At 39.8% G+C, this 471,861-nt stretch overlaps 2 protein-coding genes and 1 long non-coding RNA gene across 6 annotated transcripts; 2 read left to right on the top strand and 1 right to left on the bottom strand.

The window, feature by feature from the left end:
• Positions 1-27,775: 27,775 nt before the first annotated feature.
• Positions 27,776-83,908, bottom strand: CHM (CHM Rab escort protein). Its single transcript, XM_069015052.1, has 15 exons — positions 83,815-83,908; positions 73,190-73,256; positions 67,410-67,482; positions 66,133-66,257; positions 62,038-62,455; positions 60,804-60,920; positions 60,031-60,151; positions 57,403-57,628; positions 46,056-46,133; positions 41,126-41,230; positions 40,143-40,206; positions 39,435-39,531; positions 37,036-37,128; positions 34,275-34,441; positions 27,776-29,833 (listed from the first exon to the last, which is right to left on the bottom strand). The coding sequence occupies exons 1-15, from the start codon at positions 83,861-83,863 to the stop codon at positions 29,636-29,638; spliced, it is 1,998 nt and encodes a 665-aa protein (XP_068871153.1). The 5' UTR covers positions 83,864-83,908; the 3' UTR covers positions 27,776-29,635.
• Positions 83,909-101,497: 17,589 nt separating this feature from the next.
• DACH2 (dachshund family transcription factor 2) lies at positions 101,498-351,298 on the top strand. 4 transcript variants are annotated; one of them, XM_069015047.1, is made up of 12 exons: positions 101,498-102,067; positions 226,055-226,170; positions 265,609-265,740; positions 290,855-291,010; positions 294,053-294,225; positions 305,176-305,311; positions 306,924-307,004; positions 336,897-337,039; positions 337,573-337,720; positions 339,082-339,225; positions 342,255-342,320; positions 350,362-351,298. In XM_069015047.1, exons 1-12 carry the CDS (start codon positions 101,580-101,582, stop codon positions 350,397-350,399), a joined length of 1,821 nt encoding a protein of 606 aa, XP_068871148.1. In that variant the 5' UTR covers positions 101,498-101,579; the 3' UTR covers positions 350,400-351,298. The 4 variants fall into 4 exon arrangements, with proteins under 4 accessions (XP_068871148.1, XP_068871149.1, XP_068871147.1 ...); XM_069015048.1 differs by having other exon boundaries at positions 336,894-337,039; positions 339,082-339,201; XM_069015046.1 differs by having other exon boundaries at positions 336,894-337,039; positions 350,362-351,297.
• Positions 351,299-355,920: 4,622 nt separating this feature from the next.
• Positions 355,921-361,322, top strand: LOC138110179 (uncharacterized). The gene is made up of 4 exons (XR_011150812.1): positions 355,921-356,036; positions 359,556-359,636; positions 360,571-360,673; positions 361,138-361,322. It is a non-coding gene; the product is annotated as an uncharacterized lncRNA (long non-coding RNA).
• The last annotated feature ends 110,539 nt before the right edge of the window (positions 361,323-471,861 follow it).

Here is a 471,861-nt window from a genome sequence, read left to right as displayed (position 1 = left end):
GGCTCAGACTCAGAAAATTTTGGTTTGTTATCTTGGTGTTGTTTTGAGTTGATGGCAACAAACCTCACTCTTGTGCAAGCATTTTAGAGAGAGAATTATGGGTATAATTCAGGAATAAGGTGCTTTGTAGGGTGGAGTTAAACTTCAAAGGCGGTGAAATAAAGGCCAGTCATCACTACACTCACAGCTGTCCTGTTGTAATTAAATAGCACATTAATTGCCAAGTGTTATGACATTTAATCAGCTATATAAAAATAATAATAGTATAAAAATGATAAGCATCATCACCAAAGTTATTATGAGAACGAGCTGAGATCTCATGCCCAGTGTTTCTAAAAGTTCTTACAAACAAGTCATTTCAGAGTGTCAGTACTGTCCAAAATATTTTCTTGCAATGTATCCTGATCAATTTCTTTCTTTAATGAGAATTTTTGCAGAGAATCCCACGGTTCATACTCGCCAAATGAAACAACAGCTATCCTCTGCCATTGTACTGGATCTATTTATCCCTATAAAGCTGTGAAATAGGTTTTTTATTCTCTTTAGTCAGGACACATTCATGAAAAATTGTGATTTTGTACCATATTAGAGAGGGCAGGCCAAGAAAGGGATGGCAAATGATTCATCACAATGCATGAATAATATTGCAGCTCCAGACCCCAAATAAGATTCTTGACTTTTATTCTCTGATTTTTACATCACTTTCCTACATAAGAAACTAGATTACATGTATCCATTCCTTTCTTCTGTAGCATAGGAGTACATAAACTATCTTTCAATAAATGGGTGTTTTAAACCCTATCCTCTAGGCCTTTGGAGAAAACATGAAAACAAAGAAAATATGACAGAAATGTCAAAAAATCAAAACCAACCCCCCCCCCCAAAAAAAAATCCAAACCGAAAAACTCCCAAAAAACCAACCAAACAAAAAACCCACCAAAAAAGCCAAAATAAAAAAACGTGCATGTTTTGAAATATTTGTGGTGAAAAGGACAGGATGAATCAATGGACCTCAGCAGTTCCTCCTGCAGGTTTCATACCTTTTCCTTGTGCATTCCCAGTTCTTACAGCTTAGGCAATTCTTACAGCTGCTTATTTGAAGCAAATCTCTTTTGTTGTGAGGTTTTGCCTGTTTGGTTTTGAGCAAGCCACTTCCAACAAGCACCAAAACCACCAGTGAAATCCTTGCTGCTGGTTAGGAAAACCTTCCTGGGCTATTACCAAGAGTTCTTGGAAAAAGAAGGTGCCCGTTATGTTCCAGCCACATTTCATAAGGATAAAAACCAGGAATGGGGAAGGATCATTAGAAGGAACCATCCGTTTTGAATGCATGGATACAACGTCAGGCAATGCCTGGACTCCAGGGGCCACCCTGCCAGGGAGAAAATTCCCTCTCAGGATGAAGGGAAGGAATGCAGTCATGAGGAGCCACAAGCATCTCCCAGCTGGGTCCATGTAACCACCCAAAAATGCTCCTGCATGTTCTGCAAACATTCCATCCCTCCCCTGACACATCCCCTCAGGAACACTGCCTGGTAGCAAGGAGGTGCCTCCACAAAAAAGAGGCTTTTTCAATTATTTTAAAGAGCAGCCAATTAACCTCCCTTTATATCATGTATTCATGCCAGATAGTGACAGTAAGGAATTTTCTTGTGAACTTGGTCTCATCATCAAGACTACTAATTTGGCAAAACAATTACTTCCAACCACTTCCTAACACTTCCCAGTTAACTGATTTTTTCTTGTGTTCTCATGTGCATAGCAGCCAAATGAGAGTCCTACCAGCAGGAGCGTTTTTACTGGATGTTATGTGCCATTTCCCACACTTTGCACTGGTGCTATATTTGTTATTTAGAACAAGCCCAGATTGTTCCTGGAACTGTGCCTATAGAAACTCCTGCTGTAATGTGTTTATATGATCTATAATTACAGGCAAGCTGCAACCTGTCCACAGCCACTGCAGAGCAAGCTGCATTATCAAACACATGAGCCAGTCCCTGGATTAGCTATTCCATCTGATAAATTCCCTTTCTTCAGCAGCTGATGCCAGAGAGTTTAAAAGAACATAGGCTGCATTTTTGGGATGGCCAATATATAATATTCCAATATATAACATTCCAAGCCAGTTAAAGGACATTCAAAACTACCAAATTCTTCCCAAAGCAACAGGGATGTCAAGGCACCAGGCTGAGGATTAGACCAAGATTAATTAATGTCAGGCATTTGCATTTGAAAATACTTGTCAAAAACCACAGACAAGATGTAGGGACAACCATGGTCCTCACCTGCCAATAGAGCTTCACGCAGTTGAGCCTGTGCACACAAATATAAACTGTAAAATCTGGTAATAATGCTAGCAAACAACAAATTATTACAGGCTTTGATCTAAATACTCTGTCAAGATAAATAGTTAGGACAGTCTCAGTACCTGCAGGGAGAAAGATCTTTATAGAAGTAACATTTTAGTTAAACAGAAGAGTGGAGTTGAAAGGTTTAATTACTAGAATTATTTTGATGTACTTCACATACAGACCCTAATACCTTTTCATACCCAATATTTTATATTTTTCTGACACCAAGCATCTAAACAAGTATTTTTTCAATAAAAACTGTAAATACATGCCAGTAATTTTCTATTCATTCATTCTGACTCAAGGCAGCAAGTTATCAGGAAGAATTTTTAAATCATCTTAATAATTATAAACACTTTAAATCCCATCTATTAAATATCTCTTTCATATGTGATGTCTGAGACAGATTTATAAAACCTTGCTTCGGTACTATCTAATCTTTTGCTCACATGCCATTGTCTAACCTGTTGCTCTCTATGCACCAGCACAACTCAAATAAAAGGTGTTCTGATGGTATTTTTGGTATTCATTCCCATTAACAGAGGAGCTGAGGTAGAATATGACATGGAAATCACTGCATCCAAAGTGCAGAGGGAGAGGCAGGGCAGGGGCTGGTGGTGCAGTTTGCCATTTTATTTTTTTTTTCTTTCTTTACAAATTTTATTTTGAGTGAAATTCAAGCCTAAAAGATGAATTTTGCAGTTATGAAATGGATGTGGCCAAAGGACCACCAGCACAGCTGGTGTCACTGAAACGAGGTGCAGATGGCAGAAATCTTGCAGCAGCAATCTTACAAAATTTGGTAGGAAAACTGCACAATCTGCTTTATCAACTCACCAAGGGCATTCCTGCACATGTGGGAGAACAACTTCTGCTCTCTCATATCTGACAATTCCCAATTTGCAGCTCCAGCAATGGTTCTGTACATGTCAATGAAACATTATTTTGTTGGTTTAGTCTTTCTCTATACTTGCAATCAAGTGCAGGAAATAATTCCACAGGATTTTGATATTGAGTTCCCATGGTGTTTTGTGTTTCTATTGCACATGACATTGTTAAAGATTGTATAAGAAGTTACCACATGCTGGTACCTCTGACACTGTGGAAGAAGGAGGAAGTAAAGAAAAAGTTTCTTCCTGAGGTCACTGCGACTGTAAGGGCATCACAGACACATCTGACATTTAATCTCCCACAGGGAAATTCCCAAAGAGTTGCACATTAGTACCTCAATTCTGAGCTCTTACAGCTCCAGCTCTTCCTTCCCAGCTCTCTGCAGGTACACAGAGAGCTGGGAAGGAAGAGCTGGAGCTGTACAGGTACGCTCTTTTAGTCAGGAAAATAACTCCATTGTAGACGTCATTTGTTTTTAAATTAAAGTTTTCTACAGCTGCCTGATGTTCCTATGAAGGAAGTCTGTCTTGTATGTATTATTAATGACATTTGAATCAATAGAGAAGTATCATGCATGTCATTTCACTAGAGAAAGTTAATTACAAATACACACCATTATCTCTTAATGGCAGGAATTTCTGTTTACAAACATGGTTAATACTGTGTATTTCATGCATTTTGGTTTATTCTAAACATTAGAAGAACCTCCATATGAATTATTAGAAGCCATTCCTACAGAAAACCCCACTATCTGAGTGTGCCAGGTGGTGTGCCAGACCCATCATGGTAAGGCAGTGAGGATTCTCAGCTGATAGGAAAATGTGTTTATATGGGATCAGGCTTTTTTCTCTCGAGTTCTGTTATGAATTTTAGGTTATCCAAGGTAAACCATCTCTACTTCTTGCCTGCACTGTATTGCAGAATTCCAAGTCCTTGTAGTAAACAATCCCTTCTCATGTCAGAGGCTCCAGGCAAAGCTGATCCAGCTCATCCCAGCGGCTTCAGCTGGGGGACTTTTGATGTCCCTTTTGCTATGATGTGTAAATACTTAAATATAAATGTATGGATGAGTGAATATGGATTTATAAAATAGATTAGGCAAATTATTTTCTGCAATATTCCTCCCCCTTACAACCTCCTGGAGCATGATCTTCTCACAGCTGTTTTCTGAGACTTCGCAGATCCACGGGGGCACATTGTGACCTCAGTCACGGGGCAGTAAATGCAGAGTAACTGCCCTGGAGTTAATGGAATTACTCCCCTCAGAAAAATGTAAGTTAAGAATTTTTCCCTTCTCCTTTACAGTGGCAACTGAATTTCGCTGATCCAGTGAAGACCGGGAACTGTTTCTGATTAGATTTTATACCAGGAATACAAATGTCGTGTTCTCCTGGTCTACCCAGAGCCATTAACACTAAACTGGAGCTGGTAAATGTGCAACAGAAACCAGAAACAAACACAAATCCCACCTCCCACGTTCGGGCACACCAGCAGCTCAGCAGTGCCAAAGCTACCCTGACTTCTTGGAATAATTGTGCTGATGTGCTCAGAGGGCTCCCAGGGGCTGGGACAGCGAGTGCTGCCCTTTGTGTGGCGGCACATTTAGATAGAGAGGAGGTCATTGAAGATAATTCTGCTTATGAAGATGGCTGCTCCTTTGAGTCAACCAATTTTTAATTATGTGTTACTCTTCAGGTGGAATTTTGGATGTTATTTTCTTTGGTATCTTTATGACTCATGCTTCAGTTGAGCAAAGCAAGCTTCAATTTGCTAATGCAAGTGTGTACAAATTTGAAACTGGTTAGGTTGGGTGTGTCTGCCTATAGAAACACATATTTTCTTATAGTTTTCAATGGATGTTACTGGTGCAGAATTATCTGGCTACATCTTAGCTGAATTTAAGCATTTCATAGTTTGAATACCATTCTTTCGAAGTTAATTCAACTGGGTAATTGCTGAGGTTCAGAAGAGGAAAACTGCATGAATTGTGAAAAAAACAGTAAGTGAGTAAGAAGTCATCTATCTTGATCAGGTCACAGGGGTTATACAACCAGTTGGCATCACCTCACATCTGCTGTACACGCAGGCCAGCCTCCCTCGCACACCCTGTGGAAAGCAGGGGACAAATGAAATGGTTTTCATTGAGAAAATTAAGAAATCATTCTTTTTGTTTTCCTTCAGGCTGTAGCCCATTGTTTGCAAAGCTTGGAGCGAGCCTGCTCCCTCTTCACCCTTCTGCAAAGAGGCAGGGGAGCAGAGCCCACCGCTCATTCCTGTTGGGATGGGAACATTTCCAGCATCGTTAGCAGGGATTCACAGTCCCTTTCATGCAGATGTCACAGCACAAGTTAGACAAACCCAGCAGCAGGGAGCAGTGCTGCTCATGGCTCTGCTCTCCCATCTGTGCTCCTGGGCTGTGGAGCAGATGCTCCCACCCTGGCAGGGGTGACCTGTGCAGTGCAAGAGGAACGGCTCAGGTTCTGCTCCCAGCCAAACAAGGCATCAGCAAGCCCTAAAAGAAGGAAAGGAAAAAGGTGGTTTGATCCAAGCCCTCTGTGTAATCCTCCCACCCTCCCCTCCCAGCTGGTCCAGCTGGGACCATTACCAGCTCCTGCTGCTGTGGTCAGCACAGTACAAAAAACAAATTCAAGGCTTCTTGAGGAATCTTACCAACACAGTGGGGCTTTTGGGGAAAACCACAAAAATGCAGTTTGCATTTAAATGTAGGTCACTCTCCCCAGTGCATTTCCTGGTACTGCAGAAGTTCTGATTTATCACACACCTGCACTGTGTTGTAGGAGAAAAACAAGGCTTACAAATCAATATTTCAATGTACTAACTCACTGCTTTGCAATATAGTTTGTTTATTATTTGTAAATGTACAAATATGTGAAAATTAATTGTACCATTTGCTTTCTCAAAATAAATATGTTTTTTTATCTACCAATCCAAATGTTTCCAAAGAACTGAGTGATTAATATCGTCTCTAAAACTGTGATTATGTCAATAAACATAAAGCAAGATATTGGACTAAGTATGACTCCAACTGTGAGTGATTTATAGTGATAAAAATACACAGATGCCATCTGTACCAACAGAAGAACACTCATCACAAATTTGTCTGATGGTAACACTTCTCTCTCATTTATACTGAAACGAGCACTATTTCTTTTCCAATGGTACTGACAGTAAAATATGGCCACTTTTCAAGTGAGTAACCTACCAGCAGGGGAAATGCACTGAAAACTATGAATTAAACTACTTCTTTGACTCTCTCCAGGCCTCCAGGATGTATAATTGAATGCCCACCAAGTATTAAACCCAGTTAGCCAGCCTAGCTCTGCTAACTCAGTAGCTGCTTCCACCCTAAGAGGTTTTCTGGGGGTAACCTCTTACCTTTTGCAGAGAAAATCAAAACAAACAAAAAAATTCCTCAACCAAAATAGTAAAAGCTTTAGGTTGAGAAGCCAGTTTAAGTCATTAGTCTGCGTGTCTGATGCTTGCCAGCATCTTTGCCAGTTCAACATTAAGCAAGAGGCCATGGGGTATGCACTGGGGAAACCAGGGCAGGCAGTGAGCACTCTGTGATAAATATCAGGCAACTTCAAATGCTGACAGAGACATCAAAAGAAAAGGAGAATTTAAATAGAATCTGCACACAGAGAGCTTCCAGTAACAGCAGTTGCAGAAACAAAGATACGATACCCAAAGCAGTGTTAATTTCTAACCATGAACCAGATACCGAGACTTTGAGAGTGGTGAGGGGTTACATCATTATTACCATTATTGCCATTATTACCATTATTACCAGGTGTAATAAACCCATGGCAAGTGCAGGGGAGGTTCTGGCTGGATCCCCCTGAGGATGCAGAGCTCAGCCTCATCCTCCCAGTCCTGCACTCTGTGACCGTCCCCGGACGTCCGGAGGAAGGGAGTTTACAAACGCCCACAGCTTTTCAGAAATATTTTTCACTAGCAGTGTCCTAAAGTATGGCTGCCTTGGGATCTAAAATATGGCAAGAATGTAAATTAAAGTGCAAAGTAAAGCTGTATTTATTTCTGATTTTTGTTCTGTCACTGTGCTTCCACCCCCACTTCTGTCAGTGCTCCAGCCCCGCAGAATTTCCTTTGTATCAGAAAGCTGACAGATTTAGCTCCTGAACACTTCAAGCTACTTTGCTTGCTGAAATTTAGGAAAACAGAACAGCTGTCATTCAAACATACTTTGCAAGTAGCAAGCCTGTTCACTTTCTAATGTTTACTGCCCAAAAATCAACACTTAAATGACATGTCCCACTGACATCATAAACCCCACACTCTGATCTGACAGACACGTGGAACAAACGTGTGCCAGGGCCTGGGGTTCCAGAGTTCTCTCACAGCTGATGTTGGGGATATGTGTAATAACCTTTTCTTTACTGTTTTGAAATGTGCAGAGCTTTTTGGTGCAGTGGTCACTCTTGGTCACGTTATGAATTTGCCTTCTTGGAGTGAAGGCTTGAGGATAATTCCACCTGGAGCAATTCACCGCACAGGCGCAGCCAGAGGAATGCATAAGGAGCAACTTGCCACAAGCCAAATGGCTGAAGCTGCTTATTTCATGTAGATTTAGTGGTTCTGGTGTCCATCAGGACCACACCAGGGTACTACACTCAAATCCAAGATCTTTTTCTCCTAAACAAGCTGTGAGATCAAGAAGCCTCCCCTGGGCAGTGAGCATTTGTTCATGAGCTCGCTCATTCATGATTTCACATCACAGTCCTCACCAAATCTTCTGAAATGAAGTGCACTGAAAGCCACACATAATCCCATTTATCAAGGACTAGGGAAAGACACAGTTAAATCTCAGTTCTTGATAGCTTTTCCTCTAAGAAACCAACCAATTTTTAGATTCCATAGAACTTTCACAGAAATTAAAAATAAAATCATCGACTACACACTAGACAACCCCCAGCAGTTTAGTTGCCATCATTTAAGACTTGCTGCTCATTCTAGGGGGTGGATTTTTAATTCCAACTTTGATGCTGCTCTGCTCATTAGCAGACTTTCCATACCAGCCAAATGCCACTTATGTGCCAGCAAGACATGCAAAAATAGGTGATCTGAAATTATTTTCCCTAATGATGTTTTCTTTCTGGATGCAAAGAAAAATTGTGTCTGAATGTGTATCTGTATAATGCAGTTACACGGCTTGACACAAACAGACACAATAACTACAATCCTAAATTAAATAACTGCGCATGAAAATTCCATGAAAATTTAGTCCTGGAATTTAATATCCCTTGTTCACCTGTCAGCAACCAGCTTCATGGGCATTTCTCTGCTGGTTTGTAAGACAAAATAGTGCAATGTTCATTCTAAAGCAGTAAACATTCACTCTTAGCATGGCTGACTGTGGATTTTTACTAAAGTTAATGCAAATATCCTAGGAAGCAGTAGACACTGTTCTATTAATGTGCCTATAAATATGTGCTACTGATCAAAAGTTGCATAATTTTTTATTCTGTCCATGCTGCAAAATACTTTAAACTTTTTTCTTGAGAAAAATGAAGGAAGACTGCTTCAGGTATCTGCACTTATCAGTACCCCCATCCTGAGAACAACACAGCATGAATAAATTAAAAATGTGACTGAAGACTGGAACAAAAAGCTAATTTTGCATTGTTATAAACCTACAGAGATAAACTGCATCCATATACCAACAGTACTTTTACACCTCCAAATTAACAGAACAGGTCCTAAATACCTTTTTGTTCAAGGCCAGGTTGGACAGGGCTTGGAGCAACCTGGGATAGTGGAAGGTGTCCCTGCCCATGGCAGGGGGTGGAACTGGATGAGCTTTAAGGTCCCTTCCAACCCAAACTATTCTGGGATTCTATGATTCCATACAGGAAAGAACAGACACATGAAAATAAATGTCACACTGCAATTTGGATATAAAACAACTCAGAGCATGAAGAATAAGCAAGGTTAACAAAAGGTTTGTTTCTGTCTTCTGAGGAAGCAGAACAAAGGTAATCATTCGATAATCTGTAAAATCCCATCATGGCACTCATTGTGGGTACCTAACTCCGTGCTGCTGACAGAAGTTTTACTGCTGGGTCTCAAATTTTGTGCCCATTTTATATCAACTTGTACCACTTGCTTACCTCATGGCTCCTAAAGCCTTCACCTTTCATCCACCAGTGGATGCTCCTCGTGCTTCTGTCAAAAATCTGACAATTTCCAGTTAATTGAAAGAAAAATGCCTAATCAAAGGCCCGTGTTTCACAGAAGCAATGGTGACATATGGCTGCCCAGCTGGGAGCATGCCTGAGCACTGTGGCAGCGACTGCAAGGCAGAGACAAACAGCCCCATCAAACACCTTCAGCAGGGCCAGGTGCTCCAGGAGGGAGCCAAAAGCCCAGGCTTCAGAGACCCAATTATTGAGCAAAACCACACGAAGGCAGCAGGTATTGTTCCCCTGTTTTACAAAGGAGGTTACTGGGAGGCTGGATGAGAACCCTTTTGGAAGTGGCTGGGAAGGAATCCAGTTTGGTGTGCCAGGCCTGATTTTCATCCCGACTGACAGAAAATCCTCGTCCCACATGTGGCTGGGGCCACTCGGGGCGTGCAGACACCGCCACCTCCACCACCAGCCTTGCTGTAAATATTTGGCTTATCACAGTCTGTGACAGGTTTTCTGTGAGCCTTTGGCTCGGGGGACGTGCCTCTGTCCCTGTGGTTTTGTTGAGACTGAGACCACACAGCCCTCACCAATGTGATGCTGTTTCCCTCAAGGTTCAATAAAAGCAAAGCTGTTGTTAGGAAATATGGCAAGGGGAGGGTAGAGAGGAACATGGAGCTGGATATGGAAGGGGAGATGAGAGAATACGCCAGATTGAGGGTCCTTGTGGGTGGGAAATGGCACAGAGAGCAGGGACAGGCTGGGTGAGAGAGAAAGAGTCTGAGCCCTGAAACAAGGGGTGTGCAAAAGGGAACACCACGTGCAGGTGAATGCAGGGAGACTGAAGAGAAAACTCTGTGGGCAAGGTGGGGGAAAGGATGTGCTGGATTGCTGGAACAATGACAGAAAAAGGAAATGGAACAGGAGAGTAATAAAGAGGAGAAGGAACTGCAGCTCAGTACATCCTGATTTATGTGAGTACACAGAAACCAGCCCTAAGAAGCTGCAAGGATGTCAGAATTTGGAATTATGTTTTAAAAATTAATCTGACCTTCCAAAGTAAATTTAAAAATAATCACAAGAATCACAATTTTCAAGATAAGCAAAATCCATAAAACATGCTAAAATTACTTTCATTAAAATGTATGTCTTAAAGTCAGTCTTGGTGGGATTATTTGAATTTACAGAAGCAGAATTCCTGCCTTTGAATGCATATAAAACCTCCAAGTGTCTGAGTAGTCACGTTCAAATTCAATGCCGGAGCAAATGCAGAGTATCCTGGACATTTGCAACACTCTCCCACGCTGTGCTTTCAGACACAAAACCTCCAAAGCGCCGTAGGAGCCGCTGCAGTCAGAAATCCATCAAACCACGTGGGAAAGAAACCCCATTTCCATGGGTGACGTCAGAATCGCCGCTGGTGGGAAAGTGAGAGAACAGCTCTCTCTGCTGGTGCTTTCCTGGAAAAATAGTGCTGGAGGAGGAATACATCCAGGATCATAAAGGACATCCAGGCTCATGAAGCACATCCAGGCTCATAACGCACAGCCCGAGGGGCCCCGCGGCAGCTCCGCCTTTGCTCAGCCGCAGGGTCCGCATTCCCCCGTTCCGCTGCTGGCCAGGGGCTGCGGAGGAGCCGAGCCCGGTCAGATGCTGCTGCTAAAATGCTCTCAGTTGTACGAGTGCGAGCAGGCTGGATTTTGCTGGGAAAAGTACTCCCCGAAGTACTTAAAAAACGAAGCCCAAAGAAATAGGATGCGCTCCGTACCTTCGGGAGGGCGGTGGCTCCTTCACAGGAGCACCCTCAGCGCTGGTACCGGCGGCTCTCGTCGTGATTTTCTGCTCCAAATAAGCAAAACTCCACCTCTGGAGGACTTGAGAGGATTCCTGCTGTATGTTATTTTAAAAAGTTAATGAGAACAGAAGGTCAGCAGCTAAACTTTATCTAAATGCTGCAAGCAGCGGCTTTACAGAGTGGGAACACTTTGTAATCGCTACGTGATCCGGGAGATGACAAAAGCTAAACCCGACTGCTGCCTGCTGGTTTTGGTTCTTTGCTTTGCAAGTGCAGGATAGAGAGAGCTGTTCACCGTCCTTAAGGAGGCAAAGAGACTCTGACACGGGAATTTGCAGTATTTTATGGTTCATTTGTGGGTGCAGAGCACAGTGAGGAGCTACTGCAAGAGGGGTTGGCATATTCCCTGTCCCTGGAAGTGTTCCAGGCCAGGCTGGACAGGGCTTGGAGCAGCCTGGGGTAGTGGGAGGTGTCCCTGCCCATGGCAGAGCGGGGCAGCTGCTTCCCTTACACAGCCTGGTCAGAACTCACTGCTGTGAGGAAGAAGATGAACAGAAGAAATTAGGAAAAAGCATATAAATAGGGCTTCCTTCTTAAGCTGTTGATTTCCTTGTTATAATCAAGATTAAAACCCCATGATGTCAGTAAATATGATTATAAACCAAATAAACTCACTTTTACTAAAGCTTTGGTTCAAGCACATCATCAGATGTTGAATTATTATATCAAATTAAATTATGCCTTCACTGACTCCAGACTTTTTTTCTATAGGGCTTTCATGCTTATATGAATTAAATATATTGCTTAATAAATTTTCTTTTAATATAAAACCATGGCAATATTTTAAGAATGTTTCCATGCAAGGATTCCTACTATAGTATTATTTTTCTTTATATGTAGCGTAGAAGGAACAAAAGTCGTCCAGTTTTGTGGCCCTATTTCTACACAAAGGATAGAGTATTTATAGGATTTATTAAGGCTATAATTATCAAAAACTCAAAGCAAGTTAAATTTTCATCTGTCATTAATTTGTGGATTGTGAGCTCACATTGCCTACAGGTAGCCCACAGAGAAATGTTTATTTTGTGATACCTGTAAAGAGAACTTGGAGTTATTTCTAAATGCTAACATCATACAAAATTTGCATTTCTGCAAAGGAAACTATTTTTTATGTCATATTACAATAAAAATCAAGACACACTTTGTGAACAAGACTTTCAGACCAATTAGGCATACAATTACATGTGCAGGAGGCATGCACAATTGTGCAGCTAATTTGTGCATGAAATTACTTTGATTGCACATCCTAATTGGATAAATGTGTGTGCAAATGCCAGCAGTCATTGCTGCTGCAATTATCCAATGCACTTCCATAGTCATGGCAACTGCCTGCAGAAATGAGATGCAGCCTTGCATACCTAACTGGGCTTGGGGTTTCAGCAGAAATCCTTTTTGTTTTCTCCTACCAGGTCTCTTGGGCATGATATTTCTGGAAATTTCACACTTATTTCCTATCCAGATGAGGCAAAGTGATGGACATCAGCTTTGCCAAGGAATCTGATTGTTTAATGAACAAGAAGAGGAAAAACTGGGAGTTCTTGTCTAGAGGTGCAGCAACTTGAGTCTGCCTTTGATAAGGGAGAAGATTAAAAATCTCCAGCAGGATAAAACACAGCAGGAACATGGAAGTTTATTTTCCTGACCTGAATTAGAATTACAAAATGTATAAGTTAATTATGGTGGGAATGGGAAGGGTGGGATCCCTTGGCCTCAGCCCACAGAAGGTTCTGGACCATCACCACTGGCTCAGTTTGAGCTTTTTGTGGAGCTGTTTTCATGACCCTCCTTGACAGTAATTTATAGAATTAATAACTGTGAAAAATCTTCTGTCTTCTCACAGATGTTTTCAGTAATTCCTCCAGACATGACAACCATCCCTGTACAATTAACTTCAATGGTCACAGTATTCAATATTAAAATGAAAATAAATTCTTCCATTTGAAAGCAATGGAGTTAAAGTGCACATCCATACTTACAAGTAAGGGTCCAAATCCTGAATGAATCCTTAAAAGAAACAGTTGTTTACAATATTTCTTTTGAATTTAAAGAGCTCTCTAAACATCCAGAGATACAGAAAAATGCTTTTCAATAAGAATGGGCTGCTCAAAGGAGTCTGGTGGGGTTTGAAACTCGGTGGGACAAAGGTTCCATAAAGTCCTTTACAGCCCTGGAAAATCTCATCTAAACAGAGACCAAGCAGCTTAGGAAAAGCAGAAGGGGAAGGGTGAAGTTAATGCAAGCTCTGCTATCGACCCACCAAGAGCACTACCTCAAGCACTTCCAAAGCACTCTCAGGAATTTTAAGGATATTCCTCAGCCAGGTGAGTTTATTTTGCTAGCAGAAGATAGGTTATTTTGAGTCTGTCTTAGAAATGAGTGAAACAGCTTCCTCCCTCAATTGTTGTCTGCAATTCTGGTCACACTTTTTGAAAAAAAAAATGGACAGAACAGACCAAAGGGCTCTGCAGAAGAGCAAAAACCAAAAATATCAAAATTATGAAAAAACAGGAGTGAAAAATAGGACATTTTTCTTTAGTTGAGATGTGTAAGAAAAGAATGATAGATAGCATAGGGAACATTTAAGAAAGTAAATTGTGTTTACTCTGTTCACTCTCGCAACAGAGACAGAAAATTGAAGTACATTTAAATCTAGAAAACCCCACTCTTCTTAAAACTAAGGCATAAAGAATCTGTGACATGCCCTGCCAACAGAAAGCACAAGAAACAAGGATCCTGTCAATATGGAGATGGAACTATGCATCTCTCTAAAAACTGCTAGTATCTGCAATTGTACTGATTCACTTTTAGGAAGGTTTTAGATCATTTCTCAAACTCGAAAATCCTACATCTCTTCAAGCTAATTATTTTGGTTAGAAAAGCCCCTGGCTGGCCTGATGTGTTTCTTTGGCAAGCAGAGCTCTGGTCTCCTCAGTCTGTCCTTGCAGGGAACCTGCCCCATCCTCCCTTTATTTCTCCCTTACAACTTTGCTGGCTTTGGAAGTAACATTATTCCTGAGCCTAGACAGAAGTGAACTCTGTGAATTGTAAGGCCTGCCTTGAACAGGAGCATCTTCATTTTCTGTTTTCTGTCTCTTAAATGTTTCTCTTTTTGAGTGTTCCCTGGGCACAGCAGTGACACTGAGCTGAGGGTTTCAAAGCAGGGTGAAGATCTCTGCCTCGAGGCTCAGACCTGAGTTACAGCCACCTTCCTGAACATCCACATAGTTTCCCCTCCCACAAACAGTTTTACTTCAACAGTTTTTGCCTTACCTTAAGAATTCTTCATTTTATGGGTTGTGGAGTGGGAAATCTGATCCCCAAGACACCCGAATCTCATGTCATTTTGGGCAGGTCACAGCCTCCTCGTGGAGTTGTGTTTCCCCCCAAAATGGGGTATCAGCCCTGTTTATGAGGTTTCCAAGTGTGCAGCACCTGTGCCAGCAGCAGCATTCCATAAACACCATCAAACTAACAAACGAGGCCATGTATTAAGCCCCATAATGTTGGAAGGAGGTGGGAAGAGGAGAGATTTGGGTTTTGATAGCTTTTACATCATAATAAAAATGGAGGGATAGCAGTTTTGGAACTTGTTGATATGCATGGAACTCCAGAAGCTCCTGTTCTTTCACTGCAGTGCATCTATCATGGCTATTCTCTTCCAGGACATAGAAAAATGATTCAGCAGAAATTGAAGTTCCTCATCTCTATGCTGCAAGGGCTCATATTCATTTTCAGGGCAGTTGAGAGCCTCAGAAAGATAGTTATTGTTAGCATGCAGCATCCCTGGCCCCCGAGATGCCCTGCTGAGGACACTCCATCAAGGAAATCACAGCTCTCCTGCTCGCCTGTAAGTGATGCCCTGCTGTCCTCACAGCCTATTACACTGCCCCTGGGAAATGTGTCCCTTGTCACCTGGGGAATTCGGAATTTTCAGCTGTTTGCTGCCTTCAGGTGTAACACAGCTCCTCTTTTTTCTGCAGATGGCAGTGTTCTCTATGTACAGGGGAGGAGGAGGACTCGAAAATGGTCTGTTACATCTCTGCTGGGAGAAAGAGCCTTTGAAAGTGTTCCAGATTCTTATATCTCTACTCTAAAATCCATATATTACAACTACTGTCCAGTTCTAGCAGGAGTAGGAAAGAAAAATTCATTTCTCCAACACAGGTTACAAAAACTTGTGGGGCTTTTTTGGTCATTTGCTTTAATAATTGTTTTAACATTCTTCCCATGGAAATAATGTAAAAAAATAGATGCAGTTAAGATGTCACAGTCAGATTTTGTGATTATTTACAACTAGAGCTGCAGTTGTTGTTTTCTGTTTAATTTTGAACTTTAAAAGTGCTTGCACAGAAAGGCAAACCAAGAACCTGGGGTTCCAGAATTATGTTGTCAGTCAAAAAGATCAAGAGTATGGACAATTTGAAAGGGAAATGACATGACTGACACTGGCCAACTGCAACCTCTATTCCCCCATTGTTTCAAATTCACAGAATTTTGCATTTCTCTCTAAGTTTCAGCCCTGAGCCATAATTTTTTACACATCCAGCTTCAGGTGTGACAACATCTCAGCATTTGAAATTTTTTCCTCTGGAAATATGTACTAAATGGTGTAAAATGACAGCGTAGTCCTCAGAGCCAAAACACATCGTCAGCAGTAGATAAAAAACTGCTAAAAATATTAATCCAAGAAGTGATCTAAATGCATATATCTCTTACATTCCAGTTTCAGCAGAGCTTGCTCCTTTTGGTGATGTCAGTGGAAGGACAGGAAGGAGAGGAGAGGGCTGTGTTTCAGTTTAGCTTCACTTCAGTGACTCCTGGTTCTCATTTAACATCAAATCTCCTTCAATGCTGCTCAGTTTCTTGCACTCTTTTATGTCCATCAGCTCTTTCCCAGTCTAAGTAAAAACAGTTTTGTACGTTGTTGGAAAAGAGATTAAATCACCTCAGCAAACAGTTTGGGCATTTTCCCTTCAACCCCTCCAATTTCTCCCAGGACCCCTCTGTCTGGGGCTCTGTTTTTCTTATTATTTTGCAGCAATTTAACCAATTAAAACACAGGTCTGTAATCACAGCAATAATATCCAAGAATTACCACACACTTTTAACTTTAAGAGCAGATATTCACTTTAAATGAGCTGCTCTGATTTCTGTATTGTAGTCATAGAATTTCAGTCTTTAGGTGCAGCAGTTTGTTACTGCCTTGCCTGGACTCCCCTGCTTCACAGTATGGCAAAATTCAGACTTGAGGACTTTTTGAGAAAGAAAAGCCATCACTTTCCCTGGTTGCTTCTTCAGAGTTTTCAGTGATGGGCTGACTTTGCTGGAGGTTCTAGTCCTTGCTGTGCTTGCATCAAAGGGGCTTTAGCAAACAACCCTTGATCCAATGAAGTTATTTGTAGGCAAACAGTTTATCCTATGAAGTTCTTTTTCAGATGTACAGGTATTTCATTAGCCTGACTTACACTTGAAGCTCTTCTCTACATCCTCCAAGTTCTTCAGCACTGTTTTCAATTTAAATACCAGAATTAATGAGAAAACACTGCAGAAAAGAATCAAAAATTAAACCTCCCTGGCCTCGCCAGGGCCCAACACAATTTTCATATTATTATTTCATTTATCCTACATTGCACAGCATTCCCTGGGAGGTTCTGTTGAGTCAGTACCATTGTTTTTAAAGCCCTTTCAAAGTCACTCCGTGCCTGGACACAGTGTCCATGCTGTGGTTGGAAGCTCTTTTCCTGTGCTCCAGAGGAGCCTGGGCTGCAGCAGCATTAGCACATAGCTCATTATAATGGCCATGCTCCTATTACCAGTGTATTACTGAGCATAATGGCCCTGTCCTTGTCGATGCTGATTAAGCCATAATCATTTTGTCAGTGGCAAATGTTCAGAGTGGTATTGCAATATTTATGTTACATTATTGATAAGAATATTGAGGACATTATACTTTTCCAGCCTGGCAGCAAAGCTGCCTTTCCAAGGGTATTTCCCACTGTTGGCTCCTGTGTGAGGGCTCAGAGCTAGTTCAGATCCATTTTATACACTCTGTTCCTAATGCTCTGCTCATTCGTTGTGCTGTAGCACAACTTGCACCTAAAATACACATGACACCTGTGCAAATGTCTCTATGAACATGAATTTTGAAGAGTGAGATAAAATTCATCTAATGATACCTGTCATCCACAATGCAACACTGACTGTCAAAAGGACTGGAATTCCCTACAAACCTTTTCTTTTCTATTCTTTGCCTGGGATTCCTGAAGTTATATAGTATATAGTAGCCTATAATTCCTGAAGTTATATAGTATTACAGTAGCCTATAATTAATTCTCACAAACCCTACTATCAAATAAAAACTGGAAATTGAGTCTGGTAGGAAAAGAACAAACACACACTTGGAAAATTCCTAATTTACAATGATGAGACTCGTGAAAAATGGAAACACAGCTACTAATATTTATTTCTCTGTGTCTATTAAATTTTGAACAAGCTGCAAAACTGAGTGGATCCCACTAAAGCTAAATTCCATAGGCTGAGCTTTTATGGGAATAGCACTTAAGAGGCTGAGAAAGCAACAAAGTATTGCTAGAAATACTGCAGACAGGACAGGTTATGTGAAATTAAGCAAGGACAATTTGGAAAAAAAGTTACAGGAAGATTTGAAAGCATTTCATGACTAGAACAAGCTTGTTCCCAAGAAGTTGCACACATTTCAAGAAAAGTTCACTGGAAACAAATTCTCTGAGCTTGTGCTAAAACCAGAATTGTATAAAGATAAAATGGGTACTGTAAGTGAGTTATAAATGGAACTACTACAGCACTTGTTTATGATAAATGAATATTAACAAATTTTTAAAAATAAAAATAATCCCTCCTTTTATTTAAGAAGTACTTTTCTTCTTTGACCAGCTTTCTGTTTTATATTACTCCTGTTAAATTACTGCCCCTGAAAAGGCTGTGTGTGATGGAGCAGACCTGGTGCCTTGACTGAGAGGTAACATTTGCAGCTAGATAAAAGTCAGTAATGCATTTTAAAGGCTGAGAGTTTTGTGGTATTTTCCTGAAACGTCTAAGTTTTCTTTTTCATTCTGTGGATACCTACAAAATTGCTGCTGAAAAGCAGAGTTACCCGAATCCTCCCCAGCTGACACGAGGCATCCGTGTGTTTTCTCCCTCCCTTTGATGAACACCGAGCAGCCAACGCAGCCATCTGGTCAGGGAGAGAGAAATTGTGTAAAAATGAGATATGCGTGTGTAAATAAAAGATTGATGAATGAAGCCCTGAAAGCTGAGATGAAAGTGAAGCAGAACAGACAGGTAAATCATTCTGATACTTATGTTAGTGCTGAAATTATGTTCCTCTACTTTCTTTTTTTTTTTCTTTCTGCTGACAGCAGTGCAGGTGACAAAAAATACTTTCAATTTTGCTGCTGACATAAGTGCTGGAGGTTAGCAAACTGTTTGAGTTCTATTGCTGAGGAAGGATGCTTTAGTCAGGAGAAGTGATCAAGTTTTGTGGCTTCATTTTTAATTACTTGGTTCTTTAGTTATGAAGCTCCAACTTCAACGTTACCTCCAGAGCAGCCTAGGCTGGCTTGCCAAAATTGAAGCTGTGTTTAGAAACAAATATAAGTTCTGTATATGTTCTGGCAAAATTTGAAAGCTAGATTCCTTCCCCCACAGGTCTCTGAATTTTCAATAAATAAAATATTAATCTGAGCCAAAGTAAAATGGAAGTAAATTCCAAGCAATTCTTTACAGGCAAACTTCACTTAGGAGCCCATTAGGCTGAAAATGCAATTAGGATGTGTTTTTAATATGAAAATTAAGCTGACGTTTTAGCAATGAACAAAAAAAAGATGGTGATATACAAAAAACCCACTGCAACTCATTTTTCACATAACTAATCACTGTCTGACATTACAGAAAGCTTACTGAGTACACCTACAACTTTTCCTACACTAAGGAAAAGTAACTGATAACTCATCCAGCATCTGAAATATCTGAAATATCCACTGCTTATTTGTTGGTGCATTGGGCATTTTATAAAGTTGAAGCCAGCAGCAGCCTCTGTTCACTAATATTTTGCATAACTTCCATGAAACAGACTCATTTTGTAGATCACCATTATCAGTCTTATTTCTGAGTTTTGCTAAGTACAGTGCTTGATATTTAATGTAAATTATATAACCATGCACATCAGCACGTTTAAGAGGTTTGGCCTTTTGACTGACAGTGTTGTACTCTGTGGCTCTTGGTTCCCTGATAGCTTCAGAGACCCACTGTGAGATGTAAAGGACTTTCCCCACCAACTGTCTGCAGAAGAACAGCAACTGAGCAGCTCTGAGTCCATTCAAAAAGCCAGAATTTATCCTGTGTTTATCACTTCATTTGACAGAATAATTTTAGGGGTAATTTTCAAAGGCAGATGCAGGCATTTGACACCAGCCTCTTCTCTAAATCACAACTTAAGAGTTCATCCACATGTAGAACAGGGAAAGAAGTGCTGTCCCCACAAATATATACAGGCATTTACACAAAACAAAAAACAATCCAAACCTTTTTACACTTGGGAATATCCATTCTAGATTCCATCTCAGCATTAACAGCCCTGGGAATGGGAAGTTTTTGAATAAAAAATACTGCAGACTTCTTGATAGAGAAATGCTGGCAGTTCACACAAATTACTATAAAAATCAAAGGTATAGAGTAACTTATCTCTAATTTGAGCTAGAAGGATAAAATGGGAACAATGCTTTAATCTGTGCTCCACCATTTGTTCCATAGGGAAATCAATCAACTTTTTCAATTTGATTTTGCAAGTTATAAAATAGAGATACTAAATATCAGTCATCATATCAAGCTAAAAATCAGAAGAGTGTTAAAGGTGGCAAAGAAGCAAAATTGTCATGAATCCCATGGAAAGAAAAGGGAGTACTCTCCTGACATGAGAAAGATTATTTCCTTTGAGAAAAGGCAAGATTAAGCAGCGATAACATGTGAGTCCTGGCACCTTATTTAATATAATATTTATTAGACATTACTGAAACAGAAAGAGACACAGTCAGTATCTTGAAGGACACAAGACAGCAAAAGAGCCCAACAAGCTGTCCCAGCCAAACTTCACTGCCTTCACCTGCCAGCCACGCTTGGGAATCCAAAGGTATGGGTGGAAAAGAATTGATTTTGGTAAGCAGAATTCTACCTCAGTTGTATTAAGTTCCAGACAACAGCAGGATCTCCAAGACACCAGATCTTAATTCAATCTTTGCTTCTCCTGAGTCTCACAGTTTGAGATCTCTTCATACAAGAGAGGAAATTTGCAAGGAGGATGGAGGCACAGGCCAAGGGAAGAGCCAAGTGAAGGTGACTGCAGGCAGAATGAATCCCTTGGGCTAAGGGACCCTGGGAATCCTGTGGCCACACAAGGCCTGGGCAAGGCTGATGGGATTTCTTAGGCCAGCCTGGTGCTGGGGGAAGGCAGTGCCTAAAGGCAGCAGAGCTCAGCACTCCCCATGCTTCCTCTCAGTGCTGTGCTCAAACATACACTAAAACCAGAAATCAGTGAGGAATGAAGGTGTTCTCTTCCCTTGCTGGGATTTCTCTTTCCTATGAATCAAGGAAAATAAAAATCCCCAGTCAGAACCACCACCTCGTAGAAAAACTAAACATCGTCATCTGATGCTACACAACAGTCTCAAATAAATCTGTTTTGATGATTTTGAGCAATTGCCTTCAAAACAGAACATGGTGTTGAAAAGGAAGCCATAGGAACATATTTTACATTGAAAGGCTTTGTGAAATTATATAATGTGTAAAAACAGAGAGATTTGGCCTCTGTTCGCTTTCCTTCCGTTCCTCATGGTTATTATTGCCTCATTATACAGTCGTTTGTACAATGTTTTGGCAGACATTCACTATTGCATAAATTAAAGTTGCTGAATCTAGTCATGCCTACAGGTCTTTATGAAAATACCAGCAACATTTTTATTTGAATGTCAAAGTTTGTCAACCATTAAACTGATTGATTTTTCATTATGCAATTCAATAGAAGAAGCAATCTCCAGTCTGTATGCAACACTACTCAGAGAAAAACACCCATCTTGGAAAAATCCTTCCTGCTTAAAGTCACTTCACAAAGGAACTGTGCTTTAAGGCTGGCTTCAGACATTTTATTAATACAGTAGCAACAGATAAGATGTTGTAATTCAATTCTGTGAAAGAGAATGAATTACTCTGTGGTAATCCAAAAATTCCAATAATCCTTTAAAAACCTTTCCAAGTGGCTTTATAAGTGAAGTGTCTTGTTGGTGTCAGGAAGAAGAGGTTTAAGCCCTGCAGTGTGAAGCCACCAGAGCACCCAGGACCCCAGCACTGTGAGTCAGCACTGTGCCTGAGGCTCCAGCAGAGAATGAGCTGTCCTGGAGAGCCCAGCATCAAGGGCAGAGAACAATCTCTTCACCTTGTTTAGTGTTGGTCTTTGCAAAATCCCCAAGGATGACAGGACAGAAGTGCCCAGAAGGAACTCAAAACTCACCTCGTATTCCTCTGAACTCCACAGAATTCTGAAACTCCCATCCAGAGCTGCATTTAGCTGTCCCAGAGCAAGATGAGGTCAATGTCCCAGCAGCCCCTTCCCCTTGGCAGTGCCCAGCCGTGGCCAGAGAACAAATCATCCATAACTGCAAAGCTTCAAGCAGGAACTATTTCATCACCTCTCAAATTTTACTCCCCCCACCACGCACTCCCCCTGTGCATGTGAAGGAGGGGACCAGCAGGACTTGCAATTTTCCTTATTTTCTCTTACTTCCCACTTACTACTCCAGTATTATTCTTGGCCTGGCACCATTAAACCTCCTTGATGATGTTTGACTCAAAGATTAAAGAGTGTAAAGCACACAATAACAAGACCCATTGAATTAAACTGGGACATGTTACAAAGCTTACAAAATGAGGCTCAAATACACAGAATTCAAGCTGTAAAGAGGTGAATTAAAATAAGAATGTGCACGATCTGGTCACTGTATATAAACTGCATTTAGAAGTTAAGGTCTTAAGGACAACGGTGAAATATTCTCCAAAACAGGGCTGTGCTTACTGAGTCTGTGACATGTATCCAACTCACAGCTTTTATTTGGAAATCTCCCTAAAAAAGATTATTTATGCAAATAATATTTTAAAAATGCTTAGAGAAATGCCATGAAGAAATAAATCCATAGAAATCTTTATCCCTACTAAAGGGATTACATGGAGTACAAAATCCAGCAGTTATTTTGCACTTTATAACCACAAATAAAGCACACACCCGTATTTGTGGTAAGAAACGGAGAGGTGAAGTGCTGTCTAATTACTTGATTTACAAGCAGTATCACAGAATAAAATTTGGACAAGCTTCCAATTACCTAAATTCAGTGTTGCAAATCCCAATTCTCTTCAAGGATAATATTTCAAACTTCTGTTCAGAGTTTTCTGATTCTTGCTTAGTTTAGTCTATTTCCATTTTTTTTTTCTCTCAAAGGAAAGGATGAGTTTAACTCTACCAAAAAAAAAAAAAAATCATTAAAAACCTCCCATGTTTAGTGCATGCAGCAGCATTTTTCAGACTCACTGGACCATGGACAATGAAACTGAAAGCTAATGTCAGGTTAGAGTAAGTTTATTTTTAATTTAATAGCACAGTCAGAAGCACTTCAGTACCGAAAGTTACGACTTTCATTACGTCTATAAATAGGCAGCCTACTGAATTATCGACTAGAATGTTAATGACATTAGCATTAAGTCCTAATTAAACAATGAAGCAATATGCATTACAATCTGCCAGCAAAATATGCATAATCAGAAAAAGATTTCAAAAAATAAGGATAATTTTGTTATTTTTATTAAGCAGTAAACAAAGAGTTTGTGCTGATTGGGGAAACCTCACTTGAGAAACATGGGAAATGTCAGGGATGGAACAAGGGATCTGAAAAACAAAACATCTGCTATCCCTGTCACGTTACAAGAGTTACATTGGATTTTTTTCCTCAGATCATTTGCCCCTCTACTCAGATATTCCTGCCATCCATTTTTACAGTTATCATTACCACTGTTCATTTTCTTTCTCAAATACATTTACTTTTATATTTCATTGACTCCCAAAAGGCTTCAGAAAATACCTGTCACCATTTTACACCTTTTTACTACAGCATTAAAGGGAAATGACTCAACCACGTTCAGTGAGGAAAGCAGTGCTAGAGCCAAAAAAAAATATATCCATTTCTCTGGAGTGCCAAGTGGATCCATAACCCACTGCTGGTACTACTCCTCATGGGAGTCCTGCTCTGTCTCCCCATGACACTTGTGCACGTGCTTTCAGACATGTGCATGTCAAGTGATCCCTCAGCAGACAGGAATATCCTCACAATGCAGCTTAGAGGGCTGCTGGCTTTTACCATATTCATATTTTCACTTAGAATCAGACTGAGAGTCTGGCAAGGAATCAAATGTTTCCTGGCTTAAAACTCTGACAGAAAGAAAATACATCATGTACAAGTGTCCCCAAAGTAAGTCATTTTACAGTGGCTTCCTTAATAGTAGATTTTTAAATATTTTTCATGAAGTCATTTTTTCTGTCTTAAAAATGTCCAATGTGATTTTAAAAATGGTATTCATTATTATGTATTATTTCAGCATCCAAATATGGAGCAGGGGAATACCCCATGACTTAAGATAATAAGTTGCCGTAAGAATTCCATAGTGGATTCTCCCTGGATAATCTAGAGTCTAAAAATGATTCACTGAATGTACTTAGCTGGGGCTTACACAAATTTTGCACAAGAAAAAAAGGCTGAATCCACTGGATAATTTATTCACAACAAAGGAATCAACCATGACTTGCAGTGACTTTCATGCTAGGGAAAAGTTCCCAGAGCAGGGAACTGTTTCCTTGCATTGGGCTGACAGCTGGTCCCTCATCATGATTAAATGGCTTCCCCTTGGGTGAGCTCCAGAAATATGTTTGGGTTTGAGGCAGAATAGATGCAGAATTCTGCATTAGCCATTGCAGAGTTTCTTATGCACACAGAATCCAGAACAGCCCAGGAGGGTTTGGATCTGGGATTTTTTTATATTTTGGTTTTTCAGAGAAGGCTCTTGTATCCTTTCTCAGACTCAAATTTCCAGTGATTAAAAGCTTGTTCCCCACTCTGGACATCCAGCTCAGCAAAACCCACGCTGGTTTTATGGCTTGTGAACTGGTTTTGAGGGGCCTGTGAGCTGGAGACTGGTACAGCATTACCCAGATGTTTCATCATTACTGACCTCAGCTCCAGGATTGAGCCATCAGTCGCTCCCAACAGAGCAGCATTTCCCAGACCAGCTTAGACCAAAAGAAAAGGAGTGAGACAGAGCTCATGAGAGCTTCCTGAAGCTGGGGCAGCACAAAAGCACCTCTAAAAGCCAAAGGTGCATTTGTTTGACAACTGCTGTCATGCCAGCAGAGAAGCCTGCTCTGTTTCAGAGGGCAGATGGAGGGTCCATAGGCTTGGCCTGCCTCACTTCCTAGTCTTAACCCTACAGAATGTAGGAACAGCACTAAGGCCTTCTCCAGAGACCCAAATATAAAATGAATTATGGGGTGGCACTTCAGAAGGAAGTATGAGATCCTGAAAATCTCCATCTAAAAATGTAGGTGTTCTAAAGACTTCCTGAATTGTTTAGAATACATCTGGGGTCTGATAAACACTCAGGTTGATACCTTCCATCTCATTTGTCAATGTATGCAAGTAGTGTAAAATAAATTGTCTGTTGGAATTGTGACAGGAAGAGTATTTTCTATTAGAGTCCACTCTGATCAGAACTCCCATGCAGTCAACAACTGCATCTTCCTGATACTTCACTGTCAACTTTCTAAATCTCAGATGTCAGTGAGATTTACAACACTCCCGCTGGGCTCCCCAGTCAGATTTTGAAGAACCATTCACTCTTACAAACAGGAACTGGCAGCCTGTAAATAAACATAATGGTGGAATTGCTAATAAGCTCTATTTCCACCACGAGTTATTTTGTTGCTGGAGATGAGGCTGACAACATGAATTCCACATGGCTAACCACTTCCTACCACTCACCTCTACAGCTTAAGGAATCCTTCTATGCCAACCTCTCACCACATTAAAAAAGTTCTTGAAATCCTACACCTAAGCTAGCATTTCCATCTGATCACTGCAGTAAGCTTACTGTTAAACTGGGCTGCAATAAATGAATGTTTGATACCAGTGTCTCAAACTTCCAGAGTCACAACCAGTTCTACATCTTCCCACAGATACTTGGCATTATTACTTAGCCAAGGAATGCAGGCAATTGCCCTGCCACCACAACTCTCCCACATATTTTTGACAATTCTGGCAATGCAGGTAATTCTAACTTTTGGACATTCTATAGTGGTTGGTTTCTGCAAAAGGTTAAGTGATAAGCTTCCATGAATTAGTAATTCTGTCATACAATACACATATATACACACATTGGAGTAAAAGTGTTAGGAACTGTAGAGAAACACACAGATCAACTATTTCATGATGTGATCTCAGCAAATTGCTCCCCTTGGTGGAAAATTAGCAACTGCATTAATGGCAGGCACAAAATCCTCAGAAATAATTAAAAAAGGACATGAACAGAAGACAACCCACCAGAATCTGCAGAGCTTACTGGTAATTAATCACTGAGGAGAGCACGCATTATGGAAGAAAAGCCAGGAGAAATCTCTGGAGCAGTTTAGGGTAGTTCCACAACAGACTTTTTATATCCAAGGACTGACTTGCTACCGATATAAAATCACCAGATAAGTAAAACCCAAAAATGCACTGCAGAGATTATATGAAATATCTACAGTAGTAACTGAGTAACTGTGTATGAGCAACAATATACCCAATACAGAATGAATAGACTTATCCACAGATAAAAAAAGTAATTCTCATTTGTACTGCCAAGGTATTGAAGCACATGTATGAGTGTTAAGGAAATTAATTGTATCCTTTCTCCAGAAGAGATTATGGATTGTAAGTGACCCAGTCTCTTATTGTGTGAAAACAGAACATTAATGCTTCTCACTTGTCATTGATCAATACATCACTAGCCAATTATACTTGAAATTAAGCTGTTGCAACTCACACTGCTGATGCAAAAAGGTTTAGAGGAGAGGGGGCTAAAATAAAATGAGATCCAAACCAAGGAGCTGTGCAACCTCCTAAGTATGAAATGGGAAACTTCATTTCCCAGCTACATAAAGAGAATCATTGGGGGAACTCTGACAAGAATCAGTCTACAGAAAATATAAACTACAATGTAAAAGAGAAAATCTTGAAAATTCCCCAAATCCTCTCCAGACCATTCCAGTGAAACAGCTCATGCTCCAGCACATTTCCACACAGGAGCTGGCAGTGCCTGGATGTTTCTGAATCAGCAAATCTAACACGCAGATATTTTGTTTCAGGGGTCAATTTTCCCATTGATGCAAGGAGGATTTACACATGCAAGTCCCATTAACATTAATAGGAGTTGCCCACATAAATCCCCCTGCAATGATAGGAGAAAAGACCCCATAGTCTGCAAGCATCCAAGTTCTAATGATTACCTGTCAAATGGCCCTAAGCATCATCATCACCAGAAAAAGCAGACAAAGCAGCTTCATGGCTGAAAATACCTCCAAAGGAGCAGTAACCACCTGCAGTCCTACAGCCAAGGCAATGCCACAGAAGGGAAAATGGCATAAAATGGACTCTTTGAATATTAAGGGTTAATCCAATTAACCAACTTAAAAAGGAAGTACTCATTAAAAAGGGAATTCAAACATATCAAAGCACTCCTTAGGAAAAAAAAGGTGTGAATATTGTATGAGCTCCAAGGTGCTTGAAGGATAATACAGCTACTTGTTTAAAAATTCAATTAACCTTATCTTTCTTTAACTTGATTTATTAATAATCCTACAGATAAATTGCCAGTTTTTAAAAAGTCATGTTATCTTTTGAATACATCCTGTATGACAAGCCTTAAAAACGACTTCAAATAAGCCTAACCCTCACTATGCATGCTTACATCATTTAAAGAAAGAACAAAAAGCACTTCAGAGCATGATTTCTGTAAAATACCAAGATCAACAGTCTGATCTACTGCTCCTGCAAGTGAGCTATTGGGTACTCAAGTACCATAGGAAAAACATTTAATGTTTCCATTCACCCTATGAAAGAGACATGAAAACAGTTTTTAAGCAGTCAATGTAGTGTAAAGCCATAGCCTCCAACTTGTTCCATCATTCCATTGGATTTCAAATCAAATTTGCACTATTTCCAAACCTGGCTTCACGTGGACATAGAGCACTCAGATATGAATTTACATAAACTTGGTAACACAGGTACCCATATTGGCAATTACAGGTGCCCTTGTGCTGAAAGCAGCCAAGAGAATTCTCAGGAAATCCCAGCTAACAAATGAAGTGCTTTTCTTTGAAAAAAATGTTGAAAGAAAACACAGGACAATGCACTTGCAAGCAAACCTTTAATTTTCATCAAGCGATTTCCTTGTAAACAGAGATGAGAGATTCAACTGTGATCCCTATTTCTGACAGACAAACAGGGATAGGTCCCTCCACTCAGCTCTTTCACAGATCTGTAGATGTTAAATACAATCACCATACACTCATGCTTTCCAATACACAGAGAAATTACAGCTAAATGAAGAGGCAGCCTGCTAATTAATATATCTATCTATATATATAAATAACTGCTAAATCACAGGCATCCAGAGGTTACAGTTGTTGAACATTGGGAACATTCCAGCCACGTGTTTTTCTGAGGACTTTGGGATTATGCACACACAGACACACATGTACTGGCACCTATCCAACAAAGGGTGCAAACACTAACCCTGAAATGCAAACTGGACAAGTGGGTACGATGCAGGACAAAGAGAACAGTATCAGTTATGCTGTAAAAAAATAAATAAATTACCCTTTCTGGCCTGGAGCCAGTTTCAAGGCAGGCACGGGCACCACGGGACTGTACAGAAGCCTGGCTGTGGCATGGCCAGGCAGAGCTCAATGTTCATGACTCAACAGCATTTTTTATTCACTTACAGTATTTAAGCACTGCTGGAACCATCTCTACCTTCATGAAGAAGTTTAAACTCCAACTCATCAACTCTTGCTGATCTCTAGAGATACTACTCATCTACTGGGTGTACATTTTAAAGTAAATCTTTAAGTATATGATAAATACTTTTCATAACTGATTTCAAGCATGGTTCAGAAGAAGTGCAAGTTTAACATGGTTATTTACAACATCTTTCTCATTTTGTAGTTTTTTCATACAAACCAGGTTTATAAATACTTCAATAAATTTTGTTGTATAAATGCTTCATGATTTATCATTACAAAATGCATAGTTTACAGCTATCACACTAATTTTAATCCTGTTAACTGGGATCAATACAAACCTTTGGAATTATCAGTTGAACCTTCTCTCCACCATAACCCCCTCAGTTAATGGTCACTAAAATTTCTCAGACCCCAACCTTCAAAAACTAACTATTGGCTTACTAAAGGCTCAAACAGTGCAACAAATCCAGGGAAACTAATAACAGGAATGCTCCATTTATGACTTTGGATTTTGTTGGGAAATCTGGCATTAAGTTTAAATTCTGCCATTTTCCTGTCCCCAGTAAATGAAGTCACTAGTGAAAATATGTCTCTGTTAGGTCTTATTAAAAAAATTAAATGTAAAATAGTTCCATGTGAGGAACATCTTCTGGATTATATTTCCTACTTGACTATGGCATCAGTTCCAAAACCATACAAACAAAGCCACTCCAGAACTGTCAGTATTATTGCCTTTAAATTCCACTCCTAAGATCACTGTGAAGGACAGATGGTGAGCCTCACCTTCAGCTGTTTAATTAGCAGAGATCCAAGGATTTTTAGTAGAAGATCATCTTCTAAGTGGTAAACAAACTTGCACTTTTTTCTTTTGCTTAGTTTTGACTTGTTGCCTATTTAAAAAATGGAGGGTTCTTTCCAAGTTGTAAACCAAAACCAAATCATCTCAATAAATCATGAATCCTATTTTAGCACTTTAAATTCAGATGCTTCATTCTGTATTTTTTTGTTTAGCTACAAACCCCCTTGGATCTGATGGACCTATGACTGTTTAGAAGTACCTTAGCTATCAATGAAACTACTTAAAAAAGATGATTCAAGCCAAGGAAAGTAAGGCAATGGCAAATAACTAATCTCTGGGGGTTTTAAACCTCTTTTTCTCACCCTTCCTCCCTTATGTCTTAGTTTGGGTCAACCTCCTCTTCGACTAAGAGAACACTGTTCATTCATTCATTCATTCATTCATTCATTCTTCCTTTGTAACAGCAGCACCACCTCCACTACTGCTCTCCTCAGCTGAGGATTCAGGCTTTGTCTCTGGTGAATTACTCAATCCGGCCTCTTCTGGTTCAATCTCATCTTCATCATAAATAATATCTTCTGGATTTGGTGGTGGTGGGCAAAATTCCTCTGTTGGAAACATTTCTCGGAAAATAGTTTCAGCCTATTCAGGAAAAAGAAGAATAACATAAACTTTACCTTGAAATGTAACACCCTGAGGCAATATTTTACAGATATTTAAGATTAACCTCCGCTCTTTCAAATCAATAGTGATTTAGTACTTTGACAGTATTGTAAACACATGGGAAATCCATTCCTTCTTGCAGACCTCAAAAGAGAAAAAGCAATTTATCTTTTTACATTGTTCTACTGGGAAGTCACAGCATGGGGCTTTGTAAAAAATGCTGGTCATTCTATGTTGTTCTGAGAACAAGAAAGAGGATTTTTTTGGAAGCCAACTGATCTTTTGCACAGTAAAACTATCCCTAGCTGCAGTCCAAGGCAAAGCACGGAAGAGATCTTGGCTCTTTCCAGAGACAGGGATCCACTTCATGGAAAAAGCAAACCCAGGGATTGTACATATGTACAATCCATATCATGGCTGTATGGGTTTCCTTCTTAAATTTAAAAATAGCAGAAGAATTTTTATTTCTGTTTTTCTGAACAGCTTAAACATAGCTCAGCTGAGAACTGTTCTCATCCAACGGAATATTACCACTGAAAATATATCCAAATACATATGTGATTTACTAAAAACTCCTGTCTATAATTCCAAGGTATTACATGCACAGACCTGTGTGCACACAGAACTGTATGTATGAAAAGAACTGTATTTTAGATAAGAAGACAGATCTAGTTCAAGGAATGAATTTATAATGGCACTTCATGCCATCAAGGTTTAGAAATTAAATACACACCACAAGTTTTTGGCCACTGCAATGGAAGATACTAAAAAGAAACAAGTTCTTGGAACACCAGTGTGGTTGTTATTATGGCATGGACAATACAGCTACAAAATCTGGGAAAAAAAGAACCAAAGTAATACAGTCATAGTATTCCAGACAACCAGGCATTTTATACAAGCAGAGGCCAAAAATCCTTTAAAACCCCGCAAGGATGCAAGAAGCTCTATTAACTAATGTTATAAACTTTTACATGTACAAATAGCCCAGCTATAAGGTTATCTTATAAATAAATTAAAAATACAAAAACACTGAGACTTTGGGAATTGATTTACTGGATCCACATGCCCTCCACATTTCCATCAAGGCTTCCTTTTCCAAGTCCTTAAGCTTCCAAGGCAAATGCAGATACCTGAAGCAGATCATGGTTCTGTTTTGGGTTTCTAAGAAGGCAGAGGAATATTCCCTCTGCATTTGTCTGCTCAGTAACCTATCCCCCAAAGGCAGCCTGTGATGAAAGCTCCCACACAGGCAGGAATACATTTCATCTTGATATTCCTCCTGCTCCAGGCCCTGCCCTGCAAAACTGACAGGGGGTCACTCAGTGCCACCTGCAAAGGCCCATTACACCATGTGGAATCCTGGACAAGAGGGACTTGTTTGCAGATGAATCCATCACTGAGCTTGTACCCAACAGCTCTCTGGGATGAACTCCACTGCCCACTGGCACTGGCTTTCTATCAGCAGCACTGGATGCAGGACTCTGTTATTAACTGCTTCAACGACCCTGTCTGCTCTCAGTTCAATTTCGTTTTTCATTCTCCTTCCTAAATTTTACTCTTCCATACCCATGCAAAACTGTTTAAAACTTTTTATATTAGTATAGGAAAAAATGGAAAATTCTGTTCTCTACTTCAGAACCACAGTTTTTTAATTTGAAATAGTAAGTCTGGGGAGCAAGGGGGTACAGCATCCTAAAAAGCTGGGGTTTAACTTTTCGAAGGTAAGAGAAAAACTTTTAATTTCAAGTCTGCACTTGTCCTTGCTACTCCAAAAATACACTTCAACTATTATTGTATTTAATAGAACACTGAGAGAAGATGTCATACTTTGAACTAAATATATGAAAAATTAGAGCAAACATTTCCTATGCAGTTCTCAACAATTATTCAGTCCAATCAGTCAGCAAATATCCACTCCAAAAATGGTCAAACAATTACAAGGTTGAACATGGGAAGAAATTCTCAGTATGTTGTGTAGGACATCATGACACTTATTATAACTTAACAATTTAATGGTATAGAGAACTTTCAGGTCTATCAAGTTTTTAAGTTAACCTTATCCAGCTGAAGCAATGCAGAATAAACAATAATAATTTAATGACTCTTTCATTATAACACTTTGATATTTAAAGTAATTAAGGTAGACAATAGTGCCTTCAATATTTAGTAGTAAGAGAAGTGTGTGTCCAATTGAATCCAGCATTAAGACACAGGCATGTAAAGCCCTTGCATAGAAATTCCAGTAGCTGAAGTTGAATAAAACCAAGTTCTGTTCCTGTTTTACTGTAAAGCCCTTGCATAGAAATTCCAGTAGCTGAAGTTGAATAAAATCAAATTCTGTTCCTGTTTTACTGTATCCCAGCCTGTGGATAAACTGTGTGGGCTTTCACAACAACTTTTACAGGGACCACTACCAAACGAACAACACTTGATTAACTCTGAAATCCTTCCAGAGATAGAAAATAAACAGGTTAAAGCACAAATATTGGCCTGACAGTTTTAGTACATCCTCTCATGACCATGAAGATGACTCAGAAGCCTGAAATATGTCAGGGAATATATTACTTTGGCTCATAATAATTCATGTCAGGTTGCAGCAATGAAAACACAGAAAACTGGAAGCCAGATGCTTTACTGGATCCACACACACAGAGTTTGAAAGGATCATAAATGGCATCTTCATTTCGTTTAGCCTATCCTCAGGGCAAGGAAATGCAACCATCAACATTAATTCAGTATCACACCAGGAACTGAACACAGAATTACAATAAAACAAGAGTGCAGTAATTTGTACATGAGGTGTAGATGGAGAGTTGTCTGTAAGAGCTGTGGTCTTGCCTTCCCAATAATGTATCAGCAGTGCAATCACCCAGCATGACAAGCAGAATTCAGCAATACTAACAGGAATGAAGAAATACATCACAGCAAGTATCACTAAAACACTAATCCCAAAATGATTAGAGAAATTAGATATAATTTACCAAGCTATCTTCAAGCCTAATACACCCACTGGGTTTTTGGGTGTTTTAAAACTGTTCTGATCCATGAGTTTGCAAATATCTCCTGTTTGGAGACTGCCATCCCATTCCTAGAAGGATGAGAGTGATTTGGGAGAGGAAGACACACCACCAACTTACAACTATTTCCCTCCTCCACTTATCCACAAGGTCCCTGCATGGTGTGACTTCTGCTTCATCTTCAGCCTATTCTTCACTTTGCTCTCACATATGACTTTGAATTAGAAACATGGTTACAGTGTAATATTTTCCATTTTAACTTGAGACCATTTGTTTCAAAATTAAAATCAGGTTCAGAAAAAAACAGGCTCTATTTCTGTTTAAAAGACAGCGATTTAGGCTCTTGATGGCTCCTCCTCTGAGATCTGCTTAGCACCTCTCTGATGGCCAACAGATTGAACACAAAGGCTGAACTACAGCACCAAGAACCGGGCCTGATCTATCCCACCATTATTCACTGGTAAGAAAAAAGCTCTTAAGGGAAAACAAACCTGAATGTTACAAAAGGCGGCTACCAGAATCAGAAATAGGTGGCTTTCAAGTGTATTTAATCAGTTTTTAACATACCCTGTTTTAAACAACAGTTTGAAAAAATCAAATTTAGAAGGGAACACATTTACAATTTAAAACTGCGACCATAATAATTGTCTTGCATTATTTTTTGTCTTTACAGTTCTTTATCCCTCTGGGAAGCAAATTATTGCCTTGTAAAGCAAAATGAAGGATACTATTAGCCCTTAATAACACTGTTCTGACCCTGCAGTTCAGGCTATGTCAGCCTTTCCACTTCAAAATCTTATTTTTAAGAATTTTATGACTTAGTCATAAAAAATCCTGCAACTGGTTAGAAGATGGCACATGCACATTGTCTGAACATGGCCATTAAAAACACAGCTTTAAAAATGCCTAGTGACACTTAATCCTCCAAAGCTGTGAAGTGTTCTCCTGTCTTCAAAGTGCCCTGACACCACAGGGGCTGCTGGGGTGGATCTGCCTCAGAATTTGTATCTTCCTTATCCAGGAAAGGAAAATTCTGTATTGCAGTGATACCAAGGCAAAGAGAAGGAAAACTGAGGCAGGAGGCCTAATCTACCACATTAGGAGTTGTGTTGGGTTTTTCCCCAGTAAGTTTTTGCTTTGTGACTGTCCTGCAAGTATTAAACTTCTTTGGTGATCCTTCCAACTTGAACTGTAGGCTGGATTTTCTAGCTTTGATTTGTACTGTACCTCCTCTTTTACCTTCCAGGTGAAAGACTGTGGCTATTTCCTGATCTCTCCACCTACCTAGTTTTATAATTTTGCAGTTATCATGTATATTTTTTGCATAAAGCAGAATAACCCAGACTGTATTGGACTTATGTCTTTAAAATTAAACTTCTGCAGCCAAATCTGCTCTGCCCTACCTGTTTGACAGCACAGTCATTTCCTAAAGCAGAGTCTGGCCCAGAGCACACAAAAACATTGGAGGGTAAGCCAGCATAGGAACTCTTCTCAACTGCTGAAGAATCTCTCATGTTGAAGTAGACAGCCCAGAGGACTCTAGGTTTCTCCAGTTCTTCATTTTCAGTCTCTGAAAAGGAAAAGGAGTGTTTGCAGTAATCAGTGTTGTTGTGTGATAAGGTAAATATGTAATCTAGCATACTGGAAATCAAATTTTTAACATGGAGTTACTGTAATAAAGTATTTTTGTTCTTTAAAAAGCCAATTACTTAACTTTCTGCGATTCTCCTTCATCATGCTTTCCCTTTCCAACTACAGCTATAAAAACTCCACTTACTCTGCACACCCTACACCACACCAGCAGCAGTTATCACTACAAGCACCCTACACCAAGAAACCTGGTCTAAATTTAACACCTCTCACATTATCTCCTTCACTGTGGATAAACTCCCAGAGCACATGACAGACTGAGCAAGTCCTCCCTGGGCTCTGCCAGCTCGAAGGCACTGCATTCCCTGTGCACAGATATTTCTGATGTGTCATTTCTTCCCCTCTCATTTCACAGTTTATCTTTGTACCTAGAATCTCTAATTGTGGCAGTGCTGATAAATGAAAATAAATGCCTAATTTGTATTTATCTTCACTTACTGAGGGTTGTACTGTGCTGCAAGACTCATCAGGAATACAAAATCATCACAAACTCAACTTACTTGCTCATAATCTGTCCCTTCCTGCAGTAATTTGCACATTCCTATAATCCCTCTGCACACAGGCAGAAAAACCTCTGGGAAGATGAAGGTCACTTTTTAACAGTCCAGAATGCAAGGGAGGAATACACAACACAGATTTTGAGCTTAATAGATACTATTTGTTTGGAATATTTGCTGTCCCCTTTCTTGTATTTTACTTCCTCTAAAATAAATGAAGCTTGTAAAAGACCTTGTGAGATTTACTTCTTTCCAAGGAAGAAACTTCTTCATAACCATGGCATTCAAAACAGTATTTTAAAGCAGTTGAATTACAAAAAAAGAGATAAATCTATGCTATTCCTTCAGTATCTTTTTATAACTGTCAAATAGTTAAAAAAAAATAGGTGCTACCCATACTGAACAGTTTCAAATATAAATTAAATTCATCAGCCTGTGAAAGTCTGAGCCTTAATACAGGGCAAGATGCTCTTTAATATATTTAAAAGTTCACATTGCTCATAAAAGTTACTTCTTCCTCATTTAGGCAGGAAAATGAATGGAGTCCTCTTCTCCAGGTGACTTTGCCTCTTTGACCTGCCATGGCCCAGTGCTCACTTTATCTGGTGATTCATTTTCAATAACTCCAACAGTATTTGTTCTGACATTTTAATTAAAATACGACCACTACCTCATCCTGATGATAAAAAGGCCTATGTGTCAGGGAAAACTGGCTTTTCAGTGCCTCAGTGCACCTGAGGACCCCTATGATCACAGAGTTTCTACAGAAGAATTTCAGTCAGCTTCTAAACAATCTATCATTTCGGAACTGGATCACTTTAAACATTAAGATTAATGTTACCCCTCCCCAAATGATTAGAAGACACTAAGCTGATCTTCTCTTCACCAAGCCTTTCAAACACATGGCACTGTCTTGAAAATTGAGGATAGAAGTTAAACACTAAAAGTTGAAAATTAGCAAGCTTTAAATTAACAAATATACAAATGAGAAATGTTTGCAACTCTCCAGTCTAATAAAGTTTTCTATTTACAAACCCAAGATGTTTTCTACATATTAAAAGCAAAGCAATTATGAATATTATAAAGTACTCCTACATCTTAATAACTTGCATTTATACCAACAAAACGCCTGTCACTGAGAGCTGAGCATTGTTTTCTCACAAAAGAACTGTGATTTACTGCCTTGCAGCATGGGCACACTGTATTTAAAATGCTTTTGCCAGGGTTAGAACACAGCAGCATCTCCCTTATGCACACTACCTACTCTGTGAGCACCTACCACAAATATGGTTAAATTCAAGATCTCAGGACTAAATTTCAAAAACTTGTGTGGAATTAGCCCAAGTATTTCAGGAACTACTTCCTTCTAGACAGCAACTGCTCCATCAGCAGCTGCTTTCCTCTGAGGCGTCGAATTGTCCATCTCAAGGCCAAAGTTCATAAAATTAGCCAGCAAGATTTCTTGAATTTAGGGCCAAGTAGTTCATTATTGGAAATCTATCTTTGTGGTAACAATACAGAACAACTTTAAGCTTCCACTGCTTACAGCAGAATCCACAGAATTTCAATTCAAACAGCAAACAAGGAAACACTTGAAGACAAGAGGCTGAGCAACAGCCTGAGAATAAAAGGAGGCAAAAGCAACCCAAGCAGCTCCCAGCACTGAGCACACCTGGCAGCTGGAGAAGAAAGGCAGATCCCTAATTTTTGGGTTTTTGGTAACTTTCATAAGGGATACCCAGGTGACAGAAATCACTAAAACCAGGACAGTGTGGAAAAACAGCTTCACAAACATTTCATTTCACTACTGCACCTTTCAAGGATGTGCTGAACAGCAAATATGTTTCATAGACAAAAAAGTGTGAAAATTAAGAACTTCCCAGACACTCATGGTCATGTCATTGCATACTGAAGTTTAAGCCACAGCTGAGGAAGTCAGTAACAGATACTTTACTTACAAGGGTAAATTATAATTATGTAAAATAATATCATTAGTACATCATTTATTTATTTTTACCTTTTTCTGTATTTAGATTAAATAACTTCTGTACAACAGGCTCTAAATCTTCCCTTGCAGTTTTAGTTGATGGACAGGTTAAATGGACTAAATCTGTGAAAAGAGAACACAAACTAATTCCAATCACCAATACACAAGATATATAAACAACATTTAGAATTTTTATAAAGCACAGCAGGCTTTTAGAAATCACAATTCTTCATAAAACCACTTCCTTTAAGCCAGGGAAGTGCTGTACTATGGACATACAGTGTTTGTACAGCACACAGAAATTCTCTGGAAACACCTCAGAATTCTCTAAGTTCCTTCTGTGATGTATGCTATGACTATGCAATCCCTTGTACAACATTTTATTCATCCACTTCTCAGATGGGAGGAACTATTGCTGAACTATTCCTTTATTTGTTCTGCTTTGCAGACTCTGCAGTTGCTGCCTCCTTAGAGAATCACTTGATGTGGCTCCCGACCCTTTTCTGTCCCACTGGCCTCTGGTCAGACACAGAACCAGCTGCTTTACCCCACCTGATTTTCCAGCCATTCATTCCCATATTTAAAAGTCTCACCTTAAAGCTTTTCATAAAACCACCTTAATGGACTCATTTGCCCCTAGAAACTTCTCAGCAGAGTAGTGTCCATCAGTGAATCATGAAGAAATTTAATATAACTTTGTATAAAGTTTAAACTGATTTGTTTTTTCTTCATTACTGTAAATTTTTGATCCATTTAAAAGCAATGTAGAGCTCAGGCATTATTTTAAATCTAGATGACATTTTTCTCTCTTCTGTCTGAAGCCTGGCTGTGTTTCTTGTCATCATTTTCCTGTACATCACACAGCTCTTGACCCTGGTTCCACGAGGAACAGAAATTTAACCCTTCATGCTCCTCTACTTTCAGGTTGCACGCATACAGATTCTATTCAAACATTATTTAATTTTTTTATTCAACCCAAACCAAACCTTCTGTCTGAAGGAATATGCAATAAAATAAGTAAAAGGAAAAGGGTGGTGATAACCAAAGTCTCCCCCTAACCTTAACTAGATGTTTCCAATCCCAAACACTGTAATATAATCTATTCTTTCCTCAAAAAACTCAGCTATAAATCACTAAAGTTCACATCACTTACTTTCTATAAAATCTTTTTTATTATCTTTAAGGTTATGGTTATGAGTCACAGTCATCAGTATATATTTTGATTATATTTGATTTACTCAGGTATAACTGCATTAGTTACAGTGGTTGCCAACATTTGTCTTCAAGTAATTCTCCCAGCAAGAAGAACGATGAGCTCAGTTCCTGATTTCATCATTACAGTCTCCATTTTTAGGGCAAGTGAAGGAGTTTGGTTCCACTCAAGTGGCAATACAGATGATGTGCCTGTCATTTGTGCAGTGTGATCAAAGAGTAGATGTATTTGTATACTTATCTTAAATAATTGTTCCAAGGAGAAATCAGTCAGGTTAAAACCCATTTACAGATAATGATGTAAAAGTTTTTAAAAAAATTATGAAATATGTCCCATAACTGGAACTCAGCTATGCCTAATATAGAACTTTATTATTTCAATATATGAAGACAAATTTCATTAAGGAAGGCAGTACCTTCTCTTCTGAAATGAAAGGAATTTATGGAGAAAAGTAAATAACAGAAACCTTAATATTTCAGCACCATAAAAATTCTCCTGAAACTAATACTTTAGATCTATTGAACATCAATCCTTCATTAGTTTCACTTCCTGCTATATATATATTTTGTGGACCCTTAATACAAAAAAAATCAGCTATTTAAATGATAAATATTAACAATATGCTTTAAAGTGCTAAGTATTTAATTATAAGCTTATATTTTTTACTATTATTTTAGTAGGAAATATAACTTTGAGCAACTTAATCATTTACTTTACTCTTCCTTTCATATGCAAAGAACTACTTCAAGCCTATTTAACAGCAAAATAAATTGGTTATTATTGCAGTTACTTATTTCTTGTTAGAAAGAATTGGGTAAGGTAACCTCTACTTCTATTCTAACAAATACCCTAAATGAACATTTTATTGCTCATTTATTTCAAGTTCACACAAAATGCCAACAACAGAATCCTTTCAGAAGATAAAAAGCTCCCAAATACAGTGTATTTCAGGTATTTCCATTTAATAGTTCAGCTAAGGGAGCTCATTTTCAAAAAAACCAAATGACAAATTACCAGTAAGATTCATGTGCTTTGGAATCCTATTTTTATCTCCTGAAGAAGGATTCATTCCTGTGTAAGTGAAAATGAGTCCATGAAGCTCCACGATCCCAGGAAGCCACCGCTCCCTGAGTTCTGTGCAGCAGAGGAACAACACAGAGATTTTCAGTTCTGTTCAGAGCTGACAGAGCCAAAGGGCAAAATCTCCTGTACTTACAGGTGTCCTTCATGCACGTCATGGTGGAGGAACACAACTCAATGACACAAACTGCTGCTTTGCCCAGTTCCAAGGGAGGCACTGTCAGGATGGAAACCTGCGGAGCAGAAAGAAGAGCTTGTGGGAAAACAAAGTGTCCTGGAGGATGTGGCAACCAGCACAGTCCTGACTGAGGGTGAAAAGAAACTGCAGACAGTTACACAGCTTGGTTCTCTGGTTTATTAGCACAGAAGAAACACAATGCTGATTAATAGCCTCTAAAATTAAGGACTGCAAAGACTGACAAAGCAGACCCAAAGAAGGGTCTGAAAGTGTACAATGAGAACTTGAAACAGCACAAAGGAATGTTTAAAAAAACCAAAGGAACTTTGAACAAAGTTTAGACAAGATAAATAACTAACAGAATATTAAGGGTAACAGTTTATTAAAAAGCAAGCAAAATTAAAATTAAAGACAGCAGCTTAGAAACTCTATTAATTATAGTGTGAGCCAAGCAGGAAAACTGCAGTCACTCAACTAAACTAAACTAAAATTTTTAATAGTTTTATAGAGATTAAAACAGATTAAACAATTACCAGTACAGAGAGCTGACTATAGATCTTGATTCAAGCACAAACAAAATTGAATTAATGAATCAATTCCTAGCAACAACTAAATATTAACACATGCAATACACAAAGGGACAAGTGATACAGAATTGGTGTGTACCTGCTGCTCTGAGTCTGTGTTCAGTACAGACTGATCTGTAATGAGCACTGCCCTGGACATCTGCCTACAATTAAATAAAAGAATGATGTAAAAGTAATGATACAATAAAAGTAATTATGAAAACAAAAATGAAAAGTAAAAAATGGAAACAAAAATGTAAAAAACAGTAATTTAGAATCATAGTTTTGGTAACACCAGGGCCATTTCACTATATAATCTTTATTACTATGACTCTTAGTGGGATATTTTCCCCATTGCTGAAGCTGAAACGCATCTGGAATATCAGTGTAGTATTTTCAATGGCCAAAATAGGTGATGAATAAATGAGTCAGAGCAGTTGTATCCAACAGCCACCTTCTGTTTTTTAAAAAGTTCTTTTGCTTATTCAATCAAGATTAGCAGCAGCACATTAAGGACTTGTGAGGTTCCAAGGAGCACAGGAGCCTTGGGATGAAGGGGAAATGCAGCAGGGTGGAGTTCATTCATCACTTGCAGTTTGTGCTCCTGCAGTGCCCAGGGTTATTTCTGCTCTGCCCTCACCACCACAGCTTTGCTGATCCCTTACCTGCACTACTCTCAAGACAGAGGCAGTGCATGCCAGCTGCTTTTGGCAACAACAATCAAATCACAGAAAACAATGAAATTTAGTACTTGCCTAAAGCTGAACAAATTTAAAGCCAGGACAGCAACTGGCACCTTCACCTTCCAAACATTTTTTAGCAAATACGGAATTCCTAACACATTTAGAGCTCCTGGATCTTTTATATGGAAAAAGGGAATATGATTTCAATGACAATTGAAGAAAACCTGAATATAGAAAGTACACAGTATATCCTCCAGTCAATACAAGAGAAATACTATGCACTGAACTGAACTGTACTGCAAAAATGAAGGACTGGACAGGAGGCTCCTCAGTTTAACTTGCAGGGTACTTTACAGATTTATTTAAAGAAATGGACTGTGTTTTCTGTTTTACCATGTACCTGTAACACACATTTTTGCATGTGCTCTCTGAGAGGTAACTATCTTCCACAATAAAATAGTTGGCACTTATTCTTTGTCCAAAATGATCCACAATAGCTTTGCACCTGTTTAAAAAAAACCCAACCCACAGTAAGAAATTTTGCTATGGTAACAAAAGAACGAATAAGTTTTTAAAATTGAGTTATACAGCACAGTATTTACATCTTTCAATTAATTTAGCTATGTATTTCTGGAACATGTGAACCCCTAAACGAATTCAACTCAACTGATCACTAAATCCTAGACTGCCACACTCTACCTGGTATATGCAGTTTTCCACATGCATGCCAATACAGAAAATTATATCCCAACTTTAATAAATTGGCCACTTTTTACAGAAAATATAAGCTTACACTTATATTAAATACTGGCATTTAGTTATACATTTCTTACCTCATAATACCTAGAAAAACAAAACTGTGAATTACTTGGTAGGTACCACCCTATTACAGTGGGGGTTCTTTCTGAGGTAGACACCTTTACCAAAACCACATTTATTTTGACAATAATATTTGCAAATTAAATAGAAAATTAACTTAAGAGATTTAGGAAAGATTCCTGACAAACGAGTACATCAGACTGTTCCAAGAGTGAGTTGCTCTATTTGTGACTAAATATACCCTTTATCTCTAAGTTACACACAAAGGGATTAACTAAGTCCTGGTGTTTTAAGAACAACACAAATGCTCTCCACAGAACAGGGGCAGAAATAGAAGTGGGACAGAAATGCAAACCACAGAAATGAAGCCATTCAGTGATCTTAAATGAGAACACAAATTGCAGATTTTAAGGGGGAAGATTCTCTATGAAAGAACAAACTTCAGACGTATATATGACATATGGAGCTACATCATATATATGAGGTGAAGAAAAGGGAGGCTGCACACAGATACTCACTACAGCAACCTCTACTGCTGATTCTACATCCATGGTCTGTGTTCTCTTCTACACTATCAGAACATTTACTGTATAAATAAATAAAGCAAATTAGCTTTACTGAACTTCTTCTTGGGGAATGAAAATTACTTTTTCAATGTTTCAACAATTTAACGTACAGGACTTAAACCAGTGAATTTTTTCACACACGCTTACACACATGTGCATGTACAGGGAAACATCCAAAGGAACACAATGCCTGAGACAGATCATATACAGATTTACCTGTGTTTTATCATAGTGCAACTTCATCTGTGGAATATCTGACATGCAAGTTATGCCTTAGGAATGAACATTTCTGTAACTTAAAGCTATTTGTCAGTTTCTGTGATTAAAATAATCTATAAATCCAAATCTAAATAGGTAATAGCAATCAGCTGCCACTAGCTCTGGTAAACCAGTTGTTCCTATAACCTGAGAAGTGAAAAAGGGTGAACACACAAGCCTCATCTATAAATTTAAGAGATTTATAACTATTAAACATGTTTTTGTAACACTAACTTCTAATGCTGACCTCACAGGCATATATTCCTATACTCAAATTCAACAGGTACCTTGACAACAGTACAAGCACTGTTTATCATCTAACATTCTTCAATTTCAAATTCTATCTAACATGCTTCACCTGCAACTTTAACAAGTTTTTCCTAACTGTTAACCCCACTGATTTTATTCTCGAGCTCTCATTTGAATACTGCAAATAAACAAGGAAGTCGAGCTGCTGAAGCTCATTTCTAATTATAACCTCTCTTATTGTTTATGAAACAATTTCCCTGCCACCCCCCAAACATTATGGAAGGGGAAAGGTTGATTAAATGTCATGTTGCATCACTCAAAGCCAGCAAAAGCAACGACACGTTTTATTTTCCTGCTAAGTGCTGTTTCCTCTCCTTTGTTCAGGAATAGCAGCAGGTCACATATGTGATAAGATTTTAAACTGAGAGAGAGAGAGCGCTTTTAATTTCAGTCCCACTTTACTTCAAAGGGTGATGCTCAGAAAATTTCTTTCAAGTAGTGCTTCCAAATGCAGCAAACACTCCTGCACTGACATTATCAGGTCTCTGTCATCTGATCTGTGTTGCGACAATGAATCACAGCGAACCCTCCATTGACCTTCTTTCAATGTGTCTGGATAAAAGGATGAAAATTAGAATCCATCTCCTTGCAGTGCCACGAGTTATAAATGTACTTTATAGGGCTCATTATCCAAACTAATGGACTAAGGGCGACATCCTTGAAATGGACTCAGCAGCACTGACAAAGCCAGTCTGCAGTATTTCAGCAGATATGTAAATTACTGGCTGTTTGCTCTATCTTTTTATCACAGATGTATAAATGTCCATTTATCACATCTCTTCCATTTTGAGGCAGAATTATGTAATTGGAAACATACGTGAAGTGTGATCAATATAAAATGCCTACCATTATGATGAAATTTTATATGTACCCCAAAAAGTGACATACAATAAACACAGAGAAAAACAACAAAATTATCATTCATACATTCAGTACGCATTTTTCCTCAACCTTATAAATATGATGTGTTTTTTTATTTTCCAGCAGAGCATCACAGTTCTACCAAGAACTCAGTATGTTCTGCAAACTTATTAAAACAGATCTGGTACAATATGTAAAAAACAGGTACTTTCAAGTGCATTACTAAAACCTTAAAATAGGGATGTCTGATTTCTATTCTTTCACCCTGTCTTGCCTGAATCTTATTTTCAAGTAAGAAAAAATCAAACTATAAAAAGGACTATAGAAAAAGCATAAAAATAATTGTAGAGCTGGGTATAAAATCTACTTGTTCTCTGTATATACAGGTATAGGCAGGAAAATGTGAAAAAGCAATGTTGGCCATGTCTAGAAAAAAGTTGGAATAAACTTTGGTGATATTTAGAGACTAATTTAGATTAGATTTAATTAAACTCTAACCTAAAAGTTTTAGGAGAAAATGAAGGCTGTAGATAGAAGTATATATTTTCCTTACATGTACTAAACCAGGAATATTAAAAATAGAGAAAAAATCAGTGCCTTAAGGCATGGATGAAGCCTGGAGGGCTGTGGAAGGTGCTATAAACTGGTAATGACCACTGCACAAGGCATTTCTGCAGTGCTGAGTGGGAGCCATTTGTAACCTGGGGAAGCTGCCTCTGCAAGCACAGAGCCAGCTGTACTGACAACCAGATATGAATTTACCTCTCACCAATTACTATGAATGGTCTGTTGACTCAAAAGCTCAGTAACTCATAAATAGCCTCATTAACAACTTGATAGCTGATTTTTATTAGGCAAAACACTGAAGCCCAAAGTCAAGAGGAAGTACAAGCTGGTGCAGGGAGGGAATACACGGTGAGGAAGGAGATAACAGCCAGAACGAAACAGAAGATAAAGGAAACGGATATCCTGGATGTGTTGTCCTTCTTCATATTCACCATCAGACAATGGCATTATTAGAAGCTCAGTGTTTTTGGAATAATGAAAGTCTGGTAAAATCTTTTAGAGTATTTCAATAACTCTGCTCCTCATAAATCTATTATTTTGAAATGGCACAAGTGAACCACAAAAGCAGCGTAAAAGCCTAAAAAAGACACTTGACACCTATGCTGAATCCTGGGGAACTTATATTAAAAAAATAGAAGCAGGTAAATGGAAAAGCTGCACTCCAGCTTTTCTGGAACACACATAACCTTATAAAGAAAACATTGATTTCAAAGCTCTTCAGGATGTGCCAAAGAAGCTGGAAACTGGGGCAACCAGTACCACTGACCAGCTAAGATCTGCACAGAGTGGGGTTTGGAAGTTGCTACCAACTATAAGCTTTGTACCCCTGCAAGAGCAATTTAACTGTTTAAAGATTATTGGAATATAACCTTCCTACAGTAACAGTTCAAGTATCAGTGTTAAAATAAATGACAGTTTCTGAAAGAGACAGTTTAATTTGCACGTGAACCATGTATTTGGAACAACACACGTGATGAAATACTACCACATTTACATCTCAAAGTCTACAACTGTGCAGTGAACTCCAGAATCTTCAGGAACTGGCAGAAAGATAAAATCTGGAGTTTATACAATTTCAGGCAAAACAGCTACTACTTGACCATGTCATCACAAATGCAGCTACAAGAACTGTGCTCAAGGAATTGCAGAGCAACTGGGAAGTAAACACACCACCCCCATCATTTAACTACTCATTCTGCTAATAAATTGGTACTACATAATTTCTCAATTAATTTTCTAAATTTTCTACAAAACATCCTGAACTTTTCAATTATAGAAACTAAGCTGCAAACAGAGAGCCAAAGTCTGCAGATAGACTAATATCTGATAAAATGTGTATCATAGAAATATGGCAATTTACAGAAGTGTGAAAAATGCCACTATGGAAAAAACTCTGGGTTGATTTTTCTTAGCTCAACTTTAAACCTGCCTACAGGCCTGATATTTTTGTAAAAGAATTTATTCTGGAGTAAGAGGGCAGCATAGTTTATGACAACAATCTACCTAAAAACTCATTAAAGTCTTTTCTCTTGGAGTGACATGCATTATCAGCAAAGATTAATCTGATGAGTCTTTAGGTGAGCTCCATTTTTAAAAATGCAATAACAGAGGGCTTTGTTGTCATCTGATGAAAATCAATTAGAGTAGGTAAGGCCACAAGGAAAACTAACATCACTCATCACCAGCCCCCCGGCAGCTGAAATGATTTGTCTTCCAAGCTTGGGTGATCAGGAGCTGTAGTAATATCACAGGGAAATTAATTTAGTTTCTATATTCTAGAGCCACTTTCCTTGTTCTGGAGGACCTATACACAAATTACTTTTAATCAAGGTTGATATGTTATTAATATCAAGGAGGATCTCTGAAGAATCATTTTTTTTTTAAATTGACTTAAGACATTTTTCACCTGTGTTTTGTGTATAAACAGAAGGTTCCTGATGTCACCCTTACCGTCCCGAGGCTCTGTCCAGCACCAGGCAGCGCACGGCGTGACGGAGGCAGTAGATCCCCCCAAACACAGCACACAGCCTGCAACACAGGGAGCACAAAAGTTACTCCAGCACAACTAACTGCAATCAGTGTGGGTGGTCAGCAAGGCAAAGCACTGAGCATGTTGGTAACACTGACTTACTGACAGGATGGGCCCCCCAAAAGAAGCAAGATGTGGAGCTGTTGGGAGTCTGGAGGAGGCCACTGAGTTATCACAGGGCTGGAGCCAGGCTGGGAGAGCTGGGGGTGTTCACCTGGAGAAGGCTCCAGGCAAAGCTTAGAGCCCCTTCCAGAGCCTAAAGGGGCTCCAAGAGAGCTGGAGAAGGGCTTTGGACAAGGGATGGAGGGACAGGACAAGGGGAACAGCGTTAAACTGAAGGAGGGTAGGTTTAGATTACATATATGGAAGATATCCCTGTGAGGGTGGGGAGGCCCTGGCACAGGGTGCCCAAAGAAGCTGTGGCTGCCCCATCCCTGGTAGTGTCCAAGGCCAGGTTGAACGGGGCTTGGAGCAGCCTGGGATAGCAGAAGGTGTCCCTGCCCATGGCAGGGGGTTGGAACTGAGTGAGCTTTAAGGTGTCTTCCAACCCAAATCATCCTGGGATTCTGTGATTTTGAAGTGAAAGCATTTTGATATCTCCACAAATTATGAACTTGAAAACTTTCACTTAGCAAACCTAACTTCCAGAAATGGCAATAATTTTGTCATTCTAATGCCAGATGAGCCATTGCAGAGACAGTCAGTCCCACAATCCCTTCTGAACTGCAGGACTGGTGCAGCCCCACCAAGGCCTGCAGTGTCTCCAAGCCCATCTCTGCACTCCCGGGGCAGCAGCCCAAGGAGCTGTCAGCACCACCATGTACCACGGGACACGCTGGAAAATCCAGTTCCCTAAAAACACTCCTGCTACTCATGGAAAACCAGAGATACATCCTATGAATCCCAGCCTTGGCTGTTTGGAGATTGTTGAAGATGACACAAAGGTTAAACATCCACTGAAGAATTATGAGAGACCCTAGAGCTAGGGGTTTATTATCTCTAATGCCGCAATCCACGGCTTCCTGCCTGACACAGCACGTATCAGGATCTTTCAAACCAACTCAGAGGAGTTTATTTCATTTCTTGCATGTAAGAATAGTGCTAACTGGAACTGGGATTCCTTAGTTAAAAACATTAATTCCAGTTTTCCTTTGACTTCAACCACAGCCAGGGGGTTTTGATACATGCACTTTATTTTTCTAGCGTACTTTGAAAGAACTTTGCTGCTTGGCTGCACAAAAATGTGAATTACTTCTTTCCAAGAGTAACCTGCTATCCAGGGGAGGAGGGCACAACCTGCTTTCATAGGCCAGCAGAAACCTTCTCTTTTTAAATGGAAATAGAAAGGAATTTTGATTGTGTTGCTAAACAATCACAGCCAAAACACCTATTAAAACAGCCTAGCATGAAAAATGACACAATTAGGAAGAACTTGCCAAAATTATTTAAATAGAGAAATTGAAATATTAAACTAAGTGGCACCCCAACAATTTATGACAAAGTAAAATCATTGTGCTGGCATTACTTTCATACAATGGACTATTCAAGATGATTTGACTGCACTTGAAGTACAAGGCAACTCTTTGATACCATTAACCCTAAATGACAGACATTTAAACTGATATTACTCTAATTAACTGGCGACTGCCTCCACCAATAATTCAAGTTTTGCTGAAAGATAGCAACAACACTGGACTCAGCTTCAACTTTGCCCCGGTGACATCAAATCATATTACAGCTAAATTAACAGTTGTGGAAATTTTTGGCCTGGTAGCCCTCCATCATACACAGCCTTTAAATGCCATTTCAGTCCCCATCGAGGCAGAAATCAGCAGTTGCAATTTTTAATACAGCTGTGAAACAACAGGACATATTAAAAGCTGCGTTTTTGACAGTACATTCCCAGTGATTTATGAGTTTGTATATAATTTGATTATTCTATTAATTTTACTGATTACTGATTCAGCTAGTACAGTGAAGGTCACTTACAAAATAAATCTTCATTACATTTCACAGAAAGTAACTGCCTCCAACTAGTTGTTTTCTTTAATTAAACACTAATGTAACAAGAGAGAAAATAGGCTTCAGGGTTGCTGCATCTGTTGATACAAGAGGAGTTTACTGCTTTGATGTAATGCTCTGTGATATTAATTGAACAAAAATAGAATGTCTCTCCATTTGACATCTCGATTCCCAACACAGAGATACCACAAACACACTCAAATTACGGACTTAGCCTTAGTTCACTCTGAATTTTTAAACTGCATCACATAATTTTACACCAAAACCTAATTCTTATTTCTAGAATGTAATTTGTCTTCTACTTTCTAAAACACGTCGTGATTAATTTAAAAACTGACTATTTTTTAACTGTACATTTTTCTACAGTAAACACCACTTGCTTCTCTCCTTAAAGCTGAATACTCCGTGTGTAGCCCTGCAAGCTTTGGAGAAAGATCAAAGAAAAACACGGCAAGTGCTGAAATAATGAATTGTCCTCTTTCAATTTATTTTTACACACAGAACAAGCTGTGACCTGGCTTTTATGCTAAATTCTGTGTTTCCTGAAAGGCCCCTAGAACATCAGCCTTTCCTCCAATATTGTTGTGTTCTAAAAACTTTAACAAGTAGAGTCCAGACAAATCAAATAAATAAAATGGCTACAGCTACAAAAATTGATGGTTAATCTTCCCAACACAGAGTTCCCGTATCAAAGTCAAAACTCAGTGTGTGCATCCACCTGGGTAACACCCAAAATTCCCCCCAAAAAACAGCATCAAAAAAACGAATCAAGAAAATAATCAATGTCATCCTGAACTGTCCTGGCATTTGGAGAGCTATGGAAAGGAAAATATGTGACATAAATGCTTAAGGAAGCAGATGAAGAGCCAAATATTTTGACTTTTTCCTGCAGGCTGTGTTCATTATTCCGGTGAAATTTTAAAAGGTCCTGTAAGATTAAAGAATCAGCCTATGTTCTAAATTCAATTAGCAACATGACACTTCTAAACCAGTCCCAAAGTTCCAGCACAGTTACCCACCAGCACTCAGTTAACTCACAAGGGGTACTTTGAACATCTTTGACTCCCATAGTAAGATGATTTCTTTCCCCAGATCTCCCTTCTGACTTAGTGTGGAAACCCAGACTGCGACTGGGAAATGCTACAGGAAGAAGGGCTGGAATGGCAGAGCTGCCCATCAACGCCCTGGGGTGGCAGGGGGGAGAACAAGGACTTGGGCTCATTTCAGCTCCAGGAAACTCTTCTCATGGGGAGAAACCCAGCAGGCAGGAATGGTGACAGCTCCAGGAAAAAATGCCAGGGATGAGAGAGGGGTTAGGAGAAAGAAAGTAGCCCAGTCATAGGTCATGTTTTAGGACATTTCATATTTCACAGCTTTTCTAGGGATTTAAGAACCAAATTTAACATTTAAGAAATTGCTCCTTTTTATTGCACGGAATTTAGACTGGATATACAGAAATACACATTCACATTCTCTGAAAAATTCTAGTAGTGAATTCAGTATCTGCCAGTAAAAGTGACCAGATAAAAACTGTTGTGCTTGATTTTGTTCAGAGCACAAAGCTGTACCTACTTATCACTGACCCTAAATAGACCCTCTGTGCACTTTTCCCCATAATTACAAAATAGGGGTAATTAAGTCTATTTCATCCGAGTCTGCCAAGGATTGGTATTTATTGTTCATGGATTCTGAACAGCCACACTGCACTGAAGTGCAACTATTTCAGGAGTTTTAACATTTGAGTTCCTATTATGTGATGTGCAAGTTTCAGGGTTTGGCAAGTCACTGCTGCCTTTCATAGGCCCAAGATTCCAATTCTGTTTTCCCAAATTCAAATGTTAGAAGATGACACAATAGAAGTCTTAATTCATCATACATTTCTATGCTCCTACATGTCAGCCTTGCTTTGTACCAGTGTAGATTTCTTAGGCTGTTTCTAAACCTGACAAAATTGTTGAAAAAATAAGACCATGTTTGATCTCTCTTTTCATTTCAACAACTGCAGTATTAGCAGCTAATTGCTGATAAAAGTGCCATGTTACTGATGACTCTTGTACAGCTGTTTAGAGAGTCCAGGAGTGGTACAGAAGCAGCTTACTTGTATCCATTAATAAATGCTTAAAAGAGAGACCAATTTTTCTAATAATGCAGTTGAAAGTCATTAATACCACTGAGATTTCTGTAGTTATGCCCATTTTTAGCTATCCTTTTCTCCAGGTGTTCATCTATGAAACTAAACTCCCATCCTCCACATTTAAAATAACCACAGAACAACAATCCTTGTTTCAGAAGCACTGGAGTTACAGCACTGTGAAGCTGCAGAAGGAAGTGCTAACACATACAGGGATGAATCCTACAAAAACCTGCCTTGGAAGAGAAGCTGCTCAGCTTTAAAGGCATTCCTGAAGCCCAAGTCTCCTTCTGGAGTAGCATTGACTGTCAAGGGAAGAGCCTCCTGTGGAAGGATCCAATTTCGTGGTTTATGAGAAAACAAATTAAATGTGACTACAACATGGAACACCTAGAGAGGGAAAACAGATCTGTGCAAGAAGTGCATCTTCCAAAGCTTCTGAAAGCAGAAAACGCCAAGTTTCACCATCAACTAACTCTTCATTACTGGATTACTCCATAGTAACAGGTCTCTGGATCAAATAAATTCTAAGCAGTAATCAAATTTCTGTCCAGTTTTAGATTTGCTTTCTCAAACACAACTGCTTTTTCCAGCAGAAGTGATGTTTCATTTGGTTCGTTGTTGTTGGTTGTCTTTTAAACAAACAGTCTGGGATTTAGCCTTCATAAAGTATTTAGAAAGAATAATAAATCAACCTAACAAGTTATTTACAAGAAAATCTTGGAAGTAAAAATTATTATGCTTTTAGGAAACAGTTATAAGTCCCAAAGCATTAGGTAAATTTATCTGGAGAAGAGTACAGTCCAAAAAAAATCTCATAAAACTATTAGGAGAAACACTGTCACTTATTGAAGCAAAAAAGAGCATCAATGAGCTCTCTTTGAGAACAAATTAATTTTATTTCCAGAAACTGCAAAGTAAGTCCACATACTGTTCAAAGGTAATGACTGACATGATAAAATATGAGGCTAATGTCAACAAAAATGCAAAACTTGAGGTGAAGAATTTGAGACTAAATCTAAAATAAGTTGCTCCAGAGCCATGAACTTTGTAAAGACTGTGAATGCCCACAATCAGAGTATAAAGGTGCTATTTCTTAAAATTAACCACATTATCAACCTAATTTTGTCGAGGATATTGCAATTAACACTACTTCTTTGTGAATCAAGGTAAGGAATCATTCTCTGGAATTCTAGACTCAAGAAACAGATGATTTATATGAAAGTTAGGTGAGAATCCATCAGGCAAGACATTCAAGTGGCCTAGGAATTATGGTTAAAGCATTGTGGCCATTGTAAGAAATCACTACAGAGCTGGATAGGGAAAAAGGAAAAGGGAAATAAGAGTCCAGTTGTGTCTGTGCTGCTGTGAGGGCAGGGAAGTGCAGAGGCACTCCCAAGGCTCCTCTCTGGGGGAGGTGGAAGGATGGGGCCTGCCTGGCTCTAAACCCCATCGACCTTGTTGGAGAAGCAGCTGCTCCTCACCCAAGGTCATTCAGCTCCAATTACACAGCAGCTCTGCCCTCCCAGAGAGGCTGGAGAGATCAGGACTGCAGGGCAAGGCATAAAAACCAAGCACTAGGAACCAGTCACTAAGCATTAGCTCATCTATAAAACCCATTTATGTGTTCTCTGCCTCCAGAAAAGACACAAAAATTCCAGTTCTCTTAACCCTCAATGAAATTCAAGGGCTATTTTACTAATTCTGTCATGGTTTGGAAGCTACCTTTACCCTTCCGTGTTTTCTGTGTTTTAATGAAAAAGGACTCTGCTAAATGCAATTTGCCTCCTCGTCTCAGATTTGCTCCAATAATAAACAATCCTGTCCTTTCCACAGGTCACCTGATAATGCTGCAACATATTCATATGCCTGAGTCAGAATTCTCAGGAAGACCTTCTAAGGCACAATCTGCACATCCCCACACAACCAGGGAGGAATTTACTTGCTAAGGGACAGTTAAGAGGCAATACCAAATGAGAGATTAAGATGCATTTCCCTCCTATTATCACCATTATCCTAATTATTAAATTCTGAAAAAGCACCATAACAGTTGTATTTTGTGCTTTTAGGTTCCAAATATGCTTTTAAAATGAACCAAGATGATTGAGAATGAAGAGTAGGACAATATAAGTCTGACCCCTCAATACAATTTCTTGACTGAAAACTTTTCCATGCCTAGTTAGGGATGTGAAATCAATACACTTTGACAACATGCACATGATTCAGAGCATCCCATGTGATATATTCTAATGGCTGAAGGCCTTCACAAGGAATAAACTCCTGCAGAACACAATTTCTAGTCAGAAATAACAAGGAGCAGAAAAGCTCTCATATTTGTAAGTAATTTTTTAAACAAAGAATTGACAATCACTCACTGAGAAGATAAAATCTAAAATGGGAAGGTATTTTCCAAGTTTCATGCACTTAATGCATTTCACAACAAAGGTTATTTCCAAATTAAAAGTCTTTTCCTGTCAAATTCTGAGAAATAATGTGGGCAAGGACACAAAAGCATTCCATAGCTGTATTAACGACAAGGCTCACTGATCTGTGAATAACCTGAAAAAAATGAAGATTATTGAGTTACTTTACCAATCTATCCATCCATCACTAGTGAACAGGTCTCAGAATGATGGATTATCTCACTTCCCTCATGTTTATCCCAAGAAAGAGTTTCTCCTTAGAGGGAAAAACAAACAACTGATCCTACAAACAATCCTGCTAACTCTGCTCGCCCATTTTGCATTCACCTGCCAACAAAGTGAGGAGAAATATATCAAGTTTGTCTTTAAAGGCCAAACTACATTTGAAGTTTTATTATTTCCCTGAAATGCAAGAAAAAACAATTAAGCACTGCAGCTACTTGTACTATTCAGTATTTTAGTACAACCCAAGGAATAGTGACAAATTGTCAGTAATTTCAATTTCATTTTCTGGTCCAAAGAAATGGAATAATTACAAGTGATAAGAGATAGATAAATATGAAAATGAGGTATTTTGAAATGGAGGACTGAACTCATATCTCACTATGTTTTTAAAATCAATCCTGTGATTGTTTCACACTTGCATGGAGTTGCACACATGCAAAGACTCAGATCTGTCACATCTGATTGTCACCAGGAATTAACATTGTTTGAATTTCTCATTAATATGCTAAATCATACAATTCACATAGAGAGAAGTTCTGCATCTTGCTAACGTGTAGAGACATGATACTCATGTAGAGATTTAGCTGAAAAAGATAGTGCACCCAATTTTTAATAAATTATTGCAGTTAGGTTTCCTGAAGTCCTGTCTTGATTTCAGATCACTAAAACCTTCCTAGATTGTAACAGGGACATAACTGGGAATTTTAAAGAACTTGAGACTATCCCAGAAACTCTGACATCTGTAGCAGATAACAGAGCACATGTAAGGGTAAAACTTATTATTCATTTTTAAATATATACAGGAACCCTCAGAATCAATCACACTATCCATCTTATCTCAGCCTGGACTCTTAATCTTCCTGTAAATACGGGGACTGAAAGAGATGGAACTGTCTTAATCAGATCTTTCCTCCATCACAGAATTACTGCTGTCACTGTCACGGAGACAAAAATTACAATTTCAGCCAGAATCTGCAGGAACAACTACAAAGGGTGACACTGCCCACCAAGTACACAATGGAAAAGTTCAAAATCTGTTTATGAGAAATGCACGTCAATTAACCAACTACCCATAAAAGTCAGGGAATCACCAAGTCCTCTGGCAAAGCAGCTGAGGACGTTCCAGCACCTACTGCCACCCCCACACCTGTCAGTTTTTGGGTAACTCTTAACAAAGAGACAACAGACACAACATGTCACCCACAGACCCTTTGTGAGACGACACAGTGGACAGTCACCAATTCCCTCTAAAACTTCACATGGGAAAAAACTGCTGCTTCTCAAAAAGTCAATTCCATTTGCATGTTCATATTTGCAAGAGTCCAAGAATCGGAAACCAAACTGAAGAGAAACTTTGCCTGGTCTGCCCCAAATTCAGTGTGCTCACAAAGCAAACGCAGTATCCGATGTAAAGGCTTGTTTGGGTTTTCCTCAAGAATGAGATATTACATATTCATTTTTATTAAATATCAGACTATTGTTACATCATTAGAAAGGAAAAGCCAGAACAGTTTGTACCAAGAAGGAAGCAAAGAAAGCTGTTAAGGGCCAGTAAAGTTTTGCTGCTTATCAGCTCAGGAGAGCAGGCTTCCAATGACCTTCCTTGTTCCACGACTCCAATTTATGGAGACAGAAATCTCACATCTGTACCTCACCATATTGGGATGTACATTACAGTGATATAAAAGTTTAATTTTCTCTACTAAACCATCCCTGCTTAAACCAATAAAGAGCAAAGAGCGCTTCTGCTCACTCGAGTGTCGTCAGCAGTTATAAAAGGTTGTAGTGTTTATGCAGGATTCATTTGGGATGCAAGGATGTGACTTACAAATGTCTTTGACTCATTCCCATCAATATGCATGTGTGCCATTTATAACAGTAGCCTTGATGAGAACACACAGTGTAACTGGCTGCAAGAAACGCTTAAGAGGTTTACATTAAAACAGAATATAGAACAGTGGTTAGAAATCACAGGCCAGGTGACACCTTCCTCTGATAAGCTGGTGATAAAAGCTGTAGGCTGTGATCTATAGGCTCTGGCATTGCCTCTTTACTCCACAGCCCCAGAGGGATTCTTCAGATATGGCTCACTTTGAGCAAGACACAATCCTGAGGGAAGAACACCTTTAAAAATTGTGGTTAATCTCAAAAAATATTGTGATTGCCTCCTAAATTGTTCACTTAAAAAAAAAAGACAATTAAAAAAATAGTTTTGTATTAGAATATTTGTAATACAAACCTTTTAAAAGTATAATTACTTCTTGTTTTGACAGATTAATTTGCTTCAAGTATTAAAATACCCTCTTTGTTGTAGAACTTACATATTTTAGCAAAAACCCCCCTAAAATGCAGCAACCAGTGATCTTAAATAGAAAGTTCAGGCCATCTGAAGAACTCCTGTCATCATGGAATGATTTTCTGGTAAGAATATTTATAATACTTCTAGACACCTCTACTGCTAACTCTTGAAATATATTGCTGGTAAAGATCAGAAAACTGCATGTGCTGGTCATTAAATAAAAAATAAAGCCAAAGGGATTTAAAGAATGTAAAAAGAATTAGATGGAGAAGAATCTACAGGAGAAGAAAAGCAAGCAAAAGTCTAATTTTAATTACTGAATTTACTTTTCCCCTAGGTATTTGAAACCAAGGAAGGTCAAACTGCTGAACTTGTACCACTACAATGGGTCTGAAAATATTCTGATTTATTAATCTGCTGGTCACATACAGATACCTGGCCTCATATGAAGCCCTATAAAGACACAAAGACATCATAAAATCTACAAACACAAGTTCTGTTGCATGACTGCATCCAGAGTAGTTACCTGCACCCAATTCTTGTTCACAAATTGTCTGTCCAACCACCTAATTATGTAGGTCTGCACTTTTCTAAAACCATCGTTATAAACACCGCTTAAAGAACAGATGAAAGGCTATTGATGAAAGATGGTAGCAAGTTACATTGCTATTGAATGGAGCACAATTATTCCAGAATGTTTCTATCAACATATGACTGCATCCATCCTATAAACAGCCAAGTAGGCTCAAGCTGCTAAGGCCATTCTTCTGGCAGTAATTTAAGTACTGTTCTGGAGAAGAGAAACAGAATCTATCACAGAGACAAACAGGAAGATAATACCCAACAACGTGCTGTAAACCACAATTTCATAGTAGCACACATGTAAATTGCAGAACTTGTCCAGCACCAAACAAAGTAGGTAAGACCCTGCACTGCTATTTAAAGGACTGATGTACAAATATATCACTCAGACAAACTGGCCTCACCAGGCAAAGCTGCTTTTTTTAAACAGAGCTAATGTTTACTTCAGACCTACAGGTTACCACATTAAACCCACATTGAGCAGATGGAAAGGCTGCTTGCCAGCAAAAGCAAAGATGAAAAAAAACCCTCAGCCTTTTAAAAGGCAGTTGAACTGTTGGAAACAACTGAAATTAAAACCGCCCACCCTCTGCACACGGATCCTTGATGGTCCCCAAAAGCATCGAGCACCAGCTCCTGTGCCAGAACCACGGGCCCAGGGACACCTCAGGAGCCAGGGTAAGGACTACACTGCCACTGCCCACAGTTCAAGGAAAGGAGCTGAAGTGGATCTTGTTTTATCCTGGAATCAACTGGGCTTTTTTGTTTTAATTGCTTTCTAAGGCTCAAGGAGTGAAGAACATATGGCTGCTGTTTGAGATGTCAGAATGTAGAAGCAGCTCAGTGAAACGGGGCTGCACGGGATCTTCTCTGCTGTTCAATTCATAGGAGTTGGAACCTTGTGTTCTAGAGAGAGCTACAAAATGATGTCAAGAGCATAATACATCATTTTACGTCAATTGCCCTATTTGTGTAAATGTGTGATGTAGAAAGGTGAAAGAATTAAGTTTTGTTTTAAATCTAATTGTAAACTGGACACATGGCACCATTCTCCTCTTTCATAATAACCTAGTTCTTTATTACATATCTACCTGTGAATGGCAGATACATTCTCAGCATTAATTAGTAACACAAACTGACAACATGAATGTTCCTTCAGCTTCAGAAAGACACAAATACAAATGTTTTCAACCAAATGCACTGTCACCCTTTTGGACAGATACCACTCTAAGTCTCCCCTGTCAGATTTAGAAAGGGGCAGCTACATATGGGTTAAATTATGGCTTTCTCATTTCCTAGCACTTATTAACTTACTATCACAGGCAGCCACCACAGCCACCAGCTACGAAGCTGCATTTGTAATACAATGAAAATTGTTGCAAAGTATTACAGGAGTGTGACGTCCAAACTCTTTTTTTGTTTGTTTTGTTTTTTTTTTTGAGTGGGGGAAATTTCATAGCCAATGGAAATGTAAAGTGAATAAAACCAACATGAAATTGTTAACAGGATTATTCCTATCGAATGACATCTCTTACATTGTGAAGGGTTTCCTTTAGGGAAGGTGTATCTGGATAAGTGGGGCTTACCTGCAGAAGCACTGTGGGATCTCTCCTTGCCCATACAGAGGGAACAAAAACGGGGTGTTGCCATAGCGGCCAAGGCACTGCAGGAATTTTTTTGTTGCCTGAAGACCCTCCAGAGTGCTGCTCTCAGTCTCTGAAACCATTGCAATGGAGTGAAGGATGAAGTGCTGCAAGCTGGGGGTCAATTTCCGTGTCTGTAGGAATTGAGCAAATGTCCTGTTCTCGTAGTCTGAGGGAAAAGCACATGAGGCACTGAGCACATTGTAACACCTGCATCATCTCCTGTGCTTCTGCTCAAACGAGTGCTTTTGGATTTCAGTAAACAAAAGCAAGTGACTTTTTCAATTAACACCTTACTGAAAATGGACCATCCCAGTCAATGAAAATTAGAAAAATTACTCCCAGAAAGTGAGTTTTCTCAGAAGACAGAAATATCACCCCATTAAAGTATTTCAGAATATCACAAACCCACTCTATGGGTCTCCAGTGGCACCACCTATTCAGTTAGATTTGATCTACCTCCATTTCCCAGTCCTGAGAGAAAAGCGAGCGACTGCAGACAAAAACCCATTGAAGTGCCTTGGGACGCTGTTTCCTGTAAATTACCCAAAATATGACCCCTGAATGACACCCATGCCAGAACAGGACTGCTGGATCCACACTGCCAGTGCTAGAGTGGGTATTTATGCACAGAGAAGCCACTCCCACAGTGCCACAATCCAAAGATGAGAAGGTGCAATATTTATCTCAATTTGATGACTTGCTGGCAACAAACAAATGTGGATGAGACAGAGAGCAGACAGGAATGAAGGACTCCATCTTCCCCTTAAAATGATATTACTACTGACACATTTTAAAATTCAAAGGAACACAAGTCTTCTAGGAGATGTTTAAAGCATGTTGGCATTGATACATCTCTGAAAAACTTCAGTTATCTTCATAACTGAAACATTTTCTACAGCAAAAGACTGTATTTAAGCAATAGCATACTTCTATACAATTCAGAAATCTGCTGTTAAGCTTATTTCAGTCCTGGATAAATTCCTAACTAATTCATAAACACTGCCATTAGTGCAGAGACCAGCATTATCAAGCTATATATTCTGGTCAAGATTCAACCACTGCTTTATTACAAATGTATCTGTCTTGGGGTGCTCTTTGTACAGAAAGCCCTAAAATGACAAGGATTTTTTTTTTGTTTTATCATTCTAAAAAAATTCTCAAGTTTTCCTCACTTCAAACTTCTTATATAATTCCATATTTTACAGAAAAAAGCTTTAAAAAAAATTCTTCACTCTCATGAACTCTCCCTATTAAAAGTCTGCCTTCCCACGAATGCAATGATCTCATCGAGAGCAATTTTAAATTTCTGAAGTTTTTACATTAGCCTAATCTGACTCAAAATATTCTCAATTACTTCTCAGGCTATTTTAAAATGTAGGAACAAAATCTGTTTAACTGTCTCTGGAAATAAAATAAATCTAATGTTATTTAGGTACATGAATCAATGGATTCATTTAAAATTGATGTGGCATCTCCTTTTTTTCTTAATAAATTTTCTAAATACCATCTATACCCTCACTCTGAGCACCTCCCTTTCTTCCAGCAACAGAAAACTGAGATCACCTGCAATCAATAAACCACTTCAGCCTAATGAGTTTTTCCCCCTTCAGGATTTTCTGGAGTTCATTACAGACTCTTTGTTTCTTAATCTTACCAGACCTTGATACTGACTATTTTTCTCTTGCAAATGTTTAATAATTTTCTCTGACGTTTGTACCTACTCTAAGAGTCTTGTTCAAGTAATCAAACCAGCACCCAACAACCTTGAACACTGGATTCTTGCAGAAATACTGCCTGGTCAAGCCCCTGCCAAGTTCCAAAAGCACCGATATGCTCTGGTCTACAACTTCTGTCAGTACTTGAACTACTCCTCTCTCCTTGCTGGCTTTTTTTTGACAGATTTTTTCTTTTTGCCTTAGTTTACTTTTAGACTCCCAGAACTGAGGACATCACTTCATTCTTTGTACCCTGAGGAGCACAAACCCAAAGCACCTTCCTCCTGTGAAGCTGATTTCCCTCTTTGACCTGATGCTCGTTACTCTTTGCACATTATAGCTCAAATCTACTCTGATTTCCTCTCATCTAAGTAAGCCAACAGTTGATAAAAGCACTTTGAACTTGCCCTCTACAACTAAAGAGCATTAAATTACATTTACTTTCAAAGTTAAAAAAATTCCATTTTCTCCATTTCTGATTTTGTGGTACGGTGTTGTGAGGATTTACATAGTATCCAAGAAAACAAGAGAGAAAATTCAGATACATCACATTATTTTAAAAAATACCTGGGGGAGAGGAGGAAACACTTAAAAATGATAAAAAGCATTTTGCAACCCTGCTGTAATATATAATTTTGCTGTTAAAGAAAAATGTAAATAATAAATGATGTGGGAACTAGAAGAGCAAGTGCTTAAGTAGAAGAATTTAACGCTGAAGTGAAAAGGTCACAAAAAGGTCAAAGCATACCTTAAAAATGAATCTGTTAAAAATAAACCATGTGAAAACACAGGAACTGTGCCTCCCTGAAGGAACTCCTAGGAAGGGAGTGTGCCCTGTTCAATGAGACACTACCTTGGTATTCCTCAGGGTGCTGTTCATAGTCCAAACAAAACGTCAGAAATTTCATGAGCATTCTCTTCTCCACCATAGTGAGCTGTCTGCTGTTGAAGACATCTGCTCTAGAACAAGGCACCTGCAAAATATTTTTTAATAACTTCAGATACTTTCCACACTCTGAATGTAAAAGCATCAAGCAGCAACAGTCTGATTACCTAACAAATACTTATAAATTACTGTTTTCTAGTATAGTTATTTTCTTACATGTTTTTCCCCTATTTTCTATTGTAACTAAAGTTGCCAATTTTCCACAATAAGAATATTTTAAAATCTTTTTCAGCTTCTTCCCCTTTTTATTTCCCTTCAATTTCACTTGCATCTCTCACTGCAGAGTTAATCAATAGAGTTTGCATTAACTGTGCCAATATCTCCTGTTGCCATTAGCACACTGACTTCTCCTGTAAGTAGCAGAGAGACAAATCAAATCTATTAGAATCTTAAAACCTAAAATCAGTGAATCTTCATCTTCAAGAATTAACTGCCAATCAATCATGGCCTAAACATTTAGCCTAAGGTAAAGATTTATGTCAATATACTGGACTGCACAACCTTATTTTAGTTTGATTTTTAGTATTTATATATAACACACGCAAACACCTTTTCCTCCGGAAATTAAAATCATAATTCAGGAAAAACACCAGCTTCTTGTCACAAAATTCTCAAAAACACAATTTCAAGCTTCTTGACTTTAAGGAGATGAAATACATGCCCCACATTATTTTTGATACCTGTTCTACTTTCCCTTCTCGGAAGGCGAGAACTCGCGTGGCGTTTTTGAACTCTGCGTATCGGCTCACGTTGGACTTTATGAGAAGGTCAATTAGCAGGCCCCGGGAGTAAAGCAACTGTGCAGGGAGGAGAAAGGAAGTGGTGGCTGAGGAGGGTCAGCGAAGTACCTAATACTGCTCATGTAAATCCTCACCAGCTGCTTCCTAAATCACCTGAACTGAGAGTCACCTTTTCCACAGGAAAATTTCACAATTCCCCAGTTAAGGTTTAGTCATACATAATTTGATCATCTTTCTATAAGCTACAAATATATGATGAAATACAGAAGGGACAGAAATTTAACTATGAACTGAAAATGTTTGTCTGTATTGAAAAGTCTCCTGGTCCTGAGGAACAGACTTTACAAGATCACACAGGAGTTTTCTGGATAAAGGTTTCCTGGGACACCAATGAGGACACTACAAGGAAGCCAAAGTTCCTGTGCCAGGGAAACCCCAGCACAAACTACTGGCCTTGCCCTGCTGACCACTCTTGTGTCTGAATTTCTGGGACTTTCTGCAATTAACACCATGTCACACAATAGGACAGCAAGAATATAAAAAGGATACAAAATAGCATTATCTGCTTAAGCACCACCCACTGACTGGTGTTCATGATGTCATTGCAATGATGCTTGGAAGTGGGATGGACATTTGGAACTCCAAGTTCACAATAATGCATTTTGCAGTGTCTTCACAAAGAATTGAATGAATTATTGAAAAAATTTTCTTTTTCAGTTCACAGAAGTTTGAAAAATCTTTTTAGGCAGGATATGAAAAGTGAAGCATTCAACTTTGAAAAAACTTCCTTGTATTGCAAAACACACATATTTTAAAAAGATAAAAATCCTGCACACAGACTGCTTTTTATTGTTTAAAAATATAATTTTTTAATGGTGCTATTTAAAACGAGAGATTTTGCAGGTATTACCTAAGTGTTAAATTTCATGAAATGTACTTTAATGGCGATATTTCTGAGCTGTGTTTTTTGATCTCTTTGGTTATAAAACACTTAAAGGACACATACTAAACAGCTCATGTTTGTTCTAGGGGTAACAATTCTTACTTCTCAGGAGTGGCTATTTTGCCTCAAAGGTGCTGTCTCACCCTCCTCAACATGAAAGGTTTTAAAACAAATGTCAGCATTTTAAGCAAAGTAAATGTACTTACACAAAAAGAGTCATTCAGTTCCTACCTTGGAAACTAAATCAATATTAAACCTTCTGCCATCTCTAACAATTTGGGAATAGGTGATTTTCTTTGGTTCTTGGGCAGCACTTTCGGTGGGTGCAGCTTCCATCTTGGCCGGTTCCGGAGCAGACTCTCCTGAAGCTGTGCTGGGAGCAGCTGCACTGCCAGGGGCTGTTCCTGCCCCATCCCCTGGAGCTGCCCTCGCTGCCTCAGTGCCCAGGGCCTGCCCTGGCTCTGGGGTCTGTGGCTCCACTCCAGGGCTCTCTGCTGCTGGACTCTCCTTCCCTGAGCCCGCGGAAATCCCCTCTGCTGCTGGACTCTCCTTCTCCGACCCCGGAGAAACCCCCTCGGCAGCAGGGGTGCCAAACACGGGCAGCTTTGGCAGTGCACCAGCTTCTTCAACACCTTCAGCTGAATCCTGACTGATTGAAAACACAGAGGGGGAAAAAGAGGGGGGAAAAAGTCTTTTCAAAGAGTCTTAAAAACGTGTTTGAAGTTTTGAGTCGGTGCCAGAACAGAAACCTCAAGCATTTCTAGGAAAAACATTAGAATTTCTTTATCCTGGCCAAATCAGGTGTTCCACCCACTAACAAACTCTGGTTCTTTGGCTGCAAAGCTATAATTCAAGAGGACTACTTTTACTGAGGAGAAAAAAACCCCAACAAAAATTTGGGTTTTTATTTTACATGTACTCAAAAGATGGAAGGATCTCAAAATGAAAATCAAAACCCTCATGGTGAAACAATACACAGCTACAGAAACAACAAAAATGGAGTATTTTGAAATAAAAGCAGTAATTTGATTAGGTGTTCCCTATGAATTAAAAACCATGAAATTGAAATGCAAATACACATTAAGGTCATTAAGCTGAGCTACTGTCCTGAAGAATACAGACAAGCTTTACACAATGAGCTCCTCTGCAGCCATGATGCCAGCAGGTCCATTGACAACCAGACCACTTTGACCCAAAGCTTAAGTCAAACTTTCAAATTATTTTTTCAACTCTGCCCTTGCATTCTAATTAGTTGTTCAAGCAGCAATGTTGTTATGCAAGTGCTCCAAATCCATGCACAGGGGATGAAGGCAGCCAGTCACAGGAGGGACATTCCCACACAACGTTTACTCTGCACAGCCCATTTCCTTTCCACAACATTTCTTTGAAATTCCCATTATAAAGCAGCCCTCCACTTTTAATCTCATCTACTCGTTTTATGTCGAACTTCAGTGACACCTACCTTAGAAAGTAGGACTTTTGAACTTGGTTTAGTTTACACTTACAGCTGAGATGAATCAAATCAGTGTCATTGTAAGTGAAAGGAGTTCAGCAATAATTCCAAACTATCTTTTTATATTTATACCATTTATATTTATACCAACCCATTAATGCACTGAACAAACAATTTAATCTTGGCTGAAAACTAATGAACTATGATTTTAAAGGTGACCTGCAAACACAAGAGTATTACCAGGATGGTTAAAATCCACAGAACAGCAAGGAATTACTCAGAATCCATACCAAAATGCTCCCTCACACACCTGCAGCCTTACAGATGGAGGCAGGGCAGGATTTCTGTTCAAAAAGGAACATAAACCTGGTATCTTTTAAAAAATTGCTCCTCATTTATGAACTCATGCAGTTCACATGGACTCATGAAAAGTTTGGAAGCAATCTCCCAGCTTGGGCACAGTCACCAGGAAGCACTTAACTCATGACTGGGGTAAAATATTGCCCTGGGAAATACAGGAACTGCTACAAGGAAGCACTAATGAGAGAAGGCTGTTTCTATACATTAATTATGTCTTTTTGCTTCAGATTGCCAGCATTAAGTAACTATAAAATATCAAAGACAGATAAGTACTTTGACAAATGTTTTCTTAAGAAGTAATCTCTGCTACAAATAGAAATGGAAGTCAATTAAATTTTGGGGTTCTATTTGGATTTTGGGGGGTTTTTTTTAGGATTTTGGAACGTGGTGTTTGTGAAAACTGCAAAAACTCGTGCCATTAATGCAATAAACTAAGAATGAAGCTTTTATTTAACTCGTTCCAAACATTTTCATAACACAAAATTTCGGATTAAGGTTTTCTTTCTGCATTCTCCCAATCTCAATGAACAGTTGGTCGCATTTTAAACATACTCCATTATTACTTTTTAAAATCAAAAGAAACCTGGATTCATAAACACACTGTATTTTTCCATATCACTCTGAAAAGCAGTGTAACAGAAATATTTACATATTTTATATCTCTATTCACTTTCCATTAAAGAATACCTAAATCTCCATGATTTGCAGCACACTTTTTAAAATGAAAACTTAAAAACTGTATATAATCTAAATTCATGACATCCTTCCTATAGGACCAAATATCCCTGAATAATGTAAGAACTGTCTATAAAAATGACTCAAATTGAACTTCTGTACAGACAATTCTTCTCCTAATTCAGAAAAAAATAATACATCTGCAGACAAATTGTTGTGTAAATTTAGAATATTATCTTCCACCATTCATCAATTAATGGTACTAACAAAGGAATATCTTAAAATGAATGTGTCTTATTAATGCCTTGTAACAGCAACCCCTTCAGATAGGTCAAATGAAAAATTGCCAACCAGCTGGTTAATTTATTCAGCACAGGTGTTCACTATTTATTTTTCAGCCATTTGCCTTTTTTCAATACAGCTTATGTAGACACAGTATTCTTTCCCTTTGATGGATGCACTTTGTTCTAAGGCCATTCATTTCAGATTTGCACTGTGTATATTATACGGCTACCCAGCTGTTTATTCTTTCAAAATAAATGTTTAATGGTTACTTCATAGGAGTTACAAAAGTTAAGCAAAAACAACAGAATCTAGGCAGAACATGTAAATTGTCAGAAACACAGTAATTGACTCTCTCAGGAAGTTTGAAGCTCTTTTGGAGAACTTTTTCTTTGCCAGGTTTTCATTGTTGGGGTTGTTTTTGGTGATGACCAAGACAGACAGCACTGTACTGAGCTAAGTCAAATGCTTAAAAGCCTAATTTTACCCAAGTATAATCTCACTTCTAAGTGAAATCTCAGTGCTGGGGGACTCATTTGGGAGCCAGCTATCAGTCAAAAATCATATGCAAAGTTAAGAGACTACAAAACCTTTCCATCTGATTTAATCCTGGTTCTGAACAATATTTATTATGACAATTACAATATTCAAGTGCTATTGCTTTAAAATAAGCAGTACATTTTATCTGCAATCCAGTCAAGCACTGTTACTGTGCAGCACTGAACCTTGGAACAGTTTCAGTCTGCGACCTTCAGATTGTATTCATGTAATTCACACCTTTTTTCCCTACTTATGTTTATGGAAAGAAATATCTATTTCTCTTCGCCTATGTGTCAGCATTTCATTTAGCTACCTATGGTATTTTCTAAGGGATTCAAGGTTAAACTTATATAACTATCTCAAAGAACCTCTCAGGAATTCTGGAGAGTGTTCAGTTCAGGGCAAAATCCAGAAGATAAAAATAATAAATAAATAAATACACAGTCCAGTTAGCTAAATTTATATTCAGTGGATTTAACTTCAGTAAGTTAAATTCATTACATATAAAGAAGACAAAGGACAAATACTACTTTAACATTTTAGCATAATGAAGTATTTAATAGTTACAGTACTGCTGTCCATTTGTGTTTCTGTTCTTTTGTATCTAGTTCATTTTACATGTATTTAGGGGTTTAATTTTTGACTGTGAGAACAGCAGCTTTTAGCCAAATTAAGAATGGAAAAATTTAATTGATGGCAGTGCACGACTGCCTATTAGTACAACTACCTACATACACAACATTTCTGTTCTCTATGCAGAAGTAAATCACCAACTCACAAAGTTGGCCAACATATTACACTGCATCCAGAGAGGTCATTTAGGAAGGATCAGGTTGTTTCAGTGAAGTGATTTCAACAAAGCACAAGAACATGAGGAACATTTCAGAGGCCAGGGTTACTTTTTGAGACAATGTGCAATATGGCAGTGTGGTGAAACCCTTAAAACCAAAAGCACAATGTGATCATTTACCTCTGGGCATGCAAAATTGTTCATGTATTGCTACATTTCTACTTACTCGCCAAAACAGAAATCTTCTACATGTTGAATAGTTTTATCCTTGCTGCTAAGAGGAATAGCTTCTTCATTCTCAAGGATCAGTTTTCTCCAGTCTTCACATTCATCACTGAGATCTGTCTTTTGCTTAAAAGAACAAGTATAAAATTACAAATTGTACTGTGCAAGCTGTTCTTGAACTATAAATCTCTGTAGTCACAAATAATTTGTACCATCTAATAATATAAGAAAAAAAGCCATCTTGACTGTCCTAATGTTTTTTTCTATTTATATTTCTTGAGTTAAAACAGTTAGAGTTGGTTACTTTATCATAGCATGCCAACATTTGTACTACAGCATTGGCTCTGGTAATCTGAAATACAGTGTTAAAAGAAACTTAGTAGAGAGTTGAATGTAACTTTGAATACAATCTCCTAAAAGACAGGTTTGCCACAGCCAGGATAGTTCCAGATTCTGTGATAAAACTCTTTGAATGGAGACCATATGGAAAAACCTGGTGATTTGGGGGACTGTATTAATCTGTGCACACAGCAATCTCTAAAATCATACAATAGAACACATAGAATGTGAAGCTCTGGCACTGAGCAAGTCCCCTGATTATGCCAGGAGGCAGCACAGTGTAAAGAACAGGCATGAGACTGAGCTGAGAAACTTCCATCTTCTACGGCCCAACAGGCTCCGAGGATTTCCGTAAATAACAGAGCAGCCATTTGCTAAGCTGGTTCAAGTGCTCCATCTCCTAAAAAATACCCTCCCCGGAAGATTTCTAGTGGACTGTCATGAATTAGATAAACTTTGGTCATTGAAAAATACACTACCAGCATTCATCTTTTTGTCCTTCAATGGAAGGATCCAGCACCCACCTTCCTCCCTGTAAAGAAGAATCAGCTGAACGCAAACGAGAAAAACAAGAGTTGAAATATCAGAGAGTGGAAAATAATCAAAGAGAAAAAATGGAAATGACCAGATTATCATTTACAGAAGGTAAAGAACTGAAACAATTGTGTAGTTGCTTCTCTTTAAGCTCAAGAACCCAGAAGTGTGGCCGAGCACCAGGCTGGTCTCAATCAGATTAACGACCCAGGCACATCGGAGCCTCAGACTGCCAGGCCAGATGGGTGAGTCCCAACCACTAAAGCTGGGAACTACAAACCTCTTTGATCTGTCAAATTACCAAAGAGCAAAAGCAGGGTGGTAATTTTTCTTGTAATAAATCATGCACATAGCAGAGATTCAATGTTAAGGAGGCCTAAAAGAAGCAATTTGAGAAACTTTTACCTGATTTTCTTTAATCCAGGACAATAATCCTGAAAAACTAAAGCTGGCCCAGTTTCCACCATAGTAATTTCTCCTGTAAAGAAAAAAACAAAAGGAAAACTTGTTGGACAGGTCAAACCTAGCTTTTTCAGATTTAAAGAAAAAATAACCAAGCCCAATACATTCAAAACATTTTCCATGGCAAGATTTTTCAGATGCAGAATAGATAAAAATTAGTATTTTACAACTCTTAATGAAATGCAAAATTTCGATTTTCCTCACTGTATGCATCTCTGACCAAACAGCCTGTAGTCCAAAATCAAATATTTGGAGGGTAAATGGATAATGCTGAGAAAAACACATGGGATGGTGTGAAGAAAAGGAAAATGGAGATAATACTGCTTCTTGGCCAAGACTGGCTCTCTTATCCATCATGTCAAATAAAGGAAAGTGCAGTTTACTGTTATCTACTGCTTACACAACATATTATGCCTATTACAGACTGTGAAGACGCTCTGGCAAAACTCTTACTGAACTGCATGTACTGCAGGTGGAGCCAAAGGAACTGATTTGTACATTTAATCATCCCTCCCTGAGCACTTATCAGTTTCTATTTACCACCTTCTTGCTTGAAAAAGATTATTTACTGCTTTTAAATCACAGAAAATTAGTAGTTCTGCTGTTAATCAAAGAAAATTTCTGCTCTTTCTTTTTAAAATTTCTCTACTAATATTTCTCTAAACATCAGTTGGATTAGTTGGCTTTGTTGTCATGCATAGCACATCTTCAGTACTTAACAACTCTTGAGAAGAAAAATAATAGAGCAATTACATTTTAAAAAGTCACCAGTTCTTGCAAAATAAAACAGTTATTTCAAGATTTAACTCCATTTTCTGGCACTGTGTACTGGCACTTCAGAAGCCTGAAAGATACCAGAAGCACCCTCCTGAACAGATAGCTAATATTATTTCATACAGTAAAAAAATAAAATAATATGTAGGGAGGAAGACAGGGTTTGCATTTTAAAGAATAATGTGAAGGCTGTTAAATCAATCTTATCATAACCTCCTCCACTCTTAAATTGTAGAGATCAGTGTGATAACAGTGAAAAGCTAAATTCAGGTTAGATTCTCCTGACTAGATTTACGATGGGATGCTTTTGACAGGGCTTATCTGCACTGACAAAGACTTCATTAAGAGTGTCAGCCCCGCTCCAGCACCAGAGGCTGCTGCTCTGGACCGTGGTGCTTACTTAGCATATGAAGGACAGATGTCTGCTGAGCAGTGCCTAATTGCTCCTGACTACAAACTGACCTAAAAAAGTCTTTCAGCTCCTGCAAGGCAATCGTGAAGAACATAAACAGGACATCTTTTGCAAAGACAACAAAATTCAGCATTCTCTGAATAAAGGTGGCTCCAGCACCGGATCATGGTGTTCCAGGCCCCAAACTGGGGGGACTGGGCCCACACCCTGCAATGTGCTGACTCTGAGAAAGCAGAGCTCCATCTGCAGATGGTTTCCAACCAGGAATTCCAGTCCTCTGTAACAGGAGTTCATCCTTACTTCGTGTGAAAGACATGGATGAGCTCCAAAAGTACTGCTGTTTGGTATCACACAGAACACAAAGCAATGAGGATTAAATCTATTAAATGCCCAGTTCTGTGAGATTTCAATCTGTGAAAGACACTGACAGTTGCATGTGATGATAACCTCCATCTTTGTTTTAGCTGTCAATGGTGCAAGGTAATTTTTTCATGTTTCTTCAGATTCCACAGAATAAAAAGTTAAATATCAACGTATTATCAGTCACTTCTGGGATTTCCAAAAACCATGGCCACAAAGATTTATTTTTAAGGAAATGCTCTGCTCTGGTTGCAAGTTTCTTGAATATGGAATACAATATATGGCTGTCAGAGCAAGCAATGCCACTGATCACAGAAATCCCAGAAAACACCTGCCTAAAATTAGGAGTAGGTTTCTTGAATCTACACCAACATAAGGTCATGCATATTTAGACTATTTAAAGTTAGAACTTTCATTAAGAGAAATGAATGTTATTTTCACAGAGTTACAAAAGTTTATTTGTGAGCTGTCAGACACTTTCATGTGAGCATTCCTCTGTTCATCAGCTGAATTTTCCTTTGAAATTATTTTTTTTACCCAATGTTGAGGCAACTCAGTGTGTGCAACAAAGCACTGCATGACCCTGCTGTGGAGCTCCATCCATTCTGAGGAGGTGGTACTGCCCTTCTCCAAAGGAAAATGAACCACAGCTGTCCCTCCTTTCCTCTGCTGTCTGAGCATCCTTCCCAAGCTGTGTTATGCCACCTCAAATATTCATCTTCTCAAGTAGCAACTTCCAGATTTTTTTATCCTGGAATTTTAATTAGTTGCCCTGCACTACATGATGAATCAGGATTGCTTAATTTTCTCATCTGAAAACACTACAGAAAGAAGACAGACCAGACATGATTACTGACATAATGAGCAAAGTTTATAGCAAAAGTCTTGAAGAGGAATTCTGAGAAGAGCTGACTAATGGTTTTACAATTAGGACTCCTTTGTAACCAAATATTTTTGTTATAATTGCCCTGAAGATGAACTGAGGAATTCCTTAAAGTAATGGTCAAGATCAAAGCCTAATTAAAGCTAAAATATTGTTGGAAAATCTCAAGGCCTAAGCTCCTCTCTTCTCTTGCTATATTAGCAAACTACAAAGATGGATATTCTCTCTCTTTTTTAGGGTTATAATTCAATAATCCCCTAATTAAGAACAGGAAGCATTTTGAAGGTATAACAGCAGAGGTGGAAAGTACTTTTTCTACCAAGTTAGAGCACAGAAGCTTTCCTTCCTTACCATACATTATTTCCTAAATTATATTTGCTCAAAACTCCTCCTGTGTTACCTGGATTTCACCTGAATTACAACACTGCTCCTTTTTCTTCATTTTTCAAATCTCTAAGCTGCAGTTCAGAGCTAACAGCAGAATTGCTGATGGCATTTTGCAAACTTTTGGAAATGTAGCTGAAGTACAATTTTACCTCTGCAGAAAGCTTGTCTCTTCTCCTACATTAGCTTTTTTTTTCTTCAGTTACTAACACCATTTTTGCAATAATTCGCAAATTCCAATCCAGAACATTGAAATCACAAATTGTTTCTGACTGATTAACAATCTGAATCTGAACCAAGAGAATCTCTAACGTGTTCTTTTGCAGACAGACTGCAATTTGAGAAACTGGACACTTCCGAAAGCAGAAGATTCACATTTAAAACATGACTAAGAACAGCAAAAGCATTTGATGGCCTGTGCCTGTTCAGGAGCTGGCCCTTCCCAGGGCACAGCCTCCACAGTGACACTCAGAGCTGGTGCTGGCTGGACAGAAGCTGCTGATGCCTCACAATTTCCCCCATGAGCTGCCTCGATGTGTCTGTCCTGCATCTGATCTTCCAGAAAGAAGTCCTGACCCATCAGAGCAGCTGTCTTTTGCACAGGAAGTTACTGCCACATTGATTTTAAGGATCTGAACACAAATGACTTATGTTTCAAACCCATAAAGTTTCATGTGCTACCTATTAGTACACAGGCAAATGTATTAAAGATTCCCATTCTGGCACAGTGATGGTGTTTAGGAGCTTCCTGGCCTTGCAAGAGGAGGAGTTTAACTCAAACAGCTCCTGAGATCCTTCAGCCCAACAAAAGGGTGGGTGATGGCAGTAGTCACTTGTGCTACATGGCATTATATCCTGGGATATGGACATGACCAAAGGGAATTACCACAGCCTAGCTGAGACCACGTTTTACTCTCTAATACCTTTGCTGTGAGATTGTATCCTAAAACCAAAGTAAACAGAAAAAGAACTTTTTCAAAAAAGCTCAAAAGATACCAGAACGAAGAATTTTTTGCCTAGTTTTCCTTACTGAAATTAAATAACTTCTTTATTTTTCTTGCAAGAAATTGACCTGCTTTGAGAAGCAACTTTTTTGCTCTCTGGCTGCTGGACTTCCACAGCTCCCTCATTTCCCTCATCCAAAAGAGAGCTGTATTAAGACACAGGGTCTATTATCACACATATTTTACAAGTTCTGAAAAAAAAAGTGAGCCAAATTGTCTAGCAGGAAGTGCAACAAACTACAAAAGCAGGGATCTTGGACTGGGGAGGTACAGGGAGAAGGCCCAGCACACTTCTGGATGCTCAAATAAAAGAATTTTGGACACAAGGAAAACTCAAGGGCTCTACAGGCAAAGTATAGTCAAAAAATAAGAAAGATACCAGGTGTCAAGAAGCAAGACATGCCCAGCTTGCTCTACTTCTCACAGAAGAGAAGTTAAAATTCTGCACCTTGACCCTCCTTTGCCTTTGAATTAAATTCTGTGTGGAGAGATAAATAAGCCAATAAGGAAGGATGTAGACAATGAAACTGCAGCCTACAAATGCTGTATTCCAGATGCTGAAAATCAAATACAAAGGTAGCTAAACCTGCCTCACCCCTAACTGCCCCATCCTCAGTAACCAAACTGGTACATAACTACAGCATTAAAAGAGGCAAAGAAGCAAAGGACCAAAAGCAGAAACTTGGGCAAGTGGTTAGGAGAAAGTCCTTTGCATGTGCACAATTAGTACAGGAAGCATATTCACTTCAAGTAATCCACTTTTAGTCTTGATCTACCTTTCTCCAGCAGCTTCAAATTTAAACTAAGTGCCAATCTCCACGTTTTAAATTGCAAATTACTTTTCTAAATCATTTAACAAATATCCTTGAAATTTCACATGTCAACAACTCATTAATATCTACAGTAAATGTAGCTCTCTGAGAAGAACCACAGATTTTATGTTTATTGAGACAGATAGCTGGCACAGAGAAATAGAGCTCCTTCAATTACTAGTTGGCAGAAGCTAACTTCAGTTTAAAATCAGTCTACAGCAATTTATGGCAACACTGCAGTGAAGTGACTATTTTGAATAAGATTAGCTACTGCTGATGGCAATGCTTGGACAGTGTTTATAAATCAAACTCAGAACTCAGTATTTTATAATAGGCCACTTCAAAACTATCTCCCATAATCACCTATGCAGTATATTATGATAAATGCAAACATGGCAGGAGATGAAAATTAATAAAATAAGGTACCCAAGGTAATGAGAGCAAGTAAACTATAAACAAAGACTTTATGCATATATGTTTTTAATACCTGGTGCCTGACTTAACTCAGGCCTTTGTAGGGAACAACAGATTAATCAAAGTAGCACATCTAACACAGGTATTTCAGAAACCCCAAATCTCATTTTTGAACACTCAGAAAAATCTGAGTTCATAATTCTGATTGTTAATGAACAGAACAACATACATTGTTAGAAGGTGATATTCATCATAGCTAAGAACAGGCATGGATAACAGAAATCAAAGTTCCAGTGACCAATACTATTACAGACTTTGATAGCCAATGAAAACAAAAAACTGAAATAACATGAGTCATTGTCACCAAAGAGAACGGGATAATTACTGCCAGGAATGAGAATGAAGGGCACTAAACCTGTAGCCATTCCTGCCTGTAGCAAAGAAGGGGCCATCACAGCATCCTTACCACAGCACTGATGTTCCAAATTCCTGCACTAGCTTCCCAAAACTGCCTACTCTATTGATGGAAATAACACCCCCAAAATAAGGCAGAGACAGAAGCATAACATAACTTGGTGCCAGATGAAGAGAGAAAAGTCCTGCAGCCCACAGTGACAGAGACACAGAAACCCTTCTAGTCAGTTTAGCTCTTAAAAAGGGAAATTACTGGAGTAACTTACGAATCCACATGAAGAACTCTCTGGCCACTTCTGGCACACGCTGCTGCAATAATGGACTCAGGCAAACCTGCAATGATACATGCAGTTTTTAGAACTTACCATGCTGTGACATATTAAAAATTGCAATAATGGTAGAACTTGGTCAGAAGCAGGCAACTCAAACAAAAGAAATTTTACAATGTGAGTCACTGAAATTTTTAACAGTCTCACGCTACTAAAGCAATGAACAATATTTTGTGCTCTTTAACGTTTGGTGACCCTCCTGAATGCAACTATTTTTTTTTTAGCAACTGTATGGCACATACCACTGGCAAACACTAGTGAGTTAGAGCTTGGCACCATTGTCTTCTCTCCACACCCTGCTATCATAACCAGATTGAGTAATTGCCAGCACAATGATACCCAAATCTCAGTGGGATGCTCTGTAACCACAATCCTGGTAATGTACACAGGTATTACCTGAAGGCATTTTTGTGTATTCCTGTTCACTTCAAAGTGTCTGACATAAAGACTGTGATTGTCCTTAAGAGTGGCATCCCTATCAAAATCTCCCACCTTATGCAATTACACTCTACCAAATCAGTATCTTTTCACTATATTTAGAAAAAATATGTAGCAAAAAAGCACACCAAAAGGTTGGTGATATCTTTACCAGCAATACATGCTTGGAATGGCACAGAATCCTGACTGGAGTTCAATAAATAAATAAATGGGGCTGTTCTGTAATGTCTGCTCCCACTCACCAGATTTCACATGCCCAGTTAGATGCCTTGGATTCTGGAGCAGGTTCAGAAAAGCAGGGCAGCTCACCAGCTAAGCAGCTCTGTGGTACTAACTTCTCTGAAATCTCATTTTAAATGATCTGTTGGCTCTTTAAGCAAGTAATTCAGGAACAGCAATTAAAATTCGAGGGACTGGTATTAGCAGACACTTAGGCCATGTATTCAATTAAGGGATGAGATTAAAGAAAGTGAAAGGAGTGTTTGGCTGATCTGATTTACAGCAGCACCAGAAGCAGCTGCACTGGTACAACTGCAGAGACAGAACTGGAAGGGGAAAAAGCAGCTGTGGAAGGGCACAGTCTACTCTGGCTCACTTCATGACAAACACAATCTCCAGCAGAATTCCAGGCCTGCGCTGTCTGTTCCTTACAGGGAACAGTGCCTTCACCAACAAATAAAACCTTGCATTTTAGAAAACACCCCTTGGGAGCTGGGTTACACCAGACCACAGTTTCACCAACTCTTTAAACCAGCAAAGGCCAACACAATAAAGACGTGCAACCTCTGCCTTTATCTTCTGCCACTCCTGACCTCCTTCCAAACCAAATAAATGGTCAGCTTTTGGGAGAGCAGTTCCATGGTGATATCCCAAAGTACAAATGTTTGTATCAAAACACAGAGGGAGGTTTAAGACAGGCATGACACATTTTCCAGGAAAATAGCTACAACTTCCCTGCAAATTTTCTGGTTTTAATGACCACTTTTTTGATGGATTTAAAAAATAAAATCCTTTTCTGAATTGATGAAGCAGAAAAACGGAAATAGTTTTACATTGCTGACCTTCCACAGCAAGTGAAAGTTTAACACAGAATAACCTCCAGGGGTAGAAGGAGGGATGAACAGCTGCAGCAGTTCTTCAGACATTTGTTTCACAGCCTAGAAAGGCCAAAAGTCTTTCAAGTTGAATTTTTGAAAGCAAGACCTCAAAACACAGACCATTGGGACCACGGAGACAAGGAGAAAATATATAAGTGCAGTACACACTTCAGGACTGACATGAGATCCTGGCTGTACACAGTCATTATGTGAAAGCTCCACACTCAGCTGTCCCCCCGTGTTTATATATATGGTTCATTTCACTCCCTCTATAAACTATCTGGAATAGAATCTACAACTACTCTTTGTTTGGAGTTCCCAAAAAAGCTTTTCTTTCCCTCACTGGGGCACAGACAGTATTACTCTAGAAATGGAATTGAGAAACTTCTTTCTCCTTCCTTATTGATAAAAGCCACTGAGAAAGTGTTGTAAAACATCACCAGTGCTGCCTGGCTGACCTGGGCCGAGTTATAGCTACCAGGGCATAACTGATTGCTTTAAGCTTGATCCAATTGATACTGTGTTGGAGGTCTGTTCTTCCATTAACCTTGGATGAAATTGTTCCCTGAATTAGCTTCCTTGCTTTTGAAAGCTGGCATCAATTTTCCTCACCAACCCTGTGCTTCTAAGACATAGTGGCCCCCCACATAGCCACTGGTAAGAGTGGGAATGTGGCCGGAAGGCAAAGCCTGCGCATGTCAGCTTCTGGAGAGGCCCTGGACAACCTGACGGAGCAGGACACCCTTTGTTCTTGGGTGACAATACCTCAGGAAACCCAAGAAATAAGACTGTCCCATAGCACCTCTTTCTGAATTCTCTTCTCCAAGAGAAACACGGGCACAGGGAAAAGAGATGGCTTTGTCAAATGCGAGTTACTCCTACATGTGACCTTGCACTGCATGGCGATTACTGAACTAAAGCCTTTTCCAAGAAAGAGGGTTCTGGACAATTACAATATAGTTATACCCTGTCCTTCTCTATCTAGGAAAAAACTAACTTTGAAAAGCCTGCTTACAGAAATGACAATTTTTGAAATGGTAACATGGAAAGCTGAACTGTCTCCTACAGGATGCACAGACAGTTGTGCAAAACAGGTCCCCTTCAGATGACTCAGTAACAGAGAAGTATGTATTTTTAGAACCTGTTCCTATTTGGAAACAGCTTTCTGTTCTGAACTTTGATTTGTCAAAAACCTTAAGATGGATTATATTCAGATTTTGAAATGTGTTTGGATCTTCACTACAGGGCAGAGCAGACTCTGGATTCTAAAGTTTCCCCTATCCCTAATGAGTAGATAAACCTGGATATCTCTAGGCTGTTTTCCTCATGAAGGATCATTCTAACACTTCCTGCCACTCATCCCTCTTGGGGATCACTCAGCTGCTGGTTTGGCCAGCTTAAAGGATTAAGGACATGTATCACTCCTGATGTTTAATGTCTTTGAACAGACAGCTGAGTAATGACCTGGATCCCGTAACGTCGATCACCAAGAACACCAAGATTGAAAAAAAAATCTACATCTCCTTTTAGATTACTGTTAAAAAATTCTAAGACTGTACTATCCAACTCAGCAATCAAATTACCGAATCATCGTTACCCTCTAGTACAACTAATAGTAACCAATGTTTTCCCACTAAGTTATTACACATATTAGTTATTATGAAAGACAGCTCCCACTTTATTGTATCTGAAATATCTGAAAAGGGCTACTGCAAAAGAACATTTTTCTCAAGTAAGGTTTCAAATCCAAACAATTTTTAGATTTGCAATGGTATTAGCAGGAAATAGTAAGTCTGAACAGGAATTGCATGATCCAACCACAAGAAAGCAGCAAAAGATCCAGACTTCAGTGTGTTACACATAAACATCTGGCAGCATAAAAGAGATTTATGTGGAAGAATTAGGAATCCATACAAATTCTTGTATCTATTTACCGTGCTGACTCAGAAGTTCTTTGTATTTGAGGCAGAAACAATTCAGAAATAGCAGAGCTTGTTACCAAGAAATACGAACATTTTCTGTGCTTCCTGGCCCTTTCATAGCCCCCTCTTAGAACACTTACATGTGAAATATTTGTATTACGTTGAATTGTCCCGCACCTCATTTCTCTTACCAGGAAAAACAAGGACAAAGAGTTTTCCTTCATGAAGGACTGGTTAGTACAAGCTGGAATCTATACTATCATTCCTTAAAGCCATTGCCTTCTTTCTCCACTTACTAACTCTCCATTTATCAAATGCAGTATTAAATCAGCCTCTCTGGCCTTCTCAAGAAAACATTAAAGTTTCAGTGGGGTAGGACATTCCATCTGCACACAGATATAAAAATAAGTACAAAATTAGCAATTTTACTCATTAGTGATCTCTGGATTGCTAACATGTTCTTCCAGGTAGAATTTCATAAGTGGTACTTGCCACTCACCCATCCAGCAGGCAATGAATGCATTCACTGCCTCACTGCAACACTTTGCAAAGTCAAAGTGAACTAACTGATGACTCTTTCTAGTGTTGCTCCAGGAACAATGCTGACTGCACACTCGTCCTCCTGCTTGGCTCCCCACTGGAAAGAAACAAAGTGGCAAGCAGACTAAATTTTAACACTAATTAGGCTCTAATTAAACTAACAAACATGGTGGCATGGCCACTTCAGCACTCAGTAGAAACTGAGGTTTGTACCAACTTTTCTGTACAACGCCCTGGAAAGAGCTGAGAGAGACTGAGGGGCTGCCTCAGAACCAAGTGCAGACAGAACAAGAGTACCCAGCAGGCAGGTAGCAAACCCTGGGTTCAGGACAGTCCTGTGGTGAACAACACCATTTATCTGCACAGTCCCCTCTGGCAGCACTCGCTCTCACTGCCACTGGCTGAGCACTGTCTCCATCCCAGCCTTCTTGGATACATAACAGGCAGATTAAGCTCAATAAATCTTACAGAGGTGGCTGCTGCAAGCTGACCTTGAAGCCTGCATCTGGTTGTTTCCAGTAACCTCTGACCAAGATCATCTCCATTACATGAATTTTTGGAGCTTCCCTATGAAACAAAATCAGCCATACTCTCATTCTCAAAAATAGTGTTTTAGAAGTAAAAAATAAATAGAGAACTAGCTGCACATTACACATTATTTAGTTATCAAAAAACCAATTCTATTTTTAGTTTCAATACAACAAAATTAAAGTTTGAGATAACCGCTATGGTGGAAAACTTTGTTTCTTCAGCTTTAAAAGCCAATTAATTTCTAAAGTCTTACAACATAATGAAAAGTTATAATTCACCTCTGTGTGATCAAAAATTAATTTTAGGATTACACATTGTGTCTCCTGCTTAGCAGCTGTACTTGCTACTCTAGTGCTGCACAGCCTCTTGCAGTGACTTGAAAAGGATGTAGTCACTGCCCCGAGCAATTTCTAAACTAAACAGGTTCATATCTGTGGGAGCATCTTGGTTCCTGAGCTGCTCACTGCAAACTGTTTTGCAGTCATCCAGATGATAAGTTTTTACGGAATTACACAAGATTCATCTTGAAAAGGCTTAAATGTTTAATTTGCTTCACTCTATCTACTAAATAAATCACAAGTGGCTTTTTCATAATATAAAATGTTGAAGGGAAGTATATTAAAAATGTTGGAACATAGACAATTTCAAAACAATCTTCTGGAGTCAGACAGTTGACCAGCTGCAATAAATTTTGTTTGCATCTGAACTTCTAAGTAGAGAAGAGCAGCTGACTCTGGAGGAGCTCACTACAAAATACTCATGGTGTGCTTTTGGTATATGTGAAACTTTAAAAGCATTTCATAATTTAATTGCAAATTAAAATACTTCTTGTATATAATATTTTAAGTTAAAGATGATTAAAATTGATTCATTTTAATATATGCCCATATTGCAGAGCAGTATCAGAATGTACTTCTGCATTACAGAGTATGGCATAGAAATGCCAATCCACTAAAAAAATTAAGAATATGTAACTGGTCAAGAAAGAAGTCACAAGTTAAAAGTTTCTTCTCCTACACTGTAATTGCATATATTTATCTGTGTCTCATCAGAGAAACTTGGCAATGAAGACCATGGAATCTCACAGTTGGTGTAAATCAACATTATTTAGAAAAGGAACACAAGCACTTAGGCTTGAAATAAAAATTTAACTTCTTACTAAAAATTATACACCAAGCAGTGTTCTCTGAAAAGTGTTCTCCAGCACATGCTACAGCTAAGTCTAATCTTTGGTTTAAAGTGATAGCAGCAGATAAAGCAAGTCACATGCATTAAAAGATCTGCATAGCCAGACACACATTCAGTTTTATTTTCACTTGAGTCTGCTAATACTTTAATTCCTTTTCTGCTTCCCCATGGGAAGAGACCTTGCTCTCCTTGCTCCTCATACATTTTTAAACATTTCACGAAAGGATATTTAGGAAGTTTCTTCTCCTGCATTAGCAGGAGAGGTAGATCCGTGTAGTACCAGGTAGATCTGTGGGTACCACCAGGGATCTCTCACAGGGTGCTCTGGCACAGCCCAGAGAGCAGCTCCTGCAGGAGGGCTGCACCCCCAGCTCTGTGGCTATTCTCCAGCCAATGGAACCACATTTCCTACTGAGATACACAAACCTGGCGTTTCAACTGTTCCTCATTCAGAGCAGAATCTCAAAGTACCTTGCTAAGCCTTTTTCTAAAGGAGTTTTTCACCTTGATATGCAGATGACCTACTCTGTATTTTTCACGGTAGGGTCACAGGAGTCCTACAGGCTCTGATTTTGTAAGATCAGCAATATAATCTGGAAAACCTGCAGAACACAAACAGGCTGAGAAGGACAACAAAAGGTTCACAGAACAATGAGTTTGCTCACAAGAGCAGTCAGGGACATTGCACAGTATCTGGGAAAGAACACTGTCTGAGGTACCAGTGGGAGCCTAAACCTCCCAGGCAGCTATCACAGCACCTCTGCTACACCCCAAAATCCAGACTGGAAGCTAGGCCAGGACACAACCCCTCAATTTAAGTCAGGTTAAAAAAAATCAGTAAAGAAGATAAAGGTACATTTACATTTGGATAATACAGAAAAATGAAATGGGGACACACACACAGGACAGGACTGGGAGTCAGTGTTCATTTTTTATGACATTCACATGGACAGGCAATGACTTATCTACAAATGATTATAAAAACGTGGGTCTATTTCCTCCTTCCAGACATCAACACTACAAGTCAGTGCCACTGTGTTAGTCCACAATGGCCACTGACGTCAAAAAATATCCATCTTCAGCTGGTTTTCCATTGAGCTTTCATCAACTCTAAAGAGCTGCTGATATAAACTGAAGACTGTGCAGTTATATAAGGTAATGTAATCAAAATATCAGCCCAAAAGATGTATTAGAAAACATTTTTGGCACAGTCTAAAAATATCCTGCAACAATAAAACCATTAGGAGTTATTATTTTTTTTTAAATCAATCTTCAGTGTAAACTTTAAAATTCACATCTGTAATATTTGGGTTAGTTTGTCAAGGCATATTTTTAAAATTGTGTTAGTATTTGGAAGTGATTTTTCCTAACACACTACACCTACATAAGATAAACATAAAGTACTTACACCACTCCCAGCATATCGAACAATAAATAATAGATTCTCCTGACAGGACTTTGATGACCTGGCAAAGCCCGAGTGCTTTCAGCCAAAATCATATGAAACCATAAATCACTCTTTTATTTTATAGAATATTTCAAAATGGATTCCTGCTTTCTACCTTGAAAGTCATTTCATGTGTTATTTATAACCACTGAAAAGCAGAATGGAAAGAAAATTGCATAGAACTAGAATATTTACTGTGACTGTTTTTATAAAGAATAACTCCTTTTTAGAAAAAAATTAGAATTACTGGCAGACAAACTTGTGAATACAACACCTTTTAAAGAGCCATATCCTTTACAACTTTCCCAGCAGCTAACACAGGTCTTGGGGAGTGTCAGAGACAACAGGTGAAGACTCAGTACTATCCAGTTAACTGAAGAAATCCCAAGGTAAACATGACCCTGCACCTGTATTCACACTACTTTGCACAGCCACAAAGTTGCAAATCTTGGCACTTACAGGGGTTTCTGCCCTAAACTCAACACTGCAGAATATTTTGCCCATGGATTTTCCTACTTGACAACTGCCTGAAGACAAAAGCTCTGCCACTGACTCCCAGTTCTGAGCCTCGACCTCAAAGTGACGCCTGTTTTTTGGACTATTTACCAAAGAACTCCTCATGGGCCCTCTGGCTGTCACTGCACCACATTTAATGCCTGCACTCATTTAAAAGTGACTCCACAAAAGCTTATCAATAAGGAACTCCCTTAAATGAATGACTAAAGCCCACCTTGAATTCCTTGGGCAAGCACTGGCAACAGCCCCCCAAACCCAGATCCTACAGGCTTTTAGACCAATAAAAATCACCACGGATCACTTCACAGAGAAGAGACCTTCCCAAATAACAGACCTGCTCTGAAGGCTGATTTCTTTAGTACTATGGATGTAAATTCCATGGTAGTAGTGAAACTGTAGCTGCTGTACCCACCAGGATGAGTATTTTTGTACCCACATCCATCTTGCTCTAAACTTGCTCATGCAAGAAAATGTCTGAATTAAGGAAAAGGAATTTCTTCAAAAAGAGAATTTCCTTTTCCCATAGCACTATTGATGAAGTAACTGAACCTAGACATTAACTGAAGCACTGATGACTAAAATTTAGTTGAGGCTGCGTTTGCGTAATACAGAGAAACAGTTAAATGAACCTGAAACAAAAACAAATCCAACTCTTATGTTACCAACCAATCTAATTACTAAATTTAATAGATGCACAAGTCATAAAACCAGGAAAAGACCACACATACAGAAATTAATGCAATTAATACTATGAATTAAAAGTATCATTTAACACAAACATTCTAGTTACTACAATTAGATATTCATAGGTATGCTCATCACTGGTGACACCATTAGAAACCAGAGGGTTGAAGACTAGGCTAAAATATTCCCTCAGGAGTCACTTCCCAAAGGGAAGACAGCTGAAAGTTCTACTCCAAACAATCTTCCATAATGGGAAATTTAATACAGATTTAAAAACCCTCAGTCAGTCACCAGTGTTAATCACCACTTATGAATGTTCTTAGTAAAAAGGAATGCAAAGAAAAGACAAAATAATTCCTGAAGTGCAAAATTCCGAGAATCCTGGAATTAGTTATAGCAGTGCTCTCTACAGGTGGGCAAAAAGGCATCCTGGAATTCAAATCAACACTGCCAAATACAGCAATATTTCAGAGAATTTAGCCCAGAGAATTTCCCTCCTGCAGCATCAAAGCTGTAATATCACACCTCGCTCCAAAGCAGGGAAGATTGGGTTTGATGGCTGCACATGACCTGCTCTCTATGGCACAGGTAGTTCTTGTTCCCTTAGTGGCTAGAATAGCTAAATAGCTTAACATTCATATCATTTCCATAAACCTCTGAGTTTCTGCATTGGCTGCATGAACACTATTTACCTCATGGCAGTAAAGAATGGATCATCCCCAAAAACCACAGAAGTTACATAATGTTTAATATTTCACCCTTACAGTTTGATATTTCAGCTGTTCATTATTAACCAACCTTCTACACACTCAAAATGTTCTCAAATCTGAGCACATAAGAAAATGTCAGATTCATTACTACATACCCTTCCACAGAACAGGGTTAAAACACAGAAGGGATCTCTTAATCTGCTCAAGAACTTAAATTTTGCATTTTTAGCAGAGTTTTGGTCAACAACGGGAGCAGTATGGTTTTACAATTACTCTAAAACTCCAGATATAAATCAGAAATCTTTTAAGCAATTATACAAACACTGTATGGTGATTGTTTTTTTTCTGCTGAACACTGAAATCATCAATTTCATTAAGAAACTCATTCATTCTATTCCAAATTGCTAAGAATCTTCAATCCCATGGATGCAGTTTGACAGATCAGTGAACTCCAAAACCAGTTACTAATTTCACATGGAAAACAGTAACATTTACAAGTGTCTTCCCATTTGTTCTCCAAACATATAAACAGTGATGCATTTTAAGACCAGACCTCAATGCTGAACTTAAGTTGTTGGGCTCACCAAGACCAATCTGAACCAGGTCATTGTCACCGAGTTCTACAAACAGAAATCTATTTCAGTACTTCAAGATTATTTTGATACACAAACAGCAAGAATCTTACTTCTGAAGCAGTATTTAAAAATTTCTCTTGGAGTTACATTGTGGTAAGTTACAGTGAGACACTCCAGGTCTCCATCATTATTCACCTGAACAGGATGAACAAGATACAGAAAGTGCAGAAAGATTAGAATAAAGTGTCTGGTATATGCAATCATTCACAGACAGAGAAATGTGCTTTAATGAGAAAGACTCAAAAAGTTTTGTGTTATTTATAAGCAGGCATAGATATTAGAAAAACGACCTTGAAGATTTAAAACTAGCTGTATTGCAGGATATGATAGAAAATGTATTATCAGCCTATAGCATATATACTGCAACGGGACAGAAGTTCAGCTTTTCAGAGCTATTTTCCGTGCACAAAAGCAAACCTCACCAGCAGCATGGTATTTCGGGAATAAGGACTGGCAAGAGAGTAGTCAGGCAAGGCTTTCTGAGGCACCAAAGGAGCCCCGGATCTCAGGTGTGGGGGCAGTCACAGGAGGTTTGTGGCCGGTCACAGGGCCGGGGATCCTGGCAAAACCCTCCCAGGGCTAGCTCCACACGGCCCTCCCCAACAACTCCATTTCTAAGCAAATCTGGCTATTTAAATGTGAGCAGCAGCCCTGCAGCGGGCTGCGAGTGGCCGGGACGCCGGGGGAGGATGTCCCCGCCGGTGTCACGGAGACGTCCCCGCAAATGTCCCCGCAGATACCTCAGCAGCCACTCGCACACCCTGCCCACCCTCCCCAGACGCCGCTGACGCCCCTCAGCCGGGCGGCCCCCGCCAGGGCCCGGCGCTGCCCCCCGCGCCCAGCCCGCCCCGTACCGGTGCCCACCACCACCACATCGAACTCTGAGGGCAGGTTGTCCGCCATCTTGGGAGGCGCCGTCACGCGCGCGCCGCCGGCGGAAAGGGCGGGAGCGGCTGCGGAGGTTCCGGCGGCGCGCGAGGGGCGGCCCCGGCGGCGGGCGCGGAGCTCTGAGGGGGCCGCGGGGGCCCGGGGCTGCTCCTGCTCCGTGCCCCTGGAACCCGCCAGCTCCTCCGCTTCGGCGTCCCTCACCGCTCTGCTGTCCTGCCCAGCCACAGAACGAGTCCTTACCTGCTGTGCAGGAATGCTGCGGGATACATAAATATACAAGCACCTACATCCATCAGTAAGCTTCTTAAATACAGTTACCTGGCGGCATTCCACCTACTGAGCCAAACGTAAATCGCTTCAATGCGCGCACGCGTATTTTTGTATGACTTACGGGTCGATTTGAGGAACAAATTCTTAAATTCTTCCCTGTGAGGGAGGGAGGCCCTGGCACAGGGTGCCCAGAGAAGCTGTGGCTGCCCCTGGATCCCCGGAAGAGTCCGAGTCCGGGTTGGACAGGGCTTGGAGCAACCTGGACACTGGAAGGTGTCCCTGCCCATGGCAGGGGTGGACCTGGATGGGCTTTAAGGTTCCTTCCAACACAGACCATCCTGTGGTTCTCTGAGCTCCACTGAAGTTCCTTGGATGACCATTTCCTCAGAAACAACAAATTTCACTTTTGTTATTTCCCCTGCATATTCACTGTTTCCAAAACAATTTCTATTTTTTCTTTAGTCTTGTTGCTCACTATTCCTTACTAATACAGCCAAGAAAATATTTCCATCATTATTTCAAAAAGTTTCGTTACCCCCAATTGCAATATTTTTTCGTTTAGCCACCACGTTGAACACAGATTTAAAAAGAAAGTTATTCGTGTGTTAGTGTTAGTTAGAAAGTGTATCAGTCATTAATCTTATGTCCTTTCTTGTTAATTAACAGATACGTTAGACTGTACTATGTTCTCTGCATGCAAAACCCTCTCTATTTTTCTCAGCTCATTAATGAACTCTTTCTTTCCCTCTGAAGCCCAAAGCCACACTTTAGTCTTGCTTAGCCTCTTCCTTCACCTTACAAAGAAAAGAAGGTGGAAACAGGGATAAAACCCAGAATCTCCTGGTTCAGTGGACCCCTTCCCAGTCTAAGAACAGCAGGACTAAAACCACAGATTTGAAAGAGCCAGATACAGCAATGCAGGCAAAATAACCCAGCACAGAACACCTGTGCCAGAATATGCTAGAAATTTCTGGAAAGATTTTCTTTTTATTTTGTATTTAATGGCTTATATGGCTTTAAACTAATCTCTTAATATTATTCATTGTGTATGATTATATTAAAGTCTTAGCACCTTAAATCAATAATAACAGTAAACCAGCTAGCAGCCTGTTAACACCTTATTACAAGCTCCTTATTCACATAGCAAAAGAATAGTGAAAATTGTAAAAAGTGACTAATGGAAACCAGAGGCCACGTTGCCCCTGTGGTACTGCCAGACGTGCTAGAGCAGAGTGCAGCACAGAAAACAGTCTAGGAGGAAACATCCAACAATGCCAGAACAAAAATAGAGATTTAAACATCAGCACTTGATTACTGTGCTGATAAATATGTAACAGAGAAAATGATGAGTTATGAATTCAGATAGAAAAGGGGTAAGATCAAATCTTACGTTCCTTATATTTATGTTTCCAAGTGTCCCATAGAGATTTTGATTAAAACTTCCATTCTGCAGCTCCCATGCAATTCTGTGGACAGAGCTGTCATTTCTGCTTTTTAACATGTAAAAGAAACATAGCTCCAGAATTCTCACAATGCTGGATCATCCCTGACCTAAATGTCTTGTGCTGAGGAACAAAGCATCACTATATTGGTTAGATGAGATAAGACAAACTCCCCTTGCACATCCTTTCCTACTGAGGGAAGGCACACTCAGGAAAGTATAACATCATCACGAAACCCTTTTGTTACTATTGAATATAATTCTAGGACTGCACTGGAGCAGAGCTATTTCACTGTCAATGTCTTACTGTTTCTGAAGTGCTTAAGTATTTATCCCACCACAAAATGCTGTTGTTTGGTGCTGTGAGTTCCTGTTAGCTTCATTCATAAGATGCAATCAGTGCAATCCTATTTCGTGATGACAGTCATTATCCACTGGACCAGAAATCCTCCTTAGTACTATTTATTTGACAAAAATGATTATTCAGGATCTTTAACTGCAAGGTTTGTCAGTCCCACACAACACCAAAATATTTCTCTGTAGCTCTATCAGCAAATGTAGAAGTGAAATCTGTAAGTATGAATAATTTTTATGAAAATTTCATGGACCTTGAGAAAATGTCTTGCCATGTTTTTCTCTTTAGCTATTTAATTGCAATGTCATATTAACAGAAAGCAGCATACCCAATTCTGCATGGATGAATAAGCACATTCAATAAAGAAGATTTAACAGAGTAAATCAAACACTGGATTAAACATTTTCTGCATAACAGACCACAAAATGGGCATTCATTTTACCAATAGATCCTCTACATTAGAAACAAATAGAAATGCACACCAACGTAATTAAACTGCACATCCTGTGCCCTGATTACTGAATTTCCCCTATATTTTGTTAAACTAGGTCTCACCAATTAGAATTGCCAAAATGCATTCCAAAATGCATGCTGAAAAACTGAGTGTAATTTTTTTAAACATTTGGATTCAATAAAATTTTCTCTGTGTTTTATGAAGTAATTCCTCCATATGTAATCCTACATATTGCAGAGGATTTGTACAGAATGTTTAGCAATACCAATTCAGAAAGGCATACAAAGATCCGTTTTAAGATCTCACTTTTAGCAGTTTTAAATACTTTTTCTGTGAACAACTTTTCCACCTTTGATTTCAACCAAGACATCTCTCATAAAAACATGGTGTTTTACTTCATAACTTTTATTTGGGATTTTCACATGTTCATAGAACTACCGTTGTTACTTTAAAGTCTGTGTTGTTAATATCTATCAAAATGCTTTTCAGAAGTACAGTAATCTGAGCAAAATCTCATAAGCTCTGGAAGCGTTTTTATTTTCCCAGGTAGGAACACTGAAGCCCAAAAGAAAATCAGGAAGAATCAGCATTAGAATTATGGGGTTTCTAGTTATCTCAAAATCTGTCTCCCACCATTTGATCAAATGTTTCTTCCTCCAAAAACAAACAGCAAATGCTTCATATTCACTATGATGAATTTTAATTCTTTTTTTGAGTTATGTAGTCTCTTTATCCTGCAGTGATCTCATGTGTGACATCTCATTATTCATTCTATTATTCCCTCAGTGGATACAGAATTTAATTCTCCTTGAGTACCAGTTTGAATAAGGATCAGCAGCAGGATCGGGCCTATTAGCTGCTTTAAACATCTAGTGAATAACCTGATTTATCCCAACTAAATGGCTCATTAGTTCAGGCAGCAAGGCAGTGTTTGTGTGTTGCTGCAGTTGTGCGTGGTTTTCCTCTGGAGTTTGCAGTTCCACAACTGGCACCCACTCACGCATGCACCACCCTGATTGTTGATTAACCACAGGAACAGCCTCGCCACACTCAGGCATGTTTGGGAAAAAATTACTTGTTTCCAAATTTATTCTAAACTCTCAGACAACCTTTATTCCAACTTCCTCTTTTTTACCACTAGCTGAGTTTTTCTTCCTATCACAGCTTGCAGTGGTCAGTCCCAATTGTGCCCATATAACTTGTGTGATATTGGTGGCATTAGACTCTAAACTGCAAATTCTCAGTCAGATGCAGACACTCAGTTCCCATGGATGGATGAATACTCCTGTGATACAGGCCTTGGTAGATCAGTGACCTGAATATATTTTAAAAACTCTGAATAATTAAACCCACATTCTCTACCTGAGGAGCGCTGAAACTCATTTTGAAGTTGCCCTTTTGGTTACTATGATGTGTGTAAATTATAGGATTGCTTAGAGAGACTGGAAAGAGAATTACATGTCACTTGACTTCTGTAACCATGCAAGGCAAAGAGTCTATTTTTTCAATCTTTATTTAATAACATTCTGCAAAAATTCTGTAGATTTCTCATGGCAATCAAAATTATCTTGTACAAAATGAGCACAGAGGAGAAAACCCAGGATCATAGCTTTGATCAGGCTGCTCTGCCCAGAGTAACTGGCAGAGTATGGAAAGAAAGTTCCACTACAGCTACATTAAGAATTACCTGTAAGTTTTATGGGTTTCCTAAAACTACAGGTGTCCAGGAAGAAGGAGAGAGTCCTTGCAGCCCCGAAATTGAGGTTGGCTCAAAATCCAGGATGCTACAAAGCAGAGTTTAATGCTTTCTGTCCTGGTGGTTCCACTATTTGTATATTATATAATAATATATATTATTAGCATCTAAAAGTCTTGGTCAATTATGATACTTCAGAAAGTGTCAGTAAGCACCAGAAAAAGGACATGGATTGGATATATAAGACTGCTGTATGAAGTTGTCTAATCAATCAAGATCCATTAAGATTATGATTTATTGAGATTTAAGGAGGACGAAGTAAAGATGGACAAGTGTGTCTAATGACATTCAGTTACTGCCTTACTTCACTTGCAATATTACTTGAAGCAGTTTTATTGCATAGTAAGGTTTTCAGTCTTGTGTTCTCTGAGTTTAGGAAAATTGTACCTTTTCCAGCACATCTGGAGACTGTAGCATATGTAAGAAATTAATCTCTTTTCTCTGGAAATATTCCCATTCTTTTATATATTGCATTTCTTTTATTCATCTCTTTTGACTTGTTGCCAGTTTATGAATACAGGTCCTTCAGCCATTAGTGCATATTCCTACTTCATTACAATCAGCACAAGTTGTACCATGCGAAGTTCAGCCTCTACATCCTGGTCTTTTCTGCTTGATTAACAAACCACAATTACAGCTGAAGGTGAAATGTATATTGCCTTAACCAGGAGATAGGAGCAGTTATTTCATTTCACCTAATTTATGGATATGTATTTAAAAATGTGCCCATACAAATACTGAAAAAAACCCAGGAATTAGTCTGGGAGATGGATGATACAGAATATGAAACAAAATAAAGCAGCCACAGATTGGAAGTCTTGCATTTCCCAATTAGAGGAGAATGACATGTGCAAGATTATTGAGTATTTTTTAAACAGCAGCATTCTCCAGTCTTGAAAATCATAAATGGCATCTGGCTGAAATGAAAAAAGAGGATAAACCAAGACTTTAAGTTCTGAAACTGATAAAGGTCCCTTAGGAAACTCCCCATAAATATTATAATATAATTAAAAGGGTTTAAAGTAGTCCATAAAGTAAAGGAATTGATGTGTCTCATATGCAGTATTTTTGCCTAGACTTCACCAGAGAAACCATAAACAAAAGACTATAAAGGCCTCAGCTGAAATGAGTTCATGCCAGCTGGGATTCTTGTGAAGACATACGTGTCACCAAGGACTCCAACACCAAACTGTAGCCAAGAGACATCTGAAAGTTAGGAATGAGTAACAGCCAGGGACCGACTTTCAGGTAAAGCAGGCTATTGGTGATAACACTGCTAAAAATCAAATTAATAGAACAACTACGTTGGAAATTACGGAAGCAGGTGAATAAAAATGATAACACAAACACTATTCTTACTTTGAGAAAGTCTCTGTTGGAGGCTGATTTGCCTCAGTTCCGATGCTGGCTCTGTCAGGGCTCCACTTGGAGCTCTGTGTAAGAGCAGAGATTTAGTTTGGGTTTTGCTGCTGCAGTGGTGGAAATTTAACATTATCTGAGGGTACACACAGCCAGGGAGGGACTGCCAGACCCTCTTCCTCTGTTTCCTCTGAAAGGGCATATATGGAAATATCTGTCAGCTGCAGGAGGGTGACTTGGGGACAAATTTAAGTTGTGAAAGGGCTGTGGCTAAAATGAAAGCTATCAGCTTATAAACCAGGAGTATGTGTAATCACCTCTTTAATAAGTGAATTTACAAAACCCATATACAGCAAAGGGCTCCTTCTTGAGCATTTCCCTCCCAACATTACAGTTCAAGCAAGTTTGGTGTTTAAAATACTCTGTTTAGGATTTGAAAACCAGAGAGTAGCAATAGTGGTGCACTGAAATTTTTAAGGCATTTGAAATGAGATTATACTCAGCTTGCTTACAGAAATGAGAATAACTCCTGTTTTTCTTTCAAAAGTTGTAAACTGGTGCCAGACTGTATGTATGTGTGATGCTTTTGAGAATTCAGGATGGACACTTAGGATTTAACATCCATTTTTCATTAATCCAAACATAGTACACTCCATTTAAATGCCGCCTTTTCTTCCGCAGAAAAGAAGACATCCACATTGCACTTATTAAACTTTAATTAAACTATATGTCTAGGAAAAGAATGCTCCTACTCTAAACACTATGTGGGCCAGCTACATTGAAGTATTTAATGTTTTTATAAGATGGTTGCAGTTTAATCTGTTTTCAGGGGGCAATGCACCTGAGCATTGTAGCATATCTGCAACCTGAAATTCAACCCCATTGCCTTGATAACAGGGTGTTCTCCAGGGTGTGTGTTCCTAGAGTGATAACGTGCAAAATGAAAATAAAAAAAGGTCAAATCTTGTCATCTGAATGAGAATTTTGGGTTTGAATGTAACAAATCATAATGTACAGTACTCATTAGAAAGTTGTTTGTTTAGTCTTAGCATCATGTTTTTCAGGGTAAGATGTTGGCTGAGCAGATCCCAGATCTATGCAATAGCTCTTTGATAAGGTTACTTCTCCAGGAGCAGAGTAGTTATTCCTAGAACTACAACCACCTCTCTCAGGCATTCTGCACTGCAGATTCTCTAAGGGCAGCAAGGAGACTTTGAGCCATTATACTTCACTTCAGCTCTGTGCCTAAAATGATTCAGAACCCAGAAAGCAGAACTAATGGAAGCACAACATTCCCTCCCCCTTTTTGTACCTCCTTAGCACCTAAGGAGCAGCACTTCCTCCTCTGTTTGATGGAGTAAATAAAGGAATAGGCTGTGGCTCCTCACACTGGGAATATTAATTCTATATAAAGACCCTTATTTTGGCCCTTCCATTAAGCCAGAAGAGACAGAATTTCCCCCCCCCCCCCTTCAGAAGAATGCTGTGCTGTTGTCAATGTTGAGGCAGATTATTAGGAAGATTTGCAAGAGTAACTACTTTAAATGGCCACATTCATTTTAAAGAAAAGAAATATAATTGGTATTTGCATAGAAGAAAATGGATGAATTTAAATTTTAGTTGATTATAATTATTGTCATCGTAATCATCATCATTATCTTTGTATGTCTAAATGACTGATTCAAAGAAGAATTTTTAACACATTTCACATGTCAGTGCAATTCTTTTCTGTTTTATGCTTTAGTGTTTGGGGTTTTTAATTTGCTTTTTTCAGTCTGAACTTTTCATGGAAGCTATTGTAATCTTCTTAAAAGGTGGAAAAATATTTCAAAAGAAGTCAAATCTATAAGTACTACATACATCCTTTTTTTTCCCAATAAAATGTAATCAAATTGTACAGAAAAACAGGTACATAAATACTGTGGGATGGCACTTTGAAATGCTCCTAAGAAAGAAATTGTAAATAGTGAGGTGCTACCTAAATCTGGCCTTTTGAGCCAGACAAGGGAAGTTAAACAGGGATAGTTGCACACAAATTAGTAGGTGACCTAATCGAAGTGGTAGTGCATCCAGATGAGGGTAGCATTCAAAAAGTCCATTAATGAACTGGAACTGTATGTAGACACTGAGCTACTAAAGATTTTCAAAGTTAATAATAATTGTTTATATCTCAGTACTATGGATACTTATGCAGCTGGGATTTAATTCTGTATTCCCTGGTAATGTTGCTACAGTAAACTGTGTGTATTCAACTAGTAAATCTATATTGTGTGAGTTTATCAGTATTGGCAGTTATGAACAGTTCAGATCCACAATATTTGTTGGTGAAAGCAGTTTCCTTTTTACTGAGTTTATATCACATCAAACCAGAGATGAGCAATCAAGACTACAAAGGCTGTATACTGTGCATAGCAAAATAAAAGTTTCATAATTTCCATTTCCCTGATGACTTTGAAATGACTATGAAAAGCATTTTGCAACAGAGGGATCATCATAGCTGGTGTGATAGCTGCAATTCCTGATACCTGGCATCTGTAAAAAACAGGGCTTGATCTTCCAGAACTTAACCTTTCGTGTTACTTCATTTTATTTTGTCCCTTTACTCTTCCATGAGGACCAGTGAGCCAAGTGCTAAAATCCTGTTTCTGACCAGGGTTACTGTGACTTGTGGAAACAACTGCTCCCTGCAGTCTTGCAGATGGCAGTTTCCTGATAGCCTCTTTTCAGATGGCTTCCTGCATGACAAGGAATTCCCTAAATAGGAATTGGTAAGATGGATTCTATGGGAAGCCTTACTTGTCTTTGTTTAATTAAGTTATGGTGTCTTCTTTCCTATTTTCTTGGGATGAATAGAAGCATGTTCATGACACTACACAGAAAGATACCTTAAAAAACACGCTTGGAGCTGTAAATACTCACAGATGAGATGCCTCTGCCCAAGAGAAGGAGTGAGAGAGAGCCTATTGGAAGGATTTTCCTGAGTGGCTGCTGTTAAGGCAGAGGAATGGTCAGAAGGACTGACAATTGATGAGCTGCAGCCCAGCTATGGAAAACTTCTGGCCAAAAGAAAGACTTGACGTTTCCTCACTTATGTCCAGGAATTTGAATTTTTAACATAAATTTGATATTGAAAAGGATTGCACTGAAAGATGCTGGATTCAAATAAGTTTCACTTAATGGAGAATATCAGCAAACCCAGGATTCCTGGCTAATTTCATGCACTGAAGTGACCACAGTGTGTTCAATCAACATTCATTACTATAACAGCAAAGAAAATTGGTGTCTGAAGTTCTATCACTCTAAGCAAAACCATTTTTTTATTTTCAACAGTTTTCTTAAATTCTATCGATTATATAAAATTAAGCACTATCTAAAATAGAACTCCCAGTTCAATTTTTAAAATTTAAACTACACTGTACATTTACATTTTAGGGAAAAAATACTTACATTGCAAAGTCTCTATTAAACCTTGCTTTATTCTGTATTTGTTGACCTTGTGGAAAAAAAAAAAGGGGGGGAAGATCTTGTCATGTTTAAAATCACCATGGAATCAAATTGTAAGACATCCCTTCAGAAAAAGAATTCTGAAGAAATACTTTTGGTTTACAATGCTCCTCAATGCAAAATACTCTAAAATTCATAATAGTAATGAAAGATACCAGCCATGGTCTCCCAGGATACTAACAAGTTTTAACATTATAAATATGGGTAAGGAGAATTTTCAAAAACTCAAACTACAGGATGGTTGTGCATTAAATAATTATGCTCACAGGTGTTCCAACCTGTACTTTCAATTCATGGCCTGATCATCTTTATGCCTCCACAAGTCACTGGTAATTCCATCAGAAAGTCAATGAAGTTAAAGCATATAAAGCCAGGTTTATGTAAGATTACATATTTTTGTGGGTTATCAATGTTTGTCACATCAACCTTGATGTGAAAGTAAAAATGGAGGAAAAAAGGAAGATAAAGTCAATAATGTCTCCTGAAGATGAAGAAAAAAGACGCTTCTTTTTTCATGTGATTTTATCACTTTATCCGAAACTCACAGAACATACTGAGACACAGACAGTGGTCAAGTTAAAAACAAAACCTGCTCTTAAACATTTGATTCTCATCTCACTCTCATCTCCTTTGACTGAGATTCAGAGAGACTCAATTCTACTGTGGATTCAGCCTCACCACGTCGGGCTTTGTGATGGGTAAAACAGCAGAATGAGTCCCCAAGGAGGCCTTTCCCTCCACTTCCTGTAAAGAACTATGCAGTGTCCTGTAGCTAATTTCATTAAATAGTTACTTCTATTAAAAAAAAAAATTAAAAAGTAGGTTCATTATATTTTCTTCAACCTCTTTCAGAGCTGTGAAAAGGATGACCCAAGAGCTGGCAGAGTGGCAGGGAGGCCTCAGGACCAGGCTCACTCCTCATGGAGTTAAAAAATAGATGAGAATTCTGAAGGAGAGGCTTTTGGAACGTCTGTGTGAAATCAGGAGCCAGCAGTTGTGTAGATCACTGGCCTGAACTTCCATATACTGGTCTTCTATTCTCCTAGACTGTCTTCCTATTTCCCTATACATCCCAGACCTCCTATTAGGTAGGATTTTTATTCCCCTAAGGGAGTGTGAGGTAGAACATCCTGGACTTCATCAACTTCAAACAGTATCCCAAATGAAAGTATTTATCTATTTTTAAATTTGCATTCTAAGTGAAATGCTTCCCACCTGCCCAGGCACCTGGTCCAGGGATCAAAGGGTCAAAAAGGAACGTACTACCTCAACCAGTCTGGACCAGTTCCATTGATTTTTACTCTGAACTCCAGACTGATTTCAGTAAGAACTGGCAGCACATATTGATATTACCTTATGGATTTCAGAAGAAATGTAGTGTTTGAAAAGACAGTATCATAAAATTGATGTACAATGCAAAATACCCATTGATCCCCATTTGTGTCAATAAGATTTCTATAATTTGAAGATGGTAAAACACTGAAATGTCTGGTCGTATCCAAGGTAAAAATACCACTCACTTCCATGGAAACAGAAGCAGGCCCAAATTATGAATACTAGAATATTATCTGGGTAATGAAGTATTTAAATCTCTATTATTTCATTACTGGTTTGGATATTAAAAAGTCAAAGTATCTATAGAATTTTAATATATGGTAACTTCTTAATATTTACTCTTATGCTTATAAAAGATCTGGACTCCTGAATGATGTAAATCAATTATCCCTCTGTGTGTGAAATGCTGTAACAAGATCAATGAGACCTGAACACAAGGAGGCATCTTAGGATAACAGCTGCAGATGCACACATTCTGTGGTAAAAACCAAACAAATGAACACACACTGCTCACCCTGATGGTCCTCCCTCCCCCACAGAAAATCCCTGCCATTACCCTGCCCAACTGTAAATGCATAAAAGGAAAACCAAGTAAGAGCAGGTAGCAGTCAGGATATCAGCACAGGCAAAGTGCAGTAAATGGTCACTCTTAGAGCCGAGGTAAAAGAAATGCTTTGCATTCAGGTTGGGAATTCACTTTAGATGGGACTTAATGGTCAGACTCTGCTTACAACCAAAAGCTGTACAGTTAATGGCTCTATGGAAAACTGCAAGGATGGATCTGTACTGCCTACAATACATATTGGTTTTAAAGATGAGCTCAAGATGATTACTTTCACAATATTAATAATTCCGCCAATTGGATTTCCACAAAGTAGATTCAATAAAATACTGAAAATATTTAGTCAATAAATCAATTTCACTTCCACTGAGTCTGGATATCTATACATTTTTTTCTCATTGATAAAATTCTGTTTATGAAAACCTATTTTCAAGGAAACGACTCCTAGGATTTTTATTGGAAAATGCTTTGCAGTTAAAACAGAAATGAGAATTAATGGAAGGGCCACATGAGCCTTACATGTATTTAAAAAAAAATCCCACAAACTTTTTTTTTGTTACTTGAAGTAGAACGTGATGTTCATGTTTAAAAATACCAAAAAAAAAGTAAAGAAAATTAAATACCTTCTTATCCCACTAGATGGTGGTGCCTTCAGATTAGGGCTCAGATGCTCAGACAGACAGAGCCGGAAAACTTTTGCTTTCTTTAACTGACCTGTAAATGTGGAGAGTGAGAGATGAGGTTAATCATGTTCCTCTGGGAATAGTAACAAGCATTTGGGTATAATGACTTACTGAATAATCGGAGTACATGGATTTGTGTCCACAGTGCTTTGCTATGAAGTGTGTTTTAACTTCAATACACATCTAGTAGTATTAACTTTTCTTCCTGAAGGAGAAATGGTGCAAACAATATTGAACCTTAATGATGATTGTATCTTGTGTAAAACAGCCTTATTCCACCAAGGACCTGGTCCTTTTGCTGCCATCTCTCCTCAATCAAAATCCAGATTAAAGTGGGGGATCATTAGCAATGATTGCATCTTGTATTCATGGATTTCATTGGAATAAGCTTAAAAGTAGCATTCACATTTTTGTATGACAAATGTACGGCTGGCTTTCAGAAAAGGTATTTACACATCTGTTAGACAGAAAGTGATAGTGCCAAACATGGCAGGTCACATCTCTGCAGTGATAACACAAGTGACATTTTGACGAATAGGAAAAGTAGATGGGACCTTGTTTGAGAGAGTATGTTTGTGCTTTAGTTATCTCAGGCTCTGTAGTAAATGGTCACATCCTTCATGTCTCACATAAAGCTTGAGCTGGGAGCTCAGGGCAGGTTCTGTGAACTGCAGAAATTATCTCAAGGTCTGCATTTGTCGAGGGCTGTCCAAGAGGAGGCCCCAAGTCACACTCAGTGCATGGAGGGAGCCTGGAGGCGCTGGCTCAGCCCAGGCTGGAGCGAGGTTAGAGCACACAGAGTATTAAATGTGCGACTCTGCCAGTGAGCAGCCAGCAGTCCTGCCCACACAGGCTCTCCCAAACCAGCCACAGTTCCCTGTGTCCAGAGCAAGCCATGGGGACAAACTGCTAGGTGCACACGGTTGTTTCTGAGACCACCCTCCCAAATTTGTGCAAAGTAGTCAGTGATCAGTCAGAAGCAATGTATGAGACTTGCACTGGAAAAAATAAGTCTGGACTGTTTTCATTTTGCTTAAATATCATGATGCCCATTGTTAGTATGAAAAATTTAAGATTAAATTTAAAAACTGTTTTGTGGATGAAGAACACAAAGTTCTAGTTCTAGTCAGGTAAGCTCTAACATTAAGCTTTCCGATTTTCTTTTTACAGATAGTGTGATGGTACAGAAGAGTTAAGAATGACCGTGTGTGTCTTGGAAAAGACAGCATTAATCAAGAACCCCAGATTTCTTTTGTCGTCCATAAGTGTTGTTGCTCAGGGGGTTTTACTCACATCACCCAAGTGGTCATCCCATTTATAATACCTGAAGTCATCTAGAAACCAGCCCTCCTTCTGGCACAGTTTGATCTGTGCTTATTTGCTATATGTTCCATTCCATTTATTGTGTTCCTCCCAGTCTACTCTTTCACTTTTTGATTCCCATGTTTGCAACATCTCCTCAATCTGCCATTTCTGTTGCAGGTAACAATGACCAGCAGCACAATATGTCACATTAGTGTGACTTCCAAGAAAGATTACAGACCCCATAGTCCAGAGACTTCCACGTAAGAACGTCACAGCCAAAAAAGGCATAATCTGAGACTTTTTAATGAGCACTTAGCAGGGAATTCCTTTCTGTATCTCAGAGGAAAAATGGATACAGAAATGGATGCGAATACCTCGTTCTTCTGCAGAGCTTTCATTGTTTTGCATGTTGCATTTCTAACATGCAAAACAATGAAATCTTCTCAACTGTATTAGGGAGAAAGGATCTGCTCTTACTTTCTCTAGAAAGGTGGGCAGGATTTTCTGAAATCCTAAAGAAGCAAAATTCACTCCAATCATTGTTACTTGCTGCCATTAAGGGTTGAAATGCAGCATTTGCCAAGAGTGCAAGTTCCTTTATTTGATCCCTTTGACTGTACCAGTATAACTGCCAATCACAGGAAATACCTCTAATAACTCTTCCTTTTACTTAATAAGGAATACCACATCTTTAAAACATTAGAAACAGATGTCACTGCATTACTTCACTGCTGATGTATGTAATAGAAATGACACACTAATTAATTTAATGCAGTATAAATGTACTGATTATTTATCATGGCTGACAATAAAATTATGAAAACATTCAATTACAATCAGTGGTAATTCATTATTTATTGATTCTGCGTTATGCACACATTAATACAATACATTTAATCACCTAAGAGAAGGGATCATTTTTCTATTGATACTTAGACATTTAGATTCATCAGTTTTATGTAAAATCCTTGATGTTTAGGTGGGAAGTTTTAATCCACAATTCCAAAAAAAACCCAACTGAAATGTCAGAACTAAATTGAATACAAGTGTCAAGTACGAGTGCGTCTAGCAAAATGTGGGCACAAAGAATGACACACTAATTTCAGTCTCTTCTTTTTCTCACGTCAGTGGCCTACATTTGTTAATGTAATTGTGGGTACTCTTTCTCAAGGAATCCAAGGCATTAAACATTAACCCAGCAAAAAGCTAACACTGTTTTTTCTTCCTTTTCAAGCCGTTACTCAGAATTAGCACCATCAGGGCTCTGCATGCTCAGGACGTAAGCTCAGAGCTCACATGGGCAGGCTACCAGCCTTCGACTGGGCCCTGCGAAATTTCATTGTTAAGGATGAGAAGATTGTTGTGACTCAGACTCCAGTTGTGTTGGAATTCAGAAAAAAAAAAAGTGTTTCATTTCATTACAATTAGGGTGCATTGCAAATACCTCTTCCCGTTATTTTTTATCCTTTATTTTGGATCCGAAGTTACCTCTGACCTTTGTAAATCTATGTTCACATTTATTCCCTCCCACTTATTTTAGGGACAATCCAAGTTCTTTACTAAAAAGTAGTATTTTTTCCCTATAATCTACCCACTTTGGACATACCTCTATGAAGTCCGTAAAAAAAAAAAAATATATATATATTAAAAAAATCACATTGTGATATCTATGGAATTCCTATTTTTATTGTCCTCCCTCATGTTTGGCTACAGGAAACTGAGATGAAGCACAAGTATCACTATTGAGCTCTCCAGTCTTCTCTAAACAAAATTACTATTTTTAGTTAATACCCTACTGCTTCACTTAGAAAGTTGTCATTAGATTTTCTCAGTATCTCCCCCTCGTCAGGTGTGTCACCCATCATTTTCTCCCTGGATCCCATAGAGAGCAGGAGCCATGTTCATGCCAGCTGGCAATAAGTAATTTCCAGAATGCTGTTGACTGGGGCTTTCCTCTCTCCTCCTGCGTCACGGAAGAGCTTTTTCCCATTTCACTCCAATGGGGCATATGCAAGGATGATAAAAACAAAAACAAACAAACGGAACCTTTGCTTGACATCTTGCCATACAAACACAGCCAATTTTCGTATAGGATCAATACACAATACACCAATATTTCTGTAGTTGCCAGTGTAAGAAGGAGTGTTCTGCACACCAGTCAAAAAGGAAGAAAAATAATGAAACCTTACTTTTAAAATAATATTCTGAAATACTTATTTCAGCTATAGGGAGGCTTAGTAGTTTGTACACATTCAGATTACGTACTGCTGGACTCCATTCAAATAAACCATCTGGATACTTTATAACTGACAAGATATTACTGTATGATTGTTAGGCTTTAGTAACTCTGCCTTGTCTTTAACAAAATTACAGAGAAATAATAATATTCATGGCTATAGTTGATTTGTATATGCTTAGTTGAACTGGACAGCTGCCTGGCATTAATTCTCAAACCTTGAGCATTTTCTAAGTTTCAGAGCAGTTCTTCTCTCCATGGACAGTCACCTCTCAAGGATACTGCTTTTACTACAGCCTTTATGATTTTATATTACTTCATGCCACTCCAACTCGCTGGGTGTTGATGCGCAAGGCTTCCTCTGGCCTTGAGAAAATTCGGTCTTATTTAGAAATATGTTTAGCTTATGGAAGACATTAAAGTCAAAAAGGGAAAGGAATTCTCATGGTGGATTTTGATTGTCGCATTAATCTCAAAGGGGAAGAAAAAAGTCTTTAAAGGGGCAGTGTTTGAATCTGATTTATTAAATCTCTTAATAGCAATTATGTTCAGAAAATTAATGCACCAAAGTTTCTATCTAAGTCAGTTATTTGTTATTTCTACAATTTCCAGTGTATAAATATCTCAGATGAGTTCAGAGCTTGATTGTACTGAATATTTTGCCAAAGTAAGTAGCCCCTGCCCCTCACAGCTTCCGGTCTAAGGTTTGAGCCTAAAAAGGTGCAGAAACTAGTTCAGAAAATACGAGAATTCTTATTGAAAGTATTAATTTAAACTAAGTTATGTGAAAATTCTGCCTTGGTTTCAGGCAGTGAGGTTAGAGACCTAAAACCAGTGGCCAGGCTTCTCAGAACACATAAAATCAATGGGGAGAAGGGGAGGTTCCTCTAGAGTGTAATTTAAGATCATTTATGTTCACAAATATAGCAATTTAGTTAGCACACAGTCATCTTCTTTCATCTAAAATGGGATTACTCATAATGCAAAAACATTAAACTTTGCAGAGAAGGTGCCTAAAGAAGCAAGCCTAACAAAAGGAAAGAGAAGATGGCATACACAGGCACTGGAATCATGAAAATAGCTGAAATGCTCTGTTGGTATTGCTTGCTTGGTATCCACTTGAAGAAGTTTTGTTCTCTTCTGCTTGCTTTGTTGAATGCCTTAGGAGAAAGCTAAAAACAACAACAGAAAAGGAGGGGAGTGAAAAAGTTAAAGGACCAGGAAAGAAGGAAAGATAAAGAATAAAAACCAGGGGGAACAAGCAGGCAAGAGGGATGTTGCAACACAGGAAAAACGGGAAGAGGGTGGGAAAAGAGGTGTGACACAGCACTGGGGGAGGGTGAGAAGCAAATAACCACTGTAGCCAGCGCGCCCTCGGTCTGCTGGGTGTCGGATCATCCTTCGGTTCCACTTGTTCAGGGACAAGGGACGCACAAGCTTTGGGAGTTCTTGTGTCACCTGCTCTGGATCAGGTGGAGAAGGCACAGGATGTGCCCGGCTCCCAGGATGTTCCTACACCGAGGTACCACACGGTGCTTCTGGAGGCTGCGGGAGGAGAGGGCCGAGCCCGTTGAAGCTAAACCACAACTGATGCTGCATCGAGGCTGGGCATTTCAAAGAACTGCGTGCCAGACCTCCCGGGAACGGCCTTTGCCTGGTGCGAGTGACCACAAACTTCCACATCTCTCACACCTCCCTCCGTCCTGCTTGTGCCCGTCTCTGGAGGGGCTCGGCTTGCTTTAGGCCTGACTCAGAGGCCGTGGACCCGCACTCCTGTGCTGTGCCGGTGCCACGGCGCTTGGTACGTTCCTGGTCCGCGTTTGTCTCATGCACCAAACGGAGCCTCGCACCGCCACCCCCTCTCCCCATTCCCTTCCGCTGTGGCGGGGTACAGGTGTTTCAGCACTTACAAACGTGCCAGGGCGCAGCGACCGCTCCAACTCCCCGGGGAAGGGATGGGGGCGGCCCCAGAGCCGCCTCCCCTCCGCTCCCTTACCTCAGAGCGCGGGGGAGCGCCCGCGGCACCCCCTCCCGGTCCGGGGACCGAGACCCCATCACCGCCTGGGGAGCAGGACCCCATCACAGCCCGGGGAGCCCCGCGGGATCCCGTCACAGCTCGGGGAACGGGACCTTCTCCCAGCCCGTAGAGCGGGAGCCCCTCGCGGCCCGAGGGTCCCCCCCCCGAAACTTTCCCCCGAGTTGCGGGCGCAGGGACGCGCTGCCCTCGCTCTCTCCCGCCCCCCGCCCCAGGTGCGCGGCCGGCGCTGCCCCGCCCCGCCCGCGCCCGCAGCCACTCGCGGCGGTGGCGCTGGCGGCGGGCGGGGCGCATTGGCTGGAGGGCGCCGTCACTCTCCCCCGGCGGCGCTGGGGAGGGGTCTGGGCGCTGCGTGCGGGCGGCGGGAGCGGCGGTCCGGCGGCAGCGCGCGGAGCGCAGCGCGGGGCTGAGACAGCCGCGGGGAGCCGCGCCGGCCATGGCGGTGTCCGCGCCGCCCGTCATCGCCGCAACTTCCAGCGGCGGCGGCGCGGGGGGCTCGGCGGGTTTGTTCCGGGCGGACCCGCTGTACTCCAGCCCCGCGGAGTCCCCGCGCCTCACCAACAGCCTCGTCAACACTTTCCTCTCGGCCGGCGGCGGCGGGGCCGGCGCGGGCGGCGGTGGCGGCGGCGGCAACGAGTGTAAGATGGTCGACCTGCACGGGGTGAAGGTGGCCTCGTTCCTCGTGGAGGGGCAGGAGCTGATCTGCCTGCCGCAGGTCTTTGATCTCTTCCTCAAGCACCTGGTGGGAGGGCTGCACACGGTCTACACCAAGCTGAAGCGGCTGGATATATCGCCCGTGGTGTGCACGGTGGAGCAGGTCCGCATCCTGCGCGGGCTGGGGGCCATCCAGCCCGGCGTCAACCGCTGCAAGCTCATCACCAGGAAGGACTTCGAAACTTTGTACAACGACTGCACCAACGCGAGGTGAGCGCAGGCTCCGCTCTCGCCCCCGGCCGGCCCGCGGGGAGCGCAGCTGGGGGCGGGGGCGCGGGTCCCAGGGGAGGGAGGCGTGGGGGGCGCCGGGGGGCTGAGGGCGAGCGGGGCTGGGATGCGGCGGTGCCGACATGGAAAACTTTCCCTGCTTCCATCAGTCCCGCGATGGCCGGGACCGCCGGGCAGCGGAGCGGCTCCGCGCGCCGGTCTCCAAACTTTTCTCCAAGCAGGGAAAGCCGATAGTTCCCGAAAACACTCCTTAAAAAAAAAACCCGAAACACAAAAGTTTCCTCCGTTATTGTTGTCCCGCTGAAAGCCGCGGCTGTGCCCCGGCCCCGGCGCTCCCGCGGGCGGTGCGAGCCGGGTGCCCGGGCGGGGGCTGCGGGTCCCGGTGCCCCGGAGCGGCTCCGCTCCCGCACTCGCAGCTCTGGAGCGGCCGCAACCCCTGCCCTGCCCGGCTTCGGTCACCGAGCCCCCGATCCCTGCTGGGTCCTGCATACTTGGGGTTATAATCGTGGTTTGTGACCTCATGGCTGCTGCCTTTAGAAATGATAATGATCTAAATAAACACAAAACCCTCTCGGGGCTCGGCAGGAACACTGGTGCCGTGGGGCAGGGTGTAAGGCAGGGACTGCGGAGATGACATTCCCTGCTTCAGCAGCTGGTGAGGGACATCTCCAGAAACATTTCCATGTCAGCGTGCTGCTGCTTTCTGTGGCGGCAAACTTTCTTTACAGACACTTCAGCGAGCTTTGGGTACGATATCCGACATGCAGCGTGCAAATGTTCAGTAACTTTGGGCTTTGTGTCGCTAGTTCGACCTGCTTAGCACTGAGCGGGGGGTTTATTTTTTAATAGCAACTTACTTAATCTCGTGCCAGTTCGGGGCCTGATCCTGCTCTTGCTGCTGTGAGCTGAAGCAGGAGCAGACCGGGCGTCATTCTTGAATGCAGTATTTGCTTTTGTTTCAAATCACTTTATATTACAGGTGACGTTTTAGAGATTAATTCCTAGATATGTTAATACGAACTATGTGGTTTTTTTCTTGTTCTTGTTCTGTGTAACACCTTCTCCCGCTGCCTATTTCAATGTGAGGCACCTCGATGACATCACACCTACTGCTTTATTAAAGTCGTGGGTTTGGAAGTAAGGTCTGAGACTTGCATTAATTTTATTCATATACATTAGATTACTAAGGGGCACATTTAACATGTAAATGCTTCTATGAAATGTTTCTGAGACTCGACTAGCATGAAAGTTGATGGTTAAAGAAATACATCTCGTTAATTTCTGTGACCGTGCCAAAGTTTTCCATTAGGGAAATACAGAATCTGATTTGATGATGCAGCCTGTAGATGTAGTCTAATGATTTCTGCTCTCTTACAACCAGAGAGTTAAAGTCTTGAAATGCTAAAGTGTTAAATGTTTAAAACTTGTATTTCACAACTTTTTTTTTTTTCCTTTTCTCTTTGACAAAGACTCATAAGGCGTGATAGGATGAGGGAATGGGTAATACGGGGAGCAGTGGGAAGGCCGGCCAGGGGAGCTGTAGGTGAGAAGCCGAGTGATGCTCCAGGAGGGCTGAAAGGAGCAGTCAGTGGAACGGAGCCCCGGTGAAAGGCTGGAGATGAGGCAGAGCAGTGTGAGGGGGCTCTTGCAGGGCAGAACCGCATCTGAGCCCAGGCAGAGCTCTCAGCTGAGACTCGCACGTGTTGAATGTGCTTAAGCACAAGCTCTCCCCACCCTGCTATGAAAACGTTTTATTTTTATCTGTTCAGGAATAGCAGATCCCTTTACATTTCGTTTGTTTATGCCTCATGAAAATGTCACTGGTTGGAAGAACCTGCTCACATCAATGTGTTTTGCATTCATGGTTTCAGGTGTAAGGCATGAGGAGTGTTATCAGCACACCTGAAACTTTGCTCAAGGATTGTAACTTAATGTTAATTGTATTCTGCCATGCTAATTAAATGCTTAATACCTCATTTTGTTTGCAGATTATTATTTCCCTTGAACAGTCCATACTTACTGGAGAGAATGTTGGGTAAAAATAGTTAAATACATGAATAATCTATTTATTTTTGTTTGCTGTGAAGTGACCTGGGAAGCGCTGCAGTGCATGTTATCAAATCAAAACAAATCAAATACAGTAGAACTGTTAAAAGACCTGCTCACAATATTTAGTTCTGTACCTGGAAAGTAAAGGCTTGAAAATACGTGGGTTTTAGAAATACTGCTCTCCACTCAGAAGACTGTGCATTGCTTTTCTAGTTAATATTTTTTTTTATTTGATAGGGATTTATATCTGTATTTGAATACTGTAGAAATGCTGCAGTACACTCAAGAGCTGCCAGAAAAAGCAGTAAGAAATGCTAGGTATTATTATTTTCACTGGTAGCTGACTTGTAAAATTCGGCGTCTCTTATGTTAGTGTGCACTTGCAGTAAGTTTTTTAATTGGAATGCAAACCAGCAATTATATATAACTAAAAAAAGAGAGAAATTCTATTTCTGCTGCTTACTCCATTGCATTTTTTTAGTTGAGTTTGTCTACAGAGCTAGTAAGAGCTGCAGAGAAATACACTCGTGGGCGAAAGTTTTTTGGTGTTTGTGTTCTGTAACAGGAGTTACTATGTCCAGAAGCTTTGACCTGTGTATTTTTGTAATACATTCACCTGTAATGTTTAAATTTTCATCAGCATGTTTACAGAATGTTCCTAAAATGTTTGTTGTTAGCCAGCACCATGCACTCTAATTTGCAAGCAACGTTTGTGAAATGAAACTAACTGCTCATTTCATTACAGGTCCCACCTTCAAGTGAGTACAACATAGCGACAAAATCTAACTCCTGATGGGCAATTCCTTAGAAGATCACTTAAATTATGGAGGCATGCTTAAATTTAGTAGTAAAGCATAACATTTACTTAATTTAAAAAAGCCAGCAAACTGTAATGAGGATTTATTTTTAAAATGAAATTTAAAACTGTAGTAAGAATGTGTTTATGATAGTGCATACGTCAATCCTGAAAAGCAGGATTATATGGGTATGATCACAACCTCTTCCACAGGGTTCTATATGTGATGGGTGCTATTGGCCACTGAAAAAGCATAGTGTTGGTCTGGATTATTCAGTGAATGGTCAGAACACTTTCCAGAAAAGAGCATTTCAGTGCATGGCATATTTTTTGTGATTTAAAGTAACCAGTTAAGCTAATATTTTGTATTACTTCGGCTATTCACAAACAATAAAAGGCTTTGGAAATGAATTTAAGCAGTAAATGCAGACATTTAATTTTATGAGATAATGAGGGTCTAGTCATGTTGACTATTAAAAGCTACCCTATAGTCAGCAGTACTCTGTCTTTTATTAGGAGACTGATGTCAAGATTATAATTAAAGCAATCCAGCCATGTAGCACTGCACACAGCTTCCTGTATATTGATGGGAAATGTGGACATCTGATTGTCCATAAACGTCTAAGTGGATATTTAGCTTGCATTCAGACTTGGCCAAATTTGTGAATTTTGGAGGTGTTAGCATTTTTACATACAGAAAGATCAGTTTTTCAGTTGTCTTCCTTGGAGAGGAGGCTCACTTCAAACACTCTGGAGAGAGATCACTGGCAAAGTGCATTCTGCTTGAGATGGAGAAAGGAATTTTCCCACTTTCTGAGCAGTGCAGTTGTGCTTTTGGAAAAATCCCTCTTTCTTTTTGGGTATCTTGAAAGTCTGTGCCTGTTCAAAACTCCTAAAATACTTGAATATTTTCATCAGATGCATATCTAATCTGGAGAACCCTTGATTGAAATTCCCTTCTTTCTTCATAGCACTAGAGCTCCCCATTTGAAGTATATAACATGCTTTTCCTCCAAAATGGAGTATTTGTATGATTCCTGCATGTGTATATGCATAATACATATGTAATTTTCTACTGAGACTTCTACAACTGAAAAATACTGTGTTTGTGTAGTGAAGACAAAAAAGCTAAACAATTAGGTATTAATGATATTCTTGTTGCATATTCAAAAGGTCTTTGCAAGCATTTCTTCTCCTTTTTTTCTTTTCACCATTTCAACCTGCAGAACTCTTCACTGTCACTTCAAATCACACAATTCTACAAAGATAAAACAACATTTAAACTCATTTGCTTTGGGAGGAAAATTGAGCATTTGCACCCAATAAGCCTGATTGTGGAACTGCATGCAAATTGTGTTTTGATTTATCTCTTTTGCACTTTTTTCCATTTGAATTGATCTTGCATTAATTTCGCCAAGCGGCTCTGTGAGGCTGCAGATGTTGCCCTGTGTTTAATAAATCAATGAGACAGATCTGAATGAATCACTTCAGATGGATTCTCTGCTCGGTTTGATGTCTAGATGTTATTCTTAGCTTGTTATCATGACAGATGCATTAATGTTCCCATACACTGCCAGCAATGTCAAAGAGATTGAAGCTTTTAAAGTGGCGGTATCCCCTTTTCCCCCTTCTGTTGGAATAACTAAATTGCCTTTAGGAATAGGTCAAAATATAAATTTAATCTTGACATTATTGTGGGGAAGATGCTAAACTTCTGATTGTATTATAACACAGGCAAATGCAGATTCTTACAGAGTGATTAATTATTCCCAAATAGTGGAGATCAATATTAAAATCTAAACATAGGATAGCTCCTTAATAGAGTAACCACTTTCTCAACATTAATATTTCATTGTAATAGGAATGATACGAATAAATAATATAAGACTATAACATGTTAAAAGTATTGCTATAAATAGAATTATCATTGTGTCTAAATTGATTACAGGCTGAAGTAAGGCTTTTTCTCTTTTTTCTTCTTTTTTTTTTTACCTCATTAAGAATTTTCTTTTAAAGTTAATTATGTCTGTATTCAACATCTGTTGGATTTAAAATACTTGTTTATTATGTTTCTGCTACTACTCCCCATGTAGGGCCAGATATATTGGAGAAGTTGTTGATCACTGTTAATTTTGGGTCAGTTCAGTCTGGTATCCATTATCTCAGAACCTGTGGAACGCAAATCATAAAAGAGGCTGGAATGTGTCTTTGTAGAAAGGTTTTAAATTCTGGAAAACATTGCACAAAGTGTAAAGTACTCTGCCATGAGTAATGAAGATCTATTTCCCACGTAGGCTATGCACAGCTTTTATTGGCTTTTATGCCTTAGTGTTTACTAAACCACTCGTGGACATCTTTGTTTTTCTTTAGAGGATAAAATAGTATCTTGTGCAATCATTTTGTTGAACCTGGTCTCTCTCTCTGTGGCACTTTTATTTTAATTAAAAAATTATCAAGAATGTTCATTTTCCTAATCTTTCCTCCACACTGAAGAACTTTGACTTTTTGTCTTTAAGGCTTCTGAGAATAAATTGGAGAAACTGGCTGTAACAGATCTAGATTTATGTTGTCATTCTTGGTATTCTTGCTCCAGTAGTTCCAATTTGATAAAGGAAACAATATATGTAATAGAAATTCACAGTTTATTCAAATGAGTTTAAGCTTTAGCATTGTTATATTTGCCTTTCTCTCACCAATATATCAATGTGTGGCAATAGCATTATGCTCAGAGAGCCTCCAGAAGGGACCAGCTCTGTAGATGGGGAATTATTCTCACGCTGGGGCTGTGGCTGCACACGCAGCCTCTGTTTGTGCACTGGTTTGAAAGGCAGGGAAAATCAACTTTGGTAGGACTGAGGAGCACAGCAAAACCCACTGAATTAAAGAATAGTGTTTTGTTGCATGGCAGTGGCCTCAGAGTGAGAAACTAGTCTCTACCTACCTTAGTAATTTCGCAGAAAATATTTCAAATGAGCCTCGTGAGATGTTTTAAAGAATTGTCTTGTTTGTTTCGCTGCTTTCAGGCAGGAATTGGCATTTTGTAAGGGCTGTTCGTCAGGATCAATATTAAAAAGGTGTTGAAATCTGGGCTGTGAAGTCCCTGTTTTGACTTTGCTGAGGTGAACCTCCCTTTCATGTCAGGGGCCATTTGGCAGAACAAGGGCAAAGAACTTAAAAATGTTTCTAGGATCTGAGCCCTTCTTGTCAAAAGTAGGACATATTTACTGAATCCTGCATTTAAAAGAATTATGTGTTTCTATTTTTTGTTTGATCTTGTACTTGCTGAATGTAGGATCTTGAATCTCTTTTGTGCCTTTCCAGAGGTGATAATTAGGAATTTCTGAAGTTATGGACAAAATTACCCAAATCCTTACTTTAAAATATGTGGAAAGTTCCCAGCTGGTTGCTTTTGTAAGCTCTTCGTGTGATTATCAGTGTAATAAAACCTGTAGGTGTATGGAAATGCATAATTTCAATGATTATTTACATACACGGTACTAATATCGGTCCCAAACATAATGAGGCTACTTCAGGGTTAACTGCTGTCTGGGATGTGTTCCTTTGCTGTAAGCCAAGGCAAGGTTTTTATATGTCCCGATTAAACCTGCATTCCCAAGCACAAGTATGTTAGTTAGTAATGATTCTTAGTGATTTAGATTTATCCTGCTTGATATTAGAACTGTCCCTCAGGGCTACATGCTTTTGATCTTTGTTCCCTCTTGGTAAAACAGGGCTATCCAAAGTGACTCAGTAATAGGGTTTCCCCTCTCTCTCCATTCTACAACCTGTAAGAAACACCAATACCTATTAACTAATGTGCTTTGATACCTGCCCCAGAAGGTTCCAATATCCGAATCCTGTAAAGCAGAAATTTCTTTGCTCTCCTTTAATTTTTGGTAGCGCGGCTGTGTTGTTGTTTTGTGTGTGTGTGTGTGTGTATAAAGTTTATTGTCACTAGCAGGCGTGGGGAGATTATATTTCCTTGTCAGTACATTTTGACCTGCTGAGCCCATTTTGCTCATTAAAATAGATTATGTCAGAGCCTTTCTTGACTCACTCACAAATGCCACTTCTCCAGAAAGTAAGAACCTAACCCAATTAACGTGCTCCCTTTATTACTGTGCAGTGGCTTAAGTGTGATGTTTAGCAGTGTATATTGTTGCTACGATAAGGTATAAAATGTTCGATTGCAATTGTGCCTGATGTTATCAAGTTTCTGGAAATTGATATCTGGTACTGGCATTTAACCTACATCCACTCTGTCTGCTATCTATGGGATGGGTTAAAAAGAAAAAGTAGTATTGATCTGTAGCTGGATTAAAGTTTGAAATCGGCAACAGCATGAGCACAAAAGGCTTTTTTATGATTTCTCAGCTTGCCATTGATCTACCAGTTTTATTGCATTCATTATTTATTAAAAGAATTTGCAAGCTAAACATAACGTTAAGCTAGTTTGCACACGGGGACTGCACTTAGGAAATTGAATGGAAATTGCATTAGAGATGAACATCTGTGCTATTTTTCCACTCGTGTGTTTATGGGTTTGTATAAAAGGTGTATTGGATTAACAGTTATAACCATTATAGCTTGCAGCAATATGTTAGAACCCCAAGCATTCAGTAGTTATTTAAGAAGGAGACTCCTTTTTTCTTACACTAAAAAGTATGGTAATGCCATGACAAACAGAGCTTTTATTGGATTATTCTTTATTAATGGATTTTTTTACTACTAATGTGTAAAACTTGAGGTATCTTGCTATATTATGCATGTGCACTATTATCTATGCTACATAAAGCTCCATTAATATTGTCATTAATTGAAAGGCTTACAGTGACAGTATTAGTTAAGGATTTGGCATACAGTCACTGAAGTATTGAAATGTATTTTATGGGAATGTAAGTATTGAAAAGATCCTTACTATATGTTCCTTCAGATTTTTCCCAGCAAGGCAACTAGTTCTCTGTCCTCGAGCTGGGTGCCTTCTGTGATGTATCATATCAGTGAATCAGGTGAAATCTTAAATATTTTGAAATATTTTTCCATTTCAGTTAAATGGTTCAGTTGCCCTTAACACTGGCTGTAGTTTTATGTGACATACAGAGTGTAGGGTAGAGCTAGAATTTTGAGGTCATCTCCTGGAATGATTTTAGTTTTTTTCTTGATTGTGTTCCTTCTGTAAGACAGAGGAAAAATTACTTCAGGGGCTTTGAGTGAAAAGTATGTTTGTATAATCAAGATGTTACCTATTTTATTTGGTCTAAAAGTAAGTCCAGTCTGTTTATGACTAAAATGTACTGAAATATGTCACGTTATGCATCACCAATGCACTTGCAGTTACTCAAGACTCAACCTGATACATCTCACACCTTGTGAGACTTGAGGGTTTCCTGTGCTCAGACACGGAAATGAGCTTCATACCAGGAGGTTGTGCTGCCTCCTTTGAATGCCACTCCCACATCCTTTTTGTCTCTGGTAGGACGACAGTATTTTGAGCAGAGGTAGCTCTGATTTTTCTTTGAAAGAATCTCAGGGCTGTTTTTCAGCAGCATTTTGCTTTCACTGTTCTTAGTCTTCCTCACTGTTGTTCCCAGCCATAGGCTCGTGTGATCAGGGTTTTCATATTCTATCAGATAACACATTTCAGCTACCCTGTGAATGAAAGTGGCAGTTGTATTTAATATAGGACTAATGCCATTGATATATACCCATAATCATTGATAAAATGTTTACATACATGCAAATTTATGTAGGATGCAATTGAAACTAAACGTCTGGATTTTTCCAAAGGTGTCAACTATGGAAATCAGCCTTGATTTTTGGAAAATTCGCTGTACATATTTATAGGAGAGGGAGACTTTAGAATAATCCAGAAATTCAGTTTAAATTGCATTTGCTATGGGCATGAACTAAAATTGCTAAGTGAACTTACAGGGCTATATGGGCCACCTTGGTGTCCTTACTAAAAGTCTTTACTTTCTTTTCATGCTTGTCATAGGCATGTAAGTGACTGACATTCTCAGCATGTAATGCAATTCTCCAGTCCAGTCTGAGGCAAGAGAACTTTTAGCCTGGGATGTCCTCGTGGTGTTTCAAATCAACAAAGCATCAAGACTTTTTTTCTTTCCTGTTTTTAAGTCTGAAAGGACAGTGGAATTAAAACAGAACACTTTTTATTTTAAAAAGTTCATCAGAGTTGCTTCATGCTGTGCGTACAGTTCCAAATCTAACATATTTTGCAGAATCACAGGATTGTTGAGGTTAGCAGGGTCCTCTTGAGGTCATCTTGGTGCATTTTGAGATCATGGCTATCCCTTTCTCTTAACTGGAAAGATGTGGACGGGATGGATGGACCATGGGTGAGGAATTGGCTGGATGGTCAGGCTCAGAGCTGCGATCAGCTGCTCGATACCCGGGTGGTGCCCGGTGGGCAGCGGTGTTTAGGGTTGGGTTTGGCACTGGTGCTGTTCAGTATTGGTGCCCCTGACAGGGACAGTGGGATGGAGCCCTCAGGCTGGGTGGGGTGGTCACACGCTGGAGGAAAGGGATGGGTCCAGAGGGGCCTGGACAGGCTGCAGAGGTGGGACTGGGCAAACCTCATGGGGCTGGAGAAGGCCAAGTGAAGGGTGCTGGTTGCCCAGAGAAGCTGTGGCTGCCCCATCCTTGGAAGTGTCCAAGGCTGGATTTGACAAGGCTTGGAGCAACCTGGGATAGTGGAAGGTGTCCCTGCCCATGGCAGGGGGTGGAATGAGTTGGGCTTTAAGGTTCCTTCCAACCCAGAACATTCAGGGGTTCTGTGGTCTAGACGAATTCCTCTGTCTCAGCAGGGTCAGCTGGGGTTGGTTGTTCTGAGCTCTCTCCAGTTAATTTTGAATATTTGCAGGGATTGACACTCAGCCTTTCTAGGAAACTTATTTGCAGAGTAGAAATAACTGTGCTGTGGAAGAAAGATTTTGTTGGGACTGCTGGATTCCGGGGGAGTTGGGAGTAGATGCCACAGGCAGCCACTGCTGGGGTCATTGCCCTGCTGATGAGTCACTCAGGCAGGTCAGTGCAGACACGCTGCTGTTGTGTTTGTCCTTCCTGGGAACCAACCATGTCATCTTGTGCCATCTCTGTCTCACAAATGATTTCCTGAAATCCTGTGTGTGTGTGCTGAGGAGCTGCCTTCTCCTATTCTGCACCGCCCCTAGAGAGGAATATTTGTATATTTGTAATTAAAAAAAATGCACATGGCTGTAAAGAAAGCTCCTGGCACAGAGGTTGTGCCAGTAGGGGGATTTAGTTACTTGTGTGTTACAGTAACTTAAGAGTTGCTAATTAAGAAGATAAAGCTAGTTGAAAGAAGAAATATTTTGAGCTTCATTTAGAACCTCTAATCAGCATGTTTAAAATATTATGCGTTATTCTTTCCTTACGTGTGTAGCGGTTGTTTTTGCCTAGTGCAGGTTTTACATGCAGGCTAATAGACTGTTTTGATAACAGTTAATCAGAGAATGTCCTGTGTCTGTGAAATGTTATCCCTGTTGTTTTCTGTGGGGCTGATGAAGGCATCTCTCTTCGGGGCTGCAGGTGTCTGCAGCTGCCTCCTCTCCTCCTCATACTTCTAAATGTTGTTGTGTGCTGAAGGAGGGCAATTTTCTAAAGAGCTGCTGAGATAATACAGGAAAATAGAAGCAGGAAAAACGTCAAGTCTTTCCAGTGAAACTTAACACACATGTCTAAACAAGAAAAACCAAAACCCCTCCTCCAAACACACAAAAACTCCCCAAACCAACAATAAAAAACCAGAGCAGAGCAAGGTAGTAAAATGCTGGCAGTTAGACAAGAGCAGATTATGGATACTGAAAAAGGACCTAGGGTAATGAGCTTGGTGTTCAGTTCCCTCTGTTGTATGAGCTTGTTGCTGAAAGATGTATTTGTAGATTTGGGGAGTCTTTTGGCTTGTAAGGCTTTATTTGTTGGGTTTTTTTATATGGCAGTTCATGTATCTGATAGGTGATGTATCAAAATACCTTGAGCTGAGCATCCTGCCGTTACAAAATCATTTTTACATCCTCCAAGGCTGGCTGACTGTTTGCAGAGAGCTCAGTCCAGGCTGGCTGCACCTTTTGCTCTCCTGCTGCATTCCAGGTGTGTGCTGTGCCCGACCTGTGCCTGTGTGCCAGGGCTGATGTGCTGCTCTCAGCAGCCACAGCCAGCCTGCCTCTTGCAGGAGCCCTCAGCAAGGGTTTGGGCAGAACTGTTGCTGGAACACACTGCAAACCTCACTTGTTCTCATGGTCAGTAGTGCTGAAGAGCATTAATTGATTCCACTGTTGTGTGAACTAAGATTTCTTGTCTCAGAACCAGAATCGCTGTCACTTCTTTCTGCTCTGTTTTTATGAATTGCATTACTTGTTCCACAACTGATTTTTGCTTCAAACAAATCTGTTTCTTCTTACTGGAACTTACAAACATTTCTGTCTTGTAATTTCATGAATGACTTTTCTCTTGCATGTTAAGCTAGAGGGTTTCTGGTCAACCACGTACCTTGCCCTTTTTTAATATGCTTTCCTCAGAGTTTTAGTTTGCATGTCCCTCTCCCACCCCACAACCACAGCCTTCTAATAAACTGCTCCATCTTAGTTACTTGTCCTTAAAGGAAAGAATCTATTCATATTGGTGTGGAAGCAAAACAAAAAATAGTGAGACATTTATTGTAGTCATCTTTCCTGAATAATGCAGAGAGTGCCATAGAGTGGGTCAGATTATGACTTTAGACTTCTAAAGACATTTTTAAGAACTTGTGTTAACTGAGTAAATGCCAGTTGAGTGACTGAGTTCTTGACACTGGTATATTGATCTGGATAGAAACTCGTCATAAGAACTTTTTTTCTGCATTCATGTGAAGTTTCTGATAGTATAAATGCCATAGTTTTATTGTTTTTTTTTCAAACTTAGCTATTAACAGAAAGTTAAATGCCTGGCAGGGTTGAGCTTCTCTGCTGTTTAGACTTGCATGTAAGCCAGCTACGTAAGGGGCTTGTTCTACCAGCACTGCATTTCATTTAAGTAGTGTGTTATATTAGGGTCTGCATGTGCCTGTTCTGTGATGATCATTTGCCCCCATCTTTTGCTGTGGCAGAATTTCTCTTTGACATTTTCAGGTACGTGTGGCCTCACAGCCTCATCTTTCCCACTCATCTGGATTGACCTGTCATTCACAAAAACAACACAACAGCTGAATACACAAACAGCAGACACTGCTTGCAGATTTCATTCGTTGTGTTGGTTGCTGAGTTGTCTTTAAAACTTTAAAAGTGTCTTTTAAGGTCAAAAAGTTTGAGGTTTTCTTGACCGTGTTTTGATGTTGGTGTTTGTATTGGGGTTTTTGATGCTGCTGTTCCCTGTTCTGCTTTTTAGTTAGAAGCTCTTTTTAGCATCTTAGCACATGAAGTAGTTTATCTGATGATATCAGATTGTTGCCAGAATAATCCCCTGTAGTGTCTAGTGCTATGAGAATTTGAGTGTTAGTAAACAAGTTTCCAGACAGTAGGTGGGCAAAGAGTATTTTTATTTAAGTGCTTGGGTTGATTGCTTAGTTTAGTTGTATGACTGTGGGTAAAATTTGAAAGTTCCTTTTTTTGCTGTTGATTTTTTGTAATGTCCTGACCCTACCATTGCTTTCTGTGTAAGATTGCAGAGGAGACTGAATGAAAACAAAGGCTTTGGATCTCTCATGAAGGAGGAGATTGGTTTGCTTTGTCTTTGACTCACTGCAGGTGAAATTCCGTAATGGAACCGTTGTAGAACCAGAGTCTTCCAACTGATTTCGGTGATTTTTGGATCGCCAGCATAGAAAGCATCCAAACCTCAGTGCATATCCATGAATTAATCTGTAAGTTATTTAATGTCCACATCAGGAAATGCTTTGTGCAAATTTGGAAGTGGTATAATGAAGCAAGCCTTGGGACATCAGTTCTGTCCTCTGTGTATTTAGCTAATCTCATATTTGGATAGATTTTTATTAAGTCCATATACTTGTACAGGAAATAAACATAGAGAAAGTTCTTCATGGAACCCCACACCTTTCCAGTAAAGAATCCGTGTATCTGCATTTTTGTGATGAGAGGCACTACACGGGCTAGGAGTAGTGAGAGCCAGTAGATGTTTGTTTGCATTGCCTGGTAAACACTTGTCAAGAATCAGGGATTTCAGGGTGTATAGGAATATTCACTTTTTCCATTGAGGGAAGTGTTTACCAGCGGTGATAAACAGAAAACATTTTCAGTAGAGTGAATACTGTAAACTTGCTGCTGTGCATATATTGTACATTGCTGATACTCAGAAATCCTTACTTGGAGCATAAACATATTTCATGTATTTGAGACTATCTGGATTATTTCTAATTGAGGAGTGGGCTTTAATATTCTAAGTGGAGGTGACTGCATGTAAAGAATAGTGAAAAATAATTTCATGTACCTTAACAGTTTAAAAAGTAGTAAACTGATAATTATTATGTATTTAATTAACATGTACATTTCATAGAGGTAATGGTATCATATGTAGCATCCTGGCTATTTAGCCAAATCTTGATTTATTCTTGCAGAATTCAGAAAAGACTGAAAACCTGATGAAGGGTAAACCAACCACCAAGTCCCCCTGTATTTGTGAATACTGTACAAGCCCACGTGGTGGTTGGTGGTTGGAAGCCACATGCACCTGGCTTTTCTGGGACATCCTCTGCACTCTCTGAACAGGAGTGGTCATTGGTGGGCTATTTATGACTCTGGTTTTGGTGGAAAATTCGGCCTTGTGTGTCATTTAGACTTTGTGACACGTGTAGCCTCCCAGGGCCTAATGACTTGTCTGCAGATGGGCTGTTATTTATTACAGTCATGTAGAATAAAATTGATTGTCTTCTAAAATTAATTTTTCATTTGCCTCCAGCTCTGCTTTAATAGAGGACACACAGTTGCCTGTTTGCAGAAATACTGTTTAATCACATTAATATCTCAGCCCCCCAGGCTGGTGAAGATAATTGTACAAACGAACAGCAAAATCTGTATCTTTAACTTCTTTTTATGATTAAATTATGCAAATGACTTATCTCCTGCCCTTCCAAGCACTAATCATCTAATTAGGAATGATGTGTTAAAGGGATGGTTTTGAATCAGGAGAAGGGGAGAACGGAGGAAGCAGAAAATGGGACCTGACAATGAAACTGCTGAAAGTACTATAGCAGTACAAGATAAATTTGTGTATGCGTTCAAAAAGCAGTAATAAAGGCTTGCTGTGCTATTTCTAGTCCTGTTTTAGTGCTGTTTTTCATAAGAGGATAATTCTTCTGTCTGATCTTTGCCCATAATTTTTCATATTAACTTTAAATTCTGTATTATTGTTGTTATTGTTAACTTAGTACTTTCTCTTCCAGTTCTCATAAATAATGAGTGCAAGTGTCTCTGCATCTGGCTTTAGTAATGGAATGGTTTGAAAGACTGAATATGTTTATTGGTAGGTTTTTTCAATCAAAGTGCTTGTCATTGCACTGGTAGATGTCCTGAGCCTGTTAAATACTTCACAAATCTCAGTCTCTCTTTTTTTGAATACTTAACTGCTGTTTAAAAATACCAACAGCTTTGCCTTTTAATATAAAAATACAAGTGTCCAATTAAAGAGGGTGCTCATCTCTTCAGTGTGCCTAGTTTGTGGTTTCCCTTTGAGAGAAAGCCTTTAAATTTAGATATTTAGGTGATCATAAACTTATATTTTAAGCATATTTATATGAAAAATCATGCCTTGACCTCTCCAAGAGCTTACAGCTCAGTTTGCTGTGTTTCTTTTTTCTATTCCATGAGCAAATTCTGGTTTTTGTAAGTCAGGCCTTTCTAAGCAGATGCTCCTGCTTGAAGGCACATTCCCACATTGGGTCCAAACTATCAGTGTGTTATCACTCCTGATAAAGGTACAACAAACCAACTCATACCAGCCCTGAGAGCTTGGTAATGTATTTGTTCTTGTTTTCCCTTTACTCAGTTATTGCTGTACTTTCTATAGATGATTAAAGTGCAATTAACCAATAAAATAAGAATATTCTAGAGACTAAGTGAAATTTCAGGTATTCCTCTATGAGAATTCCTTTATAAATGTGTGTGAGTATTCATGCATGAGAGTGTATGGATTCATAGGATGCTGTATGTAGGTAGCCAGTACCTTCCACACTCCCTAAGACATCTTCCAACATCTGCCTCATTCATTAAGGAACCTCAGCTTCCCTGCCTGTGTGCCAGGCTTGTGCCCCTGTGTCTGTCAGACACAGCTTTACTGATACAATCTGAGGAGTTTAACTTCCCAGGAAGGTGTGAAATACTCGTACAAAGGTAGGTAATCCCCCAAGAGAAGCCAAAAGCAACGATGTCAAAATAATCTTTTTGTTAGTGCTTAGGTGGATGTCACATGCATTTAAGAAGGATGAAAACCTCACGCAAATGAATTTTGAAAAATTAAAGTGCTGACTGGGGCAGATAATCTGGGTTTTCTCTGTTGTTTTTGGATGGTTCAACATAAAGGATGCAAGTTCTGACACCTCTTCCATTTGTCTGACACAGACGTAAATTGCTGGTGGAATGTTTTCATAAACACTTGTGGATGGGGAGGCTGCATTTCTCTCTGTACCTTCCAGCAATAGGATTGAATTAAATCACTTCACGTCTATCTTTGTGTGTATGTTTGTCATTATCCCCCCAAATTCTTCTCAAAAGGAAGGACGAGACCACCTTGTTGAAGAGGTCTTGCACAAAGTATTTGAGCTGGAATATTTGTGTAAATAATTTCAGTACACAAGGTCTAAAATACGTTTTGTAAGAATTATAGGAGACTTAGAAAGAACATGGGATTACTCACTGGATTAAAAGGTTCTGGAATCCATCAGGGTTCTAAATCGTAGCGAGGGCTTTGAGCAGAACTGTTCTTCTTTGGGTAGGAGATCTGTGGTAATTAAGGAGCAAACAATCCTGGACTGCTTTCTTTTGTTTCTTTTAGATTGCCTGGATCCAGATACTCACCACAAGAAGAGATAAAAATAGAGGCTCTGTACTTAGGCTGATAGTGTGTGATAAGTCAATGGAGAGAGTGCTGGACAGCATCCAGCTGCCATTCTTTACGTGGCTGAATTTCCTAAGCCTGATGGCTTTTGGCAGAGGTGTTTTAGTCTGTAGGACAGTGGTACTGAGGTCAGGATGTCTGAGATGGGCACCTGCTGAGAGACTATTTGTAGATGGTTTTAGCATCAACAAGGAATCTAAAAATTTTGGTAGTCTGTAGCCTGCATTTGCCACCTCTTAGGCGGAGGCAGATTGGAAGAAAGTAATCTGCAGTAAGGACTTGGGTATCTTTTTCTTTTCTGTGTCTGCATATGCTCAGGGCTTTATCTTACCCAGCTGCTCATTGAGATGTTTTTCTTATCTCTCCACTGGGCAGTTTGCACTGAGTAATGATACGTGACAACAGATGGTAGATGGTGAATTGTTTTATGAATTGTTGGTCTTGCAAGGAGTTGAACAGGAAAGAATTTTTCTAAGACTTAGCAATTAATAGGTACAGTAGAGGAGCCATCTGATTATTTTTCTTGGTGTTCAGAAAGTGTTAAGTCATTTAAGTTTACTCCCATGGGTTCCCCCTCTTGGTGGTTGGACTGCTGGGCTTGCATAGAGTGACCAGTTCTCTGTGCTGAGATAAGTGATGCTTGGCAAAATATCCAGCAGCCTTTCTTAACACAGTCAAATTGTGATGTCTTTTAAGTGTGAGAGAATTTAAGCCAATCTTGACCTCTCTGATTACTGCCCATGCAGGGCAGAGTGAGAGAAGTGGAGATGAGTGTTTCAATTACTGATCTTGTACTTTATAAAGGAAAGGATTATACCCAAGCAGGAAAGTTAATACCTACTACTTTTTTCCTCCTCCTTTTTTGGTGACTTTTCTTTCTCTTATAATCATTCAAGGCAAAGGCTATTTTAGTATTAATCGACTTAAATATTAAAACAGTTATTGCACAGAACACTAAACTCTTTCATGCCATTCCTCTAGCATGATCTTAGAGCAAATTCCTGTATCAGTGGTAATGTCTAGGCCAACTGTGACATTTAGGAGCAATGAGAGTTCTTAAAGAGAATGGTCATAGCTATTGATTTGTCTGCTAATTTCAACTTAATTTAGTTTCGAAATCCAAATGAATTCCTTTCTGTGGTCTTATTGTGGGTTGGGGTAATTGAATATTTTTGAAGAAACACATAAGCCTGTCATTGGGCCGAGGTTTTGGCAAATATTGAGAAATAGCAGAACATTTAAATATTCAAGGCTGCAGACTGTCAGTGTTCCTTACATCATGCACAGTTTCTGGAATTACAGGTAATATGGAGTAAAGCTGTGTTGGTGAAGTTTCCTTGAACTTCCCAAGCGTAATGGGAAGATCTTTCTTCACCCATATGGTTGAAACTCCAGTTTCATGATCAGAAAGCAGTGATTTCTACTTTCCGTGGCAGTGGGGTGCCCACTGCTTCATCTCTTTCTCAGTGCCTATTAGTGCATGAGTGTGAAATAACACACTGAGCGTATTTGTGTGGTCAATTTAATATATTCCAGTAGCTCTCCTATTTCTTAAAAGTTACAATCTTTGATCTTGGTTTTTCAGAAATTGCTGAACTTGTACTTCTGATGACTCACAAACATTAGAGAGGTCAACTTTCTTCATGGACCTGTGATTAGCTGTCCATGACTCAGTGTTGTTCAAGCTGGAATACGCAATGGTTTTCAAATTGCAGCTGTATGAAAGTGTGTGGAAAAACCAGCGGAGATATTGGGAGGATGCACATCCTCCTTTAAACTGTGGAGGCTGTGCATAGGTTACTCTTGGAGTGTACATTCTGCCAAAGTAATCTCTCTTGATCATATTCTACATGTTTTAAGAGTCAGGAGAAGTAAGCAGCCATTAAAATAATTAGTGATGCGTAAGAAGGTGAAGTTGGGATTTCAAGGCTGTACAGGCATGTGGGTTAATACTTCTCTAGGAAGTGCTCTGGTTTCTGCAGTCTCTGGGGTTGACAAATCCTTGTTGTCAGCCATGTATGATGGGAAGCAGGACTGGGGAAGGGTTAATCTTGTATTTTTCAAGTGGATTCTTTGGCCAGTTTTGTAGTTGCTAGGCTTCTCTACGTGCAGAAGATATTTAGCATTGTTATTAATAAAGCAGGATGTTAATGTCTGATTTTGGCAGTGGACAGAGCAGTAGTTTGGGGGTAGTGAGGGTGCCTAAACTGCATCCCCCTTTATGAAGTGTGCTGGTACACGTGTCTTCACTTGGCTGCTAAGCTTCAACCCTCTGCCAGCAAATAGGGGGAAACAGTAATGGGGCACATCAATTCTGGATCCATTTAAATATAAACAGATTGCCTGAGGGCTCTTTATGTAGTTACTTTAACTCAGAAAATACTAATATTAGACATATCACAACTGGATCTTGTTTCTTTGCCTTTGGGATCAGAGTCATATCTCTGTGTCTCTAAACCTGTACAGGCAGCCTGCTTGTAAAATTGTATATAAATATATACAGTACAGCTCGCAAGGATGTGCATTACCTGTTCTAGCATTTCTTAGCATGGAGCAGCAGGATTCCTAACAAGGGATTGTTGGAAATCACGTGGAAGAGTCTGTGGGACACACAGAAAGCAGTGGTGTGTGACTCTGTAGATTCAAGTGGCACTTTCATCTTGGAAACTGTCGGGGGAGAAGTGAAGGAATGGGAGCAAAGGTATCCAGGGGCATTGACTGTGTGATTTTTTTTCTTTTTTTTTTAAAACCTCCCAGCACTGAAAAATTTTTATTTAATGGGGTAATAGATTCACCTTGGGTAAACAGTTAAAGTTAATTAAAAAAACAAAACAAACAATCACTCTGTGTGTGAATGCATAGTATGTGATACACATGCAATAATCTAGAAAAGTAATGTATGTATTCCGTAGTGCAGTTATTTTGGGCTGGAAGGTTGCTCAGATCCCCCTTTGGATGTTAAAAATGAATTTTTAGGAACGGAATAATTTTTTTGTATGGCAAAATACAAACTTTAAAGGGAAGAGCCTTTCCCTATAGCATATTTTAAATAAATTTCTTCTAACTTATTTTACTGGAGACAGTTGGAGAGAATAAGTCGTGAGTAATATGTAGGTAATATGAAAAGAATACATTCCAAAGCTCCTTTGAGTACAGCAGCTGCCCCAGAAGACTGTGAGAATCATTTCTGTAGACTGAACAGCCTTGGGTTGTTTCACAGTTGGTCAGGCAGGAGCTGGTTCCATTCCTGGTTGGAGCCCTTGGACACAGGTCTGTGCCTGGCAGGAGGAATTGGTTTGGGTTTTTTTTGAATCCGTCTCACTTGATGCTGTGGAACAAGGCTCATGTATCTTCTTTCGAGATTTGCAGAACTGAGGTTGCATTTGATTCTGGAAATCAAAGCATTTTTTGACAGGTGAAAATTCCCAGAAATGTATTTTGCCTGGACAAAATGATGTGGTATGGATTGTTGCATGAAAAAATCATTATTTTTTAGTTCTATTTTTCTATATATGCACTCTGTTTATACTGTATATGTATAACTCATAAACTAAATTTTCAAAAAGAATGTTCACTAATCATAACTAAGTTGTATTTGCATTTCTATGGCACTTAGTGTTGTGGTAATCTCAGGAACTCCCCAAGGTGTTAATTCTCCTGGGTGCTGGATGTTAGACTGCTCCAGCAGTTTATGAATCTCAGATCTTGATTTTCAGGTGAAAAAAGCAACAAGAGCAGATATAGCCACAGGACCCCCTGAAATTCTCTTGGTTACTGGGGCAAGATGAATAGTTCAGTGGCCGGTTTGGAAAACTTCAGCCAGAGTCACTCAAGGTCAAAGGAAAGTTGGACACATCCAAGCAGCAAAATCTAGAGAGGCAACTCTTGCCCATACCCTGAAAATACAGCAGCGTTGAAGCTGCAGCTTTACAGAACTCTGTAATAGTAACTCTATTTTATTATGGGATGAAGGTGAAAAATACTTTCCAGATTTTCCCCTTTATGTTTTCAGCATAACAGCAGTCTTAAATTTTTCTATAGGAAAAAAAATGAGGCTTTTTATCTCTTTATTCTCCTAGCACCAACAGTTTATAGCTGGGGGTTTCTTCTTTTTCAACCCCTGTTACACTTCAGAATCAAAGTGTGAAGTATAAAAGATTGATAAATCCAGTCTCTGGATCTTTGTCCTAAATGAATTTATCTTTTCAGACATTTATATGCAAACTCAACTGGAATTAAGATTTTAAAAATCCAAACAAGTTGAGCTTGTCACATCTATAGTTACGTAACAACAGGACTTTACTTCATGATATTACAGCAACAAATTACTGGTTTATTCCTAGAACAGGCAGATCATCTTTCTCAGTATAGTCTGATTTTATCATTTATAGTTCTGTGAATATCCCATATAATTTGCACTTTGCAGATGATGTAGACTTCTGAAGATTTTCATCCAGGAATTTTTTATTTTGTTTTTGTGGTAAGAAGCAGAGAAATAGGGAACAACCCTCTCATCATTTATGTATCATGACCCAGCATCTCAGAGCCTTGGGCTATTATTTCAAAATCCAATATATTCAAACTTTGGCCTCAGAGAGCAGTAGGATCAGTACACAAGAACAATAGAGTGATAAATATAGATTTTTCATTAAGGAAAAGACTATATCCTGTCATTTTTGAATCAGTGTTGGAAGGAGGATCTGAGAATTCATAGCCTCCTGTAGGCTTGGGCGTTATTTTTGTTCCGAAAAAGAACTTCTCCCAGCCTTTTCATGTTGCTGGGAGCGAGGCACCGCTGACACACAGAAATAAAATTTTAATATATGCTGAAGGAGGGATCCACTAACACTGTGACAGTAATTTAATGCAAGTCAATTTTGAGCCGTGCATAATGAGCGGCGAGATGTGGAGCCCCGCTCATTCCCAGGGCGGGATCGTGTGGAGCGGCGCAGATCCAGGTGCAGGGCCTTGGCTCGGGGTAAGCTGCACTTTGGGAGCTGGGCTGCCTCTCCTCACTGCACGAGAAATTTGCTTTTGTAGTCAGATTATACACCGAAAAGCACAGAAAGCCCGGATTACTAGGACAAAAGTTGGGCTCCTGGATGGATGGCATATGCTTTTAAGGCATCTCCTGGATGAATGTCCATATGTACGTGGAAGCACACCACCCCCACGGAGGAGGGGGATCTGCTTAAGTCCTAGAAATTGCTGAACTCCTCAGAGCTGTTAACACATGTTATATTCTGGGAGACTTTCTGATTCTAGGAATGCTTCTGCTTTTCATTTCAACAGATTTTCACTCAATTTCCTTAAATAGAGCAGCTGTGATAGTGTACAAACAGTCAAAATTTATGCTGAAAAGTAATTCTTGTGCTGTTTGTTTCATTCTCAAGGAAACAATTTATGTTCTCATTTTGAACCCAACAGTCTGATGCTTGTTACTGGAGAATGCACCAAACAGTGAAAAGTTTTGGTTTGTGCAGTAAATTTAAGAAACCTGTGATTTTTTTGCTGGGCTCAGATGCCCCAAAAGCGTGTTTGACCTCATCTGTCACTATGTGTGTACCTACTTAACCACATGTATTTCAGATTTGAATGTAAACAGCAATGCTGGGGAGGGCTTGGAATGGACTTGGTATGTATGTGGAGATTATATATTGCTGTTGTACCTTTTGGAAGTTTACAGAGGAGACCTGTGTTTGATTTGGTGGGAGGGAGGGCGGAGGTGGAATGATAAATTATGGCCTTGCTTTCCAAGCCCTGACAGGGAGATGCTTTATTCTGTATTGTTATCAATGAGAAAATAAAATTACAAAAATAATATTATTTCAAAAGTTTTCTGCTTGCTTTTAGCTGACAGGTCTCAAAGTGGATATAGCTTTTTCCACCTGCAATCAAATGTAATAAACCATCTTCACTGCAGAAGTCAAATTCCTGGAAAAAAAGAAGTTGGAAGCTCACACTTACACCATAAAACCTTGTTTATTGCGCCCATCAGTCTTGGAAGATATGCCCCACAATGGGGTTTGGTAAAGCCATTACAAGGTGCCGTATGAGTTCCATTTGCCTACAGTAAATAGAATGTCAGAAGTGTCAGGGGGAAATAAATATCGGGCTGGTTAAAAGGGAGCAGAGATGGCTCAAAGCATCATTGAGAGGATTGATTTATCTGGCATGCTGTAATGACTGCAGATGTGGATCTGTTATTCTAGATGAGCAATGAATTTGATGAGCTGATAACACAGGGCCAGAGAGGCCTGGTTTTAATTACTGATGAGGAATTTATTTGTGAAGCACTGTGATTTACTGAGGGTTTGTTCTGTTATTGACAGGTGACCTTGGGGCTTTTCTCTTTTGATGAATAAAAAAAGCGGCATTTTTTAAAGGAAAACTGTTTTATCAGTGCTGTGAATACAGCGAGGTCATTTTAGATAGAGTATTGTCTTTCAAACCATCTTTATATATAATTATTTTTTGCAGCAGTTGTTAATTGCCTCTCTCATTGAGATTGTTGTGTATGCTACACTTGCTACTTGAGAGACACTAATTCTGGTGCAGATTGTTGCTAGCAAGAATATGTTGAGCAGAACTTTGTGGTAGAGATCTTAAAGCAAATAACAAAAAGTCAAATTAACCAAGTGTATATTACTGGGTTGTTCAGCTTTTCAGCTGCATATCTTATCCTGCATGTATTAATTTTACTGTTCTGATTTTCCTTACAGACCACCAAGGGGAAAAAAATAGAAAGAATTAAAAGGCTTTTTGTTTGCTTGTCTGTCTGCTTGGGTTTATTTTTTTTAGTAAACATATTGTGTTAATTATTTTAAGCTGCCATTTGTTTGAAGTTGTGTCCATCAGGATACACTCTTTTGTTAGGCAGTAAGTTACTGACATACCTGTTATTTTTATACACTTACTTTGCTTAATTTTCTCCCATAGAATATAGTTTTCTTTTTGATCTCTACATACAATGGGAATTTTACTTTTGACTTCTGTGCTTATGCTCTTCGTTCTGTGCTGCCCTTGCAAATTAATATCAGGATAAATCAAACTGCTTTCTGTCTGAACTGTGTGCAGGTACTGTAGGTGTTTCCCAGTTTGTAGATACTGTTGGCTCTTAAGTTTTTTTTTAACAAAGCAGGAATTAATTTGGACTCAGCATTTTGTAGATGATGTCTTGATGAATGTATCTGTGGTTTTGGACATGGAGGAAGGGTGAGAAGAATTAGGAAGAAAGAAGGGAAGAATGTTCCTTCATTTTTTACGTGAAGACATAACTTCTGGAGATATTAGAGAAGAGAAGGGAACAAAGATCACTTGATTAAATTCAGAATGACAAAACCCAAACCAAACCCACCAAAACCCCCTTTGAAGCAAACACCTCCCCTTTTCCCCTGCCTCATAGTGCAGTTTTGTTCCCTTGCTTTCCCTTGCTTTTTCTGTGGGATTTTCAATGGAAAGGGAGCAGTTAGGTAATCTTGAATAACATGTATCTTATTATAAACACTCGGTGTTTAGCTCTAGGGGATGGTGTTTCAATTAAATGCATCTGACAATTTTAGATCGACTCATGACTTAAATATTGCAATTAAGCAAACTGCAGTTAATAAAGAGTATTAAAAAGTGTTCTGTTTTACAGATTTACTGGTTTTAGGTCTTTCTTGATAAAACTAATGTGTTTTTTAAACCAATTAAGTATATTTCACCCATAAAGATGAATATTTACTTAAGTAACAACAAAAATCTGTATCTTTTTCGTGGGACTCAGTTCAGAATATTGTGTAGGACTTCCCTGATACAAATAAAGTGAAGAGAGGTCTATTGCATGAGTTTTCAGCAAGGGTTTGGGTGTTTCTGTACAATAATTACCAGCCCAAATTTTGGTCTGGTCGGTGACCTGCAGCTGCTGAGGTCGCTTGATTTTTGTCATTGATTACAGCAGGGGATGGCTGCAGGCCACAATTCAAAGCAATTGCAATTCTATTTATAAAATTTGGGGTTTTTTTAAAATCACTTCTTACGTAGCATCTTAACATGCACAATAAATATAACAGGATTAACAGACTTGGAATTTTTTTAGCTTCTGTGGGACTGGGCTGAACTTGGAAACAATGCTCCAGAAGACACATTCCTTATTGCTGCTTTCCCGAGTGCCAGTCTGTGTTTTGTGTCACTGTAAGTAGCAAGGATGGAAGGGACAAATAAGCTGTTGTATAGGAACTCTGCTTGTTTAGAACAGGGTTTACTTTTTTTTCTCCCTCATGGATAATTAATGTAGTTCTTATTTTAAGGTTACAGTCTGCTGCTGAATTGCTTCTTGCTCTTGTGGGAAGGTTCTGTGATAGTTGCGTGCGTGAAAATAATTTCTTGTACAAAGTTTGCATTATAAATTAGCTGTGATTTTTCCCAATTTCATGCCCTTCTGTGAAAGCCATTTTACTCTGTGTATCCTGTGATTCCAAGCTGTTGGTATGAGGGAGTTGGTGCCTTAACTCCCCTTTCATCCCTGCGTGGCCACTTTGTGATTAGTGTTAATGCCTCCAGCTTCATTGTCTGGATTTAGTGATGCTGCCAGGAAGGAGTGAAACTTGTGAATTCCAGCCCACTACGGGGAGCTGTCTTTGGAGAGGAAAGTGCAGCCTTGGGTCTGACCTGGAGTGGCTGCTCAGGGAGGGCTGTGTTTTAATTTCTGTGTGTGCTGCTGTGACGCTGAGGTGGCCCCTTGCTGCTTCTTGTCACTAAAATCTCGTGGCAGCCCTGAGCTACCCGTGCTGTTCTGGGCTCCAGAAAGGGATGCTCTGCCTGTGAATCTGTAGCTGTGGAGATAGAGAGGCATCTACTGAGTGCTGTCTTTCTGGGCTGTGCAGGGATGTGCAGCAATATCCAAACTTACCTACTTGGATTGCCTCTGCTGTCACTGCATGGCAACGTGCAGCATGCAGCAGATGCAGTAGAGGGCCTGTGAGGCAGATGATCAAAGTTATTTGGAATTTGAATGTCTCTGTAGCAGTACCATACTTCAGGACAGTCTGTAAATAGGCATCAAGGCTCTATTATGAATTATAATTTTTTTTCCAAAAGTGTTCTGTTTGCTGTTTGATTTGAGCATGTGTAACATTGTATTTTGTTAGATGATTTTTTGATGTTTTTATGCAGTCACATACATGGGTGTATATATTTAGATACCTCCTAAAAGCAGTCTAGAGATGTAAAAGGTTTTGGACTTTGGGAATGTTTAGCTCACAAACACTGAGGTTTTGCCTGGAGCAAGGTGGATCGTGGTGCTGTCTGTGCCTCAGTGCTTGCATGCAGCCAGTGGAGTGAATTATTGCCTCTATCCTCATTAATGCAGAAGCCTCAGAGCAGGAATTAAGACATGTCAGGTGTGTTGGAGCTGGAGCTGTTAAAAGGTGTGTAACTGTTGTTACCTGGCAGGTTGCACAGCGCTGCTGAAAGGTAAACAGCCAGTCTGTTCCAGGACGAGTTATTCCTGGCCATCCCTTCATCCTGTGGGATAGAACACTATTTCAATTTAACAGTTCTCACTAGTTGTATGAAAACTGTGAAGCTGGAAGCAAATGGTATTTTCTCCTTTTGAGAGTGGTGAGAGTTCAGGTAGTTGGAATGAAAAGTACTGATGCAGCTTAATTGAGATGGCAAATGATGTCCTACAGAGCAGGGTGGCACAAAGGTGAAAAGTCCACATCTAAATAAATGTCAGGGAAAGGATTAAGTGTTCATTTGAAGATGTGTATAGCAGTACCCCCTTTAAAGAGTTGCAATTAATCTTGCAGTGTTAACTTTTTGACCATATGACGGTGCAGTAATGCACAAACATTCTAATTTAGTGTGGTGCCACGTGCTCCAAAAGAGCTGAGCTGTCCTGTCACATAAAGCTGGTTCTGGACTGGCTCGGAAGTTACTGGTGTCTCATCAAATCCACAGCTGTGTAGAAGAGAGCAAGTATGTCTCATGTCTGTGGAGTTTTAACTAATACAGGAAAACTTGTCTCTTCTCTTTCTGTCAAGATTTTTGGTGACTTCTGAGTGGTGTAAGTGGAAAAGGGTGCAGGAATGCTGCTTGCTTTCCAGCAGTACTTGATGTCCTGTTGTGTTTTATTGCTCTGTAGGTAGTTGTTTTGTAGAAATTCCCAAATATTTTTATTTACACAGTTAATAAAATTAGATACATTCTGCACTCGGGCTGGAGCTCCTTTCTTGTTTCTGTTGAAGGTATTTTCTTGACTTGAAGTCCTGCTCAAGTTCTCCTCTCATGGGACCTCTGTTTTTAAATATTATAGAGCCCTGTATGTTCCACAGGGGTGCAGACCTGCAGCTGGTGTTTTTTCTTGGTGTTTGGATTGATAATTGATGATGTTAGAAGCTGTGTGAGATCACTTATTCCTTCCAGTGTCTCTGTTTTTAAAACAAAAAAGAAAAGCCATGCCTTAGTGACTGTAACTTAGTGTTGAGGGGACATAAATGAACATTCTAGAAGGTGCTTGGGTGCCTGTGTGTTTGCCATTCTGATCTGCTGTTTCTCCTTGTGAAGTTTGTATTTACAGATTTTTATAAATCTGTCAGATGAAAATGAATTATAATTGTATTAGGATTTATTTATCAGGCTATTTTACCAAGCGTACCTCCAACGAGGTATAGTATAATGTGGTGTTCATTTACATAATTTGGAAGTGAGTAGTAAAACATGCAGCTTTGCAGAGTTCATCTTCAAACTCAGATTATTGGCATCACCAATAACAGCTCAGATGGGATAAAGCAGCTCTGTTTATAGACACTCTCACACTCAACATAATCTCATGTTCCAAGTTTTTTGTCACTACATAAAAAGTAATTTTTGGCTTCTCTCATTACTTTGAATTACTTTTAAGTAATTTTTTTCCTGTGGTGCAATGAAATAAGTACCAGTGGATTAGTTAGTCTTTGTCTTTTCTTGGAAGAGGGAAAAAAAGGTCCAAATTTCAGGAGCAGTTTTGAGACCTTGCTGGAAGAGAAAACACAGAAATCCATTCCTTTGCTTTCTGAGCTCATGGTGTTAATGTTTGAGCAGATACTGGATATTTGTGGAAATATCTGTAAGTCTTGAAGGTTTCACAACTTCCATCACAAAACCGTGTTACTATGGAAAAGTGGCGTTCACTCTTTTGACAAGTGTGACACTTAACGAGGAATAAAAATAATACAAACCACATAATACACAAACTGAGGAGGGAGTTGTCTGCACAGACAGTTTGTTGACACTTTGTTGGAAAAGATCTCTCTGATCTGTTTGTTGGGAAGGATCAAAAATACATCGGAATTGGACAGGGTTGTGAACGTTTTGTGGGGATGTTGCTACATATACATACGTTCTAAATTGGGGCAGAGCTGTTACGGGCTCTGGGCCTTCATGTTGAACAGAGAGACTGTCCAGGGCTGGGGAAATGCCACCAGCTTGTTAGAGAAAAAAGCAAAATCCAACACTTGAGCACTTTTTTAGAATGAATATCTTTCTTCGCAGCTTTCCATGGAGATGCTAAATGTAAGGTGTGCAGCTCTTTACAAATTGGAAAAAATAGAATGTGTCTTTATTTTTTTTCCTGTTAAGATTGTTTTCCAAACATGGATGCAGCGAGACAAAAATGTGCAGCTTTTTCTTGGCGTAGGCTGTCAGAAATGACACTCATGGAGGTTTATTTCTGCGAAATACAAAACTGTGCTCATAATTGATGCTTTTTTCTTTTTTTTTTTCCTCCCCCCCGTGTTTAGAGCTGGCTGTAGTGGAGTTGAGCATTTGGTGCTTCCCCCCCACCCTTTGGCAGAGGTTTGAGGGCAGAGCATCGGCGTTTGCGTGGCGTGTCGGGTGGGCTCTGCTGCACCTCCTGCACAGAATCGCCCGGGAGATCCATCCTTTGTTGTCCCCTCCCTCCCCACGGCCTGGGCTTGGGGCTCCGAGCCAGCCCAGCTCACTGTGGATGTTGTTTTGGAGTCTTTTGAATGTGGATGTGAAGCAGTTTGTCTGTCCTTTGCTTCGCAAGAATTCTCTTTTTAAAAAACAAAGCTGTGGCTATGAAGTAGCCTATTTGTCCTAAAACTTATGAAAAGGAGGGGGAGGGAGTGCTGGGACCCATCTTTATAACAACAATCAGCCTTTGTAAGGTTTCATTCCAGGCTAATGGCTGGTGAAATTGTTCTGGGTAGTTAAAATGAAATGAAATGAATTAAAGAACATGAAGGAGAGCAAGCAGAATGGTTTATTGCTTTTCTTTGAAGGCACAATAGCTATACTCTGTCTCTTTTTGTTACTCATATCTGTGTGGCGGATATTTAAAGTCAGGGGTTTGAATAGCATGATGGCTAAATGAGGGCTATAAATCGAGGGCTACGGTGCAAAATTCTAGTGCCAGCAAGTACTAAAACACAATACCAAAGAGGCTGGGGTCCAAAATTGTTTTAGACTGATGAATATGCAGACATAAAAGCAACAGAAAACAGATATTCCCTACCAAAAACCTCCAGAAAAAACTAATGATCAATTATTTGAAAAAGGAAAACAAATGTTTTAAACACATTAATGCTTTCAGTTTATCCTGGAATGTTACTGGTATTTCCTTAAAAGCCTGCCAGTCCATACTTAATTTTAATTAAGAACGTGAAAAACATGAAGTAGTCAAATATTTTTGTTAATGGCAAGATGTGGAAATGTCAAGAAGTTGGTGTACAGGATTTAATTTATAAGCCTACAAATATAGGCAAAAAAATAGATTTTTTTAATGTGTTACCTTACTGATAGCAACACAAAAGTTTCCCAAAATGGGATAATGCAGCTTAGAAAGCACCTGGTTTAAGACTGTTGTTACACAGCTGAAAAAATAAAGTGTCATATCAGGTTGGGGTCACGTTTGTCTAAGAAAAACTAACAGGAGGATTTCTATTGTCAACACAGGAGATGAGCAGTGTGATAACAGCAAATTATACTCTCTGATCCACCCCCTGTTATAGAAGTGACTTGAGATTAAAGCCTCAGCCAGGAATTTCATTACTCTTATACATTTTTCACAAAGGCAGTATTTGCAAAAACAGTGGTAAAGAATGGTCAGAAATTTTCATGAAGATATGAGATGATTTTTGACTGTGTGTTTGTGGGCATACATATATATGTGTGTGCACCACTATAACCTCAAAAGATACTTAATACAAAGTAATGTAAATATAAAGTTAACATGCTCAGGCCTTGGGCTCAGAACTTGAGAGTGGATGTTGGCTTGTATTTAGTTCATGTCATGTTAAAGGTCTGGGGTTTTTTGTTTGGTTTTCATTTTTTTGGTTTTAAAACTTCAGCATAAGAATATAAACTAAAGTTGAAGATAATTTAGAATATTATGAGTTAATAAAAAGTAAAACGTTTTTTAGGTGAGGAGTACATAACTTTGGTACTTTCCAAACAAAAAAAAAGTATTAACAGTTCTGGTTTTATTGTCATTCAGTTAAGCAAAGCCCAGAGTCTGGGAATGTCAGTTTTCAGGCTTTTAGTGAACAGTGGCTCCTCCAGGGTTTTTAGTTGAGTCTCCATGGGGGGCTGAGCCCAGTGCTGTCCCTCGCTGTCCCTGTCATTTTCCCCACTTTTTCTTGCACTAAAAACCAAGGCTTTTTTCCTCACTCCAGGGAGGGGACAGGTGTGTAGGAGAGAGCTCTCCCAGCTCATGGCTGTTGGGGCACTGGGGAGCTGGTTCCTTTGTGGGGTTGTGCTGCTGTGTTTCGATGGCCAGATCTGCCATCAGTGTCGGGAGAGCTGTTCCATGGGACTCTGCTGTGGTGGGTGGCACCAGAGAGGGATTTTTCACCTCCAGAGTGTGCCAGTACATGGGGTGGAGAGCCAGCCAGCCCCAAACCCATTGCCATGTCTTCTGCTGAAGGAAGATCAAGCTCCTGAGTCAAACTTGGGGCCCACAGAAGTAGAGCATATGTGGAACATGGGACCAGATGAGAGCTGAGGTGTGCTCCCCTGGATGTAGCTCAGTTGCTGTTTAACTGCTTGCAGCTGCTCACTCAGAGGCAAAGGCTGCTCGAGGATGACCTATCCAGTTCTATCAGCAGCAGGTACAACAAGCCTTGGAGCTTCATCAAAAGAGGAATTTGGGGTGTATGAGCAGGAATCTTAGTTGTAACCTGAGCATGTCACAAGCATGAAGCTGCTGCACAACTTCTGGTAGAAAGCAGCACTCATATTTTTTTTTATCATGTGTTAAGGAAGCTCACCTGTCAGATTTAGGAGATAGATTAGCTCCAGCCCTGTGGCTTGCTGTGAAATTGCTATTTGGCATTGCCCATCTCTTGTTGCTGAGCACTTAGTGCTGCATGTGGCTTTGTTTGTAGTTGTTCCCTTTCTTAATAAGACAGTGTGGAAGGTATTTCTTTGCAGATGCTTTGCCATCCATAGGGAGGATCAGACTCCATAGCAAGGCATGGGCTTTGTGCTCAGTGGGGAAGAAGCCTGCACACACGCTCACTACCTTATTACCCCGTTCTTGTTTTGTGTTGGGGTGTGTTTTAAATGTCTGAAATGTGGTGGGTGACTGACATCTGCTTAGGCAGGCACCAGGAAAAGCTGTTTAATAGTTATGCATTTAAAACTTTGAAAGAACAGTAGATAGGTGTCCGTGAAAATATTTATTACATCCATATGAAATGGCCCATTTTTTAGCGGCTGCCGGTGTATTTCCATAACGAGCATGTTCCACTGGGATTGTGTTTACTTTAATAAAATTTTTCTCTGCTTCACGCTGATCGTATCTGTTCTTGGATAAGAATAGTTTGCAGGGCAAAATGAATGAGTGGCTTTATGCATAATACAGGAGTATCAAATTAATCAAAATGTAAGGTGCTTTCTGCTTTTTAATACTGTCTAAATGTTTTTCTTGCAGAAGTTAGTTGAGTTGGCTGCAAAATAGATTGTTATATTAAAATGTCTTGTTTTTCACTTCCTGTAAGAAAGATTTGACTTTTTCTTCATAAAAAGGTCCTTTTCCCACAGCACATGTGAGAAGTACTCTAAGAGTTGGCTATGGGAAGAAGGAAGTAGTGGAGTTTAGGAGGCTGAGCTATAGCTTTGGGAAGCTGGGACAAACACTGAGGGATACTGAAAGTCAGAGCAGTAGCTCATGAGTTCGGTTTCTTGGGTTTCCAGCCTGACTTTTCCTAAGTGAAGGATGCTTGACCCATTGAGCCAGATTGTTGTCTTCAGTTTTCATTGCTGTGGCTGATGTTCTGAGCAGCTCGTGGTGGAAGACGGGAGCCATTTCATACTTGGGGTGCTTTTAAAAAAAGAAATTAAAGTGGATAAAAGCTTTCTGCAGACTTAGCAAGCCCCTGGCATTGCTGCACACCCCAGTCAGTGGTACCAGACTGTTGTGTGGCACCCTACAACTGGCACTTTGATTTTGAATAAGTAAAATGCTTGGGGGGAAAAGGCAAATAGTGCAGTGATTAGGGTCTCCACCTCTTTCTACTTTTCCCCCATATACTTTGGATCCTTGGACAATTGTTCTTTGTTCAGAAGCAGCGTGGGATGCTGCTGTCTCTGCTTCCCTGAAGCTGCTCACAGTGTCTCTGGTACAGCTGTCGTCTGCTCATAACCAGCAGCTTTGAGGTGAGAGACTGGTCTCTGTTCTCACTGCCCTGAGCCTTGTGGCCTTTTCAGCTGTTTTGGTGTGGGATTTTGCAGAACAGTTTTGCCAAAATAATTTTCTGATGTGTTTTTACCATCGATGTGCACCTTTTGCAGGAGTCTGATAGTTCCCAATTAAGGGGTGTGCTGTTTGGCATTAACGTTTTTGTGCTATGGTTAATGCTACTGATGAATTCTGTAAAAATACAGCAAATAGGCAGTAATTTAACATGGAATAAGAAACTGATGATACTGATCTTTCTGGGTTATTACATTTGCTTTTAAAGGTAGATGAAGCATTAACACCTGAGACTGCAGCATTGATCGTGGCAGTGTCACTGTAAAAGCCTGACAACTGTCAGTTTACTTCAGAGATAATATAAAGAGCAGCCTACCTTTAAATCAGATGATTAACTTTCTTCTCTGTGCTGAGGCTGGAAGAGTTTTTCCACTGAGTTTCAACAAAGGGCAGATTCACAAATTCTGTTCTGCCCAGACAATGGGAGTTTGCAGTGATGGTGCTGTGGATTTTCCAGTTGCTGAGTGCTTCCCATGAAGTGCTCTGGCCTTTTCTTAGCCGTTGTGTTGGAAACTCAAGTTTGAGGTATGTAGGTGTAGAGATATTTCCAGATCTTGTTTTAGGAAATATTTGTGGTGTTTTGTCTGTGGAAAATTGCCTTGGAAGTGTGATGTGTTGCCATGAACCCCTTTTGTTAAGGAAAAGAGCAGTTGATGATGATTTTGGGGTATCCAGTTGGGCACCTCTGGGGTGAAAAGTGCTGCGAAGAGATCTTTCAAAAGGTAAAAAGTCTTTCTTCAGTGTTGCAGGTTTATTTTAATGAAAAAGAAAATCTTTGTTTCCAGGTGGAAACCTTTGTTTAGCTTAATTATAGGTTTCTAATTCTGCAATGACTGTTTCAGTTTTGATCACCTCAGTACTCTATTCAGTACTCCTTTCAGAAGTTGTATTAATTAATTTAACAAGTGCAGCTTGCATGTGTCCTTTTTTGATTCCTGTGTTTTTGATAAAATACAAAAATTTCTGAAAGCCTTTCCCAGCAGTTTGAGATTCAAATTTAAAATAAAAGTAGTCATAGAAAACAGTTTTAAAGTGATTTTGTCAGAAGAAGTAAATATGAAATGTATAAAGTGTCTGTTCAGGAACACAGAGAGGCTGTGTATTAATGCAGGACTCTCTAAGGCATCTCCCACTCTCTTCTGCAATTTTTTTTTTTTCCTCCCTGCACTGTGTTTGCCTTTTTTGATAAGTAAATACATAATGAATTTAGGGAGTGCTGGCAGGCAGGAAATGAAAGGAGTAGCCATTTAATACTGGTAATAATATGTATTTTGTACATCAAACTTTGAATTAAGATGCAAAAACTAAAGTAGATCACTGGAAGAAGTTTGTGTGATACAGGATTTAAAATTGCTAATGAGCAAATGCTGCTGAGGATTCAGGATTTCCCCTCCCTTCTTCCTGTTCCTTCAGAGCCCAGAGGGTATCTGACAACCTTTAATGTTGGGTTTTGGTATTTGAATGTAACAACATAGTAAAAGTCTAATAAAGTAGAACAGGTTGCGTGGTTTCAATTTCTAGGGGTGGGGTGGGTTTGTTTTTTTGTTGGTTTTTTTGTTGATTTTTTTTTTTTTTTTTTGCTTTTAAGCAGTTTAGCAGAAAGCAATTAAGAGAGCTCATTCTAGTGGCTAATCAAAATCATAAACCAAAACACAAAATAAAGGCAAAGTATAAATTAGTGCTACTGAAAAGATGTTCCCAAACCAGCTGTGCTTACATACATCAAGTTTACATTATTAACTGCACCATTTCTCCACCAGTATGTTGTCAGCACAGTGGAATGAAGCCTTCATCTTTACCCATTATTTCCTTTCATAAAAACTAAAATAACTTCATCATAAAATAAGACGGAAAATAAAGTCACATAAGAAGCAGAGTTGGAAATGTGCCGTTTCATTCAAACGTTTTGTTTAAAAAAAAAAAATAAAAGTGGTGAAGCTGCACGTGAAGAGTTTGAGAGGAGCTGCAGAGCTGGCTGAGATAAAGATGACAAATGGGTGAGGGGGCTGGCGGGGCCGGGAGCCCCCCTGTTGGGGCTGACAGATCCGTCCAGCAGTGGCACCGGGGCAGGGAGGCATCAGCTCCAGTAATGGAGAGATGTCTGCTGGAAAGATTGCTCTATCACCGTGATGGGCTCCTCACACGTTATAAATCTGAGATTGTTCTGGGCTGCCGCGGAAATGAGCAGCTCCTTCTCCCTCCCAGAATGAAATGTCGGGCAGAGAAAGGGACAGAAATGAAAAGCAAAAGTGAGGAAAGTTATCTTTTTAACGTAAATCTCTTGTGGAAACAATATCAGACCCATTAGTGATTTGAAAAAGAGTGCTGTGGCAATCTTGTCCCTACACAGGGCAGAAAGAAGCTGCTTTATGGCCTCTCCTCCCTCCCCTCCTTGGTGCCTTTAATCTGGATGCTGGAGTGATGGATGGGCTGCTCTAAATTTCTGTGTGGGAAGTGAGGTCCAAGGTGGTGACAGCTCATGGAGTCCCCATCCCTGGAGGTGTCCAAGGGAAGACTGGAGGTGGCACTCAGTGCTCTGGGCTGGGTGACAAGGTGGGGATCAGGCACAGGTTGGACCTGATGATCTCAGAGGTCTTTTCCAGCCTAACTGGTTCTGTAATTCCTGTTCGTTGCCTTTGGATTGTGATACAGAGCGAGGAAGGTGTGGTGATCCGAGCCCTCCTGTGCTTAGAAGGGAAGCTAAGGATCAGCAGTTTCCAAAGAGGTCTGAAGTGCAGTAAAAAGTGATTGTGGGGCATGTGCCTGCCTGGGACTGGCTTGTCTGCTTGGGTGTCTGAGAACTTGAAGGATCAGTCCGTGGCACACAGGCACTGTCTGTGGAAGCTGGCTGTGGATGCAGGTGTGCTCCCCCTGCCTCCTCCTGCCCTTGCTGCCATTTCTGCATCCTGTGCATAGCCAAGTTTCATCTTGTGACTGGTGTGAGGAAGCTCTGCTTCAGAGCTGACTTTAAATTCCTCTGCCCTTGTTCACAATGCTTTGGGAGTCCTGAAAATGCTGCCTGTGGTTGTGTTTTCCTTAGGTGGAAGCAGACCTGGTGAGCTGCTGCAGGGTTTGGTTGCCCTGGTGAGCAAATACTGTGGATCCTTCTTATGCCCCAGTAAGGACAGATATGTGAACATAAGTTAGTTTATCTTGGCAAATTTGTATGAGCTTTTACTAAGCTTAGGTAACTTACCAGTATAGATTTCATAGTAGGGAACGTGGAAAATTTAGAGGTAATAATTTACCTAGTTCTCAAAGGGGAATTTGAAACACACTTTCTTATTAAATATAATTCAATCCAGGCAGAAAAGTGGATAGTTAGACACAATGTCCTTTGATTTTCCATGGGTAGATTGTGCAAAGATGGCTCAGTAGCTGTGTTTGCTAAGATTACTGATTTTTCTAGACACAGGAAAGGCTGCCACTGCTGTCTGGACTTCTGTAGAGCATGTAGTAAAGGAAATTCCTGGACAGGTTAGCAAAAATGGGGAAAACAACTTAAGCATGTTCAGTGTAATTTGAAATTATCAGACTTAAGAAAGGTTACTTGATTGAGTTTGCAAGAAAATTTTTTGTGTCTGATCTTTTAAAATATTTTTAATGATCACCCTGACACAGAGTGGGTGTGTGGCAACAGAGTTTGCTGATGGCAAATGTAAGAAGATACTGTCAATATATAGAAGAATAAAGATGACAATTTGTTAACTTGACAAACTTGAGTAATTGAAATGGGATGGAAACTAGTAAATTATAGGGCCAGTAATTCACTTAGGACGACTGCTAAATCTGAAACACTAGACCAGACAAAATAATGGAGTTGATGAAAAGAGACTGAGAAGGAGTGGTGTGGACATGTGAGGGAAAGCTCCGGTTCCTTTTGGAGCTCAGATCAGTGAAGCTGCTCCGGGAGGGGCCTTGCCTGTCCTGAAGGCATCAAAACTTGAGTCTTTGCAAGAAGATGAACTCTTACCTGGATAATTCCTGTTTCCTGGAATTAGATGTGGCTCTTTGTGCTCTGCTGTTGGTGACTTGCTGTCAGTGCAGCCGGGAGCAGAGAGGCTGCTCCTCCAGGAAGGCTCTGCTGAAATGGTTTATCTTCACCTTAACTGCATTTATCCATCTTGCTAAATGTTTACAGATATGTATTATTTCTTCTTTCTGCACTACTTAAGAGGGTTTTCTGCCCTCCCTACACTGTGCCATCTCTTCTGCTTCAGTCTCTTCATCGACTGCTGTTTGTCTCACCAAAGATCTCAGAATCTCATAATCATCCCATTTCTTCCTCTCTTGATGTTTTCTTATTTGTATTTGTTGTTATACATACTTTACATTGTACCTTGCCTTTTTGTTTGTATAATCTGTATGTTCTGACTCTACTATGAGTAATCATTTGAATCCCTCCGGTGCCCAGTGGGATGTTGGGTTGTGTTACGGGTCGCGCATACACAGTCTGCAGCTTCCACACCGAACCTCACAGGCCACAGTGACCTTTGGTTTGTGAGGTTGTTTTTTCAGGAGGGGCAGAAATCTTTCTCTTTTTTTCATTAGAAGAGGAGAACAAGCTGAGCTTAATGGACATTACTGTATTAGCACTCTGTTGTTTATAGTTCCTTCTCCTTTCTACCTGCACAAGAGAGGAAGCAGCATTCAGGCTGCAATCAAAAAAAAGCCAATTTCACTCAAATCAGGCAGCATCCCAGGATGGGGAGGCTGCGCTTCAGCAAAGTAACAGGCCTCATTTTAAAGGGATCCAGGCAATTACTTGCAATTTAGGGAGAGTGAACTTAAAAAGTTTAGTGAAAGCCACCCAGCAGATGAATTGAACGATAGGGAATGGAAAAAAGAGTCACAGAAAGGGTGATGTTGGAAAGGACGTCTGGAGTTCATCCTATCCAAACTCCTGCTCAAGCAGGGTGCCCAGAACCATGTCCAGACAGCTTTTGGAGAGCTTCGTTACAGTATATCAATGTATTATTGCTGTAATTTCCTGTATTTATTTATTTGACAATATAGTTCAAACGCTTCATGAGAGAAGAGCAGCCCATGAACAGAGTAACCTCTCTACCCTGGTTGGTTTTTTTTTCATGTATTCAAGGAATAGCTATGCTGAAGTATGTGGCTTTTGCATTTTGTACTGAATGTTGCAATGATTTGTGCAACTTTTCTCTCAGTAAAAAATTTGTCAAAACCCCCTGTAAGAATGATTTGCAGTTTGGTGACTGGCCCGTGTTGTCTTCCTGCAGCTCTTTGTATTCTATATTGTTTCATCTATCTACTGTGAAAATATATGAATATTTTATTTATTTTAAAACTTAGGAAAGTTGCACTCGACTGCAGCAATTTATTTATCATTCAGAAACTTTCTCATAGTTTGTTTAAACTCTGTTTTGGAGCAGTCTGCGTGCTGTCTGCTGTTCTCTGGCCACTGTTCCTTTCAGCTGTAGCCCACGGGGCACAGGCTGTTAACTCCTCTGTGTGCCCAAAACTGCTAAAAAATGTAGAAAATAGATGGATAAATGGATAAGAAATAATAAATAGTAAAAAGCAGCATTCATGTTTTGTCTTTGTAGACAGTTGTTTTCCAGTGTAACTTCTTAGATTTTCTCAGCAGCTTTGGGTGTTTTTCTTGTTCTTTCCCCCAAGTTCTCAGGTCTGTAATGAAGTGTTGTCCTCCCATAAAAATGTCATAATCCTCGAGTGATTTAGAGTGCTTCTGGATCTGAGATTGATGACACAAGGAATAGTTTGCTGTAATACACTTAAAGGCATCATGGTCTAGTTGCCCAGAACCAGGAGTTGAGGAACTTAAGTCTCATTGCTGGCCCTGGAAATGATTCGTGTTGTGACCTTGGACAAATCACCTCATCTCTTTGTGGCTCTGATGTGCAGGCTGTGAGATGGGGATCCTAATGCTCGTGTAGCCTCATCAGGCACAGTGTGAGGAACGCTGTGGGCAGGATGAATTTGCCATGAGGGGACAGCTTAAGTCTATAAATTCCATATGAAGTAAAATTTATCTGCTTTATCCGAGTTCATCTTTGCTAAAAGCCTGGAAACAAGTGCATAAAATTCTGGGTGAGTTTTCTCATCAGTCTTGGCTATTTTAGGATCTCGCCCCTTTTCCTGGAATGAGACACTTGCTTCCCTAGCAGTGTGTGTGCATTTTCCATTTGAATCCACTGGAATTTACTCAGGATATTTTTCAAATTTATAGTGCCTGTTAGGAAAGGAGGTTTGCCCAGTGGGCCAGTTGCTGTGTTTTAAAGTACATATTTATTATATAATTGATTTCACTTTGCTGTTCTAATATTCAGCAAGGATTCATTTTTCCACAGTTATGAACCTGCCTTGTGCTCCCATCCTGCTTGGGAATTGCACCTGTAGGGTACCTGTACTGACCTGTTAAAGGTACAAAAAGCAAAGAGGGCAGGTGACATATGGCCAGTCTGATTTCATAGACAGCTAAAATTTTGTCTATTTTCTGGTGATTCTTATGGTATTTGCTCAGTCTCAGCAGCTGAGGATTTTGAGAAGAAAGGGTTAATATTAGGAATTCCACAGTGGAGTTTGTGTTTGGCAGCAGTGGGTACTCCTGATGAGCATCACTTACCTTGTGCCATGGGATCAATCTTGGCTGCCTGAAAGGAGAAGTCTCCCTTTTGTTCTGTGTCAGTACCTGACTGACTGTTGGGAAGCTACAAACACATTTGTGCAGGTACTTTCATCTAACATCTGTTTTGATCTTAAATGTCCTTAAATACGTAGCAATTCTAGAACTGAGTCATACTTAGGAAGGATCTCTGTGTTGGTGCATGCAGCTGGGGACCTTCCATGGTCATCCAACTGGAGGTGCCTTTTGTTCATCAGAAAGCACTGGAAATACACAGGAATGAAATTAGATATGGTATCTTTAGGCTTATGTTCAGTTCTTTATGTATCACAGAAATAAATAACAGCATTTAGCCTAATATAAAGTAATTTTTCTGGTCCTTTGAGGGCGTTTGTCTAGACTGTAGGAAGATTTTATAACGATTTAACCTTACTGTTTTCTTCTTCATGTTTCCTTTTAAAAGACATATTAGAAGGAACATACCAGACTGAGAATGGACATGACATGCAGGTTTAAAAACGGAGTGTTTAATGGAGTCATGAATAAATGGAAACAGATTTGTCTGTCAAAAATTAAATAGGAGTATTCTTTGATTAATATCAAAATCTAATCTAAAATAGTTTTAGCCATTTCATACAGGTGACATCTGTGCTTAAATATAATTTCCTCTCCCTGTTCTGGCATGACTGTTAATTACTTACTCAATGTAGTTCAACATTTAGTTAATAAATATGTCAAGCTTTTACCATGGTGTTCTTTTTGCAGAGTTGTGAATTTGCAATTAGTTTTAGATTTACTACATGGTGACAGACAGTGCTGTATAAATAGAGGTTAAACACACAATTTACATATTAATTTCATGATTCATTTATTCAATGATTTATGTGGATATAGATTGTATTTAATCTCTGTGCTGTAGTTGTTTCAGGCATGACGAACAGAATCACTACACTGGTGGAGAAGTAATGATGTCTGTATTGTGCCACAGCAGCAAAGAGGAACAATGAGAGATTTGGAAACCCAATTATTCATTAATCTCAATACTTTTTGAGAGGCTGGTGAAAAGCAGTAATAGGTTTGTAAAGCATGTATTTACAGATGTACATGTGTACACATGCACATACACGCTGGGGAATTGGATACTCCATCTTGTCTCTGTAATAACTCACATTATCATTAGATTGTGCTTTGTGCCCAGTTCTGTTAACCCTGGAGGCCAGATTAGTCACCACCTTCCCATTCTGGTCCTGCATGTGTCACAGCATTGTTTTCTGGACTTACTGTGCATGTGGGCTTCATTTAAGTGTATGCTGATTATTGTGTTCCAGAAGTCTGGATCTCTACTTCTTCTGGTCAGGTCATTTGCCGTCGCTGTCCCTTCATTTATTACAGTTTTAAAAAGGAGCTTAATGGATATTACTTTTTCTGTAAAAACACTTTCTGTATGTTTTCTATCCATAAGTTTTAATTTTGTTTTATTGAAGAGTGAAGTATTCATAGGTGAGATGAGAACTTCAGAAACTTCAGAAAATGCATGCTCTGATTTAGATATGCCTACTATACATACATGGATATAAAAGTAGCTAGGGGAAGTATTTTATAAATACAATTAGGGTTATAACTGAAGCTCATGCACATGTATCTGCTGTGATGAATATACTAACTTAAAGCATATTTTTGGTTTAGCACCATTTTCCTTCCTGCCAGTTGTGAGTATAAAGGCCTCTGAAGTGCAGATAGATCTTTGACCTAATTTACCAGATTATGGCCTTTCAAAGGACTTGATGCACTTCAGTGTTGAATTAAAGTATATATCTGATTTTGCTGGGTTCCTGTTCCCTTGCAGTACTGTGTGTGTGACTCCTGCATGCCTCTTATTCCAAGTCTTTTGTGATGAAAGGGGAAGGCTCCACCTTCAGTGTGTTCTCTGAATCTCTCCAGACAAACACTGAGTTAACACAAAAAAAAAAAAATCATAACTGTAACAAATAAACCAGGGTGGTTGAAAACAGATTAGGAACCTGAAAGAAAAAATGTAATTATACCTCTAATTCATTAAGGGAAACAGCACGTGGCTATTTGCTTTTTGGAAAGACAGCGAGGGACCTTTTCTCTGGGAATGTTCTGGGTACATCCCTGGCTGTGTTTTGCCATCCTCCCGGCACTTTCACAGCTGTTTCACATGTATAGTTTGTGTAGATTTCAGGTGATCATTTTTGGGAGATTTTTCTGATTCTTAAAGGACTGGAAGAGCCACTCATTGAGCCACTGGTGAACATAATGTATGAATGATCCTTTAATTTCAAGATAACTTTGTGATGGAGTAATAACCACTGTCAGTCAAAAGCACTTTAACCCCACAGCTGGGAGAGGGGGAATCCCACTTTGCTGTTAGGAGTTGTAGCACTGTGAGTTGAGCATTGCCATGGATTGGGTTTATGTGGCTGGGTTTTGGTAGTGGGAGGTGGTGAGGCAGCTGTGCCTCTGCAGAGCTGCAGTGAGAGATCCACCTGCAGCCCCTGGAGGAGCTCATCCCGGAGCAGGGGATGCCTGAAGGAGGCTGTGACTCCATGGGAAGTCCGCACTGGAGCAGGATCCTGGCAGGACCTGTGGTCCTGCAGGGGACCCACGCTGGAGCAGCCTAATTCTGAAGGACTGCACCCCCTGGAAGGGGATCCACGCTGGAGCAGCTTGTGGGAAGGACTCATGTTGGAGAAATTCATGGAAGAGTGTCTCCCATGGGAGGGACCCCACGCTGGAGCAGGGGAAGGAGCAGCAGAGACAATGTGTGATGAGCTGACCACAGCCAGCAACCCACCAGAGCCATCTGGAGTGGATCCATGGGGGAAGATCCCACAGAGCTCCTGGGACACCTTCTCTCCTAGACGTGAAGGGATGAAAAGTAATCTGAAATAATTTGGTTTTGGATTTAATGTAGCAGAAGCTGCACGAGGACGAGTTGAAAATTTCAGCCTCTTCCTTAGGTCCTGCCTTTGCTCACACGTTTGTTCTGTGATTTCCCAGGGTCCCTGAGCACGTAGGTGTGTGCAGCACGTGTGTTCTGGTGGCGTTTCCCTTTATTTACCTGGGAAGAATTGCCAAGTGTTCTTTGAAGCTGCCATTTCTACTTAAATCGAGTCCCTGAAATATGTTAGTAGATGCAGTAGAGCTGGAACCTCACTCCAAACCCCTTGAAAGTGCTCTGTGCTGAGTAGCTGACTGCAGGGAGCAGGTGTCAAACAATATTTAAATGACATTCTCAACAAAATAAATATTGAGCTGCCCTGTCACTTTGGTGGGAGAATAATCTGCTCCAAAAAAAAATCCCATTCATTGTAAACTGCCTCTGACATTTGTTCTTCAGGAATTATTTGCAGTTTATCTTCTGAGCTAGAGCCTTTATCAGCACAGCAGTTGAACTGCAGTGCAAAAAAAAATGGTAATTGAGTATTTTATCAAACGCTTCCAACAAAACGGACTTTGCAAGTCGTAAATGAAGATTAAAACCATTGTTGGCAGGGATGAACAAATTGGAATGATTTATTATCCGAAACATCAATATGTCACTGCTCAGAAATAAAATAAAAAGAAACAAACAACTGCCCCCCTCCCTGCAAAATGTGCACTTATTCTCAGCCAAGCGATGGAAGGTAAATACATGTTTTAATTATTTGTGCTAGAGAGGCTGTTTAAAAAAAGAAAAAGAGAGAAGAGAAAGCATCATCATAATGGCACAGCTGCTGTGGGACATTATGTGAGGAAAAGAGACAGTAATAAGAGAACTGTGTCAAAGGAAAGCAACTCTGAATGTGTACTTCAGCTCTCCTGATTACAGAAGGAAGATTAAATATTATAAATGGGGCAATTTGACAGAGTGGATTTACTACTTGTGTTTAACACCTAAAGAGCCAGGATTTTTAAAAGGAACCTTATCTCACTCGTAAAATATCTTCAAAAACCATATGAGAGGAAAACATATTGCAGTATTGTCTTACTAACAGTATATAAGAAATGGAGTGGTCAGGAACAAAAGAATCTGTTGTGAGCTCTGTATCAGTTTCAGATTAGGAAACAGAGGGTATGAGAGGAGCCTTACAAGGACTGTAGGATTTAAAAATTGTATTTTCTGTATTTGTCCATAAACCAGGAAGCCTTCTAGGCTTGACCTAGGGCCTTGTTGACCCTGGTTGAGCCAAAGTCTCTCCCTGTGGCTCTCCCTACGGTGAGAGCCCAGGAGGCAGCAGTAGTTTGCAGGGACAACAGCAAGGCCACTTTGCTACCATTTGCCCGTCAGAACTTCTTTATGTAGACATGGAACCTTTAATGTTGGAAGAGACTTCCAGGATCATGGAGTCCAACCTTCGGTGCCTAAACCATGCTGTGGAGTGCCACATCCATGTTTCTTGAACACTGCAGGGATGGTGACTCCACCACTTCCCTGGGCAGCCTGTTCCAGTGCATGACCTCTCTTCCAGTGAAGAATTTCTTCCTGATACCCAACCTGAACCTCCCCTGGCACAACTTAAGGCCATTTCCCCTTGTCCTGTTGCCAGTTGCCTGGGAGCAGAGACTGACCTGAACCCGGGAGCTGGCAGGTGCAGACACATTGCAATGCTTCCAACCATTTCATCCCTGTTTTTTACATCAGGCAGGTTCAAAGGGTTCTGCTTGGATCCTTTGTTTATGAAAAGATCAAAATGACTGGGGAAAGCTTTCCTGGTAGCTCACCAGCTGCTGTTCCCATTTCTGAATTAAGGTAATCACTGAGTTGAAACTTCTCTGTAAGTCAAAGGATGTGGAGCTGTACTTTTAACATCCCTGCATCTTTTCATTTTCTTGCTCTTCTTTCTCAGTGATGTGCTTTTATCTTGAACACCAGGTGGAGGAAGGAAGCGAAAGGTTCTGTTCTGGGAACAGATTTGCCCATTGCTGCTGTATTTGTAGCATTTAAGCAGAGAGAAAAACTTGTGTGTTAATGTTCTGCATATTGCAAATTTTTTTTCCCATTGAATAAAGGAAGCAATTTAAAAGCAAAACAAAGCCAAAAGCAAAATGCGAAGACCAAAGCAGGTGAAGTCTTCTCTCATCCCGGAGAGCTGGCTCCAGCAAAATCATTCTTGGTGTTCTTAGTTAGTCAGCCTTTGTGCTTTGCTAATGTGTTCAAGAAATGAGTGAGTAATAGAGGATTAGCTGAAAGAAATACTTGTCTAAGCTTGTGGCAGTTCAGGTATGACAAAACCCGAGAGTGACCAGTGACACCTTCCTGTTCTTTCTCACAGTACAGACGGTGCTGTTCCTCTGCTTGTGTGTGTTTTTCTTGTGTGTATTCAAGAAACAGACTTGTGTCTGTTCACCAGGACTTTTTGCACCCATTTAATGAAATTTAGATGTATTTATGTCCAGGAAACTGCTTGTTTTATTTTGTTTGTTCTCTATGTTATGTGTGATGTATTTGGGTGTTTGTTATATACATTACTTAAAGAAGTTGCTGGTCCCTGTGAGCTGAAGGATCTTTTCTCTAATATGAAGCATTAGCAATTTGTATTTTTTTACAGAATATTTAGGATTCTGAATTTTTGTAACCTTCTTGCAGAATTTGGGTGTTCTCCTGTGAGGTGGTGTCTCTTGGCTTAAATACCTGTGGTGTGCTGTGAGCTCTGGTTGTGCCCCTGGCACGATGGAGCTTCCCTTTACTGAGGGAAAGTGGTTCTGTGGAGTCAGGGCACTTGGGTGCCTTTTTGGATTCCTCATGATTTCCAGGAAGAACTGAAAGGGCATTTGCAAACATATATTTTCTTTTTATTCCCCCTTCTCTTCCTTCCCCAAAGTGTTTAAGAACGGAATACCAGAGTCTCAAGATTTGTGGCAAACATAAAGTAAATTTATTAATTTATAGATTTATAACTTGTGGGTGTCAGTTCCAGATATGTCTTCAGTGCTGTTTTTAGCTGAATTACTGTTTTCTGCCCTCTTTCTGTCTTGAGGAAAGGCAAATTGTGTATGCCAAACCTAGGCATTATAATTTATGAAAAAGCTAATTAGTATTTCCCAATAAGTGGGTTTTTCTGCCATGATGTGCCAGTATAATCTTGAGTTTTTAATGCTCCTCTGCAACCTTCAGAAAATAGTTTTTTCCATCTGCCTACAAAAACAGGTTTTAGAATTGTTATATTTTGGAGGAGAAATGTCCACCCTGTTTTGGTTATTTTCAAAGTATTTTGTAATTGTAACAGCTGTGGAAATTGATTGGGGAGATACAGAGCTTGTTTCTACTCCAAAAATTTGGATTCCCTCGAGTTTGGTACAGTATTAATGTATCTTCTGGTCATTGTTTTCACCGAAAAACTTGAAGGGATTTGTTAGAGATTTTTTGCTGTTACTGTATATTGCTGAGGATACAGTAAGAAAATAATTTTTTTTTAGGGAAAAAAAAAGACTTTCCAGTTTCACGTGGGAGCTTCCAGCTTGTTACTGGTTTGATTATTGTACATCCTCACCATTAACTTTGCATAACAACTGTGAGTTGTTGTATTTTCCATGTTGTTGCTTCTGAGTAAACCTCCAGCATCATATGAAGAGTTCCAGGCACCTTTCAGCACCGTGCAGTGAAGGTGATACCTGGGATTTCTGTGCTGAACAACTCCTCAGCACACTGTACATCATTTTTATTTGTTGTAATAAAGGTGGAGAGGCTTTGTGCCATCTGTACAGTGTTGGTTGGAAGTTTGTTTAAAACATTATGTTCCAAAGCGATTTGGAGTTCAACAGAGATAATATTCCATCTTCCCCAATTAAAAAAAATGAGCTTCAGTAACATAATATTGAGGTTGGAAAGTAAAGCTCTTAGTAATTGGGCATATGCCAGATCTGGGAAATAGGACCCTTTCCATACACTGGTTACATAACTGCGTGATCCTTTTCTTAATGCAGCTGCTCTTCCATGGATTTCTGACTTTTCCATGGATTTCTGAGTTACACACGGTGTGTTTAGGGAGACTCTGTGTGTTGCACTTGTGCTGCAGGAGAACTGGCTTAGGGTGTGTTCTGTACAGCCTGGAAGAGAGGGAGGGAGGGCTGTCCTTGGAACCAGCTCAGGGATGGGGACAGACCGGGATTGGGCACCTGGCACCTCCATCCACAATTGGACCTAGACCCCATCAGAACTCATGAATCCCTTAGCAACCATCCTGAACATAATTCTTGTGGTATAAATCCTAACGAGGTCTGTGCTGGCTCAGATTCTGTCCTGCTTCGTTGTTCGGTTAAAGAAACATCTCTGAACACTGGTGAAGACTTGCTGAGTAAGGAACATTCTGTGTCTAAGCCAGTAAATTTCATGTATTGTAGCCATTTTTGCATAATAAATTCATGTTGTGGAGTTAGAGGAGTCTGACAGGCCTGTATGTGCTGATTAATCTCAGCGTCACCTTTGTTCATAAATTTAGTATAACATAGTACATGGGTTGGCAGAGCTTTAGTTGTTATCCTCGAGAAATTAAAGTGGTGTAATTTCTATCCCACCTATCCCAGTTTCCTGTACCACTGGCCTAAAATATATAGGGAGAACAATATCAAATTAACAAGGCTAGGGGCATTCTGTGAGTAGCACTAAAATATGCTGAATATAAGGAATCTTTTGGTTGTATGTAGCTCTTCCGAATCAACATTTTGCATCAAGTTTTAATATAATATGTAATAAAGGAAATGCAGTTACACTAAATTGTTTATGTACTTGTTTTTTTCAATCAGCAGGTTTTTGTCTTGGCCCCTGATGTCCCAGAGACCTTGAATTTTGAATAATTAGGTAATAGTACCCATTAAGCTTTATTATCTTCTGCTGCTCTCCAAGCTAAAACAGTACAGGGCAAAACTGAGATATTGTGCAGGCTGAATGAAATACGGAGATTGTTCACAGTTTTGAAGAGACCTTCCTTATGTATAAAATATACAATAATTAGACCACACTTGGAAAAAAAAAATTAGTATTTATGTCCTGGCTTAATCAATACTGGTCTTTTGGGACTGCGCTGGGTGATTAGAGGAAGTTAATTTGGGTTTTTTGAGGTGGCATCAAGAAATTACGTTTGTCTCTTCAGAGAAGACAGATATGCAGGAATTCTCTGCACGGTCTGGTCAGCAGCGATTCCGTACCTGGAAGAAAAAGCTTCATTTGTGCTTAAAGGTGTGATGCCTGTAGTGAGCTTTCCCTTGGTTTCTGTTCAGAGCCTGCCTGCAGCAGTCCTGGGTTAGCTCTGCTGCTGCTGGTGTGAGTGTGGAAGCAGCTGGACAGGCCCTGTCAGGTTTGGTGTCCCTGTGCTCTGTGCTGCTGATCGCCGTGGCATCCTGCAGAGTCAGTCCAGCAGGGATTGATTCTGTGGCAGGGAGCAGGGGCTCTGAAGCAGCTCTCCCCGGGCTATCCAGGAGGATTATCCTCCTGTGCAGCACTGCTTGCATGGGCTTTTCTCTGGATTTCAGAGCGGAGCGATCTCCTGGAGGCAGAATTTATGGTTATGCTGTTGGGCAGAAGGTGTCCAAAGCTCTCCGGCTTCATTTTACCAAGCAGTCCTTGGACAGGAGTGACTCATGCACTGACAGGTTTGATACTGACCTGGTTACCAAGAGCTGAAGTTCTTGTATCTGCAGCTGAGCCTTATTTTTCCAAACCCAGCAGATTTTTTCCTAAAAAACCCCACTTCTGTTGCAGCCTTAATCCAGTGGACATCATGGAAGAGAGTTAATGTAACAGTAAATTTTATTATGCAGTATATGGGTGAGATAAAACTCCATGTACCACGTTGAACTGCATTGTATAGGTGCAGTTTTTACCTTTTTTTCCTCTTTTAAGGTAGCCCTTTATTGGCTGCAGTAGGAAAAGCAATACCTGCTTGAGGGATCAGATTTTCATGCAAACTCCTGTATCCCAATGGGAAATGCAGAGATAAATCTGAGACACAACAGCATCTGGGATGATGCCATGCAAAATAAAAGGGTACTGGCTCTCCTGAGCCCAAATAAAATGCTATTAACAGAAAAGCTCTTGTATAATTGCCATTAGATGCTCTCTGGTGGTGGTGGTGTCTGTGTCCATCCTACCTCAGTGTTCAAGTGGGGTTTTGGTGGGAGATCTTCAGTTACAGAACTGCTTGTGCTTCATGTTTTAACGCAACCAAAAATATTTTTCACAAGTTGGATGTAGCTACAAAAAGACTCTGCTGCTATTTTACAGCCCTTTTTTTACCCACTTTGCATCCTGGCAGCTGCAAGTGGTGGGAGCATATTTAAAAAATACCCCAGGTTTTGAATTGGAGGAGTTGGAGCATGAGTTTCCTTCTCCCTCTCGAACAACAAGAGCTTATCAGGTCAGTTAGAAAGAATAATGCTGATTCTGTTGATTCAAGCTTTTAGAAAATAGAAAATTCCAGACAGCCAGAAAGCTGACAGTTATGAAATCTGTGGTGAGGTTGGAAAATAATTTGTAAGATGTGGACATGTTTATTTTATGCATTTGGTAGCTGACTCAGGTCACATTTGCACTCGAAAATAAGTTACTCCTTGTTAACAAAGTGTGAAGTGAGGTGGTTTTCTTCAAGTAGTTACTGGGTCTTCTGAAGTGAGATGAACAGTCCAAAGGGAGGAAGAAAACAAACTATTCCTTGATAAGTGGTTTAGGGTGTTCTTGTGCACTGATGTCTCTGATGCCACTGATCAGTGTTGGGGTAATGCCCTGGACTCTCCAGAAAAGAGAAGGGAGGAGCCTGAGTGAGGAGAGTAGTGGGTATAAAAATCTAACAGACTGTCTTTACTGTGAGTTTTTAAATGGTAATTCTTTCAATTAAAGCCTGTAAATAGCTCAGGTGGGTCATTGATGGATGGTGTAGTTGCAGTTTGAATTTGAAGGATTTTTATGTTGGTTTTGGAATGACCTGAAGAGAAGTCAAACAGACAACTTAAAGACTTTGGGTGTGCTTTTCTTTTGGGGATCATTTAATCTAATTTTACATATGGAGTATGGTTGTTTTAAGGCTGAATGTGAAACTGTGTCAGTATATTTGTGCTCAAAGCCTCCTTCTCATGATTCTCATCTTTACTCCAGCCACCTCCAGAGAGAGTTTTGGCTTTCTCTTTGGAGAAATAATCTCCAAAAATATGCTTCAAAAAACTTTGCAACTGCTCCTGTAAGGTATTGGGTATTAGAAAAAGAGAGGCCCGAGGGAGGGTTCATTTTATGGTACCTGTAGTACCATAATATTTTTGATTAATGTAATTGGTCCTGGCTGCTGTTTGAATCTCAAATTTGAGAGAAAATTCTGTATGAAATGTGAGGGCACAAGTAACTGGGACATTACATGAAACCAGCCATTTTATTTCTTGTAATTTTCTGCCTGCAGCAAAGTTGTAAAAGGCCAAGGCCCAGGTTAAGACTTCGTGCTCTTGCTGTTCTGCATCTCCAGAAGATGAAGATGATTTTGATTTACGAGGCTGTCACTCAGACATTAAATTAATTACAAATAGGCAAAGATTTCACAGAGAAACAAACAAGGTCTTTGACATAAATTATATCCTATCATTAAAATATTTAGAAATGTGTAATTATGGTATTTAGCAATGTTATTCAAATTATAATTAATAGGAGCCTCAATAATATTACCTCATCTTAAGCGACTTCACATTTTGAAATGCTTCCTTTTATCTTTATGTGCATTTTGGATTTAGATATCCTATTTAGGTATTTTTATACTCTTCCTTCAGGGATCGTTATTCTGGTGCATCGTGTGCAGAAGTTTCAAGGTCAGCATTACTTGAACAGTTGTAATAGTCCCAACAGAAAGATAAATATATATTGACTAAGGCTGGAGCTTCAATTCTTTCAGTTGCTGAAGGTCAACAGCCCCTCTGAGGTGCTCTCCAACCTTCAAATGTCTATAGGTTAAATCACTGATGAATTACTGCACTTTCCTGAATGAAGGAAACATATTCTAGACAGAGGCAGCTCGTGGTGTTGTGCCTGTTGACTGACACAGTCTGGAGGAACTGAGAGAAAACGCTGCTCCCAGACTTGTGGAAACGTGTAAAAACCCAAATGCCTGAATTTGGTGTGTCAGAGCTGGAGTGGGGAACAGAACTCCCACTCTTTTCTCTATGGAAATCTTGCCCCTGGCACACCCCTCCATTGAAAAACAGGGAAAATAATTTTCACCAACTTTGAACTAATTGGTAGCAATTGCTGGAAGCAGCAGTGAAGGTGTCCATGGGGCTGCAGTGACAGAATTCCAAGGGGAATTTCCCTGGCACACTGTTCCTCTCAGGACAATACACAACCATGCCTCACTGTAAGCAGTGCTGAATTTTCTTCCCAAAATATTTTGAAGGCTGGAAATAATCCTCTTACAGAGCACTTCCAACTCACTCAGGAGGGCAGGGGGGACTAACTGAGGTATTTGGCTTTGCAAATATTCCCACAGTATTCCAGAGAATATGGTCTGCAGAGGTCAGCTCGAGATTGCCAGGGGGGCAGAATAAAGAATCTTGTGTTGTAGCTCTGGATTTTACATGTTAGCCTTCTATATAAGCAAGCACTGAAAAATCCTTTGCAAATTTAAGGGGCTTCAAAATATATTTTCATTTAATGTTACCTTGAAATGTCTTTTGCAAAATCAAATACTCTCAAAAACATCATTTTAGAGTGTCATTTAAGGTGCATTATTCTAGATATTTTCAGTCTTTTTAATTTGTTTGCTCTGTAGAATACACGCACAGAGAAGCATTCTTACATTCTTACATAAAATGCAAATTAAAACATTACCTTTTAGAAGATCTGTTTTACAGACTCCTGAAGTTTGCATTGTCCACACAGGTTGTCTGCTCAGTTGGTATATCCTGTATCAGGAGGTTCAGATAAAGGTTCTTGACCTGTAGCTGCTCTAGAATAAGTAGTTTTATTTTTTATATATACCTATACATATGTGTGTGTATATATGTTCCAATTTTTAATACATGGAAAACCCCTTTATATTGGGATCTTTTTAGTACAATTTTGATAGCAAAATTCTTTGTTTCTTTATACAAATGAAAAAGCTGATCTATTTATCAGTAGTGTTAATGTATTACCAATATGGACTGACTCAACTAAGTCTTGTGGCCAAAATTAGGGAAAACATTAAGCAATATAATGTCTCTGGTACTGTACAACCCCATAACTTGTTTGGTGTCTGATTTTCACAGGACATAGTAATTATTAGCAAAAAATTGCCACTGCCATGTCGTTAAGTAGCAGTTTCCCTTGTGCAAACAGAGCTATTTAGTGTCATTTCTGCAAGAACAGGTATTTGTAAAGTAAATCACTTTAAATATAAATTTAGGAGTATGAAATACATGTCGAGAAATCCAGGTGTCCTGATAGCAACTGAAATTCAACCCAAAATACGGTTAAGTGTTGCCGTTGTCATTATCTTTAACAGTTCAGGGAAATTACATGCACAGTATTAAACCTCAGCAGTTTATTCCACATAAATGACTTTAACATGCTGGGCAACATTTTTGTCATTTCAGATTTTCATCCCAACTTTTCCTTGTGCTGTTATTAAATGCCCTCAATATCTGAATAAAGCTCTTGGGCTCCAACAGTGTGCAGGAAGATGTGTTGCTAAAATGAGGAAATGTGAGAGAAAGGAAGGTGAAAAAAATTGGGTATCAGCAAATAAATTAACACAGTTTTAAAAAAATGCATAAATTTCATAAAAATTAAGATGTTATTTGCTTTCAGCCTTCTGCTTTTTTCTTTTTCTTCAAATGAAAGCTGGTTCCCCATACATGTACATGACTCTTAGTGCTGAGAACTCTTAGAGAACATTGCAGAGTGTGAAATCTATGAAAAAACTGAACATTGGTAACGTAAGTCTTCGATAAGATTTGGATTTCAACAGCGCAGCCGTGGGGGAAATGGGGAAATACCGAAACCAGAGAGTGCATCAGCAGATAAGGGCAACCTTCTCCTTGTGCTTGTTACCACGTGTTGTTGTGTCAACTTCTGACTCACTGGATTCTTCCTGGAAGGTTAAACCACAGGCCTGGCAGTTTAAGTGACAATGACGTGCGAGTAATTGCTGCTGTGTCCCTGGAAATAATTTGATATTAATTGTAGCACAAATGGGAAAGAAATTTTGTCACCACCGGCTGTGATGAAGACGTGCCTCAGGTGCACCAAACCTGTGTGACCTTTGTGTTGCTGTGGAAAGCCCTTGCTTTATTTTATTACCATCAAAATTCACTGTTGCTACAGTTTTCTGCATTTCAAAGGACTTTACGTTTTATTGAGATTGTATTTGATGTAGGATGTGTTTGATGTCAAAATCTGTTTGGAAAGGATGTTGTTCATCCTTTGTTCATGTTGAACTTAGACTGGTTGGGAATGGGATCCCACTCGGAGGAGAAATTGATCTGGGCACCTCTAATCCTCACTTTGCTTCCTTTGTCCTCCTGAGCTCCAGCAAAGGCTGCCAGGGTAGGGAAGGACCAGTTTGGATGCACAATTCCATGGGAGGGCAAGGCTGTAGGTGACAGTGGTGGCCAGGGATGTTCCTCACAACGTACAAGTGCATCCTTTTGTGGGGGATTGTCAGTGAAAGGTGGTTCCATCCTCCCTCCTTCAGAAAAAGCTGCTCTTTGGAGAAGACGTCAGGGTTGCTGCTCTGTGGTGTGTCTCACTTCTCATCTTGGGATCTTTTTGGGGTCTTTTTGGTGCTGATGCTCCTCCAGCCTCAGTTCCACTGAGGATCTGCTGTGGCAAAAAATCATGTTTGAGAGGATGGATGTTCTGATAGAGGATAGTTTATGTTGCTTGTTCTTTTAAACCCATTATGAACTGAGTTTCTGTTGAGATCTGTGGGTCTTCCACATGGTCCAAATCCTCAGAAATAAACCTTTATGAGTATCTCCTAAAACATTCTTACTGATGGGATCTCCTCATAGGTATCAGTATTGACTCTAAGCATTGTTACTATCTTACAAATTAAAAATTAATATGAAAGGAGAAAAAATGTAAAATCTAAACAATTTATTTCTTTAAAGACCTAAATGCTAATAAAAGCATAAACTCCTTTAATCAATCAAAGTTGTCACTGAAATGCCGTAGCTTGGGCGGAGGATAATGCACTTTGGTGGGATTTTCACTGTCTTATAAGTACCAAATATAGATTAATATATAGTTCAAAACACTTTAATTTTTAAACTCTTGTCTTTCTTCTTCACTGCTGAAAAATTATTCTTGAAAAATAAAGAAACTGCCCTGTGGTCAAAGATAGTCTTAACTACCTGTCAATCAAAAGGAGAAGTTTGTTGAGACATTTAATTACAAGATAATGTAGTCATCAAAATCTCGTTGTGGTAACTGACAGCTCATTTTGGACTGAAAGCGTACAGCTACCTCCCCTGAGGTCAGAGATGTTCCGAGGTTAACGTAGTAATGACAAGTCCTTTATTATCACATTATGACATTGAAAAAAATTGCAATTATACTAATAAATTAATAACAGTAATAAAATGACAGTCATAATTGCATAATATACATGTTGTCAACGGCATTTTTGTTACATGGCTGGAATTCATATTTTATCTGCATATCTTACACGGTATTAAATTTTCCCAATTCAGTCCAGCCATGTAGTGGCTCCTGAAATTTCTGAAAGCCTGGGCAGTTAAAGTAACTGCTGGAAATGAGACTTGGAGCATGAGTTGTATTTTACATTTATAGATTAAAAAAAAAAAAAAGATAGTGAAATTGAAGAATTTTGCACTCTATTAGAATTTGGTTTTTAGCCATATCCCTAAAGAAAACACAATGTCTGTTATCAGATATAATAATGGATAAAAACCTGAATTAGACAGGAACTCTTAAACTCTCCGACAGACAAAGAGTGTTCATTTTTCCCTGTAAATAGGGAATTTCGTGGTATTTTTTTCCTTCTGATTTTCTTTAAAGCTTTGCCTTAGAGTGAGGTAAATTTTGTGTGGACAGGACCAAGGAAAGAGGATGGGATCAAGATACCACTGCTGAATTGCCATGACACTGATGGAAATCAGCAATTTTCCATTCTGGTATTTACCCATACTTTTAGTTTACATACACATTCACTAGGTACAGAATTCCCGGGGTCAGCCCAGAGTTTCACCCATTTATCTGTCAGCAGTGGGTTTCCTTCTGCTGCTAATGCAGCTTGTTCTGATGGTTCTGATGGTTCTCTGTCAGCTTAAAATGAATAAATGTCCTGTACCTGTGCTGTGGGGACAAGTGCACTTGGGCCTCTGGTGCCCTTGGTCCTCTGGCCTCGGGAGGGGTTCAGGTTCATGCCTGAGCTCTGGGCTCCCTCGGGATTTTGCCCACGTTTCCAGCCTGGCTCTGCTGCTCCGGGAGCAGCTGGCAGGGATGTGCAGGTTGAGGCCTCTCGTCTCTTCCCAAATACTGCTGAGAGCATTGTCCTGATGTGCAGTATGCCATTTAAAGTAGTTTAAGTTCCAGCTTCTGGGTTTTTGTGTGGGTAGAACTCTGTGAAACTTTTATCTCCAGACTCTTTCCTTGTTTAAGTTTTTTTTTCCAGCAGAGTGTGAAAACACCATCAGTTTTTATGACCTATGGTGGTTCTTTGATTAATTTGAGTTAATTCTTGCTTCAATTCCACCCTCCCTTTTTTCTTCTGCTTCTTATCCAGATTTGATGTCTTCCCCAACACAGCATCATCAGCACTATTGGGGAACCATAAGTAAAAGTTCAGGGTACAGTCAGAGTGAGGCAGAGTTATCCTAAGGAGAAGTCCTAAATACTTCTTTTTTCCTTTGATTTGAGTTCCTTTGGAACATCCTTGGAAGGAAGTGATGCTACTGCCAGCACTGCCTGCTCCTGTACTCCAGGCTGGTTGTTCTACAGGGCTCCCTCAAAAAAGAACTGTAATTTGGGTTAGTTTTTTAAAGTTTTATTTAGAATTCTGTAACCTAACAAGAAAAATGCAAAGGGATTTCTATCACGTGGAAAATTTTGATAATTTAGATACTGCATAATTAATATTTACTACATCAGATTTACTTAAAGGCTTAAAGAATTTGTTTATGATGAGGAGGAGTTGACATATTTTCATTACTCCAGAATTTGTTTCTTGTAATAGTCCAACCCATACTTCAGTGTGTGGAGGTGCTAAAGTTTTTCAATAAAGGACTGGTATGTTATTAATAAAGGAGCAGCAACCTGCTTTCCTGTATTTCCATCACAAACTTAAGATGGAAGCAGATAGCAGATGTGGAAGACTTCAGTTTAAATTACTGGTAATTTGCAGGAATGCAAAGTACTGACTTTGATACTGCTGTCTCTCTAAAAGCAGTTGAGAACAGGGTTGTAATAACATCATTATCACATAGATGTTACACCAACACTTCTATTGGGCAAGAAGTGCTAACAGAGAAACTGTGCAATGGATGTGTAGCCTGTGTGGAAACAAATTCTGCTCTTGACACAAAATTTTAGTTTCTTCCTTTTTTTTTATATTATCTAGAGCAATTTCAGAATTAGGTAACATCATAGAAACAAAAGAATTTACTGTTGAATAGTTACATGAGTTTTAAGTACTATGCCAGCTGATAAATTCCATAATATTTAGCTCAACAAATTACAGAATGCAAAGAAAAAAAAGTCACAACTTATATTTCATTAAATTAATAAACTGCATGAGTCATATATTTCAACAATTCAGGTAGTGTTTGCTCAGTGCAATTATTTTAGTGTTCATGTGCACGTCAGTTATTCTCTAGAGATGGTGATGACTATCGAATAATTAATACAGTCGAGAATGCTTCTCTGTAGCAATGGGTAATTCGTGAGATTAAGAGGAAAGGAGTTTTTTTTAATTTTTAATTATACCCTATTCCTCAATTTACTCTGTTACAGTGACAATTTCCGGTTCCCACTGAAGCTAAATGTGAAAGGTCCTTGTCTTGAAAGATGATTTGGGTTCAAAAGAAGTAGAACAATGCAGTCATATTTACAAACACGTACACAGAAGTTTCAGTAGAGTTTTGCAAGTAAAGAAGTGTGTTGGATCTGCTGAGATTTATTTCTGTCTGAAGGCACAGTTTTCTTGTCAAAAACTGGCTGTTTCTACCGTGTGCTGTGTGCAGGACTCAGCTTCAGATGAGGTGGAATTTTAGTTGTTATTACATATCCATTGGTTTGCTTGTGCCTGATTTTATCCTTGTTACTTACATTCCTTTCCAGCTGATCCTAATCTTCCAGCATCCTCTTTCATTTTGTTTTCTTCCTTTCTCCTTGTCCCATTTGATCCAGGTAGTCCTTTATTTAGTGGACAAGTTTTGATTAGAGTGTGTAAACTCTGGTCCTTGGAGTACACTGAGGGTGTAGGACTCCTCAGCAGGATGCTCTGCACATCATGTCACCATCTTCCTCGTAACTCTGCCAGCTAATGTGTATATTTTTGTTTCTGGAAGGAAGAAGACACAAAAAAAGAAACAGAATGTAAAATAAATCCTTTTGTTCCCCCAGATCCGCACTGCTCCCCCCCTTTGCTTTTTCCCCCAGACATCTGGTTTTGTGGTTGTAATGCTATCTCCATCTCCAGTCAGTTTCCATTTGAGTTTGAAGAGGAGGGTATTAGATGCTTTCAAGTCATTCACCTCTAATTTCTGAACAGCAATTAGAAATAAACTTTTTTCTTGCCCCTACTTTTTGCATCCTAGGGTAGCAATTAAGAAGAACTGGGTGAATAGGTTACCATTTTATCCAACTCTATTACTCTGACTGATGGAGCTATTAGGTAAAGGCAAACTGTAATTCTTTATTACCTGCCTGGCTCATTTCTGCACTTTGCCCTGGAGAAGAGCTGCATAAAAGATCAGAGTGTTATTGAAAACTCCTGAGCAAATATTGAGCAACTTGCTCAGTTACTCAGGTAATGACAGAATTCCAGGGAAATGCAGCGTGCACATGTGAGTGTTTGGGTAAATATGTGGTGAGAAACTGCTGGATGGTAGAGCTGGAGTAGGGATAGCTTTGGGAAAGAAGAGCTGGGAACACTTTGTATATGATAAATACGCTTATAATTAGTGAGATCATTAGCATGGACACCATGTACTTAAGTATTCACAAAGAAGTCTTTAAGCTAAGCAGTTAGCTTCACAATGAAGGAAAGAGACAAAATGAATTATATACAGCTGAATAAGCTTTTCAGAATCTCCAAGGAGGTGACTTGTCTGTTGATGGCCAGTGGGGGTCGAAGAGTGAAATAATTACTTAACAGCATGTAAACAATGTGAGATGTGAAGTGTGCATTTTTTTCCTTTTCTTTTTCTTTTCCTTTTTTTTTTCATTGAGAGAGTTTCTTGTTGCGATGGCTCCACTGGGACAAGCAGCAGAGAAATTTGATTAAATGGATGCCTGGGGTCACGACCCTGTCTAAACATGCTGCAGCTCTCAGCATTAATCAAAGAATGTTAAAAAAAAAAAATTTCTGACCTTGCTGCATATGAGTATTGGTGAGCTGTGAATGCAGGCGTGGATGGATCGGGGCTGTGTGAGCGCCCTGCTCACAAAGGGGACGGAGGAGGAGGCAGGTTTCAAGGACAATGGAAACCCATCATGTTGTTTCAGTTCTTGTTCCGGGACTTTCATGTGCTGATAGCCCAGCAGCAGCACTGGAGTTGGGAGATCCCATTAGGATGCAGTTGGGAATGCAGCTTTTTGTTAGGGGCTGCTGCTGCTTGAACCCTGAGCGTGGAAAATATTTATAGCTCAGCGCTACATGGGAGATCTGTGGGTTCAGAGGGATTCTTGGCTGCCTCCCCTCAGTTTAATGGATCTGGAAGTACAGAGGAAGTAGCTCTCCTCTGTAGGAGTAGCCAGGATTAGTATCACACTTATTGTTTAAGTGTGTATTCTTAGAGTTCTGGTAGTAGCAGGGTGAAAGGTCTTGAGTTTTACCGAGCGAATTACCTTGTAATAGAGCTTACGATAAATCAGAAAGTGAGATGTAGCCAGAAGTCCACAAGTGGTTTTTTAATATTTGCAGTAGTCTGGGTTGCTACTTGAAACTCCTACTCCATTTGATTTAGCCCTCAGTACCAACAAGTCTCATTGCAGGCAAGAATATTTTGGGTAGACAGAATTTTATCAAGGGAGTCAAGTTTCATTAGTGTCCAATTTTGAAAACAGTCCAAGACAGGGATAGATCTTCATCTATTTTTATATTATTTAACTGGGAATTGAAGTAGTATAAATACAGGGGCAGACTGGTGTCTTACCTGTATTTTTGAGGAAAGTGAGTGAAAAGGGAGGTGATTAATTCTGTGTTACAGGAATTTGGTCTTTCTGTCTGTTGTTCTCCCTAAAGAGTCACTTTAATGAAAGATTCCTGATCCCATTAATGGAAGCAGCTCCATACATTTATATGTTGGATTCTGGTCAACAAATGAACAAATTAGACATTATTAACAAATATAAACAGTGTGAATATTCGTGTAGAGAATCTGTCTGAAGGAAATATCCCAAAGTTTGGAAACACCTGCAGTAGCTGGATGGGGAAAAGACGTAGTGGAGATCTCAGTGCTGCAGCAGGGACAACAGATCCCTGCTGTAAGCTGTAGAAACCTTCAGGTGGAATTCCAAGTGTATTTCCAAGTGCACTGATTCATCATGGAATTCATCGTGGAGCATGGACCTGCATTCACTGCTTTGAGTGTCATAACTTTGCAGGAACGGCCCACCGAGCCAGTTCTCAGTAGAGCTCTACTCTGCATGTCCTTGTGATAGAAAAACCTTACAAAGCAAGCCAAAGACCTGAATTCCAGTATTATGAACTAATAATACATGAAAATCAGTTTAAAAGGTCTTGCATGAAACCTCAGGCAAATTGCCTCTTGTGAGAGCTGCAGGAACCCCCAGTTTTAGGAAGGTTTGGAGTTACAGTGTAAATCACTGAGGGTAAAACCCAAACCTGGGGTAGCTGTCCCTGGCCCCTGCATGGCCGTGTCCCAAGGGGGAGCAGTAACACAGGGCTGATTGTTACCAGTATTTTCGTTACTCTTCTTGGCCTTCCTGGTTTCCACTCCTGCCTTCTTTGAAATTCCTTCCTGAAGAACAGAATAGCATTATCTTAGCTCTGCACCTTCTCCTAGGCAGTAATACCTTCTGGAAATTCAGATTGATTGAAAGAAATGTAATCTTCAAAAAATAACCATCAGTACTAAGGAGTTGGTTTTTTTGAAGTGGAACCATGGAGAACTTGAAGAAGCAGAGGCGCAATTTTTGGCTGTGATCTTAGCTTGTTGATGCAGAATTGAGTCAGAAATCACCCCAAAGAGCCTTGGATTTTCTGAAGAAAACCCATCTACTCCCACTGAAACCAGAGACAGTATTTATGTTTTGTTCAGTCTTGTCTTTGTAAAGAAAAGAGTTAATCCAACAGCAGCCTCAGTTTCCCACCTCCTGAGCTTTTGAGCATTTTTGAACTCCTTGAAGAGATCTGGCCAAGTTAGGGTGAAAAAGGCAAGATTTGAGGTGTGCCACGATGGTCCCCAGTATTTATGATAGAGAATAATGAAGTTTCAAAAGTTTCTTTTATAGCTAAAATTCATTGCATCTGCCAAATGCATGATTGCCTTCAGTGTCCTGAGGGTCTTTAGGTCTGAGCCCTTCAGGTGGGGCGCAGGATTTAGGTTGTTCAGGTACTTACACTGCACTTTAATGTGTTTGATTTGGGTGCAGATAATCCCTGAATTTTGTAAATGACAGCGCTTCTAGGATAAATATTTAATAATTTAGCTTTTGAAAAGTTCCAGGTTTTATGAGAAGTTGTAGCTTTGGAAAAGTTTTAGGTTTTTTGATAAAACATTCCTGATTTTTTAGCTGTATTTTGTGCTGGTTTTTGTCTGGATTTTGGCTGGTACTCACCATGTATTTCTGTAATTGCCTGCATTTATCTTCGAGAAATGACGCAGAGGGTGGCTGCTGTTGGACTGAAGGTGATCCAGGTCATTGTGCTCATGCCAGGCTGTTTGTATTTTTATAATTGCAGTGCAGGAGAGTTGTTTTATTTAATACAGAGCAAGTTATTAATATATTTTCTGTGAATGTTTCTGAAATAGAATTTAAAGAATCACCATCAGTGTCCTTTTACCATCACCCTGTGACAATTGTAACACATCCTGCTATAACTAACTCTTACTGGCTTTTTCTCTAAGGATGGTTGTATTCTAGTAAGACTTACATCATTTAAAAAAATCATTTAAAAACCCCATTTTCATTCACTTTAGAAGCAGCATTTCATGCTGTAAAATATAATGGTCAATGACTTTTAAATACCTTTATTTAGCTGTGCTAAATGTAACTTGTGTTATTGAAGTTGAACGTTCCTTTATCTTAACACAGAAATTTTTTGTACAAACACAAAAATTATTATTTTTGTGTAGTAAAAACAGAAGAGTAGAAGATGACCAGGTCACAAGTTATGCACATGCTTTAAAATTAATTTAATGTGGGGCTTTTTTAGCAAAATGAGCAGCTTGAGTAGGAGTTACCTGGTTAAAAAGAATATATTTATAGGTAGGTTAAGAAAAAATATAATAGTGATCAGTAAAATGCTGTAAATAACAGAATGTTTCAGAGTCTGGTCTTGTGTATTCAGTGTTCCACTGGACTTTGGAGCTTTATTGTAACTTGTGTTTTCTGTAAAAGTGGCTGTGGAAGTGGAGTTGACACATCTGTAGTCTGCAATTCCCAGCTTCTGCAAGGGGATCTCTAAATCCCTGTGCTTGAGCCATGCTCCAGACACACCATGAGCCATTCCAGGAGTAAGAAGGATTTTTTCTCTTCTGCCTCTGCAGTGTTTGATCTATGTGGGTCTGCCGAGCTCTGCTGGTCATGGCTGCAGGACTCCTGGGGGATTGGTCTGTCCACTCTGGGCTGCACTGACAACCTCTGGTGATTTTTCACTGGATTTTTCACCAAATCTCTGTCAGATGGTACATTTTTATTTTAAAGTTACACAACTGACACTGACTTAAGTGGTCTCATGTTCTTTGCTGTTGATTTTATCATAATCTTCCCCGCCTTTTTACGTATTCCCTGCTATTTCCCTCGATCTTCCAGTAAATAATCTGAGTGACAGAGGGGTAATTTTTTTGGATATACAAATAAAGAAGATTGAGCACAACTATCTCAATTTATTTTCATGGAGGTTTTCAACCAGGACTGGTGCATGTAGTTGGGCTCACCAAAGGGAAGACATTGTGTGACTGTCATTAGAATGGGATGGGGAGTTACAGGTTGCAGAATTTGATTAAAATAAAGTGATTCCTGTAAAATGCATAGTTTTAGGTTACAAACAAGACCCACGTCTGTGTGTCTTTGTAATCTGTGTGCACACGTGCAAATACAGAGCCTGTAAGCCATGATTCTTACAAGTGATGTGTTTATTCAGATTTTAAAAGGAACTTCATGAAAAGCATGCTTTCAACAAAATATTTTGTTAAAAAGAGTTAAATTTATTCATTCTCACTAAAAACAATTCTACAGTAAATATTTTAAGTAAGTTTCTTAGGGAACACAATGGGCCCTCTAGACTCAAGTCACACTGACAACACTAAAAGGCATTGCTCGATTTATGAGAGCTCTCTGTTTACCCAAGAATGTAGAAATTTCCCTTTCTAAATGGGACAGCCTTATCTTTATTATTCCAGTGCCTTTTAGTTTACAGTTCTGCTGTAAGCAATGTTTCAGGAGTCTGCTTCAGGATTCCTAAATAAATGAGTAGACAAAATTAATGCTCAGTGCTAGCAATCTACATTTCATATATTGTGTGATTGAAAGTAAGCCTTGCTGAGCAGCAAAAAAGAAAAATGGTGGTGGCACTTTATTGATGCAGAATTTATGTGATAACAGGAGGTAAATTGAGCTTCTGAAAATAAACCTTGTTTACAAATCCTAGGTTTTCTTAAAAACAGAAGCAAACCGTGGTGGCAGTGAAAATCCAGTTCCAGGCACATCCAAGAAGCCGTTTCTCTTCACCAAATAGGTGTCAGAATGGCTGTAATTGTGCATCATAACTGCTCACTGCATGCAGACCAGCACTAGCACCCTGCACACAGTGTGGATGGGTTGTGGCTGCCTGTCTGTCACAGGAATGGAGATAAAGCCAGTTTTTTATTTGCAAAAAGCAGATTCCAGTGCATAAACCAGTGCTAATTGCGTGGTCCGTATCCGGATGTCCCTAGGAAGTGTCACTTCCATGCATTAATATGGACCAGGGGCTTTGTGTGCACAAGAAAAGTTTTCAATATGTCCTGTCCAGAGTAAGTACAAAACCAGCTGATGGAGTTCCAGCCCAGAGCTCTGTTTTCTCCCCAAGATAAAATCCTACCAAGTGTAGCAGCTGATGGGAGCTGAAGGGACGTATGCTGTTCCCATCTTCAGATAAAAATCTGATAAAGAAAACAGCTGATGTAAGTTAAAACACAGTGTACTATTTATATGCTAAAAATAACATTTGGAATGCTTTTGTGTTGAGTTATCTTGGCTGTCTAGAGCAGCAATTAATAATTTATTCTGCCTATCTTAATCTGCTTTTCTGTCTGTTTATCAATGGACCTTCACTGGAAAAACCACAGTGACAAGTCAGTAAGATCCTGGGATTTGATATACTTCTGTCTTTAACTGTGAGGTGTCTCTGTCTTTTAAGCACAATGCTACTGCAGCTGAAATTTTACTTAATGTGCTTTTCCCAGTTCTGTTTTGTTTACTCTCGCATGTGACTGCTTCCCTCTCCCACCCCCTTCTTCATCAAGCAACCCAGCATTCTCCAGGGTGAACCTTAAAAAAACCACTACACCCCCATCCCCCCACCCCCAGCCAAACCCCCTAATGCTTGCTGAACTAAACTGATGGGTTCTGCTAATTTAGGGGAAGATTTTGGCCATGGAATAACATATTAAGCCAATAAATAATCTTCCAGAAAAACTGTCTGTTGTTTTTTATGTACAAGGTAGTCAGGTGCCTATGGTAAGTTTTAATTTGTTAAAATTATTTAAATAAAACAAAATTGCTTTTTAAAATTGATTTGATTTTTACTTTTTTAGTAATGTTTATTTTTCTTCTACATTTTTGCTTGAAGTCTTGCCATGTTATTGTAGAAATTTAATATTGTTTTAAGGTTGATGAGAGGCCCATGGTTCAGAAAACTCTAATCCGAGCATAGTTTGGAGAACAAAAAGCAGTGATAACCAGGTTGCTGCTCTTGGGAGGCTGAGACTTAACATTAATTTATATCCTTAGCCACACTTTATAGTGATTAAATACGGAACAGCGTTCACTTTTTAGTTCAATAATTTTGCACATTTTCACGAAATTTTAGGCTCTGCATTAACTGTAGAAAATCAGTAAAACATTCCTTATGTTTGCTTAACTTGGCTTTTGTGCTCCTGCTGCATTTTGGCTTTCCCAGGCCGTGGGCCCTGGAGCTGGCCGGGCCCTGCAGCACCAGGCCGGGCGTTTGGGGCCGGCCCTGCCTCCGTCCATCCCGCACGGGCTCCCTCCTTACAGCCCCGCTTCCCATGTTTGTCTTTCCCTAATTAGATCCACGTAATCCATTCAGCCGGGCTGTGACGTCCCGGTCCCTTGTCCTGGCTGGCTTGGGCCAGACAATGAGCACAAAGATACAGTCGGACTCGTTTTCTCATTATTGATTTCACGCACCAGCTGGCAGCTGTTGGAGCTTGCTCGTTTTTATAACCCTCTGGGCAACTTTTTAAAAGTACTTTTCTTTGACCATCTGCTAAATGCAATTGGTTTAATAATTAAAGACTTGCCATCCCTTTTTGGAGAAATACAAATGCTGTTTCTGCAGCTGAGAGTTGGCTGGTTTTGTTTTAAGCATAGGTGGGATGATTCCTGTCAGCGATGGAGCCGCAGCTCCTGGGAGAGTCCCATTGCTCATGTTAATAAGGGAATGAAACAAGGGAACTTCTCTGTGGGTTTGTTTCACACCAGCTGAGTGCAGGGTGTGGGGAGGGGGTGTTGTGTCCAAGCTCTGCCTGTTCTTAAGTGCTGAGAATTCCCAGTTCTTGTGTTTGCAGGAGATCAGGAAAAGCTTTTCGCTGGGTTGTAAGCAGCGTATTCCAGCCTGAATTGTGCGTCAGGCGAGTGAGGACGAGAAGCATTTGGAGGTGTTTTTCAGTGCTGGCTGTGGCTGCACTGGTAACAGCAGCCTTTGGGACCACCATCTGCCTGTGCCCTGCCTGGGGTCAGGGTGGCACAGAACCCTCAGCACAAACTGGAAACCAGACTCCTGGAAACCATAAATACTTCAGCTGATGTTCTGTTACTTTCAGCTTTTCTTTCTTTCTTTCCCTTTGCTGAAGTGATTGCAAGTCAGACACCAGTCTTACTGGGACTGATTTGAGATACAAAATTATAAGTAGCATAATAAAGTTCTTCCTAAGAAAACCAACATCCTTGCTAAAAATAAAAGCAGAGACAGTAGGTCACTGGTATGAATGGGTCCCTTGGAGCCCCTGGATTTTCCATACAGTATGTTTCATAGGCAGGATGTGTAAAAAAGATCCAACCTTAGTTTGAACTCATCTTTATGCTGTGATTAGATCTAAACTTTCCCATGATTCCTTCAAAAAGGGCTTCTGAAAAATCCTTCTGTTTACCAAACAGTTTACCATTTGTTTCAGATGTACCTCAAAGCTGACCTGGAGGATTACTCTCATGAGAGGTGAAAAAGGGTAATTCATTTTTTATGTTCCTTTAATCTTGGAATTCTTTCAAGAACTCGCTGTGCAGGAATCGGTGCATTTTATTTTGCTATGGCATCATTTATTCCCCAAACATTCTTTGCTGCACAGTGTATGCTTACAGAATTGGTTAGAAATTCGTGTGGAAGAGGAAAGTCTGTCAGAATTTGTCAGGGTTTTTAAATACAATTGAATAAGACTCTTTTGTAGAGAATGAAAAAGGAAATAGTCATGTGTTTTCTTAATAAGATGAAAGATATCTGTGTTTGCTTTGAGATTTTTATGTTTGTTTGTTTTAAAAGTATTCCCATCTTTAATATTTTTGTACTTTACAAACATAATCTTGTTCCAGACAGCTGTGATCTCTGGTCCCCTCTAATTCCTAAAGTAGACAAGAGCAAGGCAAATTTTCCAGAGTATTTGGCTAAATATCCCCTAAAATATAATTGAACTGAAAGTGAATGCTTACAGTAAAAGTTCAGATTAGAGTGCAAAGTTTGCATGAGAAATTCCTTTCTTGAACTTAATCCTGTGGTGGTTTTTATACGGAGCATTCTCATCATAGATTTCATGGTTGTATTATTTTTTTAGATTGCAACAAGTCTGCCCTAAGCTGTGTAAGCCTGTGCTTTGAGTAGGTATTTCTCTTTCAAACAAACCTCCTCACTTCTCTTCATTTTCTGCTGCTTAATTTCAGGACATGACTCTCTCTGAGGCTGTTAATTACGAGCCTGTCGAACTCTGTGTAAATGGGAAACGGGCAGAGGAGATAAATACAATTTCTTGTATTTGTTGAGCTCGCACAGTTGACAAAACCAGTGACAGCCGCACAAAGCGCGTTTGGGTCAGTGATGTTTCTCTTTAGGAGGTTGGAATGATTCTTCCTTGAATGCCCTAAACCTCTTAGAGTGTTTCACAATACTCTGTATAGTTGCTTTGAAGTGTCCTTTTCCTGTGCTAAGTTTAGTTCTAAATGAACTGCAGACAGATGAATGGCCGATAGGCCACGGGAGGGAATTCAGCTCGGGATCAGGCACGGGGAATTCAGCTCAGGATCGGGCCAGGAGCTGCAGTGCAGGCTCTCGTGGTCACAGCTTTGCTGTGGGTAGAAATCCAGTCAAATCCTTGGTTTCAGGAACCACTGCATTTGGTTTTATTGAAATACAGTAAATGCTTCTTGGTTTGTTCCTGGATAGTGCTGGCATTCACTTGGGAGTGTGGGAGAAACTGCTCATCCTCTTCCTCTCAGCCCTGGTCTGTATAGGCAGCCCAGTGCTTCCTTATTTCTGGAATCTTTGTGGAGAGGTTAGGAATGAGAACTCCTGAAAATATATCTCTCTCCTTACCCTGCTGACCTTTCCTTACACTGGAGCTGTGCTCCTTTCCCAGAGAGAGGAGGGCAGAAACCCTGGAGAGGTTTGGGGTGCAGCGGTCTGTAGGGCTGAACCTCATGAACAAGTGGCTGTATTGGGTTATCTGGTAGCATTTTACACCCAGCTTTTTTTCCCTGCACAGAAGGCACATTCTTCACTGGGAATAATAGAGGCCAGAAATAAGCTCAGGGTCTGTAAGGGGAAGTCGTCATAAAATGCATTCATGTGTTTGCAATCCCCAGGATAAATATTTTTGTTCGTGCTGAATAATGATCTGACATTGGTACAAATTCTGAAAGCAAGAAATGGTGTTTCATAAGTTATTTTTTCTTGGGCTCTTTTTGCCTTTTTCCTTCTGACAAAACTTCACCCATATTTTTTTTCCTCTGAAGTGGCTTTTGTGGTCGCTGGGCTGGGGGGGTGTGTGACAGGCAGATTTCTCTGGGATGTGGCTACAGACAGCTGTCTCCTTTTGGAAATGGACTTCTAGCTTTGAGGGGGTGTTTGAAATGGATGCTGACATGTGGGAATTAATCCAGTTTGTCACATACACTGGAGTGTGTCAGAGAGTGGGTTCCCCCCCCACCCCCCCCAAGCTTCAGGCTGTCCCCTTGTAAGCAAAAATACAGGCAGAGTTTTTCTTGTGTTACAGCTACAGTCATCATGTCATTCCTTAATTGACCCCTTTTGGAGATGCCTCACATTCTGCTGCAGGGCTTTCCATCGTGGTTCCAAAGAAAAAGGTGAAAGGATTCATTCTCCCCTAAAATGTGAGGGTTTTGTCCCATGCCATTGATTGCTTTCAGATGGTGACTGGAGAGGATTCGTGTCTCACCACACGTCTCTGTAAAAGCTGTCAGGAAAAATGGACTCTGCCTGCAAAATTTTGAGTTCTGAGTAATTCCTGGGCTTTTAGAACTGGAACACAGACTTTTCAGTGAAGCAAACCACAGATAGTGCTGTCGGCAAATACACTAAAAATTTGGTACATCTAGTTTTGTCTGTAATCTGATAATAACTGTGGTGCTTGGAATGTTTAATTTACAGTATCGAAGGAATTCCACTCTTTAAGTGATGGTCTGAAACAGGTCTGATTTTGCCAGCTTTGGTCCTTCCTCCACGAGAGAGCAGGACAGTGTGTATGCCCTGTTTGTAGTTGCATGGAATGACTGATACCCTCACCTGTATATCAAAACAGTCAAACATTTTTTGCAGATATAATGAGCTGGATTTTCCAAATCTCACCTCTGGCTTGTGGCATTTGTACAAACAATTTGTGCTGGTCTTGATGATGTTTAATTGTGCAAATAATTTCAGTAGGACAGAAAGGGAAAATAAACACTTTGAACAGGAAAGGAGAAAACAAAGGTGGTGGTCAGTACTTCTGTGCTATAATCTTTAATTACAGATAATATAAAATAAATATTGAGGGGTTTTCTAGGGAATATTAACACTAGATTTTAATCTTGTTTTTTATGGCTTGCTGTGTAAAATGTTACCTGCAGTTAAAGGTGTTTGCAAAGGGGGATTCAAATCAAGCTAAAAACTCACTGCTCAGAGTACTTCCATGTAAAGATTTTATGATACATCAAAGCATGAAAGATGTTTTTTTCTAAACATTGTAAATGTTGATGTATTATTTCAAGCAGTTTTATGCAGGATCAGTTCAACTAATATGAACTAAGTTCTGAATACCCTTTGAAAAAAACTCATGAGCACAAACACTTCTGGGAAAGAAATACAAAAAAACCATTCCATAATCTTTTGGACCAGAGTAAACAGCTTATTTGTAGATCCATCATCTAGGTTCTCCAAAACGAGGAGATGAAACAAAAACTGTAAAACAATTCTGAATAATTTATTGGTATTGTTGATGCATCCAAGTGAGTGAAGTGCATAATGATGATGTCTAGATAGTCATTATTTGTCTTTTTTACAAACTTTATAATTGAGCAAAATAGCTTCCTGAAGATTGTTTGTATTTGTTTGCAAGTTCTGTCAAATCCAGCAAGATGTATAGGTGCCATTAAAAATCCATATTGATTTCCCACACTCAGCTGGGAGTTTACTTGAAAAGCCAATCATTAGTTGAACAAGTGTCCAAAGCATGTTCCAATATCTACTGGTAGTTTATGTTTTTAAGCAAAAATGGCTATTTTAAAAAGAAATGTTGGTTCTGGGCTCTGATATGTGAAGCTTTGTGTTTTTCAGCAGTGCTCCTGTGCTGGGCTGGGCTGTTCTGCCCTGAGTTTGCACCTCCGATCCCTCACGTTTTAATTTATTCGGATTCAGCCTTCGAGATTTCCTGGTGTGCAGTCCCTTCCAGTCTGACCCTGGGGACATTGATGGGTGTGTGGTTGGATTTGGGAGACTGAAGGAGCTAAAGCTTCACAGTGTTCTCTGCCTGCTGGGGCACCATCCTGCAGCTGGGCCTTGGGCACTCATCATATCCTGGAGCTGAGCAGGATTTTGGCTTTTCCCCCTCTTTCCTTGCTGTTTCTTTTGTCCTTTCTTACGCTCCAGAGGAGAGAGTTTTGAGAGAAGAGGTGGCAGCACCTCCCCAGGTCGAGTGGAATGGTTATAATTAATGGATGATACATTCTCTTTACACTTACTTTCATGGACAGCTTATGGGATATCTGCGCTAATGGATTGATCCTATTTAATGTATATTAGTAATTAAAGAAAATACATTTTTAAGAGGCAAGGATATATTTAATTTTAATAACTATCTTTCCCTGAATCAAGAAGTCTTTGCACAGAACTCTAATGGGTAACATTAGTCAAATGTGTGATAGATCAAATTGTTAAGTATGAAGGGTGTTGTTAATGTAACACAGAAGAGAAATCTTGTGAGGTAACTCTGAATAACACCCAGGAAGAGTGCATTCATCATGGTATGCTGACAAAACATCTGAGTAATGATGGCCATTAAATCTTTTGTCATGGCTAAGACATGAAAAAAGAAAACAAGTTAAAGCGTGAGCCATTTAGGAAAATTGCCATTTGACATGTAAACCTTTCTGCCTCTGTGCTCATTTTTATATTACAGAATGAATATGCATTTTAGGAGGAAATTTGATTTGCCTAGCAATTTGGGGGGAAAATGGTGAATTTCAATCTCTAGTTAGTCAAACATTTAAATAGAAAGGGCAGAATTGCTTTTTTCCTTTTTTTTTTTTCTTCCCCTTGGAAGGGAAAAAACCCAAAATCACAGCAACACAACTAACTCGTGAGATTCAAAAAGGTTTGGTTTATTGATATATTTATTTTTGGACAAGTTCTCAATGTCTGACAATCTGCAGTGTCTTTGCATGACCCTGTGTGTGAGTAGATGTTAACTGGGCTGCCTTAAACCCGGGAGAGGGGAGCGATTCCCAAACACTCAGCACTGCTCATGTTTCCTGTGCCATGAACTTGCTGCATTCTGTGTGGTCAAACATGGCAATAAAGCCATGGATTTGCACAGTGAGGTGACTGGATTGCAGTTTATAAGAGTTTAGGAATTGATGTAACAGAGAGAAGAGGCACTGGAGAGGTACAGAGAGAACTCGGAGAGTCCCTGGTTATTCTGATGTGTGGCTGAAAAGCCACCTGACAGTTTCTTAAAATTACTGAACTCAGAAAAAATTGGTTACCAGTTTCAGGACTTTGATGGAATTGGCATTTCTTAGCAGCTGGTTCCAGTATCACGTTTTTGTAAGAAGACAAATAAGAAGAAAATGGTGATGTTGAGATAAGAAAAAGTTTGAGGCGAGACATTTTGGAGTTGCTGGAAAGGTCTGTCAGGTCACTGGAATGTATCCACACAGCAACATTCTGTTGTTATATTAGGAGGAAATGAGGCAAATTACAATAAAAACTACATTTAGCCAAGAAAGAATTTGTAGCAAAATTGTCCAGATGGTTTATCTTAACCCTGACAGCAAAATATGTTAACCAGATTAGTAATTTAGACACCAGTGATATAAGAGGGACTGTTTGGAGCAATAGTGGCTTGGGGTTTTTTTTAAGTTGGTTTCTTGATTGAATTTCTTTAAATGAGTGGTCAAATTTTAGTGGTTCAGGTTGTATTTTAATAAACGTGGCTTTTTAGAAAAGTTGAATTTTGATATATACAATTTGGAAATAATGGCAAATGTAACTCACACAAGTTTATTGAGTTTGTTTTAGTGTAATCCTTTCTAAAAGTAAACTTCAGATAGCTTTGAACCATCAAACAGTGGTATTTCATCAGCAGCATTTATGGGGTAGGGAAAGGGCCTGGAAATCTTCTGTAAGTTGTTCCAGCAAAGTAGCAGCCCCAAAAGAACTGAAGGGGATTGGATCTGCATATAATTTTAAACCATGGAGACATCAGTAAAATAGCTGAAAACAGACATGAGACATGGAGACAGGAGGAAAGGGGAAGGAGAAGGGGTACAACAGCCAGTAATGGAATAAGAATGCAAGGAATATATGTAAAGGTTAGGAAATCTTCTGACCTCACTTAGGATATTGTTTTTGTTCTGGTTACCATATTCTTTAAAGATGTAACATTTGAAAAGGGGAATTTGATTGACCTTATGACTAAAGATAGGAACTCTGAGGAGAGGCTAAAATCATGAATTTCTATAACCTTTAAAGAGCAAAGGTTGAAAGGCATTTAATTGGAAAATATAAAATCTCCTGAATTATATATCGATATATAACTCTATTTCTTTTATATCAGAAATTATTATAAAAGGGTATCTGTCAGTTGAGGGGCAAGTAACTGAGCAACCTCTGTGCACTTGCTCCTTCTGCTGTTCTATTCTGAGCACAAAGAAACCAGGCTTCCCTTGCACTTCTAACAGTACCTGAGCTGAGCTGGGAAAATACCAAAACATGTGAAATGCATGTGGGGAAAACCCATCTGAAAAAGTGTGAAAATACTCCCAGATATTCAGTCTTGCTGGTCATTGCTGGAGGGGGTTGGGTTCACAAATAAAAGTTGTCTTCTGGTCTTGGACAGAGACTGTGGTGTAACTTGTCAGGAGACCTTGCAGGATTTGGTTCCTCTAAGTTTCTGAGGCAGGGGGGGTTCCACACCCTCTGGATATCCAGATCCCACCCTTCCCTCCTCAGGAGAAATCCTGCACTCCACACATCATGGCTGGATCTGTGTGCTGGCAGAACTTCCCCTCTGAGATAGGAGTGGGAGGTGAACCAAACGTGGGGGAAGCTGTGCAGCACAATTGTAGCGTAAAACGGCTCTGGAGTTACCAAAATACAGTGTTTAATTTAAAACTCCTTACAGGCATAAACAAGGCTTAAAGATTGTTTTCAAGATTAGTTTTTAAAATTATCCTCTTCAGGAAATATTTTGTCTAATTAGGTAATATTTTAGCTTTATTTAGTCATTAAAGAGATCAGACAACAGTTTGTACAGTAAAATACCCAGGTCAGTCTGCTTCTGTCTGTGACAGCTCATCCCAGAACCATGTTTTGAAGGAGTTGGTAGAAAGAAGAAACTGATAAAAAGGAGATGAGCAGCAGCAGTGTCGCTTCTCATGTGGGTTGGTTGGCTGTGCTCAGACAGTGACACCAAAAAAGAAGTGAATCCCCTTTTAACTCTGCTGTTAACTTGTAGAAGTTGAGTCATCTTTCTAGGAAACGAAATGGATAGACTTGGTATTCCCATTTATCTCTGATAAATGTTGTTTTTTGTACTCTAGATCTAATGGAGTTTTTCCCACTGACATCACTGTTCAGCTGTAATGATTTAAATATGTTAATTGAGTTGAAATCAGGCAGCTCCAAATGCAGTTCTGGTGTGATCCAGAGCTGCACAGTCGCTTTATTTGCCTCGTTCAATATTCAAAGTCGCATCATTTAAACTTTCTATGCCAAGAACATTAGGATGTTTTTATAAGTTTTGAATTCGTAAATAAGTGCCATTTTGGGAAAGATGCCTGGTCACTCGAGTTCGTGCATTGATTAAATCTTACTGTGGAGCAGGATCCATGAGAATGCTGAAGGTCCTGTTAGAAAATACACAGCTTGATTTATACTTGATGAGAGCGACATTGATCACGTTCACATACTGAAACAATTATTGATGGAATCTATGATGAACAAGTCATTCCAGTTGTGATGAACATTGGCTTCTAGCAGACATTTGACACTGAACCATGAGATTCTTTGTTTTTACAGCACATCTGAGAAAATCATTAAGCTTTTTGAAGCCTTTACAGGCTGGGCCTGAGAGTATTACTTGCATTAAGTTCCTTTCACATCAATTTTGGTTTTCTTGCAGTAATACATTAGCAAATTTGGGGTTATCAGTAGCCACAGCAGGTATTACAGGCAGAAGTGTAAATGTAGCTCACCTAATTATCAGCATGTACATGTGTCAAAAGACCTTTGAGAAAAAGCAGAATTATGTTTAAGCTGTTAATAACACGGTAAAGGCAAACTGCAGCAATTCTGAAGAACTAGAAATGTTTGCAGTTCAAAATTTTTTAATTCTTATATTCCTCTTGAGGAAAGAAAGGTTGAAAATAAGAAAAGAAATGTCCTTCATGGTTGGTTCAACCAAGCGTATTGTGAGTGGGAGGAGAGTATGGCACCAGTTAAACCACATTTTTGTGTATTTTTCACACTGGAAATTGCAGGATCTAGTTGAGAATTTTGAGAGTGCAGCTGGATTTCCAAGAATTGTAGTGGTTTTTACATCTGAATTGAAGCAAGCTGCCTGTTCAAGTGTGCAGACAGTCAGGAAATAGCCCCCATTGCTGGTCACACCTTTGAAATGGTTATTTGCTGTTCTGTACATGAGATCAGGCTGCTCATGAACGCTTCCTTACAGCCCATTTCATGTCAGGGAACATGCAGGGGGGAAAGTTGTGCTTGGGTTCTTGGCCAGTTTGTTCCTCTGTCCATATTATCACATATACTGGGGCCATGAAATCTGCTCCCAGGAAAACAGGAAGAAATCCGTGATTCCCCCCAGACTTCTTGGAAACAAAGCCAAGGAATACAACAACACCTTGTCCAGCAGGATCACACTCTGTCTGCCTAAAGATCCCAATTGATTTGTGTAACAGCCTGAATAATGAATGTGGATTTTTAGTTCGGTCCCCTGAGCGAACGATGCTGTTCCACTCCCCGTGACCTCTTCCTTTCAGCTTGTGATCTTTAAGTTAAATTCTCTCAGTGTAATTTTACATTGAGAAAGAAGGTAAAAATTAATTTTTCTCAAGAATACAAGATTTTAATTGTCTTTTTTTTGAACGGTATTGGTAATTAGTCTAATGTTACACGATGGAGAATAGCTTGCAGATTTACTGTCATTTTAGTATTTAAATCTTCAGAGATCTCTGACCCAGTGTTCCCTGACCCACAGGTTTACTGTCAATCCTCTTGACCTTCTTTCACTCACTATTTTCTTTGGGTTTTTTTTCAGTAAACTGGTGTTACTCATAATGAAATAGATAGAATAAGATTAATACTCCCTTCTTTCCAAGCAGAGTCACTTGATATTTTGCTCCTAAAGTGCATTTAAAAATCTCCATGCAAGCAAACCAGGATCATACTTTGTATTTTACATGCTGAGTAGCTGACCTGCAAAACTGCTCAAAGGATGGTGGTAAAGCACAAACTCACTGTCCTTTATCTTCCAACTCACACACATAGAGATACTGTTTTTCTAATATTCTTGAAGACCAGAAGTTGGAAAGTCTTGAAAAAGAGAGTTTAACAGTCTTAACACTAGAAAGTTTTACATTGGCCTACCTTAGAAATTCACGGGGTGAAAAACATTAAAAAGCATTATTCTAACCCACCAAACTTTTCCATTAAAGCCAATGTGTCCAGCAGTGATTTCTGCTCAGCATCACTTTCATTAGGAGACCTCTGGGAATGTTCTACATGCAGAAGAATCAGGCAGACAGAGCTGACTCGCACTTGGACTTGCACAGATGCATTTGCAGAATGTGGTCCCTGAATAATTTAGAAAGCAATAGTCCAGAGGAGCTGCAGCTCAGTGTTAGAGCATGCTGAGAAAGTTGGTTTGTAAATTATTGTTTTTATTTTAAAACTGGACCACTCCAAACTGTATTTTTCTGTGTTCTTTCCATTTTCTGTTCTCTTAGAACAAATGCTCTTCAGAGGCAGAAAAGGTGGAAAATTAATGCTTAAACGCAGAAAATGGAGTCCAGGAATAAAATACCCATTTTCCTTCACATACTCTGAAACTTGCTCCCAAATAATGTTTAAATGAGATTGTTTTGCAAAACTGGTTTTGGAAAATAGATTATTAAAACAACAACAAAAAAATTCAATGCTGTGTTTTCACAATACTTGGGATTTTGCAATAGCTGCAGTACTCACCTCACAGGGAATTTGGACACACGTGGTGGTGTGTGCCTGCCACGGGGGATAACAAATCCATTTCTGGGTAGGGAGCAGCTTCTTGTGCTCATCTTGGATTATATGAGGTTTTCCTGCTAAGTTCTGAAATTTGCCTCTTCCCCCAAGATGTTTGGGAGTAACTGATGTGAAATTCTCAGGGAAGGCTGCTTTGGTGAGGTATGGGATCATTGCTAAATGCCTCTCGGTCTGTACAGAGCACCTGCTAAAAGGAGGATAAAAGCCAAATGGAATTGCCAGGCTCTTCGGGAAGAGGCAGCTTTTCACACATGATCACTCAACATTAAAGAGGTCTGGAATTCTGATATATTCTCACAAGATAAAAGTTGTGGGTTATAATCACATTGCAGGAGAATGGGTCTCCATTAGAGTTTCCTGCAGCTTGAGAAAGGACTAACTGGGTGACACTTGGCAATTAAAAAGTGAGCCTGGATTTATTGCAAGACATTTTTTGTAGTGAGATTTGCCTCAGCTGAGTGTTGCATAAAGAAATTTTCAAGCATGTGTGCAAAAAAAGTAAATGTAGTGCTGTTGCTGACATATCTGTAGTAAAATTGGTAAGAAAGTTATTAAAAAAATGCAGAGTGGCATTGGCGATTTTCCACATAAATTAAGCATTGTTTCCTTGCTGCCACACAGACTCTCCCTTACTGCAGCTTGTTTATTTATTCCCCCTTCAAATGGCAAGATTACACTTCATTCCTTCTAGATGCAGGACATCTCTTTCCTAATTATTTAAACTCTTCTTTTTTCCCTCCTTGCATTCCAGATGCTCACAGATGAGAGTTCTGTTATGCTATCAGGAATATTTGTTAATAAGAAAGTAACTTAAGTAGTTAACATAACAGGAGTTGATTTGACCTGCTGATATGCATTTTTGCAGAATAAACAAAGCCTGTTATCTGAGATTTTATTTATAAGGATCTGCTCAAGTGATCTGAGATCCCCCTTGTTTGCCTGTCCTGCCCTAGACCTCGGCACATAATCTCACTGTACTGCTGCCCTTTTGACATCTGATTGCCCTTTCCATCAGCATCCATCCAAAAGCATATTTGTCTAAAAAGGAAACAATTAAATTCCAATCTCATACAGAAAACCTTTACTTTTCAAAGAAAACATACTGAAGAAGTTACAAAGTCGTACATGACGGGGAACCCTCACTAAATCAGAACCAGAAGTCATTAGGCCAAATTCAGCTCCTGCCAAAATAGACACCAAGCCACTGATCTTGGTGATATTTTGCCTGTTTGTATTAGTAATATTATAGGCACTTACTTTCTATTTGTTTTTCCATTAAATCCTGTAGTAAGGCTTAAGTTATAATGTATGTGACAAGTATCATTGACATGCAAGATAAATAACAAGTATGATTGGGGAGTACTGAAATATTTCAAATATGAAATGATTTACTTGTTTTAACCACCTATGATAGTGGGCTAAAATGGCTGAATGCTGTGAAATGCAGTTTAAATGATGTTGCTCTCCTCTCATACGTGGATGTCCTATTGCAGAGATCTAGGAGTTGCATTATGGTGTTTTTTCAGGGATAGCAGTGAGTTTCTGTGGTGCACAGAGCAGATCTGCTGCTCTCAGTGTTTGCACATCTTTTCTGGTTGTATGTCTACAAATGATCCCACCTGGGAAACGTCTTTGTGCCTTCACACTGAGCATCATTCCCTGACTTTGTCCATAGTCACAGGTGCAGAGTTTTGGATCACAAGTTTGAACTGTATTCGACATCTGTGGCTGCAAACAACTGTGAAAAAGCTACAAATAATTCATGCTGTATAATCAGTGGTATAATTGAGTTACACTCGGAATTTAGGTTTGATGGGGAAGCAGTGCCAGTATCTTACCTTCAAAGCCTTTCGTGCTGAAGAATTTACTAAGGGGAGTTTTGTCACTGGTGTCTCATTGTAACATTCTCCAAGAGCAACCAGGTAAAGAAATATCCAGTGTGGTGTTTTCAGAGGTGAATGCCGTGGGGGCATCCTGCTTAACAGCTGCAAAGAAGAAAGATTGGAGACATACTTCTGTGTCTTACACATGTAGTAGAAGGTGGTCTGAAGGGAAAAAGACTTCTTTGTGTATTGTTTTACTTTAACTGTTAATAGTTATCTGTCGTGTTTATGTCATGCTTGATTATACACTAGAGCTGAAAGGTTGATTTTATCAGATCATACTGTAATTGGAGTTTTGGAAGAAGGATGCAGCCTGGATGGCCACTAAGCACATCATGAGCTTTGGTGTTCATGCCCAACCCAGTGGTTCTGCAGCAGGACACAGTGAGTGAGTTGGGAGCAGGCTCCTGGCTCTTCCTGGCAGCCCCATCCCTGACTGTAGCAAGGGGAGAGCTGGGGTGGGCAGATTTTACTCCTGTAGCTTTTTGGCCGAGGTTTTTATCACTGAACTTCCAAATGTAATTCCTATCTAAGAGAACTTGAAGCAGAGTAGTTTTGTTACTAATGAAATTTCCCACAGCTTCTGTTCTAGATAGAAATGGCTGAAATGACAGTTCCAAGAATCTGAAATGTCAGTGACATGTCCCTGGGTACCACTTCTCTGCAGGTGGAATTCCCAGGAATTATTGAAGCCCCACTACTGATAAATCCCAACCATCCTGATTTTGTTACGTCTCCAAGTACGGAGGCTTGAATGCTCATGGTTTTACAGTGTTTGAACAGCTTTGGAAATGCTAAGAAGGTTTCTTCTGCTTAGTGAGTTTTATGGTGCAGTAAAGGGGTGAGCTGCTGTTTCCAAACTTGCAGAGCTTATGGATTTGTAACATGTTACCTGCTAATTTGAGGAGTGCAGCTTGCTCACATGTGCAGTCCTTTTGTTCAGTATGAGATCAAACTAAATCTTGGGTGGTTGAGAACTAGACAAGTCTTGGTGTACATATATATAAAATACTTACATATACACTGAAACATGTCTGTGTGCTTGGAGTTGGCTGTGTACTTATTAGGATAAAAGAAATTCAGCTGCAAGTTTGTCTGTTTAACAATCGAAATCACAAAAAAAAGACACTGAATGCTTTCCTATTTGATATTCAAAGGTAAAGCAAGTCTGGCTAAGTGAATTAAAAGAATTGTTCTTAACAATGAGGTTAATATTTTTTCCCAGCTCTCTTGACTGACAGTTTAGTGGAGGTTTTATTGTGTTATGTTAATGATGTCAGTGGAATATATATTTCTTTGTTTGCATCTGTCACTTATAGAGTTAATTAATATTCTGTTGGTTCCATATAGCTTTTTGTTCAAAATCAGTCCTCTTTTACTCTGTGCATTTGTTTGGCAGCCCAGTCCTTACAAAAGGAGAAGTTTGCAGAGTCCTGAACAGCTGAACCTCCCTACAAACAGAACTGCAGTTTGCCAATGATACCTTCTACAAACCAGGACTAAAATATCAGTGTAGTACATAAGCCTTTTACCACCCTTGAAAACCCAGCTTGAACCTTGAGCAAGTCATTTACATGATGTTTCCTTGGGATTACCTACATTCTTGTCCACTTTGACCTTGTAATTTTGCTCACAGTTGGAAATGTAATGCAGAGTGACTAAGATAATGTTGTTTACACAGACTTTAAGTGGAGTGACATTATAGTCAAGCAAGTGTCACATCACCCAAAGTGAAGGAAGACTTAATTACCATAATCCTGTGAATACTAAAATTCCTTAGCCATGTGCAGCATAATAATGCAATGTTCTTCATGTTCCATTTAATAACCCGAAGGTGCTGTATTAACTCTTGGGGAACTTTTAGTTATCCTAAAGTGAAAGCAAACAGATTTAGAGCGGGTTGGGAGAGATTTGTGCTCGGTGGAGATCCTTGATGTGTTACATTGCTGCCAGTACATCCCATCTTCCTTTGAATTTATACTTTGGCGGGTGAAACAGAACTGAAGCGACTGCACCAGCATCTCTGTCGATCCAGTGGGTGTAGTTTGGGCCAGGGATTTCTGCAGGTGATGGAGGCTTAAGTTCACTAAATAACAGGACTGAGACATTAATAAAACATAGTGTGTCATGGCAAACACACCAGTAAGTGGAGTGGAGTGTTAAATCCTGCAAGACTGGAACAATCTGTTCCTTAAGTGTTCGAGCCATCCTACATTCTTGTGGATAGTCAGTGCACCAGCCTTAAGGACTCAGCAAGTAAGTAGATTTGAATGAGGATATAATCATGAAAAGGCAAATCATGAGCAATTATGGTGCTTCACAAAGAGCTAAAGTATTTGTCATGTTCTCTTCTGAGCAGCATGTAACCGTTTTATAGAGATGGGGTGATTGTTCTTAATATGTTGTCTTTATTTGAGTAACACTGAGTAGTAGTGCACAGCCTCCTGCATGCCTTAAACACAGTAACAGACTTACTGAAACAATAGACAGACTACCTAGCAGCTGAGACAATGCAGTGTGGATAAAACAGTGCAGTGAATAGCTCTCTTCCTTTTCCTGCTTGAGAGCCCAGAGAGTTCTCCAGATCCTGCCTGGCCCATGGTCCTGTTGTCTGGGTTCTGTGCTGCTGTGGTCAGTGGCCAGCAGGGAGAGATGGACTTGAAAGCACAAGTGGAGACCCCAGTGTGATTTAGTGTTGTGTGAAATACAGATTTTGGATTTACATCACATTGAGAGCAGCAGATACCGTGGTTCATCTTGGGAGGGGTTATGTGCTTTTATTTGGAACTGGTTTTGGTAACTGTGTGTGGTGTGAAACTGTATGCTAATACTGAGCATAATCCTGTGTGCTAGGATGTAGTTCAAGTTTAGGGTGTAAGGCTTGGTTCCCTGAGGACTGGAAAAGGTAAGTTTACAAGAAAATGTTAGAAAGCTGGACATTAGAAGCATGTGGTTCCAGTGGGTGATGCGGGTGTACAAACAGGCAGACACACTCAAGCAGTGAGTCAATAGCTGGTGTTGGTTTGTGCTGGCACAAAAAAGCTTTTCTCTCTACTTACACCAGTGTGATGCAATTGATGCAATTGCCTTTAATGGAATTGAACTTACTTGTGGAGAGGAGAGGGGAAAGGAAGCTTTCTGTGTGTTAAAGATTTTAAAGAATGGATGTCAACATTAAGGATACTCTCTGGAAGGAGGGTGCAAACTGCCATTGCATGGCCTATGCTTTACTGTATTACAGCAGTTTTTGAAAGATGTTCCTCAAAAATGGTGCTTTTCCCTGGGAATTGGACCTGGAGGGAAGACAAGAGGATATTCTGCTCCAAATCATCTCAAAGTTTTGAAGACTGAAATGAATACAGGAACAAACTGTTAGTGCTCATCCTTCAGAGGGCTGTTCATAGTCATACACATACACTGTGATAATATGGAATACTTTTCAAGCTAGTTCATCTTTTCTGTGGCGTTTCCAACCATTTTGTGTGTTTAAAATAAATGCTCTATCTCTTATCAGGGCAAAGAACGTAGACTTGCTGTTTCTTGGGTTGTTTTTGTAGAATTAAGCTGTCCTTAATGCTGCTGATTGCCAGAGGTCTGGCCTTGCCCTGTAGTATTCACTAAGGGTATTAAGGGCTAAATAATAGAAGACAAAACAAATGCAAATGACAGAGAATGTAGATCCTACATGAGAAAAGTTTAGTTGTTATGGACGTATTTTTTTCTTTTTTTAAGAAACAAACTTCCACTCTTAGCAGCAGCAGCCTCGGCTGTGCTGTGTTCTCATTCCCGCATCCCTGCGCTCTCCCGTTGGCTGTGGTAGAACAGGAGGATTTGGGGTGCCCTTGAGTCTGCAATGGGACTAAAGCTCAGTGCAGAGCCGAAGCAGCGTTTGCTCAAAGCCCAGCTTTGTTCCCCCGTTCAGCCCGAGCTCAGCCGGCCAGGCTCCGCTCACGGCTGTGGTGCCCAGATCGCTTCTCAGTGCTCCGAGCTGCCCTTTTTCCCTTGGAAATGGGGCATGGGGCTGTGCCCTGGGCACTGGGGGAGCGCAGAAATCCAGGCTGGTGCTGCCAGCCCGCAGCACCTGTGAGCACAGACTGGGCTGGATGTGCCGCGGGAGCGCCGCAGCTGCCGGGATGAGCAGCAGTTGGAAGCGCTGCCTCGCCAGGCCCCCCGAGACCCACTGAAGGGTTTGCACTTTCTGTGGATGTATAATTTTTGTTGATTAACAGGAGTTCTGGGAAGGAGCCTTTTTGTAAAACTGATGACAGGGAGGAGCTGCCTGGGGCAGAGGCTGTCAAATGATCTCCTTTGTGACTGCAACAGTGCAAATATTACCAGGGAACCAAAATCCCTTCCCTCATGCAGGGCTCCCTGGGGGAGGCAGTGCTCAAACACAGAACTCTTCCTGTTGCCAGAGCTGAATCTTACAGGTTCCTTCCAGCTTTTTTTTATTTTTTAATTTCAAATTACAGAGTGTTTTGGAACATGCAGAGTTTATAATATCATCCTTGAGAGCAGAAAGGTCAGAGACTTTTCGAGATATTAGGACACCAGAGTTTGGCTTTTGTCACTGCTGGCTTCCTTAAGTAGGTTTATTTTCCTAGATGTCTCAGCAGTTACTACTGTCGTGACTGAGAGCATCTTGGGTCCAGCACATTTTGGTTTTTCTTGTAGAGATTTCACACTCTGTTCTGTGTTGTTCTGGAACGTAGAGGGTGGGGAAGGGTTTTCCAAGACATTTACAAGTGCTGGTTACAGAGATGTGGAAGAACGTTCTGAGAGGCCTGAGTTCAGGAAGTGATAAATGCTGTGTTGAAACACACATTGAAAGTTCAGTTTGCATAAAATCTGGTCAAAATCCTTAAAGGAAGCAGTAGAAGTTTGGCTGGAAGGACAGTCAGTGGCCAAACTGTGTCCAGTTTGCAGGGTAAATCAGCAGCATTTTCATCTCAAACTTTGCACAGGACAATATGAACTATTTTACTATGAAACTAAACCAGGTTTTCCATAATTTATTTTCCATTCCCATAAAAAGTCTCCCAGTCACTTGAAACATTATTGAAAATAAGAAGGATATAAATAAATAATATGTTGATTGTGGGGGTCCTGGAGGGCAGAGCGTGGATGTGGCATGGGGAGGGTGACCCTGCATGTCCATCTGCCCATTCCCTGCCCATTCCCTGCCCATTCCCTGCCTGGGCACGGCATTCCGGAGGGGCAGCCGCCCCCTCGGATTCCTGCAACTGCAAAAATAATTAGTGAAATTAAGTTGAAAACGCTGTAAACAAGTGAAGTTGTTATTCATTCTGTACGGCACTACAAATGTGGGAGGACATGTTAAATGATAAATTAGGCATGAACTGCTTTAATCTGGAAGCTGAACATGCCAGCGAAGGGCCTGCATTTGTAATTAGCATCGGGGGCCACAGGAGAGTGGTGCCTCTTTTAAAACAGTGACAGGGAATTGATCAGTTTAGGTTGCCGTGGCAACCAGGAGCCCTCCATCGCTTTCCCTCGTCCTCCTATTATGCCGTCCCCACGTTCAGAAATATATTTATGAACTGTAAAGATAAACTACTCAATAATGCAAAAGAGGCTCCGATGCTCAAATGCCAAAGTGATGGGGGCCAAGCGGCTGCCTGACTACCCGATAACAAGCTTAAGTGTTCTCTGGTTGTCATGACATTTCTTTTACAAAGCAAATGATGTCTGCAGGAAAAAAAATCTTAAAATTAGCCGAAAATGCAAATCTCTTTATGAGGCTGTCACCTTCATAATAACAGACAATAATTGATGATTTATGAGATGCCACCATAGCAACCAACTCCTTCGGCACCCCCTGGTTCCTCTCACACAATGGCTTGGGCTCCTGTGGAAAAGTTTCCAGCACGAAGCTCAGGAGGTCTTGGAGCCTCTTGTTCCATGAGATTGGCAAATGTTGCAGGGATTTTTGCAGTCATCCTACATGTGAAGGGACTGAAGTCCCTTCTGTAAAAGCAGTGTGAAGCATTATTGAAATAGGGTGACTTCAATCTAAGAAAACAGGTAATTTTTATTTGCTATTCAAGTTGGAACAGGAGCTGGGACACCCAGATCTTTGCTGTGCACTTGGCTTTTCTGAGTCTGCCATCTAGTAACTTGTATTTAAAAGTGTTGGTTGCATAAATCAGCCCTTTCTGTGCCTCCTGGTGTATAAGTTAAACTGACTGTCCTCGAATAAGTGATTGATTTGGATTATAACTTAAATGACTGCAAAAGAAAGGCTTTTATTTGCAAATGGTTCATTACATAATGAAGGATTTTTTTAAAAAGAGTTTTTTAGATTACTGTCTTTTCTAACTGATAAAATTGACTTCAGGAGAATTAGGGTCTCTAGACTTGGTTTAAGGTCATCCAGCACTAGGAGGAATCAGGTGAAGTAGTGTTTGTATCTTCATGCCCAAGGACCATATTATTTGCTCTTCTGAACAGGAGTAGGGGGCACAGAAACCCTCATACCCCAGTTCTGCAACACTTTGTAAAACTCGGATCCCTAAATTTGGTACCTAGAAAGGCCAATTTAATGTTGAGGAAGAAGAACAGTCAGTAGCAATTTCTGCTTAAGGGGGTGTCATTCACCTCCCCCCCCATTCTTTCCCCTCTTCCTACCATTAATAAATGGAGATTCTAAATGTGCCCTTTTATTGCAGTTCCATTTTTAAAGAGTACTGTAGTAGTAGGAAAAATCCACACATTAGAAAAAGCATTCTGAGAGTAATATGTTAATTCTTAGCCCATATCTTAAGATCCATACTCAGACAGTGATTCCAAAAAAAGTAATAGAAACCTGTTTGAATTAAGAATTCCTAATCTTTCCCATTCTTTTTTGCTTCGTCAAGTATGACAGGTAGAGCTGTCAGTTCCAGAAAGTGATTTCTGGTAGAATAGTATCTTTCAGTCACCCTGCCTGGCATAGAGAGGAAAAAAAGAATAAAGAGATGGAAAAGATGGAAACCCTTTATATTGTTACTGGTTATAGCTAGGCATTTATTTTTCTGCTCACATTTTGATTTCTTTTTTTTTTTTTTTTTACATCATCTAATTTAAACTCTTCATAACTTCTTCAGGAATAGTTTTTATAGGATTATTTAATTATATGTTTATGAAAAACAAATAGAGATTTCTTCATGTGTTTAGGATGAAAACAAATAACCTTGGTGGTTTTCCCCTCCATGGCTGTGTCTTCTTTCCATCCTCACCTCTGACTTCAGCCAGAACTTCTTTCTCTGCCATTGACTGTTCCAAAACCACAGACAGGAAAAAAAACCAACCCCAAACCCCATGGCATCTCTTGCCTTTTTATGGATAACCAGTTTTGAATACGGTAAGGAACACACACAGGAAGAAGAGGAAGGAGTAAGGGCTGTTGGTGGTGGTGGGCTGTACAAAGTGGGTGTGATTTCTGTGGCCGGACCCTTGGAAACCCCCTCCTCTTCTGTGTGTTCTCCTCTCCCAGTGCTGCCCGGCTTTCAGGGGTATGGAGGACATTTCCTGGCTTCCTCTGGAGCTGGGCTGGGTGTGGAGCTGTTCTCATCAGCATTTTACAAGCTCTGTGTGTGCAGCAAGTGCAGAAACAGCAGTAAAATTTTTTGCAGTGTATTGACCTGAAGTCCATTTGAAGTTGATAAATACCAGCTGTTCAAACAGAAAATTAAATAAAAGCAAGTCAAAACTTACTCTGAAGTAAACAGGTGAACAGTATGTAAGACAAAGCAGTTCCCCAAAGGCATTTTTAGTACATGGTCATTATTTAACTCCTGACTGAAAATAAACAATGCTGACAGAGTGTGTGTTGGGGGGCTGTGATGTATGAACTGTGTCAGTTCTGTAGGCTGATAACCTATAGCTTGACATCCTTATCTATAAACTTTGACAGATACATCAGTTTGTTATTGTCACTTTATTAACTTGCTTCTATGATAACAGCAGATAATCTTTCTCAAAGCCTAACTCAGCTAATACTTTATTAGGTAAAACAGTTGGAAAAATGTCAACAAATTTTGTTCTCCTCGCAAAGAAAAATCCTTTAGAGTTCTTTACGTGTTGAGCCAGTATTTCACAATATGGAACAGCATTGTTTGCCTATCAACAGCAGACAATAAACTGTTTTGTCACATTAAATTATTTATGCCAGAGACATCCCGACAGCCTCTCTTAAAAAAAAGAATATATTCCTCAGAATTGTAGTTGTGGCTGCGTGCACTGAATGCTGGCTTAATAAATTAATATTTTGGTCTTGTGATTTTTAATTGGAAAATAACAGCTGTTCCAAGTTAGAGCTGTGTCTACTTTGTCCTGTGGTGGTTTCAGCAGAGCTGCAGCACAGCTCTCACCAGCCCTCGCTCCAGCCCATCCTGACCCTGCCGGTGCCATGGGGCTGAAGGGGCATCACAGAATCTCCAAAACCAGGGCTGACTTCTTCTAAACTTCTCTCAGTTCTTTCTCTGGAATCTGGTATGAATTATGCTTCCAAATGAGCATTTTTCTCCGTCCTCTGGAATAGTTCTTTAAGGTTTGTTTGAATCTGAAACTTTATCCAACATCTCTTGCACCACTCTGTGCCAGTTCCCCATAACTCTGTGCCCTATCTATCTTAGGTTTAATGACACATCCTATATTTCAGACTGTGTATCCATGTGTGTGACCAGTGGAGGAGCTGGGAAATGATCCTGTAAATGCTCATAAATGCTTATTTTTGTGCAGAGCAGTGAGGTGAGGCCAGGCTGGGCTGCTCTCCAGCTGCCCCAGCCTGCAGTGTGCCCTGGATGTCCATCCTAGAGGTGTCCCTTGGGATGGGCTGGCTGGGAAGGGCAGTAGTTGGGCTGTAACAGGACAGCAGAACTCAAGCTGCACAAGCAGCCTAAATTCTGAAATTGCATAATTTTGGGTGCTCTGTTGTCTCCATGGTGGTCTTTAAACACAACTCTGGGTGTGTGCTGTTTACTTGTGATCTTGAGAAACGCAGTCAAACCCCCCAGAACTCCTGTAATGTGCAGCCAGTGCCACCCAGAAGGGTCCTGCAGTGACTGGGCTGTCCAGAGCTGCTGTGGGGACTGATGGACTAGCTGTGGCTGCAGCAGGCTGTGGCCATCCATCCGTGTGGGCTGGCCCCAGGAAGAGCCGGATGCCTTTGGCAGAGCTTGTCATGGATACGTGTGTGGTGGAAATACTGAGCTGCACTTTTGTTTGGGGAGTGCTTGAGCAGCTACAAACTTCCTGCTCATCTTTCACAGCTCACAGGACAGACTTTCCTCTCCTTTTCTGCTCTACCCCACTTCTTCACTCCATTCACAGACCCTCATCTCTCTTCTTCAGACTTGCCCTCCAAGTCCCCGTTTTACCCCCATGCATCTTCCTTCAGCTGCTTGCCTTGAGCACAATCCTGTTTTTTTCTTGCCTCAAAAAGATTGGCAGGAGTAGGAGATCATTCCCTGGTGTCTTGACGTGTTCCAGTTCTTCTGCAAACTGTGTTTCAGGCAGGGAGGATCTACTGAGGTTAGTGCTGAGAATCCAGAACAGATTTGGAGAAAATGGGAAGGCAAAATTCAAGTGACAGTGGTTGCTGTTGCTCTTAGCAGGAATTTAGGAGAGGAGGAGATCCAGGCAGGAATTAAAAGCCAGTTTGAGCAGAGGCCTCAGTTGGCTTCACTGTACAAATTTAAAGGGAGTTGACAGTGCTGATTATCACATGTGTAATCCTGGGAGTGGGAAAGGATGTTCACAAAAGGACAGGTTTATGGCATCCAAATTAAATTTGAGAAAATACGAATTTTCAAAATTTGACAGCTTTTCAAAATATGGGTATTATGAAGGTGCCCCAGATCCAAATCTATTTCTGCTGCTTAAAAGTCAGTGTTATGAAACATGGGAGCGTTAAAGGATTATCTGTAAAGAAAACTCTGTCGTTGTAATAGCAAATCACAGTATTCATCTCTTGCTGTTTTCCCAGAATGATCCAGTGAGGTCTTATCAACAGTTTGTGTTTGTATGATTTCCAGAAGAGACTCTGCAACTGAGCCCAGGAGCTCAGTGTGTCACTGGAGCTTACAAAGATTTACTCTTTGGTTTAGTTCAAGTAACAGTATTTTATATAATAGCATTATTACTTCACAAATAAAATAATTTGTGTTTCAAGTCAAAGCTCTATGGAAAATAAAATACAAACTTTATAGACTGTCTTGCTTTTTAATGGAATTTATTGATGTATGCTGACATGTTTTTGAAGAGATCATGCAGAATAAACTCAATTTTAAGGACATATATGTGGCATCAGAGAAAAATCTTGCAGCATAACATTTGGTCTCTTTCTTCTGTTCTTTACTTAAGTAAAAGTAATGTTCCTAATTTAACTACACACAAGTTTAGCATGGCCTAAAAAAGTAAATCATTAGAGAAGAGAAGCTCAGCTCCCTGGCTGAATGGGTGTAATGAAGCACAGCTCGGGGAAGACAAACTCCTAATTCCTGTTAAACACAATTCAGCAGGAAGGTGGGAGCTAAACAAAATGGTCATAAACAGAACAAAAAGTACTTATTAGGAAGGGGAAAGTGTTGTAGAATTGCTGTTGTTCTCCTTTGGGATTGAAATCGGGGTAACTCTCACACCCAGTATTGCTCCAGTCCCTTGGCAGCTGCATTGCAGGCAAGCTCCACACGTTTTTGGTAGACCCTTGCTGACTTTGACCACTCCATCACAGCAGCAGCTGCATGACAGCAGCAGTGCTCTGGGATCAATGTTGTATTATGTCATTTTGTGCTCTGAAAGAGCTCTAGGAAACTTCTGGGTGTGCTGCTTTGGAAATGTGCAGCCGGACCTGAAAATGGGCTGGGAGCAGCCTTTAGGGGGGTGTGGAAATGGAGAGGGGTGGGCGAGGGGAGTGAGTGTGCAGGGAAACAGAGTCAGGCTTTGAGATGCAGGATGAGAAAGGTAACTCTGCATTCACATCGTGGTTTACATCACTGCATTCAGAGATTTTAACAAACTCTGGGTGAGTTTGGTGTACCTTTGAACCCGCTGGATTTTGCTGCAGTTCCCAGGTGGGGTACACAGGGAAATGGGCATAGGCTGTTACCAATAATTCCTGCAAGAAACAGGGTGGTTATACCTCCATCAGTGGATCAGGAACTCTGCTGATGGTGTGATTTAGGAACTACTATTTTGTTTTTCTGGTTCCTTCCTCGTGTAACCTGTTCTGAACAAGTGGAAGTGTTAATACCACAGGGAAATAAATGTGTTTATCAGAATCCTCAATCTGAAAAAAGTTGCTGTATGTGTTTATATATGAACTTTGTAATTAGGCACAAAGATTCTAGATTAGGATTAGAGTAGGATGGCAAAAACCAGAGATACGAGGTTATTGTTAATGTATTTAGGGTGGGTACAAGAAACAGGGTGGTGAGTTGGCTCCAGATCACCTTACAGTTCTGTTGCAATCTCAGTAGGAGAGGGAAATAAACAGGAAAAGCAGCAAAAAAATTAGTATATGATCATAATTTATGGTTGTTATGTAAGAGAGTTGATCAGATAATTCACAAAGCTGGAATGTTATTGTAAAGGATGTGGCTTGTTTGGAAAGCAAAGACAACTAAAGAAGAAAGAGGCGTTGCCTTTAAAACAGGGCTTGTGCACTTGCCTGAAGGTCCAACCCTGGAGGGAGATGATGTGGGAGAAGGGCACTGGATGTGATGCTGGCTCCTCTGGAAGGCCACCAAAGCAGGAGGGATCCCTGTGCATTCAGGTAGAATCATCTAAAGCACAGGACTTTGTGGTAATGTAAATATTTTCCAGGCCAAACATAACCAGCATGTACTGGAATGCTTTATATAAAATCCCCAAAACTTAAAGAAAGAAGCTTTGAAGTAAAGTTTATGGAAGAAACTAGTTGAGAATGTCAAAATGTAATAGAAATAGAGAGGGTTAACTAGAGCTAACAAGCCATATGACAAGTGGAAGAAGAAATAAATAAAGCGCCTTAAAATAATGCAGACTAATGTATTAGGATGAAGAAGTTAACAACTCTGTGGCAGTAGAAGGGTAAAATTTTCAAGAAACCTGCAGTTCCTTAAAAAAAATTACTGTGGGTATAAATACAAATGATTTCTTTGCAGAGTGAAAATAGCAACTGTGGAAAGAGGTCAGATTGGGTAAGTCAGAATCTCTCTGTGACAGTCTCGGGTGCAGTGTGGCAGTGAGGGAGCTCAGGGAAGGAGTTTGGGATAGGGCAGAACAGCTCGAGCACGTGGGACAGGGTGGGAAAGGGCAAAGAACAGCAGGAGATGCCATCAGAGGGGCCTTCCAGAGTGAGAGGAAATCACTGCATGCGTCCATCTTGGGAAGAGGAAAATGAGGGGTGATGTGCTGCAGTGAGAAGGGAAGGGGAGCAGCAGATGGTGCTGGAAGATGGAAGGGTTTCATGGCTTCAGGTCACCTGCAGTGAGATGTCTGACACAATTAACAGCAGTGACAAGTGCAGGAGCTAAACTCAAGTGAGAGAGCAAGTGTGACAGAAAGCTTATTTAGGGTGGATGTTCTCAAATCAGCTGGGTCTGGTGCAGTGGAGTTAAGGAATGGTGGATGAGGTGTCGGAGTGATTAATGGCTAACTTGGGAAAGTCATGGAGGGATGAGTGAGGGACCAGGAGAGAGGAGGGGAGGAAGGAGGAGGAAAAGCTGGGAAATTATAGACCACTCAACTAGAAATCCACTGTGATTAATAAACAAACTGTTTATGAGTGTCCAGGAGATAACAGACAACATGGAATTGTCAGGGGCAAATTATGTCAAACGAATCCAGTTTTCTTCTGCAAAAGAGGGGCAGTCCAGGGAGGACAGAGGTGAGTGAAGCAGTCAGTGTCATGCATCCTCCCCGTGGGAAGGTTTATGGCAGTGTCTCACAGAGAGTGGAAAATGCAGTCGAGGTGGGGCTTGTAAGACACAAAACAGGTTTGGGTTTGTACTCAAATACTGCTATTTGCATAGAGAGGGCAAAAATGAGTTATTAATGAACTTGATTTGAGAAAAGCAGGGTATTACATCACAGTTACTGGAAATTTGTCTGGGCTTTTGTTGCCTCCTGTGCAAATTGTATCAGTTACATAGGATTAAAGCACAAGGATTGTGATTCAGCACCATAGTTTTGCACATTTGTTTCGTGTCTTCTTCCACATTACTGCAAATATTTTTAAGTTAAAATGCTGTGTTGCCCAGGACAGTGCCTTAGACCATTTCAGGTATTTTTTAAAAATAGTTGCATTCTGGGTTTAAAGTCTGGTTTGTGGAAGATGTAAAAAGAGCTGCTCATTTTCCTTTATTCCGAGGGCAGTTGTAGAGGATGGTACTTGTTAACAAAAAAAGAGTCTGATTTTAAGGGCTGCAAATCAATCTGTAGGATGGGATTTGAATCACTGTCAGTGGAAGGAAAGTGTGTTTATAATAACTGAAATCCCACGTGCTCATAATTGACAAAATTAGAGGCTATATGCACAATTTCCCTGTAGAGAAGAAAGATAATGATTTCAAAACCTTGTTTGTTCAGGCTTTTTAATAACCTTTTATTAAAAAGGAAAAGGAAATCTGGTATTTGCAGCGGTCTAAACTCTTACTCATGTGGGAACTTCTGATAAAATCTTGGCTTCCTTTACATGATTTGTACATCATTACAAATCATCAGGCTGCATTCTGTGGCATGAGGGCTGGTTGGAAATCATGGCTTTTTGTCAGGATGTATTTGGATAGCCTCTTGATTTATCTCCCAAAAATTAAGTTGGTGTTGCTGGAAGCACTCTATTTTCGCCAGGAATACATATTCTAAATGTAATTTTATTGACTTATATGCTTTTGCCCTAAGTTTACAAATTTAATCTAAGAGAGCATGATTTCCTCAATATTTAGCATAGGAAACCCAATGTTTTCTAAAAAGTAGCCTGTCAATAACTGTTACATTTTTATGTTCTCTGAAGAGATGTACCTCCTGCTGCCCAGTCCTAGGAAAATTTTAATTTTCTAGACTTCTATATCCTGCTGTTGAAAGCACTAAAGGAAATGGTGTCATCCTGGTGCCAAAATGTTGGTTACAGGGTTTGTGTGAGATGCCCATTCTGTAGTTACCAGGCCACAGAGAGGCCAAGAATGGGTAGCACAGAGGTGCTGAAATAATGCTTTTTTTATATATTTTCAAGATTCTTCTGCAACAGTCAACTCTGGTAGGAGTTGATTCAGTAGGAACCATGAACATTTCAATTTGCTCTCTCCAAATGGTAGTTTTTGTAATAAAAAGTGAATTTTAATGACCAGGGAAAGCTCATTTGAAACAAAGAAAGCCGTCTGTTAGTTTTATTTTGATTGACAAGCGTGCCAGGGATAAACTGTTGGCTGACACTGGAACATGCCTCATCAGAGCAGTCTACAATGTCCCCAAAGTCAGCTGAAAACGTTAAATAACATAGAGCATCAGGATCTTGGAACGGCTTGAGCGACAGGAAACAAACTGTTTTTTGTTTTTCATTTGGTTTGTTTGTAGGTACAAAAAGGAGTCTGGTGAGTGTTTACATCTTCCCATGACATTTTGCACTAATACTGTTGCAAACAGATTACGGAGTAGAATATTAAATAAATACCACAAAAGGAACTCCTGGTTTTCGGTTTCCCCCAGTGCTGAATGACAGTAATCCTCTCTGACAAAAGAGGGTTATTGCCATTAGTTAATCCTGTTATGTAGTTCCCTCAGCAGCCTGTAACACACGTTGATAAAGACTGGGAAAATCTAAAATGTCAAACTAAGAGGCCACTGGTCATCTTGACCATGAGGCTGTAGGAGCAGCCCAGAGTGGGATCCCTGCATCTGCAGAGGATTTAGCTGCTACATCTAAGCTGGAGTGATGCTCTTGGGCTGAAAGGTGCACGTTGTCAGTGGCATTCCCTGTTTGCCCAGCAAAGGGATGGGTCAGTATCAGCTTGGACACAGGTAGGTGACAACAGGCAGGATTTGAACCTGTTTATATCGTTTTTGATGTGCCAAGCCCTGCCAGAGCATGTGGAGTGCAATGTGCAGGCAGTTTAGCCAAATCCTTGCTGGTACAGGAATGGTTTTGAAGACTGTGTAGTTCTTAAGTTTTTATTAAGTCCTCCCAGTATTACTGAAGTTGTATAAGTCTGGGGTTTGTTTTAAAAGGTGTAACCCAAGGTTGTCCCTGGTGGGTCAGACTGTCGAAGGTGGGGCTTGTGGTGAAGCAGTCAATGAATCTTTGGTTAATTGGGAATTACGAAAGGAGGGCTTCTGTGCATTAGAGTGGAAGGTCTGTCAGGGAAGCAGAGCCTTGTCTTTCCCCCGCAGCAAAGACTGTGGAGTCACAGCAGCCAATGGCTGTTAATTGTCTTTGTTACCATAATGAACAGGAGCCAGTTGCTTTCTCGGTGTAATGCTGCTTCACACCAATATTCTGTATTAAATCAATTGGCAGGAGGGTGGTTTAAAGCATATCCTGTGTGTCTGTTCTGGAGACAGACGTGTTAATTCCGTGCTGGGAGGTTGAGGATGCTCCTCCGCTTCTCTCGCAACTCTGAACTTCATTAGAATGTGGGTGATCTGTGTGATTTCCTGTTTCAGAGCATGTGACGGTTTAAAAGTTGTTGCAGATCTGAAGGAAACTTCAGCAGAACAGCTCACAAGTCTGTTGTCATGGTGAGAGACTAATTTCTCTTTTTCTGTTAGAGCTTTTCACTGGTTGCAGGGCAATTAGAAATGCTGGGCCCTCGTGTCATCTTTTCATATGCACATCCTCCAGGAAAATATTAGCTAAAATGTTAGCTAATAATTTTATATAATAATGGTAATTTCATAATGTAATTTTCATTAGTCACAAATGTGACTTGAGTAATTTTTACAGAGTAATAAAAATAATAGAAGTTATATATATATATACATAAAGTTACATAATTTACTGTCTCACACAGTAAGCAATAATTAGTATATGAGCTAAACAATTGAAAAGGCATCTAGTTGTGGCATGTTTGAATGCATGTAAGTTATTTTCAAGATACTTGAAAATATTTGGAATATTCATTTCAGCATGAAATATATCTTTGGACCTCAAGTGTTGAACCTTCAGGGTCTCTTGGGGATATCCCTTTGGAAGGTTTCCCTGGGTTAGGGTGTTGTTTTTCCTGAAGATTGCATGGTGTGGTAAAAGAGAGACAATTTTGTTTTAGTTTTCCAATCCATCACATCACAAACTGGTATTTTTTCAGAATATATAGGAATTACTCTAATTACTCTGCTTTTTCTTTAACTGAGCCTCCACTGAAAGCCTGTAGCTCACAGTGCTGCTGCTCAGAGAATGGCTCCCATTTATTTCTAGTCATAGCAATTGAAATCCAATATTTATTCATTTACCACTCAGTAATATATTTGACAGATGTGTTGAATAACCGAGTAAATTGCTGCCTTTAAACCCCTAGCCTTTTTTACTTGAATTCACAGTATCTGGGAACACTGCTGGTAATGTAGTAGTTACAATATCTACAAATTAATGTAGTTCAGTTCCCACTTACTGTTGTGATTTGGCTGCAGATCGGATTTGTGGGGTTTTTTTTTAAACACCGAGTCAGATTCCCTCTGAATAAGTGACTGCTGAGAGCAAAGTCAGTTCAGCAGATGCTGTAGATCCCTGGTGTTCCCTGCATGGAAAGCAGGTCGGGGTGTTTGGAACCTGCCAGAGATTTAGCTCTGGCTGATGGGGCTCTGTGGCACAGAACAGATGCAGTGTGTGTCTTCCTTGTTTCTCTATGAAAAATGAATGGATGCACCCCAAATATCAAGGTGCTCTTCCTCTAAAGGCTGCAGAGATGAGCTCAGGGTCTTCCTTCAGACCCCAGAAGGAGCTGTGCAACCCGAAATCCAGTCGCTGGCCCTGGTGTTGATGGAGTGGGGGATGGAGGAATTACTGGGCTGGAGGATGGAGTCGTGAGGGTGTTGGTTTGTGTGAGGTCAGCCCTGAGATGCCAGGTGAACAAAGCAGTTTCACTTTATTGTTGTGAGGCAGATATTGAAGATACCTGTGTAAAGGTCTCAGGGCCACAGATTTTAAGATAATCATAATGTAAGGAGAGTGCACTCTTCAGTGTCCAGCTAGTTGTGAACTTAGGCCATGAATTTTGTATTTATGGTACTGATACAAAAATTAAAAGGTGGAGGAAAAAAAACAGTGAGGAAGAAAACCTCCAAGGTAACTGTGTAACATTGATGGAAAGGATTTTGACAGACTTGGGGGAGACTGATGTGCTGGGACAGTTTGTTGAGTGCTTTATACCTGCAGCCTTTTGATCACAGATATTTTGTAGGGGATCCAGTAGAATTTGAGAGTGGGTTTATCCACTACTGACCTTTCATGTGACACTTTTGGGATGGGATAACTATGTGAAGAGAACAGGTTGTGACGGGGCTGGGTCATGAGGCATCACACACAAAAGTGCAGCACTTCTTGAGGAATGTTTCGTGTTGCCCCATTGGTTGCAAAAATTAAAGGTCTTTAAGAGAAGTGAAAGATTCCTTGTTTTGTTATTTTTTCTGCAAGTGTTAATTCATCACTTGTGGATTTTTAAGCCTGAATGGTGAAGTGGAGAGAAGTCTTTGCACGTTGTATTCTTGGCTGGTGTTCTACAAGTGGAGCTGCTAGAGGAGCAGAGCTGACTCTGCAGGTACCTGGAAGGTGGAACAAAAAACTGCTTTTGTAACTGGATCTCTCAGGGTGGAAAACTGATGAAAAGTTTGGTCAAACTTTGGTTCTTCCTGGTGAACGAAATATGATTAAGGCCCTCCCCAACAGTGGGACCGTTGTTCCCTGCTCTCAAATATTAAATTGGTATTAGATAGTAAAGTCTGAAAATTTTAATACATCTTAATGAGCTGCTCTGGCCACATTTGTCTGAAGAAGGGCTTTGAATCAAAGTGTACTGCTTGTCTGCAGTCCCTATTTTGAGAGGGAATTTGGAAGTATCAATTTACCATTAGTAGAGATTTTAATCTGAAGTAGAGTGTTGGGGTTTCTTTTAATCTGGGGGCAATTTTTGCTCAAATAATGTGATAAGACCATGAATGGCTTCTGCCAAGCATTGGGAGAGATAACCAGAACACACAAAATTGGATGAGGTTCCCTTTCCCTCCAGGTGCTCTGTTCTCCCAGTGTTTTGTAGAAGCACAAAGATGCAAATAAGCGGTGCTGATGAAAGAGTGCATTTTATTTTCTCACTTCATCTCCTGCCAGAAAAGCTTAATGGTATTTTAGAGCTGATATTACACCTCAGAAAAGGGGTAATGCATCTTTAAAAGCTAAACTACATCTTCTTTACTTTTATCAAATTCTCTATAAATCTTTCATGACAGTTTATTTAACAAAGTGTCATTGAAACTGTATAGATGATTGATGTGACCCATGTAAGATCAACATGAAATGTTTGTAAATGTCAGCAAAATGTGACCATCTAGAAGCAAGTAAGGATGGTGTTGCTGTGAAAGTGAAAAACAAACAGAAAATGTTTATCTTATTCTTTACTTTCTGGGATGAAATTACAAATTCATAGAAGTAGTATTAAATGATTTTTCTTGGACATCAAGCCGTGAAGCAGGGAGGAAGATCAAAATTTATCTTGACATACTCTGCTTTTATTACTTGCTTCTTTTACAGTGGATAATAGTTTCTCACCTATTAAAAAAATTCTTTTTTCACTTCTCAGAAGAATGATTTTAATTTGGATAAGAAAAAATAATAGAAAATCAGTCAGAATCTGAATAAAGTAGCTTTAGTCAAGCTGTCCCTGTCTTCAGAGGAGCTGGAAACAGGTCAAGATTCACTTAATTTGCTACTTCTCTGAAGAATGCTGATCTTAGGAACACATGTCTGCTTTTACCTGTTCCTCGTCACCATCTTGTTTAAGATGTTGACCTGGTAACTCCGTATCAGTTCATGCTCCTGGCCTCAGTGCAGTTTATTTAAAAAAAAGAAGAATTCTACTGGAATCCTTCTGGTAATTTCATTTTTGGGATCATCTTTTTGATCTCCTGACTTACTGTTTGCCAAGATCAAGGAAAAAAGTGACTTTCGGGGCTCTTTAGAGCCCTTGGAATGCCCTGGGGTGTTGGTGGGGCTCACCAGCCTTTAATGGCTCTTCTTTCATCCTGCAAAAAATTGCAACGTGGAGCATCATATGCCTGCAGTTTATAGTCCTTTGTGCTGATGGGTGTTCAGACAGAGACTATTCCGGCTCCACGATGTTTGCAAGAATAAGTTTCTGGCTTGTTATTTGCAGCAGCTGCCCTGTCCTATATGCTCTTCATGCAGGTATGATCAGCCACCAGATTTTAAGGGGGAAAAAATAAATCGTGAATTAGTGATAGATATGTGTGTGTGTGTGTGTGTGTGTGTGTGTGTGTGTGTGTGTACGTGGTTCCTGGTTTGCTTCTCATCCCAGTTCAGTGCAGAGCAGCAGTGTTGCAGCTCGGGGCCCAGGCAGGGTCCCCTCTTCATTCATAACCACCCTAGGCAGCTGCAATCCTTGTGACCAAAACTCCAAAGGAAGTTCGTGAGAGCTGGAGATAAAACCATTTTTGGCAGCAGCCAAAGGGAGTCTGAGCCTGAGCCTGATGGTTTTTGTAGTATTGCGAAACTTCCCTGTTTGCCAGGACCTTCCCTCAGTGCCCAGAGATGAGGTACTGCAGCTCATAAACAGACTGAGAAAGGAAAAAGAACCCGAAGGTGAAAATAAATCCTTTCTGGTATCAACTGGGACAAAAGACTTTGCAAATTACTCTAATGAGGTGATAAGATACTGTAGTGATAAAAATCTTGTGAATCAGACATGTTTGTATTGCTTTTAAATTAAATTAAAACAACATCGAAGGAAGATGATTGGAAAATTTAATATCTGAAGTGGGAGACACAAAATGAAACTGAGGGAGAGAACAACAATCAAATCCTGTGTGCTGATGTGCTGATGCATTTCCAGGTGTGATGCGATGAGCTGAGTGTAGCACAGAGGTTGTAGTTAGATTAGCCAATTCCCTGGAATTCACTGGTTCACTGGAGCTGATTCTGCCATTCCTGGTCCCCTCCCTTTTTTTTTTTTTTTTTTTTTTTTTAATTCTCTATGGGACACTTTTAAGTTTTCAGATATGTAGATAAAAATATCACATAGGCTGTATGTATTTAAACTGGGTTTACTGGAGATGCAGTATTGGCTCTTTACAGTGTAGTGCAGCAGCACCTCAATGATGTGACATTGTCTGGGAAATGAGAGTGTTTGGCACTTCTGTGGGAATACAGGGTTTCGTGCTTTTATGACAATAACACTGACATCAGAACCTCAGGAACAGCCTTACTCGGGGACCAGGAAGCACTGGGGTTATTCTGGTATCTTTAATAACCACAGTGCCCTGATCTGAAAAGTATTTCTTCAAATACACTTAGAAGATTTTAAAAGGTACTTGATGGTTTTGGGAAGAAGCAGTGTGTAGCTCTGGACCAGAGTTCAGTTCTCTGTGAAGGGGGGTGTGTGTGTGTCTGCATAAACTTGAATATCGATGGCACATTGCCTGAGTGCAGGTGACAGGAAATGCTGAGTGAACCGTGAGAAAAGCAGCAGGCCTGAGTTATTCGTAAACTGCCTTCCTTTCAAAGTAACCTACATGTGGGAGTTTATTTTTTAATCATAATTAAATAATAATCCAGCATACGGTTATCATAAAAAATACAGGAAGTAGCTGGAAGTTAAAAAGCAGAGAGTTTGTGAGTTCACGCTGGTGTTATTAACTGGTGACAAAAAAGGCATAAAGCAATAATCAAAGGAGGCAGGGTTATATAACAAATAATGTATAGGTAAATATGGGTTGCATGTTTCTGGGGAAGTGTGCACAGGCAGGCAGAGGAGCCTTGGTGTTGCATAGTTGGTTCTAATTCCTTGGCTCCCCTCAGTTTTCTCCCAGTCCCGGCCTGCCAGACGAACGCCCCTCTGCGCCAGTTGGATCCCCCTTGCACAACGAGAGCACCAGTGTTCCTGATAACCATGGTAATGAATATGCAAATATCATTACATTAATTGGCAGTTACAGTTCTCTGTGCTCTCACAGCACAGAGGATTCTGAGCTGTTAATAGAACAGCAAAGAAACTGTGGCCCGTAGGCGACCAATATAAAATTATACTTTATTTTCCCTTCCTTCCTTGGCACTGCAGTTCCTGGGTATGTGTTGCACGTGGCATTACAGTCTTCTGTAAACTCTAAGAATCTCTCTTAGCACAAATTCACTCTTGACACAAGTTCAAATCAAAATCCTTCAGCAAACCAACCCTCTGTGTGGTGCTGGTCTGCAGGAAAGGAATAATGGAAGCAGAAAGGGAAAATCAAAAACATTTTCTGTTTTCAAATGCCCTCAGTATATGGATGATTTTGCTTCTTCTGTGGCTCCTCATATTTTAACGTGAAGTATTGGTTCAGAGATTTAAGGAAGGTTTTCCCTTCTTTCTTGGCTAATTTGGGAGGAAGATAAAGTGTGCTGTGTAGTGCTGGAGCAGTGTTATTTCTTGGTGTTTGACCATACATATTTCTGCTACTTATAGCACAGATAAATAATGGGAATTCCTTTTTAACAAGGATGTGCCTGATCCTGAAAGCCTAGCCTTTTCTAAGGAAAAAAGGGACTTTGATCTCTAAAATCCCACCTGAGCAGTGGCTTCTTACTGCACTTAATTTCTGTAATTATATAAAGCAAGTAATTTTCAAAGATAATAAAGATGAGCTTCTTCAGTTTTCTCAGCTAAAGGAATAAGTAAAATGAGTGTGTAGTTGTGAGTGATGTTTAGTTCTACTGTGTCTTCTGATCACTTTCTGTTACCTCTTTTATGTACATTAAACATTAAAAATGTAGAAATTGTTCTAAAAATGACTGTTTAGGCTTTTTTCTTCATCAGAAGGGAATACTGACAGCTTGAACTGGCAGCTGACCAGTCCAAAATCTCAGTGGAAATCTATAGCTGGCTTAGACTTTAGTCTTTAATTGAAAAATGAAAATTAAAAGGTAAAATTTTGTTTAAATGTAGAGAAAATTGAAATACCTACAAATGTACTTCCTTGTCACGATTATAAAGGCAAAATGACACATTTCTACCAGTTGCTGTTGTAAGAGACACACATAATTTAGTGACAAGCAGCTTGGACATCTGAGGTTGAAGACTTCCTTTGAAGGGTACCCATGGGGGGTTGACCATTAGTTGCATGTTTTTTTCCTGAGAGAGAAATATTGAAGGTGAAACCCAGCGAGGCTTTTCCTGACAGAACTCCAGGATGAAGTACTGGAGGAACCTGAGGAGCCGTCTTCTGACGGGAAGTTACGGCTTGAACCATCTGTCTGTTCCAGCTATCAGAGGGAAACTGTAGATGTGGCTTAACATTATTTAAGTTTTTAAAACTCCAGTTTAATGTATATACAGTAAAACTCCAATGTGCATTAACGTATGGAAGGCCATTAATTTAGAACAGTTTTCATTTTCTGTTTTGAAGCCAGATGTTTGTAGGTGTCACCTTCCAGTCTAATGATGGTTTAAATGGCCTTCTCCTCCCTCTTTTACCACTGCACAACTTCATGTGAGGAAGGATCAATTCCCAGAGGCCTGCGACACGCGGCCGTGCTGGAGGAAGGAGAAGTTGTCAGTGCCATTTGCTCATCATGCAGCTTCTGTGAGGATTTAGGACAAACAGATGTTGTTAGCAAACGGGGATACAGATGGTAGTGAACCACCAAACTGAACTGTCCTCAGCAACGGGACAGGGCAGCCAAAGCAGAGTCAGTGAATGAGGAGTGGGTATCCCACAAATCGGATATGGTTGGTTAGGAGAAGATGTATTTTGGAAAAATGGCAAGAAAATTATTCTGTGGTGCCGTAAGTCAGATCTGCGGGCAGAGTGTGGGCCAGGCCCTTGGGAGTGCTGTGGTCAGAGCTGGTGGTCAGAGCTGGTGGTCAGAGCTGGCCGTGTCCAGTGGGCACGAGGACGAGCCTGCAGAGCTCAGTGTTCTGCCAGAGGCTGCTGCCTGTCCAGGAAGCTGAGGGGTGCTGGGCAGTGACCTTTCTCCACAGTTTTCATCTTGAGCATCACTTGAGAGCCCCTGATTTTCAGTTTTTTCCATCTGGGCTGTGGGCACAATGCAAGTCCAGTCACTCTGTGCTAGGTGAATGGAGCTCTCTGCCAACTTCCCCCGTACTCCAGAGGGTGCCAGCTCTAGAAACTATGTCAAACTTTACTTAAAATAAACTAATTATTTAGCAACTACTGTGGGACAGATGTTCTCAAGGTTTTTTTGCAGTGAGCTGTACAACAGCAAGACAGGAAAACTTTCAGGGCGGTCAATGTTAATAATTCAATTAATGCATGAAGTCATGTAGCTTTTAGTGCTGGTTTTGCCTGTGGTGTACTTGTCACCTCTGTACATTGATCATCTCACAGATTCATTTTAGAACATCTTTTGTCTTCTTTCTTGCAGTATATATAATTGCATTTGAATAGTTACACACAGAAATAATACCAGGAGGTTAGAAAATTACCTGTCTGTTCCAAGTTGCAGAGTTTTTCTGCTCAGTGCAGCTATTCCACGCACTGTTTCTAGCAGAGCAGCTATTCCCTGAGCTGCTTGGGAACCTCTCGTGTGAGGTGGAGCTCTGGGGAGGGTTGGGAGTGTGCCTGTGCCTCTCCTGTGTTGTGACAAGGCGTCACAGAGAGGTGCCCAGCCCCCAGCGAAACGCCGTCATTACACAGCGTGTTTATAAAACAGCGGCAAGGAAAACGTGTCAGTCACTGCAGCAGCGGTGACAGAACTTGGGCGATGAATGGGCTGGGAGGATGCGATGCGAGGAGCTGAGCACCTCCCAGAGTCACGGAGGCACTCGGCTGCTGATGGGATTCCAAACCTCTGGTGTGTCACAAGTGGGAGATTTCACGGGCTTGTGGTTGCTGTGTATTGACATCTCATATTTCATGGACTGTTAATACTTTAGAAATCTGTAGATTTTTTTTTTTCTGCGATATAATCTTGAAGTGATGACTGACGTTGAAACAATTCCTTTTCCTTCCCTTCCCACCCAATAGTTTCTTCTAAATTCAAGTTAAAAGAGAGTTAAGCAAAGACAGAAAGTTAAATCAATTCTAAAAAGTGGGAACTCAAAAATCTCTTTCCCAACCAATCATCTCTGGGTTGCTTTCTTGTGATTTTAAAGAATCCCAGTGATTGTTCAGTTATCAAAAGATTTCTTGGAGAGGCAGTTGAGTGTACGAGAAAGGATGTAACCCATGCCTGGTTCTCCTTTGAAACAGACAAATCTGTCAATCCACGGGGTGTATGGAATTTTGAAGAGGGATGTCTTTGCATTTTAAAAGTGAATTTAATGCTTATGAAAATACTGGAAGCATAGTGAAGTGTGCTGTTGTTAGAGGGAAGTTAATAAATGGATGATGTTGTGTTCTGTAGTTGCTTCAGTACGTCTTAACTCCTCAGCAGAGGTAGAACTGCATCACTCTCATCATTCAGAGAGTCACTGAGAAGTTGGTGCTGACATCAGCTGTGGCATTTATTCTTTATTCCATTAACTCCATTAATTCCATTAGGTTATCCTAACTTAGCAAAAAATCATAAGATGTCCCCAAATTGTCGTGCATTTATATTTAGCAGGAGCTTTAATATCAGCTCATTGCTAAGTGGAAACAAACTGTTGAAAGTAATTTTTTAAAACATTTGGTGGAAGAACAGAAATAATAGACTAGTTTTAATCATATAGTACAAAACATAAGATAAATGGAGCAAAATCTCAGTGAGTGTACGAGATGAGCATTAGCTCAGTAACAAGACTGTAACAAGTGGTTATTGCTTTAGCCTTTCCCCTTTGGAGATGTGAATTTAAGCCCTGCTTGAGGCTGCAGTTAATGAAGTCGAGTGGTTTCACACATCGTGCTTGGTGCAGTTACCAGAGTTGGCCCTAAAAGGTCTCAGACTGGGCTGGCAAATGTGTGCCAGGTCAGTGCTGAGTTAAGAACTGTGGGAGGGAAACACCACCTTTTGCTGGTATTTCTGTCCCTCGGTTTGTTTGTGATCAGCATGTTAGTGCAATATTTAAAGATGAGCAGCCAAAGAAGGACAGGAGCTTTTGCTGTTGCACTTCCACGCAGCACTGCTGTGGTTGTTGGATGAGCAGGAAATCACTACCACTGACAGGGACGTTTGTTCCAGAGACTCCATGGTGTAAAATAACAGAGCAAGATGAACTGAGTGAGCAAAGAAAATGCACAGTGGAGGTTTTACTGAGACTCCCACATCATTGTGAAAGCTGTTGAAAAATTAATCTAATTACAGAAAAATATATTTGTTTCACAGATTAATTTTCAAGTCATACACTACCTTGCGTTCCCAGTGTTAGATGCTTTAAGGTCATTGTCTAAGCCCCCCAAAAAGATGTAGAAGCAGCATATGTGAATCAGTGTTGGGTTTGATACTTTTCCCATGTAGTTTCTGAGCCTGTTGTTTACATGTTGGTCGTGTTCTCATGGTTTCCTGAGTTCTTTGTGGAACCTGTGCCTGTCCTGTCATCAAACCACTGCAGATGTGGGAACAAGGAAGATGATACTGGGCTGTGGACGTACAGACATCCATGAGACAGCTGTGGGGATGAGGGTCCATGGTTCAGATAGGCCAGGGAATGTCAGATGTGTGTTTGGGCATGTGGATGTGCCAGCTCTGCTCCCCTGCTGGACCAGCTCGCACAAGTGCAGGAGTGTAAAGCAGTTATGGATATATTCTTATTGAGGTAATGATGCTCTTAAAAGGAAATGTTCCACATGTGTATACGAGCTGTGCTTATCTAAGGATATGTTTAAAAATGTTAAAGAATTACTGGGAAAATTCCTAGGTCTGAATACATTCAAACATGTATAAACTTGGATAAATATTTTTGAACACTTAAAAGGAGATATTTTGTTCTAACTTAATGGGGCCCTTAATGCTACAAAGAGAGTCTTGTGAGCAGTGAAGGAGCCAGGAATGTCTCCAGGCAGTATTTATTACTTATTATTAATCAGCAACCAGAAGCCATCCCTGGAGGGATTTAAAAGCCATGTGCATGTGGCACTTGGGGACGTGGGTTAGTAGTGGCCGTGGTGCTGCTGCTGCTGGACTGGATGGATCTAAATGGATGTAAGTGATTCTGTGGTTCTGTGATTTAGTTTGAGAAAATCCAGGAGAGGGGCCTGGCTTCCTGCAGCAGCATCAGGTGACTTACGGCTGTTCCGTGACACCTCACGGTGCGAGGAACATCGGCTCTGCTGTGGTTGCTCCGAGACTGCCCAAATGTTGGTCTCCAGCTGCCAGATTGGGCTGAGCAGGATCCATCCCGCTGAGGGGAGGTGTCTGAGGAGCTGGGGGCGGTGTGTGACGGCAGAGGAGGATCAGCCATATGGAAGTGGCTCTTCCCGGGCCTGCGGGCGCCGCCGGAGCGTCGCCAAGCGCCTGTTGGCAGCGGCGCTCCCCGGGAACGGCACTGCCTTCAAACACCAGTAATTGATGAATTGTATGTAATATGCAAATGGGAATGCATAAATCTCCTGAATGACAGCTTAATTTATGTGAGCCCTTAAGAATGTGGGATTAGATTTTAATTAAATATCTTCAAAGGCACCCTGACTTACTCAGTGTTTTGGCTGCTGTCTTCACGAGAGTTTAGGAGGGGACAAAATCCAAATTTTAAATATATTATTTACTGTATTTTCTGATAAATTGTCATTTCACAAGAGCAATAATACGTATCTTGTGTGCATATATTTCAGGGACTATTAGATAAATCCTACAAAAATAATAATAATAATAATAAAATCAAAGTACCGTGATACTTGTTTGAGTTTAAATAATTAGTGTCACTGGTTCACTTGTTCCTTTATGTTTCAAATGAGTGAGCATCCAAGTTAAAACTGCTATACATGTTTAATGTTTCACATTCAAGAAGTACCTTAACCTTCTAAAAACAAGCGTTTGCATTTTAATGGTTACTGTTGCTGTAGCTGTTACCCCAGTTGTGATGAGCTGATTGTTTGTGCTAAGGCAGTGAGAGCTAAATCCAGCTTTGTCTGCCTCAGCCAGTCTGTGGCAGCTGTGGGAGATTATCTACACAGGCAGAGCTCTTTGAGGTACCCGAGTATAAATAGTGGATGTCTAATTCCCTGTCTCCTGGAAGGAGCAGGTTATCCTGCCCTGGACCCAGCAGGTGACAGGAGCAGTGGCTGAGATGGGAACAAGCTGGGTCAGCAGAACCACGGGGAGTATTAGTCAAGGGCGTATTTTGGTGTTTTGCTGGACAAAGCTTATCAGTCTGCGAGAAGGAAAACCAATGGGATGGGAAGAGGAGGTAAGAAGAGAACAAGATATTTCTGCTTGGAACTTTGGTATATGTGAAGTCATAGTTAGACCTGAATTGTGTCATAGTCTTAAAATCCTTTTTACAAAGATGGAGTTAAGTTTAGCAGAATACTTCCTCCAGCTTAATTAGTTCGTGGTGGCCTTGGCAGTGCTGGGTGAATACTTGGACTTAATGGTCTTAAAGGTCTTTTCAATCAAAATGATTCTACGATTCTATACAGGAAAAAAAAAAGAAGTATGTTACCACTTCATAATAACCTTTCATTTAAACAAGAAAATAGTTAACAAGGGTGAGGAAACACTAGTACAAGGTGTGCAGAGAGGTGGTAGATGCCACATCCCTGAGAACATTCAAGGCCAGTTTGGGTGGGGCTTGAAGTAACCTGATCTGGTGGAAGGTGTCCCTGCTCACTGCAGAAGGTTGGACTGGATGGCCTTTAGAGGTCCCTTCCAACCCAAACCATTCTCAGATACCCTTTCTGTATTGTTTCTGTAGCAGTACCATTTGTATTTCACCCCTGCTCACACCCACCGAGCTGAACCCTTGCAGTGAAGTTCCAGCTCTCTTTTCTGGGTGTTTGCGTTGTCACCTGCCCCACCCTCTGTGCAGATCCTCGCTTCCAATTCAGGGGCAGAGCAAAGATCTCCCATTTTCCATCAGCCCCATCTGGGAGAACCTTTGGGATGGTGTGAAGGTGTCAGAGCTGACTCTTTCCATCCGGGGAGAAGTAGAGAGAGGGAAGGGGCTGGAGCTTCGTTTCCTCCTGTGTTCTGGCTCATTCTTTACTTTTGTGGTCTCTTTGATACCATAATATACTGGTCCAGGGAAAGTAGCCGGGATGAGAAATTTCCCACTGTGGGAGAACAGACCTGAGGCTGTGGGAGAGATTTGGTGGATGTGAGGCCAAGAGCAGAGAGTTTGGGGGATATTCTAGAGGCAAATCATTGGGAAATATTGAGCAGTTGGGATAGATGTTGATTAAAAACGTAAATGTGGAAGGAAATGGATTTTGTATTACTTAGGCTTTTGGTTGGAAACAATTTCATTTTTATCTATCTATCATTTAAATGTTTGCTCCTAATGTAATACAGTTGCAAAATAGGTCGCTCTGGTGAATACAACACACAAATTAGGCTGCCTTGCTCAGTTTTTTTTGGTGCAAGTCCTTAACCACAGCCCTGGTGAGCTGTTCCTGCCGGGTTCCTGTGTCCGTGCCGGCGGTTGGGAGGGTGGTTGGTTATCAGGAGTGGAGCTCCCCGTCTCGAAGGATTGGCTGTTGCATAAACCATGATAGCACGTGAAAGAACAAACTTACTGTTGCTGTAAGGGCAGTGTTTTTTAGTGCCAAAAAGTAAATAAAATCTTGAGATACTATGCTTTTTTATTGTCGAGAGTAAGGATTGAGAATTTCTTGAAGTGGGTGGATACAACAGTGGGAGATTTCTGAGGTTCAGCAGGGAAGCACTTCTGGGTCAAAGAGAAACAAAATAAAATGGGGAGGAAAACCCATCAGCTGAACAGGGGACCAGAACTGCACTTGCAAGGAATTACCAAGAATTTGAGAAATACTCTGATCAAGTGGGGCAACATCTAAGTATAAACATTTTAAAATATTTTTTTACTGCTTTTTTTTTTTGTAGGCAGAACTCTTCTATAGGTGACCACTTTTTTGCACCCTCGTGGGCCTTGTATATTTGACAATGTCTCCCTGATGTGGGGGGATCTGTGGGAATATGTGAAGGCAGAGTCTTTTCTCTACATCATTGAATCTTCTTCATTTGGGCACTGATGGATAATGTTTGCTAAATATCTTATTACTGCCTTTTTGAATTATGTTGACCCATTCCTATTAAATGAATGTTTCCTGTAATTATGGCTGCATTTAAAACTGAAGCCTTTAAAACTTTAAAATTCCAGTAAAAATTGGTGTATAGATAAAAGCGTGGCAGTGAATGCCATTTATTTCTGAGCATTTTTTGTTTGATGTTGCTCATGCTCAGGAACTGTTTTAAATCATGAGATTGAAAAAGTCAAGTTAAAAATAACTCTAAAACACATAAAGGCTGGAGATGGAAAATTTAAATATATAAATATAGAATTGTTAAATATCAAGATAAAATTCAAATGTGGAAAATAGAACAGGCCAGTCCATTTTTTTTTCTGAACAACTTCATGTTGATTCTCTCATTTTTATTTTTGCCCAGTTTCAAGTTTGGAAGCAGTTTAGGTAAGGGAAACCTGCTTTGGGAAATCTGCAACTGAAGCCTGACAATTAATAGAAATTTTAGACTCTGGGGCAGTGTGACAGATCTAAAGGTCTTTACTGAAAACACAAATGCTAATGATAGATGTCAGAGGTTTTCTGGACTTGAATGTGCACATCAGGCATTGACTACATATTTTTTTGGCTGTGAAGTTAGAATTGATGCCCAGTTTTGTTTTTTTAATAATTCTCAGATGCTCTTCTCTGAACTTCTCTGATAATAATACACTGTGTTGGTAGAGCTGCTCATAAAACAAGGGCAGGCACAAGTGCTCAGCTCTTCCAGAGACACTGAAAAACTGAGATCTAATGCATTGAACTGGTTCAAGCTCAGCAGCAATTTAAAAGGCAGTTTGAATGTGTTTTAATTAGGCCTATTTGAATAATTTGTGATGGTGCTAAGCTTAATTCTACTAAGAAATGCCCTCAAGGATAATCCTGGAGAATTTCTCTGGATTGGGTCGCACATGTTGTAGGCTCAGGCTTGTTCAGGTAAATGATAAATAACCCTGCTATCCAGCTGTACCTGAGAAGGGATTCACAGGGAGAGTAGGAATTGGTCCCTAATAGGAGGGAAATGCTCTCTGAAGCATGTGATTGCACCCAATCTACTTTGAACTGACTTGGAAATACATGGTTATTGAGAAATTTAAATTTGGGTAATTTCAAATAATTTTTACACTGTGTAAATTCACTGTTATCACTGTTAGAAAGTTAAAAATGAGCGCACTCCAGCACTGCAATATTAAAAGGGAAATCCGTTTCACTTCTTTAGGAAAGCATGTTTTAAGAAATTAAAATAGGAAAAAAACCCTAAAGTTTATTTTATTTTTGTTTTTCTCAGGAAATAGCTACATCCAATAGCAATAAAAAAATCAATGAGTGAATAAACACAGTGAGAGCATGCTTACCAGGCACCAAACTTGGAGATTTCACAGAAAAAAAATTGGGCTTACAAGGAATTACTGAAAAAACGTTCTCATACGTTTTCCTTTGAGATTTCAGCACTGCAGCCTAAGCAGAATTTCAGCCCAGACAGATTTTGTGTGGTTTGAAAAGAAATGTCTTCTGTTGTATTTGAAAAAGAATCAAGTTATGTACTTTGCACTTCTTCTAATGTCAATTAGTCATGGTAGAATAATGCTTTGGAACAACTGGGCTCTTTTAAGTATCACTGGAAAATAACCTTTTCAGTTAGCTGAGGAATTTGTTCTGTTGTTAATATTTGCTTAAGGAAAAGCTGTGCAATTAAAGCTGGGAAGCAGCAGTGAGCAGCACTGGAGGAGAAAACTGAAAGTGCTTCAGCATCGCTGCTCTCAGAAGGGAGCCAAGGGTGTTACACCAAATGATGTTCCTGCACAAAGCTCTGCCCTGTGCCTGAAATCTGAAATACCTCTCTGGATGTTCTGAAATAATCCCAAATAACAAAGCGTGGAGTGGGGAAATCTCTGCAAAGGCTGGTGAGTTCCAGAGCTGTGTCATCAGGGCAGTGAAATCGTAACTGGTTATTTCACTGTCCCAGCTCTGCCCCACAGGTGATCTACAGGGAGCTGAGGAATTCCGTGCCTTTTCACCATTTCACATTTAAAAGTTGTTGATCTCTGCAGTGCCATTTCGGTGAAAAAGTTGTGCTGGTTTTGCTGTATGTGCAAAGATCTGCTTAGATGTGTTTTATGTTGAACATTCCTTTCACATCTGCTGTTTACCATTCAGAATACAGTGATGTAAATCTAAATATTTCATTTGAAATCAGCCTATTCTTACAACTTAATCATTTTGACTGCAGTGCTTTCAATTCCCTCTAGCTGGGGAATATCTTCCTTGTAATTAGGTGGTTTAGGAATCCATGTGCAGTCCCAGGTACAGCCATGCAGGAGCAGATGAGTTTGGGCAATTTCTGCCTTTCCTGACATGATGCTTCCAGGCTGCAGCCCAGCAAAAAGTTGGATATTTTCCTTGTTTTATCACATCTGCCTCATTTGCAGTCTTTTATAACACCTCAATGTCGCTCAGCATATTAACATTGCAGATGTTGCCTCTCTTTTGGAGGACTAAATTTTCGTTGTTTTTCACACTTCATTAATTTTGCTTTTTGAAAAAATGGAATTAATTTTAAAGCTGCTTTTATTCACTCAGATCTCGCTGAAGGGTTTTGTAATCTTTCCCCTCTCCTGTCGATGCAATCTCTTCTTTGAGCTGTTTTAAACTTCCCTGCTTTCTTTTCAGAATGTTTATGAAGATATTAGAGCTAAATCACTTTATTGCTGATTTTTCAAGGTAGCTCCTCACCATAATTTGCTGTTTCAGTCCATGAGTGCTCACATTCATACTCATCTTTTATTGGAACAAGGCACTCTGTTAGTTGATTTTTCTCATTAAATTAGGGTCTAAATGTACTGCATCTTCTTTTTTCTCCCATATATCAATTAAATCTGCAGCTCCCTTTATGGAAAGATTTTATTCTGCCTAATGGCAGCACCACCCTGGGCTGTCATCAGCCTGAGATCATTCTTTTTATGGTTGTTTAAGTATTTATCAGAAGCAGAAGTTATTTCTACAGGTCAGTAATTACTGGACCTACCTACACTGGACACAAACACAGAACAGATTTTCATGCTTCTTTATCTGTGCTCCTTTGAAGGGTTTTTTTCAATAAAAGCTATTTTTAAAATTAAGGGAAAACAAGTCATTGACCTGGAAACTAATTACGTTGCCGGAACTCAAGTTTTGCTTTTTTGTTTGTTTTTAATAAAAGGGAAAATTATTAGTTAAAAATACTACTTAGAAACAATTACTTGAGCAGCTGGAAAATTTGCACGGAGGTGGTGGGTCTGTGTTAATGTATTGTTGATGCAGAACTGAAGCTGCCCCCTCGTTTCAGTGCAGTGCAAGGTGAAGTTTTCTGGTTGTAGTTATTTAAGTGTCTCTAATTTGGGCTTTGAAGACAACCCAGATGATACTGGACAATGAATTCTGTAGGATTATTATGCAAGAAAATGATAACAACCCCCCAGAACTGTGGGGGGGTCCCACAGGTTGTAACTGCTCCAGACCCTGCCCTACAGAAATGCCCTGAATTCCAACATACTCTGCTATATGATGTGGCATATGGGGTACAATTAAAGGCTTTGTTGCCTTTTGTTTGTTCATATTTATCTGTCTGTATCCATCTCTTGAAATAGTGTAAGTCTGATTTTGTGTTCCATATCACTGATAATGTTGAATTATTTGCTGCTTCTAATGACATTGAGGAAAGATGCTTCTCTTCTGAGTATTTCCAAAAATCCCAACACTCTGAAGCTCTTAAATTTCAAGGAAAGAAATGTGTATCTAAAATGATAGAAATTGTTAATAGTGGAACACATTAAATTATCTGAACAAGAGCAGGCCAGATGTCCATCACTGTAGAATTGAGTTAAGCAGTTGAATTTATTGTCAAATCAGTCAGTTTACTGTGTGATGTATTTGATAATTCTCCTAAGTTAATTAGTTCCAAGCAGATATTTTATGGCACTATGGCCTGGCTGTAAAATAATGCAGCTGGGTTGTTTTCAAATGGGAGAGTCGTCTTCTGTCATTTCTCTACAGCTTTAAAAAATATCTCGAGTGTTATCTGGAGTAAGGCTAAGCTGGAATTTCTGTCACCCCTTTAGTCCAAGATGATTACTCCAACTTGAGAATGTCAACAATTACCCAGTGGTCATGTTTAATTAGTAAAAGGGAAGCACCTGTATTTTTAGAGGAAAAGACTCCAGGATTAGACTGTACAAATTCAAGTTGTAACAAAAGACAAAAATGAGCATATTATTCTTCCTTGGGGAAAATCAGTCACTGGATGGGCTCCGTTCACGGAAAAAATGCAGCAAATAATTCTTTTTGCCTCTGGTCTCTGTGCTTTTGTACTGATGCATATCAGTAATGATGTTTACAACTGCTTGGTCTGTCCAGCAGCAAAACAAAAGAATTAAGAGCACTTCTGGTGATTAGACAGACCCGCAGCACTCCAGCTTTAATACCTCAAATTTTACACTTGACGTATCATTGCCGACTGAAAAATGGGACTTTTTATTTATTTTCTTTAAATCGCTTTCTTTAAACCACCATCTGGTTGAGGCATTAAAACAGGCAATATTGCTGTAAGATTTTTCTTAAGACCTTTCTTTGGCTGTTAATTGCACATTTATAATTATGTTCTTACAAAAAGATAAAAGAGTTTTGAAGGATTATTCTTGGCAACAGACCTGAGGTGAAAACCTGCTGGTTTAATGTGTAAATTATAATGTGTGCAGTTGTGAAGAGTGGTTTTGTGAAATGCTCGAGTAAGCTCAAGAATCTAAGAGAGCTGTCAGAGAGTTTGCACTCGTAAGGGGCTAATGTTCATTGCAAAACAACTCATAATATGCTGTGCCTGAAGGCTCAATGAGTAGTTTAACTTAAACACAATCACCAACTTTCTGGAAGACAGATAAAGGAAACAATTATTCCTCCAGCAAAGTTAGAGAAATGAAAAAAACAGCCTCACTTTGATGCCTGTTTAAAATCATTAATTTTCCTGTAAGTTAATGTAAATCGAGGATTAAACAGAAACTGTTACCATCTGACCCTTATAAACGAAACTTCTGTGTGGCTCATCTATTTGAAGTCAAATCTGTCCATACATCTAAACAGGAAACTAAATGAAAACATTTTTTCTTTTCATTTCCTATATCCTGCAAACTGTTTCAAAGCCTATTTCCTTTTAAAAGTTAGGCTGCATACTTATAAAGCTCTTTTTTTTTTTCTCCTGTGGTCATAAACTTAACCACCAGTTGCTGAGCAGAGGATTAGGAGAGGGTGATCTCTGGGCACTGAACTTTATCCATCTGACAGTGTTTCTAAAGTACCATCTTTGCAGATGGTTTTGGACTGTGTGAGGCATCCATGCTCTGGGATAGTTTACAGATACTGTAATTATGATCAGTTTGATTTCATGACTGAGTGGCAAATGCTGGGCATTCAGGATTACAACTTCTCCCTACAGCTCAGGGTGATTTCCTCCTTGTAAGATCTGTATTTCCCTGTCTATAGTGACATTGATCTCTAAAATGCTTTGCACTCTAGAGATGAAATTACTGTGTATAAGATTATTGTTATTAATAATTGCTGTTCTTTATTTACTGCAAGGATAAATGACACAGCTCTGGTGCTCACCACTTAGGTCTGAAGGTTGTTGATGTTTAAAAAGGTGGTAAATACCAAACAGGGATGGTGTCATCCCTCATGTTTCGGGGATCCAGAGCACGTGGTGGTAGGAAACTCTTCCCTCAGTGAATGAGTTTGGGTTTTTGTGTGTCCATGCTTGACAAAAAGCTCCTCATCTGAATGAACTGACTTGTTTCATTATCAGATGTTCCAAAGTCAAAATAGCATCATTTTGTCCCTGGTCAGTTAAGGCTCTCATGGCACAGTGAGTTTGAAGGCAGGTCCTGCACTCAGTGTGGCTGGAAAGGGCAGACGCTGACAGTGAAGGATTCACAGCCCTGACCCTTCCTCTTGGTCATGGCCCTGTCCTGCCTTCCTGGCCCTGGGAGCAGGATTGGGTCCCAGTATGAGTTGCTTTTTCCTGGGTAACAGATAGCAGCAACGTCTGGTGTTGCACTGTGGTGTATTGAGTTTCCAGAGTGGGTGCTTGTTTCCTGCAGTCCCCAGTTAACCTGCAGAGCTGACACGAGTGCTGGATGCAGGCAGGTGCGAGGTGTGCAGTGTTCCCAGATGTGTGACAGGGTGCAGGTCATTGCTTTACACACCTTTCAGGTGTTTATCATTGTTTCTCTTCCCTCCTCACATGACTGTAGCCTCAAAAGAAAGTTCTGAGTGGTTTTGATTTGTCACAAAATCAGTTTGAGATGATGCCTGTCCCCTCCCAAAGGTGCACCTGGATCTTCAGCTGCCCTGATACTTGTTCTTCTGCCAGTTTGGCCATGAAATATGAGCTCCCACATCTCTAATTGATTTAAATGCATCAAAGAATCCTGTGTCTGCTGATTGGATACATTTTCCTTCACGAAAACGTCCCTCCCTAAACAGAATGATACATTCAATATGGGAGGTGTTTTATATAACTGGATCCAATAACTGGATCAAGAACATGAAGCCCTTTGCTTTTGGAAAGAATTCCCATGCCTGAGCAGTAGTGTGCAAGGTTTTTCATTAAAGAAGTGATGGTGAGGAAGATGATGTAGGACAGCAAATTCCTGCCACTCCAGGAAGGTCTGTTACAGCACATGGAGGAAGAAAATGTACTGGGGCTTCTGGTACCCTAATAATTGGCACTTGGTAATTTGATTTTAGCAAGAAAGATGACAAAAATTCTGCCTTAATATATAGTGTAATATAGTACAGAGTATCTATCTGCTTCCCTACATTTTTTTGCCTTAGTTCACTGGAATTAGTTAATAAGGATGTTGGAGGATTGAGAGAGCAAAGAAGCTCAGAACTCTGGGACTGGCCCTTGTTGAACAAACAGCATCCAGACAAGATGCTGCACATGTCACAAGTGTCACCTTCTGCAAAAACTCTGTTTCCCTTGGTTTTGCAGTTGATTAAATAGTAATTGTATTCCTTGTTGTATAAAATGAGTATCTTGGACTGGTCTGATGGGAGAGGACAGAAAACTTTGTCATGTTGGAGCATGAGCCCACTAGCATTGAAAGAAAAAAAGGATTCTTTTAACAACTTTCAGGGTAGCAAGATAGGACTTAAGTGAATTTGGCTCTGGGCCAGATAATCCTGTTTTGTTGATGTTAAACCACTGGCTGTAGCAGTGATTACAACATAAGAGTACAAAAGAGGCTTTATTTATACTACACTTTTTCTTTCATGTTTCCAATCATAAAAATAAATAGGTCTTGTTAGAAAAGAAAAATTTTACTTATTTACTTGTTTGCGTGCTGGGAGGCATTAAGTATTTCCTTTTTTTTTTAGGGGAAGTGTGTCACTTGCATTTAACTCAGATAAAAATAAAGGAAGATAAAACTTACTTAATTTTAGAACATAATTTTTTTTATTTGTTGAAGAGCTGTTGTTTTAAAATGGATAGCCTGCTGCGAAAGAAACAAAGCCACTTCAACAAAGCAGGAAATCAATAACCACAAGAAAGCCTGAAGAAAATGAATGCATACAGGGTGAGCGAGTGACACAGAAATTATCTTCTGGTGTAAGAATGGTAATAATAGAATGCATATGGAGGGGATGAAAAGCATGATAGAAATATACATAGAAAAGACATGTTCTCTATTTCTAGTTATAAATAATGACCCCTGTGTTACAGTATTTAAACTTTGAAGGGTCTAGATGGTGGTTTTCTTCCTGATTTCCCCACCCCCCAGTCCTAGGTAAATATTTATGCTTGCAAAATTTAGTAGGCTGGCAGCCATGGAAACGTATGTCTTTCATTTATCTCCAGGAAATCTGGTTACAAACACTCCTTTACTTGAATTCTTTCAGTCTTTTTCAGCAGCTTTTAAAACAACCTCTTGAGTAAGGAGCAGGAGTTGTGTGTGTGACATGTGAGTGGGATTCTGTGGCAGGGTTGTGTTTGCCCAGAGGTGGATGGTGCTAGGAAGTTACACCACAGAATTTTTGGGAGAGTCAAAAACCCTTGGGTCTGGAGGGAAGTCTTTTAAAGACATCAACAGCAGGTACGACTTGTCTGCTCAGCTGTTGTATCTACTCCAGGACATACTTGAGTTCAGGAAATCCCTGAACTTGGGAGTAACTCATACTGCTTTTCAGTAGTCTGAGCTGCTTTTTCTGGAGTTGGCTTCTTCCAGTTTTTCCTAACTGTATATGAGAGAGACGCTTATAAAATGACATTGTGCTTCTCAGTGAGAAGTGATCTGTGGCTGTGGTGAGAAGGGTTCCTTGGTGTAGCTGTCGATGGAAAAGCAGACAAGCTTTTGGTCAGAAAAGTACCTCAATGTATAAAAAAACCAAGTAGTATTTGAGGCTTGTTATGAGCTGAGAATAATTATTCCCTGTATCTGTTACCCCACCTTGGGGGAAAGGGTAAACCTGACTTGGAGGAGCAGAGGGAATATTATCAAGAAGGGAAAGAGTGATGCTGTAATCTCTTAGGGGAGGGAATGAAACCCAGTGCTCACGTGCAGTGGGGAGAGGATTGAGATACCATCAACTGGTATCTTTATGATCCCATGGTTTTGGTACCCAGCTGAGATTACAGACTTACAGATTCTGGTTGAAGCACACTCCTCCTCTCTCAGTCAGCCCTGAGGTTGGCCACATTCAGAATGAGAGTGCAGTGGGGTTTGCTTTCACAGTCATTTCAATTATCTGCTGTTATGGAGTTTCCATCAGGTAGAGTTTTTGTGAGTGTGTGCATATGTGTGCACAAAATAGGGAAAGTTCCTACATTCCTGTAGGTTAAATCTCACTTAACATAGCTGATAATACTTATGTGGTTTTATATATTCATATTAGCATATTTTCAAACAGAAAGGTTTTAAAGACAAAATTTAATGTTAATTTTGTAAAAGATTTCCTTCTTCCCTTTTATTTTCTCATGATCCTAAAGGTTTGTGTGCTGTTGTTTGAAAAATCCTTCTCCTACTGTACATTTGAAGTAGAAATAATAGCCTTATCTGTCTCAGGAGCTAACAAATGAAATAGCAACAGTCACAAAATCTGGAAAGGTAAAGGTGAAGCAGTGGAGCTACGTCCTTACATTGCTGCCTGTTTAATTTCATACTGGCTCAGGACCACCAGCAAACTGAAAGGTATTTTCTGTGTAGCGAAGTTCAGCCCTCAGATGTTTACTCCTGGACAGAATCACCTAATCATAGAGGCTCCTTTGGATTGCTCGGAACAATTCCTCCTTTCAGCATGGACGTTGGTGCAGAGGACTGCTTCTATGTTCTTTCATTTATTATTCTTCGAAAGATGAATTTCTGTTTTCTACCTTTGAAGAGTCTTTGCCAAGATTGTGAAAACACTGAAACTTGTAGTGCAGAGATTAAAAACAGTTAAGGCAAGAGCACTTTCCCATTGCATCAGCCTGCAAATTGCTCTGACAGCATTGTACCACCACAGCACAATGCACCCCTGTTAGGGAATTAATATCAGCTCCTCTGGGTTACTGATACTCACGGCTGTAAATATGTCAAGTCTTGCTCTTAGGTTTCTGTCCATAGATAATGGGCTTAAACAGTCACATTTTTTACAACTTTCATTGAATGGAGACTTACTGAGACACAGCTTAGTGGAAACCAGCAGTATTTCAAATACCTTTTCTTGTAATACGTTCCTCTGAATTGGGATTGAATTCAGATGCGGGTCAAAAATAGAGCTTGGGAGGGTCTGATACAATTCAGACACATGACACGAGTGTTTGTAATAGATGGTGATTCCCTGCTTGGAAAGTTTCCATGCAAATATTTGTAGAAGTAAGTACGTGTAAAAATAAAATAATTCTTAAAAAAATTTGGGCTAAATTAACTTGTATGAAAGGAGATTTATAGCTCCTCAGTGTCGTGGCATATCTTTGCACAGGGTTGGACTGTGCCCTGCAATTCTGTCTGTGCCTTGGCCAACATCAGCTGTTGGGATGGAGCTGTGTTGTTCCCGTGCTGATCCCAGTGCCTGCCTTGTCATCTGCTCACATCAGTGCTGAGCTTTCACACACAGGTGGAAAAATCCTAAAAATGTGTTCAGTGGTTTGGTTCTACCTGCAGAACTGTCAGATACTTCAGGAGATTAAAACAAAAACCCAGTCAGAAACAGTTAAGTTGCATAATAATACTGGCTGTAATGTGCAGTGGTTCCCAGCTCTGACTGGATCCAGAACCCAAGCAGAGCCATCCAGGCAGCTGAGCCGAGGTTTGCAAGGCTCATTCTAAACCTGGCCTTACATGTCTCTGGCACTTACACATTTGGTTTAGCTGGACATCGTGGGGGAACATTGTCTCGATAACAAGTCTGTAATTTGAATTTGTGGTCTGGGTGTGTCATTAGTGGCTCGATTCCATCCTGGACAGGCCCCCTCCTGCAAGGTTTGGTGTAGGCAGAGTGTGAACAGTGGGAATGAAGACACAGCAGCAGGAACTTTGTCCCACTGGCTGTGATCCACAGCTAAATGGACTGTGTTTAATCTGTGCCAGTGCACCTTCACTGCCACGGTTACTAACTTCATGCAGTTCTATTAAATTTCTGTGTGTATCCCTACATCTGCTGGAGTCACACTTCCAATTTCCTTACTGCCATACCCTTAAATTGAGCTGGGGCAGTGTGGAACATGGATCAGCCTCCCAGCTTGTCTGCAGCCATGTATCACCACCATTCTGAAATGTGCTGATTTATCCCCCTTTTTCCTGTGCTGTTACTTGACAGGAAAAAAAGTAAAACCAGGAATGTTGAGGAATTTTAAGTCTGCAGGTATACTCATAAGTAATTAAAGAGTTACTTAAAGTTTTAAATCTCAATGAACCAAAAAGCCTTTTTTGGTTTTAAACTTATTCTGTAATGGCTGATTTCAGAAATAAGCAATTAAACTTCATTAAGTAAGAAGCAATCACTTATTCTCTATTGCAGCTAGGCTATAGTGACAGTTGAATACAAGGAATTCGGGTGGTATTTCTGACTGTAGACCCCAAGTTAAGTTTTAAATAAGTACCTTAATCAATGAATAACCGAAAGGTCCTGGAGACCATCATGGGAATAAATCTGTAAGATAAATCTGTAAAGCATCTGTATATGGATGGAATAGTTCTACAAATTTTTACCCTAGTGGGGCTTTTTAATACATTTAAGAAATTTCTAGAAAGCTCATTTAAATTGTTTTATATTTTATCTGTTTTATCTGTTTTATGTTTCTGCATATGTTTCTTTTATGTTTTATCTGTTTTATCTTTTTGCACACTTTTAAGTAGTCCTGAATTTTTGATCTTTGTAAAAATGAAATAGTACATAATAGACTGCATGGCAATATATTGAGACAATGGTGTTTTGCAAAAAAAAAAGATTTTAGTAGAAATTAGATCATTTTAAGCTTCTCTATACTGCTTCACTATTTTTGCAGATAGTTTTATTGAGGATGTTTTCATGAATCAGATCCCCATTAATTTTTTAAAGTGAAATAGAAGCATTTTCTGCAGTTCTCTTGTGGTATCTGAAGACCTCTTTAAGTAGCAGGCAGAAAAATACCCGCCCTGTCTCATACAGTAGTGAGAGTGTCAGACACAGATACCTCCTAGAGACTGCTCAATCACAGTTATTTTGTGAGGGACTTCTACTTTTGCACTTCCCATAGCTCTTAGTGCCTGTTAGTATTTATTATTTGTTTTAGAACTTCTAAATTTGCATATCAACTATTTAGAGAATGTCATCTTTCAATGGTGAAACTTCAAGGAAAACAAGCAACACCAATCTCTTCAGTGTCCTGTGGCCCTTTCTAGAGGAGGAAAGCTGGGAAATGTGATTCTTAGGCATTCTCAATATTTCAAAATTAAAAGCCAAATAAAAACGTGCATAATGGAACTTCCAAGAACACGCAAATTTTATTTATTCTTATGATAATCAACAATAATAAAGCATGGCCTCTGCCCAGGCAGCTTTCCAGTGTGCCAGGATATACAACACAGAGCTGGCATCTAGAATATCCTGGTGTAATTTAGGTGTGTGTGCCTGGGAAACCATCCATGGGCTGTGAGCTGGGATACCTGGAGAGAGCCATGTGGGGGGGTCGTGAGTGAGGGAATCCTGGGTGAATTCTGACCCAGCTAACCAAGCTGGTGGTAAGGGAACCATGTGTCAGATCTCTGCTGGATTTTCACTGATTGAGATGTTTTAGGATGAACACAGTGATCATGTGCTACATTCCATTCTCAATGGTGAAGTTATAAAGGTGTAATATTCCTCTGGAGTCCCAGCTCTGAGCAATTCAGTGCTGGTAAGGTTTTTTCTGACGGAAACACCGATCACAATGACAGAAGAAGTTCAGGTTTGTGATGCTTTAGAACAAACTTCCACTGACGTTTTCTCTGAGGACCTTCCTCACTGAAAATCCCTGGGGAATTGGGTGGGGAGATTCCATTTTGGAGTGTCAGAGCCTTTCTGCACAGGTGCTGTGTCCCCTGGCAGGTGAGCTGTGCCTGGGCTCTCCGGGTGCTGGCGTGGGCACTGCCCCGAGCGTTGCCATAGGGACCAGGTTCTCGTTATCAGCTCCAACAACTTCATGTATGATTAATGTTAATTGCCCATTTTGCATGGATGACTTTTTTCCTGCTGCTGAATTGGCTCCTGTTGCCTTTGATGTGGCTGGTGATCCAATGTCCTGCCATGGCCAGACAAGTGATCAGTTTGCCAGCACCGAGAGGAGACAGAATCAGGTTGCTGCGGGGTCAGGGTTTGCTTCTCTTAAACACTGAAAGGTCAAGCAGAGTTTAACTACCACTGGCATCTTTGAAATGTTGTAATAAATGCCAAAGCAAGGAGATTATTTTAAGTCCGTGCTACAACTAAAAATCTGAAGGTAACAGGGAAGAATTGTAACTCATCAAGATATTACATTTATTGGTAAAGACTTCAAAAAGTACCTTGCACAATCACTAGGGGGTATTTAATGATCTTTGAAGAGAAGAAAAATTTTAATTTCTGGTTCCTGTTCCAGTTTCAGGAAAGTAACTAAAGTTGAGGGGGGGTGTGTGTGTGTTTTATTTAGCTTTTTCAAGTGTTATTTTTGTTGTGGGATTTTTTTTTTTTCCCCTTCTGAGCACTTGCACCACTTACTGCCACTATTACCAGGGCAATTTACACAGCATGTCATATAGTACTTCAGTATTTCTCCTTTAAGCCTAATAAAATATGTTGCTATTGAAGAAATCTGTGATACATGTGAGAGCTTCCTAAATCACAGGTCTAGCATATTTTTGTACCAAATAGCTCCAGCCTCATGAAATCAATAATTAATTTATTAACTGGATCTCTTTTGGAAAAAACAAAATCAGCAGTCCTGGCAAGGCTGCCTCCTGCCAATTCATAAATAGTTGATGACAAAAATGAAAAGTGTAGAAGTAAAATTCAAATCTTAACGATCAAAGTATCGGGTACCTCATCTATCACAACTTGGAATAAACATATCACAGAAAGTGTCATATCTCATTGACACTGCAAAACATAATGCTTTCCCTTGTTATCTAGCGAGCTGCCAAGGCTACAGAGTTTATAGGCTGCTAAGATAATGTGCTGGTGGTAATCCACTTGACTTGCAGAAATATGAAGTACTGTTGAAATGTATTTCTACTTGGTTTATTCTTTGCTCTCAAGAGGGTAGGATGCTATTTCAGTTCCTCTAAAGAAGCTCAGAGAATGAAAAGCAAAACATCAGGATAAATTATGCTAAATGGTGGACTAGACCCCAGAGGAAATCATGCTTCTGTGGTACAGTATTCCTCCATTTATCTTACAAATGTTACATCTAATGTTAATTTTGTAAAGGGAAAGCATTCAAAGGTTCATCTGATCCTTTTAATAGTAGTTTTTAGTGCTGTAGTGTTATTTGTCAAACTCCTGCCATCATAACTAACTTGCCTAGTTTTGGCAGACCATTCATACAGAAAATATTTTGGGCTACTAATAGATAACATTTTATTTCACAAAACACAAATAACCTAGTAATTACACTCCAAAACCTAACAAATAATTGCCAGCAAGCAATTACCATTCAATTAAAGAGTAATTACATGGTTATTTGTGCCCTGTAAAATAAAGCATTACTGAAATCAGTAGTGCAATCAATATTTTAGCAGAAACAGGATGCTGCAGTGATGGACCTTTCAACCTGTGCTGATTAAATTGTCATCCAAATAACAGTTTCCTAGTTAAATCACCACATGTTTATTTGTCTTGATTAATATGCAAATTCTCTTCTGATTCTAGTAAATCTCCTATATTTAAAAGCACAAAAGTAGAGCACTGTCATACATCAGCAGTGATATGCTGCATGTTTCCACTGATTAATTACATTTCACAAAGCATTGATGAATTAGTGGGTTTTATGACATGCAGTTGTCTATAAGGAGCATAAAATAGAGTTACAAAAGATGGAGCTGATCAGTAACTTTAAGAAAATCACAAAAAAATAACCTTATTTCATGTATTGAGTCAAATTAAAAATCTTTGAGATATCAAGGGAATGTATAAAACTTTGAGAGAAAAAAATAATAAAATTAGCTCTCGACAGGAGTGGAAAATAAAGAAGAAAAGAGACATTAATGAACAATTTCTCAACATTTTACTGTATAAATTTCAACTGTCAGATATACTGCTCAAAATGTAATTTATTTTCTGACAAATGTAATTTCAACCAAAATTTTAAAAATGAACAACTTTCAGATTAGTTCATTTTTCTCTTTCAAGGGTTAGTGATTTTGTGGGGGTGGAGAGGATGACAAGAATGACTTTATAACCATGGTGTAAGTGCAGGTAAAAAACCAAAACCTCCAGTCCTCCTCACTTTGAAGTAACTGATGACTCAAAGAGTTCTTGGGTTTGAGAAATGCCAATAGAATGTTAATCAGTAGAGACTGACTTCAGTAAAAAGAATAAGATTCCTGAAGGTATACAGGAGAAATAATACTGTAGTTCTCTTTTAGCCTCCATGGTCTTCACTTGGGACCATAATTTTTGTTTTTTAAGGAGTTTTTAAAAGATACCTACAAACTAGCAGTTTCTAACTGAATTAATATCTAATTTAGATTTGGGTAGCTTTCCATTTACGAAGATCTATTGATGGCAAGTACAAAATTTGTGTAGAGATTTTAGACTCTCAGAGAAATGCATTTAAAATTGTTTGAAGGTGATTGTTCCTGTTTATGCCTCCTTTGTTACCAATGAGGAAAAGATTTTTCTACAGTTCTTGAATATGTAACTTTCTTGAGTGAGAGGAAGGAAAGTGTGGAAAAGAAAATGCAGTAAAAGGGCAGAGTGACAAAAGATGAGAAATAATATGAAATAAAGTTAATATTTATATGCTAATGCTATTAGCATTTATATGCTAATACTTACATAATCACAAATCATGTTTTACTCTCCCCAAGTGATAATTCTGCTTGCCTTGGGTTTACTGTTCAGTGCTTGTATTAGCAATTTTTTCTGTACTGTGGAGGTTGCATACGTTTTAAATCATAAATGTGAATTTTGGTGGATTCCTAGACCATGTGGGACAATAAGAGGGGATATTGGGGAACTGTTGAGACACAGAGCAGTGACATTCCATGGCTTGGTGGTGCCAGCAGCAGGTTCACAACATAAAGTAAACCCCATAAAAACCTTACATCTACTGGTCCTTTGTGCATATCAAATTAAAACCCCAAGATTTCGAGCAGACATTTGTATCCTGTCTATCTGAAATTCCTGCTTTCATGTTTAAACAGAAATGCCAGAAAATGTGTTTCTGGCCCAAACTGGAAGTGTTTGGACTCAGATACGGCACTTTCTGTGAGTTCTGGTGTCCTCCCAAGCTAAAGGTGTTCATTCCTGATGGGTGGCACGTCTCTGGGCATGTCCAGGTGATGCCATGAAGTTTTTTTGCCTTTTCTTTTATACCCCTGTTATACCTTTTTTGCAACTTCTGTATTCCTAGTGCTTTTTGCCTACATTCTTGGACTTGTTTGTCAAGCTGAGAGACTCAACATTTTAGAAGCTTCGTAGCCAGGGATCAGTGTGCCCCAGAGCCCAAGGTCCTCTCCAGAACACATTCTGTAAACCAAGATAGAACCATCCAGGAGAAGGCTCCTTGGGGAGGGGGGCTCATTCGAGGCTCTCACTGGGGAATCTTTGATAGATCTGCTAATTAGTAAAACCTATAATGTTACACCAGATCTTTTGGGGTGGGCATTTTGAGGGGTGCATTTCAGTGCATATGACCTGGACGTGTGCACCTAAGGATCCTTAAAATAAGCACCAAGGTAAAATCCCTTTTCCCCTTCTAACCGTGTCTGACTCTTGATTTTAAGACCAGGAAAAGGCATCACAGGGAATCCAGCTGGAAGCGTGAGGTGTCTGCTGCAGTGCTGGGGGCTCTGGGATTCCTGTCCTTAGCTGGCAACCAGACACAGGGCACAGAAAACTGCAGAACTGGGTGTTACAGACAGGTCCTTGCAGGTGTGTCACATTCAGCTGTGAGCAGCATCCAGCCTGCAGTTTTTCATTTAAAAGCTGAGATTAAATTAGAGACAAAGGACTTAGATTTTATTTGAACAGATTCAGCTGGGAACAGTTCCATTCAAATTATCATGGCTACAGCTGTGTAAGTCAGCCCAGAATCCAAGCCCTAGGACTTACTGCTTTATAGGAGTACTCACTAAAAGGGCTTTCAGTAGGATAGAAGTACAGTTCTTTTTTTTCAGTCTATTAGACTGAAAGGGATCCCAAAAGGACCCTAATCCCAGACACTCCCAAGGGCTGTGTTTTTGCAGTGGAACTTGCCTTGCCTGTGTAAGGGAGGAGGATGTAAATACAGCCAGCAGGACCCTAAAAGGGAATGGAGTAAGTTTTTGATGTGAACTTCTCTTTCTTCATCTCTTGGGCTTTCCACGTGGGTCAGTGCTGAGGCACAGGTGTCACATCTGCTTGTGGTACGTGCTGGGAAACAGCTTAAGCTGTGCTCTGCTGAACCTGTGGGCCACGGGTTGTGCTCAGAGCCACCAACATGAGCTGCTGTCAGGGCAGAAACTGCAGAACCAGGGCTGAGACTCCACAGCCCCATCTCCTCGTCCTTTGGAAACACGAATCGGAGCTAAAATTCTCTTCATAAAATCTTTTAAAGCTGTTTGTTGTATTTTGAAAATGTTTTGCTTAGATTAATACCAACATAGGGAGTTTTCTGCGAAAGATTTGTTAGTATTTGAGCTCGAGAAGAAAATGTTTTGTTGACTGAGCTCTTCCACTGGAGAAAGCTGCTAATTTTAGCTGGTTTGTAGGGTTTTTTTTCAGAGACAGTAAGTGCTAGCTAAGCACTTACACATGCCTGTGGATTACAGGCTCCTGTAACTCAAAAGAACAGAGATTCCTGTTTGTTCAAAACCCCCACATATCAACCTAACACTGTCTGTTAGACAATTTTGTTGTGCAGGGGATGACTTCAGCAGGTGATTTTAATAGAGAATGCATGTGTGCATCAAACTTCCCGTGGAAATCAAATGCTCTTATTTTAGGTTTGCTTTGTTATAGCCCAGTGGTTCTTGTAGCAAGCTTTACTGCACAGCCATCATAGTATGATAAACAACTGAAAGCATCAAAAAGAAAAATGGAAAAAATAGTGAATAAAATGAAATTCAGAATGGACAAACCCGAAGCTAAAAAGAGGGGGGAATGTTTTTATAGAGATAAAATAATAAACCAAAAAAATGATTTTGTGCTACTTTGATGTACAGTAAAACAAAATAACACTAGCACCGTGTGAAAAATGAACAGGTTAATGGTACCTCTGTGTAGTGCTGCTGGAAGTTGTCTTCATTTAAATGCAGAGTTTGTCATACATTGATGGAGGGCTTTGCCACTGTAACTTGATAGAGTGAAGTTTAACTTAAATTTCTTTGTGAACTAGGAGTCATTTTGGAAATGCTTTCTATTCAAACCTCATTCATTGTTGCAGCTTAGTTATTTTATACAGTGTTTCACTCTATGTTGTCAAAAGCTCTATTATTCAACAGAGTAAAATCTGTTTTGACCAAAGAGAAGCAGCAATACTTTTCCAAACATCAGGAGGTTGCTTTTTTATTCGATGGCTTGGGGAAGAGTCGATTCAAATGGGTTTTTGGCCTGTAAATCTGTGTTGTTATGGCTGTGCAGCATAGGACATGTGCACACAGTGATGGAAAGGGGGGGTGAAGGTGATAGTTGAAAACAAGAGTTCAGTGGAACCAGTCTGGAAACGGACCTTTGACATTTTGGATTAAAATCGGCAGCCATAATTCCTAAACTGGTGAGTTTTTTGGCAGGTTGGGCTTACAGCTGGTTTAATCAATAACAGTTAAACCCACCAGTCAATCTGTGAAGGTAGCTGGTGAGCTTTGCACAGCTCAGGGTTAAGTTAATGCTGCCCTTCAGAAGGAGGCAGGTACGTGCCATGGCCCAAGGGCAAGGTTTGAGGTGATGATGCATTCAGGGCTTTAACTCCTCGTCTTCAGGCATCACAGCTTGTAATTTTCTGTGGTTCAGGTGCATGGCACAGACTTTGCAGCAGACCCCTCTCCACCAGCCACCTGTGAGGTCATGGAAGCCTTGGATAATGGAAAACCTTACTGTTGGCTCGCATGAAACCTATGAAGTTCTTCAGTGTTTAATCAAACGATTTTTGGCTTTTTTTCCTAAGCAAGAATTTCTAATATTTATTTTCGTGTATCCCTGGTGGTTCATGTATTTTATACAAATTGATGCTATGTGTAGGAAGCAAATATTCCCCAAAGAAAACGTTTTCATTTCTGCTCTTGTCCCACCAGCTCCCGCCCAGGAAGACCCCCCAAGCGCTCCCTGGGAGTGGCGATCCAGGAAAATGCACGGCTGCTGCCCCACGGAGTTCCAGGCCTCTTATCACCAGGGCTTATCTCTCCAACAGGTAATAAAATCCATCAGATGATCAGGCTCATCTCTTCATACTGCACAGCAGTTAAAATAAACTAATATTGATCTAACTGCCTTGTCCTTCAGGGCTTTTGCAGGCTTTACCAGAGGTTACGTTATTGGATTTTTTTGAGCGTTCATGAAAACTCTGTTTTGTTGCTGCAGTGACTGAAATCTAATGGATTTGTAATTTAGTTCTTTATTAATTGTAATTTCCTTACAGGAAATTCCATTAAATGTGTTATTTTAGTAAAAGCAAAAAAAAAAAAACCAACCTGAGAAGCTGAACTATTGTCTGGGAGGCCTGTAAGAGGCATTTCTTCCTTTGAAATGTGTGTGTGTTTTAGTTCTCGTGGGATCCGAGCAGCGTGGCTAATGCCTGGTGTATTGTAACCCCATTAATGTGTGCTGGGGAGAGGCAGAGATGCTTGTACGAATTACAGAAGAAACACTTGAGAAGCAGATAAGTCCTCATTGCGACTGCGCATTGTGCTTTGATAATCTGCTTTCAGTACCATCAAGTGACAAAACTAGCATGCAAATACGTGGAATTATAAACATAATGTAATGCATAGTATTTAATTTCACTTCATTAATTTATTAATAGGGTTTAAATTAAATCTTGTGCTATCCTGATGAGTGTTTTAATTTTTTATTAATTGCTGTATGCTAAAGGTAAGTTGGTTTTCATAATAAACTATATTCACAGGCTGTATTCATAAAAGTAATTGCTTAAATACTCAACAGGCTTAACAGTTTTAGGACTGCTGTCAAAGTCCGGTCTAAATAAATTGTAACTCCCTAATAAGCAAACCTAGTGAAGTGTTTAGGAGAATATAAAGGCGTAGAATATGTAACAGGAAAAGCAGAATTAAAAAAGATCCTTGCTGGGACTAGAGTGCCATCTCTCCTGATCTCAGAGATCACTCTCCTTGCAGAACCTGGGCACTGCAACTGAGTGACACAGCGAGAGCTTGAATTTCCCTGCAGCTCCAGGTGTCCCCAGGATCTCACAGGGAACCAGTACCTTCCCATGGAAGGGGGGAAAGAACATTCCCAAGCAGTAGGCGCAGCAGCCGTAGCTGCAGCAGTTAACAAAGTATGAAAGCATTTGGCCAGAGCCATGTGCCACAGTTGGGCTGCTGCAGCTTTGTGCACAGCTCATGTTTGTGACAGGGATCCACGACTGTGATTTCCCTCCTAGAGTTTACAAATGAGGGAATTTTTAGTATCTCTGTTGTGTTTTCAGCTCAGGGATTTCATGGATTCGTGTTTATGTTATTACTGGTAGTCCGGAAGGCACAAGAGCCTCTTGCATTGAGAAGTTCTTCTCTGAAATCCAGAATATTGCATCTTACTGTTCCATGCTGTGTGTGTGTGTGTTTGCAAATAGGACACCAAGTTATGCAGACTGCCATGTTGCTTTAAACTGGGAAATATTTTGGGATGCAGCATGCTGGGGATGCACAGTGAAGTATCACAAACACATTCTGTGTCTCACAGATATTTTGGGTAGCACACAGTTTGAGTAGAAGATTATTAAGTTGAATTTCTGGGCTGTTGGGAGTTGTCTGGAGCCTGAAGTGTGAGTGGGCTCCAGCCCCCTGTATTTAGCACACGGAGGGAGGGCTGGCTCGGGGGTGTCACCTCCCTGACCTTGGGAAAACCTCGGCATAACCAAGCGCCACGAGTCCCAGACAGTGTGCCTGGAGAAGCTGACGGGGGTTTGGGAGCAGCTTGGGGGTGGGGGAAGTGCCCATTTCCAGAGCCTGGCAGTGTCACTGGAGGCTGCAGACGAGGAGGGTCCCCACGGCCGAGGCGGCCCCGACGCCAGCCCACAGCTCCCGGGCACTGTCACCCAGGGCCACAGCTCCCCAGGGGCTCGTGGGGCCTATCTTGTTCCCAAGGAAGGGACAGAGCAAGGCTTGGGGGAGTTGCTGAGCAAGGAGAGGCCAGAAGAACCTCTTGTAAACTCAGTGGGCATTTGAGCTGTTGTGGCTCCTGACAAAGCACCCCAGACATGAACCCCCCATTAGCTTCATTTAGACCTCCTTACACTTAATTACTGATTGCTTTGCTCTGGGTGCCTTCAATGCTTTGGGATTGGATTCTTTCCTTTGGCTGAAATAAGAACAAAATGGGTTTTAACACTTGTCACAGAACAGAGGTTTTTCTTCCAGATTTCCGAATGGTGGGCAATAGACTGGAATAAAAGCTGCTCCCAGCTCCCATGGGGATGTTTGGATGGCTGTGGGAGGACGAGGACTGAGGAGAGTTTGCAGCATGGTAGGGCTGGATCCATCCCTGCCAGAAGAGCAGAGGCTGATAGGGAGGCAAGAAGGAGTTGTTACATCCTGGGGGCTTCTTTGGTTATCGCTCCCTCTAACTGCAGTGTAATTGCCTGAAGCATTTCTTCTGGATGTCTTCTTGTCCTTGATAATCCTTGTGTCTGATCTTGCCCATTCTTCCTGCAGCACAGATAGACAGATGTTTATGTTAGTCTGCCTACATTATTGTAATTTAAAAAAAAAAAATATCACTCTTACGTGGCTCCCTCATTTGTCCAGCTTAGCATCTGAATTTTCTTCAGATAAGCTCATTTTAGTAAAAGATTCCATATCAGGAAATGCAGCATGATTCATCCACCATTGCATGTTTTCATTTTTACCTTCTCTTCAGCCTGCTGTCAAGTTAAAGTAGAGGCACTGGCATCCAGGCTGGCTCCTGGTTAGATGGATGGGTCTCGAGAAGTCACAGTTGTGGCTGCAGAGCTCGCAGCTCTGTCTGGAGGGGGTATTACAGAGTGATGATTAGTAACTTCCTGCAGACTCAGACGAGCCATCTGTGTTTCCACTCCTTGAAATGTGCTGTTATTTTCATCACCCATTTGGTTTGTGTCAGCTCGGTTTACATGGTCATTTTCACATAATAAACAGGTAGTTAAATTAGGCACGCTGCATTTCCCAGTGTGGAGGGGATTTTTTTGACCTCTTGGCACAGCAAGCTCCATCTACTCTTATACCTTAGTAATGTGTGAAGGAGCTGCAAGTGAAGCCTCGACCTTTTTAAATGTCTGTAGGTACTTTCCACCTTGGGGGAATGGGAATATTTGGGTTACATCTCGGTTAGTGCCTGAGAAAGATGAGGTGGTGTGTGTGGGATGCACGCCACTGGGAAGGGCTGTGGAGGCAGCACAGGAACTGTGCCCTGACTGCATCCTTCAAGAGCTGGTGTTTAAGTACTGTCCATTTTATGTTAACTTAGGAGAAAGTGTTTTTGTATTGGTGTAGGAAATGTGGGAATCAGCGTGGTGCCCCTGCCTGCTGTGAGGGCAAAGCTAAAAACCTGCATGTGACAGAGGGATGGTCATCAAAGGCTCAGTCCTTCAAACAATGCCGTGTGATGAAGTGACATGAACAAAAAAAAGGCTTTATCTCCTATTAATGTACAAGCCTTTATCATCAGTGTATCTTAACAGGACAGCTGGGACTTAACTGTGGAATAGATTCTCAAGGAAGTTTTGGGGTCTGAAGCACTAGTTTGCTGTGTGGAGAGAAGCTGAAATCTGTTACATGATCGAAGCCAATGGTTCAGCAAACTGTTCATATGGAATGAAGCTGAAAGAGTAGTTGGATCTTTTGATAGTTTTTTGTGCAGCTCCAATCCTCCTACCCCTCATTTTGGTTGTCCTCAAAAAAGGTTAGAAAACCCCTCTGCCTTCCTTACAATTTTTCTCTACTCAGTCTGTAGAATGGCTGCTATTGTTTCAATAAAAACATTTTGGGGGCTGCTTCATTTTGTCTTCAAGGTATTGCAGAGGGTGGCTCATGGAGAAAAGCAACCCGTCACTAGAACTTTGTCAGCTTGTGGTACAGGGCACACAGCTGCTCTGTGGGGCAGTTTTTTCAGGATTCCAGTGGGATGGGATCTCTGTGACTGCCCATGGGCTGGGTCCTGCAGCTAGAGCTGGCAGGCCTGGGGAGGGGTGGGTGTCAGGGGATGATGGGGCACGAGCCTGTTTAAAACATTCCTGTTGGCATTTTCTGGCCTGTGCTGCCCAGAGCCGTGGCAGCCTGGCTGGGTCAGGAGAGGGATCACAGTGGGGATTTAGGGCTGGGAGCTGCTGAGGGCTCAGGACAGGGCTGGGAGGAAGCCTGGCTGGCGGGGAAATGCATGAGAAGAGGAAAAGAAGGCACTTTCAAGTGGATACTCAGACAGAAGCAAACCACCTGCATTGCCAGTGTGTAAGACAAACTGCTATTTTCATTATCAGCTACGTTAGTTTCACCCCTCTTGAAATGATTGTTTTATTTCATAAGCAGTTAAAATAGACACTATTTGTCTAGAGTTTTTAAGAATGCAGTGTTTAAAATATTGACTCGTTTGTACAGATACAAATACTTTTTTCAGAACAGTTTTGTCTTATTAATAGTTAAAAGAATCTGTTGTGAACTTAATAGTTTCAGGTAATTAATAATTCAGTGGAGTTAATATTTTAATAGCTGCACCAAGTCACATCATTGTGGGACTCAAATAGAGCCGCTCACAGGATATGGTAACTTCATGTGTTCCTTCAATTCAGCAGTTGCAGCAGCAGCCACTTCAGTCTTCATCCAGAAAAGGGAGGATAAAACAGGATTTGCTGCAGTCTTTAGGCATTTTGATGTGGTATCTCTGTTAGAGGAATGAAGGAGACTGGAGGCTTTTGGGGTCTCTGGTGTCTGGTTGTGTTTCTCAAGGCGGGCACACATCAGCCAGCACAGCCTGTGGCAGCTCCTGCTGCCAGCGATCCCACGGACCCTCTCCTCCCTTCCAGCATTTAACTGAACATTTCTGTGTGTTTACATCCTATTTCTGTGGCTCATTTCGCTGTTTACAATTACCCTTTTTTTTTTTTTTTTTCAGTTGTCATAGGTGACATTTGAAAGTTCCATTTATAATGAGAAACATATGCAGGACTTTGTCATTGTTGGCATTACCTGGCTTGGTAGAAATTATTATTTTTAATCAAAGGCAAACACATTGATTAAGGATGCCACAACACTCCTCTGCGTATGGGTAACGTTAACAGTTTATAAATTGTTCTTGGTGACAATTCAGTAGTGAATTACTTTGATATATATGGCTAATAAATTAATATGATTAAGTTAATGAGTAGTACAAGTGTTGCCAAACTCCACTCGTCGGGCTTTTAATGCTGCTCCACATTTGCAGCTCGAGCTTCCCCCTGTGGTGAGAGGATCAGTGCTACCTACGCACTGTCATTGTGATAAATGGCATATCCCACAGTGCCCTGCACTCCATCTGCTGTGTCCCCAAAATGAGAAATATTTTATACAAATCACACACTCAGAAGCTCAAAGGACTGTAGAAAGATCTATTTTTTCAAACAATAATAAAAATGCATACGTCTCTTTAGCAACTCTTCATTTTTACTGTCATAATGAATGCAGATAGATTTGGGAAATGAAAGCTTGTGTGAGTAACATAGGAAAGTTATCCACTACACAGTAAAGCTGACAAATAAGTTACATGTGCGCTCTTTCATTTTATCATGAAATGTTCCTAGATAAAAAATGATGTTAGAACATCTATTTAACTGGATTTTAAAATTAAAGACCATGTGTGCAGCATGATTGAGTACCACCCATCTCATGCCAGCAGATTTCTGTGCTGAAGGGAGCCTGAATTGGAGTGAATGAGGAATGCAGGATCATATCATTACTCTTTTAATACAGCCATTCAGTAGAGTTCTGATAATCTGGGAACTGTACTTGGTGGCTGTGAGTCACTCAGTTCCTCTCTTTCCTTTTCTCTTTGAATATTATCTTTCTTTAAGGATCCATTTTCAGTGGCTGCTCTGTCGGGTGGGACATTTCGTTTTTGACAAATGAATAGATAAAGCTGTTGAGATTTTGCTGACTGGTTAACCTTGTTGTAAATTTAATTTACACTTAGCCTCAGCTACTAATTACTGTCCGAGAAGTGTGAAACTCAGCAATATACTTCGATTTTTATGCATTTGTAAATTTTTTTTTTTTTAAATTTGATCCCACTGAGTTTCTCCATCTTTAGAGAGAACAAAGTTCAACCAGGGTGGTCACACTGAGAGAATTGAGACTGTATCATCTTGACACTCAGGGTAGGGCTGCACTGAGCCTGTCTTGATTTGCAGATGGAAGGGGAACCATTTGAAAAACCTGGCTAAAGTGTCACAGAGTTAGTAAAACCGGTAAGTTTTCATTTCTCTGTTTTTAGGATCCATGACATTCTTTTCTACCAGCTTTTCTGTCAGTCTCCCATCTCCTGGCACTGAGGTCTGCAGTGATCATAAGAGCTATCTGCTTCTCTCTCTCTTGTCTTCAGCTGGCTTTGAAACCTTTTCAGCTCTTTGAAGTTATTGTTAAGAAGTACCTTAAAGTCATAAATAGCATCAGGAGGTGTGAAGGATTTACCTTCAGCACTCTCTGTTTTCTGGAGGACTGTCTTGGCAGTAACACTATTGTAATTGAGTAGGTTTTATTTTCCTTTACAATGACTTTGATAAAGTTGAACAAATAGTTATCAGTATCACAAGCAAGCGTAGTTAAATGCCTCAAGTGTTTGTGTAAGATTCCCACACTGACTGCATTTTGTGTATCCAGCGGTATTTATTTCAAAGACTTGTTAAAGTCAAGTTATCTACACACACTTAAATTGTTATTTCTGGGACCTAAAACTAAATAGGAACAAATTTAACACCTCTGGTTGCAGAAAAATACTGATCCCTCATCTACTTGCAATGCTAAAGGCTGCTATATTTACATAAGTAATACTCTCTTGAAATACAGCATTTAGATCTGCAATAGATTGGAGTAGTGTGGTTTTCTAAAGGAAATTCTTATAAAGCTGTATTTTGGCAAAATTCTTGGCGTAACAGCACTGGTAAAGTTATGGAGGAAAAAGAAGAGAACAAATCTCACTGGATTAAAAAATAAGCATGAAGTGTACTTAAATCCAGGTAGTTCCATCGTTCTGGTCAGGTCTTGAGTACTTTCACTGTGATTTAACTGCTTTTGTGCTCTGGTCCTCGTCCTGCAGTCCTGGAGTCCTACCCGAGGGAAATGCTTCAGTGTGATTTAAGATCAGGCAATCAAATGATCCCATTGATTTGTCTTGGGTTGCTTGGTGTCTTAAACAGAAGTGTTTTCCTACTTCCCACAGAGTTTTGGAGGACAGGTTCTGTAAGGATTCTTTTGCAAAATTGCACATGCAGTCGGTGCCTGATCCCAGGATCACACCTTGGCTGGGGTGGTCTCTCCTCCTGCACAGGAAGAATGTGCTCTTCTCTCAGCCCTTCCCGAGCAGTAAAACGTGATGCCAAGGGCTGGCAACAAATTAGGATTTGTGATGAGCAGGAAACATCTCTTCCTGAGCAGTCTGAAGAGGTGCACATTTTTATTTGGAAACAAGAATAACTAAAACAGGTTCATTGCCTGATCGCTCTCATTAAGTGACTGGGACAGTAGCAGGATTTCACTGGAAATGTACTTGTGTTGTATAAACTATTTCAGTTGTATAGTTTTATACAAGTTGTATAGTTTAGCTGTATAATTAATTGGTGTAAAACAAAACGAGCAGATTTAATGAGTGTAGTATTGTGCACCATCCTCTGCTGAGCAGAGAGGCCTCTTGGTGTGCTGGTGGCAACTGGTGTTGCTGATCCTGGATTGTACCTGTTTGAAAGATAAATGTAGGGCTGCAGTTCTGGAGGATTCAGTCTAGGAACCAAATTCATCCTGAAAATCCTTTACAAAAAAAAGTAGAAATTCCTGCAGCTACCAACCTCCCGTGACTTGAATATGAAAAGCTTTACTTCAGAAAGAGAAGCATTTTATATAATACACGTCTGAATATAAATGACAGACATTTTATTAGGAAAGGAAAGCCTTTATTAAAATATAATGATCTACATTGTTTTTATGTAATCTAATGAATTACAGTAAAAGCCTGAGAAATGAGCTGGAAAAGGTAGAGTACTTTCCCATGAAAGCAAGCTATGATAACCTTTTTGTAATTCTTTAACATGTTGAAAGGGTATTTCTACACAGACTTATTAAATTAAGCAAGGTCACCTTTTCATTTTATTAACAGAATTAGTTTGCCAGATCGTGGACTTTGATTCTGAAAAATGTAGATGAATCATGCTCTAACATATGTCAAGTAGAAGATTGGTTATAAAATGTTAAATCATTTTGGTGCACATTGCATCTTTGTTTTTACTGTTGAACAATTGTAAAAAATAAAATGCTTAATTACTGGTTTTTTGCATTTGCATATTGATTGGATGTGCTTTAATAATAATAATATTTCTAAGTGGATTATCTCTCCTGACTGGGGCAGTCTCAATCTAATATTTGCATAAAAGGAAGAAAAATACTCTCTTCAATAGCAGTATAAAATTTTGTTCCTTTGACATGCCGTACACAGTCATTACCCTGAAAGGTTAGCTGTAAATAATAACCAGTGAAACTGGCCATGTGCTTAAAGATGAGCACATATATTACATTTACCAGCCTGACCCCAGTTCAGCAAAGGAGGAATAAAACTGACATCATGTCATGCAGGTTGTTTAGATGTGTTCCCAAATCTCTGCCTGTTTATTACAGTCTTTTTATATAAGATGTGTGAGGAGGAAAATGATATTTAACGGATGTTTCGTAATTTTAATATAAAATCTGCTGTAATTGTTTATAAAGAATTTCGTAGTCATTCCTAATTAAGAAAAAAATGTATGTGTTCCTAGTCACATGGAATGACTTTGTTTTCTGTCTCTGCCTCTTGTCACCTCCTTTGTTAAAAAAGAAGCAAAGGCTCTTTGCTGGGATATGCAGCAGAACTGAGAGAACATCCCAGCAGTAGCCCCAAGCTGTCTATAAATAAGGGATTGAATGAAGCAGGTTATTTTCATGGTGCTTGTGTGGTTTCAGATGAAAATAGGCAAATGTGCAGCTGTAGCTGGATCTCACAGGAGCAGGAAGGCTGGTCCTGGTGCTGCGGGTGCGCTGGGCTTGGCCCTGGCAGTCGTCACAGAGCAGGTGACTTCATTACACTGAAATCAGGCAGAAAATGTCCTTTTCTGGCCACTCGAGTGAATCAGTCAAATTATCGAGTGGCAAAACTAATTCTATGCCTTGGGCCATCAGAGCTGCCACTTCCTATAAGTCAAGCCTTCCCTTAGTGTGAAATTGTTTTTTATTTTATTCTCTTTCATTTATTATGCTTATTTCAGCTAATCCACTCAGTGAATGTGAATTACCCAGTACACCAAAGCTGTTTCAGATGTGCAGCCTTCTCATGCCTTGCTGGTGAAACAGGACTGGTTTCTTTTTAAGGGACTTCTGACTCTGTTATGATCTATACATTTAAAGTAATAGTTCATTTTTTCAGATGAGAACTCAAATGAGAAGAGTTTGAATATGGTTTAAAATTAAGTAAAAGTGCATATGGCTGAGCTCTTGTTTTAAAAGCACTTACAATTCAGATGGGTCACATTTTTAAGAGCTAGAAATATATCTGCAGTGAATTGTAGGCCATTAAGTACTAGTTAATTTGAATGACTTTGACAGAAAAAATGCTCTTTTGGAAAGCACTGAATATTGTTTTCCAGGAGTAAAATATTGCCTTCAATTCTGGCAGAAACAGAGCTGAGATCTGCTCAAAGCACTCATACAGGTGATATACCCTAGGCAGTAATTGGGTGTATAATTCTGTCCAAATGGCAGTCCCTCATCTGACTGTGCCCTCTGGTACACAGCATTAACATCTTCCAGTAGAAGAAGAGCAAAACATATGGAGTCTTTTATTTCAAGCAAAGAAAAATCAAAAAGAATAATGAGGATAAAAAGTAAAGTGCCTGTGGTGATGGGCAAGGCAAGTTACAAGGGAGTTGCTGCAGCAGAGTGCTTCAGAGCAGCAAAGCAAAAACAGCCTGAAGGCACCTCCCATAGGCATCCAAGTATAGGCTTCCTGTATGTGCAGGACAACAATTGGTACATGCACGTGTGTCAGATGCTGAAACAAAGAGACATCTAGCAGGAGAGGCTAGAGAGGTTTCTTTAACTCCTGGTCACACAGAGCTTGGAGCTGATGGGTGGAAGGAGGGAAAAGAAAGGAAAGTTGAAAGGCTCATACGGTGATTAAGATGGATGCGTTGCTGACAGTGTCAGAGCAACAGCTGCTAAATCTAGGAGGCACTTGAAAGAGCCTCTCCATTTTGTTAGGTATGGAAGTCAATAGGTTATTTGGGCTAAGAACACCCTATTATTCAAATTCAGCTGACCCAGAAAGCTTTGCCATCTCACAGTGGCAATTCGGAGGGCTCTGCCCTGGTGGGTTTAGTACTTCCCTTGTCCTGTGTAATATATGGATATATTGATCTCGAGTTTTTTTCCTGAAATTCATTAGATTAGTCAGCGTGAAGCTTCAGAGGGCTATTTTGTGTTTGTAGTGGGTTAGATCGCTGAAAACTCGTCAGCAGAATCTCTCTTTCAAACCTATTAAACGTCAAGGAAATGCACCATGAATTGTTTTGGTCTTCCTGTTTTGGAACTGGTTCATTACAAATTTTAATTACAGATAATATTTCTTCAGAGTAGCTTATCATCATTAGCTAAGTATGAGTCCTAATCCTGTTGAGAATTTTTATTCCTTTGTGGCAAGTTTTCACTGTAGATGGCACTCAAGAAAATATCTTGAGAAGAGTTTTTTTTGCCTATTGATAGGGACCCATTTTTCCCTTTCTTTTGTGTTATGTCTCTCCTGATCTCCATTTTTCCTTGCATCATATTACTCTGCCCTTCCTCTTTTATTTTTTTGCCCTTGACTTTTATGTCTACACCACAATTTGTGTTGACCTTGAGGTTGCCCTCAATTAGCTGAGCCATTCCCGTACTGTGGCCCACTCCAAAATCCTCTGCACCCAGCTCCTGATTGGAAAAGCAGAGCCATCCTAGAAGCTGCTCCATGACCATTTTTCTTTCCCTTTCAAGTTAGTGTTTATTTCCAGGCAATAAAGAGAAGGAGTGATACAAAAGAGATGGAAACAATAAATCCTGGGATCACTTTGGGTGGGTTTCTTGTGCTCAACCCAGGCCTGTCTGTGCCACCTGGAAGAAGAGGAGGATTGGGAAGGGTTGGGATGAGAGGTAAATCTCATCCATGAAAGTTCAGCAAAGCTCTCGAGATCCAGAGGTGGTCTGCCAGGGATCAGGAATTTGAGGAGGAATGGTCAGACAGGTGTTCAGGTTCTGATCTCTGGAGCAGTGCTGGTCTGAAGCTGTGTTTGTGTGATGTCCCTGTAGAACCTCTGTGCTGATACAGTGAAAATGACACTGAGATCAGAACAGTTTAGTAGACAGTAAAATATGGGTTAGTTTTGGGATTTGCTGCCTGTGTATTTTTCAAGGCTAAGATGATTAACCACTGTGTTAATTGAGGAACTAGCTGGCCTTGGTATGGAGCCAACTTTCTGTTTTCCTGTTTACAGCTCAAGAAGATCATATTGGTCTCCAAATAATGGGTGAACTGTGACATTTAATGTTATCACCCATGTATTTTTGCTAGGTGATAGCCAGTAATACAACTGCAATACTTGCACCATCTGCATCATCAAATTCTGGTCTTACACATCTGTGAAGTTACAAATGGAAATTTTGCAATGGATTTTCTGGGATGCCATTCAACTGTGATTGGGGGAGCAGTTAAATATTATGGTGAAATTATTTTTCACAAAGTGTCCATAACCACCCCTTTTAAAACGTGCTCAAGAAATTTTGAACCGTTTCAGCCTCACCTTTAATTTTTTTTCAAGTCTGTGTGTTTATTTTATAAAATAGAATAGAAGAAATTGGGTTTGTGTGTCTAAAAGGAGTTACCAAAATTAATTTCATCAAGCAGTTGGAAAAAAACAAAGTAACTTTCTCTTAGCTCTTATATTAAATCTCACATCAAAATGAAACTTTTTGAAGTGCAGAATGTATGCAGTGCTGGTTGATCTTGGTTTAACTGTGACTCTGAAGATGCACGAGTTAAATTGGTGAGCTGGAGTAGGTTGACACTGATCTTGCTGGTCCAGGCTTGTAACCACATTAATATTTACTTCAGTGGAGTTACCTGTGTTTGCCTATTTCTGCACATATAGAAGAAACAGCAAGTGCTGCTGATGCTTTACTGCTGGTTGTGTCATTTGGTGGTGGAGGGTGTGAACTTCTGCTGCAGCTAAATGTTCCCTCAATGTCTCCTACATTCACATGAAAGTACACTGGAGTGGCTGATTTTCTCTATTTCTTTTTCATTTTTTGCTGGGCATTTCACTGGAGAGAATTAGCTGTGCAATGTATGTATTAATCAGATTAACTCCTGATTTTTCCTTTAGGTAGGAATGTCTTCCTTTCTCTGTTGGAGACATTCATTGTGTTGAACATGTTATGATGAACAATGTCTTTAAGTGGAAGGGAATTGAAATATCTTCACTGGGTTAGTTTTAATTTTACTTAATGGATGAAGGAAGATAAAGGCAGCCTCTTCCCCAGGGTTAGTTAACATTAGAACTTGAACCTAATTAAGGGATTTGAGATTTTTTTTATTAGTTTCAAGAAGTGAGAATGTTTAAGGCACTCCCAGGTGTCTGGCTCCTGGCACGGGGATGGTCTGGGGACTCACTTGGCATCTTCTGGTGCCCTGTTCCCATTGTGCCATTTCTGTGTGTTTTGGTTCTGACTGGCAGGTGTCTGTCATCCTGCTTCCACTCCTCCAGAATGATGCCAGCAGTTGTATTGTGCCATGTGGGGACTGACGAGGTTGATTAGTCAATAGATATAAAATATTTAGATGGCAGAAAATGTGTGTAGTAAAGTGAGGCCATGATTATTAGTCATGTCTTTAAAAAATTCTTGCACTCAATTTCAGGGCATTCCGCCTACAGGAGAAGAGTGAGAGCAGATTCTTGCAGTGAAATTTCAGAGAACTGTGGTAGATTAATTGAAGCTGCAGTCCTTCAACATTTGTATTCTATTTGGGATGTCACTTCCAGTAAGCTTTTTAGAAATGTAGTGGTGCAAATGGAAAAGTTTCAGCAAATATTAAATGTAACAATGAAGACTTTTGTTCTTCATTAAACCATTTCTTGATGTTTCCCGATAGATTTTCATCTAAACACTTGCTAATCCCAGAGCTCTGACAGGCAAGGCCTGCTGAATTAGGCCAACTTCTGCTACAAATAGCTGCTGCACATGAAACAGTAATCATTGCTTTCCAGTCTATTATTAGATTGACTTCATAGGGATTGCTTTTTTCTCCTGTGAGTTGATGCATAAATGACATGCTTTACCCTCCAATAAATCTAACAGCAGAGTGGCTCTGACATGATGTTCGTACCCCTTAGTCCCATGACAGATTATTTTTGATGGCTGCAGAAGTTTACAGCAGCTTGAAACCATTAGAATTTAAAGGCATCATTGAAATTTTACAGCGTACCTGCCTCAGACACAACAGGGCTCGTGCCGAGCCGGGGCTGCGGCGCGCTGGCTCCGCGCTGTCACCGCCTGCCACAGGAGCCCTTCCTGGCTGTGCTGGTCCCCAGCTGTCCTGGAGAGGGGGGAAGCTCTGCTACAGCTCCTCAGAGAACGTGTCCTTCCGTGCATCCTCTCCCTGTGCCTGAAAATCCACCTGGAGACTGTCCTAATGCACGGGGAGAGCGTGTGGCACACACAGGGCCTGTGGATGTGGGTGAACGTGCTGAGAACATTTGAACCTTTGTTTCTTGTTACCCTCTTTAAAGATTTTTATGTTGTTAGTGGTCTCTTTATTCCCACCTTCTCAATATTGTTAAATTCAGTTTTAGTAGCATATGTGCTTTTAATAGAGTTCGTTTTTTCCAGATTTAAGAACTTTGTTTTTTTTCCTGATGAAACACAGACAAAGTTTGCAAAGCTCAGGACTCCTCAAATCCACAGTGTTTACTGCTATTTATATCTCCTGTGAATGAATGGCTGGTTTTAGCTCTGGTTCTAAGCCGTGTTCAGCTGGTGTTTCATACATCTGTCTAAAATTTGCTGCTTTTAGACATAAGAATCACAACTATAAAATTGCTGTCTGGCTTAGCAGGAAGATTTGTGCTGATTTCCATTGATTGGTGTGTGTTTGTACGTACCTAAAAAACATCATATCAAATTGAGCCCTACAGATCCCCATAAATCTCTCAATAGATTTCTATTCTATTCTATGAGGTTTGTAGAAAAAGAAATGAAAACTTTTTCATCTAACTGCTCTGGTTTTGTATTCTGAACAGAGTGATTGAACCTGCTCGTGTTCTTAACTTCTGTCCTGTAATAGTTATGTCAAGCAGATTCAGGTCGATGGATCTGGCATGGAATAAGGAGCTAATCTTAACACAGATCTACTGTAGCCTGACAGGTTTTTATTTGACAAAAATCCTTTTTAGGCAATGCCATCATGGAGTGTAAGATACAAAGATACTACAAATGATACATATTGCTGATTGATAAATAGAAAGTTCTCCAAAGAAATCTTTCAGGTATTTGCTTTAATTAGGTTGTTCCCTTTCCTTAAAACAATCAACAAAAGAGATGTTTAAAAGTTACATGGATTGAATCCTTTAGGTGGGTTTGGAAATGGGTTCTAGTTCTGCTCTGTTGTGGTCACAGGCTCCCTTTTTCTGAGCATCCTTTACCATAAGTGTTCTTCCATGTTTGAGAACATAGAACAGGAAGTGACAAAAAGATTTCTTTGTGGAAGTCTTAAGCCCTATAGTTTTATGTATCAGTGTGCTTATATTACAGTCTTTCTGGAAATAAAATGGATTTTGTTAGGGTAAATATTTATGCCATAAGAGGAGGGTAATTAAAAAAGGTATTGAGAAGGTATTTGGAGTTTCCAAACATGAACTTTAGCTACCAAACTGCAAGCATTAAAAGCTGTGCTCATTAAGTCAGGGAAGAGAATTAATACTTGATGTACTCAAGTAGGTATTAAATTTGGTCTTATTAGACCACCTTGAAATTCGATTTTAGGTGTTGAAAGCATTCTTGAACAGGGTTTGAATCTCTTCTCTGTGACACTGTTCACTTGAATTACGTGAGCTGCCTGAGCTCAGTCTTGTGGTTGGTCACTGTTGTGACAGTCCTGCAGGAAAGGCTGAGTGCATTTTATGGGACTGGGTTCATCCACGTCTGCAGCAGTGACCTCTGTTCTTTCTCTCAATATGGATATTCCTACCTATTTTGTGATCTTTACTTTTATAGATGATGATGAAATGATGATCAGTTGGGCTCTGTCTCACAGAATCTTCTGCAGATGAAATAAAAGGTGTTGACAACACAGGGAACCATACAATTTCAGAATTAGGCCATTTTTCTTCTGACTGGGAGAGTCAGAAGTGAAGGGACCCAAGGATTAATCCACTGTTTATATCCATACAGAACCTCACAACATGTGGATTAAATCTTCCCTGCACCTGCAGTATAACATTTTCCTCATGCTGTAGAGTAATACCTTAACTAAAACCACCACAGCTTTCTGATGGCTTCAAAGACATGAAAAACCACAGTCAGGATGAAAGCGTTTTATTGTTTGTAATTTTTAGCATAGTGCATATTAAATGTAATAACCGATGAGTTTAGTGGGATAATCTATTACCATATGCAAGAACCATGCTCCATAAGTTATATACATCTTTAAGAACTGTTAACTTTTATAGAATTTGCTGCAACAAATCATTCTGGGAATGCTGTGTACTTGTGTTTTCAATTGAGGCTCTTACATTTGGTTGAAGTATCTTCTGTGCTTCTATCATCCCATAATTTCCTTCAGAGCAAAGAGAACAATCTGCATGTTGGGTGGGAGGATGAGGGAATGCTAATTGAAACCATGTAATAAAAAGGTAATTTAGCAAAACTATTAGTTTCTGGTTTTTTACTATTTTAAACCTATTATTTTTAAAATTACATCTGTATTAAAAAGGCTGTAAAACTCCACTCCATGTCAGCACATTGCATCTTAATTCTCATTTTCCTTTGCATGAATAGTAAAATCTTTATAAATTGAGAACCAAAATTAATTGAATAAACTTCAGTTGAACATTTTTATGTTAATGTTTGGATTAAAAAGAGGCATATTACAGAGTTTTTGAAGAGCATTTAATGGCTTCTAACATTGACCACACCTCGAACGCAGCACAGGGAAAAAGTGCTGATGGAGGGAAACAAACCCCAAGAGCAAATGTTAATTGGGTTGTGTGTTTATGGCTGGTTTTAGGCTGTGATGGAGTTGCTTACACCCATATTTGTTGCTAGATCATGGTTTTCCAGCCACAACCATTGTCAGAAAATGTTCTTGTCAGCCTGGCAGCCTGTGGGTTGCCCAGTTCAGCACCTGGAGATGGGGCTGTGGGTTGACCCAGGTAAGTTTCCTTTTCCAGGTCACTTTCGAGCTGAATTGTGTCTTCTGTGTCTAATTCCTACAAATCCTTCATGAGGAGGGAATTCATATAAGAGTGAGGACAATACAGGGGACGTGGTGAGTGGGGACAGCAGTGGTGAGACCAGAGCAGGGCAAGAGAGAGCTCCGAGACCACCTGGCCCTTTGCTGAAGGTGCTTGGCCCTTGTGGTGATGTGTTTGTGTGTATTTGGGTGAATTTGAGTGTGTGTATGTGTGAATTTGAGTGTGTGTGTGTGTGTGAATTTGAGTGTGTGTGTGTGTGTGTGTGTGTGTGTGCACCCCCAGGGTCGGGGCAGTGTTGACACAGCTTTTCCCTTTGCTCTCACTCATAAATGCTGGGATTACCTGGGCGATTGTTTTCTCAGAATGCCATAATGTAATCTCAAACCTAATACTCCAACAACCATGCACTAATTAAAACTGCAATTATATTTTTGCTCAAACAAAACGACTTAATAAACATTATCACAAACTGTTTACCCTTCCCAAAAACAATTTATGCTCACTAATACAATTTCCCATTAAAACTGCTGCCAGGTAAATTAAAAACTCTTGAAATAGTAAGTAAGTGGGAAATTAATTCAACAGTTTAATCTAGAGCTAATAACAGTTGCAAGCTCAGAAAAAGATTGCTACAGCAGGGAGTTAATTAACAGCTTATTCCCCATTTGATGAAAGTAATCCACTCTAATTCCAGTGTAATTTACCTCAATGTAATATAAAACCACAAGCTGCTTCTGGTGCTGGTAATTATTAGCCTTGTCCTGTGGCCACATTGACAATAAAATTCAGCAGTATCTTAATAATAAGAGGCAGTCTGCTAAATGCCCACAATTAAAGATGTAACATGGAATCTTGAAGCTGCAACAATCATGTGTAAAGCTGAAGGGACTGGAGGTACAGTTGTGACAACTTCCAGTTGCTGTTTCTCCTCCTCCTCCCCAGGTGTGCCTTTCCTAGCCCAGGTCGTTTTTCTGCATGAATTTCTGTCTCATAAATGCACCGAGGTGCAGGGAGCAAACAGGGCTTGTGTCTTTTCCAAGTGAAACACAAAGTTTGGAGCTCTTCACCTGAAATACCACTCAGGGATCATAAATGCAAGGTGGCTCTTATGACCTCAATTACAATGAAATCTGTTTTCCTGCCATTTCTCTTTTTGTGGGCTTAAAACCAAAGATCAGATTTTTAAAATATATATATATGTATATATATATATGCATACACAAACAAGTATGCAAACATTAGTCTGTACAAATGCATGAGAAGTTTTATAACAAATATTCTTATTTGATCCCAAGATAGTATTTTCTGATAATTATTTTGATTTCCTTTTGAGCAATCATGGCAGTCTATCAACAAACTTAAACCTGATACTTGAATATTGCCAGGTTTCCTTAGTTTGGTTTCTGGCTGTTGGGCAGGCTCCCTGGTTTGTTTGCATGATGTGCTCTTAGCACTGTCACTGATTTAGGGATGTGATAGTAAGGATAAGAGCAAGTTAGTGCACTGTAATCACAACTCAAGTGCATGAAATTAAATGACCTGTTTTATCATGTAAAACTCATACTTGAAACAAAAAAAGAAAAGTGGTGTTATTTGAACCCAGTGGTTATTAACAAAGGGTGAGTTTGATTTTCTGCTGTCACCTAAAACATTTGTTTACAATATTCATGTACTTGAGGAACTTCCTTCTGGGAAAGGAAAATAAATGCCTGGGACGTACTCATTGGATAACAATTGCTAACAAATACGTCTGAAGTTACAACTGTAGGGGTTTTTTAATTGTTCTGAGCAGAGGAAGGATTAACTTTAAAGGTTGACTTTGAGAAGACAAAGCACAGGTTCTGGGATTGTGCTCTCCTGTCATTGTAAAGGTGACAGAGCTGGTGACAGAGATGAAGGCAGTGACTGCAGTGATGGCTCAGTTAGAGGGATTGTGTTCTTCCATACATGTTCCACAAGAAATCTGCATTTTTTTTTTGGTGTAGTGTAGAGACAGGCAGATGTTTAGAACTGAATTAATGCTTTTAGTACAGGTGAGATCTGGTAGAATACTCTCCATACTCTTGTTTTTCTGTTAGTGCTCATTAGCTAAACCAATGCACTTTTTTCTGCATAAACGTGGCTCTTCCTGATATATAATATTTATAGTTTTGCCTACTTTCAGTGCTGATTTTTAGTTTGACTGAGTAATCAGCCCTGGGGCAAGCGATGTTTTCCCAAGGAGAGCTGGGCAACACCACAATTGCAGCTGGCTGCGAGGGATGGGTGAACCCTGAAGCTCCCAGTGGGGTGAGATCTCCATCCTTGCACGTGCTGAGGCTCATCTGGACACTGTCCTGGGAAATCTGCTCCAGGTGATCCTTCCTCAAAGGGGAGAGTTCGGCTTACATGATCTCCAGAGGTCCTGTCCAACCTCAGCCATTCAGTAGATTTCTTGTGCTGCTGTAATTCTCCTTAATTTAATGGTAATTTATCATTTTAAGGTTTGTCTTTTAGGCTTTTTCCATCAAACAAAGTAGGAGCTGTTAACTAAAAGAAACAGGAGAGAGGAGTAGACTGAACATGTGAAATGGCAGGTTTTTATTCCTGATAGAAGAACTCATAGGAGGCATTGTTGGTGTCTGACTATAACTGTACTTAAACTCTGCTACCCATTCCCGCTTCAGTTATTTATGTACTTAACAATCAGTTCTACCAGCTTTAAACTTAATTTACAGTTGAGTTGGGAAGGATTTTTTAAAATTTTTGTTGTTAAACAAATCTTCAGTAAAATAAATAATCTTGACTGTAAAGGACTTCCTTTGCTGCTGATTTAGAAGTCACCCATAATCTGTATTTTTGTCTATATACAAAATCTCTAGTATGAGTGAAGTGATGCTTAAAATTCTGTAGGTCAAGGATTGAAACCCAATCATCTTCAAGTAGATCTCCCTGGAAGTGAATCAGCACAGCTCATCAGCTGCTCACAGCCTGGCTAATGCAGTCCTGGGCCTCCACTGCCATCCCTGTGGCCACGCTCTCAGAGCCACAGCAGGGCTGGGGCAGTCTCGGAGCAGCTCTGGCACAGCAGCTTCAGCTGAATTTGCATCAAAATTTTGCAGGTTAGGGAGCTGCTCTGCAGTGTAGCTTGGGCTGAAGTGTTTTAACAGCCAGAGAAAGTCTTAGATTTAAATACCATTTCACAGTTGAATAATTTCTGTTTTTTATTTTGTTGCACTTGACAATTGAAGGAAAAACATTTGAGCAATATTTGAAAACAGTTTGGTATTGTCATTGCCTGTTCTTCAAATACATTTGCAAGGGTATTGTTATGAAAAGTTACATATAAATCAGTACAACGTTCTGCTCTAGTTTGGTAGCTCTCTAGAAACAGAATTCATTCTTGTTTAGTACACCTGGAGCGTGTGGGGTGTGACTGTGTAATTGTGTGTCTCAGGATGGAGCTCTGGATGAGGAGGCTTCTCCCACTCCGTGTGGAGATGGCCTGGACAGTTCTGTGTCCTCAGCAGTGCCAGAGTTCACAGAGTGATGGAGTGCAGTGGGCTGGCACCAAAGAGCTGCTGTGGTCACTCATCCCCTGGAAGGGGAGCTCTGCTCAGCCCCGCTGGGACGGGAGGGGTGGTGGTGGCTGTGGAACTGTGCTCTCTTTAACACCACCAGTCCCACTCGGGATCATCCTGACGTGCCCTGTCTGGGCACCGAGGGGCGGCGGCTGCTGGGTCAGAGGGAGTGCGGGATCCTGCGGGACACGGGCACGGGAGGTGCTGTGGGCACATCCATGGGATGAGCCCTGGATGTGGAACATCACCTCCCTCAGATGGTGATTATCACCAGCAGCATCAGAGTCGGGCTCAAAGTACATTAAAATAACCTCAAGGACACAACTTGATTTCCATATGAGGCACAGTTAAATTTATTAATACATTTTATATAAACTAGCCATTGGGGCACAGCTTTAAACCCTCTTGGCTGTTCTAGGTGTGTTTTTCTAGAGAACAATGTTTGGGGAGGACACGTGCAACTACATGGACAGAGCATTAGGATAATTTTTCTTAGAAGTTTGTATTTTACGAAAATACTAAAACCACACAATAACCATCTGCATATGTAGTTATTGAGGCAAACAGTCTGTCTACATCCATGGTACACAAGTTGTGCCATATTCTAAGTAGTGATTCTGACTTTCCCACAAGGAATTCTACACTCTGGGGGGTAGATTTGCAGTGCAGGGGGCAGCCTGTGGACCTGCATTGCTCATGGGCTGCACACTTGAGCAGACAGAAGTGTGTTAGAGGACCACAGTGACCATGTGTAAAGGCCTCCTGTGTCATCAGGGCTGTGAAATTTCGCCTGGGAAAAGCCTGCACTTCCAGCTGAGCTCCATCAGCATCCGAGGAGCACATCCAGGCCCAGCTCAAAGATTCAGCTGATGGGGAATTTGTCCCACACCCAGTAAATTGCCCCAGCAATTATTTATTTGTGCTGATAAAAAATGACCTTTCTGTTTTGCTGTTTATGTTCAGCTTTCTGCCTACTGCTGCAAATCCGTTGAACTTTATTTCTGTGGTCAAGCACTTGCCATTTTTCTTTCACCTGTTGCCTTTTTTCCTCCCTCGACCCTGAGTGCACCAAGCTGGGAGCAGCTGGACCCGGTGACCAGGAACGTGCAGGTCCCTGACACAGGAGCAGAAGTGGCATCAGTGATGTTGGTAGCAGCAAAACTTGCTGTGGAGTGGCTCTGCAGGAAGCAGGGCAGGGATTGGGATTTGGGCAGGAGGACTGCAAAGCTCAGGGAGAGCTGGGTGATGCTCTCCATGACTTATGTACAATTTAAGCTCGTGTTAGCCGTCATGTAACTTGTGGGCACATTTGTTAGCACAAGTCATTTATTTTCTTCTCGTTTTGTATGGCCTTTCAGACAACTTCCATTATGCTAATGTAATTAATAGGCATTCTAAAAAGCAGGATTAGGGCAGTTTATTTCAGGAGTGTCTGCTTTGCTTTTTTAGTTTCCTTTCCCATGCTGCCACTCCACATTTCACCACTAATGCTAAAAGAACCTGTTTTTCTGCAATTCTTTCTGGCATGGAAGGGCTTTCCTGTATTTCTCTGCCTCATTGACTCTCCATCTCATTTAAAAATCTTTGCTGAAGATACATCTTTTTCCCCTTGCATGACCCTCATAATTTTTATCTCTCTCTGCTGTTATTTTAGTATGTAATTTTACTTTTAAACTAGCTGATGGCCCTTCATTGGAGAAGGGGCAATCAATAAATTATGTGCTGATTGTGTATATTCTTCATCATATTTTTGTATTTCATTGTCCAGACCGTAACAGTTGATGCATATTTTTGTTGTACTTTTTCACCTTCTTTTGGGTGTCATTATTCTTGGCTTTTAATAATTGAAAGAAAATTCGGTTCTTCTCCATCATGAAAAAGAGAGAATGAAGGAGTGAATCTCTACCTGCTAAATATCATTTATATCAGTAAATGGCCTCGCCGAGGAAACACAAGCTTGAGCAAACTCAACAAGGGTTAAGCAAAGAAAGTGAATGGTTTTCCTGAATAATTTTCAGTTCATGTCACTAAATGATCCAACCAACAGCTTTTTGAGGTACTAAACTTCAATGAAAAACTCACCAAGAACTTCTGAAACACTTCTTTTTGTGATAACAAACTGTTTTGAGGGGAACTTCTGTAACAGCTCTAATGAGAAGTTTGTGAGACTCACCTTGATCCTTCTCAAAAGATGTCCAGGGGAACTTTGTAACTTTTTCTACAGTTTATCATTAATAGCAAATTTGCAGGAGTGAGGTTTAGAGACAGAAGATCCCACCTGTGGTAAATATGGGCATTTCTGGCACACAGAGGTGTGGGTATGGGTGCAGGTAATTTGAGCATAAATAACGTCATCCTTTGCTCTCAGATATAGACAGATATTTCTTGTGGATTGGTTCTGTGGTCTCATTACATGCTAATTAAGGAAAAAAAAAGATAGGACTGAGCAAGTTCTGGTAATTTAGATAGTTTTTTGCCCATGAAATTCCATCTTTAGCTTTTTTGGCAGCAGCTGTGTTGCTTCAAAAAGATGATTGTAACACTTACGATTAAAAAAGTCTGTCATCCTGCTGTTCTGTGGGGTTTTAAAAATTAATTTAATATTAAATATCTGCCTAAAGTAGCACCACCCATGTGTGAGTTGCTTTCCCAGCTTTCAGGAATGGTTGGTGCTGGCACTTCATGCTGTTACTGGATAACTAAATTGGAATATGTAAAAAAGCAGGAACATATTCTTAGGTCATCTCAAAGCATGAATCCAATCTCATAAAGATTTTCATTATGGTGTGAGGGATGGGATGTGCATCTTACTCATTTGCTCACACAGACCCTTGCTGCTGACCCATTCATCAAATGCACCAGTCCAGGCCAGGAGGAATGATCTCTCCAAGAAAGATAAAGAGCAGAAATCTCAAATGAAAGACATTGTTCTTTGTACCAGTTCACCTCATCTGCCATCACCTGTAATTGACATTATCCAGCTTCTCATCTGCCCCTGTACCAAGGTGCTGTGTGGGGAAAAAGGGGTAAAGAGGAGCCAGAGAGTTTATAAAACAAAATTAGGGAAATTCCATGTCCTGAGTGTTTCATGTGGTGTTAAGACAATGCTGGAATATTATTTGGAAGCCTTTCAGTTATTTCAATTTAATAATAATTGAAAAAAAGAGCAAGCAGTAACACATTGTTGGCAAAAGAATGTCAGCCAGCCATAAACAAAGAGAGACTACCTTGCACTCTGAAAATGCTGATTGCACTTTCTGTGAAGCCAACAGCAAAAATATGCTTGTTTTGTTTCTTACTTTTGGTAAACAACTTAATTAATTAATCTCTCATTGGCTAATGCTGTGCCTGCAGCATTGCAGATGAATGTGTTCACGTTCAGCTATCACAGCTTCCAAAACTTGGAAGCTGACACTCAATTTTGTAAATGTAACCCAGGAAGAAGTTATGATGCATTTTCAAACTCCTCAGCAAATTAAAAGGGCAGTTCTTACAGCAATAAACATTATTTACTAACTTGTAAATACCCTCAGCAGTGAATTGTTCTGTGAAATGTGTCAGTATCCAGAGTCCCTCCAGCAGTGCTGGGTGAGTTGGAACCCAAGGACCTGTGTCACTCTGGTTGGGCCAGGAATCTTTGCCATGAAGGGCTCCTGCTTCAAAGATTACATTCCTGGTGAAACAGCAATTTGCTTATTACAGTTTGGAAATACAGTTGGTCCCTCTGCTGGAATTCCAATAGAATTTGGTAAGGAATATCTCAGGAGTGAGCTGGGTGCTGCCTTGTCTGTGCAGATAAGGTTTGTAGGAGATGTGCAGAATTCCTGAGCTCTGCTTCGTTAGGATTTCTTACTTGGTTACTGATTTCAAGATACCTGACAACTTTTATTGTTTGTTTCTTTTTTAAGTGTTGACATTATCCTGATAAAGTAGGTTTCATTCCTCTCTAGGAGAGCATGGGTAAGCAAGGAAAGGGAACCAGGTTGCTGTAACTGCAGCAGTGCTGCTCTCAGAATGTAGTGCAGACTATCCCGAAGGGTCTTCAACTTGGTAATAATACAGTTTTGCAAATTCCTAAAAGTGGATAGCCAAAATATTTATTTTAATGGGTATTTTTATGAAACTAGACAGCATTATTACTGCCACAGATTAAAGACCTATAATGTGACTTTAATACTGTTATTAGATGTTAATGTCTTAGGAAAGCACTTTGAAGATGAAATAGTTCTCATTTACTTTTCCCCATAATTAATCCTAATGTGTCAGGGGACAGCACATCTTTGCATCTTTGCCTTCTGTTCGGTTTGGCCAAATAGAAGAGAAAAGATGTAAAACAGTCACCTGTGAGCGAGTGCAACTGGAAGTTGCAAGTAAATCCACTCGAAATCCAGGTGTACAGATCTCCCTCTTAATTTTCTGTTTTCGCTGCGTAAAACAAGAACTGGCAGTAGGTTGTCCAGTTTCCAGGATTTCTGGTGGAATTATTCCTAATAGATTTGTTATTTCTGCAGTTTAAAATACCATTTCATCACATCATTGGTGATGTTTTGCTCATCATATTACGAGTTCTTTCAGGAAGGGAAAAATAACTCATTTCCTGCTGGGAGTTTGTTTTCTGCACTTAAAACTGAAGACTAAATATTTTTGCTCAAGGACAAAAATATTTAATCATCTGGACAAAAGCAAAGCGATGAGGTCTTCAGTAAATGTGTCTGCCCTTGCCTGTCTGCAGGGTCTGGGCAGCAGCAGCCAGACTGGGGTGGGAACACTGTGCCCCTCCAGGGCTGGGCTTTAGTCCTGCTGCACCTTCCTGTGCTCCTGTTTTTCACTGGGAAATTTCCATGGCTAAAAAGAAAACAAAGGAAAACTTCGCAGTGATCATTTTTGGTCTCTGGCTGTTACTTTTTAAAAGGTGCAGTTATTGATGTCTCCATACCAGATGGTGTGATCCCATGATGCCTCTTATAAAATGTGATATATAAGCAGATACCTCAATAGTTCAGTGTTGGTAATATAAATCAGTCTTATGATATCCTCCACAGGCTGGTCTTTTTATATTCCTACTAAGGACCAAATTAATCAAGCACTATTTTGTTTAATTTTTTGCTTTATAGTCTTCTGGTTTTTATTTGGTAGAAGTTAATATTTATCCATAAATACACTCTTGTTTTTTCATAAACTCCTTTTCTTGCACAGAACCAGACACAAAAGATTATAAAGAATTTATTTATTTCGTTGTTTAAGAAGCAAAATAGTTTGAAACTTGAGCCTACAAGCAGAACAATTGGAAGACTGAAGATACAACTTCGTTTACCATACATCTGAATTACTTGTATAGCATTCTGCTAATTGATTTAATTATAGTTTTTTCCTGTCATTCAGCACATTTCTAATATACCATATAAAGAAGCTTTCTGATTCCTTGTTTCTTTGGAAATGCCAGTAACCAAAAATTCCATAGTTTAATCTCTACATAGATAAACTTACACCTTCTTTGGGAAATGTGTAAAAAGCAAGATGCAGATTTGTGCTGCTGGACAGTGAAATGGATGAGACCTGCTTTAGTGATGCCTAAATGTGCTGTATTATTAATGTTGTAGGTTTTTGTATCCTTCAAGGGATATGCAGAATAGCAAATGTTCAGCTGCTAAAACAAAGGAAGTTTTTATTGAACTTTTGTGAGCTTAATGTCGCAAGGGTAGAGAAGTGAAAATATTCCTGGCTTCAGGAAGAATCAGAAATTTTCAGTGTCTGGAGAAATACAACTGAGGAGAAGCAGGAATTCCACTTTGGGTGTTTGTTGATCAGCAAACTGTAGAGAATGAAAGCATATATACTTCCTTACATATATCATAAATATTAAAAAATCCCAACCCTCTCCATGCAGGGCATATAGCAGCCTCTCTCAAATTAAGTTGACACTTAAGATAATATCCAGCTTGCTTCCATGGCTTCCATCCTTGTTTTCTGTCCTTGAAAACAAGGTATTTTAACACTGATGAACATCTTTTCTGTGTTGGTGTAAAAACAAGTTCTCTTCTTGGAGTTTTATTATTTTTCTGTCAATTACTAATCCTTCTGGTTTAAGGCAGGGATTTTTAAGCATCAGGTTTGCAGTAGTGTGGATCAGTATTGACTGTCACTTGAATCTGGGCGGGATCTGAAGGCTGAGGGTCTCATATTTTCAGTGACAGTGAACTGAGGTGCTGAGGAACAGGCCAGGTTTATTTGTGGTGCGTGGCGAGGTCCTGCCAGTAAGTTTAGTGAATAAAGGAAGGTGCATATTTGTAATATTTGAGCGTGACATAGCTAAAATATTGCTGGGTGCAGGTGTTCTGTGCCTGGGAGGGTCAGAGCTCAGCTGGGTGGGGTTTCTGGACTGCAGAGATCCTCAGTGCCCAGGTGGGCTCAGCAAATCACTTACTGCCTCAGCAGCAGAAATGTGGTACAGAAAGTAATAAATAACAGAAAAAGGTGTAATAGGCCATGTCCTTCTAAAACAAAAGAGGGGAAAGTTTGAGATATTTTCCCTTTTTAAGAAATAAAGCATTTAAAGAAGGAAAGAACCAATTGCTTGGTGTGGTTAAATTTGTGGCTGGAGAGCAAATGGCTGAGGTGCCTTTGGGCTGGGTTTTAAGAGGCCCTGGAGAAAGGTATTGAGAGAAGTGTGTGAGGAATCACCTCTTCCTTCCCTACTTTACTGTCAGGGCTTGTGGTCAGGTGTATTTCCTTTAATGGTGATAAATACCTGGCTTTGTGTCTTGGGAAATAGTTCCTTATCGCTGCTATCCTTATCCTTATCAGCTCCTTATCGCTGCTATAATACAATGATAGAATAATTTGAAAGTAAGAGCAGGAAGTTCTTCCCTTTATATAATTTCTGTAGAGTTTCTGAGGCCAAATGTTTGCATAACTCAGATGCAGTATTTTTTATTGTAATATAGTTCATGGTGCAAATCATTAATTTTCATCAAAACTCTAAAAAGGCAGTTTTGAACTCCGGGTTTGGGGCATTTCCTGCCATCAGTGATTTTTGTCAGGGCTCGTGGAATTCCTTTGGAAAGTTTGACTGTGTAGCCTAGTAAGTGGTTTAGAGTTTTCTGCAGTTCTTTGGGTGGCTAATGATAATTAATTTTTTCTAACAATAGTAATGATTTAAGCATATTGCTTTAATGAGTGTTATCTCATCTTTTTCCTTAATTAAGCAAGTTGTCTTCAGTTAGCAAACACCATTATTGCTGACAGATTTGAAAGTAATAGTTTGTAGATTGTAATCCATTCCTCTCTTACTCCTGTTTAGATTACAAATGTGGATGTCCCCAAGAACTGTGAAATAATTTGGGAGAAGGATCCGATCTGGGCTCTTGGTTAGGGACACAGTTGCGTGTTTTAATTGAATAATTCCAATACCTTTTCTCAGTGCTCTGCACTTTCCCCTGGAATTTCTTGCTAGAGGTACCAGTGGTCCTGATTTTACAGCACCAGTGGATAGTAGTTCTTAAATCTGCCCAAGGTTAGGAAAATATATTCTTAAAATTGTTTATATACATCTGGCCTTAACAATGGTATTTAGACTTGACCTGACGTCATTCCAGTAAGAAAAAAATCTGGCCAAATACTTCAGATGTTTTTCCAAATGTTGGTACTTGTTAAAGTCTTACCAAACTAGTGAAACCTTCAACCAATTCTTTTTAGTCATGATGTGACCTAAAGTTGAAGTATTTTGTAAAAGCTAAACAATGCCAAATGCATTTGGCTGAGATCAAAAACCAAATCTATTTGTTCTCTTTCATCTTCAGTGTTCCATTTCCTAGGAGTGTGACCTTAGTCAAACATCTATTAAAGTTAGCTTTTGATCTTACTCCCTTTACAAAAAAAAAAAAAAAAAAAAAAAAGGGAAAAAAGTCAATCCTTAGAATTTTCTTCCAGAGACAATCACAGTATTGTGTTTTAATGTTCCAGTAGCGTGTGAGTAAATAGGATTCTCTGATGTGTGTGATAGAGCAGTGGCTAAATGGGACAATCATTTTTGTGTCAGAGACAAGAATCAAAAGGAGCATTCTTCAGAAGCTGTTAACTGGAAAAGCCCCCCCAGGTCAGTGGAAACATGTTAACTGGTCAATGTGCTGCATTTTTGGGTCCTTTGATGAAAATGCCTTGTAATTTGATAACAGGTAGCTGTTCATTTGTAATACAATTTTCTCTTCACCAGTCAAAGCTGCCTAGTGATTAATCTGTAAAGAGGTTAATTTTCTTCTCAAGTATGAGCAGTTTGGTCGCTTTTTGAAAGAAATAAGGACAAATTATTTATTTCCTGAAGAGAATATAAATAAGTTTCTCGGTCATCTGTAAGTTCCTTCACGTTAGGGGAGCCTGTCTCACATCCATCCTGAGCCCAAGGGAAGTGAGTAGGTTTTCTTAAATACATACCAGTTCCTAAAAATATACAGGGGAATAAAATTCCAGTTAGGATTTGTGTTTAACATACTGAGCTGCTCAGATACTAATTGATAAATGTCTCTTGGATCTACTTCTACAAATGTCGTGCTACTGTTAGTTAATGTCAGTTAAAGGATATAGTAGATAAATACTGAAAAGATTTATTTAAAAGAAATATCTATAGAAGAAGCAGAATTTGTCTTTTTAATGAACTTTAAAAATTGACATGTTTTGCATGTTATGCTTGCAAAATCAGAGTTAAATGCTTACAGGGAGTGCATTGGAATATTACCTAGATAACTTTATAATAATATATAATATATAATATATAATATATAATATATAATATATAATATATAATATATAATATATAATATATAATATATAATATATAATACTGAACTTAGCAATGTGGGAAAGGCCTTAAAGTACATTTAAACCTCTCAGCTCTAAACAGCTGCAAAAAAGTACAGTATTAATACTGAGAAATAGTTGAGGACTGCAGAGTACAATAATTATAAAAGGAATTCTTGAAGTGGTTAGTTATATAATGTAGAATACTGGAAAAGCAGGAGGAATAGATACCTGCAGTATTTTTCTGAATTGACTAAAAATATCCCAGTACATCTCGGCCATCGTTTATATTAAATGCAGTTTTATTTTTAAAGTAAATTTATTTAATTTCAGTTTTAAAATCTATTTTAAAATCTGAACATACTTTGACTACTGACATAATTGCACAAAACCTGAGCTAAAAATGTTTGTTGCCATAGTTCTAGAAGAAATGAAACTGCTATACTGGTGCAAACTTGGGAGTAAAGACCAGTAGAGTTCATATGTAAAGATTTGCAAGGGCAAAGAGAATATTTGCATAATTTTAGATTACTCAGTGTTTCAATTCAGTAACTAAATTATTCCTCTCCTCCTCAGGCCTGCATTTGGCTTGGAGGCTGCAAGTTAATTCAGCTTGACCAATGAGTAGAGACACATCCTTTAAGATTTTAAAAATGGTGTAGTTCATCTTCTAAGTGTTATTTTTATTCAGCACCTGGAACAAGAAAATAAGCTTCCAGTCAGTGTCTCAGCTTTGAAAAATGTTCTTTACCTTGCACAGCGTAAAATGGAAATAGCTATTCTGGCATAACTTAATAAACAAAGGTGATATTAACCTATTGGGACTAAATTACTTGTCTGTCGTGTTATTTGTGCAAGTAAATGTGCATGAATAAGCTTCAGCAAAGCTGTAGGAAAGTAACTGAAAAACACAGAGATCAGAATGATCAGAGGTAAAAAAATGCTTAAGAAAAGGAGGTAAAGGTACCCACTCCTCCATAATCACATTCCTCACACTCTGGCTGTGGGATCAATAGTCATTCATTTATGCCCCAGAGGAAAATAGGGCTCTTTTGTTTCTTTACCTGTGGTCTGAACATTCCCTGAAGTTAAACCTGGTTTCTGCAGCCTGTGAGCAGCCTCCTCATTTTCCCTGTGTGGTTTTGGGACTGCACATATCCATCACCTACTCACAGAGGTGCCCAGAGCGCCAGCTCAGCTCTGGGGAGGCGTCTGGGCAGCTCCTGCCACAGGAATTTGCTGTGCAGGTTGGAGCATTGCATGGAAGCTTGTCCTTCCTCAGGCCCTTTGGATTGTCCAGACCCTGCTGGAACTGAAAGGAACTCATCCAGAATATCTCATTTCCTTCTTGCAGAGGAGAACCATGCAGTTCACACCCTGAGTGCTGGGGCACCACGGGGTCCTTCTTAGCACAACCAGCCCTGGTGGGAGGGACTTGGTGGCAAAAGCTGCTTTCCTGAGCACTGTGTGAAGATCAGGCTGTGACTGCCTTGGAGGAATGTGGTTTTCCACTCCCTCAAATAAATAACAAAGCAGAAACTCAACAGGTTTTGCTAAGCCAAAAGTGTATAAAGAGCTCATCATGTGGCAGTAGGTGGAGTCCTCATTTGAAGAGGTAGATGTCCCTGCTCCCCAAGTGTTACTTTATTTTGCATTGAACAATTAATGGAGTATTCATTTGGGAGTTGGCTGTTCCAAGAAAATTACATTTGTGCACTACATTCTACATCTTCTGTCCAATTGCAGTAATTGTAAATGTGGTAGGTTGTGCTTGAAGCTGGAGATCCCCTAATGCCATTCCCAAATATTTTTCACTGTGAATAAGTTGTGAGTTTTCAAATGATCTCAAAGCAGTAATATTTTGCTTTAATTCAATAGCCAGAATTGCAGAGGGTTTGTAGGTCTCAGAAGACTATTCCAGGAATTTCTGTTCCTAAGTGATGCTGCTTTCAAACTTGAATCTTTTGAGGTTGTGTTAATTAAATGTCATTTGGAGAGGAGTGTCTGGGCTCTCTCTTTTCACTGCTTAGGTTATTGTGCTTCAAATAAGCATAATTTTTTTGTGGGTTTTATGAACTGGCCACAGATTTCTTAAGTAACTAAGAGCTGTGTGTGTGATGAGAGCATTCCATTTCTGTTCTGGCAGAGTCTTGAAAATGGCTTTTGTGGAAGCAGCAGCATGTAGGGGATGATTCTACAAATATGCAAACCACACCTTAATAATCCAGTCTCTACCAGCAGTGCTGATCCTGGCAGTGTGGTGAGGTTTTTTGTGAAATACTGGAGCATGATGAGTTTATGGAACTCACTATTCACTTAAAATCCTCGAAATGCAGCATTTTAAACTGGTGGATTGAGATGGCTGGGATGTAGCTGCCATGTGTCATCTGATATAAAACAAATATTTTTGTATGGTATTTTCCAGCCACAAGTAGGAAATAGCTTGAAATCACTCACAAAGATATCCTTATTCTCAGAAGACCTTCCAGCCCAATTAATTTTACAAACTCAAGAGATTTGTGCCAACTTCAGATAAGCTTTGAGACTTTTTGGTACTTCGCTGAAAGGACTTCCAAAAACTTCTGCAATTTCCATGTCATTACTGCTTATGGAGAAGGGCTTGAAACCCACAGAAATTGACGTAATAGGAAAGGAATAAATGTGGAGAAAAAAGAAACAGCAGCAAATTCTGATTTCAGATGGCGGCACGTGCAGACTTCTGTGATTATAGTGAAGTAACAGAATGTGGGTGATGAATATGAGCAGTGTTAGGTTTAATACACTGATAACATAACCTTAGGTTCCCAGGAACCCAGGAATATTCTAAAATGGATAAGAAAGTCCTGCGGGCAGAAGCAAATGCTGATGGTAACCCCCACTTCTTTCCTGTGACTTCTGAATGTTTAGCACTTTGGAGTTAATATTTTTTCCTGTAAATGGAATTTATTTTGTGTTGCTCTCAGGGAGGTAATTTAACATGCTTCTGGTTTAGTTTTTAATTTTTCAAGTCCTTATCTTATAAATTGCAATCTTCACTCCGTGACAGCATTATGAAAGCATAAGCAGATAGTTTGAGAGTTTGGGTGATTATGAGCCTTAGTTTAACTTGTCTTATCCTTAGTGAAATCAGAGTCCTTTTGCATGAATCTGTCACTTCTTGATGTTTGAAAATGCTGCTTAAATACACCCCATATTGTAAGTTTCCATTTTGTGTTGAAAAGTTTCAATGACTTGTCTAAAACTGCATCAGATCTGCACTGAAGAATGTAAAAGTTATCAAGGGACTGTGATTTTTTCAGTGCTAATTCAATGGCTGCTGTGTCTGTCATGTGCTTCTGTCTTCTAAAACCTGTACCTCCAAAGTGGGGTGGTCAGTCAATCAAATACACAGAAGAAGGTAAAGGTCACAGTAGTGCAGAACACTAAAAGTATTACGCATTACAGCCTTGACAAATCATTCTCATGACATAGATTGTAAAGAAGAGCAGAAAATGTCACAAAATTAATCAATTCTCACAAGACCCACTGTAAGAATGAAGGAAAGAAAGTAATGTAACCCTCTCAGTGCTTTTTGAAGTTCTGATTTTCCCATTTCCCTCCAACAGGGGAAGCTGCAGTTTAGTTTGACGTGAGATGCAGGTGGCCTTTTTGGGAAGGAAATCAACTGTAAAATGCACAGCTGGGTTTTGCTGTGCATCGGCTTGAACAGGAGTGCTCATCTTACAGATCTAGGTACATATCTGGGATTAAAATTTCTATGTACTTCAAACTGAGACCCTTGGGTCTAGACAGGAAATCTCAGAGCTCTTGGGTTGTTGTCTCCTCATGTGGATGGAGGATGTGAAATACCTCAAGTACTTGAAGGAAGATGTTCACATTAAAAATGTTTCCAGTCTTTCAGATGGATGTCAGGGAGGGTAAGATCAGGACAGAGGTTATGAGTGGGGTGGGAAGCTTAAATAATAGAGACAGACATGGGATGAAAGTATCTGGAACTCTCCTCATGTTTAAAGTGGACACCCAGATTTGTGAGAATCAGGACTTTTGCTACTGTCCAAATATGTGTGAAATTAGAGTGACAACCTGTTGCTTCTGTAACTTGTTCCACGGAGTGGCAGGGATGTTCTGATGTTTGGGGGTTTTAATCTTGTTTATGCTCATGTGAATTTTTGCATGAAATTGTATTTTAAAGTAAGGTGAGCAAGCACAGTGTGTTAAACAGAAATTACCAGGATTGCAAAATCAAGCCGTCAGAAACATTTGTGCAACACTAATTCTGATCCCTCAAGCATTTGGCAAAGTCTTTAAATTACATTATCAGTGTTTTCCTCAGCATCACTGCCTGGGTGATGATAGAGCATCCCTTGACCTGTGTGGGAACTGAGGTTGTGGGATGAAGAGACCTGTCTGTGAGTCTGTCCCTTTCCAGCAGCTGCAGAAGGGAAAGTTACCTAGAGAATATTTAGGGACTGCACAAAAGCAGAGAATCAAGTCCCTCAAGAAAAGACTGTGACATTTTCAAGCTGACTGGAGCTTCTTTGTGAAAGATTAATTTCTCACAATTCCTGACATATATGAGTAATATTTGTTTGGATTTTTTCCCCCTCAGTAGGACTCTTTTGCCATAGTATAATGTTTTTTGACATTTTAAAGTGGTGGTATTTAAAAATGTTAGGCCACTCCAGATTTTTAAGTATTGTCTGAAATGTTTTGGTAAGGATCATCTTCAGTAGTTTCTCAACTTTGCTTAACTCAGTGTGGTTAGAGAATCCAAGAATCTCAGACTGGTTTGGGTTGGAAGAGACCTTAAAGGTCATCTCATTCCACCCCATGCCATGGGTAGGGACACCTTCCACTATCCCAGGCTGCTCCAAGCCCTGTTCACATAAAGCAAGGAGTCTTTATTTTCTCTTTTGCCTTGATCATGCAGTGTGATCAATACAGAAATTCAAATTTTCTACTCTAAAAATCAGTATTTGCTGTCATTTGGAGTGTTCTCCTGTTGCAAAATGGGAAAGAATGTATTTGTGAAATATGGTTGTAATATCAGAACAACTGGCTGTGTGTAGGAACAGCTGAAGGAAGCTCCAGTGTTGTGATGCATCTCTTGGCTGCATTTCAGCTGGGCACTGTCAGATGGATGTCCTGGATTTCAGCCTGGGCTCCAAGTGCCCGCCCAGTCCTGGGCTGATGCTCCCACAGCCCAGCCCATGACAGAGTTCTCGCCAAAATCCATCCCCTGCCTGCAGTGCCCAGTTACTCACCAGTTACTCACCAGTTACTCACCGAGTTCCATCCTTGGGGCTCTCAGACAATTCACATTGATGGGTTATTGTGACCATTCCCACGTGGTAGCCAGGGTACCTTTGCAGAGCCATTGAAAACTTGACATGTGCTAGAGCTGAACCTTCCTACATTTCTGGTTTAGTCAGTTCACAAACATGACAAACATCTGCAGTAACGAGACTTTCGAGTCTGGACCCGTCTCCAAACTCCTTCAAGACTCTGGGCATTTTACTGCTCTTAGCAGGAATTTGGTTTCACTGTCCTTTGTGTAGTAGCTGAGTTTTACCTCCCTGTTTATCACTAAGCAAGAGTGATTCATTTCAGCTGCAGAGAAGCCTTCACTGTCTAGTGTCATTTTAAATTAATTAATAAAATTTTGCAGGCATTCTGAAAATGTAAAGTATATTATATGTATTTACTTACTAATTTTAATTAAAGTGAGCATATCCTTTCCAGTCTTGGAAAGCCTAATTTGTCAAAGGTTTCAGGATTGTTTTCACTGTTTGCAATATGGTCTCTCATACTAACATTTCATAGTACCAGATATTCCATCATTGCTGTTTTAGCACAGCATGCTTGACCCTTAGCAGCTCTGAATGCAAATAATAAACAAGCCAGTGCACAATGCTTGACTGTTACACTGAAATAATATGGCACAGCTAAACTAGGTTTCATTTTTCCTTTTGAATATTATTAATTGCAATGTGTTGACTGTTAATTTAATTAAATGTTTTGTTTTAATATAAAACCATTTTTCAGTTCACTGACTCACCATTTCATTTAATTAATTGCAAACCTCAGGATTTGATTACTCATAGTTCTCCTTTAGTTAATTTACTTGTTCACAGTTTTGACAGAAAAGCTTTCAAACTAATATGAGGGAGGGGCAGAGTCTTGACTAATCAGGAAACTGGAAAAAAATAGCTGTAGCTAGAGTATGAGATTAGCAGATACTCAGGGTCACCTGAAAAGCTCAGAGCCCTTGTATTCACCATCAAAATCCAATTTCCAGTGACTGGACATTGGTTATACGTGGAAGAGTCACTTGCACCCAAGACACCCATGGTACCTCAGGGCAGGAATGTAGCTGAGTTTTGGATTCTTCCCCAAACACCAGAAAATATTTGCTAAAAAGTAAATTGTGATGTTACTGGAGGTAAGGGACACTGTCCCCTTGTCCCCTGGTGCTTGGGGTGGTTCAGCACTGCCCTGTGATGGGAGACTGCAAACAACCTGGGGCTGTGATCTTTGGGCCATGCAGTGAAAATGCTGCTTCTTTTGAAATAACTCCTGAGACTTCACAGAGGAATAACCTTCAGTAGTCTTCTTGTCTGTGTAGGGGACATGTGAGAATACAATTAACCACTGACCGAGTGGGATGCAGACAAGGGCTGGAGAAGCCTCTCTGGCACTCACAGGTACCTCAGGTGCCGTGGCTGTAGGAGCAGAGGACGTGCTCAGGGGGTGCAGGAGCAGCCAAGGCTCCCAGGATGTGGGGCTCTGTTCCATCTCCAGCACCCCAAGCACTGGGATCCCAGAGCGGTGCTGTGCCCTGTGCAATCAGCTGAGAACAGTCCTGATTTGGATCCAGACTCTTCATCTGAAAACTCCTTGGTTCTTAGGCCTGGCCTGTCTGTCCAGAACACAGTTGCAGAGTTTTCCTTCAGTGCAACCTGTGCATGAAGTGTGTGGTTTGTGTGTCCTCAAAGGGTTATTTTGGTTATTTCAGGGCTAAATCCCTGGGCTGTGCAGCAGAGTTCTGCAGACTCCCAGAGGGAAGGTGCAGTGTCCTGACAAAACTGGGCTCACAGAAAGCATGTTACAGATGGCAGCTGCTGTTCTGCCGTGCACACCACGGTGCAGGAGTTCCTGAGCAGTTGGGATCGGGCTCCTGTGCACGGAACACGGCTCCCAGATTCCACGTTTGTCTGAGAGATCCCACAAGGAGCTGCTCCCTGCCAGCCCAGGTGACTGGGGATACTGGAGCGCCACCAGCCCCATTGGCCACGTGGCTGTGGGCAGCCTTGCCAGGAAACCATCCTGGCTGTGCTGAGACTCCTCCTGTGGTGTTGTGAAGGATGTCCGTGTTTGACAACAAACGTGCACAGTTTATTTCCTGGGGGTTCCCTGACTGGTCACAGCTGGCAGAAGGTAACTTAAGGAAGGAAAATTTAAAGTGTAAATGGACAGGAAAAACCAGAAGCTTTGAAGTATGTAATCCAGCATGTGGGTTTTCCGAGTGATGCTTTTTTTTTGGGGGAAGTAGAGGGATAGATGTATACATTACAGCAGTGTCCGGGACATTTTTCAAAGTGAGGTGCTCTAAGAGAGATTCTACTGCTGATAATGATTCATCCAAGAGGATGGAAATGATTCTTCAGTTCTTTGTAGATCCTTAGCTAAGTCAGTTGAGGAATAGCCCTCTTTGCCACAGCCAGTCCGAGCTGAGTCAGTTGTAGAAAGGAGTTTTATTAATAGTTAAATTAAGTTAATAGCTCCAGTAACGTTAACCATGGTGGTACCTTAACTGAAGATTATGCCAATGCTGCCCGTTTTCTGCCATCATTTTAATCAGCAGCACCCCCTTACTGCTGAACCCATTTGCTTTAGCCTCAGTTTTATTACCTCTCAGAAATGTTGAAGGATTAGTACGTTGTTTTTAAACTGCCTCAGACAGATCCTGTGACTTCTAGTTCAAGTAAGAAATTACATAGACTGGGGAGTGAATGACAGAATAAAGACTTTGCTGACACTGAGCTGGGGGACAGTCTCAGCTGTATCTTCAGGCTTGTGCCTGGCTCTGCAGGACCTTGGTGCTCTCTGCACTAGGGCTCTGTTTTACTCTTGAAACTTTCGCTGCTCAAGTGGAGTGACTTTGGTGTGGCAGATGGCACAGCACAGTTTCTGATACATCACTGTTTCTTGGCTGCTGTCCTTATGGCAGCTGTGTCTGGTTAGGGAGCTCAGAAACGCCTGACAATAATTACCTTTAATTTCTGCAGGCGGCATCGTGGTGATTTGGGGACTGTGTTTATTATTTTCTGTTTGTTCCGTGGTACCTTTCTGCCTTCATTACACTTCTGGTGCAACTGTTCAGTAGAAGGTTTGGGGGGATTTTTATTTTTCCTTTTTTTTTTAAATACAGCGCCCTGGACAATTTTTTCGCTCATCTTTTCTCTGAACATTTTGCTAAAGATCTGAATTTATTTTCCATTCCCTACTTACCTCCTTATAAATAGTTTCTTTACTGTTTTGCATGTTTAATTAAATTTCATTACTTCCAATCTGTATCAAGGACCTGTATAAATACTGACCCCGATGAAAACACTGGAATATTGCTTTATCTTTACACCCTGGGTACATGCAAATGATAAAATGTTAGAATAAAAAACTCCGTGTTCAGACACTATATTTTTGTAACCATTAAAATGAATGTGAATTCTTTGCAAATGGATTAAAAATATAAAGTGAAAAGGTGCTTGGAAATCTTGAAAACAGTCAGTTCCTCAGAACTGTGATGACAAAGAAACTTAGATTTTTTTAACTTCCTGAAAATAATGTAAAATACACTCAAAAAGCAATCCCATTTCCTTTCCCAAAGAAAAAAAAAGTGAGAAGTTTGCAGACTATTTCATCTTCTCCAGAAAGTGTGTGGAGAGTTTTATCATTGAAGATGTATTCTGTGATGGATTAAGTGAGAGTGTGTGAGATAAAAACTGGAGAGTTTAAACATCAGGATTTTATATCTGCTTGATAAAAAACCTGTAGCATTTGTAAAAGAACTTTAAAGGGTGTTGAAAAAGAATTACAGTGTAGTGGTCTTCCGTATGAAGTGAGGGCTGCGTTAAATACCCTAAAAGACAAAATTGTTGATGATAATCAGAATATCTTTGCTGAACTTGACGAAATTGCTGTATCCATGTGTGATAAAGGTGTCCCTCTCCATGCAGCTGGAGACTGGATTGCTTCCTTTCTTAAGTCTTACTAAAATAATGAGAAGCCCATTAGAGGAGCATCAGAGCTAATCTGAATGTCAAATTTGTAGCAGCTTTTAGAAGAGTGTTGTAATTTATGGATGGGGTGTGAAAATTATTAGTTCCCTTTAATCAGTGTCTGAATCTGTCAGTAAGCAATACTTTCCAGAAGCAGATCATTTAGTTCTGGTTTGATGTGTGATACCTCCATGGGTTGGTAGAACATGCACTACCACCACAAATGTCTCGGGTTTTAATAAATGTAATTCAGTGATTTTGTGGAAGTAGGTAGCAAATAATAAAAGCAAGTCCTGCTGTTCTGAGGGGAAGAATAAACCCATTTAATCCCTAACTGAGTGAATAAACAATTGTACCTATGGAGATATTTTTGGTTATGTGGCAATACCTCTTGGACTTTCCTGCAAGAGCTTCAGATTATTTTCAGTCACATCTTGCCCAGAGTAAAAGTAACTTGGTACTGTCTGGAAGACAGTCTGATTCTTTGTTTACTGACCAAGTCAAAGTCATAAAACTTAAAAACTTTGCACTTATGAAAAAAAGGTACTGGGAATCTAAATAATAATAAAAAAATCATGATAATTCTGGTAACCTGTAGCCTGATGTTGCTCTGCTTCTTCTCTTTTACTACTGGAAATTAATTGGGTTTTAGTAATTTTAAAATCCACTACCAATACCCCCCTTAATTCTGTGAAATTCTGCTGGTCTTAATGGTCTCTTAAAAGTGGGATTGATTCTGTGATTATCCATATTGTGTTTTTCTACACATTTCCAATGTAATATTTTGCAGTAACAATAATATTAATCCAAACCAACAGATTCCCAAAAGGACAAAACAATATTTGGATGCATAATAGAACAATGAATGCTGTACTGTTAGATGTTAATTGGCTTTGAACTGTTGAAATTAAGGAATACTATATCTTACTCTGTGTGTGGAAATTTTGTTGCAGCTAAATAAATCAAGCAGAAAGTGATCAAAGTGACAAGGTGATCAAAGTGACGGGAAATTATATTTAAAAGTATAATCAAAAGGGATACCATTAAATAAATACTGCTTTATGCTATACATGTTAAAAAGAAAAACAAACATGAAGCATTTATTATTTTTTGAAATTCTTAGAATGGTGCATTGAAGTAACTTTAAAACAAAGATGGTGTTCAGGGATAGCATTACTTGACTAAGAATGGGCATTGAATTTTTGTGACTTTTTCTTACTGAAAAGGAATGTCCTGTTCATGCTTGCAGTGCCACATTGTATAATATGACACTGCATATTACTTATTTATATTTTTTCCAGGTCTGACAGCAGCTGCCATGGCAGAGGCTATGAAGCTACAGAAAATGAAACTTATGGCCATGAACAGCCTTCATGGAAGTGGGAGTCAAAATGGGACTGAGTCAGAAAATGAAGAGCTCAATTCTAATGCAGGTAAGGGATGCTGTGCCCCTGAGCTGCCCTGGAGCTCTCAACACCCAGGTCTCAAATTCTTAGGCTCTTGTATTTTGTAAGCTTTGCTCTACCAGTGCTAAATCACAATTAGTGCTCTCACTCCTCCATATTCCTCCAGTTTTCCCCCAACAGCTCCCTTCACTAATTCTTTGAAAAATACAGGTGAAGGATAATCTTCGTTAGGGTTGGATGCAGACCTTTTAAAGTGCCCCCTAAATACATCTGGAGTAACAAAGGATTGCTCCACTGGCAGTAACACTGTCTAGAGTTGTCCAGTAAATGATGGAAAGTTTCCAGAAGGTCAGGTTGTTGGAATTCCTGAGTTCCACAGGTCTCTGGAGAAAGGTAAGGTAGGGAATGCTCCATCACCAGGCTTATGGCTCTTCTGCATTTTGTTCTTTCCTTGAAAGGACATTTGCAAAGCACAGCTATGAAGGGGAGTCGTGATAATCCTTGGCTGTGGCTGGAGTCACCTTGGACAGGAGGCCCTGGCACAGAACACATTCAGTCTGTGCTATACAAGCATTAATACAAATTAGAACTGAGCTCCCCAAGTCCCAGCTCCTCAAGAATAGGGTTCAAAGGTGAAGTCAAAATGGATCTTTTGGGGAGGAAATCTCTGTTTATTCTGATGTCCTTCCAGGTGAATAGATTTTTACTTGGACAAATAGAGAGCCTGGAACAAGACAGATCCATTTTGTCTCTGATACCTGTTACAATAAGGGCAGTTCCCCTTGGCCTCACTTTTTACTGGATCCTGGAATGCACTTTTATCCTTTGGAAACACATTTTGTTTGTTTCCATTACCAATTCGAGAAGGGAGGGACAGTGTGATCCCCGTGGATCCCCGCTCTCCCATCGGCATTCCCGCGTCTCCAAAGGCAAAGCCTGGCTGCTGGATGCTGCATATGCATCCTACCATCAAAATGGTAATTTATTAGACCAATAAAGCAGCAGCTGGGAGGTCTTAGACTCATTTTCTAAAGGAATAACTTTGAATTCATGACAAATTATGCACAAAGCAGTCTTTCCAAAAGTGGTATTGCCTTTTGCTAATTTTGTGTACTCATCTGTATTTGAAGAAATCTGGCTTCTAACTCATGCATTAAACCTTTCCCCAGCTTCCTGTTCTGTAGGATATGTATTTCTTATTCACCTCTCAGATCCTAATCAATTAGTGCACGTTGAATTCAGAAAAAAAGCACTGAAAAAGCCTATTTAGTGGTTGTAACTCAAATAGTTTGTATACAGTTCAGAATGAAATCTGAAGGTTCACTGAATGCTAAGAAAAAGGACTGATGATAGAATTACTATGAAAGAGCAAGGAAGCTTCATACAGAAAAGATGTAGGGTTGGTATGGGGCATTTAAAAGCTGCTGTACTAAAGTTTCATTTGAATGTTCATGGTTTTGTGTGTTATCTGATAGGGCAAAATTTGTGTACTTCATGTGGGGAGAATCTACATTAATGTGATTATTTTAGGTACTACATGGAACAAGAAGTTTTTTAGGGGACTGTCACACCAGCCTTTGGGCAGAGCATCAAGTGTGTGCACTTTACAGGGGAGTTCTCTGTGGTTTAGCAATTCAGTGAGTTCTACAGCCAACTCAATACCAATTCAAATATTTGGAAAAATTCCCACTGACTTTAGGTACAGTGGGATCCAAGAATAAAAGTATGGTGGCGATTCCATAAAGATATTTTTTCAATTCTTTCCCCTTTTCACTGCCTGATGCAATAAAATTGCAAGAGCAAATTTTCTGGCTCAAGTGCCAGTGTTGCTTGCAGACAGAGCAGTAAGTCCTTATCAGACAGAACTAACACTACTCCTATTAAGAATCACAATTTCCCCTCCTTCCAGTATGTGCAATGTGAGCATTGGGATAATTTTTGTAACATGTGGATTCCTCCTTTATTAGTGGGTCACATTACAAAGATTTACATTGAGCAGGATGTTTCAGAAAGGAAAACCTCCATGAAAGGAGTGTAGAAGTTGGCTGTGCATTTCACCAAATAAAATAACTGAAGAATTATCAAACACTCACTACAGAAAACTCCTTGATGTTGCATGAAGAGAGTGGGAATTTTGTTTAGAAGTTAATACAGACGTTGTAACTTTGATCTGCTGTGAAGGGAACACCAGGATAATTCTGTGTGCATGAAACTTTCACCAACTGTTTGCTTTGCTCTAGACTTACAGTTTAAATGACTATTAAAAATAAAATGGGGATGTGAAATGAGGAAGAAAATTAAATTTTGAATTTTTTTTTACTAAGAAGAGGTGGAAAGGAACAGAGGAAAGGAGTCAGAAGCCTCGTAAGTGAGAAAAACGTTTTATTTTAGGAGAGAGACCTACAGTTTCTTTGATTTGAGGTTGTGTTTAATAGCTTCTGTAATGGCTGCAACATGACACTGCATCTAGATTTCAGCATGAATAACAACCTGTTCGTGTTTCATTTAGCTCCAAATGAGAAATTCTGTGTTTTATTGTTTTAGGAAATTAGTCTGTGTACTATTGCTCCTGGAACTTTATAATTAATCACTAAAGGTTATGGCTGTGGAGAGTTTGTGGGAAATAGATGTCTGAATGATTATAATTGTGGCTGTCAAATCAGAAATATGGTTGTACAGAGCCAAGGACCTTTTGCTTCCTTTGATTTTTTTTTCTTTTTACTGTAACAAAGACTCAAAGGGTTGCAGTTTTACTTAAAACAATTAAGTTGGGTTTTTACCTCAGTATTACACATTGACTTCCTACAATGCCACTAAATATTTCACTTTTGGATATGTGCCTTCCTGCTCATCCCACAGTCTGATAGATGAGTGGAATACTCTCTTTTTGCTGCTGTTTATTTTAAATTAAAAATGTAATTGAGCAGTATTAAGTCCTGAAGCTTTATTGCCAGATTTTTTTTGCAAGTGTGTCATTATACACAGGCCATTAGTATAATAAAAAAAAGTGTTGAGGATGTCTTGGCATATTCATTTCAATCCCCATCTGTATCTGTTGAAGTATGAAATAATTTTGGGTTTGCTTCTTTTTGATGCCTAGCCTGTCACTTCTATAGTTTCTTCCTCTGTGCATCATTATGATGATGGAAACTTCTAAAAATTCTCTGTCTGAAGCCAGAATTTGTCCTGTCAGTTTAAAATTTGAACTCTAACTCAATTTAACATGATCACTGACTAATTGCTCAGATATTATATTGTCCTCCAGAAAATTGGAGGTGTGGAATTGAATCTTACAAGTATGTCTAAGGAAGTGGGGAACAAATGTGGCACTTCTTTTCCTGCTTCTAGTCCAGCTGGTGTGCTTTTGCCACCAGGTCCTAACTGCCTCCTTTTCATGAAGTCACAATAATCTCAGTAGTGGTGGAGTTTGGTACTGGAATATTCTAAATAACTCATTAAAAACAAATGCTACAAGAGTTAATTCTGAAGATACAGGGAAAAAAATCCCCAAAAAGTTCAGTTTGCAGATATTTTTTAATTGAAGTAATGCTTTAGTTCACAGTGCTGTGAAGAATGCTGTTACACATTTGAACATTGATGTCCTCCTTCCACTCTCTCTGCAGAAGAGAAAGAGATTTTTTTGCACCTTCCTACTCATCATATGAAGTGTTGAAGCAAAGCTTCTCTGGCAGTTGAAAATCTCCTCTTTAATCTGGCACTGGAGGCTCTCTGGCCCCCCAGCCCAGCTGACCTGTTCCTTGGGCCTTAGTGTCCCTCTCCATCTTCTGGTAGGACTGGAGCAGGAAGGTTGAATTTGGAGAACCAGGTAGTTGGGGACAAAGGTGTGGATGTGAGAGAAATCCATCCCTCTGGAGTCTCAAATACCCGGTGGCCATAAATCCTCTGTGATCCTGTTCCTCCTTTTTTGGCTCCTCCAGGTGAGTCCCTGGAGAGGAGACCTTTTGCTGGTGGCACTTGAGGGTTGCCAGGAGTGATTGTGGCCTTTCCTATTTCTTTGGGAGGTGAGGAAGGTCTGGAGTGAGCAGCTGGCAGCTGACTCCTGCTCACTCCCAGCCACGTAGCCACATTTGTTGTTCTGTAGAAATAAGGTAAATAGAACAAGATCTCTCTGGTTGCACAGAAGTGTTTACAAAGATGAGCTCCTTCATCCTTGTGCAATGGTAAAATGCTAAAATCAGGCGAGGTGTGTTCTGGAAATTAGCATGTCATTGCTGAGGGAGATTTGGAATTTATTTCAAATCAGAGCTTTTATTTTTAATGGCATGGCAGCAGGTAATTTGTACAAGTGTGGGATAGATTGTAAAATAGAGAGTGGGTAATGCTACCTGGACGTCCCTCAAGCTGCCTGAGCAAGGAAGGATCAGTGCATGGCAGTCGTGACAGGAGCTGTGTGTGCAGAACCTCAGAGCAAAGAATAAAGCAGGTATTTCCTTCTGGTGGCTTTTGGAGTTAGCATGCATGATTTAATAAATGTGTTTTGCTTTCCCAGGAGAGATATCAAACAGTACTAAGTGTTTCAGTGGTATTTCCTTCGGAAGTCAAAATGTTATTCTGTATGTAGAGTCTTGTTGCTTAATTTCCAGACAAGGAGCTAAGTTAGGCAGAAAAGAAAGGAAAAACACCCAAGCTTTTGGCATATGAGGATCAGAGAAAAAGCTCTTCATAGGAAAAGAAAGTGTTATCTTTTTATCCTTCCTTCCCTTCAGTACCTGCCATGCAGTTTTCTCACAAATGCAAACATCCTTCACAATCTGTTTAAAAAACCACAAATACATCACTCGGAGGAATATTTAAGGAACCATCAGGAGGGAAAAAACTCATTGGTTTAATGGAATGCTGTCAAGGAAAATCAGCATCACAAACGACACAGGGGCAGAATTGATACTTTTGCACTGACATGTTAAAAGAAAATCCCATGCATTATTTAGAAAACCCAGAAATCTGTCAGCTGTATGATTGCCGAGTTAGCAGAAGCAGGAGGATGCTGCTCAAGTTGAAAAGAAACGCGTAGGCACAGATCCATATTGTAACCTTTCATGTTCTCCACCCACCATGAATACCCAGCTATTACACGGTCAGCATTTTTTAGTTTTTCTCTTTTAAAATTTTCAAGTGCTTGAAAAGTCAAAAGAGGTAGGTCTTTTCTTCTAAAAAGCAGGATGCCAAGGCTGTTATTTTATTGTAAGAATGTAAAAATGACAGGACCAGAGAACAGTTTTTTTAATCCTTGAGTACCATGTAGATTTCATGAAGTCATTTTTCCTGTTGTTAAGGCAAATGTGTTTCTGTTACTTGAGCAGAGAGTTACAAATTTTCTTAAATAGTTACGAATTTTCTTAAACTGTCCTTTGGCCGGGAGGGATGAGTGCAGTCTTGAAGCAAGAGAGAATTCTAACATGTTTTGAGTTGTGTGCTGTCTCATCCAAAAACTAGACTTGACTCCAGCCCGAGCAGACACATTAAAACATTTTATCCTAAAAACTGGGGCTTCTGTGCTGTTTTTGTAGGCAGTACCTGTGCTGCTGATGGCAAGGGTGAGGATGGAAAGGTGAGGAGGCACAGAGGGGATGTTTGGATGTTTGTGGGGACAGGATCTGCGCAGGGGGTTTGACCCAGGGACATCACCCTCGAAGGAGATTCAGGGAGTGGTGGCACTCAGTGGATTTCAGGATGTGCTTCCGTACTTTGCCTTGGAGGTGTGGTTTCGTGGACCTTTATTGAACCCACGTGGAAGTGATGGTGAAGAAGGTTATTTAAGCTTTTTCAGTGAAAGTGGAGTGAAGGAACTCAAACATTCTCATAACATGGGGGCTTTAAAAAGCTTTCCCCACTGCTGCTTGTCAGAAAACGTCTGTGGTTGGGGAATGACACGAGCAGAGAATTCCCTATGGATGATGTAAGTGAGGCCTCCCTGGGGCCAGGCACTGATAATCCTGGAGGAGGAGGCTGATGTGCCATTTTATTTTAAAATAACAACTCCTCAAGCATTAGCCAGGAAGCAAAATGCTGTTTGTTTGGGTCAGTTGTACCTTGTCTGCACTGTGCTGTTTTCTGTCCTGCTCCCTCCTAATGGGATACTCTCAGTTATCCCAAGAACCCAGTCTCCATGTGGGAAGCTTGGAAATAAGATGCAGGTATTTATTTCGTTGGCAAATTGTGGTTTTTTGGAGAGTGAGTATCAGTGGATATTTTGTGCTGTGTTACCCCAGCACTGGGCAGGGTTTAGCAGCAAGAATTTTTGGAGGCTTTAGTGAACCCCAGTTTCAGTGGAGTGCAAAAGTGAATTTTTTATCTGCAAACTTATTCTGAAGTCCCATTTTAGGTACATTCTTAAGCAGTTACCTATTGAATGCATGTGAATAATTTCACTGTAGTTTTTAAAGTATTCATTTAAATAAGAACATAAATACTTTGTAGTAAATGTAAATGATTCACACACAAATGTTGATACATCAGCTAATATTTACATATTCGGGTTGACTGACACCCAACTGTGAGAAATGGGAAGTAGCTTTGGCTTTAGTTTTAAAACTAATAAAGGAAATAAAACTCCAGACAAGTTTTGAAAATGAAATTCTCTGTGCTCTTCTCTGTAACTCTGAGGCATCTTTTTCTGAGAGGAATTCTCTTTCAGGTTTTTGATGCTTGTCTTACACATGATGAAATTAACGGTGTTTATATAGCATCATGAGCTAATGTAAACTGGTTTAAAGAACAAGCAAATTTAGGTTTTATCTTATATTGGCCTCTTTTTAGAAAAGTTGTTATTAACTGTTGAGGCTCTGGGTTGTGTGACTGCTTTTTGAGTGGGAAATTCTCAAGGGTATATTTTAAATGGATTCGTGACTGTTAGATATTAGATACTTCTAAGTGTTTACAAATGGAGAATATATATATTTGTAAGTTTATATTTCAGCAGTTAAGCATCCCACACAATCTGTTTCCTCATTACATTTTGGTTGTTACCTTATTCAAAGTCAAAGAACTGTTGTTCCTTTTTATCCAGAGCAAAAGTATTGTTTGGTTTTTTTAAAATAAAGACAGAATTCCTTGCAATGATTTTTAACTTTTGCTGGAACAAATTTAATACAGAAAATCAAGATTCATATCTGTTAAAAAGCCCTGCCTAACGCCAAATCAAATACCTCTGGGTGCACACGGCGTGATCATAAACAACCTCTCCAGATTCTTGCCATATCTGCTATCAGAACTAAGTGCAGCAAAAGATAAACTAATGACAAAATGCAAATGGTATGGCTAAACGGAGGAGAATTGAGAGCTTTCACAGGTCTGTCACCTTTCAGATCCTTTACAAATTTATAGTCTCAGAGTGCAGAGGTCTGAATCTTCAAAGCTCGAAAAACAGAGGTGCAGCATGAACTAATCTTCATTTTTTCCCCTATCTTCTTACAGCAGCACTAATGGAAATGTATTTTGTTTAATGACTCTGAAATCCTGTTTGTAATTAGATGTGGGAATTGGTCTTACTTTGTAACAGATGATACTGGAATAATAATATGAGAGATGCTACGCTGAGACCCCTATCCTCCTAAATCTATATCATTTTTCATTTTATTGACAGGAAATGTGTTCCTGGAACAAAGAGATTGATTTTAAAGAGTGGAAAAATAATGTCTAGTAAAAACTCAAATGAAAACATTTTAGTATTACTTTTAAGTGTATCACAAGAATATGTTAACCCTTTAGATGTATTTTAATGTTAGTAAACAATCTTCTTATAATTGTTGCTTTGTCTCTGATACAATCTTTGAATGAATGCACCAAAAGGTAGAGAACTTTAATTAATGATAGGGTGCATACAATTAAAATGCATATCATATTTCAGAAGGATTATTCAAAATAATTAATTTTGTCTGTTAAAACACTTTTGCAGTCATAAATGAAGTAATTAGGAGTGGGCACAAAAGATGTGAGTGCGCTCTGAGCTCACACAGTCCCTTCAGAGTATTACTCTCTTTACTAGGTCTTGATGTCATAAATCATTTTGGCCTCTCCAGAGCCAAGGCTACACTTTTTCTGTGGTTATAATTCTCATTTTTGTTGGTGGTAGCCGAAATACTGGCGTGCTGAGGGAAAGCAGGTGACTCTAAAGTGTCCCCATAAAGAAAAGATCTCATGTTGATCTGCAAGGCACAGGGGCTCCACGGCACTGTGGGGAGGGATACTTATCAGAAATGCACCAAATTTAAGACTTCCTGTATAAAATCCTTATGAAGACCAAGGCAGATTGGATGCCCCACCTCTCAGAAGGAAAGCAGTTCAGTTTGGATGTTTTAGCTGGCTCCTGTGGCTGCTGAAGGACACAGTGTGGAGAGGTTGTCCTGCTCTCCACGGCAGGAGGAGGAGGAGGAGGCACCTCTGCCTTCCTGCCTGGGGCTTGCTTACAAAGGCAAGGAAAGGGAAAACAGTGATCCAGGTCTGCCCCTCTGAAATGCAGCTTGAACTTGATGTTAAAACATCCTTGGACAAAGCAAAAGCAGACCCAGGAGCAGGCAGCATCCACTGACCAGCAGAACTGTGGCAGTGAGGGGTGCCAGGAGTGCTCAGGGGTTGCAGGCTTTCCACAGTGCTACCAAAGAACAAGAAAATACCAAATGTTAGACACATCCTTTTTTTTTTTTTCTTTCCAGGTCCTTGTATGTACTCTTGTTTCCACAGTATCTCCTCTGCTGATCATTTTGCACAGAGTAACATGTTCAAACTCTGTTGGTTTAATTCCCCATTGCAGGGTGTGAGGATGAGAGGAATCCTGTGAAGAATTCAGTAAAAGCAAGAATTAGTGGTAGTTGCCTGTGTTAAGTAGTGAGTGCACTTCAGTCTCCCATCAATGATATTTTAACAATAGAAAGTACTTCAATATTTTAATTACACTGTGAAATCTGGAACATTCTTGTTTTTGTTAAGGCACATATAAGTTAGGATGAAAACTGGATATTACCTTTGATGTGGGCCACATGCTGAGAGTCCCCCAAAGGATGTCATTGATGGTGATACAGCTGCCAACAGCAGGAGTCTCATGAATTGCAATTTTAATCAGATTTTTAAAAAAAGTCCCCTAACGTACAGTTAATTTATATTTGAGGCAAGAAATGTTTGTGGTGTGATTATTTGGAATATTTTCTCACTTAAAGGAGTAGCATTGATCCCCCCAAAATTTTAATAATGTGGGTTTTTAGTTAAGGATTCAGCACTAGATTTGTGTGGCGTGCCCTGAGCTGACATTTCTGCAGCTGAGATTCGATAGCAGTTTTCCTTGCAACAGTTGGTGCTGTTGAAATGTCTGGCTGATCTGTGAATTTGATGAGACAGAAGTCACCGTGGTCTCCAGTAATTCTGCCTTTCCTTGCACCCACAGAGTACGAGGCATCCCTTAGTTGTGGAGCAGGGGCTGTGTGGGTAAGCAGGACACACACAGATCAGAACCCTACTGCTTTTTATAGAATACCTTGGCTCTCTTGAGCAGTTAGATTCAAGTTTTGTTTTCCTTTAATGAAGTTTTGATCCATGAGAAAATCAGGAATATGCATTTATTTCTGTGATTTTAAAGTAAGCATCTGACAGTTTTGCATAATAGGTTATGCTTTCTGCTCCATATTCTGTTTAAAAAAAGCTGGAATCCAAAGCTGTGAGTGACATTTTGGTAGAATTTTAGCAAGTACAGTCATTACCAAATTAAAAATAGATACAGGTGGGTAGTCTATGTTTTTAGCTCCTTTTAAAAAAACCCAACCCCTGACTGTATACAAGAGCAGCAATTTATCAGATCATTATAGTTACAATTAGGAAGGACCAGCAATGTTGTCTCGGACCAAGAGTAAATTTACCTTTATCCACCGGAGGCTTTAATTTCCATGGCTGCGACATCTTTTCCTCAAATGAAATTCTTATTCTTAATTTGTTAGAAGGTTAATTTAAATTAATAAGATCACTGAAGAGTATTAAAACCTGGTCCGTTTAGTCATGGAGAAGAAAATGTTGTTGGCACCGTATAATTGAAGCTACTAATTTGTCCATAATCTAAAGGAAAAGTGCACGGATTTTGAATACACATTTCAAGTGCTTTATTATTTTGGAAACTCGACTGATACTATGCTACCTGGGAACTAATTAATAGGAATTTCAGGTTGGCCAGTTGTGTGTTGGAGGAAGGTTCCACAGTGTAGGAACTCTGCAGGAACTCAGTGCAGTGCTCTGTTGTGGGTGGGCACTGCAGGCTGTACCTGCAGGGTGGGGGTCACGTTGCTCACACCTGGCTCGGGTATGAGGTGCAGTTCTGGGGTGGCCAGGTGAGTTCAGGACAGTTCCACCCTGCAGGATGGCTCTGCCTCTGGGTGTGGTCTCTGTGTTGCAGTCTGTGGTGTTCAGGATCATCAGAACCAGTGCTTTCAGACTCGTTTCCTTGCCACACTCCGACTCTGCCAGCCTCCTGTCTGACTGACAGTTGCCCAGCTTAATTTTAGAAATTTCATAGGCTTGCTGATCATGGCCATTTTTCCTAATGCTTTCCTGAAGTCTTCCTTGTTAAGTCTTTCCTTGCTGCATCTTGTCCTGTACGCTGTGGCTGCAGAGAACAGTTTATTTCTCTTTATGACTGAACATGTTCTTTAGCTAGTGAAGACAATTAGTGAGCTCCTGCCTGTTGTCCCTTCCCTCCACTGAACAACCTGCTCTTCTGAAGACTCACACTGAGAGTTTCCTCATCCCTGCTCAGTTCTCCATGTGCTCTCCTGGCCTCTCTCCAGGTGATTCAGATCCTCCTGGTCCCCAGCCCAGGGCAGTGCCTTGGTCAAGGCCGGTGCTCTGGGCAGGAGTGTGGGACGTGATAGAGACAGAGAATTCCTCCCATTGTACAGTGATCTCCTATAAATGAGTGGAACTCATTCTCCTGGCATTTCCTGGCAGCAGGGTTTTGCTGACCTGTGTTCACCTGCAGTCTATTACAGACTCTAGATATTTTTTAATTCTTATTTTTTTAAATTTACCCAGGCAGTCAAACCTCATTCTGAGTTGAGGATGGATATTCCAGCCTTTCCTCTGTCCTCACCAGATTTTCGCATTGTGTGCTCTTAAATCTTAAACAAAAGTTCAGACAAATTCTAGTAAAAGATCCAGAATTTTGGGTAATTTTGCTGTGTATGCCTAGGGTATAGACTAACATCTGCCCTTGAATGTGGAGCATTTAGTTCAGTTGAGTTTGGCCATTTTATGGTTCATTCTCTCTGTACACATTGACTGAAGGTGCATTCTGAAGGTAAATTAAAATTGATAGTTGAAACTGAAAATCAGCATTTCCTGTCTTGATGCCATGCATTTTTTAAGCTGTACACAGCCATCTGCAATTAATGCTCTTTGTTGTATATCTTCTGTATTTACAATATATTTGACAATAAAACCTTTTTTGACATTTAATCAGTAGCAGAGTTGTTCCACTCTCATTATATATTCATGAACTTTATCACCAAGACAAGGCATAAATGTTGAGCTTCCCTTTAAGATCAGACAGGCATTGATATTTAAAACATTGGAAATTGGGGGGGTTTGTGACTGTTCTACATTTGTACAATATAAAAATTAGAATAGATTCTTCTTTTTAAGGATGTTTTAAAGATAGAGACAATGAAACTTCGGGACTAGTGAAACTGTGTAAGAGCTGTATATTCAATTACTGATGTCATGGGCCATCAGAAGCTGCTTTTTTTTCCTTTTCCTGTAAAGCTTATAATATTAGTTAAATTGGGATTCATTTTCTCATATTTCAGATGGAAGTTGGAAAGGCAGTAGGAAGAAGTGTCTTGCAAGTTCCTATGGATCTGTTTGTTGATTGACTGTCTCTAAGAATTTGATGTGAGGGGGATTTTGGCATTTCATCCTTAGAGAAATATTCCCCCTCGTTTGCAGCACCTCTTCTATTTTTCTGGATTTTGACAAAGTAGATATTTTTTGAAAGCTGAGTCCAACTTTATTCCCTTTCTCTGTAAAGACTTAGATCCAGGAAGAAAAGTAATTTAGAAGAAACCAGAATAGCATGAATAAGATCCTTAATTTCACTTTTTAAACACCAAGCATATCTGGGTATATCCTGTGTGTTAAATGGCATTTCTGTGTCAGTGATAAATTGAACTTTAATACAAAAGTACTACTGAAACGAAAGGGAATTTGCATGAAACTTGCAGGTATCTTATATTTGGGAGGATAATCTCTAATGAGCCTCTCTGAATTTAAACTCAGTGATTCTGTCTGTAGAAGAAATATTTGCATTGTCCTATTGCTCACAGCTGATACTGATTTTCTCTCCAACTAACTAACAGCTCTTCTTTCTGCCTCGAATAATTACAGCCCAAACCTTGCCCCTGTACTATGTAAATGGAAAATCCAAGTCATCAGGATAGCAGTGTATCTTCAGTTTGGATTAAAAAGAAGTTTATTTATGAGATGCAGTTATGGCACTGAAATAAATGGTTGGTGCAGTTATGCAACATCTCACCTTCAAAATTTAATCATCTACAAATGCAATTTATTTTTCGTAAGCTCCTTGCTTTTTAATATGATTCACTAATTTTTTTTCCTGTTGTTTGTTCATCTCTTTTGGATGGAGACTCCAGACAGTTGTTTTTCCTCTTCCTTAACACTTGGTGTGGTTGATGTAAAAATATTTGACAATAATGTTTGTATTATTTAAATAATTTCATATTTAAAAGTCTGAAGTTGCCCAGAGAGGTTGAGAACTCCCCATCCCTGGAAGTTTCCAAGGCTGGGTTGGACAGGGCTTGGAGCACCCTGGGATAGTGGGAGGTGTCCCTGCCCATGGCAGGGGGTGGCACTGGGTGGGCTTTAGGGTCCCTTCCATCACAAACCAATCTGGGATTCTATATTTCTATATTATTTGAAGCACATGAGGTATGTGATGATAGTGTGGTCACAGCTCTCCCATTTTTAGTTATCTTAATTGTATACATGCAATAACTTCTAATTCAATTAAGACCAGCAATATTCCACATTAGCCTGTGTGTCAAAATCCATGCAGTATCCTATAAAAAAGTCATTAGTTTGGTAATATCAATTTAACAAGTTTTAGCTCATTAACCTTGACACCAGCAGTGCTGGAGAGAGGAACCTTTTGATATTGTTGTTCTCAGCATATAGCAGGGAGCCCTGGAAATGTGCTGAAATCCGTGGCCATTATCCCTGATCATCAGTTACGGCTGTGTGCTGGCTCTGCTGGGCAAACACCACAAATTACAGCTCTTCAAGTCAACTTAATAAATGGTTGGTGCAGTTATACAACATCTCACCTTCAAAATTTAATCATCTGCAAATTGCAGAAATACTTCTTCAGTTACTTCTTTTTTCAGTTCTGGCTTTGCATTTGTGAAATTACAGTTACCTTTGTAATAAAATCCTTGGTTTAGCTTATAAATATTATTTAATACTGGTGCAGGTACCATTATAAAATGAGAAAATGAGCAATCACTTAAAAGTAGGGTACAAAGAAATGAAGAAGAAACTCCAGCAGTCAAAAGGCTGTTGTGTATTGTATATTTTCTCTTATAGAACCACAAAATCCTCAGTGTTGGAACAAGACCTCCAAGATCATCAAGTCCAAACTGGTGTTGTCTGATTTGATGCCTCAGAACTGAGAGAGGCAAAGCTGAACTCATGTTTAGCCCCATTGTTAACCACAGAGGCATTTGAACAGCAGTGAGAAGGGACTCTATAAAAATACAGGGTATTTTCTTAGGAAGAGCTTCCCCTAATCCCTTTCAGTCATTGTGAGTCTGTCACTTTGGATGATTTGAGGACAGGATTTGGATGGAGAGAGAAGGAGCACCCACCTCTGAGGAAGGGCCGTGTGAAAAGGGAAGAAGAGGAGTTACAGCAGTGTCTTCATGTGGAAGTGGGGAAACCAAGCAAAATGAACATGGAAAACAGAGTATTTTGTTGTCAGCTTTTTGTCCTGTTCATGCCACTGTCAAATTTTTCATGTGTTTATTTCGGTTTCCTTTTTCCTTGTTCCTTTTCCCTTTTCCCTTCTTCTCCTTCTCCTCCTCCTTCTCCTTCTCCTCCTCCTCCTCCTCCTCCTCCTCCTCCTCCTCCTTCTCCTTCTCCTCCTCCTTCTCCTTCTCCTTCTCCTTCTCCTTCTCCTTCTCCTTCTCCTTCTCCTTCTCCTTCTCCTTCTCCTTCTCCTTCTCCTTCTCCTTCTCCTTCTCCTTCTCCTTCTCCTTCTCCTTCTTCTTCTCCTTCTCCTTCTCCTTCTCCTCCTTCTCCCTGCCTTTTCCTACCTTTTACATTGTGGGAGTTCTCTTTACCTCACCACTCTTTCTGTGTAGGAATCCATGGAATTTGGGGAGTACTTTGGACGCCTTTTCTCCTTTTGCCTGTGCTCGAGTGGGTCATCACCTGCTTTTCCCTCTCCCCACCTCATTCCCTTTCCTTTCCCTTCTGCACCCCCATCCTCCTCCCTTCCTGGCTGAGTGTGGGTCTCCATCCTGAGGTTGTTCCTCCAGGGTGGCTCTTGCTGTACCTGTGATGAGGAATGAGGTGGGAGGGATCAGGCCAGGCTTCCTGGAGTTCCCAAAAGCTGAGGAGAGGAGGGTTTTGGGAAAGACTGGGCTCTTTACGTGTGTAATGTATGCGCTGGGAATATTGCAGACTAACAAAAAAAATCACTGTTCTGAACTATGTGCTAAAACCTGGTTTTCTAGAAAGGAACAGTTTAACCTCAGCCAAATTTACAGCCTCACTAAGGCAAAACAAGGTTGATTTAAATAAATGTAAGTATAATTTTTTTTTTTCATCTGGCATATTTGTCTCATAAAAAGTGAGCTATTTTTTTTGGCATTTGTAGAAACCTAATCCAAAAGGAAAAAGTACATTAGGTAGAGTTAAATTGAAATGTTGGTTGACCTCCAGGTAGCAGGGAAGAGCACAGTGTTGAGGTTGAGCAAGGTTTTTCTTCTGCAGAAAATCACTGGATTTTGCAGGAGTTCTGTAAGGCTGAAAAGAGATAATTTCAAGTGATTTTAGCTTTGAGAATTTACAAAAAACACTGTATTCTTTATATAGTATAATAAAAAGCAGCTATGTTGACAATTCAATACAAAATAAATCTACTAAATTGTTAATCTTTTAAGATACGTAACATTTGGCTTCTGAAATCTCTTCTGTGCACTGATACTGGGCTTTTGCCTTTATCTAAGGAGCATTTTTCAAGTAATCCATAAAATACTTTTTTAAAATAACTGGAGACAGCATGGATGCAGAAAAAAGTGCAGTTTCATGAAGCCTTTCATCTAAGGCCTAACTAAGATAGAATCACCTGTACATGAAATCAGAAAATTAGCATGTGCTGGGTAGTTGGGCAAACATGTCTGTAAGCCAAAGCTGCCTCTGCAAATACTGGATTTCTTTCTAAGAGAGATCTTGCATTATTTGACATTTATGAAAAACGGTTAGAGTTTTATGTGAAACATGTAGTGGCATTTCTTGTGGCAAATGTATGTTACTTTACATTTATGTTAAACCCCATATGGGTGCATTTCTACATGTTTATGTATGAACGTATCTCAGTATATTTGAAATGAGAACTGCAAATCAGACTGCACATTTGTGCCCTCTAATTTGGAGGTTTGTAGTCTGACCATGTTCACTTGAGATTTAAATATCTTCCAAGATATTCAAGCTTGATTACTTGGCCTCACCTGAATAATGTAGCTTAGAACTAAGGCTTTTATCTGAGTAGCTGTCTTTGTATTATGACTAAAAAATCTTATCACTTCCAAGATGTTTTGTAGAGGAAAATGTGTATTTTAGAAGTTTCAAAGGTTTTTTGGACCAGTATTTTTAAAAACTGGCATAATTTATAAAGTGGAGGTTCAGCTGCAAACTGTGGGGCTTGGCTTTAGGGGGGATCATGGTGTGGGGTTGTTGCTTGACCAATTATGTGGGTAGAGGTTATTTGCAGAACAGAGGTAGTGAAGACATCTGGAGCTGTGGGATGACCAAGGCTGTCTGTGGCACTGAGGGAGCAGAATCCTTCACTTTTTGGACAAAGCCCTGGGCTTTGGAGCGCTGGGAATGCTGAGCTGGAACCACAGGTACTTTGCCATAGGTGTGCTGGGACAAAATGCATCTCTTTAAAAACCTCAGCAGAGAGTGGGATCCTCTGTCCTTTTTCTTTTTAAGCAGAAAACTGCCCAGAATCTCAGAAGTGAAAAACAGATCTTTAAGCTTTGCAAACTAAAGAGCTTTGGGAAGAGTGTATTTGTCATTACGTTTAATTTGCACATACCTCACCAAAGAAAAGGCCAGGGGAGCCAGGCCGAGAACACAGCTGTACAGGCAGCTCAACTAATTGCCTCTCCATCCTCAACCTCATTTATCTTCATTTCTTCCCAATTATACCAAATTATCAATAGTCTCTGTTGCATCAGAGTCTTAATCCCCTTTATTCAGGCAGCATTAGATAGTGGCAGATGAATTCTTGGAGGGAGTCAGGGTAAACAGCCATGAAATGCCACCTCTGGCAGATGGCATTGCTCACAAGAAATGTGACAAAACATTTGGAATTTGTTACCAGGCATTGGTATGAGAAGGCAAGCTGTCAATATTTTTTTAAATGATAATCAAGGTGGTGCATACTTATACCACAAGCAGAAATGAATCCTGTCCAAAACCTCAAGCTTAGTTAAGTTTAGCTTGGCACTGTGCTATTCTGTTTTGTTGCAGAAACCTCTCACTTTCTCTTCTGAAGAAGTATTTTCACTTTATCAGGTATTAATATCAACACTTTAATAATGTTTGTTCTGATAGTAGTTGTTATTTATTGTTTTGTATAGCTCAGAAAGAAATGCTGGTTTGAAGACAGAGTATCCTTTGCACAGTAACAAGTTTCAGATGTATTTTCTTGAATGGTTTATTTGACATTGTTGATCATTTCTAGGGGTTTGATCTGCTCCTTAGAGAATCTAATGCAAAACTCCCACTGGTATTCCTGGAGGAGATGGGAATACCCAGTGGCCAGGCTTGCTGAAGGAGAAAAATGTTCTGAAAAGCAAAGATGGATTGAATGTGTGGGATGTCCAAGTGCTGTGGTAGGAACCTATTCAAATATTACTGTGAGCACAAATGAAAGTGATTGGGAAAGGAAGTATCAAATTGGCTGCTAAAGTAGTTCCAGGGGGTTTTTGTGTGTTATTTTTAGGCTGGCATTAAGTGGAACACAGTAGATGTCCCTGCTGACCTTTTATGTGGATTGGGTTTCTCACGGGCTCTCTTGGTTCTGGCAGCACTCTCAATTGTTTGGAAATCAGAAGTGTTTAGTGCAAGGGATTGACTGTCAGATGTAAAAACAGAGCACCTTCAGAATGGATGTGTACCTGGCCAGAGGTCCCATCCTGACACAGCTTGGTGGAACTGTGCAAGAGGCTGCACTCACTGATCCTTTGTAGAAACTGGGACTGTGGCACTAAATCTCACTAGAGCCCTTCTTCTACATAAAAATGTGTTGGGCATCCCTTGGCAGCCTCTCATTCTCTGGTAAAATCTCCAGTGAGTTTGGAGGTTTGGAAGACTGTCCAGGTGTGTGTTAAGGCCACAGACTTTATTATATACTTTGTATTATATGGAATTTTTTAGTATTAGGAGATTTTGAAAAGATTGTAAATACATGATCCATTTATGTCACTGCAGATTAACTCAGCAGATTGCCATCTGTATCTTGAACTGTTCTTAATAATTATTTCAAAGAAATAGTAAATAATGAATTGTTGAAGCTCAAGTAACCTGGGTTTGTACAGTTACCTGTCTGCCCTGGGTGTCAAGATATTCTCAAAGCCTCTCAGGGTCAAACTAAACTATCTGCCTAGTTACAGTCATGGTAAAAATACACAGTAGATGTATCTCAGTGGTTCTTTCAGTATGTTCTTAAATATGGGAAAATATTAAGTAATTTGAAACAAGGCAGAAAATTGTAAATTGTGGTGAGTGAGGGTATGGGTGATGATCATCACTGGAATACAAATCCTGGTTCCCCACTTGCTGGCTGCAGTGGTGGAGTTCAGAAGGATGGATGTTTTATCCTTTCTGGCAGGCAGCCCTGCAAACTGTATTCAAGATCTGAAAGTTAAGCTGTTTTATTTCTGGCTTGTGCATCATCAACAGTAATAAAAACATGACAGACCAGAATTTTGACCTTCTTTCTCTATGTGAAATGAATGTGTTTCTGAAGGCAGGCTGTGGTCCTGCAGTAGAAAACAGTTTTTTTTGTTGATGGTCCTAAACCAGAAGAGATACCATGTTCTAGTACATCATTCTTATCTTTGTATAGAAAAATAAATAGCAATAAAGTCACGCAGTTGTTACTAAAAATGTTAGCAATAAATGTACTTCACATTCTATAGAAGAAACTGAATAGAGTTTCATAACTTAGTATTTAATCCACCACAAGAACTAGGAGATGTCAGGGGAAGACAACAAACACCAAGTTAATCCTCCCAAAACACACCTTCAAATAACACAAGGTGGTTTTTCATACAGTGCACGTACAGGTATCTAGCTCTGAGAGGTGCTTGTGAGTACCAGTGCATTTTAGTGACAATTTTTATAAGAGTTCATGTCTAAATTCCTGGCCAGTCTGATGTTTTGTCCTGTTAAATGTAACTTTCACAGGGTGCTGTGGTTGTGGAAGCTGAATCACTGAGGTGTATTTGGTGTTCTGGAGTACAGCTGCCAGTACTGAAGGTGATGCTGAAGTTGAATTGCTGCAGCCAGTTGTTCATCTACACTGGTCACAGAAAACAGTAGAAAACACTTGGTTGTATTTTAGGAGCATTTGTGTGGCTACAGTTTGCAGGGATGAATGGCTCTGTCTGGTGTGAGAGAGAGACCAGGTTTCCTGCTGTTCAGAGCCTTGGACACTGAGCACCTGGCTGTAACGGGGAGATTTTGTTTTGGCTGGAAAGGCCCATGCAAGGACAATCACAGCTGCCAAGGTAACTGGCACTGAGGAGGCTCGTCTGGGGCTGTGCTTCAGCACCAGAATCATCCATCAGCACGCTGAAACCTCAGAACACATTTCATTTACCACCTTCTTGTTTCTTTGTTCACTTTAAAGGAGGCAGTCGATGGTTTGGGAGGGATGGTTAAGTTCCTAGATAAATATTGCAACTCTGCTTTTATCTTCACAAAAAGTATCTTCCTGGAATTAATTGTTCTTAATTAAATTGGCATCAAATATTCTGACATATTCCCAGTTACCTTCAATGTCCTGTTTGCTGTGAAATAAACTTTGATTTTCCTGTCATCAAGACTTTCAGAGAAGTTTAGAAATGATATTCAGATTTCAGATGCCTTCTTATTGTGTAATTATCAACAGATTACTTCACCTAAGTCCTGACAGACATATTTTTTAAGTATGACTGACTGATGGACAGATTGGGAATTGCTGAATTAATGGGCACATTTCAAAGCCTTGGCAGGGCTAAGCAGTAATTACATCTGCTGAACCACTTGATAAGTTTTTGGAAGTAGCCCAGTAAAGCCATCACTGGATTTCTTGAGTTTTAATATCCTACCCTACACACTTTCATGGCTCTCTTGTAGGGCACAGTCCAAAAGTTGATACAGCCAAATAGCTACAGGCAGACAAATCCATGGGTTAAGGCTTTAGATGCATTGCAGATCTGCCATTTAGATTTTCGGATGGGTGTAGTGATTTTGGGGGCTGACTAAAAATCTTGTTCCCATTCTTAAACTCGAAAATTTCATTTGGGAGTAATAAGGGACCACAGAAAGTGTCCACACTTGCATGGCCTCTGTAAATAACATTACTACTGCCAGTACAAGGGACAGAATTTGGGGTTAAATGGGTCATAATCCTGACCCAGAGCAGTTTTATGGTTTTCTGACTGGAAACTGACAGGTGACCAGGAATGAGACCTGGGTGGTCTCTTCCTGACCGTCCTGCAGTGAGATTCTCAGTTTATCAAATATGACAAAAATTGTTTCTGACCTAATCTTATCTTCCTGGGACACTCAAAGGTTGATACCAGGAAAATGTTGACTGAAAGTTGTAGGCTGCAATGTTTTTGCAGAGGATATTCTGTGTAGACCAGAAAAGTGACCATTTTTCCCAATATCAGGGTGAGATTGGGATATTGGTAAAATAGTCTGGAACACCAGAAAATACAGGGATTAGGAGTGCTGGCAGAAAGGCCTGTGTTGTTTTGAGAGTAATGGAGTTCTGTATAATCCAAACATTTTTAAAGGCCCTGTTGTATGTGCTGGACACTTAGGAAAGAAGTTAGAGGTGAGGAATACTTGGAATTACCAGTGCTGAAATAGCAATGCACTGAATACTTTCTTCTTTGCAGCTGTTGTTACGCTTAATATGCCCAACAGGATGAAAAATGTGTTTAAAAATAATTGGAGAATAAAATTGGCCACTGAAGATGGTATTGCTTTTTACAATTGGAGTTCAATTTTTCAGGAATGTATCACAACAAAAAGTAAAATGACAGACATAGATTGAAACAGTGTGGTTGTGGAATTCGAAGGTAGCTCTGCCAGAGAGGATTTCATTTAGCTCAACCAGACAGATTTAAGGCTGATAAAATGAATTTGAAACCAAATGAAAAGAAACTGTCACCGAATTGAACTCTGATTGCTTTCTGGAGATCTTTCAATACCTAAAACCAAGACACTAATTTAATCACTACAGGTATGTCTTCACCAAAAAAAAAGAAAAAAACCCAACAGATCTTGGGGTTTTGTTCTGAAGAATAGAAATGCACAGAGAGGCTTATTGCTGGAAAACTTTTGGCTTTAAGAGGTACCTTACCTAAAGTTAATGATGGATGAATAGCAGCATTTTCAGAAAAAATGAAGCTGAGCTTATCACTCGCATTTCCTTCCAATAAATGAAACTTAAACAGAGTCACTTCACTTACAGACCTGTATGTGGTGGTAAATCACCTTCCAGTGGGGTTGTGGGGATCTGTCACTGACAGCAGGTGTATGTATTGCTTGGGCTGAATTTCCCTGTTTATTCGTGGTACCTGTGATTTAACTCCTAGATTCACCTGATTTCTGCTTAGATTAACATTAGTGAGATTCATGCACTGGTAAATAACTTACCTCAAATAACCTTTTCAGAGTGGTAAATGCCAGGTTTAATTTATGATGTAATAAATAACTGCCCACACCCCCATGGAGTCCATCTTTATCTGTGCCCTGCACTGCATTTCCCTGGACAGTGCAGGCACTCAGGCATTTCTTTAACCCATACTGTGCTTTTAGCTGCACAGCTGAGAGCAGAGCTTGCCCCACACCTCTGCTGTGTGCTCTGAACTGGGTGGGTGAAGCAGCCCAGACTTCTCTTCCCCTTTATCCTGGCTGTGGTCAGGTACCCACGAGCTCTGTGCGTGCACCTGCGAAGCATCAGGAGCTCTGGGGGGGCAGGTCCTCGTCTCTCTTTCCCTTCTCTAATGCTGAGTACAATCTGTTCTGGGACAAGATCGACCAGAATGCAAACAAGATAAGGAAAAATTACCTTTCTGTCCTTTAGTTTTATCTGTTGGAGGCAAGGTCATGTGGGTAGTGGGTAAGAGTAAGCATAAAGCTTTTGGTAAAGTGTATAAGTGATGTATTGGCATTTTGACAAATAACAGACTTCTGGGTGCTCTAATAATATTCCTGTGGCACTCATGTATCAAGTTACTACTATTTTAAAATGAAATACTCTTTCTCATGTAAAATAAATAAAAAGTTGTATTTCTCTTCATATAAAAGAGGTAGGTCCCACTGCTCTTTTATCTCATTTTTCTTAGTAGTGTATGTTTGCTTTTTTCTATATATTTTTCCCCTTATGTTTTGTATACCTAAAAGAAATTACTTGAAATAACATCTGTGTATATACTATAAGCTCATCATACAAAAGACAGGATTGAAAATTAGAAAAAAAAATTAAAATCAAAATGTGACATCTTTGCTTTATGGATGCCACCTATTTGGACAAAAAATGGCAATGAACAGAAATCTGAAAAACTGTGGTTGAACACAAATTTGAAGCATTAAGAAGGATTCAGTTTTTCTGGATGTATTCACTTCTAATTGTTATGGCAACAAAGAATTTGAAAATACACATTGATATGTTGCATGCCAGCTATGTATTTGCTGATCAAACATGCTGACAGCTGTGTCACCAAATAAGAAAATCGTGTGCTCAAAAATAAATACCTTTTTTTAACATTGCGTGGCATTTAAAGGATTGAGTATGTCACCACAGGTTTGCATGTGACATACTTGCTTTACACGGTGAGTCTGGTTCTGGCTTGCTGAACATTTATATGTAATCTTTTTCTTACCCTATGAGCATAGATGCTCCAGGGAAGAATGCAAATTTTCTTTAAAAATGGTTATTTTTTAGCTGTGTAAATGGACTGTGGGTAGGATGAATCAAAGCTCTCTGTGGTGTAGGGCACAGGAACAGGACCATGAGCCCTGACTCATTTCCAGTTCAGTTTCCTCACTGGGGAGGAACTTCCTAATTCTGCCCCTCAGGTTTCCCAGTTGCAGCTGATCACACGGCCCTTAGAAAACACTCCACACCTGAGCAGTTCTAGGTAAAACTTCTAATTATTATTTTATTTTTAAGAGACTTCCTACTCCATAGTAAATGCAGTCCAGATGGAGAGATGGAGCTGTTATCTGTGGGATACTGCAGGCTAAGGATGCATTTCATTTAACACCCACTTTTATTATACATCGTACACTTGGCTGTATTTTTTTCTTTCTCTAAGGAGAAGTGATAGGGAACATAAGAATACAGGAATGGTCTGTAGAGATAAGTGTATTGCAATTTATTCTTGTGTTGCTGGCACTGAATACTGGAGCAGATTTACAAGTGGAATTTGCAGAGGGAAAAAGTTATTATTGTCCCCATCTGTAAGGAGAACTGGTCCAGTGATTTGGACTGTGTGACATAATTTAAATTTGGTTTCCCCTTCCATTGCAGATTTCCTGGGTTTCCGTAAGCAAGTTGCTTTTCTTCACAGGGCAGTTCTCCATCTGTAAATTGGGAATAATGGAATTTTCCTCTGGAATGTGCAGTGGTTGTAGAGCTGGGCTTAGAGAGCTGGTGGGGCTCTGGTACTGCAGCCTCAGGGCCACGAGGCTCTGAAAGTCAAGAGAAACTTCCAGAATTAACTAAATGAGCTGAGTTTAGACCGTCTGTGTTCAGGGCTGGAACTACCAGGGGCAGAGGAACACGGGGAGAGGGAAACTTCAGATGCAGGCTCAGTTTTTTCTCTTCATTCAGAAATCTCTATCATACTGTCTTGGGCCCGATTTTTGTGGCCAGTGCCCTGATCTGTGAAATTACAGCTACAAAATCTGTTCCTGAGCAAAAAATTCATGGGAAAGTATGTGTGGTTTTTTTGAGGAAGAATAGAGTGTAAGTGTCAAATTTGTTGACAAATCATATGGAGAAGATTAAAACTCACTAGATAAAATCAAATGCTTGACATTTCCTCAGAAAGTCCTTCGTAAATTACACATTTAACTTGTGAAACACACCAAATAATACCACCCCAGATTCACGATAGTCAAAGTGAACGACTTCTACACTATATAGCAGTCAAATGTTATTTGAAAGAGCTGATATACAGTATATTAAATAACAAAGATGCTGACACAGCCTCAACTGTAGTAGTTCTAATTACTGCACTACGCCATGCTATATTATATCACATGGCATAATTTAGTGTATCTTTCTTTGTCAGTGTATTACTCATCATTTTACAAATTACAACTCTTTTATAGGAAGGTAATTCATACTTGGACATAGTGCTAAAATGATGGAGTGTTTTCCTTTTTTCTCAATCACTGATCTTTCAAACTTTTGCATTTAGCAGTATTAATCATGTTTATTAGCCAAGTGTTGTCATAAGGACTGGAATCTCTCTGTTACTTTCATATTCAATTAAAATGGTTTTTTGCTTTCTGCCTCTGTCTGCTGCACTCCAGTAATCTGTTTACTTACTCTAATTGAGATTCTTGTTCATAAATTCAAAACAAAATCAATACTGCAGTTACATGTTTTTGTAACAATCTATAATCTAAGTGACAGTGTGGGGTGTACCTGAGAGAGGGGGGTGATCTTAAAATACCTTTTAACTCTAGAAATGTTCAATCTAAGTTTTTTTTTAGGTGTTCTGTTTTGTGGACCAGATGTATTTTGGAATTCACTAACATGCTCTACTTAACCTGCTGTTTAAAAGGAATTTAGTATTCAAGTGTGTAATACTGAAAAAACTACAGTCTGTAAAATTGCTGCAGAACACTGTCTCTTCAGCAGACCAGACAGAGATTCGAGACATCAAGTGCTCAGTTTTCTAGACTTTGTGTTTGCTGTAGACAGTAATTACTGTGCATAATAGATATCTGGACTGCTAAGCTGAAATTCCTGGATATTGATGATTTCCAAGCACAGCCTGTGGCCGGCTCATTTAACCCAGCCAAGTGAAGGATTGCACATGGGGCATCCCCAGGGTCAAGCCCAGCAGTGGAGGGGGAGCTACTGAAGCTCAAAGATAACAAAGCTCGAGGATAAACTGTTGTAAGCTCTTCGGGGGTGAATTTCAGCTGGAATGTGGTGACACTGGAGGGAGGGAATGGCCAAGTGCCTCCAGGATTGGTAGTGCAGAGACCTGATGAGCAGGAGGGTGGACTTAGATGAGTCTGGCAGGGACTGGTGGCCTCATGTCCTATGATAGCAGGAGATTGTGACTCAGCCTCTCAGATGTTCCTGTTCTGATAATTTACTTAATCACGACTGATGATTTCATCCTCAAACATTTAGCTTTTCCTGTTTCCAGAAACCAGTGTTTTGAAAGTTGGTGATGCTGAAAGCATCTAAAAATATTTTTTTCCCTAGTGCTTATTTATTAATTTAGCTTTTGAAAAATTCAGGTGTAGGTTCCAGGTGCTGTGCCTGTGCCAGATGCTCAGCTGTGGTAAGGAGTGTTGGCTCATTGCTAACCAAGCAAAATGTCTCTAAATAAACGTACATGCCACTCATGGTTTGTTGTGCCCTGTTTTGCAGGTGGGAGTGAATCCTCCTGGGATAAAGACAAGCTCCAGTCTCCCATTACGACGGGATCCCAGCACAGCATTGGCCACCCCACACTGTCAGGGCAGTCGAGCCTTGGGAGTGCACACCCGCTCAGCCCTCTGCAGCAGAACCACCTGCTCACCAACAGTACGTACTGGGATCCTGCTGGGAAAAAACTGCCTCGAGCCTCCCTGGGGCTGGGCTTGCCTTCCTTCCCAGCCTCAGGGAGGGGGGGAAATGATGGGAGACACGTGAGTGACAGGAGGGTCAGTCCTTCCACTGCTGGCTGCACTTGAGCCTCATGTCCAAGCCACCCTCTGGGATCAGTCCAAGTCCAAGTGACTATTCCCTCTTGGAATAGTCACTCACTACTGGGTTTGGGACTGCCAATCTTTACTTGACATTTCTATGGCCTGGAATGAAAGGGAAAATAATCATAAAGTTGCTTAAAATTTTAGCTATGTGAGAAAATTCTCTTCCAGATGAAAATGCTGACCCACCAAATAAAATAGGAGAGCAAGGAATAAATGCAAAATGTCCAGTTAAAAAAGGTCATCCACTGAACCCAGCTATCCAAAACAACTGGAATAAAATGATACAGGTTGGGTTTGGAACTTACAGCTCCCTTTAAAGCCATCTTTTTTCTTTCCCTTAGGAAGGGTGCAGGTGGGAAGCCATCAGTTCCCCTTCTTTGTGCCCAAAGAGGGAAGGAAGGGAAGTAAAAACTTTTCCAAGAAAGACGTTTGGGATTAACGTTTTAAAAATTAGTGAGGAATAAAGTTATTCCAGTGGTTGATGATGGATGAAGAATGAAAAGCTCATTATTTATGAACTCTTGTTGCTTGTTTAAGCTCTTCATCCTGAAAGTTCCGAAAGCTGATTTTTGGTGTTAGTTATAGTGGATGAGTGACATTTCTGGCTCCTTAGACAGTTTGAGGAGTAGTCGGTTCATTGCTACCTCTGTCAGGCCCCAGACTTGAGTAAATCAAAGCTATTGAAGTGACTCCTACAAAATGTGTCTGCTTTGTTTGTGGGAAGGTATGGACCTGAGCATTTTGGGTCAAGTGTCAGTAGTCAAAAATCACCAGGTCCTAGAACTCAAATTCTCTGTAGTTTATCCCTTCATTTTATATTCTTGCATAGGTCAATACCTGGATTTCTCTTACAGACAGGCATACTATGTTCTTTGCTCTTAAGGATATTTTCCAGTGGATTTTGTAGTAGTAGGTGAATGTCTATAGGCTGTTAAAGGGTTTACTGGATGTCAGACATTATGCCCAATGATTTGCAAGTGCAGGATATATTTTCCTCATAGTCCTCTGAAATGTTTGACGGATTGTGTCTTAAAACTGGTGATGTGCTGTTAAATTCTGTTTGTAGTTTGCATTTAGTTTGCATGTCAATTGGACTTTTAAGTAGACATACAACTCAATGTGGCCAGATGGTGTCTGGGAGTTTTGGAACTCTATAGAGGATGAGGAAAGATTATTGGGCTGTTAAGGGAGATCTGCAGGGGAACAAAGGCTTATGGATGCAGGCACTGGAGGGGATTTTCAGTGTGGTTTGAAGTGAGGGAAGATGTATGTGGGCCTTGCTTATTGCCTATCATAATTAATATTGGCGTGGATCATCATATAAAATAGAGAGTGAGTCATTAGACATCACAGTTGTTGATCATGATATGCTCATGTTAAACAGAAATAGTGTGGGAGCTGGGAATATTGCAATTCTGCCTTTCCTGGTGAGCACCGTGGTGTTTTTATATCACTGGAGTCAAATTCTATAGGAATAACATAAGATATGTCAGTCAGTGGTATTTTTTATTGTTAGTTCTGTCATACACCAAAATGATGACTGGCCTTCTCCTTTAAAATAGTTAGGATAGAGCCAAAAGTTAAAAACTTTTTAACAATAACCAATCTCAATGGTAAGTGGTAATGACTAGCTTTATGTTTGTGTTATTAATACTTACACCTGAATTTTTTTTGATGAGGATTTCTAATCTAAATGTCATTTAGAAAAATGGCAAGACATTTTAGTCTGGCAGAATGAGTCGTCCGATTCTTTTTTCTGAGAAATTAATTTTGGCCCTAAAGTAGCTGTCTTCAAGTGGTTCCTCTAAAGAGCTCTTGAATGCACAATAACCTGGAACAATTTTTTGAGTCAGTTGGTGTCTTGGTCTTGCTTTCCAGTGCAGTCATTACTAAATACAAGAAGTAATATACATGCTGAAATGGATATTAATGAAGTATGAGAATCCAATTCTTGCTAGCAGTAACTTCACCTTTTTGGCAATGTCAAGATCTGCAAGTTCGTCCAAATAAATTTCATACCTTCTTAAATTGGTTTATATCCGTAGCAGAAGACAATTTAAAGTGACATTTTGAAAATTAAAACCTCTGGCAACAATTTTAACCTCTCATTACGTGTTGCAGTTCACAGACCTTCTGTACAATCGTTCAGTGGTGTCTGTAGTCCAAGCCACAGCCTCCTGGATTCAAGAAAGAGAGTATAAGGATTTAGTGTGACATTGCTGAGAAGTGGTAATAGGAAGAGGAGTTCTTAGGAGTGTATGATCAGATAAAATTATTAATAAATTATCATCTGATGTATTGGAAAACACGCAAATTATATGCATGTTTTGTGGGGGTTTTTTTTCTTTATTCCTCTTACTTAGGAGATCACTGAACTGGTACATTCATTTTGTGTCACTCCCCAGCTGTGTGTTCCTCTCCCCAGCACAAACCAGCCTTTCCTGGGCTGCACAGAGAGTTATCCCTACGGAACCCTGGAACTGTTAGGATGTACTGTTGGGTGTTGGGTGTGAGTGGTGGATGTGGCAGTGGGGTGTGGGTCCTGCAGGGTGTCTCAGTGACGTGGTGGATGTGGCAGTGGGGTGTGGGCCCTACAGGGTGTCCAAGTGACATGGTGGATGTGGCAGTGGGGTGTGGGTCCTGCAGGGTGTCTCAGTGACGTGGTGGATGTGGCAGTGGGGTGTGGGTCCTGCAGGGTGTCCAAGTGACATGGTGGATGTGGCAGTGGGACATGGGCCCTACAGGGTGTCCAAGTGACGTGGTGGATGTGGCAGTGGGGTGTGGGCCCTGCAGGGTGTCCAAGTGACGTGGTGGATGTGGCAGTGGGGTGTGGGCCCTGCAGGGTGTCTCAGTGACGTGGCCATGCTCTCCGCAGGGATAGACCTGCCCTTCATGATGATGCCGCACCCCCTGCTCCCCGTCAGCCTCCCCCCAGCCTCGGTGGCCATGGCCATGAACCAGATGAACCATCTCAACACCATCGCCAACATGGCAGCGGCGGCGCAGATGCACAGCCCCCTCTCCAGGGCTGGGGCCTCCGTCATCAAGGTAAGGCACCTCTCCCACCTGCTCAAAGCTGCTCCTCTTGGCTTACAGAGCATTTGCAGGGACCCTCTCAGGGAGGAGAAGGATGGGGCTGTGAGGTCACACTGCTCCAGCTCACCTGGGCTGCTCCCGACACTGAGCAGCACCCACCACTGCAGCCAAGAGGTTCAGCTGCTCTCATCTGTCAGTAAGTCTGTCATGTAATTAAAAATGGACACTAACACTCGCTACAGGCTAGAGTAAGATCTGTGAAAGCTCAGTAACTCTTCTAAAATGTTGTTTGAAGTCAAACTTAAGAGAAAATACTGTACGACATGACAGGAATTTTGGTGCACTGCAAATCCAGAGCAGGTAAATAGCAGAGAAAATCATCACAAGTACCTTAGTGAGGCTGTGGAACATAACAGGAACTCCAGTGCAGTGCAAATCCAGAACCTCAGAAAATTATCACAAGTACTTTAGTGAGAAGAGTCTCTGGTAGCCAAACCTGAACTTCCTTCTGGTTGGTTAAAACATGTTTGTATTTTGAAAGGCTTGTTGTAGTCTCTACCAAGCAGGTTGTTCAGAAAGTTTCTTGCCTTTGTGGAGAGCTGCCGTTCTGCCACACACTCAAAAATGCATTAAAATAAGAAATTTTCCAAGTAGAAGTGTGTGGGATCAGTGCATGTGAAGGATTGGTGTGATGGGATTCTCTAAAACAGTGTGTCCACTTCTTACTGAGCAAAAATTAAAGGTGTTAGCAGTCTGACTTGTGTGTGTGTGTGTGTGTCCATGCACATGTGGGTTTCTTGTTGACAAAGTAAAATGTTGTCAGCTTTGAAAGTTCATTAGTTTAGTCCATTTTTCTTTGGGTTTAAATACTTGAGTCTATAGAGCTATCTGTTCTGGAAAGTAAATGTCTTCATTTCAATATTTGTGCTTATTTACACTCATGTATTCTTGTCACTCTGGAATCTGAGTTGCTTTATTCTAACAACTCACTGATGTGCTGAACTTAACCTCTCATATCTTTATTGTAAAACATATTAATTATAGCGATTCATTATTTTTTCATTGAGCAAGTTCCTGTTTCCAACATTACAGGCCAGTTGTGAGGATACATTAGTGAGGGTTGTGTTGTACTTCCTTTTGTCACAGGTTGGTGCTGCAGGAGATTTTGTTTCTAAATCAAGCAGGGAAAGAAACTCACAGTACCCAAGCACATTTTTCTTGTTCATGCCTGTATGTTCTGCTAGCAACATCCTCTCAAGGGGGACAGCAAATGTCTCTCATCACATCCCTGCAGTAAAATACTACATCCCTCTGAGGTTGCTGAGGTTTTGGAGAGGTTTGTTTTCCTTCTGATTTTCTTTCTGACCCTGAGCAGCTCCAAAATTGCCTCAGGTTTTTTTTTTCTTTTTTACTGAGAGTCCACTGCCAGCTTAGGGCAAATTTTGTTCTGAATGCTTTGGTTTTGTTGACTTTTTTTTTTTTCCCCCTTGGATTCTGGGGAGGTTCAGAAAATTCAGGGGTGACATTTCCCATTAGGATCCCTACTCAGGATTAAGATCTGTAAAAACTTCTCTTTATCTTCAGTGTACCTGAACAGTTGTTGGCTGGGTGGGGAAAACGTCTCTTTGTGATGTCCAGCTGTCCATTAGTTAATGGAAGTCATTAAATTGTTAGATATTAGTTGAGGTTCCATTAATTTCAAACCATAACCTTTTCTTTACCTGTTCAGTGACCTCTTGACAAAACCCTAATTTAAACTGCAGTGGAGTATTTGTAGCAGAAGTAAACTTGCAGAAGCTTTGATTGTATTCTAAATGTTACCATTATGTCAAAATGAAGATTAAATACCTATTTGTAAACAATGCTAGTCCTTTGTAATTTAAACTGCAGTTTTTGCAAGCATTTGGGTTTCAGGGTGTTATTTAGCAGGCCCTTGCTGATGTGAGTTACTCATTTACAGCAATTTTTTCCCCCAACACCTGCACTAGAGGATACACAGTATCTCCACAGCAACACGAGGTCTCGCCAGCACTCTGGTGGGAATTATTTCCTCTCATTTTGCAGAGGAAAATGCACCAGTAGCCAGCATGACAGAGGCAGAGTGTGCATCCTTTGCTATTTACTCTCACCTATCATGCAATGCTGCATCTTTCTCTAGTTTGTTCCGAGTTCTGAGACTGTAGATGAATTTTATTGCAGTGTGAAGCTCCTTTTGTCCTTCCTTCCCTTATGTACAATCACCCAGCACAGAATGATGACCAGTTAACATGAAATTCTTGTACAAAATGAAACGTGTAAACAAAAAGCATTGCTGCTCCTGCTGTCAGTAATACTTTTATTATAGGACATTGTTGAAGTGCATTTACTAAGTACAAAACAAGGTAAGTTTTCAATAGAATGCCATCCCAGCATCATGTTTTTACTTAAAATAGGAGAAATGAATCAAATATATTGAGTGTGTATCTGTTTCCATAGTCTGATGACTAAAATACCACTTGGCCTGTTTTCTATAGGTGTGAGAATCAGCTGCTTTATAAGGTTTTGAATGAAGTCATTATGCTTTTTATATCACGTTTGCCATTTAGAAATAAGCTGTTCTACCAAGATATGCATGATCAGCAAAGTTAACATTTAGTGCTCTAGAAAGAAATGTCATAACTATGAAACTTGATTTCTCCCTGACAGGAACACCATAAATTAGGGAGGCACAATGGCCAGGCTCACAAAACCTTCTTAGCCATCTATAACGTGATGTGATGTGATTATAGCAGCACCAGCAGCACCGTGGCCACAGTCCTGGCAGTGCCCCTGTGATAAATCCAGCCTTACAGGGATTTACTGCACATCTGAAGGAGCTCGCTGTGTTTGAAACTTGGCTCAAATGGCTCAGAAGAATCTCTATTATTGGGGGTCTCATATGGCAAAAGCAAAGTTTGACAGCAACAATGACTTCATCACTCTCTCTATTCTCCCTCTTGCATCCAGTGTCCTGTTAGATCTTTTTTTTCCAGAGCTGTTCTTCAGCTGGACATGCTCTGCAATCCAGAAATGGTGTCAAATGAGAACCAGTCTGGGGTGGAATTTGGCTAAGTACACTTGAGTCATGGTTTGGGCTAGAAAGAGCATTGAATGCTTAAAGCCAGCTTGGATGGAGCACCCTGGTCTAGTGGAAGGTGTCCCTGCCCATGGCAAGGGTGGGATGAAGTGACCTTTAAGGTCTTTCAAACCCAAACCTATCTGTGATTCTATGAATAAATGCAGCAGTTTACTATCATAAAATCCTGAAACTCAGAAAAACTACTCAGTGACAACATTTTCAGGTGTTCAGAAGGAAAGTTTGGGTGAGCACTTTACAGAAAAGGGAAAGGATTTTTCACTGATGTTTGTAAAACACTCAGCTCCAGAGAGCAGTAGCTGCACAACGTGAAGATTTTTATTTTACAGTGCACCTGTAACAAATATGACCTTACATGACTAAAAACATACTGGTTTACACAAGTTCAGCCAAAAAACAGGGAGTGGTCAGGGGAGAGGTTTGGGGTTAGGAAAGTGAAGGGAAGGCTGGCAAGAGCCAAATCTGGAGCTGTGGCTGTGATAATCTTTGTTCACTGAGAAGCCACTTTCCCAGATGTCCTTGGGAACAGGCTGGTGGGAAATACCGTGGTTAGGCTGAGCTTGAAATTATGGGAACCAAACCCAAACCAGGGTCCTTGAGCTGCCCCTTTTGTGTTAGATATGCAAAGAGTACTGAGAGTAATGAGGCAAAACTTCATGCCAGAGATTTGGGACTTGTTTTCTTCCAAATTTTCCTTGCTTCTGATTTTAGTTACCTGACATATTTTACACTCTCCTTGCTCCTCCTGCTCACGTCTCACCCTCTTCCTCCTCATGCTCCCTCCCTTTCCTTCTGGCAAACAGCCTCTTTGGAGCTGCTGAGGGATGTGCTTCTCCCGAGTAGGAGTAGTTCTGAAAATTGGTTTCCTGCTGTCCATTTTTCTTCTGTTGTCATCCCCTCATGCTTGCTGTATTCCTGCTTTCCTCTCATTCTTTCTTGCTCTCATCAAGGTCCCAGCTAGGAACAAATGGTGCTTTTCTTGAGTGCAAATGGGAAACACAGAAAAAAGGAAAAGTAATTAAAATGCTTTTTAAAAAAAAGCATTTTCATATTTCAGAATTCCTTGAGAATTTCAGCCCAATGTACTTTAGAAACTAATCTGACAAACAGAGCAAAGCATTATTTGAACAATGGGATCTGGACATGCAGTAGAGATTTTTGAGTCTTCTTCTCTTTGAGTTTTGTTTTTCTCCTGATTTCGTGGGATTGTTAAGGCACTTGTAAAGGATATATATGACATGATTTTAAATTCCCTGAAGAGAATACAGATGGGCTGTGTAATTATTGCTGAGAGGTGCTATTTTCTGTGTGCTCTACAACTCACATTCATAATATTTACCTGACAGCCAGAAAAATGTGGCCATCTGAGAATGCTCTGAAACACTTCTTCTCACAATAGAAACATTTCCCACTACAGGCTTTGTAACATAAGTAATTTCATATCTCTCTGTGCGTTCAATCCATTATGAATTGTTTTCAGAATATTGCAACAGCTATAAAATAAAACTTCTCTACAATGTGTGTGATTTTTCTCAACATTAGATTTATTCTGTCCTGTTCCATGGCACGTGTTCATTGCTGGCAGCTGATTCCTCATAGCCCAGGAGTGGGACTGGGGTATGTTAGAAGAGTGACGTGTGAGTCACAGGAGTTTGTTTGCTTCTTAAAAGGTTAATTCTGTGGCTGTATTTGAGGCGGAGGAGAAGTGAGTGTGCAGGTTTGTATCTCTTTATTCACTGATTCAGAGAAATTACTCTATTGAGGGATGTTCAGATCCTTTCAAATGGCATTAGATACCCTTCTCATCTCCTCCTCTGGAGGGAGGCTGTCCCTCTCCCTGCAGTGCCAGGAACGCCTGCCTCCTTACCACCCTCATAGGGAGGTTTTAAGTATTGAATACTTACTTTAAACTTCCAAGTGAAAAAAAAAATCTAATCAGAAACACCTCTTTTTGCAGAGCTTGCAAAGGAAAATTGTTAGGCCAAGCACATTTAAGCTCTTAGTTCTGGCTCAGATCTTTTTAGTATTAGCTTAGTCATTTGCATTTGTCCTTAATAACTAATATGGCTCTAACGTAGATGAGGTAGAGCATTATCATCATTAGTCCTGCCTTTCCTCCCTTCCATGGCAGCCCTGGGTGAAACAATTCAGGAGAGGGGCACAAGTACCAGGTTTCCACTGTGAGATCCTTTCCGGTTTCAGGCACTGTTGTGCTCTCAGATTCAAAGTAAAATGTCAAGCTCTTGATTCAGGAGGGAAGGTTTCCATGGCTGTCCCAGTGACTGCTAATTTAAGAAATGGGGAAGAAGGCAGCTCCTGTTTGGCTGTTTCCCAGCACCATCTGATTAGCTGCACTTCTCTGTTTGGCTGAGCAGCTGGCAATTAATGGATTGATAGGAAGTAGTCACAAGGTAATGGAATTAGTGAGTGAACATCTGGTATTAAATTCAGTAAATGTAGGAGTTTTTATGATTTCTTAAATTCTGTGAGAAAATAATTGCCAGTTGACTACAACTGAAACAACTACATGTACACAGTGAAAAAAAATCACATTTTAAATGGCAAAGTACGTATTTTAAGCGAATGACTTCCCAGTACACTGCAAAAGATGAATGGGATCCAGCTGGCTTTCAGACACACAGATCCTATCTTGGTTTTTAGACCAGCTGTTTACCTCGTTCATCTCCAGTACCTACAGCAATCACAGGTACTCTAGGTAGCTCAGAAGACTAACAAGTCAGCCCCAGTCTCTGTGTGCTCATTTCCAGGGTGGAATGACTCAAAATCCAAACCAAACTGCTCTTCTCTAGCCCGGAAACAGTGAGTGTGACCATCCTAGTTCTTGTTGGCATGAGTTCAGGTGTAGCACAGCTCCAGCTTCCTGTGGCAGGGCTGCTTTTTTCCTTAGAAAGGCCTAAATTCAGGAGTCCATCAGTTAAGGACTGTAAAGTTTAGAAAACTATTAAAAATGTGCTGGTTATTAGAATTCAGACAGCATTAGTATCAACTAAGGTCAATTGGAAAGAAATGCATCTTAGTATTAACTACAAAAAGGACGTTTTAGCAATTCAGATCTTTGCTGACTGAAATTGTGAATTGCATTTACTTTTCTTACTCTTCTCACTTGCTGAGGTTGGGATTCAGCCAGGGAGGGGAGCAGAGGTAGCTCAGCAGGGAATTGGGGCTGGAGGGTGGGGAAGGCTGCAGGCACACTCTGCCCGCCTGTCCTGCCTTCACAGACCCCTCCAGAGGAGTCAGACTCTGGTTTCTAAAATTTTTTTATTACTGTGTTGTCCATTTCGAGAATATGAATGGAGATTTTGCGACCACTGGGAGGTTGAGATGTGGCACAATAAACATCCTAGTGGGCAACCAGTGTGCAAATTAATGCTGGTATTTTTTCTGCCAGAGCCCATGAACTCTTTTCTTCCAACATGGCCAACATCAGCTTGAAATCTTTCTTACAGTACTTGGAAACTCTAATCTAGGCCTAAACCCAGTAGAATCTCCATTTTTCCTTTCTTTCCATTTCACTAGAGAGGGTGAATTCCAGCCACTGCAGAGCCCTGTAGAGTAGAACAGCAGTACCTCAGTTAAATATGAAATAGCAAGATAAATATCTGAATAAAACATCCAGGACTCAGACAAACTTCCAAAACCTGCTTTTCAGCAGTGAAATGCCATTAAATCCTCCAGGAACTCATTAATAGATTAACATTTGGAAGAGTAATTACAACTACATTACAACTCAGAATAAAGAAAAATAAAAAGGAAAACCCAGCAGCATCATATCTGTAAACTCTTGACATAAAATGAAGATCAATACTATAAAGAAATCAGAGGTAAGGAATTAAGGTCAGGATGGTTATGTCAAAAGTAGGTAAGCTGTTCATATATATTTCAAATAAAACTTGTGTGGATGCACCTACTGTGTAGTGTTTCCTGTTAATGGTGTGGAATACTCCCTCACAGGGGAGAGAAGAGGGATATTGAGCTGAAATCAAGGATCTGTCTGGAAATTGGGTGAGTTCATGACTTCAGTGCCGTTAAACTAAATCACAACTAAAATTAACAATGTCAAGCTCTGTAGCTACATTTTCTGAGGCAGAGAAGGACACTGATCTTTAGTGAGACAAATATATTACCCTTCAAGAGGATTAAATACTGGAAAAGTCCTTTTTGAGAATTTATGTTACAGCTCTGTAAAGGAAGGAAAAAAGATGAGATAAAGTAGGTACTGTAGGTAGATAAATAGGGGAGATCTTGAGAAATGTTTTCATTTTTCATAAAATTCTCACAATCTGTAGAATCCTTATGTATAATTCATTAAATTATAACCTGGAATATTAATCTTGCAAATTTATGAATAGGAAGAAGTATAAATGTAGAAAATAGTACTTTATTTAGGGATGTTCCTTTATTACTGTGAATTTGCCTAGCTTGGGACCAGGCTGCCCTGCAGGGTGCAGGGGAATGAAGCCATTTTCAAGGGGAAAAAAAGTAGAATATATGAAAAGGGACAAGGTTGTGAAATACATATATGACTAATGGAATGAAGTCATCAATGTGTAAACCAAAATGTTAAGGTTTTAGATTTGCAATTGTCCTATTTAAATGCCCTCATTGATTTGTTACAAATACTGTTAACCCTGTATTTGGAAAATGGTGAGGACATTATCACTTGTGTTCTCATTTGTAATAAAATAGATTAACTTGCTGTGAAATTTTAACTAGGCTGAGACACAACAGTAGCTACCTAATGAACCAGAGCACATTGCTGTTAAGTAGCTAAATAGATGCATACTGATTACAGGACTGAAAAATGGATCTGTTTACTAGCAGAAGAAGAGTCTGCTCACAGCATTATTCATTATAGTAGGGGAAATTCAGCACATTTCCACACAAACATTTAGAAATGGACAATTTCTTGATCCATGTGCAGGCTCACATGATGATACTCCATCCTCATTTGGAGCACATATGATACAGAGGGAATTTCAGCTGCTTTGTTGCTTACAGGGACAACTCTGCCTTCCCTGTGCAGGTAAATTGGTGTAACTGGTAAGACATTCGGTGACATAATCAACTAATTCTCTTAGAAAGTGACTCACTGTGTGATTAAGAATGACATTACTATTTGACACTTCTGCCTGAAGATTTCAAACCAAGACCCTGAGTTTGAAGGCAAATTATTCACAGCAGAGATTATTTCATAGTGAGAGACAATGGGAAATGCAGTTACCAGAAGGAGCTGGAATACTTTGCTTTTCCAAATCATCAGCTTTTGAATTACTCAAATAACTCCCATTTAAGATGACATATATGGCTGTTTGTGTGATATCTAAGTGTTAATTCCTAGTCATATTTGTTCATAGGGTTTTTTTGCAGAACAGTTGGCATGTCCTCTCCTTGGCTATTCATTTTCATGGTTGCAGTAGACAATGAAATTTACTTAAACTATGCACTCCTCTGTAAAATGAATCATTTCTAAATGATATCTTAATTGTAGATGGAGTGCTCTTTGCGGTAAAAAGAGAGGAAATAGTGCCAAAGAGGACTGTTCAAACTGAAATCCAGGCAAATGAAATTGCAGAGTTGTAACCTGTTAGCAGGAACCTATTTGGAAGGTATTATTTGCATGAAGGTAAAAACCACACAGGACTTATGGACAGGATTGCATGTGTATGATTCATTGTTATTTAGGACAGTACTTCTTGGGGTAAGAATGTGACTTTTAAAGCAACTCAGTAAGCAGCACATCCACAAAGTCTCTACTCATGTGTTCATCTCAGTAGCCTCTAAATGCTCTCTTTTGGAGACCAAAAGGAAGAAAACACAGGAGACTTTAAGATCAGTGAGTTGGGCTTGTTTTTTCCCGCAGAGTTTGAAAATTAATTTGTATAAAACCATTCAGTTTTCAAAATTATAAAAACATGTGACTCAAAGTAATAGGCTCATATCTGTTAAATATTAGCATTAAGAGTCTCCCTTTAAGATCTGTTTCTTACTGTATGTTCATTAAATAACAGATAATTAGTGAAACTGATCCATTGAGGATTAACAGCTATGTAATAGATACACATCTGCTACATGGTTTTGAGGCTGGGTTGTTATGTAGTGTGCAGTAACAATCCTATTAAAACCACATCCAGTACCACGTTCTCACCTGCTGTGGTTGGAATGGGGAAAGGCCATCCCATGCTCTGAGGAGGATCCAACCTCATGTTCCCTCTGCATAACTCTCAGAAGTATCTGTAAATACAAAGATGAGTGTGGCTTAGAGGGATGGTTTTAATGAGTAACAGAATATTCTTGTTGATCTCGCTGGCAGTGCAATTAATGAATTGCGTGATACATCCAAACAGCAGCTTTTATATCAGGTGTTTATAATGGAAGAACTTCTAGGAACCACCATTCTCTTCCCAAAGCTACATTATTGATTCAGGCTTCCACCTAGAAAATTGCATAAAACGTTCAGATGTACTGAGTTTATTTTCCAGAGCACACAGTAGATTGGTACCAAGCAGCCAGACTGACTATTCCTAATGAAGCATCTTTAGAATAGGTTAGACAGGAGGAAAGATTGCAAAGTTCCTTTAAGACAACTTTCCCAGATGAACTGTAATTGTGATTTTTAGTGAGGTGGAGGCAAGAAAAATCTCTTTTTTTAAAACAAGAAAGTATATTTCAGTTCTGGGTTTCCACAGGGAGCAGCTGAATGCCAGGGATGAGGGCAGCTCCAAAGGTTTGGTTTCTGGAGTTCTGTAAATTGAACCATTTCTCCTTGTTAGTGTCTCTCCCTTGGAACTACACCCTCAAGGACTTTAACAGAGGTTTTAAAACAATAAAGGCATTTTAAGAGAAGAACATCTGACGTATCTCAGGCCCTGATTGTCCCTTTCAGAAGATTCTCATTTTCTGCTGGTTCTGGTAACAAGAATGAAGGGCCCTGGAATTTCTATTTAAAAGTGTATGTGTGGAAACACTGGGTTGGAAGGATCTCAAGTGGTCTCACAATCTCTTGTCTTAAGACAGGATGAATTTTTACTTATGCCTTGCTTGTCTGACCTGTTCCTAAAGGTTTTACTGATGAAAATTCCATGGCATCTTCAGGCAATTTGCAAGTGTAGATACACAGAAATGCAGATTTTCACTTTGCCTTTTTTTTTTATTATTTCTTATCCTTTTTTTTTCTCTGTACCTCAAATACCATAAATATTTAAATTAAGGTTAATACCAAAGTTTCATGTGCAAATATAAACATAAGAACTTGCAAGCAGACTCTTGTTTTGGTTAGCCAGTGATGCTTTTCATGCAATAGGGGAGTTCTTACCAGTGCCATAGCTTTTGTCATTCATCCAGGTGCTACCCTGAGAAGATGCTGGTGTAATTTATTCAGGTACAGATTCTAGTTACAAATTAACAAGTAAGTACAGATTCTAATTACAAATTTGACGGCATTTAGTGATAGTTCAGTCGAACTCTGGATTGTTTATTTGAAATGGTGACTCACATGGCAATATTTCTACCTGTAGACTAAAAGTAGTTTGTGAAAGCAACATGAAAGGATATTCTGTATGTTCCTATGCGTGAAAAACTTAGAACATAAAAAGTTGCCAACAAGAAAAAGGTGGCAGATGATAAGCTAAGCTCAGACACGTTGCTTGTAGAAGCCTGTATTGGTTTTGGCTGTAGATGACTATAGTGCTCTTAAGACATGAGTTCTGTTCACTGTTTACCTCAGAAAGACCATTTGTTATCATTACTTTCAAGCCTCATTTTTCGTTTGAACTGCGGTGAAGCCCGTGAATGAAATGCCACAGGCCTTGCTTTGCTTCTGTTTGCAGGAGAGGATCCAGGACAGCCCTTCCCCGGCGCCGTCCCTGGAGGAGAGCCAGCGGCCCGGCAGCCACGCGTCCTCCCACCCCAGCAGCAGTGTGTCCAGCTCCCCGTCCCAGCTGGACAACACCCCCGACAGGATCGGTCAGTGCCCACAGCCTCGCTTCCCCACCTCAGCCACTTGGGAAGTTTGTTGAGGCCAGTATTTGTTTGCTGGGGGACTCGCAGGAAGGGCTCACTTGCTATGAAATACCCAGAAAGTTCCATTCCTGTGGGTTTTTAATTAAGTTTATCCCTCAGCAAAGCCCGGCCCCTCGGATTCCCCCTGTGCCAGTGTCTCGTGCACAGAGGGATCACCCTTGTACCCTTTCCTGGTACAGCCAGCTCCTCTTGCATGCTGGGGTAGGGAAGTGCTGCTCAAGGCACCTGCAGTTGAAAAAGAGCAAGGTATCTTTTTCTTCATATGTGTGTGAGGAAAGTCACAGATTATATGATGACTTCTTTGTTCCAAAAACCTCCTTGTGCCCACACATTCCTTCATCACCCTGAGGCTGAGGCCTTTCTGGCTTTTTTGGTCTCTCCAGCACAGCTTTCACAGCCTGTGCACTATCGATTAAAATGCTAATTCAGTCTAGAGGAAGTTTAGATCCTATTCGTGGTGCTTCCAAGAGGGATCTAGGGCAAGTCAATTAACATCTCTTCACGTCAGTGTGTGTCAACACTGCTGTCTCCTCATGGCCTGGAGCCCGTGCAGGCATTGCTGAGCCAGATTTAAACCACAAAAGCCATGCACTCTGTGAGTCACTGGAGAATTCCCTCCCATCCACAAACTACTCCACAGCTTCCTGGGATTTTGCAGTTCTGACCCTGGTTCTTGCAGCAGCACCAGGGCACTGCCCAGCACAGTGGATAGAACCTGAATTCTTTGCCTAAATCTGTGCACACACACAGGGCAGAGACTGTGGAGTAGATTCCCTCATCTTTTTCCTGTGTAAAATAGGGCTGGAAATACACAGGACAAGAAATGTAACTTCCTGTAGCATCAGTGAAAAGGGAGTGTTGATGTCTCTGTGTAGAGGTCTAGTGCTTACTGTTGTAAAAATCGGGATAAATATTTTTTGTTGATAGAAATACAATGTTTTTACTTTCACAATTAAAAAGAAAAGCTTTCCCTAAAGTATGGTGATGAAGTTTGTAACAAGTGTCCTCCCTGGAATAACTGTAAAGTCTGTAATTGGTTGATTGCAGAGAAGAAAATGGTTTAATCAAGTAAAAACAAAGAAAAGAGGCATCCTGAAGTCATAAACTGCACAGCTCTCGCTGAGCTTGCAGGTGTTAAGTAAAGAATTCCCTTCAGCACTAAAACGTGGGGGGGGTTCACTGTCACCAGTCAGTTTGGGCTATGATCTGTCAGTCTGTGGTTTTTATTAAGCTTACTGCTTTATAGATAATTACTAATACTTAAATCCTTAAATGTATTTTTCCCCAAAATGGTTTTTGTAAAGTATTTTTCCCATTAATTAATTAATTTGAGCATTTCATAAGAAATCACATTCACCTCAGTGGTAATTTGTGTTCTATTTGGTGTCCTTGTGTAATAAACTTGAGCAGATTTGTTTTTATTGCATATTTTGCTTGGCTCTAAGAGTTAAAATACCAAAATATCGACCAAGAGGAAATTGGATTTAATATTTTCTTTTCTCTTAACATTTTTTTACTGACAGTGTTATATAACTGTGCCCTCTGATTGTTTTAGCTATGCTGACCAACAGCAGGGAAGGAGAACTCATTGACCAAGAAACTGGGACCAGCCTAAAAAAAATACAGAAGGAGAAAGGTAAAATCACAGACTGTTTTCAATCTCAGGCATTTAATTCCACTTATTACATGTTTTATTCCTTTTTCTCGTATTCTGCATATGCAATGACATTATATTATTAATTTAAGAGAACTAAGTGCCTAATTGCAATGAATAATGTATCCAGTGAACTCACATGGAAGTGTAAGCAATCAGAACTTTGCTTCTCTCTGTTTATATAGCATGAGGGTAATATTTTGCAGGTCTTTTGGCTCAATTATTTATGAAGTTCTGAGCAAATATTTGATCAGTCACATGGTGTTGTTTGTTTGGCTTCAGGGGATGTGTGTGCAGAGTCTGTGATGCTCTGGGTGAGCAATATAATTTTATATTGTCTCACCAGTGAGGGGCAGCAAGGGGAGAGGTGACGTTTGGCCTTGGGGGATTCTCCTGTAGGCAGGGAAGTGCTTCCTCTGCCGGGTTCTCTGTGCAGTGGTTCTTGGGTGCTGGAGAAGTGGATACTCTGGGATTTATTCTGGGAAAAGGCTGCAAAGAGATATTGAGGGGGATAGTGAGGTTTTAGAGTGAAAAAGATGTGAAGGGAAAGAAACATAAGGAAGAGACAACACAAGCTAAATAGACTTGTAAGTCTACTGAAAATGTTCATATTTTTCATCATAAATGAAAGCACAAAATGGTGTACATTTTGGTTGAGGTGATTTTCATGTATTTGCAGAGAAAACTAAGAGGCAGGTATAGACAATTTTATGGGCTACTCAGAAGAGAATTTGGAGCCCTTCCATACCCTGTGATTCCATAGTTTCACAAAAGCAGTGTCATGATTTTGTATGATCAGCTCTATTCCTTAGAGGTTGTGACTGATCCAGTCATGGGTAGGAAGAGCCTGAAACTTCCTCCTTATATTTTGTATTTTCATACTCAACTCTCCTTGAAGACAGAAGCTGTTTTCTATTCACTGGTTTTTCTGGGCATTTAAGCACTTTCTTCATGAACCCCAAAAGAGCCCTTGTGTGCCATTCCGAGATAATTTTCTTTCTGGATCATCCTTCTTAAATCCTTCCCTCTTGACTCCTGTTGACATTTACAGACCAGCAAAGTTATCAGCCATACCTTCACTCCTAAGATTTAAAAATTACATTTCTGTACTAATTGCATAGTGAGTATTTAATGTAAGCCTGAAAGTGTAGTTGATTTTAATTCTGTTGAACTGTGCATGGTTTCTTGCCACATGTTCCATCATTTTTCAGTGAAACAATTCCATTTCCTGTGGGGTTCAAAGATGCAAATCATGTACTTCTTGGTAGTAGCAGTTCTGTCACTCAGGATGGATGAAGGAAGGTACAATTTAAGAATCTGCAAAAATAATTCAGAAATCCCCAAAGCACAAGTAATTGAACCCCCACCACCTGTGAACCCAGTTCCCAGGCTCCTGTGATCATCCCTTTTAACATGGATGAAATCACAAAGATCTGATGCTAACAGTTTGTGTGCCATAATTCTCCTTAAGATTAAAGTTGTATAGGCTTATTCATTTCCTAGTCTACATTTTTTGCATAATTTCTGTAATTGATTAAGTACTGGGAAATACGTCTTTATACATGTGTTAGTTCTGCATGCACTTAGGGGATGTTTTTAGAATTAATTTAGTGTTCAGAGATCCACCTGCATCAGAAATGAAGTGCTTCAAAATCATGAGACATTTAAAAATATCATTTTAGAGAGAACAAAGTTTCTACTTCTCTGCTTGGTCTGCAGAGGTCAAGTTTTTCTAAGGAAATAGGAGCATGAGAATTTTTTTTTTTGTCATTTACAGATGTATTTTTTCAAGTCATCCCATGGCTCCAGAACTGGAACCTTTTGATGACATTATAGTGGGACTAATACAGAAATTGTAAAGGCACTGACCTTGTTTATCCAGTCATTCCAAGCTGATTTTGCATTTGTCAGTGGGACAGACCTTATTACAGTTTCTGTAGGAACCACTGGGGTTAGTCCTCAATGATTTGTCCCAGTCCAGTGTAGATTCTTTGTTCCTAATACTGTTACTGTTTTCTTCTGTTTAATTATTTTGGGCTTTGGTGCTGCTCAGTTCTGTTGAATGTTTTAGAGTCAGATGTGGACAGTGGGAAGAGTGGGATCTGTGCTGCCCTGCCCTGCAAAAAACATCCATGTAATTTGTATACAGAGCAAGCTTTGTTTTTCCAAACCTGCCATTGCTTTTACCAAGGTAAAATATATTCACCGTGGAAAAGATTTTCAAAGTTATTAAGAAGGAATGTAGTTAAAATAAAAGTATCAACATTTATTAAGTATGACAAGTAAGCGGTTTATACAACCGTGGCAAACATATGTTTTCACATCTGTTTTGAGTAATATCATCATGATTTTAAAAATGATTTATAGCTCTGCAGGCCATAAAATGCCAGCTTTGCTGTAAGTTGGAAGTTTTCAAACAACAAAGACATTATTGAAGGCATATATTGAACGTGTTTTTGTGTTACACACCTTGACATAACTTCACAAAGCCGAGCTCTCTGTAACAATTAAGGTAGCAACAACTGAAAATTAAGGAACTAAAATTTATCAGGAGTACTACTAATGGGAAATCTTAGCATAAAACAAATGATAAAAGTTACTGTACTGATTATAGACAAAATACCCCTCAGGATACACAGTTTTTGTTTTCCGTGTCCCATTTTAAATGATCTCAACAACAGACAAAAATGTGCCACTTTGTTCTCATCAAAGTAATTTCAAGGTAATTAGGGCTGAGGAGAACATGGCTTCACAACAGTTCTTCTTTAAAAGACAGTTAGTATCAGGTTGTTGCAATTGCTCTGATCTGTTCGCATGTGTTTGTGGGGCAGAATTTCCAGAACTGGTGTCTGTCTCATTGCAGAGGGGTTAGAGCCCAGTTACAGGCCACACCTTTAAGCTTTTTGAAAGAGAAATGCCATTAAATCTCAATTACTCTGCATCCTTTCATCATCCTTTTAGAGGAGCTATGGCCAGATTTAACATTAGAGGACAACAAAGTCAAACATCTTTGGAAGTCTGCAGGGTTTGGGGTTTTCATATATATATATCTAAAATTATTTTTACTGCATGAATTACATACAGTACTATGTTTTTGTCAAATGCCTTTTTCTATCATGTTACACAAGCATTTTGCCTGTGCATCTATTTCTGAGTGTAAACCATATCAAGAGTAATCTGCACTTTATTTTGAAATCACTAGTGCAAGGAAACAGTCACAAAACCCCCGCAGAACACAGCCCCACATTTTACCTGCACAATTACTCATAGAAACTACATTTTAAATTCATCAGCTTCAATACATATCCTGGAAAAAATCTCTATTGTGTGGGATAGGATTGTGTTTGACACAGCCCTGTATAGGTTTTACAGAAACCTCCATATGAATTCTGGCATTAGGAGGGTGAAATGAGCCAGAAAAGAATTTGGCCGTGCCTTCCAGCCGGATTTAGATGCTGGTACAATTATTCTGTTTGACTGCATGACTAGAAATATTTCAAACTCCTCACACAGGCTGGAGCAATAAAAGGCACTGGCCCAACTCTTGCCACAGTGAAATCAGTGGGGATGTACAGGATGTCTTCAGTGGGAACAGTTTGGCCAAAGCCTGGTCTTTTGGAAAGTTTCTCCCCCAGCTCATGCTGGTGGTTGTTACCCAGACATGGATAACGTGTTCACATGGGGTTTGGGGTGCTGTGCTCCACCAAAGCAAAGCAGAGGAAAATATTGTAGGAAAATTCCATTAATGCCCTGTATTGTCAGATTTAGGCACTGTTCAAGCAGTCTGTGAGTACAAATAAAGATGATTTTTGCTGAGAAGAGGGATTACCCTGCACTCCCAGAGCTGTGCTGTCCTTGGGGGCAGTACTCCCTCCTTTAGCTCATTCTGCATCTCCAGAGCCCAAATCCAGGCTCTGGGGCTGTGTCCCACGGCCCAGCACACGGTAGTCCCCAAACTCTGCATCTGGCAGCTATCCCTTCCCAGTTTATTAAAGAACACCTTTCCCTTTATTGCTTCAAGGAAAGGGGAATTTTGCATCATTTCTGTCTGCTGATTGAAATATTTTCAGATGGCCAGAGACCGCAGTAATGAAAGAATAACCATACTTATTTATTGTATTTCATTAGTGGAAAAGAGGGTTTATGCTGTTTAAATTAATCACTGCCAAAGGACTGGGCTACTCAGGATGTGAGGGGAGGAGACTGAGCAGGTGCAGAACACCTGAAACAGCAACAGGCTGGTGGGGGCTGTGCTCCAGAGAGGGGACTTTCCCAACAATTAATCTGAAAGCATCCAGATGGAGAGGGAAGGAATGAGAAGGAGAACAAGGAGCTTGAAGCTGAACCACACGGTGTCTGTGCAAAGTGTGCAATAGGTGCCAGCACCTCACATGGTCTCTGTGCTGCTTGTTTGGCACATCAATACTGGCATGTTAAAGGTACAATGAGAAAAAAACTATTTTCTTCACTAATGTGTTCATGAGTACATGAAGAACTGCCCAAATTAGGGGTGAAGTCATGTTCATTCTGGTGTCTGAGTGTGTGTATCACAGACCCTGGGGTCGTTTCATCAGCAGTGAGTGCACTTGTACATGAGTTAAAGAGTTTCTTGTTCCCAAAACCTTGAGTGACATGCGCAGTGCAAATGTTCACTGGGTAAGTCAGAGATATTTTTACGTTTTCTATCCTAAGAGAATACTGAAAGATAAGAAGCACAGTGCTCTGCTCTATTCTGGGTAAAGCCATTTTCCACAAGTGTTTTTTTGTTGTTAAATTTAACCTACAAGTGAACTGATGACTGTTAAAAATGTGGCCTCATAGTAATGTGATTGTCTGTCAGTCAGTCAATCCAAAAAAACCTGAACCTGTAAAACCAAGGCAAACTGTATGAACACTTAGATTCACAAAACGTAAATAGGTAATAAATGTAAAGCTTTAAATTTTAAGTGTCTGTCCTCATGTTGTTATGATTGTGTGCTTAACCATTGCTGAAAGATTTATAAATATAAAGGCAGTTATGCAAGAGATACTAGTGAAGTACTCCAAGGTCACACCTTTTACATTGAGTTTATATTAGAGCTTTATTTGCAGAATTATTTTTAAGCATGCTTTGTTCTGATGAGTAAAATACCTACTTCATAGTTACCTTGGCAGATGGGCTAAGGCAGTTTCTTACATTGATATATAATTTATTACTATGTTTTATTTATTAGATTCAATGATTTTAATGTATCACTGTCTAAACACTACAAATTACAAGTCTGTATAAACATGGTGAAATAATGAAATTTTCTTTACTGGAAAGGCTTTGAAACAAATTTTTAGTAAGGTATTCATGTCAGTCTGTGCAATAAAATGGGCAAATAAGAGGGAAATCAGGTAGCTGCTCTTCAGTCAGTTGTCTCTTCAGGGACATTCCCACGTTCCTTCCAGTACTGTGAATTTTTTTATGTAGGTTCATCTGAGCTATATCAGATTTTAAAAGCATAAGAAGAGGAGAAAAGATGTTGATTGGCACCCAGTGACCTAAGAGAGCTTTTGGATTAGGCCCAGGAATCTTTTCCTTAGCACTGTTATTAAAACTGACCCGTTGGATTCTCTGCTTGGTGCTATCTCTGGTGCAAAATCATTAACCCGAGACCTGCAGCTGGTGTGACATTCTTAATGTCTATGAGTTATTTAATAAGTTTGCCTTCAGTCCTCGGTATGAGCAGTAAGATGTGGAAAATCTGTGTCCTGAGAGGTTGCTGAATGCTTTTGTCATGTTACAGAAATCCTTGGGATCTCAGGGAATGCGCCAACAGTGGCTTAGCCTGTCCTGCCTGAGCACCAAACCTGCTCAGGGGCACTGTGCTCCTGCACTTGTATGCCCAAGTATGCAGCTGTGCACACACAGAGGAAGAAAGGGATAAAAGTACAAATGAAAATTCAAACTAGTTATAAAAATTGCTAATTGGTGACTTTGGAAGTTTTGTGGGATTTGTGACTGAGGAAGACCTTGAAGAAATTCGCAGAAGCTGCACTTCATAAAACACAGTTCTTTCCTGAGGGCTCCTGCCAGTGAGCCAGAGTTTGTCCTGCTGCCCACAACTGGATGTTCCAGATCAGTGAAATACAGAGCTCATGATTGTGACAGCAGTGTGTGCTCCTGCTGTTGGAAGAGCAAATCCAGCACTGGTGGATGGTATTTTGTGTAGCAGTTTTTTATGTACTCAGGGACTTCTTTTCTAATTTGGTCTTGAATATCTAAGATGGCTCTGTGGAGTGTGTCTGTCTCCTGTGTAACAGTCACATTAAGATGGCAATTAAGGGCTCTGCTTTCCCTTCTGTGGAGGACTTGGTGCCCAGAGGCTTCTGGGGGGGACAGCAAGGCTGAGGCAAAACTGCACATTAAGGTTCCTCTCCAAAGTGTTTGTGTACATGCTGCATTAGAATATTCCTGATAATAACAAGTGATATATCCTTAGTGAACTTCTAACCCTAACCAGTCTAGGATTCTATGCATAAGATAGTGAACTAACCTCAGACTGGAAGTAGAAAAAGATTGTTCTTGATGCGTAGTCATGAAACCAGAGTAAATATGTTCTTCATTATGTCTCAGACATTGTGTTGAATTCCATTGATAAAGTTACATGAATTCTTGTTAGCAGAGCTGATAATGACTGGGGCTTCAGATTTCAGGAAATCAGATTTCATGTTTGATTGTTGGGGCAGAAGGCACCACTCCAACGCTTTGGACTGTGTGTGGTATTTGTGTGTTACAGCTGCAGTCACTTCTGGGGATGGACAGTTCTCCCAGTAGGTTTTACATATTCTCAGCTGTACTTTGGAAATTCATCATCATGCCTGAAAGAGCAGGAGCCCACAATTGTAATCAATCAATATAATTTCAACTGGATTAGCTCAGTTTGTTACAGCCTGGTGCTGATAATGCCAAGGTTTTAAGGGGGATTTTATCCTTGTATGGGCCATTCACTGAAGAGTTGGACTTGAAGATCCTTGTGGGTCTCTGCTGAAGATTCCCAGCTGTGAATATCCTTCTTGTAGTAGGATTGAGAAAAAGATGGAAGGAGAGACAGCTGTGAATTTTGAAATTAGAGACGAATGAGTACAAACTAGAAAGAGGGATTATTCCCATACAAAATTCCCCAGCACACTTCTTTGGTCATGCGTGGCCTTTCCACGTTGGTTTCAAAATACCAACTGATTTATTTTCTTCTTTTATTTTTGTAGCCAGTGTGACAGTAGTTTCCAAAGCAGATTTTTTTTCTAGTTGACAGAATGTGACAGCCTATAACAAGCAGTTTAATAAATAAAATTCTGCTTCCAGGTGTATTCTGAGATGTTACGATCCATAAAACATGGTGCAGTTCTGAATCTGTCTGTCTTACCCGTCACTGGGGCTGCTCTGTGATATTTCAATAGTTTCACTTGGCTTGTGTGAATTTGCTGACATATCCTGTGGCTTTTTCGGGTGTGTGCTGTCAGCAAGGGGAGCCAGAGCTGTACAAATTTTACTGACAGTTCAGTGGAGAGCCTCTTGTGGTGTGGTGGAAGATGCCTTTTTGATGTGGAATATTTTGGATGATGGAGCATCTCTGGGAGATGGCTGAGCTGGAGCAGAAAATGAAATTTGTGTGTGTACACGTGTCTACTCACAGAGGCCAGAAAATCAGCATTGCTCAGAAAATAACATGTTATTTATACATCTGTAACCTCTGGAGACTTTTTAGATGCTGTCGATTAGGCCTGTATTTGTTATTGTTGTCCTGGTTGTTGCTAGTTGGAAAATCTAGAAAGTGACTGTGACAATGGTGCCCTCCAGGCAAAAGTGTGGAGAAATTCACACATTAAAGGAGGAGTCACCAGAGCTGCTGTTTGACTTTTGACATTATTGTCATCTTGCCTTCGGCACTGGAGGCAGGAGGGATTTAGGCAGAAAGGAGAGTTTGAAATTGCTCTATAAAAGCAGTGTATTTATACATACTGATTTTTGTTTTACCTGATATATTACAAGGAAAGCATATTATTTCTGTAGCATCACTAGCAATAGTAATAATCATAATAAGGAATAAGTCGTGACATAATTTCTTTCTTTGGATGAAGGTTTTGATATTTAAAAAAAAAAGAAATCCACCAATATTCAAAAACTAATTAATGAGTTCCTGAGAGACAGTTCTGTTGTTTCAAGAATGTTCATTATTAATTTCTCTCCATACGCACATGTTGGAAACTCTGCAGAGAATGTCAGGTACTTCTAGATTAGAGTCTGATTCACAGTAAGAATTCTCTCTAATACACAAGATAACTTTTCAGTATTGTGTGTTAGGATGAGTGTTTTGTAAACATCACTTCCTATATGGCCCATATTAAATATTGTATGGAGCTTTAATTTTACACAGCTAGCAGCTCATGTATCATCAGTCACGTAAAATACTGAGGGTAAAAGGTCCTAAGTATCTGCAAAGTATGATTATCTTTCTGGAAGAGTTGTTGCTAAATTGGCAGAATTACTGTGGGGTTTTTTCACCAATGAGGGCCAACCTACACAGATTTGGGGGTTAATAAATTGTCATGGCAGAACTGAAGTCTCAAAGTTTGCAGTTTTTACTTTTTGCTCGATTTTTTTCTTGTCAGTGTTGCTGTTTGGAGCAGCAGAGTGGCTGGGCTGGGGCCTCCCTTTTTGTCTCCAGGTTGACTCGGTGAAAGTGTGTTCTGATACTCCAGTGTGGAAGTTTTTGAGGAACTGTTTTCTCTTCTATGACCTACAGGAACATCTGTTCCCACTTCTTCTGTAGAAAACTTACAGTCTCAAGGACCGTTGTTTATTCCCTAATATTCCTCCTCATCAGAAAAGGAAAATCTCAGCTCTCCATACACCAAACTGGCTATTTTTCTTTTTGTCTTGAAGTCTACACATAGAAATAAAGCTACAGAGAAATTCCTGCTGGCAAAGGACCAGCAGCATCCTGCAGTATTCTCCTGAAGGAATTACTATGGGAAGTGTCTGTAGCATAGCTTTAGAATGTTTGCATCTCGAAAATGAGACTGTTTATCTAAAAAGAGAGATTATAACAGAAGAAATCCAGAAGGCATAATAACACACATTAAACCTTGTTTTCCAGGCTGTTGAATCGATTTATAGGAATATGTGAGTGAGCAGGAAGGTAACAGCATCTGGTAGCAATAACGGTTTCCCTTCCTGAGTTACCAAATTAGCTATGGGAAGGTGATTAGAAATAAAATATAATGATTTCTGATAGAAATAGGTACCACTGCATGGGCTTTGAGATAAGAACTTGACAAATGTGTAAAATAAATGCAAAACTGGTTTTGAAAAGGGGGGAGATTACCATTTTCTGTGTTGTGTGCCAAGGTTTGTGCATTTCAAATGTTGGCAGTTGGCTTCTTTTCAAAACTGATAAATAATGATGTTTGTTGTGGAAACAATTATCCTAAAAATAATTTAAAAGGATTGTATCCCCTTTTTGTTTGCCTATAAAGACCACATTCGATTTATATATAGACAGAAAGAGCTCCACTTGCATCTATAAAACAGTTCTTAAATCATTCTAAATTATTGATGTGCACAAAGAACTCTTTCTGCTTTTGTTTGAAGTTTTATTTCTGCGGCGTTGTGCTTTCTAATTGTACTTTCAACTGCTATGACATCTGTTATAGTTGTTTCAAAAACTTTCCATACTTTTCTTTTTTAATGATAGACAGTCTTTTCAAAGACAAACTGTCTTCATTTTGAGCAAGAAAAATAATTAGTTGAAAAAAGATCACTGATTTGGCCGGGGAACTCACTATTTTACTGTGTTTTTTTCACGAGTTGCTGTTTTATATGATTCCAGCACCTATTCAACAGAAAGCTGGCCAAGAGGAATTCATCTCTGCAGTAACTCAGAAACCATAGAGCACCAGCATATGTCCCTTGCTTCCCCGAGGAAATCCAGGACTTTATTCTAACAAAAAGAGTACCAAGAAAGTACTTCACAAACTGATAGTCTCTATATGTCTAACAGATGGAAAAGTAAGCTCCTATTCCAAGCTGCTGTGCCCAACAATATAGGAATAAAGCTCAGCAATTGGAGATGAGATTAATGCCTAAAAGTCTGCTTAGAAATCCTGTTGATCATAACTGGTGATACGAATATGTGGTGCAGCAGTAAACAGGGTTCTAATGATCTGTATCTAATGCAGCCATACCTCTGGTATAAAATCCAGGAGACATTTAAAGTACCCAGATGAGGAAAGCACAATGTAAAGACATTTCCTTGTTTTTTTTCAGGAGAGAGGATTTTTGCCCCTAAGGTAGAATAGGCTTTTTGAAAAATTTAAGCCCTGGACTCTGGTCCAGTTGTGGTACACCATAACTAACCTTTAAATTAGAAGTTGCCTAGAATTCATATAATAATTAATACCACGCTCAGGGATTTAATTGACCACAAGATTAAACTATTAAGGAAAAAACTTCATCCTAATTGAGAATTGAACCCCTACCCTTTATTCATTGAGTGTCTGCTCTGCCACTTGAGTCGTGAATTGGGGGTTAATTGACTGTCTAGAATCTCCCAAGGAACAATTATTTCATGTAATGGTGCTAACACATGCTGGCATAAGGCATTTTTATGGGCATCCTTTTTCCCCTGGATTTAGAGGGATGTCCTGAGGACAGCAAGGAGTGGTGCTGGATGTAGGGAAGGGAAGAAAGATGGAAACAAAAAAGGGATTTGGGGTTTCCTTTCCCTCTCAGTCCCAGCACTCTTCATGTTTCTACTCAGATCCAGCAATGTAATTTTGCTGCATATTTAAGTCTCCTCTCTTTTTCAGTGTTCAGGGAGTATAAATACCTTGATAATAGTTCAAATTCGTGGCAAAATTACACTTCCCAGCTCAAGCTGTTACAAAGACTTAGAAATGAGCAGCCTGGTCTTGTGGAAGGTGTCCCTGCCCATAGCGGGTATTGGAACAGGATGGTCTTTAAGGTCCCTTCCAACCCAAATCATTCTGGGATTCTCTGAAATAACCTGTAAGTAATTTAACATAAACTCCAATAAAAATGATTAAAAAGATCTAGGTGTACTTAAATTTTTAACATTTTTTACTTATTTGCTTGCATGGTGATTAATAAAATTCATTACTTCATAGTAGATTTTTCTGCTTCATTAGTGCAAATTTGCAGAACTTTTCTAATTACTATTCTTCTTTGAAGAATAAATAATAGAGATAATATCAAAAGTTTCTAACTAAATGCAGACTTAGTTATGGATACAGTTGGGCTTTTTTTATATTTAAGTATATTCTGGTTTTTAGATGCTTTTATAAATGTGCCTTTCGTCTTTACAGAAGAAACTGTCAGAATTTAGGAGAAACTATTTTTGGGTGGTATTATCAAAGATAAAAGGAAATGCAGAAAAGTTTAGCTTTTTAAACTTTGATTTTGAAAATCAGTCTTAAATCCTATGGGCAGGAAGGACCAAGTGTGGGTAATTCATGCTTAAAGCTGTGTGAAATCACTCCATGCTGAGTGGAGGCTGCGATGTGGTCTGGGAAGGGATGGCACCTCACAGGTCCTGATGGAAACTGGTGCTATACAAAAATCTGTTTGGTTTTGGTGTTTTGGTGGGGTTTTTAAAATTCATTTATTCTTTTTAAATAAGTACCACACCTCAAGGAAATCTTAACACTGTTAATGTCATGTAAGCACGGTAAGTGTCATTGATATTCTGTAATATCTCTCTCTCTGCAGTTGGTTCAGATCAGGGTGCTCAGAAGCAGTTTAAAGATGATTTATGAACAGGTACTTTTAGTGTAGAGCTCTTTAACCATGTTCACATCTAAGAGGGGCCTTTGCTGTGGTTCGTGATGCTCGAATGTGGTTCATGATGATCATATCACAGCTCTGTGTTCCTTGGGCTGTGGAGGGAGATGTGCTCTGCACATGAGGTGTGTCAGAATCCCCTCGGGGCAGGGGTCACCCCAGCACACCCAGGACCCCATGTCCTGGCCTGTGTGGTCACAGAGATGAGAGAGGGGGGGTGGACAGGACTGGCTTCTCGCAGAGCTGCTCTGCAGGGTGATGCCTGGCATTCACAGCTTGTGTTTCACATAAAAACAAATGTGTCCGTGTGCCTTGTGCCTGCATCAGCATTCTGCTGCCGTCCTGCCCAGCCCTGGGGGAGCACAGCCCCAGGGGGTAAAGCAGTGCAGTCACTGGCACAGCAGCACTGCCACAACATCCAGGTGACCCCATACACACGCACAGAAGAGCTGCTGTTCTAAAGGTGGCTTCACATTTGCATTCACACTTCCTAACCTCTGTCTGCAAAGGAGATTGGAAAAATACTCTTGTGCTTATTCACTACTGCAGAAATATCAGCAGCATAATCTCTCAGATTTTCTGGTTTTTTAAGGGATGTGTTTTAGAAAGCTGGAAGCGTGGAGGGCAGGCATGGCTCAGACCCTTCAGCTGGAGAAAAAGTGTTTGAGACTAAAAAATCATTATTTCTTGCATGTAAACGTCAGAGGTGAACAGGTAAAGTAGATAGACATGAAAGAAAGAAGTTTTTACAGTGTTACTCAGATTTGAGTTGGGTTTCATAGTCACTCATTTCCAGCTGCTCGCTAAAATCCTGGAGTAAAGAGAGGAAACATGATCTGATATTTCAAACAAAAAAAATCAGCAGACCATTTCTTGCAGTGTGAGGAAATAGTTATCCCAGGTCCCATAATAACAGTTTAGGCTCCCAAAAGCTGCCAGCATCTGAGGAGAATGGTGCCCTAGTGAGAAATAGAGTAAGAAAGAACAGCATTTCCCATTGCTAGTGACTTGGAAGAAAAAACCTGGACATGTTCACAGTATGAACTAAGTGACAAAGCAGTATTTTACACTCTGAGTGTGATTCCTTTACTGTTCTCACCTAGTTCTAACTTCTCCCCTTTAAATATAATTCTGTTCCACAGTTTCTTCCACCTGCTGTTTTCCAAACCTCACACATGTCCTCAGTCCACATACACCATCATTCTTCAGCTACACTCCCTAGCCACATTTTCCACTGCCAATTCAAGCTCTCTCCAGCACCCAGCTCGCCTGCCTGCCTCCCTTCAGTTTTTTTTCTCTTTATGTCTTATTTTTTTTTCTGTAGGAAACAAATGCATGTATTGACAAAGAAACCTTCAGGGTAAGAAAGCTTTTTTGTTTTGATGTTTTGTGTTTTTTCCTACTTTATTTATTCTTTTTAAGGAAGTACCACACCAAGAAAATGTTAACACTTTTAATGACTTCTGAGTGTGTTAGGTAAGTGTGATTGACCTTGTGTACTATTGCTCTCTGCAGTTGGTTTAGATAAAAAAAAATCCATAGTCTGTCACATAGAAGAACTGCTTGGGGTGAGTGGGAAGCCCTCAGCAGTGTAAGATCCAAAGCCATGTCCTGCTCAGGGAGTATTTCTAATTGTGATTATGGTCACACAATATTCCCTGTGGAATCTTGCCTTTAGCTGGGCATGGTCTGGCAAGTGTTTTAGTTAACAAGCAAATAAAAGCCCCCACAGCCCCTGCCTGTGCTGCCATAAGGAGGCCTGTCCTGGAATTCCTGTGGAGCTGTGGGAAGCAGCTGTGCTTGGATTGTGCCCTTGGAGCAGCATTTGCCTTCACCTTCCCTTCGCTGTTGCTGGAGGAAGTAACTGATAGGGATCGACACGATTTCCTGGGCACAGCACATTCAGATTTTTATTATGATATTACCAGGACATATGTTTGTGCAGAGAAGATATATATGGATATATCTCTCTGTTTAGCCTCAGAAGAGAAACTGTGTAGAAATAGTATATTACCTGCATGAAACTGAAAATATGGGTGCCATAGGGTGCAGGAATTGGGCCCAGCTTTGCTTACAAATCAGCTTGATGATGAGGCTGCAAAAGTTATATTTTCACTGCTTTCACATACTGAATTTATTAGCTTCTGGAAATTGATTTTGGATGCCTTTCATTTGCCATTGGGCTGGAGTCAAAGGCAAAACGATGATATACCACATTTTGCTCACTCATCTTTTTATTGCCCAAGTATTGTTATTGAGGAAAAGACATTTGATGTGTTCCTCAAAGGAGACAGAAAGCACATTTCATTTTCTTTTAATTGGTGAAAGTTTAACTGAATGCAAGTCCCACAGTCCTCACCTTCAATATCCAGGAGGAGTTATAAGGGATAGAGGGAATGGCTCTGGGATTCAGTTTGGATCAGGGCTGAGAGCAGAAGCCAGCAGGGCTGTCAAACTTTGTCCTGTTTTATTTGCTTGGAAGGAATGGTGCAAAGTTAATATCGATGCAGTGCTGTGAAAGTGCTCAAGTAGTTATCTCTGGGAAGGTAATGTGAACTCAGCAGTATCATTGCTTTGATCTTTGGTTAAAGTCTTACAAAACTAGATTGCTGTGTGATTGACAACCTTGTCAGAGAGTGAATGAAGACTGACACTCTAATATTGAAAACGCAGCGTTTACAAAACTTAAAGCCCGAGTTTTCTCATGACACTGCTGCTTTTGTGGAAGACTGAATTTCACATTTATTTTTAAATAAGTGTATACCTTGCTGTGTGCAGCTAAAACTTATGATTTTAGACTGCTGGATCACAAATTCTTCTCACCCTAATAATTGATGCAGATATGTTTATAGCAACAGCACTGTCACCGTGCATTTCAGGAGCTACTGTTTGAAGGCTTGAACGTGGTGGTATTTATCACATCTCAATACCAAATAATGATCAATCCAGCACGGGGTGATGGATGCAGGAGTGGCAGACTGAGCTTGGGTTGGGTAGTGGATCTCACAGTGTCTGGGTGGGTCTGATAACACAGGTTAAAGGTTTTCCAGCTAACAGTTCTCTCTTGAAGGGTTGTCTTCAGCTGCTGTTCCTTCAATTAGCCCCTTTAATAACCCTCAAATGAACAGAGACTATTAAAGGGAGACTTAATTTGTGGAGTAGACTTCTCCTTTCATGCCAGAAAGTCATGGCTACTTTTCCACATGTTCCTCAATTTCTTCTTTAAATTGGGAAAAATAATGCATTTTGCTCGTTCAAAAAATAAAGGGCCATAAACATCTCTCACTCCTATTTTTATTTGACATGTCATTAACTGCCATGATTTAAATAATGTGTAAGAATGAACCAGATTGTGCCTATTCCCACATCAAAATACCTTAAGCAAGTAAACATCTCCCCAAAATAATAATCCTGCATCATCCAGAGGTGTTAGTGAAGAGACTCTTTATATGACACAGTTTAAAAATAGGCATCCAAAAGATTTTCACAGAAGGGGCTGCTGAGCTGTGCTGTGGGGCGTGGGAACTACTTAAATTGGCTTTCCTGTCAAAGCCAGTGTTTGCTGAGACTACATCATCAGTTTTTCCTGACCTTCTGGTTCTCAATTTACTTCAGGATTGCTGAATTCCGTATGCAGTTCTTTCCTTACCTCTTAGGTCGTGTATGTCCTGTATGGATGTGTGTGTATTCAGCGTTTAGCATCCCTAGAAATCTGCATAAACACTTGCAGATTGATACGTGTGCAGCACAATATAATACCTTTTCTAAAGTATCCTTCATGAAAAAATATTAATTAAAAGCCTAGATTAAAGCCACTTTTATCAGCAGTGCAGCTTTGCTGAAGAAACCCTAAATTTGACTGTATTTTCAAAGTGGACATGTATAAGTCACAAGGATAATTAACCATTTCATCATTTGAGGTCTGCAAATGAGTGATTTCAGAATGAAAAGCATATATAGCTGTGTTGATTATGCAGAATAAATTCTTTTCAAACCCCACATTTAAAATCAGTATGGTTTTTTATTGTGTGGAAAATGCATGTCCACAAGAAAACCCCTAATGATCACCTAAATTTTGCTGTAAACATTTTTAAATATATATATGAAATTCCTTTGGAAATGTCCACAATCTGCTTCCATATTGCAACACATATGGTAAGAAAGTCTTGCTTACAAGCCAGTGACTGTTTTTAAACAGTTTTCAAAATTACACTGGATAACAGCTCATGCACAAAAACTGGTGTGTTTTGTATTTATAACAAGCAGCTTAACATTTTCTAAACTATGACAAATTTCTCTCTGGATATTTTTTAATGTAATAATAGGATTAGTTTAGCTGTCCCTAGGTTTTTTTTATGTACGTAGGCACTGGTGGTATGTTAGGAATATTTCTGAGTCATTCTGGTTCTGTCTTCCTCCTTTCTTTAGAATTTAGAGGCCTCTGTGGCCATAAAGGTTGTTGCTGTTGATGGCTTTGATGTGTGTGTACATGACACATAATGTTGATATTTAGGAACCAATTCCCTTGCTATGATTTTGATAAAGCAGTTTCTGGAACTTGTTGTATTTCAATTAAAGATTTACGGCTCTCCTTTCTCAGCAGACCTCATTTTTAAAGGTCAGGAGAGAAAAGAAACCCCAAACCATAAACATATTAAGTGAAATATCCAAGGTACCTCCAGTTAATGGTATTTCCTTAAAGCAGATAAGTTACTGAGCCCCCTTTTAAAACAAGAGTGTTAATTTACTGTTTCCTTTCATCTATTGAAATAATTACTTTTCTTCTTTGCCTTCAATGGTTTGTTCTGGTCGTTAACATTTCTGTAAAATTAAGTTTGAAAGGTGCTTTTAATGTTCACGTAGACTGTGGTGCACATTTGACTGTTAAAATCAACCTACTTAAGGCAGAACTAATGTTTAACACTCGCAGCTATTTGAAGTAGTTCACTGCCCAGTTTAATGGTGCTGCCAAGGGCAATGGTCACATTACTCGCTGCTAGGGGGGTTCTTGTGCTGGCAGTAAAGACAATCCACGAGGCTCCTGAAAACATTGGCTTAGATCTTAAAGACATCATTTTTCTCCTCACAGAGATGTAAACTGGAATTTCGTGGGTAGCAATGGACAAGAAGCACTAACCCTGCTCTTGGCCATGTGCTCTGTTTAGGAGTCACAGTTTCTGTGTCTTAATGACCTTTCCTGCAAGCTCTGGTTAAAAAAGATGAGATCAAACTGTACAAAACCCATGCTGATGGTGGGAGAAGTGATCTTATATAATGGGAATTGGGGTTTATGGGATCAGGTAAGCTTTAAGACGTCTGCACAGAAGAGTGATCCCAGCCCAGCCTGGTGGGCAGGAGGTGGGAGGGACACATGGGGACACCTTGGTTGCATCATGAACCAGCTCTGTTGTGGTCACAGTCCAAGCATCACCTTCTGTTCTCTTGTTTTTTGTGGATTTCCCTGACTCACCTCCTGCAGAAGTGGATGTGTCTGCCATGCCCTATAAAAATGGTTCTGCAGCCTCGCACTGAGCACAGACCTTCCCAGTAGCCACATTCTCTTTAAACCATTCCCCTACTAACACTGCCTCAATCTGAGGGGTTTAGAATGTAGGTCAGATAAGATTATTTATGGGAATATTCAGGCAAATAGCACAGAAGAAAATGTAACTATTGCTTTGTGTAGTGGAGTCGATGGGAACTGTGCTCCAATCCTCAGCACATCCAGTGGGAATTGCCTGGTGTAGGACTGCCCCAAGTAACCCACAGCCCAGCACATACATCACATTACTCCTGTGTGAGGTCACAAATTATAACCAAACAGCTGCTTTCTCTCCTTTGATAAGCAGGGGCAGGCAGAGAATTTAAACAATACATCTTCTCAACCAGAAAAAAAAATTATATATATTTACTAAACAGTGAGGGAAATTTTCCCCTTGGCTGGTCTAGTGCAATTTTGCAAGCTCCAACAATGCTGAATGGATGTTATTGAGAAGTGAATTTGGCTCATTCTTTTTATGGTTTTAATAAATACCCAAGGGAAAGGCAGTTGTTCAAGGAAAATGAAATACAAATAAACATAAAATTTATTCTCAGTAGGCATTCTGGGGAACTTGGGGCGTGAGTTTTATGCCATGGTTTTTTTTCCTGTTACTTGCAAGCAATGCTAAAATATTCATATAAGCTGTCAGTTCTCGAAGGCAAATTCATCCTTTTTAAAAAATAAAACAAAATATAGATTCAGTGTCTAGAACAGAAACAAGGTGAAGCATAAAAAATGTTATTTCTGCTCCAAAGTACCTCATTGTAATGGACCATATTATTCTGGACTGTAGCTATAAATGTTGGGTTTTTTGCACAGCATCCTGTAACAATTCTTGAGACAAAGTCATGCACAAGACATCATTTGTAATTATAGCAGTTTGCCATTTTCAGGTGCTCTCTGCTTATTTCTTATTTGATTCATAATTCATGTACTTCAAGCTAATGAAGACTTTTCATGCTGCCACCTAATAAGCATTACCAGTTTTTCCTACCTGAATTTCAGGACAACATGGGTAGTTTTGTTGGAAGGAAAAAGGAAAGAAAAACTTAGTTGCTTTACAATGCCTTTTTTTTACACAGATTCCTGGGGTGCCATGGAGAAGTAGAATCAGTGGAGAAATTTTACTGAAATAAGGAAGATTTTAGATTTTAGATGTCATTTCAGACTAATCATTGCCCAAACTTTCAAATAATCCTTAAAATCCTTTCAAATAAATCCTTTCAAAATCCTTATATCCTCCCCATGTGTAGTGTCCTGTGGATGGTCAGAGGCACCTTTATGGGATGCATGAGTATTTTGATTACCAATTACTTATCTTCAATTATTACTATTATTACTATTTCTGACATTTTGAGTTCGAAAAAATTCTAGTTGCACGGTCTGATAGTTGTTGGTTTAAACAAATCATATAAAGAGACTTTTTATGGCTCTGGACTGCACATCCAACTTGGATACCTTTGTCTGATGCAATGCAGGTTGGTTTGAAGTCAGTATTTACTACTAGAGAGTGTCAATCCAGACTCTCTGCTCGTAAAAGGCAGAGCAGATTTTACTGTTTGAGACTGAGCTGCAAAGGCTCCCCAGCACCTGGATTGACTCGGGAAAAACGTGTGGTTTTATTTTCCTGGAAGCTATATGGGAAAACACCTTCCCAGGTAAGGTTTGTGTTCATTAATATTTTGATCCACTGCTTGTTTTTCATCAGCTACAGACTTGGAAGTTTGCACAAACCACCCAGAAATAGCTCCATCCCCAGCTCCGTCCTCTTGGGTTGCAGTCACCTCTGTGAGAACCCCAGGGCTCGAGTGGCAGTGTGTGCAGCATCACTACCTTTCAGAATTGTACAAAACTAGCTGATTAAATCTGATTTTAAATACTGCTTTCAGCCCAGAACCCTGCCTTTTTAATAATCAATTAAAACATTGCTTCATTGTGTTTATTCAGTGTGTATAAAGCACTGCTTGACATGGATTAGACCTTACATAGTAGTACACAGCTGTAGCCCATCCAGCATTTTCCAAATGAGTTTGCACAAGGAATAAAAGATTGCCATCTGAGCAACACTGGAGGGAGACAAGAGCAGACAAAAGGCAGTTAAATGCTACAAAAAGAGAAAAGACCCTGTTGAGATAGAAATTTCTGAGCAAATGCCTCCATTTCACAGGGAGATACTGTAGCAGGCAATGTACATTGATTTTAGCACGTGAAGTACATTGCTTTGGGGATTCATTAAGCTTCATTTTGTGCACTATCATGAATGGGGATGTCAGCCACTCTCTCAAGTAATGCAGGGTTTCAAAGTGAGGAGGTAGAATAAGCCAAAGTGAAAATATAATGTGCCCTGCAAAGAGAGTGAGGCAGTTGGGAAAGGAAAATGCTTTGCTTGCTAAAAGCCGTACATCACAGGAGCAGTAATCAAAACCTAAACATTTGTAAAGGGTTTTATGCTTACAGAGTTTATAATATGGCTTAGAGCAGTAAGTTCATGCTCCTGTCTGGCCTGGTGGTAATCCCACTGGAAGGACAGATACACTGATGGAGTGCAGAGCCTCATTCCTGTCCTTTGGAAGAAAAATGTGGACAGTTGTTTGATACTTTTTAGTTGCTCGCTTTTTTAAACTGAATATGGGCAAGGTATTTCTGGTTTTGGTCAGGGCTGGTTTTTCACCTTCTGTATTTGCAGTGGGAGGGTGCTTAAGAAGGTGCTATTTTCCTCCCCTCCACTTTTCCTTGGGAGCCAATGGCAGAGCTCTCCGTGGCCCCTCAACCATCTCCCCAGGCATCAGCTGCCAAATCCAGAAGCCACAGAAAGTGTCAGGTCCATAAAGCTGGATTTTTCAGCCACCAACCAAATCCAAGGCTAGTTTGAAACCTGTGCATGCAGATGTCTGGGTTCCTGTGTAAATTGTTTTGCTTTGTGTCTTGTTTTAGTTGAGAAGCATGTAACTCCAAGGGATTTATCCAAAAGCTTTAGTAGGTTTTATTTAGTAAATAGTGATGTAGTAAGTAGTGATGACACCACTGGCATTTTTGTTTGTCTTACCCTACTACGTAAGTTATAGTGATTCAGAAGCAAAAGGTTCACACAGTTTCCTAAAGTTTTCCTACTGATGGGATTGCAAACCACCAGAAGAATGGAATTGTACCTACACATGGCTGTGAGGGGAAAAATCCTCATTGCTCAGTTCTCCAGCCTTTGTGCCCTTGCCTTCAGCAGGTGTGACACTGTTTTCAATGCAATTAGCCCAAGCATCAGGACTCTACTGCCACACTCTGCTATGTGCACTCCGTAGCAGAGCATGGCTTTATGAATTTTGCCATTCCAGGTTGGTGGCACAGCTGCTTGGGCAAAGAGGAGTAGAGGGAAACTGCTGAGCACCTGGGAAGTTGTAATCCTGCACTGTACTGGTAACCAGTTAGAGGGAAGCAGACCCTGGAACTGCTGAAATAGTTCACTCATTGTTTACAAGTGATGTTTTTTCTTAGGTATGTGCCGGGGGTCACTGTGAAGAAGGTGGTCACTGCAGAGGTGCCACGGCTGTGAGGCTGAGGAGCTTGGAGCACGTGGCAGCACAGCATCCCTGGCAGCACAGCATCAACCTCCCCGGCAGCTCGGGCTCATCTCGGGGAGGAACACAGCAGATTAATGTCAGATAGCTGCTGCCTTCTGCAGAAAGTTCTCCTCTTCCTTTCCTCTCCCCACTATTTGATCCTTTAAAAGTGCTCAGGACAAGTGACAGCAGCAGACTTCCCAGTTATTAGGCTGCAGAGTAGTGGATGTGGAGTACTTGGTGCTTAGCTTCCATTTATACCCTGATCACAGCTGCCATTTGGGTCAGAAAGAGGTTTTCCTGTTGATAGATTGGCTGTATGCTAGGAAAACTTGTCTTTCCCCAGAGCATCATGTAATTGTTTGGTGGTGAGGAGTTGCCATGGACAGGCAGCTCCACACGGATTGCTGCTGGAATATCTGTGAGTCTGGTCACTCTGTCACTGCAGTGTCACAGCCACACACCAGGGCTGCATTGCTGCCAGAGGGGCTCTTGCTTGCCCTCCTAGCTCACCAGGGGAGGAGGACGGAGATGAGCCAAATTCTGGCTGTTTCTTAGCCCAAGAGAGAGTTGGTTGTGTCAGGGTTCAGCCCTCTGACCTGTAATCCTGCAGGAGATACTGGCACTAACTGGTGGCACTGGGGAGTGGAGATGGGCTCACAGGAGGGATCAGGGATGTGCTTTGGACTGTGTGGGATGGATCAGGAGCTGGGGCAGGGTTAAAGGTTTCTGGGGAAAAGTCAGAATTAAAACAGGTGACCTAAAAAGGGATGGATTTCTCATGCTTAATCAGGGTTTATAAAATCAATGTGTAACTGAACTGAATTCAAACACTGGGATATATAAGCAGAGTCCTTCTTTACTGACATCTGAGGAATTCATAATTCATTCAGAAGCAAACCTTTCAGGTGCTCATCTCTCTGGGTATATTTTCCCGTTAATCATATTTCTCCTAACGATCAGTTTTGAAAGTTGTCTTATTTCTGCAGTGCAAAAAACCCTGCCAGTGAACATTCCCCAATTGCACTCATAATTATTTCTGATTAAAAGTGCCCTGGCCTGACAGCACCAGGGAAATTAATAGGAGAAGCTTTCTACAAGTTTTAGAAGACGAGCAAAGACGTACTCACTCCCTCTTAAAATTATTTAAGCAGGTGCTGTGGGAAGCCATTGCTTTTATAATGCTCTTCAGATGTTTACAGCAAAACATTTTTTCCCAGTGATTGAATTTTTCGAAGTACTAAAATACCACGGAGAAATATGTTTCCCACCAGTTTTATGGCTCCCTGGATGCATTCTATACAAACCTTGTATCTGCCTGGACACAAACACTCTATTGCAAAAAGATATCTTGCCATTTTAACAAGCTGCACTGCTCTGAAAGGATACACTGCATCACCAGTGGGAATGTCAGTACCTTAAGAGTAATACTGCTTTAAGGGTACTATTTTATTAAAGCAGACCTCAGTAATTTGTTCCTGACTGTTATACACCCTTATTTTATTAAAGGTATTTTACATCTGTGGAGGAGATTACTACCACTCCTATTTTCTCCACTGCTTGGCTTTAATGGATGGTGTGGAATATAATATTTATTAAGCCTAAGCAGGGGTAGGCATAATAGCAGAATTGTCCTTTATAACCTATTTTACACAGCTGTAAAATAAACCTTAATAAAGCAAGAATAATTATCCAGGAATATCCAGGAAATGGAGTATTCCTTCTGTTTCAAACATTTGAAAGGCTTAACTGCCAGTTATATGTGTACTTGAAGAAATTGAACTCACTAGTAATAATATTGATATTAGTTTGATACTATTTTAAAATATATTAAGAGGTTAAGTATCTTGTGTGTCATAATTGCTGTGTTAGCATAAATCAATACATAACTGTAATCTCTTTGTGGTGTTGGCTGTATATGATCCTACAAGATTATCCTGCTTCCTGCATAGCTTTGTTTTCCTGTTTCTTGGTATGATTTCTCTTGGTGACAGTCACTGGAATCTGTCCCAAAGGGAGAGATTTTGTATTAAGGACCTAATGCAGCTTTGCAAACTGATTCCTGATCAGATATTCCAGCAGAACTGCTAAAGCAATTCCTCTCTTCCCCTTGCCTTCTTGATTTCTTCCTCCTGTTGTCCTATTTATATATTTTTTTTCATTGTGGAAATGATTTAGACTACAGTTATTACATTAATTATCCAAACTGACATTTTTGCAGTGTGTGAAAGGACAGGGTGGTATGTAAAATAGATGCACTAAGAACACCTACAGTATGACAACAAGTAGCAGGGTAATTGCTGAAAATGAAGTCTTTTCTGCTATCCCTTCTCTTCAACATCTGTTGTTCCATATGGAGTCATAAATATTTGCAACAAAATAGTTGAAGAAATAATCTCAACATTAATAGGGAAAAGCTGAATCCGCGAAGAAAATTGAAGAATCTTTTTTTTTTCTTGGCAAGTTTCTCCTACCCATCCTCATCTGACACTTTAAAATCTCAGTGGAGGAATAGTCAGACTACAGTGATGCTTAAAAATCACCATGAAAAAAACCTTTGTGAATGTTAATAGGAGAGATAGCTGAGAAAAATTTTATAACCTGATAATGACCATAGGAGGATTTTGTTTATTTTGTTTCATTTTTCCCCTCTCTTCCATGCCACAGTAATTTTGATACTAACCTTTTATTGAACAGTTCACATTTTCCCTTCTCTCTGTTGTCAGTAGAAATAATCCTCCTCATCGTGCCTGAGGAGTGACAAGGTACTGTTATTGCCTGAACACAAAGTTACTTCAAATTGCCATATGGAAGATGCAGATCAATAGTATTTAAGCTTCTCTCTAGATTAAGAAGCAGCTTGAAGCACAGAACAACTTAAAATATTTTGGAATCGAAATTACCAAAACCTGACTGAGGAGCAGCTCGTAGGAGAAAGCAGGGATAATAATAACACGGACAAACTACAAATTGTAAATAATTCTGAATATAAAAAACAGCCTTTTGAAGGCTCTTTATATATTTATTAGGAGCCTTAGTGGGAGTACTTGGGCTTCTCCTTAATAAACAGAATTTAGCCAGGTGACATCAGCTGTATTTGTTTTTCTTGATCTGTATATTTTCTTAATACTGAACTTTAGACTGAAGTTACATGCAGTGAAACTCTCTAGTTCTGATGTTGAGCCAGTGAATTGCTGCACTTTTTAATTTCATTTTTTATTATTATTGCAAACCAAGTATCTCATCTAACTCAGGTCTTTGTTTTTAAGGCTTGAATTAATGAAATATTTTCAGGTGTTTTTACTGCCAGTGGCATGTGAACATCAGAGTATATTGTAAATATGTTGAAGTTATAAATAGATATAATTTTCTGTGTTATTAATGAGAGTACACTGATGAAAATGTCAAAGCTGTATAATCATGCACCTCTTGATAAAGAGTGCACAGATAAAGGCAGTTTGTAAACTGTAATTTCAACCTTTTCTAGCGAAATCTTCATTTCTCTGCTTTTTGCTGCCTCCTCGTATTCAAACCCCAAGTGGCAGCTCTGTGATGTCCTTTGGGAGGACTCACCCTCATCATTCCTGAGAGCAGGAATGGTGTGTTCAGTGGGATCAGGGCAGTGCCCATCACCTGTGCTGGCACTGCTGGGGCACCTCCAGTGCTGGGGACAGCTCTGGGACCCTCACGACAAGAAGGACATTGAGGGGCTGGAGCGTGTCCAGGGAAGGGAACGGAGCTGGGGCTGGAGCACCAGAAGAGGCTGAGGGAGCTGGGAAAGGGGCTCAGCCTGGAGCAAAGGAGGCTCAGGGGGGACCTTGTGGCTCTGCACAAGTACCTGACAGGAGGGGGCAGCCGGGGGGGTCGGGCTCTGCTCCCAGGGAACAGGGACAGGAGAGAGGGAACGGCCTTGAGCTGTGCCAGGGGAGGTTCAGGTTGGCTAGTGGAAAAATTCCTTCATGGAAAGGGCTGTCCAGTCCTGTCACAGCTGCCCAGGGCAGTGGTGAAGTCCTCATCCCTGGAGGGATTCAAAAGCCATGTGCGTGTGGCACCTGGGGACACGGTCAGTGTGGCCCTGGCAGTGCAGGGGGAGCAGCTGGACTCCATGATGGTCCAGCTCTTTCCCAACCTCAACAATTCCATGACTCTATGGCCTGCATTTTCCTGCTGTGTTGTAAACAGTGAAAAAGTTTTATTACACACTTGTTCAGGACAAAATCGAGTGATTTCAGAGCACACAGGTGAGAACCTGCTTGGACACAGATAAGTGGAGCCTAGTTGATGGTACTGTTCTCTGGTTGTTTCTAGAAGCTTTTAAGGCAGTGTGGAAATGCAGGAAATGTATCTATAATTGTTAGATAGTGTTCTCAAAGTGAAATTTTCTCATGGCAAAGCTCCGTAGTGAACAATGCTTGTATCAGTCACCGGAAAACAAAATGAAATCTGATTTAAAGGTACTGCACTGGATTAATCAGCTACTCCTCAATTGCATTCATTGACCCTGTTCATTCAGGGGCTGTAATTAAGAAAAACAGCAGTGACTTTAAATCTGGCACCTGAATCACAAGGTTAAAGCAGTAAATTTCAAAGTCTGATTGGTGCCTGGTTTACAGGAGGCATCTCTTTTCTCACTGATGATCAGGAGTCTCAGCTCCTGGCAGAGCAATAGTGAGTGAGGGGAAAAAAAGGCAGAGGGTTACGGAGGATTTTGGAATTTATTAAGACATGGAAGGCAGGTAACCCTGTCATTGTAGAATTAGAAACACAAGATATTTGAAATAAATAATGCTTCAGATTACAGGTTTTCATACTTACTTTGCTGTAAAAGAAAAAAACCAACCTCATTTTTAGTTAAGCAATACAGAAGTTGCCAAGATTTAAAATTATAATAAGAAGTCTCATTTTTTCAGAAAACTGATTTTGCAGTCAAAAATTAGAATTTTGGCCCTAATTCTGTAAAATACCCACATTTGGACACCACCTACCCCTCCTGTGAAGTAGATGTAGAGCTGGAAGTCAGGGATCCTCTTGCCACTATGAAGATACATCAGTTTGGATGATTCTGTCAGATCTTTGGGCAAATGATGCTATTTCAAATACGAATTTTACTTTCAGGGATGAGTCACACAGACAACCCAGCTGATGTTGCAGATCCTCTGCTTTATTTTATTAAAAGTCAAAGGTCCATTAGAGTATCCAGCCTGTTCTGTAACTATGGGTCATTAAATGTAATCCCCATCACTCAGGTATGAAACTCAAAGAATTATAATTGTAATAAACCACTTTAGTCCTTGGGTTTCTGAATTTTATGCCACAGGCAGGGGAAAGGAGTGATCCAGCTACCATCTGTGTCCAAAACCATCTTCTTATCCCTGGCTGAAGGGTTTCTCAGATCAAATGTCTTGGTTAGTAACTAACAGGTTAATAACTGTAAATTCTGCATAAATTGTTTCTCTCTCCTCCATATGCCACGTATTTATTTAATGCATGAGTTACGTTCTATGAGCAGTTGGAGGTGAACAGTGCTCATACAGCTCCAGGTAGATAAAGTTTTTAAGGACATGGGAAGAAATAACTTGGTGGTCTAACCAGTGTAAATTGTACCTTTAATTTTTCTCCCTTGTTTTGAGAGGGAATGTGGTGTGTCAAGTGGATCAGGGATGTGACTGATGGGTTTAAAAACATGCCTTCTGAAAGAAAATAAACCAGCTGGCAAATAAAAGTGCCTGTTGGTTTGGGCCATGCAGGGAGCAATTCACATCCCCCTGTTCCCAGCGCTGTGTTCAGTCTGGAGGTTGATGCTTCATTTGCCAATCCCTGTTCCTGCAATTTAGGCAGAAGACAGAAGATGAAATACTTAAGCATATTGAATTAAGAGCAAGAAACTTCCTAACAGATTTCTGTGTGCTTTCCCAGGATGATACTCCATTCACTGTTAGTGTTTACTGTGTATTTCTTTGCTCTGCAATATAATTCTTGCTTTCATCTATTCATCTGGATGTCAGCTAGAAATTAAAATAAAAAGACTGCACTCTAAATGGATTCCTGAATGCTTTTATAAAGCATGGCAGGTTTAACAAACAGGCTCGATAAAAGTAGTTCCCACTTTGCTTCAATAATCAGAAAGGTTGTTTGTGTCCTTGCTCAGACTGGAGCTGTCTTGGCTTTATTTCTTGCTTATTCTGTTGTATTGTATATGTGAGTGCAGCTTTTAGCATTTATATTTTTAGTGGTGTTTAAAATCAAAATCCTTAAATCAACATTATTTTTTTTCCATTAAAGAGATGCATTTGCCATAGTCCACAAGAAATGCTTCCAGCACATGCCATTTTTAATTGCTTTACCAATTATGATTCCTCAAGTCTAGCTAATAAATTTCTGCCCAACTGTGCACTTACTCAGAGTATGGGCAAGATGTGGACACCGTTCAGATGTGAACACCTATTACAAGATTGAAATAGATTTCTAATGCATTTATCATTCATCTTTGCAGAGTGTGATTTCAATCAGAAAAAAAAATGATGAATGGTTTGACAGTTTCCACCCATATACGCTAAAACATAATATGCTGCTTCTAGTTTCAGCTATTACAGACTTTAACATGCAATGTGACCTTGGTCTGCAAAGCATGTTTGGTTAGCACAAAAACTTAATCATAAGAAGTCATAAGTAGAATCCTTCTTCTTTACTGCCCTTTTTCTGGGACTTGGAAATTTATTGCTTCTGGGACAGGTAGGATATGAACAATGGGCCAAATAGAGTCCAGGGTTATCTCATCTGTGTGAAAACTGCTGCTGAAAATCGATGTGACCTCTGCTACACTGTCATCCCAATTCCCACCCTCTGTGTCCTATTTGTCTTTTGGTAGAAGCTTAGATCTGTGTGCTGTCTCTATGTGTCTCTCTTGGGCCAGATTATCAAAATGAATCATTGCCTGCATACCTCTTATATTTCTATTTATTTTCCTGGTGTTGACTAGGTCTGATGAAATACGATTCTTTTTGCATTTGATCCTCACTGCAGCAAGCAGCACCTAATTTAGCTGTGTCTATCTCTTTAAAGAAGAGTAATACTATTTTGAAACTTCAATCTGCTGTACAGTAGCATTACAAACCATAGACCATGCAACCTGTCTTCACAGTCAATAGTAATTTTCCTTTCGGCCAATTTAATGTTATTACTTTCATCTCCAAATAGCAGAGATTTCTAGAGGTGTTAGAGCAGCTCCAGTTTTGTTATGCATACTTCATGTATTGCTTTCTTCTTCAAATGCCACTTCTGTTTAGTCTTTTGTGACTCTGTGGCTTAGCTGTTATTTCTGTGCAGCATCATGTGTGACAACTAATCAGGTTATTTTAAAAACTCTGCCGCTGATATATTTAAATATGAGAAATTGTGTGTCTGAATCAGCACAAACTTCGTGGTCTGAGTTTGTTACCCAAGCTGGGATTTTTTAAATGGATCACTTAAATTCCATCTAAGATGCTGGCTCTGAGGACGTGTAGAGGTTACTGGCTTTTGTTATTAGTCCTGAAAAATCATTAGGAAGATGCTCCATTTAATGAACTCACAGAGCAAAGACAAAATACTCCCAAACCAGAGATTTCAAAGAATACTTGAAAGCTGCTAATGCTCCTGGTTTGTTGTTTGGTGGATGTTTCAGACACATGGCAAGAAGTGCAGCTCGATGGAGGCTTCTGGAGTGTGTTACACCAGAAAATAGTGCTGCTGTGGAGACACCCTGGGTTAATTAGTTGTCAGATTATTTTTAAGTTGTTTATTCCTTAAAAACAGGAGTGGGAGAAGGAGACCTTTTGAATATGGTGTGGTCTAATTGTAAATCCAGGCTTTAATATGACCAAGGCACTTGACAGATGAAACTCTGGGGTCTGGCTGTGCAGCTTCCCTGAGCGAGCACTGGCATCAGGAGCTCATGGCCAAGGCAGGGATCACAGGCTTCACTAAAAGGGAGATACTCCCATTCTGCAAGTGCAGGATCATTATATATATATGTATACATATATATATATATATATATAGACTGGATTTTCATGAAATATTGCACAGAAGTATTTTTTTAGCATTTCAGGGTAAAAGAAATGTACCGAATTTGGCTTTAGAGACAGCTAGATTTTAATTGTGTAGTTTTCAGCAATTAAAATGAATACGTGGGAAGAAGTACTCACAGGGATCTGAGAGAAGGAGATACATCTACTGTCCTAAAAGATGCTTAAATTATTCTATTCAAAAATGGGAGTTCATTTGTGATAGTACTGATTCCTCACCAAATTGAAGGGATTCTTGAAAAAACCAGTTACTAACATTGTTCCTTTCTGGGTACACATTTCTGCTGTCTGTGCACAGCTTGATCTATAACCACACAATGTATTTGAAAGAAGGAGTGAAGGGGCAGCTGCCAGGCCCCAGTTTGCTCTCTGCAGGGGATGCTCCAGTTCCGTGCAGTGCTGGCAGAGCCGGGAGGGGATGGATGGCTCAGTGGAGATTATTTACTGCTGAGCACGGGAAGGGGAAAGGTAAAGGAGTAAAGAGATGGGATACATTCCTTGATTAGAATTTTGCCAAGGTTATAGCAACAAAAAGCACACATCACAGAATGGCAAACATGATAGAGTGAAGACAGGTCATTCAGGTTTAATGAACTGCGTAATACTGTTATAATTCTGTAGTATAATTCTGTAGAATTTGAAGTATAATAGTCTGTACTCCATTACAGCTGTGTTATAGTCTCAGGGTATTGATTATTGTTCTGTACTATTTTGCAAACTTACCTTGGCAACAGTCCCAGCTGCCCAAAGACTGAAACAATGTTGATTTTACTAACTCATTTGTATTTTGACTTCCAGATAAACAAAATGCTAGTTTCTAGAAATTACAATCACCTATATTTCCAATGCTTTCTGATGTCGCTTTTAAACCTATCTTTACAGAAGAGGTCCAAATTGCCATTCCAATAATGAAACCAACCTTAGATAAAGTCCAACTGGCTGGACAGGCCTTGCCTCCTGGATTTCCGGCGCCATTTCTTTTTGCTGATGGTCTTTCATCAGTAGAAACACTATTAACCAACATTCAGGTAAATTCTTCTCTACAGGGCCAGGTTATGTCATGATAGATAACATGTTTCTTTTTCACTCTTAAAAAAGTTTCAGAAGCTATTTTGTATCTGCAGTTTCTCATCTCTTTTATTTAATGTCATGCTTAGGTTTCCTCTCTCTCTGGTCTTAGCAGTCCTGAAAGGGTTTCATACATTGTATATTTGACTTAATAATTGGCAATAGTGGTCATATTGAAATGCACCATTCTGATTATTGCTGCAGTGTTTCTCTCTGCAGTTCCTGAGGTCAGCAGAGACATGGCACTGTGTGTGTAACAAACCACAGCAGCAGGATGAATTAGCCAAAGCTGTACTGAATCATCCCATGCCACAAAATTCCTCATTTTCCTACAACATTGGCTACTTCCAATGCCCAGTTGTGCTCCAGGTCTGTAGGTTCCTGCTTCTAATCTTTCTGTTTTCCTAGAGGGTCTAAAAGAAACAAATGGATGAATTTTGCCACTTCTGAAAGAGAATGGTGTTTTCAGATCTTGCATTTATGTGTGTTTTAGGGCCTGCTGAAAGTGGCTGTGGACAATGCAAGAGTCCAGGAAAAGCAGATACAGCAGGAAAAGAAAGAGCTAAAGATGGAGCTTTGTAGAGAGCGAGAACTACGAGAGAGCTTGGAAAGGCAACTCACAGCTGAGCTGCAAAGCAGAGGTGAGTGAATGAAAAATGGAGTTTAGGTATCTATTAAATGTGTAACCCTTTGGCATTTCCAGCTGGAGCTGCCGAGGACTCAGGGTTAGCTGACATCCATACTCCAGTGTAGTGCAGCAGTGGAGCAGCACTGGTAATGAAAGATGTAAATTTCACAAAACCAGAACGAAGCACACGTTTCTATAAGCAGAACAGTGGCTGAAGGATTATTACCTGGAGGGCAACTGGCCCCAGAGAGTTTTGGCAGGTTCTGAGGAGGGAAGCTGGTACAGTTCCATGGCTTACAGGTGTACTAGCACCACTGTGCCCAGGTATTCCCAGCCTGATTTCTTCATTTGACAGCTTTAATTTCTTTTTGTTTCTGCTGTTACCCTCCAAGCATTGAGAATCTGTCTTACTGTGAGAAAGATATGGCTGTAATCTGGGTATTTTGGTGATTTTTGTCATTACTTCTCTAGCCCTCATTTCTGCAGCTTCAGTGCTGCTCAGTTTGTCTTGTGAAGAACTTCAGCCCAACAAAATAGAGCTGTGAGAAATTGTCTGCCCAAGTGCAAGATCTGAAGCAGATAACGCTATATATTTTTTAGCATCAGGAGATGGAGGTACAGTAGCGCACCCCAAATGGGTCATTCTGAGACAAAACCATGACTGGTTAGAAGCTTTTGATAGTAATAGGCAATTAAATTGGTAAATCTGAATTTCTCGCTGTGCCATTCCAAAGGAGACAGTATTCTTTTTAAAATTCAGATCTGCATCTGAAGGAAAGGAACAGCACTTCATGTGCCAAAAGCTACTTCTAGATTACATCCGTGAAATCAGGAAGATAAAGCTAGATAAGACCAAAAGTGTAGGTGCCAAGTCCTATCTTCCTGTGCTTTTCGAATGGAAATTGGGTGTGTGGAACTGTCTGGAGTGCCAGGTCTCGCTGGGGGCACCAAAGGGCGCTTCTCAGTCGAGTTGTGAAGGGTCAGTAAATACTATTTGCAGCTGTTAAATTGCAGTGGGTGTCCAGAAATGTTGCATCACCCAAGTGTGGTGGGACTGTATATTTCTGTAAAACAAAACTTTAGCTCCCTGTAGGACAGCCTGCTCTGCCCCTCCTGAGTCCCACTTAAGTCACCAGAAACCTCAGATCATTCACAGATTTGATTGCTCCTGACTTGAAAGAGAATTTCACCAATAAGCAGCATCCTCTGAATTGTTTGGCTTTCAGGTCATCACCACATGCACATCTTTACTGTTACAGGGGTCTCGAGCTAGAACTGCACCTTTGAATATCAAACATAAACTAATTTTTTGCTGCCTCCATCATCTATTAATTGTGCCCTAACAGCCATTCTTACATTGTATTTACATTTCAGCCACAATTCAGAAACGCTTGAAGAAAGAGAAGAAGGCAAAGAGAAAATTGCAGGAAGCTTTGGAATTTGAATCCAAGAGAAGAGAACAAGTGGAACAGGCGCTTAAACAGGCCACATCAGGTGACGGTCTCAGGATGTTAAATGGTAATGTCTTAGTTGGCCTTTCACAGTCAGCTTAAAATGATGTTGATTGAGTGAGGAAAAAAAAAAATCAGATGATGCACAGAGCAAATTTCAGAATAAACCCCCACAATTCTTTCCTGAAATAATGAAAAATCTATTTCAGGCCATGTGCTCTGGGTCGTGAATTAAAAAAATAAAGAAGTCTGCAACTAGAGAAGCAGACAGAGCAGCTTACACAGAGATGACAAGAAATGCTGAATATATTACAGAGAAATCTGTTACAGTGCCAGCTAAGACAATGTGAAATTTGGTTCCTATAAGGTTCTCTGAACTCTTCTCTCCCAGCAGATTCATTTTTAGAACTGCTGAGCTTCACGTTAAAAGCCGTTTGGCTGAAGTTTGCTCAGCCTCAGGACCTATTAAGTTTGTTAAATATGTATCAGCTTTCAGAGCTGACTGGGTTTTGAACACTTCCCAAATACTCTTGTGAAACAAAAGCAAATCAGTTCATCTCCTGAACAGTGATTAAGTTCTGGCTACTGGGAGAATTTGCCTTTTGAGCTTAAGATGGTTCTGACCAAAGTTTAGAGCTTTGGTTTGAATCTTCAAGACTGAACCTAGTTGAGATCTTATTAATTTCAGGTTCTGCAGCTCAGGTTTAGTCTGGGCATCCGTACCTGAAGTCTCTGCAGAGGCTCAGGAGCCAGAGTGACACTCAGTCTCTGCTGCGTTCTGGTGTCCTGTGGTGTGTTAATTTGTGCTGCCTGCTTTGGGCACTGCTAGAGACTGCAGAGTGCAAAAACTGCCTGACTGCTGAGCAAAAATAATGAATTTGGCTTGTGTGGAGTTCTCAGCTGTGAGAGCTGCCCAGACTGTTCCCTAAAGCCAGGGCAAGGCTGTGTGTGTGAGCTGCCACCACAGTGCTCTGCAGGGGACTGTGAGCCGTGATTTATCAGGGCACCCAAGGGATATAAACCCTGTGAGGACGAGAGCAGCATCTTTCAGAAGCATCCTCTCATCTGCTGGTTTATAGCCCTGCAGAGCCCTGGAAGCAGGGACTGGCTGGCATCCTTGGAGCACTGGCAGTGGCCAGGGGGGATTCAGATGTGGATTTGCAGCCGCAGTCTCACCATGATGGGGGACAGTGACCAGGGGAGAGTGGGCGGCCAGAGCCAGCAAAAACCTTCTCTACCATGTCCACTGGATCAGACAAATGCCCAGACTGGATCCCATGAACAGAACCAGCACCTTGAGATGAATGTCAGAAAAAACCTAAAATCCTCATGTGCTGTAAGGTCACTCTCCTGGGTGCTGCTACTGCAGGGAAGCACCTGCTGCTCACACACCAGCCAGGAGCACCCAGCAGTTCTGGAAGCCACAAATTCAGGGATACCAACGTGCCAACAGTGTGATTAACACACCTTTACATCTGCTAGTGTGGGCCTGGCTGCAGCAGTTTGATTTGCAGGCACACTCAGGTAGTCATATATATGTTAGTGCCTGCAAGAAGCTGATATTTACATGCTAATCTGATTGCACATGCAAATCAGGTAGCTCATTAGCATCTTAATCCACAATTTAATTGCAGGTACAATTTTATGACAACAAAATGTGAAGGGCTATTCTGAGTATTTTTAATTTAACTCTGACAGTCTGTCTCATTTAACAGATGCTGTTATTAGTTACAGATGACTTTGTCATTTTTGGTATATACAACACGTACTCTGAAGGGTTTGAAAAGAAAGAACCTTTTCAGATTGATAGGTCAGTGCCCTGCACTTGCCTTCAGAACAGGAATCTGAGTAAGGGAAACCCTGCAGAATAGCAGTCACTTGTAATTTTATAAGTAAAAAATCGTATCTGTGAAAATACTGCTTTTTTTGGATCATATATACATTTATAGAGCTGTATATGCACACATGACATATATTTCATTTACACATTTATTGCTGAGCTATTGCTCTCCTGTAAGGACTGTACTTTGCAGCGTTGCCCTGCTTTCACACAGAGCTCCGTTACTGCAGGGTCACCAGCAAAGCATCACCTCTGTGACAGATCCTGACACTCCAGCTGAAGGGATCTGTGAAAGCAACAGTGCAATTATTCTCTATTTGAGAAAGTCCAGAACAGGCATATTGCACAGAAAAACTCCCAAACTCTGCACACAGCTCTCTTTCAGGTGTGGGTTTTTCCTTCCTGCAATTCCTAAGTGCTGTATGATAAGGGAAGCAGATGTTTCTTCAGGATTTGAGGTGCCATGGATTCAAATCACATCCCCTTCATGCTAATCCTTGTTGGCACAAGGTGGATCATGGCATCTGTTATCGTAACACCCTGGGGTGTTGGAGCCCCCGCCCCCACCCCAAGGACTGTGCAGACAGAGGTATCACCAACATGAAATTAAATAGGTCCAAAGTGAGTGTCATGAGACTTCTTCTCAACTTAAAAAAAAAAAAAAGAGCACAGTCCTCTTTGGAAAGCTCTTCTCAGAGATCTGGAAATATTTCACATAATATGACAGCTGTAATTTTGGTTTGGGTGGTAACACATGCTCACACATCCCGAGCTGAGGTTTGAAATGCAATTTGCACAGTTCTTATCTGTAACATGCACTCACACAAACTGATACACACACCCCAAAACTGTTGCCTGGCACTGGCTGTATTCTTCAACTCTGTAATTTGGAGGTATTTGGCTATATACAAGAGTCAATGTAGTTGAATATTATCGCAGTTTAATTTTGACTTTTATTTTTCATGTGTCAGATGCCCTCATTTTCCAAGAGGATTTTGCAGACATTATTAGCACGTGTTGGTTATTATCTGATCGTCAGACAAATGTGAAGCACGTTAAAAATAATTCACTGTGAGACCAGTAATGTTTGCACATTTTGGAAACAATTTACTACTGAAAATTCTATGAGGACCAAATGTTTTATGCAGGACCATGTTAACTTGGAGAGCACCCTAGTTTGCTATAAATATTTTTCTAAAGATGCCTGAGAGAGGGGCAAAGGGGAATGCATTAATCTTCAGTCTCCCATCTTTCAGATGCTGGAATCCCAGACATGGAAATAGAACACAACGGAACCCAACATGACAGTGCAGCAATGCAAGGTGCAGTATGTACCACAGCTTCTCACCTGTGTGCTTGTCATTAAAAATAAGTGAAATGCAGAGTCAGTTTTTTATCTGTTTTCCTGCTTTAAGATAAATGTAAATTACAGAACTTCAGTTGGTTTTGCTGTTTGATGTAGAAAACCTTTGTAAGAACCGTACTTTACAAGATCAGAAATTAACTTTGTTTAAGTAGATGTGGTATTTATCTGCAGTGATATTTAGAGGTGATATTTGTATTAAAACTGATATTTATCTACCAAGATAACACCCTTAGTTCAAAAGGGATTTTACATGTGATTTATCTTTGTGAAATGTTTTACCTCTGGTCCTTACCTACCTGTTAAGATCGCAGGTGTTTTCAAAAAATACATGAACCATAAGTGAAAAAGAAAAGCCTTGTTCACATTAGGGGCATCTATCTGGTGCTGCTTTTCCCTCACTGTTCAGTGGCTGTGTGTGAGTGCAGCACCTCCAGGTGTGGTCTGAGTGCTTCCCAAAGAGCAGTGGGTGAGTTCTGGCTGCAGGTCTGAGACATGAGGAGTTGTGAAATCCTTCTTTGGGGGAGCCGAGACAGGGAGCCCCAAGGGATATTCCCATGCCCCTTGGAAGCCTCTTCAAGCCACACAGAAACTCCACAGTCACCTGTGATAAAATTTGGTCTGAACAATTTGAACATTGAAATTCTCTGATTTTGGTGAAAGTCCACCTTGTAGAGTTTTCTCCCTTCAGTCCTGTGCCATGTTCATTCCAGACCCTTTAGTTCTGTGCTGGCTGCTGTGGCAGCCTGGAGACAGCTGCCTCTTCCATAGAATTGCTGCTTCTTAGGGCAATTCCACCCTTTCTGTTCCATCATTTAATGGTAATGTGCAAAAAATCCCCTGTGCTGAGGAACTAAAGGCAGTTTGTGCAGACAGGAGAAGGGCTGCAGTGCACTTAGAGACACAAACCTCACTTGAGCATTTCTCTTCAGCTGGGGAAGGTTTGACTTGCATACCTCTGGTATGCATCTGTCGTCCATCTGTCATCCTTACAGGAAAGCTTTCAAATATTTCTGCTGCTGTCTCTTCTTGTGATTTTAGGTTCATATACTCTGTATTACAGAGCAGGAGAATCACAGCTTTATTGTAATGCAGATAGATACATCTGACATATGTGTGTGTATATATATGTGCACATCTGATTAGAGCTGTGCTCTAAATATTGCAGTTGGAAAATCACTGCTGCCAGAAATAGTCAAAATATTGCATGAGCACTTGGGACACATGTATTTAAATTCAACAAGTGAAATGTTTCTAACATTTGTGATCTGTTCATGGTATCTGCTGAGAGGAGTGTTCAATGCTCTTCCAAACAACTCTGCGAGTCAGAGGTGCATCTGGGCAGACTCTAGTATAAAGAAAAGAAAGGAAATTTCAGTTTTCAGTTGAAGAAAAACCATTACACTTGGCTGAAATGTGTCTTTACATCAAAAATGATTACAAATACTGTGAGGAAAGTGATGCACAGCCACTTCAACAACTGTTTACTCCTGGAAGGAATCAAGAGAACTTTCTTACGTCACCTGTAGTTTATTAATACACAGTAAAACCTTGTGATTTTACCATTTTTATTTCAGGTTGCGTTTTTTTGGGGTTTTTTTCTTTTAATCTGATCTCAACTACATCATCCCTTCAGCTGAGAGACGTTTTGGCTCAGGAAGGTTTTGTTCGGGTCGAAAGCGTGGCCACAGGGAGAGCTGGATATTCCCTGTGTTCAGTGTCCCTGGGCTTGGTGAGAACAGGACATGGCCTGAGCAGCAGGAGCTGCAGCCCTGTCCCTGTTCCTCCACGGCAAAGCCATTCCCTTCCCTTTCTGCCCCGCTGGCTCTGACCTCCCTGGCCTGGTAATCCTGCTTGTAGGGAGACGTGAGGAGCTGAGCCACTTGGTCACTAAACACTCTCAGCTGATAAAAAGCTTTCTGGAGAGCTCTCCATGGAGCTTGTTTAGATTTCAAAGTGTTCCTGTTCTGTAGCACCATCTCTTTCATTTTTATTTATGCTGATACTGTAATAACTTTTTATTCTCTTTCCCTTTGATTACCATTCGTGTTCCTGACAGCTCCTATTGCTGCTGCAGCTCTAACAATTGGAGCACACTCCCTCACTGCCCCTGTCATTTGCTGCCTTTGTTTTTCGGGCCCTGGGAGGAGGAAGGGGCAAAACACATGTCCCTAATACAAAGCTGTTTCCAAGCTTCCAAAATCTCTTTCTATTGCTCAGAAAAAAAGCTTTAGCATCAATGCAGAGCTTTCTTTTTCTGTTGTCAATAGCTCTGCTGGACAGAAATCTATCATTCACACAGTGCTTTTCCTTTGAAATTCAATTAGTTCCACTGCCAGTATCTCCTTAAGACGGTTTAAAGGAAAATTACAGAACTACTGCACAGCCACCTTTCACAGTGATTAAGTCATATCATATTTTATGCTCATTTCTTAAAATGATTTTATTAACACAAGCTGTTCATGTACTGCGTTTCTGATCTGCATTATAAATCTTTTCCATTTAGTTGACTCATTTTCCCTCTGCTTTTTGTATTAATTGAACAGAAATTTCATGCAGACAAGACTTACAACTTTTTTGAACTTTACAGTCTTAATGCCTCCATCCTCCATATCCCAGATCTAATTCAGAGCTGGAGCTGGGAGGTTTTTAGCTGGCAGAATACATCAGTGGTAGCTGCAGTGGAGCAGAGTAGGGGATGAGCACACAGACACCCTCCTGCTCCTCCTTGCACTGCTCACTCCTGGGCCAGCACCACAGTGCATCAACCATTTTATCAGCCAATCTCCCTTCCACATAAAATAAACATACTGGGTGTCATTAAGTGCACCTTCAGATCAATGATTTTTGCAAATGACATTCAAGTACCATTCGAGTAGTGCATTTTTGCTGATAAAAGCAAATTAAATTAGCACAACTACAAGTGTGCTGATAAAAACTAAAACCGAACAGCAGCACCATTAGCTAACAAAGTAATATTTTCTCTTTACTGCTTTCTGCCATTTAGTTATTATCCTATTGGAAATCTAATTATAATCCTTTTACTCCCTAGTCAAACTTCACAGTTTTTGCAAGCTTAGCACTGACAAGTGATTTCATTACATTTGATTGCCCGCGCCCAGATTGACTTAACTTCACTCCGAGACCTAAAAGCCCTCTCAGTTTCTCAGATTCCCTGTTTGCACATTACAGCAACAGCTCCTTTAATTAATTAGCATGAACAGCAGTAACATGAACTGCTGAACAGAAAATAACATCATTTTATGATCGCAGGGAGACTTCTCCTTTCGCATGTTTATACCTTAGTTAACTTTTGTATTACAATATTTCATTGTTAGGGGATATTGGAACAATCAGCAAAGCAATGTTAGCTTAAAATCTTAAAAAGTAGGTGTTACAGTAATACTTGATAACAACAATTCACGAAAAAATAAAATACTCTGAATTTTAGGATGGAGGCAGCAGCATAGGCAGGCAGGCCAATGGGCTTCCCTGTGCCTGCAACAGGAGGGTCACCCAGGGCTGCTGCTGCTGCTTTTGTTTGTGACATAACCTGGCAGAGATTTGGCACAAAGACTCTCAAGTTACCGTGGATAACGTTTTATATTTATCTGTTTGTCAAAGATGAAGGACTGTTGAAGTTTGGAATGTATTTTGGGTTTGATCATTTAGAAAACTGGGCTTTAGTTTATTAATAGTCTGATCTAACCAGTGAGTTTTCAAATCAAACCTGCTGTATCTGTGTCTTAGGCCTGTTTTCTTCATCCTGCCCAAGCTTTGTTCTCTCCCTCGTGCATGTCCTCCTCTGGAGGCTGTGAATTATTAAACCCCTGGTAGTTAGCTCATGCTGTGTCATTGCAGAGTCTCTAGAAAAGCTCTTCTAAAGCTCCCAGCGGTTCCCAGATGTGACTCCGTGCCCACACTGGCCACGTGCAGCTGAGAGCTGCCCCATCAGCTGCTCACCAGGAACGGGGCCTTACAGTGACTGAATTGAAATCCTGGGTTTAGTACAAGTTTTTTTAGCTCTGCTAACATGGATGAGGAAATATTTGACAAGGTTGACTCAGCAGCCAAAGTGGGGAAGAAACTCTAACCCAGCTCTCTGTGAGTGAGCAGCCCTGGAGGGTCAGGCACCACGGTCCTGAGGGAAGGAGAGGTTTTGGTACCAATCTCAAGGCATCCCCAGGGGCTCAGCCAGCTTGAGACATCAGAGAGGGCCCCTCTGCAGGGGTGGAGAGATGCCATAGGGAAGTGTGAGGGATTAAAACAAACCAACCTTTGTTGGTTGCTGCTCACAGAACCAGCATTCACTGACCCTGTTCTTCCTGGGTCTAGAGGGAGCCATGCCCTGCTCTTTCACTGCTCAGTTTGAAGGGTATTTGCAGATCAGAGAGGTTTTGCTGGATGACTAATAAGCAGGCAAAGAAGTAATTTTTGCTTGTCATTCAGCTGAATGGTCAGCCCAGGTCCATCTTTTCTTCATGGCAGCAAAGGGATCCTTTGCTGTGTTTTGGTAATTGCTCTGGTCCTTACCCATGATTAGGGGCCTTCCATGCAGGCAATACTCCTGTCTCCCAAGGGCTTTAGGGAAGGAAAGTTTTTCTGAAGGATGTGATCCACAGTAGAAGCAGACTGGTTTTGTCTGATTTTTCCTTTGTACAAAGTAAGACATTGGTTCAAACTAATTAGCCCCAGCTTTGCAAGTTAATTTATTGTTACAGCATTACATTTCCCATGTGTTGCTTCATCCAAAGCTGGGCTTGGCTCTGATCTAACTGAGCTGGTGTTTACCCAGTCTGGGAAGGGTGGAGAGCTCAGCTCCTGTGCAGTTGGACACTTGTGGGGTATCCTGTAGGATTCCTAGATCCGAGCCCTGGAGCAGGAGCTGTGCAGAGGCTCTGAGAGGGCCCAGCCTGGCACAGGGCTGCCCTCGCCTCCCCTGCCCCTGCTCTGGCCACACAGCCAGCTCTCAGCTCCACCTGACCCTATTCCAGCTGCTCTCCCAGCTCCTCCTTCAGCTCAGCTGGCAGAGCAGGATTCCCAGTTTATTATTTCATCCCTGCTGCTCATATTCTCTGCAGCCTGTAGTGCTGGGTTGTATCTTATAAATTACATGGATAATGTACAATTATTGATACAACATATTTATCTATCTTCTCACTATGTAGCAGATCCCAAATTTTTGTTCCTCCAGTGAGTTTCTCCACAGTTCACACTGTCCCTCAGATCCCTGGCAATCCCAAGGTGTATCTGCAGCTGGAGTTTCTTCTCTGCCTGGACTGGGTTTGCACACTAGCATTGCCAGGGCACATTGGGAGGGTACATGTGAAAATTTTGTTTTAAAGTAGTTTTAGGGAAATAAAGCTGAATTCTAAATTTAAACCAGAGCTCTTACAAGCAAAGCCTCACAAAGGATTCAGAAAATTCAAAAAAGAAAGCAAAAAGTTGGTTAATAAATATGCAGATGATGATTATTGCCTTTGGATTTGTCCTTTCTGCACCCATTAAAACCTTGAAAGAAAGAGACAAATGGTAATGCTGTACCTAAAAAGAGTACACGAGCTGCACCTTCCCTGGGCTAACAACTCAGGCAAGAGAACGCCATCCTGAGGGAAAATTCCAGTTATTAACACAGACTCTGGCTCACCAAGAAACTCGGAAATCTTTACGTGTCTTATGCATTGTGAAGGGGAAAAAACCTCCTTTCTAAATGTCTTGCTTATTAAGCCAGTCATGCATTGCTCTGTAGGCTGTAAAGCAGTGTAACATGCACAGGGGGCTCATAAGCATATTTAGTGTTAGGGAATATCATTTATACAGTTTTTATATTGTCAGTATTACCCCTAGAGAATGAGATTAGGCTTTAAACTACTGTAAATCTACGCTTTTGCTCACCTTTGTATAATTTCATTTTTTAATAGAATGAAGCCCACATAAATGAATATTTGATTAAGGGATAAACCTGATAAAAGAATACATTTATTGCACACAGATTTATTCAAATCTTTGCTATATAATACAGTAAAGTGCTATAAAATGGTCTGTAGCTTGCAGTCAGCTGCACTGAGGAGATGGTGAATATTCTCCAGAAAAGATTAATTTGACAACATCACATTGTCTTCCCTGTGTAAGTGGGGGCACAGCTGCTCCCAGCACGTTAATTCCTCAGAGGTGGTTGCTGTGTGACGTGGTTAATGCCATGAAATTCAGTTTATTGCACAGCAACAAAAAAGTATTTTAATTTCTGGAGAATAATTGAGGGTGTTATAAAAAAGGAGATATTTAACTATGCACTTTCTGTTCACTGATCAATGGTGTCTCCTGGGTGGCTGCACTGGGTTTGAGCTGTGGCATTTACTTTTGTCTCTTAGAGGTATTCCAGATACCTCCACTGAACTTTGCTTGAGAAATAAAGGGAATTGGAAGGAAATATGGAAACCTGTTCCAAACTTTAGTCAGCCCACAGTACCCTCAATGTCTTCATCTTACTTTAATTTAAAAAAATAATACTTAAAATTTAATAAGAATATAAAGAACAGCCTCCACTGGGAAGAAGCCATGTGCAGCTTCCTAATGATCATGAGAAAAAGAAACAAAAACCACAAACAAACCCCACAGTGTTCAATCCTTGCATTTCTGCTCACCCCCCCAGGCTTTAGCAATTCCCCACTAGGTTTAAGACAAGCATTTTCAGCAGCCAATGGCCTGAAACTAATTTTAGTCCTTTCTTTGGAGGCTCCCAAACGTTCCTCTGGAGTTTTTACGTCCCTGGCTCTTGTGATCTTTATTTGTGCTTACATCCAAAATACATATTAAATCATGTTGGTTTGGAGAGTCTGAGCCTCCTTAAAACCACGAAACATTCAATTACTAATTAGCTGTTTCCTGTTCCTAATGAAGTGAACATGTCGGATTTGGATTAAAATTCAGCTACTGCTCTCCTCTGTTTATGGTTCCAGATGTTTTTGTTTTATCTAGGAGGTTACTTTGACAGCTACTGCTAAATGATAAATCACTCATATTATAGCTGAAATGCATTTTGAAATTGAAATGTGGCAAACTTGGAGATTGCTCCAAGGATCAGTGTCAGTTTGCAGGTCAATACTTGTTCGTTCCTTAGGAGTGCTCAGTATTGGCATATGTAAAACAGTAATGGGAGAGATGTCAACATTATACAAAATGCTGCTCCATATTATCATTTTGCTATCATCTTCCAGATCAGTACTTGCGGATTTAGCTGGGTGGATTCGTGATTCATTGTATAATGAACAGGAATATGGATTCTTGTTAGCTTCAGTTTCTGTGGGCATTTCAATATTTATTTTTTCTCTGGGCTTAAAGTTGCTTAATGTGAAAAATCACAGTTGATAGGTACTATAACTAGGAATATTTTTATGAAGTGCTTTTCTGCTTCGTTCTCTAAATAAAGAAATAGAATTTTAAGCAAAATGTGGTGGTTTCTGAATGAAAGAACAGTTTTCCAAGAACAGATCCTGATTTACATTTTTTGAAAGCAATGCAGTTTTGGTTTAACACCCTGTTCCCTGGCAGGTTTTGTGCAGTGACAAGGGTGTGTGGTAAAGCTGGTGCCTTGTCCCTGGGTCTGTCCCAGGGAGGCAGCAATCCAACACTGGCTGCCTTTGGGAGAAAAGGAATGTTTGATTTTAAAAAAATGCCTTAAAGAAAGGAAATTTTAATCAGAGTGTTCACAACCTGTCCTGAGCCATTGCTGGCAAACACCAGGGCAAGTGGTGCTGGGTGTTTGTCATTGAGGGCTTGACCAGGTGTTGTCACCCAGTGCCTCCTTTCCCTACACAAAATGTGCCCACGTGCTGGACAGTTCAGTTCATATCAACTCAGTTTATATCACTTGTAGATCTTGTCATTTGAGGAACAAAAAAATCCACAACCAAGTGAAGAAACCACCTAAGTGTCAGTTAATTATGAAATGTTCAACTGTGCAATTGACTTTTTTCTTCTTTTTTTTTTGTTTCCTCCAGAAAACAGAACATACATCAAGCCGACCATCATGTACTGAAGGAACCACCTACTGCTGAAAAATGTATGATGACCACTATTTGAAGACTATATAGTTCCTGAGAAATGTCCCTTCCAACCTTTGATGCCTTCAGTACTGTGTGAGGAACAGGATTTGTAGCATGAAACTTGAAGGACAATTTCAAGCAATTTACTGTTGCTGCATTGAAAACTGCCGTATTAAGAAATCCTGAGACTTTTTACAAGCTTACCATACCAAACCAAGCCTGTCACAACAGATCATTTTTAGGTCCCCGGAGATAGAAAGGAGTTTTAGTATTTTTAAGCACATACATGAATTATTTCCCCTCTCCACCCCGCCCCAAAAAAGAACTTTTTTTTTTTCCTTAGGAGGTGGCTATTACTGAATAGCAATGGCACAATGATTTTAAGCCACAATGGTCCTCACTGGCTGTACATCATACAAGTCCAGTTTATCACTGAAACTGTTCAACATGGAGCTGTTTCGATTGTGTTTATAAATTAAGCTTTGTTTACTGAAGCAGATACTCGATATATATTACGTTTTAAAAAGAAATGTGTGTACATTTTTTAAAAGAACGATGTAAAAATTGTCCTTTCATTAGATGACCAATTCAAAAGTGTGAGCTAAACCCTAATAGCTGACGTAATATGAGGATTATAATTGATGCTTTTTTTTTTAATGCTCAGTTCAGCTTGGCTTTTGGTCTTTTAAGATGGAAAAATGAATATGCAGTAGAGTGTTAGATAATGGAAACTTTTAAGTATGGTTTCTCTGTTGTACCATATTAAGTTAAAGTACACATTCTTTGTTAAAAATGTTCTTGCTAAAAATACAGTATTAAAAAGTTTTTTGTTTGACTTTGGAAATCTTTTAAGATTTTTTTTTTTGGACTGTGAATTCCCATAGTAACTGTACTAATGCAAACCAGTGTTTTGCACTAATTAAAATACTTGAAGAAATGACTTAATAAAGAGGGTGGGTTGGTATTAAACATTTTCCTAATTATTGTTATGTTCCAGATTCTGAGCTTTGCAACTGAAGCATTCCCTTCTCAAAACACGGGACTGAAAGCTGGTTGGAGTCAGGTGGAATTAAGTGATCACCTGTTCCCTCTTTACTTTCATTGCTGGGTCAAAGGCACGGTGCTTATTTACTTACAAGCTCCTGTTGATGTACACATGGTTACACACATGTGCCCTGAATATAAATCACTGTCACTTAAAAACAAAAAAGACCTTTAAATAGATCTACGAGGCATATATTTCCTGTGATGATGTTTACTTCTGTCTGCATCTATGTGTGGAGTGTTCACAATTTCTTCCATTTTTAGCACTGCCTTTTTTTCTCATTAGCAGGCTTTTGTAAACAGGCTCTGTTCTGTGACACAGCAGAATGGAATCACCTGATTTTTTTGTTCATAAAAGAAATGTTTTAGCTTACCCAGTGTCAGTTCAAGGAAACATGTTGCCCTCTGTTCTACAGGTGATCAGGTGACTTACCAGAATATTCTTCCAATGTACAAATTGGGTTTGTTCCATATTATTTTTATAACAGGTGTTCTAATAACTGCATTAATCATGCTGCCGTTGAGCAATCAATCAAAAGTTGAATGATACAAAGAAATAGGAGCATTAGGAATTGAATTCAGAGTCCTCCTGATTCTTAATAAATGCTCATGTGTGAATAAAACATTGGAGCACCAGAACTTAAATTGTACCTTTAGGTATTATATTAATTTTAGTTTCAATTCCAGTGGGATTTTCTGAAGTGAGGGCTGGACTTTATTTCTAAATCTTATTTTTAAAAAGGAATTGAAACAGCCCTTGGGGTGCCACAGCATTTCTGGCTGACCCAGTGCTGGCAGTACTCCTGGGAAGTGCACATTCTGATCTTTGCTCAGTTACCCACTATTGTGTCGTTTAGAAAGACTTAAAGTAACTAAACAGCTCAGTCTTTAAAATACCACCATTTTTGCACTTTTCTTCAGTCTCCATAAAGGCTTTTTGGGCATTTTTCCCCTCAGTGGCTGATGTACACACTTCTTAAGGCAGCACTGAGCCTGGCTTGATGAGCTCGGGTTGATTCCTGGTCTGCCCATCCCAAGATAGTTTTGAGTGCCAAAATTTTGACAAACGAGGTTTAGGAGACTGATAAACTTGAAAGACTGACTCTCTTTTCAGTCCTTCCTAGGTGGCTCCTGGTAAGTATTGACAAAGCAAGAGGCTGAGGGGTTTGGGTGTCAGCTCAGCCTGACGAGCACACCTTGCGTGGGAGAAAGGTGTTAAAGCCACCCCGGGGTGGACGAGGGCAGGAGCAGCCTCATCCTTCACCACCACACTCCTCCTCACCAGAACAGCCCCAGCTGGCACCCAGAGAGGGACAGCACCTCTTGGGGTTGGGGTTTTTGGGTGGTTTTTTGTCTGGGGGTGGGGCAGAGGGACACGGGCAGCCCCTCCTGCTGCAGGGGGGCTGTGGACAGTTCGACTGGGCGTGTTTGGGGTGCAGCACCCACGGCCCCTCTGCCACTTCTGGGTCCCTAAGAGCCAGCCTCTCCAGGTGTGTGGCTGCCCTTTGGAAGGGCCATGGGGCTGGTGTTGGCTGGACACAAGGTGATTTTGGCTGAAGGTAGGCAAGGGCATGGCTGGTGGATTGCAGCAGTGTTCTGAATCCTGTGCAATGCAGGCCATAATAAACCCCAGAGGATCAATAGTGCCCAATCTCCATTTGAAGCCTGGATCTATAGCAATCCACAGAAAGAACACTCCTTTGGAAATGCATGGCTGAGCATTAAAACCTGAATGCTGCTGTAAGTAGTTGCTGCCTACAAGGAAGTGGCCCATAAATGTATTTATTTACAGGCTATTTTTGGTAACATGACAAAATGTGGGCTAACCTGAATTGTTACAAATTTCCTTTATGGCCTCGGCTGATCTCCACAACCCCTCCTATGGCTGTGCATGGACTGAGCCCTAAATACACGTCGGACAATTCCCAGCCTGGGCTCGGATCTGGTACCTTTGGCAGCAGCACTCGTGGAGGCACTTCCCACCTTCCCACTGCTGCCTCCTGCTGTGGTCCAGCAGCACCCACCTGCCCAGCTGTCCTTGCTGGGGTGGGTTGAGGAGGGACAGAGAAGGGAAGGAATTTTCAGAGGGTTTTTTTAAGCCAGGTTGTGTGCTATCATCATTTCTAAGACAGACTGCAAATGTTTAAGCACTTGTAAAACCACTATTAATAAACATTCTGACTTTAGCTCTGTCTGCTAAAGGGCATCTTTTGATGATTTGAAGCTGTGATGGAAGGGCAGAAAAAATATATTTTTATAATGATGTATTATAGATGGATAATGATTTGCTACTGCTTTATATTTGTACATCAAAGAAATCAATTGAAGTGAGCCAGTTCAGTGTCAGCAGAGCACAAGTGCTGCAGTTTTTGTGGGTGCTGCACCCACCCTTGCCTTTAGCCTGAACCTGTTTGGGTCTTCTGTTGGACTAGAGCATCTAAGAACATTTGGATGTGGGCATCTAAGGCAGGGGAAAAAATCTTTTTGGAGCTCATTTTTTAAAACAAAAACTCCATTTTTCTGAGTTTCCATTAAAAATGCAGTAAGATTTTACTACATCTTCATTATATGATTCTGTTGACATAACCCAAAACTGTGAAAGCAAATGTAGCACCATACATTAAAATGTTCCTATGATAAGTGATACTTTAAAACCAGGATGATTTATAATAGTTAAACTATTTTAACATACATTCAGCCTAGCATGTTCGAAAATGCTTTCACAGCTCTTTCAGAAAGGACACTGAAATGTGTATTCACTGAGCAGTAGATCCCTTTCACCATCTATCAATTTTTGTATCCAAGAGGGGTCAGGTGTGGGAAAAGGGGAGGGGTTTGCTGTGTTTGGGAGCTCCAAGCCTGCCACAAGTGTCTCCTGGATGTTGTACCAGTCCCAGGAGCCACTGACCTCACATATATACATATATACATGTATGCATATATACATATATACATCTATACATCTATCTGTATATGTATATATATATGTACACCTGCTGCTTCTGGTACCAGAGCAAGCATTCTGGAATAAATTCTGCCTGATCAGAGGGAAGATGGAGATGAAGCAGCCAGAGAAGTGACATGTTCATATTGAACTATACAAAATCGGTCCAGCTCTAATTAATCACTGTGTGCTTCAGTCTGCCCCCAGTGAGCCAGACTCACTTTTCACAAGAAAGTCCAAAGTAAAACAGTGGAGACAAATTCATTTTGGGTTGTTACCTGAAGATGGTTTCATTGTGGTAAGTAAGGTTTGTGTCACAGCCCCCTCACAATAAACATTGCAGTACACCACCCCTCACACTGAGGTTATTAAGAGAGTTTTTGCTGTGCACAGCCTGATTTAAACACTCTGCATTAAGCAGTTGAGTGTCCCAGCAGCACGTGGATGTACCAGGGCACCTTTGGGACTGTGCTGCAGGAGGGGCAGGGTGTTTATGGTCACACTGCCCTGCCTTTGGAGAGCTGAACATGGCACAGGGAGCCTGCAGAGCGCTCCTTTAGGGTCAGGGCTTTGCCTGAAGCTTTAATCTTGTTACCCAAAGCCACGTGCCTAAAGTGAATTGTCCCCCCCATCCAAAGTGGCCAAACAGGAAAAACCACTGGCATTAAATGAAACAAGACGAATTAGCTAAAAAGAGAGGAAAGAATTAACAGGAATGAAAAATAAACCTTAATTCACTCCAGTGCTGGTAGGATTTGGCATTTAACTTTAATCATATGTTTCATTCTGTATCAGGGAGAAATACCTGTTTCGTGATTCCCCTGACAATTCCTGCCATTAGCTGAAAGTGTTTATTCCCAGAGCTGTGCTGCCATCAGTTGATGATGCTGGGGCACTTACAGAAGAGAGGTTTTGGCAGGAAAAATTCTTTAACATTTGGAACATTATTATGGAACATAATATTGTTCTTTGCAGATCAGTCCAAAGCTGTTCCATACAAATTGTTGCACTCTCTTCCTTGGTGTCAGCTGGAGCAGAGGGGGAACCCACATCCCTAAAAGTAAGAAAACAGACCAAAAAGCTTAAATAACAAGGAATAAACTCTCTATTGGACTTTCTCTTGATAGTTCTGTAAAACTGCTGTAGACAGAAATGGCACACAGAGATTTTGGTGTCGGATCAGTGCTTTGCAGTTTATGTGATCATTTACACCTGTGCAAAGTAAGGGTTTGATAGCATTTGACAGCTGATTTAGTAACGTTTGACACCTATATTACAATGTTGAAATGACTCTACAATGTGCAAAGCAGTGGAAAAAGCTCTGATTCTTTTCATGGCTTTTTCCTTGTAGTTGAATATTGAGATTCCATTCTGAAGGAAAAAATATAACTCTTGACATCCTCACTGTAATTCTTCATTTCTTCTGGTATGTTATGTTCAGCTCGTACTAACTTGGGGGAAGGAAAGAAAAAAGCATAAAGGGAAAAGAGAAAAGCCATTGTGTTTAATCCACAGCCTGGATTCACAGGTGCTGACTCTTACACCAAACCAAACCCAGCTGGAAGGAGCCACAGGAAAGTGAGAACTCTGCCACTGGGATGAGAAACCCTGCAGGACGAAGGCTGCTGGTTTGTAAGATCTGGTGAGTAAATTGCATGGTTTTCAGAGTTACTAGTTTTTTTAAATTAACAGAAATTTTCACCAAGTGAAAGTTTGTTTTCACTTAAATTGGTTTTGGCTTCTTCAAAGCAAACCCTCAAGAAACTCCCAAGCCAGGGTATTTCTTTCTTGCTGCCTGAAGACAGGCAGTAACAGACTGTTCAGGATTCCTACAGGAAACAGGGGGTTGATCAGTTTGATACTTTGCACCCATAAAAAAAAAAAAAAAAAAAAAAAAAAATCAATGTCAGCAGTATCACCTCTGTGCATAAAGAGTTCTTGCACTTCTGAGTTTACAAACAGAGCTTTTCCCACTCCAGGACAACAAGCCCAGTAAGAAGGATCATGGACACAGCAAAAACACTGTCTAAATTGTACTGTACAACTTGTCAAGACACAGTTATTTGAAATGCAATTGCCAGTGTTGTGTGTTGACAGGATGTGATATCTTAATGAAAATAATAATATTGTTTGCTCGTCTGGTACCAGCCCCATTTCCAAAGGAAAAGCCTCTCACGCTTCACACATGAAGTGGCTTTTCCAGCTAAACTGATGCAGTAGGCAGTGTAGCATGAGTAAGTTAAGTATCTGTGAAGTTCATGGACTGGTGAGGAGGCAGGACCAATTTGCCAAGCCTGGAATTACTGACAGGCTGAATGACCCATGGCTAGGCTGTCACGTTACTTTACATTACACTTTGCAGCACAGCCCAGCGGAACAGAACCTGGGAAAAATGACTCCAGCAGGAGATTGCAGGATTTTCAAGGTTACCAGTGCTGGATTGTCATTTCCTAGATAATTCCAGTGGCCTTTCGCTGGCACCTATTGATAATGCAGAGAGCAGCCACTTGCTTTGCCGTCACTCAGAATTAAACTCCCCCACATTCGCCGGTGTCTGTCTCTTGGTCTACAGCACATGCACAGAAATCAGAGCTCCCCATGCCCACTGCAACTGCCCTCCCTGTGTTCACAGGGCTGCTTTCACCTGCACTCCCTGGCTCAGAGCAGCCCAGCCAGCTGGCACGAGTGGAGAGCCTTAAATGGTTAGCCAAGGGGCAACAAAATTATTTATTTTAAACAAGGAAATAAAGCAGGTCGTTGAACTTCCTCAGCATGGCAGCTGTAGCTGAGGGGGAGAACAGAGAACAACCCAAATGTTTACTGAATGTGTTTTGTACCCAGTAAGGGTGGTGAGGGGAAGTCGCTAAAGGATCACATGGTCAGTCTCAGGGAAGATTTCCAAGGAGAGCAGGTCCAGTGTAGTGGAACCCCAGTACCTGAGCCTTCACTCATTTCTCACTGTGGCTCACAAACAGGAATCTCCACTGCTGAGCTCTGTGTGCTCAGGCATTCAGGACAGGGAACGCTGAAGGGTAACAGAGATAACCTCAGCTGCTGCAAATGGGCTCAGTGATTTTTGACTTAAGTTTTATTAGGAATTTGAAGGTGACATCCCCTCCTGATGAGCACATCCCCAGCCCGTTACTGTCAGCGAGAGTTGTGCTTACACGGCACAGAGAGCTCATCTCTCCCGTGTGTCTGTCCAGGCCCTGACACACAGCCCCAATCCTGGGCCTGACTCAAACAATGACAAGTTAATGAGGATTTACTCTGTGCTCTATGTCTCTATAAAAGTAACTTTTAAATAGCATAATGGAATAATATTTACTCAGCAGCCTCTGCATCGTTTATTCCCCAGAGTCTATCTTACAGTCTTGTAAGATAAAAATAAATATTTACTCTCTTCATTCATGCAGTTTATTCTATGTAGAACTGCAGCCAGCTCTATTCATCCTACTGCCTTTCAGCTGGATGCTATAAAGAAAGGAAATTAATTGTTGTTAAACTTAGGTAGGTGATAAAAAGGACAAAAAAGTTTCTGCTGGCTTCTGTCTGCCTTTTACTGCACGTGCCCCCTCCCACCCCATCCCCTCTGCCAGTGTGGGGGAGTGGATGTGCGTGTAAAAATCAGATTACCTCCAGCTCATTACTGTCCACTGACACAGTCCCTCTGTAAAAACTTTTGATGAATAGTCAGCATCTAATTCCTCAGTAATAAAAAACCCTAAGTTGCTTGCAATCATTATTCCAAATGGAAAAATTAATTGTAAATAACTGGAAGTCAATTAAGGCTGGGTTCTGCCGGGTAATGCAAATCTTTTATAGTTTTGTTTCAGTTAACTGCCTCATTAATGATTTATAGATGTGTATACAGCTGTGGGAACCATAGCATTATCTAATGCACTCAGAGAATAATTACATATGAAAAGAACTACGCAGCTCAAGGGAAAAACTCAGAAATTACTTACTGCCTTAACTTCAACCATATTAAGATGCAAAGCATTTAAAAACCAAGTGTGATGTTTTATCATATTCTTGAGGTTTCATGCTTTTTAAAGAGAGAAAAATAATTATTTCTAAAAAAATATTTGCACACTTCAGTATTACACAGTATGCAAAAATCAAGATGTCTCAGCTGAGAATGTCAGCATTTATTTATTACTTAAAAGCCTAAGTTATAAAACATTCCCATTCCCTTTGTGCATCTGCTATACAGGAATAAAAGGCATTTCTACAGTTAAACAATTCATGGGCATATGCATCTATCTCCCTGAATTACACAGAGCCTGAAGTAATTTTGGGAAGACTTCCTGCAGGAGTCATTTTCCTGAATATACAAATACACTGGTACTTGTTCTTTGCTGATGCCAATATTGGAAGTTTGAGGGGTATTTTGTAAAATATTAATTTTCACTCCTAAATAGTGCACTAATTTGCACCATTTGCTACTTCTTTCTTATAAATTCTAATCCAGTGATCAACTGCTGTTGGATATTTGGAAGCACCATAGATCTGTTGCTTTTAAGTCTGCTTTTCTTCGTTCTGAGAGCAGAGACAGGGTCAGGGTTTTCCTCCCCAAACCCAGACATGTGATCTGCAGAGCCTGCCCTGACATTTTCCATGCAGTTGTCTCCATAACAGTGCAGGTCCCCAGAGCTCCTGCCACTGCTCTGGGAGAATTTCCTGTGCCAGGGCAGAAAACACAAGTGTGCCCTGCACCGTCTGTGCCCCAAATCAGCCTTCATCTTCAGGCTGAACAAAGTCACCATCCCATGCTTTTGTCCACAAAGTGACTCCAGGAATATCAGGCTCTTCCTGGCCAGCTGCTGCTGCTCTGAGCTGTTCCACAGACTGGTCACTGGAGCATCCTCGCAGCCACCTCGTTCCCCAGCACTGACACAAGTCCCAGAACTTTCTTCCTCTTTCTTCCTTCACCACCACCTTGAGGCCTCTGCTCCCAGCTCTCCCCTCCAGCCCAATGCTCTTGCTTTGTTTGCTCAGTCAGGTGTGATGTGATCGGTCTGTGCTCCTTCCCACGTGTTGTGTGATTTAGTGCCTCTTTTTGCCATATATTTGGTAATATTAAAACCCTGGCACAGTTGTCTATTCGAACTATACAAGGCCAGGGGGAGACAAATAAAATTTTTTATTTTGTCTGCAGATGTTCAGCCTCTTACATAAAACCTGTAACTGTCCTGTACCACTCACTCACTGCACAAATAATGGCAGCACGTTCCACCAGGTAGGAAAGAAAAACACCCAGCCTGATGTCCTTTGGGGGGGAGGAGGGGTGGGGAAAGGACACCAGACACTCATTCTAGGTTTTCCCAGCAGCACTAAACCACAAACACTTCTTGGCCACCAGCCTGCTGCTGCTGGCCAACTGGCTGTGGGATTAAATGGAGCACAGAAATGCTCAGCGTCCTGCTTGCTGTGCTAGAGAGCTGCTTCCATGGAGAGGGAGGCTCAGATGAAAATTCACAAGTTTTTTCTGCGCAGAAAATCTGTGGTAGCTTTTGTATGCCTGTTAAAAACAGGTTTACGTGTTTGTACTTGGCACTGAAGGAAATTGTTGACTCTAGATTGTACTGACTGATAGAATAATTCGGGGTGACGAGGTCTCAGGAGGTCATTTGTTCCCACCTCCTGCTCAAAAACTTCTGCAACCACATCAGTGGCCCTGTGTGAAATGGAAGTGAAGGCAAAGCATGGGAATAATGTATTTGGAGATTTTATTGCCAGAGAAGAAAACAAATAGACAATTGAAATTGCCATAAAACATTTGTAACTCTACGGTGGTGTCTTACTTGGTAAGGAAACATGATGTTAATCTCCAAGGACAAATGGAAGACTGCAAATCAAGTATCATTTAACATTAGAAAAATGTATTTTTAACTCTAAGCTTTTGAGGCTGTACAGCATAACCTGCATAAGGAACAGCTAAATTAATCAAGATTAAGCTGTCTAGGGTGATTAAACACACAGACACAACCTTTGGCTTGTGACATCCTCATAGACATCCTTATGGAGCTGTAGGCACAGAACTATATGGCCTTGATGGCACTCGAATATGCCTTGGAATATTCTTGTGGAGGGCCTGGGCTCGACACCTTTTTGTTCAACACAGTATGGCCATTCTTACCTTCTGCTATCTCTGGTTTTGTATTTTATTTCAGTGCAACCACCACAGGTCATTCCATTAAGTCTTCCTGAACAGCAGCCAGTAGTTCCTATGGCCGTTTCTTACTTGCTTTTGGAAAATAGAATTTAAAAAAATAGGTAAGATGTTTGGCAAACCATCTCCTAATTAGCAAAAAATGTTTGGTAATTGCTCTTGTTTAACTGTAGGTTATCACACATCGCCCTGTGAGCTGAAAAGATTTTAAGGCATTCTCAGTTCTGGTTATAATGTTCTTAATAATCAAAAGGGTAAAATAAAGGTCCATCACCACGATAAGTGTATGGTAGGAGACAGGCTGAAAAGCTTCCCAGCCCAGACCTGCCAGCTCTCCCCATGCCTCTGTCAGAGCTGTGTTCCTTAAAGATGCTCCCTCAGAGACAAAAAACAATAATGCACATTCAATTTTCATCTCAGATCTTCTGCCCCCGAGAGGAAAATGGGATCACGGAATTGTAAACTGGAAGTAACATTGTATTGGGAATTCCTTTGCCATTTGTAATGTAACTTGGAGATGGGATTGCTGCACTCAGTGACTGCCATTCTGCATCCTTTCCTTTCTCAGTCCCACACTCAGGCTGTAGGTCAGCTGTGAGAATGAGCCAGAAGCCACAATCATTGTGGTGGGACAGGGGACAGGAGAGGAGTGGGAGAGACAGGAGACCTCTGGGGACTCCCCATCCCACCAGCTGGCCAGTGGAAAGTTCACAAGGTGACAAACTCATCCCTTCAGCAGGCACAGCTCAGTTTTTCCCCCAGATCTGGTAAGTTCTCAAAACCAAAAAAACACAGCCAAGGAAGCATTTATTTTGTTTCCACACCACATTCTCCATCGGAAAGATTTGTAAATCAGGCCTGGAAGTCACTCACAGCAGGTTGAAATCTGATGTTACAAGGATTCAGTCTGGGAAAAAAAGATAAACCCACCCCAAAATAAATTCTGATCCATCATATTTACCAAGAGTCCAATTATGCCTTTCCATTTTACACAATTCTTGTGGAAGGCTGGGGGAAATGATGCATATTTATCAATGTGGTGTTATTCTTTATTCTGCCTGTATGCCTTTGGCACTGACTTCAGAAGATGAATGCTAAACTACCCAGCTAATAACTCAGGAGCTGTTGCTCTGAGTTCCAGATGCCTTGAAGGCTCTCGTAGCCTCAGTGATCATTTCTCCTCCTGGATCAAAATGCTGAAGTGTTCCCGTTGGATCAGTGTTTGCAAAAGAATTGTTTCCTCATGACTTGTGCTGTCCTTCCCGTGGGGAGCAGAGTTTGCAGGAAATGTGTGCCCTGAGCCCTCCCTGTGGGGTTTGCAAACATCCAGGCAGAGGATGGAGACCCAGGGCAGGCTGTGCTGCTGCTGGGGCAGTGTCTCAGGCCATTCTTAAACAACTCTGCTTTAAAAAAAAATATTTACCCACTTCTAAGTGGAGGAAAAAGTGCAAAATGAGGCTGTGGAAACTGTGTACCAAAATATATCTTTCCCGTGGTGCACATGAGAATTAAGTCTGAGTCTTAATTAAAATTAGCAGTGAATAAAACATACTCACTTTAATAGGCTAATAGTTTATTATTTCCTCACTGGATGTGTTTTTCTCACATCAAAATGTATTCATACACATTTGGTGGACTGTAAATGTGATTAGCCCTTCAAGTTATATTTAGGGCATTTTTAAATTGGCCACGTGTACCCATGTGCCACACATCTCATCATTGCCCCTGGAATCTCATAAAATCAGAGAAATACTGAGAACTTCATCAGCACTGTGACCTCATTTGAAAAGCACCTAAAAATGCACTTACTTTTATTATTTAGCTATATACAATAGAACTTTACATGTGATAGCTAATTTTAAAAACAATATATGCCATTTCATGTTCCTGTGGGTGGTGAAATAAGTGTTATTTTGTCCTTACAGCTGTTACTCTCTCTCAACATAATAGTGCACAAATCAGTAGCACAGAGACAACATTTCCTAGTCCTTACTTGTGCTATAAAGGTGATGCATACAGACTTTATGGTTGGTACTGCTATAAAGGGTACTGGTGCAGTCCAAGATTTGAAGTGCATCAAACTATAAAGTTATAACAGAAAGTACCAGGATGAGAAGAATTTTGGACATCTGGGAAGACTTTGATGCTATAAATTGTACAATAAATTAGTAATGCCAAGTTTTCATATGGGCTCTAAAAGGTCTGAAATATCACAATTAACAGCTTTTCACAGCAAAGAAGAGAAATTTTGGAAGTTTGAGCCCTGATTTTGTCTGATCTAAAGAAAGGATGCACAGCCCAGATCTAAGCTCTGCCTTCATCCCCCAAACCTCACCCATTCAGTGGGATAGTGCCATGTATAAATCCATATGTAGGGTGGGAGTGGGCACACAAAGACTCTCACAGGAAAGATCTGCCTGATTCTCATTTACAGATGGGGAAAGGGATGTCAAATAAAGATTAAAGTGACTTGTTGAATTCAATATATGAATCTGCAGAGAACTGGCATTTCATCAGCTCCAAATGCAGTTACACCCTTGTGCCCAGAGCCCTCCCAGCTGAGCAATGCCATTAACTGACTAATAAACCTGGAGGAACAGAGAGGCCATAAAATTCCACAGTCTCTTCAGTGTTGCTGATTTAGGAGGGTGGGGGAGCCCTCTGGATGGACAGTTGATGAAATCTCCTAATTACTCATGGCCGATAAAAGCTGATATCTCTGCACTGGCCAGGAAAGTGATGGATGCAGTTTAAATTCCACAAGAGGGTCTCTCACTCTGTGCCCTTGGCCCTTCATTTTGTGCAGAAGTGAAAGAGGGTCTGTGGGTGTCCCCGTGCCCCAGAAATCATCAGCAGGTGGAAAGAGAGGATGGCAACGGTCTGTGACAGCCAGGAATGACAGGAGTGCAGATCCAGAGTGATTTTAGGGTTTCACTGGCAACATTTCACTGAATTAAGGTGAATTTTTGTGTCCTACAGGCTCCAGACAGAGCACACACATCTGCCTATGGAATGGGAAAGGTGAGGCTTGTGTGGGTTCTGCTGAGGCAAAACATTCCAGGTACTCCAGTGCTCAAGCACGACTCGGTCTCCATCCGAGTGTTCCAGGGAGAATTGCTCACCCCACCAGATCCCTCACCCTCCCAGGGCACAGAGACCAGCTGGGAAAAAAATGGATGAAGATGTTTTAAAAAATCCCCCCAGGACCACCTCCCATATTTAATAAGGAAAAGCACCTTCTGTGCAGTCAATGAAAGTTGAGTCTCTCGTGAAGATTCATACCATATTACACACTGAAATTCAATGTACAACGGTACCCTTGTGTATACAGTTGTCAGAATAATAATCTTTGTCTGTCTGATCAACTTATATTTTATGCCAACAACACAGCATTTAATATTATACAGTTTCAGAGGAAGAAAATAAATTTATTCATGCAACAACTTGCCCAGTAGCTTAAACAGACAAAGTGAAAAAAAAAAATAGCTTGGAGTTTTTACATTAACTTGTGATCCACAATACAGATTCCTATACAATTTTAGCAATTTTATGCAGCAAGATAAACTCTGATTCTTAATCTAGTTTCTGAAATTGTCTCACTATTTTATACTGTCATGAGGAATAATGCAGTTGGATCTGACTGCTGAAGTTTGCTTTTGGCATCCTCCTGAAACAAGGAGTCTAAAAATACAAATTGTAACCAACAGCTTCTTTCTATATTCTGCATTGTCACATTCTGTGCTGTATTCTTAGCCTTTGTGTCTCAAAATATACATCAAGAAACACTTATAGAGAAGTTATACATGGACTCCCCCACAACCAAAGCACTCCTCGAGAGGAATCAGTAGAGTCTTCCCACGATACAGGGCTGGTTCCAAATGATGCAAAGCTCTGCCAGATAAGAAAACTTAAGCAATATAGAAAATCTCTGTTGTATGTAGATCCATTAAATCTATTCTTCTAGCAGCCTGTGCAGAAAACTGACAGACTTTGAATGATTTATTGGTATCTTTTTAAAGGCATCTACTTTTTACCTTACATTATTTTTTTTTTTATATAACAATACCTGACAGAAAAGGAGCCTGGTGACACACCACCCCCACCCCACCCCCCAAAAAGTTAATGAAAAGATTGGATATAGGACTGAGAAGAGAAATAAAAGGGAATGGTTAGAAATGCATCTGTGCCCCAAGATGCAGCCCATCGACCAAAGCTGCACACTCAGAAAAGAAAGGGGTGCCACAGCCGTAGACCAGACCACTTAAACCTCACTTAAAGTTAAGCTTATTATTGGTGAGGCCCTGGCACAGGGTGCCCAGAGAAGCTGTGGCTGCCCCTGGATCCCTGAAGTGTCCAAGGCTGGGTTGGACAGGGCTTGGGGGAGCCTGGGACACTGGAAGGTGTCCCTGCCCGTGGCAGGGGTGGGATGGGATGGGCTTTAAGGTCCTTCCAACCCAAACCATTCTGGGATTCTATGATTGAAGAGGAAAAGGAAAATTCTTGTGAGAGTGTAATAAAATGGGCAGAGTTCTCCATTTTTATCAAAACCTCCAAATCCTGTGGACAGGCCGTGATGCCTTCAGGGAAGCATTGCCTGATAATCCATTGGTGGCTATCACTGAAACCTTTCCAAAACTCTGCATTGTTGCACCAAGACACAATTGAATTGCTGTTTCCTCATAACAGGATGTGCTCAGAGCCTGAGGAACGTGACTGATCCCAAAGTACACACACACACACGTGCACACACACTCACACACAGACCACTCCTGCGTGGGAAGGAGCCACAGGGATGTGTTGGCCAAGAGTTGGCCATTTCTTTTGCAATCAAAGAGAGGAAACAGCCATCTACTGTCATCTTCATTATCAGAATCTTCCTATTTGGGCTTCTGTGGACCAGTTTATATGTGAGAATTCCTTTATGCGAAATAAAATACACATTTAAGAACAGAATTAGGTAGCTCATGACAGAAATGCATATTAGAAAAACACCTACACTACAGGAGTAGAAAAAAAGCTGAGAGAGGACACAGATTAAGTGCAGCTTTGAGATTTATAGGAATTTGTTTGCATAGAGCACTTTCAGAGCACTTTGATCAGATTAACTACTCTATATAAAAGCAAACCAACACTTCAAACCTGCACCAAATTGCCCCAGGAGAAAAACAAAAAAAAGTCAGTTACAAATGAGCTGTCCCCCAAAATAACTCAGACCTTCATGGATTGATAGTCTGAAACTGCTCCAGAGAGGTGAGAAAAGGCAAAGGAAAATCAATGCTTCACAAAAGGGAATTGCCTAAAAGCATAGGAGAGCTTTGCACAAGGCCAGCTGAGCAGGGAGCAGGGAAGTTCTGCTGACTGACACCAGCTGGGCAGAGTCTGGAGGGCCTTGAAGCTCAGACTTTGGAAATACATTCAGTGATTCATGGCACCGTCTGAGAATTAGCAACCCAGAGTCCAAAAATAGGTGTGATCTATTTTTATTGGCAAAAGAAATCAGCAGAAATCTCCCAAATCAGATCCACATGGTAAAACCAGAACACTTTAAACCTGGAGAGATTTTATTTGTAACTCGGTCAAATGCACCTTGAAAATTGCTCAGTGCTGGATTAACACCAGCTTAATTACTGTTAAAGTAGGATTATGACTTGTACACACAAGATTTGAAGAAAAAATTAAAGATTATAATTCTAACAAAAATAATAGATTCTTAACTGAAAAACATTTTTCATCACTTAACATCTATCATTCCCAGAATACGCTTTTGTTTGGAAGAAGCTTAGTTAAACTAACTTTAAAAAAAAGCAGATTTTTTTGTTTGTTTCCAAGGTATTCTACACATTCTAATGATCCCTTTCAAAGGTTTCATACCCTCCAGTTACCTTCCAAATATATACTGTGTAGGCTACTGTGACACAAATATCTGCGTGCAGCAAATGCGCGGCAGAGGAACGTCGGTGCTTGTTTAAGCAGGCACACTGAACTGAGCTACACAGATTTGTGTTGTGTACTCCCCTCAGGTGGTTCAACAGTGCTGGAGCTGCAGGAATGTATCACCTGCCACTATTGCTCCATGGGCCCAGTCCTGCTCCTGTAGAAGTGGAATATTTCATGTTTAATAAAATTACCAGCGCTTGCTGTATGTAAGGGAAGAGACTCAACAAGCAAAAGCTGCTGTTTGTTTGTATTTAGACTTCGGCTTTTGCATTCACAGTGTTTATCCTTATTAGTCTTCACATTTTTTGTCATACATTTGGGGATGGTGGATTTCAAAACAGTCAAATTTTGCAGCTGGTGGAAAAGAAAATTTCCTTCTGTTTTCAATACAGATGCATTTTAGGTTAAACTGTGTAAACAAAGTTTTCCTGAGAGATTCCTTCATCCACTGGGAAAATTTTGGAAGATACCCAAGAATACATTAAATATTCCAGCAGCTCAGACCTCACAGAGAGTCTTCTTTTCTAATTTAAATTTCACCTGCTTTTCTTTTCGTTTACCAGTTTGCTTATCCCAGCAGTGTAGAATGAAAAGCTACTTACACAAAACATATAGATGTTATATTTAATGCAAAATGAAGTAGGTAAAAACAGCTCCATAGAATATTTTTGCAGGGTTTTTTTGCCGTAAAAGAAAGCAGGTATCCCTGTTCCCTATTAATCTTTTTTGATGCATTCCGTTCAGGGTGGCCAGCAAACTGATAAGATCGTTCCTTCAGATTTCAAAATTACTGAATCTGGAAATAGTTCTCATTTATCTCATGCACTGCTGAGAAAACAATCTCAAATCGTTGGTTCTACTGATGAAACTTCCTTAGCAACACAAGGGCTCCAGAATTATTTTTCAGACCTTGTCAATGCTTCCTGTGAGGTTTCCGTCACTGTCAGCATTCAACACCTCGCAGATGAGCGGGGAAAAAACCCACCCAGCCCAGAAAGCTGTGATAAATTAATAGAAGGTAAATTAATAGAGTAAATGGAATTAGTAGGAGCAATGATAAATCTAGAATTCCCTAACAATAGTCCGCTGAATTATGTTTTAGATTCATGAAGTGTAGATGAGAATCTGTAGGGAAGGGACCATGTCCCAGTGGGGTTAGAAAAAATCAGGAAGGCTGAGCACTTGGACCTGTGTATTTCTTTGGGACTGCACCCCAGGAATCAAGGCAGGAGGACCCTCACTGCCTTGGCTTTCGAAGCCTTGATGTTGGACAGGACACGCCAGCAGGAGCTCCTGCTCTCCCAAATCCTACCAGCTGCCCTCTCTGCCTTGCTGGCACTTTAAATAGGACTTTTCAGCCATAATCTCTCATGGTAAATTATATTTAGGCCACAGTTTAAACCTTTACCATCTTCAGTTTATTATACTGATTAAGTCTCCAGTGTGCAGCCAGTCCCTTAAGCCAGATTTCAATAGTAAAGTCTGTGAAGTGTCAGCAGTGCAGGATTTGGCTTTTAATGTAATTGGAGCAGACTAAAGTTACTTTATTTCAGGTACTCCAGTCTCAGGTTAGAGAGTGCTTTCTGCTGTGAGGATTTTTTCCTTCCCTGACACAAACGTTCACCCCAGTTCTCAAATTCACCAGTGCTCATCTGACACTTCACAAGTTGCCAAATGTCTACTCAAACACTGAAAAACCCGGTTTCTGCTGAGTTCTAAGCTAAGTGTTATAGAGGAAGGCTGAAAATTAGCGGGCACATGTCTATCCAGGGCTGAGCAGAGCCACTGAACATTAACACTTTACTGACTGCACTGGGTGTTTTCTGCCCTTTGCTCAGTCCCTGCCACCAGGGAACAGCCTCCCCTTCCAGCTTCCTCATGCCCTGACTTCTATTTTTACTTTTTTCCCTTCAAATTCCTCAGCATTTTTTTAAAGCTACTTTGATTCACCACCTGGTTTGCAGAGTGGCTGTGACCCAGGGCTGTGTTACCCAAACTGAGGTGGAGATGTGCTGTGGGCATGAAGTGGTCAGGAAGGGAAAGAAATCACTGCTGAGACTGTACAAGACAAACCATAATATTCTTAAACTATCTGGCTTCAGCTTCAAATCTTCAACTTACTCCTTGCAACACTTCAGTCCAAGAAAAGCTCCTTAAAATTTTAAGAATAGGTTAAGTACTCTTAAGAATAACTCAAGAATAGCTTCTTAACCTCCTTCGAAATGAGCTGAGTGTTCCCCTCTTGATCCATTCTGCAGTGACTTCAGGCAGACAATTTAAAGCCAAGGAGATTAAATCAGCCAGAACAGAATGGTAGATAAGATTTCAAATGTTCAACACGGAAATATCTCCTGCACAAGAATATTCTGTAGATACAAGCTGGTAATGTATGATACACAATGAAGTTAAATGGCATCAGCATTGTTTGGATCAAGAGCTTTCTCTAAAAAGTGGTAAAAAACGACACAGCCTACTCAGTGAGGAAAATAAAAAGGTGGTGTAGTTTATATATTTATACAGGTTGGTGTGTGTATCACTGAGTAGAGCAAATCCATTTTGCCCTCCTGCCCCATCCCATCCAAGTGTTACCTGAGACAGTTCTGAGCAAACAGCCTGCCCTGCTTTCACCTTCAGATCCAGGATTAAAAATTCCAAATGAATGAATCAATGTGACAACAGAAACCCCTGTCACTGCTTGGATGGCCTCCAGCAATGTGACACAGGGACACACGTGTTCTGCAGCCGGGAAGCACCAGCAGATGGGAGATTCCGGAATGCAAGCCCTCAGCAAAATGGGCTCAGGAGTGTCCTCAACCTGTCCTCCACTTTCTAATTCAGGTTTAAATGTCTGATTCAAAGGTTTGTCCATGATGTCAGGAATGCTGGTCAAAGCAGTAGATGGTCAGCTCTGTGCCTCTGACAGTTTAATGTCTCCTAAACCACAGAAAATTTGCTGTACTGGGCCAGGAGCAAGGGAATAAATACCTACAGGAACAGCAGAGCATCACAGGCTGCACCAGGCTATTCCACGTTTGCATTTCTGCTGTATCACAGACACACGTGGATCACAGGGATATTCATTGGGAAAGATCCTCATCCACTGATCCCAGTCTAAGTCAGAAATAAACCCTCAAAGTTCAGCTGCACAAGATCTCCCTGGATAAAGGACATAAGAAAAATAGCACCCCAGAGGTTGTTGTTCATACACCTGAGGTTGCTGTGAAAAATCCATTGTGTGTAAGATAGGAGAACCTGCACAGAACAAAATGTGCCTCAGAACATGGAATTCTGCTCTGAAAATGGCTCTTAGAGGGGGTGTTCAGCTGACAATTTGTCTCTCAAAAGCTTTCACCAGGATCTCAAAAGCTGTAGAGGTACAGAAGTTGTAACTCACATTAAGAACATGTTTACTAGATAATAAGTAACATGATTTGTACAATAGTTTTAGTGGTAGCAATGAGATGAGTTTGAGTCCATTCTAATTACATAATAATGGATGTAGTTGATTTTCTATACATGAAATATACCATAATCTATAATCCCTAACAGCCTACTGTTATCCTTATGTTGTACAAGTATTTTAAATACTCTTCCAAGACCCTCATCTACTCCACGTTGAATGGCAGGCAAAAATATCTCATGAAAGTATAAAATCACATTCTTTTGTAGCATTTCAGCTGTCCCTGTAAATGTCATCTAATAATTTGTATAATATCCTGAAAAGCCTTTAAAAAACTGTGCTACAGAATTGAGAGGTGTAGAACATATCCAGAAAGTCAAACTTATTGTAAATAGGGTCAGACTTCCACAGTTTTAATTTCTTGGAATAAAAGGAATATTAAAGAAAACAGGAAGAGTGAGAGTAAGCAAGTGAGTTTAACAACCTTCCTCCCTCCTCCTAAGTGCTTTGTAAATGCCATTTATTTATTTGAATAGTTATGAACTATGGTACTGCTGCTGCCAAAGAGAAAGATTTTCCTCCCCATACATAATTTAAGCAATGAAACATGGGAAACAACACGTGAAAGGTACATTTTGATATTAAATAAATGAAATGTGGACTCCTGAATATTATAGTAGTCAACTATGTCTTTAAACTAATGACAATTAAAATTATTTCCTATAGAAATGAAGGATTTTAAGTGACAAAGTAGTAGTTCCTGACATTAAGCAGGTTAGTTTGTTAGCTGACAACCAGAAAAAATTAAATGCAAGAATGTTCAATGTTCAAGGGGATTTCTCAGCAGAGAGAAGATACTATGTAACATAGATTTCAACTTTTAAATATTTGGTATATTCCTACATTACATAAATAAAAACTCATCCTTTAGCATTCTGTACTAGAAATACATTGCATGGATTCAAATAAATGTTTTATGTTGTTCCCTCCCTCATTTATACCTTTAAAAGTGTGCAGCTATGATTTATGCTTTTGAGGATGGCATAATAGAATTTGACATTTTCCAGCTGAGGTGTGGCCTAGTTCCAGCTCCATGCTTCATTACATTGTACTCCCTTTGAGAGGATGAGAAGAGTAAAAATAGCCAGGTTGTTAAAAATGTAAAAAGCATAAATGAATTCTCACCAGATGTGCTATTCTATTGTCATTTTCATAAAATTATGGTTGTTAAACTTTTGCTTACCATGATGTGCTGGAAATCAATATGTGCTATGAACAACATGTCTGGAGAGACTGTTCCCTCCTCATTAACAGCTCCCTTCTTTGGCTTCTCCCATAATTTAAATGAGAGCAGATTGCCAGGGTCCACTCTCTGCCATGAGGCACCAGAGCATCCCTGTACCCAGACACAGGATAGAAAGGTTACAAACAATGCAACCCCTAAGTTAGAAAAGTGAATAGTTTAGAAGCTTTTAATACACTTTCCTCCTGGCAAGGAACGAATGAGAGTGTAAGCAACACATAAAATGTGTTTTCCTTATCCTGCTGGGCAGATTCAGGATGTTTTTATCTTAACATCAAAGCAGTTGGGTTTGGCACCAGGTAACAGAAATGCCTCACAATTCACTGAAATCTGTTTTGCTGAATGCTGGAACAAATGTTCAAGTATGGGGCCTTTTTTAAGCCCTTTCTCTCACTGTAAAATGAATTTTAAATAATTGTTTGAAGGGAAAAATGGGAATTATGCTGCTTTCAACTCTGTGGGCTCCTGCACACAGGTGACTTGCTCGCTGAATGTCAGGAAGTTTGGGATGAAGATTTTTGCTGTCTGAAGAAAAAGTGCTGTTCTTTGGTCAAAAAAAGTTGTTACAAACAAGATAGCCAAGAAGAAAGATTTGTCAGCTACCCTCTGAATGGCAAAAGGTTGAGTAGATTACTCAATATTTGTCAGGCTTGAGGTGATTGCCTGTCACTACACAAGAAATAAATAATATTGACAGCTTTATAAGATCAAAATTCAAAGCCTGCAAGGATATGTAGCTGCATCACACAGTACTTTGCAAAGACTTTCTGTGTCAGGAACCTGTTGGGCTCAGCTGTGAGGAGTAGAAAGGGTGCAGACACCAGCAGGTGAGAGCCACAGGATGGTCCCTGGTCCCTGCTGTGGGGTCACATCCGAGTTCTCCAGTCACATCACCCTGTCCTACCTGAACGAGGTGCTCAGCAGCTCCTGAGGACAGCCTGAGTAAATTCTCTGTGTGCTGGACTGACATCCCAGCTTGTTCTGAGCCAGTGGGGACACCTGACAGGAAGCTCTACACTTGTAGACCTAAACATCTCAAAAAACAAATTATAAGATTTATTATTATTTTCCCTGCGCATCCTTATCCATGCTCCAAAAATCCCTGAAATGCTGACATTTATGAGCAATCCCTGCTGCAATCCTGCTCTGGGCTGCCCCAGGTGAGGGTGGATGCAGCTTTAGGGGAAAAGCCTGGATCTCCTTTGGAATCAGTGACCCTGTTCCTAATGGCTGTGGGTTCTGAATGGAGAGGGCACCTGAGCTGCTGCAAGTGCAGAGGGGTGAAAACAGAATAACAGGAAGGGTCAGCAAAACCTTGATGGGGTAATCTGGGAAATGTGGGCCTGAATGGGAAGGGAACCAGGATTAAATACAGAAAGAAGATCAGCTGTGAATGGAAAGGGGAAGCAGAAATTGAGGGGATAAACTGAGCTGCAATCAGAGAAAGAGGACAGGGTGGAGATTGTTTGATTAAAACAAAAGAGGTCTGGTATCAGGTGAGGGCTTGGAAACATTCAGCTGGAAGGAAACCAGGTCTGATAAGAGGACAGTTAGAGAGTGGTTTATAGACTGGGACAAGAGGCAAGTCTGGGGAAAAAAAACCAGAAAAGGATGTAAAGCATATTTAAGTCTACTCAGCAGAGGAATACAGCCACTCATCAGATATTTGTCTTCATCCCTTGTCTCCTACCTAGAGATTTGGCAGTATCAAAAATACAGATGTTTTTATTTCTCATTTAATTTAGGCTTCAGCACGAACTTCCTCTAAGCATAGAGGTCAATGGAAAGATTCAGATCTTTCTGCTAAAGTCATAATCTTTGTAAAACTAAGGGGTGTAAGCACTGCTGAGCAATATCTCGCTTCAGGAAAACACTCTCAGAGATTGAATAATTTGCTAGAATGTCAGAAAAATGAAAAAAATGGTGTAAAAAAATTGCAAGCTCATAAACTTTCAAAATGCAAATACTAAGTCATAAAAAAAAATCCATATTTTATCAGTCTTTGTACCAGCAATGTGCAGCATTATTCTACTGGTTTTAGAGAGACTGTTACCTTATCCCATTAGTGAATATCTTAATTAAAAGTGTACCTGTGTTATCATCACTTCCAGTCATTAGCATGACAAAAATGACCTCTAAAATTTTAAATACTATATCATAAGCAATATTTTCAAGGATATTTATGACTTCAGAACTGTCTATTAACTCAAAAGCAAAAAATAACTGGTTCTGTCAAAATAAACCTCAGCTCCCTCAAGGTTTCTTTCCAACAAAAAACCCCAGATCCCACCTACCTGTTTTTAACTGATGAGAGCTTTCACTACAAAGCAAAACACAAATGCAAACCAAAATACATCCCACAAATCTTGTTTTGGAAAATACTACTGAAAAAAAAAATCATACTCTTAAAAGGGAATTAAAGATTTCCTGGGAATGGCAGGGACCTCAGTAAAGATATTATAATGTGGCATTTGATGTTCTAGGGGGATTTCAACAAGTTTTGCATGGTCAAATTCCATTAATAAGTTGGCTTTCTTCCAAGGCTGTGTGTGTCCCTCTCATCTGCCATAGTGCCCTCGCTGTAAGGAAACCTCACCTCACCTGCTCAGGCACATCTCAGCAATTTTAATTGCTTTTTCCTGCTCGTTACCGCACCAAACAGGCTTAGAAAAATCCGAGTATCTTATAATGTAGATTATGGGGGTTATGAGTAGAACAGCAAAAATTTTGGTGGTGTTGTAAGAGGATTACAGAGCGTGGCGGTGGGAAGTGCCATGTGGATGGATATTAATGATGGTGTGAGGGGGGAATAAGAGACAATCAATGGAGCTGGGTTTTGCAAGGAGCTACTCAGGGAGAACCACTGTTGCCAGTATTGTCACTGCAGCGCTCTGTAATGGATGGGTTTTATTCTCTGGCTCTGCTAACATTTGAATTGGAAATACATATTTACTGCTGCTTTCGTTTTGCAGAGGATGTGCAGGCTCAGATCAGAGCCCGTTCGAGCCAGCCTGACTCACAGTTTTTAGCAGATGACCTTTAATTAGTGGGAAGATATTCTATCCATATCATATTCGTTCACTTGTCTTACTGGGCATTAGATGGCTGCTGTGAAGCATAAAGGATTTTTTTTTGTCCTAATCCCTGTGATGTGACATGATTAATGAGATGAAATTCCCATTTGGAGTTTCCTACCAATCAATAGGCAGATGGGCAGTAGTGGATGTCGAACAACAAGACAGCAGGAGTTGCTTAAGCTCTTGCTACTTTCATAAAGGAAAAATATTTGGAGACATAATTTAAAGGAACAGATATTACCCATTTTTCACATTTCTCTCCTCCTTCAATACTTTTTTCTTTGTTTTCAATGTTCATAGGTAAAAATGGCATCCTACATATAAATAACATATTAGACTAAAATATGTATGCTGGAAAATCTTATGGATGTCACTTATGCCAAGTGGGTCCAACATTGCATTGGCATTGTAAAAGCATTTGCAAAACAGTGAGTTTGATTTTTCTCCACATCCATGTTGATATAAATAAACATATACATCAGAGAAGCCAACAGAATTGCAAATCATCAGAATGAAGCCCCTGTGAATATAAAATTAGGCCATTTTTAAAATACTGCAATGAAAAAATCATGTGCATTTTGCATATTTTACAAAATACATCCTTTTGCACCAACTTCAACATTCCACTCTCTGACCTAATGGTCTTTGGTACCTAGGAACTGACATGTAAAGTGATTTAAGGAACAATCTTCTAAAGGTTATTCTCAGCTGTGGAAATTTTGAAGTTTATAAAATCGGTAAAAATCATGTCATTTTAAGTCCTTACCATTTAAGGCTTCCTTTTCTTGCTAGTAGAATTTATTTATGAGTAACTATTAGAATAAATTATATTGTACAATTACACCTTTATATGTCCCGAGATTAAAAAAAAAAAATTACCATATTGTGTAAAAGGGAATGATAAACCAAAAGGCAAAATATGGCAGACTGGTGGATCCCTGCCAAGCAGATTAAATCTGAAGAAATAATGCAAATTTCCAAACAGAAGTAGCAACAGGTTTCAGGAGACTTCTTTCACAGCCCTCGTGTTGATGCTTATTTTCTTCTGGGCAATACTTTAATTCCTTTAAATAGAAGTATTTCTATTTAGTTGTTTTGCAGATTTAAATGACTGATCTTATATTTTCTTCTCATTACCTCGTTCTCCCTCCCTCTCACAGACAAAGATGCTCACAGAATAAAATTCATAACACACTCTTCCTAATGAACAAACTCCCACCGAGCACCAAAGTGCTTAATGATGCTCAGCAGGCAGAGTTCTGCAGTTCCCCTATGTGAGCCAATGTATAATCACACCACAAGTTAAAACAATATTTAGGTTGCCAAGAGAAACACTGGAAATGTAAGACATGCTACATTTAAATTTTTCCAAACTTTAATTCTGTTCCTCTGTGTGTTCATCCATTGTAATTGGTGGGGGGAGAAGTACACTGGATAAAGTATTTGTGATTATGAAATTTAAATCTCTTTGCAAGGCAGCCAAAGTAAATTTAGGCAAACTGGTTTTAATCAGCCTTCAGTAGCTTGCAAAATGCTCTGTTTCAAACAGTTTTATTTGTGTAGTACATACTGTATATATTGATCTCATCTCCTTTTCCTTAGCAATGTCTACAGAATAAATTCTGCAATTAACCAGCTCTGCAATCAAGTTAACAATTATTAAAAAAAAAAAAGCTTTTTGCTGTAGTTGTTTATTAGGGGGTTCTTAAATTAGAGCTGGCACTTAGAAACCCAGCTATCATGGCCCACTCACGAGTGCTTTTAGGAACGTTCTTCAAGCATATATCAATTTATTTTTGGGATATTAAAGCAAGGAGATCCTTAAACTGGATGGTGGTAGGCCACTGCTTGTTCCCATCTGCTGGAAGGGTTCCAAAGACACTGGGTGTGGCACTTGGGAACATGGTTAACAGTCAGACTTGATGAGCTTTGGGGTCTTATCCAACTTGCACATCAATATAATTCTGTGATTTTGAGACACTGCAAGTGCCCCTCATGTCCTCAGACAATTCTGTTCTTCCCTGAGTGGGGGCAGCTGGTGAACAGGTAAATGGACAGGTAAATGTGTGCACTGCCCTGGCTTTTTCTCAGATCCATATCCTCGTGTTCCCTCCCTGAGTGGGATCCTTGTTTGTTTTGGTTTGTTTTAGGAGAAAAATCAAGAGTCCTATAAAAATTTGGCAAAAATCCCCATCAACAGAGACCAATCCCTGTCACTGCTATGGTGCCATGCCAGGGATTATTGTCCTTATGGGGAAAACCAAGGGCACATCTGTAGCTACAGTGATTTAAAGGAAAATACATAGGGCTATTATACGGCTGCTGTGCTTAAAACACGGCATTTCTTCATCTGTTCAGAGATGCTCCCGAAAGGCAGGCATGGAACAACCCTGTCCCTTTTGGGCTGTGCCATTAGGGCAGGCAGGTATGGACAGGATTAGGAAGAGGGCAGTGCATCCTGCAGCAGGACAGCCAGCAAAGGAGCTGGTGCTTTGTTAGGGGGTTAAGAGATTATCGGATCAGTTGGCAGACCAGCCGTGAATAAGGCACTTTAAGAGATTTACTTGTACAGAACTTCCCACCCAGCTGTAGGCTTCCTTGAAATCTCTTAGCCAAGAGAAGAATTTCCAGTTTCTTCTTTGAAGTCTTGCTTCAGACTCAGGATTTTCTTCATGAAAAGACAATAGTCATTAGTGTGTTAGTTTTGAAAAACAATTAAGCATACTAAAAGGATGTGCTTACATGTTTTATTTATTTATGGTAAGGCTCACCTATAGGCATGCCTACTTACTCTGATTTTTTCTTTTCCCCTTGGTTGCTGGTGCAATGCACAGCTGCAAATTGTTTTGCACATTTCTCTTCTCTAGATTCTTGACCACGGGTGACTATGCAGCAAGTTCTGTTGAGAAAGTGCACATTAAGAAAGCCTTGCCACTTCATAGGCACCAGGGACTTTCTTTCCTGCTCTAAAAACTACTTTATTCAACTAAATACTGCAAACTTTCTCTATTTCACATTGATTTACTTAAAACATTGCAAGAACCACAGAGCTGAAGAGCTGAATGTAGTAGGCAAGGATGCTTTTCTGTTTCCCCAAGGAATGGCATATTCAATTATATATTGAGGGTCTGATTTCCTAAAAGGTTAAATTCAGGAAACACTGGGATTTCAGTCATCTTTGTATTTGACCACAGTCTGAAGCTGGATGGGTTCCCAGAGCCAACAAATGCTTCTACTGCATTGACCACCCGACCTCCTAAAATGCCCCGTTAAAGGCCAGTGCTTATTATTTATCCAGTGCTCATTCTCTGTGCAGCCTCCAATTTTCACTGTGGTAAAGCAGACAAGCCTCAGCACAAATAAACATTGGGTATTGATTTTGTAATTTACAGGGGAAACTCGGGCTCAGTCCTCCTCCTGCTTCATGATCACTGCAACACTCAACAGAAAAGAAAGCATAATTTCCCCACTACTGATTGCATAACAGGCAGTGCTGATATAATTCTTTTCATAATGGCACTGCTCAGTGCTCACATGGGAGGACATCCTACAAACACCTTTCAGAAATTCTGTTTCTGGCTCTACACAGATTATTTCACTTAAGTGAGGAGAGGAGTTTTAGGCATGTTCCAACACAATAAATTTTGACCATAGTGGCTGAATGAACCCAATGGTTTGGACAGACAAGTTCATAATTATCCTATCAATAATTCTACATGTAAAAATACATCTCCGCGTGGAACATGGATTTGTTGAGAATGAGGGTCCATTCATACATTTCCAGAGCACTTATTTAAAATATAAAGCTGAAAAGCCCGAGTTTGAATATTAACTATAATGCCTCAGGTTAAGATGAATATTTATTGCAAACTTCTTCAGAGAAATGGGAACAGTCTAAGCCACGTCATCTAGATTAACTTTTTTTTCCCCACAACATAGCAGAAAAATACTAAATATTTTAAGGTACTTCAGTAGGCAACAGGAGTATTTTTTGCTATGCAAATATATTTGGAGAGATAAAGACTCTTGTGTTCGAAAGGGAATGTTGCTTGAGAGAAACTTGTACTTATCGAGTTCTACTGTTGTAAGGGAAAATGAAGGTAGTTATAAAGAGAAAAAAGGATGATTGCTCTTAACTCCTGCTCCGTTAACATTTGTGCTGTGTGGGAGGAGGAATAAATAAGGTTTTGTTTTAAAGAAACTACTCATGACCTGGCAATTAGAGCTCCTGCCTCGGGCTCCTGAAGAAAAAAGCTTTTAAGTGCCAGGCTAGCTGGGGTGGTTGTATTAAGGAGTGGGCGAGTGTGAGGTGTTTCACAGGCAGGAACAGGCTCTGCTCTGCCCCTGCTTGGCTGGTGACCAAAAACCAGCTGAACACTTTTAGTACAACGCTGGACTGACTTAAGAGAGGTTGTAAAAGCCACATGAGCTTGGGCATCGCATCACCCTGAGCTGGCCGTGCTCAACTTGCTCTGCTTCCCTTGGGGCAAGGGCAGAGCAAGAACTTCTGCCCACAAAATCCCAGATACTCATGCTGATATCCGAAGTGTGGCACCAGCTCCTGCAGGGGACATTCAGGAAGCCTCTGCGACCCACAAAGGTCCTGCTCACCCTGGAACTTCCAATAACGCAACACAAAATATCAATGGTTAATAGATCAGATTTTTTTCAGGTATTGAACAGATGAGCAAAGCAATAAATGTGGAAATTCCTTTGTATCAGAAAAACTCATGTTTCTGTTCTGCTAAAAAGAAAGACATTTAAGATTTTCTTGCATTAATCTCTTCTTAAATATAGAGCAGTTTGCTTTAGATCTCTGGTATTTCCCTTCCAAGTAGAGGCGTGACTGGAAGCCACAGCAAACCCATCCCATGTACTCTTTTTAACTTCACCACCCAAGAGCTGAAGAACCAACAAGTCTCCCAGCAAAAATCCCCCCTCATTCCTTTAAAATGCAAATTAATACATCAGGCCTTATATCTCATCAAATAAAACCTCTCCACTGAAAAATTACAAAAGAACTGATTGGCCCACTTAAGACTGTCCATGACTTGAGAAACAGGAAAATATCAAACCCAGGCAACTGCAGAAGTTGAAATTGTGTGCATCCAGCCCATTTCCCACCAGGCTTGCACACGCAGAGTTGCTAAACCTCATTACAATGTAGCATAAATGGAGGGCTAATTAACATAAGAAACTGATCCAAAAGAAAATCCCATCAACATACATGAAAACGAAGTTGATGTGTTTGAAATTCAGCCAAGTACAAATTAATTCAACATAGATTACATATACAGGGAGAGAGAGGCTCCAGCAGAGTGACTGGCGTTGTATGGGCATCTATGCCAGAGAGATTCCCCTTTCCCCTGTATCCCCTCCCAACCACAAAGATGAATTATATTTGTGCACCATATGCTCCAGCATGAAACGAAGCAGTGGTCAACCTCTTCGTCTTGATAGCTGTAATTTCTTTATAAATTAATTTGTGTTATGTCTGTTTTCCCCTTTCTAGACAAGAGGTTCTGGGCCAAACACAGTCATATTGTGGCTTGTAAAAGACTGAGGTGTCTAATTACTGCACCCCTGCACTGTCACTTCCAGCTGCTGGTGGCATCCATGCTGGTGCCGTGGCAGAGCACGTGGTGCTGTGGGAATACCTCTGTGGCAGCAAAGCAGGAGAGAAAGATGCCTGAACTCTGCCCAAGGTAAGAACAGCCTGAGAAAAGCTCTGGGCTGGTGCTTCTCTGTACTCCGGGATCCAAACTGGATTTACTGTGAGCTTTGCTCTGTGCCATGGAGCAAACAGTGGAGGTGAGAACAGATCAGAGCTGGCTCCAGGCATAGCTGCAGACTCTGGTCAGGCCAAGGTGTGCCTTGGCAAGGATGCTCTTACCACATCATAGCTGCTGGTGTGAGCAATTCACGTAGAAAATTCACACTGAAGCCACCGACAGCCTCGTCACACCAAAGATTTTCAGAAACATCATTTTGCTCACCAGATACAACTACGAGCAGACCACTGGCACAGTGCAAGCACCTGAACCACATTATTTGGAGAAAATAACTTTGGAAATCCTGTTTCTTTCAAGCTGCTGCTGTGTGGCTGATATTTGTGAGCAGTGGATATTTGTGTCTTCATGCTGGAGGAAGAACCATTTTCCTTCTCTTTATTGCTCTGGTCTCTAGATCTCAAATTATCTGAAATACTGTCTTAGTTAAGTTCATATGGCTCTGCCCTTCAGGTCATAGCAGATGCCAGGGCCAGAATATTCTCTAAAACACTGGCAGGTGTTTGTTTGAGTGGATTTTTATAGGTCTGAAGCCTCATTAGTTGTTTTCATGACCTGAATACTAATATAGTAGTGTGCTTCTTAGGCTCTGGATCTGAATACTCTGGAAATTCAAATTAATTTCAATCTATAGGTAATAGTTATCCTTATTTAGAACAATATGAATCGATTTGATAAGTACCTTTTACACCAATAAAAATTCTGTGTAAGTATAGCAGATGATTAACAGAATCCCTGTAATAAAGTATTTTATGTCAAGATGTCCCACGTACAGCAAAAAATAAATTGTTGGGTCAAGTGGCAAGTGAAAGATATTCAGGATTGGTAACACCTCATTAAAAACCATTTCAACTGCCCTAAGGCAAGATGTTAATACACAGTAATTGTCTGCCCAGAGCGAATCTTTTTGCAGTTACATGAATAATGCAAAGTAACTAAATATGCTTGTTTATGTATTTAACAGATTCACTATAACTTCAAAGCTAAGGACTCATTTTTTTTAGTGTTTTATGCTACAATCACAAGTTCACAAACAGCAGAAAGAAGGATAAAAACACTCTCTTCTACAACTGCAAACTTCACTTGCAGAAAACAAAGTACGAAAATAATTTAATTAGGGTATCTGTGAATCCCAAGGAATTAGTACTGCTGCTACATCTGCACTCATCTTGTTGCTCCAATAAAACTGTAAACAAATAATAGGACACCAGTAATTGTAATTTAAACAGTGTAAGTGATGCCTATTGCTGCACAGAAAATTACAGAGTGTTTTCCAACTGCCTTTGTGAAATTGTGTCTGTGTTTTTAGCATTTTAGCAAAGAGTATCTGTAAACAGTGGGACAAAATTCTGGTAAATCTCAAGTACCCTCACAAACAGAAGACAACCTCCATTTTCAATCTGCCTTTAGAGAAGGAATTTGAGATTTAGCCATCTGAAAATAATATTTTGATCATATGTTTCAGACTTTGAATGTCTGGAAAAAGGAGTTTGCTTTTCTGCTAGATTACTCTTTTATGAACTACTACCCAAATCTTTGGAAGGCTGGAATTCTTAACACTAATCTCTAAAATCAATGCTTCATAAGATATTTTATGAAAGTAGATGTCTTGATATGCACAGTGTGTTTACAGCTTGGGCCAAGAAAATGGTATCTCTTCTCTAAAATCATTTTTACAAAATCTTTTTCTCTGCAACTTCTTGATCATTGGTACTTAATTTGTGTACTCTAATGTTGCTGTAAGATGTAAACAAGATTTAATTGTTCCAGAATGTTAATGTCCCATATGAAGATTTCGTTCATTATTCATGCTTAGAAAGTAGCCAGTGTTACTGGTTTTGTGTGTCTGCTCTGCTGCAAACAGCTCAAAGACATGATCTGGTTTTCTATCTAGAATAAATGTTCTGTTGCAGTTGAGCAAGAACTTGTTATCACTGGACTGAGTTTTTCCATTAGCAGGAGACAGAGTGAGTGACAGACAACAGCTCATTCCCCACTCATCAGAATTAAATAAAATTTCCTGCTAATTTCTGGTGGTCTATCCTGAAAGGTTTGTATTAATTAGCACACAAATACAATTTATGTAACTGTAAATTGTGTCAGTACAGAACCTTTTACGCTCAGGAAAGAGAATTTCCTTTGGTAACTCTGTAACCCAGTGACTTGTATGGGTCCTGTAAAAATCAACCTCCCAGGACAGGAATCCATGGCATGGGACGTGGGGAATTCAAATCCCTGTCGTGTTAGCAAACAAGCTGCTCTTTTAATTGGACATCTTGGGCCATATTTTTCACTGTCTATATTCTGAACTTATGATCTAACCAAATCAGGAGAGAAAAAATAATAGGAGGAGGAGCCACGAACTTAGAGCAATGAGACTGATCAGAATCCAGGGAAAACCAACAGGGTTTGCACAGATTTTTCAAAATGTAGATCTCCATGCCAGGCATTGGTATCAGGTACTTTCTGTGCAGTCTGAAGCTCCCTGAAGAAATAAGGAGCTGTGCTCTCCCTCCCACTGATGTGTTTCAGCCTTGATTTCAAAGGTCTCTTTTTCAGACAAGCCAGGACAGTTCATGCCTACTCTACACTTGGCCTTCCCTGCTGAGAACACCAACAAGAATGTCTCATCTCCATGTGATATTTAATCCCACTGCAAACCCCTGAGGGACAGAGATCACACCTACTTGTCTGTAAAACCTAATGTGCACATATGGCAAAGAACAAATAGTAAAAAGGTTCACAGACAATATGTGAGGCTAAGTTTTGTTTACCTTTCCAACAAGAGAGTGTATTTATGCCACAATTACTTTCTAGAATACTTAAACCCTATAAGGCTTGTGCAGCTCTAACTGGGGTGAGGTGACATCATTCAGTGCAGGAACATGAAGTTTTATCATCAGCTTTTCTCAGGAAAAAGTGTTCTGTTAACAGGGTCTGAGGTTGAAAGGCTACTTAGGAAGACTGAATCCTTTGTTTTGTCCTAATGTATATCTGATGTGGCAGCTGCTCCCTGGTTTAAGTTCTCCAATAAAGGCAGCAGAATTTAACGCAAGGAATGACAGAAATTTTCAGGTTTTCAACACTTTTTTCCTATTTCTTTCCTCAATCAAAAAGTAGCCTGCAGTAGCTGCCCAGTGTCAGCATGCCCTGCCGAGGATTGTTAATGTGGGATGTGGGAAGGGTGATGCTCCTCAGCAGCGTGCTCATCCTGACCACGGCACTCACAAACAGCTCCAGCACAGCAGACCCGCTCATCGCTCGCAGGCCATCACGGGGTGGCTTTGACTGCTCTGTTTCCAGCTGGAGCCTCGGCCAGAAAAACCCACTGTTACATCTTTAAAGTAATTTAAACCAGAAGCCTGCTTGGGCCAGAACGACAATAAGCAGAAATAATGCAGGTGAAGAGCTAAAATCTGCCTTCCAAACGCAAAGCCCTCTGCTGAAATCATAAAGTGTGCACATGATCGCTGGGTTGGAGCAGGGAGCCAGCTTTCTGCCAGAGCTGGCATGGGAGTAGAACATTATTTGGATTCAAAAACTATGTTAGAGAAGGACAACAACATTGTCTTTATGACTCATTTTTGTCAGACTGGATTCAAAACTTATACCAACAAATTTGACATTTCATACTGCTCTGCAGAAAGCAAGTAAAATGAGTCCATGTTTTAAAACAGCAGGGAAGCTTCCAGTGCTACAATTAACTGGTAACATATGCCACTGCTGCCAAGAGGATTTTTAATCTCTTTAAACATTAATGTAGCATTTTTGCTTCTGTCGCAATAAGGCAGCCATCTGTGTTTGAACCTGCTGGGAAACCAGGGATATGTTTACAGAGGGAGAAATAGAGAGAGGCAGAGAGGGAGGTAGACAGCCATGTTTCTAGACCCAGCATCAAAAATAACAATTCAAACCTTTTAAATAGTATTATTAAGGTGTCATATAGCAGTAGGAAGATGGTTAAAATGCTCAGACTGCTCAATTTAAAACTGTATGAAAAACTAACCCCCAACCCAGAACGTAGTCTTCTTATTTAATATACTTGTTTTTCTGCATGACTGTGAGCAGTTAATAAAAGATTTCATTACAGACTTATTTCCAGGAAAATCCCAGGTCTATGACATTGAAACAAACCTTTTATATGATATTGAGCAACAGTAAAAAGCTGAGAGTTCTGTAAATCCTTTCAGCATGAGCCTCCAATTCTGCATTTCTCGTAGCACTGTAGTCTCATATTTATGAGGTTTTAATTTAATTATTTTTTATTAGGAACTAATGTCCTCTGAGAACCAGATACAAAAATGCAGGCTCACAGCTACCCTCTACAGACATATAAAAGGTGACGGATCTTGGAAAAATATCAGCCCTGCTTTTTTTCCAGTTTCTGTCTGCACTCCTTGGGATGACAGCCTTGAACACAGGGACAAGTCTGGGGAAAGAAAAAATGAGAGGGATTTGGGGCAAGGAGCTCACACTGCACTCAAAACCAGGTCTTGGAAAACCACAGTTGTTGATCTCTCTTGGTTTTGGGGACGATCCCAAAGCAGCTCCCAGGTGGTGGCTCTGGAGCCAACATACCCCAACAGCAAGAGCAGATCCCAGCAGGGCCAGCAAGGCGTGGGACAGGCAGCCACAAAAAGAACCAGGTACAGTGGCATGGAAAAGATCCCCAGCTGAGGAGGGATCCCTGGAAAAACGCCAGCCCTGACGCAGACCACTGCAGCCTTTACGAATTCACAGGGTTAATATTTTTAATTTCGTGGGCTAAATTGTTAAGTGCTGACATCCAGCATCCTTTGATGAAGCTGCAGGTGCTCAGCACGTTTTAAAATGTAGCCACGCGTTTTTGGGCCCATTTGTTTTTCCTGGCTACAGCAATTCAGGTGGGAGGTTTTAAAGAACTTAAGTAGGCTTTTTGCTGCTGGGTTACTGCTGGTTGCTGTGGATGTATTGACTAATGGATGGAAAGGGGATACAGGAGTGGTCTATTGTGTTATTAAGGATTGTCAAGCAGGAGATAAAGCCCCTTTTAAATGGATGTGTGCATAGGTTAAAATACATCACATGGATCTAGACATTGCTGTATAAACCCTGGAGTGATAGCTTTGGTTACAGCTCCTAATTTAGTTTAAATGTAAAATGGCTATAAATAACAGTTATTTCTCACACAGACAATTAAGTACCCAATATTTATAAAATACCATGTATCACACAGACCTCTAAAGTCTGAGAAAAATCTTGTGCTGTTTTTGGGATTTATTGCATCCTATATATTTCCTATTACATCCCATGTATTACCTAATGAAAGAAAACCTATATGAAAAGAATAATTTCCTTTCTCGTAGTACTTGTTTCAATTTTATCTCTTTTTGTTAATACTAGCCCTTCCTTAGCTTTCCTGAACTGGGACCTGGCATGTACTGCCTTGTATCTTTATTATCTTTTTGATGTGTTGAACTCACCCATTAAAAGATAAGTGTAATTCTATGCCAAACCACTTCACCTGCCAACAGTTAAGCTTTGACTGTAATTGTGAATTGTTTGATTTTGAACCACTAAATAGTCACCGAAGTATTTAGGTTGCCTGCATTTTTTGCCATTATACTTTAAAAGTATTTTATCACAAATCAATTATCTTAAAAAAAGACTAAGGTGGTCTTGTCAGACACAAATAATAGTAGCAAAGTGTAGTGAGATAAACTGAAAAGAAGGACAGCAAAATTCATGACAATGACAGTATTTATGAGCCACCTGCACAGAAACAGTAGGATTTGTCTAGATTATTCATCATTGCATTTTTTAAACTATTTTGTCCATCTAATTTTTAATACTCATGGTTCCAGACGGATTTTGGCTTTGGAATGACAAACTGTGATTGCCCTGGGGTTTGCTATCTGCAAAAGATTTGAGATAAAAATTCTGCATAAGAACAAAAAATTATTTTATCATTTTTGTTTCATAAACTCCTGCGGAATTCTCACTTTCCACAATCTCTCTGTACTGAAATTTCCTGTATTGCAGCCCCATGCCAAAGAAAGGATGCTGAACTTGCTCCTGCTTGTCCATATATTCACTTCTTTAAAAATGGGAATAGTATGATTGAGATATTCATATGACCAAAGCTAAATATTTGTATATATTTTCCCATGCAGAAATTGAAAGGCACTTCAGCTAACTTTAAAAAAAATGCCTTTCCTAGGTATTTAATTCAGTGAGCACCTATGGGTGACAGGTAATAGCAAAAGGATATTAAAGCTTTGTGATGGATAAATTAAGGACCAAAAAATTAACTTAGAGAAAAATATTGATAATAAACAGCTCAGCGTGAAATCTGCTGATGAAATAGTTACTAAAACCTCATTCTCTTCAAGAGTGTTCAAGGAAATACCAATATTCACTCAACAGCAGAAAACCCAACAGAGAAATAATATTCTGTAATCAGCAGAGGCAGCCCAGAGAGGCTGTTAATTTAGCAGAGAAATCAATCAGCTTGGTCAGGAATGATTTGTTCCTGTTCAGCCCAGTCGCCTTTTCCATCTTGTACCTGATTTCCATGAGGACACAGCTGAAGTTGGTTTTTCCTGGGCCAGGATTCTCCACCCCCTCCTTGCCTTCAAGAAGGAATCCCACCTGTGAGTCTTAGGGCCAGATTCAAACATTAAAACAATTTATGGTGGCAGGAGGAAAAGATTTCTGCCAGGTGCCAAATATAAAGCAACACAATGGTTGGCAGTGGAGTAAACTTGCTTAAATTATTTTTTTTCTTTTGGACTTTTTCAGCATGGAGTAAATGGACCTCCCTTGGATTGGAAATGGCAACTGAAACAGCATGCCAATTTTTTAAAGGCATAAAAATAAATTAAAACTTGAAAATTTGGATTCAACAAGTTCATCGTGCTTGTAACTAACAGTGTGAATATACTGAAATGATTCAAGATATGGTTCCTAGTTCTAATTTTTGGTCAATGCTGTTTTCAATAATGAGAGATTTTTGGCTCAAATATGAATTTCTGCTCTTCTGAATGGAAGCTGACTAGTGCCACCTCACAGAAAGGAACATAAAATCTTCTCTCATGAAGGGCACTTATCAACTGCTACAAATACTATGCTCAAAATCATGTCATGACCAAAATCAAAGTCCATTTCTTCTGTCGTCAGTTCCCTACCCACTGTGGGAGCTCTCCTTACACACTAATCAAAGTGATTTTCCCCCTCCCTCTGGATCAATTTCCTTCCACAATAAAAATCAATTCTCAGTCACTTTGTCTTCCCCAGTCAAAGTCAATTCCCCTCATGCTGACATACATATTCAAATGTCTCCCCCTGTAACAACCCCACTTAGTGTGTGCACCAGCAGCAGCAATCCAGCCCACCAGCCAGCCTTTATGAATTGATCGGGTTTACCCACAGGCAAACAAAATTAATCCCCACTCACACTTACAGGATCAATTTCTTCATCCCAGCTTAACTCTGTTTCCCCTCACTGACCATCCTGCTCCTCCCTTCATGACACAGGAATGTGTTTCTGCCCTGCCTTGTGCCCTTCAGAAGCTCTGTTCTCCTTCTGTCACATCCCTTTCAAGGTTTTATTCCAGCTTTTCCCTTTCTTATTCCTTGTTCCAAACTGGTAGCAATCCCAGAATACACTTTCCATTCTTCTTTCCCTTTATTTCACACCTCTGTCTGGGGTCTCTCACACACAATTCCTTCCCAATTCGGTGGTGGTCCAATAAGTTTAGTTAGATATAAATTGAAATACTTCTTTGGATTGAGGAATTAATTCTACCCATAACTTTTCTTTTCTTTCCTTTTTTCTTTTTTTTTTTTTTTCTCAAGGTGCTACTCTTTTCTCACATCCTGATCTTTTCAGATTTCAATACACAGTTCTGAGATACATATCCCAGTTAAATTGTCACAATTCCATTAACTATCTTCTCTGAACATCTCAGACCCAATCCTTCCCTCTAACATAGATTTGTGGGATGTCATTTTTCTAAAATGTTTTACAGATGGACTCTGAAGAAAACCCACCCACTCATCATATGTCTCTCATGGGGTTTTTATACCTTTTGCTAGATTTTCTTCCAGACTTGTCTGATTATATTTTGAGAATTATTGTTTTACAGCTCAGGAAAAGGGGAAAATGAAAACATAAGCAAATATTCTAAATAATATCCACCCAGAGTTTCGTATCACTCAGCTTTTTTGAGTAAGACTTCAGCTGGGGGTAGATAGATAGGATAGGGGAGTGAATGCAGAAAACAAAGGAGATCAATATTCAGGTTTTGGTGTAAAAATATTAGATGTTATATCCCGAATAGCTAAAATAATTTTAATGGTCTGACAATGTTCACCTTGAATTTATTTCAATGGATAAAAACATTACACCTGCAGCTGCAGTACTAGACTGTGTTGGGTTGCTAATGTAATTTACTTCAAATTTTTTAGACAAAATTATAATTCTGTGATTGGTATCATCATGCTTTAGCCTTAATCACTTCCACAATATCAGCTTCCTTGATACACAACTTCAGAAGAGTTTGCTTTTTCTAGCTGAATAAACAAAGAGCATTATTTTCCCCCCAAAATAAAATTTACACTATTCCAGGGGAAAACAATTTTATTCATTCACGATTGTCTTTATCTTTTGCCTCTACCAGCATTTCCAACTTCCAACACTATTTGTGTGTGATGGCTGGAATCAACTTCTGTGCAAGAAAAAGGGGGAAAATCGTCGTGAGTGCAAACAAGAAAACAAACCAGGGATTTTGCTGGCATGGAGCAAGTCATGGCTGAGTGCTTTCCTGGAAACCCAGCCTGGGAGGGCTCCAGTCCCATCCTCTCTGTAAATGCATTAGTACCTATTGTTTCAGCACCAGGTGCACATGTTTGTCTACAAATTATTTTCCTCCTGAAGGCCAAAGAACAAAAGCCAAAAAGCCCTTAAATTGGAAAATAACCTCATCCAAGCTCATATGCAGGAAATCCAACACTCTCAGCTTTATCATTCCAAAGCCCATGAAGACAACACAAGGGACAGCTCCATGTGGTTTATATAGAGAAAAAGAATAATTTTTCCTCAAGAAAACTCATACAGCCTCACTGAGGGATTGGGGGAAGAAATGTTCAAGTCTAATGGTGTCTTTGGTTTCAGTACATTTTATCTAATTTAGCAATAAGATATAAATCTGAATTTTCTTTTATCACTCATTTTATTATAGGTCTTGCTGTACTGCCAGAACAATGAAAATCTTGTGTTGAATGTTTGTGCTCAAAAGGGAAAGTTGCTTGCTTTGGTTTTGCCTTTTCTTTTGTGTTCTCCAAAGACCTGGTAGAGAGAGTGCACAGCTGGAGAGTTTTACTCATGTGGAAAAGGAAAAAAAAAAGATGAATGGAATCAAAACCAATTAAAAAGACTTGAAATTTTATAGAATTTTTAATGATTCTCTCACTCCTGCAGTTCAGAGTAAATAGATCCTTGCACCTCCTTCTGATCACATTCTGATGACAAACAACACGTAACACAATCTGAAGCACTTTTGGAAAACATCACACTGAAAATCCACAGCAGGTCTTTGTTCCCAGAGTGTTTAATGTCAGAAGGTATGGATAGGTCCACTCAGGTATTGCCAGCTTTCTGCAAATCTGCTCTTCCAATTTCAAATTATTTTAAGGAACACAGAATATTCAGATAGATTTCTGACAACTCACAGTGAGTCACCTAATAACAGAAATTAATCCTCTTCCATTATGACAGCCCAAACAGCAGCACCACTGCTTTTAAGGAGTGGGTATTTGGCATGATATTCCCAAGTAAAACATCAATTCAAGCTTTCATTTTCAGAGTTCTTCAAAGTTCTGACACAGTTACTCCTGCAACAAACAGCTATGAAGAGATTGAATCTGCTGCACCACGAGAGTTTTGGAAGGGAGGGATTTATCCTGAGGAGTCAGACCAGAGCTGAATCCACCAAGCAAAGTCACTTCTCTGTAGGGAAGTGTTTCATTTAGAACAGCCATTTCAGTCCTATGGGAACTCCTATGGGAATATATAAGGCAAAAATCCCTTTTTGCTCAGTATCACATTGGTAAGAGCACAAAGGAGAGAGCAAGGTGTTACAGCTGCCAGTGGTGGTTTCCACAAGCACAGTTCACTGATTTCTGTGGCAAATATTTCCTAGAAACACTCTTTCCTGCTGGGGAGCTGAGGGATGGGGCTGGGGTTCAGGGGTGCAGGAACTGATAAGGTGCATTTGAGCTGTCACTGAAATTTAGTGCTTGGCTCAGTAATGACACAGCTTAGGAGGAGACATTTAGAGAGTCATTAAAGGTTGGCCATGGGGATAATGTTCACCTCTGAGGCAGGGACAGAGAGGGAATCGGGTGGAATAGAGGGAAGGAGACCTGGGAGCTGGAAGGTGAGTCTGCTGCTCAGAGAAAACACAAGAAAGGAAAGGGAAAAGGGAATTTCTTGAGAAGGGCAAGAAGGAGCTTTAGAGGTGGAATGTTTTCACAGACTTTTTTTACCCATCCCGGTTCAGCTTGTCACCAGTTGCTCACCATACAGAACATCTGAGCTCCTTCTCTTCCCATGTTGAAGATTTCTGTGTGCAAGTCCCATTCCAGTCCCCAAAAAGCAGTCCTAGGAAGGGCTGTAGGTAAAAAGAGGTGGATATTTACTCTGCCTGTACTTTGAACCATCCCTGTGTATAGGGATGAATGAGACACAAAAAAAAGTCAGAGCAACAAGGCCAATGTTCAGGTGGTCTCTTCTAGAGGTTCACAGTGGGTTTAAATAAGTGATTTTTAGGCAGCAATAACAAATAATGTCCTTCTTCACTGATATGTAAACCAGAAGATAGCACTCAGAAATCATTATTGTCTTCCTAAATAAAATTAATTTGTGGGGAAAAAAATAATACAAAGAAAGGTAGGTTCCAAAAATGTCTCACAATTGGGGTTTTTTTTTGGGTGGAGGAAATAGGGCAGCAGTGAAACACTGGAAACTCTCCTGAAGTGCAGCAGCAGAAAGCAAAAAATTAAATGAAAACAATTGAGCATGTGTGAACTGCTGCTAGCAGGAGGATGCAAATTTCTCACCTGTATATCTGACTTTCCAAATTAATAAGGAATGTTGGGAAGGGAGATCATCAGTCTCGGTGGCGATGGGATCAGCTGTATATCCCAAAGGGAATCCAGGTGGGAGCAGAGGGGAGATTTGAACAGTTTTCTGCTTTTAGAGGTTTTTTCCCCTCTAAAGCCAGCAGAGGCTGTAACAGGAGGTGAAAGGAAGAACGTGAGCAGCAAGGTGTGATTCCAGAGTTTGATACAGAAGGAGAAAATCCTCTTTTCTCCAGTTCCTAAAACTTCACTCCAGAGGAAGGCAATGCTGGGCCAGTTGGGGAAGGCAAAGGAAGGGCAACTCCCAGTTCTCCTGCAGAGGCCTTTTCAATTTAATTTAGGAATTATCTTCTGGTGTGTCATCACCTCTATAATGACATGAAACTAAAGAACATAAAGAAAATTTGAGAACTTGTTACATCCTCATGTGTCTGTATTTCTGTACAATAATCTGGCTCTCAAATATTTAACTCAGCTGCACTTCTGAAACAAATAGCTTTTTTCCTACTTAGGAACTGTAACAGGGCCAATATGTGTTATTTTCAACTGTTTTCAGTGCTACATTTTCCTCTCTTAGTATTTGTGTTCAGGTATCATTGTTGACTTGATTTTCCAGAGCTCAAAATGTGGAAATTTCATATTCTATTCAGCACCTTCTCATGAGATATGAAAAAAGTATTCATAGAAAGCAGTTGTATTTGGGTTTAACATTGTTAGCATTTCCTCTCATGAGGGATATTAAATAATTTCATGCACAACTGCTCAAAATATTTTTTAAACTTCTGTAAACATAAGATTGCCAAAATCTAACATATGTTATGTGGTATTTAATCCTCCAGAGGAACTGTAGGAACAAAACACTTCTGCTAAAGTAATTAATAAGCACCAATACAGATACCTAGAAGCTGTTCCATCAAAATGAATCATATCCTTCTCTAAGTCACACCCAATACTTCAGCAGACTAAAAATGAAAATTCAATACACAAGAATACCGGCTAAAACAAGTGCTGAAATCTTATGTATCGAGATCAAATCACCAAAGCTGTGCTACCTTCTGGTGCTCCTGAATCAGGAAAAAGAGGGAAGTTATTTGTAGAAAATTAATTTTGCTTATGAGAAACCTCATTTGGCACAGCCCATGAATCCTGTGGGGACTGGCGATTAAGGTCAAAGTGCATGTTAATGAATTATTGAAAGTAAATTAAAAACCAGCAGAGTTCCCTAAATCCATTACAATTTGTAAAGGTATTTTCAGTTGGGCTTACAGATGTGGCAGATAATTCTTACTTTTTTGTTTTCCTGCAATTTTAAAAATGCACAAGTCCCTGCTAAGTGAATCCCACTGTGATACTCGGTCAGCATTACAGTGCTTCACATACTTTGTCCTAATATTTACTAGGCAAAAATAGAAACTCAGGTCATGTGTGGATCTTTTCAATCAACATAGAATTCCTCAGGGTGGAGCAAAAAGTTAGCACTCCTTCTATCAGGTCAGTGTTGAAGCTGCTGCCTGTGGCTCCTGGGCAGAGCGGCAGGAAAATGTTTCTTCCAGTTCAGGACCCACTCAGGTCCTGAAAATCCTCTAAAAAGAAATCCTCTCCTCCTTCTCTCAAAGTGTGACAGCACAGTGGAAAGAAATTAAAATTCCATGAACAGCAGAAGAAATAAAAGGGAGAGGCAGTATCCTAATCAATGAGGTATTTCACTGGATTACCATTGCTAGTGCTGAAATCAGAGCTGCTCAGTTGTTTTACTCTGCCCTGAATGAACACTTAAATAAAAATCAGCATCTGAGCCTGCATTAGAACCATGGACTCCTCCATAGGTGCTGTCATCACTGGGCTACAAATTCATGCTTTTTTTCTTGATATTTCCTGCTTTATTATTTTTTTACTATTTACCATGTGAAAGTTTTACACATAAAGCCTAGTTTATACACCTTAATATTTGTATTTTTGCTCTTTATAATAATTTAAACATAATTTTTATAAGTAGCTTGGATTTTTTTTTTCTGCTTTTCAGTTTAAAATAATCCTTCCAGTATTGAAATTTCTTAATTGAAATGATAATTTTAAAAAAAAAAAAAAGAAGTTGATTCTTGGTTTGGATTTTGACAATTCTCTTAGTACTGACTACAGAAGTCTGCATGGTTTAGGATGTTGTTAATAAAATGTAAGGTCTCAGTAAAATAAAAAAAAGAAAGAAAGGAAAAAGCCTAAATTTCTTCACCTCCACAGGATAAAGAATGGAAAGTTCCAGCTTTAAGTGTCCAGGTTGATTTTCATGTAAAGGCGTTTTCAGAATTAACGTGGTTTTTGTGGTTGGGTTACAATAAGTTCCATCGAGTTGTCATTATCTAAATGGCAGCAGTGACACAGAACTTGAAATTCCTTTTTCCTTCACAGAAGGTTCCTCCAATTCAGTATTGAAAAAATGAGTTGAACACCAAAACTGTCGCTGCCTTTTTCACGTGAGTTTCTGCTGTGGCAACATGCTGCACACCTTTGCAAAATGGGTAATTAATTTACACTAACGATGCAGCTACTCCATTACTACACAATTCTCCCCAGGACCCCTCCTCTGCACAGATCCATTCCCTGGGATCAAAGTCAACATTCCTGTAGCTGGAGCTTCTCTGAGTGCTCCAGGGCATAATTTACCTCGCTCAATAGAGGTATGTATAATTTATTTTTTTTATTCTTGGGTGAAGAGGCTCTTCAATATCTTTACCACAAAGCAAAATAAAGTGGCCATTGAATTTGGGCTCATCAGTGGATGAGGTGTGCATTAGGCTAAGCTGCCTGTGATTAAACAGGCTGAGACAAGAGCAAGCTTAATTACAAGGGGGAAGAACTTAAGGATCACATTAAAGAACAGAAGAGGGAAATCCCACAACGTTGAACCCTTTGTGTAACAGAATATTTATAAAACATGTATTTAGCAGATATATTTTCTGCAGACATGGTTCTGTAAAGTATGGTTTTGAAGGTTTTAGAGACCAAAATACAGATTTCTATGGGAAAAGTGGGAACTGCCTATTTGGGTCCTTTCAACTACATCACAAATTTACTTTTTCCCTAACCACAATACACTATTTTATAGACTGTCTTTTCTCTTCTTATTTTGGAAACAACCCAGCCCTTCCCCAACATCCAGACTTTTGGATCCACTTATCAACTTCACTTTGACAAACAGTAGAGATCTCAAAGAAACACAATCCAGGAAATATGAAAATAGTCACAGTGTGGGGAGGAATGGCTTTAAGCTGATGGAGGGCAGGTTTAAATTGGATATTATGAAGAATGGGATGAGATTTAAGGTCCCTTCCAACCCAAACCATTCTGGGATTCTGTGAAGACCAGCAGCCTGAGAGGAAACCACTGACCCCACAGAAGGAAAGATTGAGAGTTTGACATTTTCTGTTTCAACAAACTGTATATTTTACCAGTTTTCTAGGCATTTTTGGAGCCAGGTGACACCATTTTGTGGGTCAGTGGGTAAAGGAGAAGTGCTGGGTTTGAGGGAAACTGGTTCCAGGCCTCCTGAATGTAAGAACACATTTACCAGAAATGAGGCTGCCTTGTTTTACAAGGTGTCTTTCCAGGTTTTCATCCCATAGCAATTGTTTGTCACAAAGCTGAAGCTGAAATACTTAAAAATCAGGTTCTGAAGGAGGCTGCACTGAGAACTTTTTCATAGCTCGGCAAACACGGCCATGGAAAAGCTCTGTTAACATGGTTCACATACTTGTGCTGAAAATGACATTTAGCTGCAGACACACACACACCAAGTCAGAGATGCAAAAAATTCAAAATATTTTTCCACATAAATCCAGAATGACAAAATATTATCTGTTAGCACAAAGCAGAATAAAAAAGAACTGACTCTCTTTTTGCTAGGTATTTAAGCTCTAACTGTCTAAAAGAGCATTTTCCCTCGCTGCTTTTAAGAAACCAAAATTTATTGCAGCATAGTAGGAGTCTTCAAGGTCAAAGGGTAGATAGTCTGCTTGCTGCAATATAATCTGACATGATAAATCATGTACAAGCAGCCTGCAGTGTTGCTATCATGAATTTGTAGGAGAATAGAAAATGATTTTTACAAAATATTCGTTAAACTATATGGCAATTTTCATTTTTTATGTGTTCTGTTTTACTGCTTTGTTTTTCCTTCCCAATAAACAATCTTTACAAAAAGCCCCTTCTCTTTCTTATCTCTCCTTCAACAAACGTTATGTCACAGAGCAAAGGCTGCTAATGGAATAGTTTCAGAGACATGGGGTAGAGGCTTTCTTTGGGACTATACCCTACAAAAAGCATTTTTCATGAAGAATGAAAGAAAAAATGACATATTTATGGTTTTTTTTGTTTGTTTTGTTATGAAAAAACGCATGTATAACATTCCTGAGGATGATGGCAGAGGATCAGAGCCTCCAGCAACACTTTAATCTGCTGCTCAACTCTATTTGTACTTCACCTGAAGGAAGAAATAATTGAGAGATTGACAAAAAAAGTTAGAATTTGTTTAGTGCTAAGTTCTGCTAGTGTGCCAGGCTGGTTGAAAGCTGTAAACCCCAAAAATCTCATAGAACCATGAAATGGAAACTCCTGAAAGAGTTTTACAGTTTTACAGGACACAAAAAAAGGTCCTAAATAGGGCAATGCCAAGACTGCAGGGTGGGAGTGGGAGGCAATTTCGCAGCATGTAAAATATTTGGGCTTTCAATCCAAGCTCTTATGGGCCATGTTGATTAATAAATTGCAATAAATATGAATCAAAACACGAAAAATACACAGAATCCAGTGCATGATCTGAAACAAAGCAGCTCAGGATCTCTTTAATCTCCAACAGGAGGGGATACAAAGAAGCAGAGTGAATCCCACTAAAAAGACAAGATTTGAGCTGTACTGCCTGAAATGGCTTTCAAGGTGCTCCAGAGGAAATGATGGGGTTTTATCCCCTCTCTTTGCACAGATTACACAGTGATCCTGAGAGCAGCTGAATTTAACCCATTGCTATGTGAGAGGGAATTATGATTATTACTATTCTTATAATCATCTTCTTCTTTTAGGACCTTAAGATTCATAGGTTAAGATCTTTGGTAGCTTTTCAGAAGGAACTAAGTTCCATTTCCCTGTTCTTATTTTCCAATATTCATTGCCCCCCTATCTGACTCTCTTTAATGCTGTTTTCAGTGTCATTTGCAAAAATGAAGAGCTGTAAATGTTCCATTCATTCAGGACAACTGAGGATATTCACATTGGCCTTTTACCTCTAAACCACAAAACTGATTGAACTACTCAAAAGTTGATAATTTGAACAAACATACACAACAAAGATATTTATTATAATATTTAATTAATGAATAAACTATCACACAAAATCATTGAATCATACACAGATAATAATAAAACATGAAGGCCAACCCTCAGTCTAGAAAATATTTGCCATTTATATTTGAATTATCAGCATTAAAAAAGGAAAGACTTGACTTTGATTTGACCCTATGCCTTTATTTTTGGGATGGCAGGAGTGAAGTCTTTATTAGCCAAGGGTGCCCAGTTTGCCCCTTATTGCCTGTATGTGCTAACTCAGAACACCTGGGCCACATGGTGTCTGCCTTTCACACTGCAACATCAAATCCCAGACCAGGCAAGCTCTACCAGGACACCACGTTACGGGTATTAAAAGCTCTCATTTTTGCCCAGGAAACCCAGTAGTGGCTCTTACTAACTGAGAAACTATTTTCACTCTTTTTACATGGGGAAGCTTGAAAGCAGCAGCCCTGTGAGGGATGGATAAATGGAAATTAGATGCTGCTTTTTGCCCAGAAAGCAAACAACTATCAGCCCCATCAAATGTTTGCTTTTCCTTTTCTTTTTAATTCCTTGGAACAAAAAGGCCAGCTGGCATTCCTTCCATTTCTATTATTTTCTCAAGATTCAGAGTAAGCCAAACTCACAATTTCCATAAATCTAGAGGGCAGCGTCTGATAGATAAATCTACCAGAGCTGATGATTAGCATTTAGCTTTTGAGGAGAAATCCTGCTCATAATGCACCCACGACTCAGTTTTAAATACATCACATGGAAATGGAATGCACCTCTCCAGCCTGCTGATGTTCTTCATTCCACCTTTTCTCTGATCGCTCTCATTATCATCACTGTGTGCTGCCATTTACAGCTTTCCATGGCTTTTGTGTGCAGTGAACCAGGAACGGCTCATCCCTGCTCACCTGAACCCCCCAACAAGTGCCTTTGCTATAACCAGGGGCTAACTGAGCACGTTAAATACTGTTTTGAGTCACCGAACACAGAACGCTGCAGTAAATGCAAGCTGAGACACCTCAGGCCAGATGTACCACTCAGAAAAATAGGTATAATCCTTTCTTCAAGTGCTGGATCCTGGAAGGACTGAGGGATCTTTCTGTTCCCCGACCTGAAAAGGTGGGTAGGAAAGTTATTCTGAGTCACAAAGGTGTCAAATTCCCAACACTCAACATTCCCACCAAAATGTCCATATATAAAGTTTTGGAATTTATGATGAGAATATCCTGCTAACAGCCAAAGTAGCTGCCATGGGAGATCTGCACCTGGTACCTGAGATCACCACAGGCCTCTGCAGATTTTGGGTCTTTGGGGAAGATACTTTTATATTTGGACTGGAAAAGCCTTAGAAAATTATGCTTTTAGTGCTAACTGCAGACCAAAATTTCATCCTAATAACACAGGACTCCATAAACACCAATCCATGTTTGGACAGAATCACCTCTCTACTCCAGATTTGTTGTGGGACTTGCTGCCTTGAGAGTGCAACATGGATAATTCCCTTGCTATGCCCTTAATGAGAGAAATCCACAAAGCATTTATGTTTTAAAACCCAGAAAGAAGTGTAATATTAATACAGAGTTTCCCCAAACTAGAGCTCTGTACATAAAAATGGTATTTCCATTTTGTATGTGAGCTCAACTCACATGCAAACAAAGATCTACAAAAGGAATTTGGATTTGCATCCCTTCACTTGAAGTAATTAAAAGCAAATCTAGAAACTGCCATCTTAATATAAAAATGTATTGCTGAAAATGTTCAGCTTCAAAATTTTTTGGTTAATTATTGACCAAATCAGGACTTCAGCTACTAATTGTTCACAGAAGCCATTTGGTTTACAGAGTGACCACGGCATGTGGATTGCAAATATCAAGAGTCTTTGTTCAGAGTAGCAGAAATTCTGAAGAAAAAGTGCTTTGTTGGTCATTACTGCAAATTTCTGTTTTGCAATTGAAACCTGTGCCTGTTCACCTGGGAAGCATTTTAACACAGAAGCATTTTAAACGTTAACACCTCCATCATAGCCTACAGAATGTGCCTAATAAAGGCTGATTTACACCGTATTTGATTAAACTGTATCTCCATCTGCAGAGGGTAAATGGATTCTTAAATTACTCGGGATAATCACAGCCCACAAACCTTGCAGACCCCTTGCACCAGTCCCTGTGCAGTGAGAGAGGCAGCAGCTCCCCCCATCTCCCTGCCTGTGCACCCTGAGTTGTGAATGAAACTAGGGAATTAAACGCAGGGAATCAGCTCATCCCAAAGCTTCCCTCCTTCCAGAGGCACCACAAGGACCTCAGCAAGAGCCCTGTGCTAGTGCTGACCCTCTGTGCAAAGCCAACCCCTCTCCTCACTACGAGCACTGAATGCCCCTTGGAAAAGGAAACCAGAAAAATTCATAACAGAACAAAAGAGTTTGTGGGATTTGGGTTTTTGCCCATTTAATGGCTACTGAGCAGCCCAACTGCTCCAGTAAAGCTGAGCTGAAATTTCAGCAGGCAAATGTTTTGAACTCATACAAAGCTACTTAAAGTAGTTTTACCTGAACTTCATGGGAACTTTAGCCGATAGAAGAGTAATTATGGATGATTAGATAGTTATTGAATTATTGAATAATTATTAGATAATTATTGAAAAAAGCAAGCTTATTTAAAATGGACACAGCATCCTAAACTCAATATATCTGTATTAATGATCTACAGAAGCCTATTTTCAGACAGACTCAGACTAACATATAGATTTTTTTTTGATATTATGGTTTTCAACTCCAGTTAAAACAAAGAAGGCAGGAAGAGATTTGAGGACTTTTGAGTCCCAATCTGCATGCTGTAGTCAGTCTTCTAGAAAGGACAAAGCAAGGAAAAAGGGCCTGTAAAATGTTTTCTTTTTTGATAATGAGAGAAAATTGTCCAGTTTCCAATTTTGTTGTTGACTTTGCTGATAAAAAATCAGTTAATGAAACCTTTGATGATAATTAATTTAAAAGCAAAAAAAAAAGTAATTTATTGTCTTTTAATTTAATGCCAAATTTTACCCTTTTTGCTGGTAATTTATAAAAAAGTGTGTTTCCCTTGAAAAGTCCCTAGGCAATAGTTTTAAAGTCTACAGAAAGTAGACAGAGTCAAAGGAAAAGATTTGGCAGGACACTAATATATATTTTAAAAAAATTAAGATGTTTAAGCCAAAAGATCCTGACAATAAATATCCATCAAATGCTTATTAATTTTCAAATTGCACAGTGGGAACACTGAGGATATTGCAGTGGCTTTTATGCCTGACTCAACTGTACCACAAACTTTGGAATATTTGGTTCCACATCACCTCTGAAACACACCTGAATATTATTCCTGTTCTAGACAATACAGGAAATCTGAAGATCAGCTGCTATGTAAGTAAAAAATAAAAGGAACTTGACAAATGGAGAAGGTGCTGGAAATTTATCAGTTTGTCAAGGATTTAGAATAGCTGAATTCCTGTGTGGTGTAATCACTTGTGTGATATTCACTCAAGAATGAGTGAACAACTAACACAGAATGAAAATTAACGACACAAAACGTAACTTGGTAGGAAATATAAAATGAGTGTACAACTCTTTTGTTTCCTCTGGGCCAAGTATTCTGGCATTATTATTGAGGAATCCAACAGCCACAAAACAAAGAGAAAAAACCAGATTCCACCAGATTTTAGACTGGAATAGACACTTTCTATTCCCTAGAACTGAATAAACTGTGGTCTGAAGATGGTAAATGGAATTAAGGTTTGATGTAACCTCACTGAGGGGTGATCCTGAGGCCTGTCCCTCAGCTGAGCTGCTGCTGAAGGGACTCCTTAAGGCTCAGTTGAAACACAGCTCAATGGACAATCAAAGCTGCTTGAGAATCTTCAGTGCTCTGAAATTATACATATTTTCCCCATAAATTTCATTAATTTGGAAAATGGTGCCGTCACCTAATAGTTTTCATAGGAAACATATTATTTAATACAAAGCCCTGAGAGTTGCTAGGACAACTACAAATAATACAATTGTTTTTCTAACACTGAGGCCCATTAAAGGAGAAACACTCAAGTCACATATGTGCTATTGTAAACTTTGGATTTTGGTCTGACAGATGGGATGGCTGAATTACAATAGGATCAGTTCCGTGTGAGGGCAACTGCAATTCCTTCTTCAGACCATGTTTTATTTGTCACAGTAATTGATGCTGGGACTTTGGACAACAAACAACCTTTTAGCCTGTAGAATTTTCTTAGGCTGCTCTGGACACTGCTCCTCGTGCTGTGCAATGCCTGACTGTGACCACAGGATGCAGCCTGACGTTCATCTCACTCAGTTCTGCATTCCCCCTCCGAATAGAAACTATTAATTTCAGATGTACATAACTTTCCTACACCATTTTGCTATTTTTTAAGTTCTTTTCATGGCAGGCGTGCAACAGCCCTACCCTCCCTGAGAATTCAGTGGATATTACAACTTTGTTCTAAACTGTCTCAGAATTACAACCTGCTGCTGATCACAGAAATCACCGGGCTCTAGGAGTGAAAGACCCAATCCAGCACCTCTGAAAGCTCTGGGTGCAGAACACCGACATTTACATGATGGCCTGATGTACTTCATTCAAATACCAAATTATTTCATTAAAAACCAGCAAGTTTTTAAGAACAGGCCACAGAGGGTGATAGAGCAAACAAGAGTTAAGTCACTGTTAACTGTGTATGTATTGAACCCTTAAATTTACTTCTCAATTCAAATATAATTATCAGCAAATATAATTATTCAAGCCCAGAGAGTCAGGGACATAAGGATGTCCTTTGCTAATGCCAACACAGATTACAGAAAACTCCTGTGAAAGTTCAGTCACATGGCTGAAAAAGGGCCCAAGGACACAATGGTTTTCCAAGCAGTGTGAAAAATGTGGTGGCTGGTCAAACCTAGCTCAGAAAAAGCAAAGCATAGACACACAAAACTAGGAAAACTAGGCTGGGAAGTGTTCTATTAATCTGAATATATTAGTTGTACCAAAATAACAGAGAAAAAAAACAAAGACAGAATTGCAGCCTTGCCCATTCTGATCAAAATTACTGTTTTCTTTTGAAGGTGTTTCATTGTCTTTAAAGTTATTATTTTAAATGTTCAAAATCAGTATTTGCACTATTTTTTTTTATTACACCAGGAATGAAGACAAGCAGCTTCCTACTCTGAGGAGTGCTATATTGCAACAAAATTTACTTTTCAGTGCAGTCTACACTTCTTGCAAGCTATTTTAGTAAGAGTGATCAAATAGATAATTGAGCTAACCAGACATGAAAGTGCAGATTTTCTTTGTAATGAAATCAACAGCAAAGTTGTTTTATCAGATCATAAATAAAGGTAGACACAATTAAAATTGGAAATACAAAATTATTAATGGTAAATGAAAATATTCTGATGCAATAAATTCTGAAAATCCAGTGATAGCACAGAGAAAAATGAATGCTTTGACTCTGAAACAGATGAAAGGAAAAGGGATTCTCCTGGCTGATTCGGCAAGGATTTGGGATCTCAAGGCTTTCCCCACTGCCTGAGCTAAACTTTGGGATATAAGAGCACAGGAATTTATGTTTAGGTTGTGAAATTGTACTAATTCTATTTGAAATCCTGGGCTACTCATTCATTAAATAGTGTGTAGATGTTGCATCCCCAAGATCTCTGTTGCCTTGATAGTGCACATATTAGAAATTTTCTAGTTTTACAGAATTTGGGTCTTCATCAGGATTTTCCATTTAACGTGAAAAAGCACCTTTCAGACCTGAGAATGAAATCATAAAAAGAAAACGCAGCTTTGGGTTTCCGAAAGAGATATTCTAAACCCCAAAACTACCCCCTGAGTTACAGCCTGTCCCTATAACAGGAGAAGTTCCAACATGACTTTGGGGTCCCCTGCAGCAGCAGGGGCTGACAGATAATGTCTTTGAGGGGGTGACACCTCGGAATAAGTCTGATTAACTCAATCTGAAAGTTGAGCTAACAGACTTTTGGACAGTAGTAAATCACTGTCAAACAATGAGAGACACGTTGATGGTTCTAACTCTTTTCTCTGTTGACACATCAATCTGTCTGTCATTCAATGCAGAACAGAATCCATTACATTAATATGTTTCCACGGGCAAATTGAGAAAATGTGATTTTAATCTAATCAGGGTGGTTATTTTTGCAAATAGCAATTTTAGCTTGTTTAAAGTTCTTCTTGTAATAAATTAAATTTTAGTTGAAGAAATGAAACATTTAGAGCTGAAAAGAAGGAAATATTAGTGCAGCTAAATTACTTTAAAATTTTTTTAGGGATAATGCTTCTGTAGAAGGTAATATTGTATAAAATGGTAATGAAGATGCTACAAATGTTACCTTCCTCAAAACTAGAATATTCCAATTCATGGAGATACAGATGCATCAGATACTTCAGGTATATTAAAAATTTTCGATGTCTTTCCCTACTCCTTCCCTAAGCAGCATTATCTGATACTCGTGTTCAGTCAGAATATTCCAATGCCCCACAAATAAATAAACAACCTCTGAAAAAGGCACAATTGTATCAAACCCATGGCATTGTCCCTGCAGGCCCAGATGGAGCTGGAAATCATGGAAGGCTGAGAGACTGGCTCCCTGAACTCATTGCTAACACCAAACACCACACATTTTGCATAGGACCTCTCTGTTTTTTTGAGTTCACACCTGCATTTCTGGAGGAATTGGATTCAGCCAACCAGCAGAACTTGTGATGAATCTGAACCAGACTTGTGAGAATTCAAGCTTTTGCCTCTCAGAAAAGAGTGAAGTGTTTCACGATATTTCGTGGTTAAAGTGAGGGTTTCTTCTGGTACCAAATCAAACCTAAACCAACTGATTGAGGTTCTTTTTTCCTCTGCAGTTTTATTCATGATCTTTATATTTTCAGCCTAATACTGCTCTCTGAAGATCATTTTAGTACCCAGCCAATGCAACTCATTTCCTTTGTGGTCCAGGAGTACAAAAATACTCTTCCTTAATTCAGTCCATATGGCTAGAGCTTGAAAGGTACCTTAATGAGACGAATATAATTTTTTTTTCAGCTTTTTGAATATTTTCATTAATGACAAGGAAAAACATGGACATTCACAAACCAGCAAGAGCATCCTGGGCTAAAAGAGCCAAATAAAAATTACTTTTGTCAACAGATTGGATCACACAGGTAACCTTTGCCATTACCTGTGACGTGAGTCAAGAGAAGACAACATTTAATTATACAATGCCAGGTATGTAGAAATGATAATTTCCTGCTGATAGAATTCTTCAGGCAGCTTCTCTGAAACATTAGAAAGGTTACCTATCTTAAAGAAAACAGATCATGTTTCTCTGTATGTCAACATTGTGTCAACCCATGTGTTCACATTTTTATACACTTGTGGAAGACCATGGTGAAAATATATGGTAAATCCTTATAGAATAAAAAAAAATAATTAATGATTGTGAAAGTTGTCGTAATATCATAAAATTCCTGAAATCAGGACAGTTGCTTATCAGTATTAGCAGATGGAATAATGTAAACTCTAAGGTTCAAACAGGACACAGAATTAAATTTGTCTACAGCCCAACTTATTTGCCTCCACATATACTTTTATCTTTGTGTAAATAATTCTGCATTTTACCCTGTTGTGTACTTTTGGGCTTGCACCAGGTATATTTCAGATGACAACTCAGTACAAAATGCCTGACATTGACGTTCAGGCACTATTCCTTCCATGGCAATTATGACAGAGAATGCTTATTTTTTTCCACTTTTCACCTGGAGGTGACCTGCCACTGGAATGCAGTTTCCTCTTTCATCATTGTTACTCCATAAGGTCATTAATAGCACCATGTCATGCAACATTGAGAAAAACCCCAAACAAACAAAAAAGCCCCTCACAGATCAGTAATCCCATTGTTACTTTGACAATAAAGAAAGGGATTTTTCCTTAATAGCTCAGGGATGGACACAAACGTGACAAATAATGAGACAAAAATGCCAAGGAAAACTAGCAGGATCTTGGGGACAAGTGACAGAGGCACGGGGAGGAGCACAGCCCTCCTGCCACCAAAAGGGCTGCCTGGAGCACACTGCTGCTGAAACCTGTCTGCAAACGCTCACTGTGGACAAGAGACGGAACAGAAAGTTTTAGGAACTCTTAATATTGCTTCAGTTCACGCTTAAAGTATTTCAGAAATCCGTGACAATTGTTTGAGCTGGCCAGATAACCTGAGTTATTGTTATTTCCCTGCACTGGTGCAGGGGAGGCTCGGTGCTGACAAGCAGAAACCAGCAGCCAGTGAGGGCTGATTCCAGCTGGGAGAGCACGGAAAAAGCCAGCCAGGGGCATTTAAGGAAACACCAAGGCACCATTAATCAATAGGGCAGGACACGAGCTCAGCTCACCAGCAGCTGCTTCCTTGAGGAGCCTCGAGGAGTTGACCCTGAGAGGCTCCATGGCACACGTGTCCTGGTGGATGCACGGATTTTGGTCCCTGGATGTTCTCTGTGAGGAATGCTGGAGGGAAACAAGGACTGTCCTTCAAAGAGAGCTACCAAAATCCACTGAAAATAACATACTGAGCTCAGCTGCCATCTAATTCCAGAAATTCATAACTTTACTAGCATGGCTAAAACAGTTCTAGTGGTTAGAGGGAGCAGAAATATGACTCCATACAATAATTGGAATTACCTCAAAAAAACAAAACCTCAGAGAGAAGAAGTTATTTCTTTTGCAGTGTTTCCTAACCACTATTTGGGAATTTCCAATTCCTTGCAGGCTTAAAGAAATCTCAAGAGAAGCATAAAATTATTGAATTAGTTTTAGATATGCTAAGCCTTTTAGCTCACATTAAATCAATGGCAAATGAGGTACATCACATCTCTAAAAGGCAGATTACTCTTCAGGATCCAAATACAACTTTGAAATATCTGGCATATGCATTTTTAAAATTCAAAATGTATTAGTAATTAATATTTGGGTAAATTCAAAAGTATTTTGATGGGGATTTTCATGAGATGAAAAATTCCACATGACAGTTTAAGATGAATACTTCTGGAAAAAATGATAGTAATTGCACACATATAATTAAGATTTTTTTTTGCAAATAACACAAATTACCATAGAAACCTCAAATAAATTCAATTCATACAATTCTTCCCATTGAGAGAGAGAGAGAGAGAGAAATGGACTCTGTGTAATCTATTCTTCTGTTCTATTTGTGTTATCTTATGTTTCAATTTAAATTAAATCTTGTTTCAGAAGATTCTCATGTAGTGAAACAAGACAAATTTTAGTCTTTCAGTTTTGCAGATATGATTTAGCATTCAAAAAAGCACCTTTACAAACCAACTCATTCTGCTGCATTTTTTAACTTTTGTAAACAGATTGCAGAGAAGGAGCCAATGCAGATCTGGACATCTTGTATGTCATCAGGCACAGCTTTTGAGTTTTTTATTGCATAAGGGATGGATTTCTGACAACACATTTTAAAAATTGCTTCTTATCCAAAAAACGACAGGCAAGAAAATTACTCATGAAGAATAATCTTTGTTCAGCAAGAGCAGTCCCCCCACGTTCTCTGCAATGGCCGAGTGAGGTGGCTGCACATGGAACACCAGACAGATCCCAGGGGACAAAATCTCCCCAAAACTCCTGCCACAGGGGGGTTTCCACAGCAGTTTGTGGCTTCCACTCCAGCTGCTGGCCTGGAGAAGGAGCAGAGGCATCTGAAATTTCCATAACCAGGGTTCTGTAACTACCAAATCTGTCGGAATAAGACTAGCTGGATTTTTAGGCACCGTTCTCTGGACAGTGCACTAAACTCCACATATTTTACTCATTTTTTTTTCCAATAGTTGTTATGACAATTGTGAGGATTATGATAGTTACTGAGCTTTCAAAAATTTGGTAGTTTTTCAACATCATTCATTAAAGAAAATAATAATTAATAAGAGGGAAAGTTTCTTTACAAATGTTGAGGCTGTCTAAGGAGCTGGAAATGTTTGGTAGAAGCAAGGGGTCAATGTTCACCATGGCAAAGGATGAACAGAGTATTGCAAGGTTTAGTCCCAAGGCATATGAAATACATTGCATTTGTAATGTAATAAAACTTGTATAAAAACTTGAATTTTCTAGCTATTCTAACACTTTTGTAAGAAAAAGAAAATTCCACTCATAGATTTTACACAATTCTAAATCAATGCCATCAACTGTACTAAACTTGTCAGGAGGTAGATCCAACATAGCTGAACAGGTGTAATCAAGAAATAAATATTATTATTATGGAAGGATGGGGGAGAAAGGTGAAGTGTATGCTACTTCATAAAAAAATTCTGCTTTTATCCGTAATAATGGTCTGAGAAAGATGATGCAAAAATTTTTACAAGCACTTAAAAATTCTTACCTGATGAGAATTTGAAAAGACTAGAAAGTCTAACTCAGACAGCCACGAATACAAGGATACACCATGAAAAACTCACACTCACTAATGTCATGTGTAGAGTATCCAGAATTCCTCCCTGTGTGTTCAGGAGCTCATCTGGAGAACATCCAAACACGAGGTGGTTCCTCTCCAATGAGTTGATCTTCCCTGACATCCCTGTTCCCTTGTTCTGGATTTCCTGAACAGAAATCCTGTCCCATCTCTCTCCTACATGCAATGTATTACACAAACCCTTCAGCACTTCAGATTCTCTGCAAAATAGAAAATTTTGGGGAACAGCACCCGATTCTTCACGTGTTCTGCTTTCCTGCAGGGAATCTACAGTCACTGTGAATGTGTCACTTTTCCCCAGCCTCCATCCACGGTCTCACATACCAAGCAACCCTCTCCTCTGGCAGCTTTCCTTCTTTCCCAGAACAGAAACCACTCATACATTTTACTCCCTTTCTCAAAATACTGCTCATAGTACTAATTACAACCCCACCACCACCTCTTTAGTTTGCAGACGTGCTGCTCTTCTCCAGCAGAGCACAGTCTTTTGACTTCATCTTACCCATTTGCCTTTCAACCTTCACATGGCCTTTAATCCACCTAACAAATTAATTCATATCTGATGGTCACAGACCTATTTTTGGCCAAACCAGAGTTTTTTTCTGTTCTGATCTTCTGTAAATTCTGTTTCTCTTTCCTGTTATCCCTTCCCTTCAGATCATCTTGCGCAATTCTTACCAATTTGTTCATTGCATCACATGACATTATTTCAACTATAGATGCTAAGTAAAAAATTTTCTCATTAAAAAAATAAACATAATATTTGAAATACAGTTAAATAGCAACCATCTAAATAGAACTTGGGCCATACAGTGAATAAAAAAACCCAGTTTGAATTCCTGCACGGTATCTGTTACATCTCTGCCAAAAAAAAAGAATGAGTTGAGCATAAAATGAACCTCTTGTTTCCCAACAAATGCTACTTAGCTTTAGCTCATAATATTAGCTGAGAAGATTAGGCCTATGAAAACTCAATTTTCCCAGTCCAATGGGAATAGTGGAAAATAATACACAACAAAATAATAAAACCAGCCTTGTTTTACTCAAAAGAAACTAACACTGTGTCAACGTCCCCTTCCAGTGATTGATGAAGTAATATGGAACTACACCAAAATAGGGGTTTGGTATCATTTAGAAAAACAAACACATTGGAGTCAAGCAAGGAAACAATTGTACAGATAAAAACCCCAAAGCACTGGCAAGGCAAGAACACAATACAGTACAGAATAGTGTGGAGAAGGACAGAGATACCAGTGGGGTTCCATTAGCTGCCCAGCTAATCAGGGACAAAGTGCTCACAGGGCCTGGCAATGCACTGGAGAAACGCTGAAATCCCAGGCCTTCCCTTCCCTGATTTTCTTGTTGATAAAGATGTACAAGGTCCCATGAACCAGGGACACGTCTCAGGTCATGGCTTTTGCACAGTGCAGATGAAGCAAGGGAAACAGGGTGGGAGAAGGGCCTTGGCTGAAGAGCTGTAGGGAAAAGCGTCGTGTCCCAGGCAACTCCATCCCACACACAGCCTCTGCTTCTGAGGCACCATGGAGGTGTCACCAGGGCTGAAGGTGTGAGCTCCAGCAGCATTCCTCAGCTGGAGGAGTTTTCAATGAAGTAGGCCTTAGGAGAAGTGTGGACCCAAACATTTTTCAACATTTTTAAAGAAACTAAAAATAACTCCTGAAGTGTGTAATACAGGTCAAGGTTCTACTGAATTTTCAACTACATTTGTAAGAATCTGCTTTCTAAAATTTGTAGCTCATTTATTAAAAGGGATAGCTTTGGTTCAGCACTCCAAAAGCTGTGGAAATGGATGCATGAATTCTTGAAAGCTGCTGTTAGACACACCTGCATTTGTCACAGCCTGGACAAGCATGAGCACACCTGGACAATGGTCATGGCTAGAGATGGCAACTGCTGATTTGGTAATCATAGGGACTCCTCTGTTCTTGGAAAGCACCCACAGAGTTTAATACAGTTTTCCCTTATTTTGTATGCTGCCACATTGATATTTCACTCCTGCCAGGTCATGAGAGTGTTTGAGCTCTTTCCTGATTAACTTCATAGTTTACATTTGCTTAAGTTCCAAAATGAGTGTGCAGTGCTGTGGGACTATGAATCTCCCCCAGAGTGTTCTTGGAAGGTTTTGTTACTGGAGGGAAGAAATTTAACCTAGAAGGAATAAGGTCTCTAAAGAACACAACAGAACTATAAACTCAGAGAAGTACCTGGAGAGAAAGGGAACAGGCTGCTAACTGTATTTGACTTGAATGATAGCCTGAGTTAGGAGAAGTTATGAAGCCAGGCAGGTAAAATCAGAAGGAGGTACTATTTTGAACAAAGGCAGAGGAGATATCAGCTGTGAGGGGCTGACAGAGAGAGGGATCTTGTGCTGAGGCCCCAGGTTGTCAGACTCCCAAGTTAGCTTAAAGGTCACCTCTGAAAGATAGCGTTTCAAAGGGCAAATATTATAAGATTGCCCTCTCTGCTCCTCCAGCTGAATTAGGCCTCCAAGAGATCGACTTTGAAGGATGGCACTCCAGAGTTCTGCCTCCTCTCTCGCATCATTTGTCTATGTTAGAAGACAACACTTTATATGTTTACCTCAAGATCAGCAATGCAAAGAGCAAGATTACAGACAACAATAAAGAACATGTGCATTTATCATGATAACTATCTACTACAGAATACCAGAGCAAGAAAATTAGGTGGGTGAGGCTTGCTTTGTTTTTTGTGAAGTACTGGTAGAGTCACTAAAAAGAGTTTTTCAAGACAGGGAGATTTTATTATTTGTAAAGGAAGTAAAACAAAAATTGGCCTGCAAATTCTTAGACAGTATCAATGACACCTCTTGCAACTGAAGGAGGTACTACAAGAAATGTTCTTAGTGTTTGTAGGGAGAAGCTTGCTGAGGATGGGTGGGTATAAGGCAAGTGGAATGGGATGAGAAAGTTCAGAACCTAAAAAAAAGAAAAACAAGAAACCAGCAAAGTAAAATCTCTAGATTTTAAGCAGGTAGATCAAATGATGAGCACTCCAAATGTGAATTACTCGCTGATGTCACAGAGAGAAGCACCCAGAAAACAGGTCAGAAGGGGATGCATACAATGAGGGGTTACTCTCAGAAGGAGACAGTGGCAAGTAGCAAGAAACATTGAAGTTATTAAAGCAAAATAGAAGTTGTGCTGTGAGCAGGTCAGCAGCAGGAGAACGGTGGCTCAGTAGTTCCACATTCAATGGCATCATCAACAAATGGCAATTACAGACTAAAACCTTCAACCATGTGCAGCCACCTTCGCTCCATGGCCAGGCAGGGAGGGGACTGTCACAAACATAAACAAGAAAGAGGTAAAATCTCAGTCTGGAATAGAGAAATAACAGGTCAGAAAGCACTGACTAAAACAGACCCTTTCAAATTAGCAGGAGTTGATAATCTGCCAGCTGGTTAACTGTTCACAGGATCTCAGGGCAAGTGTTGGTGTCTTAGAGGATGGAAAAAGGACAAAGTGCTGCAAAGCTGACAATATCATTGAACAGGAAATAGAAGAACAGGAAATGGGATGTGGAGCTGGGAACTGGAGGCTGTGGTCCATAATCAAAGGCACTACTTGCAAATCCTGGTAATAAGGAAACAGAAGTCAACAAACACTACTTTGCTAAAACCAGAACAAAGAAAATCCACCTTATTTCATTTTGCATCGCATTTCTTTCTTTCTTAAATATGACTTAAAATTGAAGAAATAAAATAAATCTAGGAAGGCTCTGACTTCAGAGAGTTCTTGGGTTTCTAAAGAAGAGTTTTTGAAAAATGAAACATTACCTTAGGAAAATGGAAGAGCTTTCGCTGAGCACGAGAGACAAACATTTACAGGATGTGCCAGGGACCTCCGAGGGGGCCATTCCATGTGGGAAAAACTTGCACTGTACCATGAGACAAAACTCCTCACTTAAGATTAATGTAATTCTTAAAGTTCTTTAGCATAAATTTAGGTACATTTTTACATTGCAAAGTGACAAAATCAAAATGACATATAACTATCAGAAAATTAGACTCTTAGCCCAGAACATCTTTTTAATTGTAAAGTTTCCTTTTCACATGGATATAATTCCAAAATATTTCTAATTTAATATTACAGCTGCTGTAAAAGAAAGCTAGGGAAAGAGGTTGGTCTGGCACAGTGTTTTATGGTAAGCAAATCTGTATTTAGTGAACAGAGAATTTGGTAAGTGATGAGATCAAGATATACCCTCATCTAAGGCAAAACCCTTCCTTACTCCAAATTTCCTATCAATCTCCTGACTCTTATTTCTTCTTTTCACTCCTTGATCAGAATTTCCATTCAGCACCTTTGAAAATTCTTATAAGTCTAAGAAAAATATATTGTGCTTAAGCAACTGCTGCCTTGCACTAATCTTCTGACTTCATATTTGCCATCTTTCTACACTATCCAGAGTGTGCTTAGTCTGCAAAAGTAGCACGGAAAATTTTTAATTCTCTTGAAGTACCTGGCACTGAGCAACGTAAGGTGAAAGAAATTTAATTTTGTGGAATATCATTTGGCTTTGATACAATTTACCCTTCATTGTACACTAACTCCAAACTGAAAATCAGTTTTTTGTCCAAGACCTCTTCTTCAAAAAAATTAAGCTGTAGACAAGAAATCCTCTTTCTGTGTTTTTTCACAGGTGTAGTCATTGATCCCTGAATATTTGTCCCCCCATTTTAGGATATAAACAGCTTTGTTATTAACCCTCAGAGTTTCTGACCTTGCTGCTTTTGTGAAATAACAGTGTGAGAGTGGAATTTTCTTCCAAATGAAATGTTTTCTCTATAAAGCTGTAACTGCTATATTACATTATATTTTTATGTTTATTGTTATGAAATGATGCTATTTGTAAGTATAATTCTGTAATAAAAACAAAACAAAGATTGATGCTGAAAGAGAATGAAATTTCAGAACATGCTATAAAACTAATCTAATACTGGAAAATCATAAAAAGGTGCAATTACTCTATTTACAGGTGAAAAGGAAAAACAATTGCACAATAAAAAGAAAAGCTTTATTGTTATAGTAAGACGCTTATGAACATTGGAATGAAAGGGAAGTCCTCCTACAAACAAAAGGGTTAATCTTAATTGTGTTTTGACCATTATTTTAATGCTATAAAACCTGTTTCTTTACTCAACAGTGCCTTTGTATAATGAATGTTGTGGCTGTTGCAGAAGTTGCCTGAGTCTTTCCACATAAATCACTCTGCAGTCAACCTCCTTTTGTTTTGCAGAGCTGATGTTTCTACATTGGTATGATATACCAATATCCTCTTTGATGCCATTCTGGAAGTACAAATTCCTACTGGTGAAAGATGCAGATTTTAAAATCCACCCACTAAATACATGTACAGCCTTCAGAAATATCAAAAAATGAGGCAAAAAGATGCTTTGGGATGGGGCCAGCTGGAGCCACAGAATTGCATGAAAGGGGTGGAAGGGACAAGGAGAATTTATGTCTGATTATTCCTGGTTTATCCTGGAAAACCTCTAACACATCTGGGAAGCTCCTGGGGTAGAGATTACCTGGTTTAAAAATCTGTAAAAAATACAGTCCACAAGAAACATTAATGTTTGGTGTTCTAGCAATGTTTTCAGTTTTGAGTTGAATGGGTTGAAATGTCCTCCTTGTCAGAGGAGCTACTCTGAGAGAGTTTCAAGGTGAATTTGTTGCAGTTTAGTAGACAACCAGTGAAAACAACCCATGATTTTGCACCACTGTCCTCAAAGGATGAGGAAATGCCTCCATGTGACACAAAACTCATAATCAAGGGAACAGATAAATTTGGAAAGCAAAATGGCATGTTGGTACAAAGGTGACTTCCAGGTCACATCCCATCTCACTGGAGTGTTCTTGTGTGGCATAAAGGAAAGATACAAAATGAATTTATCTCAGCCCACCTATACCAGAACTAAAAAACCCCAACAATTTCATTGCAGAATTTCCTGAGTTTGGGTACCAACATCTGAAATATCCATCAACCACTGACTTTGACAACAAAAAAAATGCTGTTGTTATAGCCAAAGAATATATTTGTATGAGAAGATCACATCTCATCCACCAGAATCAGACACTACTTGTGTACAAAAATTCCTCTTGGAATTTAATGTGCAAAAAGATAAGAGGGAACCATATAATCCAAAGCAAAATGGAAAAAGCCACTGGAAAGAGCTGCTTCCTGAGCTATAGTAATTAAAAGCCTTGACATATCTATGAAAGAAGGGCCTGGATAATCTTTATTATACTGTAAGCAAGGCAAATGGCAGATTGATATCCCTTGGCACAGGAATACGCTACTAAATATTTGAAGACAAGCTGTGACTTCAAATATCACATCCAACTGCAACTTAAATTTTTTTTTTTTGCAGAAAAAGCAACTCATGCTGAGGAAGATATGGCTTATTTGAAACTTATTTACTGTCATAACAGATGGTGAAGACTAGAGAGAATATAAATGAAAAATATGGGGGCCCAATAAATGTCAAGGCTCCCAACTTGGTTTGTAAAATTAAAAGAAAAAAAAAAAAAGAATTAAGCTATATCTATGCAAGATACAAAAACTTAACAGAATAGATTAGCTTTTTAACATCTTGGAAATAACCATTTTTCTGCCCACACAACATGAAATCAAAAATTACACTGATTTTACAGTCACTGCCATCTTGAAAGTTAAACAGCATGATCTATGCAGTTACCAGCATTCAAAGCTCCTTTTCAGGTTTTTACCCCCCAAATTTTGGTGGATTATGACAATTTTATCAATTACATCTACAATGGCCAATACAGCTTCCTATGAACCCTTGGTGGGGTAGAAGCTTTGTTTGCTGCGCTGGTAACCCCACAACTATAACCTGAGGAATGAGGTCAGAGCTTGAGCCAGAGTACAGCTCCAGGGCCATCTGTTGATGGGGAATTTTCAAGTCTGGGATTCTCAGTTCTAAAAAAACTAAAATTTAAAATAACGAAATCTGCAGAACAAATTATTCTTTATACCCAGTCCTCTTTAGTCGTCACTGCAATCTCTCTTGAGTTCACAGAGAACTGAGGACTCAGGACTATAAAAAGAATCTGACATCCCACAGAACTGTGCTTTGGGACCTCTTCACAGAAGAGGATCCTGGCATGATGCATCCATCCTTATTTTCTAAAGTGTGCAGGTGAAATAGGAAACACTAATGAACAACATCCCTCCACTGGTGCAGGGAAACTGCATTTGCGTTGCTGCTGGAGCCATTTTTTCTTGGCAATGCCTCTGCTATCAAAACTGAACAAAATTAAGGCAGAACTAAACCAAAGTGCAAATGATATCCCCAAAAGTCTGAAATAAATTGTCAATGTGAAGTTATGTAATGAAGCTGAGCAAGTCTTTACCTTACTGGAAAGCAGAGCTTGCACAGTGACACTGTGCCATGAATTGACACTGTAGTTCACAGAAGAGCACCAAGCCAACAGCAAAAAAATAGATATTATTCTATATTTAGCTCCCCCCCTTGCTGTCTTGTGTCACCTAAATGACATAAGATGACTAGAAAATACACCACCAATGCAATATTTCATTCACTAAAATACTGCACAGCTCATTTTACTCTAAATCTAGCAATGAACTTCAGAACGTGATAAGAAATGTAGTATTAAATATCCCATAATGGCACAAAGAGAAATAAGATTGTGAGTATATTTTTATATGGTTTTTCTTAATGAAAAACAAGGAAACATACACAAAGTATTTGAGTTTTTCATGCTGCTGCCTTTTATGTTTTCTGTGCATTGTATTTGAATGCTGTCCTCTTGATTATGTTCTCTGAAATACTTGTTTGAAGTAAGATATTTTATTTTAATAAGTGGAACAAAGCTTTGAATAGCTTGGTTCAAAAAACAGTTTTAAATGAAAGGAGCTGTTGCTAAGCACAGGGATCTTTGCCAAATACTTTTTAAATGGTTTATTGTGCCCTAGCAATCCTGAGATTAAAAACATCTCTTGAATTACAATGACACATCAAAAAATAAAATTAATGTGGGGGTTTTCATTACAAGAACTGAGCCTCTGTGTGTTATTCTTTCCATTAGATAAGAAAGAAACATACTGTGGTACATTGTTTTTGCTGTCAGAGTGAGCTTTTAGGCAAATATACACTATCACACTATATCCCTCATGGATTCAATCACGTAGTCTACAAGTTCTTCTCTTAATTTAACTTAATGCTGTGGATTTAAGGGATAGACTGTATATTTTCACATATTTTTCTGCACTGGGGATGAGTTATTTTTAGACTCCATAAGTCTTCGTCAGAATCAGAAGATTGCATTGCCTCATCCTACTACAGTATGAATAATAGTATTGCCTCACTCTGTAATAAACATGTAATTTTCCACGGTTCTTGCAATGTTACAAAACAGCTGTTTGACCAAGCTCTGATGTTGTAACACTGCAGAGAATGTAGATCTCATTGCCAGTGAGAAACCTGAGTTCAGAGTGCTGGAGGTTTTAGAGGAAAACACAATTGATAGCATTTCCCAGCTAATAAAGATGTCTAAAACAGTGCTTCGAGCAATGCTGGCCTCAGAGTACACAAATTGTGATTTAGAACAGGGAAAAAGGAAGTAGCAAAACCAACAGAGAAAACAGCTGCTAATTGATTTTAAACCAAACTCAGTTTCCACACCTTGAAATCTTATTTTAATTTTTATCTGGGGGCTGCCAATAGTGAAAAGCCAAAGTTACAGATATCTCACACTGGATATGAAAGCAGGGCATGCAGATTGTTGGGATTTTCCTTTAAATCACTGACTCCAGTGTTTTGCCCAATCAATCTCCTAAGCTGCCATTGAAAGACAGCACAAGTCCCTTGCCACATGGCACGAGCACCCTGGTACTGCATGGCTTTAGCCCACAGGTTTTATTTGTCCACCTCCACTCTCCTGCTTTATTTCCCATGGACAAATTAAAACATTCGCCTGCAAGTTATAGATTGTAGCAAATGAAACCAAACCACATTGTACACATTAAAACTGAGCCAAATGTGACCTAGGAAAATTGGCAAGCACAAGAATGATTGGAACAAGTGGGTCAGATTATATTGGTGGTGTTACTCACAAAGGTAACACCTCAAATTACTCAAAGAAGAAATGTAAACGTAGAAAACTTAAAGAAGTTGCAGTGAAATCCTGCCACTTTCATATACTTTCTTGGATAGTCCATTATAAAGATATGTATTCAGGTTTTTTAAAGCCCAGAACATTTCTCTCACAAAGAACTGTATTTTAGTGCCTGTCCTATACTGTCACACTCTTAAGAGAATTTGAACCTCCAGGTAGACAGCTTTTTTATTCCCCATCTTAAACAGGAAATAAATGACAAAAAAATAAGAGGAACATGTCAAAAAGAAAATCAAGGTCACCTTCTCAAACTGGCCGTGGATTCCTTGCTCTCCAAACTGGCACAAGTGCTTGGAATTTCAGTGAGGACCTAAAATGGCCAGAAATGTGCAGAAGGTTGTTTCCTACTCCCAGAGGCACAAGAGTGAGTTTGGAGTGAATGTCTTTTAAAAAGAAGATGTTAAAGATGCTGGATGCTGGTCAAGTCAAGAAAGACTTGTACAAAATTGGATTTTTAAGACACGTCGAGTTTCAACCAGAGACACTTCATGGCCTAATGTTCCTCCTCCAGCAGATCCCTAAAGAATCCACACATATTCAGGGTAATCAGGATTCTCTGCCTTCACTCATGCAGGACTAGGACCTGTATTTTAGGATTCTTCACTCCTCAAGCCCACTCATCTCATGGGGAGCTCAAAGGCAGCAAATGCCACTAGGAAAAACATTCCATAACAGCCCCATTTGATTCCCTGCTCCGATAGGAAATAAGAAATAAAACACTTTAAAAATGAAACAGATCCCTTCAACCTTTGCTGAAAGAAGACCATCACAGTTTATAGTGCTCAAAAGGTGAAGCAGAAATATAAAAAGAGATAAAAACAATTACAAACCTTTACACGGCTCTTGGAAAATATACACTTTTCTGGTTTTCTTTGATAATACCACATAACTCAAAGGGAATACACAGCCTCACATAAAACATCCATCCACCAGGAAAGGCATTTATTGGCCTCAGAAGCCAGATATCACCTAAAACAAAACACACCATTATTTGGACAAAGATGAAATGACTCACGACATTGGAACTTGCAGGGAGAGACACTTCATCACCAGTCAATATTCAGTAACACTCCCAGGTAAATTGTGGAGCTTTGAACATTGGCTCTGGAGCTCACAGCTCATGGCAACTGCATTTGCTCACATTCAGTTCTGTGGATTCTTGTTTATTCACTACGAGAGACATGCAACACAAAGCAACTCTGAGCTAATCATTTTCTCATTTCCTAAAACATTAATTATGCTAATAATTAAAGCATTTCTTTTTCATACTGTTTTAAAAAGGAACTAGCACAACTGAATAAGCAGTAATTCTCATGATCAAATTTCTAATAGTCTCCAAAGCATGAGATTAATTTTTTGTGTTTGAATTTCCTCACAACAAGGATCAGGCTGCAATCTTTCCATGCATCAATATTTTTTATTCACCTCAGGCTTGTGAATAAAAAATATACCTGTGCTGAATCAAGTATTTTGAACAAATTGAGCAAGTGTTGGATATATTAGAAAAAAATGAAGGGTAGAGTAAGTGAAAGAAAGTGACTCTGTGGTGGTAAAAGCTTAATAAGAGCAGATCATCCACTGCCCATGAGCTACCCAAGATAAATACCTCTTTCTAAACTAGAAGCGAAGCTTTTGGGGAAAAACTTTAAAAAATGGAAAACCATGTAATAACTGCTGAGATTACTCAATTTGCAGGAAGAGATTTCAGTAGAAATTGTCCTTATTTCAGGCAGTGTTAGTTTTATTTTATCTCCTCAAGTAGTATGAGAGTTTCTTATTACTTATTACTCTGATACTTGGCTTGGAGCTTATTTTTTAAATTAAATTTCAGTTATAATAAACTCTAGCATAGATTAAACCAAAATATTCCAGCAGTAGCTTGTAGATGATGTTATTTCAATGAAGAAATGTCGTAAGATCAAAGTTTAATGATTCTCTAATGACTGCTCCGTTATTTAATTGAAACAATTGCTGCAGAGACATTTGTGCTCTTTGGCAGTCACCATTTGTGATAATGTTCAAGTAAAAGTAAACACGCTGTGGGTTCTGGAACCTCCTTAATCCCTTTGGTAAATGGAACAGGGGAATTTCAAAATGAGAGACAAATTGGATTAATTTTCAGTTTTTAGTCAATGACCTGAAATCTCCACTAAAATTATCCATATTCCAGCATTTTCCATCACACATACCCTTTAGAGCTATTCCTCCTTTAGAGCCTTCTGACCTCTTCTGTAACATGACCTTATCTCCATGGTCCCAGGGGTCTGTGTGAGACAACAGGTGGCAAAACCACCCAGGATCTTCCCTCTAGTTATTTCTTAGATATTACATGTGCCTTGTTTAATCTTTTAAATAAAGTATATAGAAATATTTATAACATTTAGATATGATATGATATGATATGATATGATATTATATTATATCTAAATTAATAATATTTTATATTTATTATATTTATAATAGATATAATTTTAAAAATATAGGATTAGGTTAGATCCAGAACATCAAAATAAGCTGCTTAGTGAAGACACAGACACCAGGTTGGGTATATTGCCTTTGACTATGGCAAGTACAATTCTACAATGTTTCCTTAGACAGCTACTCAGCACTAGTAATTTACAAATTCCCATATATACCTGTAAGAATATGAGTCTGTTATATGTAACTCCATGGGACTTATATTTGGTATTTTCTATAAATTGTTCAACAGTATAATGAAAAGTTATTAGTCCCTAAATGCAATCTTCATTATGAACGTGACCTGTAAACCAATCTCCATTCTGCAGACATTTCTTGGGAGCAGCATTACAAGATCCAGTTGAAGTGTCCTCACGTTTCTGGAGCAAACAAACCAGGCTGATTGGCTTTTCTCCTACAAGCATTAAAGGATCCTTGACTTTCCCCTGCCTGCACAAAGCCTTCCAAAATAACACACTGGTGGAGTTTACCTTTATTGTGTGGCTAGGAAAAGAATTTCTGCACCCAGGAACTTGCCACAGTCTTGGGCAGGGGAATAATTTTACCATTGTTTGGGCAAAACCAAGGGAATACCCCCTTCCCAATGACTAGAGAAATCCAGACTATCCAGTTGCTGGAAGGTTGGTTCAGCAAGTGGATTTAGTTCTGCACCATTCCAGTGCCACGAGCCAGGGCCTGAATCTGTTCATGTGTTCCTTACCCTTTTCCCCCAGGATCTATGGAAGTCAGTTTGAAAGTTGAGGATACTGGATTTTAGGAAAACATTTCCATCCAGTTTTTGCATAAGCTTTTAAATATATGGAGTTTAAACCTACTTCCTCACTGAAAAAGTGAAACAAATCAAATAATACACATTCAGATTTACTAAAATTGTTTAAAATATTTCCCTTAAACTACACTGCCCAGTGAAGCACCACCCTCCTGCAGCCTTTTCATGTATTCTTATTTCCTTGCTTTTCCTTAATCTTTTCACACAATTTACATCCACTCAGCTAAAATGATAGCTGCTTATCTGCCTGAATCTTGGATAAATCTTCCTGAATTTGGCTGCATGACCTCTTGTTTTTCATGGCCTGCCACTCCCCTGCAACACAGGAACCAAAGTGTGTGCTGTCCCTTGGCTGCATGGTCTTTTCTCTTTTCCAGACCATTGGCTTATAAAATGAACAAAATTGGTCCTAATACTGATCTCCTTTGGCACTCCACTAATCACTTTCCTCTTTCCCAAGCCACTACCCACTCACAAATACCTCTCTTTGATGTCTCAGTAGATAATTTATCTATTCACATACCTTAGCTACTATAAAACATCAAAATTACAGACCTCACAGATTATTCTTTTGTGTTTTGCTCTGTCAACAGATTTCCTAAATGCTAGGAAAATTATTTCTATGGACCCAATTTACCTTGTTAGTGCATAGCAATGATTTGTTAAACATAATCAAATTTTTGTGGCTGCCTTTAACTGTAATATTCCAGGTGCCTCCACTGGGGCCTGGTATAAAAATAAATGGAGTAGGAAAAAAAAAATAAACTCCAAGATCTTTCTGTGCACTCATTTCTACTCAGGTAGAAAACCTTGTAACATAGACTGTTGAGTTTATTAATAGATATATTCTCTATAATAATATTATTCTCTATTAATATTTAATTATTTGTTTTAAAACAACCAGTTAGTGAAGGGAGATGTGCTGTTTCTGATAAGGGCAAAGCAGGTGATGCAGGAGAGAGAAGCTGTGTGATTTCCTCACACTCACATGGTCTGATTTCCAGAATCTTGTGCCCAACATACTCGTACCTCTTTTCTCACCCAAGGTTTAAGTATTCCAACAAAAGACAGGACCTGTGTTTTCACCTCATCTGGATGCATTTGTCCATCCCTCTCCCGGATGTGCAGTTACTGTGAAGCCCTCAGGGTGCTTCCCTGGTGCTGAACTCCACATGGGGGTGAAAAAGGAGGAGTAAATGAAAGTATTCCCTCTGCTCCCACATCCTTGTTTCTCACCTGTGGTGACAGTGTCCATTTTGCATCCTGCAATATCTCAAGAAAGCACAGCCTCACTTATACTTCATGTGTTCAGTTGGTGGGCAGTGACACTCCACCTCATGGAGTGACAGATGTGTGCCATGGGCAGAACCAGAAATTTCAGACAAGGAGTGGAGAACCTCTCCTCAGTGTCCTCTGAGCTGCTGACATCCTTTAGCTATAAAGCAAAAATAAAGGCAAAGTAACGTTTGGAGAAGAATAAAAGTTCTGGTTTATATTTACTCCGTGCTCACAAAATTCATTCTTTCTTTTCTTGAACTAGTCAGAGACATAAAAATTCTATTACAAAAAAAAAAAAATAGGTTTGTTCCAGACCCCATCAAATGTCAGAGGCATCCTGGTAGCTAAGTGCCAGCACAAGATAAAGATTCATAATATAGGCAGAAACCTCCTTTCCCAAGACTTCTGTAAGGAAAAGGGACAGACAATACCAGCAGAGCCACATACACACTTCTTGGCTCCTACCTTTCCTCTGATGTTTTTTCCAGTGCAAAATTTATCCTGAATCCCTTAAATTATTGCCAGAATTCCCATGGATTATAATGATGTGCTATCACCACTCCAACGTTTCCCCCCTCAGCAAAAACAAATAAATAAATAAATAAGGAAAAGGCTATGTCACAGTGCAGAAATGCTGTTTTGTATTCCAAACCAGTCCCACACATTCCTGCAAACGCAGTGACTGTATGGATGTTCCTCTCATGCATAAAAAAGATCCTTAACAGGCTGTCTTTACTCACAGGGCCCTTCAACAGGTATTCCCGCTTATGTCTGGAAGTGATATGTATTGTAAACGTGCACACCATCTTATTTTATATTGAAACAGAAACAGATTGTTTCATATAGTTGAAATAACTGATAACAGAAGGCATAGCCATGCTAATTTATGTTGATCAGGATCTGTGCACATTTTCAAATCTTTGAAGGGAGGCAACTCGAACTTAAGCTGTTATGTCTAAAACCTTCACATGAAGCCCAATTGGAGAGAGCTGGAATAAAACAGTTGTGCAAGAAAAAAGACACTAAAAAATAGTTTAATTCTCATCCACTTTGAAATGGAAGCAAGATTTCTGTGCTGACATTGAGAAGAATCCCTGCATTTCAGCAAAAACAAGTATTAATGGATAAGATGCAATGAAAGAAGTGATGTCAGGTAAGCCAGAAGCTCTTCAGTCAACTGTGAATTTAGGAGAGAAAAGTACAAATATTTTAATGACATAATTGATGATGGAAATCTGACTTCTAAAACATTGGCAAGGATTTACCTCCACAATTTCTACCCTCAGCATTATTAATCAGCTAACCAGTGCTGTCCCAAGGTGGCAATGGAGTTGCACCACCAAGGTGTGTATAAGAGAATTTCCTGCACTGCACTGGCATTGCCAGCAGTAATTTCAAGCTCCATGAGAAACAAGACAACAAATCAATGCTGATCAAATGGAAAAAAAAAAATGGAATTAAAAAAAAGCAAGCAGAGTCATTGGATGGCCTTCTAAAATGTATCAGAGAGAGAGAGAGAATTACAAACTCTAATTTGGCAGCACCAAAAAGGGTTGGGAAAAGCCCTTGCAAGAGCAGTGGCTGTTGTGGTGTCAGTGGCAGCGTTTGCCCCATTCCTGACCTCCTCCCACTGTGCTCATAGGGAATTTCCAGGGGTTAATCCTGGCAAAGAGACAGCTTGACCAGGCTCTGAAACGTAGTCCTGCACGAGGCTGGACCAATTAGGGCAAGTGATAACAGCCAAGCCCCGTCCTTATCACCTCAAGAGTCAATTATGACAGGGCTGGGAAGTTAATGGGAAATTCAGCAGCAGCTGCTTTTTGCTGTGGATGTGGACACACTGAGCCAGGCTGGGGAGACAGGGTTTCATTCCTTAGTGCAAAATCACATTTTTAGATAGCTAAATACGCTCAAACATGCAGGCAGATATCTGTACAGAACAAACAGGGAAGCTTAGGCTTTGCTAGGATGCAGATTTCCTCATCGCCATCCACCACCTGCTTCACCACCACCATGCACTGGCACAGTCACAGGTTTTTTTTCTGATATCAAATATTCTTTCAGAGTACCAGAGATGAGATCTATTTTATAAGTGCTGGGCTAAAGAACCCCTATTCATGCCATATTAATGACTAAAAATGGCTGAGGATTCTTTCTCACCAAGAAAATTACTTTTATGAGAAGCTCCAAGTCAATTATCAGGCCAAGAGAAACTTAAAATCTTAATTTTAATAAGTGTATTAAAACAAAATGAGAAATTTTCAAGTGCTTTCTGTTTTTACAAATATCAGAAAAAGTATTGTATTGACTGCCTCAAAACAAATGAAACAAATGCATTTATTTATGGAGAAAGCAGAATTTCCTTTCCCTTGCAATGGTTGATAGAGACCTTGCCCTAGCCATGCCCTACTGTAAGAGACACAGAGAAAAAGGGATTTTATTCCAGAGGCATTAAATTAGGGCTTAACTCCTTAATAATGCATGCAGAGATGCAGAATATGGTACTATTGAAGCATAAACTTTACACTGGGATTTAAAAAAAATGTATTAATGCTTTGGCTTTCAGGAGTGGATGGAGTTATGTTAGGGAAAAACTCTGGGAATGGCTGTGCTGGCAGAGAATGAAGCAACTTTTCCTTCCTTTGTACCTCCCTGCTCTGTTATGTTCTCTGCCAGTAAATCCAGGGCTGATTTGTATAAAATAACTTAGAATAGAAAAATAAAAGTGGACAATTTCTATGCTGCACATCACTTGAGAAATCCCTGACAGACTCAGGATTTGCAGGAGACCGAATTGTTAACTTCTAGAATTACAAATCAAGCATCATCCCATATGGCACTACTTTTCAAATGACTTCCCTGTAAATCACAAAATCAGAAGTCTGACTCATCAGCACTGCCACTGACTGTGTCCATGACATGAATTTGGGCTTCTCACAGAGCCAAAGAATTACAATATCCCAGTTAGTGCCCAGGGTGAACTGGGAGTGACTCTGGGAGTAACTCAATTCTCTTTCTTCTGTGTCCTCCCCTTTTTTGAAAATTATTTTTACCTTCTCAAGGGTTTACTTTTATCTTGTGTGTCTTTTCTGGAGCTCCTTGGCTCCCCTCTAGGTGAATACAATATCCAGTAAACGTTCAACCTAAGCATTTTTCTGTAAGTTTTCTGCAAACCAACAAGGACATCACCAGCATCAGCTGTACCAGTGCCACGTTGCTGTTTTGATCCTACTTTCTATTATTCCTAGTTATCTATTACCAATTATTTAAGTAAGATGACCCTATTTAAATTAAACATCTTCCTTCCATCTCCCTTGCACAGGACCCAGAGTCAGGCAGAATCTGGAAGTAAATCTGCTTTTTGTGACATATCAGTGAATAAAACAGGCAGTGTCTGTAACCAGGGAGCTTTATTTCATGGCAGCAGAATTTCCTCTTCCCCAAAGTTTGCTTCTTTTCTGGGGTATCCAAACAATACCTTTTTCTTGCATACTTATTGTACTCCACATCAGCAATTCTGAAGATCCCTCCCCTCCACGTTTGGGATAGACCTGTGTAAGCTTTATGCTGTGGACTTCTAGTGTATAATCTGTAGTATAAAAATTGATTTTCAGCAGCACTAGTACTGAACCCCATTTCAAGTAGAGTGACCAACTGAGTCAGTCACAGGAATCAGGAAAAATAGAGAGAACTTTACTTTCTTGAGCTTCTCAGGATTTTCCAACACAATAATTTGATATATTGTTACTGAGAAATATTATACCTGTGATACTTTAGCTTTCAAAAATAAAAAGACTACAAGAATGACAGGATAAAATATGATTTTTTCAGTAATTCCTACTGTCAATTAGTTAAAATTTACACTAGAGCAGGATATAAGCTTTGATCCACACTGTAGCATCCCCATAGCTCACTCCTGAGATTATTTCATTGCCATCTGAAGCACGTCTGGAGAGACAGGGCCTGCTCTAATTACAATATTGTAGTTTTGACTGACAGACAATATGTCTACAATCAACTCATTTGAAAGCCATGTGTTGCAACAGTTCCTTGTCCGACTCCACAGTGCAGAACCAAGACAAATCAGTGCCTTGTTACTCTGCACTAATCCCACAGTTAAAAAAAACCCAAAAGTCTTAGGAAACACATGTACACAAAGAACAGTGGGCCAAGAGGTACCCCAGTTTCATTTTATCTATTCCTAATTGTTAACATCTGTGGGATCCTTAAGCCAGAGTGTTTGAAAATAACGCTTCAAGACATGGGTACTCCAAAACTACTGATTCCAAGCTTCCCAAACTTCACGTGTTATTCTAAAGCAAAGCAAGTGTGAGCACGAAAATTTAAAAATCTCCATTTTTTAAATGGCAAGAAACCCCACATTATTACACTTACTCCTTTCTCACACCAATATATAGCTGATACCGAAACAATGTTTTTATTCTGACCTCATACAGGCCTGGGTAAGTATAATTATTATGCAGCATAATATGACAGAGATATCTGTCATTAGTAGAATTTCTGGAATTTTGAACATACATTTCAATAGCCTAAGTGGACCTAGCTTGGCAATTTAGCTGACCCTGGAAAAGAGTGCCTTATGTTCATCTTGTGCAATCTGTCCAGTAACAGATGTACACCATTAAGATGTAAAGTGAGGTGGAGGAGGATGGGAACAGCAGGAGAAGAGTCAGGCCATTAGCAGAGGAGCCATGAGCTTCCCTAGGCCAGCACCAAGGGAGACAGGAACCTACAAATCACTCAAAACAGGTTTCCCAGTAAACCTGTGATAAACAAATCCCTATTTTTGAAGCATCACACTTACTTTATGTTAAATGATATGTAAACATATAAAAGAAAGCGAGTCCCTGCAGTGTGTTTGTGGTGAGAGCACGAGGTGGGAAGAGGCTGCAGAGAGCTTCAGGTGTAGCGGGGGCACAGAGGGAGTGCAGTGAATTCAGCCAGCCCCAAATCATCCCCCAGTGTCAGATAGAGCAGACTTCCTCTCTCCTCCAGCACACAGAGCACCAGGAAGCAGCAAACCCACGGGTGGTAAAGTTCTCCAGGTGAAGAGCTTGTGTTGATGACCTGCCACAGCAGCAGACACAGCCTGGCACGTTATTAACTCATCTTATTAGCACACTGAATTTACTGGGAGGGTTTAATGGGTTTAAGCTCTGTCCTGCCTACTGGTTTCTGTGAAATTTTCTCACCTTTGTTTATTCAGTTATTACCACAAATGTGTAAAACCAGACAGGACTTGCAATTAATTGGTTTTTAAAGTGTTCAAAGTGCCACTTTCTAGGATTATCGCAACATAAAAATATTCATCATATCTGCCCACACCAAATGTTGATATAAATTATTAATTTAAGGCAAATGTGACAATTAAGCAGATTTATTAGCCTTAATACATCATGCAATTACTAAATGACTTCTTTTTAAAGCTCATCTTCTCTCTTCCCCTGCAAGCAAAACTGCTTTTGTTTTAGGTACCATATTTTATTTATTGATACACATCATCTTGAGAATGAGCTATCCAAGTTAAATTTTGTAGTGACAGCATTTAATTAACACACAAACAAAGTACATACAGATATTTATTAACATCACAATAGCAGTCTCAAGGGAGGAAAAAAGTCTCCTTCAGACAGAGTTTTGAAGTAAATAATTAACAGACAAAACAATCTCTGAAACTGTGGCTAAATCACACTTCTCTTTGCAGTTTTGGTACAGGGACCTCTAATTGACCAGGGCTGGATTGTTCATCCCTATAAGTAGCCCTTTTTGCCATAAGAAACCACAGATGGGATAATAATGGCCACGTTTGTGTTTCCCTTGCCTGTGGCACAATGTCTATTCTGTCAATAATAGCACATCGGTTCTCAAGACTGTCAGGATTATGATTTTTATGTTTTCAGAGGTATGAGAGTCCCTAGCTGTCAGTGTATTAGAAATACAGACAGAAAAATTTTAAATCCACTTAATTGTAATAAACACATATAAAATATGGTCTTTCCCACAAACACAACTTGCTCACCACATATTCCTTTGGGTGTCTTTTATGAAAAAATAACTGTGGTTGTGGTTTAGGTTTGTTTCCCCCTCACACATTACATGCTGCTCTGGGAGCTTAAGATATTGTTTTCAGCTGAGCAAAAGGGAACGTCAGGGATAATTTTGATAAATGTGAGCCATCTCATATTTTCTGTTAACAAGTGCTTTGTGTGTCTAATAACATGCACCTGGGAAGCTGATTTTTCTTTTTCATGTGACCCCACAGAACTAAAAAGGGACTGTGCCTTCTGCTGGGGCAATAACATAGATGGAAAGACTTAATAAACACAGAGAGATAAGAAAATGCCTCCTAACTCCTCCCCACCCTATGGGCCATCCCTCTCCTGGGTTTGGGGCTTGTTCTCAGGAATTTTCTGGTGAAGAACAAACACGGACCCACAATAGTGGTGGGATGGACACAGCAGGGCACAGTCTGAAGTGGGCTCGGCTCAGCTCAGCTCAGCTCAGCTCAGCTCAGCTCAGCTCAGCTCAGCAGCCCTGAGTGATCAGTGCAAAACTCCAAATCAATACAAGATCAAACACTGGATGCTCTTGGAGGTCTTTTCCAACCTAAGACTTTTAAGCTGTTCCTACAGGAACTGAACTCTCTTGACATAAACTAAGAAAACCAAGGATTCCTCCTTTCTAACAGACTTACTAGGAGGTGAAAAATGCTACAGGGCAGTGAGAATTTATACTAATCTCATTAGTATTTGGAGTGCTGTACTAAATTTCCAGTGCACTATTCCCTGTAGCTAAATGCCTTTGATAATGCAGAGTCTCAAATTCAGTAGTCCATGAAAATTCACTGTAGTTCCAATGTACTTTGCTTTTCAAACACATTTCCCAGGAAGAAACTGTGCAGATCTCTCCTCCTGAGCTATCAGGCAGCCCTGATCCCCCACAGGGATGAGCTGAGTGTTTTTAAAGTTCCCTGATACAGATTGCCAAAGTTTCCGAGGTCTACTCTGTCAAAGATGAATAGGGAATGGTATATTTTCTTGTTTTGCACAGGTGGTACTTGTTTGATTCTGTTCTTCTGGGGATAAAACATTAAAAAGAAAGAATTATAGCCTGATCTAGAGACTATCTAAGGAAACAAACAAAAAAACCCCAAACTTAACTTTTACAAAAAATTCAAATTTCCTACACAGCTTCTACTGACGCCTTTGCCACAAGTGAAAGATTCAAAGTTTCTGTTTTGAAAGGTGTTTCATTTTTTTATCATGTAAAGGCTCCTGTGAATTGAGGTAAATAGTAATGAGTTTCTTTCAATCACTTGACAACTACAAAAGAAGTGAACCTCCACTGGCTAATAAGAATTAAAAATAAAATTGTAGCCTACCTGGTTTCCTGTAGAAAAAAGATTTTCCTAAGTAGAATAGATAGATCTCCAAGTGACAAAATATTTTTGCTTTAGATGAGACAATTTTCTCAGCTTTAAAGAAGTTCTTTAGAAAATTAAATACATATTTGATATAAATTTTCTCCCACACTGAGCCTAACATTAAAATAATTCATAGTTAAAGAAACATGTCTTATACTATATTAATTTGTACAAACTTTAGTCTACAATTCGCCTGTGAAACCTGACTGAATAGAAATTTTATTTTTAAATTAAATATCTTTTAGTCAATTTTTAAAAATTATTCAATCTCTGCTTCTAAACTCCTCTAAGCAAGCTTGTTTTGTTTTAGGAATGCTCTTTTAGTCAATTATGTAAATTGTAAGGCTGTACAACAGGATATGGTCTGTAGGGATTTGTTCTGTACCGATGGGTCATTTATTTATGAAATTTCTGTGCTCTATGCCTGTTAAAATATTGATGTTCTTCCCCTTTGCTCCTTTTTCTGATTTAAGGAAAATGGCAAGTATTGAATTGAATTAATTTAAAGATTAGCTGTTATAATGAAGTCTTATTTAATCATTAAGCAGAGCCAAAAGAGGCAGAATGTGGCTGACAGAGTTTTGTTTGGAGCAGGCAGAAATCCTGGGAGCAGAGGGAAACTTCTGTGAACTGTCACCCACATTCTGGTTTAAATATTAGGTTAGTTTTCCTGAGGAAGGAAATCTCAGTGTCACCTGCATCACTCCTCCCTGTCTCTCCCGAGGAAGTGACACAGATAATAATAATAATAATAGTAATAATAATAACAACAATAATAACAGCAATAACAAAAATAATAAACAACAATAACAATGATAATACACTCTCAATTATTTTTCACTTGATCTTTCACTTTTAAAACAACATCCATGGCTAGCTAAAAGTGTTCAGGTAATTAAATTTTCCTAAAAATCTTGCAAAGATCTGATTCTCTCGAAGTGTGCTCCTGAAGCCTCAGCAGATTCCCATTTGTTTACAACAAATTATCATCCATTATCTATTTTGTGATTGGGAACTGCTCTCTTTTACCAGGTTCTCATGTTAGTAAAACACTTCCTAGATACCACAGTTTTATAATTAAATTCCTGGGTTTTCATCCATACGTGAGAAATGAACCTTGCCAGCCAAGCTGAGTGATCGGTGTGATTGTGGTCTGAGGTGTCATTTGTGAAACAATGAATTGTTAGAAGAGCTAATAGGAGCAACCTGTGATGATACAGTGTCAGCCAAGGCTATTTGTCCTTCATAATCCCTGCCTTTATGGGTTAAAAATAGTTGTATATTCAAAAGCAATCTGAATTTCAGTGTCTCAGTTGTTGGTATGTCAGTAATTTATCTAGAATAGTCCACACTTTGTCATAATATCCCCAAAAATATTGCAAGTTCGTTTAATAGCGTGCTGTGCTTTAGAAAAATACATAGTTCCATTTCAGGAAAAATGTTACATTCAAAGTTTTCTTGGTGTCCTTGGTATTTTGAAAAAGACAAGAGACTTTGAAATTCTAATACTTGGGTGTTTAAAGAGCTTCAGTAATTATGTTAATATGAAAAAAAGACACAGAGAAATTTTTATTTTCCATAATAAAACTATAAAAAACCCCCACCATCTCTAGAATAAAAGGCAGCCCATGGAATAATGAAAGGAAACATTTATGTATACATTTCATCAGCCTTGAAATATAAGTGCATAGAGAAACTTGTGGTCTGCACTTCCAAAAAACTTCTAAAAATAGTTTATAATGAACAAATGGATCATGAGGGAGCCTCTGGAATCACCATAAAGGGGGGAATCAAGATCTCCTGTACCTGAGTCAGGCATTGACACCTGACTCTGCATTCTAAGGAAATTTGATTTTCGATTTCAATTTTCTACCTGTAATGCCAGACTTTCACACAAATTTATAACCCAAGGAAGAAAGTCTCAGCCTCAAAATGTGTAAGTAAAATCTGGGACTTATTGTGATCCATGAAATCCTAATTACTGAGCTGTTACCAGAGATAAAAGCTGGCTGACAATGCAGTGCACCAGCACAGTTTGATCACTAATTGTAATGTACCAGGAGCCATAAAATTACTTCAGAATGCTATTATGGTTTTTAATTCTGAATTGGGATTTGGAAACCTTAAAGTGCTGTTAAAAAGACCCTTCTCTATCTCGGCAAAATAAACTGCTACAAGTGATTAAAGGAAAATGAGGGATGAATGGACTGACGAAAGGACAGACTGTAGGATGCAAGCAGGAAAATTTATAGTGTGGGAATAGTCCAGAACTGGGATGACTTCAGGAGCCAATTTAAAGGTTTTCTCCAGATATCAGGTGAGCTAGTGGGACATCAGTACAGCAGGTAGCTCACATGAGGTAAGTGCATCTAAAGTACCTTGTTAGATCTCCAGCACACTTGAGGGAACAAGGAGTAACAAGTTAAAAAATTTCTTCTCTAATATTTACCAGTTGCTCCACTGAGCATCTGCTCCATAACTTCAGTCCAAAATTTACCATTAAAATTATGTAAACAAATAATGTAAATAATGACTGCAAAGGATTATTCCCTAACTCTAAATCACAGTGTTCTGGTAGCAGCTCGAAGCTAAGCAATTTTATTGTGCTCCAGCTCTTTCAATGAACATCAAATCCAATTTTAGCAATTCCAATACTTATGTCATTAATCAGAGTTTGGACTTTAATGCAAATAGCAATATGCAACACAATGAAAAATTCCAATGCTGAGTTAGAAAATAAGGCTGGCATTACCTTTTCAGAATAATGCAGATCAGGAATGTGGGCACAGACTGGATGTGGCACAATCAGCCCTCTGGCACAGGCGTGGTCCATGCAGGAGTGAAGGGGTCAGGGACACTGGAGCCTGGCTTTGCTTTTTGTGCTGTGGAGGTACAGCCATCGTGGCTCTTATCTGTACTAAAATCTGCTAAAATATCACAACTGGAGTGAAACAGCCTCACATGCTCTGCTGAAGGACCTGAGTGAGTTCATAGAAGAAAAATCCATCAAAGGTGACCAAGGAAAGGCACATCCCCGAGTGCCCTGGGGAAGGCAAGCTGCAGGTGGGAAATACTCTGGGAAAGTTTCGGTCTGGGCTCATCCTGGATATTGGCCTGACCTTGTAAAGTGCCTTTCCTAATGGGACATTCAGTTGCCATGAAAAAACCTGTTCTGGAAGAGGGAAGTATTGAGGGGAATCGGAAATTTTAGTGACAATGACCAAATTATTTTTAACTATTTTTATCTCTACCTCCCTGAACATTAATTGTGAAGGCAGATAAAAGATATTTCACTGGTACTTTCACTGGTTTTGCTGTGACTACCAGCCAGCTTGCTGACACTCTTCCCTGTGATATTTAGTTTCTTCCTGAATGAACCAGTGTTCTTACATAAAGGGCCACTCTGTTTTCCTGGTCTTCAGGGAAAACCCCTGGCCTTAGATCTCCAAAGAACAAGTACTCATATGACTGCTTAGAAAATGGCACAAAAATTGTATTTGCCAGAATCTCCTGTAAAAATATTTACCCTGTGCAAAACACTTTATCCCCAATGTTACAGAAAGTAAGTTCATTGCAAGAATCCTTCTGACATGGCAAAGAAAGTCTTTGATCCCAAATTTTACAGACAAGGCAATCTTTGACTATATCCTTTGGAGCAGCTCAATTTCTTAACTTCTACTTATTCTTTTATATCAAGTAATATTTTCCCCTTCTTCCATATTCCTTTCTTTTTAAATGCAGAAATTTTGCAGGACTGGCCAATTTTCTCCAGTTGTCTTTTCCTTTGCTGATGAAACAATAATAATTTTATAAAATAAATTTTTAAGCTACTTATAACTCCATAGCTTGGTCAACAATGTTTCAGAAATCAAAATTTCTAGTTAGCTCTTTTAAAGCAAATCCAGCCTCTGGTGTACAGAAATAACACAAATGCTTCTCTGTCATATCATATTCAATAATGCAAGCTATTATTCTGACAATCATCCATCATGTAGTAGGGTTGCTGAAGAAATGTAGGTAAGTAAAAACCAACAAAAATAGTGAAAATACTTAAAATTCTTTACAAATATAAAGCTGACTTCAGACCAATATAATTAGGCTGAAAATACATGAATATACTTGTGAAGCACACCTTTCTTTAATCTGTGCCCCATGGATTCCATCTCTGCAGTGTGCATTGAATGGAACTTCACTCAGAATATTTTTACAAAGTGCCTTAAATTTTAAGTCATGGACAACTTTTCATTGAGACTGAGGAAAATAATATGACTTGAAAAAAAATTGCTAGAGCTCACTGAAGATGTATACAGCATTAGTAGAATTCACAATTTACTATGCACTTTTTTAAGGTTTTAAGCATATTTCAATCTGCCCATGAGATTTCAGCACAAATGCACTCCAGAATCATCTCTCCATGACTCAAGTCCACGAAGATAATGTTTCAATAAGCTGATTGTAAATGTCTGTGTGTTAATTCTGTAACATTTTTACAGCAATAACATTAGGCTGGTTTTATGGAAGATGCTTTGTACCTTGGCATCAGAAATGGGGATTGCACAACACACACTTCTATGGAGAGAAATCCAAACTCTGATGTCTCATTCAAAAACATGTCAGCACCCCAGATGTCTCATTGCAAAATCCTCTGACCAACAAAAACAATTCTAAAATCACTGCACACCACTTACTTGCACAGAAATTAAGGACTGATGAGACTATTGCTAAAAAGCCTTTTTCTGACTTTTCTTTTTCCCAAATTTTATCAGTCTAATAGAGTTCAAATTCTTTAGTTTTTGTTCCCAAATTTAGATGCTCATTTCTATTATCTTATTATAAAGCCATGCAAGTAAATCCTAGGCAGTAACTTGGGCTAAGGGAACATCATCTCTATTTTGTGGTTATTATTGTATTGATGTTGCTGCAATGAGAAATCCACCCCACAGTCCTCACAATGATTTAAGGGATGCTCAGGCAGTTTTTTCATGTTATTATCTGTCTTTATAAACAGCGAGAGAGGAAATGCTTATCCAAGCTACAAAACCATGAAAGTGAAAAAAAGCCCCCTCTTTCACGTTGATTTTCCACATTAAAATTCTTTGTCTGTTTCAAATTTAAAAGCAAGTAATAGCTAAAATATGCATTGGGTTCTGTCAGATGCAAAGCAGCACTGAGTGTTGCAGACCATCAATGCAGAGCACTGGTGCTCTTTTCTACTCTGAGTTCTTCAGGACCCCAAATCCCTCGTGTGATTCCAAAAATGTTCCATATCCTCAGTGCAATGCCAAAGCAAACTGTGCCAAATCCATGTTTCATACTCTGTTTGCAGATATATTACACCAATCCTTCCGAGGACAGAGGTGTGTTTTCTTGGGTGTTTGCACTTTGCTATGTAAATTCTCAACACTCAGCACAGCCAAAAACCTGTTTCCTTCAGCTGAAATTGATAGCACAGGGATATTTTTTGTTTTGATTAAAAAAACCCCCACAACTTTAGTCATTAAACCCAAGGCTTAATTATTTACATAAGTTCCACATTTTGCTTGTATGTAGACTGAATTATAGTCAATATTTTTTTTACAAATATGAAAGAATTCTAATGAGATAAAACTGGGTAAAATGATATGTCATATTTTCTAGAATTAAAATATAGTAAATCTGGAATTTCAGCAGAAAATAACCCAAATTAAACACTGAAATCAGCTCAGTAACAGTTCAATTTACTGAATGTTGTAGCCAAGACAGATTTTGCTTTTTTTGTTAAAGAGCGAATTGGTATCATAAACCCAAAGTTTCACCTTGATGGAAGGTGACCTTTGGAAACAGGTAATCATAATGTAAAATTAGTCCTGAAAATGGAACTTCCAAATAAAGCCCTGACAATTTTAATTTTTTTTTTTAAAGTAAATAAAGCAAACACAACAGCTCAAACTCTACTAGAGGAAAATAAAACAAACTATATGTAGGAAATATTAAAGAAATATTCACTCTCACTATTTAAACACGGAATATTTTGCCAGTGTGCAGAAGTGGGTTTCACCCCAACTGCCTTTGCAGCTGTGTAATAGCACAATTAATATGTGTTCCATGGATTACTGCATGGAAGAGAACACTTTCAAGAGAAATTAAATATGGATACAACCTTCTGGCTCAAGATGTCCCTAAACTGCAGACTGCCAGAAGCATCCCTGGGGACAGGGCAGGAGTGGCTGAGTGTTTGCTTTCCTTTTCCCAATATTCCAAGAGATCCTCCAGTGCTGGAGAGAGGCTGGTGTGGCACAGCCTGGCAGGGCCCGTGGTCACCACGCACTGGAGTTCTCAGCAAGGTGACTCTGGAGTGTTTTTGTGCCATGCATTTGTTCTTGAGAGAGGGAAGGGACTGAGAACAGCCTTTAATAAAGGGACACAGATGTTTGTGTTTATTGCACCACCTGAGCTAATTAAAATTCTTACCTTTTTAAAAAAAGGGAAAAGCTCCCTGTGGGAATGAGAAGTGGCTTTAAAAAAGAAAAATTACAGATGGGATAATGAAAAAGGACTATTTTCAAAATAAATTATTTGGTTTAGAGGTTTTGAGGAAAAAAATGAGTATCATGACACTGATGCCAAATTTCTCAGCTTTCTTTGTTTGAATCATGATATCAGGAAATGGGTTTGTCAGACAAGTGCCTGAAGATCCAAGGGAGATCTACAGCACCTTGTATTGGGTAAGAGGTTTTGTACTCAGCATTTGAGAGGGAAAAGACTGGAAGAAAGGATCTTGCCCATCTTGAACACCTAAAGGTGACAACCTTTGACAGATAAATACTGTCATGGTATTGCTGTTGTTACATGAATTCTAAAGAAGATGAAAAATCTTGTCGCATATTTCCCAGATGTTCCTGAGCTTTGCCATCTCCACAGGGATTTCTGAGCAACACCCAAAAGAAAATACCAGTGAAGTGATCTATAGCTACAGAAATTCATACCTCAGTTGGAGATGCACCTGACTTTTTTTTTTTCATTTCATATTTTATTTTCAAGGACTAAATTTTTTTTGTAGTGAAGTAGTTAATGAATATAAATTAAACAACCCCCTCCCATATTTCATTGAACTGCTCTTGAAACAAAAATGCAAGATAAAGGAAAAATAAAGCTTTAATCTGAATTAGTTTTAGAGTCAAATTCTTCTGCAGAGATAAAAGGTTTCTGTTCACAGATAGGTTTCTGTTTACCTAACAACTAACAAATATTTTCTAAAGGTCTGAGAATTTTCCATAGCATCTTGATACAATTGAATAGAAGACCCATTTAGCCTAATGAGCATTAAGATTAAATCATTTACTCACAGATCAAAGGAGATTTTAATTATGTAAACGAGTTGTTCAGAAACACAAAGTGTTCCATTAAGCTTCACAATTAATGCATACAATATTTATGAGTTCAGACTTTTTTCCTTGTTAAAAATTGATTGTTACATCAAAAAAAAGTTTCCCTAGATGCACTGATTGAAGGAAAAATGTTTTAAGCCATAAAAGTAGCAGGCAGGCAAAAGATTTTACTGCCCTTTGCTTTTCCTTCTCCTCTTCGTTCTCCCCTTCTCTTTTTTGTTGTTGCTGCTCTCAGCGTCTTGTCACCAGATGTTCATTATGTGTACAAAATATGGAGTTCCCCAAGTCAGGACTCCCAGCTCGGCCCTGCCACACTGCAGGGCTGGCACTGGGGTCCTGGATGGGACTGGTGCAGAACAAAGCACTCCTAAAACACCCCCACTGAAGGTCTCCACACTTTCCATTTCTTAGAGTATGGGACAACAATAACTAATACCACGGTGCAAAAAAGCAGCTGAGGTTTGGTTCACTGGTGCGTATCGCAAATTATTTTTCACTCTCTTTTTTCAAGGGAACAACCTCAGGTAAAATGAAGCATAAAAGGGTTCCATCTTGCTCCTGACAGATATTACAACAATGCTGCACAGGGTAGATTCTTAAATCACTATATTATTTCTAACAGGCAAGATTAAAATAAATGCAAAGAAAACAAATGATGGAAAGAATGCTGATAAAATATGCAAGCTGGATTAGTTATAGAGTAATTTATTTCTACTAGAAGTTCTACTTAGGAAAGCAAATCAAAAGAATGGAAATTTGCTGACACTAAGTAATCCTGGAAAACACAGAGACTGGTTGTAGGAAAACTGATGACTGCTTAAGAGGGATGAAAAATCCATTTCAATTCTCAAGGCCAGAGGTTTGCATTAGAAAAACTTTCGACAAATTAGTTTCTAAACTTAAAAACTTCATAAAAATAAAAAGATAACGGCAGAAGACTTTTCCTGGAGATGCTGGGGCAAAATTCTACTCTTAGTTATAGAGTAAGCTCCAAGAAATGAAACTAGATCACTGCTGCAAATGCATCTGAGACTACAGACTGCTTTTGTCAGAGTTAACAGCTCAGCTAAGGAGGCAACTCAGGCTCTGACAAATGTGTAAATTTGACCAGAATAGTCACTGATGATTCCATGTTAGATTTACAAGGAAGAAGCATAAAATATTTAAATATGTTATGAAATCTGTACCATTGTGTCAGTGAAAAATTCCAACACCTTCAACATTCTGTCTTAACAGAGCAGCTGAAGTTTGGTTTTTTTTTTTTCATATATTAGGAACTCATCATACTTTAGTTCTTTCACTCAATATCATGATCTTATGATTGATCTTATTTATTTTTGGTTTGTGTGCAACTTGAAGCTGATGCCAGAGTTATTCTAATTATAACACAGTCAACAGAATGACAGAAATCTTATGTCCTGAAACTCCATAAATAATTCAATGGAATTCAATAGTTTATGTTCATTGCAATCCTAATACGTCCACAAACTTATGGCCAGCTTTCAGGTATTTTCCATGCATTCACTTTTCCATTGAAATGTAATTGCATCCCAAACCAGAATTGTTTGCCGTGCTCCTCATGCTCCTGCTTTTGGATACAGATGGTGGAGAGAAAAAGTTTAATTCACTACTTATCTATTCCCTGCCTATCAAAATGAGTGTGAATGTAAATTATCCCAATCACTTTCATGTATGGCACATGAAAACTGAGAAATCCGAGTGTTTATATTTCTTTTTGGTAGAGGAAAGAGTCAACTGAAAATACTTTCGATACCTTCTCATCATATATTTTTCTCACCCACAGTACTCTCATTTTCCGTGAAGCTGCCCCTTTCCTCAGCCTGGACACAAACAACTCACACCAGACAAAGCAGGAAAACACTGCAGCACATTCTCCCTCCACATCAGGGCCAGACAACTCCGAGGTGGGGACAAGGGGGGAAATGTCATCCCATGGAGCAGCTCTGGGCTCACGCCTGCTCCCTTCAGCCCTTTGCAGAGCAAAGAAAGCTCCCAGCTGCGAGGCCTGGGCTGGAAGGAGCTGTGCCATTAAGGCAGACACGCTGTGGTCTGGATCCAGTCCTGCTGATTAATATTTTCCCAGGGGATTTCAGCTGAGGGTCTCCAAGGTGTGATCCCTGTCTGCTCTTGGGAGAGCTGGGTGCACCCTCAGCACCTCAGCGCTCTCGTTTCGGTGGGCAGCGTTACTCAGACCCCAAATAGACATGGCCAGAGCTCCTGCCACATGCTCAGCAGCTTTAAAGACACCCACTCCAGTTCAGTCAAAGGAGTTAGGCACATAAGCCTGGAAGTGAAGGCTAGGACAGAGGCAGGCTTTGAGTTGTGTTGGAAACATTTAAATGATCTGGATTTCCCGTGTGTGTGACAGACAGGAGAAAGGAGCTGAGACAGGAAGGTCAGGTGGATGAGATCCTAACAGGCTCCTCAGTCGCCTCAGGGCTGCCTAATGTACCAAAGAGCCAGGACAAAGTGTGCCATCAGTGCTGCCTCATGGACTGGGAGCATCACCTCTGAAGTGCTGATATTCAAAACATGCATTCCACAGTGTTTTTCCAGTCCACAAAGAATTAAGAGCAAGCAGCTTCCAAAGTTGTTGTGAGGTCCTTTCTCCTTCTTATGTATTTGATAAAAAACAACAACAACAACAAATCTGTCTTCCAAAAATGTCATTTCCTGTGTCTCTGGGCAGGTGGTGAGTTTTTAGAGGTACTTTTTAACACCCAGCAGTATCCACTGCAAAAGTAAATGTATAAAGAGCACTGGTTATACATCCTTGTCATTGTTATTTCTACAAAGTTATGTTTTTCTTAAACCAAGAAATCTCCTGAAAACCTAAGCCACAAATGTGTTTGAGAAGTTTCCCGTTTTTAGTATCTGTTGTTTGCATAGTCCAGTTAAGTGGTAGAAGGAAGAAGAGATCCGAGCAAGAAATACGGTGATGGAGCCTCCCTTGCTGTCACTGCAAGGTTTCCTGCACTGTATTGTTTAGAGCTTTTCCCTGTTCACTCTTAAAGGACTCCAAAAAAGAGCATTCATCACTTTTATTGGAAAATGATTCCCTAGTTTAGCAGCTGACAGCCACAAAAAAATAAAAGTTTAATTTTTTCTGAAGTTTTAGCCCATTAGTCCAGAAGAAACTCAATGCCATCCCAGGTGCTTGCTTTTTTAATTTGTGTGTGTATATACACTCTCCTTACATTATCTCATGTGTTTAGTCTATCCAGACCAAAAATGATGAATGTGATATATTTCTTTTTAGTGAACTCTTTAATGAATCTTTATTTCTTCTTCTTCAGAGCACAAAGACAAGCAAGGGGATAAGGAATTAAATAACATAAAAAAGTAAATTTTAAATATTCAGAATATATATATGCCTCAAGTCAAAGTGCTTTTATAACAAAGATTCTATTAAAAAAAATATATGTAGTAAAACAGAAATCCAACTGAGCTTCCATCCGAGGAAATTGAAACATTCAGTCCCTTCCTTAACCCTTTTACAGCAGTTTGAAGATGAAAGAAAATCCATTTTATCCACCTAAAGACAAGTTATACAGGGGGGACTTAAAATGAACTGAGCTAAAAAGAGAAAAAAGAGATAAAGCCATGTAGTTTTCAAAAATCACAACTGTTCCAACAAGAATTGAAAGTGAATGCATTTGTAACCTGCCAGATTATTGAATTAAGAAATCATAGTCCAGTTTCTCCACTGTTCCTTTCCAGTGGGATGAGAGGAGTAATGATATTTTTATGTCATTTGCTGCTCCCTAGTGGAGATGAAACATCATTTCAAGGTTAAAAAGAACAAGATTTTAAAAAAGCTGAAGACCAATTATTTTGATCTGTAAGGAAATCTGAGTTACTGAGAAGAGTCTGTGCTGCAGTGTCACATGATCCTCATTCCTGAGGTGCAAAACCACCAAGTTTGAGGGTTTGATCCCTGTATGGATCATTCACTTAAGAGTGGGACTCAATCTTGTGGGCCCCTTCCAACTCAGAATATTCTGTGATTCAGTGATCTCTCATGCAGCACACCACAGCAGAGTCAGGCAATGCTTGTTTGAATATAAATGTAAAGCTCATAATGAAATTAGTGAGAGTGATGCTTGCGTATCAAAACCCCACATTTGGCTCCTGTTCTGCTTCAGTTGATGAAATACACTTTAAAATCTAGACATTTAATAACCCTAAAAGCCTGTGGTGCAAAATGAAAAATCACTGTACAAAAAGAAGAAACTTTTTTGCTTAACCTGCACAACTTTGTAAATGTGAATATTCCTGTGCTAACCCAGAGCTTTCTGTTTGTTTGTTATTGCCTCTTCCATGAAATTGATTCCCTAATTTCCTTGAGTGCAGAGATGGGCTTGTCTGCTTTCTCTAATCACAGAGGAGAAAGCAATAAATTATATCCAAGCAGAATGCATTTACAGTATCTTCATGCAACAGGTACAGCAAGTGCATTTCCAGCTGAATCTCCCATTAAAATCATATCAGTGGGGTTGAGTCACCTTATTCTCAAATCTTGTAATTTGTAAAGGTTTTGCTTCTGGAGGGGCAACCAAAATGTCTCCGTGTACAATGTTAATTCTCCAACCTCAGCTGGCCTGTGAGCCACCTCCCAGAGAGTCTCCAGCTACAAAGGATTTGCTTTTGAGCTTTCAAGGATGACTCTCACACTCACAGGAATTATTCCACTTTAAATGGCACTTGGACCACCTGATTCTCATCTGACTCCTAAATCAAATCAAACAAAATTTTCCGTGGAAAACAGACTTGAAAATCTTGGAATTGACACTCAGGGCTGCTCTGAACATTACTTTTGGAGTCAGGGACTTAAATAGGTGCAGAGAAACTTGGGGCTGAGTCACCTTTTAGTCCTGCTCGCAGTTACCTCCAACATATTCACCATTTCCACCCTCCAAAACTTGCTGTACTGATGAAGAAATTCATTAGAAACCTCTGCCAGGAAAAGGGTGAAGTGTGAACCGTGCAATTTGGTTAAGAATTGCTCACTCTGAAGATGAAGGATATGCACAAGAACAAGCCCATTTTGGATTCTCCATGATTTCCCCCTGTATATTCTTAGAACAACTAATAATGTGTTTAAGTACTTGCAAGTTTAAAACTTCATCTCACTTCACATTTGTACAAAGCAACTTGTGGCTGTTTCTGTGCAGGTTTGTACTGACACAACATCTTCAAGTGAAATGCTCTACCTTGCTTTTTGGACTCTTCAGCATCTTTTAGAAATTGTTGCCCTGTGCAGTCAAATAGAATCCAATATCTTATCTGTAACATGCATTTTATTCATTGCTTGGTAGTTGTTTTTTCATTGGCAGTTTCAGTAATTACTGGAGTGCTGTGCAGAGCAAGAGCAATGAATTAAGCTTACTGTGAGCACGGGTAAGTAGAACTCTTTTAAGAACTCAATGAAACAAAAATAGTTGTAAAAAAAGGGGAAAAGGTTAAAAAATATCGACCTATAGACAGGAAGAAGAGAATTGTGTAAAACTTGCTAAAAAATCCAAGAAAATATTAAATGTACCAATAAAAAAACTTAAGTATCCTCCACACAAAAGTTTGATTTGGAAGAATAGGAATTGACGGATTTGCAATGTTAGATCCTCATTTCCCTTCCAGTAATGAATTTGCTAATAAATGACAGAGGGCACCAAAGCCACCTGCAGAAAGCAAAGCCATTGCCACACTTCTGTCTCCCAGAGCAAAGCTTATCTGCACTGAAGCCCTACTCATAAAGTTTACATCTCCTCTGTTATTACCTACTAATGCCATATTTTTATCAGATCATTAATTCTCATTTGTTATATAGAACCAATGCTTTAATTTGACTTTTCAATTTATCAACACTTCTTCAGAAACAAACACAACAGTAACACTGGTTTCACCCTTCCCTGTCAAACTGGGTTTTATTTGCATTATCATCCCTTCCAACTTTACCCCCAAATAGTCACTATTATTACAAGTGGCAGGTGTTTACCCACGTGGGTCCTCCTGATAGCAAAGAAACAACACTCATAAATTAGTATTTTGTGGCCAGCAAAGCAATGTCAATATTATCAGAGGATGAGAACAACAGAGTCCATCCTTGCTGAAAGGACTCTCCAACATGACTGTAGTATTTCCTTTAATAATGTTATCTCTTCCACTCAAGGCTCAGATGGGAACAAAGCAGAAGGTTTGTTTTCTTCTCCCATCCCCTTTTTGGAGGGCAGAAGAGGTGAATTCCATGTGCCTTTTGTGTGCCAAACTTTTTCATGTAGAATTGCCAGTTCCCCATGTTTTAAAGGTTTCCTGACTCAGTGGGGATTTCACAACATTTAAACAGATAAAAATTCATCTCGAGATTAACAATCACACCATGGGAAGGCCACAGGACAACAAAAGATCAGTGTTTTCACAGGGAGGAAACTCACCTGGGGCTTTGGGTGCTATCATCAACCTCTCAAGCATTTCTGCAAAATCTGAACACTTGAACAAAGCCAAACCCATCAGGAAAAACAAAAAAACTCTGGAAAAAAACTCTTGCTTTTGGAAATAAAGTTTACTGACCTTGGATGTATGGTGTCTCAATCTAGATCTCATCTTTGCTTCTTGAACTGCAAGATGAAAATAACATGAAACGTGAATACGACAATTCTTGCTCTAACCAATAAATTCAACAGACACTCAGCGACCATGGGCAGCACCCAGCACCACCTTCTAATGATAAATGGAGCTTAAATTTAGGGTTGGGGACACGAATTTTTCCCAATTTTCTATTCCTGATCTCTCAGCAGCTATGCAGGTATAATATCTGTCAGCACTAGTGCTACTTGCACCACGACATACTGGAAAATTCAAGATCAGCCTGTGCACCCTGCCTGCACTGAAGAGCATGGAATGAGACGTGCAGGAAAGTCAAGGGTAAACATAGGCTTTTAATTGATTTATTCTGCAGTTTTTAATAGTTTTTCTCAAGCATAAAAAATTTAATTTAAAATGTAAATTTGTAGTGGTATAATTGACTAGAATATGGTGGAGTTAGTACTGTTAGCAGTGATCTCACATCACCAAGAGAAAAATCATAAAAAGTAACATGACGCAGCAGAAAAATCCCTATTAGTTAAAAGCTTAGTAGCATAGCAAACAATTCCCACTGATGAGTAAAAAAGGAGTTGTTATGTATATTGAATATATCTTAAATGATAAGCAATTAAAAATTGACAGGACTGCTCTAATGGAATGATAATGGCTATCAAGAGTAATATCCAACCAGATAATAAGCAAGTGAGCTAACAGATCAATTAAACCTGTAAGAGAATTTGTGCCCACTTTGTCACAGTGGCTGTTCCAGGAGAGGATGTTCTACACAGGACAGTCTTCCACAGCCAAGGGATAAACCAGATTTTTAACAGCTCTAGTCTCAGAAATTCAAAGATAAGGAAAAAAATGGAGAAAATAAGTGTTCAGCTGGGTAAGGAGAATATTTTGTAGGAAGTATAAAGATTTGCCTTTGACCTACTGGAATTGAAAATTCCTATAGAAAAACTGAAGTTCTTTTCGTTTTCTTTCCTTGTTTTCCCTCTTCCCAAATCCGTATGTTCTCAGAAAGCCCAAGATACGTTTGGACTACAGGGAGCATTGAAACCCTTGAAGAAGCCTCCACCTACGTGCCAGCCCTTGCTGTTAAGTAGCTGAAGCAAACAGATCCACCAGTGTTTTATTTATTTAGTGCATTGCCAGCGCGCTCGCTGCCGTTTATCACGGTGACGGCTGAATCCATCATCCTCTACCTGGAGCTATAATAGGAGTGCTCTCAAATCAACAAGTCTTTCCTTCAGAGTAACTGAACTGTAAATTGTCCTTGACCAGTCAGACAAACAAAAACAACCTTCCCTGTTAATCTGCTGAAGACAAACAGCCCGGTGTCTCCCCTCCTCCGAAGAAGGATGTCGGTGGCACTGGTGGTTTATGTGTCACATCCCTCACGCGGGGCCGTTCCGCTCCCGGGTTCAAAAGCTCAGTGAGGGATTGAGAAAAAGATGCAATCCGACCTCTATAAATGTAAATAATCATTTTGTTTCTAGGATCATGGGGCTGTTTTTAATGGAAATGAGGTTTCCTGGATCGTTAGGATATAGCAGGGAAATCTAAGTTTTTCTGGTGGATAGAGAGAACTTCCAATACCATGGGCGTGACATCTTGATAATCTTGTGTCAAACAAAGGCAAGTTTTTACTCTTGTGCATGATCAGGAAATGAATTTCATAAAATAAAGTTAGAGAATTATCTGGGATGATGTCTAGGGTTCACTATTCTGAATTTACAGTTCATATATATATATATAAAAATTACTGGAAATATTTTTTATTTCAATTATTTCCTGTGTTTCTTGCAGCAACTGAGTGCAAATATTTTCTTTCTCCTCATCACTCTTTGTAACTGACTTTTTAAGGTGCTTTACCAAAAAAAGCATTCCTGAAAGGCTCCATTAAAGAAATGCTGACACATTATGTTAGAGTATGTTACAGTATCTTGGGTTCTATCAGTCACATTTCATTACTTTTACATAACATGGCTCTATTGATGCAACCTGATGTGACATGTCACACTGCAGTGTCAGCGACAAACTTGGGCTAAAAAGTTTTCCTCCTCAAAACCCCTGTCTTGACAAAACACAGGAGGAATGACTACACAGATTCCTTTATTTATCACCACAAATAAATAATTTAAATTAAGACTAACGCCACGCCCGTGTGTTAGCATGTAATTCCCTGCCACATTTGTGCACACTATGTGCAAAGTAGGTAATTGTTGGAGTGTTTTACTACTGGCACATCTTTATTCAGAACATCCAGAGGTGTCTGGGTCAACAGCTTCCTATTTATTCAAATTTATATTGACTAGCTTCAGAAGGCAAAGCTGACAAAATGATTAATTAGGCTTTATAACTCATTGGCAGCCTGCAGTTTAATAGAATTAGCAGAGCTTAAGTTCATCTTTAAATACCATGACGGTTTTAATTTTAAAAATGTCAAATTACATTTTTCAGTCAGCACCAAATACAAGATGACTTATTCCAAACTTATGGGAAACCCAAAAAGGCTAAAGAGGCACCCTGTTTAATACTGGATTTTTATGACAATTAAAATCTTTAGGGAACTGATTAATTTTTCTCTTTTTCCCCACATCAAACAGCTGCTCTCCTTGGACAAGCAAGCTGACCAGGTACAAAGGTTTTTATAGTGTTGGCATGTAGGATTTTTTTGGATCTATTAAAAAATATTTAAACTGGACAATTTCAACAAAAATTCTGTCAAACTCTACAAGGTGGAGGTGAAACAGTTACAAAATTAGTAGTAATGATGACATTTTGGTCTTAAATGTAAAAAGGTCTACCTAACCCTCCACAGGGGACATGACTACGAGAGGTGTCACATGTGCTTATTTCATTGCCAACTCCTACTGCAAACAATTAAAATTCAAATATTCATATTTAAGTAATAATAATACATGATAATATTTATATTATATCATGTATATGATATTATACAATAATATTGATGGTGATTCATATTTAAATACCTACAAATTAAGTAACATTTACACTGAATAATAAGAACTTAGGTATTTTTCCTCTTTATTCATCATCATTTCCATCCCCAGATGCCATTGTGTGACCTGGCCTACAGAAAGACACAAAGACTTACTGTTCACATTTCCTTTGTTATTTTAAAACATTTTCTAATATAGAAAAACAAGTTTTCTATTGCCTTTCCATTTCACTATGGGATGCTTTTTGCAGAAGGGTATATCAGACAAGAGTCATGGTATCCATGCTAATAAGAGTTTCTAACTGATAACTTTAGTCTAAGCTGTATTAAATATCAATTTTTCTAAGGGATGAAATTTAGCAAAGGTGGACAGCTCTAACAAGAAATGGTCTTAGCATGCAAATCCTCATAATTCTTGACATGTTGCTGTATATTAGTTTTTCAATCCTCATCTAGACCATTAATGTTGAAATCATAGAAAGAGAGGAAATACAAAATTCAAATTATGCTTTACCGCCAGCCATGGAAAACATGTATCTTTAATCAAGCACTGAATTTTATAAAACCCCCTCATCCACTTGAAAAAGCCCAGTGATTTCCAAAGATTTGCATGCAGTCGTGGCACCTCTTCCCAGAGCTGCCAGGTGAGTGTGAATCTCACTGGTTTTTATCTCCCCCCTTTGTACAAACTGTTCAGAGTAATTGGAACCTTCAGCTGGGGACACACTTGTTCATCCCCCCGAGAGCCTCTCCAGCATCACACCAGCTCTAATTCCTCTTCAGGGAAATGTCTCTCTTTCACATCCTGACCTTTACATGCTCCTTCAAGAGGGAGCACTTCCAGGGATAATGGTGTGGAATTCATGCAAATGTTAAAGTTGTCACAGGAACTCTGCTCCGTATGTTTGTGCATTTCCTCAAGTGCTGCAATAATGCAACAAAAGTCACCTGCAGACTTTTGGATGACTTTATAGTTCTAAGCACAACCAATCATCCAATTCATGCTGGTTCTAAACCTGAGGGATGAATGTGCTATAAATTTGTTTTCCTTGTCTGTTTCCAGTTTTCTGTTTATTTTTGGGTTTTTGAGTTCAGCTTGGCTGAGGAACAGGCCTGTCACAAATTGCTCCTGGTTCATCTGCATTCCCAGGACATGTGTGATTACACTTGCATGTATGACCAGCTTGTAAAACGACTTGATTTGAAAAAGAATATATTAATTTAATATTGATCATGATTTGGCATTAATTCTAAACTTATTCTGTAGTGCTTTACTTCAGTCACCCTGGTATACTGTACAGCCATAAAGGGTGTTAAAAAAAAATGGTGATTTACACAACGTTTAGACCAGGTAGATTAACATCACATATGAAGGCCATTTAAACAATACTTGATGAAGAAATGATGTCTTAGGGGAGATCAATTGCACCAAAAAAAACCCCAAACCTTAGTTTTTGCTGCATATTCAAGAGGAGTTTAAGACTATGACACCAGAAGCCCACCTCAGATAGCAAAGAGGAACTGTAAGGAAAGATTTCCAAAGAGGAAAGGGCAGGCTCAGGATGCCCACGCTCTGCTGCTTTGCATATGATTAACATAAGGACAGGCAGGATAAGCCACCCAGAGACTGAACAAGAGGAGAAGGTGGCAAACAGCAAAAGCAGTCAGTTCATTATCATGTGTCAAAACACTGCAAGACCACAGGGAAAAAAAGAGTGAGAAGCAGGATGAGTAAAAAAAGATCCTGGAGTTATCAGACACCCTCCAAATAAATGGGCTTTTCTAAAGAGATTCATTTATTCACAGAATTACAAAAGTTACTTAGAATCAAAAAACTCTCTAATGATACAACACTGATTTTGTTTGTTTGTTTTCACAAACTGATTCTAAACATTTTTAAATAAGCACATGGCTATTTAATTTTGGGCTATACTGACAAGATCTCAATTTTTTCAAAAACACAGTGGATCTCCAGGACACACAAGCTGCTGGAATTCTAGATAGCCTTGCTGATGTGCCAAAATTAAAATCATAGAGAATCACTTTTAGCACCTGCCTGTACTGCATCGATCTGAAAGTAAAGCATGCCACTATTTTAAAGCAGTTTTTCACTTTTTCAAGGCAAAGTTAGAAACTCCCAATTAATACACATACAGTACACCTCCTTTTAGCCTTAAAAAAAGTGCTTTAAGTGGTGTGGTTTCTGCCTGACTTGGTACCAAATTAAGTGTAAAAAAGTGCAGTTTTTGGAGTAAGCAGATACTCCCCCAAATCTGCATCTTAGTACAAATGACATTCTTGTCAGTTTTTGCAACAGTGAACAAACGCCCATGAAGTTCAGAACACTCCAGAGCACATAACACAATCTCAATTTTATAACAGAAAAGTGTCATTTTTATGGACTGTAACACAAACCTCACTGTATTTCAGATACTTTGAATTCGAAAAGAAAATAAAATGCACACAGAACACCTTGTATGAAGCCAGAAATATATCTACAACACGTAAATAGGCTTCCAAGAAGCTGTAAGACATTATAGAAGCATAAAAATATAAAGCTAGTATATAAATACGCTGGGAATTCAGGGAAAGGGTGCATATATATTCCCATCATGTCTAACTGAAAACTAGCCAAACTTCTCTGGATATAGCTGTGCATGTCACGAGACAGGAATTAAGGTGATTCCATGAATTGGCAGGGAAGTTATTGCCAATGGAAAATTATACACGAGCTTTTGAAAAGTGCAACATTGCATTTTGGCATGGTTTATACTCCCTTCTCAAACACTGAGAGTCAAGGTTCCCTCCAAACCTGCAGAATATTGGGAACAGACCTGGTTTGCTGTGCTGACCAAGAGAAAAGTGAAAACCCACAGAGCTGTAGTTTCAGGGCTTTGCTTCAGCCACTTTTCTCCTACACTGATGGAATTCCTTCTTCGTTCCAGGAACTGGACAGCGTTTTCTGCACAGGCAGTGTGGGTGTAGAAGACTGTGATGGCAGGGAAGCAGAATGTGGCCAGGGTCTGTATCCCTGTAGCCCTTGCCCACCTCTGGGTTCTCCTAAGCAATAGTGACACAGGGCTAAGGAAAGCAGAACCCTGGAGATTCAAGGCAAGGAAATGCAGCAGAAATTGGCAGGTTGGGTTTTGATCACAGGAATGCTAAGTCAAGGGGGAACAGAGATATAAAGCACAGGCAGGCTCTGCCCATTAGCAGTGTGATATGATTCTATAGAAAATGCCACCAGACAGGGCTGATGGTCCTTCAGGAAGAGGTAATTTTCCACTTAAATGCATGTGCATATTAACTTGTGTGGTACTGTGCAAAGGAAGAAGGCAATCTGTAAGGGACTTAAAGCCGGCACACGGAACGAGATTCAAAAGAGCCAATTCAGCACAGAGGGGATACATGACTGATCATAGAGCCATAATGAATAACAATATCCCTTTGATGTTAATTAGTTGCACTTGATAAGGCAATGCTAGAGCGGCTTGACAGCAGTAGAGTAAGGAAAATCAGAACCTCAATGAAGCTCTCAGAATGCTAAAAGCAATCAGGGTTTTTTAAAAAGCAAACCAAAATAAGAACACTGCCAAGGAACCCCTAATTCACTGGATTATCCAACCTCCACAGAGAGGGGAAAGACTTCATAAAAAGCAGAAACAGAAATATCAAAGGTAAAATTTTGCCAGAAACTTCTACATTTTTTTCTTTTCCATACTACTGTAATACTGCTCTTTGCCTCCTTTGTAAACCACTTTTTACTTCCCCAAAGCCCAACAGGGCACAAACAGATTTACCCAGTCTGGCAAATTGTCACCATTCAAATACTGAGCTTGCTCCCTGCTCTTGGACCTTCTTCCTTTGCAGTTTGTGCTCACTCACATCCAGACAGACATCAAAGTGTTCAAAGTTGAATATTCCTGCTTTTGTGTGAGGCTTAAAAATCCCAGATCCTTTTTAGATTCAGGATTTCAATCACTGTTGAACACTTGTCCTGAGGACAGGCAAAGCAGATGACTTTGCTGGTTTGCCCCTACCACTTGGTGTTCTTGGAAAGCATCTCCCTGCTTCTGCTTCCCTGGCTTGGCAATTCCATGGGATAGCACAGCTCAGGGTTGCAAGGACAAGGAGGGAGAAGTACACATGTGGAAAAGTAATGGAAGAACAAAGCAATAAACCATCCCATAAATAATCCAGCTTTTGGATCAGCAAAATATTTCACTGAATGAGCTCCATAAAATGCCCCAAACTCTACTAAACCACACTTTCACCCTTGATATTATGGAAAAAGTCTTCAGCTTGGGTAATTTTGTAATCAGGTTACAAAACAAGCCAAAAATGATCCTAAGTATCAAGTACAAATTAAACTTAGGGTAGAAAAGCTCACGTTCTTACTGTCAAATGTTGAACCCATGTTGAATTTCTGATAGCTCATCAAACCTGCAGTGACTGTGTTTGTAGCATTAGGTTGATCAAAAAATAAGAAATCAATCTTATGCATTTCTTATTAAAAAACCCAACCCCCCCCAAAACCAGATCATACTTTGATTTAGGTCCTTATCATCTGATAGCCTTAACTTCATGGCTATGTAAGAAGATGGAGGGAATGATTTATTGTTGACTGTCATTCTTTCTGGAGATGAATAATCTTCTTCCTCAGTATTAAAGTGGCTTTCAGGCAAATCAATCAACCATAGATCATGTCATAAGACTGTCTGCTGATGTTAATAAAGCATTTGGTAATAAGGAGCTTTATGTGTTGTATTTATAGACACAGAAATGCTATAATGTCCTCTTTAAGAGGGGACAACTTGCCTGTGGCATTGTTTAAAAATGAAGTTTAACACACAAGTTTCTTAATCCTTCAGCGTATTTTATGTGCAAGAGACCAACAGTTTGCCAGAAATGCTCTCTCAAATAAAAGGATCAAGTGAGGGAGACAAAAGTCAGCTGAAGGTGCAGCCTGAGTAATGGACATCATGTAAACTAATTATGGTGTTTCACTTTTATTTATAATTAATATTCCTGTATACCCTAATGTTCCTACCTAAACCAAAGATTGCCCTTTAGGTTATAAGAAAGAGAGGGATTAACGTGGAACAGCATATATGTTAAAGCTTACTTTAAACCTGCCTCTTCTCCATTGTATATATCATAAAATGACAAGATAATGGAATGTCAGGACTGCAGAACACACAACATTGCCCCGTGGAACTCCAGCACAAGCACACAGTAATTTCCAGGTCAGATATGCTCAGGAGTGGGTAATTTAAATTATCTATGAATTCTTTCAAGCTACTGAAAATTCATTACCTCCATATCTCCAATAATAAGGGAAAATGACATTTACTGCAGAATTTAAATATTTAGAGGAATGACTGAGTAATGACTTATGGTCATCAAATTCAGTTTTGTAATTGAACAATGAAGGAATAAAGAATTAGAAGTACATCAAGAGGCCCCTGGGAAATTGGGAAAGTGAATTCTTTCTAAATCCTAAAATTTTGACTTAAACTGTTTGTGTGCGTCAAATGTTGAGCCCTGCAAGCTGATCTTTGTGATCTGGACATGCCTTTCTATTATATCACTTTTTGAGTAAAGGTTGGCTACTAAGATATAGCTTCAATAAATAACATTTAAAGAAATGTTTAAATAGGACCTCAGATTTAAAGGATTCCTCAGAACTTTTGGAGTGACTGGCACGATCATGTCTGTTTAACATTTGCAGACGTTTTCCTTATTGCGCAGAGACTTTCCCTGTGGGAGTGAAAAAGCCAAAGCCAGGAACACTGACACCACGAGGAGAGATGGATAAGGCACAGCTAAAGCAGCAACCCCGTTGGGAAGCTCCTTGTAGTACAAAAAATTCAATTTTGAACCACAGATGGTAGAAAATCAGATACTTGAAGGATTCAGAAACTCTTTGCAGGGGCATTGAAATGTGCAAATAAGGTGATCTGGGCAACTCTGAGTTTTGTGCTCACAAGGAAACAATTTAATTGTTGGTGGTTCAAAGATTATGAGAGTGCAGTGAAAGAAATAGGAAGAGATGATGGATCACGGAGCAGTTTGATTGGATTTGGAACAATTATGGAAAAAGCAATCGTAGAATCATGGAATTGTTAAGGTTGGAAGAGACTTTTAAGTTCAGCAAGTCCAGCCATCAACCCAACCCCACCCTCAAGTTCACCATGTCACATTTACCCTGCTGTGCTGCAAGCAGCATGGGGGAAGAGCCAGGCTTGACATTTCCTTCTCTAAGATTAATAATTACTTCTCTAAAAATTTCATTGCAATAATTTAATTGTAATTCATGTGTTTGGGTTTGGTTTTTTTTCCCCCCTCCCCCCCTTTCTATTTTGTTTCCCATTTTCTTTCTAGATATTGAAGAGAGCTAGGATTTAGCAGCCTCTTGTGTGGACTTAGTTGAGGAAGGCAGTTAGATTGGTTACCTGGTTATGCTGTGGAGTTATTTCCTACCCTGATGGCACTGAATTAGATTGCTGGAGTACAACCTTTGCAATCTGTCACTTCTCCAGATCTTTTACGTGCCGTTGATATCATCCTAGAAATTTCAATCACTAGAGTAGGAATAGCTCTGGAAATTATTGATGTCTATAATAAGGTAATATGTCACAGCAACAATGTCATTTTTGTATGGATTCCAGCTGGTGTAGATATTAAAGGAAATGAAATGGGAGATAAAGCAGTCAAAAAAGCTTTGCAAAATAATTCAGAAGTCATTGAGAAAGAGACTTTGGTCAGTCAACAAACAAAAAAGCAAAGCCAAACTACTAATTCTGGCAGCTGAAGGTTAAAAAAGGATAAGGTAATTTACAAGAGAAGAATATTTTGCTTCTGTGCCCAGCTACCAAACCCCACAGAAATGGCCATAAAACAGTGCCCAAGAGCCAACTCTGTAAGCAGACTAATTCCACCCAGGTCCTGCAGTGCCTTTTCTTAGATGCTGGTCCCTACAAGGACATCCTCACCCCAAACTGCTCCAGAGTAAACTCATTAGAACAGAGAGAATAGTGTTCAGCTGCATACAGGATTTTACACACCATTTAAGAAATCGAATATTTCTCCAAGTGGACATGTTCTCCTATTTGAATAATTTGTATTAAAGCCAAATAAAGAAGATCCAAGAGGAATGGAAACTGAAGTTTTACCTTACAGCTTGCAATTACTGGAACTAAAACTATTAAGTCACCCTTCCATTTTTTCAGCTGAAGTATAAGTAAAATATGAATACCACGTAGTTTACAATATATGCTGTCTTCAGTGATGTTATTTACCTTTCTAAAATTGGTAAAAATGGGATATTAAGCTCATCTGAAGGCATGTTAGATACCTTTGCAGTAATAGCCAGAAAAAATGAACACCCCTGTCTGAAGATACACTCCCAAATCAATCCTCTGACAATGAAAATCAGGGTGCACAGACACACACAGGAATCAAAATATGGGTAGAATGCAGATTTTTGGAAAAGACTGTTTGGAAGGGCCATGGTCAGAGCACAGTCCTCTTTACTGTTGAAGAGACAGCATATTTAACATAGAGAGACAGCACTGAGGGGTAACATCATCAGTACAAACACCGTATGGAGAAAGCTTGCTTTTCTTTTTAAAATCAGGTGGTGGCAGCTGACCCCTGCCCATGCCAATGCACCCCTTTCAACGCCCTTACACCAAAAACAAAGACTTTCCATCGTGGAAATCTTAATAAACCTTTGACCATCAGCTCTGGCTTTCTGTCCTCCCTCTACCATGACCCCAGTTTCCTACATGCAAGGGCAGGAAAGAGAGACCTAAGAACAAAAGTGGAAAAATCCTTATGACTTATAAAATCTGGAGGTGGTGAGTTGTGTACTGTGTAAAGCACCTTTTTAAAAATCGGTACATGTTTTAACAGGAGTTCAAACATTAAAAGGAAAATTAAAAAATAAAAGTAAAAGGAACGGAAAGAGGAAAGTTGAAAATATTTTACCGCCCTCCAGTGGCTAAATGCGAGATGGACAAGAACTGAGAGAGTTTCCCGAGGGTAAATGTTTTATTTCTTCATCTCTCCTCAAATCTCCCCGAAATATTCCAGATATTAGAAACTTAAAATGTTCAGGAGAAGATAATACATATATATTTCAAAGCCAGAACAAGTATATAAATGTATGAACATCTTCAAATCTTTCTGTCCCTCCCCAAGTTCAGGCAATGAATTCCTGGCATGCAGATATTTATATTCTTACAATTTTATTCCTGGGATATTAACTTTTAGTATGATCTTGAGAGATTTAATCAGTGTTAGTGTGGGGTTTTTTAATTATTATTTTTTTAAATAGGTGAATAGGGGGGAGCCTCAAAAACATCTTTTGATTTAACATGAAAGGCTGAACACAGTGAACTGTATTGATGTCAATTAACTGGATCTGTACACCCAACATCAAAGCGTCTCCATCACCATCTCCAAGCACACCAACATTGTAGTCTCGTGCTAATGCTCAGCCTGAAGGGTCCAGGGAAAGGTTTTTCTGAATTGTTAATAATCAAAATATAGCCTGACCTTAGGAAACACTTTCCATGGATCACTTATGACACAGTATCTTTTAGACAACCTTTAACACTTTTTTATATTGCCCCACTAACAATTAAAATTCCTCTATACTAGTTCTTCATCAGATCCAGGTCACTGCAAGCCAGCCATTCTCTTAATGAGTTTGCATCAAATTGTTTTGGGTCTTGTCTGAAAATCAGAGAGATACCTTTCAATGCCTCCTCAAGGAGAAGTAAAATCAAACAATACATATTATGTCTCCCCCAGAATCCCTAAATCCAGCAACTGTTCACTGCAATAGTGGATGCTGGGATGCTTTGGGACAAGGGGGTAACACCCAGCAGGAAAGAACTCAAAGATCCCTGTGTGCTGTCCTGCACGAACAGAAGCTCTGCTGGAAACTGCCCTGATCCCAAAGGGTTAACTCCTGTAGAGCCGTGCCAGACATCTGAAGCATCATCAGATGAACCCGGTGAGGGTTTCCAGAGTGCTCAACAGACCAGTACAGACTGGAATGGTCTCTGTGGTGCTGCTGCAGCTTAGCCCAGGGCCCGACACAGAGTCTGGCTGGAACTGCCCTGCCCTGTGCTGCTCGTGCCCAGAAACACAGAACACACAGATATCGGAGGCTGCCTTGCACAAAACCTGTTTGCTCTGCTGTGTATGAATTTCTCAGTCAGCTGTGCAAAAACATCTCTAATATCACTTTCAACCCAGGCTGTGAAATGGCCGACAAAACAAGTGTTCACTTCTCTGGGGACAACCACACTTTCTTCCCTCGGAATGCTCCGGTGCCCCTGCTCCGGGGGATATTCCACTATCGCTCTCCTTCTGTTGAGACATATGACTGCAAACATGCTCTTCTCACAAGCAGATAAATGTTTCCTCTCAATCACAGCAAACCATGTCTGTCAGCTGCTCATTTCCTCACAGTACTTCATTGTATGTTTTGTATTGAATTGTATTTTTCGCATGAAATGTTCTTGCCTTATTTAAAATGGCAAAAAAATCCCAAACAAAACAAAAACACTGAAAAACCCAAGCAAAAGCACTGAGCTATTTGATTACTATGGTATAGGATTTCTGTGAGTAGCTGCATTTTATACATTGCTGAATATCTGTTCTGAGGAGCTCAGCAGCTCTCGGGACATACCTGTGAATAATTAGCAAAATCCATTCTTCTGAGCCTGAACTCCTCTTCTGAAGCTCTCTGAACTTGGGCAGTCTGGGAAAAGAAAAGGAGAATTTCTCATTTTTCTTCTTTGTTATGCTCTGCTGTTCCTCCAACAGCTCCTGCACTTCTGTGACAATAAAACGTTGACTATGGAGCAGCAATTGCAAAAGTTCCTTTATCAAATCCCATCCATAACTGCAATCCAGTAATATCACACACAATATCCTTGTGCAGGCAAAACACTCTCTGATTGCAGGTACTTCATTCACAACTTCAGCTCCCTGTAAAATGCAGCTACTAAATGAGAGACCAAATTAGACTTTGGATCTCAGAAGTAGTTGATCCTTGGCAATTTTATTCCTATTATAACTTATACAAAAATACAGCTTTGGTTCTGTACAAACAACTTTTCTGCCACATTTTTACCTGCTCAATCATTTTGTCCTTGTGGAAATGACAACTATCAATTTCACCGGGGTAATATAAATGTGCTTGAAGAAAACAAAATGTCACTGCTTTCAATTACAAGGGCAGCAGATAAACGTCAACTCATTACAGAGTACTTAAAGCTCAAGTCCAAACTTACTATGAATTACTTTCTAAATCTAAATGCCAATATTATACTTAGGTGTATTGATTCAGACATATAAACCTATTTAACTCTCTGGGTCAGAGTTTGTTTTTCTTTCGTCAGGAACAGATTACTAAGGCAAGAACAGTGGTGGGTTTGGATAATGGAAAGAGTTTGCCTCGAGTGCCCAGCTTCATTAGGAGGTGACAAAAGCCTGGGATTGCAATGCATGTACCAGGCCATTCTTACATTTTACAAAATGCTCAAGTCTGAAATTAGATGCTGAAACTCTGATTGAAAGCAGCACTTTGACATACACAAACAGTGGAGGGACTTAAGAACAGGCTTGAAGCTAAACAAGTTCTTCATTGTATTGAGGCTGCAGAGAGGCCCCTCCAAATTCAGTTAATTGGGCAAGAATCATTGCATCAAAGACCAACCCACACAATGGAGTTCTTTAGTCACTCTTTGCCATTCCTTATGGAATTACCTGCCTTGCAAATTTTAATGAGAATCCTAAGTTTCTAAAAACACAGGTTTTGTATCCCCATCCCCTCAGATGCCTCTGCTACATGAGCTTGGCTACAGCAGTGAGTCTAACAGATTTCAGAGCTTTTCTCAGGACTCTGGGAAAACTAAATTATTCCCCTGAAACCTCACAGACAAAACTCTCCACTAAAACCCAAAATTAACCAAATTTTAACTCAAAACAATGCCTTAGCAACAGGCAGAGGGATGAGAGAATAAACTCAAGGAAATGAAAAATGAGTAAGTATATTCTAAGGAGGACCAATACTCACAATTCTCCTCCCCAGAGCTGTCTGCCCTGCTCTGGAGCAGGAGGAGATCCGGCCCAGCCCCAGCTGAGCTCCCACCTGGCAGAGCTGGGGGAAGAGTGTCCTCACACCTGGTGGGATTACAAATAACAAACACCCTCAGGGCTGCTATGGCATTAAAATTCACCCCCTTACAGAGAGAGTTACTCCCCACTGCCCCTGCCCAAGGAGGGTGGGGGAAGATAGAAGGGCTGGAAATGAAAGGTGACGCTGAGAATAATGCTGTCCCTGCCCTGTGGGAGAGGAATGTGTTGTTATACTTTGCCTTTGCTTCACGCTACAGAAACCTGCTGAAATTAGTAATAAATTAAATCAGTGCTCTCCCAGTCAAGTCCGGTTGCCCACAGGTCATTGGTAAGGTGGAGGAGATGTCAGGCAGTATCTTCTACATTTGCCTATTTTGCTTAGTCTTTGTTGAACTTTTAGCTGGAAACACCAAACAATGAATTTGGAGAAGTACTCTGTGATGTTCCAGGCTGTTTTTTCCCCCAAAGGGCAGCACTCTCTGGTATAACTGAACAGTGCTGAGGAACCTTCCTGCCTTGCTGAATGTCTGAAGGAGCATTTTAATAGTGTTAAGCAGCTGTGGTGATCCAGCTCTAAATGTATACTCACAGCAGAATTAACAGAAAGGCGTTCAGCTGCAGCTGTGCAATCAGTTGCTGCTCCCTTCTGGTTTGTTTCTGCCCTCCCAGTAAATTCAGGTACAAACACTTCAGACAGTGGGAACTGCATATTTATGATGGTGATTAAACAAAGGGAGACCAGCACTTTCTTTGTGGAAGTTCTGAGCCAAAGGAAGTCTTGTTTCCTAAATGCTGTAGTGGTTTGGTTTTCTTTCCAATCATGAAGGGAATCATAGTAGTCATTAATATATGTAGTAGTAATTTATGTTTACTCAAGATATATATTGTGATTTATTTTTGGTGATTATGTTTGCAACTGCCTTCAAAGCATGGCTCCCAGTTGAAACTGTAGCCAAGCAGTGTGCAGTAAAAATGCTGTGTTTGGGTTGCTATTACATATTTATGGTATTGAATATGATGAGTAATTTCAGACTGGAGATTATCCATGCAGAACAATATCTTGAAACACGTTCTCAAGTAACCAGCAGATGATCTGCCATGCTATTGGGAAGCATTTCTAGGCTGGTGTACAGAAAGAAAACCTATCAGTGGTCAAATATATCCTCACTTTCTCCACATTTCTTACCTGCAACAAAGAGAGGGGATCACGCAGCAATCTTTCAATGTTTTTCATCCAGAACAGCATCTGAGGGAAATTCCCAACCCTGGGTTTTAGCAAGGTCTGTGGCACCTACTTTAGGCCCTGTGAGCAAAGGAACTTACTGCAAAGCTGCTCTGTTTGTGGGAGATGTCTGCTCATGTGGATGGGGATTCCTGCTCCCAGGAGGGCTGGAAGAGCTGAGTATGGGAGGTGATTACAAGTGGGCTTTGCTGGTGACATTCTACACTCTCAGCTATTCTCAGAGGCTGGAATGAACTTCCTATCCCTTACTAGTTCAGTGGTACTGGATGGTGGAAATGTCTGTGCTCCTCTCTGTGGGCTCGTTCAGGAGAACCTCAGGGGCAGTGTGGCCATAACAGAGCCTGAACACCCTGGGTGGAGGAGCCACAGCTCAGAATGCTCTGAGCTGATCCCACTTCTTGTGTGAGATGATGAATATGCTTGCTGGGAGAGTTCCCATCAGTGCAGGAGGATGCAATTGTGGATATCTGACACCCTGCTGAGACTCTACATCAAACCTCCAGAGGAAGGAGTGATGGCTGGGCACAGATCATGTGCTGGATGAGTGGCAGTGGTGCTGACAGGGAAATGCTCAGAGCCTCAGCTGCAGAGCCCAGGGAGGAGCCAGCACTGAGGTGTGAAAGGCACACCCGGCTGCTCCATCAGGAGTGGCAGGTTTATAACACCATGGCAAAGGGATGAGAGGACCTGGCTGCAGGGAGATAAGTCTTTACAGAAGGACCGTGTGTGATTGTCCCAATGAAATCAGTGGATGGAGCCAAAACAATTTTTTGAGAACAGCAGCACTTTTATTCCTGGCTGAACATTTATGAATAACAGCAATTAAGCCTCAGTATCGTTTTTTACTTGAATATGTTTCAGACATAGTATGAAATTACAATGGGATTCATTCAAAGTTCTATAATCTTAGTTTTCAATAAAAGGCATTCTTAAAAGGTAACAGTTTCCACTATAAGCAGTTGCATTCAAATTTTTAATGTAGTAGTGGGAATCTACAGAAATCACAGAATTTCTTGTGTTATTGAAACATTACCTAATTATCCCTGCATTACAGGTATTATTATTGATGCTTCAGTTCTTTTAACAGAAATTCTGATCAAAACCACTAATAACTGAATCTACATCTCCAAAATCCCAGCCCAGGGCTGATATTCATATTTAAACCAGAATTCTCATATTCATTTAAAATCTAAGCAGTATGGATAAACACAAAAGTTTAACGTGTTTCTCTTCTAAATATCTTAGAAAGATTTATGGGCAGTCTAACACATAAATGGAATTAGGCTCTAAACAAAGACAGGGACATTACTTCACCCAGGTAAATATTTTTATCTCTAGCATTCTGCTTCCAGATAAATAAAAAATATTTACCTGGGTGAAGTAATTTAAACAAAAAGGTCGATGTCCCCCCAAGCTTGAGGGGTATTCTCATAATTTTCTTCAAACATAGTTATGGTGTATTTTATTTATCATTTAAATATCATTAGGAAAAACCAATCTTTTTCTTGCAAATGTCTTTGTAAAACTAATTTCTAAAATCGTGTGAAGATGGCTGTATTCACTACGTTATATTTTCTTATTTTCATAATGAAAATGCTTTATGTTTCTAATGGTGCACTCATATTTCAAAGGTAACAGCTCCAACCCTCCAAACCTGCGGAAAGGAATTTTGGAAGGAGCCAGCAGAGGGACCCCTTCAGTAAAAAATTAAAAATCATCCAAAACCCAACCCTTGAATCAAAACCCACCAGGGTTTTATTTAGGCACAAGCCCAGATAGTGTCTAAAGTAGCAAAACACCCAAAGTAGCTATATTCCCTATACAAGACAGTGAGGTTTCAAACAAAAGGATAAATTCTCTTTCTGTGTTTGCACATTTCTAATAAAAGCTGTAATATTTTAAGATTACCATTCAATTACATAATATTGAGGCTGACTGGTACCCCTTTGGTAAATACCACTGTGTCAGGATTAGAGTTAAAAAAATTATCTGGTTGTATTTTATGTTGTTCCCTGAGAGTAAATAGGAAACTGGGCTGTGACAGGAGCAGAAACTTATCTCCCAAAGTGTCCCTTCCTTCTCTAAACCCTCACCTCACGCAGAATTAAACAGGATGTCCACTGGACTGTGACCATATGAAAACAACCCCCAGCTGCAGAGAATGTCTGGTTTCAGAAAGCATCCTACAATGCTGGAGCTGAAGCCTGCTGGTGAGTGGTGCTGGAGTACTTAGAAAGTGTGGTTCTGCAGCAAACACTTCCCAACTGCATCTTTAATTTGGGAGGAAATTTGATCAGGGAGTGTGTCTTTTGCAATTGTTGCCATGGCAGCTTAGCCAGACATGCTGGTGTAGAGACAATTAATTTTTCACATTGCAGGAACTTGGTATTTTATAACCTTCTGCTTTTTATTCTTCTATTCTGTGAACTTGCAGAATATTATTTCTAGTCAAAAGTGGTAGCACCTTTAGAACCAATGCTGGTTCACACTGCAATGTGACAGCCCCCATGCTTCTAGAACTTTTATTCTAAAAAAAATTGTAAACGATGAAATTCTAGAAATGCAAATTCAGAAAAGATTTTGTTGTGCTGTCTGCTTCACGGTGCTTTCCAATGTTCTAAAACACTATTTACATGTAAAAGGCTATGCTATGACACTCTAAAAGCTCAACTTTTACATTAAGACTGAAAAGTAAATCAGATTCCAACCACTACAGATTTAACCTGCTTTTGTTTCTTAGATATGGAACTCAGTAAAGTTTGAAGACTCAAAAGAGCTTCGAGGAAAAGTAGCTTGTTTTCTAATCACTATTAACACTTCTTGAATGATCTTATTTACAGAGAAAAAGCCTGGAACCTGTTAAGCCCTCAAATTTACAGATGTGCCTCTTTCACAGATAGACAAAATTTACAGTCCAGTAACTCATTGTGATTAGACAGAAAACTGATGGCAGGCGTATCTTTGAACCTCTTTATTAATTATGATACAAAAAGGTTCATTTCTGTCAATATAACAGTGATATTATAACAATAGCAAGACAAAAGGAAGCCATTTCCTGCATGCAACAAAATACTTTCACTGTGCTCTTTGCCTAAAAATTCATCTCCTTCCTCTTCAGGCTGTTTTGAGACTTCCTTCCTTCCTTCCCTCCCAATTCTCTCCCATTCCCTTATGTCATCTTAATAACTCAAGTCCTCCTTCAAACACTTTTACACTGGCATGGCCTTGCAGAGTAAAGTGATTGTCAGCAGAAAAAGATTCTACTTTTTTCAAATTTTCATCATTTTTGATGGACATGTAAAAATTTACCTAGAGCTAAAAAAAAATCACGTGGGGAAATAAGTTTTTGATTATCTATACCAAGGTGATGGAGAAATTTATAAATGTATCAGAATAGCAACATGGGAAATAACAGGAAACAATTTGCAGAGAATTATTTTATGACAGGACAGTTCTGATAATTTACCAAGATAAAATTTTCATTTAGAGTTTCAACAAAAGAGACAACCTAAACATTAAAATATGTGCTCTTTTCTATTCACTGATTATCTCGAGCTCTGTTTTCCACACTCCTGATACCTTTTGGGTTCTCCTGCTCCCAAGAACTGCAAAAAAGAAACAAAATCCAATTGTATTTGTCAGTGCACACACAGGAATTCTTCCCCCCCATGTGCTGATAAGGATCCCACTGCAGACAGATGGCAGATGCTAATTCCTACCCAGCTGACACAAGGAGAGTTTTGGGTCACCATGTAGGGAAGGAATACAATAACTTGTGAGTTAGTCTGAAAAACTCAGTAGATGACCGGAATTTGCTGGGCAGAAAGCATATGGTCAGCAAAGCTGGAAAGAAATGAGCAGGTTTGGGATTATTTTATCTGACTTCTCAAATCTGCCTATTTGAGAGGCTGTTGGGGCATTTCTACAAAGGTTTCTTACTTTGTACATTTATAAAAATATGCAAGAAATGGAGAATTTGAGGATCTCTGAACAGAATCTATATATATATCACTATCTATGTAAACTATAGATAGTGATATATCTAAGAATCTCCACCCACATTTCCAATTCTTGAAGTCTTACAGCACTTTCATGGTAAGAGCAGCTAAATTCTTGGCATTTTGGGATTACAGAAACTCCTCACTAGTAATTTAAATGTGTTTGACATTTCTGGAGTGCACAGTTAAAGAGAAAGGGAAGAAAATATAAATTCAGAACTACAGGTCCATAAAAATCCTTCCCGTTTTTTAAAGGTTAAGGTCTGACTGCACTTCAGTGCAAGGCTGTGCTTGGAAAGCACATCAAACTCTGTGGTTCCTATAGAGCAGGTGTAACAAATTCACTTCCAAATGCATTTAAATATGGAATTTCTCCCTGTACATTATCTCTAATTAAAGGCTGCCCCTGCTATGCAGCCTTTACACCACAACTCTATTTTCTGTCTCTCGGCAGCAGGTGGCTTCCTTCCTCCTGTGTAAAAATTCAAGAGCTTGGTCCTCCAAGACACCACAGATTTAAACAAATGGTCTTTCTGAATGAATAAAATTTACTTTACCGAGCAAATAAAAAAAATATTTGAATACATTATTAATAATAGGGAAAAAACGGAACAGAGAAAATATGAAATCTTTCAGTTTGTCTCTTAGAGAGAAGTCAGCTGTCAGGTATTGTGTCATCACAACAAAAACCACCAGAAGTGGGAAATCACTGAAATAAAGAGCTGTACTGTTCTTTTTCTGTATTGTCAATCCTTACTTATGCTAAAATTTGTGCTGTATTATCTAAACTATGCTACTCTGAATCCAATGGCAAAACAATTTTTGGAAGCTCAGCTGGAGAGATGAATTTGCCATAAATTATTTTCAAAGGTACTGCTTGGCTTTTTTAACATTTATTTCAATGGCATTTATTTTTTCCCCAAAGCAATGTCAACTATTGCCTTACATAACTTTTATTTAATTTAAAATCAATAAAACGTTACTCATACAACCTTGGCATTCAAAAATGACATTTCTCCTTTGTTTTTACAGTACACACAGCAAACAAAAATCAATGCTTTATCTCTCCACACTTGGATAAAAAGGATAATAAAGCAGCAGGCTCACAGTGCTGTATGATATTGATTATGGAGTCTCTCAAGATAAATTACTAAGATTTAAAGATTATTCTTGGTAAGTCAGCACTACATATTTTTTTATCAGTTTTCACAAGGCTTTGAGGGAATATGGGCATCAGTACATGAGCTAAAATACATTACACTGGGTGTAATTCTTTGAAAATCTCTTCAATGAAAAATGTACCCAAGGAGCACATTTAAAAGTGAACGTGTTTCATATTTTTTTCTGTAGGGGAAAATGGTGCAAGTTTTCTGATCAAATTCATTGATGACGCTCCAACACTTGTTCAATACATGGAGAGACACGGAACAGATTAGCATTTGCCTGCAGTTTTTAGCAGAAGAGAAATTTAGGACAATAGAAAAGTTACTCTGTAGGCATTACTTAATTTTTAGCAAAAACTAGCTTTTCAAGAGAAGCCTTTTTGGTGAATATCATAGTACAGGCCAGATCTATCTTAGTATTATCTATAAAGTATGTTTTGAAGAGAAATTTAAGCTAAAAAATTTTTATGTGCCAGCTTAAAGGACAACCTTTTTGATGTCATCTTGAAAGGATTGCTTTAAGAGTTTTTTAAATTTAAAGTTAATTCCGAGATGAATGTAGCTCACTTATCAGCTTTATTTTCCCATTAAAACTCTATTGAATCATTAGCTGCCACTGAAACCTGGACAAAACCCTCTGAATCTTAACTGTTCTAACTGAAAAGTTATTAAACCTTTGACCCAGAGGAAAATGGGCCTAAACAGAAAAAGGTTTTAGCAGGCTGGAAGGGGTATATTGCTGAATATTATTCTGTAGAATAAATGAAAACTGCTATCAAAGTCTCACTAAAATTCACCTTGGTGTGTTATTTGGTCTCCTACAGTTCTAATGACCTACGAACAGCAAGGCATAAAATACATAACATTCTCAGCTCACTAAACTCCCCAAAGCCTAGCTCTAACTCTCCAGAATTGCTACTTCTTAGCTTTGCAATTGTCCTGCGGGAAATAGTTCTCTAATTTCAAGGAGACTTTTGATTTCTGGAGAAATTTTCTGGTGGGATTTTTGAAATAATGATGTTTAGAGACTGGGAAATGTCCTGCAATGCCAAGTCCCACGCAGTGGCAGCGGGCAGGCACGACAGAGATGTTGTTCAGCAGCAGAAAGTGGAGGCCTCAGGAAATGGTCCCTGGCAAAGTTGTTGTTTAATGTGGACGGTGAAGGAAATTCAACGGAAAACATTTATCAGAAGCTTCCGTGCAGAGAGGAGATAGGTTGCAGGGAAAAATGCAAATATTACTCAGCAGGCCAAGGGCAAAGGAAATAGGAAATGGGCTAGAGAGTTCTCTGAAATAATCTGTCACTGAAATGTGAGGAAACAGACTCGTGTCCTGCCTATCCTTCTATTTTAAAAGCCTTCCACAAGTCAAGATCCTTTTGCAGCATTGTGCCATTATCTGAAAGTTGGCTACTTCCAATTTGAACTCCTTGAAGGTAGGATAAAAAGCTTAATTTGGGTCTTATCTTGACACTTCATTTGCATGTTTATTATTTGAGCCTTTGGAGTAACTCATAGGAAAGTCGTGAGCTTATCACGGAAACAATACAGCTCAGAAATGCTGTAACCACTGACTTTGGGGCTTTTTACAGCTTGCACAGAAATGCTGAGGGTTCAGCCAAAATCTTTTAGGAATCTCAGAGGGACAGAGCACACCTCTGGGAGGGGTGTCACCTCTGAGCCTGCTGGGGCTGGGACAAGGGGTGGAGCAGAGCTTTTGGGAGCTGATGCAAGGAGGAAACCTCCTCCTCATATGCAACACTGAACCTGAACAGGGACAGAAAAAGATAGTGCTCTGAACTCTGCATTTTTAACCTTGAAATACTCGACTATACAGGCACTAAATCTCAAGAATGCCTTCATTACAGGGAATGAATATGCTTTTATGAGTGAAGACAAAATAGATGCTTATTAAAGTTTGATTATTGATTTTTTATGATAATAATATTGCTCAAATGAACAGAACAGTAAGTCCTTACACAGAGGGATACACTAACAATCCTTCCTTCAGCCATATCTTGTATTCTCCACATTGATTAGAAAAACCCCTAACAACTTTCTCAAAGGTGAAAAAACTGATCTTAGAAATCATAACTGCTGCAATGAATGCTGAGTTATCTTTTGAATTCCACTTTCCTTGAGTTCTTATTCAATAAAATATTACTGAAATTGTAGTAAATCCCTAGGTTTGACAGATGCTTTCCAGGCTTATCTGAAAACACAGCAGGAAAGAGAGAGAAGTGCATTTTATGGAATATTCCCAGTGTTTAATTCCAGATACCAGTGATATGAAACAATAATCTCTAGGTGCTTCAGCAGGAAAGAGAGGCCCCTCCAGAGGGTGATTTAGGACAACCAAATTAGAGCCGTTGTTGTGAATGGCACTCGGAAGGCTCGTGAAGCCAGGCAAAGTGAATCCTACAGCGGATGGTATCAGGAGGATATAAAAGAAATGCAAGCCAGGAGAAGAAACACAGGAGGAAAAGAATCAGTATGATTGCAATCTTGCACTCAACTGGGTGCTTGTCTTTGTCTGTCTGCTCTCCTGCCTCCATTGTTCACTCTCCATATCTTTTCCCTCACACCACTTTCTGTTTTAAACTACAGTACCATGTGTTCCTCACCACTTCCTAATTTATAATCCAGATAAATAAATGACTTCATCAAAAAGGATTCAACTAGACAGTGTACTCACATGGCTCAGTGCTTACAACATTTCTGAAGCAGGCTTTAGTTTATTGTAAATGAGCAGAGGAAGTGGATCTTACAAAGCGTCTCCTCAGTGAGGAAAAAACAGGTTAAAGGTATCTCATTCATAAAGCTTGATAATTAACAACAAGAATGGCAAAATGGCTGTGGCTGAGGCAGAGAAATTTGACAGTAAAATAGTGCAAATGCAACAGAATTGAAGAGCAAGGCACAAATGCAGAAAGAATTTCAACTTGGATTGGCTGAAAGGGAAAAGAACAAAGAAATGACAGATTAGTCGGGAGATGTGATCACATCAGAAGGTGTTAAAGATATTCTCAGGTATTCTCAGTGATAGGGATATTCTCGACTTTGTTTTTATTTCTGTAATTCATTGTGCTTCCCTTTGCAACACTGGGGGGGGCAGGGAGGAGTTCCAGCTGCGTGTGGCTGGAGCTCTGGGCACTCAGAGATCCTGCCTGGAGCAGAGGCTCCACGCTGGCCTGGGCACTCTTGGCTCTGGGACACACATCCCGAGGCAGCTCAGGAGCAGAGCTGAGAGCCCCCAGCCCTGACCCTGCCTGCTGCACACACTGGGGCTGCCCAGAGGACTGCAGTGGCTGCTTTTCCAGCTTCTTTTCCTTTGGAAGGAAAGCTGAGTGCACAATGGAGGGGGCACCTCACAGTCCCCTCCTGGGATGAAGCAGGATGCAGACACAAGACTGGAGAGCAGCATGGGGAGACACTGCCTCAAGGGCTGCTCTGAAGCTCAGATTCAGCAAGTGATGCCAACACGTGTCACAGCTCTGTTGTGAATGAAAAGGATGAATGAAAAGGATGCTGAAGTCATTTTTATACTGCACTTTTTATTTTTATTGGATAAGTCAAGTGGCTTGGCAGTGAAGAAGGAGTTAAAATAGGCAGAAGCTGTATACATGAAGAAAATAATCCAGTTACTTCCGAGATTCATGACTTTTCTATATAATTAGATAGTTCTACCCTTTTTTAAGCACTGGCTACGTTAAAGCTCTGTAGGTAGTGATGACAGCTGACTGAACATATGCCTGCATGAAGTGAGAGATCAGATCCAGTGAGATTTCTTTAGGAGAGTTCATTTCAGAAACCTCCACCACCTTGCTGGCAGCATCAACAAAAAGCACTGCTCTTGCCTAATTTGCTTATGCAGTAGACCTGATCCCCACTGGAGCACATTTGGAGAATAAGTTTGGGAATATCACAGGGAGGAAGAAGTTTGCAATCCTCTTGCTCTTCCTGTAAATATTGCATGGATACCCAGAAGATTTAGATTCAATTGTAGAACAACCTGTCTGGTTATTTTAATTTTTTCTTGGAGTAGTTAATGATTTCTACTATTAAGTGTTGGTAGACATATTGTGCCATCTACTGAAAAACAGCCAATATATTTATTGCTTTTTAATCCTAGGATCAAGAGGTTTAACTGTTTTTGTTAAAATATAAACAATTTCAGACTGCAACAAGAACGAATTGCCTTCCCTCATACCGTCAAAAACTTACCAAGGAAAAAGTACCCCCCAGAAAACTCTGCACAGAGCAAGATAATGCATCATTTTAAGTACGATTTTTTCAAACCATGTCTAATAAATATTCTGAACTCACAGGAGCATACTCTGGGGCAGAAAAACAAGAACTAATGACTCTTGAGGAATTGACCATTTTCCATTTGAAACTGCTTGTTAACACAGCTACAGCCACGCAAAGCAAGGCTCCTTAACACTCTGTCTCTTCTGGTGAGACATAATTGATATCAGGCTATATGGGACACTCTGTAAATACAGAGGATAAAAACACTCTGTAATACAGAATATAAAATAGGCAGTGATGCCAGGATATGTGAAACAGCTGAATCCACAGATGTCCTTTTTAGAGAGCAAAAACCAACTTACTGTGGGGCACAGAAAAGGTGAGTCATCCTTTTCTAATACATACATGTGTGAGGATATATAGCTATTATGAAATTATAAATATATAAGCTATTAAAAAATGTTTGCAGTACCACTTGGCCACAGAACATGCCTGGATAAAATAATCCTTATGGCCACTACGTGTTCAGCACCAGTGCTCAAAAGTTTGATGGGATGACTCTTCGAGTCAACCAGATAAGGCAGAATTTAATTGCTTGACTACAACATCAAAAATAAAACTGCATAATTTGAAGTGTGCAACACTTGAATGTTTTGCTCAGAAAAGGAGCAGGACTCTCTGCTTCTGTTTCACTTAAGAAATGTGAAGTCTTTACATAAAACCTTGTTTACTACATGTTGGATAATTAGCTTGTCAAATATTAAGACAGTGTCAGTTCTGTTCCATTAGCTAGATGAAGATACCATAAATTACATGGAAAATGTCCAAGGAATAATAATATCAAGGAACACCATCCCCTGGAGGAGTTTTGGTGGTGGTTTTTTTCCTCTCTCTCAATATATATCCTTTGCAGAGAATTTTTAGACAGAGAGGTCCCCAAATTTAGCCCACAGGCTGGGGTGTAAATACCCAGAAGGGGAGATCAGCTCCATCAAAGTCTGCGTGTCATATTCTATTTACAACCAGATCCAAGTGTGTGAGGGTTGTTATAACCTGATGCAGACGAGGCTCGCTGAGCAAGGTCAATGGGATGGAAGAACTGGCATCCCTCTCCCTTCCCCTCCCACAGCACATGGACACACATCTGCCAGAGCAGCAGAGCCTGGCTGTTGTTCCCTGTATGCAAATGCAGCTTAGCACCTTCTCTCAAACACTCCGGAGTGTTCTCCACAAATAACTGCACTATAAATAACCTGCAAAAATATGCACCAGGAAAAAGGCAGGATCTCAAGGCAGCCGTCTGCTTGGTTCTGGTGAAACTCTAGGAGTTCTCAAATAGCAGGCTTACTCTCTGAACTGAGGAGTGGGATGCTTTTACTCTGTAATTCCATCTAAACATGGCTGGATTGATACAAATAAAATCAGTAAACAAAGCATTATTAAAGGTTACAGCATTTTTAAGGCTCTTTGCAAATTTTACTGTTAAAAAATACCAATACTCATAAGCGAGGGGATTCAAAAGTCACTGAGAAAGGGATAAATTGCATTAACTGCAGCAGTTCTGTGAGTCCTTTTGGAGCAAACCTTTTGGATTTTGGGGTAAACCTGGATTGTCACAGTCTGCTTCATGGATCTTTGCAATTACAAGTGTAACAATTTAGAATCACAGAATAATTCAGGCTGAGGACATCCCCTGGAGGCCCCAGCCCATCTAGCCCAACCTTCCTGTTGGAGGCAGGGTCAACTATGAAATAGCTGATAGTTAAAATTAAATTTTAATAAAATAAGATCTACAAAGATTTATAACAGCAGAAAGAAGAGCAGCAGAAAAAATTTACTCCAATAAGTACTTCCATATCAGATTTTCAATTAATAACATTTAATAATCATTGGCACATATTTACCAAAATTAGGGACAAGAATGTTTTCTCTAAAAAGATTGAAGGGTTTTTTTCCCATTTATTCATACTTTCCCCAGTATCAGAATTGGGAACCAGTAGCCTACCTGGCTTGCAGTCTTTTAGAGGAAAGCAGTGTGGGATCACATGAGGAATGGAGAATTTTATCTGCTCATGACTGATTCAGACACTTATCCACAGAGTCTGGTCTAGCAATAATGGAGAAAATAGCTCTAAAATATCACACTTTGGATGTGGCCTGAAAAGAATGACAGAAGTTTCTAGCAGAGGGAAATGTTCTCCCTGTTCTTTGAACTACCTCAGGCCATGCTTTTGGGGGAGCAAAACAGTTTGTGACTCCCACAGACAACCTGGCCCACGAGTATTTGGTGTGCCTTTGCTGTCTGACAGGGTGAGGTACAAAGGAATGCCAACGCCTCCCAAACCCAGAAAAATCCAAAGAGAAAAGCAAACTGCAACGCAGATAATGTTTCAGCTTTTAGTTTGAGGGGTTTAAGGATCTTAACTTTATAAAAATGTTTTTTAAAAAATCAAATACTAAAAACTGTAATTGTCACTCCAATACTCTCTCTCTGTTCCAGTTTTTGCTTTTTTTCCATGTGCCTACTGTTCATGCTGTCAACACTTGTCTGGTTCATTTTGGTGTCTGAGAACTCTTAGAATTACAAAATAAATGTACTATATCAAAAAGCTTGAGACATGAAGACTTGTACAACATTTTGTATTACACTACATCAAAATGGGAAAGAATATATGACACCGTTATCAGCTTGTGAGAGCGGATATCACACACAGAAAGGCTCTAGAGATCCCAGGAGAGGATTGAAGCTACTCCTGTAATCCAGCAAGCAAACTGTGTGCTGTAGGTGGGGAAGCAGGGAGCAGTGATAGGCAGAGATAATGGTGTAGAGCAGAGCAGATAATCCAGAGCAGATAAGTAATTTGTGGTGGCTGTAAGCACTTTTGCACCTGTGAGGAGAAACTCTGCAAGTAATTTGAAATATGATTAGATCCTGTTCTCATTTCCATTCTTGTTATGGAAGGCACAATGAAAAAGAATCTTTTAAAAAAATTAGAAGTTTTTCCACATGTCACTTTTGAATGTTGGCTTGGTCCTTCTGTCCAAGATGCTTTTTCAGGTTTTGGACATGTCCATTCAGTGGGGCTTGGGTTAAACATGTTCCAGCGCCTCATGGGGTGAAATTTGTAAGGATGCATCTATTTATTTCCTTTGCCCTAACTGGTTAGACTATTTCCTTTTTCTCAGAGTCCCACTAACTGCTCTTCATTCAGACTTTGCACAAACTCTTTCCACTCCACTGGCTCAGAACCTTGTCATCCCAAATCCCTGAGGACATCACTTCCCCGAGCACGCCTGGCTGTAGTGCTGTCACACCTTTCAATTTACTGCCTTTCTCTGTTTTCCTGCCTCCTTCTCTCTATGGGTCCTGCAAAATCCTTCCTCCTTCCTGGCTGCTCCTCAGTGTGGACGAGCAGCTTGCAGAGGAGTAGAGCCAGGACAGAAACCCCACATTTTCTGCACCTTTGACAGTTTTACAAACCCCTGGCCATAGCAATGCATTTGGTGTGGGTGAAGTGAATGTGGAGCGACTGGCAATGAGCTGTGAACTGTGACAGTCTTGGGAGGAAGAAACACTGTAAAGTTGAACAGAAGTAGAAAAGACATAAGAGGTAATTCTTACATAACCCTAGAATACATCTGGAGGCTTTTTTGAAACATAGTTTCAGTAAATTTTTCAGTAAATTCTGTTCTTTGCTGACAGCAATATTTTTATCGTTTGGAGCACAGCATTTATTATTCATCTTTTACTGAGTTATTCGGAGTTAGTTATTATTATTATGACTTATTCCAAGTCATTCATATTTGGGTGTTTATTCATCTTGTATGGATTAGAGTCTTTCACTAAGTGTTAATTAAGAATTTTAATATATCTCTTAGTTTCTGAAGCAGATATCCAGTACAAAACCTCTACTAAAGAAAGGAAAATCTGCCTGGTTTTAAAGAATAGCAGATCAAAGCTGCCTGAGAAAAGGAATGGTGTCTTGGAAGAGAACTAGGATTGCTTTCCAAAGGGCAGTCTTAATCCTTTCATATAATATTCATACATGGAAGTAAACTCAGGTCATGCTTCAAATAACTTATTTCAGAAATTAAGTCTTGAAGTCTAACTTGAGTATTTGCCTAAAAATAGTAAACACGTGACCACAAAAAGCTTAAAGCTGAATTCCTTTAAATCCTAATGCATTTTGGAGTATTATTTGAGAAGGTCAGAAAAAAAGGCCATGAAAATGAATTCGGTATTGCTGATATAGTTTGATGACAGATACTTTTTAATACACCAACTTCAAATAATTTTTGAACGTGACTTTAATGCACTAGAAAAGTGTGCACAAGTTGAGATCTCTGACTATACAAAGGACAGAAGCTCATTTCTTTGGTGACAAACATCTTCAAGACTTACACAGAAGGACAGAACTGGACAGAAATGGTAGAACTGGAAAACATGGGAAATAAAACTACTACCTCTCCATTTCCATTTCTAGTAACATAAAATCTCCTCCTAGTTGAGGGATCGAATACGTAAGACATGCCATGATGTAACCTGCTTAAGCCAGCAAGTGTTTTAACAGCAGGTTAGGAACAGTTATCCCTGGATCCTGGATACCTATTCTCATCCTAAAACTGTTTTGTGAAGCCATTAGCTCTGTACATTCAAAGTCAGACAAAAGTTACAGCAATTGGAAAATGATAAAAATATAGCTGAGTTTCCTTATTCACTAAAAAAAGTAGAAGGAATCTATTTTATATGAAATTTACCTCCTTGTTATAATTTAGTGTTTGGAAATATCTTCATAAAGAAGATTTAACTCCTGTATTGCTTAAATAGACACTGAAAATGATTTTGCTGTTATCCCTTACTGAATTGCTGAAAGAGAATTAACTTCCAAGA

The sequence above is a fragment of the Aphelocoma coerulescens genome, chromosome 4A, assembly GCF_041296385.1.
Source record: "Aphelocoma coerulescens isolate FSJ_1873_10779 chromosome 4A, UR_Acoe_1.0, whole genome shotgun sequence".
NCBI lineage: Eukaryota > Metazoa > Chordata > Aves > Passeriformes > Corvidae > Aphelocoma > Aphelocoma coerulescens.
Note: the sequence above shows the minus strand (reverse complement) of the source record. Positions and strands in the feature narration are given on the sequence as shown.

Coding starts and splice junctions, on each gene's coding strand:
- CHM (XM_069015052.1), bottom strand. CDS start 83,863: ATGGCGGACAACCTGCCCTCAGAGTTCGATGTGGTGGTGGTGGGCACC. Junction 62,456..66,132: donor GAAGATTTCTGTTTTGGCGA/GTAAGTAGAAAT, acceptor GTTTTCAATCAG/TCAGGATTCAGCTGAAGGTG. Junction 34,442..37,035: donor TAATCTAAATACAGAAAAAG/GTAAAAATAAAT, acceptor TTTCCTTTTCAG/AGACTGAAAATGAAGAACTG.
- DACH2 (XM_069015046.1), top strand. CDS start 101,580: ATGGCGGTGTCCGCGCCGCCCGTCATCGCCGCAACTTCCAGCGGCGGC. Junction 305,312..306,923: donor CAACACCCCCGACAGGATCG/GTCAGTGCCCAC, acceptor TGATTGTTTTAG/CTATGCTGACCAACAGCAGG. Junction 337,721..339,081: donor AGCTGAGCTGCAAAGCAGAG/GTGAGTGAATGA, acceptor TTTACATTTCAG/CCACAATTCAGAAACGCTTG.